This window comes from Caretta caretta, chromosome 2 (assembly GCF_965140235.1).
Source record: "Caretta caretta isolate rCarCar2 chromosome 2, rCarCar1.hap1, whole genome shotgun sequence".
NCBI lineage: Eukaryota > Metazoa > Chordata > Testudines > Cheloniidae > Caretta > Caretta caretta.
The window spans coordinates 6,597,839-7,174,554 of record NC_134207.1 but is presented as its reverse complement, the minus strand read 5'-3'; the positions used below and the strand labels follow the sequence as shown (position 1 = coordinate 7,174,554).

General features: G+C 47.2%; 1 protein-coding gene and 1 long non-coding RNA gene across 12 annotated transcripts; both read left to right on the top strand.

Annotated features, from left to right (window-relative positions):
- The first annotated feature begins 52,343 nt into the window (after positions 1-52,343).
- Positions 52,344-53,966, top strand: LOC125631006 (uncharacterized). Its single transcript, XR_007354860.2, has 3 exons — positions 52,344-52,387; positions 52,585-52,658; positions 53,295-53,966. It is a non-coding gene; the product is annotated as an uncharacterized LOC125631006 (long non-coding RNA).
- Positions 53,967-128,342: 74,376 nt separating this feature from the next.
- On the top strand, positions 128,343-506,421 carry ADGRB1 (adhesion G protein-coupled receptor B1). 11 transcript variants are annotated; one of them, XM_048841793.2, is made up of 33 exons: positions 128,343-128,476; positions 229,161-230,076; positions 298,957-299,115; positions 312,880-312,987; positions 325,002-325,166; positions 326,894-327,058; positions 331,601-331,765; positions 335,736-335,900; positions 339,833-339,934; positions 343,540-343,646; positions 344,963-345,157; positions 347,406-347,474; positions 351,648-351,756; positions 353,477-353,620; positions 358,130-358,205; positions 362,299-362,401; positions 363,647-363,690; positions 403,573-403,714; positions 426,945-427,048; positions 428,053-428,121; positions 434,412-434,514; positions 440,460-440,610; positions 445,249-445,318; positions 456,761-456,827; positions 463,633-463,718; positions 470,335-470,433; positions 479,806-479,977; positions 481,151-481,246; positions 484,855-484,894; positions 487,794-488,458; positions 489,575-489,610; positions 491,035-491,139; positions 503,527-506,421. In XM_048841793.2, the coding sequence occupies exons 2-33, from the start codon at positions 229,332-229,334 to the stop codon at positions 503,722-503,724; spliced, it is 4,824 nt and encodes a 1,607-aa protein (XP_048697750.2). In that variant the 5' UTR covers positions 128,343-128,476; positions 229,161-229,331; the 3' UTR covers positions 503,725-506,421. The 11 variants fall into 11 exon arrangements, with proteins under 11 accessions (XP_048697750.2, XP_048697746.2, XP_074981006.1 ...); XM_048841789.2 differs by having other exon boundaries at positions 484,855-484,909; XM_048841790.2 differs by lacking the exon at positions 128,343-128,476 and adding an exon at positions 128,577-128,714 and having other exon boundaries at positions 484,855-484,909.
- The last annotated feature ends 70,295 nt before the right edge of the window (positions 506,422-576,716 follow it).

Sequence of the window (576,716 nt, the reverse complement as noted above, 5' to 3'; positions counted from 1 at the left end):
TGGACAGTCGTAGCCCTGTTGATGTTTGAATCTTCTGGGTTGTTAGTGTGAGTAACTGCTCTGCAACTCAGCCCGGTAACTGCTGGTAAGTCTGCCCAGCATCTGGGGAGGTGGGAAAAAGGATACGTGACCCTAACAGAGACTATATAGGGCCTCAGCTCAGTTTGATTGGTGCTGTCTGTCCTAGTAGTAGTCTGTGTCCAGGGAGAAAGCAGAGGTGAGCTCTGTTAGTACTACAATCAAGAAAGAAGACAGAAGATGAGAAGACCTAGCCTATTTATCGGTCCTGATCCTGTCCCTGGTGAGGATTCCTGATGACGAGTCCCTGAAGGTGGCTCCTGGGTTCCTATGGCAGTTCCTGGTCAGAAAGTCATAGTCCTCGGTCTGGTATCTTCATTTCTTGTACAGAGACAGTATAGTAGAGACCTTTTTGTATACTTGCTGCCCACTCATTTGTGTTGGTATTTGGGGTCTGGGCTTTAAGCCCTTGTTATGTTAAATCTCTGAGTTGTTTGTATAGTAAACACTTTGGTTATTTAAGCTTACCATCTGTGATAGCTTTATTGTAGGGGAGGACTGGTGGAGATGGAAGGCCAACAGATGATTGAGGCTGATTAAGGGGGGCAAACCGAAGCTGGGATGGGTCCTATTATTTGGCTTCCTAAACTGACCAGGCAGTTATGGAGTGAACTGTGTAACTGGCTCGTTGGCATTTCCTATTTCCTATTTGTTCCGTTAAGCATGGAACATTATAGACTGGTTAGAGCAGATAGGCCAGGAGTTGGGGTCCTTGGGTTCTCTTCCTAGTCCCACCTCTGACTCATTGTGCAACCTTTGCCAAGTCACTTAGTCCTCAGTCTGCAAAAATTGCCTTAGTTTGGGCTTTTCAAACCAGGTCTTTTTTGTATCCACTGCAGGTGCAAAACGGCAGTCACAAGTGAGCAATAGAAGAGCATGAATGAACTACGAGTACAGAATTACACCTGTAAAAAAATGGAGGCCCGACAAGTTTCGAGCCAGAAGCAGAAGAGTTGATTTCCCTCTGTGAAGGGCTGCCTGTTCATTGTCCACTGTATCTTGTTGTATAAATGGCTGGTCTTTTGTGTAGCATCCAGTCCATAAGGTAATGAGAGAAGCAATGGGAAAAGTGCTAAAACCCTGGATTCAGTAAACCTCTGCCACAAGCTTAAAGCCAGCCATGGTGTCTGAGCTCAGACCTGAGCCATGCACATATCAGATCCTGCCCCATTCTCAGTGAGCTCTCATCCCTCAGGGCATATATAGGAGCAACACACTAAGGCCTTGCAATGCCTGGCAGCCCGTTATAGACTTTCTGCCCTCTCACAACACTGCCTGTTCTCTTCACAAGGAATATTCACCACCTAAATCCCACAGACTCCAGCACCCCAACTCAGGACCCCACCATTGATTTCTGTCATTGACCTTATCCCAAAATTCTTTGCAGCTGCTTGCTGAGGAATTAAGGGTTTTGTGCTGGCTCTGAGAAGGGTAAATTTCACTGTAATATGAACATCTAGCTCTCGGCTTCCAGTCATTTTCTTCCCTTTCCAGCAAGATCATCCCTTCAGACAAACCCAATTTAATTTCCTTGCTCATCCACCCAAGTCCCTGATGTGTTGTTGACTGGAGAATGTGAGACAGAGGCAGGGAAGAACTATTCCAGCTCCCCTGGAGGAGTGGAGCCAAATATAAGTGTAACCAGGTTGCTGGGGTGGCATCCCCTTGTGGCCCTTTCAGGCACAACTCACCTAGCAGGTCTCCTCTGGTGTGTCTCTATCCCAGCAAGGGCTAGCATAGCTGTGTTTTGCCCTCCTGGCAAAAACAACCTTCAGTCCTTCCCCTTTTGAGGCATTTAAGGTTCCAAGGCAATCAGGAACCGCAGCAGCACTAAACATAACTCAAAGTCAGGGTAATCTCACAAACCTTCGGTGGGGCTCCACTTTTCTATTCAGGGCTCATCTCCCCAAAAGTTTGTGCTTTTGGTCATCCCTTCCAGGGGGGCTGATCCAGCAGGCAAACAAGTTCCACCTCAGGGCACAGTGTCACTTCTCACCCACAAGAAGAGACCTAGAGCTCCACCCTCCTTCCTGGTCAGCCCTAAACTAGGCTAGGCCCTCCTTTTATCTCCCCCCTCTATCCCTGTGGTTGGTTGCAGCTGTAGAGGGGTGGGACAGCTCAGTCCACAGGCTTTCCCTAACCCTTTCATTGCCAATGAAGAGCCTGCCTTAACCTCCTCACTGCCAGTGTGGGGCCTCGGTGTCCCATCACAAGGTTTTATTTTTACCTTCTCTACTTGTGATTGCCTGATCTCTATTGCTTCATAGCATACATGCAAATAAAGCTGTGAAAATAGCCCAGTGCTTCTGCTTTGCATTCGATCCTCAATCAATCCTAACAGCCATTCATTGCTCCATATTCTACCAAGCAAGAGAGAGTCTCTCTTAATTATTTCCTTCTGCAACTTGGAGCGTTGCAGGAATGAGACTAACAGTTCTCCTAAAAATAGCCTGCAACATAAAGATCAATTTTCTATTTCGTGCCTTTATAATAATAATTCTCTGCATTTCTCTGGCACGCTGCATCCGAGGATCTCAGAGCACTTTGTAAACAGTAATGAACGAAGCTTCATAACTTCGCATTCCTGTGAAGTGGGAAAATGTTGTACTCTCCATTTTCCAAACGGAGGAATTGAGGCACAGAAGGTGAAATCCTGTCCCCATTGAAATCACAGGCAAAATTCCCGTTGTCTTCAGTGAGGCCAGAATTTCAACCAACGAGAGTAAGAGGTCATTGAAAAATCAAGGATGTGTTTATACAATGGGGTCCAGCTCCCATCTGGGATCTATAAGTGCTAACAAGAGGCAGTATTGCCCACTGGATAGAGCTCTGGATGGGGATTGGGGAGACCTGGGTTCTATGCCCATTGACCTACAGCTGGGTAGCCTTGGGCAAATGTCACTACTCTGTGCCTCAGTTTCCCCACCTATAAAATAGGAATTTTTGTAAAGCACTGAAATCTACTGATGATGGGTGCTGTATAAAAGCTAGATATTACTATTAGTAAAGTAATATATATAATGAATACACTACACTGTGTCTCATGCCTTTTCACAGATGAACAAATTGGAGTTATTTTGGACATGGTGTTAAATGACTTGCCCATTTATGGCCATGTTGCATCACCTAACTGTTGTTTGCTAAATAATGAGACACGTTCTTCTGGCAACTACAGAATCAACAGCAAGAAGCCTCTCACCACCTCCTATTCTTTGCTGTTGTGTCTGAATTACCTGTTTTACCTGTTTACACCTATCTAAAATCTGTGATTCCAGATGTAATTCATCTAGTCTGGCCCGGTTAATTCTCTCCCTTACTGCCACTTTCCAGGGCAATTGGCAAGGTTCAGCCTCTGAAATATTGACCTAAGCATCTTGAATTTATTACCGCAGGTTTATCCCGACATTCAGTTGCTCTGGATGTGATGCCATTTGTGGCCCTTTCCGTAAATAATGCTAGCCACCGGGGCTGCAGGGAAAAGCTCCCTGAATCTGTGCATATGACGAACGTCATCAAGTACGGGCAAGATTGCCTTGCATCTCTCTTTGCAATTGGTTTCATAAAAGCAACAGCGCTTCCAGGAAAACAGGATTATTTAATTATTTCAATGATTTTTCACGTCACCAATGGCACATTGCCTGAGCACCTCCCTTTAGTTATTAAAACGATGTACAACATAGTTTTATTACCATTACTTGGATAACCGTTGGGCTTAGGAGCCTTAGCCAGAGTCCCATTGTACTAGGCATTGTACAAACACAGAATAAAATAAACCCTTGACCCAAGGAGCTTACAATCTAAGTATAAAACAAGAGACAACAGATGGATACAGACAGACAGACGGAGGGAGTATGAGGAAAGAATGAGATAATATTAGGCAGCATGATGGGCTGCGGGCTCTACACACCAGCAGGTAGGGCAGAGGTCCCCAAACTATGGGGCTCACCTCCCTAGGGGGATGCAGAAGAACATTGGGGGGGGCACAGTGGGGCCGGGGCTGACCCCCATGTGGATTGGGGAGGGAGCGCCACCCAGCCCTCATCCCCTCCTAGTTCTGCTCTGGCCCCAGTCCTGGCTCCCAGCCCTGCCTCCAGCCTCAGTCCCTCACAGCAGCTCTGAACACAGCCCCACCCCCAGCTGCGGCCCTAACCTTGGACCCCTTGCCCTGTCCACATTCCTTCCCACCCTGGACCTGTGGCCCCATTCCCAGCCCTGGCTCTGGAGGGGTGAGGGGGCATGGACAGGGGTAAGGGAGAGCATATCCCTTAAAAGTTTGGGGACCACTGAGCTAGGGTGACCAGACAACCTGATATTATCAGGACCATCCCGATAATAGGAGCTTTATCTTATATGTGCCTCCAGCCCCACTTACTATCTGGTCACCCTACCAGCAGCCTGAATGTTGTCAAGTATTTTCGTAGGCATCGCAGCGAAGAAGAGTTCTCAGGAGGGATTTGAAGGAGGACAATGAGGTAGCTTTGGAGATGTCTACAGGGAGCTCCTCCCAAGTGTGAGGGGCAGCCTGGGAGACAGCGGGAAGGTGCACGTTCAAAAATTGAACAAGTGGGCCATGGAGGCTGATTGGGGGTGAGCATTGGCAGCTCAATCACAAATGGAAGACGGTTATAAAACTAAATCCAGTTCCCAAGCCCTGCTGTCGTCAGAAGCGTGACCAGAAAGACATCTCAGAGAGGTGATTAAGAGAAAGCAGAAAGCATACAGGGAGCGGAAGATGGGAGGGATCAGCAAGGAAAGCTACCTTATTGAGGTCAGAACATGTAGGGATAAAGTGAGAAAGGCTAAAAGTCAAGTAGAGTTGGACCTTGCAAAGGGAATTAAAACCAATAGTAAAAGGTTCTATAGCCATATAAATAAGAAGAAAACAAAGAAAGAAGAAGGGGGACCGCTAAACACTGAGGATGGAGTGGAGGTTAAGGATAATCTAAGCATGGCCCAATATCTAAACAAATACTTTGCCTCAGTCTTTAATGAGGATCTTAGGGATAATGGTAGCATGACAAATGGGAATGAGAATATGGAGGTAGATATTACCATATCTGAGGTAAAAGAGAAACTTGAACAGCTTAATGGGACTAAATCGGGGGGCTCAGATAATCTTCATCCAAGAATATTAAAGGAATTGGCACATGAAATTGCAAGCCCATTAGCAAGAATTTTTAATGAATCTGTAAACTCAGGGGTTGTACCATGTGACTGGAGAATTGCTAACATAGTTCCTATTTTTAAGAAAGGAAAAAAATGTGATCCAGGTAACTACAGGCCTGTTAGCTTGACATCTGTAGTATGCAAGGTCTTGGAAAAAATTTTGAAGGAGAAAGTAGTTAAGGACGTTGTGGTCAGTGATAAATGGGACAAAATACAACATGGTTTTACAAAAGGTAGATTGTGCCAAACCAACCTGATCTCCTTCTTTGAGAAAGTAACAGATTTTTTAGACAAAGGAAACGCAGTGGATCTAATTTACCTCGATTTCAGTAAGGTGTTTGATACGGTGCCACATGGGGAATTATTAGTTAAATTAGAAAAGTTGGGGATCAATATGAAAATTGAAAGGTGGATAAGGAGCTGGTTAAAGGGGAGACTACAACGGGTCACACTGAAAGGTGAACTGTCAGGCTGGAGGGAGGTTACCAGTGGAGTTCCTCAGGGATCGGTTTTGGGACCAATCTTATTTAATCTTTTTATTACTGACCTTGGCACAAAAAGTGGGAGTGTGCTAATAAAGTTTGCAAATGATACAAAGCTGGGAGGTATTGCCAATTTAGAGAAGGATTGGGATATCATACAGGAGGATCTGGATGACCTTGTAAACTGGAGTAATAGTAATAGGATGAAATTTAATAATGAGTAGTGTAATATCATGCATTTAGGGATTAATAACAAGAATTTTGTTTATAAGCTGGGGACGCATCAATTAGAAGTAACGGAGGAGGAGAAGGGCCTTGGAGTATTGGTTGACCACAGGATGACTATGAGCTGCCAATGTGATGTGGCTGTGAAAAAAGCTAATGCGGTCTTGGGATGCATCAGGTGAGGTATTTCCAGGAGAGATAAGGAGGTGTTAGCTCTGAGCCACCACAGGCGGGAGGGGAACCCCAGAGCTCTCAGCTGCCACAGGTGGTGGGGGAACCCGGAGCTCCCAGCTACCGGCCCCAGACCTCCGAGCTGCCACAGGCAGTAACACTGACTAATGGAAATGCCTTTCTACATGATGCATAAGTAAGCTTTGGAACTCATTGCCAGTAGATATTGAGGCCAAGAATTTACTAGGAATCTGTGGGTTTAAAGAATTATGTGGATGATGAGAACATCCATGTTTATTTTAGATAGACTAGATAATTTAATTGGGATATAAACCGTGACAGGGTAGGCTAGGAGTTTGGAGGGGGAGGGGGGGTTAGATACACTTAACATTCTTTAAACTTAAAGCCAAAAATACCCCCTGATAAAAGCAAAACGTCAACAAAGGAACGAGCTGCAGGAGTAAAAAGAGAATGTAGGCAGAAGTCCAGCAACAGAGTGGGGGCTACCCAGTTTACTGCACCCATTGCTGCATGTATGATTACCTGCCCTATGGGCAGGTGGGTATGTGTGCATTCGGTGCAAGGAGCTGCTGGCCCTCAGAGACCATGTATGGGCTTTGGAGACCAGAGTGGCTGAACTGGAGGAGCTAAGGGAGACAGAGAGGTACGTAGATGAGACTTTCTGGGACACACAAATGCCTTTCCATTGGTTAAGGGATTCCGCCACCCTCTTTCATAGAGCTGTGCAGTGGTTCAAACAGGCTTCTCCAGCCCACCAGTATCTGCTGCATGGAACCTCCATTCTTCCCCTTGGTTCAGGGGCCCTACAGCCCCCCTTGGGGCAGTGCTGTGGTGCAGGCAAGCTTTCCCCTGTCATTCTCCTCTCAAGGCTGTCTGCCCTTCTCACTTCTCCTGGCAGTCACCTAACAGATGGGTTTTATCATGTTCAGGAGGTAGGATTAACACCTGGCCCTCAGTCCTACCTGCTGCTCTACTGCACACTTCTTTCCTTAAAGGAATCGTGTGGTGGAACAGGGATTAGCTGGCCTCAGGTCTCATTGCGACTTAAAGGGGATACACCATCCTGTTACAGAACCCAAGGTGGGAGAAGAATTTTTAGGCTACTACAAGGGGTATATAAGTAGGATTAATGAGATGAAGTTTAGTAAAGGACAATATAGGCTGGATGTAGGGTGGCATTGCTACCAAGATAAGGTTACTCATATTTAGGGGCAGGAGTAAGCAGAATTATTGTGTGTGAACCCTGGTGTCGCCAGTTACTACAAAACTGATGGTTTTCATACGTGGTTTGGTGCTTAGTGACTACGGGAAATTTGTTCCCCTCTCCCCCCCACGACCCAATCTCAAAATCCTTGACTGCAATGAGTGTTGTGTCTCTGATCCTCAGGACTGCCCTCTTTGATTTTTGGTTTGTGATCACTTTTGTGGACAATGTGAGTGATTTTCCAAATCAATACTGGTGAATTCCTCTTTAATTAATATTGATGAGGTGGAGGGAGAATAGCTGCATGGTTCATGATGCTTCCCTTGCGGTCAGTGCTTTGGGTGAAAAGGCCTGGTATATAAAATAGAACTTTTTAGAGGAAAGAAGCAATGAAAAATAGAAAGTATCATACAGACTCGTGGCTTCATTTAGGAACGAGGAGATCACTTCACAGTCATTGTGTAGAGAAGGAGAAACTACACTGAAAGCTTCTTCACTCCTTCTGAAGAAACCATGTATCATAAAGCCAGACAAGAGTGTACAAGCCCTGCAACATAGAATCATAGAACTGTGGGACTGGAAGGGACCTTGAGAGGTCATCTAGTCCAGTCCCCTGCACTCAAGGCAGGACTACGTAATAGCTAGATCACGGGGTGCTCTGTGTTTCTTCAGCCCTGGGCCCCTTTTGAACTAAGTATTTGTTGCTTCTAGTAATCACAGTTGTGGCAACACTAACTGAAATGTTTCAGAGGAACAGCCGTGTTAGTCTGTATTCGCAAAAAGAAAAGGAGTACTTGTGGTACCTTAGAGACTAACCAATTTATTTGAGCATGAGCTTTCGTGAGCCACAGCTCACTTCATCAGATGTGACTAACTGAAATGTGACTACAATGAAGACCACAAGGAAACACATCTGTTTCCCGTTTGATTTTTAAAGCTTTTAAAAACAAGTTGGAAAAGCTTGTCAGGGATGTTCTAGGGTTACGTGGTCCTGTCCCACCGCAGGGGGCTGGACTTGCTGACTTCTGAAGGTCCCTTCCAGCCCTAAATTTCTCCGATGCCCGAGCACTTGTTCACCACCCACAGCTACACCAGGGAGAGAATTTGGCCCAAGATATTTTAAACCAACAGTTTCAACCTTTCCCATACTGTGACCCCATGACACAACAATGGTAACCCTCCCTCCCATCTAGTCATAAGAAAGGAAGGGTGCCCATGATGGGGTGGGGGAGGGATGAGGGGTTGCATTAAACATAAAGGATGTATACACTCCTTCTGAGGTTCAGAAGGAGTGGGAGGTAGACCAGTTCAGAGTCTCTGGGTAAAGATAAAAGGGTTAAAAATACAGATGATATCATAGTAGGGGTCTCCCACCAAATCAGGAAAAGGAGGTAGAGGAGGCATTTCTAAAACAAATAACAGAAACGTCTGAAAACAGAAGACCTGGTAGTAATAGGGGTCTTTATCTACTTAGACCTCTCCTGGGAAAGCAATATGGCAAAACACAAAATCTTGAGTGAGTTCTTGGAATGTATCAGGGACAACTTTTTGTTCCAGAAACTGGACAACCAGGCGGATGGCCATTTTAGACTTGATTCTACCAACAGGGAGGAACTGGTAGTAAATCTACAGGTGGGTTGCCATCACCGGAAGCTTTTAAAAACAAGTTGGAGAAGCTTGTCAGGGATGGTCTAGGGTTACGTGGTCCTGTCCCACCGCAGGGGGCTGGACTTGCTGACTTCTGAAGGTCCCTTCCAGCCCTAAATTTCTCCGATGCCCGAGCACTTGTTCACCACCCACAGGTCGCGAACCCATGTTTGCAACTATTGTCCCCTCCAGGGGGGGTTGCCGAAGTGTTGTGATAAACCATCTGTTTTCCAGGGTGAGACTTGGCAGCACGGGCCACAGAACAGAGGCCAGTGCTGCAGGTGTTTCAGCCATTGGGCTCTAGCACTGTGCGGTATCCCAACAATCACTCATACACACACACCGGCTAAACCACAGGGTTATTTACTAAGGCTAGAGGAAAGGTTATAAATACCACCCCCTCCTGACCCCCCTCCCCAGGTGCAACAGCATAGTTACAACAAAGAGAAACTCCACAATTCCTCATTTGGCTTCTGGAGGCAGTTCACATTTGGGTTAGGGCGTCTCAGGCCTAGCATGACCCCCTTGCTCAGAGTTCAATTGCACAGTCTGTTGCTTCACTGAGGGCTAGTCTGCGTTGTCCTGTTGATGCAGTGGTTCCCCTGCCGGCCCCTGCTAGCAGGACACTCCACCTGTGGGCCAAGAATTATACTACAGGCCTCACCCCACAGAACCTGTTCTTTGTACCCTTCATGAGAACCACAGGCCCTTCTCCTTGAGCGTAACACCCGGTCAGATCACAGTGACTCCTTCCCCAGGCTAATCCCCTGACTCTGGGGCACCTTTAAGGGCTGCTGGATCTGGGTTTCCAAGAGACCCCTTCAGGCTTCTGTCTATTCTGCTGTTTGGCTGCAGGGCCCCATGCTGCCCTAGTTTTTGCTGCTTTCTCTCAGGGTCTCTACAGGTGTGTATCCAACTCCCTTGTTCCTTGCCCAGCCGGCAGGCTGTGATGCATCCTCCAAGAACCAGCTCTCATCTTGGGACAGACCCTGGTCATGGTTTGCCACCTTCCCCCTTGCCATTGGCAAGCAGAGGGGCTGGGTCTGCTGTTGACACAAGACTAAATGGATATAAACTGGCCATCAACAAATTAGATGGGGGTAATTAATGATCAGAGGAGTGAAATTCTGGAACAGCCTTCTAAGGGAACTAGTGGGGGCAAAAACCCTAACTTGTTTCAAACTAAGTTTGATAAATTTATGTAGGGGATGGGATGATGAGACTGCCTACAATGGTGTGTGATCCAGCCACAATGATCACATTAGCAAATATCTCCAACGGACAGTGATGGGACACTAGATGGGGAGGGCTCTGAGCTACTAAAGAACATTATTTCCCAGCTGCCTGGCTGGTGGGTCCCACCCACATGCTCAGGGTCCAACTGACCACAGTACTTGGGGTTGGGAAGGAACTTTCTCCCAGGTCACATTGGCAAAGACCATGAGGGAGTTTTCACCTTCCTCTGCAGCATGGGGCATCGGTCACTTGCAGGTTTATTACAGGAGCGGGTGGGTGAGGTTCTGTGGCCTGTGATGTGCAGGAGGTCAGACTAGATGATCATGATGGTCCCTTCTGGCCTTACAGTCTGAGTCTATATTGTTCCCCCTCCTGCTGACCTAGGATTGTCAAGTTGTGGAGGGAGAAAGTAATGAGCCAGCTGCCCGGTAGACTCCTCACACTCTCCAGTTCAGTGTCACTGGGCCTGCTCATTTTGGAGTGATCCTAACAGCAGCTCTTGTTCAGGTCCAGGAATGGAGAGGTGCTGAACTCAATTGGATCTGTAGGTGCTTGTCCCAGGATTTGTCACCTCCAGGTTTATGGGCCTGATCCAAAGCCAACTAAAGCTGGTACCAGGATTCACATTGACTTCAATGGGCTTTCGCTCAGGCTGCATATCTTCAAAACACTTTACAAACATTAATCACAGAGCAATTGAGGCTGCCCCATCCCCACACAGCTCCCACATGTTGACTGGACTGAGTCCGCTCCTTCCCCACAGCGCAACGGGGCATGCTGCTGAACAGGATTTCCCTGCAGTAGCTCCTCTCCCCTTCCACTGGCCGCCTGTGGCCTCCGGCAGAGGAATCCAGAGCAGGGATCCAGTCTCACCAGTGCTGTCAGAGACGTCCCCTTGGTGGTGCTCAGGCTGTATGACAGTAAGGGGAAGGACCTGATTGGAATGCAGAGGGGTGGAGGGTGCAGATTGTGGGGCAGAGCAGTAGCCAGGATGGGGCAGGAAGTCCTGGGGGAAATGACATCTTATCTACTTTAATTCCCCCTGCAATTTCAATTCTACACAGGATTTTTCTTCGCTTCCTGGCCCTTACACTGTTGCTCTGTGGTGCTGCTCTTCACCCCAAAGGTGGCGGGGCATGTCACCCATTTTGTATTAGAATAATAGAATATTAGGGTTGGAAGAGACCTCACGAGGTCATCTAGTCCAACCCCCTGCTCAAAGTAAGACCAACCCCAACTAAATCATCCCAGCCAGGTCTTTGTCAAGCCAGGCCTTAAAAACCTTTAGGATGGAGATTCCACCACCTCCCTAGGTAACCCATTCCAGTGCTTCATCACCCTCCTTGTGAAATAATGTTTCCTATTATCCAACCCAGACCTCCCCAACTGCAACTTGAGACCATTGCTCCTTGTTCTGTCATCTGCCACCACTGAGAACAGCCGAGCTCCATCCTTTTTGGAACCCCCCTTCAGGTAGGTGAAGGCTGCTATCAAATCTCCCCCTCACCCTTCTCTTCTGCAGACTAAATAACCCCAGTTCCCTCAGCCTCTCCTCGTAAGTCATGTGCCCCAGCCCCCGAAACACATCTCAGAGAATACCAGTTACGGAAAAGGTAACTGTCTTGTTCGTGCCTGCAGCATCCCCACAGGGAAGTTACAGCGCGGCACTTTGGTACTCACGACTATTCACACCCCTGGTCACTGAAGTGCGGGCGGTGTCGATGTAGTTTCACAGTTTCAGTTAACTGTGTGCCGGAGGTTTTTAATCTATTCTGTTTTATATCGGTGCTTATACTACGCTCATTACCACCACATCTGAGTGCCTAAATCCATTCGTTGCACGTGATGGGGGATCCAAAAGAGAGACGCTTACACTGCAAATAAAAGCTGGCCTTTCAAGCTGAACGCCTGGGAGCAGAGTGCAGGTGAAAGGGTAATCCCCTGGTCAGCATGTGCTGTGCACCTGTCTGTGGCTGATCCGCAGGGTCTCTGAGACTTCAACCACGTGCAGCTATGGGGCTCAGTGCTTTCGCTTAAGCTTCAGAGGTTCATGCCTTAGCTGTGACAGCCTCAGGTTCAGTCCGTGAGGATGATAAAGCTAACAGTGATTACACAAGTGCAATCTCAAAAAACTCTGGTCTGAAAAGCCACCTGATGGTCCAGGAGGCTAAAAGGAATCTGCTCACATAACAATAATTATTTTCACTTCTCTAGTATGTTCTACCCAACAGTCTCAAAGCTCTTTGCATACATTAATAACTGAAGTCTCCCAGCCCACTGTGACGTGGATAAATAGTATCCCATTTTACAGATCAGGAAATTAAATGATGGAGAGGTTGTAGGCCTAATTTCCACTAAAGGCCAAGCAATGAAACTTCCTAGCCAGTTCAGTGGGAGGTTATGGGGCTCAGCACATATGAAATTCAGGCCTTAAAGGAAGCCTGTAGCAGAGCTGAGATCAGCATTCAGAGCTCCTGGCTGGCAGACCTCTGCCTGCTTTAATCAGCCTGTGGGGTCCGTAGAGAACCATCTGAGAAACGTGGCAGTAGAAGGTTCTGAGAGGGAATCTATGACCAACTTCAGTGCAGGCTTCCCCTACGCGATCAGACCTTTGGGAAATGCGGGGAGGAATTTCCCTAGAGGGGGCTGATTACAGTGACCTAACATCTGTGCTTCCAAAGCGATGACTTTACCTTAGTCATTACTGACATATCTATATTTTTAAACGAAACATTTAATCATCCTTAGCTTGCAATCTGCCATGCTTGTGTTATCATCCATTGTTTTCATTGTCCCTATGCCTGGGCCCAAGCTAGCACCCCAGCATCAGCCAGCCCTCGCTTTCCACGGGCGCCCAGCATTTGCCCCAAGGAAAATCGTGCTTAGGTTGGATGAAGGGCAGCTCTCTTCATGTTTTTTTAAAGGGGTCCCTGAGAGAAGACCACCCCCCCCCCGCCCCGAAAATGTCTGAGCAGAGGCTCTTCTTTCTTTCCACCAGGCTTCTAACAGCAGGAATTCACACCCCTTTGCCATCAAATTTTCTGAAGCTGGCCAGCCACCTTGTTTCTGTATCTGTGAATTCCTTTCCAGAAGGGGGGAGAGGGGAAAAGGAGAACAGCTGCCATGCTCTGCGCTGTCATTTGGATGGTGGGATTAACTGTAGGGTGACCAGATGTCCCGATTTTATAGGGACAGTCCCGATTTTGGGGTCTTTTTCTTAAATAGGCTCCTATTACCCCCCACCTCCATCCTGATTTTTCACACTTGCTGTCTGGTCACCCTAGTTAACTGTAAAAAAGGTGGAGGGGCTATAAACGAGTTTAAAAGCATCCAGCCAGACATGGCAGACTCACAGGCCAGGTTCTGCTGAATACCGTCACCTCTGCGCTTCAGGTTTTGTTCAGGTGTTTTCGCCCAACTATGTTTGAAGCAATGGTTGACGGGGGAAATGGTTGAAGAGGATAAAAACCTGGGCAAGGTAGGAACCAGCTCTCAGTGCCAGGCTTTTGACATAACAATAAATTAAAGTTGCCTCTCACAGGTGGGGGAGGGAAGGGGATTCCCTGGTAGACGGAGTGTGATGTCAGTTATATATAAAACAAGATCATACTTTTCAGTTACTGTCATGTCAGCTGTTTCTTCCAATACCTGAGAAGATAAACTGCAGCATTTCCCCGTGCAGAATGCTGCGTGCAGGAGAACTTTCTTCGCGTTTAAGACAACAGCATGCAGAGCTCCTGATGTGGTAGGAGAGAACTGATGCTGTACCGTGAGGATATCCATTAGGCGTGTTGTGTTGCATGCACCACAAATTCCTGCTCATATAGTCACTGTTCCTGGGGGAAAAGTTTGCTTGTGCAGTAATGGATATTGTGCAGGTATAGAAGGAACAGTGGGTTGATCTGGCATAAAAAAATCTTATGTTCCTGTTTCTCTCCACCTGACTTCTTGCCTGAGTTTTCTGTAAGGGGACTGCTGTCCCCTTACTAAAACTCAGTGGGGGTGTTTGGGTTGGCTAGCTCCCAGTACCAAAAGAAAGGGGAAGGCTGGATGGGGAATCAGGACCCTGAGATTGACAGTCCCCAGGAACAATGGGGAGAGGCCAATGCTCCAGGTCAGCCTGATTGACAGGGCTGGAAGGCTAAGCAGGGAGTCAGGAGGCCAGGGGGGTTCCCGTCCTCTGTGTGTGCTGGAATTGCCTGGGTCAGACAGGGTGGGGCTGAGCTAAGGAGAAAGCAGGGGCCCAAGCTGAGCTGGGGAGCAGAGCTGGGCCAGATCCAGAGGGGCCAGAGAAGCAGCCCAGGGAGTTGGAGGCAGAGCAGCAGCAGCAGCCGTGCTGAGGCAGAGAGGTGGATCTGGAGCTGGGGCTGGAGCAGTCCGGAGCCGGGTGTGGGGAGCAGTTAGGGAGAGTGAGGGGGACCCTAGGCAGCAGGCCCAGCACAGGGAGACACCCCCAGCCAAGATGCCTGGCAGGCCAGACTTGGCGGGGGGGATCATAACCCCAACGGGGTGGGGGCGACGCTGGGAAGAAGGGTCCTGCTACCTAGAGCCTGAGAGCGTGTGGCTACCACCAGAGCAAATGTCGGACCCACAGCATCCCTGCAGCACAGCCAGGGCCTGAGCAGGGGCCTGGGACATGTGAGGAACAGACTGAACTTCCCTGATATCCCAGAGATGCTGGTTGTGACGTCTCCGTGCCACACAGCGGGGTTTCCTCCAACCTTTCCCATTTTTTCCTTATTTTTTTTAAATCGATTGCTGTTTAATAAATTGTATTTGCTTTGAACTGTACATAATGATCAGTGGGTCATGGAAGCATCCTGTGCAGAGAGAATACCCCCGAGTGGGACACCCTCACCCGTGCCCTAAGTGACCATGACAAGGTTGGGGGTCAAGCACCCTGGGAATCCAGGGCCCAGCCTTGTTGGGGTTATGAGGACTCTCCACACAGGAGAGTGAAAGGGGAGCCCTTGAGGTCAGGCAGGCCTCTGGGTAAAGGGAGTGGGAGTGAGGACTCAGATCCTTTCGCTATCCCATCTCACCGGGGTACGGTATAAGACAGGAAAGTTCCCCACAATAGCAGGACCACTCCCCGGCTTACTGTTACATTCACTAGAAAAGAACAACAAATGCCAGGTTAGTCTGATTTGCAAAAACCCCTGTGGACCACAAATGGCCACCTCATGTCTCTGGATACAGCCAGGAATGGCAAAGTGTCTGGACCTCGTCTGCCATTCCAAGCAAGCACATTGTTACTGACCCAACAAACTGCTCTGCTGGTTTTGACCTGTCATGCAGACTTTGGGCCACAATGAACCACATCCAAGCAAACCATGGAAGATGTGGCTACTTGACGCACAAGTGGAAAATCAGAGACTCCCCTTCATGCGAATGCAGTGAGAACATCTAAGCCATTGAACACATCATAACGCAGTGACTCAAAGATGGATTCAATAGTGAAGTGGGTGATATGCATAACACCACAGAGGAGGCCTTGAAATGGTTTATGGTCCTACAGCTGTATCTATAGACCGTTACCCTTTAGATGTCATGCACGTGCACAAAAGAGAGCTAGAATTAGGAGTCAGAAATCTTGGGTTCATGTCTAACTAGAGCTAGTTAACTAGTTGGAAAAAACCCAATATTTCATTAATTGTAAAGCATATTTTGATTCATCCATGTTTGTACCTGTTTACAGCCACGGATCTTTTGAGCTGTCTCCAGCTTTGCATCATCTAACTTGAGGCAAGGCATGAAGCAGGATGTGTGTGGGAAGTGGCTAACATACAGTGACCTACAAGACAGAGGCCAGAATAGACCTTCTCAACAGCACTCAAAAGCAAACACAATTATATGAGTCAAGGTGACAAGAGAAAACCGAATGTAAAGTGCAGCCAAAGAATTCTCTCTCATCCTCAGTGAGGCAGGAAACTAGGTGTTTGGTGGAGCACATAATAATTCAGACAATATAGATGGCCAGATGAAGAGACTGTTTAGCAAAGGAATGCTGCACATCGTGGGCTACGTCCTTAGTTGGTAAATTGATGTAGCTTCACTGAGTTCCATGCAGGATCTCTGCACCAAAAATGGCAATTGACTTCAATAGAGCTACACCAGTTTACACCAGCTGAGGATCTGGCCCTGTAATTTTTTAGCATGAAGGCCATTAGCCCAGAGACCAATAGAAATGGAGCTATGGTAGGAAAGGGCTCTCCTGCCTCTCAGACATGACACATGCCCCCCAACCTTCCTCCTTTGTCACAACAGGCATGGCAGTGAGTACCGTCAGCAACTAGGGGTCACATGTTTACACCTTTTTTTCTGGTAATTAACAATAACTCCTTTTCCAGCAGACCAGTTCCCCTGGTAGGTGGCCATGTCCTCAGATCTGAAACTTTGTTTTTTGGTGGAAAGATACAGAACTGCAACAAGAGGCTCAAACCAATAAATGTAGAACCAGGAACTTTTGGGAAAGGGTTCTTTTGTATAATATTGTTATTAACAATCCTAAGTGGGGTCATATGCACCAAGCACAATAACCATCAATAGTAGCAATAACCGAGTCAGTAGCTGATAATCAAGAGTTCAGTCGATAGCCACTAGTCACATGTAATTGTGTGGGGTACAGCTGAATGTTCGTAGCAATGCAGCGTTATCAAGCAAAAAGGGTTTGTAACAATGGTACTATTCAGCAGCAGCATCCAGATGGCATGTAGTTACTGGAGACAGTTTGGAAGAGCGAGAGCCCTTTGTGATGGAGAAATGCTGGAGCTGGGGAAGGGTTTGCTGGTTGATTTCTTAAGTTCCTGAAGTTGCTGATGGAGTTTAGTCTTTTTATCCCCGACGATCTCATTACAGCTCCCATAGGCTACAAAACATGCTCCCTTGCTTCCTGGCTGGCTAGGTTTGGGAGGACATTGGGAGAGGGTGCAAGATTGGGTGGCTCATGGGCTGGGGGTGTTTCAAGTGTAGGGGGCCCTTGGAGGAGCTTGACTGGCTGTCTAGATTTGGTGGGTACTGAGAGGAAGAAGATACAGGAGAGTGTTTTTGGGTTAGAGCTGTGGTCACCCTAATGGGACTTAGTGGGCTGTGGGTACTAAGGATGCCTAAAATGGACCATCTGCATGAGGGAGTGTGATGGGGTGTTCACACCACACTTGCCCAGAAAAATTTAATGTGGATTAAGAAGAGGGCTAATTAACCCAGCAGGCCACAGCTGAGGGGAATCAGTTGCCCAAGTAATCCCAGAACTTGGTGGGGGGAGACCAACTGAGGAGGAATGAGCTGGGTTCGGGCTGTAAAGGAAATTGGCAGCAGAGGGGCCTTCTGGGAAAGACTGCAGTCACTGCCTGGGAGAAGGGAGGAGCGTTTGAAGGTAGCCCACCGTTACTCTCTGGGTGGTGAAGCTGGCAAAGCTGGGGGTGCGGGGAACCAGACAGTAAGGAGAGGGTTCAGGGAAAGCCAGGAAGGTCCAGGTGAGAACCGACCTTGGCTGCTGACTAGAGGGTCCCTGGGCTGGAACCTGGCATAGAGGGTGGGCCCGGGTTCCTCTGCCACCACTGAGGCAGTGAATGGGAAGGCCGCCTAGGGCTGCTGAAGGAAGACTTTGACACCCTGGAAGGATAAAACGCGTACAGTGACCTGGACGGAGGGCCGAGTCACGAAGAGGCAGCTCCTGGAGAGAAAGGAGGCTGAATACCAAGAGAGAAGGACAGAGAGGGGACGTGCAAGTGCGGGAAGGGGCACTGACCTCGTGAAGTTAATCCCCAGAATGGCCAGGAGGAGGAGCCATCCTATCAGTGAGTAGAGCACCCTATCACAGAGAGCGTGGCTGGCTAGTGAGCTGGACGGGCCCACTATGTGGGGAGAATCAGGTGGCTAGTGGGCTGAGGATGTTTAAAGAGATTTGAAGGGTCATTAAATAAGGGGCATCATTGACCAATGGTCGGGGGGGGGCGGTTAGAGGGCTGGGAGAGGCCACCAAAGGAGGGGACTAGATTCACAAGGGGGCTAGGAGGGACTGTAATAAGGAGGGGTTTACGGGCTATTGGGTTGGAGGTGTTTAAGAAACTCCAGCTATTTCGGGGATTGGGAGGGACCATAATGTGGAGGGGACTTGGCTGCCAGTGGGAAAGTGGTGTTTAGAGGACTAGGAGAGGCCACCAAATGGGGATATTAGCACCCTTAGCCCAACACACTGCTAAGATGTCTAGGAGAGACCACCATTTGAGCAGGTTGGCTGGGTAAGGGACTGGGTGGTGTTTAATAAGCTTGGGGGGTGTTTAGGGACCTTTGGGAGCACCATATGGAGGGATGTGGCAGGGCAAGGGGTGTCAATAAGGCTGGGGGGCCATCATATGGGTTGATTTAAGAGGCTGCTGGTGTTGAGGGAGCTTGGGCAGAACACAATGAGGGGGGCTTGGTTGCCTATGGGACTAAGAGGGGCCACCATATGGAAGGGCTTGGCTGCCGGGATATGTAGAGTCTGGGAGGGGCCATATTGAAGAGCAGTTTGAAGGGGTGGGAGGGTAGGGGCTGTGAGAGGGGACTTGCTCCTGTGCACTGGTTTTTAGCAACACTGGCAACAAAAGAACTGGTGCCACCATTTGTGTCATTGTTTTTTGTGCCCTTTGTTGTTGGTGTCTGAGATTTTAATCTTCTCCACCCACATTGTTCTGCAGCCAGGGCAGCTGTGTTGATGCATTTCTTTGTCCTCAGTTTCTTGCTGCTGCATCTATACCGCAGTAAGAGGGGCAGCTCAGTATCTGGGATCCTAGTGGAGAGATCCCTGAGCATGAGAGAGCTAGCAGGTCACTAGTGTCCTCCTATCTATAATGTGTAGGAAAAAACACTGTGACCATGGGGGACTTCAATTTGAGTGACATATGCAGGAGGGAAAATTCTATATTAGATCTTGTCTTGACAAAAAAAGAGGAATTGATCACAGAACTAAAAATTAATGGTAGCTTACGTACAAGCAAAGTTTACTTTGTGCTGGGGCTTGCCGGGGCTTATCCTTGGCACCTTTTCTGTCAGTGGTGTGCAAGGCGTGATCTCGCACATAGTCTGTGTGAGATTGTGCTGTGCAAAGGACACCACCATTATTGTTTGAGTCCTGGCACTTCTTCCATCACAAATTAAGCACTGGGAACAAGTGATCATGAATTGATCACATTTGTACTATGAAAACAGAATCACAAACTGAAGACAGTTATGAACTAAATCAGTTGGGAGGAAGAATTTAAACAGAAAAATGTGACTGATAGTTGGGAATTGTTTGAGAACACTTTACTAGATGCCCCCAAAACCATGATCCCTCAATCAAGAAGGTAGACCATATTGGTTAAAAAAATAATCTGGTTTTGAGGCGAAGTGATAGAAAATGGAAAATGGAAGGAAGGGAAAGTTGATAGTAAAATGAATATAAATCAGAAGTTAGGAACTGTAGAATATTGATAAGGGCAGCAAAGGCACACAAAGAGAAATCTATGGCCAGCAGAGTTAAGGACAAGAAGGAAGAGTGTTTAAAGTATATTAGGAACAAAAAGAATCCTAGCAATGTTATTGGCCTGTTACTAGATAGAACTGGTAGCATTATCAATAATAATGCAGAAAAGGCAGCAGTATTCAATAAATATTTCTGTTCTGTATTTGGGAAAAAAGCAGATGCTATTATCATATGATGACGGTGATGACACTTGTTCCATTCCACTAGTATCTCAGGAGGATGTTAAACAGCAGCTACAAAAGTTAGACATTTTTACATCTGCGGGTCCAGATAACTTGCATCTAAGAGTTTTTAAAACAGCTGGCTAGGAGTTTGCTGGAGCTTTAATGTTGATCTTCAATAAATCTTGGAACACTGAAGTTCCAAAAGATTGGAAGAAAGCTAATGTGCCGTAATTTAAAGAGGGTAAATTGGATGACCAAGGTAATTATAGGCCTGTCTGACATTGATCCTAGGCAAGATAATGGAGCGGCTGATACAGGACGTAAGTAGTAACTAATTAAAGGAGGATAATATAATTAATGCCAATCAGCATGGGTTTATGGAACATAAATCATATCAAATTAACTTGATATCTTTTTTTGACGAGATTACATTTGGTTGATAAAGGTAATAGTTATTAAGATAATAGACTTCAGCTTGATACCGCATGACATTTTGATGACATTTAGAATGATATAAAAATAACATGGCCCACATTAAATGGATTAAAAACTGGCTAATTGATAGATCTCAAAATGTAATTATAAACAGGGATATCATCATCAGTGGGTGTGTTGCTAGTGAGCTCCTGTAGGCCCTGGCCTACTTAACGTTTTTACCAATGACCTGGAAGAAAACATAAAATCATCACTAATAAAGTTTGCAGACAACACTAAAATTGGAGGAGCAGTAAATAATGAAGAGGGTAGCTCTCTGATACAAAGTGATCTGGATCACTTGATAAACTGGGTGCAAGCAAACAGTATGCATTACAACATGGCTAAATGTAAAAGTACACATCTGGGAACAAAGAATGCAGGCAACACTTACTCTCTATCCTGGGAAGCTGTGACTTTGAAAATGATTTGTGGGTTGTGGTAGATAATCAGCTGAACATGTGCTCCGAGAGTGACTCTGCGGTCAAAAGGGCTAATGCCATACTTGGATACATAAACAGGGAAATCTCAAGTAGGAGAAGAGAGGTTATTTTACCTCTGTATTTTGCACTGGTGCAACTGCTGCAGGAATCCTGTGATCAGTTCTGGCATCCACAACTCAAGAAGGATGTTGATAGATTGCAGAGGGTTCAGTGAAGAACCGTGAGGATAATTAAAGGATTAGAAAATATGCCTCACAGTGATAGACTCAAGGAGGTCAATCTATTTAGCTTAACAAAGAGCAGACTAAGAGGTGACTTCATTGCCATCTATAAGTACCTACTTACAGAACAAATATTTGATAATGGTCTCTTTAATCAAACAGACAAAGGTATAACACAGTCCAATGGCTGGAAGTTGAAAATTCAGACTAGAAATAAGCCATACATTTGACAGTGAGGCTAATTAACCATTGGAACAATTTACCAAGGGTCATAGTGGATTTTCCACCCCAGGCAATTTTAAAATGAAGTTTGGATATATATTTTTAAAGGATCTGCTCTGGTTCAAAAGGAATTATTTGGGGAAAGTTCTCTGGCCTGTGTTATACAGAAGATAGGTTAGATGATCACATTGGTCTCTTCTAGCTTTAACGTCTGTGAATCCCCCTCCCACAAAGAACTGGTGCACTGAGGAGGGTTGGGTGGGAGAGAGTTGGACAGTGTGGGGGGTCCTTTTGCAAGAGGGATGTGGAGAAGAGGCTGTAAAAAGGTGTCCTTTGGACTCATTCATAGCTAGGGGTGATGGTTTGGTGGAGAAGGGGGGACAGTGTGTTGTCATTGGATTTCCAAAGCATTTCTCCCCCCTTCACAGTCCATAAAGGTCCCCTTCTCTACCTGTCTACCTCCCCTGTCTACCCCCTCCCATCCTCTCACTGGAAACTGGACTCAGAGGACCTGAGATTTGTGTTTTACATAGACTCTTTTTCCTCAAAAGTATGGGAATTTAAAAACTTCAACCCTTTTCATGCAGGGTCCAGTCTGTGGGTGAGGAAGCAGGAAAGCTGGAGCACCCTGCATGATACTAGAGGGGAGGAAAGAGATGCAACACCAGGAACCAGAATCTGGTTGAGAGCGTCAAGCAACTGGGGTGGGAGAGTAAAAGGGAAAGCCCAGCAGCTCAACCAGGGGAATCCTATGCGTACTATGGGAAGATTGAATCCAGGAGTCACAGAACATTGATATCAGGGTAGCCCATGTCCTAAACAAACACTTTGTAGTTATAAAATCCTCATTGATGAAACAAAATACCAGGATAATTCAGTGTCCCAGTAATGTGTGAGGTCACTGGGAAATCCTATGAAGAAATGGGTGTGTCCTGCAAAGTGCTTTTGAATACCCCATCCCAGAACTTTGAGGAGGGGGCAGGAGAATCAGAGGGCAGAATACAGGAGAGGAACAGACAACCTGTGCCCGTTACAAAACCTTACTTGCTCAAATGGTTCTTTGGTTTTGTTTCCCAGTTGTTCAATTTTCTTTGCCATGTCCTTAGTCTATAAAAGAAGAGAGACATCCACATATTATTACTGTCTATAGTGACCTCCCTCCCAAAGGATCCCAAACAGATAAACATGGCAAACTGATTTATAAATTCTACAGATCTGATGGCCACGCAAATGAATGGAAAGGCACCAGTGGGCCCTTCATGATATGGGACCATTCCCACAAAGCTGCAACCGGAGCTCAACCTGTGGGAATTTGTCTAGGGCAGTGGTTCTCAACTTCATTGCACGCTAACCCCCTTCAGACAAGCAAAATTACTACACGACCTCAGTGACCTGGGTTACTCAGAAAGTATTTTAAATAAAAAATGAAATGCAAGGCCAAATCTACAAAAAGTAGCCACTAAATATTTAAATTCACAATACAATCGCAAGACAATCTTTATATCCAGCAGCAAAAAAATGAAAATAAATCTGCACCTAATGGGAGGGGTGAGCCTGTACTGACGAGCGCAAATCCGTGAACACAAATATCTCATCTGTGTGGCTGAGGTAAAGATGGAAATCACCTTCAACAGTGAGATGGGACCAGTATTTGTTTTTCAGTAAAGTCAGTGCTGAAAAGTTGGCTTCACACAGGTAGGTGGATGAATATGGCATGAGAACTTTCAAAGCTGCAGGTGACAGCTCTGGATATATATTTCTTGCACAGAAATCCAGAAGTTAGCAAGAGGTTGCTCAGAAAATCTCAGCAGCAATGTATCATCACAGGAAAGGTCCATTAATGTTTCTTTCACTGTGTAACCCTTCTGCCAGGCCAAGTTGATAGCAGCAAGGGCCGGGTTCAGTACACAGGGGTTCCCTCTCATCAAAGCAAATGCAAAACTGGCTCGAGCCCCCACCCAGTGACCTGGGAAAATCTTACACACCCCCTGGGCGCCTCAAAGAGGCAATACTTCCCCTCTCGCAAACACGGAGTCTCGGTGTAGTAGAGAATCTTTAATAACATGAGGTAAACAACATCAGCATTAAATTGGGGAAACACCACAACTAGTGTTCAATAACCAAACCATGAGCAAAGACCCACCCCAGAAAATTGGGCCACATCCTTTCCCTCGGGTTCTTGAGTCCCAGAACCCAAACATCTCTTGAGTCCAGCAATCCACAAATCACCCAAAGTCCAAAAAGTCCAGCCCCAGAGTTCAAAAGTTCATCTGCAGAGTGTTACTCCCCAGTCTGGCTAAAATGTGCCTGTGTGTAGGGGAAAGTGGTAAGGGGCACCTTACGTGTCCTGAAGCTGACTGCCCCACAGGGCTCTGCTCTGCTACGCTGTCTCACAAACAAACAGCTCTGCTCCACCACGACCGGCTCCGCTCTGCACAGCTCGCCGTCTCATGAACACACCGCTGTCTCACGAACGGCTCCGCTCCACCACGACCGGCTCCGCTCTGCTCACCCCACCGTCTCACGAACACTCCGCCAGCCTATCCACGAACAGCACCGCTGCACACTAGATCTTCCCGCTCCCCACTACTTGACACAGTGCTCAGTGATTTCAGCTCATAGTAGTGGGAGCCTTAGTGCTGGTGCACCATAAGGCCAAAGTGAATGCAGCACAGTACCTGTAGCAAGACTCCTAATAGACCCAAAACTAGCTCTGACATTCCACAGTGGAGAGAGATAGAGGTACAATTAATGCTTCAGGCCCTCACAAAGGGGCCCACACCACCAGGCACTAATACCCATCTCAAGTCTCTCTCAATTCACAGAGTTTTGGAACCCATGTCCCTTGCCTAGCGAGTGCTACTCAGTTGATGGTGAGTCCCTCCATCATAACAAAAGGCCAAGTACAGTTCCAAGCACAGTTCCCATAATCAGGGTATAACAATTTATTCTTCCTGCCCCAATAACAGAGACACTGGGGATCCCACAACAGCCAAAGTGACCATTTGGGCAGTTATGGCCTCATTCTAGGCGGGGTGGGTGTGCCTATGCAAATGAGATCAGCCCCTGAAGTTCTTTTCCACAACTTGCCACACCTCACCACCAGATGTCAGGGTGGAGCCCATCCTGACTCTGCTTACAACTGTAAGTGACATAACAGCACCTGGAGTCACTTCTGCATTAAAGTGATTTCCAATCCAGGCCTCTTTTCCAATCCTTTTCAGGGAAGTACTCCCAAAACTGCAGTTTAAGGCTTTCCAGGTGGCTGATGATAATGGGTTGCAAGTCACGCTTTGGCAAGACATTTTCATCCAAAACGTCATCCAGTAAGAAAACACTTCAAAACTGCCACTGGCCTCACGAGCATACCACAAGGAGAGTTTCTTGATCCACCTTTCGATTTTGTCAGTGAGAGAAAAGACAGAAGTGTCTCGCCGTTGAAGTGAGGTATTTAACACATGTAGGTGCTCAGAAATATCTGCCAGGTAAGCTAGCAAAGCAAGCCACTTCAGTTTGAGATATTTACTTTCAACTTCCTCAGTCCATTAAAGGAGAGAGACACCCAAATGTTAGTGTGTGAATGGCTATGGTGCTCTCTATCCTGAAGGATCCAAAACAGATAACAAACACTGCAGATTGATTTATAAAGCCTAGAGAGGAATCAGTTCCCCCACCCCACCCCACCCCACCCATCTCACCTTTTCCGGGGTTGAACATGGCAGCTCTTGCACAACACACACAAGACACTGCAGGTATATCGACACTGCAACAAAAAAACCAGGGCACTGAGTCTCAGAACCTGGGTCAATTGACGCAGGCTCATGGGGCTAAAAATCACAGGCACCGACTCCACGGGTGCTCCGGGGCTGGAGCACCCACGGGGAAAAATGGTGGGTGCTGAGTACCCACCGGCAGCCCCCCGTCAACTCCCCCCTCCCCCCCTGTGCCTCCCGCCTGCCACAATCAGCTGTTTCGCGGCATGCAGGAGGCTGGAAGGGAGAGTGGAGGAGCAAGGACATGGCATGTTCGGGGGAGTGTTAGGGTGACCAGATGTCCCGATTGTAAAGGACAGTCCCAATATTTGGGGTTTTGTCTCATTGAGGTGCCTATTACCCCCCACCCCCATCCCGATTTTTCACACTTGCTGTCTGGTCACCCTAGGGAGTGTAGATGTGCGTTACACTGAAGTTGAGGATGTGAAGGAGACTGTGGCATCCCACTGAAACGGTTGTGGCAGTTAGGCAGAGCGGTGAATGTCTCATGGCTGAGGAAGAGGTCCACGCTTCGCTGCTTGGTCATCCCTCCTTTAGGGGAGCCTCGGAAATCCCACTATTCATTCTGAGTTGTGACAGGTGACTGTCAGGACACCCCCTCGTGGCACAGCTCCTGTACGAAGTCACTCCCTGGGGAGAGCACTTGTAACTGCTCAATTAGTCTTTAGCCCCTCAAGTTCAACCCTTGTTGCCCCCTTGGCTGCAGCCCTTGATCAGCTTCTCTGAGCAGGACCCTTTATAATTCCGTCCTTTTCCCCCCAGGCAGGGTCTCTCCTTCTTGGGATTCCTGGAAGCTTCTCCTTTAGCACTACGCCGGCTGAATCAGTTCCCCCCCTCCCATCAGCACCTTGGAGCTGTGCGATCTGCATTTCTAATAGCTGAGGGAGGGTACCATCCTTCCTGCAGCATCCCGAAGAGCTTTACGGATAATCTACAGCAAAATGCGGTTTCTCACTGTCGGAGCTGGGATTCCAAGCAAGGTCACTTAGGCAGCACTCAGGAATTTGACAGTCCCCAATAAACCAAACGTCTTGGAAGTGAGTGGCTGCTAGGACCAGGGGAAAGCATGACATGGAAAATCAAGTGTCCCACCTCTCCCCAGAAAAAAATGAAATGAACAGGTAATGAACAAACAACTAACCTGTGAAGCTTGCTGCTGCCTGGTATTATTGAGGCAAAAAGCCAAGTAAGATTCAGAAAACACTGGACGTTTATGGATAGCTTTCTGTGGGAGGGAGGCAGCATCTCCTGCCTAGTGGTGAGAGCCCAAGGTGTCAGTTACACCCAATGGTTCGCCTCTGGCGGCAATCTTGCTAGTGGTTAGAGCCCAAGGTGTCAATCTTGCCTAGTAGGTGCTGGTCTCAAGGGCAACCCCGCCTAATGGGTGCAGAACCCAAGCCCTCCCACTCCACCGGGTTCTGACCCAGGGCCCTGGAGACTGGTTTGGCTTCGCTCATGCCACGGTACCTTGTGTCAGTCTCAAGTCATCTTCCCTGGGTCACTTCCTACCACCCTCTGCAGCCCAGCTGGCTGATGTCTGTCCCTGGGGAGCGGCGCCATCCAGGCTTCCTGCCCTGGTCCCAGTCTCTGGGTGCCACAGATCCCCCATTCCCTGGCTTGCTGTGGGATCTGGCCATGTCTCCCCTGGAGCTCCCAGAGCACGTCCTTGTCACACTTACATTAATAAGACTCTTCAGTCCCATTAGGTGGGGTAAAAAATAAAGTTAAATTAATTTTAAAGGGCTGTAAACCTTCTTACTTCAGGGCACAAGCTGTTCATTAGCTTGGATCAGGAGGGAATAGCCCTCACAAATTAATACACAATTGTGTGTATTTTGAGGGCTCTACACATTTCCCTGAAGAATTTACCATCGGCCACTGTCACAGACAGCATGCCAGACACCCACTGGTTTGTTCTGATCAGGCATCTCCAGTGTTTCCAGAAGAAATGAGGTGCAGCTGGTGTGAAAAGTGGGCTTGGCTCTGCAGTCAGAAACCATGAGTTAGACAGCTTTGGAGAGCACTACGAAAAGTGGGAAAAGACATTAGAAAGGAGACACAAATAGACAGTTCCTTAAGCAGCCACCATTGATGTCGGAAGCCCGTGCCGGGTCTATTACACGGTCCTTGTTGAGCCTTTGAGCTTTGATCATGTATTTTTGCAGCAGGTGAAAGACAAGTTTGATGCAATGGTCCAGCTTCCCAGAGTGTAATGCCTAGGGATCAGGAGGGTCAAAGGGCAGCCCAAGCAGTGGTCAGAGTTCATGCAAGAGGTCCGATAGCCAGGAGATCCAGATAAGGGGAATGTATAGCAAGGCAGGTGGCACGGTCAGGTGAGGCAATGAGGCAGGGCCAAACAGCTTCTAAGTAACAGCTAGCAGGCAATGGCTTATTGCTCAGACAAGGTGAGAAAGGAAGCTGGAAGTTTATATATGGTCACCAGCCAATCAGGGGCAGGATCAGTTGGCACAATCAGGAAGTGAGGTCACAGAAGTCTGGAAGTTGTCCCCCCCCAAATCTGTGAAATCCCAAGTAATTGGATGAGTTGGTGTGATGTGACAGCCAAGATGACTTCCCGGTGGCCTGGGTTTGAGGCTGGGGTTTAAGAAAAGGGTCATGAGACAGAGAGGGTTTTTTTTTTTTTTGGTTGTGCTTTATTTTTTCATTTTCTAGTACCCATATACAGAGATATATATGCTAACAATTCTGAGAAATGGCAATTCCCAGAGAACTCCTCTGGTCTTATCAACAAGAGTTGCCATGCACCATGCTGGCTTCTTCATGCCCATCTTATCAGTACGATGAAACCTTATCTTGAGACAGCATTTACTGCTGTGCACTGCGGAGGAAGTGTGGAAAAGTATTTTCAGACACATCTTTGGACATTTAACGAGCCATGTTGAGAATGGTAGGCATGTCTATTTGCACCAATTTTGGCACATCAGAGACTGATGGAGATTTTCTTTCTTTCTTTCTTTCTTTCTTTCTTTCTTTCTTTCTTTCTTTCTTTCTTTCTTTCTTTCTTTCTTTCTTTCTTTCTTTTAAAAGGCCTCCATAGGAATAAAGTGGAATGAGAACAGATGTCAATTATGCATTTAATAATCTCATCAGGATATAATAACAGGCTTAATGCATCTCAGGGGGGCCCCTTCACTCTGGCCCATTGGCAAAAACAAAAGACCCCCCCCCAGCAATAACGCAATACTTACCTCTGCCAGCCCAACTCAACAATACACCCCACAACCCAGTTCGGGGTGCCAGGCCAGGGGACTGGGCATCATGGGGCAAAGGCTGCTTTCTGGCTGTGCTGAGAGCCAATGGGCCAGAGTGAAGAATCAGAATAGTTCTGTGGGACAGGAGCCATCACTGTTGAGTGAGCGTGGGGTGAGATCACTCGCCAACTTCCTCCCTCCCCCTGGTTCACCCACCCCGCGGAAGGACGTGGGCAATTTCCATAGTGCACAGGACCCAAAATTCTTTAATCTGGCACCGCTTAATAACATCAGATACAGCAACCATTGTGAATCTAAGTATGAAAAGACATGAAAAGGCAGTCATAAGCGAAAGCAGAGCGCTACCTAATGCTCTCCTGTACAGATACTCCATGGGATATAGCCTGGCAGACTGGTGTCTTCTAGGCTTCCAGATGAGTTGGTGGAGTCAGGTAGCATAAAAGCATTTAGGGGGGGCTGGTTCAGCTATTCTTTCCAAATACATTTTGGTTAGTGAATTGATAGCACATAAATCCTGATTTTCATCACATTCATTGGTCACTGGTAAGTAGTTGCCAAATGATTAAGAACAAACAGAGCAAGTTTGGGTGTAAATTGATGTATCTGCATTGAAACGATGCCAATCTACACCAGCTAAGAACAAGGCCCTGTACAATTCTAGAGCTATAGGTTGGTCTCAAACAACCTATAACGTGTAACCCAGAGAGAGGGGGGAAGGTCCAGGTCTTGTCCTTGAACAGTATGATGTGGGAAGAAGGGGGGGTTGGGTCCTGCCCCCTGGGAGTGGGGTCTCTGTTTATTTGTCATTCTTTATTTGCCGGTCAGCAAAGACACATGGTTCTGTTTCTGATCTTTGGTTGGATGAATGAATATTTTAAAGCAAGAGTATCATGAACAATAAATAATAAATATGGAATAACACAATTCTGGTATGAATGTTCTAAACAATAATGATTTGTGTTCAAATCTGTGAAACTTTTGGGATTTGAAAATAATTTTGTTGCTAGAAGGACCTTTCTGAACACTTGTGCATAATGCATAATATGACCCCACATATCACAGCAAACTAAACTCAGTGCTTTTGTTCACAATACCCAAAAATATTTGTAAATCAACTTTATTTTTTTAATTATTCAGCCAACTCTAGTGTTTGCCAAAGGAGCTGTATATCTGAATATATACGGAGCAAAGCTGGGCAGAACTTGGAATTTCTGTTCTGCGGGCAATTCCACAATTTTAAAATTGGTCTTCATTCCCAACTGGAATGAAACATCAAATTTCAAAATTTCCCATGAATCAAAATTTTCCATCAACTGAAATGTTTCATTTTGATACAATTAAATTATTTTTTTTTACTTTTTACTTTTATTTTTATATGTTCTAATTTTATACTATATCAGTTTCATTTATGAAATAATATAAACATATAAAACAAACCATATACAAATACAATAATATGCATTTCTAAACAAAAAGATGTTTCTAAACAAAAAATTGAAAAGATCTGTGCTGATAAAGATTTTTCTTCTGAAATGAAATTTCATTGAAATCAACCTGTTCTCGCAGAACTCTTAGATTTCACTGAATCAGGACTTTCTGATGGAAAAACGCTCTATCCGAACATTTTTAATCAGCTCAAATATGACTGCTCTTGACCCTCCACAACTGTATTTCAGCACAGGTTGAATTTGAACCATTGACCTTTCTTTAGAAATATATAGTATTATTAATTATTAGTAGTCGTTTATTTTGGTAGTGCCTACCACCCCAAAGCAGAATATGGCTGCTAATTCACTTGATGCTCTACGAACTCACAGGCAGATATTATAATCTGTGCCCCAAAGAGCTTGCGGTCTAGAAGGGAATGGATGGCTCCATGTCACATAGAGAATGCACTCTCTGCAGCATTATCGCCTGCAAATTGTATCCAAACTTGTTTGAATCATAGAAGGTTAGGGTTGGAAGGGACCTCAGGTGGTCATCTAGTCCAACCCCCTGCTTGAATCTGGTTGACCTCTTTTATATAATATGGTGAACTGAGTCAAGAGGGGTTGGAAAACACTTAACTCTGAGGTCTAGATCTTCAATGAATTTAGGCTTCTAACTTCCATTGATTTTACTAGAATTTGGGAGTTTAAATACACCTTTGAGAATCTGGGCCTCTGAGTAACTAAAGCCAGGGCCACTTGCTACACTGAAAGATCAGAGGCACTTCCCTCAGTTCCACCCGTGCATGCTATTAATAGGGCTGCATGAGTGCAACTGAGGGCAGAATTTGATTCAAAGCCTTTTTGCTTCTTCTAATTATATGGACTTGAAGTCAGGCCACTGACTGATATATCCATCAATATCTGCTTGGATCCATCACTTACATAGGTATTTAGAGACAGCTATAGATACAGGGCTTGAGTAGATTTTAGCAATGAACCTTGGTTACTCATGGAACTAATTTATTTTTTCATACTCTGTCTGGTGCCTAGTGACTGCTAGTAAAATCCCTGAGTGCAATGGGAGAGTTGTGTCTCTGTTCCCTCAGGCTGTCCACTTTGATTTTTGGTTTGTGGTCACTTATGCGGACAGTGCAAGTGATTTTCCTAATCAATACTGGTGGATTTCTCTTTAATTAATATTGATAAGGTGGAGGGAGAGTAGCTGCCTGGCTCATGACACTCCCCTTGCAGTTGGCTTGTTTGAGCAAAAAGGCCTGGCATGTACAACATAGGTGTTTAGGGCAAAAAGTGATGACAGGAAGAAAGTACCATAGAGACGCTTGGCTCCATTTGGGAATGAGGAGGACATGCCATGGTCATCATGTAGGGAAGGAGAAACTACACGGAAAGCTTCTCTGAATCTTATGAAGAAACCGTGTATCATAAAGCCAGACAAAAGTGTACGAGTCCTGGAGCATGGGGCGCTCTGGGCTTCTTCCGTCCTGGGCCCCTTTTGAGTCAAGTATTTGTTGCTACTAGCAGTCCTGGCTGTGGTAACGCTGACTGACATGTGACTGTACTAGGAGCACAAGGAGATAAATTCATTCCCTGACTGGTTAATGCACCCCAGGGGGAGAATTTGGCCCACAATGTTTTATCCCAATGTTCTCAATCTTTCCCATACCGTGACCCAATGACAAGACAATGGGAATCATCCTCCCATCTAGCCATCAAAAAAGGGAGCCTGGACACGATGCCCCAGGAACCTGTTCACCATCCACAGGATGTGAACCCATGTTTCTGATCATTGTAATGGTCCCGTCTCAGCAGGGGAGGAGCTTGGCATCCAGGGAGAAAGCCGTGCGAGACGACATTCTGTGACAGTGTGAGGAGGTACTCTGCTGAGCCTGGGAGAGGGGCAAAGAGCATGCCGAGTATTGATTATGGGAAGGGTGGAAGAGTTTTTGTTCCTTTGAGTTTGTAGTTTGGACACTGTTACCCCGAAAGATGTGGGACTCAACTGTGATCTGGCCGGAGGGCTGAGTTATGGGAAGAGAGACCACCGCAGACTCGGAGCAGCTGTCGGGAGGAGGCACCCGACGGAAAGCGGCTGCTACACCATGCCCAGCTACAAGAGGACATGCCAGCCGGGGGCAATGCACTCTTTGACAGCCCCATGCACCAGAAGCAGAGGCCAGCACTGCAGGTGTTTCAACCTTTAGACTCTAGCATTGTCTGGGATCCCAATAATCACTCAGACACACTGGCTAAACTAAACAATGATTTACTAAGCCTGGAGGAAAGGTTGGGAATCCCCCCTACCCCCGCACCCGGGTGCAACGTCTTAGTGACAACAAAAGAGAAATGACACAATTCCTCACTTGGCCTTCAGGGGCAGTTTACACTTGGGTTCGGCTTCTCAGGCCGAGGGCCTGGGATGCCCCTTTTACTCCATTTCCCTAGCAGAGGCAATGATTTATCAGCCGGCACAGCCCCCCAGTGCAGGGTTCAATTGCACAGTCTGTTGCTTCATGGAGGGCCAGTCTGTGTTATCCTGTTGATGCAGTGGTTCCCCTGCCGGCCCCTGCTCTTCTGGTGCTCCAGCTGTGGGGCAAGAATTCCACTACAGGCCTCACCCCACAGAACCTGTTTGTTGTGCCCTTTATGAGAACCACAGGCCATTCCTCTTGAACGTAACATCCAGTCAGATCACAGTGATTCCTTCCCCAGGCTAATCCTCTGACTCCAGGGCACGTTTAACGGCCTGGAGGGGCTGCTGGATCTGGGCTCCCAAGAGACCCCCATCAGGCCCCTGCCTATTCTGCTGTCTGGCTGCAGGGCCCCCAGCTGCCCTAGCCTTTGCTGCTTTCCCTCAGGCTCTCTGCAGGTTTGTATCCAACTCCCTTGCTCCTTGCTCAGCCTCCCAACTGGCAGACTGTTGTTGCATCCTCCAAGAACCAGCTCCCATCCTGGGACAGACCCTGGTCATGGTTTGCCACCTTCCCCCTCCCCATCGGCATGGAGAGGGGCTGGGTCTGCTGTTCCCCGTCTGCTGATCTATGACCATGCCGCTGTGGCGGGAGACAGTAATGAACCTGCTGCCCAGTAGACTCCTCACTGTCCAGTTCAGTGTCCCTGAGTCTTCCCCAGGAACTGAAGTTAGAGGAGGTGTTCGAATTTACAGAGGGGTTGGAAAATGACTACATTGACAACACTGGGGCTTGGACTGTGGTTTCTAGCCTGTGCTGAAGCCGGTACCCAGAGCCGTCCTTTGGGTAGGGCGAATCGGGGCAACCGCCCTGGGCCCATGCTTTGGGGGCCCTGCACTTTGACAAAATCAGGACTGTCCCGATATTTAGCCCTTTGTCCCGACCAATGTACGATTGGGACGCCATTTGTCCTGATATTCAGGTGAGGAGGTGGGCGGGGAGGTGAGGTGGGAGGCGGGTGGGCGAGCGGGGTGAGGAGATGAACGGGGAGGTGAGCAGCAGGTGGGCAGGCAGGAGGGAGGTGAGGAGGCAGGTGGGCAATGAGGAGGAGAGCGGCAGGTGGGCGGATGGGGGTAAGGGTACCCTGCATGGACAGTGAGGAGACTAGCGGGGAGGCAAGCGGCAGGCAGGCAGGTGAGGAGGTGTCAGGCAGGCGGGCGGATGGTGAGGAGAGGAGTGGCGGCCGGGCAGGCATGTGCACCAGGCAGGCGGTGAGGAGACTAGCAGGGAGGCTGATTTGTCCTGGGCCCCGCACCCCTTTAGGAACGGCCCTGCTGGTACCACCACATCTATACTACTATTGTTACCTGTGCCCGCTACATGAAAGGGAGAAAGGCTACGCCTTCCCATGCTACAACCACGCCTTCACCTGCAGCGTACCCTCAGAGCCCCAGCCCTCCTCCTGTCCAAGTCAATGGCGAGACGGGCTTGAGTTTGATAGACCAGAACCATGCTCAGATTAGGACCTAACAACATCTATTTACCTACTTGGCAAGGGTATGGTGGGAACTAATTAGTTAATGACTGAGAGGAGCGTTGAAGACAGCCCCCTCCAAAGCCCGTTGCAGTCAGCTGGAGCCTTTGGATTGGCTTTGGTGCTAGGGCCCCTGGGTACGTGCTCTGGTTGCTACCATGGGTGGCTCTCTCTGCACTACTACCCACGTTAGCTCCATTAAAGTGAACGCAGATGTGCCGACACATGCTAAAATTACAGCTTCCCTCGCAGTGAAGACCAGTGTTTCTCAAATGCAGCCACTGCGGTCCTATGCGGCCACCAGGGGGGCCTTTTTTGTGGCCACGACAGCCACCACGGCATGGGCGGAGCCTGCGGGGGGGGGGCAAAGGAGCGGCCTTTCTCTGCAGCACCCAGCTGGGGCTCCTGGATGCTCTGCCTTGGTGTTTGCCCTGGCCCTGCCAGCAGGGATTGGCGCCCTTCACCACGCAGCCTCCTCGGGAGCTCTGGGCAGTGCCTCTGGCCCAGGCGCCATCTTCCTCCTTTTCCCAGGGTGCTCAATCCCTGTTCAGCCCCAGGCCCTGCCCCCACTCCACCCCTTCCCCCAAGGCCTCTCCCCCGGCCCTTCCCATCCTGTTGCGCCCCCTCCCCCAAGTGTGTCCCATCCCCGCTCCTCCCCGCTGTCCCCCAGAGCCTCCTGCACAGCTGATCACGGCGGGCGGGAGGCGCTTGGAGAGAGGGGGAGGAGTTGATCGGCGGGGCCGCCGGCGGGCGGTGCTGAGGGGGAGGGAGGGGAGCTGGCTGCTGGTGAGTGCTAAGCACCCGCTCATTTTTTTCCATGGTGCTCCTGCCCTAGAGCACCCATGGAGTCAGTGCCTTTGGCCTCTGGAGACATGTGGCGCCAGAAGAGCCTCTTGGGAGTGGAGGCAGCTGCTGCGTTCAGCTGCCGGGGAGCTCCCCCACTCCTACCCAGCTGAGGCACGTGGAACCGGGGTACTTCACAGACGGCTGCTGAGTTCCTGACCCACCTTCCTCGGGGTGGTGGGGCTCTGGCTTTGGCTTCACCCCTGAGGACGGCAGGGCTCAGGCTTGGAAAAATTGTCAGAGTGGCCACCAGCAAGAGATGGTGGCTGCACTCTGGGGCCATCAAAAAATTTGTTGGGAGAGCCCGGATGTAGACATACCCTAAGTGTGTCCATCGCTGCATAAATGCGCCTGTACAAATAGGTCTATAAAAACAAGTGGCATCTTTCATTTTTATCTAAATTAACTGCATTTTTAATACTATAAATCACACAATGAAAAACATGGATGTGCTTTTCCTTTGTTTTGTTTATTCAATTTGATTTAATTTAATCATCCATGTATTGTCAGAGCTGTCATTATGAATCTGTTTAAGTGAGATGAGTATAGTTCACAAGCACTTATCCTGTACCCTCTCTTATAATTGGATATATTCTTTTACATGGTTTGCACTGTTCTTAATGAGCTGTATAATACTTGGTTTATGAGACTCTTTTTCATTTTTTTGAAGTAGACAATCCATTTTTTAAAAGTAAAGACTCAGTAAAAATGAATTAAGGACCTCACGATTTGCCTCTATCTGAGATCTACACTGTACCAATGACCTAATCCATTGAGTCCCTGTTACAAAGCAGCATACAAAGGTAACACCGGTGGGTGGGATCGAACCCAGGATCTCTAAAGCTCAATGTATGAGCCTCTACTGCATGAGCTAAAAGCCAACAAGGCTGTAGTAGACTCATTAATCTCTAAGTGGTCTCTGGTCTCAGTGCCACTAGAAGGGGACAGAGCACCACACCCAGGAGGTGTGTGGGTTACACAAAGAGGAGGCAATGTGGTCTAGTGGTTAGAGCACAGCATTTGGAATTGTAGGTTGTATTCCAGTTCTGCCATTGACTTTATTATTATCTATATTAGGGTAGCGCTAAGGAACTGCAATCAAGGATTAAGGCCTCATTGTATTAAGTACTGAACAGACAAGTAACAAAGAAGACAGTCCCTAACCTAGATCGCTCAGTCCACAGGTTAGACAGGATGCACCAGGTGGTCAGAACAGACCAATGGGGTGGTGTGGAATGGAAGGAATGGGTGTTGGTAATCCATGGCTGACGATGATGATGATATTGTCGCAGTTCTCATCTATGGCTATGCATATGATTGTGAAGTCCGAACCCTGATGCACAGCGTCGGCCGCACTGACACATGGGAAGTCAGTATCTCTGATGTTTGATGATGCAGCCTGGAGATGATTTGGTCGATCCTGCTCAAACCTGTTACACGCTGATCTTGTCAGAGACACCAGGGAGTCCTGTTCTGAGCCATTTGCTCAAGTTCCTTGGGATTGGTGCCAGCCCACTGGATACTGCTCTTCAGATTATCTCTGAAGCGCTTGTACAGATGACCCTTCTTTCTTTTGCCCTGACTCAGCTCCCCATACAAGATCTGTTTTGGGAGACAGTGGTCTTCCATTCTGCTGACATGTCCGGTCCACCTAAATTGTGCTCTGAGCAACATTTCCTCAACACTGGTTGTTTTTGCTCTCTCAAGGACCATAATGTTGGTCACTCACTCCTGCCAGTGAATGCTCCTTATTGAGCAGAGGAAGCGCATGTAAAAGCTGTTTAATGTGGTGTCTATAAAGAGTCCACGTCTCAGATCCATACAGGGGAGATGTTAGAGCCTCTGCAATGTAGATCTTCAATTTGGTGGAGAGACGAACGTCATGTGGGTTAAAGACTTTTGGTTCAGGAAGGAATGGGTAATAATAAAACAAATGGAGCTGATCAGAAAATCGTAAGCTGCAGCTTGTCACTTCCCTGACAAATGCCAGATGGGAGCTGTCAAGGTTCCTTCCCCACTCTGAACGCTAGGGTACAGATGTGGGGACCTGCATGAAAAACCTCCTAAGCTTATCTTTACCAGCTTAGGTCAAAACTTCCCCAAGGTACAAAATATTCCACCCTTTGTCCTTGGATTGGCCGCTACCACCACCAAACAAATACTGGTTACTGGGGAAGAGCAGTTTGGAAATGTCTTTCCCCCAAAATACTTCCCAAAACCTTGCACCCCACTTCCTGGACAAGGTTTGGTAAAAAGCCTCACCAATTTGCCTAGGTGACTACAGACCCAGACCCTTGGATCTTAAGAACAATGAACAATCCTCCCAACACTTGCACCCCCCCTTTCCTGGGAAATGTTGGATAAAAAGCCGCACCAATTTGCATAGGTGACCACAGACCCAAACCCTTGGATCTGAGAACAATGAAAAAGCATTCAGTTTTCTTACAAGAAGATTTTTAATAGAAATAGAAGTAAAGAAATCACCTCTGTAAAATCAGGATGGTAGATACCTTACAGGGTAATTAGATTCAAAACATAGAGAATCCCTCTAGGCAAAAACTTAAGTTACAAAAAAGATACACAGACAGAAATAGTTATTCTATTCAGCACAATTCTTTTCTCAGCCATTTAAAGAAATCATAATCTAACACATACCTAGCTAGATTACTTACTAAAAGTTCTAAGACTCCATTCCTGGTCTATCCCCAGCAGAAACAGCATATAGACAGAGACCCTTTGTTTCTCTCCCTCCTCCGAGCTTTTGAAAGTATCTTGTCTCCTCATTGGTTGTTTTGGTCAGGTGCCAGCGAGGTTACCTTTAGCTTCTTAACCCTTTACAGGTGAGAGGAGCTTTCCCCTGGCCAGGAGGTATTTCAAAGGGGTTTACCCTTCCCTTTATATTTATGACAGGAGTGATGTATAGCCACCATGGCAGAGGAAACTGTTAAGGCGGGATTTGAAGGAAGTGGCGGATGATCTCGGCTAAATCACTTAACTTCTCTCTATGCTTGGACCAATGATCCTCAGTTCACTCACCCATTTTGAGGTTTCTGGATGAAAAGCCCTATGTGACAGCCAAGTATTGCTGTCAGCAGTGATTTTTATTGTAATCTAAATTAATGTTTTAAAATAATTAAAAAATGTAATCACTTGCCTGCAATTTAATTCCTATGCAACCCATGCAACCCAAAACACAGATTTGCTTTTCTTAGTATTATTTGATTTGATTTAATCATCCAGTGGGTTTCAAAACTGTAATTATGATTCTGCTTAAGTGTGCTGAGTGTAATTTAAAAAGTGAGAGTCTCTCCGCTTGTTTGATTATTTTTGCCTACGGGCTGCATTGCTTCTCAGGACTGCTAGGTAAACCTTGTCCTGCATCCGACTTGTTTAAACTGTGGGGCTAGACCGAGTCTGGGCGGAGCGGAAAACCCCTCTCTTCTTCTTTTTATTGACCATCCTGAAAATAAGCAAACGCAAATCAAGGATTTCCAAGGAGATTCCATCATGGACGTTTTAAGCTCCAGCAAAAGTCTGTCACGTGCACCCAACAGGATTGCAGGGAGTGAGCTGGATTCCTCTGCATTGATTCCTCCTGGGCCCCAAGAGTGCTGACATTGAGAGTAGACTCTCTCTGCTCCATTTTCAGTGCTCCTCCTCGATGCAAGCCAGGTGCCCAGCCAAACTGGGGCTGCTCTGGGGAAAGAGGAAGAGGCGGCTCGCATTGCAGGCAAGGAGCAGAGGGGGACAGAATGAGGGGGCAGACGTTCCAGGGGAAGCATGCAGGGAAACAGACTAGGGAGACAAGTGTTCCAGGAAGGAATGGATTGCGACGGACTGGGGCTATAGGGACTTTGGGGACAGACTGGGTCTGGGAAACTGGGATCTCTAGAGGGGAAACAGACTGGGGGCTCTGGCGGGGAAGCAGGGAGTTCTGAGAGGAACAGAGTAAGTGGTTGGGGGCTCCCCTTGAACCTCTGTTCCCCTTTGAGATCTTGTCCCTGCTATTCTGTTAACCTTAGCCTCTTCCACCACTCCCCTGCTCCCTGGAGGGATGGCAATGTCTGGGTCACTCTTTGCTCAGCTTTCTGAGACTCTGTACACAGAAACCCACCCTCCATCCCACTGAAACATCTCCAGGGAGAGGCTATCGCCATGTGAGTACTCTAGCACCCTCGTGGTTCATTAACCCCCACTCTGTACGAATATTGCCTCCAGCACACTGGAAGGTGGGTCCTGAGCTCTCTGACTTTGATGCAGGTGGGACCTGAGCACGAATAGTTGGAGACCCTGCTGCTCTGTGTGACTCTCTTGGCAGGGAGCCTCCATTTAAAAACAAAATAAACTAGACAGCCAGCTGAGTATTTGCAAGATCTGCTTCATAGCAGAGTTCTACAGTGCAGCCTCGCCACCCTTCCCTCAGTGCCTCATATGTGACACCCCGGAACATCCCCTGAAGATCCCTGACTCTGGAACTACTGTAGAGACTGTTTCCAAGGAATCTGTCTAATATTTTACACAGCGCAAGATCAGACAGGAATCTGGGAATTTAGTCAGTGCTGTGTTTATATGAATACAATGCAGACATGATGAATGCAGGTCACTGTTATATATCTCACTATCCGGCTACATGGCCTACTAGTGACAAACAGATTCATAGATTATAAAGCCAGGAGGCAGCATTGTGATAATGTAGTCTGACCTCCCATATAACACAGATCATGGGACTTCTCTGAATTAATTCCTGTTTGAACTCGAGCAGATCTTTTCAAAAAACATCCCATATGGATATAAAAATGTCCAGTGATGAAGAATCCACCATGGCTTTTGGTAAATTGTTCCAATGGTTAATTACACTCAGTTAAAATTTTGCACCTTATTTCTAGTCAAGTCTAATCCTTCCCAAGATATCAAGTGGTTAAAATCTAGGATTGGGGAATCAAGAGTTCTGGCATGTATTCCAGGCTCTAGTTTTATAGCCTTGGGCTAAGTTACTGACTTCCTCTTCCTCAGTTTCCTTCCCTTCAAATAGGATTTACAGGCGGGGTGTTAATGTTAATTATTTAGGGTCAAATTCTCAATAGTGTGACAGACAACAGAATTTGACTCTAAATATTTGGAAAGTGCTCTGAGGTTGTTAGATGGAAGGCGCTATACAAATGCAAAGTATTCTTAGGATGAATGCAGGTAGCCCACAAGACAATGTGCTTGCTAAAATTGGGGTGTAATGTGTGGGCAAATCAGCTGAATAAAACACAATCTGTTTAAGCAATACGTTTGAGAGCAAAACTTCACTATATGCCAATGCTGGACATGTTCCTTAGCTTAAAAATGTAATTTACAACACCCACTTGCTATTTTTGGAGGATTCCAGAAAGATCACAGCACTTGAAACTATCCCCAGTCCTGTTTCAGTAATGCGAGTTAGCTATTTTATCTGACTAAGGCAGGAACATGCTGTACTTAGCATTTCCAATCAGACTTTATTCAATTTATTTTCAACAGCTTTCCCCTCATGTCAAGTGCTCTGAGAGGAGATAAAGATAATGCATTCCCACTGGAGACAAGGAATAAAACAACTTTAGCACACAAATAGGTGTACACTGATTCAATCCTCTCAGTGATTAGAGATTTTGGCTCATGGCACTGGTGTAGAAGTGTTAGAGGTGTGTTCCAGGGATGATACAAGGGGTATTTTACTTGTAACAATGGTGTGACATACAGGAGTACTTCTGAAAGGCAGATCTGTATTTTCTGGGTCCACTCACATGACCTGGGTCTGAGGTACAGAAGGTGAATACCCTATTACATGGCAGGGGTCAGTCTCCATTGAGTCTAGTGGCTCTTGTCTTTCTTTCTTTCTCAAAAGTCAAACGTAAATAAAAATTAGGTCATTGCAACAGGGTGTAGCAGGGCCACCCTTGGTCCTGCCTCTGCTCTCCTCCCAAAATCACTCAGACCTTCTGGCTCAGCAGTCATGGGTGCAGTTTATTTACACAGTTCAAACCCACCACACATCCCTGGGGGTTCCAGCCTTATGGGCTTTTTTTTTTTTTTTTTTCCTCCAGCTAGGAGGGGAAAAGCTACCCCTCTCCTTCCACTCTCTGGCTTCTCCTTCCACTCTCTTTGCTTTCTTCCTTCTTTCCTCTGAGCCTGTTTATAGCCCCAGGCTAATCAGGCCAGCAGCTGTTCTGCCTCTGCCAATCAGGCTCAGGTTCCTCTAGTCAGCTCCAATTCACTTCCGTTAATTGGTGCTGGGTGACAGAGGGCTGGCTCAGCAGTTCCTGGTCAGCACCCTGCCACAGCCATCCTAAAATAACAGCCACAAACTAAGAGAGCCAATTAATAACACACTCAAAAAGAACTAGATGTGTCAATGCTGGACATTTGACATTTCCAAACTGTGCGAGCTTTCTGATCACACAGCTGCTTCTTGTTTTCAAACCAGTTCCTTCTGCGAGGACCTGTTCAGCCACTGAGGTGGAACAGCTGTTTAGAACCTATGTTAGCTGCTCTGGTGTTTCCTGCTGTCAGTGACTCAGCAGACATGTGTTATTTCTCTCAGTACACGAGCACTTCCGTAGCATTTTGGATGTCCTCAAGAAACAAGCAGCCCTTCTTGGTTTTGTTTATGTGTCTTCATGGAGGATTACTGACTCTCTGCGGATGTTTATGACAAATTACCTAGATGCAGATGTTACAGCTGTTATGTTGGCAGGTTATCAGCCACTTTCTGTTTGAAATCTAACATTGTCTTCCACTTTCAATAACTGTTTGGCACTCTCATTTCCTGTTTTTGTAACTACTTGAGGGTTAATTATCTTTGTCTCAGAAAGCCTGCCAGATGTTGACACCAATTTGTGCTTGTTCTTTTGCCTATAATCTTTGGAATGGTGATTCTAACAAAGCATTAAGGGGTGTGTTGTGATATTCTAACTGCTAACTATGGATCCCTTAAATCTGTCAGGCTTTTTTTGTATTAAGTTTTGTGCTATTTGTACTGTCTTTTTACCTAACCTATTTGACTGTGCATAGTAAAGGTTTGCTATGGTGGGCTTGAACTGGTAATCGAGCTGTAACGATGATGCCTTTGGTGGGACCCAACTGAGAGTAGCAATTCAGGACAAACTGCTTAGAGCAGGGCAGTCACGGCCCCAGACTGGTGGTTCTCCACCTTTAAGGCACACCAAACAAGCCAAACACAGAGGACTTCGGTTTCACCCCATTGGCTAACCATAAGTCATACAAGCAATTCCCTTGGACACTCCAGTTTCTCAGTATCACCACCAGTGCCACTCGTTATGGGGACAAATGGTTATGAAAACCAATACCCCAGTAAAAGAAAAAAGGTTCTCCTGATCCCAAAGGACCAAGCCCTAGACCCAGGTCAAGATACAAATCAGATCTTACCCACAAATCATGCTGTTGCCAATCCTTTAGCATATTAAATCTAAAGGTTTAATCATAAAAGGAAAAAGATATAGATGAGAGCTAGAATTGGTTAAATGGAATCAATTACATACAGTGATGGCAAAGTTCTTGGTTCAAGCTTGTAGCAGTGATGGAATAAACTGCAGGCCCAAATCAAGTCTCTGGAGTAGATCCACAGCTGGGATGGGTTATTCAGTCCTTTGTTCAGAGCTTCAGTTTGTAGCAAGGTTCCTCCAGAAGTAAGAAGCAGGGTTGAAGACAAGATGGAGGAGATGAAGCAGCCTTTTATAGTCTCTTGCCATGAGGTCTGTGTTTCCTTTGTTCCAAAGACTGCCCATCACATGGCCTGGAAAAACCTCAGAGTTCTGTCCATAGGCATGTCCCTGCATACCTTGCTGAGTCACCAGGTGTATCTGCTTTCTCTCAATGGGTCAATTGTGTAGCTGATGGTCCTTAATGGGCCATCAAGCAGGCTAGGCAGTGCGGACGCCACATTGTCTGGGGCGTCACCCAGAAACATAGCACAAGTTTGAAATACAGACAGGATAAGTCAATACTTATAACTTTAAATACAAAAATGATACATGCATACAGAGAGCATAATCACAACCAGCAAATCATAACCTCCTCATAGACACCTTACATGACAACCTTTGTACAATATTTGCTGCAAATATATAACAGTGGTTGCAACAATGATCTACACGGTCACAGTTTATGTCAATAACATCACATAAGCCATTACCTGATATCAACTCACCTGATATTTCACAGTGAGCACACTGCGTTTTACGATGTGTAATTACACTGCTACTCAATGTGCTCTGCAGTAGTTCAGTTTGGGTAGTAAGCCACTAATAGGTGAGGATCTTTCCAGTAAATTCACCTAGATCAGCACCACCCTTGGACCAAAGGTGACTGGAAATCTCAAGTGGTGTCAGTGGTACTTTTGCATTCTATTTCTTGAATTTATTATAGATTTCACACTGTTAATTTGCACCCTGCTTACTCACACCTGTGCATAGTGGGTGTAAAACACTGCCATTCTCATATGGTAGTAGATTAGGTACATTTTTCACAGGTGGAAGTTACTCTAGAACTAACCCAAGGTGCAAGGCACTCTAGAATCAAGCCCCTTATCTTCAATGGCAGCTTTTATGACTGGTCAGAATAGGACATTTTGGTCTTTGTTTTTATACTTTTCTAACTCCAGATGGGCACTGTGAATTCTGCTTAACAGTTCTGACCTCACACTAGTGTTATGTGTGCTATTATGACAGAATGTCCTTTGTACAGACTTCCCATGAGATTTTTGTGTGTGGAGGTGCCAGGCTGATTTCTATGGGTCTGTGATTTTAGTTTCTCACTGTTGTGAGCATTACATTCATCCTCCACACCAACATAAAATAAAAAACCTGCATGTTAAAAGGCTCTCACCCCATTTATATATGCTGTACATTAGCCCCTGTCCTTCCTTGGGTTTGTCTGAGATCGTTCTCACTGTGTCTCCTAGCAGGTCTTTGAATGGGGAGCAAATATAATTGTGCTGAAGTGTGAGATGACACAGCTGTGTCTCCACAACCCAGTCTTCCTAAGATGTACTACTTAGCATCCTTTCCAGGGAGTGAGGGATGCTTATTCATAGCCCTTGTGAGAGATATTTAAATCCGTGAAGCATCTTTCTATTCTTCAAAGACCCTGAACCTGGAGTGGGGGAAGTCAACAACGACCCTAATGCCTACGAAGTGGGATGACAACAGGAGCAAAGCTGCCTCAAGACGAGTAACAGCCATGTGAATTTCTCAGGAGTGTTGGCATACGTCAAGTTGAGACAAGCTTAGCCCATTTCTGACTGGGAATGCCCCGGGCTTGCTAGCTGGCGTAGGGCTGTGTGAAGAACTGACTTTTCTGGTTCACAGGCAGTTCTGAAAAATGGGGTGGGGGTGAGGGGAATCGGTTCACGTCAAACCAAAACCGATTTTTTTCCCAGCATTTTAAGCAAATTGAAGAAGTTGGAAAAATTTTGCTTCAGGTTGAATGAAACATTTTTTTCAACCTATAGTGAGGCCTTATTGGACATCTTGGAGGCCCCTAAAGGCACCTCTTAAGGCTTCTACCCCAGCCTTGTGGGAGGGACCACCGGATCTGGGGACCACTGGAGGGACTCCGAGAGGGGGGCAGTATCGCCCCCCTCTGCTGCCATGGCATCCTCGGCCAGCTCCACCTGCTGGGCTCTATCGGGAGGCATAGCAGAAGACTCAGCAGTGGCAACCCTCCTCACTATCTTGTGGGGGGCTCTTCCCCTTCCACACTGAGGGAGAGGTGCCGAGGCCATGATTTATGGGTGCCACGCTTCCCGTGAACAAGCACCCAACCCTCTAAGGTGGAGGCAGAGGGCTGGCCAGCAGGGGCGGGGCCAGGGGGCAAGGGCGATGGTTCCATGGGTTGGGGAGTCCAGGCGGGAACAGCGGGGAGAAAGGAAACCTCCCCCTCTCCCTCAGCCTGTAATGACCTTGCCGCCCTCTCCTCCGTGTGCCCCGCCAACGTACACTCGATAGAGGTGGGGCTCACCCGCTCATCTGGACGTGATGGGGGGGGCTGCCCCCGGGGCCCAGGCAGGAACGGTGGCAGGAGGAGAGGCGAATACAGGAGCCAGACCACCAGGATCAATGATGATGGCAGGGCCAGCGCCCTCCTGGGTCTCGGGGGTCCCAGGAGCTCCTCCGAGCTGGGTCAGGGGCAGTCCCTCCAGACATGCCCCATCGCCTGGCAGAGGTAACATCTGGCTTCCCCCAAGGAGTAGTGAACCTGGTAGTGGGCCCCCTAGTAGGGCACCAAAAGGGACCCCTCGAGCGCCAGCCCACCACGCACCGGCAGCGGCAGTTGGATTTGGACCTGCCTGTGGAAGGACAGGACGTGACGGAGGGCAGGGTCCTTGCAGCCCGGTGGGAGAGGGCTAATTGCAGAAATTGGTTTCCCCTGGGTGGAGAGGAAGGGTGGGACGGAGGTGAACACCACCATACGCCCAGGTCCTCCAGGGGCTCGATTGGGAAAAATATTCCCCCCACTGCCAGGCCCTTCTCCACCGCCTCCTGGGTGGCAGCCTCTGATGCCAGGAAGAAGACGATCTTCCCGTACATCTTGGAGGCTGCCACCAGATCCGTGGGCCCCGCCACCAGAGCCAAGGCCCACGTGTAGGTCTCCACAGGGGGTGCGGCAGGCACCAGCAGGCAATGGGTGCTGTGCTTCCTGGTCAGGGTGGGGAAGGGGCACCGGCTGCCAGGGATGGAGCTGGAGGCAGTGGTCGGTGCAGACGATGTGGTGGTGCGTGGAGGGCCTGCGGCCACCTGGGGCATACACGCTGGGGGCCAAGGGTGGATCGCCCCTAGGGCTGGTGGAGGGGTCCAGAGGAGGCGGGGGAGCTGCGGCGGATGATGGGGCCACAGTGAGGAGGGTACTCCCAACCATGGGGGCCTGTGCCTTCCAGGTGGGGCCATTGCCCTTTTTATTCCCCTGGACCTTCTTACCAGCCGACGGGGCTCCCCCTGGGACTGGGGGTGGCCCGGGGTAGTGGCCATGGCAGCAGTGGAGTCGGGACCAGTGGTCGAGAGGTCAGCCGCTGGGAGAGACAAGCGAGATGGTGCGGGGGGGGACAGGGTCTACACGAGGGGCCCCACCCATGATCTCCCCTGCCATATTCTGGAGGGACAGGTGGGAACGCAGAAGGGAAGCGAAAAGGGGGCAGGGAGAGGGCCAGCTGCTCCTCCCCACTAGATTGCAGGCAGGGGAGGAGAGTGCCACTGGGGTGGGGGTTTGGGGGGGCCGAGCGAGGAAGGGAAAGTGGAGCACAAGTAGTGCCGCAGGGTGGGGATACCGGCTCCTCCGGCTGCACTGGGAAGGGGGGAATACAGTATCATCCGAGGGGGAGTGAACAGTGGGGAGCAACCCCAGTAAAGGGGGCACAAGTGCTTAGAGAGGGGGCATGGGCACACAGGGGAGATGGGCTGAGCTGGGGGGAGCAAGGGAAGGTAGGGTGGAAAGGGGAGCAGGCTGGGAACGGGCCACGGGCGGGGCAGGAAAATCACAAGGGGAACTGCAAAAGCGAGCGTGGGGCAGGCATCCAAAGTAACACTCAGAGTTTGGGGTAACAAACACTGAAGCGTTGGGGCGGGGCCGACAAACTAAGGAACTCTGAGTCGGGACAGACAAACTAACAGAAAGAAAAACTCCCAGGGGGTTAAGGTGAAAGGGGGGGGAGTAGGCATCAAGGGGAAAGGGCAAACTGCCACAGGGAGGTCTATAGCTTGCTGCTGCAGACAATCCCAGATGGTAAAATGGGTGAAGCAGACAGCCGTGTTGAGGGGTACAGAGCAGGTCCGGTTGGTAGGTGGGGTGGTGGAGGTGGGGGAGCAGGTGGGTGAGGTGCTTGACCCTTCTCTGCCCCCAGCCCCGCCCCGACTCCACCCCTGCCTCGCCCCCTCCTGCCCCCATACCAACCCCTTCCCCAAAGTCCCCGTCCCAATTCTGCCCCCTCCCTTCCCCTATTCCGACTCCTTCCCCAAATCCCTGCCCCAGCCCCATCTCCTCCCCTGAGTGCGCCATGTTCCCGCTCCTCCCGCCTCCCTCCTGGAGCTTGGTACAGCTGTCTGGCGGTGGCGAGCGCTGGGAGGTGGGGGGAAGAGCGGGGACACGGCACGCTCAGGGGAGGAGGCGGAGGCGGAGGCGGAGGCGGAGGCGGAGGTGAGGTGGGGTGAGGCGGGGGGCGCTTGGCTGCCGGTGGGTGCAGAGCACCCACTCATTTTTCCCTGTGGGTGCTCCGGAGCACCCACGGAGTCAGCACCTATGGTGAGGGGGAGGGCTCCACGCCACTCCCCCTTGCTCCCCACAACGGGAACAGGAGCTATCACCATCCCAGGAGCAGAGATAAAAAAGTCACTCAAAAGTCACTCAATCCGTGAACAAACCCCCTCCACGGTGTCCCGCAGGAGTCCTCCTCTCCCCGCTCCTGGACAAAAGCAGCAGGCTCCAAATCTGCAGCAAGCGGGCAGCGGCCAGCCAGCCCGGGGAGACCCAGGGATGGTGGTGGCGAGGTCAGTCGCCCCACTCCAGAGGGCGGGCAGGCAGGTCATGGGAGCCCCCTGCGTAGCAGCACTCGGGGAGAGCTCCAGCCAGCAAGGCCGCCAGAGCAGAGGCCAGGAGCTGCAGTGGGGCGGAGGGACCACTCCACTCCCCCTGGTGCACAGAGCCAGGTCAGTCCGGCCCCCTACGCGGGAAGCAGAGGGGCAGGACAGGAAGTAGAAAAGGCAGGCCCCCGCAGCTCAGTTGGGTCAGAGCTGGGGAAGGAGGCCGACATCTCCGGCCCGCTGCAGAACCTGCGCTGTGCAGCATCCTATCCCCGGAGGGGACCGACCCTGGAGAGGAGTTGCTGGGACTATCATCTGTAGTGCACCCCGAGGAGATGGGGGACCCGTGAACCACAGAACCCGCCACCCGAAGGAAATGAAAGGTTAGAGTCACAAGAGCACTGGAGGAGGTAGAATAAGGCTGCCAACTTTCTCATTGCAGAAAACTGAACACCCTTATGCCTCTCCTCCCCCATCCCTCCCACGATGCCCCACCCCTTCCCTGAGACCCCGCCCCCACTCACTCCATCCCCCCTCGCCTCCGTCGCTCGCTCTCCCCCACCCTCGCTCATTCACTCATTTTCACAGAGCTGGGGTGCGGGAGCGGGTAAGGGCTCTGGCTGGGGGGGTGCAGGCTCTGGGGTAGGGCCGTGGATGAGGGGTTTGTGGTGCAGGAGGGGGCTCTGGGGTGGGGCAGGGGGTTGGGGTGTGGGAGGGGACTCAGGGCTGGAGCAGGGGGTTGGGGTGCAGGACAGGGTGTGGGGTGTGGGCTCTGGGTGGCGCTGACCTTAGGCTGCTCCAGAGAAGCAGTGTCATGTCCCTCCAGCTCCTGGGTGGAGTGATGGCCAGGAAGGCTCCGCATGCTGCCCCTTCCTGCAAGTGCCGCCCCCACAGCTCCCATTGGCCGTGGTTTCCGGCCAATGGAAGCTGCGAAGCCAGAGCTCGGGGCGATGCCTGTGGGCGGTGGCAGCACGCAAAGCCCCCTTGGCCACCCCTCCCCCTAGGAGCCAGAGGGTCATGCCAGCTGCTTCCCGGGAGCCGTGCACAGCCAGGGATGGATCCTGCTTGCCCCATTGGTACTGCGGCCAACTGGACTTTCAGTGGCCTGGTCAGCACAGCTGCCAGGATCCCTTTTTGACCGGGCATTCCAGTCGAAAACCAGACATTTGGCAACCCTAAATTAGAACCATCTTTATACCAAGTAGCCCTGTGTTTGGGGCACTCCCCTGGCATGTGGGAGAGTAAGATTCAAATCCCTGCTCTGGAGCAGAGATTCAAACATAGGTTTCCTCTCTCCCAGCTGAGTGCCATAACCACCAGGCTAATGGCTATTCTGGGGCGGCATGACCACCTTCTCCGTAAATGGTGTCCAAGTCCCCTTGTAAATCTAGCCTAAAAATATATTTTTTGGCCAAAAGTATTCAGCAAATTCATGGCAAATTGGTGAATTGTTTTGGGCAATCTGCAACTGCATATTTCAGCAAATAAACTATTCGTCCGAAAAACTTCACCCAGCTCTAATCTAGCACTTTATCAGACACAGAGGAAGCCAACAAAGAGACACAGCCCAAGAAGTTTCACCAGCCTGATCTTTAGTGCAGTTCATTCACAGCCCAAGATACATGTACCAATCCCAGATCCAACTGGTTACACTTCCTCGTATGTGCCGCTACGTTCACACTTAAAAGCACAGTCCACTATGTCCCTCCTTTTAGGCTGATTAACTGTATGGCTGTAGTCTAGAAAAGTCTTAACTATCCTTTTTATAAACAGCAACGAATGATACAGGATGGGGTTAGAGGTCCCCGGTTCATTCCCCATTGCAGGGAGCAGGCTTTTCCATTGCCCTCTCACAGCACTTACTCCTAAAGTCATTCTTCTAAAAACACAGCTATATCCCAGGGGATGTTTTCTGGGTTACTGAATAATAGAATCATAGAACTGGAAGGGACCTCGAGAGGTCATCTAGTCCAGTCCCCTGCACTCATGGCAGGACTAAGTATTATCTGACCATCCGTGACAGGTGTTTGTCTAACCTACTCTTAAAAATCTCCAATGATGGAGATTCCACAACCTCCCTAGGTAATTTATTCCAGTGCTTCACCACCCTGACAGTTAGGAAGTTTTTCCTGATGTCCAATCTAAACCTCCCTTGCTGCAATTTAAGCCCATTGCTTCTTGTTCTCTCCTCAGAGGGTAAGAAGAACAATTTTTCTCCCTCCTCTTTGTAACAACCTTTTATGTACTTGAAAACTGTTATCATGTCCCCCTTCAGTCTTCTCTTCTCCAGACTAAACAAACCCAATTTTTTCAATCTTCCCTCATAGGTCATGTTTTCTAGACCTTTAATCAATTTTGTTGCTCTTCTCTGGACTGTCTCCAATTTGTCCACATCTTTCCTGAAATGTGGCACCCAGAACTGGACACAATACTCTAGCTGAGTCCTAATCAGTGAAGAGTAGAGCAGAAGAATTACTTCTCATGTCTTGCTTACAACACTCCTGCTAATACATCCCAGAGTCACACTGTTGACTCATCTTTAGCTTGTGGTCCACTATGACCCCCAGATCCCTTTCTGCAGTACTCCTTCCTAGGCAGTCATTTCCCATTTTGTATGTGTGCAACTGATTGTTCCTTCCTAAGTGGAGTACTGTGCATTTGTCTTTGTTGAATTTCATCCTATTTACTTCAGACCATTTCTCAAGTTGCTCCAGATCATTTTGAATTGTAATCCTAACCTCCAAAGCACTTGCAACCCCTCCCAGCTTGGTACTGTCTTCAAACTTTATAAGTGTACTGTCTATGCCATTATCTAAATCACTGATGAAGATTTTGAACAGAACCGGACCCAGAACTGATCCCTGTGGGACCCCACTCGTTATGCCCTTCCAGCATGACTGAACCACTGACAACTACTCTCTGGGAATGGTTTTCCAACCAGTTGTGCACCCACCTTATAGTAGCTCCATCTAGGTTGCATTTCCCTAGTTTGTTTTTGAAGAGGTCATGTGAGATGGTATCAAAAGCTTAACTAAAGTCAAGATATATCACGTCTACCGCTTCCCCCCTACCCCCCTACTTGACAAAGCCCTGGCTGGGATGATTTAACTGGGAATTGGTCCTGCTTCGAGCAGGGGGTTGGACTAGATGACCTTCTGGGGTCCCTTCCAACCCTTATATTCTATGATTCTATGATTCTACCCATGGGGCATGTTACCCTGTCAAAGAAAGCTATCAGGTTGGTTTGACATGATTTGCTCTTGACAAATCCATGCTGACTGTTACTTAGCACCTTATTATCTTCTTGATGTTTGCAGATCGATTGTTTAATTATTTGCTCCTTTATCATTCCGGGTACAGAAGTTAATCTGACTGGTCTGTAATTCCCCGGGTTGTCCTTATTTTCCTTTTTATAGATTGGCACCATATTTGCCCTCTTCCAGTCTTCTGGAATCTCTCCCATCTTCCATGAATCGGGGAGAGCGATATTAAAACAAATCAGTGCTCAGCTTCTCCCATGGCAAGTTAAAGACCTCATACCACGAGATCTTTAATGACTAGAAGTGCCCAAGGCCTTGGTTTGATTCTTGTCATGAGAAAGCTGGTAGCACTGTGTCCCTGAATGTGATAACAAGTATTGGTTCAACAGTGACTGAGCAGGAAGATCAAACCTACTGAATCATCAACATCTAAATGGCATGGCACAGAAATCTTTTCCATGACTTTGAAAGTTATAGCAAATCTTTCTTTGTCCCAGCAATGAGTGACACTCTACAACTGAACAGGAGTTTATGGATACTGGCCATTTTTGGTTCCTGGTCCATTTGAGTTACTCTGGGTACATATTTGCCTCTAGATTATCTATAGTAGCCATGGTGCCACTGAGCCAATCCATTTGTGTAGAACAAACCGTTCCCCCAAAGAGGGATAAACAGATAAAAGAAACTAAAGGTAAACAAAACAACCCAATCAAACGCAATTTTTGTTTCAGCAGGTGCACGGAGCTGTTCCCTGCTTCTGCATCGCATAGTTTTGTGCTTGGCTAAGTGATCGGAGGATCGAAGCCTGTCAGCTAGCCCCAAAACAGAGATGAAATAGAATAGATACAGCAGCCTTCCCCCGCACTGTCCTGCTCCTGTGCCTCAGCTGGGATCAGGAGAGACTGCCTCTTGGGATGAGAGAAGAGTTCTGTCTCTGTGGCTTCTCTGCTGATAGTTACAAACTTTTTGCTACAGAATGTCAACGGCAATGAAGCAGATGCTTGAGTGCTTTGCTGAGTAGAGGCCTTATGCTGGTGTGAGTGGAGAATCAGGACTAAAATGGACAGATCTGGCTCATTCGAGCCCTCTCCCCCACAATTCTTGGAAGGTTTTCGGGGCTCCCTGAGGTGGCCACACTGTGCTCCTACAGCTCCAGGAGGCCTCCCAACACGCTCTGCAGGGATCAGTCACTCGCTACATGGCAGAGAGCGTGAGGTAGCCAGTTTGTGCCAGTGACGCCCATGCATCTTGTCCAGATTTTCTGTCACGGGGCCACCCCACGGCCCCATTAACAAGGCCTCCCTGTTTTCCCCCTTGCTTGGTCTCCCCTGGAGCAGCACACATTAGTGCCTGCGTCATTCATTCACCGCCTCCCCCACCTCGGTTACCAGTGAAATTTCCTTTTGGCGGTGCGTCAACAACTTGCTCAGGAAAGGAGAAAAGCAATCAAACCAGGGGCGTGAACATATCAACCCCCTTTACTGTTTGCAACCATTTGTGTGTCCCTTATTATTTCCTCCTCCTTCCTCTCCCCCCTCCCCCACTGCCTCTCTGCCCCAGCAGTTTGGTCCTTTTTGTCCACAACATCCTTTTTCTTTCAAGGAACCACAAAGGCCCGGTGGGGAGGCGGACACAGGAAATGTGCTGTGGATCAGCACTCGTCCCTTCCCCGCAGCACTTCAGCGGCTAGAGAGGGGATATTTGTGTGCGGTGTGGCTAAAGATTTTGTTTTTAATGTCGGTTTTATTTGTTTTCCTAGCCTGCTGCTGCATGAGAGCGACTGACTGCAGGGCTCTGACAATGAAACCTGTCAGCAGCGTTCTTCTCCCCCCGCTCCTCCCCTCCGCTTGCATTGGCTGCCCCTATTGAAATGGCTGAAAAGCAAGGTGAAGGATTTCATCGCTCTGCGTCTCACACTCCCACGTCACCCACACAGCTCCTTGACGCAGCGCATTCAAGGAGTGTTTCTGGGACTGCAATCCTCCTTCCAGAGTGGTCACGGGGCCCCTCCAGTTGGACCCAGTGTGTCGCCACCCCCTGCGCACCTGTGGTTGCATGTTTTCACTATGGTGAGATCTGATTGTGGTGCACACTGCAAGCAGTAGACTTTTTGTTGCAGAGAGAGCTTATTGTGGGACGTCTCACTGTGGTGAGATCCCGTTTCGGGGCATGAAGCTGTGGGGAGAACTTGCTGTAACGGTGTAATCGTACCATGGGCATGGTGTTGCCGCAAGATCTCCTGACGGGGCATTTTGTCTTGTTGCAGGCGTGTCAAGGGGACATTTCAGAACAGCGGGTGATCTCGCGTGGCAAGGACTTGCCACAAGGTGTTTCACAGTGGTAAGACCGTGTCACGGGATATCTTATTGGCTCAGCAGATAGAGTCATTAGCACAGCATTCGGCCATTTGGTTCAATTTCTCTCCAGTGACGCATACACTGATTCACCCTTTCTTGCCCCAGGGCCAGCGTATGTATGGGACTAGGGATGACAGTGGAGCACCAAAATGTGAGTGACCAAACATGGTCCCACAGAGACTCTGCTGTGCTCCCCTTCAAGACAGCAGCTACCCAAGCCAGGTAGCAGGCACTGGACCTAAGCTGCTCTTCTTCCCTGCACAAACTTGGTGTTGTTCCAGGTGACAGTAGGCAGAGGATCTGGCAGACGGGGGGCTGATCCTCAGCTGATGTAAATGGGCATTGAAGTCAGTGGAGCTACCCTGATGTCCGCCAGCTGAGGGTCTGTGCCAGGTACTCGGACTGGGTCAACGGCACAGGCTCCTAACTGAAGGAAATCTGAGTTAAAGGCCAGCAAGCAGCGAGTCCTACAAAAGTGGCTTAGTAGGAGGCAGAGGAGGGATGGGCTGATGTTAATCAAGTTTAGGAGTCTCTGAGATGGCAGGCAGGCAGCCACACCAGCTCATGAGGAAGTAGTTTTCCTTCCGTCTTAACCACATGGAAACTCTCCTCCCGCCAGATCATCAGTACCGGTTGATTGTGCTACAGACCGAGTCATTGCCATCTGAAAGGTGCTTGGCCAAACAAGTGAGTGGTGCCCTTCCCCCACCAACTGAACAGCCCTGGAACTATGGGAGAAAATCAGATCGAGATCTGGCTCCGACCTACATGGCACCTCTCTACAGCGGACGTGTCTAACTCATAAAGCCACAACCAACCTTGGCTTTAAACAGAACCCTCCAGCAGCGAAGCCAAGGACTGAACTAACCTGGAGGCTACCCTTTCAGCCCAGAGCGGGTCAGCACGGGTCAGGCTTGAAGCACGTTGGCAGGAGGCAGTAGAAAAGGGGCTCGCATTGCTATTGCTTGTTCTGTGCACAAAGGATTTAAGTCTCCCTGGCGGTCTGTCCAGTAGGTTTAGCACCTGCAAATCTAGACACCCATTCCTCGAGTGCCTGCTGTAGCCGCTGTCCGAGCATTGTGGGTCTGACACCTCAGATTGCTGTGTTTGATCTCAAAGGCTGCTATGGTGGCTTGATTTTTCTCCTTCCAAAAAACCTCCCCGCAACGACTGGCAGTAACAATTTCCTAGGTAACAGCATCTTGCTCGGAATGCCACCGAGTGTCTTACTTACTTCCATGCGTGTGGGGGCGTGCGCTGTTCCTGCACTCCCAGTGGGATAGGAATTGGAGAGTCATATACCATGTGTGTGGGTGAGAAACTTCTCATGCTGCTTCTGACAGCGGAGGCGGAAAGGTCAGCCTCTTGCTTCCCTGTGCAATGCCTCTGCTGCCCTAAGAATTACTGACCCCTGGGGCTCACCCTGCTAGGGTTGGATGGGGAGTGTGTGGGGAGAGGCAGCTATCTGGGGCCTTGGGTTACCCCCCGACACTCTTGCCTTAGAAATCTTCCTCAAAGAGAGTCACCTTTGCATGCCTAAAGCCTTGACCATCCTAGAATCCAGCTCACTGGGTGGACCTGAGCTGCTGTTTACGGCAGAGATTTTGGCTGCCTTTGAACATGCCTCTGAGGCCAGGGGATAGCAGGAACTTACCCAGAGGCTGTTTCCGAGGAAGAACCAGAAATCAAGTTCAGTTCCTCTCCCTTCTCCTTAAGCCCTAGAAACCTGACATTTTCCAGACTCTTCCTGTAATCCAAAGGATTAATCCAGGCACAGGGGAGGCCAAAGATGTCATATTTCAGTTTTAGTCAAAGCTCTGCGTCTCATTACTGACATATGGGTTGGAAGCGAGGGGCTGTTAGCAAAGGGCCACGTATGGAGCTGGGGGAGGTAATGGGGTGCCATAGGAATTGGTGCCAGAGGTGATTTTAATTAACATCTTCATTAGTGATGCATAAAAGGGAGTTAACATGTTAATGACACTTCCCAGCTTATGCTGGGAGGAGCTGTGCATACCCACAAAGATAGAAAAATAATGTAAAAAGCTCTAGAGAATTTTGAAATAAGGGCAGAAAACAATAAAATATGATTTTGCTTGGAGAGCTGTAAGCTAATACAGCTGGGGATACATCGTCTGAACACAGCTATCCATTGGAAGGGAGTGTTTAAGAAGCAATCTTGTTGAAAGAGACCTACTGGCGAGGGTGGACAGCTAAGCCACATGATGTGGCTGCAAGAGAGGCCAGGGCAATTTCGGGCTGCTTGAGCAGAGGCATTACGTCCCGGCGCAGGGAGGTAAAACAGCCTCCCAGTTCATCTCCATGCTCCTGATGTCCTGCTGCTTCCAGCGTTCAGTGTTATTTATACCCCCCTGCCAGCATGCACAGCACTTTACAGCCATAAGTTTAACAGGCTTGATCCCACCCGGTGCAAAGTGTTGCATGTGTGAACACAAGGGAAGGAGTGCTGAACAGGGATAGGAGAGCAAGGTCCTGCATTCGTGAACATGCTGCCACACAGCCACCCAATAACTCTGCCTACTGCCAGGACTGAGGTCTGATAGGGCAGTGTGTAGCTATGTGACTCATCGGTGTGATGAAAATCACATCTAAGCCTGTGTCTTCTGAGACATGCCTGTTCTCCACCCAATGCCCACCACCCCCTTTTTACCCTGTGCTGTTGCAAATAAGGAAGCTGGGGTCTGACCTGAAGCTCATTTAAGTCCATGAGAATCTTTCCACTGATTCTAGCGTGCTTTGGATCATGCTTCTGACATGCTTGGGATTTCCTAGTGACTATGTGTATTACCTCACCCCATGACACCACATGTATCCTCCCATCATGTTTACACTGGAGTGCAAGAGGCAGTGTGCACAGCAGTGGACTTGCAGGCTCAAGGCTGCAAAGGAGACAAGGCCCAGGCCTGGAAAGGATTGCAGGGACGCTGAGGAGACAAGGTTGAACAATGAGAAGTGGATACTGCACTTCGATATCTATTGCTGTTAAATGATTACATTCAAACAGTAAGAATATAGCCATGCATCCCAAAGGTCCTTGTGGGCATTAAGGAGTCCTCACAGCACCCTTGTGAAGAAGGGAAATACTGTAAGTGGAGAAGCAAGGCACAGTGATAAATGACTTGTCCCAGGTCACACAGCAGGGTAGTGAAACACACACGTGCATTGCATAAGTGCCTTAGAAATACCACCGTTGGACAGAAGTCGACCCCAAGTGACAGCCAACTGACTGCTGGAGCTGCCAGATCACACTTTCTTATGTCAGGTTTCAGAGTAACAGCCGTGTTAGTCTGTATTCGCAAAAAGAAAAGGAGTACTTGTGGCACCTTAGAGACTAATCAATTTATTTGAGCATAAGCTCTTCCATTTCTCTCTTTGCCATGTGGCTGTCACATCTTCCCCCCATGGCTTCTTCTCCACAATCTTCCCAGCTGCCCTTTCTTTTGTCCTCTCTCCTACCCATGTGATTGTTTTTCTTTCCTATGTACGTAGAGCTTCCCCTCACTTCGGCGGATGTCAGAAGAAGAGAGAATAGCAACAGCTACACAAAAACACTGTTGAAATGATTTTCCACTGCAGGACAAGTAAAATGACTCAGCAGAGCAGATACGTCAGTCCCATAGATTTAGTCCCAGCTAACTATTGATCAGCAATAAAGGTGGCAATCCCTGAAAAATAACCATAGGCTCCCAACACGTCTCAGCGCTTTTAAACCCATGTGAGAAGGTGCTTCAGTCTTCCCCCCCCCCCCCACTTCTCTCTTGCCTGGGGAGAAATAACTGCAAGATCTCACCGATAATTCTTCTGCCATTCAAGAGAGATTCAGAGGCAAGCCAGTTAACAAGGCCTTAGAGTATAAGTCAAATGCAGCAGCCTTCCATGCGGGGGGATGGCAAACAGCTTCTAAACATGCCTAAGGAGCGTGGGATATTGGAAGAAGAACATGCCTCAGAATTAGTTTGTTTCATTTCCTTCTCGTTTTACTTCTGTTGTTTTCCTGGGGCTGGTGTCTTGCGGTCAACGCCTTGTTTACAGTTTGTAAGCGCCTGCCCTTACCTCTAGGGTGCCCCCTCATGGCCGGACACAGCATCGCAGGGGACTTTGCCTCTCATACGCCCTCAGTAGCTACTTCCTTGGCTGCAATGGCCAGTTCCAGCTGGGCACCTTCTCGGGACGGCCTTACTGGGTCTTCTGTGGCTTGGCCCTCCAGCCAAGTCACTGGCAGTTCAATCCCCTTCTGGGCCTCAGCGCCGAACAAAAAGGGGCTTTTGCCCCTCCTGGGCTTCTTCCTTATTGCCTGGTCCTCACAGACCCTCGCTCGAGGCTCTACTCCACTCTAGGGCCCACCACAGGAGCTGACCCTGCTCATGCAGCTCCGGTTCCTGGCCATAGCCAGTCCCAAAAATTACTAGGCCTTCCTCCTGCCACTTCCCAGGAATAAGGGACTCTCCCGAACTCCTCTCTCCTGGGTCTCCCGCCCAAACTGAGCTCCCTCATGTCCTTATACAGCCTGCCTCCACCTCCTCTGGCCAGGAGGCAATTAATCAGTCACCTCCCAGGTATAGATCATAACTAATTAAGTGCTTCCCTTTACTTTACAGGAAATGGGGGCTATGTCCCATCACACAGTTATATTGGGCCTCCTGGGATTCATAATCCCTGTCACAGGGTAGCTGGTCCCTGCGGCTAGACTAAGACCAGAGCAGGTGAGCCCAATCCATCTAATTAAAGAGGGCTGGACTACACCTGGGCCTATAAAGGGCTGCTAGCAGGCAGCTGGAAAGGGAGGGTTGGGACAGACTGAGCTCTGGGGAGAAAAAGCCTCCCTGGAGTGGAGTGAACTCCTGTGGTGGATTCCTGGAACAAGGGGTCAGGGGCTCAGGGAATCATCTGGGAGGGGTCGCCCTGAAGCCTGAGGCTAAGAACTGAATTAAGACTATTTTCTGGTTTGTTTGATAACCTCTGTGTAAAGAAATAAACCTTCTTGAAAAGACTGGATGTTGCAGCCCATGCTTTGGGGCCGGGGAGAAGCAACAGCCCTGGTGACAGGCTCTAAGAATATTTTTGTGGGTCAGACATTTTCTGGCAATAGCCATTAAGCTAAGCCTGGGAAAACTAGATGAATTGAGATGAAGTTAATTTTAAAATTCTGTAAAGAGTGTTATTCATGATTGTGGAAGCACTTAGGAACCGCAGTCACGGGGCCACGTCCCGATTGTGCTAGGTTCTGTACACACAGAACAAAAAGCTGGTCTGTGCCCCAAAGAGCTTCCAATCTAAGTTTAAGACAACAGATGGATACAAATAGGGAGGGGAGCACAAAGAAACAGTGAGACAACGATCAGCGGTTCTCTCAGCTCTCCGCTGGCTTAACTGTTGTCACGATTTGTGTAGACAACATGGCAAAGGGGATTTGCTTTTTGGTTTTGAATGTGAACAAGTGGCAGGTGAAAGGAGTGGCCTCGGGTGGAAGTGTTTGGAGAAATGTTCTTCCACCTCGCAGCGGTGGTCTACTAACTGTGATACTGTGTGCCAAGCCTTTAAATTCTCGTGGCCTCTTCTTTCTGCAAGGGCAGCTGCCATTTTGTGTTTGTTTCGGGGCTGACTGTCGTGGCGATGTCACTTTTGTACTTTTTTTTTTTCTTATTCTAAAATAACAATAATTCTGACTGACAGTATGAAGTGCCTTTTTATGTTCAGCAGAATCATGGCAGGATCTTTTTGAATCAATTATTGCCACAATGAGCTGGATATTCTGATACTGCTGCATTAATTTGATCCATTGTTAGCCTGTGTCCATTCATTTCCAACCTCTCCTCCACAGACAAGTTGATCCTCTTTCCCGGTTTCTTCTACCTAATCCTTTCTCAGGGTCTCCTTGACATCCCCTTATCGAAATGCTCTTGTGTTCTCACCAGCTCACTTCTGCATCCAAACACCTTCAGATCACACAGGGCCCATATTCCAGTAAGACTCTGCTAGTGACAAGAGAACCTCAGAAGGTTCTGAGCAGTGAAGGCCAAGCCTATGGGACACAAGGGTCACTGCCCCACTCAGAAAGACAGGACAATCTATCTATTTGTCTGGCCATCTGCCTATGATTTAACTGGAATCACCCAGCAGAGCACTGAAAGGCACTTGCAAAAGGATGGGGTGGGTTGGGGTGCGGGAAGAGGGATTGGAGGGAAAGCAGTGGGGGCAAGAAGCACTAGATGGAGGCACCCACACAAGAAGGAAGGGGAGCAGTGAAGGGGACCCGCAGGGAAAAGTGGGACATAACCTGAGATGTCTTAAGGCTTGCCTAGATGAACAGTTAGTGCACAGCAAGCTGGGGAGCAAATCCAACCTGCACTAGCTTGGCGCACACTAACTGTCCGTTCGGACCCTGCGGCCATGCACAAAAGGGTCCCTAGTGCACTATGATCTACCCCTGTTTGCAAGCAGTGCAGCTCAAAGTACACTGCAGAACTTATAGCGTGTGCTAGCAGGGTCCACAGGGACAGTTAGCGCACAGATGGCTAATGCAAGGTACATTTCCACCCCAGCCTACTGGCACGATGTCCATCAATTCCTTCACATGCACGGTTGGAGTCAGTTGTTTGGCTGGAACTCCTAGGTGTGGTGAGAGACTTCCTCGTGGTTTGCCTAACACCTCCACCTTTGGGGTGATGCATTCCCCTGACACTGCCGATCACAGAGCAAGGAGTGGGCAAGTCCTTGCACAGTGCTGATCATCTGGGGGGCTTTCTTCTCTCCCCTCCCAGTGCTTGGTGGCAGTAATGGTCCATGGGTAGAGCTCTTAGGTGCTATGGTCATACACATTAATAGTAATAATTAATAACCAACACACAGCCCCCTGGCCTCTTCCATTGAAATAATCACCCTGGCACTAGCTGACTGGTGCAGTTGCCTGTCTGCCATCTTGTCTGTAATATGCAGTGGAAACGCCATCCTGTAGCCCCTCTAGATGGTGGCCAGGCATTTACGAAGGCAGCAGAAGTCATCTGAACATTGACCCACCTCTGTGGGCACCACTTCCAAATGTGGAAGGGGGCAGGGAGGGTGGCCTGAGGACTGTGAGGGAAAAGAAAGCCTAGACAAATGCAAGACATTCCCATGGTGGTGTGTGCGGGGGGGGGGGGGGGGTAGCAGACAGCTTCTTCCTGCGTGTAGCTGTCCTGCTTTCTTGGCTTCCTCGGAAGTGCTTAGACCCGGTCCCCTCTCCCTCTCCCACTCCCCTCAGGCACTGTTCCTTGCTGCTGCAGCAGGTGAGTCAGTCTGACAGCTCAGACATGGGCAGCCCCCTCAGCTACTGAAATGCCAGCCAATTTGCTCACTGGACTCAAATGAAAAGCCCACCATTATAGAGGTATGTATATTTTTCACCTGGCACAGTTAGTCAGTAATCAAGGCTTCTTTGTTATTACATCGGGTGGCAGGTTTTTTTTGGGGGGTGGGGGCACTGTGACATCCAGCCGATTAACTAGATCCAAACAGAGGTATTTCAATTCCTTCCTGCCTTGAGAAAGCCCCACCTTTTGCAATGGAAAGAAAATACACAACACAGAGTTGCTGGGTTTTTTTTTTTTAACTCCTCCACTCTTTGGATTCTCAGGCTCTCCTTGCTGGTCCTCAGGGTGTTCTGGTTGGGGGAAAGCCCCTTCCACGTGAATGATAAGTATTCAACAAAGGCCTGGGGGGAAAAACCCATGAGCAGGTGTCTTAGCAAAGCCCTGGGTGAAGTGGGCGCCAGAGTACATGGCTGGCATTGGCGGCAAACATAACATCAGCCTCCTTGTTCACTGTCTTTTTGCCGAGGTGGGCTCCACACTGTGGTAAACATTACACTAGCAGGGGAGGCGCTGAAGAGGGAAGAGAGCAGAGGAAACGAGAAGGGGGAGGCATCTCTGAAAGGGGAGGGAAGGTTAAGGAAGAGAGAGACCAGAGGGAAGGGAAGGGACCCAGGAGTCCTGCAAAGGGCCAGGGAGCAGCTCATGGAGTGGATGCAGTGGGATTTAGAGGAGGAAGTGGACGGGGTTAACTGCACTGGGGGGAGGAGCAGCAGAAAGGAGAAGGAAATCATTGAGAGGGGTGTGATGGTTTCAGGGTCTCCTCAGGGGCTGCATTTTTAGTGCGACTCTCCTTTTTTTGGCCACATTTTGCCCAGGTTCAAACCCACAAATCTTCAGCTAGTGAATGTCAGTGACTTCAGGAGAGGCTGCAGGGGTCAAAGAGGGTCAGAGAGTGCCGTGGGAATTAGATGAGATCACAGGGATGGGCTTGCAGGGATCAGGTAGGATTGGATAGGATCACAGGGGCCTGGTGGGCCTGAGAGGATCTGGTTATGTCCCAGAGATGAGATAAAAGCATTGAGATGGATTGATTCCACAGGGATAGGCTTTCAGGGATTGGATGGAATGAGATGGGATAGTGGGGTATTTCAGGGATCAGATGGGACTGCAAAAATCAACTGGGATGGCAGGGACGGGATGGGGTGGCAGGGATGCAGTGGGATTGCAGAGGTCAGATGGATTTGTAGGCATTGGATGGAATCATAGAGATGGAATGATAGGGTTCAGCTGGGTCATTGCAGGGATCTGCTGACAAGGACCAGCTGGGGTTGTAAAGACTTGATGGATTGTTTGTCCCTTAGGAGAACAGAACTGGTGATGAGGAGGGAGGTGAAAGGATGTAGTGGAATCTCTGACCAATCAGGTGGGGTGGTGGTGGTGAGAAGTGTGCGGAAGCAACAGGGGAGGAGGGCTGTCGCCGCTCAGAGACTGCCTGTGGCTTGCAGCACAGTGCTAGGATGAAGAGCTGTGCAATGTGGAGATTGTGTGGGTAGGTACAACAGAAGGAACAGCAGTAGGAAGCAGAAGAAATTATGTGACTTCATATGGGAGAGAAAAGTTCAAAATTTTCTCTGTCTCTGGAAGCGGCATTTTAAAAGCACTCGCTCTGCCAGCCAGGGCTGCAGCCACCACCATGCCTGTGCGCGTGTGTGTATATGTAACAACCTCCACTTTTCCACAGCTGCCAGCACCGCACCTTAAGGCTAAGAAACTACGGCAATGGGTGGCATAGAAATACTTGAGATAGAGATGGTAAAAAAAAATGCAGATGCCAAGACTGTGGAAAGAAGAGAGAGCACTGTGGTACAGATCGCATAGGGTGCTACAGAAGTATTGGAGGGATTGCAGGGGGGTATAGATTGTACAGGGCGCTACAGAAAGAGGATAGGGATTGTAGTGTAGTGCAGTATGCAGAGATTACTATAGAATGAAGGAAGGGCATGCAGATAGTATTAGGTACAGTGATAAGAAAAGGGTAGCAGGGGAGTATAAATGGTACAAGTGTGAGGGGACAAAACAGCTGGAAAGAACAAGATCAGTGACCCTGGAGTCTGGTTAATGACAATCTAGAACTTTATTCTTGAGACTAATATACAACAAAACCTAAATGCAGCCTGCAGCCAGACTGGATCTTCCTTATAGAACTTCTCTTTGTCTCCACCCATTCATCTCACCTGCACTGACCTTTGATTGTTAAGGCAAAGAACATAATTGTTAGAGATGGAAAGAAGGAGCAGGAGGACCCAGAGGTGGATTGAGTAAATGGGCTTCTTTATGGCGGTACTTGTTCCCCTCGACCCAATTGTCGGGTAAGCCCCGAATTAGTCACATCACACTCTTTTTATCTAAGTTAATATGTAAATACCCACATTTACTACAACACCCCCAAAACCCTTATTTAGTAATATGAACACCCATATGATGAATATTAATGACTATATACTGAATGTAATTATACCAGCCCCTGTTTACTGTTTACAGCATTAAGCATATTATACAGACATTTTTACCTTGAAGATACATTTCTTTGCCATAATTGTAGCCACAAGTTCCCTTAATCAGCAGTTTCCAGGGGAAGGAGGAAGGGGCCATGACCCCGAGCTCGTTTATGTAGCTGGGAGAGGAAGGGAGGGGGGAGATAACACTTCTTCACACACAGGGTATCCTCCAGACAACCATATTTCTCATGCAGCTGCAACGCTTATCTACCCTTAACAAGCAGAAGGGAAGGGAAACGGGTGGCAACTTTATCTATCAAGTGAAGAAACAGTGCCTGCCTGTGCCTTTACTCCCTATTACCATGATATCGGTTACCCAAGTCTTTACTTAACCCTTACATACCCGAACAGTAATTGCACAGCATGGAAGAGAACCTTGTGCCACCTTCGAAACTGCATGGGTGGATGGGAGATGGTTCATGCTGATCATTGATAAGATCTTGCTGGGTTTACAAGACAAAGACCAGAATTTCATTGTGACTTGGTCTCCCATGGACATGGGCAACAACCTTCCAGGTACTGGAAGACCAAAGGGTCTGAAGAATGTGCTTTTTGTGTCATTCTTGACTGTTGCTCTACTTGGCTATTGCATGCCCGTTTACCTCTTTGCTTCTCTTTGACCAGATGCATGACCCTCCATGGAGTAGCTGCATGTGATACACTGTGACCCCATGATGGAGAATGGGCTTACCGGTGTTGTTGCCTGCTAGTTAGGTAACTGGGTTTGGCTCTCCCTAATCTCTGGCATCCTTTGCCAGCAACCACTTAGACACTGTGGCAGTTCCCCGTTTGGTAGGTAGTGACTCGGCCCTCTGGCCCGGTCACCAGTCAAGTCCCTCACCTTAAGGGGGAACAGAGTCCAACAAAATATATATAGTTCAATGTCCCCACAGAAGAAGAGGGTGGTTGTAGGGGAGCCTGGGCCCTCCCTCTCCACTGGGTTCTGATGTAGTGCCCTACAACCGCTTGTGTTAGCAAATACCCCAGAGTGGTTCGGGGCTGCCTCCTTGGGACCTTCCTTACCACTGACCCTTCCAGTCCAGTGCATGATCAAAAGCCTTGCAAATACTCTACACTAGTACCATGAAAAAATGGGTGTTTCTCACTACAAAAGGTTTTCTTGATTACAAAAGGTAATCAAGGTGGGCCACATACCTTGTGGGGGGGGGGAGAAAACCTGGATTTGTGCTGGAAATGGCCCACCTTCGACTATCATACACATTGTAAGGAGAGTGATCACTTTAGATAAGCTATTACCAGCAGGAGAGTAGGGTGGGGGGAGAGAAAACCTTTTGTAGTGATAAACACCCATTTTTTCATGGTTTGTGTGTATAAAAACATCTTCTGTATTTTCCACAGTATGCATCCGATGAAGTGAGCTGTAGCTCACGAAAGCTTATGCTCAAATAAATTGGTTAGTCTCCAAGGTGTCACAAGTACTCCTTTTCTTTTCAGTTCATGGGGTGGTTTAAGCTTTGTTTTGCTGAGCTGCAGGAAAAAGGGTATTTTATTCCAGTATGTTAATTGGATAGCGATGGCATTGTATGCCATAGGAAAGATTAATGTAAAACTGGTGGCTTGATTAAGTTACTAACCTCTGTGAATGCTCAATTGCCCAGGGCAGGAAGAGGTGTCTAAATGGAAATTCACTGTGTATGACCATGTATTTCTGAAGTGAAGCTTTCCCCCCCATCAATAAAATTGTTCATGGTTCACCTAATCCTTCTTGCTTAGGGCAAGATTCTTACTTACACAGACTAGTATCAACAACAAGGAGTACTAGAGGAGTACCCTCGTTGTTTTTGCTGATACAGACTAACATGGCTACCCCTCTGAAACCTGTCGACAGACTAGTATGTTACTCCAGGAAGCATCAATGGGACCAAACCTGCAGTTAGGTGAGTAAAGATATCAGAATCTCACCCTTGAAGGCCTTTGTGCCTGGCCCAGGGGTGGACCAGAATCTGGGCTTCTTTTCATTCTGTCCCTGCAAAAAGAATTTACAATGCCAACAAACCATTGTCCCGTTCACTATCCCATTACATTTTTATAGCCACTCTTCCCTCTCCCACATATTCACCTATCTGATTATTGTTTCTTGTATTTTATTATGAGAGATTGTGCTTTGCGAGTGTTTTTGTAACAAATCAAGAGAAGCCATGCCACAGAGGTGGCTAGTTTTAGTAGGGACAGGACCATACAGCAAAGTTTAGATAATATGTGTATCCAAGCTTCCCTAAAGTTCAGATCCAGATTTTTGATTCAGCCCATTATAGGTAGAGAGATCAGCTGTGAAGTTGGGATCCAAATTTCCCCAGAGTTGGGTACTGTTATAGTTATTAATATTACAGTATCTCCAGCAGACCTTATCTGAGATGAGGCTCTGACTGTTCTGAGTGCTGTACAAACACATATTAATAGGCAGTCCCTGTGCCAAAGAGCTTTCAATCTACGTAGACAAGACAGTGGGTGAGGGGTGGGTGAGAAGAAGAAAGGAAGTATTGCTAGCCTCATTTTACAAATTGGGAAACTGAGGCACATGGCGACTAAGGCCCAGATCCTCAAAGGTACTTAGGTGCTTAACTACCTTTAAAAATCTGGCCCTAAGTGACTTGTCCAAGATCACACAGGAGTTTTGTGACAGTCAGGAAATGAATGCAAATCTCCTCACTCCCAGTCCAGGGTGTTAACCACAAGACCGTACTTTCACTTTCAGAATCAGTTTTGCTTATCTCTACCTCTCTGAGAGAGAGAGAGAGAGAGAGAGAGAGCAAGAAAATAGGGCTTATGCTCAAATAAATTGGTTAGTCTCTAAGGTGCCACAAGTCCTCCTTTTCTTTTTGCGAATACAGACTAACACGGCTGCTACTATGAATAGCAATGTACACCAAAGTGAGTCTCCATGTAGATGCTGTGGACATAAACGAAAGATTCCTTCTTTGCATTGTCTTTTTGAAGAGGACTGTGTTAATGTGAACAAGGAACCTTTTAGTTCCTGCCTGCAGCATCCACACAGGGGAGTTACAGTGCAGCACTTTGGCACGCACGCGCTGCTATTCGCACCCCCATAGGCCGAACTGTGGGGCAGTTTAGTCATAGCCTCAGTGCATAATTCTTGCCCATAATTCAGTTAAAAGTAACCAACTTGAATATTTTCTCTGTGGCTGGAGAAATCATGTGTGTGGATTCATTCACATAACATCCTTAAGAAGTTTAGTGAACTTTTTATAGAGCTCGATCAAACTTAAAAGACAGAACAATTCTGAATTTGTTGAGACTTTTTCAAAAGGGTTTTCAGTGGTTGGGGCCACTGACCCCTTAAGAGCAATTGTTAATGTCCTAAAAGTGATGAGACAAGGCAACCAACCAGTGCATCAGTTGAAAGGGGACAACTGTGGAACATGTAACACAACAAGGTTCTAGAAACAAGTGAATCAACTTGCAGAATTCAGACGTTGGACGGGAATGAAGAGGAGCAAAGTTATAGGCTGTGTAAATGAAGGTGTACGGTAGAGGTTGGGAATGAATATGGGTGTAGATTGGTGGATCTTGCATGGTCACGGGCATGGAAGGGAACTGGAAAAGCAACCAACATGACTGGATAAACAGTCATAAGATAAAACAGGAAGCGCTTACACTTAAAGTCCTTTTCACTTCCTGTCCTATCTGGTGTCATGGTTTTGCTGCATGCTGTAAAGCAGCTGCCAGCTGCGGGTCAGCTGCATTTTAATGGTTCACGGGCATTTGCACGGATGTTTCATTTGGAGGCAGCGCCACTTCCTTTGGTGAGTTAAATTGTCTTATGGTACATATCACTTCTAAAGCACTGTGGGATCCTTCTGGACAAAAGGTGCTGTGTGAAGGGAAGATAGTTATCACTATTGAAAGGACATGCTCCATTCTACCGGTATGATCTGATCAACCTGAGAGGTGGCAAACTGTAAAGCTAGAGAGCTACTTACATGGGCCCCATTGTGAGCCTGTCTCAGACATTAATTAATTGATCCTCACAGCATCTCTTCAAAGAAGAGATGTTGTGGGTGACGTTTCGTTTGAAGAAGAGAAGACTGAGGGGCAGGCGCGGATTAACCTTTCGTGGGCCCAATGCCAAACATATTTGTGAGCCCCTGTGGGGGCAATGAGCATTGGGGGGGCAGCATTTGGGGCTGGCTGGGGTCAATGGGGCACAAGGCGGTGGGGTTGGCTCCATTCTGCCCTGCCCAGCATGAGGGGACTGCTTACAAACTGGCGGCTGCCAGACACACACTGGCCTGCTCAGCCCTGCGCTGCGAGCGGTGCCCCGTCCCCTTGGGAGAGGGCCCGAGCCGCGTGCTGTGTCACACTACCCAGTGGCCCTGCTGATCCCTTATGCCCAGCGCCCTCCCGCCCAGAGACCCCCCCCCACAAGCCCCCCACTACGACTGCACAGTGCCCTGCACACCACTCCCATTGCCCAGTGCCCCACCACCCAAAGACCCCCCCACACAGACCCTTATGCCCAGTGCCCCACCAGACCCTCTATACCCAGCAAGCCCACTGCCCAGCCCCACCACCGCAACTGCACAGGGCCCCACACAGACCCCTCCCCACTGCCCAGAACTTCAACACACATAGACCTCCCCCCCCCTCCACAGCCTACCACCCCCACACAGACCCTTCAGAGACCCAGTTCCTTGCCCCTGGCTGCACACCCCAGCCCCGCTATGAGGTGACTGTTTGCAAGGCTGAGCCTGCAGCTTGGCCGAGGCTGGTCCCAGGGCAGGGATCACTCTGGCCCATCGGGAGTGGTGCAGTCAGCCAAGCCGGGCTCCCTCAGGACCCACTTGCCTGGCAGGGCCCAGCTGAGCCCTCCACGCTGTCCCCCCCACACTGGCCAAGACTGGCCTGGCCTCTGCACTGGTCCCAGATGACTTGTCCCTGGGGAGGCAGGCAGGGCCCTGCAGATGGCGGGCAGCAAAGACCACTCAGAACTGGAGCTGTGCTGAGGATCAGGACAGACCCCTGGGATGTGACCCCAGACAGCCTGCCTGGCCCAGCCATGCCCACTGGCCTCACGGCCAGCAGCCCTGCCCAGCCAGCATGGTGGAGCCCGGCTGCTGGGCGGCGAACCCCCTATGGGCCAGTGGGACCTGCTGGCCGGGAGCTGCTCACACTACAAGGTCTGGGCCCTGGACTGCCCTGGGGAAAGGGCCAGACCTGGCTGTGTGGATGGGTTAGACAGGTCTGTAATGGGCCCCTTCCTAGTGTGGGCCTGGCTCTACGGTGCCATTGTAGTCATTGAAAACTGTACTGCTGAGGGGGACATGATAACAGTTTTTGAGTATGTAGAAGGTTGTAACAAGGAGGAGGAAGAAAAATTGTTCTTTTTACCCTCTGAGGATAGGACAAGAAGCAATGGGCTTAAATTGCAGCAAGGGAGGTCTAGGTTGGACATTAGGGAAATCTTCCGGCCAGGGTAGTTAAGCACTGGACTAAATCGCCTAGGGAGGTTGTGGAATCTCCATCATTGGAGCCTTTTAAGAGCAGGTTAGACAAACACCTGTCAGGGATGGTCAGATAATACTTAGTCCTGCCATGAGTGCAGGGGACTGGACTAGATGACCTCTCGAGGTCCCTTCCAGTCCTATGATTCTATAAAACCACAAGTAAGAATTTATGGCAGAGCTGGGACCTGAGCTCAGGTTTTCTAAGGCCCAGCCCACAAGATCTTCCACATTGTTAGGTGGAGGTTGGAGAGCATAACATACAGAATGAGGGGGAAGATCATTAGGGCTTGTAGCAGGAAGAGCAGCCAACAGGGTACATCTACACTGCAGCTGGAGGTGTAGCTTGCAGCTTGAGTAGATGTACGCATGCTAGCTTTGATTGAAGTAGATCAGTAAAAGTAGGACTGTGGCTGCAGTGGTAGGTACCGTGGCTTGGACTAGCTGCTCAAGCACAAACCTAGGATCTCAGATTGGATTGTTCTTGAGCCGTTAGCCCAAGCTGCCATGGCTACGCTGCTATTTTTAGTATGCTAGCTAAATCAAATGTATTGCTTGTACATCCACCTGAGGGGGGAATTACATTTCCCATGATCGTGTAGACATACCCTTTGGGAGTATAAGAAAGTGTAGGCTTTATTTGTGCTATTTCAGCTCATCCAATGTTGCTCCAGATCTTGGAAGCACAGGAAACCATGCAAATGAAAAAAAAATTATGGGTGGAGGAGGGAACCGTAGAGTGAACTGCATGATTTGGTGTCAAAATCACGTGACATAAACAGGTTTCATTTGTGCAAATGTGGGTGGAACTCAGCAGTTCCAACTCCGCTTTGCTTTGAAGTGGATTCATTTGAACCTGAAACACAAAATGGAACTTAGAGGGACACAAATGAAAAGTAAATGATCCCATGGAGCCCCTGAAAAGTGTCCCTGCATGAAGCAGCCTTTAGAACTCCTTGGTGCATTTATACTTTTTGGTTGTTCTTCCTTTTTCTAGACAAGACATAGAGAAAAGTTAGTCCCTGAAAATATATACCTCAGAGGAGCTAGTGGCCTGAACATGTCCTACTTTTAGTCCCAGCAGACTTGGAAGCTTTGGTTTTTTTTATTTGACCTAGATAAAGCATCTTCTTCCTTGTTCCCAAATGCCAGAATTACCTGGGCATTCATACAATGCCTACAGAGAAATATCATTACATATTCATATACCAGATGTATCCTATCCGCAGAGATTTGTACCACCATTTGGTCTAATGCAGTAACAGCTGGATTGGATAAGGGTGCACACTGCAGCAGAAGAAACACATCAATTATGAAGAGTTCCTAACATCTGAGGTCGTGCTGATGTTATGGTCTGCATTTGCATGGCACTTAGAACCTAGCGGCAAGTTCTTTTAAGCAACCCCTTTCCTGTCCAGCATATAAAGAAAACTTTTTTGCTGTATCCACAAGCAGGCTCACTTTCTTCCTGGCACCATCAACCCCAGCAGAGTTGTTAGCTGGAAGTGCATTCTGGGCAGCAAAATTTAAAGGCAACTGGTTCTACCCAGAAATTGTAAAGCAATGGAAAACCTGCATCTTCTTTAACTATACCTGTCAGATTCTTCCTTTTTCAAATGCTGTGGAATCATGGCTTGTTATCACAGTCAGTGGTGGCAATGGGCAGAATCCTCCTCCACAGCCTTTGCTTAGAATCTTCTTTTGTTGATGCGAGATTCAGGATCTGTGTCCATTCATGAAGCACCTTATTAAGCACAGTTCATTGCTTCCATATCTTTATTTACATTGAAATTTCTCCTGTTTTCACTCAGCCCAAAGGGGAACGTGTTTGGAAAGTTTCAACAAAATGTTGAGCTGCTTTTGAGTATCTCATCTTGGTTTTTTCATCACAAGCCAAGCCAAGCCAACTATTCTGCAAGCATGAGAGGATAGATGTGCCATTTAGGTCTTGGATAACGATTGTGCCACAACAGGTGTGTTCCATTTGTGATGGTCACTAAATATGGGGCCAAGATATACGTTGTAAATTACATGAGCCCAAGTCACACTGATATGGGATGCCACAGAGCGTTAACATGAGCGCTAGCTCTGATATCAGTCTATGAGCCTTGCCAGTGTAGTTATGGAGCCACATTCTTGGGGATTTGGGAGGTTGTTTGGATAGATGGGTGTGTTATTCTTGCTATAGTGGAAAGGCTTTTTGAAGAGGAAGGTTTGCATTGGTTCCTAAAGACAGTCAGACCCTGCAAATCGCCTGATCTATTCTGGGAGTTTGTTCCATAGCTGGAGCCTCTTGACCAAGAACACTTTGTGCCCAGCTCTCTTGTGCCAACTGTCTCGGTGGTTCATAGACTGAAATTCAGTCTTTAGTAGAGCTGGGGTTTGGTACATTAATTGCTTTCAAGATTAGGACCAAAGCCTTCAACTGGCATCTGAAATTTTGGGAACCAGTGGAGGGACTTGAGCACAGGTTTGATGTGTTCTCAAAAACCTAAGCCAAGGAGAAGGCAGGCAGCCACAATCTATACCAGATGGAGCCTATACATCATGACTGGAGTACCAGCACTGAGAGATATAGCTTGTTCTGGAAGGATAGGTGTGGGGGAAAAGGAGGAGGCTTTGTGCTGTACATCAAGCACGTGTTCATTTGTTCCAAGGTCCAAGAGGAAATGAGTGGCAGACCTACTGAGAGTCCCTGGGGGAGGATTAAAAGGGAAAAGAATAGTCGTGATGTTATGGTGGGGTCTATTATAAGCCACCAAATCAGGAAGAGGAAGTGAATGAGGCATTCTTCAAGCAGGTAACAAGATTAGCTAACGCACATGAGCTAGTATTAATGGGGGATTTTAACTCCCCTGGTATCTGCTGGAAGACTAAAACAGCAAAACATCATATGTCCTGCAAGTTCTTAGCATATGTAGGGGCCAACTTTCTGATTCAGAAAGTTGAGGAAACAACTAGGGGCTCATCCATTTTGGATCTGCTTTTGATCAACAGGAATGAATTTGGTTGTGACTGTGAAGATGTTCAGGAACTTGGGAGGAAGTGATCACGATCTGATAGAATCCAAGATCCTAAGGAAAGGAGGAGATGAGAACAGCAAAACAAGGGCGCTGGACTTCAAAAAGGCAGATGTCGACCAGCTCAGAGAAATAGTAGACAAGGTCCCATGGACAAACCGATTAAGAAGACAAGGAGTCGAAGGGGTCTGGCAGTTCCGAAAAGAGGTAATACTAGAAGCTCAACATCAAGCTATTCTGATGCAGAGGAAAGATAAGAAGAGCCACAGGGGACCAATATGGTCACACAAGGAGCTTTTTAGTGATATAAAAACCAAAAGAGATACATACAGGAATGAATATAGAGGGGCATGTCACTAAGGAAGCATACATAAATGAGAATAGCATGAGTGTGTAGGGAAAATATCAGCAAAGCCAAGGCAAGGAATGAGTTACAACTGGCAAGAAATGTTAGGAAGGGATTTTACAAATACGTCAGACAAAAAAGAAAGATCTAGGACAGTGTGGGTCCACTGCTTAATGAAGCAGATGAGCTAGTAACAAAAGATGATAAGAAGGTGGAGCTGCTCAGTGCCTACTTTGCTTTAGTCTTCACACAAAAAATAACATGTGATCGGACAACTAGAAAATTTATCATAGACAACAAAGGGGAAGGGATGCAGCTCAGGATAAGTAAAAAACACATCAGAGATCTGCTGACTAATCTCAATGAATTCAAGTCAGCAGGGCCTGATGCTATTCACCCCAGGGTGCCGAAGGAATTAGCTGAAGAAATCTTGGCGCCATTGGCAATAATATTTGCAAACTCATGGATGACAGGAGAGGTCGCAGAAGAGTGGAGAAGGGCTAACATAGTACCCAGTGTGATAAGATGAGGCCCTGAAACACGAACCCTTGCATCAGAGGCCCAGTATGAGACCTAAGTCCTGAAGTAAAGTAATGGTCAAGACTTTGCTAACATAAAGCAAAGTTAAACTGTGAGCCAGAGGCAGGCCCTGCTCACAGAAGCTGGCAAGAAGAAGGCTGATGTTGCAATTATACACATACCTAAAAGGTACTAATCACTAGTGATATAAACATGTGCCAGGATGGTACGAGAACATTCCGGTACTAGCACATTCCACACAGATAACAAGGAACAAGCTGACCCATCCTAAAGACAGGGGCAGGAGGGTAATATGATGGATAGAGTTGTTTTGTTCGAACTAACGTGTACAAGGTGAGAGGCAGCACCCTAACATGTAGAGGGGTTCCACCTCTCTACGTCCAGAGTGATGTGTAACTTGTTTGTACCTGTGTATTAAAATGTACCCCTGAAGGGTTGTCTTTGTCTGGCCTAGGGGGCCATGGAGAATCCCGCCACGGACTGAGCCAGTCCCTTGTCAGGGAGCACATATTCGTAGTATGTCCTGTAGAGTCGGCGGGAAACTATTACTGTGCTTCGTTTGACAATAAACCTGGCCGGGTGCCTACGTACCTTATTGGAGTCTGTGGTCATTGGGGGTTCTCTCGGGGTCTGCTGTGTCAGCAATTCGCAGAGCCGGGGCAGCACACAGAAGGAACACACTCACGCAACCGACTGTTATCAACATTGGACAGATGTTGTCCGATGTTGTCAGATGTTGTCCGATGACACCCATCTTTAAAAAGAGGGAAAAGGAGGAGCCAAGGAACTATAGACTAGTCAGCCTGCCTTCGATACCTGGGAAGCTACTAGAACAATGTATAAAATTTTCAACTTGCAAATACCTGGAGGATGAAGGGGTGATCACTAGCAGCCAGCATGGATTTACGAAGAACAAATCACGCCAAACCAGCTTGATTTCCTTCTTTGACAGGGTAACTGGTTTGGTAGATAGGGGGAATCCAGTGGACATAATATACCTGGACTTTAGCAAGGCTTTTGACCCAGTCCCCCATGACATTTTCATAAGTAAACTAGAGAAATGCCGGTTTGGTAGAACAACCATTGAGTGGATACAAAATTGGTTAAACAACCACAAACAAAGAGTAACTATTAATGGAATTTTTTTTCTTCCTCTAGATAGAGGAAATAAAGAAAAAAGAAATAAAAAGAAAAAAAATATTAATGGAATGATGTTGGATTGGAAAGAGGTCTCAAGTGGGGTTCCACAGGGATCTGTTCTGGGTCTGTGTTATTTAACAACTTTGTTAATGACCTGGGTGTAGGAATAGAGAGCACACTGATCAAATTTGCAGATGACACAAAGCTGGGGGTGAGGGTAGCAAACACTTTGGAGGATAAAACTAAAATTCAGATTGATAAATTGGAGAACTGGCCCACAGACAACAAAATTAAATTCAACAAAGACAAATGTAAGGCGCTACACTTAAGGAAATAAAACCAAATGCACAAATACAGACTGGCAGATAACTGGTTTGGCAGCATCACTGCTGAGAAGGATCTGGGAGTTGTGGTGGATCACACCCTCAACATGAGTCAGCAACGCAATGCTGTTGCAAAAAAAGTAAATGAAGTTTTGGTTTGCATTAACAGAGGCATAGCATGCAAGTCACAGGAAGTGACAGTACCGCTCTACTCAGGGCTGGTTAGGCCTCAGCTGGAGTGCAGTGTCCAGTTTTGGTCACCAGTGTTTAGAAAGGATGCAGAGAAACTGGAAAGGATCCAGAGGTGAGTGATGAAGATGATCAAAGGGATGGAATGCAAGCCAGATGAGCAAAGGGTGAAGGAACTAGGTATGTTTAGTTTGGAAAAGAGGAGACTAAGGGGGGACATGATAGTGGTCTTCAAATATTTGAAAGACTGACATAAAAAAGATGGAGAAAAGTTGTTCTTTCTTGCCACAGAGGGCAGGACAAGAGGCCATGGGTTCAGACTATGGCATAGGAGATTTAGATTAGATCTCAGGAAAAACTACCAAACTGTAAGAAACCTTGGACAATGGCACAGACTGCTTAGGGAAGTCATGGAAGGTCCTTCACTGGAGGTTTTCAAAAGGAGGCTGGAGCCATCTGTCTTGGATACTTTAGACACAACAAATACTGCATCTTGGCAGGGGTTAGACTAGATGGCCCTTGCGGCTCCTGCTAACCTTAAGGTTCGATGATTCCATGATTATCTTCACATTCATGTCTGGATACAGTGATGTACAGTAATCAAGCCTGGAGGTGACAAATGCAGATTCTGGTCATCCAAACAGGACCCGGAGGCTTCACAACACTTTGAGAAATGGGGGCTGAATGCCTCCAGTGGACGATCTGCCCAGCATCTCAGCTAGTTCCAACCAGCATCACATGGTCTCGCCTGGGTTCACCTTCAACCTGCTGCTCTTCCTCCAAGAGCTGATCTCTTGTAGACATCTCTAACCTTAGAACTCAAAAAGCGGTTAGTTTTTAAATTTCAGACTTGCCACTGACTTGGTCCTAAATGAGTGCAAGTGCCTTTGACTTGTCTGAAAGCAGGCAGTTCAACTCTTTTGTAAGAAGAGGTGATTATGAAAGACGAAAATGAAAAGTACAGTACTTGGCATAATTTAGCGATGACAGCCCTCACACAAGCAGCCCTGCGATCCACGTTTCTGTGCCATTTCACTCTCCCCTTCAAAAGGTGTTTCAAATGAATTCTGACACCCTCCTGGGTTTCACAGCTCTCACAAAGGTGTTAGGTTATGAAACCAGAAAAAGATCCACTACAAATATCTTGTTCCTGCTGGCCCTTCCAGCAGCATCTCTGAGTAGACCTGGACCAGCCACAAGTACTTTATAACTTGTTAGGAAGGGGCTGGAACATCAAGCTTTGAAGCTGGAAATGAAGACAGGCACATTTCAGGGGTAGCTGGTTGGGGTCAGAGGGTGGGGTGGGCGGGTGGGTGTTGTTGTTTTTTGTCCAGTACAGAGAAAGGGTCAGCTGAAAAATCCAGGACCTGATCCCCAAATGTCAGGGGAGTTTGGATCTGAGGTATTCTTACTGTGGTGGGAAAATGAAGATGTCTTATTCCTCTAAAGCATCCTGCTGGGGGCAGGAAACCAGCCTTGATGAAACAATAGTTTGCTCTTGGAGGACATCTCCTATGTTGTAATCTGAGCAGGTTGTCATTAACAGGCAGTTTCCTGAGCATTAAATACCTTAAATAGCCTATTCCCCTGTGACATCTCTCCCCCAAATATGCTTTCAATACAGGAAATATAAAGCCGTCTTTCCATTAAAAATGAAACAAGCTTCAGCGCAGATGCACATCTTCCCTTCCCTGGATTTGAGATTCAGGGCGGGGGGAGGAGGGAAGGAAGAATGTACCAAGCTGCAACCACTCTGGTTCTATGGCGTGAGGATCAGATACCTGGCATTGCACACTCAAGGCACTGCGCACACCCATTCACAGACCGTTTCTCAATGGGTGTACGTCAGGTGGAAAACCCATGGGGACTGTCATAGCACTGCCTCTCGCTGTGAAGCAGACTCCGCTAACCCTTTAGATGAAGGACCTCCCCTTCTCCTGCTCCCCCTGGATTGCCCCTTTTGGCCTGACACATTAGCCAATATTTGGGGCTGTCGTCAGGTGTTCGGCTGTGTGTGTGTGTGTGTTCTCCCTGTCTGTTATCCCAGCTCTGCGCAGATAGCTGGCACAGCAGAACTTGAGCGAACTGCCCAATGAAATCCCAGATGAAACCACAAGATCCGTTAAGGTGTGAAGGCACTGAGTCAGGTTTATTGTCAGCAAAGCATGGCCCTAGCTCCCCGGATCAATGTCTACAGTTACCCTGGCACACATATGCCCATGAGAATGGACGCAGCTCAATCAGTTGTGGGACTTTCCATTCCCCCCTCAGCTGGACAAAGACACTCCCTCTGAGATACATTTTTATACACCAGTACAAACAAGTGACGTATTGCCCTTGACATATCAGGGTGCCACCCTCTGACGTATTAGGGTGCCACCCATTGCCTTGTACCTGTAGGTTCGATCAAAACATCTCTCTTCATCATGCTGTCATCCTGACCTTATCCTTAAGAAGGGTCAGCATGGTCCTGTTATCTTTGGGGAATGTGTCGGGGTGTTCTGGTACCACTCTTCTGGGATGTGCTTGCGTGAGTGTTTTGTGCCCAGCACCTCTTAGTAATATGTGTTTTTACAATAACAACCTAATACTTGCCAAATTCTGTGAGCAGGGCCTGCCAACTTAACTTTGCTTTATGTCAGCAAGGTTTTGACGACTTTAGCCCAGGCCTCAGGCCTCATATCAGGCCTCTGATAAATTGGCTTATGTTTCAGGCCCTCTTCCTACTACATTCCCCCACTTTTTGTCTTTTTATGGGGAGGATGTTTACCCATCATCCCAGAAAAGCATAATGCATGTACTGAAGATGACCCAGTGGGCTAAACACTGTTATGTGGCCACCTTGCTTTACCATCCACATGTTTATGCCTTATCTGTCCCTTAGTCTGCACACTCCCTTGTACGACTGATAGATTTTATTTTCCAATTGTTTTGAGACCCTTATGGTGGGCCTGGGAATGTTAGGCCCGGGACCATGACCGAAGTGGGGTCTAGAGTTCTGCTTTGATAACCATGAAGAGGCCTTCATACTTAGTTGGTTTTTGACGAGAAGTGCTGTGGTTAGGGTTAAAAATCTGTTGTGCTTACCTTATAAAGTAATGTAGATGTATATATACTGACATATATGATGGATTATATGATTATTTCCTTGAATGGTTAAATACCAAATATGTTTTTGAATACCTTGTGATAATTGATATACATATGTAGATATATGTGTAGATAATATGCATATGTATATATATGAATATATATGTATGTTTGTACCTTAACATTCCTTATAGGACACATTTGGTCCACCATACCCATTGCACAGATATCCAACATCCCTTACAAACTGTATAAGTACAAACATTTATAATTAAATCAATAATAAGCGTTTGATTATTCTTTCCAAGAATGATTCATTACTATGGCAGTGTTAATAGCTAATTCCATTCCTCTCTCAACCCTGTGTTGTAATGTGGCCTTTTTTGGTTTGTCATTGCATGTAGCAACACATTCCCATCAGTGCAATTACTGTTATGGCTTGTATTCCCATCAGTATTACACTGTGAGTCCTGACTATTGGGTGGAGAGTAACATCCTCTGGGATTGCCCACCGAGGTGTTTCCACCTCTCTTTGCACGTTTTCTACTTCTTCTATTCGTTGTTGGATAAGATGAGCTACAGGTATTAAGGCTTATTTGGTTCTCGCCACCAAATCATGTATGTCCAATTGTAATTGTTCCACTGGAGGAAAGAATTCAATGAATAAATTTTGTAGGTTTCCAGGCAGAGTAATAGTTTCAGCGGCAATGCCGACATTACTTGTTGGCCAAAAGGCCTGGGTTCCGATCTGAACTGCGGTAGTAACTTTCACACAAAATCCAGTGTAGATTCTAGGACAAACGGTTCCATGTATGGAAAAACTGGAACATCCCAGGGCACATACCACATCATGTATTCGTACCACCTCACTGACTAGTTCCTTTTGTACCAATCGAGCCCAGGCTTTTTGTGTGTTGTTGGTATCAGTTGTAGCATAACAGTCACACAGCCACCATCCATTATGTTTTGTGCAACAAGCCGGAGTAATTTCCAAGCCAGTTTCTGTTACGAGGCGCACAGTGGGATAACGCTGTACGTAAGTATTATTTACCAAAATTCCCACACTGTTGGCATAGTACACCTTGACTGGATCTTGCATCCATCTTGGGATGGCCATCATGATGTGAAGGCTTTCACTGTGGTCAGTTTAGAATCATAGAATCATAGAATCATAGAATATAAGGGTTGGAAGGGACCCCAGAAGGTCATCTAGTCCAACCCCCTGCTCAAAGCAGGACCAATTCCCAGTTAAATCATCCCAGCCAGGGCTTTGTCAAGCCTGACCTTAAAAACCTCTAAGGAAGAAGATTCTACCACCTCCCTAGGTAACGCATTCCAGTGTTTCACCACCCTCATAGTGAAAAAGTTTTTCCTAATATCCAATCTAAACCTCCCCCACTGCAGCTTGAGACCATTACTCCTCGTTCTGTCATCTGCTACCATTGAGAACAGTCTAGAGCCATCCTCTTTGGAACCCCCTTTCAGGTAGTTGAAAACAGCTATCAAATCCCCCCTCATTCTTCTCTTCTGCAGGCTAAACAATCCCAGCTCCCTCAGCCTCTCCTCATAACTCATGTGTTCCAGACCCCTAATCATTTTTGTTGCCCTTCGCTGGACTCTCTCCAATTTATCCACATCCTTCTTGAAGTGTGGGGCCCAAAACTGGACACAGTACTCCAGATGAGGCCTCACCAATGTCGAATAGAGGGGAACGATCACGTCCCTCGATCTGCTCGCTATGCCCCTACTTATACATCCCAAAATGCCATTGGCCTTCTTGGCAACAAGGGCACACTGCTGACTCATATCCAGCTTCTCGTCCACTGTCACCCCTAGGTCCTTTTCCGCAGAACTGCTGCCTAGCCATTCGGTCCCTAGTCTGTAGCTGTGCATTGGGTTCTTCCGTCCTAAGTGCAGGACCCTGCACTTATCCTTATTGAACCTCATCAGATTTCTTTTGGCCCAATCCTCCAATTTTCTTTTGGCCCAATCCTCCAATTTGTCTAGGTCCTTCTGTATCCTATCCCTCCCCTCCAGCGTATCTACCACTCCTCCCAGTTTAGTATCATCCGCAAATTTGCTGAGAGTGCAATCCACACCATCCTCCAGATCATTTATGAAGATATTGAACAAAACCGGCCCCAGGACCGACCCTTGGGGCACTCCACTTGATACCGGCTGCCAACTAGACATGGAGCCATTGATCACTACCCGTTGAGCCCGACAATCTAGCCAGCTTTCTACCCACCTTGTAGTGCATTCATCCAGCCCATACTTCCTTAACTTGCTGACAAGAATACTGTGGGATATATATATAAGAATACTGTGTTTAGATGAGCTATTACCAGCAGGAGAGTGAGGTTGTGTGTGTATGGGGGTGGGGGGATGTGAGAAAACCTGGATTTATGCAGGAAATAGCCCGACTTGATTATGTAAAGAGTTGTCACTTTGGATGGGCTAGCACCAGCAGGAGAGTGAATTTGTGTGGGGGGGTGAAGGGTGAGAAAACCTGGATTTGTGCTGGAAATGGCCAACCTGATGATCACTTTAGATAAGCTATTACCAGCAGGACAGTGGGGTGGGAGGAGGTATTGTTTCATATTCTCTGTGTATATATAAAGTCTGCTGCAGTTTCCACGGTATACATCTGATGAAGTGAGCTGTAGCTCACGAAAGCTCATGCTCAAATAAATTGGTTAGTCTCTAAGGTGCTACAAGTACTCCTTTTCTTTTTGCGAATACAGACTAACACGGCTGTTCCTCTGAAACCTGTCATAATCTAAACTTGAAACCTTATCAAATTTAGCAAATTGTAAAAACACAGGAGCAAATATGTTCAGCTCTGTGTGTGTGTGTTCTCCCTGTGTGCTGTCCCAGCTCTGCGCAGATAGCTGGCACAGCAGATCTTGAGCGAACCACCCAATAACCACAAGATCCGTTAAGGTGTGAAGGTGCTTGGTCAGGTTTATTGTCAGCAAAGCATGGTCCTAGCTCCCCGGATCAATGTCTACAGCTATACTAGCACATGGATGCCTGTGACAACGGACACAGCTCAGTCAGTGGCGGGACTTTCCACTGCCCCCTCGGCTGGACAAAGACTCCCCCTCTGAGATACATCTTTATACCCCAATACAAACAAGTGACGTATCACCCTTGACATGTCAGGGTGGCACCCTCTGACGTATTAAGGCACCACCCATTGCTTTGTACCTGGAGGTTCGATCAAAAGAAGTATATTCATCATGCTGTCATCCTGACCTTATCCTTAAGATGGTTCAGCATGTTCCTGTTATCTTTGGGGGAATGTGTCGGGGTGTTCTGGTACCACTCTTCTGGGATGTGCTTCTGTGAGTGTTTTGTGCCCAGCACCTCTTAGTAATATGTGTTTTTACAATAACAACCCTATGCGTGCCAAATTCTGGGAGCAGGGCTTGCCTCTTGCTCACAGCCTAACTTTGCTTTTTGTCAGCAAGGTTTTGACTACTTTAGTCCAGGCCTCAGATACATGGGCTTATGTTTCTGGCCCTCTTCCTACTACAGGGGCCTTTCCAGGTTGTTTCCATTAGGAGAAATTGAAGATAGAGTCAGGTATTTCTTAGTGCAATCCTGTTTATTTACAAAGAATGTACATAATGGCCTAGTTCCCGGAACACAGCAGGATTCAAACAGCAGACACACACAGACACCCACCCACCCACCCCCATACACATCTGCAGTCCTATCAACTCCCCAGCCCCTATGTTTTTTAATCAGTTTCCTGGCAAACCTCCCCTCCGCCATTGCTCACCTTCTACCCTAGTCTTGCCACGCTAGTCTGTAATTTGGGCAGGGTCTTCTATTGTTTTAGCCATCACTAAACAAAGGGGCATTTAAATGCTGCCTCATTTAGGCAGGATGAAAAGCAGCTAGCATGCCCCATCAGCTTCATCTGATGTCTGTAACTGTCTACTGGTCAAAGACACATTTGCTGACAGTTACCAACAGCCTCCAGCATAACACCTGCACCATCGTTGAAAAAATCATCACCCTTCACAGCCTTTTCATCTCCCAGTCCTTCCATGTCCTGGCGCTCCCTGAAACCTGGCTCTCCCCTTCTAACAATGTACTGCTGCCCTTTGGTTCTGACAGAGAGTAGAAATGCTGACATGCCATGGAGAAAGCTGTTCTCACTGAATTTTTATCCCAACCAGAAACGGGATATATTAGACATCTTGAGAGTAAGACTGGCTTTGTGAGGTCCCAGCCTAATCTTTCAGAGTCAGGGGGTTCAGAGAGATTGGGAAAGGATCTCAGCACAGGGGCACTTATCCAAACCAAACCCAAAGTAGAAGATTGTTTATCATTGAACTCCACCATCAATGGGCCGTCAGCAGACAGCAGAGATGTGACATAGAACTTTGCAGAGTCGTAGAAGGTAAAGATGGCAAAGGCCTATCAGTTCTTCCAGTCCTTTCCCACTATCAGTACATGATTGTTCCTTGTAGTGCACCAGAAAGAGAGTGGGCATTGTTGGGATATTGAATTTACTGTGGTTTTTCCCATTCTGAATATCACAAAACCAGGGGTGAGGCAAACGTAGGCCATGATGCCTACAAAAAAACTTGACAGTGGTTAAGCAGCTGGTGTGCTGGGATCACTACCCATCATGCTGATGGGAACTGTCTGATTGTTTCCTTGTACTCACCCGTCTGTCTATAACTACCTGTTGTCCTTTGTCTCCTACTTAGGTTGTAAACTCTTCGGTTCAGGGGCGGTCTTTTTGTTCTGTGTTTGTACAGTGCCTAGCATCAAGGGGTCTATGACAAGGGCTCCTAGGAATTACCACAAATAATCATAATAATACAAAATACTTTGGTGCATTAAAATCCAGGGATGAAAATCTTGGCCTTAGAAGTCAATGGCACTGGAATTTTACCCAAAGACTGTAGTGATGCCCACTCTGGGACTCCACAATAATGAGGACATCTGCCACTGAGCAGCATTAGCAGGGCCTGTGCAATGGGCATGTGTTAGTGTTCTCACATACACAGCCTGGAATACGCTTTCTAGACTGTGTTGATATTCCTCCCCTCCCCTGTTTTATCGTCTTCATTCATTTTTACTCTCTTGATCAGTACATGCTTAAAATTCCTCAGCTAAATGCTTCTGGTGACTATCTAATCAGTGTCTTGTGCTCTTTCTCTTCAGTGGTAATGAAATAACAGGTGAGTATCTGAATAGTCATAATCATATAATGAGGGGCTATCTTTTAATTTATGGATTCATCTGACTTCTTTATGTACCTGATCCAGTAAAGCATTTAAGCCTATGCTTATCTTTAAGCAGGTGAGTATGGTTGTATTATAGTAATGGTGATGAAGACTGATTGATGATATTAATAAAGTTGATTTATATTCCTCTCTATATAATACTCCCTGGTGGCTGTAATGATAATGGGTTTTAGACATACAGGTATAATGAGTCCGAGAATGTTTTAACTTTATCTGATCCTTCACTTGTAATTTATTGTTTCCAGGAGACAATACATGGAGAACTTAGGCTCAATGGGATAAATTAATCTCTGTGGTAATGCCATAGAAGTCTCAATGTGTTAAGAACTGACAGTGCTGGTGGGTGGTGACCCCAGAGCTGTGAATACCATCAGGGAAAGTAGTTCGTTGATCCAGATATCAGCTGATGACGATCCCCCTCTGCCTTGTCAGCTAAAATAACTGATCAAAATCTTTAGGTTACCGGTTCAAACCCACTCTTGATTAGTAGCAACCAAAAAGTCATTCCTAACTGAGGGCAACCTATGTGACATGAGCTCATGGCAGACAATTGTCTAAAACATCACAACTCCCCCAGATTGGCCCCCATGACTGCCCTTGTTCTACCTAGGAGCATCATGTTAGCATCTGAGTTCCTTGTTGATAGTCTGAGCAGAAGAAACAAAAACTGAAGTGGTCATGGAGGGTGGACTTTTTCTCATGCCCCCAAGCTGAACTCACAGCTGTCCATCCTCTACCGGTGGCATAAAAAAACAGAGGATTTCAGTCATCAGAGCTGTCATGCTGTCAAGGTTCCTTCCCCACTCTGAACTCTAGGGTACAGATGTGGGGACCTGCATGAAAGACCCCATAAGCTTATTTTTACCAGCTTAGGTTAAAAACTTCCCCAAGGTATAAACTTTGCCTTGTCCTTGAACCCTATGCTGCCACCACCAAGCATGTTAAACAAAGAACAGGGAAAGAGCCCACTTGGAGACGTCTTCCCCCAAAATATCCCCCCAAGCCCTATACCCCCTTTCCTGGGGAAGGCTTGATAAAAATCCTCACCAATTTGTACAGGTGAACACAGACCAAAACCCTTGGATCTTAAGAACAATGAAAAATCAATCAGGTTCTGAAAAGAAGAATTTTAATTGAAGAAAAGGTAAAAGAATCACCTCTGTAAAATCAGGATGGTAAATACCTTACAGGGTAATCAGATTCAAAACACAGAGAATCCCTCTAGGCAAAACCTTAAGTTACAAAAAGACACAAAAACAGGAATATACATTCCATCCAGCACAGCTTATTTTACCAGCCATTAAACAAAAGGAAATCTAACGCATTTCTAGCTCGATTACTTACTAACTAACAGAAGTTCTGAGACTGCATTCCTGATCTGTTCCAGGCAAAAGCATCACACAGACAGACAAAACCTTTGTCGCCCCCCGCCCCCCCGATTTGAAAGTATCTTGCCTCCTCATTGGTCATTTTGGTCAGGTGCCAGCGAGGTTATCTTAGCTTCTTAACCCTTTACAGGTGAAAGGGTTTTGCCTCTGGCCAGGAGGGATTTTATAGCACTGTATACAGAAAGATGGTTACCCTTTCCTTTATTTTTATGACACATGCCGACAGCCTTCCCAAGCACTAGAGTCACTAAATAGATATAGGGTTTGTTTGGACAAATTCAGCATACTCTTTCTGTCACGCCATGGAAATATGTGGAAACAATTTAAGCCACCAATGTAACGAAACCCATATAAGGTGCTTTAAACAGAACCTGCTTCTGAAACCAATACGCCATGTAAATTACTTAAATTCCTTTAATAGAAAAAGTGAAAAACACAGACACTGTGGGCCAGATTTTCAAAGGTATTTAGGGGCCGAAAGATGCAGATAAAACATCTTGTGGGATTTACACAAAAGCCTACACAGGTGAGGCACCTAAGGGTATATATTCATAGATCCCAAGGCCAGAAAGGGCCATTGTGATCACCTAGTCTGACCTCCTTTATAACACAAACAGCCCCAAAGTAAGCCCTGTTTGAACTAGAGAATGCCTCTTTTTAAAAATCCAAGCTTGATTTCAAAATTGCCAGTGATGCAAAATTCACCACATCCTTCGGTAAATTGTTCCAATGATGTATTGCCCTCACTATTAAAAATTTCCAGTCAGAATTTGGTTCCAGGCTTATTTCCAGTCTGAATTTGTCTAGCTTCAACTTCCAACCATTGAATCTTGTTATATAGTTGTCTGCTAGGATAAAGAGCCCATTATTAAATATTTGTTTACCATATAGGTACTTATAGGCTCAGTTCAATTTACCCCCTAACCTTGTCTTTGTTAAGCTAAACAGATTGAGCTCCCAGAGTCTACCATTATAAGGTATGTTTTACAGTCCTTTGATCATTCTCTTGGCTCTTTTCTGAACCTTCTCCAATTTATCAACATCCTTCTTGAATCATGGACATCAGAACTGGACACAGTTTTCCAGCAGCACTTGCACCAGTGCCAGATACAGAGGTAAAATAACCTCGCTGCTCTTAATCAAGATTCCCATTTATGCATCCAAGAATCACATTATCCCTTTTGCCCATAACGTTGCACTGAGAGCTCATGTTCAGCTGATTATCCACCATAACCCCCAAGCCTTTTTCAGAGTCACTGCTTCCCAGGATAGAGTCCCCCGTTCTGTAAGCATGGCCTACATTCTTTGTCCCTACATGTATACATTTACATCTGGCCATATTAAAATGCATACGGTTTGCTTGCGCTCATTTTACCAAGTGATGCAGATTGCTCTGTGGCAGCGAGTATCCTTCATTACCACTCCCCCAGTTTTTGTATTGCCGGCACTTTTAACAGGACTTAGGGTCCGCATACACAGCAAAAAAAGGGGTGTTCTAAACCCAGCTTAGCTAACTATAGGCTTTCACTTGAGCTGCTAACCTGAGTTAAAAGCTGAGTTGCCCCATCTTCACTGCTGTTTTAACCTGTTAGCTAACCTGATTTAAGAGCACACTTTTTTTTTTCAGTGTAAACATACCCTAAGTCCTGTTGAAAGTCAATGGGAGTTAGGCAATTAACCTACTTCGGCACTTTTGAAAACCCCACTAGGTATCTGTGTATCTTTTGAAAATTTGGCCCTAAATGATTTAATAAAGAAGAAAGTGATGTAATGTTGTGGAGGAGATAGAGCAAGGGTTTTGACAGCTTCATGAGAATGGATAGCACAGTGTAAGGTCCCATCATTTAGAAGGTTGCTTGGTCCTAGCATTCAGAACTGCATTGTTTGCACATCCGTTAAAGTCAGTGGAAGATATGAGTGGGTGAGGAACACAGGACTGACCCCAAGGCTTGCTGGAAACCTTTATAATGAGCTCCTATATATTGGGATTACATCCCCACTGCTGAAATGCAGCCACTTCTGGTGTGGGTCAAGGCAGGAATGCAATACAACAGGGGTTTTAGGGAGGAAAGTAATGGATACACACAATGTGTTACTGTAACTGAGTAATAATTATAATAATAATAACAATAATGAAGAAGAATATGCTCATGTGGATTAAGTATTTGAATACAAGTAAAAAACTCCATCCACAGTGGAACATAGAGCTCTGGCGCTTTCAATTTCGCTACCTGTCCAGCTAATTAATGCCTGCCAGTTAAGCTTATCCACTTTTACTATTGTTGAACTATTGTTCTATAAAAAAGAAAAAAGAAGAGAAAATAATTGAATTTCTGTCTCCTGCAGTGCGTAGGCTGCACATCTGACATGATCTTAAATATTTAGCCTGTCTGGAACAATTTCCCATTACAATTTTTGATATTTTTCAACTAAATTTTGGGGGGGTTGATTATATTATTATTACATTTTGCACAATTTTCCTTTCCTGTCTTTTAATTTCCATTTCCTCCTTATTAAACCATTTCAATCATTTCCCCTTTCCTTTTTTCCCTAGGCTTTTTTGTTTATTGAGGGAGTTCTCCAAGTGGCTTTCTAGATTAAGTAGTGCCAGCTCTTAGGAGTTCCGAAGTTAATAGGAGTTTGAGATAAACAGGGAATGCAAGGAAGCACCTGGTAACACATTGACCAATGGAGGCCATTTGTCTTTCATGGAAGGGGAGGATGGTGTCCCGAGTAGTTATTCAAATTATTTTCCCCTTCCAGCCAGCATCAGTGCAGTCCTGCCCAGGCTGAGTCTGCTCTTCCTCCAGGAGCTGATCTCTCGTTGGCATCCTTACAGGGTACCGGGGGGGGGGGTGGCTGCATCTCTGAAGATCAGCACAGCTGAGTATCGTCAGCATATTGTTGGCAGCGATGCCTGTGGGGTCTCTCCCTCTCCAACTAGTCTAATGTCAATGAACAATGCTAATGCAGAGCTGCGTTCAGAATCTCCATCTGCAGATACAAGCCAAGAATTCATCTCTGGTGGAGATTTTTTTTTTCTTCATAAAGGGAGACATTTCTTAGGCCTGAAAAACTGTGATCAGGGCTTACAAAAGATGGGGGGAAAAGGCAAACAAATATACCGGGTCCCCAAGCTCCAGCTCCCCCCGAAACATTTGTAATTGGGGTAAAATGGGAGGACCTGGCGAACATGATGTACCAGGGCCCCAAATTTCTCTTGATGGGCCTGGCTGCCATGAATGTTTATTTATTTAGATTCACATATAAAAATAAAATGGGGCACCTCACTAGTGCTCTTGGCAACCCTGCTGTAAATTACAGGAATAAATTAAACAGCCAGCAGAGCACAAGAAAACTGGTCCTTCCACCATACCAACTCCATCCTCAGCATCAGCCCATGCAAATGGACGTGCTTTGCAGCACGTCGGGAAGGTCAACAGAGCCCGGCTACTCTGGACCTTGAGAAAATCTCTTCCCAGGCTGAGGGCCCCTCACAGAGAATGTTCTACCATCGGCCTCCCCCTCTTTCAAACTGAAGGGGATCTGGATCAAGTGCCTTTGCCCACGAACCTCTCAGCCACACGGTAGCTGATTGCACCCCAGAGACTGCTCATGACATCGACAACTGTGACCGTGACTCGTGGGGTTACCACCTCTGGGTTTCTGAGGGCATAGCCCCTTTTTTAAGTCTGCTTTAAAAAGAAAGATCCCTGATTGGTCCTCTTCCCAATTGGTTCCACCCCTGCATCTGCAGCTGATCGGTCCATTCCCCTGCATCCACAGTGGATTGGTCCATTCCTCTGCAAGCCACAGCTGCCGGATCCCACCCACCCATGCACCAGCTCTCAGCCCTGGGGAGGGGGTCTCACAAGGAGGCGCTGACGTCTGCCCTGCCACCATGACAGGGAGTGACACTGTCACCCACCTCCAGTGAGCACCCCTCTTCCTCTCCCCTGCACCCTTTCCCTCCGCTTTTGGGGACCCTGAAATATGGTAACCCTAAGAAGGTACACGGACCCGCAATTTTCTGATCTCATTCCACATCCATTCAGTCATTAGCCTGTCTCCTTTGACCTTCAAAAAGGGGCCAATTCTTACCGGGTTTATTTGTGATGTTAATACCTCTTCAGTAGGAACTGATACTTGGGAACAGCCTTCCTCCAACCACACCAGCTTCACACAGGCCAGCAAGCACTTGCATATAATAATGACTTTTGGTCACTATCATCTCGCCCTAGTTTCAAATCATTGACCTAGATGTGAAAAACTCCTCATCCCTTTTACTAAATCCCTGAGTCATCCCAAGAGTAACAGTTAATAAACTGCTTAGCAAGATTCACTTCTCTTTTAGCTGACCTGTACTTCTACTTGTTACATGATTCTTTCTGTTAGGAAAACCCATGGGTAACACTGTTTCTTAATACTGAGCACTGTGAAAATGGCAGCTGAGAATAGCGTGAAACTACAACCTTGCCCCTGGTTTCTATCCATGAAAGTTCTGAGAAGAAGGGAAAAAAATATTCGGGAACTTCAGCAATCAGTTTTGTTTTTGAACTGCAAGGATGTTCTGGGTCAGCCCTGTTGTGTCAAGTCTCAGTCCTCAAATGGAGCAGGCTGTAGATGTGAAGGAGGATAAGACCACAGTAGGTTTCTGGGGTTATCGTTGCCTCTTATTTGCCCATCTCAGTTTGGGACATTGTCTTGTGTGTGTTTGAGAATGTAATGCTAGTGAAATGTGCTGCACTGGCAGCTCTAGGGAATGAAGTCCTCTCCTGATCCACATGCCAAGGGCAAGCTTTCTCCAGAGCCTGACTACTGGTGGGTCTCTCTTATGGCTCAGAGGGACAGTTTGCAAGGGATTTCAGTCTCCAGGCCCATTCAATCTTTGGTTTCTCAGCTGACACCAACAAGGGGTGTGTTTGTGTGAGTGTGTGTGTGTGCGTGTGCGATCCTTGTCGTGTCTTGGATATTGATTGGCCCCACTAAATTTGTTTCACAGAGGCCTCCCACAACGACAAGACACAAGCAGCCTATAGCTGGTTTGAATTGGTGATCTCAAATTAAAAGGTTGTACAGTCCATTTGCAATCCCAAAGCCATGCATCCCTCTCTTGGTTATTTTCCTTGTCTGTACAAGTCAGAAGTCTCTTGCTAAGCAGCAGCTCTTGGGTAACAGGTTGGCAGTGTAAATGCAATGTGCCCATCTCCACCAACTGAAGGAGACATCCCTGAGTTCATTCACTGATCTGCCCCCATTCTTCTCCCATAAAAGCCTAGCATGGCAAGGTGTGGGAACAATGTGCCTGCTCTTCATCAGTCTCCAGGGGGCATGTATGAGGATGCTCCCTAAGCTGCTCTCTGATTCTTCTCTAGTAAAAAGATAAGATGGCACAGGGATGCTGTGTACCAGGAGAGACACTGGGCATTGAACACACGGGGCCTGCTGCTCGACAGGAGCAAACAGCAGAGCTCTGTTGAATTCAGTGGAGCTAAACTTATCTCCACCAGTTGAAGAGCTGGCCTGGGGTCTACCATACGTTGCTGCAATGAATACTGAATGCTGCTCACCTCACCCATATATTTTTTCCAATGCCTGCTTGGTCTGCAATACAAATATTGGAGAACCACTACCCTAGACTTTGCCCATCCCTAGATACATGTTTTCTATACCTCTACTTACATAAGCACACCAAGCATATAGTCATGAAAGCCATCCCATAAATTCCTGTATTTGAAAATTCATGGTACATTTCAAACCACTAATTACATTGATTTTATCTGCTACGTGCAGATGCCACTAACGTTCATCCCTACCAATGACATTGCTGTAACTGATAACATACTTCAGAATTGGGTGGGAGACTAAACCAAGGACCAATAACCAAAAAGGAACACAATCAGGGCAGGAACAAGATGTGTTGATCAGGACATACTATAGAGTTTTTATTGCTACTTTTTGGGGATGACCCACGAAAATCATTCGCTCTAGAGTATGGGTTATGTGGCCCCCCAAAACTTGTAGCAGTAAACACTTAATAGCCTGTACCCCACATACATTCTATGTCCTCCATGCATCCACACCCTCACCTATTCTCCTCATGCAACGTAACAGATTATTGGAATACAAGCAGATTATTGGAATATGCAGCAAAGTGCAAAGCTTTAATATGTGCAACTTGACCTGATACTCATCCCTCTGAGCCCTTTTCACATAGGAGAGATAATTGGTAGTGTCAGTGAGTGTAAATAGGACAAGCTGCTGGGACATTAAGACTGAAACATGAGCTTTGTACTTGTGTGTGTGAGTGTATGTATGTATTAGCTCCACCAGCTGGTGCAGACCTGTATTACACTATTCTGATGTGGAAGCAAGTATAGGAAAAGATGGCCTCTATTTCAGAGTGGCGATGGGGAAATTTCCAAGGTGTCATGGCTTGCATTTGGTTTGGCTGGTTAGCTAAACATTAACCAAGACTGCTGTGGTTTCACTTCAAGAACAGGCTATCTATAGACCCAGTCCAGCTTCAGTTGGCTTTAGTGGGATACTCATATGCTTAAATTTAAACATATGCTCTGCTGGATGAAGGCCTAAATATCTTCCTCCAAGACAGATTGTTTAGTGGTTAGATCACAGGCTTGGGAGCTGGTCTGAAGACCTGGGTCCTGTTCTTGGTTCTGACACACTTTGTGACCTTCTCAGTTCTCTTAACCTTGGGGAGGATACTTCCCTGCCTCACAGAAGCATTGTGAGAAGGAATTCCTTCATGTCTGTAAAGTGCTTTGAGCTCCTCAGCTGAAAGGTGCTATCAAAGTGAAAATGATTCATTATAATAATAATAACGATTATTACTGCAGTGGCAGCTGCCTTTCACATGACACTTTTGTGCTTCCTGCCCCAGCTGAAATGAAGATGGCCGGAAGGTTGTGAGAATGAAACAGAAGAAAGCAAGCTGACCAACTCTTAAAAACTTCACAAAGGGGATGGTATGTGGAATGAGTATGTGGCTATCCCATTCCAAGATTGTTCACACAGACTTGATTTTCATAGCTCTGTCTGGCAAACACGAGTGAACTTTGCAGAAAAAGACAGAGTCCTGTGTTTGTTTCGGGGCATCTCAGAGAAAAACTTTCCACAAGCATTTAACTCCAGTTTAGAAAGGAATTTGTTTCAGCCATGGAGATAGCCCCTTTTGCATGTGGTGAATCTTAAGCTCACACGTGGGTAGCCCATTTTAAACTCGTTTGCACAGGGAGTGGGATGGGATGCTGTGTCCCCCAGCGGGGAGGCAGAATGCTCCAAACCCCACACCATGATCCTGGAACAGAGGCAATTAAAGGAGCCAGACAAGGATCTGATGGTGCCCTTTGCAGATAGAACTTGACACACACAGAGAACGACTTAATTGACAACAGTGAGAGAAAACGGACTGTGAACTCTACACCCTGCCTGTACATTTTGCAGCACCCTGATTTTATTTGGCCCTCAGAAGGAACGTTGAACATTATTTTCTAAGATTTCCTATTTCAGTTTCTCTGCACTTTCTCCTTTAACTGCTCCTTTCAAAACCCCAGGAACTCCTGATTATAAGAATTACCCTCATCCAATCCAGAAAGCGAAATAATACCATGTGACTAAATGACCAACCACAACTAACCAACACAGCCTGAATTTCAAATGTCGAGTAGTGAACTCCAGACCTCCCAACTAAAGTGGGATTTCCCCCAGTGCATTCCCAGACCCCCTTATAGGTCTTCAGGGACAGCCCCAAGCTGATAGGAAAATCACCATTTGATTGGCTGCTTTCCTTATTCCTCCGCGTCTTGGGGAAGGACACCCAGTCACCGCTGCTGCACGAGTTTAGGGACAGCCTGGTAGCAGCTGGATGATGCTTCCCCGTGTTAAATGACTCGTACATTCCTGGAGCTCTCAGAGCCAGCTGGGAAGCTCTGTAGCTCTTCCTCTGGCTTAAAGTGATATGCCCTCCCACCCAAGCCAGGGAGAGAAGTGACAATCCTCCCAGGACTGCCTCTCTCAGGCCTGAGAGTTTGGGGTCTGAAGAGCTTCCCTGCAGACCCCCTGCCCACCTGGTTCTGAAGGTGTGGAAAGGACGTGCGTGCAACTGAAATGCCTATGCCTGGAGTAGGGAAGTGGTTGCTGCGGCAACCTTAGAAAAGATTTGGATCAGTATCTTCCAAAGCTGCTCCTGAGATGCTGCTAACTCATTGTGTGGCTTTGAAAGGAAAACAAAGACAGATTGGGGTGAGCCAGGGGAGAGGGGGCACCACAAAGGTTAAAAGGGCTAGAGAATGGGATCTAAGAGGCCTGAGCACATTCAGCCTGGATGCAGGAAAAGAAGGGAGATAGATTAATTGTCTACCAATGCAGAAAGGGATGTTCTAAAGAGGTCATGGATCAGTTACTCTCATTACTTAAGGAGGATGGAACAAGAAGTAGCAGGCTGGGGATGCGGCAGGGGACATAGTAAGATAAGAATGGTTAAATCTGAAGGAATTCTTCATAATCATTCAATGCAAGGCCACGTCTCCACCTCCTGCAGGAAAACCCGTGGGTAGGGGCTAACCAGGAAGAAATCTCATCCCAGAAATTTCTTCCCAGTGGTTCCTTTGAGGGCAGGTTTTGCTCTCCTGTCCAAGAGGGGACTGGCCCCCCACTTCAGGAACCCAGAATCCATGCAGAGCATGGTGTATCAGCGGGAAGCAACAGACACCATCCATAAGGAGACCCCATCCCCTGCATCAGTGCTGGGTCTCCAGTAGCCAAATCCTGGCCCAGTGCTGGTGGATGGACTAAATCAATGTTTCTTAACCTTTTGAGGTTGGTAATCCCTTATTCGAAGTCAAGTCCCTGACATTTTCTCAAGCCCCTGACATTTACTGTAAATTTAAAAGTAGAAAAATGTATTAGCAATACTGTACAATTCATTTGTGTGTATGTCTTGAGAGGTTCTCAGAATGTCCTAGACCCGAAAGGAAAAGGGTGGGTAGTAAGTGGGGAAACCAGACGTGGGTTTTTTTGCTCTAGACTGAAATAACATTTCAACGGCTTGCAACTCACTTGATTGCCTTTTGTGACCCCTCCCTGAGGATCATGACTCACCAGAAGAGAAAAACTGAGCAAGATGATTTACTCCCAAACCATATGACTGCTTGATTTGACATCAGCAGTTCTGTGAATCAGATACATAAGAATGGCCCCACTGGGTCCATGTAGCCCAGTATCCTGTCTTCCGACAGTAGCCAATTGCACGTGCCCCAGAGGGAATAAACAGAACGGGTAATCATCTAGTGATCCATCCCCTTTTGCCCATTCCCCAGCTTCTGGCAAACGGAGACTAGGGACACTTCAGAGCATGGCTTTGCATCCCTGCCCATCTTGGCTAATAGCCATTGATGGACCTATCTTCCAGGCACTTGTCTAGTTCTTTTTTGAACTCTGTCATAGTCTTGGCCTTCACAATATCCCCTGGCAAAGAGTTCCACAGGTTGACTGTGTGTTGTGTGAAGAAAATACGTCCAAAAGCATATTGAGATGCGGTGTTAGAAGCTGGGCATGGGGGATAAGCCGAATGAGCAATGTACCTCAAGGTAACTGAATCCTTCATTGGTTGGTACGATTAAACTGCACATTTAATTGCCTTAGATATATATTTGTTTTACATGAGTGCAAAATCCAGCTAATCTAATTGGCTAATTCACTCAGGAGTTGCTCACAATGGGCTGTAAACTGTACATAAATGACCATTAAATTATTAGGTATCAGAAAGATCTGCAACTGCATTTGGAATGTAAAGTAAAATGAGAGCTTGCAGAGCCAATTTTTTTTAAAAAAAGCAGCCTTATTATCTCTACGAGAGCCCTGCTCAGGAGACGAGAGTTCCCAAGAGAAAATCCATAGCAGCCTGGCTCTGATAGTTGCAGTAACCCGACTAGTTTCAATTAGTGCTCAGGAAAGGTCAATCTTTTCCCCTCAGTCAGTCAACCCACAATTCCAATGGAATTCTGGGCATTATTGCCTGGAGAACAGGAAATCCTGAGCAGCAAAAGTTCTGTGGCAGGTTTTTATTTTATTGCAGCTGCAATGGCGCTGGGAGCAGCCGGCACAGGCGATGGGCAACCCTGTGAAGTGATGGGCAACGACCCCATGGTATCTTGACGTACAATTGGCAGCTGTTTGGGACAGGGACTGTCTTTATGACTAAATGTCTGTACATCACCTAGCACATCAGGGCCCTGATCAGAGACTGTAGGTGCTTTGGTAACCCAAACTAACAATAATAAGAAAAGTTTCTAAGGCATTAGCTTTTGAGTCCTTCTATTTGGTTAGCTACTTCTTAGAATCATAGAATCATAGAATATCAGGGTTGGAAGGGACCTCAGGAGGTCATCTAGTCCAATCCCCTGCTCAAAGCAGGACCAATCCCCAACTAAATCATCCCAGCCAGGGCTTTGTCAAGCTTGACCTTAAAAACCTCTAAGGAAGGAGATTCCACCACCTCCCCAGATAACCATTTCCAGGGCTTCACTACCCTCCCAGTGAAAAAGTTTTTCCTAATATCCAACCTAAACCTCCCACACTGCAACTTGAGACCATTACTTCTTGTTCCATCATCTGCTATCACTGAGAACAGTCTAGATCCATCCTCTTTGGAACCCCCTTTCAGGTACTTGAAGGCTGCTATCAAATCCCCCCTCATTCTTCTCTTCTGCAGACTAAACAATCCCAGTTCCCTCAGCCTCTCCTCATAAATCATGTGCTCCAGCCCCCTAATAATTTTTGTTGCCCTCCGTGGGACTCTTTCCAATTTTTCCACATCCTTCTTGTAGTGTGGGGCCCAAAACTGGACACAGTACTCCAGATGAGGCCTCACCAATGCCAAATAGCGGGGAACAATCTCATCCCTCGATCTGCTTGTCCACCTCTAGTCCCAAGTTCAGCTAAATTCAGGGGGAACAATGGGAAACTAAAGCATGTGAGTACATTTTTTTTAGGATCTGGGAGCATAATAATACAAGAAACAAGAAGAGGAGGGAGGATTTGGGTAACAGCAATGGGATCATGGTGTTGAGTAGACTAGTTATACGTGGCAATTTGCAGCACTGAAAGGTATTTTGTTTTGTTTTTTAAGATATAAATAAACCAGAGGTTTTAACGATATCAGCAATCCCAGCTGGCCAGCGGACAGAGCTATTATCAGTTAGCAATTGATCATAGGCGTCACAGTAGAAGCGGTTTCAGAGTAGCAGGGTATGCATCCGATGAAGTGAGCTGTAGCTCACGAAAGCTGATGCTCAAATACAGTAGAAGCGGGCTCTTCCTCCTGTTTCTGAAAATCAGTATCACTTTTTGTCCTCTTTGCTACTGAGTTTGAAGCCTCCCTAACACTTTCTGCCAGTTTTAGAAGGCTGATCACCTGCAGGTTTGCTGAAGATCAGCTCCTCTAGCCAGTCTCTCACTGCAGAAGTTATTCCAAAGCTCTGTGAACCTGTTACCCCTTCTCCTCCTCACCACCACTGTATACGTGGACTGGATCTCTGCAGAATCAGCCTTTTTCCTCTGCTTGCGCTCAGCACATAGTTCCCTATTTCTTGCCTCCTTGAGTTCTCCCAAGGAGCGTAGCTACTGTTCAGGTCCCTTTTATCTTTTCCGCCAGAAAGCAAATCAATTGACATTTGCTCTGAACGGGTTCTGGTCTTCAGCCAGTTCATAAATGTAACGACTCTGCAGTTATAACCGGAGTGTAAACTTATTTTTGTCAATGAAGTGAGCAGTTGTGACTCAAAGACTCAAGCAGGCTGCAGAGCTATTGACAAGGATGGTGCCATTTTTAAGGTCACTTTTCTGACCCTACCTGCGCTTTCAAAAAGAAATGAACCAGCCATAGAACAAACCAAAAACTGAGTTTATAAGAGTAAGGCTAATGGTATGTCTACACCGCAGCAAGACACCTGCAGCTGGCCTGTGCCAGCTGACTCAGGCTTGCAGGGCTCAGGCTAAGGGGCTGTGTAATTGTGGTATAGATGCTCAGGCTGCAGCCCGAGCTCTGGGACCCTCCCACCTTGCAGGGTCCTGGAGCCCAAGCGCCAGCCTGAGCCCAAAAGTCTACATTGCAATTAAATTCCCCGGAGCCCGAGCCTGAGTCAGCTGGCACAGACCAGCCGTGGGTTTTTAACTGCAGTGTAGACACAGCCTAAGTGACTTTCCCAAAGTCACACAGCAAATATAAATAGCAGAGCTGGGTCTAAAACTCAAATCCTGACTCCACATCTTCTGAGCATCACACAAAAAAGTTTTCCTCCATCATAATTGATTGCCTCCAGATCTTGTCTATGAAAGTTTTCCATCCTCTAGTGCCCAGCACCGAACAAAAGTGTATGAGATATGCATACTGATGTCTTTTGAGGGAAAGAAAGTTAAAAAATAAAAGTGCTAACAAGATGGATTTGCACCTCAAACAGTGACGCCTTTATTAAAAATGATCTGATAATTCATTAATAATCTGTATTATTAATTAATGCTACTGGATGCAAGGCTTCACATAATGCAAATTCATAGTGTTATAATGTACCTGACAATTACAGAAACGTACAGTATTAATTAAAGCATAGGAACTAGTGCTAAATTATTAATTGGATGCATTGTGCAACCTGCCAGGAAGTTAATTTTCAAGATGCTTTTCTGCAGTTTCAGAACAAGTGGTCACATGTCTTCATAGCGTGCTGGCCTGTGCTGTGACTTCTGACAGGCGGCGTTGGGAAAGATTTGGAAGGGGGAGGGGGAGTTGTGATTGTTAAAGTCCAGAGCTGAATTCCCAGGTCCACAAAGCTTGTGGAGTGGCCCAAGTGCAAGTGTGTGGGAACTTGGCTTGGCATCCAGTATGTTACTGTATCTGCCAGAAGGTGTCCAGAAAGTACTGCGTGTCCACACTATGTGTCTATACTGTACTCTCTAGCCCAACAGGACCCTGGCTTGGTTGAGGGCTTTAGCCCCTGTTGTAAAATAAATGTTAACAATAATAATCAAATAGACACGCAATCAGCGGTCTCCTACCGTGGTCAGACACAGCGTGCATCCCCCAGGGATGCAGTGAGCTAAAATCCGTCATTGCTTTGGGGCCGCATAGGCAGACTCTTCCTCCAACCTCTACGCTTCAGGCAAAGTCTTGTATTTCCGCTGCTGCGGAGTCCTTGGTTTTTCCAGCAGCCCAAGTCTGTCCTAATCAGTAGCAATTAGTTGTGGGCAGCAGCCATGTCCCTTGCTCTGTCTCACTGATGCACACAGTAAGCCAAAAGGGACCTATGCCAGTTCATTGCTAGCATAGAGCAGACATGGTCCTGATCCACACACATAACACCCCCCCATTATACCAGGTCGTTACTAGCATGGAACACATGGTCCCCAAACACCTCTAGTCTACTCCTGCATGGCACCAGATGCATCGTGGCCATGACATTCACACGATTGTTGGTCTGTGTTGGACTTCTGGAGTTTAGCAAGAGGAAACAGCAGACCAATCATTTTTCTCCTCGATAGACCTATCGGGCCAGATCCTCAGCCGTTGTGAATCCGCCAGCCTCCCCTGAAGTCAGTCTAGCTGAGGCATTTCAAAAGGAAATGAGAGGAGAGTGGGGAGATGTTCTAAATATATGAGACATTTTATAAATAATAATTTATTTTGGACATCTTAGCATTCAGGTCTCTGTAGATCTGCACTGGATACAAACTAGTACAAGTTGTCAGTAAACCCATCTCTGTCTCTTGGAAAGGGAATTGTTTTTCTAAATTTGCAATAAAGTCTCGGATTTTACCTGTGCCCTCTTGAATTTGAACTATCTCCAATGGCCAGCCCTGAACCCCTTCTGCTTTATTAAGTGTTGAAGGTTGTGCCATACTGTTTGTCAGTGTAAACATATGTTTCCTTGGAATTGCAGGAAGATCTTGGATTTGACCCAGTGGCATAACGATTAGATGTTTGGAATGCACCAGTTATTCAGACGTGGGCTGGGAGGCTCTGTTGGTACAAACACTGACCATGAATGGTGTCAGAGAGAAATTGCTAGTTTATCATTGTATAAAGATAGTATCATAGCTGAGCAGAACAAGAAGTGGAAATAAATACCCCACGCACATAAAACAGGATTTCCTCCGCCTTGGTACCTGTATGGCCTCCATCCCAGTAGCACAATTACACTTTCTCCAAGCCAGTAACTCTCTCTCTCTTCCTTTCCAACCAGTAGGAGAAGTAGCCTGATTAACTGATGAGATTTTGGGTTGTTGCTTGTTTATGGGTTGTTTGGTTTGAATAAGTAGCTGCTTTGTATGTGTGAAGAAATACTGTGAAAACCTGAGGGCATCCTTAACCCAAGCCCTTAGCCCCCAAACACTTAGGAATTTAGTGTAGTTCACCATCATATTAATTCTTTGGCTCACTGGTTATCCCGGAGCACACTACTATTGTTTCACCCTTTTATAGAGCCCTCTCCCAGCATTCTTTGCTCTGATTGATGGCCCTTCAAATCTGGGAGAGACAGCCAGCTGCAGCTGTAAAGTAGCCCATTTTAATTTGATTGCTGCAGCTTGTATCTTCCCGGCTGCTTTCCAGCTAGTAAGTCTTTCTGTATCTTTCTTTTTCTTGCTGAAGTAGAGGTGAGATGTAATTACAGCTATCTCCCCTGGGATGATGTAGCGTACAAAACTATCTGTCCGCATCAAAACAGGAAGTCCTTTAATTCAATAACACATAATATACCCCCAGCACTCGTCCCATTTCAACCATGGGAGGCCAAGACTGAAAACCAGAACCAAACCCCTGGATCCAAACTCCTCTGAACTTTGGTAAAACTTTGAATCTGCATTTTGTGGCATGGCCCCATCTCTGCTGAAATATCAGCATTCACTTTTGATCATGGTTCAGATCCTCTCAAGGACCAGGCAATAGCAAATCTCCCAGGCACACAGGCCCATGAAAAATATGGTAGAATTATATACTTTAAAGGTTGGTAGGTGTCATTAAATATATAGCTATAGCAAGTGAAAACATATAGGTGTCTGTCTCTCTCTCTTGATGCAGCCATATTGCCTTGTGCTGTGATCCTATTTAATATCAAAGGCTAGGGAAGGGAGTGCCCCAAGGAAAGCCGTGTCTTGCAGGGACTGATGTTAGCGGCTCAGTAGCTGGTGCTCTGCTTGCTGTCACTGCTGATCCAGTGACCCATCATGGTCTTCAGGGTCCCTGTGCTGCTGTGGGTGGCTCTTGTTTTGGATGAAATATAACGAAGAGGTTCTGGCATGTTGTGGCCACTAATGATCCCACCCAGAACTTTTTGTAACAGTAGTGTTCACTCGGGTCTCTTCATTGGGGCCTCACTGGTAATCTCTTAAGAGTGCAGTTATCAGTTTGGTCTTATCAATTTGGCCCTAACGGTTATCTCTGTAATTACCAGTTTTGGGGTAATTCTATTCTGCACTTCACTTCCTGTCTCAAACTGTCATGTAGGGTTGCTGGCTGCCCTATTCCATCCCAGGAATACATTCTCAAAGCGCTGTACAGACACTGATTAATCCTCTTTCCTTCTGAGATGGGAAAGTGTTGTTATTCCTATTTTATACGTAGGTAAACTGAGGCACAGAGCAGTTGAAGTGACTTGCCCAAGGTCACAGAACAACTCAGTGTCAGAGCCAGGATTAGAACTCAAGAGTTCATGCCTCCTGCTTCTGTGCTTAGTCCATCCATGATGGTGGAGCGATCCCTGTATGTACAGTGTAGTTTGTAAATGGCTGTAACGTGCTTTGAGACTCTTTGGAATGAAACTCTTACTCAAATGAGTAATCTCAATGATGCACCACCCAAACTGAGCCTTCTATAAACAGATAATTCTCTTATGATGCAGGGTGTGTATTTGTAATTTCATAATAGATTTATTTTCTACTTTGCCTAGTTTATGTACTTCAAATGCACCTACCACCATGATATCTAAATGCAAGAAAGCCACAAAGCAGGAATCATTGGGTGAAATTCTAAGGTCTGTGTTATGCAGGTCAGACCAGATGATCCCTTCTGGCCTTAACACCTATGAATCTATCTGCAGAAGGGTCTTTTCTCCATTACTCTGCCGGAGGTCTCAACCTGATTATTTATTATCAGTATTATGGCAGTGCCTACCAGCCCCAATCATGAACTAGGACCCTGCTGTGCTTGGCACTGTACAAACACAGAGCAGAGACTGTCTCTGCCCCCAAAGAGCTTACAATCTAAGTAAACTAGACAAGGGTGCATGGGCATAGCGAGATCATTGGAAAACTAGCTCATTCGCAACCTCTCTACACATCAGTTCTGCCAGGGCCGGCTCTAGGTTTTTTGCTGTCCCAAGCTGAGGTGGGGCCGGGGCTCGCAGGCGGCGCTGGAAGCGGAGGGAGCGATGTCACCTTCTCCCAGCGCCTGCAGGGGCTTTCCCCCCTCCCCCGCCCGGCCGCGCAGGGAAGCCCTGAGATAAGGGGCGGCACAAGGCAGCGAAGCCCCAGCTCCCCGGCCGGACTCGCCCTCTCCTCCCCAGGTAGCGCCTGGGCCCTGGCAGCTCAGCATCCCGGGGCTGGGGCTTCCCCTTCCCGCTGCGGCCGGGGGTGTGCCGCCCTCATCCCATCTAAGTGGCGCAGCCCCGAGAGCACAACTGCCCCGAAAAGAAAGGCTGGCCGGAGCGCCGCCCCTGGAAATGTGCCGTCCTGAGCACATGCTCGCTTTGCTGGTGCCTAGAGCCGGCCCTGAGTTCTGCCGAAGCACAGAGAGCTAGTTTTCTTCTCTGCATTACCAGCTTCTACCAGACATTCACCCATGTCCATTTTGCCTGGTCTTACAGGTCCATGAGTTAAAACACCTATCCACTCCCTAGCTGCCCACAGCTGGGTGAAGGCAAAGCACCTGCAGTAGCAATAGGAGAGTGAATCAGTTTATGAGCTCCTTCAAACAGAAACCCTTTGAGAACCTTCCCTCTCCTCACAGACATACTGTATTTCGGGAAAGGTCAATATTCAGCAGTTTGCAAATGTAAGTGCTTAGTCTGACCCCCTGTATAACACAGGCCATGATAACAAAGCTTAACACGAGACATGCTAATCTCTGAGCTGAACAATTGCATCTTCCGGCCCTGGTAAGCGTTGTCCTCTTTTCCCTTGACGACTCTTCCGGCTGTTTGACAGCCGTGTGCTTTGAACAATGGGGCTGGACCTTCAGAGGGAAGCCTGGAGGGAAAGAACGGTTTATTTTCAGTCTGTGCTACTGTGAGTGAGGGGCTGTATATATCTGTGCAGTGTTAAGTCCAATGAATACTGTGTGGAAATAGCCTGGGCATGACGTGATGCTTGGGCAGCGCTGTGCAGTTCCGGTCCATCCATCCTCAATGCCCTAGAGACCCATTGCATTGCCAGGATTCCTGTGAGTCTAGCTCTAGGGCTTGGTGTTGTGATGAGGTTGTAGAGTTACAGAGCACGTTCAATCCCTGCCTGAGGCAAACGTCTTTGGTTATTTTCCCCAGTTGGAGACGTTTGGAAGGGGGGCCTATTTTTATTTAAATAAACGATACTGCTGAAAGTGAACAAATATCAAAAGCCGGAAACCCGCCCGAACGTGGAAAGGAAAAAAGTTTGTCCACATCAGGTATTGGACTTGCCACCTTCCAGCACCCAGGCCTGAGCAGTAGTAGCAGACCAAACATGGAGGGAGGCAGGAATTGCATAGTGATATTAGCACAGTTATCACAATCAGCTTGCATGTACGTCAGCCATCTGGCCAGTCTGATAGCAGTACGGGTACACTCATCTGTGCATCCGTGGCCACAGCAACACCATGGTATTGTCCTAAATCCGTGGTCACTTGGCCTTCATGGATTTCACTGTGCTGAATGTCATGGACAATTGGACATGTCACTGTGACCATGGGGACAGTGCTCAAATCCAATATACAGATAGCTCCCACTTGTGCTCGAGGAGAATCTCCATTAGTAGCTAGCACTACAGGGCCTGTGTCACACAGATTCTGATTTCATCCAATGGAGTGCAAGCAATGCATGTGCATGATAAATAATACACTGTGACGTATTGGCTATTACATCTATTGCAGTAAAGCCTAGGAGCCACAAGTCATGGACCAGGATCCCACTGTTATAGGAGCAGTACCAACACAACAGAATAATGGCCCCTGCCCCAAAGAGCTTACAATTCAAGTGTAATGCAATGAGTTCTGGTATCACGGTGACTGCCAGATGCAGCCTTATTTGATTTCATTTACTTGCTTCTGCATTTTGTAGCATATGCTGGTATGTCAATTTCCTGTATTTATACTGCAGTAGCACCCAAAGATCTGAGTCAAGGTCAGGGCTCTGTTGTGCTAGGTTCTGTGCTAATGTGCAGGAAGACATGGTCTCTGCAAGTAGCTTCCCATCTAACCTGAAACAAGCGATGGGGGTGATGAACAAAAGGAGAACAGGCACGGAAGAAGTCTGGTAAGGATGGTAATAATAAGACAGTCACACGTCTAATGGGTTCTTTTGCAGGCCAGGATACCCCGGGGACACCCTTCCCATCTATCAGGGACTTCCTTCCCATTTAGCAATATGGGAAGCGCAGGCTGGCTGGGAACCCATGGATTAGTTAGTGCTTTGGTTAATGGTTCCTGATTGATCTAGGGGGATCTGGATCCATAACCTAAAATTTGATCTCGCCCACATCTACCCAACCCAGCCATTATCAAGTGTGTGTGTTATTGTGCGTGTACGCATGTGCATGCAGGCCAGATCCTCAGCTGGTGAAAACTGGTACGTAACGACTCAAAGTCGTCCCGGTTAAGGCTGTTGCGATGTTTTGTTGCAGATCAATTAGGGAACACGCTCGTTTAAAGTTGAACAATGCTCCCTTATAACATTGTTTGGCAGCTGCCAGCTTTGTCCATTGCTGGCAGGAAGAGCAGTCCATTGGAGCAGGCTAGTGGGGGCTTGGAACTAGGGTGGGGCAGCAGCCCCCCCATCAGCTCCCCGCTCCCCTAAGTTCCCTGTGCAGCAGCCGCCCAGCAGGCTATCAATTGCCGCAGTTCAGCTGTCCCTCCCGCCACTGCCATGTGCTGCTCCTGCCCTCTGCCTTGGAGCTGCTCCCCGAGCCTCCTGCTTGCTGTGGGGGAAGGGGGAGAAGAGGGGTGCTAATGTCAGGGTGTCCCCTCCCCCTGCTCCTGCCCCCCCATACCTTATCTCCACAGAGAATGTGGGGGACACAACAGGGCTCAGGACGGAGGGAGCTTGCTGGCAGCAGCCGCTGTCTCAACTTGCTGATCTACTTAAAAAGGCAATGTACTTAGAGTGGGGTCAGCACACTTAAAGGGGCAATGCATGTCTCTGTCTCACTCACAGGGTGTGTGTTTCTGTCTCTCTCTGCCATGCTGTCTCCCCTCCCTCCATTCGTGCTGCCTTGCAGAGTGTGAGGCTACATTAATAACAATGCGTTAACCCTTGAGGGCTCAGCTGAGTGCTAGTTCATCATTTAGAAGTAAATCATTCCCTGGGAAATATCCTACCCTCTTCCACCCTCTGATTTCACCACCTCAACCAAGCTTCACAATCATCATTGCTGTGTACAGTATTGTTTGTTTAAAACTTATACAGTGTATATGTGTGTGTGTGTGTGTGTGTATATATATATATAAAATATAGTCTTTTTGTCTGGAAAAAATATTTCCCTAGAACCTAACCCCCCCTCCCACCATTTACATTAATTCTTATGGGGAAATTGTATTCGCTTAACATCATTTCACTTAAAGTAGCATTTTTCAGGAACATAACTACGTTAAGCGAGGATTTACTATATAGCTCTGACATCAGGGAAGTTATGCTGATTTCCCCAGCTGAGGATCTGGCCACAATCTTAAACCATTCAGGTACATGCTTTTGTGTCCCATGCAGTGGTGTCGGGGGGGGGGGGGGGGAGCAAAAGGGGAGGAAACGTGTTTTCATGCTTTTTATTGGTTGATGGTAAATTCTGATCTTGATTTTAAAATGCATGTGTCTCTATAAAGAAACCAGTTTAAAATCAATTCTGTATTCTATCAGCCTGCAAGAGACATGATCCTTTTAACGAGGAAAACCTTGCTGTAGGATACAAATGTCACTAATGGACCAAGGAAGGGACAAATGCCATTAGAATATAGGGCTTTTAGGAGGTCATATTCTCTATGGTGGGTCATAGAATCACACATGCTGATGGGGCTATAAAGGCCCTCCTGGGTCATCTGCTGCATCCCCACTCTTCTAGTTCAGGATTGTTCTCTGTATTAATCTCCTTAGGCCCCTGTTTTCCAAAGCAGATAAGCAGCTTTTCCCTGAACAAATGGAACATAAATGGTTCTTACACTCCTCTCAGACCTAGCTCCGAATTTTCCAACGGCCTTTAAGCAACATGCTTAAGGCCTTAAGAACCTGTCTTTACCCAAATGGGAGGACAAGCGGTTTTAGGGGGTGTGGTCTTCTTTACACACTGGGGGAGAGGGAGGAGGAGGTCTTCATCTGTATTTCCCAAGAGCACACGCAATGGTTTTAGAATATTTTTAAAAAAAGAAAAGGAGTACTTGTGGCACCTTAGAGACTAACCAATTTATTTGAGCATAAGCTTTCGTGAGCTACAGCTCACTTCATCTCACTTCATCCGATGAAGTGAGCTGTAGCTCACGAAAGCTTATGTTCAAATAAATTGGTTAGTCTCTGAGGTGCCACAAGTACTCCTTTTCTTTTTGCGAATACAGACTAACACGGCTGTTACTCTGAAACCAGAACATTTTTAGGCTTCCTTGAAGTAAGTGCACAATGCAGAGCAGCATTAACAGGACTATGTCACATTCAGAACCCTATATTGATTTTTAAATACATTTTATTGACTAATAGTACTTTAGACTATTAAGTGTTTTGTTTTTAATAGATCTGTTTTTCCACAGTCTATCCCATGTGAGAGGGGGCTGGGGTACTAGCTTGGGACCTGGGACCCTGCTCTGCCACAGACTTTCTGTGGGACCTTGGGCAATTCATTTATCCTCTCTGTGTCTCAGTTCCCCATCTGTAATATAGAGATACTAGCACTTTCCTTCTTGAGAGAAAGGATGTGGTGATAAATCAAAGATTGTGAGCAGCTTGGTTATGATGGCCACGGGGCCTCTATAAATCCCTGATATGGACAGTGTGGTTGCTTGATTTCAAGTAATTTTGCACAATGAATGTGAAACTAAACTAGTTCACTCGCATTTAATCAGTTTCGCTTTCTGGTTCTTACGTGTAACGACAGAACTCATAGACTTTAAGGCCAGAAGGGCCCATCATGATAATCTAGTTTGATCTCCTGCACATTACAGGTTACAGAACCTCAACCACCCACTCCTGTAATAGACCCCTAACCTCTGAGTTACTGACATCCTCAAATCCTGGTTTAAATACTTCAAGTTGCAGAGGAGCCACCATTTACACTAGTTTAAACCTGCAAGTTACCTATGCCCCATACTGCAGAGGAAGGTGAAAAACCCCAGGGTCTCTGCCAGTCAGACCCAGGGGAAAATTCCTTCCCAACCCCAAATATGGCAAATCAGTTAGACCTTGAACACATGGGTAAGATCAGGAGCCAGACACTGGCAAAAAAATTATCTGTAGTAACTCAGAGCCCTCCCCATCTAATGTCCCATCACCAGCTGTTGGAGGTATTTGTTGCTAGCAGTCGCAGATTGTAGGCAGTCTCATCATACCATCCCCTCCACAAACATATCCAGCTCAGTCTTGAAGCCAGGTAGGTTTCTTGCCCCCATTGCTGCTCTTGGAAGGCTGTTCCAGAATTTCACTCCTCTGATGGTTAGAAACCTTCATCTAATTTCAAGCCTAAATTTGTTGGTGGCCAGTTTATATCCACTTGTTCTTGTGTCCACATCGGGGCTTAACTTAAATAATTCCTCTCCCTCCCTTGGTATTTATTCCCCTGATGTATTAATAGAGAGCAATCGTATCTCCCCTCAGCCTTCTTTTGGTTAGGCTAAACAAGCCAAGCTCTTTGAGTCTCCTCTTAAAGGGTAGGTTTTCCATTCCTTGAATCATCCTAGTAGCCCTTCTCTGTACCTGTTCCAGTTTGAATTCATCGTTCTTAAACACGGGAGACCAGACCTGCACACAGTATTCCACGTGAGGTCTCACCAGTGCCTCGTATAACGGCACTAACACTTCCAAATCGCTACTGGAAATACCTCGTCTGATGCATCCTAGGACTGTATTAGCCTTTTTCCACAGCCACATCAAATTGGCAGCTCATAGTCATCCTGTGATCAAACAATCCACTCAGGTCTTTCTCCTCCGTCGCTTCCAACTGATATGTCCCCATCTTATAGCAAAAATTCTTGTTGTTAATCCCTAATTGCATGACTTTGTACTATTAAATTTCATCCCATTTCTATTGCTCCAGTTTTCAAGGTCATCCAGATCTTCTTGCATGATATTCTGATCCTCCTCCATACTGGCAATACCTCCCAACTATGGGTCATCTTCAAAATGTATTAGCACACTCCCACTTTTTGTGCCAAAGTCACTAATAAAAAATGTTAAATAAGATTGGTCCCAAGATGGATCCCTGAGGTACTCCACTAGTAACTTCCCTCTAGCCTGACAGTTCACCTTTCAGTATGATGGAGTGTGAATCACCCCTGCGGCACCTCCTGCTGCTTGTCCAGGGAATTAGCACTGCGCCTTCTTCTGGTAGCGTCTTGCCCGCTGTCACCTCTGTTCTGGATCCATGTCACTCCCAAGACCGTGGCGTTCTCTTCAGTGACACTGCCCTCTGGCTGTGCCACACTCTATGATCCCAACTGTCTGGGGAGTCCTGCAGTCTACTGTCCAGCCACTCCCTTCAGTGGCAAACTGCAGTCCATGGTCTAGCCAGCACCCTCTTTGCCCTTGCCTCAGGGCCTCAGTCTGCAGATCCCTGCAGCCTGCCAGGAGCTGCCTTTAGCTCTCTGGGTCTCTCCCTGAAGCACTGCTCTGCCCAGGGGGCTTGCTGCCCTCCACCTGCAAGGCAGCCAGTCCTCCTCCCTTCTCAAGCTCCAGGGAGTGACTGACTCTGCTCTGTTCTGCAGCCTTTCTTATATGGGCCAGACCCGCTCTATTGCCTGCTCCTATAAGCCCTTCTGTGATTGGCTGCCTCCTGCACAGACTTCCCAGGGCTGCTTATAACTCCTTTTCTGCCAGCATGGGGCAGACATCCCACCACATTTATCAACCTTTCAATTCTCATATTAATCCCCATCTTCTCCAATTAATATTTCCCATGTGCAATTGTATCAGATGCCTTACTAGCATCTGGGTAAATTAGATCTACTGCATTTCCTGTCTAATAAATCAGTTATCTTCTCAAAGGAGGAGAGCTGGTTGGTCTGGCATGATCTACCTTTTGTAAAACCATGTTGTATTTTATCCCAATTACCATTTACTTCTATGTCCTTGACTATTTTCTCTTTCAAAATTTGTTCCAAGACTTGCATACAATTGAGGTCAAACTAACAGGCCTGTAGTTTCCTGGGTAACATTTTTTCTCTTTCTTAAGAATAGGAACTATATTAGCAATTCTTCAGGCATACGGTACGACTCCTGAATTTACAGATTCATTAAAAATCCTTGCTACTGTGCTTGCAATTTCATTCGCCAGTTCTTTTAATATCCTTGTCTGGAGATTATCCAGGCCCCCCAGTTTAATCCCATTAAACTGTTTGAATTTGGTTTACATCTCAGATGTGGTAATTTCGACTTCCATATCATCATTCCCATTAGCCATCCTGCCTCTACCTCTACCCCTAAACTCCTCATTAGCCTCATTAAAAATGTAGTCAAAATACTGGTTCGGGTGTTGGGCCATCTTTAATCTCCACCCCCATCCACAGTGCTTAGTGGTTCCACTTCTTCTTACTTTGTTTCCTTTTTATTGATATTGCTATAGAACCTTTTACTATGGGTTTTAATTCCCTTTGCAAGATCCAACTCCACATGGCTTAGCAGTTCTCACTTCATCCCGAAATTTTCTGACCTCCAAGAGGTAGCTTTCCTTTCTGATCCATCCCATCTTCCAGTCCTTCTAGAATTTTGGCTTTCTCTTAATCACCTGGTTGAGATACTTGCTCATCCAGCTTGGTCTTCAACCCTTCCCTACGAATTTTTCCCCCTGGCTTGCGATGAAGGCTTCTAAAAGTTTCTACAATTTTGACAAAGTAATTCCAAGCCTCCTCCACATTCAGATTCTTGAATTCTTCAGGCCTGTCCACTCTCCTAGCTAATTGCTTTTTAAGTTTGTCCTTTGGAAATCAAGGACCCCAGTTGCAGATCTATTTTTGTTTATCTTCCATTTAGTTTAAACTGAATTAGCTCATGATATTGGTCAAGCACGCAAGGGTGTAATCAGGAAGGTCAAAGCACAACTGAAGTTGAGGCTAGCAAGAGATGTGAAGGGTAACAAGAAGGCTTTTTACAGATATGTTAGTAACAAGAAGAAGGTCAGGGAAAGTGTGGGACCCTTACTGAATGGGGGAGGCAACCTAGTGACAGATGATGTGGAAAAAGCTGAAGTACTCAATGCTTTTTTTGCCTCAGTCTTCACGGACAAGGTCAGCTCCAAGACTGCTGCGCTGTGCAGCACAATATGGGGAAGAGATGAGCAGCCCTCAGTGGTGAAAGAACAGGTTAAGGACTATTTAGAAAAGCTGGACATGTGCAAGTCCATGGGTCCAGATCTAATGCATCCAAGGGTGCTGAGGGAGTTGGCTGATGAGATTGCAGAGCCATTGGCCATTATCTTTAAAAACTCGTGGCGATCAGGGGAGGTCCTGGATGACTGGAAAAAAACAAATATAGTGTCCATCTTTAAAAAAGGGAAGAAGGAGAATCCAGGGAACTACAGACCGAACAGCCTCACCTCAGTCCCTGGAAAAATCATGGAGCAGGTTCTCAAGGAATCCATTTTGAAGCACTTGGAGGAGAGGAAGGTGATCAGGAACAGTCAACATGGATTCACCAAGGGCAAGTCATGCCTGACCAACCTGATTGCCTTCTTTGATGAGATAACTGTCTCTGTGGATATGGGGAAAGCAGTGGACATGATATACCTTGACTTTAGCAAAGCTTTTGATACGGTCTCCCACAGTATTCTTGCCAGCAAGTTAAAGAAGTATGGATTCGATGAGTGGGCTATAAGGCGGATAAAAATCTGGCTAGATCATCTGGCTCAACAGGTAGCGATCAATGGCTTGATGTCTAGATGGCAGCCGGTATCAAGCGGAGTGCCCCAGGGGTCAGTCCTGGGGCTGATTTTGTTCAACATCTTCATTAATGATCTGGATGATGGGATGGATTGCCCCCTCAGCAAGTGTGTGGATGACACTAAACTGGTGGGAGAGGTAGATATGCTGGAGGGTAGGGATGGAGTCCACAGTGACCTAGACAAATTGGAGGACTGGGCCAAAAGAAATCTGATGAGGTTCAACAAGGACAAGTGCAGAGTCCTGCACTTAGGACGGAAGAATCTCATGCACTGCTACAGGCTGGGGACTGACTGGCTAAGCAGCAGTTCTGCAGAAAAGGACCTGGGAATTACAGTGGACGAGAAGCTGGATATGGGTCAACAGTGTGCCCTTGTTGCCAAGAAGGCTAATGGCATATTGGGCTGCATTAGTAGGAGCATGGCCAGCAGATTGAGGGAAGTGATTATTCCCCTCTATTCGGCACTGGTGAGGCCACATCTGGAGTATTGTGTCCAGTTTTTGGGCCCCCACTACAGAAAGGATGTGGACAAATTAGAGAGAGTCCAGCGAAGGGCAATGAAAATGATTAGGGGGCTGAGGTACATGAGTTATGAGGAGAGGCTGAGGGAACTGGGCTTATTTAGTCTGGAGAAGAGAAGAGAAGAATCATAGAATAGAAGAGAAGAGTGAGGGAGGGAGGGAGGGATTTGAGAGCAGCCTTCAACTACCTGAAGGGGGGTTCCAAAGAGGATGGAGCTTGGCTGTTCTCAGTGGTGGCAGATGACAGAACAAGAAGCAATGGTCTCAAGTTGCAGTGGGGGAGGTCTAAGTTGGATATTAGGAAACACTATTTCACTAGGAGGTGGTGAAGCACTGGAATGGGTTACCTAGGGAGGTGGTGGAATCTCCATCCTTCAAGGTTTTTAAGGCCCGGCTTGACAAAGCCTTGGCTAGGATGATTTAGTTGGGGTTGTTCCTGCTTTGAGCAGGAGGTAGGACTAGATGACCTCCTGACGTCTCTTCGAACCCTAATCTTTTATAATTCTACGATCACTTGAACCAAGGTTGTCCCCACAACCAGTTCTATGAGATCTTCACTGCTCACCAATACCAAATCTAAAATGGCATCATCTCTTGTTGGTTCAGCAACTGTTTGGTGAATAAATCTGTCAGCTATCACATCCAGGAAAATCTGGGCCCTACTATTATTGGTAGCAGTTGTGTGATGAGAGACTTTATTTTCCCAGATATAGATTGGAGGACAATTCCCAGTAGAATTTACTTCATTAAAAACATTAAAGAGGTCTCTATCCATATCCAAATCAGATCCTGGGGGTCTGTAGCATACCCCAAGCACTATCCCAGGAGAATCTCTAGTAGCTTTCTTCCCCAAAGTGATTTCGGCCCAAACAGACAGTCTTATCCATTCCATCACTTCTAATTTCTTTACAGTCTACCACATCATTGATATACAGTGCTACTCCACCACACTTACCTTTATTTCCTGAACAGCACATACCCTTCAATCTCTGTACTCCAGTCATGACGACTATTCCACCACGTTTCTGTCATCCCTATAATATCTGGTTTCACTTGCTGCACCAGTAGCTCTAGTTCCTCCATTTTGTTACCGGGGCTCCTTGCATTTGTGTACAGACATCTTCGCTGTTTCTGCTTGGCTTCTCCCAGATTCCTCACCTGATTGGGTACAGTCATTCTACTGCCAGTATCGCCTGTTAGCTTCATTGGTATTGGCACTATCTTTCTTCCTAATGTCCATTCTCCTGCCCACTGCTGTTCCTTTCCCCATTGCTGTATCCTTTCTTACTTCATTTTCTTCCCTCTCAATGTTAAAAATCAGGTGTTGAGATTACATGAGCATCTCCCAATGGTCTCCCCCGAGTTCCTAGTTTAAAGCTCTTTTAATCAGTTGTGCCAACCTCCATCCCCAAAGTCTATTTCCCTCCCTACTCAGGTGGAGTCCATCCCATGAGAACAGTCCTCTGTCCGTGAATGCTTCCCAGTGGTCAAACATCCCAAAGTCCTCCTTATAGCACCACTGCCCGAGCCACGTGTTGATCATCATAATTTTGTTTCGCCTTTGCTCTCTTCCTCTAGGGACAGTCAGAATCCCACTGAAGATCACACGAGCGTCCACTTCCTTAAGTGTCTTCTCCAGCCTGCCATAGTCTCCCTTGATATGTTCCAGCGAGAATCTAGCTGTATCATTTGTTCCCACATGAAAGACAATCAGTGGATTCTTTCCTGCTCCTATTACGATCCTCTTCAAGCCTCAGGTCCATGTCCCATATCTTAGCTGCAATGTTGGGTTACAAAGGCTGCAGGGGAAATGCTTTAGACTAGGAATAAACAGAATATAAACAAAAATCCCATAGAAACATCTCCACAGCGCTTAGATTTTGAGTTTAATTTAACTTGACTGTGTCCCTTAAGCTTATTTAAACTTTCAGTTTTGGTCATTTCAAATTACATACAGAATTTGTAGAGATTTAAGTTTGACAGGATGGAAGAAACTCCCTCCTAATTGGAGACGGCTTTATGCACTAGCAATGATGTTATGTTTCCACACACAGAGTAAAACATGTTCTTTCAGTCTCAGAAGACTTATTTTGAGATAAAGGGAAACAGATGCAAGAGAGAAGAAAAGTCATTTCTCCTTGGAAGAGGACTGTTTGTGCGTGCTCATGCACACTCATCTCTCTGTAGCAACCCCAAGAACAAAACAGCTGCTGAGCTCTACACATAAGGAGTGTTTGAAGACATTTGAAGGTGTAGTGCACAGAAATCCAAAAGGCATTATAGTTTTTTGCACACCATGCTTTTCAGGAATGGGGGCTAAAAGAACTCAATTGGCCACGGTACTTAAAGAATCAGCTGAAGCAATCTCAGAAGCATTAGCAATGATCTTTGAGAACTCCTGGAGGACTAGTGAGGTCCCAGAGGACTGGAGAAGGGCAAACAGTACCTATTGTTAAAAAGGAGAACAAAGAGGACCCAGGGAATTCTAGTCTAGTCAACCTAACTTTGATACCTGGAAAGATACTTGAACAAATTATTAAACAATAAATTTGCAAGTACCTAAGGAATAACAGGGTGATAAGTAATCACCAGCATGGATTTCTCCAGAAGAAATCATGCTACTCCAACCTAATTTCCTTCTTTGACAGTGTTACTGGCTTAGTGGAGGGGGAAGCAGTATGCATTATTTATCTTGATTTTAATAAGAGCTTTTTTTTAATAACAGCTTTTGACACTGTCCCCCAGGATATTCTCAGAAACAAAACTAGGAAAATGTGGTCTAGATGAAATTTCTATAAGGTGCCTGCACAACTGGTTTAAAGAGCAGATATCAATGGTTTGCTGTCAAACTGGAATGAAGTATCTAGTGGGGTCCCACAGGGGTCTGTCCTGGATCTGGTACTAGTCAATATTTTCATTAATGGGATAATGGGAAGGGGGAAAGTATAGTTGTAAAATCTGTGGCTGACACCAAGCTGGGAGGGGTTGCAAGCACTTTGGAGAACAGGATTAGAATTCAAAAATGACCGTGAGAAATTGAACAATTGGTATGAAATCAACGAGATGAAATTCAATAAAGACATATGCAAAGTACTATATTCAGGAAAGAAAAAAAAATAAAATGCACAACTACAAAATGGGAAGTAATTGGCCAGACGCTAGTACTGCTGAAAGGGATCTGGGGAGAATACTGGATCACAAACTGAGTATGAGCCAACAATGACGCAGTTGCAAAAAAAAGATGATATAATCTGGGAGTGTTCTATGTAAGACGTGGGAGGTAACTGTCCCACTCTACTCGGCACTGGTGAGTACTGTGACCAGTTCTGTGTGCCACGCTTTAAGAAAGCTGTGAACAAACCGGAGAGAAAGTCCAGAGGGAGCAACAAAATCGATCAAAGGGTTAGAAAACCTGACCTGTGAGAAAAGGTTTAAAAACCTGGGCATGTTCAGTCTTGAGCAGGGGCTGCGCCAGCCTCTTCCTAGTGCTGGGGGGGAGGGAGGGGGCGGAGGTGAGCCTTAGACCCCCTTCCCTTGAGGCCTCACCCCTCTCTGTGGCCCTGCTCCCGCTCTTCTTTCCCCCCGCCCCGAGGCCCCACCCGCTGGCCAGGCTGGAAGCCGGAGTGCGGTGCTGGCAGCTCGCAGGCAGTAAGAGCCACTTGTGCAGGGGGACCGTGGGAGGTGAGGCCCAGGAGCCTGGTCCGGAGCGGGTCCAGGACGCTCTGGGGAGCCCTGGACCCTCCACCTGCCCTGGGTGGAGCGCCCTGGTAGGCAGGGACACGGGCCAGGGGCTGGTCTTGAGCACCCTCGCCCCCCACCCGATCTTATTTCTCTGCTGCTGCTGGAGCTGGGTGCCCGGTCAGCAGCTGCCACTCTTTCTGCTGTGTCTTCAGAGCTGGGCAGTCAGAGAGCAGCAGCTGCTACGGGGTGTCTACGGGAGGGATAAGGCAAATTTTGGGGTGGCTTTAGCCCCTGTAAGCCCACCGCCCCTGGTCTGCAGGCAAGAAGACACAGAGGTAACCTATTAAGTCTTCAAATATGTTAAGGGCTGTTATAAAGAAGATGGTGATCCATTGTTCTCCATGTCCACTGAAGGTAGAGCAAGAAGTAATGGGCTTTATCTGCGCAAGGGAGATTTAGGATAGATATGAGGAGAAGCTTTCTAACTTGAAGGGTAGTTAAGGTCTGGAATAGGCTTCCAAGAGAAGTTGTGGAATCCTGGTCACTGGAGGTTTTTAAGACAAACATCTGTCTGGGATAGTCTAGGTTTAGTTGGTGCTGCCTCGGTGCAGGGGGCTGGACATGACGACCTCTTGTGGTTGCTGCTAGACCTACATTTCTCTGATTCTGCAGTTCTGACAAGTAATAATGTTTAGGCAGGGGCGCTAACCTGGAATTTGGCACACCTGGATTCAGTTCCCTTTTCCACCACAACCTGGCTCTGTGACCTCAGGGAAGTCACCTAGCCTCTCTGTGCTTCTGTTCCCCACCTGTAAGATGGGGAGAATAGCACTGGGCTACCTCACAGGGTGGTTGTGAGAATCAATACATTTAAGATTACGAGGTGCACAGATACTGGGGTAACTATGGCTATCTACTTAGGTAGATAGAAAGGGGCACAACTCAGACCGGCCCAGCCACCAGCTCCATAAACAGAACTGAACGGGGGACCCCACTGAAGCAGTTTGGATTCCTCCCACACTTGTAAGGCCAGCTCTGTGTCTTATTCAGCACTGTAGCAGACCTATGGTTGGTTCCAAAAAGAGTTCCCTCTGGATCGAAACCCACTAGGAATCTACCAGTTGCTAGGGTACTTCTTCAAATAGCACATTGCCATCAAGAATGCACCAGCAAGCCATTGCATTTAGAAACGGGGCTGTGGCTGGAGGAGAAAGCTTGCACTTTGCTTCACAACAATGCACAGCATCGGGGAGTATACTGAAGGTTGGTACTAACCAAAGGGCTTAAAGCCCAGACTTGTTCCAAGCCTTTTCAGTGATTTATAGTAGGAGACTATGTTAGATTGTCTGCCGAGCAGCTCCAGTATTAACATAAACGGCCCCATCCCAGTCTCCGCTATAATTATCTCTGAAAAAACCCACAGATGTTGCGAGGCTATGCTAGGGTGAGTCATTTATTTACTTTTATAAACATCACTTATTCAGGGATAGTCCTATCAATTCTTCATCAATTTTTCAAGGCAAGTCTGATCATTATCACAGGATCAACCTGGGACTGAGTGTGTGTGAACCAAGCCAGGATCAAATGCCGGTGACAGTCAGTGACGGGCAAGCTTCATGGGTCTGGGGTTGCTTCTGGCAAACATCAAAGGACCTGATCTTGTGAGGTGTCACACATCACCTCCATATTGGTGCACATAACAAAATTCACGCTGCGGGGGTGGGGCCGAGGGGTTCAGAGTGTGGGAGGGGGCTCCAGGCTGGGGCAGAGGGTTGGGATGTAGGATGGGGTGAGGGCTCTCGCTGGGGGTGCAGGCTACCCCGGGGCTACGGCAGGGAGAGGACTCCCCCCAGCTCTCTCTCCCTGCACCAGCACCTGGGTTGTGGGGAGAGGTGCCTCTCTCTGCCATGGCAGCTCCAGGCCTGAGGCCATAGGATAGGCACATCTCCCCTGGCCCCAGCAGGTCCTGGGTTGGGCTGGGGCACCTCTCCCCCATCTGTGGCAGGTCCGGGGGGAAGCTGGGCTGGTGGAAGGGTGCCTCTCGCCAGTCTATGGCAGGTCCGTGGGGGCTGGGCTGGGTTGGGGTTCCTCTCCCTGGGCTGCGGCTGGTCCGTCTGCAATCTGGTCTGCCGGTGACGGTCTGCCACTTTGGTGTGGCCTGGAGGAGTGGCAGCAGCCGCAGGCTCCTTTCCGCTCTCCAAATCACTGCTGCCTGTCAGTGACGGGGGTGGAGAGAGGAGCCCCCAGCCACCTGGCTGAGAGGAGTGGGCCGGTGGGCCTAGAGGAGCACGGGTGAGGGGCTGGAGAGGAGCCAGTGGAGTGCTGGGGCTGGGCCAGCAGGGTCCCTTATAAATGTGGACCTGGTGCCATTATAAATCCAGTATTGTCCGGGTTGGGTCGGAGGAGGAGCGCCGTGCCAGGTCCGGGGCTGAGGGAGAGGCATCTCTCCCCGCCACAGCCCTGAGCACCTGTGTGGTGCTTAATAGGCTGCTGCGCGGCCATGCAGCTTCGAGGGAACTTAGCTGAGCACCCACAACCTCCACTGATTTCCATGGGAGTTGTAGACATTTGGGCCTGGGCTACACCTGAAACTTAGGTTGACGTCACTCAGGGGTGTGAAAAACTAACACACCTGAGAGACGTAGTTAAATCGGTCTAAGCCCTGGTATAGACAGTACTAGGTCGACAGAAGAATTCTTCCATTCATTTAGCTTTTGCATCCCGAAGAGGTAGGTGAACGGTGGCAATGGAAAACCCCCTTCTGTTCCCATAGCAAGTGTCTACACTATGGTGCTTGTTGGAATGTCCAATCTCTCTCTGGGATGTCCGGTCTACTCAGAAAAGGCTCAGAAGTCGACACTTTAACTGAAAAAGCCTTTATTAATTCAAAGGCTGGTCAGCCCAATAGCACAAACATAACAATTTGCTATCCCCACTTAATCACTGCAGCCAAAGTAGAACCCATCAAATGTCCAGGTGCTCTGTATTCTTGGCTACCTACAAACCTTCTGAGCAAAAATAAAAAAAAAAACAAAAAAACAAAAAAACAACAACCCCAAAACCCTGCTATTGTTAGCCCTGTGCAGAGCACCCAGAGCTGGTTTTAACCAGATCTTGACTACTACTGGTCACCCTTACTTCCTGGTTAGGGCAATCAAAGGCCAAACAAATTCTGCCAGCAACTGCATTACATAGGCATCATTTATATTTCTTCAGTCACAGCTGCAGCAGCATGGCTATTCTGCTGTAGCATCCGCAGTGCAGACACACCCTTGGTCCCTCCTAGGATCAGGACTTTGAAAGGTGACCTGGACTGCTTGAGTCTGCAAACTTGGGCTGGAAACCTCACTCAGCATAAGCTTTCAGAAAAGATTTTCTGCTCTTCTAGGGCATGATCCTCAGCTCGTGTAAATCAGCATTGCTTGACTGACTTCAGTGGAACACTGAGTTCAGTGAATCTATGCCAATTGACACCAGCTGAGGATCCAGCCCCCAGTGCCTGAGGGGTTGGATTATCAAGAGCTCTGGCTCAAACAAAAGTGGCGGCTTCTGGCTAGGGTCAAGATCAAGGAGATAAGGTTCTGATTTTTACCAGTCCGATGGTCACTGGGAATTTCAACACGTGGCCAAAGGTCTGGAAAGAGGATGTACAAGCAGGATGCATTTTTTGTCATCTACAAAGTTTTCTTTAAGTTCAGTTGCATTAATCAGGATTTCTGAGGTAAGGAATGCACAGGAGGGATGGGGGAGATGCCTCCAAATCTCGGAAAGGGAGGGCAGCAAAATGAGCAGTTCATACCCTGTAATCTGAGCCATTGTGTTTCCCCACGCTAAACATCAGCGGATGGCTTGAGCTTTAACCTGGGGTGATCTATTAGACTGTAAGGTTGAGAAGGAATACAATTAACTTTCTAAATTAATGGGGTGTTTAATTTTAAAGTGAATTTAGTGCTCGTGAAAGGTGCTGGATTGGGGACCAAAATCCCTGCATTTATCCACAAAATGAAACAATGACAGCACAATATGTCCTCTGAACTGGTAAGAGTCCCTCTAAATGGGGAGAGGGGAGTTTGTTGTCCAGGCCTGTTGAGTCCTCCACTTGTCTGTTGAATTCACCACTGAGTAACTCTGTTTGCAGTGTTCTTGTAGCAGAGTCAGTCCTGGGATATTAGAGAGATGAGGTAATATCTTTCACTGGACCAACTTCTTTGTGTGAGAGAGACAAATTTTTGAGGTAGGTGGTGGAACGAGGAGTGCTGCTGCACCCCCTGGCTTGAAGTGGTTTCCATTGTATATGGGGTTTACAATTTGGTTCAATGGCTCTCAGCACCCCCACTATAAAAACTGTTCCAGAACCCCTGGGCTCTGAGCTAGAGAGAGCTCTTCGTCAGGTCTGGGGAAGGTACTAAATACAAGGTGGAACAGATTGTTTAGTATAAGTAATTAAGACTTATTCCTAGGGATCATTGAAGGTGAAATGGCCCTTAACACCTCTCCAGTCATAGGACAAAAAAAAGGGGAGTGGGGGTGAGTGAGTTACAGATTGTTATAACAAACCATAAGTCTAGCTTATTTATTAAGCCCATGATTTTTAGTGTCTAGAAAGGCTGAATTTAAACTCCCAGGCTCACCTTTGGATGGTGGTGGGCAAGTTTCCTTTGAGCATGAGGACTGAGTAGTCCACTCTAGAGTGACCATTTTGAGATAAGTGTTTGCCCACGGGTGACATGACATTCTTGTCTTATCATTTTTCTGCATGAGTTTCATTTGAGAGCATAGAAGCAACCTGACACATTAGTTGATGTTTTCAAAACTGATGTATGGTTTTCAGAGGCCACCTTGAGACACCTGAAAGGGGCCTAGTTTTCAGAAAGTGTTGACCCCTCGGAGAATCTGACCTCTTTTAGGTATCTGAAGTTGGCACCCAAAAATTGAGACTAAAACCACTAATTACATGTAAAAATATTAACTATTGATCACTGCACTCAATATCTATTATGGAATAAATGAAACCGCTCAACATCTACAGATTATGGGATTTCATATGGTACATGGCACATCCAGGCCAGTAAGAATTTTTTTTTTAATGGATGAGCAGCCAGGATTCCTTACATATGACCTTTCAGAATCCTGAAGTGCTTGTCCCAAAATGTTCACAAAGAGTAGCTACTTTGCCCACCATTGAAATGCAGCCTTCTCTAGGTGAAAACATGCTCATCTTTTAACAGCTCACAGCAATACAGCAGTCTAGGACAGGACGTGAAGAATATTCTAGTAGAATGGGGAATTTAGGGAGGCAAAATATAATTAGCTAGTTGGGATTTGGCCAGATGAGATACCAAGCCTGTTCTACCAAAAGTACCCCAAGATCTGCAATGACCATATGTGATCAGGACCTTCTTGACTTGTCTCTTTCAAGATATGGCTTGGAAGCTGGTGAGGTGATGGCAGAATAGGTCGGGTGACCATATTGCCCAAAGGGAAAAGGGGATGCCCCGCAGGACTTGCCTGAGCCCACCTCCCCCTCCTCCCACATGGGGTTCATCCAAACCACCTGTTGTTGCTGCTCACCTGAGCGCCTCCCATCCCACATGAGACTGGCCCTCTCCCTCCCCGTGGTACAGGGCTGGACTGAGCCGCCGGCCAGCGCTGCTTGCCCGAGCCCCACCATCTGCCCCTGAAACGTTCCCTTGTGTCCCCCCTACGAGGGCCCCACTTTTTTTTTGGCAAAACTGGGCACTTGTCTCATTTGCTCTTGCCGACTGATGATCAGTTAGCAAGAACAAACTGGGACAAATGCCCACATTTGCCAGAAGAGTCAGGGCATCCAGGACAGGGTTTAAAAAGGGCAGGAGGGATAGCTCAGTGGTTTGAGCTTTGGCCTGCTAAACCCAGAGTTGAGAGTTCAATCCTTGAGGGGGCTGTTTAGGGATATGGGGCAAAAATTGCGGATCAGATCCAGCTTTGAGCAGGGGGTTGGACTAGATGACCTCCTGCCGTCCCTTCCAGCCCGGAGAGTCTATGACAGTCCTGGCCCAAACCGGCTGCAGGGTCACCCTAAGGAGGAGCCAGCCTGAATCAGAAATGTTTCATCAGAAGCAAACAAAAACCTGTCCCCCTCCACCCACTCTGCTTTCCCCAGGAAATCTCAGTCCACTGATCGCCTCTCCCCTTCTGCCCTGGGAGTTCGCCGGGCAAAGCAGCCTCTCGGGCGGCGGTGCCGGAATCTCTCCGAGCCCGGGGAGGGGAGGCAGGGCGCTCCTGGCGCTGGATGCCCGCGGAGAGAGGGATCCGCCTGCAGCGGGGGCGGGATTTGCAGGCCGAGCCGCCCGCCCCCCGATCGGGGGGAAGGAAGCCGCTGGCCGGGCACCCTGGGGGCGCGGCGCCAGCACGAATCAGCGCTGGGGTGCGTGGGGACAGGAGGAGGAGGAGGAGGAGGAGGGGGAGGGGGCTGGGGTCTCTGACTCACGCTGCTCGGGCGTTTGCTGCGGGCAGGACCTGGGGGGGGGGGGGGCGGCCTGCCGGCTGCTGCCGCCGCTGCACCGACTCTGCCGAGCCGCTAATTGCGCCGTGCAATTAATTCACGCGCCGGCGCGCGCTGACTGGCGGCTCGGGGGTGTGAAGCCCTGGGCGGGGCCCACGCCGCTCCGCACGCGCGCGGGGGCCGCCCCACGCGAGACGGGGCCGGCGGCGGCGGGGCGAGCGGCGGGGGAGGCGCTGCAGCCAGGGGCGCCCGTCCCGCCGCGGGCTCTGGGCCAGCTCCGACGCCCGGGGGCGCCAGTGGGCGTTTTACCGGGGGTTTCGGGGGCCCGGGACCTACCCCTCGCCCGCCCCGCCCCGCGCCGCGCCGCGGTTGGAAACGTGCCTCCCGTGAGAGCCAGGTGAGCAGAGCCAGGCGGGATTAGGGCGAGCTCCCGGGCAGGACACGGGACGTGACCGCACCAGGCTGCTGCCCTCGGGCATCTGAGTCTGCCTCCAGAATCGGGCCCATCGCGCTTGTAGAGTTATATTAAAAAAAAAAAAAACAATCCCATTTGGATAATTCCTTCCCCACCTCCCTCCTGGCCAAGGGCCTCATTCTTGCATCTTCCCCCAGTTGCTTTTTGCACTTCCTGCCTCCCCGTGTAAGGAGACGGGGACTATGGGGGGGAGAGGCTGGGCACACGGGCTTCCTGCCTCAACAAGAAGCATCTGATAGCCCCTTAAAGAAAATCCTTTTCTCACAGGGGGGCTGGGGGAGTCTGGGTGTTGAGTCAGACCTTTGACATTTTTGGCATTCACCCATCATATGATTTTACCTTTGGACCATTGTCATGGGGTCATGTAACATCCCAACCTAGAGAGTTGCTCATTTTAATCTGCTAGGGAGGCAGGTGTGGGCGGTGTATGACATGTGATAGGGAGGCAGTGTTGCTGAGAGGTTAAAATGGCACTATGAGACAGAACTGCTGGATTTTCTCCCCCACTTTACAATTTAGTCACCTTGTGGCTTTGGATAAATATCTTGAGGGTTTTTTTTCCCTGTCTCAGTTTCCTCCTCTGTAAAATGGGGATAATCCTATTTAACTATAGCACAGGTTCATTGCATGGATAATCCCATTAATGGTTTATACAGTGCTTTGGGATCCTTGGTGAAGGACAGTGTGTAGGTTCAAAGTCTGGGTATGTAGAATAACTACTGTCACCCAGGGCAAGGAGGGAGGATTCCACCTGCTGCATTTTGAGTAGGCTGGAAAGGAACATGACAGCGTCAGAAGTGGCTGGAACTGTGCAGTCAGGTTCACAGCATTGTTAACATTGATGTGGGTTTTTTTGTTTGTTTGTTTGTTTTTTGAATGGCCACTTGGCCATGGAATTGCCATGGGAGCAGGGAGTTAGGCTGGTAAAAATGGCCAACGTTGGTTTAAAACCAAAGCAAACCAAACATCTTCAACAGCTGGAGGAAGGGCCTGAAAACCAGTTAGCCTTGTCAAAAACTGGGCAGATGGCCATCCCAGTTGAGGTACTGTACACAACTGAGCACAACCCTTGCGTGATAAGCCACCTGGCTTATAGGTAATTGGAAATTGTGGAGCAAAATCTTTAGCCAGACATGATGCCAGGCATTACCAGTGTAAACGCTGTGATACCTGTTGCTGGAGGGAAGATAGAATCGATCAGTGATAAGCTGCAATGCTGTGCCGTAATCCTCTTTAAAAAGGTCACTGGGACCCACACCAGCAATTCTCCTTCCTCCTGTCCCTCATTGTCAATCTATTGCATCAGTGGAGTTAACACATTAGCTGAATCCCCAGCCCTGCATGGCAGCTGGAATCTGTGCACACGGGTTCGAAAGTCTGAACGAGGACCTTCATGGGCCTTATACCTTCACAGATTGTACTTGGCATGTTCACCCATACCTCTTCCACCACTACTTGTGCTAGGGCGGCTACGCTGCTATTTATATGTGCCCGGGAGGGGTGCAATCGCACCCCTTGCTCACAGTGAAGATGTGGCCATAATGAATAGGCAATGGCTCTACCAGGTGAACCAGAAGGGGGAACCTCCATAAAGCTCGTCTTGGCTGGAAATTGCTCCCTGTATATTTCACACACATACAAATTTAAGGTGTGGGACCAAACGTCTCTCTCTCTTGATAAACGGCAAGAGTGGGACTGCAGAGTGAATGAATCCCAGACAAATGCTGAATCACCTGCTTTGTAAGAAATATAGGAATTGCCAGACTGCATCAGACCTGGGGTCCATCTACTCCAGTATCCTGTCTCCTGCAATGGTCAGTACCGGGTGTCTCTCAGGGAGGTACAAGCAACCTTACGTTAGACAGATGTGGGATGACCTGCCCTCCACATTGTTTCCTCCTAATCTTCTAGTAGTCGGAGACTGGCTTAAGCTCTGAAGCAGGAGGTTTACTTGCTATTCCATAATTTGTTTGCCTTTGTTATCATCACTTTCGATATTCTTGTTATCTATATACATGTCCAACCACTTTTTGAATCATGCTAAGTTTTTGACTTCCACAACGTCGCTGGCAATGACTTTGACAGATGATTACGCAGTGTGAAAAAGTATTTCTTTTTATCTGTTTTGCAGTTGTCTCCTTTCCGTTCCATGGAATGCCCCCTTCTTTTTGTGTTGAGAGACGGGGAGAACAGAAGCTCACGGTTCCTGGAGAATAGGCTCCCTTACGCCTCTTGGTAATAGGACACAGAGTAAAGCTGTTCAAAAACCAGGCACAACTCACCTGGCTTGAGCTTTCCACAGAGCCCTGCTGATAAGTTTTGCAGTAGCTCTATTGCCCAGAATCAGCTCTGGTGTTTGTTACAGTGTTTAGGCAGCTGTTGCACTGTCTGACCACCGGCTGCCAGCTGATCAGTACAGTCGCACTGTTACTTTGTGGCCATGTGTCTGTTGTATCTAGGGTTGTCTCTCATCTTATATTTAAAATGTAAGCTCTTGGAGGCAAGGACTGTCTTGTTAGCACAATGGGGCCCTCTAGGCAGTACTGCAATACCAATAAATAGGACCTAAAATGCCAGGGAAGTGTAGAATTTGGGTTAGATGTTGTGGTTCTATTCCACCCGCACACCCATCACAGAGAGAAGCAAGATGATGGGGGAAAAGAAATGGGGGCTAGCACAGAGGGCAAAGGTTTGAGACAGCTACCCCGTAAGTCTGTATAGCTGACAATATCCTTTCCACTGAAATGCAGCCTGGCCTAGGAAGCATGTGGGAAATGGGGCTCCCAGGGAGTGAGGAGGGGGTGGGTCACAATCTAGGGAACCGCTGCTGTAAGTGGTATGCTTCTGCTCCTGCACAGAGTAACACCTGCATCAAAATCCCAGATGAGCGGCACTGACTAGCCCAGCACGTTCTGTGACTCCCATCAGAGGTGGATGTGGGAGCCCTAGAAATTGGAGATGGAAAAGCCCTGATAGGTCGCTTCTCCACTCCTCTTCCAGGGCAGGTGGTGGTCCTTAAAGTATATTCCTTGGCATTGTAGCCAGTCTAGTTTCTTGGTGAGGCTTCACCACTTCCCTTGGGAGATTATTCCACAGGCTATAGGAGGATTTTCCTGATTGTCATCTTACATTTTCCTTTGCTCATTTTGCCCCATTATCCTTAGGTACCATTAGTACCATAAGCCAGACTGTATTGGGGAACCCAACTGTGACTTCAGACACAGTTAAACACCTGGCCTTGAAGTACAGATTGGCCCAAATTGTGCATTTACCATCTTCACTGAATTGTGCTGTGAATTGACTGCTGACGTAATTCCTTTGATTTTAGTGGAGTTACAGCCACTTACACCAGACTGAAATGTGATCCTTGTGACCTATGGTTAGTGTAATAACAAACTGTTTTTGACTGTGTGGAAACTACTCACCTCTTCCCTTCAAAAACAATAGTAATACAGGAAAATGAGAACTGCCAAACTTCATCAGACCAGTGGTCAGTCTAGTCCAGTATCTGGTCTTTGAGAGTAGCCAGTATGAAATGCTTCAGTGTTAGGTAGTTAAGAGAGTACCTGCTGATTGGGCAAATGTCTTCCTAAACCCATATAGTTCAGGTTTGGCTTATTCCCTGAAGCATCAGGGTTTAAAACTCTTCCAAAACGTTTCATTTTTAAAAAAAATCCTTACTAACATATTCATGATATTTTTGGTATCCATTTAAATATCCAATCTTTTTTTTAATCCTGCTAAGCTTTGGGCTGCAATGATTTCTTGTGGCAGGGAGTTCCACAGAACAGTTGTGTGAAAAGATATTTCCCTTTATTAGTTTTAAATATTCAGTCTCTCTGTTGAATGGCATCTAGTTCTTGTTGCCTCATGACACAGGATGAATAGGTGTGACCCAACTGCTATGCGTAGATTGTAAACTCTTTGGGGCAGGGACTTTCTTTGTGTTGTGTTTGTGCAGTTCCTAGTGCAGTGGAGTTCTGGTCCATAACTGGCTACCCCAGTACAAATTAAAACCATTATCTCCATACAACTCATTATTTCAAATGCCTTTGTCCTGTGGTAGCTACTTTGCAGAAAGGGTTCTTGTGACCAGTTCCCCCTAGAACTGGGGTACCACTGAGGCCTCTCACCCACCAGCCTGGGCTCCCTCTCACCCACCAGCCTGGGCTCCCTCTCACCTACCAGCCTGGGCTCCCTCTCACCCTGTGCTGCAGTGACAAGCTGCAAAACTCTCCAGCCTGCACTTTCACCAGCATACATACAGGTAGGGACACACCCAGCTGCAGTTTCATGCAGACTCTCTAACCACCAGTTTACCAGCCTAGGACTGAGAGCAGTACTGTCCTGTCCTGGTCAAATCTGGCCAGTATATGGATTTAATACCCGGTCCGCCTCTTCCTCAATGTGAAGAGAACAATGTACACGTGGTAACCAACCAGAGTGGTACACATGTGGTAACCAACCAAGTACTCCAGACAAAGCTCACTAGTTTGGATTAAAACATAAAATAAGTTTAACTACAAAAGATAGATTTTAAGTGATAGCAAAGAGATCAAAGCAGATTAACTAGTAAATAAACAAAACACAAATTAAGTTTAAGACACTAGAAAGATAGGATATGAACTAGCAAATTCTCACCCTGGCTGATGATACAGGCAGGCTGCAGATTTTTATGGGACAAGATGCACTTGCTTTACAGATTGGAATCCCTATGTCTTTCAAACACAGGCTAGAAATCCCTTTAGCCTAGGTCCAGCACTTCCCCCAGTTCAGTCGCTGTTCCTCAGGTGTCTTCTTGTGTATGGAGTGAAGAACGACAGATGATGTTACTCCCTGCCTTATATGCCTTTTGCATATGGCAGGAACACTTTGTTTCCAAGCTTGGTTTCCAGACCACTTTGTTGAAAAATAACATCCCAAGACAGAGACATGTAGTCTGATCACATGTCCTTGTAGAGTCATAGCTGCCATCACTCACAGGCTGTCTGGAGCTTTCTCAGGAAGTCTCACCAGGTGGGAGATGAGCTTCCCCCAAGGCTTATTGTTTTCCCTAATGGCCCATTGCCCTGAATAGGCCCTTCCCCACCCACTGTCTATACTGAAATCATCTTGTCTAGGGGGTGATACCCAGATGTAACTACATTTGAAATACAGATACATAGTCAGTATTTATAACTTCAGATACAAAAATGATACATGCCTACAAATAGGATAATCGTATTCAGCAAATCATAACTTTTTCAATGACACCTCACATGACTTATCATGAGCAAAATACATTATAATTATGACATAATCATAATATAATATTACTAAGACAGATATGGGGTGCAGTGTCATAACTCTAATTACACCTTCTCCCTCCTTAGTAAGCAATTCAAGGCTACCATGAAGCACATTGGATCCCTAACCTCCTTTGTCCTGCCACTTTGGGTATGTCTACACTGCACGCTCACCCCGGGCTCTGACTTCGGTTTGAGCTTAAGACCTGCTTCCATCCACATACAGATCAGACTGACTCAGGTCAGCAAGAACTCAGGACCTAGGTAGTAGGATCCTGCTAGGAGGGTGGGTCAGAGCCTGAGCCCTGCTGTGACTCTGGTTCCAGGCCCTGTCATTTTGGAGCGTGGCTGCAGCTCAGACCCAAGTCAGAAGGTCTGAGCAGTGCAGTGCGGACATGTTAGCATGGCTGTGAGGCCCTGGTCCAGCCACTGTAAATCCTGGTTTACAATGGGGCTTGGAAACACTAAGTCCACAAGCGCATGCCCCACAGACATGGGTTTACCATGCAATGTAGTCATACCCTTTGCATCTATTAGGCCTTGTGGTCTCTGGGCTTTCTCCCTTGGAAGCAGCACCAGACGCCAACTCCTTTTCTGAAGGACATTGCATTCCCCACAAAGCACTCTGTTTTGCTGATCTGCATCTTCTAATTAAGAATAAAAATCTTTGGGGGAGAGGCAATGGAAGCAGGGGCAGGGGAGAAGAAATAAAAAAAACAAAGTTTGAGAGAGGGTGTGCAATTCACATTCTGGGCATGCACAATGCTAATACACCTTTCCATCTACAGCTGCCCCCTTGCACAGCTCCAGGCCCCGCTCACACGGGGGGATGTCTCAGATGCCTTCGAACCGGAGCACTGTCCCTCTGACAGTGAGGGGAAAGGGGGCTTGGAAGCACTTTTCGTGTTGGTGTTTGTGGCTCAGCTCCCTCCCTTTCTTCTGTGCAAGCCATGCCATGTAATTAGCAACCTCACTAGGGGCAGGAGGGGGGAGGGAGAGATCAAAAGGAATGGGGGTGAAACAAGGGGAGAAAGAAGGTCAATGGTGGGAGGATGTTGAGATTGGGGGAAAGGGAAGGAAAGGGAGAGTAAAGGGTGAGGGGGGCAGATGAGACCAGAGAGTAAAATGAAATGGGGGGGGGGGAGAAAAGGGGTCTAAGGAGCATGTTGAGGAGGTGGGAGGGAGGGAGTGGACAAATCTGGAGCTGTCATGGCAGGCCCTGCTGCTGACAGCCAGCACCCACTGGAGACTGCAAGGCCAAGCTGCCCCTGGTGGGCTGTCCCTGTAGGGAGGGCTCTGCTTGCTTGTTTGCCTCTCTCTTGCTTGCTCCCATGTCAGGAGGAAGATGCCCTTGTCCTGCCCAGTAGCTAAGGCCTAGGGTGGGTGGCAGGGGAAGTGCCTTCTGTTGGGAAAACACAGGTGAAACAGGTCCCTGCCCCAGAGCAAGGGTGGGCAGCAGCCTGGCCGAGTGCCCTTTTTTTTGGTTCCTGTTCAGACTGCCTGCAGAAGAGGGACAGGATCCCTTTCCTCCCCCTGTTCTGAGCTCTGTAGCCTAAGGAGGAGGGCAGCATGTCCTAAGAGCCTGGCAGGATGCTCAGAGAGCTGGAGTCCCCCACCTCCTTACTGCCTCTTTACCCTCCCCGTGCTCATTATCTTCCCCTCCTCTCTCTCTGCTTCCCTCTCGTCTCTCCCCTTCTTCCTTCTCTTTCCCCGTGTCTCCCCCTCTCCTCCCTTCATTCACAGGCAGCTCCTTGCCGGGAGGACGCAAGCTTTTCCAGCTTCCTTGCTGGTTAAACTCAAACCACTCCCCGCCCCTCTTTCATGAGGCTGCGTCCCAGCCAGCGAGCGCCTGCTTCATCCAAAATGGGACAGGGGCGCAGTTCGGCCGCCTTCCCCCGTAACCTGCTCTCCCTCGCTCCACACGCTCCCCCTTCCGTGCGCAGGTTGCCGCATGGCAACCCAGCCGTGCGCGCAAGGAGGGTTCATCTTTGCTCCTTTCTCCTGCCAGGGGAAACCTCTGTCTGGGGCAAATAAATCCAGGAGCCGGAATCCGAGGGCTTGGCCATCGCCCCCACGGGTAACTTCCAGCCTCTCTCGGCCGGGGAGAGGCCCGCGGCAAGGCGTGGCGGCTCGCACTGTATCACACAGCCCGTGCCCCTGGACCGAGGCAGGGCGCATCTTCTCCCTGGCGAGCGGACCTGCCTCGCTTGCATTTCCCAGGCACTTCCCTTGTGTCTGGGGACGCAGCGAGGGGGGGGAATGCTGGCCAGGAGGAGGGAAAGAGACGGCGATGGAGGGAAGCGGGAGAGGAGGCAGGGGACAGGGAGCGCGGGGTCGGAAGGGGAGAGGGGGAGCGCGCAAGGGTGCGCTTATCTGTCCCCCCCTCCCTCCTCCTGGCGCTCTGCTTCTCTCCATTCCGGCCGCGCTTCTGCCCCCCTTCCCCCTTAGCCCCCTCGTGCCTGGAGCTCCCCAGCATGCGGGAAAGAGCCTCTCCAAAGGGAGCGAGCCTCTGAGGTCCCCGCGCCTCGCCGCGGGCTTCCCCTCTCTCCGCCGGGGCGCTGCGCTCCATCCGATCCGGCTTCGCGCCCAGCCCAGCCTCGCTGCTGCTGTGGCTGCAACCTTCCCGGGGGCCGGGAATTACCTACCTGGGCTCCTCACCACGCTGACACTTGAATGTGGTGATTTATGTGTAAGCAACAGCACACGCAGTAACCACCGCTGCCTCCCGTTTCCCCTTCCCCTCCCGGCTCCCCGGCGGAGCAAAGTTCTCCGGCGAGGCTGCGATGCCCGGTTCGGAGCGCTCCCTCTGCTTCTGCAGCTCTCCGTCCCTCTCGAGCCCGGCCAGCGGAGCATGTGTCCGGGTAGGGGCTCGGTCTATAGCCGCCTGTTCCAGAGCTCGGTGTGTGTGTGTTTTATCCCTCCCTCTCTGCCAGCCCTGCCTCCCTCCCTTCAGCCCTGCCTCCCCCCCCCCCCCCCACTCTAATATGTGATCTGGGAAGCTTATAAAAGCCTGATGTAATCCTTAATGCAGCCTCTGGCTACACAGACTGGATCTAGTTTCACAGAGAGGGAGAGCGAGCGAGCGTCTCAGAAGTGGGAATTAAAAAGAGGGAAAGGGAAAAAAAAAAAAAAGCAGAGAGACCCCAGTGGATCTTAACCAACGTCTCTTTCCGGGGAAGACCGTCCTCTCTCTCCACACTGGTGGGAAAGCTACCCTGATCCTTCCTTTAATTTTTTAAAAAAGAAGACTTGCTTGTCTCAGTGGATCTAATCATTGGTTGGTTTTTAATTGTATTTCCCCCGCTCTGCTGAGGATTCCTTTATTGATTGCTTTCCGCGTTTCTCTCCCAGCCGCCTTCCTGCAGAGACACCAAAGGTATTTTTCTTTTAGTTTTTTTTTTTTTAAATCAAAGTTAAATATTTTGAATAAAGGAGAGAGTGGGGAGGGGAAGGGGGGGGGGAGGGAAGAGGGCGAGCGAGCCAGAGCGCTGCCTCATTCTCCAGGACTTCACACGCTGCCAAATGTTTGTTTGGTTACCCCTGGATTTGTTGGTGGTTTCCATTTGGAATTGGACAGAAAGGGAGAGCGGGATATAATCTAGAAAGTCCATCAGGTAAGAGACTTCTTTCTTATTGATGGGGGCCCGGGTGGGAAGAAAGAAAGGGGCACTTCCCCGGCTTGCTATCCTGCTTTGGATGGAATGTGGGGACTTCTAATCATGGGAAGGGAAGGGAAAAAAGCAGGACCCGAGAATGAGAATCTGAGGTTCCCTTTTGAACCAGACCAGGAGATCATGTCAACCCATTCCCCCTCTCCGGTACATACTTTCTCCTCCCTTTCAGTTCCAAACCAAAGCTTCCTACCTTCGATGTGAAGTTTTGGAGCTTTTGTAGGCGCGGGTCCGGTCTGTAACAGAAACCGGCACCGTGGAAAATATTGATGCGCTTAGAAAAAGCGCATGGATGTACGCACAGCCCGGGGAAATGAAGCACCCCTCCATAGGGATGCTTTTGGGGAACGGGGGGAAGGATATGAAAGCAAACCGACGGGGGGGGGGAGAAGAGGAAACTAGCACCATCCAAAGATTTCCACCATGCTGCAAAGCCAGCGTGGTCTAAGCTGCAAAGTAGCATGGGGCTAACTGTTGTTGAGAGGCAGATTTCAGGCTGACATGCCCTATACTGTGTTTAGTCTGCGAGGTTGGAAAACAAAGTGTGTGATGGAATCGCAGTTGTGTTTACTTACAGCGGGAGTGAATTGCCTTTCCGCCCCAGCCTCTCTCTCTCCAGGGGAGTTTTGGTAGCCATCCGTCCCTTCCTTTTTTGTTTTGTTTATCATCCGCGCACCGCTGCAGGCAATCATTTGAAAAGGCGCAAACCTTTACTGTCCCTGTGTCTCCAGGTCTCCCCCAACAACACTTTGTCTCACATCTTAGAAAACGATCCTTTAACATAGGTGCAGATCAAAGCTCTCCCCTCTCCTGCCCCCCAGTTTCCAGTGCGGCTGGAGATATTACCTGCTCAGTATTTTAAAACCCAAGCTCGAATTATCCAGCACTGTGAAAAAAGAAGACTCCATCAGGGATGCTTAATTACAAGGCACCTTGTTCTAAATCACCCTGTGTGGCAATGAACAGCAGAATTTGTCAGTCTTTCCCTCTCCCCATCCACCTCTTCCTTTTTAAAATATATTTCACTGCGTGACATTCTATGTAGATGACATGATGGAGGTGGATCAAGGTACGCTCCAGCCTTCACACATAGATATTTCGGCCAGGGCTCTTAGAAGGCTGTTAGGAAAGAGAAGGCTGAGGATTAATATGTATTTTTCCCAGCAATGTCCAACCGGATTCTGTCCAAGCACCGGATACAAAGAGGCAGGAGCTGTACGAATAATGTCACGGGTTTTCAATAAACTCAGCAAGATAGCTGGTACTTTTTTATTTACTGGAGCGCAGGGAGGCAAATGTATGACTCATGCAGGGTACCACTGCCCAGTTCATGCGAATAGTGCCAGTGAATTAATTGCACCGAGGAACGTGAGTATCAAGGCAAGGTCAAGGAGCCAAAGGGCAGAAAAAAAATAATAACAGAACAGCCCCAGCTCTGGCGAGGCTCTTGCTATGCTCAGCTTCAAATTCTCTCGAAATATGTCTCTGGCAAGGTCCAGCGCAGTTGACATGACTGGCGAGAGGGAAGAGCAAAACCCACCTTGCTCAGAGGCTAAAACCTGCCCGTGCTAGTGAAGCGATTTTCAGCGCCTGAGATGCAAATGATCTCTGGAAGAAACCCTGGGAAGGATGCTGTCATTGGACAAACAGGCGGACATTTGGAAGCACTTCGTGCCTGGTAAATGGGTCTCCCCCTTCCTTTCCCTCTCCCTTTACCTGTTGATTATTTCTTTCTTTCTTTCTTTGATCTCAATCGGCAGTTGCAGCCTTATTAAATTACCCCAGGCAGGCGGTGGAGTTGATTTTAGCGACTTTAATGAGGGAAGAGCAATGAGGGAATATTAGTAATAATGGGCATAAGCTTTGGCTATTGCGAAAAGAAAATAGATCAGCGGCAAGAGGAGCTTGGAAGCTGCATAAAGATGGGATGGGAGGCAGCCTGGGGATGTAATGGGAACAACCCCCCTCCCGCGTCAAATGTATATCACATTGATTCCAAATTCACCTCGGTCCTGCAGTTCTTACTCCGGCTTCTCTCTCCGTTCTCGGGACCAACTCCCCCTCGACGCCCCTGGGAGTTGATTTGATCCAATGCCTATAACCGCTTTGCTTCGGATGCTGCTGAAAATCGCAGCGGCTGTAGATGCGGGCAGCTGGGAGGGGGTGTCGATCCGAATGGGGCACGTTTTTCATAATCCTTTGGGAAAGAGGGGGGGGGGGGAGGGGGCAAGGGGTGAAATGCTTTAAAAATCCAGACCGCTCCCACTGAGTGATAGGCTCCCAAATGGAGAGACAGAGAGGCTGTACTGACTGTCCTTTGCTCCGGGAGCTGGAGGCGCTGGCAGAGATCTCATTTCACTTTCTAATCAAGGAGCAAGGATTATTTCGCCCCTGCTCGGTGGAGCTCTTCCATTCCGAGTTATCCCGGGGCCAGTGCGCATTATGCCTCCCGAACTGACTTCACTGCGGAGGACGCACTGGAAAGAGCTTAAAGGGGGGGGGGCACTCCTGGCGCCTGGCCCTTGGCAAATCACCCGCAATTGAGCGCTACCTGGGAAATTGAAATAGATGATCCTTCGCAGAATTACAGATCTGCGAGCCTTCCCTTCCCCAGCCAGCCCCCTGGCAGGTTTTGAACAAGGAGATTTTGAATCCTCTGGGCTTGTGAGCACCATTGGGGTTGAAATGGTCTGCACGCTTCAAATGGATGTTCAGAGCGAGAGGAAAACGGATGGCTGGATGCATAACAGGTTCCAGTGAAGGCTGAAGTGCCATGGCTATGTATATCTGTTTATGGCTGTGCGTGATTAAGGGCGGTAGCAAATCTTCATAGCGCCACTGTGAGGTAGATAAATATTACCCCTCCCCCCCTGATTTATAAACACGGGGAAACTGAGGCAGAGAGGGTAAATTAGTCGTCAGGGATTTGCGCTCCCCAGACGCCTCTGCCCCTCTGATTGGAGGGGGAGAAAGGGGTCCCAGTCCGCTCTCAGAGCTAAAGGCACTTGCCAGGAGCTACCCCCGAGAAAGAGAGAAGCCACCTGCTTTGTAACTCCCTTCGTTTGGTCTCAGGAGGGAGGCGCAGCTGGGAGTCTACTCCCCAAGCTTAAGATGAACTGCAAGGCGCCGCTTTGTCTGCCTTCCCCTCTGCTTTCTGAGGTTACTGGCCCCACCATCCAGGCCAACTTCTGCAAGCCCCTGCGGGCGGGGGGGGGGGGGGTTAAATAAAGCTAATAACCCAGCCAAATCTCCCATTTCTAACCCACTTTAGCAAACCCCATCAGAGATTTATCATGGGCAGGGTTAGCTTGAGAAGGATTATTACAGCCTCCTGCATTTAATACTGCACAGCTCCAGATAAACTAAGAGAGAGTGTGTGTGTGTGTATTTGGTAGGGGGAGGGGAAGAGGCTGTGTAGATCCATTTTTTTTCTTTCTTGTTGCAAAGGACCCTGAGCCACAACCGTCCTTGCTGTAACTCAGCTGACTTCAGTGGATTTACACTTTGGCTGGATTTGGCCCTGGATGTTCTTGGGGTCTTTTTGGCTGGATTTAGCTATTCCTGATGACACAGAGTGACAGAGAGATGGCGCTCGCTGCTCAGTTATACTCCACCTGGGGGCCAAGTCTCTCTCTCTCTCTTTTAAAGTTAAATACCACTAAAGAATTGGGTTCTTTTCCTGCACTTTAAAAAAGCAGAGAAAGATGATGATGATAGCTGGAAATGCAATAAGTAAGTCTTCAAAACCTCCAGCGAGAGAGACCATATCAAAGGCGATTTAATATTTTTCCTTCTGTCTATAAAACATTTCCTTCCCAATCCAGAGATTTTCCTGATGCTGTTTAATCAACCGCTTCTCCCCCTTCGGCATCGCCTGGGTTTGAACATCAGTCTGTAAAACAGAGAATCTGTTCTGATTCTCCTCCACGGTAAAGAGATGCTGTCTGAATTAAATCGGCTCTGTATGTATAATAGGCTGTGCATAGATTTCATATCCAAGCCAATTAAGTGGGCATGTGTCTGCCCTTTGCCATGGTTTGTGTGTTTACTGTCTCCTTACACCCTCTGATGTCTGATAATAAGATGCTACTTGTGAAATGGTAAGATGGTGGGGGGTAAGGAGGAAGCATGTTTTAAGTCCACTCTTGCAGAAGCTTACTCACTTGAGTAACTTTACTCACCTAAGTACTCCAGTTACTTATGGGCATAAGTGTTTTGCAGAAATTGGGCCCTTATTTTCTTCATGGGGGATGGATGCTGATGGTGGTAAGGGGGTTAACTGGGTCTTCCTGAGCAAAGCTAAAATCAAATGTATTTTTTTCCCTAAGAAATGCAGGTGTTTTTAGGGTTATTTTTTGTCCTTAGTGTGCAAATGAATTCACCTTCTAACAAGCCCAGCCTATGAAGGCTGAAGTGGGTCTGTTATGAAATACCTGCCTGCCTCTCAGCTTTCGCTGACAAGCCTGTGCCCACCTGTTGCTAGGTATAGGAATGGCTAATTAATTACCTGCAGAAAATCTGCAGTGGTCAACAAATGAACCAAAGCCCGTTTTTGAGTCTGAGCCTGTGTTTCTTGGGCACTCAAACCTCTCCTGTTTGATCTCCAGGGGTGTGCAAGGAGTGCAGGGTTTGTGCACACCGGGGGGTGGGTGGGGTCTGACTGGTCCCTTTCTAAAGATACCTTCTCTTAGAAAAACTAAAGTAAACACACTCCAGTGTGGGTCTTAAAAAACAAACAAACACAAAGAAAAATCTGGCCCGGTGATTTGTAGAGAACAGTCTCTATTGATCGTACTGCATTATATGGGACTAGCACAACATGTCTGCAGACAAAGTGCTGTGTGATATCTGGCAGCAGGATGCATCAACTACCAAGCCCACCAAATATGTATCTATATAAAGCTTTGCTTGTCTCAGTTCTGCTCCCTGGGGAAATGTTGCCTTCCATGCTTGTCTGGAGATCCATCTTGGCAGGGGGTGTTTGGCATGTGGGTGCATGTTTCATTGGGTGGAACAGGCAGCACTGGAGACTGGGATTGCAGGTTAGTGGGTTAACTGCCAGTCCCTACTGTGTGTGCGGTTAATGTGGGGATAAGTTGATGCAGACTGGAATGTGGAGTCTGGCTGGAGACAAGCACAGCGTGACGGGGAAGGTATCGTTCAAGCTGCCCCTGGACATTGCCCTACCAGTATGATCGGCAGTAGCCCTTGCAGTTCTTGGGACCAGTCCGACACTACTGAAATCAATTGCAATTTTTTGCCCTTAACTTCAGTGGGAGCAGGATCCTGAGCCACCACCACCCTGGTCTGCAGCAGCCCTGGCTCTCCCAGTCCTGGGGCACTACACAGCTCTGGCAAAGCCATCACAATTCTGATTGGTAGGATCTTCTACTCTTTCAGTAGTGGATGTCCCAGTCACAGCTCTTCTTAACAACACCTCTTAACTGTCTTGCATTAGTCCCTGCTATTCCAGTATGCAGCTCCTCCTGCACAGGGTACGCTAACGGTACCAGCATATTAAAGGTTGCATGGTGGTCCAGTGGTACGGAGAAGCATTCATGCGTGGCTAGGCTGAGACCACCAAATTCTCTTCACAGGTCCTTTGAACAAAAATCTTTACTGTTCTGAGCTGAGTGAAACCAATTTGACCAAGGTTTTAACTCAACCCATAACATGATGTGAGAACACACCCTTTGTTTAAGATAGGTAAAAGGGATGGTTAGGGGAACACACCTAAAACAAGATCTGATAGAGTCTGTCCAGTAACTAGCACCCTGTGGGCAGTGTGTTTGTGGCCACTGTATATTGTGACCAGGCATATGTGTGAGAGAGAACACACAAAAAGTGGGATCAGAGAGAGAGAGGCAAGAAAGCCAAAGAGTAGCCTGTGAGCATGGTGTGACCTTGGGAAAAGCTAGAGAGCTTTTGGGGCTGTTGACTAAAGAGGCTTGGGGCTGTCAGCTAGGAAATTGTTCCTTTTGTTCTTGGTTCCTTCTGCATTTGGAGAAGCAGGACTCTGTACATTCCTTGTAAATAAACAAAGTGGTATCAAAGAAAATACCTGTCTCCATCAATTCCTACTTCCAACCTGAGCATCCCCAGGAACCTGAAATGTGATTAGGCACTCAGATCAAAACAGGGGGCAACATTACGATGGAAGGCTGTGTCTAACTCTGTTCTTCCTCCTCTCTTGCATGTATGCTGTGTTATAGATGGCTGCTTAAAACCACAGTGAGAGGTATACTTGGAATTTTATAAAATACATATAAGAGAGAATTAGAAATAAATTACGTCCCTTCAGACAGTCCATTCATCACTGTGTCTTGGTCTTGCAAATTACTTACAGACAGTCTAAGAGCAAGGGGTTTTGTATTAGTTTGATTACGCTGAGATAACATTTCGTGTTGCTCCAGGAAGCCCTCAGAAAATAAAAAAAAAGATAATATTTTAAATCAGAGGACTGCTTCATTGATGACTCCATTTTCCAAGACACACATCACTGCCTCCTTTATGGAAATTTAAATTGGTTACCTCTGTCGGAGAACATGAGAGATCATTTGCTGATTTTATTTTATTTTTTTTTGGTTGGAGTGAGTTTTCTCTCCCCCGCGCTTTGTCTTTTCAAAATTAAACCAGAGGGAGTTTTTTTTTTCTTTTTCACGATCTACCTTTTGTAAAATGCCTTCAGAAGCTTTGATCAGGAAGTGGCCAGCTGACCTGAAATTAGCCATAGAGATCCCGAGCTATGTTCTGTGTGAAGTCATGCTGGATCTATGGGGCAGCATGGCATGAAAGATGAAAATAGTGTTTGGAGGAGGATTAAATACAGCGCTCTTGAGAGGAAATTGTACTGTTCCTGCCAGCCCACCAATGTGAACATTTGGTGTGACTAGTCTCCACTATTTCCAATAGGACCATGCTTGGGGGCGGAAAAGCCCCACATGGTGAGATGTAACATTCCACTGTAGGTACTGAAGTGCTTACTATATGGGCACCATGCTCACAGTATAAGGAAAACACTGAGCCTGTTAGAGTGGAATGTCTATTCTAGACAGAGGTCCAGAACCGGGGCACTGACTTCACTAGAGTTACGCCATGGATGGATTTGGCCCAAGAAGTTGACCGTAGCTCTAGGAACATAAAGTCATAGAGTTTAAGGTCAGAAGGGACCACCAGATCATCTAGTCTGGCCTCCTGTATCTCACAGGCTACCATCCCCACCCAGCACCCACACACTAAATCAGACAACGGAAGTAAGACCAAAGTATTACAGCTCACAGGATATTAGATTATGTGCCAACGACTCCTGCAATAACAGGGAAATGATTAAGTGAGATATACCTAGGTAGTCCTGGCAAGCAACCCACACCTAGATGCTGCAGAAGCAGGAGATAAATCCCCAAGGTCACTGACAATCTGACCTGGGGGAAAATTCCTTCCTGACCCTACATATGGCGATCAGTTAGAGCCCGGGGAAGTGAGCATCAGGAATTATGAAGCAACAGCTCTGCACTCTGTCTGCACGCAATTGTAGATATTGTGGCCGAGCTATTTTTCTGAAATGTTTCTATGTTAAGCTAGGGTTGGAAGGCATCTCTCATGTCATCTAATTCATACTCCAGTGATAAGCATTACACAATTCCTGTCCATGCACTTCTCCCTTCTGTGCAGTCATCTGGTCTCTGCTCCTGCTGTCAGATTGTCCTTTGCTGACTGGAAATTCATCCTCATTTTCAAGATAAACTCGGCTGTGTGACCTTGTCCATGGCTGTTGCCGCTGGCTCCTTATTTTGCTCTTGTTGTAGATAGAGTCCTTTCCATCCCAACAGTGTTACTCTTTACATATTTTAGAGACCGTTATCATGCTTCCCCCTTTAACTGTCATTGATATGGGGGACAGCGAGGTCTCCTTGCTTAGAGCACAGGGCAGGGAGTTGAGAGACCTGGGTTCTTGTTCCAGGTATGGAACTGACTTTCTCTGTGCAGTTAGGTTGGCCACTTAAGCCTACGCTTTCCAAAGCATCCACTAGCTTTGGGTGCCAATTCTGAGAGTCACCCAGGGCCTGATGGTCAGAGATGCTGAGTGCCCATTGAAGTCAAATGGCATTGTAGGTACGCAGAACCTCTGAAAATCAGGGGGCACAGATTGGGAGCCCAAAAATTGAGGTGGTCCAAATCAGTGGACACTTAATTTAGGCCCTGGCCTCTTTGTGCATCAGTTTCTCCACCTGTAAAATGGGGATTGTGGGCTAAATTCTTCCTTAATATAACTCCATTTACCTTGCTAGAGTCACACCTAGCAAGAGGGATGAATTTGTCCAAATGATACTTTATCCCCTTTGAGATCCTCGGATGAAAGGCACCACACTAACACAAAGCATGAATTTACTTTATGGCATTAGCATGCACCCCTTCGCCTTTCCTTGTGAGTCCTGTTCGCTCACACACTCTCAACCTGTATCATGATACTTTTTTATAAAAGCTAAGACCCTAGGACTGGGCCCATTACTGCATGTGCTAGCTGCCCTTCCCCTGCCTTCTAGACTGGCCAGGTATAACCCTTTTCATAATGAAAGCAGTCTCACTGGGTAATCATTTGACCCAACTCTATACTTTGGCTGATAGCCCACATCCTTTGTCTCTGCAGATGACTCAGACAGGGATGGGAGTCAGTTTCAAGCTCCCTTATTTAGCAACAGTGTCCTTTCTTTGAAACATACATCCATTGGTTGCTGGCACATGCATTTCCCTCATCAGGTCAGTATAACTTCCAAAGGAAATTTGTTCTGATGGGCTCACTTATGTCGAAAGCCCTGTTGATGGATTGATTGATTGATTTACCGCATAGGTTTGTTCGTTATACGGGTCAGTTATTCATTAGATGTTGCCTTCGGGTGCTTGGGATTTATAGTTGCCACCATGCAAAGTTTGAATAAATCGGCATGCTCCTAAGCTGACCCTTTGAGTCTATTTCTGTACCAAGCATGTGTCTTTTAAGAATATTTGCCTATTCCTGAAATGCCTTGCTAATTCCATTGCACCATTCCACGCTGACTAGCAATTCCAAGCCATTGCATGAGCGCACTCAGAGTGCTGCCCAAAGGCACATTATTGTCCCAAAGATACCTGACATGCACGGTCTTGTCATTTCAGTGATAAATTTTTTTTCTCCATCACCCCACTTAAGCATCTGGAAATGGGAAAGGGAAGCTTGAAAAACCTTTAATCAAGCACCAAGGGGGAACAGAAATCTGATTTTAAGTAGCTGCACTGATGCCTAGAGCATTAAAGAGCTTGCCCTGCTAATCTTTACTTTTCATATATTGTTCTACAATCAAATCAGTCCTATTGAGCTGAACCGTGGGTTAATTGCTGATGGAAAACTCTTAGTGTCTGTGCTCAGGAAGAAGGGAATGGAGGGAGTGTGTAGGCTTGTGGAGTTCGCTGCAAGCTAACCACATGTGGGAGAATGTAGGAGGGCCCCGATTCCCGCACATGCCTTAGCCAGTGTAGCAAGACAGGAAGGGGCAAGCATAGGATCCAGAGATTCACGGGGGGAGAGGGGAAGAATAATCACATTGGACAAATACTTAGACACCAGTTATATTTTAGGGCCTATATGGGATGATGTGTAATGACAGTGATTCTTGCTCCTGTGAAACGGGTTGAACTGAACTCTGTATTAAGGTTTGGGCGGGAATTGTGGCTGAGTCATCATGAGTTGTTCCTCTGATGCACCCAGCGGGGACAGCGTGTCCATTGGGACCCTGTAGTGTAGTCAGCAGGCCATGCCAGGACTGTGAAGTCCAGGTCAGTAATAAATACTGAGCACAGACAGTTAATCTGTGTCCAGAACATTTTAATAGCTAAAGACAATTAAAAAAAAAATCCCATATACCTTTTACTGGCCCAATGGCTCCTGCCAATTTTGTACATTTTTAAAAATGGTATTGGTTAGCACAATAGTCCAGAATTTCCGATTCTTAAAAAAAAGATATTTTTGCTGTTGGCAGAACAGATGTTTGTGATCTGAACCAGGGGGTAGCAGGAAACAGGCCCTGCAGGGGGTTATGGGAAATCCCAGTGCAATGTCCGTTAGCCTTGGGAGTCAATTAAGCAAAATAAAAAGTAAGGCTAAAATATCAGGAAGGGCTTCGTAGCAGCGAGGTGATGATTGTTGTTGCGTAAATTTCTAAAGCATCCCTCGCTGCAGTAGCTGGACAAGTGCATGGAATGGCCCCTGGCACCGTTCTGGCTCCCACCCGGTGTGGGCTGGAAACTTTGAACATGGAAAAATCAGGAGAAGAATGTTAAGGAATATTTGTGGTGATGCCTGTTCCCATGTTTCCAAATATCTCTGCTCTGCACGCTCAGATGGGTTGCATTGAGTGACCCAGCTCATCCCGTTGGAGAATACCTGAGTGAAGAAGTAGCTTTTGTATCCAGCCTGGAGATGGCTCAGAGTCCTGGTCTGAGTTGCTCCATGGCCTCAGGCCCTCCGCTGAGAGAGCTCCAGTCTTGGCAAGGAGTAATGTGGGCTCTGCTGGCTAAGTGTCCTGTTTGGATGCAACTACCATGCTGAGCTTCCCAGCTGGGTCCAAGCACATTAGGGCCGTATGAATGATGACCAGGAGGTCTGTAAGCCATTTAAGCTGACTTGAAGACAACCCTAGGGCAGTGGTTCTCAAGCTGTGGGCCGCGGACCTCCTGGGAGTCCACAGACTGTCTAAGATTTCCAAAGGGGTCTGCACTTCCATTCAGAGTTTTTAAGGGGTCCATAAATGAAAAAAGGTTGAAAACTGCTGGACTAGGGAACACAGTGTAAGGAAGAATCCTTCATGGACCCTTGTGGGACTGACTAGCCACCAGGTCTGTTCCATCTGTAACCATTCTTGTTCTGTGAGCATCTTTCGCTGGCTGCAGGCTTCGATCTGTGAGGCTTATTGACCAAGGTTCTATTAGAAGGAAGGAAGTCTGGTGGGTGATCACTTAGATGCCCATCTTCAGTCCCTCCCAGTAAAACTGCAGAACAACGAAGCTGGCAGGAATGGCTCCTGAGAGCACTGCACGGTTCTGGATGGAGAGGGCTGCACTACATGACCTTACAAGACAGCCTAGCCCTGTCCCCTGCAACGCAGATTCTGCTCACTTTGCATTGGGGATATGTCGTCACCTTCTCCTTGAGACCTGCCTTGGGGAAAAAGTCTATGGGTCCATCCATATCTTTCCACCCATCTAGGTCTTAGACTAATCCTGCCCTCAACAGTGGTCATTAACACAGGCTTCAGAGTCCTTGCTCTACAATATTAATGTACCTGGCCTGATTGCGTAATGTTTCACCTGTGGTGGGGAGTCCGTTCCCTACTGTGGCTGGCAATCACCGTACACCCTACATCTCTCTCCTGAATTCCTTTGCTGAGCTCCACGTTCTCCTTGCCTATACCAAGACTAAATAGCTAGGCTTGGCTCAGGGAGCATTTGCAGGGGCTGTGAGAAGGGAGATTCCACCCCCATCAGCTGTGCTCTAACTAGTGCAGACTTGGGGAAGCTCCTTCTTCCCCAGCTCTGTAGGCTAATGGCTGGTGGACCCACCAACATCAGCTCTGATCCTGCAGCGTGTGAGTTTGATGGAGCTGCTGCTAGCTGGGGCTCTGCACTTTCAGGGTGTACAGACACTCAGCACTGGATCCAGAAGCCTGTCTGACCCTCACCCTGGGCAGCAGCTCCACACTGGTTACTGATTGCACAGGGACACTGTGCCCTCCACCTCTGCTGAAGAGTAAGCTGGGATGCCAGCCGTTAGCTGGGAGAGGGCTGCGGAATCTCTAGGTCCTTCCCTATAGAAGTAATTGGCTGTATGTTGGGGGCACGACTGGGGAATCTCACCAGTTTCTCATTATGGCCCCAGTCTAACCAGTAGCTGTAACAATCTCTGTGCATTGTGCCAGAGCAGCAGGCAGGAAGATCAGGGAGAGGGAAGGAGGGGGAGGCAAAGGACAGGTGAGTGATTTCCTGTCATTTTGATGCAGAAAAATAAGGGGAATGATCATTCAACAAGTGTTGACGGAAGACGGAAAACGAGACAGCGTTCGCTATTGTTGGTGATTTGCTAGGCTCGGGCTGATTAGAAGCACAAACACCTGCAAACAGATGCTATCCTCACCCGGGGTACTCGAGCTCTGCTTGACTTCCGGTAGTGCTATCCTGGTGGATGCCATGCCTTGGAGTGAAGGTCTTAGTGGAGATCACAGCAGACAAGAGAGACACGCGTATCTAGCTCAGGGGACTTGACAACATACAAGTCTCCACTGTGGTTCTTCCTACAAGATCAACTTGGGGGTGACAGGTCCAGGTGGCCTGTGACTAATACCGGCCTACAGCCCAGTCATGGACTCTACTCATTGGGCCAGGACTGTGCTTATCGAGCCTTGCAGCCATTTCACCTTGAATTTTGAGCTTGATGGAGCTTGCAAGCTAAGAGGGGCTGTGCTTGGTTAGACTTTGGATGAGCCTTCCAGGGAAAATTCCAGGGTACCCCAGGAACTTGTGCTGGTGATATAGTAGCTGGAGCTCCACTTTCTCAGAGCCAGCACGGACCAATGCCCCAGCATGGGGCAAGGCATATTGCACTGCTCGAGAGGTGTTGTATTTTGGACTGCTCCCCTTGTCAAAGGTCCCAAGATACTTTGGGGGAGAGCAGCTGTATTGACCATGGCATGAGGCCATATTCCAGTTTGGGTCATTGCAGTTTCCTGACCTAAAATTTCCCCCACGGTTTCAGTTGGACACAGTATTTTGTTTCATGTTCTGTCCTAAAACTGTTGTGCAGAAGGAAATATTGCCTAGTGGTAAAGCACAGAATCAAAATTAGGGACATTGATGTGATCTTCCCAGCTCTGGCACAGGCTTCCCTGTGTGACCTTGGGAAAGTCACTTACCCTCTCCAAGTCTCATTGGTGAAATAGGTGTTACAACAGTTACCTCACGGGGGTAAGACTTTAATGTCTATAAAGCACATGCAGACCCTTAGCTAGAAGATTCGGATGATGTCTATTGTGGTGATCTGTAGGGGTGCTACCCCATTGTGCTAAGCGCTGTACACACACAGAGTAAGAGACGGTCCCTGCTCCAAAGATCTCACAGTGTAAACTGACAAGACAGGCAAAGAATGAGAGGGGAAACAGAGAGGCAAGACACTTGCCCAAGTAATAATAATTAATAACTAGCTCTGAAGTCTACCAAGGAAAAGCACGATATACAAGTTTCACAATTTCAAAGGTGGCCAGTATCATTATCCCTGTTTCACAGAAGGGGAAACTAAGGCAAAGTGAGTTGCCCAAGGTCACCCAGCGATAGAGCTGGGAATAGAGCCCAGGTGTCCCGAGTCAACCCAGCATCCTGTTCTTTGACCGGTGCTAGTTCTCAAGCAGCCATGGTAGGAAGGTTCTACAGGAGTGCCAATTGTCATTATTTATAATTACTACTGGGTAGTGTTTAACAGCTGCTACGTTCCACTCCAGAAGTGGCTGAATTTCCACATGTAGTCCAGAGATCCCTCTCTACATAAGATTTATAAAACGCAAGCGGCATGATGTGCATGCACTGTTCTAGCGTGACTGAGTTGGTAAAACCCAAATCTCCCACCTTCAGTCACAACCCAAACACCCTGTTCGTTTCCCATTTAATGCTGGCTGTATTAAAGGCTCCCTGTGGCTTTATTTTAGCACTAAGCCCTTTTGAAGTTGTTGATTAGAAGGTATAATCTGCCTTGGAAGTTATTTGTAGATGGGAGGGGAGGGGGGAATCAGTCTTTCTGGTGAAAATGGCGGAAGTGGGAGGTTGTGAATTAATGATGCTATTCAGCAAGGTTTTCCAAAACTTGCATCCTTCATGACACATAGGCCATCCTGCCACTCGGGCACCCTTTTTAGAAGAGTGGTTCTTTGTGTTAAAACTCCTTGGCAATAGAGATTGGGAGGGCACCGCAGGAGGGGTTTATAGGGCTTAAATTGGTGCAAAACTGGCAAGACATGGCTTAGGTCACTTGTGTAGTTCCGTCAGTCTGCCCTAAACTGGAGATCTGAGAGGAGGAATAAATATATTATGGGTTATATTGACCTGAAAGATCTGGATTCCATTGTTTTGCCCTTTATAGGAGGTCAGGGTAGATGATCACAATGGTCCCTTCTGTCCTTGGAATCTCTGAATTTATCTCTGAATTCTTGGCTTTGCTACAGGCATTTAAAAACAAACAGGAAGTATTTTTTCACACAACTCACAGTCAACCTGTGGAACTCTTTGCCAGAGGATGTTGTGAAGGCCAAGACTATAAGAGCAATCAAAAAAGAACTAGATAAGTTCATGGGGAATAGGTCCATCAATGGCTATTAGCCACGGTGGGCAGGGATGGTGTCCTTAGCCTCTGTTTGCCAGAAGCTGGGAATGGGCGACAGGGGATGGATCACTTGTTCTGTTCATTCCCTCTGGGGCACTTGGCCTTGGCCACTGTCAGAAGACAGGATACTGGGCTAGATGGACCTTTGGTCTGACCCAGTATGGCCATTCTTATGTTCATTCTGTGTCACTTTGGGCAGTCACTTAATCTCACTATGCGTTAGTTTCTCCTCTGAAAACAATGCTAATGATGCTGGCTTTCTCCCACCTTTTGTCTTGTCTTGTGGCAAGACTCTCTCTTACAATATGTGTGTACAGCACCCAGCTGTATGAGGCCTGGCTCTCAGCTGGGGCATCTCCACATTACCGTCATACAAATAACAATGAGGGCACAGCCAACACCTGCCTCTGAGCCACTTTGGCTGATGATCAGTCTCTGGGCAGTCCAGTGTAGCCCAAGTGTGGAAATCCAGTGGTGGTTTCAGTGCTTGGAGGGAACCAAGAAACTGGTTTTGCATACATCTGAATTTTTTTTTGCCTTTCAGATGTTATTTATGTGGTCCACCACATAAGCAGTATAGCAGCGGTATTTGAGTGTTATGAAACATCTCATGTAAAGAACCAGAAATTTGTAAAAGCCCCCAAACTGATGTTCTTGCCTGGACGTGCCAGGTAGTAGGAGCTGAGTAGTGGAGAAAATCTGCATTGGGTGAGAGTAACCACAGTACATTGTGCCAGCTGATCTTTGAGAACAATGTTCAGACATAGTCCATCCCTTTATTTATTTCTTTATTTTAAGAAGTCCCTGTGAAAATGGTGAAACCTCAGCTGAAAATACTTGTCTTCTGGCCAAAAATAAAGATCTAATCTTTATAAATCTGGATGACTCCAAATGAGTTTGGGCAAAGTCCCTATGATTCTTAGGGCTGCTGTGGCGTGAGGCCCCGATCCAGGGAACTATACAATCACTTATTTTTGTAATTTTTTTAATCTTCATTTTTTTCCAGGTGTGACTCTATTGCTGGTGAAAGGTTCCAGAGTCTCTGGAGACTCTACTTAACCCCTACCACTGACTTGCTGGGCCAGAGCTTCGGCTGGGATACACCCGTATCCGTATCGCTCTGTTGAAGTCAGTGGAACTGGACTGATGTACACCAGCTGGAGACCTGGCCTATGTCCCCTGGCGTGAGTCACTTAGCCTAAGCGGCAAAGCACGCATCCCAGTAGTGGAAGCTGCCACATACGAGCCTCACTCACCCCTGCTGGTGGGAGTGTAGTGTAGTTTCCAGAGACCACTGAGTCCTTTGTCTCTCTGCTGAGACTGCTACCATTGGGGACAATTAGAACCAGTGATGGTGGTGCTGTTAGTGAGGGGAGAGCTGCCCTGAGAGCTATGACCCATTATGCATGAGGGGCACTGCAGACCAGAGGCCTGAGCTGAATCTGTGCTCTAGGGGTGCACGGCATGATGTCCAACCTGAGCGACGAACTTGCCATCTTAACTCCTCTACTTATTTCCCATCACACAAAAATCCTGCCAGGGGTGAGGAAGGGGCAATTTAGAGGGTCTTTCTCCAAAACAATATGGTTTTTGCATCTGTCTTCTTTCCCCTGCCTGGGATGCCCCCAACATGGTTCATTGGACTTGGGGGCTGAGCAGGGTTTGCTAGAAAGAGGCAGTGCAGTCTGGCCTAGTGGGTAGAACCCACCGACAGTCAGGAGACCTAGGTTCTATTTTCTGCCTGGAATAGGCATGTTTGGTGAGTGGCCTTGGGCAAGTCACTTTCTGTGCCTCAGTTTCCCCTCCCACTCCTCCTCTTGTCTATTTTGATTTTAAACTCGGGGACAGGTGATGTCTCTTCTTGTATGAATACATATTACCTACTAGTGGGCAGCCCTGATATCAGCAGTGCTACAGTTAGGCAAAGAAAATAATAATAAACAGTGAGTGTGGCTGAAAAGGGCCGAGCCAGAACAAGAGAGTCTGTAATATCATATCATCTGGGTACCAAAAGCTAGAGGTAATATTCCAAGAACACCTCTTGGGGCGCTGCCTGGTAGATCATCTGGAATCTGCCAAATAGTGAGCTATCTACCATAAGGGATGTGCATTTAGAAGCTTACCCCAGTGCTAGTTTAGTACAGTATGCCGCATTATTGCGTGTGAAATCTCTAATGCATCTCTGATGCAAGTCTTGGCCAAGAGAGCATGTATGCCTGGATTGATTCTCACCAAAGGATGGGGCACGTGGCTAGCAGGATGAAGTCCACTGACGTATGTGGGCACTAGCTTTGGAGAAAATGCAATGCATGACAGTACTCCCTTTGTCCAAGCTTGTAATGATTTGCATTGGCTGGAAAGGGTCTTCTTGCGCCTGCCTTTTAACCGTTTCTAAGCAGCAAAGAGGGAAACCGAGTCACTGAATTACCTCTCCAGCTGTTTAGTCTATAGCGGCAGGGCCTGATTTTATTATTCCCCATTGTGCTGGCTGGCATTGTACCTTCTCACATAAGGGCTGGATATGACCCTGTGTTTATTACGTTTCACTGTGTTACCTGGAGCCTTGCATTTCATTCTCCTTTAGGCATGTGGTCTGTGTCCATCAGTCCAAGCCTATAGTACATCTGAGCAGAGTGGAGTCCTCTGCTTGATTCTGGTGTCCTGGCTGGATTCTGATGCTGGTAATTGTATGCTGCTGACCCGAGTAACTGAGACCATTATTCTTCACTTACCCTCCTTAAAACTCTGGCGTTGTGTTACTGGCACAGAATGCCACCCCAGAGGTGACCTTCTCAGCAGTTGGTGAATAACCCTGATCAGAAAAAGTCTGATTGTTCTGGATGAAATTTGGTCTGTAAAAATAAGAGGCTAGATCCTTGGGTCCTTGATGACTCCTTTGAACCGCTCTATAAGCACAAAGGGACCTTAAAATGGGTTTATCCAGCTACCTGGGTGTCTCCTTCCCTAGCCCTTGAGTAAGGTTTTTTCCTTAGGTAAAAGGATAAGCCAAGATCTTCTGGCTGCCAGAATGGCTCCAGGGAACAGTGGGCAGCCAGCTACATCTTAGGGCAGTCCCAGTACCAGGGACCCACAAAGGGACTATTTAAAAAAAAAAAAGCTTTGGACCTTGCTGCTTCTGGTTCTGTGCAGAGTGCAGCTCAGCTGGATTGGAGGATCCTAGCCCAAAGTATTATAAATAATAATACCTGGCTCTTATATAGGACTTGAAATCTACTGATGACAAGGGGCTTTACAAAGGAGCTCAGTATCATTATTCCCATTTTACAGATGGGGAAACTGAGGCAGAGAGAAGCAGTGACTTGCCAAAGGTCACTCAGCAGGCCAGTGGCAGAGTGAGGAATGGAACCCAAGTCTCCTGAGTGTAAATCCAGTGCACTACCCATAAGGCAACACTGCCTAGAATAGTAAATTAATATTGGTGATGATCTTTGAAGGTCATTGGGAAGGAAAACATCCCATCTCATTGTAAAAATTGGGAAGGAAAACATCCCATCTCATTGTAAAAACATGCTACAATTAATATTTTAGGGGTCAGCGTGCTGGGGTCGTCTGACCCATGCTGCCTACTGGTCAGTCCTCCCCATCACATGACATGGCCTTTAAGAGTTTTGAGAGATCCGATAACAGGGCCTGAGGAGATATGGGGAGAGAGAAAAAGGGTCCCAGGAAGAAATAGCAGTTAAAAGGAATCCTGTTACTGTAACTTTAAGGGCGTGGAGCCTTGCAAAGCGTGGAGCAGGGTCCCCTCTCTCCCAGCCAATAAGGAAAGAGCTGGGAGAAGGGGCCAGCATAAATGCTCTCTCCTCCTGTCTAGTGGGGCACATGCCTATAGATGCTGCAGGGAGGAAGCTGGTTCCTAAGGGCCTTGCTTTGACAGGGAGCAGACAGCAGCAGGGGAAGTTCTGCCTGCTGGACCCTCCCAGCCTGAGGGTAGGAGGACAGCTGGAGAAGAAGCTGGCTAAAGCCCTGAAGCTGTCCTGAACCACAGCCCAGCTCCACGGAGAACTGTGGGAAACTCCTGCCTTAAGGAGGGACAATTGGAAGATAGCCCTGTACGTGCCAGAGAAAGTGAGGGGGAGGCTTGTTTGTGTGACATTCAGCCTTTGGGGTTGAATAAACTAGATCCTTGAAAGGGGTGCTGTTCAATATCCAAGCCTCATTGGACTTATTACAACCCACACTCAGGGAAACTGAGGCAGAGATGCACTGCTGGTGCTGTACCAGGCTGCCAGGGTGTGCTCTAGAGAGGAGGGCCCCACACTACAACAAGTCAGAATCTTTATGCTCCCCTTGAAAAATTGAGGGCATGGAGTTAATTGTAAAGGAAGCGCCGGTGCGTGGCCTGGGCTGTGATCTAGTTTCATGGAGATACTTATCCGGGGGTTGTCTTTGCTCTAAAACATGGAACTGTAACAATCAGCCACTTTTATGGCACCATTGATCACAAGATGAAAAACACATTTAATTCCACAGTAAGGTCACTTTTTAGTTAAAAGGGACGGAATGGACTTAATTTATAAGCCTCTCTAACTTTATAGTCTACATTTAGAGTTCTGCCTAGTATTTAGTGCCCAACACATGTTGTAAAGATTTTTTTTCAGATTTGTTGCATCATGAGGATTCTTATTTTTTCTCTCTCCCCGCCCTCCTCCTCCCCGCCCCCCAGCCAAACAGTGCATAGGTAGAGTTGAGGTGTTTTTAAATGCCAGGGAGGACATGACTGGCTGTTTGGGTTACATCTATGCTGGTGGAATGATGATGTACTTGATCCTGGATGGTTAGAGATGGAATGCTACCTCCTAACCTGCCTAGTCAGAGGGCAGGAGGAAAGAATTGGGGTTAGAAGCGGAAATGTGAGGCCGTGTGGTTTTATTCGCTGTAGTGTTTTTCGTGTGGCCTTTATCTTTGTAACAGAAGGGATTGTACTTTTCTTAAAAAACAGGCAAAGTGGGTTCTCTTTTCAGTGGTGCAGAGAGATGCCTCTAGGTGCCTGGGGCGGCTGCCCTTGAAACACTGCTTCCTGGTTGGTTTCAGTCCTAGGCGCCAGGAAACTAATAGTCTGGTTTGAATGTGGGGTGTAATGCAGTTTGCCTTGGATAGCAGTGAATGAAGACACACTGCATGCCCTCTATTTTAACCTACATGGTTATGTAGCATTTCTAAGGCCACATGTTCACAAAGACAGGCCCCCAAATATCTCAGAATTATTAAAAAGAAAAACAACAACTTTGTGTTCTTTTTATTTGCATTCTGCTGTTAGAGCCTTTAGGTTACACTTGGGCATTTTCAGGCTTTCCCCACAGCCATGAAGCCCCAAAATGTTTCTTGTTTTTTTTTAAATGAAAGCTGAGATTCTTACATAATCACATGACTCCAGAAGCTGGGGCATTAAAAAAACACACCAGATATTAAAGTTGTGAGAGTTGGTGATGCCACTTACTGTAGGAAAGGCAGAACCAAATGAAGTTAGGCCACCAGCATTACACTCCCATACACAAAATTATCAAGAAAACAAGAGGAGGCCACAATAAAATTCCCATGGGAGAGCAGAATGTATTTGTACATCTCTCCTCTATAACAATCTCCATGGAACTCTGCCTCTTCTGATGACTGCTGACAGCAGGCTCCTGAAAATGTAAAGGGTCAATTCATAGAAAAGAAAAACCTTCATGGTATTGTAGCTACATATATACGTTTCTTAGCTGGAAGGGCACTTCATCCCCATCAGTAAGAACGGTGAGTGCTCCCACTTACGAAGATCAGTCTTTCTAAGTGTCTAAATGTGGATTTAGGTGTCTAAGTTTAGCAAGTTAGAAAAGGTGGGTGTAGGTTTTTAATGTGAGTTTTAAATATGGGGAAGTGGCTACAAAAAATTCCACTTGGATGGGGGAAGTGCAAGGGATAGACTGACAGGCCCTGCCTCCACCTGCAAATGCTGGGAAGATATAAAGCCCCAGGAGAGACCATTATTTAGGGTAGTACAAGAGGGTATGACGGGGAGTTGTGGGATGAAATTAAGACAAGGGAATACTGAAGATGACTATTCCTTTAAGAGTCAGAGCTGCTCAGGTGTGGAAGACCTGATAACGAGCAAAGCACTGGAAAACATGCTGAAAGGGGAAGCCTGCAGTGTCAAGGAGGGAGGGAAAGGTAGTTTAACACCTGCTCTGATAGCTCCAATTCCATTGATCAAACACTGAGAGGAGAGTAAGGTTGGAGTAGTGCGGTGACTGGAGACGGGGGAGTTGGTGAATAGAAGAGGAGCGTCGGCTCCTTGATATTGTGGTGCTGAATGCTATGTCCAACCCTCAGAGGTTCACCGGAGATCTGCGGACAGGGAGGTGGAGCTGCCATCAGAGAGGGACTGACTTGAAAGAGTGAGCAGAGATGTGACACCAAGTGGGGCAACTGAAGGAGTGGCATGTATGGAGGAGGTAGTGTAGGTGGGTATGAGATCAGAGAGCGAACACAAGGACGCAGGTATTGTGATGAGACCAGAGATTTGTCACAGACTGGCTGGCCCTTTAAGAGGAGTTGGGCCCTGTTTCACTTGTGACTGACAAAACACCTTCCAGCTGAGACTGGACAAGTTGTTATAAAAATCAGCAAGTGGCTCAGTTGAGGGGAGGCTGGCTCCGGTGGCAGGACCTGGAGTGCTGGAGAGAGACGCAAGGGGAAAGACCCCTGGGTCCCTGCAGCCAGGTTTGGTCAGTGGAATAGCTTTCTTTGTTCTATGGTTGCAGTAATTTTGTTGGTCCCAGGATATGAAAGAGACAAGCTCCTTCTAGGGGAAGCAATGAAAGTTGGACCAATCAAAGATGTCACCTCACCTAGCTTGGTTTATGTTACTTTGTGTGTCTTCTGTTTGAAGGATAAAACTGTGCCCTGATGGAAGGGCCTGAACATACAGGAAGATTTGGATGACCTTGTAAACTGGAGTAATAGTAATAGGATGAAATTTAATAGTGAGAAGTGTAAGGTCACGCATTTAAGGATTAATAACAAGAATTTTAGTTATAAGCTGGAGACGCATCAATTAGAAGTAACAGAGGAGGAGAAGGACCTTGGAGTATTGGTTGACCACAGGATGACTATGAGCCGCCAATGTGATATGGCCGTGAAAAAAGCTAATGCGGTCTTGGGATGCATCAGGCGAGGTATTTCCAGTAGAGATAAGGAGGTGTTAGTACCATTATACAAGGCACTGGTGAGACCTCACCTGGAATACTGTGTGCAGTTTTGGTCTCCCATGTTTAAGAAGGATGAATTCAAACTGGAACAGGTACAGAGAAGGGCTACTAGGATGATCCGAGGAATGGAAAACCTGTCTTATGAAAGGAGACTCAAGGAGCTTGGCTTGTTTAGCCTAACTAAAAGAAGGTTGAGGGGAGATATGATTGCTCTCTATAAATATATCAGAGGGATAATTACTGGCGAGAGAGAGGAATTATTTAAACTCAGTACCAATGTGGACACAAGAACAAATGGATATAAACTGGTCATTAGACGTGAAATTAGACGAAGGTTTCTAATCATCAGAGGAGTGAAATTTTGGAATAGCCTTCCAAGGGAAGCAATGGGGGCAAAAGACCTATCTGGCTTTAAGATTAAACTCGATAAATTTATGGAGGAGATGGTATGATGGGATAACATGATTTTGGCAATTAATTGATCTTTAAATATTCATGGTAAATAGGCCCAATGGCCTGTGATGTGGGATGTTAGATGGGGTGGGATCTAAGTTACTACGGAGAATTCTTTCCTGGGTATCTAGCTGGTGAATCTTTCCCATATGCTCAGGGTTTAGCTGATTGCCATATTTGGGGTTGGGAGGGAATTTTCCTCCAGGGCAGATTGGAAGAGGCCCTGGCGGTTTTTCACCTTCCTCTGTAGCATGGGGCACGGGTCACTTGCTGGAGGATTCTCTGCTCCTTGAAGTCTTTAAACCACGATTTGAGGACTTCAATAGCTCAGACATAGGTGAGAAGTTTATTGCAGGAGTGGGTGGGTGAGATTCTGTGGCCTGCGTTGTGCAGGAGGTCAGACTAGATGATCATAATGGCCCCTTCTGACATTAGTATCTATGAATCTTGCATTAGTCCTTCCTGGCCTGGGGAGACAGGCCAGCAGCCTACAGGGTCCATCTAGTCTAGTACTCTGTCTCTGACAGTGGGCAGCACCAAAAGCCTCAGAGGAAGGTGCAAGAACGCTGCAGGTGGGTAGTTAACCTGCCCTCCACACAAAGTTTCTTCCTGGCTTCCAGGAGTTAGTTTGGCTTGTGTCCTGAAGCATGAGGGTTTATATTTTTGAAGAAAGTTCATTCTGTCATTTGTTCTTTTAATTCTTACTACTATAACTCTGGTATTCTTGTTAGGATCCTACTAATCTCTGGGCCTTCATGTAATCTTGTGGCAGTGAGTTCCATGGGTCAATTGTGTGCTGGATACAGAACTATTTCCTTTGGTTGGTTTTAAATTTGTGGCCTTTCAATTTCAGTGAATGTCCCATGGTCCTGGTGTTATGAGACAGGGTGAAAAGAAATTCCCCAGATTGTATGTCTTTGTCATGCCTCTTTTTATCCATCTCTAAGGCAAACAGATCTGATCTTTTCAATAACCAGCTACGGGGAATAGATGGACATGAGTCAGAGAGGTCAGGGCAGTGAGCCCAGGAGGAGTTCTGAGGCAGAAGCATGGTTAACTCACAAGCCTGAGAACACTTGAGTTACATTCCTGGGTCTGATACCAAGGATAATGCATACCTGCCTAAGAGGGCTGTTGTGCAGTTTAAATAGTTGATGTTTGAAAGAGCTATTTAAGTATCATTAGTAGTTCTGGAAACCAGGAGGGTGATTTTATACAAAGTGCAGCCCTTTTTGAGCCAGAGAACCATTAGACATACGATTCCCGCAAGGCGGGGGCTCACGGTCGCTGGGATTGTCGCTTGCACAGTGCAACAATTTGAGCCTGTTGTCTTGATTCCATGTCCCTGGACTTCCACTTGGCATTCACTCTCAAGTGGCTTCTGGAGCTGGAGCCTGGCTTCTGTCATTCCAGCCCCGCTGCTACCCTTTCACCTCTTGCCCCAATTAGATTTCAATGACATCTCTGCCACATTTCACTCGAGTTGTGTGGAAGAGCGAGAAGTGCCGCAGAAAGGGGTGGCAGCAAGGTTGCCGGCTGGGGAGAAGCAGGCTGCTGGGTCTTTCAGCAGAAGTTGATGCATCACGGAGCCTTCCGTTGTGTGTGTGTGTGTGTCTCTCTCTCTCTGATGTGACACATCTCAATGGTAAAATACTCGTCTCCTTGCCAACAGACCCTCTATTCTTGAAGCAATATACAACTATCTTCATCTGAGGATGGAACCTGCTGGTTCTTATAACTCCTTAGACAAACTGAAGGGGGAAGGGGCCACAGTAGAGCTAACGAGCGAGTGTTGGGCCCGGGCACCTTGCAAACAATGTACCAGTTCCTAAGAGCTGTACTCATCTGTCATATAAAACCAGTGGCGGCAGGGAAGCTTTGCCTGAGTAAGAACCTCAGGATTTTGGCAATAGGCGGAGGAAATACTTGGATGCTGTGCTACTCAAAGAGCTAATTTTGTGTCACTTTGCTGTGGTGCCCGTGAGAGCACTCCAACATTACAACTCTCTGGAGCATCTTTTATAACGTTCTGCCCGTTCTTACCCCCAGGCCCCACTCTCTGGAGTTCTGCCCCTTAGGACACAACCATGTTCCAATGATTTCCCCCCCACACTTCAGTAGCACTTTGCTGTCATGAAGTAATGGAGCCTTCTGTGTCTTGGTGGTTATCCTTATTGGAGAGATGGGGAAACTGAGGCACGGGAGTTAAGTGACTCGCCTGAGGTGATAAGTCAGTGTTAAAGCTGGGATTCAAACTCAGAGGTGTCAGGCTGCCAATGTGGAGTTCTGATAAACCCCATCCCCAAAGCTCTGTCCCCTACTTCCTTTATCTTTGGCTGGGCAGAACTCAATTTTTTTATCTTTATAATGTTGATGGATAATATCAATGTTTACTTTTAAGCATTTTTTTTCTATTTTTAACCATTTAAATGTTCAGAGGTGGGGAAAATCGGGGGTGTTTGTGTCAGAGAAGAGTGGAGTTCCGAAATAATTATTTAATGCCAAAAAATGTTAAGATTCAAAAAGTTAAAGCTTTGTAACTTAAAACAAAGATGGTCAATGTCACATACAAAATATACGAAGGAAATACCCTGAAATCAAAAGCTTTCAGTTCTCAAGCAGCACTGGTCTTTCTTGGGCTAGCTGTACATTTCGATTGGTATCAATAGAAATATTTTTCCCATCGGTTTGTGTGTGTACGGTGAAATGGATGTTTTTCTGGCAAAAATCAATACTTCCAAGCCTATCATACTGTAAACACCTTGTGCTGCAAATCCTGGTACAGTAATTCATGCCCCATATTGCACTGGCTGAATACAGATGTAACATGGGGGATGAAGCATTTGGGCACTGGTCACAATTTGGGATGGGATACTGCACTATATGGACCGTTCATGTGTCTCTGTGTAGCACTTCTTGCACCCTACCCAATGGCCTCTGACTCCTCATATCCCTAGCTAGTAAGCTTCCACTCCTGCCCCTCTGAGTAAGTAACAGGTATTTGGAGTCAGGGCAGAGAACAGTGATCGGCTTCCACCTTAGAAGGGAGGCAGCCTGGCAGATTCTGAGCAGAGGTTTCCTAGCAAAGAGATGGAGATGACCTACAGTACCAGGCCATGTTGTGCCTTCCTGGTGGCCAGGGCAGGGCTGCCTTCTGCAGTGCATTTCCTAGTGCTTTATCCAGTCTAGATTTAAACATCTAGAGTGACAGGGCTCCCACGCCTAGTCCGCTATCTGGCAGGCATTATTGCAAGGAGACTGGTATTTTTCTTGCTAGCCAGCCTATATTTCTCCCCCCACCCCCAGCTTTTGCTGGGCCAGGGATGAATGGGAAGAGAAAGGCTGTGAGTGGATTCTGTCTTCCAGCACCAGTCGCTGCTGAATTTCAAATAACTCCCAAACAAAATATGAACAAGCAGGCCCTTGTGTTCCTCGGTCTCCTCTCTCTTTGGCCTCAGTCACCATGGTTGGCAGCGCTGCTGCTCCTCTGTGGTTTGTCACACACCAGCCAGAGAGTAGGGGCTCTGCGTAATCAGTGTTGTCTTCAGTGGTCTCTGCCCTCAAGGTCTGAAACAACAGGGCCTTTTGCCTTGTTTGCATTAGGGGGTAGGTGTGGAAGACAATTGTCCTGACCTGCTTTCTGTCAGAGAAAACACATAGCTTAGTGTGAACGTGATGGGCAATGCGAATACTTGGGTATCTTCAGCAGCAGTCCTCTGGCCTGGCTGCAACCGTCACTCCTGATTTCCCCCTCCCTGCACTTCCTCAGTGCTCCTCTCCTACAGCCGAAGGAGGTGGCTAGCTGCATTTATCCAGGGGGCAGGAGAGAAAGGTGCCGCTTGATTCCTGTGGACTGGCGACTCCCTCACATGCCAGAGGGGGATTTGATCGGCTGGGGTGGCACCAGCTAACTCTGGCTGTACAATAGAAAGAATCTAATTGGCGTGGCCTTTGTCCAAAGCACAACTGGTGTGTCACTGCCGTGAAAGGGGCAAGTAGTGACAAATCCAGTGGGAAAATGCAGGCTGGCTGGATCTCTTGTCTGAGGCCTCAAGGCTGACATTGGTTTCCTGACACTGGGGAGGGGAAGCAGGCCAGATGGGACTCCACAGCGAGTCCGAGAGGACAGGACAGCAGAGAACAATGGGAGACCACACAGCTCTGCCAATGCACCTTAATCCTCTGCTCTAAAACTTCCTGACTCAGCACTCCAAGTCCTGAACCTCTCTAGGTTAGAGAGTGCCAGTCATGTGGAATTGTCCCAGGCTACTCCACATGCACGCGGTGGTGGATTAACTCACAGGGGCCCTGGGCGGAGGGCTGGGGAATCTGAGAGCAGCCCCCAATCCGTGTCCCTACCCCTTGGGGTGCACCGGCCAGGGGAGGTGGAGGGTCCAGGACTCCCCACAGTGGCATTGGCTCCCTGGGCAGCTCTTACCATGGTCCGGCTCCAGCTTCTGGCCTGGCCGGGGGTGGGGCCTTAACAGGAAGAAGAGGAGCAAGGGACAGAGCCCCATGGCGAGGGGAGTGGTGCGGGGCCCAAATGTTGTTTGTGTCCAGAGTCCCAATAAATCTTAATCCGCCTCTGTGTGTATGTGAGCGGGACAGATGTCAGCTAGGGACTGCATTGAAACTTCCCAAACTCATTCTAATTGTGGCCCAAGTCAGGATTCAATCTCAAAACTGCTGCAGGGAAAGAAGCACTAGCCCTAAAGGAAAGCCGAGCTGGCGTGAACTGGTGCAGCTGCCTATGGCCTGCTGATTTGAGGCAGCCACAGCATACCAAGTCTATTTAGCCAGGCGACAATGCCATCTATTACCCATCTAGAATGACCATGATTTATCTAACTGGAGTTCTGTATTGGAAAATCTCACCATGTGGCATTGTCTCTAATTAGTGTCAAAATGAAACCCACACAAGACACAACGTGTATATTTTCCTGTATGTTTTCTCAGTGTCACGGTTTCTTGTGGACTCCCTTGTACTCAGACTGCTGCTTTGCTTGACAACCTAGGACAAAATTCAGCCTTGACTTACGTGTATGGGAACAGCCTGCTTATTCTAGGGTGAATTTGGCTCATATAGATCTGAATGGTAGGACTTACCTTCTGTTTGACAGTTATTAACCTCTGATCTAAAACAGGCCATAAGTTACCAGAAGTTTATGAAAATTCCCTGTTCCTGTTCCCTGAGCCCGTTGAGGTGCTGCTCGTCATCCAATTACAGCTGGAACTAGTTTCTAACACCCTTCTTCCTGGTCTCAGCAGAGAGGCCAAGTGCTTGAAAGGACCACAAATAACTCAGCTAGTGTCATCCTTATAGATGGTGCCTTCAGGCCAGACTTGAGGTACTTGGGGAGGGAGAGGTACCATGGGAGACATGCACTAGCCACGCTGCACCTGCCTGGTGGATCAATGCAAGACTTCCTTCTCCAGGGCTGTCACCAGCTCCTTTCACTGATGCTTTTAAAGGGGGAGGAAGGTGGGAAATAGCATGCAGATTATTGTAGTTGCAGATAGAATCTACAGCACTGAATGGTCCCTGGTACTGTTGGATAGACTGAAGTTATGCAGTCAATAACTCTTGGGGTTGAAGGCAGCGAAGCACAGTGCATGGGGGCACCGGAGCATGAGCAAGGAGATCTGGGTGCTAATTCTGCCATTGAGCTGTTGGGTGATCATGGGTCACTGCAGATGTGGAAACAGAGAGATGAAAAGCGGGGATAACAGAACTTTCACAACGTGTTGGGCTTGATGCAGAAATCATTGGTGAGATTCTGTGGCTTGTGCTGTGCAGGAGGTGAGACTAGGTAGGGATGCCTAACAAAGAATGACTTAGTTTTGCTTAGTACCATGCTGGTGGCCTGCTGCCTAGAGCTGAAGAAGTCAGCCTGAAAACCTCCTTCAGAACTGTACTTTGCCTTTTGTTGATTTACGCATCAGTTACTTGACACTCAACATTGTTTTATTGGGCCTGACTGATGCGTCTGATTGTTTAATGGGCTCTGCCACTTTTAAAAAGGATCAGATGTCTCCTATTATAAAAAATATTCTGATATTGGTGGGGCACTTGCATGAGATTGGAGCAGTGTGAAACCCTCCACACTTCTGTCAAACTCTGCCTGGCAGCAGGACTGGCTGACTCAGGGGACAGGGAGTAGCTGGAGCAACCTTTTACTTCTAGGTAACTGGTTCAAAGCCAGGATTACAAATTGTTGTCATCTTATGACTGTTTTTCTGGCCTCGGAGCTGTTCCTGCTGGAGTGTGGAGAGAAAAGCAACTTTTAAAAACTGTTCCACATTGTGAGTTTTCACACAAAATTTAGAGTCTGTGCCATGCGTGTCTTATAAATTGATTAGATAACATATATTTGAGCAGCTGGAATTATGTATTGTAAAACAATATGCATTGGGAATTTACCCACCTTTCCCCCTCTGTTTGCAAATCACTTGTGAACTGACCCTGAATTTCTGTGAACTCATTTGACTATTCATAAGTATTCCTTTGAGAGTCCAGATTAACAGTTCTCAGCCTATATGGGTTGTTGCCAGACTCTCTTTTTTGACTATTAGGATTGATTGGTCACCTAAATCCTGTCATATATTGCTTCTACTCCCTGATTGGGCAACTGAAACTTTTCAGACTGGAGGATAATAAATGATTAATAGTGAATATTGAATAGAAAGCTTTCCTGTATGTCATAGTAACAGCGTCCTTAGAGAGGCTGACTTTGGATCTGAACCTGTGACCACTGGATCTAAAATCATGACCCTCTATTGTCTGAACGGAAAAGTTCGGTCTATTAGCAAAGGGGCAGTAGCAGACTCATAAACCTCTATACATGGTCTAGTCACTAGAGGGGGACAAATACCCACCTTGTTTGCCTAGGTTACATAATCGTTTGTGCTAAACTTTGAGGAATGTTTGGGATGGAACTGAAAATGTTTCCATCAATATTCCAAGGATCAGCTGAATATTCATGAGCAATGAATAATATAATCCACCAGTAGCAGTGGAGGAAAGTAAGCTCACTATACCATCAATATATCTGCAAATCTGTTTTTCCCACGATAATTCAATCACCTTTATGAAAATGGAGATTTTTCCACTGATGAAAATAATTTGCTACAGAGAAACACCTTGCAATGGTCAAATGCAAGCAACTAGGATGAGAAGGGTTTGGAGGGAATGCAGAACATGCAAATTAGTGATATGACTGAGTCAAAGGTCGAACCAGCTTCAGAAGGAAATGGGGTTTAAAAATCACTGGGAATTTCCAAGTCAAGGCTTTACAAGCACGAGTTGGAGAGAATACAGAGGAATAATCATGTTTGCCATGCCAAACTGATCCATAGTACCTCTAGTCTGGGATCCTAGTACTGACAGTGGCTAATTCTGAATGCCTCAGTGTAAAATTCCTGTAATGCACCTACCACTGCAATGCTGGAACAGGGGAAGGAAATAATTCCTGATCTGTACAGTGATCATCTTATGCCTTAAACCATGAGATTTACAATCTAGGATCATTTTATCCTGGAGAGTGCAACTGCGGATGCTGTTCTTACACAGAGGAAAATGCTATATAAGCGCTAGGTATTTATTATTATTAATAATGACAAATCATTTTTGAGTCACATTCTGCCATTTGCCTTAGCAATATCCTGCAACAGCCAAATCCAATAGTTGGTTGTTCCTTCTACCATTCCTCAACACGTTGCCTTCTGATTTTATCGAGTAGCAGGTAAACTTTTTGAAGTTCAGTGGGTCCCTTCCCAGCTGTAATAAGTGGGTGAGTCTAATGCATCAAATGGTCTGCCTGTGTTAGGTGAAGAAAAGCCAGAGGGATAGAATAAAAACCTGTTAGATTTGTGTCTGATGGCTTTGTTGATAACCCATCCTTCCTTCTCACCCCTGAACTGATCATCTAGGATCGGAATGTCAAGAGCTGGCACAAACAAGGATCACATTGGCTACTTATAAGGAGCCTGAGGCCAGCAGTTAATTTAAATGGTGCAGATTACAGCCACCCTCATCTTTAATCGAATAATAATATTGTGCTTTTCATTGAAGGATCTCAAAGACGTTTTTAAAATGCTAATTAACCCAACATTTTGTACAGCGCTCTAGGTTACTAATTTCCATATCACATATTTGGCCAGGCGTGGAGCTGGGCATACAATCGAGGAGTCCAATTTTCGAGCTTTGATCACTAGACCCCATTCCCTGGAACATGGCCCAAGGTGGAGGACCTCATGCTGGGACCTGTTGTCTCCACAGGTGCTCTGCGAAGGCATCTCCAGGTGGCACTAGTGGTTGCTCTTGTTCTAAAACAATATTGGAAAGTGTTGACTTCTGATTAAGAGGCTGACAGGACTAGGTGAATGGGACATTTATAATAGCTTCTTATCCGTCACTCAGAAGGGTAGTTTCATACAGAGGGGGAGTGTAAATATGGATTGGCTCATATGCCGGACTCTGCTTAAAGGCAGGCCATTGCGGAGTCATTGAAAGTCAAGTGTGAGGTGCATTTAAATTCTACCATCGTAGGAAGGACACAGGGGAATATTGGCTTGCAGGGAGAGAGCCCATTTACACAGTCCTTGGAGTTGCTGGTACACAGGATTATTCTTTCCCCACAGTTGACAGGGGCAGTTTTAGGCCCAGGCTAACGCCTGAGTGTTCCACACTGTCCAGTCATTTTGGGTGCCTCCAGTTTTGAGGGTCCAGCTGTGGCCATATACAGCCCAACTCTCGAACGTGCTGAGCGCCCACAGCTCCCATCGACTTCAAGTGGAGTCGTAGGTCCTCTGTTCCTCTGAGAAATCAGGCCCCAAGTTAGGCACCCAAAATTATGTGGATAATTTTTGAATATGTAGGCCTGAGTACACAGATATCTATGCCTTCCCTGGAATAGAGAGAGGTGAGAATGCTCCAGCAGGGTCACCCATCAATAGACCAGTCCCAATCTGCTCCCTACTACCAGGGGATATTCTGATCACCCCATCCCCTCTCCAGAAGGGTGTCTGTCCCTTGTGTTCATGTGTAGCTAGCGTTTCTGCTTCTGAGTTCCAAATATCAGGACATCCGGGATGATCCTGAGCCCATAAAACTGGACAGCTGTCAGCACACACTGAGCACCTTTACAGACGTCCCAGGACAGCTACTTCCAAAAAAGGGATAATCCTGCAAAAACTAGGTGGCTACCCTAAGTCTGGCTAGGTCTCGGACACATCCACAAATCCTGCTGCTTCAGCAGCAACACTGACAGACTGCTGCAAAGGATTCTGGGAGACCTTTGGGCTCTAAAGACAGTTTCCTCAAGCAGCAACCAAACCCAAGGAAGGAGTGGAGCGATGGCCCAGCCAGGGGCTAGAGTGAGATGCTGAGCTGCGTGGAGAGCAAGGGGCAATGAAGGGAAGAGGAGGGAGGCGTCCGATCCCCTCTAGGCCCAGAGTTCCATTGCTCTCCAAATTCCCCCCCATGTAAATGCTGAACAGTGAACACTATGCAGACCAATGTGATGTACTTGCAGTGGCAGCAGGGTTTTGGTCCCCGCCGTGTTGCGGGGAACGGACTCTCTTGAAGGTCGCTGGAACGCTGACACTTGATAAGCAGCAGTAATGGAAAATTACTGATCCAACCTCCTCTGGCATAGCAGAGACTGTGCAGGCTGAGGGGGCTGAGAGGCAGGCACGTAGGGGACAGGTTCTGCTACTGCACCTGCTGCCAAAGGGCAGGGAGAGGGTACACACTGCTTAGGGGCAATGCTCCTACTGATACTAGGCTACGTCTGGCTGTATTTTTTGCGGGGTGGGGGGTGACCCTGCCGGCAATGGCAGGGCCTCTAGGACTGCAGTCTGAAATGAGAGCACCTTCACCCCCCACTCCCTGCTTCAGGATAGGGGTTCTCCAAAGTCAATAAGACCCTTAGATACAGTTATACCCTATAATGGCTGTAACCTCCGGTGGAGCTTAGCCCCCCGTCCGCCACATATTAATCGCTGAACCCTCTTTATCTCCTTGCTGCTTTGTGTTCCACCACTGCTTGCCCACCCCAATCCTAAATCAGTGGAGACTACAGGAGCTGGCCTTGTGAGCCACTTGCCCCAGCCACTCATCACTATTGTGGTTCATGGCACCTTAATGCTTGAGCTGAGCAGGGAAAAGGGGCATCCTTAGCGGATGGGGAGGGGGCAGATGCTGTGGTCTGTTCTCTCACAAGATGAGATAAGTGTACTTAACTCTCATCTGTGCTGACAGGTGTCACTGGCATAAATACCCTTCCTTCCCCACCTCACCGGACTCCCTTAGGAAGGCCTGCCACTCTTCTCAGGATATGGTGGGACCTATTCACTCACCGTTTGTTATATAAAGTTGCCCAGACTCATGGTCATTATCTCAAAGGCCCTACTGGGTCTTCTAGCCCTTCAGGCAATGCAGGGTTCTTTCCTAAATCATGCAAGTGCTAGGGAGTTTCAGCATCCGGGAGACTATCCCATTCCTGAACAGGTCTCAGCACTAGGAGACATCTCCTGCTACCCTCCACTTTCCCTGGCTCATTTTCCTTCCTGTAGGGTTAGCATTAGCTCCTGGGACCCGAACCGTACCTGCCCATTGGACCTTCTCTGGGGAATGGATTTTAGATCAATGACTTTGGTGTATGGCCCTCGGATAAAATGAACCTCTCTGGACCTCTCACTGAAGACTCCATGGTCTTCTCCTCACTGGAGATTTGTCCTGATTACAGCCATCGGTGTCCAGTCACCAGTGCGGCTGCCGTGCAGACAAAAGGCCTGTGACCCTGGGTCTGACCAACAAGAGCAGCAAGAAGCATCCTGCCCTGTGCCTCCTGAACTGTGCCTTTCCCATTGAGCAGCAGGTTGCCTTAAAACACAAAGTGGCTGAAGGACAGCGTCAGGGGGATAATAGGGGTTTAAGGCTATTTGAATGATTAGTGGCGCTAATTTCCTTTATTGTATATTTATGGCTGAGCAAAGGCCATGAGAGATGTGGCTCGAGGCGGGGAGAGAGCATCTCTTCAGGAGAAAGGGAGAGCCAACAGGCCAGTGGTCAGGAGGGATAAGGAGGCTGTGGGGAGAGTCCAGATGGATCCTACTATAGCAAGACTTATAGCATCAGTTTCAACTGGGGAAAAGCCCATGATAGGGCCCAGATGCTGATCTCTAGCATGCAGGGAGATAGGCACAAGGCAAGAGTGCCATGATGAGCAAGTCGGTGGAGTGATGACCCCATTGGGTCTGTGGTGGTGGTGGGGATACAGGAAATTCTAGGGAAGCCACTGGGTGGGAGTTAGGAGAAGCGGTGGCTTTGGGAATGGACAACTCCCCCTCCCCCACTTGTGGTCATAGGCTGAGCTATGCCCTGGGCTAGCTTTTATTTTATGATGACAATGAAGAATGAAATAACCAGTGAGGAGAGTGTGTTGACTACACAACTCTTTTGATTGTTGCCGGGCAGCAGACTCGTGCCGCCAGCTCACAGGGATGACCCGGGGAAGGCAAGGTCCTGTCTGAGGAGAACTGGTGGGCAGCAACTCCCATCTGAGACCAGCTCGGCTCTGATGACTGAGCCAGATGTGGAGGATGCAACATGGCGAAGGACGTGTGTTAGTGGCTTGTGGGCCCGTTTGCCTCTTGGTCACAATAGCATACGCAGGACCCTGAGCCAGGGAACTTGAGTAACCTGTTGCCTCCTGAGTGCTTGGCAGACCTAGCACCAGGCCAGTTGCACTGGGGAAGCAGGGGTGGTAGCCTGTGGCTGAGAAGGGCACAAGGGGAAGGAGTGGTTAAAGGGGTGGGAATATCCTGTCCTAGAACTGAATGCAATCATAAGCTACCCCAGCACAGGAGGACTAGAAGGAAGAAGCTAGATTCCTGATCTAGGGGATTGTTAAATAGTTTTCCAAGGGCATTCCCATCACCTGACTTCTTTAGGCAGGGCAAAGCTCAGACTGTAGGGAGTTATCCGGCTCTGGCCTGGGATAATGGACTAGATGGGACCTACCAGGCCTTTCCACCTCAGTATATCCCTGATTCTCTCCTGTTACCTTGCAGTACTTTGATCTGCTACTTTTTCCACCTAGGAACTCTTGGTCACTGACACTAATGCATCTCTGCAGGGAAAGGGAGGGACCTAGACAAATTCTCTGTCAATGATTTTCTCTGGACACACATCTCAGAGCATGGTGGGGGGATTTAGACATCCATATTCATTTTCACTGCTCAGGCTAAGATAAATATGACTGTATTGAATCCACACGCACATTTCAGCACAGCATGGGGAACTAGCATCCTTCCATCATGATGAAACACTGACTGGGCTGCTTTAGGAATGGAGCAGATGACGGTTCCTGCCCTGTCAATAGAGTCAGGGGTCTCTCTTCAAATCAAGGATGCTCCTTTTCTCTCCCGAAAGCCCCTAAGGTGCCCTTGTTGAGACTGCTGATATCCCCTTAACAAGGTGACTATGTGCAGTTAAAATGGACCACAGAGATTAAGAGTCTCCAAGGAGCTAGATATTATTCCCTGGCTTTGTATCTTTAAGGATCTCTATGTATACCTCTCCCCCTGTACTAAACCTTCTTCTGTAGGTTGTCAACATCAGTTTGAATTTAGGCTGAGAGCGGAGCATCTTGAGGGTCCTCCGCCATATTCTATCTCTTCACTGGCTGCCTCTGCAATGCTCCCTGCTGGCAAGAGAGCAAAGGGTCAATGTGGTTCCCAACATCAGAGCCCAATCCTGTTGAGCTAGCTAGTTTTTGAGCTCCCTGAATTCCTGTTGGAAGCTGAGGTCTCACCATTTCTCCCATGGCTTTCAGCATCTGCTAGGAGCTGGACAGATCCATCGCTGGGCAGCAGAACCTGCACCAACCCTGCAGGTCACTGAGTGGAAGGTTCTTTAGGAGTCTAGGTGATGCATGGTGGAAATGTGTTTCTGGTTGGAGGATTTTACACACACACATACACACCCTGATTTGTCCCACATCAGCCTTAGTTAAAGAGAAACTGTAACTATGGTTCAGCTTGTGAAAGTGGTCAGAGGAAGAACTGAGTGTTGCCCTGGCTCAACTGTGAAGTGGCTGTGAAACAAGTCTGTGGTCTGAACTAGCACTGTGCAGCCTGGTGAGGAGGTTGGCCAACTTGCTAGGAGGAGGCCTCCTTTATTTATGACACTTGGTTTGAACTGAGTTGCTTTGACTGCCAAACTGATGAATAGAATTAAAGATGGAATTGTACCACAGCCCTGGATCCACACGGCTTGTAGACAGAGAGGAGCCCACATCTGTGTCCAGACCCAAACTTCCCAACTCAGACCCAACTTCTTCAGATGGATCCAGCTGGGACACTGGCTCCAAACTTCCTTGACCTTTGGGTTTGTTTAGCTCCGTCTCTATTAAACTAATTGCCAACTGGTTGGCAGTCCTTTCCAGTGGGGCCCCATGCAGCCAACGTCAGAATAGAAATGACTTGTCAGGAGGGCTGCCTTTCTCACTAGACTCAGAAAACTCCATTGTGATTAAACACGTGGTCTTTAAAGTGACAAATCCATGGCTCCTCAAGAACGCCGCAGTTGTCGCTATGCTGCAGGCCCCTGGGCCGGCTGGAATTTCACACTGGCAGTGAGGATAGAACTCAGACCTCCTTCTCCATAAGCATGGGCCCTGTTGCTTGAACGAATGGAGAACCTCCATTAGGTGCTAGCAGGGTAAAGATCCGTGCCACAGTTGTAATGCTGATGCTCTGCAATAGAGGAGGCAGGTGCACGCACCAGCAAGCCAGCTGGCTAACCATGCTCTTCACAGTTTATTCACTGGTGACCGTGCTCCATGTGCTGTGAACTCTCATATGGTTGGACTGACAGAATGAGTGTGGTTTCCCGTTTAGCATTAAGGGGGATTTATTATCTTCCCTGCGAACGCCTGCCCATTACTGCTCCCTTCTCCTCACATTGAGGGGTGAATAGGTAGCTGGTTAAATCCTAGCCAAGGAAGGGGAGACGGCCTGTGTGAGTGAAGCTGTGAACTCCGAGCTGTAACTTGCAAGATGTTTGCCGTTCCAGCGTCAGAAGTGAGAAGTGACAGCATATGATTAACTTATGAGGTGCTCGCCGGGCTGGCATGCTTGGAGCGAACGGGCCCTTGTGCAAACGGGAGCTACTAGCGGATGGATTTTTGAAGTCCGGGCTGCATTCGAATCGTAGTGCACTGGAGATGGAAGTTACAGCCTGAACTCTCAGAGGTGTGCTACAGATGGTGGCAGATGCCAGTTATACTCCCTTCTCCTTGCTACCTCCACCCCCGCACCTATAATCCCGACAGCCTGTGCTCATTTACCACTACACATAGCTCTTCCCCGCCCTTCCATCTCCTCCTCACCCGCCCTGGCATCCCCACCCCATGCTGCTTTCCCTCCCTCCTCTGCCCATCCCTCTCTGTATCCCACACTATTCACCCCAAGCCTCCCTTTGACACCCCATCTGCTTAGCCTCTTTCCCCTACATCCTCTGGCCCCTTCCACACATCCATTCCCTGCTACAATCTCCTTCCCCTGACCCTCTTTCTCACCACGACTGTCCCCCCCACACTCTCATCCAGCCAATACCCCTTCTCTTGCATGCTCCATCCCTCCACGGGCTCCTTTCCCTTCCCCTCACTCCTTTTCTCCCATTCACACGCATTCCCATCCCTCCACAGCCTGCTTTCATTCCCCTCCACAGCCCTCTCCCGTAGCCTTGTGCTGACCCCCACTCCCCTGTCACCCCTGTACCCGCCCTCCCCACACTCTCCCCCCCCCCGCCCCCCGTGAAACATGCTCTGCCGGTAAAGGCATGTGCTGGCAGTGCCTTTCGCAGGGAGGCAGCAAACTAACCAGAGTGAAGAGGTTGCCATGGCAACAGCTGGGTTTCCCCATGGAGAATGTACTAAGGACAAAGAGGGACTCCCCACTACCAGTCGTCTTCCCCACGCCTCCCCCCACCCCGCCTCCCCCCGGCACTTTTATGCTGTTAGTGTCTTCCTGCTTTTACACGGTGATCAAGGAGGGGTTGTTTTGTTTTCCCTTGGGGGTGGGACAGGGGTTTTCTCTGAAACAAAGTGCACTCAAGGGCCCCCTACTCTCTACGCATTTTAAACCGAATTGGAGGTTTTTTTGCAGAATGGGTTTCTGACATGTTTTGGTGGGTCAATGCAGGTGGGGCCTGTTGGCCTTGTTCCCTATGAAAAGGGCTGGCTTTTGTTTTAGGGTAAGGGACAGTCCAAGAAAGACCAAAAGGGAAGTCTCCAGGAGAGAGCACAGTGTGTGTTTCTCCATGGAAGCAGACTGTAGACCAGGCTACACAGACCTTGTGTGGTCATTTACAGTCATGCAATGTGCTACATCAGCAGGGGGATATTCTACACATGCTGTGTGCTGGTGTCAAACACAGAGTATAGGGCAACAAGGGATCAGGCTCAGAATGTCTTCTGAGGTCTGCACACCGGCAATGCAATTAATAATTGAAAGGTGCAACGTGTGGACAGTTAAGGGTGTCGCAGTTACACAGCTCCATTCACCACAAGGTCAAGCCTTGTTAGAGACATGGATTAGTCTCGCTCCAAGGACATAATTTAAGTAAGGCTTTAACTCAAGATCAATCAAAATCTCAGAGCCAAATAATGTGGACTTTGGTGAAGTTTGGAACCAGATTTGAACTTTGTGGCTGGCCCGTTCTTCTATTTATAATGAATGGGCTAGGGCAAAACCCACCACTCAGCATGTGGGAGACAGCTCTGATCCAGGCTGGGAATTGAAGTTTGCCTTTGATAGTTTTCACCCAGTTTGACCCTGTCTGGACTAAACAGTATAGCAAACTGATGCACCTGGAACAACCACTCCTTGGGTTTGAAACCCAATGTTGGACCTGAGAAGCAGAGTGGCCAGAAACTAGGGGTGGGGGGAACCAGTTTGGGTAGCATGAGGAACAAAAATGAAAAAGGATAGGCTATAGCCAGAGGAAGGAAAGTCCTTCTGAATGAAACATAACGACTCCCCAGCTGAAATCTGTTTAAAAGAGAATGGTAGCCATGTGTTGTATTCAATTTCCATGTGTATGGCTCTTGTTCATAGCTCTAGGAGCTGGGCACAGTTCACCCTAACCCTAAGCAAAATCCGAACTCTAGTACAACAGAAATGACCTACTCACCCAGGACTGTACAACTTAGAATGATCGCCCCATTAATAACCGTGACCCCCGTCGGCCACCATTCACTCCCAGCCACCCCTTAATGAGCAGCCTGAGAGAAGTTGGGCTTTGCGGTGTGCTTGGGGGGATAACAAATCTGGGCTTGGCGAGATCCCCCTTGGCCAGCAGAGTCTGAGACCCCTTTTGGAGAATACCCTGCCTCCTGCTCTCTCCTGACTAAACTGAGGGCATTGCCCGCTCAAAAGCTGCTGCTACTGGCAGTTATGCTAATGCTGTATTGCACGGAGAGAGAAGGTTGCCTCTTAGGTTGGTCTGTGGCTCAGTATGTCCCTTGCCTCTGTGGTGGCCTCGAACACCTGAAGCAGAGGAGGGAGCTGCACTCCTCACGTTGGGCCTGATTCTGCTCTTCCTTACTCCTGTGCTAATCAGAAGAAACTCCACTGAAGTTAAAGGCGCTTCGCTGTCGTAAAACTGGTGTATGGCTCCGGACTGGCCAAGACCCATGGTTGTGCTTAACTAACTTAAAGCACATGAATAGCGCTGTTGAATGAATGGGTCTGCTCCCATGCTTAACATGGAGCCCATGCATGAGTCTGCAGGGCCAGAGACTGTGTGAGAGGAGAATCTGCCCCCTAAAGACCTACCCAGGTGTTTTGTCAATGATTTGGGATTGGAAAGCCTGCTCCCACTGAATTCAGTGACAAAGTTCATATAGACTTCCAGGGGAGCAGGGGCAGGCCCATCAATAGCTATGTAGCTTTCTGTATGAGGAGACCCCAAAGTTGCCTGGAACAGCCTATCAAGAAGAATCATCCCCAGTTAAACAGGAATTAGGTTCCTCTCACCTTGACAAGTGGAGTGTTATTTAATGTTGCAGAGAGAAAAAATGGTTGCCTGGGGATGTTTGTGTGCTCATGCAAAGGGCAATCCCCCTTGTGTGGCTTGATTCTTTCTGTTATATAGTTCTATTATGGGCTGTTTGGGCTGATACCAAATATCATGAACCACAGATGGGAGGATCCTTGGAACTTTCCAGACCAGGAGCAGAAGCCATTTACAAAGAGGTAGGGACGGGAGAATCTGTCTAGGTATTGTACCAAATCTGCAGTCACCTAAGATTTTGCAGTTGTCACTGTGCTGCAAATCATGGCCAGTCAGAGCTGCACGGTGACAGTGAGGGATAGTACTCAGATCCCCCGGCTCCCAAAACACAGGAATGTAAGACTCATAGTGATTGACTCAAAGAGCTCAATCTAGTTAGTTTAACAAAGAGAAGGTTAAGGAGTGACTTGAGTACAGTCTATAAGTATATAGGGAATAAATATTTAATAATGGGCTCGTCAGTCCAGCAGAGAAAGGTATAACAAGATCCAATGGCTGGAAGTTGAAGCTAGAAAAATTAAGCCTGGAAATAAGGTGTAAATTTTTAACAGTGAAAGTAATTGTTCCAATGGTTAATTTATCAAGGGTTGTGGTGGATCCTCATGACTGGCAATTTTTAAATCAAGATTGGATGTTTCTAAAAGGTCAGCTCTAGGAATTATTTGTGGGTAGTTACACAGGAGGTCAGACTAGATGATCTCAATGGTCCCATGAATCCTGGCTGGAAGCAGAAGCCCTGAAATCTCATAGTGGAGCTGGTTCTCCTGAGATTTTCAGCCTAATCTCTGATCCAAATTGGTTCAGAGAAGCAGCTAAAGGGAGATCCTCAGCCGCTGTACAACAGCGTAGCTAAAACAAAGTCAGTGGAGCTATGCTCGAGGTAAACCAGCTGGAGAGCTGGTCCCTACACGATCAGAGGTTTCCCTGAATCAATAGTCTCTTTCTAGCACTGAGACATCCCTTCCCTCCTTGCCCCAGGTTGTCCAAATGTTCAGGTGAATGCTGTCAGCTTGGATAGATAACATTTCCTTCCTGCTGTTCCTACTTCTGGCAGGGTTGTCCCCTCTCTCTGGGGTGGTTTTGCAGCTGGCATGAACATCAACAACCACAGTGAAGAAAGATGACAACTAATGTATATACGGGTGCACAGAGAATGCAGCTAATATGAGGCAAAATGAATTCCTACTGTGTCGTTACAAGCGCAGCGTGTTCTTGACTCTGGTAGCCTTTCTTCATCTCCTGCTGTTTGTTTATCTTTCCCCCCATCCTCCTCTACAATTAACTTTGCAATTAGACTTAATTATATTCAGTAACAACTGAATGTGTCCTCTGCACTGATTGCTCATGTTGGAGATACACACTGCAGTGTGGGTGAAGCGTGCACAGGCAGCTGAGCAGACAGTGCAGTTGTGACTCACAGCTCGCACGGAAGGTTAGTAGCTGGAGCTGTATGAAATATTTATTCTTGTGAATTTCCATTTGGCAGAAAATTTTGGAATTTCAACTTTTCGTCCTGTTTTGGGAGGAAAACAAATGTTGCCAAGGTCGGAATTTTCTGTGGGGACAAATTCTGAATTTCGCTCAGCTCTCGTGGTGCTCCTCCCTCAGCCAGTGTGGCAATCAACTCACAGTATCACATAGGGGGCACCATGCTGCTGAAGGGTCGAATGTTTAAGTGAGATATAAAAGCAAAGTTGTGAGTGTAACCCCTGCATTAGTATAATGTGGTGCCCTCTTTCCTTCTAGTGACTGGACTATATAGAGGTTTGAGTTAGGGAACAGCGTTTGACCTAGTGGAGCTGGGTCTTTTAGCTCAAGCGCTAGAAGTGCATGGCTTTAGATCCAGGGGTCTTGGGTTCTATCCCCACTGATGACCCACCCATGGGTGCTGCATTACATGAGTATTTAGTGTCTGCTTATTAAATATCCCATATCACTTTTTGCATGTGTCAAGGACTTAGCTTCAGGGGCCTCTCCATATCCTGGTTACAATGTTATTCACAAAAATAAGTGCATTTTCACACAGTCTATGAGTGAAGCTTTTTAAAGCCGTTTGGATACAAGGTCATGCTCATAGACATGTCAGGTATAGTGTATAGTTCCTCTTCCAGGAGGATGGAATGAGAAGTGAATTTCATACCTAGCACGCAAGCAGAGAATTGCTCATGGTCTTGGAAACAAAATGTTATGGCTTAGTACAGCCTCTGTGATTAATCCCCTGTTAAGAAAATGTGAGTTGTGTATAGTGGAATCTGTGTATAGAAAACCTCTGAAACCAAATGTCTTTGCCGTAGGTTGGTGGTTTGAATCTAACTCTGGTCAATAGCGGAGGACAGCTTTTATCTCTGGATGGTTGGTCTTGGCCCCGACCCTGCAAACACTTCTGTACATGCTTCACTTCACTACTGCAACTAAGTCTATTGATTTTTTTTTTCTTTTTAGTGGGACTATTCATGGTATCTTGTGTTTGCAGGTTATGGGCCTAGTTCCTAGGGAACCCGCATCCATATCTCAAAGCCCACCTCCACATAGGCAGTAATTGGCGTCTTTTTTGGCAGCCCTTGCAGGAAGGCAGAGACTGAACCCTTTTCCATAGACATGATCTCCCCAGGACAGGGACTCAAGACATCTGTGGGAGGCAGGGTAGCGATGTGTAGAGGCAGCTGGTACTACCATTTTTTCTGTGAATAAACAGAGGACTTCATTTTCCAGGGCTGTCAATCCAGATTAATTTTTAATGCATAAAAAGTAAACTGTCTTTGCTAGATGGAGCTTAGCTAAACGATACACCGCTGTCTAGATAAACAGGCATAAATCCCAATGATTGGATGAATGTACAGAGAGCAGAGATAGCAGTAAGGCACAGAATCTTTCCCAGGTACTTCAGGGAAAGAGTGACGCCCTCCATCTCGATGATAAGAAAACATGTTTATAAGGCTGAGGACTCTGCATCTTGTCCTAGGAGAGATCGCTCCTCAGTCTTAATTAAGCTGTGTATGTACTGCCATCCGGTCAGTGGAATGCATGATTGATGGAGGATGTAGAAGGTTGTCCTTCCCATGAACCAGAAACTCAATGCTAGCTGAAATCTCCTGGTCTCAAGCTTGTTCGCTACTTTTGTATGTGTGTGTGCTCAGTAGTTAAAACAGTGTCTGGCCAAAAAACGTTATTGGGGGGGAGAAAGGGTAGAGGATGCCAGAAATAACACTGTCGCTCATGAATAATTCAACACATAATATACTTGTTATTGTAAGGACTTATCAATGCTAATTATAGTCTACTGTTATCATTCCTTCTGAAACGCTGGCATTGATCTCAACAGGACATGCCAAATGTCTCACTAAAACAAAATATTGCACTTGATTTTTTCCCTCTTGATATGCAGGTCTTTTCTCAGAGGGATACCTGTTGTTCCATGCCTTGGTGTTCCCTCTTTACCCTTTAGATGGTAGCTGATCAGAGATTAGATCATCCTACTCTTCCCCTCTGGCCAGATTGTGCCCTACAAAAAATTCTCCACTGCTTTGTTCTGCCTGGTTTTAAATGTCTTGGCACTGTGATTTATTGGGCCCTTGTTATGGATTAGAACCCAATAACTTGTAGAAGAATAGAATCCTAGAAATATAAGGCCAGAGTGGACATCAAGAAGTCATCTAATCCATCTCTTCTGTTCTGAGGCAGGATTAAGCATACTTAGAAAAATAGGAACTGGGGGGAAAAGTAAAAAACAAAGGTGCAGTAACAACGAGGAGTCCGGTAGCACCTTAAAGACGAACAGATTTATTTGGGCATAAGCTTTCGTGGGTAAAAAACCCACTTCTACAGATGCAGGTCCAGTACAGGTACAGTAGCTATTTCCTGTGTTGTTAGGAAGAGCTACTCAAGTTATATCGACCAAGAGGGTGGAATTTGTGACTTCGCAGATAGTTTTGCTTTTATAGCTCTCAGTGATATGGAGTCACATGAGAGATTACTGCGATGGTGCCCAGGAAGTTCACAAGACTTTATGAGGTATTATATTATAGATAAGGGGGAGAGGCAAAGAAATTAATGATCTGATCCAAAGCCCATTGGAGTCAGTGGAAAGACTCCCATTGACTTCAGAGTGTGTTGGATCAATTCCTAATTGCACTGCTAATGTGTGTTTCTTCTTTGTGATGGGGAGAGTGCAGGGAGAAGATACTTGATGGCTATTGACCCTCTCTTAATAGAGGTGTATGTGTGATAAATTCAATACACTAGGCTAAATTCCTCCCAGGTATAGCGCCAGGCACTTACAGCACAGCTGTATGTCCAGGTTTAAAGGCTGGTTTAGAGTCCAGTCTAAAAGCAGAGAATGGAAAAAAAAAAGTATGCCCTCATACAGGAGTTGCATGCTCCCCTATAACAGAGGAGATGATTTAAGCTAGTCAGTAGCTTGTCAGATGGGTGGAAATCATTGTTTCCTAAGAAGAGGAAACACATCAAGAAAACTGTGAGTCCAATACATTATTTTGGTATAAAGAGAGGCAGGCTGTGAAGAGGTTGTTTGAGAATAAGGCAGATCTAGCCGGAAAATGATCATCTTGCTTGTGGCCGCACAGAGCAGGGATCTGAGAATCCTCAGTTAGCAGAGCCATTGCTTTGATGAGTCCTGCCCTTTCTAGAGGAAATGATCACACCAGAAGCCAAAAGGTGGGGAAAAGAATGATGACTCTCTGAAGCCCCAGTCACTGTTTCAGTGATTAAAGCTGGGATTGTCTAAGGGGCATATGGCATCTAACTCAGTCCCCTTAGAAAATTTCAGCCTAACCAAAGACATTTCTTATTTGGTTCCTGCTATTTGAATATGAATGGCCTGACTCTCCATGGCCTTGCATCTCGAGTGTAAAATGCTACCAAACAGGGTACAGTGGAAGAGACTGCACTAGATGCATAGCAGTGGAGAATTAAATCCCGAGGGTCCAATCCTGGAAGGTGTTGAGCACCATTCTTATCAAGGGCACTCAGCATCTTGCAAGATCAGGCAGTGTGTGGGAGCATGTGTGAATGGAGCATGACGGTTCCCTTGAGGATTGAACTCATGAGACAGCGTTTGCTAGTGGTTAGAGCAGGGGATGAAGGGTGCCTGGTTTCTACTCCTGGTAACGCCACACATTCATTGCTCAGCCTTTGGCAAGTGACAGGTTAATTTTTTTCCCTTTGTTTCCCCACATATAAAATGCTAGTTTAATTATATTCCCCTATCTCACAGGGGTGCGATGAGGCTTCTTTAATGTTTGTAAGGTATTTGAAGACGATTTTATGAATCATAGAATCATAGAATCATAGAATATAAGGGTTGGAAGGGACCCCAGAAGGTCATCTAGTCCAACCCCCTGCTCAAAGCAGGACCAATTCCCAGTTAAATCATCCCAGCCAGGGCTTTGTCAAGCCTGACCTTAAAAACCTCTAAGGAAGGAGATTCTACCACCTCCCTAAGCAACGCATTCCAGTGTTTCACCACCCTCTTAGTGAAAAAGTTTTTCCTAATATCCAATCTAAACCTCCCCCACTGCAGCTTGAGACCATTACTCCTCGTTCTGTCATCTGCTACCATTGAGAACAGTCTAGAGCCATCCTCTTTGGAACCCCCTTTCAGGTAGTTGAAAGCAGCTATCAAATCCCCCCTCACTCTTCTCTTCTTCAGGCTAAACAATCCCAGCTCCCTCAGCCTCTCCTCATAACTCATGTGTTCCAGCCCCCTAATCATTTTTGTTGCCCTTTGCTGGACTCTCTCCAATTTATCCACATCCTTCTTGAAGTGTGGGGCCCAAAACTGGACACAGTACTCCAGGTGAGGCCTCACCAATGTCGAATAGGTGAAGGTGGCCTGTAAGTGCCCGGTCTCGTTAAGTGCCCCGATGAAATCTGCTTTCCCATCTAGGCAAATCCAAGCAGGCACGAAGCCAAACACATTCTGCACAGTGTGAATGATGAGCCATTGGAGCAGCTTCCTGAGAGAGGTGGTGGGTTGTCCATCACCAGGAATCTTTAAATCAAGACCGAATATCTTCCTAAAAACTGTGCTCTAGTGCGATCACCAGTTATTCAGCTAGCTGCAGGAATCACCAGGTGAAATTCTCTGTCAGATGTTGCGTCGGAGGTCAGATTAGTTGATCACAGTGGTCCTATGAGGACCCAACAACTATATGTTTCTGCTGAGTTACAGAAGTAGCTCCCTGTTCTCAGCTCCTGCCTATTAAAACATTAGGGTGAGAGACTGTTGCGTTCTCAGGTTGCAGTTTAACTCCACGGCCTGTTTTTCTCATCAGACTTATAGTAGATGGGGGCCTCATTTAGATGCAAATGTTCTGTCTTATGGCAGAAGCCAGACAATCCAGCCTGGTGTGTTGAAATTTAGCTACATCAGAATTCTGAAGTAATGATAATCATTAATATTTGGCACCTCCTATCTGAGGATTGCCGAGCGTTTCACAAACGTGGATTCATTAAGCCTGTAAGGAGATAGAAATATGATCCTCATTTGACAGGTGGATAAACGGAGGCCCAGCGAGGTGAAGTGACTGGCCCAAGTTCAGGAAGTCAGTGGTGGAGGTAGAAGCAGAATCCATGTATTTTAAGTCCCAGGCTTGCACATTAGCCAGCAGGCTTGACTTCTCCCCTCCTTCCTATGGTTACAATAAGAACCCTCCACTCCACAAAGTTCTATTTTCCCATCTCAATGTAGAGCCAAGAGACTAGCTGAAAGACCAGTCATTGGCACAATGTGGTCTCTCATTTCCCTAGCTGCATGTTCACTCATGTGTTTTGCAAATTAAAGAGATATCGTCAAGGTCGAGAGGCCCAAATCATGACCATCTGAGTTCCTGTTTCCCCCTCTTTCAGTCTATCTGGGAAGTCTCTGTAAGTCCTTATCAATGATCCCTACCTCATAAGAAAGACAGTCCGCTACTCTTTATTTTTCTAACACCCAACCATACTGGCAGCTGAGCACACCGAGAGCAAACAGGAAGATAACAAATCGACCTGCCCAACTCCCTGCTCCCTGTTAATTTACAATAACAAGTTAGTGTACAAAGCCCAATGCTCCGTTCAGTACTGAAAAGTGACCTTTCAGTAATAAACCAGTGTTGTGTGCACATTTTAGAAAAGGGAGAAGGTGGTATTGTAAACAACAGTGAGAATAAAAGGAAAACAATATTTAAAAAATACTTTGGCAGTGACATTTGCACTAAGATGGATGGGAAAATAAAACCTCTTCATCTAAAAAACTGAGTTTAAAAATGCATTTGATGGTGATGATTCTCTGGCTGCTCCTGTAAATATAGCTGTCTCTACTTTTAAAGTGCCCCTTGGCTTCCAGACACCCAATTCAGTGCCATTCTAACAGGCAGCTTTGGAATTTAAAAATGGACCATGTCGAGACAAGGATTTAATACCCATAGGCAAATGTACCATTAAGGAAGAGCTAGACAGGTGTGTATTACTGGTTATCAAGGACTCCGTGATTGGAAGGAGGGGTGTAGTAAGGGCAGTCTTGGTTCTCGCAAACAAAGCTAGTGGGAGTTGGCAAACTTTCCCCCTTGTCATTTAAAATGCATGGGCCAAACTTTCCATAGCAGAAAACCTAAAACTAGGCTCCTAAATACATGCTTCTGCACCTAAATCGAAGGCCTGTTGCTCAAAGGTGCAGAGCACCTGCAGCTTCCTACTGACGTCAATGGGATTTGTGGGTGCTGAGCATTTAGGTCCCTCCAAGATTTTAGGAGCCTGATTTTAGACACCAGGTTTTGAAAATTGTTTGCATATTCTTTCCCACCAAAAAGGGTATCAAATTTTCCTAACTAAAGGGAGGTTCCTGCTACTATTATGTGCTAAGGATAGAAGAATTTCCCACCACCACCGGAAGATAGGTTGACGTTAGATTAATAGTTTTTATGGCCAGAAGGAACCAATGTGATAATCTTGTCTGAACTCCTGCATAACCTCACACTGCAATTCCTGCGTCACGCCCATAACTTCTGTTTGAATGATAGCATCTCTTTTAGAAATCCTGATTTAAAGATGCCCAGCAATGGAGAATTCACCATGTCCCTAGGTAAGTTGTTCCAATGGCTAATAACTCTCACTGGTTAAAAAAAAAAAAATATCACACTTAGGCCTTGTCTACTCTACAGGGGAAATTCTATCGAAGCTATGTAATTTGAGTTACGTAACTCAAATCGACATAGTTTAGGTCTACTTACTGTGAGGTCCACACTACGCGATGTCGACAGAAGACGCTCTGCCATTGACTCGCCCTTCTCTTCTCGATCCGGTGGAGTACAGGAGTAGACGGGAGAGTGATTTGCAGTCGATTTAGTGGGTCTTCACTAGACCCGCTAAATCGACCGCCCGATGCATTGATCGCTGCTCATTGATCCCCCAATAAGTGTAGACAAGCCCCTAGAGAAGGGACCCGAGGCAGGTCACAGAACCAATGGTAATACATTGGCCAAGTGTCTGTGATGATACTTCCCAGTGATGCCTAACCCCAGTGACTATGGCAGCCTGTTATTGTCTCACCTCTACGGGAGTTCTCCTCTGGCTGAAGTGGGAGTGGCATGTTCTGGATTCAAGCCTCAATGCCAACCAGGGTACCTATGTAGCATATGGCCACAGTTTGTTATGCAGTGCTACTTGGGCTCATCAGGGAAAAGCAAATAGGAGACAACTACGAGCTAAACCTCTAGTGTAACACTGGCCGTGTAACCAGAGACATGATCCAGGCCTGGAGAACAAGCCTTACATGGTGAGGCTCAAGGAGCTCATCGTATTCAGCTCATCAAAGAGGAGGTTGAGAGGTGATGGGCGTGTAGGAACTTACCTGCGGAAAAGAGATCCAATAGCGAGGGCATTGGCATCCTTGCTATCAAAGTATAACAGATCCAAGGGCTGAAAGATTAAGTTAGACCAGTTCAACCTTGAAGTTGAACATTTGGAACACCTTGCCAGGGTGGAGCTTGGAGTTTTTAAACCGAGATTAGCTGTACCTTTAAAGGCTATGCTTTAATCCAGTTTCAGGCAGACATTATGTGGCCTGGGTATGTGGGGTCAAGCAGCGCGGGGGTCATGGTGTTCTCTTCTGGCTTTGGAGTCTGGGAATCCAGGGGCCCTCCCTGTTCATTTCCTTCCATCGTGGGGAGAACAGGGTCACCTGCATTCCCCTGCACATGCTCACCACACTTGCAATGGTACCTAAAGATAATGGCTACAATCAAATCTCATGCTTCAGGGCTCCAGCTAGGGCTGAAGGAATTTTTTCCATGATGCACAATTGGCTGGAAGTATTCTGGCAGTGGGGGTTGTTGCTTTTTCCCACCTTCCTTCGAAGCAGCAGTGATTGACCACAGCTGGAGATGGGACACTGTGGATAGGGTAGACTGGAGCCCTGATTGATCCAGAGAATCCTTCCCAGACTCCTGGCTGCTGTGTCTTGCTTACATGCCTGGAGTCCTACTGATCAGCAGATTTGGGGTCAGGAAGGAATTTCCCCCCAGATCAGATTGGCAGGGATGTTGGGGTTTTTTTTGCCTTCCTCTGCAATATAAGGTCTGGTTTGCTTGATGGGGTCATCTGGGCATTTCTCACCTAATCAATCCCTATCACTGCAGGGACCTCAGGCATTGGTGGCACCTTGGTCTCTCCTGTTCTCTGCCTGTGGCACAGAGTTTAGTCTCCTGAGTACTGAAATGCTTTGGCCTAACCAAAGTCTTTGGGCTTAGTACAGGGGTACAGTACAGAAATGTAATGGCCTGTATTATACAGAAAATCAAACTGGATGATCTGTTGGTCCCTTCTGGCCTGAACTTTATGAAAATCATTGAATATAATTCAATATCCATCCCTTTGAAAAGAGCCAGTGCATGTCCTGTGCACTGCTTAAAAGGGATTTGTGCCGGTCTTCAGCCCAGGGGTGACTCCCACCTTCTGTACAGTGTTCTACCCTCATGCCCCTGCCTTCCTTTCCCCTCTCTCAAAAGCAACACATCTCCCCAGTTACTTCTATGTTTGTGCATCACAGGCCTCACCCATAGGTTGCGGTGACCTTTCTTTGTTGACAGCATGGATGGGCTGGCAGCAGACGGTTTCCTTTCATCTGGTTTTTCCTTGGCATCTGTGGAGGGAGGTTGATCAGCTGCAGGAAGCAACTCCCCTGCTTGCTTTGTTCTGAGGCCAGCCCAAATGTGGTATACGGGGACACTTCTCTACATAGCCCCGTGGTCATGCAGGGCGAAGGACAGCTGTCACTCATGCTTTAGAGCAAGGAGGGAGTATGTGTGAAAGCCAGATCTGGCACTGGGAGAAGTGAACCTTGTTAATTAAAATGTCAGTGACTTGAATCCCCTAAAGGTGAGAGAGCTGCATTTTGTATTACCAATGGCTGTTAATGATACAGCTACTTGTACCTTTCTCAGGAATAATTCACTTCATTCAGACTGACAAGGCCTCTCATCTCAGCAGGTTCCCTTTATGGCTCACATTTGACTTGTCGAGTGAGTAATGAAATACTGTTAGGGGAAAAAAAGGTGAACCATTCTTTTTTTTCATACCGCTGGGCCAAATGTTCTTTATGCCATCTGATACTTAAAGTGAATGCGAGAGATGTGGTGCCCGGTAAACCCTGAGCTGTTGGATTTCCAGTGCTGTGGAGGTGAATTTCAAAGGCCTGTCTGTGTATGTGCTTTGGATGATCTACTGGAAGGTGACCTCCTAACATTAGTGTTCACATGTATCAGCCTCCATGCGCTCCAGGCCAAGCACCCGTTCGGTTCATCATGAGGAGTGTCGTGAGCTTGTCATTCCTCGTTTTGTATGGGAAAGCCTGGAGATGAACAAGGAGGTAATTTACAATATTATAACTTTTTCTTTTTTGTATTATGGGTCGCTGCTGAGCTTGGGTCCCATTGCTCTAGGCGTTGTGCAGATGCATAGCAAGAGACAATCCCTCGAGAGCTGGTGCTGTAGCTAGACAAGGCAGACAAAGGAAGTATTGCCTCTGTGTTACAGATGAGGAACAGAGTGTGATTTGCCCATGGCCACACAGGGAGTCTGCAGCAGAGTTGGGAATTAAGCCCAGGTTTGCTGACTCCTAGACCAGTGGCTTAATCAAGTGGCCATAAAGGAACCTCCACGGCTACTGGTTAACAGTGGGTACAAACTCAATCCTCCTGCTTTAATGGAACAGGTCCCCCTACCACCTGAACAAAGGAGAATCTCTAGCAATATAGGGTCTATGGCCCACATTTGAGCCATTCTCATTCAGTCTAGCAAAGGCCAGTGGTTGCCATACGCTCCAGCCGATTCATTAACAATATGCTATTTGGCTGCCTGCCATAAAAATATACAGAGAGCATCTTCCATCTGAGATGAATCATAGAATCATAGAATATCAGGGTTGGAAGGGACCTCAGGAGGTCATCTAGTCCAACCCCCTGCTCAAAAGCAGGACCAATCCCCAATTAAATCATCCCGGCCAGGGCTTTGTCAAGCCTGACCTTAAAAACTTCTAAGGAAGGAGATTCCACCACCTCCCTAGGCAACGCATTCCAGTGTTTCACCACCCTCCTAGTGAAAAAGTTTTTCCTAATATCCAACCTAAACCTCCCCCACTGCAACTTGAGACCATTACTCCTCGTTCTGTCATCTGCTACCATTGAGAACAGTCTAGAGCCATCCTCTTTGGAACCCCCTTTCAGGTAGTTGAAAGTAGCTATCAAATCCCCCCTCATTCTTCTCTTCCGTAGACTAAACAATCCCAGTTCCCTCAGCCTCTCCTCATAAGTCATGTGTTCCAGACCCCTAATCATATTTGTTGCCCTTCGCTGGACTCTTTCCAATTTATCCACATCCTTCTTGTAGCGTGGGGCCCAAAACTGGACACAGTACTCCAGATGAGGCCTCACCAATGTCGAATAGAGAGGGACGATCACGTCCCTCGATCTGCTCGCTATGCCCCTACTTATACATCCCAAAATGCCATTGGCCTTCTTGGCAACAAGGGCACACTGCTGACTCATATCCAGCTTCTCGTCCACTGTCACCCCTAGGTCCTTTTCCGCAGAACTGCTGCCTAGCCATTCGGTCCCTAGTCTGTAGCTGTGCATTGGGTTCTTCCGTCCTAAGTGCAGGACCCTGCACTTATCCTTATTGAACCTCATCAGATTTCTTTTGGCCCAGGCCTGCTCCAACTAGTACTCCCTCAGCTGAGTGGGAGACCGACCAGTGCGCCACAAGGGTTGTGGTTTGAGATGGAGCTGCTGCATTGCATAGGCTGCACATGCAGTGAAAGTCTGGCCGCTGAGCGGGGGATCCTACTTACTGGTTATGTTTGTTCTAGTGTCAGTGACCAGGCCTTTGCGTATTCTGCGCCTGATAAATCAAGGTCATGGAATAATTATCCTGCCTCAACACAGTGGGGGGCAAGGGCGGATGGATTCTTGATGTCCCTTCAAGCCCTATAGTCTATGGTTCTATAATGTCCAGCAGTAGCAACACAATGTGTTGGAGTCCAGGGAGTGAAATCTGCAAAGACAACCCGTTCTACCACCCTCCAGCACACACACCAACACCCCTTTCAATAAACAAAACACTTTCTCACTGTTACGAGGTGCACTGGGCAGTTGATGCCCAGCCACATGATACTAACTTGGACAGTGATAGAAGAACTGTCCGGGCGAGCAACGGCTGTGACGAATCTACCTGAGCCAATGGAGATAAGTTCTGAAGAGTTTGAACGTCATGCAGGGAGAGGGATTATTTAGGGTGGTGGAACCAGGGGCTATACCAAGGAGGAAAAGGATGAAAAAAGCAAAGGACTCGCTACACTTACTGGGTGCAGTTTTCAAATGTCACGTAGGAACATCCGACCTATTGAAAATCTCACATAACACATGGAGTTTCTGTGGGATTTGTGCTCCTAAATCAGTTAGGTTCTTTTGAAAATCTCTTCCAATATTAAGAAATATTTCCTGATAAAGAAGTCTGTTCAACGTGGCTCAGTCTCCCAAAGGCATAGAGATGGGTAAATATTGCGTAACATAAAATAAAAACCTTTCCCCAATATTCACTCAGATTTTTAAACGAATTTGATTTGGTAGCTCAGGTGTGCCTCGTGACTTGCTGCTAGGCTGTTAAGTCATGGTGGCAGGGTCCCCCTTTGTGATTTGTGTGTGTACGGTACTTAGCACAAAGACGCCCCGATTCCTGAATGGGACCTCTCAGGGCTACTGAAATACAAATTTCAGAGTAACAGCCGTGTTAGTCTGTATTCGCAAAAAGAAAAGGAGTACTTGTGGCACCTTAGAGACTAACCAATTTATTTGAGCATGAGCTTTCGTGAGCTACAGCTCACTTCATCGGATGCATACTGTGGAAACTGCAGAAGACATTATATACACAGAGACCATGAAACAATACCTCCTCCCACCCCACTGTCCTGCTGGTAATAGCTTATCTAAAGTGATCATCAAGTGATACCAGCAGGAGAGTGAGTTTGTGTGTGTGGTTTTTGGAGGGGGTGGGGGGGTGAGAAAACCTGGATTTGTGCTGGAAATGGCCCACCTTGATTATCATACACATTTTAAAGAGAGTGGTCACTTTGGATGGGCTATTACCAGCAGGAGAATGAATTTGTGTGTGTGTGGGGGGGGAGGGTGAGAAAACCTGGATTTGTGCTGGAAATGGCCCAACTTGATGATCACTTTAGATAAGCTATTACCAGCAGGACAGTGGGGTGGGAGGAGGTATTGTTTCATGGTCTCTGTGTATATAATGTCTTCTGCAGTTTCCACAGTATGCATCCGATGAAGTGAGCTGTAGCTCACGAAAGCTCATGCTCAAATAAATTGGTTAGTCTCTAAGGTGCCACAAGTCCTCCTTTTCTTTTTTTGAAATACAAATAATAATAATGATTGTGTGCAAACTCTTTTTGCATTTTGTTTTCCATGAGGCTGAGTTTCACTGGCATGAATTGCAAGCCTGCTTGTGTGAGGATTAGCATGGACTGAATTTTACATGTGCGCACATGAGTATTTGTACCAGACGGGCTTTCACACTTATCCAGTCAAGGAGCAGTAGCACCAACATGTGACTTATTTGACCCGTACCAGCTTACTAGCATGCCACAACTAACTAATCACAGAAAACTGTTTATGTTTAATGCAGAGTTAAAAAAAATCAGCTGAATCAATGAAACTAATGAATAAATTCCATGAAATTGTAATCCCCGAGTGGAAAAAATGCTAAATTTGTTGGTTAGTTTATTTGTCGCTAACTATTCATTCATCTCTACCTCAGAACTGTTGCTTTCTCCACTTTAAATTTAGACTGGCCAAGCACTGGAAAATATACCGCAGGGAACAATACTTTGCAGAGTTGAGCTGGCTGGATAAAATAACCAGTTGCTATAGTTCTCTTAAATCTCTAATTCCTCTAATTCTGATGGCGGCTTTAGTCCCATACATAGGGCATCATTGTGGTAGATCACTGCCGGACAGCTCATACCAACAACTCCAACCCATGCTCTGCACAGTTATTACTGATACAAGACAAAGCCTTGCCTTAATGGAATTGGCCAATATCCAGCATTGTTCAGTAAAATAGCATATCCCAGATTCTTAGCCCTGCAGCACAGATTGACCCAGGAGAGAGGAGCTTGGCACCTGCAGCCCTGACAGTACTGGAGGAGAGCACATGGGAGCAGCTTGCTCTAAACAGAGCTATCACGTGTAAAAATGTTTCCCCTCCACTCACTGGAGAGCTACAGTCCTGGACTTTTAAATTCTTCTTCTCCCACTGAATAGTTCCTGCACTGCAGGGTGAATTCTATTGAATAACACTGAGTACCTGTACAGAAGGACCCTCCTTACAGAATAGATGTAGTTTTCAAGGGTCAGGATTGTGTCTGGAATCCTGCCTGTCCACTTCTTTACATGATCCGTTGCTCAGAGGACTGCCAAATTAGGATTAACTAGCAGGTAAATTAAAACAACTAGTAGGGGGCCTGATGTCCTGATCCCCAAGGAATTTCCTGGGTACCTTATAAGAGCCAGTTCTCCAATCCTTACTCAGTAAAGGACTCCACAAGGTGCAAAGCCATGGAGAATCAGGCCCCATGTCTGTACTGTGTGAGTATCTATCCAGCACCACTAAGGTTGCACAACAAGAATGGGGGTGGCTTCTCTGGGGACTGGTCTCTTCCTTGGTTATTCTGAAGTCCTGGTCAGGGATCTGGAGGGGGCATCAAGAAGTCATGGGGTCCACACCCCTCCCATCCTTATAGAGGACAATTAACAGCACAATAGCTTTGAACAATGCACGTTGCAATTAGCTGGTTTAAACCCGGCATTTCCCTTTCTCACCTGGCAGTCACTTGAAAGGGAGAAATGTCTTATTTGCCTGTTGTAGAATTTTGTTTAAGAAGAAACTTCACTTCATTCCCTTCCCGCCTCCCTCCCCTCCTCCAGCTTTCCAGAAGGACTCAAAAATTACTTTGACTGAATCAACCACCCCACCCCCACTCCCTCCTCCCTGCCGCCATTCAACCTTAACACAAGACCACACTGTTTCACGGCTTCCAATGTGCCCAAACCTATTCAGGCCGCTTGTTCCTCCATGAATGAAACCGACAGAGCCCCTTTTGTACAGAAGCAATTGGGCTTTAATTGGAGGCCCACTGGGGGAGTGGGGGGTGGGGAAAGGGAATGGTGTCACTAGGTCAGTGTTTTGGAAAGGTTGACTGGAAGGAGCTGTCAAGGAGAAAACCAGCAGAGCAAAGAACTGGAGAGTGTGGGGAGGAGAGGGAATGTAGTGCCAGTGACCCACAGGTATAGAAACAGTCAGGGTACGTATCCCTACAATAGCCTGCTGACATTGGTATTGGATCAGCCAACAAACCAGGCCAGGCTCTGGGTCTATAGCTTTAATAATCACACCCTGCATTGGATTTATAATGTAAGCAGAGTCAGGATGAGCTCCACCCTGACATCTGGTGGTGAGTTGTGGCAAGTTGTGGAAAAGAACTTCAGGGGCTGATCTCATTTGCATAGGCACACCCACCCCGCCTAGCAAGAGCCCATAGCTGCCCAAATGGTCACTTTGGCTGCTGTGGGATCCCCAGTTTCTCTGTTATTGGGGCAGGAAGAATAAATTGTAATTATCCTGATTATGTGAATCAAGGACAGTGGAACTGTACTGGGCCTTTTGTTATGATGGAGGGACTCGCCATCAACTAAGTAGCACTCGCTAGGCAAGGGACATAGGGTCTAGAACTCAGTGAATGGAGAGAGGCTTGGGATAGGTATTAATACCTGGTGGTATGGGGCCCCTTACATGCTAATTGCACTTCCTCCTCTTTCCACTGTGGACTATCAGAGCTAATTTTGATCCTATTAGGAGTCTAGTTACAGGCTGCTGAGCTGAATTCACTTTGGGCTAATGGTGTACCAGCACTGAGGCTCCCTACTACAGGTCTAAATTTATGAAGAGCTGAAATCACTGAGTGTTGTGTAAAGTAGTGGGGGAGCCTGAAGATGTATTGCGGAGCAATTTGCGGGACAGCTGGCAGAGCGGCTTGTGGGACGGCTGGAGCAGCTCATGGGGCGCGGCTGGTAGAGAGGAGCAATTCATGGGATGGCTGGTGGAGCGGAGCCCCATGGAGAGGTGGGGCAATCGGCTTTGGACCACGTAAGCTGCCCCTTAACTTGCCCCCCATCTCCACACAGGTTGGGAGGTAAAACTCTGCAGATAAACTTTTGAGCTCTGGTGCTGCACTGACCAGGGACAGAGACTTTTGGGTTGTTGGACTTTTGGGACTTTGGGTTGCTGGACTCAAGAACCAAAGGGAAAGGACACGCCCCAAATTGCTTGGGGTGGGTTTTTTTGTTTATGGTTTGTCTCATGAATCCTGTTGGTGGTGTTTCCCCAACATAATGCCACCCTGTTTCTCTCTGTTATTAAAAGGCTTTTGCTACACTCAGACTCTGTGCTTGCGAGAGGGGAAGTATTGCCTCTAAGAGGCGCCCAGCGGGGGTGGTATGTATTTGTCCCAGGTCACTGGGTGGGGCTCGAGCTGGTTTTGCATTGTGTATTGGAATGGAACCTCTAGATACTGAACCCGGCCCTTGTTGCTGCCAACTCTGACGGGCAGAAGGGTTACAATAATGACAGATTCCTGGGTACTGTCTGCAGGCAGCACAGAGTTACTCAACCTGTGGCTAGGACGGTCTTGCGTCTGAAACGTCACTTGCTGCAGCCTGTCTCCTCAGGTAACTAATTCATCATGCACATTAAAGGAGCTGTTGTTAGATTGCCCTCTACAAGCCTCACTGGAGAAATGTTTAGCTTAGGCCCTGCCTATGTTGGGAGGGAAAGGACCTGCCCTGATGTAGTGTAAACCCCCGTGTAAACCCCCAGCACTGCACTAATATAAAACCTATCCTGGACTATCACACTGGGGCAAGTCCCATTTTGCAGTAGTGCAGTGGTTAACTACAGATTTGAATTGATGTAATCAGTGCACAAAATCTACAACAATGTACTATTGTAAAAGAAACAACACCTTCTTCCTCAACCTCTGTATCTTTGGGGCCTATGTGCTCTGTTAACTGACTAAAACAACTGTGCTTCCCTGCTGACTCACTGGGAAAACCCATACACTTATGGGAGAGCCAGTTGAATTCTCTGAGGATAGGATCCTTATGATGTACTAAGAAGCAGAAAAAAAAAAAACCACCCAGCTTGGTTTTCAGATCCCAGGTGGAGTTTGCTGCCTTAGCACAAAGGGATACCATATTTTGACTAGAAAACTGAGTATGCATGACCACTGAGACAGACGAATGATGGGAGGTGGTTTGAAAAGTAAACGTAACTGTCATTATTCTGATAATACACTTTAACGTAGCATCTCCTCCCACTAAAATCCATGGTAATCTTTGAAGAGGATGACCGAGATCCTGCCCAAGTGGGCTGGAAAATGGGCAGGGTTTAAAACACAGAAGGGATACGGCTCACTTGGGTGCACTTGAGTTAACTGAAGTGGGATTTAAAGCTGCTTAATCGAGCTTGTTAAATTCCTGAGAATGACATTTACAGGCAGAATCAAGTTCTCTCTCTCTCTCTCTCTCTCTCTCAATAAACCCTCCAGTCTGCATCTCCCTCCAAGACAGCTCATATGCCATTTTGTAAGTCTTTGCAGCTATGGAGGCCCCAGAGCCCGCTGATTGTATTCAATGCTGTGCTTCCAGTAGGAAGAAGTGTTTAAGGCCAGTGATGTTGGGCACGTGCTAAATTGCACTGTCAGTGTCAGGTCTGGTAGAACATGGATCCAATTATTAGTCATATGGAATCAAAGTAAAGGGCCCGGCAGCCTTTGCCCTTGTTTTTTCTACCTGTTTGAAAGCAGACAAGCCTGACATTTATACTGCATTAGTGAGGCCTGCGATTAGTATTAGGCATGCTGTCAGATCCATGCAGCTGACCAGGAGCTGCTCAAAGTTCAGAGCTCAAACTGCTTGCATCTGGAATGGTGCCAGGCACGCACCGATCTGTGACCTTCCCTCACAAAGAGAATGGCAGGTGGGGAGCCGACAGAGAGCAACCCCGTAGCATGCTGGGGGTTCTCGGGGACAATGTGTCTGCAAGGTTCTCCACACCACGTTTCTATTCCTATGGCGGTTGCTCCTTTCAGGCTATTCAGGGTGCCATGAGTCCAACTGTCTTTTAGTAAATAGCTCGACACCCTCCCCTAACCCAGCCACAACAAAACAAAGTGGAGCTGTGCCCGTGCAGCTGCTTTTCTCTCAATGCAACCAAGTCTCAGTGCATTGTGGGAAGGACTGGGCAGCTATCCCATAGTGCCTCAGCAGGGAGATAGAGTGCCTGAAGGCCTGGCATAAAGAGCGACACCAGAAGCACACAGGGCAATGCACTCTGGGATGCCCTATCACACACAACCGGGAGGAAGGAGGACTGGCCAAACTAAAAACCAAAGCTCAGTTAGGAGTTTATGTTTAAATATACTACGCTGGTTACAGGAAGGAAACTATATGCCACCCTAGGCAACTGGCTGGCTATGTTAGCTTGCTACCTTTACTAGCCATGTACATCAGCCACGTTGTGCATGAACGCAAATCATGTTTAGAGACAACTGCTCCACTAATGGGTTAAAACTAGGTCATAGAGCAAACAGGGCTTTAGACGACAGTCAGAGACATCCTTGGAAAGTCCCTGTTGGCATCATTGCTTTGCTGCCTGCCCGCATACATCCAGCACAACAAGCCAGGTGTTTCTGCAGTGCACTGCAAAGCTTGCATCTTTGTGCCAGGGTGCTAAATCAACATATGACAAAGCTGTTCCTCTCCTACACAGGGACGCTGCACCAGGTTCTGATGAGGCACTACGGTATTGTGACCATAACGTGACAGTAGCATCCCAGCATAGAGGGTCTGAGCCCGTGAAGTGCTGGTGGAGAGCCCTCAACTTCCAGGGTAACGAAGTGGGCGGTGAGGGTTAGCACTCAGCACATCTCTCAGTGTGGTGTGAGCTAGATCTCCAGGACAGACACGGCTCTTCTTTTCCAGTTCTTGTTTGATTTAAAATGTCCTGGGAATTTATCAGTGCTTATTACAAACATTTTAAAAATGGCTGAAAATCAGTGCCAGAAATTAATGTCATGGTTTTGGGAGGACAAGAAGAAAAGCGACAAAGAGACAAAAGTAAGAGTATTGAAAATAAAAGTAGTTTCTTGCTATACTTTATTTCATGGACGATACATTAATGGTACGTACGCATAAGCACCTGCATGCATGTATGTGTGTGTCTTCCACTGCATTGTCTGCCTTTAACAGATAGGCTCATGGTTACACACAGAAACTTCTTATTAACCTAAACACACCTACCTATTGTAATGTACTGGATTTTCTTAACGTAATTAGTATTTTTATTTACTTGAGTGGTCCAAAAATTAGGTGAAAATCATTAAATAACTGATTAATATCTTTTGTAAAACCCTGGAATTTTTCTGTAAAAACTGAAAACAAAGGACCTTATGGGCATTGGACAGACTAGTGAAATCCATTTATACCGAGATGGGTGGAGACTGTCTGTCTGTCTTAGTATTTAAGCACTAATCAGATAAATGTCCCCTCTCTCCTCACAAATGTCAGTGTGTCACTCAAGATCCCCCACAGTTTTAGTCTGATCCCACAGTAACTGTGGATCATTAACTGATTGATTAACGGATCTCACATTAACTGGCCTTTCTGTACGGTCTGGGAGGACACACACAGTTGGCTCTCTGGGTTGCCTTTCTCAGCTTCCATCAATGCTGTTTCCCTCATCAAATGAATAAGAGCTCTGGGTATCCGGAGAGGAATGTAGGGAAACAGAATCAAGCGAAATCCCTTGTTAGATATTGAAATGTTGCCATTTCAACAGGTTAAAGAGACAACATTCTGCCTTTTCTAAATCTCATGATGAGTGGATTTGCCAAGCTAGAATATATCATTCGACTGTATATCACTATCAAGACTGTGGACTGCTACAGAAAATATAGTTAATGTCTGCCTAGCGCTTTGAAGTTGCAAAGTGCTGTCTATCTATCTGCTAAGTATTATTCCTTGTGTAATGAAGGGCTGACCCCAGTGTCCCGGCCTCTATTCTGTCACTTAGACGCCAACATCTAATGTCCAGGCGTGAGTGCGAGCAATCTGCAGAGCTGGCGATTGCTGCTCCCTAGCACTGCACCATCAATATCTTACCCACCGCTTGATCAAGCGCTGTGGGAGAGCCCGGGAATGAAAGCTGCCTTCTATGAATTCTGTTCTATAAAGTAACTGAAATGGAGCTGCCTGCTAGTCCGGGCCCCATGCATTAAATGGAGCAACAGTTAAGTTGAAGGGATAATGATCCTTTACTACCCCAGGCAGGTGAAATCCCTCTTTGATGGCTAGAATAGCTCTTGTAAAAGTTGGCCGTAGGGGCTTGAAGTCAAGTTTAATAGGAAATGTTTTTCCATTGGAGTCCACAGCTGTTTTTCTTTTAACCTGAGATAGTTTAATTTTTTTTAAGTAATTGATTTTGTATCCTGCGGATGAAAGCTGTGTGTGTTTTCAGTTCAAACACAACTAGTGACCGGGTGATCTTACGGTGGCAGGAGTTTTTGTTAGTGAGTTCCCATTTACATTCAGTGCTTCTCAGGAAACTTCACTCCTTGACCTTGCAGAGACAGACTGTCTTAGGGGAAGGTTGGTCTTGAGGGTAAGAGATTGGCTGGGAATTCAAAAGAGCTGGATTCAGTTCCCTGCTCTGTCATAGACTCTCTTAGCCTCAGATCCCCATCCGTGACCTGGCGATAATGGTACTTCTCCACCCTGTCACGGTTTCAGGGCAACTATACCTGTATTTCCCCCTCCGCAGTCCACCAAGGGTATTCCCAGCCCTCACCTCTCTTGGGTGGAGATTTCTGTCTCACTCTCTCCTGAGCAGAGATTTTCAGATTGCACAGCTCCCTTCCTTACATTGTGATATCCCTATCGGGCAGCACCTGCACTGTGCTTTCTCTCCCAGGGCTATGATCAGTGTATTGCCAGCAGTTACCAGTTGCCATACAGTTCTTTCTAAGCAAGCACATTTATTCTTAAGGAAAAAGCATTACAGAGAAAACACATTAAAACAATAAAAGAACCTGCAAGCATGCTATAAAACTTACCAGAGGTCACCCCCATGGTTACAAGTCCATCCGTCTTAGACCCTGAACCAGAACACTGACTGGGCAGATCAGCCATTTCTTTATCTTCTTTGATCTTGGTTTTCTGGGACAGGTAATCAGCAGACAATGACCCATACCCAGGGCATAGCTTCTAAAGGCTGGGCATTTGCATAACCGGAGGTGGGGAATTTGCATCTCCCTAAGGATTCCCCAGGAAATCCACTGCACGCTTATTACCCCAAAAGTCCATACTTGTCTGGCACGTTTTCAATATAGTCTCTTGAACTCCCAGGTCTCACATCTGTCACCTCTCCCCCTGGAGAGGTGACCTACAATTCCAGCCTACAATAATGTATAGACTTAATGCACTGAGGTCTTCCAAGAATAATGTATGACATTGCCATATCCCTCACACACTGCACAAGGAGGTTGTGAGCAATGATTGCGAGGCTCCCAGATACTACAGTTGGTACATGTAAGTCCCTCACTAGGTAGTCAAGAGCTAATCAGCCCCCTAGTGGGGCTCCAGTGCCATGGGATCTTAGAGGTCAGAGATGGGAAAGACCTGTTTGATTGCCTCTTCCATTTCACAGGTGCCTGTTACAGGGCTTGTCCCGACTGAATGTACTCCAGCGCTCTGTGCAATCCGGCTTAGATGTGGTTCATGGAAGCATGGGAAATAATAATTATGCTTTGCATTTCAATGGTGCATTTCACGCAAGTGTCTTCTGGCATTGCCAGACATTTATTAACCAGTCCTGAGAAGTCTGTGTTCTGATCCCTGCTTTCCAGAGGGGAAAAATACCAATGCACAGAGATCAGTGCCTTCCTTAAGGATTCTGACAGTGCCTATTCTGGAATCTCAGCAGCCATCGAACGCCAAGGGCCTGATTTTCAGCTACTCCTCACCTGTGCTTAGGGCAAGGATGGAGGGAGGGGGATACAGTAGCTTTAACCACACTCCCTGTATTCTGGGGCCACAGAGGCTGTATCTGGACCCTGATGTAAGTGAGCGCAATCTGAGGGCTGCTCTAATGTATTCTCTGCTTTCCAGAGACCCCTTATGGCCCTCAGGGCAGCAGAGACTTCCCACAATGCAGTCTGCTCTAGCCCCACCTCCTCTTCTGGAAACTCAGAGCAGTGATGGCGGAGAGCTCTTACGCCATCTCCACGCTTGCTGGGGAGGCCCCTAGCACAGGAAGTAATCACAGGGCGCTGTTTCCATTCTCTTTGAGGCCTGTTTATGCTGTCAGAGCATGAATTATGACAAGCCCATCAGCCCACCCAAATGACTGCGGGAGTGAGAACCAGGAGGAGAACATGGGCATTTCTTTCTCTCGGACCCATGTCCCTGCCCCTAGACTGCATTACTACATACCGACGCTGGAGAAGAGCTAAGTGGGATACTTATAAAGGAGGCTACCGTGTTAACCGGTGGGCCACCGGTGCAAAGGAGAACACCCTTCTCCCCCTACTCCCCACCCTCTGAACTGTCCGATCTCATTGCTTCCCAGTGAGGCACTTTGGTATGATTGTTTCTGGCAACAGCAGCCACAGGCAAAAAATATTTCCCCATTTGACTCATTGCTCCACTGCAATTCAGATTGTATCTCACTTGGGAAGTTATATTTGACACTGTGTAATAGACACTTTACACAATATATGCTGTCCTGCACTTTTATGGAAGAGGAAAAAGACAACAATAAATTACCAGGAAGTTGAAGTAATAAAACCTTTAACAGGACTTATCTATTCTATAGTTGTGGGGTTTTTAAGACTGGAAATGTATGATCCTCTGCTCCTTCCCATCCCCCCCCCCAAACACCCTTCACTTTCTCTCACATGGTATTTAATGTGCTGTGATCTGTCAGAGCCTGCTATATGGTTTGCCGCTTACATATTTAGAGAACAAATGGTGCCTCGTGTTTTGATGGTTTTTTTGGTCTGATATTGTGGCATTGCCTGATAATCTCCCCTCCCCACTGCCTGCTTTTATAAACTCACACTTTAATCACTGTTCAGACTTCAGATCAGATATTGTAGAACTGCTGGCTGGCACCCAAAGCTGCAGGATTTTCATAAAAAACCACTGTGGTGCAGATGATATGATTTTTCTACTTCTGCTCCTTTGTGATATTTGCCAGTGTCTTAGAGCAACACAAAGGAGTCACGTTCATTTCTCCCAGGGAGTGACCTTTAGGAATTAGAGATGGAAAGGACCCCAACAGGCCATATTGTCCAATACCCCCATCCCTAGGCAATAGTGTCTGGTTCCCTACTGTGTGGCTAGAGTGATGGAGTTTCCTCCCCTTCAGTGAGTAGAATGATCAGTCTTTACCCTTCCCTTGAGGGACTATTCCACACTCTCTAGCAGACTTTATAGTTAGAACATATGTCCTGATATTCACCACAAACTTCACATGAGCCCCTGGTTACATCATCTTCCTCCATGGACCAGCTCAAAGGCTCCCTCTGGCTCCTTGGCATCTATACTCTTGTAAACAGTTGTCACATCCACCCTTGGTTGTCATTTGGCCAAACTTTATATAATTTCTCCTCATAAATCAATCCCTCCAGCTCCTTAATCATTTTTTGTTAATCAGCTCTGAATTCTCTCCGACTGTGAAACGAACGCTGATTAATGAAGTTCCAGCCGAAGCTGTACATTTTTCATCCATCTTGCTCTCTGCTTTGGCAGAAGCCCACCTGCTAGTTGAATTTCCATTCCGTCTAACATGCCCAAATAAGACAATTGTGCGTTCTGCACTGTTCAAATGCCCCGTGTGTATGAAACCCCAAGGAGCAGTACATGAAACGCTCTGCAGTTCTGTCAGATGTGCATGTCTTGATGCTGTGGTTAGCCTTCCAAAACATTAGAGGTCTGTGCGTGCAACATCCGCCCATCCCAACAGTGGGAGCTAGCGTTAGCTCACGAGTGATAGCATCACATCATGCTTCCACATGAATGTTGTGGTGGACCCTGTTCCACATACTGTATACTATAGTACTTGGTCCTGCCTTGAGTGCAGGGGACTGGACTAGATGACCTCTTGAGGTCCCTTCCAGTTCTATGATTCTATGGTGGGTAATAACAAGAGAGGGCTTTTTATGGAACAATTTACAGAATCACTCCAGCTGCAGCTTACCACTCCTAGCCATATGCTTTGCAGATTGACTTCCTGGTGCCTTCTCCAAATTCTTCCCTCCTGCAACCTGTGCTTCTCCCTCCAAATTCCATGCACCAGACTATGATGTTGGAAAAAATCTTGATGGTGGTAACTTTTAGGGTGACCAGACAGCAAACGTGAAAAATTGGGACGGGGGTGGGGGGTAATAGGAGCCTATATAAGAAAAAGACCCCAAAATCGGGACTGTCCCTATAAAATCAGGATATCTGGTCACCCTAGGTAACTTTGGCCCATAAAATGTGGCAGGATAACTGCACTTTAAGTGCTTCATTGTTGTTCTGAAATTCCATTGACTGTATTTTTGTCCCCGTTTCTGCTATTATCATACGTCTCAACTGTCCTTTATTTAAGGGAATGGCTTTAATTTTAGAGATGGTTTTGAACGAAAATCTGGATACAAATAATCCCCGAAATTATCAGAATATGAGCTTTGATCTGGATCCAAATTTTGCCGTGGATCCCTTTCTCTGTTATGGGCTGAACTCACCCCAACTACAAACACTGCTGATTCTGGTCAGTCAGACTCTGGATGGAGTTCAGAATATTGCACCTTTGTCCTATTTCCGCTTAGTTTTAGATCCAGTTTTAGCTTCACCCCATGCATATCTTCTATTATCTCATTATACTCTAGTGAAATGAGCACTGAGACTGGGACTCCAGAGACCTGGCTTCTGTCCCCGGCTCTTCCACTGACCTGCTGTGTAACCTTAGGCAAGTTACTTGGGCTCAGATTCTCAAAGGTATTTAGGTGCCTAATTCCCACTGAAATAATGGGAGTTAGGCACCTAAATGCCCTTGAGGATATGGGCCATAGGTCCTCATTTTCAGAGTTCTTCAGCTCCTGAAGCTCCAGTTCAAGTTGATTGAAGGGTTCTTTTAGCACCTTTGGAAATCAGACATTTAACCTCTCTGTGCCTCAGTTTCCCATCTTCAAAATGGGCACAATAATGCATAATCACCTTTGTAAAATGCTTTGAGATCTACAGATAGTGCTGCCATATGTGACAAGCATTGTCTTCTAAAGTCAGCTGATTTAACTGGAAATGGTGAGCCATGAAACTGAAGCAGAATAGATGTTGCACATTCCAAACTCCCTGTACAATTAATTTTTATGTGTCCATTTCTGGAGATCACTTTTTGTCTGTGTATGGCACAATGTGGGACCTACCAATGGTAGGTCCAGTGCTTCCATGGGATGTCTGTGTAAGGTAAAGCATCATCAGCCAATCAAATGATTCCTTTTTAATAAACTGCCCATCATTTGCTAAAATTGCATTTCTTAAATTGGTTTCCATTTCTGTAACACTGTAAGTACATTACAGTAAAGGGAGGCAGGTGGAGAGTATAGTCTTGTGGTTAAAGCATGAGAGGGAGAAACTGGACATCTGGGTTCCATTTGTGGCTCTCCCCCTGACCTTGTCCAATGCTGGGTGCCACACTCTAGGGAAGATGTGCACAAAATGGACAGTCCAGAAGATAGCAACAAAAATGATCAAAGGTTTAGACAACCTGACCTAGGAGGAAAGGTTAAAAAACCTGGGCATATTTAGTCTTGAGAAGAGAAGACTGGGGAGGGGGGACCTGATAACAGTCTTCAAACATGTTAAAGGCTGTTATAAAGAGGATCGTGATGAATTGTTCTCCATGTCCACTGAAGAAGTAATGGGATTAATCTGAAGCAAGGGAGATTTACATTAGATTAAGCTCTGGACTAGGCTTCCAAGAGAGGTTGTGGAATCCCCGTCACTGGAGGTTGGACAGAAACCTGTCAGGGATGGTCTAGGTTTACTTGGTCCTCCCTCAGTGCAGGGGAGCTGGACTAGATGACCTTTCAAGGTCCCTTCCAGCCTGACATTTCTATGGTTCGATGATAAATCACTTGATCTCTCAGTGCTTCATTTCATTATCTGTAAAATGGGGTAATATTGCTGCCTTTCCGGGGTGTAATGAGACTATATTCATTAATCCAGACAAAGGCATATCAGTCTCCAACGGCTGGAAGTTGAAGCTAGACAAATGCCGACTGGAAATAAGGTGCACATTTTTAACAATAATGGAAATTGTCCATTGGAACAACTCACCCAGGGGTATGGTGGATTCTCCATTGTTTGGAAGATTTTCACTCACGATCTTTTTAAACAACACTTTCCAGCGCAAAAGTTATTGGGCTCAGTGAATGAAATCACAGAGTCATATTCCATGAATGAGGTCAGACGTGGTAACCAGATCAGTCCATTTTGGCCTTAAAATCTAGGACTCGATGAGGGATGGATGTTAGTGCAGGGCTCATATACTGGGGGTACTCTAGGAATATTGGAATAGATCGAAATACACCAGTGACCACATAACGCCTTGTGGATGATAAAGTAATATAATTGATGGTTCATTATTAAGGGAACCTGCATGGAAATCACCTAAAGATTAAAAGCAGCATAAAAGAACAAAGGAATCAGCCAGGACCTAGAGAGGTCATGCAGGGCCCGATCCACTGATACGGTTAAATAGCTTGATAAGTGCCTACGTAATATTCTAATCAAGTAGTGGGCCAGGAGAAGAATGTAGTAGGCAGGTTTCAGAGGGGCAGCCGTGTTGGTCTGTATCAGCAAAAACAACCAGCAGTCCTTGTGGCACCTTAGAGACTAACACATTTATTTGGGCATGAGCTTTCGTGGGCTAAAACCCACTTTATAGTAGGCAAGTTCTTCATGTGTGACCACATGACCTCATATTTTTCCCATCTGCATTTATTAGGCAGAGTCATTTCTTCCATCAGTACAGTGGTGAAAAATTTGTTCAGCCACTCCATGGAGTAGGGAAAGAAAGAGGATCTTTCTACAGAGTTAAAAATCTGACTCTCTGAGAAAGTTAATGGGAGCTATGCTGGTAACCTCAGAGGGAGTAGGCCTGGCAGAATGGATATGATCCTGGAGCCACTGGGAACTTCGCCGGAGAGCCCACTGGGACACAGTCAGAGCCTCACTGGCGTGAAATGCACGGTCCAGGAACTCAATGGTACCTGAACCGTGGCCTGCAGAGTGAGACTCGTGCTCATTTTCTCAGGTTGCCTAATCCTGAAGTGAACTCCCTTGTCCATTATTGAATATGTGTCAACAATGCGGTGCAATTGCAAAAAAGGCTAATATCATGCTGGGTTTATTAACAGGAGGGTTGTATGTAAGACATGGGAGGTAACTGTCTACTCAGCACTGGTGAGGCCTCAGCTGGAGTACTGGGTCCAGTTCTGGGCACCACACTCGAGGGAAGATGTGGAGAAACTGGAGAGAATCCAGTGGAGAGCAACTAAAATGATCAAAGGTTTAGAAATCAGACCTAGGAGGAAAGATTAAAAAACCTTGGCATGTTTAGTCTTGAGAGGAGAAGACTGGGGGAGGGAGGGGGGAGGAACCTGATAACAGTCTTCAAATATGTTAGAGGCTCTTATAAACAGGCTGGTGATGAATTGTTCTCCATGGTCCACTGAGGGTAAGACAAGAAGTAATGGGATCTGCAGCTGGGGAGATTTAGGTTAGATATTAGGAAGAACCTTCTTACTGTAAGGGTAGTTAAGCTCTGGAATAGGTTACCAAGGGAGGTTGTGGAATCCCCACCATTGTAGGTTTTTAAGAACAGGTTGGACAAACCCCTTTCAGGAATGGTCTAGGTTTACTTGGTCCTGCCTCAGCACAGAAGGCTGGATTTGATTATCTCTCAAGGTCCTTTCTAGCCCTGCATTTCTATGATCCTCTCTGTGTCTCAGTCTTCTCATCTGTAAAATGGATAGTAATAATCCCTCCCTCCTGGGGAGGAGTGGGAGTGTTGTGAACCTAAATTAATTAGCATTTGGGATCCTTGGGTAAGCTGGTTGGAGGATGCAGTAGAAGGAGAAAGCAGCATTGTTATTAAGAGGGAATATAAAGAAAAAAAGTGAAAGGTAGGGTTAATAGGCCAGATTCAGAGCTCACACCTGTATGATGCTGGAGTGACTCTACTAATGATGATAACACCTAGCTCTTATATAGAGTGTTTCATACATTGACTTCAAAACACGTTGTTTAGGAGAGTAAGTATCCCTAAACCTATTTTACAGGGGAAACTGAGTCACAAAGAGGTTAATTGACTTTCCTATGGGCACACAATAGGTCAGGAGCCGAGCCAAGAATGGATCCCTGGTCTGCAGATTCCTAGTTCACTGGACTATTCTGGGTTTATCCTGCTAGAGCTGAGACTGACTTTGTCCGTTTGTGTTCAAATGGACCCAAACTGGAAAGCCAGATCCAATCCCATCCTGAAATGTGGGGAAGTTTGGATCCAGATCTGAGTGTCACAGCTCATATTTATCCCTGTAATAGGCCTAATCCAAACACTGAATTGTGGTGTGTTTGAGATGCATGTGTGTGTGTGTGTGTGGGCAGTTCCATTGGGAACGTGACTTGGCCTAAGCATAGAGGACTACATTTACCCATGCTCAGTGCAGTTACAGCAGGGCTCCACTAATAGGGTTGAAAGTTTCTCCCACTATGAAAGTCCTTCATTTAAAAGTATCACTTAAAAAGATTGCACATTGTGGCCTGGTGATTTTGAAGCCACACTACTTGGCAGAAGGAAAGCAAAGCAGAGAACAGAAGTGATTCAGCCATTCACTTATTTACAGAATAATTGGAGGTTATTAAGCAGTTAATTAATAAACATTAGATGGGGGGGGACTGAAAAGCTTGGCAAAGATTGTAAACGTGCTGTATCAAAAAGGATTTGTGAATCAACAGAAGAAGAGCAAGAAAATGGAGTCAAATTGATTAGCAGGGAACAAAGGATGGAGACAAACAGGGACACTCTTAGCAAGATGGCTCTGTCCTTTCATAGGGAAAGCAAACAAACAAACAAAATCTCCAGCTTGCTTTAATCAGCTGGCAAATGAGATTTATGCTTCACCTTGTAAATTGCACATGGAATGTGAATAGAGCTTTCTATTCCCATGACTTGTTTCAGACAAAAAAACATTCAGCTAGGGAAGAGAGGAAGTCTGTGTGAGCAGATCAATAATATCTGTGGTGAGGAAAGGTTAAAATACTAGTAATAACCCGACTTTGATCTCCCATAGTCCCTTCCACCCTAGGATCTCAAAGCATTTTACAAATATTAATGAACCTTTATGAAGTGGGTAAATGTTACCAGCCCCTTTATACTGATGGGCAAAACCTGAGAGGTTGAACCCTCCTCCCACAATTCCCCTCGCTGGCTGGAAGCATCCCACCAGCTGAAGTGAAAATTGCCCAGAATGCAGTGTGGCTGGAGCAATGCAAGGGATTCTGGGATATCTACCAATGCAGCAACGTGTCCAAATTGACGAAGCACGGTACTGATGGTGTTGCAGGGCAGAAATATATGACAGTTTACACCAGTGCACTTATAATAGTGCTAACAATTAGTTAGATACAATGGATTAACTTCATCAATGCATATTGCACCTGGTGGGATAGTCAAATATAGACAAAGCTGAAAGGCCAGATTCCAATGGGAGTTAGGTGCCTAAATACCTTTAAAATCTGGCCCTAAGTGATTTGTCCCACAATGGTAGGTCAGTGACAGAACCAGGAATTGAGTACAACCCATTAATTCTGACCTACTGTCCTGTCCTCTCAACCATTAGACTCCAGTCCCTTTCTACACCACCCTCTCCAGAAAGGCCTTTCAGATGTGCTCTCCCGAGTGAGGGGTGAACATCAGTGATTTGGAGGTTTGATCTGAAGGAGCACCCAACAATTCAGGTGCTTCTCTGTACCATCAAAGAAACTAGCCAAGATTCTTACACCTCCCACTGCAGTTGGGAATCTCAGGGTCCTAGGTTCTCTCGTGAGATTATTAGTACTTTCTGTGGTGCCCAGAAACAGGATAAGACCAATGCCCTGCATCCCGCCATGTTATTTTGAGCACTTCTACATGTGCTTCTGGCCAAAACCACAACAAGTGAAGCCCAGTGGACAATGAAATATAATGGAGAATAAAAGTTATCTGGGGGAGATCTTGGGAGGGGCTGAGAGCCCTCAAATCCTATTCATATCACTGTGCTCAAGATCCTCTTAGATTTTGACCTTTGAAATGCTTCAGACTTCGAAGGGCCATCACTGGTACACAGCAGTTCATGAGGCCCTACTGCTTAAACTCAAGGTCTAAGCCCATTACTGTCAGAAGCAGTCAAGGACTCATAAAACCTCTCATGTGCCCAGCTACTGAAGAGGGACAAAGGGACAAAGACTTTCCTAGCCTGGGTTACATATCGACTGTGGCACAATGAAGGTGTATCCATCTATTTGTACAGCTGGACCTGTGCATTTTCATAGGACATATGAGAATTGCCTGTAGTGTTCCCTCGGGAGTACAGCCTGCTCTGTCCTATTCAATCTCAGCCTCTCATCATATACCTCATCCTCCATCCAGCACCTGTTCATACCTACCTCCCTTACCAGCCCTGCTCCCATCACGCTACACTGACCATCACCTTCTTCCACTGTGCATGGGATCTGGGGGAAGGGGCTGACATCCCCTGCAGTGGTGTTCTTCTCCCAAAAGGAAGGGTGTGGGGAAAAAAGTCATTAAGCAGATGGCATATAACCAACCAGGATTGTAAGGAGGAATGAAGGGATGTTCTTCCTCCTGACATTTGGGCTTCCCTGGGATGCTTTCAGCCCCCTAATATTTGTTGGTAAGTTCAATGGTGATATCATACTGGACATCACATGATTGGTCAGGGTAGGGGGCTGTCAATTCTGACCTCAAGGCTGCACGTCTGCAAGATGGACTCTGTTGTCTCGTGCATGCGCCCTTCTGACTTTCCATTTCATTCTCTGTCTGTCTGTCTGTCTGTCTCTCACACACACAGACCTCTTTTCCTTCCTTCCTTCCTTCCTTCCTGGCTGGATCCTTGCTCTTGCAAGTTGCCTTTAAACTGACGTCTGTGAAAATGGCCTGGTGCTCAAATGTGTATTTCCCAGTGCTGCCGTTTCTTCAGAGTGTTGTTTTTAATTAATTAATCCCTTCAAACACAGTGTTAAACAGCTGAGCCTGTGGCAGGTCCCATGATCTCTCCTGCTCATTTGTTTTCTATGGTAAAATGTTTCTTAGTGGGCTTCATTTTTGCTATCTGCATTTATCAGAGTGAATGCCAGGCGTTGATTGGTTATCGACTGCCAGGCAGTGACTGATTCCCTTGAAACAGTCTCTTGCCTGCCCTGAAGCCTAGAGAGGAAAGAAAGGGTCAGTAAAAATAACTATTTGTGGGACTGTTGATTACGGTTTATAATTGGTCTTTGTCACAGGTGTATTGACTGGTTTGTTAGATTATTAATCACCTTCGGCTTTGCTCTGGGCCATTACCTAACAAACTTGTCATTAGATGTTGGCACATGAGCAGTCTTTTCCTGCATTAAATAACCAGATTCCTTTAAAGAGAGGAAAGAGCTCCCATTGGTATTACTCTTTGCTTCCTACTGCTGTTGACTCTTTGGTGGTGCATGGTCTCTTGTTCTTGCAGGGGTCAGCAGGATCCCAGGAAGTATTTTCTACCTTCCAAGGTAGCAAAGTGCCTGCTTGCTTTCAGAAAGGAAAGGTTTTCCATCTATCTAATCTTTGGCTCTTTGTAAAAATGGACCAGATTCTCAGCTGGTATGAAGTGATGTTGCTTGCTTGACTTCAATAGAGCTATGCTGATTTATGCCAGCAGAGGAGCTGGCCCATAAGTGGATTTGAGTGCTGGAGAAAGGTGCAGAACTGAGAGCCCTTTGTCTATCCACAGCATGGGCAGAAGGAAGTTCAACCTCTCTTCATGCAGCCCTGCTGCATATACCCTAAGCTTGAGCTTAAGGATCACCTGTAGAGATCAGAGAGGAGTTCCCTTTCCATGCCCAGTCATTCCTTAGTGGCTTTGATCAGTCTGTCAGCAGTAAGGACAATCAGGACTTGTCAATCAGTGGTATTTTTGTGCCATGAACACCAGTCTAGTAGAAAATAAACTGGGACCCACAAAATCCACCAGGGTACCATCAAATGGTAACCTACTTCTTTCCCCATTGATCTGAGCAGGATTCAAGCCAGACCCCTAGAGGTGAAAGCCTTCATATTTCATTCCTAACTCCCTGAAACCATCTAATTCCTCACCAAAGTATTTCTCCAGAGCCTGGGGTATTGTGAACGGTTCCCATTTCAGCTCTCCTGAGAGAGCAGCGCTTGCAGAAAGCTGAGACACCCAGAGGAATGACCAGCCTTTTAACGTTGCAAGACAAGCTCTCATCTCTGGTTGCGCTAGGTTCAGGGAAAGAAACCAACAGGCACATAAAGAAATAAATATATGAAAGCGTCAAGTATGATGACTGAATGATTTAGTTGGGGACTGGCCCTGCTTTGAGCAGGGGGTTGGACTAGATGACCTCCTGAGGTCTCTTCCAACTCTAATTTCTATAATTCTAAGTACTAAACAAAAGTGCCCGCAGAGTTTCCTCATACAAATGATATTGATAGCAAATCCTGTTACTGCTCAGGTCTTGAGGAATTCAATTCCACGGTCGTGTTAGGTTAAGGCTGGCTCTTTCCCCTCCCTTTCTCGTTCCTTCCTTTCTCCCTTGAAATTCAATCATGTTGAAGTTCTACTGCTGGCGAGGGAGACGCGGAGAGGAAGAAGGGATTATTTTTAGAGTTTGTGTCTTGCAGACAAATTGCAACCTCCGAGTCACGTTATTATGGAAACAATCATAATAATAATCACTAGCGAGAAAAGGAGATTTGACGTCTGCATACAGCAACACGATTCACTTCTGCAAAGTGTCATATCCCAGTGAGGTTTCACATCTGATTGTGATTTGTGAAGACAAGTAAACTCTTCCTAGGATGTCGGCTGGGCTGCATTTTTGTCAGAGTCCATAAACTATGCAGAAAGGTGGGCCTGGCTGGTAGCTCAGAGGGAGTCCTCTAAAGCAGTGGTTCTCAACCTTCTCAGACTACTGTACTCCTTTCAGGAGTCTGATTTGTCTTGCGTACCCCCAAGTTTCACCTCACTTAAAAACTACTTGCTTACATAATCAGACATAAAAATACAAAAGTGTCACAGCCCACTAGTACTCAAAAATTGCTCCCTTTCTCCTTTTTACCATATAATTATAAAATAAATCAATTGGAATCTAAATATTGTACTTGCATTTCTGTGTATAGTATATAGAGCAGTATAAACAAGACATTGTATGAAATTTTAGTTTGTACTGACTTGACTAGTGCTTTTTATGCAGCCTGTTGTAAAACTAGGCAAATATCTAGATGAGTTGATGGACCTTCTGTGTACTCCCTGGGGTACGTGTACCCCTGCTTGAGAACTACGGCTCTAAAGAAATGACTAGTTGGGGCTGGTGTTTCAAAAGGTGGTGCTGTTTTCCTCCTAGTTAGTACTGAGCCAGTCCCAGAGCTGGCTTTTGCAGAGAACTGTCGATGAGAGGGGGAACCCAAGGTCCTGGCTGCTTTGATCCTCAAATCAAGGTAGCTATAAGTACCTGTAAGTAAAGGAGTGAGTCCTGGTCAAATTCCAACCTGGGTAAGTACATTATGTCCACTTATGTTTCCTGGGCAGTCTCGGGGGCAGAAGCAATTCTGCCTTTGAGTGATGATAATCTTGGCTTACGGATCCCTGACAATTGCAGCTTTTGGGGGATCAGCTTTAGATGCCTCATAGGAGCCTGTTTTTTGGGAAGTGCTGAGCACTATTCCTGTGCAGTTCAGTCCCCTTATGGTCTCTCAAGCTGTGCACCCACAATCAGCAGTCACTTTAGAAGGTCTCCACCTGTAAGGACCTTATCCAAAGCCCATTTCACTCAGGGGTGATTTTCCTTGACTACAGTAGGCTTTGGATCAGGTCCTAAATGACTTTGGGGTCATTAAAGTTAAGCACGTGCTTAAGTGCTTTGTGAAAGAGGTTCGGGATTCACTAACGTTTCTTAGTGAACCCCGGCCCCCTCCACCAAATCCATCAAGCCCTTCCCTGAAGGGACTCATCCTATCTTTCCCGTTCCCACTGTGTGTGAAAGATTCACTGATGATTCATTTTCCAACCCGGACTGCACTCCAGCCCGGTCTGTCATCATCTTCCTGCTGCCAGCTGGATTGTCCTGGGATCTACCCTTCTCCTGATCCCCACGGACACTCTCATCATGTGCCATGACATGAGAGCATGATGTAATCTAAGGGGTTATGGTGGGTGTCTCCTCAGCCCGAGTCTGATGCTGTTCACTTCTACATCTAGGTTCCCTTCAGCTGCAAAGTCCCAGATCCCAAGAACTTGCAATTTTCTCTCTCTCTGAGCGTTCTGTCCCTAGAATGTGACTTTTTTCTGCTTTGGAGTTATGCCACTGAGCATTCATTCCACCACATCATTTAAACTGTGCCATTCTTTATTAGCTAGAATGTCCTTGAATAATAAGAAGGAGCCAGGGTGCAGTATATCTGTTTAGCTGCATTTATCTATATACACACAGGTTTGCTTCTCCCCCACTCCCAACAAATCCCTGGAGAATTAAAGGATCCCAACTATTTTAGTCAACAATTTATTGGAGTAGCATCTTAGCATAACACCCTGCATTGACCTTCACTGGCTCTGGCGGGCCCCTCTGTATGATACCTTTCAGTTGAGCAAGAGTGGAGTTTAGTGTGGGGTGAGAGTGGGTGTCTGAGAACACGGTCTCTTACTTGGAGTCTCACAAAGCACTTCATAAAGTAATGAGCTGGACGCTGGCAGCATCATGGCCACGGAAGCAAATGGAACAGCTAGCTCAGCGTGGCTCACACAAAGCTCACAGGCTGGGGAAGGGAGTGTTGGTCAGGATCTGGCAGGCTTATGTCCTTGTCTTTTTGTGGAGAGGTGCTCTGGGATCTTAGCCTTTTCCTACCTGGATATGCACCACAGACAGGCAGAGGGAACCTCCGTCTGCTGTTTCATTCACAGGGTGCCTCCTCCCTCCCCCCCCTTTCCCTAGTACTACATTGCAGTCTAACAAAGGATTTGAATCTACCGCAGTCTTCTGGCTCTGGTGAGATATATGTCGCAATCTAGCCCTTTCTGTTGCCAAGTGGGCATGGTAAATGCTGCAGGCTTTCTTGTATAAAGGCATATGCTATGAAGGCTAACTTCTGCACTGGTCAGCAGGAGGGAAAGCAGTACTTTTCCTTAAGAAATAGCTGGGTGTTTTGCAACTCTGTTATGGGCCAGGTGAGCCCAGGAGTCTTGTTCAGAGCTGGTTTGTGGTTTTGCTTCCTGTAGGTCTGGTTTTGCACCTTTTGTGGTCTTACTGCGAATTTCAGGGTGAAACAAAGTCAGATACTTTAAAGTGAAATTCAGGCAAAGCCTCCAGCTTTCTCTCCGTTTTAGGTGGAAACCACTTCCAGCACTGGGCATCACCCCGTAACTTGTTACCTTTTCTCTGGAAACCCTGGATCCAACACCACTGATATTAAGGGCAGTGCTTGGAATCCAAAACCAAATCGAGGTCCAAATTTCATGGCTTACGTCTCTCTTTATATTGGGTCAGAACCTAGGTTGGAACACTCCTGAACTTTGTCAGACTGGATGTTTGAAATCTGAAACCAGCTCTGAATTCTGTATCGTGGGCATATCTCTTGTGTTTTGCTCTGCATGCTATAGGGACAGTTCTTCTGTACTTGGAACATTATTATTAGGCAACTATGGCTCGAATCCTGCTCACACTGAAGTCATTGGGAGCTTTGCCACCAATTTCCACAGCTGCAGGATCATACTCTTAAGCTCTAATAAATGATGTGGGAGAGCAGCTCATGAGCTGCTTCCCTCTTGGCCCATATGCCTCGTTGGTCACTGACCTCAATATCGGGAAATGCTGAATCATGGGATGTGTTGAGGGTGAGGATGCCATTGTTTCATTAAAACATGAAGATATGAAGGGAGAAATAAAAGCTAAAAGCTTTTATGGGTTCAGGAGTTAAGCTAAACTTCAGGTTGTCATGGATACGATAGTGTCCTAGCATCCGCAATACGAAAGGAGAACTTCATTCTTCTCCCAAGGTTAGTCATTTTCTTCACCGGTAGCAAAGGGGCAGGGGGGAGGAGAGATCTTTTCATAGAATCATAGAATCATAGAATATAAGGGTTGGAAGGGACCCCAGAAGGTCATCTAGTCCAACCCCCTGCTCGAAGCAGGTCCAAATCCCAGTTAAATCATCCCAGCCAGGGCTTTGTCAAGCCTGACCTTAAAAACCTCTAAGGAAGGAGATTCTACCACCTCCCTAGGTAACGCATTCCAGTGTTTCACCACCCTCTTAGTGAAAAAGTTTTTCCTAATATCCAATCTAAACCTCCCCCACTGCAACTTGAGACCATTACTCCTCGTTCTGTCATCTGCTACCATTGAGAACAGTCTAGAGCCATCCTCTTTGGAACCCCCTTTCAGGTAGTTGAAAGCAGCTATCAAATCCCCCCTCATTCTTCTCTTCTGCAGGCTAAACAATCCCAGCTCCCTCAGCCTCTCCTCATAACTCATGTGTTCCAGACCCCTAATCATTTTTGTTGCCCTTCGCTGGACTCTCTCCAATTTATCCACAATTTTTCCTCCTGGTTCCTCTCTCTTTGCCTTAGTTACCAAGGTGCTTTGTGCTCTGAAGAGGTTGGGCGCTTGGCTCTCAGCTCTGAGACCTCACCGTGGTCACCCACGCCATTCTTGCTTCTGCGGGCAGGTCTGCATTTAAAACGCTGCAGGAAAGACGCTACTGCACCGATGGGAGTGATTCTCCTGTTGGCCTAGGTCATCCACCTCAGCGAGAGGAGGAAGCTGTCGATGGGAGAAGCCCTCCTGTCGACATAGTGCTGTCTACACCGGGGGTTAGGCCGGTGTAACTGCGTTGCTCAGGGGGGTAGATTTTTCACATCCCTGAGCAATGTAATGATAGTGATGTAAGTTTATAGTGTAGACCTGGCCTGAGACACACAACTACAGTGCACTCTACTTGGAGCCCATGGAGAGCCTCCATGAGCTCCATCTTGCTCTCTGAGCGCCCTCAAGAGGACTCAGGGCCTCATGTGATTGCATCCTGAGCGAGGAGGGTCAGCATGAGCACCAGGCATGTGTGTTCTGCATGCTGGGACGGGTTCAATTCTCAATGCAAGCCAAGGTAGAGTGAAACCCTACCCCATAATAGCATGTCTACTTTCCTGTATCCCTCTGTGACTTTGAAGGCCACAGTGAGCATCTCAGCTGCCAGAACTCATCTTTCCCAGGCTGGCAGAAGGGCGTTTTCAATGGAGGGCCCTTGCTCTGGGATTTCATTCACCTTGACTCTTCCTCAGCCTCTGTTTGGTGAGCTCCAGGTCATCCTGCTAGATGTGTCTGTTCAGAGAAGCTTTTGGTTGAATGCCATTTTAAGCCTGGTCCTCAGCCTCCATTGACTTCAATCAGCATGTCACAGGACCACTCATTTGTGTTTATTTCTGTCCTTTTGTCGTCGTTGTTCAGAGTGGGTAGTTGTCTTGGGCCAGGTGAATTTTTTGGGAGGGTATTGTGGAATGACCATTGGACAACATCATGCTCATCTTCTTCATTTGCCATGTTCACAGTCCTCACAAATAAAGAAGGAGGAGAGGGTCAAGTGTAGGAGACCGGGTAAACAAGATAGGGGAAGGGTCTTTCTCCTAAAAAGGTCATGTTCTAGGAGGCACTGCAGGATTTTCACTGCAGAATATTTGCCAACACTGTGTCCTATGAATCCATCAGTAGTGCTTCTGTCTAGTCTCTTGGGAGGTTCTGCAATCTAACAGACCAATATCATCTTTTAAAGCAATGAGTGGTTTGTCTGGGTCTATAATCCGATCGGTATTGGCCACACTTAATAATGCTGGGAATGTAATTGGAGTGTAATTGCAGTGCAGTTACACTGTGGTTTTGTTTCTCAATAAGTAATTACATAGGAACATAAGACTGAAAGTGACCTCCTGGGTCCCTGAGTCCAGTCACCTGCTCTTACGGGCAATCCTGTCATATAATCCTGTTCAGATATCAAGCTCCATCTTAAAACCAGTTAGGTTTTTTGACCCCTGCCCTCTGCCCCCCATCCCCATTCCATCTTGTGGGAGGCCATCCCAGAACCTCATTCCTCTGATGGTCAGAAACTTACGTCTAATTTCCAACTGAAATTTATTCAAGGCCATAATTGCTACTAACTGATATAATAAGGATGAAGAAAAGGAGTACTTGCGGCACCTTAGAGACTAACCAATTTATTTGAGCATAAGCTTTCGTGAGCTACAGCTCACTTCATCGGATGCATACTGTGGAAAGTGTAGAAGATCTTTTTATACACACAAAGCATGAAAAAATACCGCCCCCCACCCCACTCTCCTGCTGGTAATAGCTTGTCTAAAGTAATCACTCTCATAGAATCATAGAATCATAGAATATCAGGGTTGGAAGGGACCCCAGAAGGTCATCTAGTCCAACCCCCTGCTCGAAGCAGGACCAATTCCCAGTTAAATCATCCCAGCCAGGGCTTTGTCAAGCCTGACCTTAAAAACCTCTAAGGAAGGAGATTCTACCACCTCCCTAGGTAACGCATTCCAGTGTTTCACCACCCTCTTAGTGAAAAAGTTTTTCCTAATATCCAATCTAAACCTCCCCCACTGCAGCTTGAGACCATTACTCCTCGTTCTGTCATCTGCTACCATTGAGAACAGTCTAGAGCCATCCTCTTTGGAACCCCCTTTCAGGTAGTTGAAAGCAGCTATCAAATCCCCCCTCATTCTTCTCTTCTGCAGGCTAAACAATCCCAGCTCCCTCAGCCTCTCCTCATAAGTCATGTGTTCCAGACCCCTAATCATTTTTGTTGCCCTTCGCTGGACTCTCTCCAATTTATCCACATCCTTCTTGAAGTGTGGGGCCCAAAACTGGACACAGTACTCCAGATGAGGCCTCACCAATGTCGAATAGAGGGGAACGATCACGTCCCTCGATCTGCTCTCCTTACAATGTGTATGATAATCAAGTTGGGCCATTTTCAGCACAAATCCAGGTTTTCTCCCCCACACGCACACAAACCCACTCTCCTGTTGGTAATAGCTTATCTAAAGTGACCATTCTCCTTACAATGTGTATGATAATCAAGGTGGGCCATTTCCAGCACAAATCCAGGGTTTAACAAGAACGTCTGGGGGGGCAGGGGGGTAGGAAAAAACAAGGGGAAATAGGTTACCTTGCATAATGAGTTAGCCACTCCCAGTCTCTATTCAAGCCTAAGTTAATTGTATCCAATTTGCAAATGAATTCATGGATCCAGATGATGAAGATGTCATCAATATAGCGCAAGTAGAGTAGGGGCGTTAGGGGACGAGAGCTGAGGAACCGTTGTTCTAAGTCAGCCATAAAAATGTTGGCATACTGTGGGGCCATGTGAGTACCCATAGCAGTGCCGCTGATCTGAAGGTATACATTGTCCCCAAATGTGAAATAGTTATGGGTAAGGACAAAGTAACAAAGTTCAGCCACCAGGTTAGCCGTGACATTATCGGGGATAGTGTTCTTGATGTCTTGTTGTCCATCTTTGTGTGGAATGTTGGTGTAGAGGGCTTCTACATCCATAGTGGCTAGGATGGTGTTATCAGGAAGATCACCGATGGATTGTAGTTTCCTCAGAAAGTCAGTGGTGTCTCGAAGGTAGCTGGGAGTGCTGGTAGCGTAGGGCCTGAGGAGGGAGTCTACATAGCCAGACAATCCTGCTGTCAGGGTGCCAATGCCTGAGATGATGGGGCGCCCAGGATTTCCAGGTTTATGGATCTTGGGTAGTAGATAGAATATCCCAGGTCGGGGTTCCAGGGGTGTGTCTGTGCAGATTTGATCTTGTGCTTTTTCAGGACAATGCTGTAGTTTCTTTTGGTAACTCTCAGTGGGATCAGAGGGTAATGGCTTGTAGAAAGTGGTGTTGGAGAGCTGCCGAGCAGCCTCTTGTTCATACTCTGACCTATTCATGATGACAACAGTACCTCCTTTGTCAGCCTTTTTGATTACGATGTCAGAGTTGTTTCTGACATCATAATACCATCCACAGCCTCAGCTCTCGTCCCCTAACGCTCTACTCTACTTGCGCTATATTGATGACATCTTCATCATCTGGACCCATGGAAAAGAAGCCCTTGAGGAATTCCACCATGATTTCAACAATTTCCATCCCACCATCAACCTCAGCCTGGTCCAGTCCACACAAGAGATCCACTTCCTGGACACTACAGTGCTAATAAACGATGGTCACATAAACACCACCCTATACCGGAAACCTACTGACCGCTATTCCTACCTACATGCCTCCAGCTTTCACCCTGACCACACCACACGATCCATTGTCTACAGCCAAGCTCTGCGATACAACCGCATTTGCTCCAACCCCTCAGACAGAGACAAACACCTACAAGATCTCTATCGAGCATTCTTACAACTACAATATCCACCTGTGGAAGTGAAGAAACAGATTGATAGAGCCAGAAGAGTTCCCAGAAGTCACCTACTACAGGACAGGCCTAACAAAGAAAATAACAGAACGCCACTAGCCGTCACCTTCAGCCCCCAACTAAAACCCCTCCAACGCATTATTAAGGATCTACAACCTATTCTGAAGGATGACCCAACACTCTCACAAATCTTGGGAGACAGGCCAGTCCTTGCCTACAGACAGCCCCCCAACCTGAAGCAAATACTCACCAGCAACCACATACCACACAACAGAACCACTAACCCAGGAACCTATCCTTGCAACAAAGCCCGTTGCCAACTGTGCCCACATATCTATTCAGGGAACACCATCATAGGGCCTAATAACATCAGCCACACTATCAGAGGCTCGTTCACCTGCACATCCACCAATGTGATATATGCCATCATGTGCCAGCAAAGCCCCTCTGCCATGTACATTGGTCAAACTGGACAGTCTCTACGTAAAAGAATAAATGGACACAAATCAGATGTCAAGAAGGTGCCACAAGTACTCCTTTTCTTTTTGCGAATACAGACTAACACGGCTGTTCCTCTGAAACCATTCATAAACCAGTCGGAGAACACTTCAATCTCTCTGGTCACGCGATTACAGACATGAAAGTTGTGATATTACAACAAAAAAACTTCAAATCCAGACTCCAGCGAGAGACTGTTGAATTGGAATTCATTTGCAAATTGGATACAATTAACTTAGGTTTGAATAGAGACTGGGAGTAGCTAACTCATTATGCAAGGTAACCTATTTCCCCTTGTTTTTTCCTACCCCCCCCCCCAGATGTTCTTATTAAACCCTGGATTTGTGCTGGAAATGGCCCACCTTGATTATCATACACATTGTAAGGAGAATGGTCACTTTAGATAAGCTATTACCAACAGGAGAGTGGGTTTGTGTGGGGCGGGGTGGGGGGTGGGTGAGAAAACCTGGATTTGTGCTGGAAATGGCCCAACTTGATTATCATACACATTGTAAGAAGAGTAATCACTTTAGATAAGCTATTACCAGCAGGAGAGTGGGGTGGGGGGCGGTATTTTTTCATGCTTTGTGTGTATAAAAAGATCTTCTACACTTTCCATAGTATGCATCCGATGAAGTGAGCTGTAGCTCATGAAAGCTTATGCTCAAATAAATTGGTTAGTCTCTAAGGTGCCACAAGTACTCCTTTTCTTTTTGTGAATACAGACTAACACGAATGTTACTCTGAAATCTGATAATAAGGATGTTAACTGCCTGAGTGAATTTTGATTAACCCTTTGGGATTCTTCAAGTACATGCTATTGGAATCCAGGTATATTAACAAGAATGCATTTACAGTGTGTTTATTCTCAGCCACACAGTGAACATTTCAGTTACCTTTAATTACCACAAATTAATGTATCAGAAAACACACCTATGGTATAATTGCACTGTACCTGTTATTTAACTACATTGTAATTGCACTGTAATTGCTATTTAATTACAGTGTAATTACAGTCACCATATATAGTGTGATCTCATTATTATCATGTATTGTTTGTACTGCAGTCATGTTCAGAGGTCCCAGTCAGGATCTCCTAGTGCTAGGCACTGCACAAATGTAACCTATGCTAGGAGAGTGTGGGTATCTGTCACCCTATGGTGGCTGGTTACATAAGAAGATAGTCTACTGCTGCTACCAATGAATAGACATAGCCCGTTAGCTCAAACAATAGAGGTTCAGCTGAAGCTCCTAGTTTCAAACCCTGTTGGTGATCCAAACGGGGTCAGTTATACCAACATAAAAGAAACCATAATCCCTGCTAAATAGAACTGACAATTTAAGATCTACAGTTAATATAAAGTACTTTACACCTAAACCTCTGCACTCCAAAGAAATTGCATGGAAATCAAAACAGCCTTTCCTAAATATACTAGCAGCCAGCTTTTCTGCATGGGCTTTGCTTACATCAGACTACAGAGGTGTCCAAATGAGCCGATGTTGTTGTTATCTGCCTTGTGATCTGCACTAAAATACCCACTTTCTTGAGGAATATTTTTTGAAGGTTTGATCTGCCAAAGGCAGAAATAAAAATCTTGAAGCAACATTGACTTTCTGAATTATTTATGATTCACCAAAACAATTGCTCTTGGCAGCTTTGCAAAACAGGAACTTTTTTAAAATAAAAAAAATTAGTTGGACAAATGTACTATGATGTAAGTTTGGACAAGAATACTGTCGGAGTGTGTGGGATCCTTACAGCATAGGCAAGGAGTTCCAAGCGGAGGAGGATGAGTCAGTATGAATGGGAGAGAGAAAATCAGGAGAGCACATAGAGAACACCCTTAGATCCATCTCAGAACAATATATAGTCACTGAGTGCCATGCTATATGCAAGGAAATCCTGGTCCCTTGAAGTCAATGAGAGTTTTGACATTGACATCATTGAGGCCCGAATTTCACTTATGGAGTCACAATCCATCTTAGACAAGAGGTGTTTATTAAAGAAAACAGCTACAAACTACAGTAGGTTTCTACACAGCTTGAGTTCCAGCTCTTGTTTTCCTTGTTTACCAGGCACTACACTGTATCTGGGATTCTGTATAGCTCATGGAGACATCTACTGGCTGACTCCTATACGGCAGATAGTACAGTGGACTTCACTCAGAAAGTTGCTGAATATCTTCAAATCCCATTGTTTTCAATCGGAGCTAAGGGTGCTCTGAACTACATAGTGTCAGGCCATTAACGATTTGTCATTGGCAAACCGCAAAAAAAGTTCATAGGTCACTTTTGGACAAGCATCCTAAAGTTTTAATAGACTGTTGAGTAGTCTTTTCAAGGAAATGGTGGAAGCGTCATTGCTTGAGTCTTCTGAAACCTAACTGGAACACAGTGCTGGAGAATGTAGTGTAGGAAGCTATTCTGCACTAGCAAGGGGAAATGGAGAAGATGATCTAAGAGAGCTTTTCCCACAGGCAGGCTTGTGCTGCCAAGATGGGATCCAGATTGGTCTGAGATGTTCAGGTACATGTTTCCCATGCTGTCCTTTGTATGGCTGGGCCTGAGTTGTGATGTTTGGATGGATATTCACGTGTTCCCCTGGTTTGAGGGAGGGTTCCGGTTCATCCCCCATCTCTGATCTCTGCCAATTATAATTTCTATGATCCAGTCATTCCTTTCTGGTGCTATCTCCTCTCCTATTTTAGTTTGCTCCCATCCTTAGCCCAATGGCCTTGTCGTTTTCCCAGTTGCCCACTTCTCTATCATGCTACCCTTATTCCTTGTCTTAGCCAACTTCCTCTTTAGTCGCTAAAGTGTGGCCGTGTGATCCAGTGGATTGAGCACTGGACTTGCACTCAGGACACCTGGGTTCTATTTCCCGGTCTGCTATGCAGCTTTGGACAAGTCTGGATCTCAGGTTTTCCCCCTCTGTAACATGGGGATGATAATATGCACATCATTTGCAGAGGGGTTGTGAGGCTTAATTCATTCATGCATGTAACACACCTTGAGATCCCCAGATTGTAAGGGACTACGGAAGTGCAACATAGGATTATTTGTCTGTCATGAGCTGGGGCCAGGATTTCTGTGATTTCCCTGCTGTGGGTGAAATGGCAAACCTGGAGGAATCCATGCCCCCTACCACTGTGAAGAGCGAGTTGGCGGGGGAAGTCATTTTAACTAGCGTCCCTATGACTAGCATGGACCCAAAACAACACCATTTCTGCTCAAAATAGCATACCTCCGGCAGAGACATTTTGTTTTTGCTAAAAGCAAACAGAGTTGCTAAGAAACGAATATTGCAGAGACGGAAATCCACAAAAGGTTTGATAGTTGCCGAACAGTGCATGCTGGATTGAGTGGCTTAGAGAACATGACTATACAGACAGATAAGAGGGGCAGGTTGTTTCCCTGGTAAGCATGGTGATTCTGCAGAGGAGCCTGTCTCTGGGTCTTTGCATCCTACTCTCCATAACCCATGTTGCTGCTGGAGACTGATAACCTGGGGGTGTAGAGGAGGACGGCGTACAAAGAACACAGAGGAGCTGCAAAGCTGTGAAGACTGAGTGGATGTAAGGCTTTTAAAGGACACACATTCCTGTGTTCCGGTTTCCCAGAGCAGGGAGCAGCAAGAGAAGGTTAGTAAGTGTGGTTCCTTACGATACCTGAAGCCGTTACACCTTGGACTGTGGGCTTGGTGGCACTTGGAAGCTAAGCCTGGTCAGTACTCAGAGGGGAGACCTCCAAGGAAAGCCCAGGAAGTTGGGGTGGTGTTTCAGTCAGTAATCATCTTTCCTTCAGAGTCTGAGTTAAACCAGTGCCCCACTGTGGTGTGGACAGGAGGCACTGGTCGTGCCAGCTTTAGCAGGGTGTGTTAAACAGACACTGTTATCTATTCAGGTCCTTATACTGCACCATCTGGTGATGTCAGCCACTCATGGCTGTTAAATATCCCATGGTGGTTTTTGCATGGTGTTAACCCCAGTATCTTCCTCAAGTAATTACATTCCATCCACCTAAATTCCTCATGCAGGGGAAACAAAGTATTCATTCTGAAGTGTTTTGCTGTGAGCTGTTAAATGGCAGCTGCATTCCACCCAAGAGGTGGCTGCATTTAAGAAACTGATTCTTGTATATTGCTTGAAGCATATTGTGGATGAAAAATGCTGTACGGATGTAAGATAGTAGGTAGGTTGTGATCTACTTTTGGGTCATGGTGACTCCTTTAAAGCTTCAGCAATCTATTTAGGCTAGCTCTGCCTGGAATGCTGTGGAATCAGGCACATTATTGATCAGTGTTTAATTGCTAGGTGTATTCTTATGAAGGATGGGCTGGGAAAATGAACAATTAGAATATAAAAGCAAAGCAAACTAGCGCCGAGCCAATCAAATAAATGAATAATGCTGGGAGTTGGTGTTAATTTGCATCTGATTTAAAATGCCTGGTGGGCGGAGAGAGAACAGTCCGCAAGGAGCAGCTGGGCTCTCTCTCCATCCCCCAACCCTTCTGTTAAGGCAGCACCATGGGGATATGAGGCGCACACAATCAAGCAATTCATCCCTGTGCTGCGTTGCTTTACATGGCTTGCAAAGGGGAAGAAGGAAGGGAGAAAAAAATCTCATGAAAAGCATTTTCAGCTAACATTATGCTGCTGCTTAGGCGAACTGGGGTCAACTCTTTAGAGCAGGGTTTTCTGATCCTTTTGTAAATTTCTGGTAGGCAGCCCTTGGAATAAGACGCTGGTGAACTGATGCTGTTTCTCTCACCATTGCTGGGGTCAAGTGTTTTGACTAATGGGGAACTGTTGTTATATGCCGCCTCACTGGGGTGGGCAGCTTCCGTCTGGTGCTGGATTATTGTCTCTAGAGGCCAAAGTTCTTTGTACCCAGCTCTGTGAACAGCAGAGGCAAATATCCCCGACCTGCTGCCACCTGCTGGGGGTAAAGAGTAGATCAATTAATTATCCATATTACAATAGCACCTTGAGGCCCCATTGTGCTGGGGACTGTACAGATGCACAGCACAGGACTCTCAGAAGCACCCAAACGACCTAAGAGCACAAGTCCCTGTGAAAGCTCTTGTGCTAATTCACTTGGGTGCTTTTAAAAATCCCACCTGTGGCAGAAGAGAATCCTGACCCCAAAGATCTTACAGCTGTAGGTCAGACCAGTGAAGGGTAGGAGTCATTATCTCCATCTTACTGAGAGGGAGCAGAGGCGAAGAGAGATCAAGTGACTTGCCCTGGGTCATATAGAAGGCCATTTGCAAAGGTAGGAATCGACTCCAGAACTCCTGGGGTCTAGTCAAGTACCTTAACCACAAGACCAGCCTTCCTCTCAGGGTTTGTCTAGACTTATTCTGGAATAAGCTAAGGTGTATATTTAAACTGATAGAGTGATACTGGTACTACTCCCTGTATGGACACGCCTATTCTGGAATTAGTGGGAAGGCAGGCTTACCTAGCTATTTCGGTTTAACTTTACCAGTGGCACTTTCCTGTGTAGACAAGCCCTTGGTCTCTGAGGCCCATTCAGTCCCTGGCCTCTGATGAGATGGACAGTAAGAGGGCAAATGAGCATTTTGTAGCCATGTGCATTGCTGTGCATTAGGAACCAAAGCAGAGAGCACTTGTCCATTGTACCTAGCTCTTGATGGGAGCTTTCACTCATGACCAACCTGCGCTGAATTTGAGCTGGTGACCTAGCAGTGAGAGACTTCATACCCCATTACCAATGCCTTTGAGAGTCCTTCACACCCAGTCCTGAGGCCCACAGCTGGGGTAGGCACTGGGTGAATGAGGACTCATAGACTTTAAGGTCAGAAGGGACCTTCATGGTCATCTAGTCTGATCTCCTGCACATCACAGCCACAGAACCTCACCCACCCACCCACTCCTGTAATAGACCCACAACCTCTGGCTGAGTTACTGATGTCCTCAGATCATGATTTAAAGACTTCAAGTTACAGAGAATCCACCATTTACACTAGTTCAGACCAGCAAGTGACCCATGCCCCACGTTGCAGAAAAAGATGAAAAAACCTGAGGGTCTCTGTCAATCTGACCCATGGAAAATTCCTTCCCGACCCCAAATATGGCGATCAGTTAGACCCTGGACATGTGGGCAAGACCCACCAACCAGACACCTGGGAAAGAATTCCCTGTAGGAACTCAAAGCCCTCCCCATCTAGTGTCCCATCACCGGCTGTTGGAGGTATTTGCTGCTAGCAGTCGCAGATCGGCTGCATGCCATTGTAGGCCGTCTCGTCATACCATCCCCTCCGTAAACGTATCCAGCTCAGTCTTGAAGCCAGGTAGGTTTCTTGCCCCCACTATTGCCCTTGGAAGGCTGTTCCAGAACTTCATTCCTCTGATGGTTGGAAACCTTAATCTAATTTCAAGCCTAAATTTGTTGATGGCCAGTTTATATCCATTTGTTCTTGTGTCCACATTGGGGCTTAACTTAAATAACTCCTCTCCCTCCCTGGTATTTATCCCTCTGCGGTATTTGTAGAGAGCAATCATCCCTCCCCTGAGCTTTCGTTTGGTTAGGCTAAACAAGCCGAGCTCTTTGAGTCTCCTCTCGTAAGGTAGGTTTTCCATTCCTCAGATCGTCCGTCTCTGCACCTGTTCCAGTTTGAATTCATCTTTCTCAAAACGTGGGAGACCAGAACTGCACAAGAACAGATCCTAGTAAAGAGGGGGACTGGGGAAGTTCTTCACGCTGTGCAGGGCACGTGCTCAGTTGGGCCACTCTTCTCCCCGGCACCCATTGGTTTGTTGTGGGATTGGTTCATGAATGATGCTGCTCCCTCTCCCCCGGGCTGGTTTGTTATTGGAGGGTTGCTCACAAGCCCTTGGGCTATACATGCCGATTTGTGATGGCCGGGTCTCTCTGAACGGGCAGACCTTATTATTTTATTGGGACAGGGAAAGGGCACTGAAGCTTTTATTTTGAATGGTACACAGAACATAATAAAGTGTGTGTGCTTTGGAAACCGAGGGAAGAGGGGAAAGAGTAGGTCTGACTGTAGATAGCATTCCGTTTAACAGCTCCATATGTATTACTTAGTGGCCAAACCCCAAGCTCTGGCTGGAGTTTTACAGTCCTCTTAATGGATTTTCCCCTGCCCTGGCAGCCCCTCTCTCCAGCGCACATCTGTCTGCCTCCCAGCCAGAAGGGGAAACCCATACAAATGAAGGAGTGTCTGAAAGCACCAGCTCTGCTGTCACTTTCCATGATGAAACATCACCGGAGCCATTCTCAGAATAAATACAAACCTCCCTCCTTCGATCCTTCATCTTCATCAAGGTCATGTGCTGACAGCTAACTAACCCCAATCCCACTCCAGCACATTCTTAATGCTGCACAAATCACTCAATAACATCTGCTGACATCGTCTGTGATTAAAGAAGCCCCAGAAAGCACCTTTTGCCTCTCCTCCCAGCTAGCCCCTTCTCCCTGTCCCGTCCGGCCCCAACTCCATCTCTCAAGGGCTCTGCAGAGGAGAAAATGGTTGAAATAAACGGGGACCTTTGTGCATTACCCCCCTTTACGCAAATCCGAGTGTTGCTGCTTCTCAGAGTTGAGGGCTGGGGTGTGATTCATGCAGGAAATCGTTCAAACTCATTTGTTCTTGTGCTGTGCTTGTACACCCAAATGCGTGTGTGCATCTGGGTGCATGCCCGCCTGTGTCCGAGAGACTATCATCCATTGCAGTACCACCTAAGGACCCCACTGTGCCAGACATTGCCCAATCACCGATTAAAAGATAGTCTCAGCCCAGAAAGGTTTGCAGTCCAAGAAAGTCCCTGCTCCCTCCAAATCAAGGGAACAGACGGAGGTGGTTCTGTGAAAGAAGAGGGATTGTCTTGTGGCTCATTCACCGTGGGCCCTTAGTCTCTTTGCGGCTCAGCTGCCCATCTGTAAAGTGGGGATGACAGCTATGTCCCACCTCAAAGGATGGCTGTGAAGGTAAATGCATTGAAGATTGTGGGGGCACTTATGGTAATGGGGGTCATATAAGTACCTAAGATGGATAAGAGGCCCGTGCCTTGACCCCCAGATCAGATATCGGGTAATTAACCTTGTCTGTGGAGAAATGTCAGTGTCCAGGTCTGTCAAACCAGCACCTTTCATGTGGGTTAAATAAAGCATTGCACAAAGGTGCCCCATTTTTACAGACGGGAAACTGAGGCACGGAGAGGGGTAGTGACTTAGCCAAGGTCACACAGCAAGTCAGTGGCAAAACTGGGACTAAACCCCAGGTCTCCTGAGTTCCCAATCCCATGCCCTGTCTGCTGGTCGAGGTTGAATGAAGGACTCTGCCTAAAATGAGGTACGGTGCGTCCCCACTTTTGTGGTTACACTCCTCGTGCTGGGTTTTGATCTGATCTGTGGCTGACGTCTGCATCCCAGCACGTTCTCTCCTCCCCACTCTGCTCTGCGCCGTCTCAAGTTGAAGTGAGGCTGCGGACAGGCAGCTGGAATCCAGAGCTGTAGACTCAGACTGACCCTGGGGCTTGGGTTAGCTTCGAAGCAGCTTTTTGGCCTTGGGGAAATGCAGTGCAAGAGCTGGAGTCTGGGTCGCTGCCTCTGATCTGTTTTCCCAGCTCTTGGGCTGGATTCAGCTCCACCATCTCTCACACAGCTACGGCCCATGCTTATTTAGTGCATGAGCCTTTGAGTACTTCCCCCCCCCCCCACAACTCCTGACCCAGGGCTCCACCTCTCTGGTGGGTTTGCCCCTTCATGTCTCCCTGTGCTTCCAAGGGTGCCCTTTGCTCCATAGTGCAAAGTGTGTCTCTTTGTGTTATAAACTGGCTCTCCTGCATCCAGGCTCTGTATCTGTCTGTGTTGAACCATAAGGGGTATGAGTCAGCTGAAGTGCAGCCTGATGTGCCACATCTGGCTCTGACCCCATCAGGTCATAGCCTATTTAACGTGGGGCCAGCAGAGCTTCAGTGGAGAGTCCACTGCTGTGGGAAGTGGTGTTGACGATCCAAGGCTGCTAGGTAGCACCTTTTCCTCTGAGCAGATGCCCAGGGGTCTCTTTACACAGCCTAAAGTTAGCAGGGCAGCCTGTCTTGTCAATGATAGAAACTGCAGCACTGGTCACTGGTAACCATTAAAGATTCTGCAGCACTTTTGCAAGAGTTGGGTGTATTAATCCTAATCATCTGCCATGATTAATTACATTCCGCTTTCCCTAAGTCCCCGGCAGGTTCCATTGTATTTAACGTTCTCCTTCACTTTCTCTTCTTGACTGGTGCGTGGTGTTCCTGGGAGCTGTTTAGCAGCTGCTGCAATTCATCCCTGAGGCTGGATGCCCTTTGCTGTGGGTTTCAAAGCACTTGGGGATGAAAGATGCTGTTGTAAATACAAGTAATTACTATAACCGGCGGCTCGGGAATGAGCTTTCCTGGGACTCCCCTGTTCTCTGCACGCACCCCCTCTCACACACAGCTGGAGAGTTTGAATGCACAGAGTTTAGAGGCAATAGGTGGGTCTCTGGGATGGGAAGACATGGGGGAGCCCATCCATGATGGCAAAGGGCATTTAAAGTGCAATTCAGACAGCAAAATGCGAGGGGAAGACTAGAGAATCTTAGCAAGCGGAGTGTCTCTTCTACCTTCCTGTCAGTATGGGATTGTTTCTTCTTTGGTGGCAACTTCCATTTAACAGGTTTCAGAGGGGTAGCCGTGTTAGTCTGTTAGTCTTGTTAGCAAAAACAAGGAGGAGTCCTTGTGGCACTTTAGAGACTAACACATTTATTTGGGCATAAGCTTTTGTGGGCTAGAACCCACTTCCATTTGAGCATCTCCAGGCACTTTGTCAGTGTAAGTCAAGCCCCTACGTGTTACCTGTATGTAGAGGAGTAGCAATATCTCTGTGTTAAACCTCAGGAGTGGGACAGGACACCAAGTGCCTTACTCTGTCCATCTTCTATTGATTTTCTGAGTCTAGACCTCGTGACTCGTTCCAAAGGGATCAAGTAGCTCCTTGTCTATCTAGCGCATTTAAATAGCTCCTACCACCACACAGCCAGATCCTCAGCAGGCGTAAACTGGAGTAGTTCTACTGAAGTCAATGGGCTGGGCTGATTTACACCACCCGAGGGTCTGGCCCATAATTGAATTGCCATCTAGGAAGAGCCAGCAATGCAGGGAGTTTCCCTCGTCCTTTGTGATACACCTCTTCCTTCTACTTTTATCAGACTCCTATTTCTGAGTGAAGCTGCCGTGGCTTTTTATGGTCAGAGTGAACTCATGGGCAGCGGGTGAAGCTTCCCCTTTGGGAGGCTAACCCCCTGCTCTGCCTCTTCCAGCTGAGGCCCCACCCTGACTCGCTGCTCTCAGCTCCCCTGTGGCCCCAGCTGGGGTGGAGGGTGAGGAGCTGAGAGGTTGGCCCCACCTGGAGTCAAGCTCTCAGCATCAGCTAGGAGGACATTGGAGCTCTCTGTCTTCGCTCTGGCTGGAGCTTGGCACCCTACCCTGGTCCGCCTGCAGCCCCGCCTTTGGCCCCACCCCATTCCACCCCTTCTACCCTGGTCCGCCTGCAGCCCCGCCCATGGCCCCCCCCATTCTGCCCCTCCCCCACGGCCCAGCCCATGGACCTGTCCCTATTCTGCCCCTTCCCTTGCAGCCCCACTCCTGTTCCATCCCCACTCCATCTCTTCCCCCCTGAGGCCCTGCCCCCCGGCATTGAGGCCCCAAGACCGGAAAATCTCTGGGGCCATGGCAGGGAGTAAGAGCTCCTCCAGCCCCAGGGCCGTGGAGGAGGGAGATTTTTCCAGGGGCCCCAAATCCGCCACTGCCCCTCCCCTGGCGGAGCGAGGTTTGGGGTGGCTTAGCCTCCCTCAGCCTCCATTACACGCTGCCTATAAGTGAACTCATCTTCTCCAAAAGGAAAGTCAGAGGGAAGGCAAAAAATAAGGAAACGAGGAGGACCATAAAAAAGAAAACAAACCAAAACCCCCCACAATATCTGCTAACCATTGGCATTGCTGGTGAGTTGACGGGCTTCACAAAGACGACTCCGTTAAGGCGTAGCTCCAAGATCAGTAGCAGGGTGCCCCAGCTCCATGTATCCCTAGCTGGAGTTCCTGGTCTAGGAAACTGGCACAAATGCACCCCAGCCTCACTCTCAGTTCCCTTCCATGCATGGCGTTCTCCATGTGCCGTCGGGTGACAGATGCCATGTCACTCTACTCTACGCTATTTCCACTGTGCATGGGCTGTTTGCTTCAGCAGAAAGAAGAAAATTTCTGCGCGGTTACTGCTTTCTCTGCTCTCAGTTTATCATCGATAAGGGCATTAATGTGTTTTTCAGACATTAGGACACTGAGACGTTAAGGGCTGTGCCATCAGAAAGGAGGGCTGACTGATACTGGGGAATTTCTTTAAAGAAACTGGAGGTCCCAAGGAAGCTTTAGCACTCTGTGATTTGAGTTGTATCCCTGTAGGATGTTAGCCTTGCTCCAAGTGGGAAGGGACATATGAGGAATTATAATCCTGTCATGTGGCACATTTAAGATGGTAAGCGGAGCTCAAGGGGTGGAAATGAGGAAGCAGGAAACTGGGGAGGGTGTAGAAGAGAAGGGGGAGCAGCGGAGTTCTTCCTTTATGGGAAGGTCCTGTGGCATGTGATATAAAAAGAGACCCTTTCTGTAATTATTTAACTGTAAGAGATGCGGATAATGGTAGCCTACCATGTAGCTAACACTGAAGTAACACTGCCCTCCGCTGCTCAGAATGAGAACTATGAAACTATGAGTCATAAACCCTGATTCGGGCCCATCCAGAGAAAGATTCCCCTTTAGCTTGTGTGGTCGTAACCTGTCCTTCCGAGGCAGGACTACCCAAGTTCTGTCCCTGCTTAGACACTATTATTAATGTTAGGATTAAAGGGCTGAATGTCTGTGGAGTACTAGGTGGACATGGATGTGTTACTGTCTCATCGGGAAGGCAAGAGAGAGTGACAGCAAAAGCACAGGGCTAGAACCCCAGGTTCGTTCAATCAGGGAGACAAGCTAGGTGCAGGAATCCAGAGAGAGTTCCTAGAGGAGCAACAGCAGTGATCCTGGGGCTGGAAGGACTCGATTTCCCAGGAAAGATGAAAAGAACTAGTTGACTCTCCCAAGAGGAGAATTTGGATGTCTGTAAGAAATAGCTTACACCAGCCCTTGTCCTGCAGACATTGCACACGCAGGGCACTAGGGGCTCCTAGTGAACAAAAGGCTATTTTCCTTAGGGATCCTCTTTCAGTCTTAGTCGCAACATGTGTCCAGAAGGCAGACTGGAGAGGAAGGGTCTTGTGGTTAAGCTTCAGGAGCAAGACTCGGATGATCTCAGTTCAGTTCAGCGCTGTCAGAGACTCCTTACAGGAGTGAGCAAGGAACATAGTTTCCCTGCGCCTGTGAAGTGGGGATAGGAATACATCCTTTCCTCCCAGTGCTTGCCCGGTTAGACTGTAAGCTGTTCAAGGGCTGTTTGTTAATATGTGTTTGTACAGCACCTTGCACAGATGGGCCCAGACTCTGGTGGGAGCTGCTAGGGGCTACTAGAATACAGACGACTAATAAGTGGAGAGAGAAACAACCCAAGGTGGTTTATTTGCCCTGGCTCCTACAGCAGCCTGGTGCTAGGCTGATTGCATAAGCAATTGGAGCCAAGGTCTTTTCTTGCTGTTTCTAGAAGTCTATCTGCATAGCTCTCTGCTTTAGCTCTGTTTACACACACAGTTAAACCAGGGAGGACACTTTCACTCTGAACTTGCCAGACTCTTTCTTGCCTTTGGATTGTCAGGAATGAATTCTGACTCATGTGGGGGCAAAAACCTGTTCCTTTTCAAATGTTTATCCTTGCCGAGGTGGGGGAGCCAGCTGTCACCGTTCTGCGGTTGCTTTTCCATCACAGTCCCTAGCAGAGGTAGAGCTCTGGTCTTGTGTGGCACTCAAGCTAAAGAGGAGCCGGTGTCAGTGACAGATCCCACTGTGATAGATGATTGGCTGGGTTATGTCTTCTGTAGGCTGAAGTCCAGGGAATGGCATATTATGGTGTGTTTACACTGCGTACTAATCCTGGGTCTGTGGGATCCGGGTTTGGGGACTCAGTGTTTCCAAGTCCATGCTTGAGTGCCCACACTGCATTGTAAAGCTGGACCCAGGTCTCACAATTGTGATAAAGTGTCCATACCTCGCTATACACACAGCTTCTGATTTGGGTCTGCAGCTTGACTTGTATCCACACTGCACAACGAGAAGGTTTTGACCTGAGTCACAGCAGGACGGACTCAGGCTCTGACCCAACCCTCTAGCAGGGTCCAAGGATGCAGGTCTTGAGTGCCTGCTGATCTGAGTCAGACTGCTTTGTGTGTGGACAGAAGTGGGGGCTTGGACTCAAACCTAAGCCTGGATGCAGTGTGCATTGTAGACACATCCATTGTCCACAACAATTGAGCAGTCTGTCCTTCTGTGTAATTAGAAGTACTTCCCCGGAAACATTCAGCCAAACTGCTCTTGACTTCACTTGAAATTTGGCCTGTGTACAGCTTGCAGGATTGGGCCTTTAGCCAATACATTGCAGTACGCCATTCCGCCCACACACTGCTGGGTTTATAGTGCATTGTGCTGGAGATCCAGGTGTTTGTGCGTTTATTTTTTCTCTTAACATTTCCCACTTCAGCAAGGATGAGTTGAAGGAGGAAAAATATGTTTATATTTCTTATGGTAAACCCTTCCAGATGGGACTACGTGCAGAGGAAATCAATCCTGAGGCCTAACAGCCATAACGCAGTGTCCCATTAACGGGTCTGTTTAGTTAAAGTTTGTTGGCTTTTACAACATGAGTCCTGGAGTGTCTGAGGCAGTTAGAGGCTGGCAAATGTTATTTATTATTTACCTGGGCCAGGCTGCCCCTTATGCAGGAATACCTGCTTTGGGGGGGACAGGAGACTTGGAGAGTTCCAACTTGTAGAGTCTCTTTGGGGTTTGACCTTTAAATTACTGGATCTCAGGATACCTGTCACTGTACCTACCCCTGTTCCTGGCCCTCTTGCCCTGCTGTGTTGACGTGTAATCCCTGCCAGTCACTGCTTCCAAAACCCCATAAAGGGAGTGTTTTACTGTGAGATGGACCAGATATTCCTAGTTGAGTCAGCATTACTTCATCGGGGGGTTCCCCACAGAAATAGCGCATGGCATGATGCCATGAACTATGGCTTTCTCCTCTCACAAGCAGCATGGCTTGATTCCCAAAGGGCACCCATGGAAGGGCTTCCTTAGGGTTAGAGAAAGGGGAGAATTGCTGGGGAAGCTGTTCGTCTCTTCTTCTTTGCTCCTGTGGAGTCAGCCACTTAAGCAGGGCTCCCACTGCTCACTGAAGCAGAGGAGATGATAGAAAGGCTTAGCCTTACCAATCATTAATCATGGTGACCTCTCTTGGTGCTCACGTGATCCCTGGCTGATGCATGCAAGTTGCATTATAATTAAACATTGCTTCCTGTCTCCATCCTGGTCTGTTTCCTGAAATCTGGTTATGGGGAGTGGCATGATTTAAGGCATGTTAGAAATCTGGTTAGGCTGTGGAGTTTGACCTAGTGAAAACTGGGCTATCAAGTTTGGCAAGAGTGTCAGCTGGTGCCAGACCTGGGATTCAGATTTCTGATGGATTAAAGTATAGATGGATTCGATTTCCATGCCAGTTAGTGTCTGATCACCCTGCTTGCATAGTTTTCACAGCAACTTTAAGTGGAAATAAACCCAGGCTGCAGAAGTCAGACCTACCTTTTGAACCCTCTCAAAGCTCAGAGAGGTTCAGATCTGTGATTTCGGTTTGCCCTGTAACACTGCATGCAGTGACTCAAGAGCATGAGGACCAACCTCAGGGCAGACTAATAGGAAGCAGGGTACCAACCCCAAATGGGTTGCAAGTTCTATACTTAGATTTCATCAACTGATTATCATGTGTAAACTCCTGAGGCCCTACAACAGCCTAAACATGGAGTCACAGTCTCCTTGGGTACTCCTATCTATCTTGCCACCCAGATAAGTTTACCTTTGTGCTAGATGGTCCCTTACACCAAGAATCACAGCTATATTCAGGTTACTCCCAGTCCCAAAGGACCAGTCACTTACCCCAGGTCAATTGCACTTTAGATCTTACACCAAAGACAACCCTTGTAGCCAGTTCTATAATATACGATATGAACATTTATTAAGTAAGAAAAGGAAACAAGAGAGTTATTTACAAGGTCAAAGCTGGTAAACATGTATACACAAATCAGTTACAGTTTTAGTACCAGAAGTGTCTATATAAGCAAGCTGTATAAGTCCTTTAGAGCTAACCCATGCTGAACACTGGGGATCTCTTGCTTATGCCTAGGAAACCTTGCCCCCTTCCGCCCCCCGTCCAAGAAGCATAGAGATACAGCTCCTTCTCGTTAGAGGTTTTTATCCCCCTCCTCCCATGTGCTCTCATCTGTGAACGCAGCTGATAGGAAGAATCCACTTGCCTAATTCATCGTCATGGGCAGGGGAGCAGGACAACAACATCTTTTGTCCTCTTTAATGTCCCACAATAGTCCATCTAGTGTTGCTGGACCTTACCTGTTGGACAGGACGTAACACCTTTTGCTGGAGATCAGCACTTCATACTAGTCAATGTCTTTCTCTTGTCCAGTGATTTACACAGTCACAAAGCCTCATAATACAACCACTCAAATTGCACCTTACAATACTCATTACAGATGCTTTGAGATTAGTGCATGCAGCAATTAACAAGAATTCAATAAAGTCTTAACCCTAAACACATTCTTATCTTTCTAATACCTATTTGAACAATACTAACACACAGGTGAGCCAGGCTGATTCCAGATATGTATTTCTCAGTGTTCAGCAGAGACATGGGGACTTTGGCATGAGCTGACACCGGGTCTGCCAGTGTCATAGACCCTTATAGAGCTGTGAACCAAGCACAAAATTAGGCTCTGGAGCTAAAGTGTGGATGTTGGACTAGGGTTTATGGGGATTGGGCCCATCTCTAATTTGATGGTCTCTCATGGTGATAGAGCTCAGCTGAGTGAATTCAAGATCTGCTGGAAAACTGGGTGTGTGGCTCAACATGGAGAATCCCTGATGCGTTAGAAATCTGATTGTATAGAGCCTCCCTACTGGTTAGCAGTGAACTGACTGGCTGCAGGAACATAGGTCAGTGGAAACTGAGTACATTTGAGATGCTGGGGAACAGGGCTCCAGAGCTGCAGTACGGATGGCCAGCTGTGTATGGGCGATCAGAGATGCTGGCTGCGAAGGGAGATGGTGTCTAGACTGAATGGGTCAGTACACCTCCTGCTAACTGAGAATCCCAGTAACTGATGTGTCCTGCTGTGAACTATGTGCTCTAATCTGAGCACATATATACCCAGAACGGGCCTAAGGCAGGAGTTCTCAAATGTTTTCCTAGCATGAACTACATTGTTAGAGAGAGTGTTGTACAAAGCATATCCCTTCTCCCCTTGGTGATCACGTATCATCCCTCTAGAAACTACAACAATTGCTTACAGGGCTAATTCACATCAGGGGAGTATTTATATATTTTAAACTCTCTTGTAATGCAGATTTGTACAATGTGAGTGCGATTAAGCGGTGGAACAGCTCACCCAGGGCTGCAGTGGATATTCCATCTCTTGTAGTCTTTTAATAGAGAAGGGACAGCTTTCAGAAAGATCTGCTCTAATTCGACCAGAAGTTTAGGGCTAGGTGCAGGAATCCCTGGTCAGGTTCTCCCCTGCATCACATGGGCCTGGTTAGGCTAGAAGATCATGATAATCCCTTTTGGCTTTAAAATCTGAGGAGCTGGCACCATGGGACAAGCCTGTGCTGTTTGGACCACATTTGGAGAATCATTGCCATCAGACAATGGGCAACCGTCTGCATATGAGACTGGGATGCTGGCAGGTCCCCCATGCGCTGCCGTGCCATCTGCCAGGCTCCCAGTCCTAAAGATGGGGGATGAGGGGGGATTTGAAGAAGAAGAATGAGGGGGGATTTGATAGCTGCTTTCAACTACCTGAAAGGGGGTTCCAAAGAGGATGGATCTAGACTGTTCTCAATGGTAGCAGATGACAGAATGAGGAGTAATGGTCTCAAGTTGCAGTGGGGGAGGTTTAGATTGGATATTAGGAAAAACTTTTTCACTAAGAGGGTGGTGAAACACTGGAATGCGTTACCTAGGGAGGTGGTAGAATCTCCTTCCTTAGAGGTTTTTAAGGTCAGGCTTGACAAAGCCCTGGCTGGGATGATTTAATTGGGAATTGGTCCTGCTTCGAGCAGGGGGTTGGACTAGATGACCTTCAGGGGTCCCTTCCAACCCTGATATTCTATGATTCTATGGGGTGACCTGCTTTAATCTGCCCTCTCTCAAGTGACCGCATGGCACCATTCCCTCTCTCATGACCAGGCCTCCAGTTTGCACAGTCACCCTGACCAGAGCACGGGGACCCCGGTGCATCCCGGGGGAACATCAGATAGATAGAGGGGCTGAAGTGTTTTGGTTTGGTGACGATATAATCCCACCCACCCCCTTGCCCAATGAGGGCATGGCCTGGCAATGCAATCAGCTTCCTGCAAGGGGGATAGTGTGTGTATCTCCCCACCCTGCCCTTAAGGAGGTAGGTCTCCTAAAAATGTTGGCGTGCCCCTCCCCCACGTCCCCGTGGGTCCCCTGTGCCCCAGTGTCTCAAACAGGCTTCAGAGCGCACTCTGCACTGATCCGCCTGCTGTAGCCACTCATCAGCTGGTGGGGAGCCCCAGGAGGACTCTGCACCCAGATCCCAGAGCCAGGCGAGGATGCGTCAGTTTATCTTGACCCCCTCCCCTCCTTTTCCTAACTAGCCCCAGCAGGAACTTTGTGTGTGTGGGGGGGGGTGGGGTGGCCGGAGGAGCACAGGTGAAGGTGTCCTGTGGGCACTGGGGGGCACTGGGGCAGGGGTCTCTTGGGTAGTGGAGAAGCCCTGCTGGAAGTGGTGCAAAGGAGGGAAGGGGCCCATTGGGCTGTGTGGGGAAGAAAGGGGATGGGTGTTAGGAGCCTTGGGCAGTGCCGGAGGTTTACAGGGCGCACAGACCCCTGGGCATCTGCGTGTGTGTGTGTGGGGGGGGGGGTCAGGGGAGAGGGTTAGGACCCTTGGGCAGTGTGGAGGTGCACAGGGGAGAAGGGCCACCGGGCCGTGCGGGGCACGCACGGGAGGAAGGACCCTCGGGCACTGGGGGCCCACGGGAGGGGTTAGGACCCTAGGTCAGCGAGGGGGGCGCACGGAGGGGAAGGATCCCGAGGCAGTGGTGGGGGGGGCACACGGGGAGGACCCCGGGGCAGTGGTTAGGACCCCTCCCGTGGTTAGGACCCTAGGGCAGCGAGGGGGGCGCACGGGGAGGACTCCGGGGCGGTGGTGGGGGTGAGGAGGGGAAGGAACCGGGGTGGGGGGGACTTGGAGCGCAGCGCCGGGCACAGGTTGCCGGCTGCGCCCCTGTCCCTCCTGCGGGGGCGGCCCGGGTGGGGGCGGCCGCGGGGCTGTGCGGGGCGCAGCGCCCCGGGCGCGGAGGAGCTCGCTGGCTGCGGTCTCCGTGGGTATCGGGATGGGCAGCGGGGCAGGGGGCTCCCCGCCGCGGGACCGATCTCCCCAGCCCGGGGCGGGGGCTAAGGGGCCGCCGCCGCCGCGGGACCCACCACCCAGCCCTGGCAGACACTGCCCCGCAGCCGGGCTCCTGGCTGGGCCCCGGGAGGGGAAGGAAGGAGAGGGGCGGCGGTGGGACGCTGCAGCCCGCCCGGAGTGGCGGAGCCCAGCCGACCGCAGCGGGCGATGCGGCCGGAGCTCCCGGGCGCTGCCCCCAGATCTGCGGCCGAGCAAGAGCCCGTGGCCGCTGGGCAGGCGAGGGCTCCGGCTGGGCTTCGTCCGGGCAGCAGGGCTCAGAGGCTTCCGGAGAATAAACCTAAACTACCCGCCCCCGGCCGCCCGGGCTCAGCCGAGCGGGCGGCCAGCGTGCGGAGCCGGGAGCTCACTCCCCGGTCCCCGCGGCGGGGCCGGCGCCGCTGAGATCCGCCTGGCGGAGAAAACCGAAGGCGAGCGACCCCCGTTCTCTGCTGGAGGCTGCCCAGCATCGCCCCCCGGTGCAGCTCCCTCCCTGGCAGGGCGCCGGCGCGTCTCTCACAGCTGTGCCATGGGCGGGGAGGGGTGTGGGGAGAGCGGATGCCCCCCCCCCCCCCCCCCCCCGAGTCTCAGAGCCGGTCTGTTTTACTGAGAGTTAATAAAAGAAACTCTCTCCTTTCTTTCTTTTCTTTCCCAGGTGTTGCGTATGGCCACAAGGGGGAGCCCAAGTCCGAACATGGGAAGATCGGGTTGATCTCGCATAGAGTCTCATAAACTCTCTCTTTCCCTCTAAGCTTGCACCTGTTATGTCCAAGATCTGGCACCTGCCTGACAATTACTTTGAGTTCCATAGGACCAGAGACCTAGGATGAGGAGCACTGGCTTTGCCCTGAACCTGCTTTTGATATCACCACTCTTCTTAGTGTGGACAGTGGTCGCCCTCGACCTAGGACAAACTCCTTGCACCACCCTGGTCCAGGGGAAATTCTTCGGGTATTTCTCCTCGTTTGCTGTCTTCCCATTGAACTCCTCTCTGTGCTCTTGGATTATCCAGAACCCGGACCCCAGGAGGTACACCTTGTACATGAAGGTCTTGAAACCCACTGGCATATGTGACCACCAGCCGATACGCACCTACCAATTCGACTCTTTCCTGGAGTCCACCCGCACTTATCTGGGTATGGAGAGCTTTGACGATGTGCTAAAATTGTGTGACAGTTCCACTAGGTACTCCTTCCTCCAGTCCAACAAGCAATTCCTCCAGATGAAGCAGACCATGTCCCCGGCAGAAGGTGGGCACGTGCGACGGAAACCCACCAAGGCTCAGGAGCGGGACTTCTCGGTTGAGTACCTGGTGGTGGGCAACAGGAACCCTAGCAAAGCTGCCTGCCAGATGCTCTGCCAATGGCTGGACACCTGCCTGACCACCAGCAGCAGCTCCCACCCCTGTGGCATCATGCAGACTCCTTGCTCTTGCTCCGGAGGGGAGGTGCTGGATCAGCCCAGCGAGATGTCGGGGCTGCCCAAGAAGAAGGAAGATTGTTTTAAGGATGGGATTTATTTGGAAAACTGCATGAGCAGCCCAAAAGACAGCAGCCAGGCGGAGTTCCTGGGTAAGTGCTGAAAGCTGTTTGTGTTTCACGTAGAAGGGGGGGCATGTACAATAGATCTCTCCTGCCCTATTTTGTTTTTGAGACTGCGCCCATCTCCATGGTATTTGAGCCTCCTGCTCCCTCATCTTAAAGCTGTTATCCACCCTAAGCAGGATCAGTAATTCTAGTGGCATTTTATTAGCATGTAATTGAAACGCAGAGCAGATTAACAGGAACAAGCTCAGGTTGCTTTCATTGTTTCTCAGGCTTCGTGCCTTATTTATTTGTTTCTAATGGAGCCTCAGAGACGATCTGAGATTCTTACCCATCAACAAGCAGGTTTCAAAAGCCCCCTAACCCCACAATAAACCATGGCCTGAAAGGACCATGACTCAAGTCATCTCTCACGTCAGGTTCCACTGTGCAACCCCACCCCCATTTAGTGCATAGGAAATACGTAATCTGAAGTGACTTCCAGGGTCAGATAGGACTGACACCAAATCAAAATCAAGACAACGTGAATGGAGATTTTGATCATGGTCCCATCTATAACTGTAAAAGCTCTTCAGTATCGTCTGTGTGGGTAGGTGGGGGGGAGTGATAAATGTTTTCTCCCTCCTTTCTTTGCTGTGTTTCTTTCTCTAGTGATTCCTGGAGTGCACAGCATCTGCTGTGCATGGCAAGAGATAAAATAGGGAACCTGTGAGGTAGAAGGGGATGGGATGTAATGGACTGAACGTGAGACTGAAAGCTGGGTTCCTGAGTTCTAATCTCAGCTCTCACGCTGATACCTGCCGGTGCCAAAGTCGCTTAACCTTTCTGCATTATTGGCATGAAGGGAATGGTTTTGTGCTCTCAGAAGCAGCCTGTGTTAGTGGCGCTGTCTGAAGATAGATCCCATTAATCTCCTTCAACTAGACAGGAATGAGGAGTCACAGACTCTTCAGCTTCAAAACAGGGCTTCTTGCCTCTATTTCTGTGCCCGCATAAACCATTTTGGTTTATTTATTCCTTCTCAGTTCCTGACTGAGCTATCAGCAAGGAGATGGTTCAAAACTGAGACGTGATACTAGGAATGGGTCTGACCCAAACACCCCCACACTTTGGAGAAGTTCTGATCTGCATCTGAATTTCACAGCTAGACCCTGTCTCTTTAAAACACCAGATTCAAACAGCCTCCCAGATTATGGGAAAGTTTGGATCTAGATTTGAAATTTGTGGCTCATGCCTGCCTCTATATAATACCCAGCTCAGGAGTGGACCCAGGCTAACCCCTGTGATAGAGAAAGAGACAGGACTTGGTTATAATGAATTTAAAGGAGATTTTCCAGCGAGGCTGCTGGACACAGATGAATCTTGTAGTGTCTAGTATTCTCACACAGGGTATCTTTTTAGTCCTGGCTTGGCTCTAGCTATTGTAGAAGGATTACGTTATAAGTGTTTCACTGTTGATTTTGTGGGAGCTTTTGTATCTCAGGTGAGTTTTGAATCAATATGCTCAATATTGGAGCTGAGCAAATAAATCCTAACAAAGCAGTCATTTGTCTCTTTTCCTGTTGATGAGCAGACTGTGAAATTTGTTATTCAAGAATTTCCAGAAATTTCTTTGCGAGATGTTTTTCTCTACATGAAGAATTTGCAAAGAGTTCCGTGTGACTGGTTTTGTGTAGTACTGGTTAGTTCCATAAATCACACCATTCCCTTATAGGATGATTTATGCATTCAACCAACATATCATGACCTTTTCTTTATTTTATTATTACAATTGAAGGTGAAATTCAAAATTAGCTTTTTGGCAAATACCAGAGCATTAAAGCTTTATATTGGCTTTTTGTGGGGATCTCTAGTAAAGTTTGAGCACTTGAATGTTCCTGGAAAACAAATATGAAAGGGTCTCCGATGTGAAATGAATCAAAGTTCTTTTTGGATGTCAAATATTTGTGGATTTTTTTGGGCCCCATTCATATCTGCACAATATTAAAGATAAAGAACTAGCAATTACATTGACTGAATGCCACCAATGTGAAACTGATTAGCACTTGCAAAATATCCTGTGTCTGCATGCAATGGCCTGTCTGAGTCCCTGTGCCAATTCTGGTTGTTGCAAAAGCCTGGTGAGGAAAATATAGGAGGTCCACCTCAGACATTGAACCCATAATCTCTGCCAGTACTTTTCAGGTTGAACCCTTGACTCCGGCTCAAGAATTATTGGTGGTGGTTCTTGTTTTGCATTAGTAACCTTTTCCCTTTCCCAAAGTTGTATTTCCTTTATTTCTCACTGCAGAGCCTTTAAAGCCAAGGGGTTTGAGCCATATAAATGTAGCTGAGTGATCTGGGGCAAGTAGGAAATGCTCGTTAGTGGTCTCAAGGATTCTTCCGTAGGTTTCTAGATGTCACTCCAAAGAGCAGACAGACTTGTCCTCCAGCTCTCGTTTGGACTTGGGACATTGCAACAGCAAGTGGGGCCGTGCAGTGTCCCTGAGGCCCAAGGTATTGGGCTGTCTCCAGAATGCCCTCCAATATGAGCTGGTGCGGTTCAGAAAAACGCACTGGACTAGATGTTTTCAAAGGGGCCAGACCCTCAGCTGCTGAGCCCAGTGTATGTCGCCGTCAGTCAGGGTTAGATGTTATCCTTTCCCCATTTCATAGTTTCTCACAGGAATAGTCAGGAAAGGCTCCAGATGCATTTGGTTTGTGGATTACCACTGCCTAGAAGCATCTGAAGGATGGCTTTGTGGCAGAAGAATAGGACTAAGAAACATAAGGTCGGCCACCGATTCCCTTGGAGACCTTCAGTAAGTCATTTAAACTCCTCAGCCACAGCTTTGCTTTTCCCATCTGTGAAGCTGACACAGTGACACCTACCTCGTCTTGAGAAGCTTCATTCATAATATGTTTGCGATTTGAGACCTCAGACAGAAGGGAGTAGTGAGGAGCAAAGCTTGCCTCTGACCATGGTACCTATCCCACTTGTCGCTCACCAAGGTACCTAGTATAAACACTAGGATGACAAGTTTGAGCATGTTTCAGAGTAACAGGCGTGTTAGTCTGTATTCGCAAAAAGAAAAGGAGTACTTGTGGCACCTTAGAGACTAACCAATTTATTTGAGCATAAGCTTTCGTGAGCTACAGCTCACTTCATCAGATGCATACTGTGGAAACTGCAGAAGACATTATATACACAGAGACCATGAAACCCCACCCCACACACAGCAGGAGAGTGAGTTTGTGTGTGTGTGTGTGGGGGGGGGGGCAGAGGGTGAGAAAACCTGGATTTGTGCTGGAAATGGCCCAACTTGATTATCATACACATTGTAAGGAGAGTGATCACTTTAGATAAGCTATTACCAGCAGGAGAGTGGGGTGGGAGGAGGTATTGTTTCATGGTCTCTGTGTATATAATGTCTTCTGCAGTTTCCACAGTATGCATCCGATGAAGTGAGCTGTAGCTCACGAAAGTTTATGCTCAGATAAATTGGTTAGTCTCTAAGGTGCCACAAGTTTGAGCATGGTTGTCATTTGACCATATTCTCTGCTCCACTCCATAGGTCTTCTGCAGCAAGAGGTATCTCTTGGGGGCAGGAAACTCACCTGTATGTATGTTGCTGCCTTTATTGAGTGCAAACATCAAGGAGACTGAGAGGCTGTTTAGGACGAGGGGATAATTAGGAGTAATAGGGTGCAAAATGAACACTGGGTAAAACTTCCGGACAGTGAGATCTGTTGGGATAGGATAGCTTTCTGCAGGAAGAGGTGAGAAACCCAGCACTTGAGACCTTAAAACTAGACTGGGCAATGTTGAGAATGTTCTTTAGAGAACAAGGCAGCATTGGAATGTGCAGAGGACAGACTAAAAGGGATCTAATGGGTCTTTTCCATCCCTATGTTTGCATCTTCGTATGTCATGATTTGCGGCTAACAGCTGAACTGATCATGCTTAGAGGCAGGATCCTATGTGGGTTGAGAGCGAATGCCACCTTCTTGCAAAGCGCTTCCACTGAAGTTATTGAGAGTTCAGGGTGCTCAGGATCGGGCACTAAATTTTACCTGCCTTTCACATTCAGGACAGGATCAAACTGAAGGTGGGTTCCCCCTCATCCATGTCCCAGCAACAACTGTTGGGCAAATGGGCTACTATAACATTTCCAAATTCAGGATTAACTTTACTGGATCAGAGAGACTGCTTTGGAGAGGCTACAGTGGACTATGGAAAAACAAAAACTCTGGCAGGTTCCAGAGATGGCATTAGCTATGAAGATAGTTCTGCTTGTTGCTGCCCATGGAGCTTAGGCTGGTGACCAGCGGCACTTTGACGTGCGTTGGCAGGTGCAGCTTGCCTGTCATTTCCCATTTTGTAGCTGTGGGTACCTTGAGAGCTATTCAGGATTATACTGCTGCTGATGGACTGCACTGATTGGACAGAACACTAGTGAGAATTAGTTAGGAGGGGAAGGATTACACTAGGTCACAGTGAAGAAAAACCAAATGTTACCCTCCCAGAAAGACATGAGCAATGTGGGACAAAGGTTTGCAGGTGGTTGCATAAGTTGTGCTTGAAATACAGTGTTTATGGGTCTGCTGTGTAGGTGGAGACTGTATTAGTGGGTGGAAAAGGTATTTGCACCTGGGGAGTTTGGTAATTCCATGAACAAACTGCAATTTATGAGACAGGCTCACAATAGAGCGTAGGGGAAAGGGATAGCAAGAGGAAATAAACATACAAGTTGGAAGATTTTCAAAGACACAAAAGGTAGTCAGCTGCCCAGCTTGCAGTGAAATGCCAGGGGAGCTGGGTACCTGACTCCAGTGAGTCTCCTTTGAAAATCCCAGATGTCAACTGGATTCACTGTAAACAGCAGGGCAGGTGTGAATCTTTCAGAAAGACTCAGGTGTGACAGGGTACTAAAATAAGGTTAAGTGGGTGCTTAAGTGTTTTGCTGAATTGGGCACTTAATTAGTACATAGCTAATTCTGTCCCAAGTTTATCTGCACCAGGAAAGAAGAATAGAAATCAAAGAACTTTTAAAATACCCTGGAGGGGCAAAAGGACTGGTAGCAGCAATGATACCTAGTCTGTATAGTCTACCTCCGTCATGTACATGATGCTGTCTCGGAGCTTCTGATTTCTAAAACCTGTTTAGCTGCTGTATGACCCTGAAATCCAGCGTTTGCTCCTTAGAATCATAGAATATCAGGGTTGGAAGGGACCTCAGGAGGTCATCTAGTCCAACCCCCTGCTCAAAAGCAGGACCAATCCCCAATTAAATCATCCCAGCCAGGGCTTTGTCAAGCCTGACCTTAAAAACTTCTAAGGAAGGAGATTCTACCACCTCCCTAGGTAATGCATTCCAGTGTTTCACCACCCTCCTAGTGAAAAAGTTTTTCCTAATATCCAACCTAAACCTCCCCCACTGCAACTTGAGACCATTACTCCTTGTCCTGTCCTCTTCTACCACTGAGAATAGTCTAGAACCATCCTCTCTGGAACCACCTCTCAGGTAGTTGAAAGCAGCTATCATATCCCCCCTCATTCTTCTCTTCTGCAGACTAAACAATCCCAGTTCCCTCAGCCTCTCCTCATAAGTCATGTGTTCCAGACCCCTAATCATTAATCCTTCATCAGATGCTTTTAAAATACATGGGTTATAAAGCCAGAAGGGACCATTGTGATCATCTAGCCTCAGCTTCTGCCTAACATAAACCATAAAATCTCACCCAATGAGTCCTGCATCGAGCCCAATAACTTGTGGCTGAACCAGAGCATATCTTTTAGAAAGACACTGAATCTTGATTTCAAAACTCCCATGTGATGGAGAATTTATTACATGCCTTGGTAATCTGCTCCAATGATTAATTATCCCCATTGCTAAGAAATTATGTCTTATTTCCATTTTGAGGTTATCTAGCTTCAACTTCCAGCTGTGTTTATGCATTGTCTGCTAGGTCAAAGAGCCATCTAGTATCTGATCTCTTCTATCCATCTAGGCATTTATAGATCATGACCAAGTTGCCACTTAACTTTCTGTTGGGTAAGGTCAATAGACTTTGCTTCTTAATGACAGGTTTCAGAGTAGCAGCCGTGTTAGTCTGTATTCGCAAAAAGAAAAGGAGGACTTGTGGCACCTTAGAGACTAACCAATTTATTTGAGCATAAGCTTTCATGAGCTGTATGCTCAAATAAATTTGTTAGTCTCTAAGGTGCCACAAGTCCTCCTTTTCCTTTTGCTTCTTAAGTCTCTCATTGTCGGTCACGTTTTTCAGGCCTTGAATCATTCTTGTATCTCTTCTTTTAAAGCGTGGGCAGTAGAAGTGGACACCAAATAAAAGCCTCTTTATTACTCTCTGTTCATCTGGCAGAACTCTGAGCTAAACTCTTGCCTTCTATTGCACGACATAGGAGAAAGAGCGGCAAAAAAAAAGCACCTACTCCCCAAAAATATTTCCTTTTTTAATCCTTGCTGCTTGCAAACCCTAATTCCTCATGCACACAAAACTGCTACTGAAGTGTCTGGGTCCCTCCCATTAGCGTGAGAAGCTGTGACACTTTTCAGGGTTATCCAATTTGTGCTGGGTTAATCACTACCACCCACTCGCAGCGGGAGGGAGCCCTGTCTGTGCCCACCAGGGGAAACTCTCCCCAGCTGCTGGCTGATTGGCAACATACTGGGCTCTATGAGCCCTGCCCTGTCCCAGTGCAAGCTAGCAATTTACCCACCTCACTTTGTTACACACGAGTGCCCAGTCCCCTATCTTCTGGACATCTGCAGCGTTCGCCCCGCGGTGAGACAGCGCGCCCCAGTTCACCTCAGTCCAATGCTGTCCTTAGCACAAGACAGACATATCTATAGCAAAACCAAATTAATGTTTATTTAATAGAGCTTGAGATGAAGATTTAAAATAAAGGCAAGTAAAAGGATTTGGTAACGGGCTAAAAAAATATACAACACCGTCTATAGCCTATACTTATCAACAAGTTACTTTCCTGTCTAATAAGGTATTTCTTACCCAAATGTTAGTCCTTCCAGTGCTTGTCCAGCCCATAAAGCTGGGGTTTGCTGTTCATGAGACCTCCCCTACTGACTGAGAGTCCTATCCTGTAATGGATAACCACTTGGGCCAATTCTTCTTCTATACAGCCTGCATAGATGTCAAACAATAAACATAGGCTGTGTCCATTGGTGTCCTTTGTTCTCATGTTGATTGGGTCAGTGCTCGGACTCCCTCTCCTTCAGTGGTAGGTTTCACTCCCAGAAGGGTTGTAGATATCATGCAGGTTGCATGCATGTAAAATTGTTTCCCATATAAACATCTGGCAATAACCATGACAATCAGTTAGTCCTTAGCTATTGGCAGGGACCACACATGACCCCCTTTGGTGTAACATCCAGAAAATGGTTGGACACAGATATAATTTGCATGCCGGGGCATGTCTGTGTCATGGAAACAGATATAGCTGAAAGGTGAGATTTCAGTGGTATTCAGAATACTTTTTTTCTGTATCCACTCTCCAGCTCTTAAAAACACTCCAGCAAATGTGGCTTAGTGCAAAAGAGCCAGTGGTTGAAAACTTAGCAGTGTATGTGACCTGCCACGTTGCTTGGTTTCCACATTGTCCACTCTCTGCAAGAGTTATTCAGTTGTTAGCCACCCCCTGCAACAATTAGACAGTTGTTAATGGTTATTCAGTTGGCTAGCCACTCCCTCCAACAGTTATTGAGTTCTTAGCCCCTCCCTCCAATGGTTATTCAGTTGTTAGCCCCTCCCTCCAACGGTTAGTCCATTGTCAATGGTTAGTCAGTTGCTAAACCCTTCCTCCAATAGTTATTCAGTTTCTAGCCCCTTCCTGCAATGGTTATTCAGTTGCTAACCCCTCTCTTCAAAGGTTATTTTGTTGTTAGCCCCTACCTCCAATGGTTATTTGTTGCTAGCCCCTCCCCTCAACGGTTATTCAGTTATTAACCCCTCCCTCCAAAGATTAGTCAGTTACTAACCCCCCTTTGCTTCCAGTGGGATTGAAATACAATGCTGTTGCCATAAGGCTTTCCTGCAATGTTACATGCAGAGGTTGGAGCTTAGCCCCTCCTTCGACCTAAGCTCTGCTCCTCTGAGATGGCCTCAGCATGCCACTTCCATCCCATGTGGTGTGAAGAAGTCATGGCCTCATGAAATCGTGATCCACCTTCATGCCACAGTTGTTGAAACGTCTACTTTGCTGTGCCGGAGAAATAACGCTCAAGGTGTCCCCACTGTTCATCTCTGAGAGCCTGTGATGGGGCGCCTGCCCCACACTGGGCTCTGAGGGGTTAATAGAGCTCTAGGGAGGCTGTGTAGGAGGGAACCAATCACAGAAGGGCTTATAGGAGCAGCCAATCAGGGCCAGGCAGGCCCATATAAGAAGAGCTGCAGTACAGAGAACTTTCAGTCACTCCCTAAACAGTAGACTGCACTTGCCGCTGAAGGAAGTGGCTGGACAGGGGACTACAGTTCCCCCGGAAGGGGGGACACAGAGTGTGGCACAGCTGGAGGGCAGTGTCATGAAGAGGACGCCGCAGTCCTGGAAGTGACGTGGGTCCAGGAACAGAGGTGACAGTGGGCAAGATACCACCAGCCCTGGCACGCTGTGCTAATTCCTCGGACAGCCAGCAGGAGGCACCACAGTGGTGAGTCGTGCCCCGTCACAGAGCCATTTATTGCCTTGTACATAACCCTGTCTGGATAAATCACTCTTTAAATAAAAACATCTCATTATTTGTGCGCATGAGCTCAGCGATCAGGAGAGTGGAGGGGTCAATAATGCTGGCTTGAGCCAAGCATAATTTGGACGGATACTGCCAAAGTACTCTCTAGATGTCCTGCAGCACCCCCTCCGGTTCATCCTAGTCACACAGTGGGCCAATAGCATCCCGGCTAGAACCCCACGGGCCATAAGGAGTTCCAGCAGCCCCACTGTGGCCTAGACTATGATGTGGAGAAACCAGGGGGCTTGGGATGCAAAGCCTGGGACCCAGGATCAGTGTTCCACAGAGCCTCCACAAAACAAGCAGTTATCAGTGGGCTGAGTGCACAGAGCAGAAGGGCTGGAACCCAACCTGCTTTTGTCCGTCAGATCCCGCTCACGTCTTCTGCATGAGGTACGGTTCTGCAGGCGTGTCTCTCTCTTGCACGTTCAGCGTTTGAAAGCAAAGGGCCTGGATGGAGGATGCTGTACAACTTCATCTGCTACCGACCGCAGCGTGTGTGGAGGGTGCTCCGCGTCTTGCGGGATCAGTTTAAAACAGCTCTGCAGGAAAGCCTAAAAAGGCATAGAGCATGGTCTAGTGGTTAATGCACTGGGCTAGGACTTGGGAGATCTGCTTTCAGTTCTGGCCCTTCCACGGACTCTGCGTGACCTTGAGCAAGTCATTTAATCTCTCTGGGCCTAAAGTCCCCATCTATAAAACAGAGATGCAAACAATCCCATTATCAGTCTTGACTATTTAGTTTGTAGGAGCTTCAGGGCAGGCACTAATGACATGTGCCTAGCACAGTATGGCCCTGTTTTCAGGTGCTACCAAATAATAATAGGGTCAAGGGATTTTGTTTTCCATCACTGCCATAAATCCAACCCAGGTCAGCACTGGCCAAAACCTAATGTCACCTGATGTCTGTGTGGTGAAGCGAATTGGGCTTGGTGCAGTACCTAGTGAACAGATGTCCTGTTTGCCCACAAAGACCCATCTCCATTGGCATGCATTGCTGGCATTTCCAGAAGGCAGGCCATGGAAGTAGAAACTTTACTGGTAGAGATGCTCACAGCTGAGACATGTTAGTGGGCCATATCACTGCCATCGTCCATGCTCTGACTTTTGGCTCTTGTCCTGCAAACCAAGTCAGTTGGACTCCTCACATTCTTAAAGTGAAGCGTCTGCGTAAGAGTTTGCAGGATCTGAGGGTAAGCGCAGTATTCCATGGATCTGGCTGGCAGGCCAGCATGACAGTCCACAGGCCCTGACTTTTGGTTTTGCTGGTGGGTGTTCCTCTCTGCCCTTTCTCCCCAGCGCGAGTGGTAGGCGGGGCCTCGGGGAGAAGAGGCTGAGTGGGGCGGGGCCTCAGGGCGGAGCAGGGGGCAGGGCGGCACTCCGGATGTTGGGGCCCACAAAAGATTAATCCGGCCCTGCAGGTGCTGAGCAACCCCGATTTTTTTTCCGTGGGTGCTTCAGCCCTGGTGCACTCACCGAGTCGGCAGCTATGCGACAGTCACCTGAACATTTTAGGATGTAAGGGAGGAAAGATAGACAAATGTTTCAGTCTCAGCTCAACAGCTTGTGGACATGACCACAATGCAGAAAGATCAGCAATTACCTTCAGGAAGTGCCACTGTTATACCAAAGAGACTAAAGGTGGAATTTACATCCAGTTGTTCAGGGAGTTTTACTGGCAACTATTCCCATTATTGCTATGAGGACTTTTATGTGTAATTTAATGAGCAGAGCCATGGTGAAAGCTCAGCCTTTTGGTTATGCATCATTTTTTTTTTTTTAGTTCATCATTATTTAACATCCTCTCATATTCAGGCTGTATTGCAAATGCCCCAAAGTGTTTTGCATGAGAATACAGTGGAATTTAGATGTAAAGAGATGCCAAATGCTGGATTCAAAATCATCACATATTTGGGGTGTAGATTTACACACCTAACCCACGGCACTTCCAAATGAAGATATTACTCCAGTAGAAAAAAATATGCACATATCCATTCACAGCCCTTTTAACTGTTCACCGGAGACTATAGGCAGAGTGGAAAATGGAATCTGAAATGCCTTCTCAGCACTCTAGATTTGTTCTCCTAGGGCCACTGAGACACACTGGCCGGGGTAGTGTCAGAGAACTTTCCCCTTCTAGGATGATTATGTATTTGAATTACAGCAGTGTCCAGAGGCACCAAAAAAGATCAGGGCCCTTCTGTGTTAGGGGCTGCACAGACCCATAGTCAGAAACAGTCTCTCCTGCCCTAAAGAGCTTTCAATCTAAATAGACAAGATGAACAAGGGGTGGGAGAAAGGTAAGTGTTACTATCCCCATTTGACAGGGGGGTGCGGGGTGGGAAGGCAAGTAACAGAGAGATGGAGTGACTTGCCCCAGGTCACATAGGGAGCTTGGAGCAGCACCAGGAACTGATCCGAGCTCTCCTGAGTCCCAGTCCAGGGCCTTAACATTGAGATTCCTTCATCCCTTTTTGTTGCCCATGTTGTATCTGCTGTGTGGATCAGTCCAGGACATTGTTCTTCAGGAGTCTCAGTCTTGACCCTGCATCCTCATCCCTGTTTTATTTTTTTAATCCCGCATAATCAGTGAAATTATAGGTTCGGTGGCTCCTCTCACATCTACGGGGTGGGCGGGCCTTTTAATTGCTTTGCTGGTCTCCACCTATATTCCCAGGATTTAAATATGTCCCCAAACTCCAGCTGATAGAAATCGATGCAGCACCATTTTGGCCAGCAAAGCTAAGGCAGTTGACACTGGCTGAGGATCTGGCCCTCGATGAGTTATTCATTGAGTGTTTTTTCCCTCCATGTGGCCACCCCATCAGTGTCACTCAGATCAGAAAGCTCTGTGTATGCGCACAGCATACCTTGGCCTTGCATTTGCCAAAGGGAGCTATACAAGACAGTGCGACCTATTTAAATATCCCGCTCGTCAGCCTTTCTGAATGTGATGGCATTATAATGCGGCCTAATAGGATGGTACATCCTTTAACACACTATCATAATCACATATACGTTGTGTTTGAATTTTTGCTCCGGTTTCAGCAACGCAATAACACTATATTACCGCACAGCTCATTATGCTAAATGTTCACTTTGGACCCTGAGTGCTGTATACAGTCAAATGAACAATTGCTGGCCCGTGATACCCAAATCTCTAGAAAGCAATAATAAAGGGCTGAGCCTGGCTCAGTCCACGTATCCGGCAGCTGTGAAATGTGCAGCCTCGTTCCTTATAATGAACTACCCGGGCGTCAGCTGGTCAGCTCCCCTTCGTGCCCAGTCAAGATGTTCATGCACGATACATGCAGCATTGGCTGCGAATTAACACCAGCGCTGGTGGGAAGAGAAGTGGGTGGCTTTTGCCGCAGCTGATTCCCAAATGCTAAAATGCAATAACAGCTTGTGCATGTTGGATGGGGGTGGGGTGATGTGTAGAAAAGGGGGCGTCGGGGGGAGGATATGGGAATGATGCTGTTATTGGCAGGTCCCCTTCACTCTCTAGCCTTGGGTAATGCACAGGCACGTGTTTCTGGCTGGAAAGTGATGCCCTGGCAGCTTCCACCGTGTAAACAGGAGAGCCCTGGTATTGTTTTTCCTTATGACACCAAAATGCTGTTTCCCTGGGCTCCTGTGTTTTCTCTACATTTTTGGGGAAACTTTCTCTCTCCAAGCTGCCCGAGTGATGGGTATGCAGCTAAGTTCTGCAAATTGTGCTCAGTGGGAGCATTCAAAGCACCCGAGAGTTAACATGGTTTTCGTTATTTAATGGAGGGAGTTGCTCATAGCCCCCTTAGTCTAATAGCATAGGTTCTTCTAAAGGGCACTCATCTGAAGTATTGTCCTCTGCCTCCAGGTTCCTGATCAGGTCTTTGGAACTAGTAGCAAAGAGGCTACTCCTAGAGAATCTGTTCCAGGTTTGACACGGAGACCAGGGCTGTATGGGGCAGGATTTGGGTGGGGGGTTCTGTGAGCCCCCCAGGTGAAGGTCAAGCCTGTGCAGAGTGCCAATTCGAGGTCAATGCATCACTTAGGTCCCCTTTGTAAGCCCCGGAAACCCCCTCCTCCCCCAGGGTGGGACTTAAATGGTGCATAGGTCTGGAGCATGTCCTCCCGTGTCTCCCTTGCAATGCAGGCATGATCAAGAAAGCTGGCAGTTTGTGCTCTGGTGGTCTGGGATGCAGCACCCAACTCTGTGGACCGTCAGCTCACCACTAACCTTGCAGCGAAATCAGCCACAGCCTGAGGAAAATGACAGGCACCTTGGGCCCTGTGCTGCACCACACAAACCCTCCTGCCCAGCCTTGGCCAGGGCTCCGAGGGGGGGAGGAATAGTCACAAAGGGGCAGAAGCCGGGTGGGGCTTGCAGCCATCTCTGAGAGAAATAACTGGAGGCATTGGGCTAGCCTTGAAAGCTTTGGAGGTGCGGTTCAGCGATGAACCCCTCTCAGATTGGATGATTATGGAAACTTCCTTGGTCTCATAATGTATTATTATTGTGTATTCGTTATTCTTATGGCAGCACCTAGGAGCCCCATCCTGGGCCAGGCCCCCATGGTGCCAGGCGCCGTAAAAACACAGAACAAGAAGACGGGGCCTGTCCCAACGAGCTCACAGTCTAAGTAATCAGGCTTATAATGGTGTAACAAAAGGCTCTTTTTCTTCTGAGCCTTCTGAGCATTCCTTACTCCAGTGGATCCAAAATACCCAGAAAGTTGCCTTTGTCTTGTTTGCTTTTTTTTTCCCATTCTGGTCCTAGTGGAGAGCCAAGAAAATTAAACCACAGCCCCCAACTTTTTCCCCTCCCCAAAAAAGGTTAATCAGGCCTTTCTATACCCCAGCCTGTGGTCTGAAGTGCCGGCTTGAGCCGAGTTTTGGGCAAAGGGTTGAAGTCTGATTATCAAAATCATTTGTTGATTGTTCTTATTAATTGATTGTACAGTCCCCGTATGTTCTGCAAACTAGACTACCCCAAATCCCCATACAAACGACTTCAGATTTGGAGGTAGTTTGTTCAGACCCAGATCCAGACTTTGTGGCTTGGAGCCACGTCTAGTGTAGATGTGTAAGCAGGCAGATCCTCGACCAAGAAAAGAAGCCTCCAGTCTAGTCTAATGCCCTGGTTTAGTGATTTGGTTATTTTTAAGTTAATGCAGTGAATGGGAAAAGGGGGAAGGCTAAGACCCATGGAGGTTGAAATCCTATTTTGAGCCACAGAAAAGGTCTGGCGCCTGTATAGCCCCTTAGTTACTGCAACCGTTGATGGGGAAGAGAGTTTGGATGCCGTGACCCATTGATAAGAACATAACAGCAGCCACACTGGGTCAGACCAAAGGTCCATCTAGCCCAGTATCCTGTCTGCCGACAGTGGCCAGTGCCAGGTGCACCAGAGGGAATGAACAGAACAGGTAATCATCAAGTGATCCATCCCCTGTTGCCCATTCCCAGCTTTGGTAAACAGAGGCTAGGGACACCATCCCTGCCCGTCCTGGCTAATTCCACCCTTAATCTCCTCACTGAGATTGTCAACATAGGGGCCACTCGTGACCTTGATGCCTGTGTTTTAAGAACCAGGAGTGAAGTCACTCATTCATCACACACAAGCCACCAAGGAGTATAATGGACCCCAGGGATGAAGCTGACCCTAAGACTTGACAGAGGGACAGTATCCACCCATCTGTCCATCCTGTGGTATTTCATATCTGCATGGCATGAGTCAGTCACACAGCCCCTCACTGAACTCCTAGAGCCCTGCATTGGCATGCACTGGCTTTATGTAAAATCTAGGAAGGTTTTTCTGGGGAGCCAGCTCATCTATGCCTGTCCAAAGTCCAGGTCAGGAGTGCAGAGAGGGTATCTCCTAAAAGATTGCAACATGGGCACCTTACCCCCTGTTCTGTCATTTGGAAGGAAAGGTGTCATACATAGGTAAAGGAAAGAAAACAAAGACTCAATGCTATTATGTAAATGGCCAGTGTTTGTAATAGGAAGGCAGGCCTGGGGAAGGATGGGACAGGAAGCAGGACTGATGGAAGCTGCTCAGAAATCCTGATTTGCAAAAAAGGGAGCGCCGAAGAAGAAAAGAAGCAGAAGATGGGGTTTCCCCAAGATAAATGTAGATGGTATTTCAGGGGTTATGGTTCACGCTTCCATACTTGTGAAACATGTAGGAACTAGTAACACACCTCTGGGGACACTGTCTGCTTCCCCTGTTGGACGCATGGCAACTGAGTAACTTTGAGGAGAACAAGGCATCCGAGGGGCTATCGGCACTGGGATTCACCACCCGCCCATGCAAGAGGAGACTCCTTTAACTCCCAAGCAGAGCATCTCCCTGCATGCCTAGAGCTGCTGTTCACACACTCTCTCTGCTGTCCCGTGGGGTTGTGCCCCCCTTTCCTCCCTGTGCCTGCAACCCCTAGGTGGGGCATCCAGTCACATGGTTCACAGTGGCAGCCACAATTACCTATGGCACGTTTTGAGGATTGTTGCTTATGGTAGCTTGACACCTTTTAGATGTTGCGCTCTCTCTCTCTCTCTGTGTAAGAGGCGCATTAAGCAGGGATCGGGTTCTGTTCAGTATCTTCTTCGATGATTTAGATAATGGCATAGAGAGTACACTTGTAAAGTTTGCAGATAATACCAAGATGGAAGGGGTTGCCAGTGCTTTGGAGAATAGGATTACAATTCAAAATGATCTGGAGAAATGATCTGAAGTAAATAGGATGAAATTCAATAAGGACAAATGCAAAGTACTCTGAAGGGTTAATGTTTAGCTAGTCCACCTAGAAGCAGGCGGGGCACACCCTGACTGTTTCGTAGAAGCAATGCACACATTGCTCTATCCAAGGACAAGGGCTAGATATAAACCATGAGAACTTGATTGTTTGGACAGCAATTGTGGGAGGCTTTCTTAGCCTGGGCTCAAGGCCTGAGAACCAGGATTGTAGTATATAAAAGATGCAACTAAGTATATTAATCAACGTCATACATTCCTTTGTGTATCTTTTTGCGGTAGCAGTGTGTAATGCTTAGGGGGGAGAAATATAATAAAAGGAGAAGGTGGAAGGCGGGGGGGCAGAGAACGCCCATCTCAGCTGACCAGCCTGCCTGCTTGCAAAAAGCTGTGTTCTGTCTCATCATTAAACTGCCACAGTACTCCACTTAGGAAGGAACAATCAATTGCACACATACAAAATGGGAAATGAATGCCAAGGAACGAGTACCCCCAAAAGGGATCTGAGGTTCATAGTGGACCACAAGCTAAATATAAGTCAACAGTGTAACACTGTTGCAAAAAAACCAAAGATCATTCTGGGATGTATTAGCAGGAGTGTTGTCACTGGGACATGAGAAGTAATTCTTCTACTTTACTTAGCGCTGGTAAGGCCCCAACTGGAGTATTGTGTCCAGTTCTGGGTGCCACATTTCAGGAAAGATGTGGACAAATTGGAGAAAGTCCAGAGAAGAGCAACAAAAATGATTAAAGGTCTAGAAAACATGACCTATGAGGAAAGATTGAAAGCATTGTTTTTGTTTAGTCTGGAGAAGAGAAGCCAGAGAGGGGACAAGTACATAAAAGGTTGTTACAAGAAGGAAGGTGAAAAATTGTTCTTGTTAACCTCTGAGTGCAGAGGACTGGATTAGATAACCAGGTGAAGTCCCTTCTAGTCCTACACTTCTATGACTCTCTGCAGAGGTAGTTTCAGAGTGATCTTGTCCTCAGCCAAGTGGGCAACAGCACTTGCCCCTTCACCGAGCCTGTTTTTGTCAAGCAGTTTCTTTTTTCTTTAAAATAAATCCCCAGACAAATTTCTCTCCTGCTTCCCGGATAAGAAACTGAATTTGGACCCCACAGTGGCATCGCCGCAGCCTGTTAAGAAAGAAAAGTAAACACTCAGGAAGTCATGCCGTCCCTTTTGCGAAGCAGTGGATGGGGATTCAAGAGATCTGTGTTCTAGTCCCAGTATTATCATTTGCTTGCTGGCTCGCTTGATGGGAGTCAATTCAGTTTCCCCATCTGTAAAATTTTCCCATGATCCTGACCTGCTTTGTAAAGTGCTTTGAGCTCTATGGATGGAAAGGGCTATATTAGCGGGATTAGACTCAGGGTGGAGGAATGAGACAGCCAGAGAGTTCTAAAAAAGCACCCTATCTTTCAGAGCCAACCTTATGATCCGTAGAGTTCCAGGCAGTCATGATTCCCTCTACCAGGAGGCAATGGTGACACACACACTTGCCCGTACATTACTGTAGATTTTTCTCATGGTAGCTCGACTTCCTAAAACTACAAAAGTTCTAAGCTTGGCAAGGTCACATCAGCGCTAGATCATTCTCACTGAGGACCACAAGGTTGACTGGACAGGACGATCTTTTGGATCAATCTTCAACGATGATCGTGTTTGCTGTGTCTGAAAATTAAAGATCACATTTTTCCACCCCAGAAGTGGTTGCATTTCACTGGTGCTGTAAGCACATGGTTTGTGAAGCACTTCGGGATGAAGGCACTATAGAAATATAAGGTAGCATCTGTGACAAAGCTTTTGCCAAGGAGAACTTCACTGTTGTTACTACGCTGCCTGTTAAGGCTTCTTGTAGCTTTAGAGCAAGAGCAGGCCTAGAATTCAGGTCTTCCTGATGAAAATGTGTAGATGTCTACCATTGGAGTTACAGGAAAATCTCTGCTTTAGCAGGATATTAATATCAGAGCTGGGTGGGAAGTGCTGTTCCTTTCCCATTCATATTTTTGAGAGTTCAAATATTTTTCCTGTCTCAAATCAGGGTGAAAAGTCAAAACTTTGAAAATATTCCCCAACCATAAGAACATTTCCCTCCCCGACCCCATTTTGGGTCAGTCGAAACACTTGTTTTGATTTTGCCTTTTTTTTTCTTTTTTAACTTTCTTTTCAGTCTAATTAGCTCAAATTTTGAAGTGAAAAGTTGTTTCAAACCAAAACACCAGAATGTTTTGTTTAAAAAATGTTGAAATGAGGCATTTTGACAGTTTTGAAACTTTTTTCCTCAACTTCCTTTGGAGTTGGGAATTTCATTGAACCTGCCCCCGTTTTGCAAACCATTTTGATTTTGAGAACTCGGCTTTTTGAGGAAATAACAATTTGCCAAAACATTCCTGATCAGCTGTAATTAATATTAATGATTTGCATTACAGTGGCAGCAAGGGGATCTAGACAGAGTTGTGCTTGGTGCTGTACAAACATATAACAAAGAGACAGTCCCTGGCCCAAAGAGATTACAACCCAAGACAAGAAACAACACATGGCTACAAGAAACAGGCAAGGTGAGCACAAAGAAACACTGAGGGTATGTCTACACTGCATTCATGGGGTATTACTGCCACTTAAGTAGGCATACCTGAGCTAGCTTTAACCTAGCAACCTAGATTAAATTACCTGGAACCCTGGATAATTACTCTCGGGGCTAGCCTGCTCTGAATCATGTGTTGCTGTGGCTTCCCTGTTCCAGTATCCGAGCTAGCTAGATTAAAGCTACCTTGTATATGTCTACTCAAGCTGTGATCACACCTTGTACATGCCATATAGGCATGTCCAATTACAATACTGATCAGCATGATAAGCAGGAGTCACAATACACCAGCTGCCTAACCATTGTCAAGTTTTTTGTAGGAATCACATTCATAGCAAAGAAGAGTTGTAAGGAGGCAGTTAGCATATAACACGCAGTTTGGAAATTCGGAGAGGGCAGTCATATACATACACCCTAAAAAATAGATTACAATTTTATTATGGTTTAATTTGGCTTCTGGTACCAGCTGCGGTAACTGTGAATCGCAAAGGCTCTTGCTGATTATACAAAGGAAACACAAAACAAAGTGCTTATTGGCAGTGTCTAAACCAGGCTTTCGTGTTGGGGAAAGGACAGGCTTGCGTCTTATCTTATCTGGCGTAGTTTGCTCGCACCTGATCTTCATGCCTTGAGCCATGTAAGTTCTCATTTGTCTGGACACACATTGTGTGTTCTGTGCCTCCCAGGGCTTCCAGAGAGAGGTTAATTAATACTTTAGTAGGCAAAAGCCATGAAAGGACAGTAAGGAGAGCAGGAAACGGGAGCTATGAAATATACACTTGTTTCTATTTCCTCTGTTTGGTCAAGGCTGAGGGTGTTTGGAGGTAGCACGCTCCTTGGGAGAGGAGAAGAAAGCAGCAGGAGAGACTGTGTCCTTCTGTGGGAGATCCTGACCAAGGGAGTGATCAGCCATCTTGCTGGAAAGTAGTATGGCAAGAAGCTTACCTTGAACCAAAACTGTTATTTTGTTAAGTCTTAGGCTTTAGAAAGTGTTTTTCAATTTATTTGCTGGTAATCACTTCTGCCTCTGTGCTTTGTCCTTGAGCTCTCTTAAAATCCTGTCTTCCTTTGTTTTACTTTCATGCTAAACCAGACGGTGCTGTGTTTGCACTGAAGTGATAGTTAACTCCAGTTCAAGTGATATGCCGTGAGGTCTGTCTCTTTACAGGAGCAAACAAATGATCCTTATTATTCTTCTGAATGGCCCAGGAAAGGGCTGGGCATTGTAGATTGCATGGCTTTGGGAACATTTGGATCTGGGCAATGTTGAGGTCATCTTGCCAGGTGTAGCCAAGGCTGGTGGGGGCCAGAGTGTGGCTGTGGTGGAACAAGCAGGCTGCTGCGGTTGGAGCTGTAGGTCCAGAGCTGCCTTACAAACAGACACTCAGTCCATGCTTGTGTGTTGGCTGGGAGCATCCAGACCTGGGAGCTACAGCACCAGAGCATTTTAAGGCCCCCAGGTTACTGGGCAGGTGATGACCCAAGCCGTCTCTGGTCTGGATTGCACCCAAGAATGTGACACACTCCGTGAAGAGGTATCCACGTGTCTGCAGCTCTTCCCGTGCTCTGACACTGCTGCTGTACGTTGACCTGGACTGAGAGAGAGTGAGCTTTGGGCTGGTTTGGTTGTTTGCCGTAGGAGATTTTCTCTCCCATTTCTCTTTAATCTTTACCGATTGTTTATAGAGAACAGAAAAAACTGCTCTGTCCTTTCTGTAGCTGTAGCCCTGGGCTATTGGAAGGCTGTGCCCATCCTCTGCTTTCACTTTCAATTTGTAACTCTGCTGCTGTGGTGCTGTGTTTGTTGGTGCGTGGGCACGCACCCTGGAAAAAACACATATATGCACACAAATGCACCTACATCTGAGTACACACCCAGATGTACACACATACATCTGCAGGGACACACAACACCTGGCTATCTATACTCATGGCACACAGAGACAGGCAGATGTTCAAACACATGGGATGCATACACAAAACACACGTACACTGACAGATACCTTAACACACAGACACACATACTCGAGACACTATCAACTCATGAGATCCCGACGTGTGTAAAAACTCCTTTACAATGTGGATCTGACTCATATGGATTCTTTCCGTGCTGGCCGGTGACCATGGGGCTTGGGGTTACTGGTTGGATGGTGGAAGTCCCCTGCTGGCTGATGGATTGATTTTCCAGACAGGCATTTTGTGGCATCTCAGAACATGCTCCTTTGGTTTGTGCTTGTGGGGTTATTCCAGGAATAGTTTAACAGAGCCATAGGAAGTGAATGGTCACCCTAGCCCCTCTCTTGTACATGATTACTCCGTGGGAGTAAGGAGCCTGAAACATTAGTGTTCGAGTGTTCTTGGAGGACTGGAATGAATTGTTCTGGGGATGCCGGGTACTCATAAAAATCAGAGCTTGGAAAAGATTTCTGGCCTAATTCTTTCCTTCTGAGACTCCACTGAATTGAGTGGAGTTGTGCTAGGCATGGATTTCCACAGTTTAAAATTGCCTGGCTTTCGGAGCCCTCTGTGGACCTATCCCTGTTGGCTTGATGGAACTTATCTCTGTCTGCTTCCCTGAATGCCTCCTAGTTCAGCAAAGCGTTTAAGCACATGCTTAAATCCCTTCATGGTCAGCATGCTTTCAGTTCAGCCTGTGCTGAAGTGCTTTGCTGAATAGCGATGGGCACGGTCTCGTCTTCCTTAATGCTGCCACTGCTGATGCGAAAGCCTTCTTCCCCACGGCTGCGGATGTCTGACATGTCTTTAGGTATGTCCCCTCGACCTTCTAAAGGCCCAAGACTTGGCTGGGCCCAGGTAGGGATGACTCAGGATAACCCCCTGCCCTTCAGAGATGAATCTGTTCCTGTTGAAACCCCACGTGGAAACAGAGCTCAAAGTGAGTACTTGGGGAACTAAACCAAAGCCCGTATCCCACCCCTAGAAACTTCTCAGCCCACTTCAGTGCCCAGGATGTGAGGCTGGGTCAGAGAAAAAGAAAACTCCCTCTTGGGAATAGAACAGGGACAGGAGTGGCAAAGAGCAGTCATGGGAGAGAAATCAAGGGATTCTGGGTGAGCCAGGGCAGCAGTGGCCCTGATTCAACTTTCAGCAGGCACTCAGGCAGAGCAGAGAGACGTGCGCCTCTTGCCAGTGCTCAGCTGTGAAAGGCAGACGAGCGCCAGCAAGGCAAAATGTCTGAGAGAGGGAAGAAAAGCTGGGACTCTGGACCAGAATCTGAGAGCCTCCCTGTTGTGAGAGAACTGTTCACACCAGGAGAGCTGCAATCGCTTGCGGCTGATTGGAGTTCTGCCCTGTGGACATTGGGGTCAATGCTTCTGTCTCTGAGGTCAGAATTTCCTGCCCCTGGCCTGTGCAGTATCTGCTGCCTCGAGGAGCCCTGTGGGAACTCATCTCCCATCTCCACTCCTCTGCTTTGTCTTCTTCACCCTCCCAGAGAGTATTTGGAACACACACAACCACACTCATACACAGTGTACGAGCACACACGCATGCCCATACACAGGTACACGTGCACACACTCTGAATGCACATAGAAACCCATTTATGTACTCGCACCCAGATTTGGACACACCGTCTATCGTGCACAGATACGCACCACTGTGCCGACACACACGTGTGCGTAGGGGCATAGAAATTCATTTGTGTGCACTCACATGCACAGATTTGTACACAGCATCTATCGTGCACAGATATGCACGCCTGTGCACGCACATACACCTTAAAGTGGGTGCAAATGTAATTTGCTTCCACTCTGAGAGAACATCTCAACGAGGCTTTAGGGTAAATAAGCACCAGGCCCACTGCATCCGCACGCATCAACCCATAGACACAGCCGCAACTTTGAAATGCAACTCTGCTGAAAATGATAACTTATCCCTCATAAAATTTTAATTAAAATTCTACACATTCTCCCGCCCTTCCCTCCCCCTCCCCTACTTTCCCCGCTCCCCCCGTGGGGCATAAATGAACATCTAATGTCAGCTGGGAAAATATACTCCTTCAGCAATTAAATAATTGAAATGCTCTTCTGGCAAAAAGAACTAGCCTGCCTTCCTCGTGAGTTACAACTTTTTGTGTGTGTGATTTTTTTTTCTCCCTTTTACCCTTCTTCTCTCTCTCTTCTTCCCTCTGGTGAGATAAGGCTGCTGCTCTTGAAAGCTATTTTAAATATTCATGTTTTAATTAACGGACTTTATTGCATGAACTCTATGTTAGATAATAAAAGGACTGCCTGTGGCAGAGTGTATTTTTTGTTTGTTCTTGAAAGGGGACTGGGAAGTAAAAGGCCTAATATGTGTCCTCCATAAACATTTGAAAGATAGACAGAAGTACAGGGAAGGCAACAGCGGGTCCTCAAAGTTCCCTAAAAAGGAGGTGCCTAAATACCTTTGGGAAGCTGGCTCTTAGCCAAAGATCCCTCCATGGCTCATGCGTTCCTAAACCGGATCACTCTGTGGATATGTCTACATGCTAGCTGCACTCAGCTATGGCACTGCAATTGTGCCACTCTCCCCTAGGTGCTCCCTACAGCGATGAAAGGGATTTTTCTACCTCTCTGAGAAGTGGAAGCTGAGTGGGTGGAAGGATTCTTCTGTCAATCTTGCTGCGTCTACTGTGGGGGTTAGGTTGTCCTAAGTGTGTTGCACAGTGTGTGCATTTTTCATAGCCCGTAGCAATGTAGCTAAGCTGACCCTGCGTTTTAGGTGTAGATCAGGCCTGAGCTACATTCGCATCTCAGTGTAACGGTGGAGTAGATCCATTGGGACTGACTCAACTGAGTGGAGAATTGCATCCCAAGACCACAGTGGTTTTTCTGTGGAGTTACACCTCGGGGCAGTGTTATCTAGTGGTCAGAGCACTGGACTGTGAGTGAAGATACCTGGGTTCTAGTCCATGGGCAAGCCAGTTCACTTTCTTGTGCTTCCGTTTACCCTCCCACATTGGTCTGTATAGGCTGTAAGCTCTGAGGGTCAAGGGCCATCTCTTATTATGCGCACAACAATTCCCTAATACTGGGAGGGAGGGAGGGAGGGAGAGGGGGCTCGCCTCTTAATGCTACTGGAATGTAAATAATAATAATAGTCTGTTGGTGTAACTGGTATCCCAATCTGTCCCTGTAGCTACATCCCCAGAGCTTCAAAATTTCTTCAGGAAAGGAAGTGTCTCTTACAGGAACTCAGAGTCATCCACTAGAAGGGAGGCTGCATGGTAGGGAGAATGTTAACATCCCAGGACTGTCTTCTGCTAGGCTGTTCCAACATTCGACTGGGGCAGGGGACAGTGGAGAGAGAGCGAGAGAGTGTTGTTAATTACATTCATATCATTATTTCAGTGCTTTAATGATAAATTTATACCCTGCCCTGAGGATTCCACTACCTTATGTACCATTTGTTCAGCTGTAATTCTGACAAGCTACTAAAGCCGAATTGCCCAACCTGCCCCCATCCCTAGTTTTATAGGGTGAGATAAAGGGTCAAAGTTTGCTCTCAGCTACATTGGTGTAAACCTGGGGCAACTCTGCCAACTTAGGTGGAGTTACTCTGGATTGACGCCAGGGTGAGTGAAGAGCACTGTCAGGCCAATAGTATTTTAAGGCCCCTGGAGGGAGTATTCTTCACTCTGTCTTCTGAAGCTCTTGTGCAGTGTTGCTGTGCACCATTAAATGGTTTATAGAGGCTAAAGATGGGAAGATTTAGTCCCTACCCCAGGAACCAAGGCAGGACTGTTCCCTATAGTATGTTCCTCAGTCCAGTTTTTAATGTCTCAACTGGTTGAGCTTCCACCACTTCTCTTGGGTGATCATACCATGGTCTAACAAATCGCACTGTTAGAAAGGTTTGCATCGTATTCAGGCTAAAATGATCTTAGTTTAACTTCATCTTTTTCCTCCTGGTTACATATACCACCATGTACCACCCTCACGCTCCTCTTTCCCGGCATTTTCAAATATTTGTAGATGCTTATTACTGTCTGGCTCCCAGTCACTTAGTCATCAGTTGACCAAGCTACACATTCAGGCCTGATTCGGATCTCATGTACACAGGTGTAAATTAGGAATAACTCCAGTGAAGTCAGCATAGTTACACCAGTGGAAATCAGGAGTAACCTAATACAGAGTGAGGTTTCTCTCAAACTACACCAGTGAACTGAGATAAGAATATGGTCCGTAGTTCTTTTCCTTCCTTCATAAACCAATCCATCCTGCTCTCTTAGAATTCTTCCTGCTTTTCTTTTGTTGTCATATGAGATGGCTGCATCTCAGTGGTAGGATAAGTGATTCCTTTCTCTCTAGTGTCTGATTTAGCTCTCCCATCAGCTTTATGTGAGATAACTTCACTGGGGCTGATTCTACTCTTGGCTAGACTGGCTTAATCAAATATAAGTCCACTGAAGTAGTGGGACCAGATCCCCAGCTGATGTGAACCAGTGTTGTTCCATCGAGGTCAATAGGGCCAGAGCCCCAGCTGGTGTGAACCAGTGTTACTCCATTGGGTTAGATCCCTAGCTGGTGTGAACCAGTGTCGCTTCATTGAGGTCAATAGGACCAGATCCCCAGCTGGTGTGAACCAGTGTAGCTCCATTGACTTTGTGCACTGATAATTTATAACACAAGGTGCAAGGCAGTGGAGAACCAGTCTCAAAGTCTATCACTGTGAGATATATGGATGCCCCATGGCACTTTTCTAAGTCACATGTAATAAAGTAACAGGGCAAAGAAAATACAGACAATGAGACGCGTCTAATGATATGAATGGGCCAAATCCTGAAGTCCTTGATTAGGCAAAACTCCCATTGATTTCACTGAGAGCAGTGCCTGAGAAAGGAATGGAAACCCCAGGACCTAGCCCAGTGATAATTAAATCAATTGCACCTAGATAGCAGTAATGGTTTCTGTCCAAGGATCTTAAAACACTTTACAAGCATGAATTACCTATCACCGCTGCCATATGATTCATTATTATTACTACGCCTAAGTGTGCCAGACAATCCGGGGACAAAGCCGGAACGAGAACTCAGGAATCCTGCCTCCGAAATCCCTGCTTTAGTTCAGCTGTCTGTTTCCGGGGAGCTCACGCCTTTGGCTCAGTGAAGTCGAAGGCTGTAGCTAGACTCTGGCGGGAGCTCTTGGAGTAGGGAGGACATTCTGATGTTAGGAGCTTTATCTTATATAGGACCCGATTACCACCCCCATCCTGATTTTTCACACTTGCAATCTAGTCACCCTATATTGGAGTAACAGAGCAGAACTTGCCCAACTTGCCCCGAGGAGTGGAGATGTTCTCTGTAGGAATAATACCGGGTATCTAGGGCATTGCTCTAGTGTTGGGACTTCCCTTATTTGCTGATTCACTCTGGAGTAGAACTGAGTTGCCTGCTTCTTAACCGGAACTGGATTTCAGGGTCCACTGCAAGTGGACTTGTGTTTACACCTTGTCGAAAGCTGTGCCAATTGGATCTTAACCCTCTGCCTTGCGTTAAATTAACACGGTTGTGCCACTAGAATGAAGTATATCATGTCTCCAGCAGGGGTACCGGATGGATACCGCAGCGAAATGACAGTGGGATATAAGAGAATGTGACTAGCCTTTCACCTCTATATCACTGGTGGTTTGCCTCTGGCGCAGGTTAGCACTGGCAGAAAGCTGATACTGCCTCCTGGCTGGCCTATGTGAAGCGAGCTGCTGGTCTCAGTCCAGATCTTAGCAGTTCTGTCACAAAAGCTACCTGTCCTAACCGGCAGGCTTAGCAGAATGTGGATGGAGAATGAGTGCCCTTGTCACCTGGAGAGGTGGTTCCTTCAGATCAGCTCTGAGGCATGATAGCAGAAGTATATTGTGCGGGAAGCTTACAGGAAGCTTGTGCTGTGAACTGGTTCATTTAACTCTCTGGAGCTGTCAGCCTGGTCCCTTTTGCCAGCATGAAAAAAATTCACTTGCAGAAAGAAATAAAATAAAAAAAATAGAGACAGGTCTCCAGTGAGTAAAAACTGCAGCCCAGGCCCTTTGGAAGGTTTCCCGTTTTCCAGTCGCTGAGCTCTGCTGTTATTCTATCCTCCTCTTCCATTAAGCCTGAGAAATGTCATTCCTCTGCCTGCCACCATCTTGACGATTGCCTCTTCCCCTGCCAAGAGACAGCCTTCCGCTGATTGTCCTTTTCATTTCCAGCATGGCCTTCTGATTGAAACCTTGCCAGGGACCGGCTCAGAAACCATTCTGTGGCCTCCCGCTGCGCAGGTGCCAGCTTGCTGGCCATGAGGATGTCTCTGTGCTTCTCCCAGGGCATCCTGGAGTGCTGTTCTTGGCAGGGTTTTCATTTCCTTTGCCCTCATTACCAGTACGTACCTGAATGGAAACCATTCCATTTCCCAGATGGGTCAGTGCAGGGCAGTAAAACTTCCAGTGAGGCTGAGTTTGGCCCTGAGCGATTGGGATGGAAGCAGGTTTCTGATCTCCTTGTCTCCGTGTCCTAGTTTTAAAAGGTGTGCTGGACTCACCTCTCACTTATGCCAGTGCAAATTAGGAGTCACTGAGTTGAAGTCGATGGGTCCAGGTCCAGCCAAACTACGCTCCACGGAGTTGAGGATGTAAAGGTAGCTGTGCAGCATCCTTAAACTCCTGAATCCTCCAATTCATCCCTCAGTGCAAGTTAGAGCAGCCTGGTGCTGTTCTAACTCCCATCAGCTGGTAACAGCCCTCAGGGACTAATGTGCTAGCTGGGGATTGCCAGAGTGCAGCCGTGCTCTCGCTTCTTGCCCTTGCTCTGGGCACACTTCCAACATCCCCCCCTCCCCACTGGTGTGGAGTTGGGTCAGGAAGGGTGGTGTATAGCTACCTAAGAGTTCCTCTGGGTAAGGGGAATTCTCAGCTTTAGAGTCCCTTTGGGCCTCCAGACATGCTACATCAGAGCTGAGATCTGGCCCAGTGGATTTACACTAGCAAAACTGGTGTAAGCGAGCGCACATTCAGGCTCACTGTATCTTAAAGATACAGTACAACACCAGTTTACGTCCTGATCCTGTGAGATGCTCAGCAATCTTCAGTTATCATTGACATCGGTGGAGTGACTTGACGTAACGGAGATCAGACTGTGAACTTGTAATGTTTTGTGGGGAAAAGGGTCAGATCTTATCTCAGTGGCTGGTGTAAATCTGAAGTAGCTTCACTGGGTGAAAGGTGTTACTCCAGTTTTACCCTGGTGGAAAGGAGAGCAGGACTCAGCAGTGTTGCAAATGGGATTAAATTCAAAGTGTGAAAAGTCTGGGGTCAGCTGGTCAGAAAATGGATGGGAGGGGCAAAGTCGTGCAACTTGAAGCCACCTAGAGTTCACTGTGCTTGTAAGACAAGTGGACACCACTGCTGACCCCAAGTGTTCAAAAATCATGTCTCAGGCCCCTTCAGAATCAGGAAATTGGCTTAAAGATCATGAGACTTAAAAATGTGGGACCCTTCTATTTGCCCAGACGTTTGGTTGCACTGCGGTCACATTACCAAGCTTTTTCTCTGCAGCTGCAGGGGCTAGAAACGTAGGGTTTTTTTTTTTTTTTTTTTTAAATATATATGAAAGTTGAGAGTCTCCCAAATTCACATGACTGCAGGTGCTGGGCCATTACACCGACTGTCACCGGGCTCATGATAAAATTGGGAGAGTTGGCAGCGCTGAGCAGCTCTTGCACTGATTGGCTATTCTGGGGGCTCTAACATAACAAAGGGGCAGCTCCTGCTGACATCCTTGGTGTCTGCGCTTTGCACCCGTACTGGGGGAGAAGCTAGAGTTCAGGTCCTGGGAACTGACTCTTATTTCTGATACGCTGATTTGGTGTGGACACTGGCCCTCTTAGCCACATGGCTGCTGTCCTGAGGCCAGGCTTTAAGGCAGAATAGGAGCAAAGTGTGGGCTTGGATTCTCTCCTGGACCCCACTGCTGCATCAGTCCATTGACTGTGGTTTCCTTTGGTTTATGTTTAGCATAGCTCTCATTAATGGGCTCATTCCTCTAATTTGAGGTAAATGAGGAGAGAGCACAGTGGGTCATTAAGCAGTGCTGGGGAATCCTAGCTCCTTTCTGGGTTCCGGCCGGGGCTGGAGAAGGATGGTGGGAGGTGGATTCTCTCTCGCAGGCTGCTTGTCAGGCCCAATCCTCCTGTGGAGTAAATGAACACAGTCCCATTGCTGTCAGTGAAGCGACGCTGATTCCACCAGCTGAGGATCCAGCCCGTTGTGTGTTTAGGGCACCTCATAAAAGTTTTGGTAGAAGCGGCTCTGGTAATGAGATAGGATCAGTGAGCCAAAGACAGAGGCAAATCTTCAACCTCAAATGGCTTCCCTGGGGAGCTTGAGAGTGACGCACCCTTCTCAGAGATTCTGCACATGCCACATGTTTTACAGAACATCTGTTTCAAAAGGATTTTAAAGCTTTTCTTGGGACAGCATTTTTGCATCCCTCCACCTGGGTCTGTCTAGGCTTTCGTGTCCCATCAGTCACACTGGTCTCAGAATGCCCTGCCGTGAAGCCACACTGCTTTAACACCATAATGACAACTGCACAGGCCTCTGAAGGGGAGAAAATGATAAATGAGACATTGTAAAACCCTCTCCACAATATACCATACATAATAATGCAGTGATACTAAGGGACATTGCTACAGGATTTACTAGGGACAGAAGCAAATGTGGTGTGCTCCATTGGAAAGCTAATCTCCCCTAGCCAATTGTCTCAAATACTGGTTTCTGTCTCTTGGGGCTTAAATATGTCACAGATGTAGGGTGACCAGATATCCCATTTTTAAAGGGACAGTCCCGTTTTTTGGGAATTTGTCTTATATAGGCACCAATTACTCCTCCCCCCCCCCCGGTCCCTTTTTTCACAGTTGCTATCTGGTAACCCTACACAGATGCAAGTCTGAATATTGCACTGCTAATGTGCACTTTAGGACAGTATAATCTGGGGGGTGGGGGTGGAAATTCCACGTTCAGTGGGAAAGAGGGAACGTTTTCTCTGGTAAGTTGATCAGTTTTGCAAAGTGGCAGCTGCTTGAGGCTGCTCAGGGATTTGGACGGCTTTGGTTGGAGTTCTTGGCAAGGGATGAGTTTGTATTGTACGTGAACAGAGAGTGGCCTGAGCCAGACCTCAAGGAAGCTTGGATCTGAATTCAGTAGCTGGCCCTTCAGTTAGTAATAGTCAGGACTGAATCCTCAGCTCCAAACACCAGTGAACTTTCGGGGAGTGTAGGTCCAGATCCGAAGTTTGAGGCTGTTTCCAATTGGAGCCTCTGGTCCAGTTGCCTCTTGAGAACAAAGGCTCTACAAAATGCTGAGAGGCTGACTGCATAAATCAGAGTGAGATCTTGGGAGGCTGTTGAGTCTCATGAGGTTAACCCTTGAAGTCCAGGTGTGATGGGAGAAGATCACATGCATTCCCCTTCCTCCCCGCACCTTGAGGGAGAGGATCCTATTAGTTAAACACATGCAGCCAGGCTTTGAAATCAAACCTTGTATTACAAACAAGTGCTGCAGGGGGAGCAAATAACCCCTGCGATCACAAGAGGCCCGGTTAATGTTTCATTGCAGGCCTAGCAATTTGTCACCCCTCCAGAACAGTTCCCGAGATCAGGAGGGTAAGCTTGTCCTGAATGCAGCCAGGCCCCGGGCAAGAAGAGAAAGTGACCAGCTGGATTCTATTTCTTTGTGAGATAAGGTCTAGAGGGTTGTGGGCTTCTTTCCACCCTCTGCCCCCCCTTTTCTCTCGATAACTAAATGCGGGCCTGAAGGTGTCCCGTCCTTCACAGCCTCATGTGGCTGCATCTAATATTTATAAACTGAAATAAACAAGCCCACAGAAGCATTGCAGTGACATGTGGTGCGAGCCCCGCTTCCAACCTGGAGGGGAGCTTTCGAGAAGTGGTTGACCTGTTTTACTGCTTGGCTGTTCAGTGCTCTGCAAAGCAGATGCTGCTCTCTGCCTGGGAGATGCAGGCAACCAGTAGCCGAAGAGCTGAATCATGGCTCTGCATACCAGCCTTTTCATGTCAACCACTGGTGGAGTTGGCCTATGCCCCCTTCAGTCTGCCGCCTGGATTTCTTCGCCCTCTGCTCCTCACCCCCAGCTTCTCCCATTTGATTGAGCAGGACTAGTGATTAGAGCACGGGACTCTTGGGATCTTGTCTCAGTCCTGCCACTGACTCTTGGTGTGATCTTGGGCAAGTCATTTAACCCCTTTGAGCCTCAGTTTCCCCATTTTTAAAAAGGGTATAAATATGCTTTCCTCAAAGGGGATTGAGGTTAATTTTGTAAAGCACATTCAGATCCTCAGACGAAGGGTGCTATGGATGATATTCTTTCTTCCTTTCTTTTATATGAAACCCATCAGATGAAAGATAGAAAAGACCTATTTGGTCACATCTGCTCCATCATCCAGGGACCAGCGCAGAATTGTATGTTTACTAATGTTTTGAGACACCGAAACAGAATGGGCAGGATTGACCTGACACAGCCTGACAACTTCAGGAAACTAGTGGTGTGGAATATGCTTGCCCAGTCTCCAAGGAAGACAAGCTGAGCTTTCTTCACCTTCTCAGGGTCCCAGCTGATACAAAAGGAGGGAAAATTACTTTCTGACCACCCCCACCCAATCTGGCATCTGTTTTATCCTTTGCATGTTGTAGCAAGATTCACAAGGTAAAGAATAGAGCTGGTTGAAAATTGGGCGGGGGGATTTAAAAACAAAATCACTCCTTTTCCCTGAAATTTCTTGCAAAAACGTTTTGGTTTTCATAAAACCACAAAAAAAGTCATTAAACAAAATCATTTTTAGGTTTTCAAGTACCAAACTTTTTTACTGAAAATTGAAATTTTATACACATTAAAAAACATATTGATTTTTCTTTCATTGTAAAACTGGAAAGTTACAACCAAATCGCTTTGGTCAAAAAAGCGCCATATTTGGCTGTTATTGGGGGAAAAAAAAGTTCAGATGAAAAGAATTCGGACCAGCTTTAATAGCGAAGCATCTCATTTGCTGCTTGTGATCCAGTAGGTGGTGCTCGTTCTGCTCGGTCAGCACTGGACCAGTGCCCCAGCACCTTAGGGCAAAGTAGTGCTGGAGATGAGGCATCAGAGGCCCTGATTGTGTGTAGTTATCAAAGGTCCTGGAGGCACTGTTTGTAGGATAGGGGATGTTAGCCTCCATGGCCTGCTTAAATGAATTGGGTAGCGATTCACTCGCCATAATTTCCTCCTGCTGTTTCGAAGACATGGAGCCATGTCCTCAGTGGGTGTAAATAGGAGTAGCTCCATGGGATCGTTCCATCCTTGTGCTGATTTACAGGATTCAGGATCTCTCCTGAACTATTGCACAGTGCGTGTCAGACAGCTGTTGCCTTCCTCTTCAGAGGTGGCTGCCTTTCGATGCTGGGTGGTCTCTTTAGATGGAGAGAGCTAAGAAAGGGCCACATGCTACTTTTTATTAGTAATCACAACCCCACGTATACACCAAGATACTCCTGGCGTCCCGGTCACTAGCCCATTGTTTTCCTTTAATGCTACCATGGTGGATTCTTCTAGTACAACTGGGGAAACTGTAGGATGGCCAGCAGTTCCTAATGCAGGGCGTGGGCGGGCAGGCCCTAGGCATCTTTCATCACAGGCTGTGTCAGTCAGTCTGGGAGCCAGCTAGCCAGGGAGAATTACAGGCTTGCACCAGACCTGCCTATACTGGGCACGGAGATTCCTGGGAACTTGTTTGCATAAAATTAGCATTGCTATTTGCAAACCACTTATAGAATTAATCAGTCTCCTCACCCCGGTGGCATCTGATCCACACAATCAACTCCCTCCACCCCCAGAAATCAACCCTCTCACCCCTCAAAAAGAATCAGCCCCTCCCACTAATCCCTCTTAGGGCTCAGGCTCCTCTTCCCCAGGGGAATGGGCAGACAGACCCACCTCCCCTCCCACAGTCCTGCTTCCTGGCAGGGAACAAGGAGCTGTTCTGCCGATGCCCCTCAGCTCTCATTGTGCAGCCTCAGCTATGCAAGGGGTGGGTGGAGATGACAGGCCAGGAGTCCTGCACGCACAGACAAATTGACAAATTGGAGGATTGGGCCAAAAGAAATCTGATGAGGTTCAATAAGGATAAGTGCAGGGTCCTGCACTTAGGACGGAAGAATCCAATGCACCGCTACAGACTAGGGGCCGAATGGCTAGGCAGCAGTTCTGCGGAAAAGAACCTAGGGGTGACAGTGGATGAGAAGCTGGATATGAGTCAGCAGTGTGCCCTTGTTGCCAAGAAGGCCAATGGCATTTTGGGATGTATAAGTAGGGGCATAGCGAGCAGATCGAGGGACGTGATCGTTCCCCTCTATTCGACATTGGTGAGGCCTCATCTGGAGTACTGTGTCCAGTTTTGGGCCCCACACTACAAGAAGGATGTGGAAAAATTGGAGAGAGTCCAGCGAAGGGCAACAAAAATGATTAGGGGTCTAGAACACATGACTTATGAGGAGAGGCTGAGGGAGCTGGGATTGTTTAGTCTGCAGAAGAGAAGAATGAGGGGGGATTTGATAGCTGCTTTCAACTACCTGAAAGGGGGTTCCAAAGAGGATGGCTCTAGACTGTTCTCAATGGTAGCAGATGACAGAACGAGGAGTAATGGTCTCAAGTTGCAGTGGGGGAGGTTTAGATTGGATATTAGGAAAAACTTTTTCACTATGAGGGTGGTGAAACACTGGAATGCGTTACCTAGGGGGGTGGTAGAATCTCCTTCCTTAGAGGATTTTAAGGTCAGGCTTGACAAAGCCCTGGCTGGGATGATTTAACTGGGAATTGGTCCTGCTTCGAGCAGGGGGTTGGACTAGATGACCTTCTGGGGTCCCTTCCAACCCTGATATTGTATGATTCTATGATTCTATGACTCTGCTTGCTCAGCAGCCTAGAGGCAAGCAGGGAGCAGAGAAGCTGGAAGTACCAGGGCGGTAAGCAGAAGAGTGGAGAGGAAAGCCAGAGTTTCCTCCATAGACAAGACGTGGGTTCAGATCCTGATTCGGAGCCCCTGAGAATGCTACTGGCTTCGAATGGAGCTGCTAGGGCTCAGCACTGGCCAGGATCAGGCCTAAATCACGTCACAAAAGGAAGCTGATTTGGCCGGGAATCTCCTTGGAGTCCCACACTCCTTGGCCGGCACTGCCAGCAGAGGGTGCTGCAGCTTCGAATTGAGGTGGATTGGACGTGCTGGTCATGCTCCCTGGAGGTGGGATAGGCGTGAGGGAGGGGATATCTCCCTCTCTGGTGCCTACTCCATGGCTTGGGAAAACTATGACCTGGAGTACGGAAGCTGCTGTATAGAAACAGCTCCTGGATAGTTCAGCCCCTTCCCTGTGCCCCGGGGCTGTCGCACCCACTACCTCCTGGGAAATCCACAGCTTCTCGCTACCACAGGACCGTCTCAACAGCTCGCAGGTCCATCAGGATTGCTCTCCTCTGACTCTCGCAGTGTCCTTATCTCTGCCCAAGGTGTGTGTTCACCAGCGATGCACGTGGCAGGAGAAGGATTGCCTTCTCTGGGCGGGGGAGATAAATTAACCTTGTAACTTACTGCCACAGGATATTGTTGAGGCAGGTATCCTGGTATGGCTATAAAACGATTAGGTCAAGGCCAACCAAAACATCTCCTGTAGCACCATCAACGCTATGCAGTACCTATCGCTCTGTCCTCGTGGTTGGGGTCATAATCTGATCACCAGATGGGAGTCAGAAATCCATCCCTCCATCCATCCCAACCCGGCGTCTGTCCCGTGAGTTATACAAGCTCTGGCACAGTATTACAGAATTAGATTCATGATGGCAGTTTATATTTTGCTTCGCAGTGTCCGGCGTTGAAATCCATCAGAGACAGGGCACCAGGCTGCAGGGGCTGATGGTCTCTTCGAGCCCGTCAATTTCTGTGCTTCCTTTTACTCCCGTGTACGATGCATATGCCCAGTGGTACAGGGAGCAAGCAGCGAGCACTTCGACAGTGGAGACGACCCTCTGCAGCTGCTTTCGCTCGCCACGTCTTTGCTGTTTATTTTTGTTGCCTCCTTTGAATTAAGCACATCTGAAATGTGACATTAGGGGAGAGCATTTTCTGTTCCATTAAATCATTGCCAGGGATTGTCACTGCTCCAACGTATTAGCTGCAGAACTTAAAAGGAGAAAAGGAGTTATTTGCAAAATACATGTTGGAAGGAGATTAAAGCTGACATTTCGGCTACTACGGAGCCTTCCTGGGGTGATGGGAATATATAGCTGTATAGAACTAAAATATGCTTCCCCTCTTCCCCATCTGCCTGGGGAAGGACCCACCAATGGGTTATTGTTTCTAATCTTCTCTTCTGTATGTTTTATAAACCATCTCTCTCTTTCTGTTCTCTCGTTCGCTAGTTAACAAGGGCCTTCAGTCCTTGTCTTTGGGGCCATAATCTGATCGTCATGACGGGGTCAGGAAGAGAGTTATTCTTAAAGACAACTAGACACAGTCGGTTATGTGGCTCATAGGGGCTTGAGGACATTTCATTTTCCATAAACCATTTAGGTGGGCATTTTGGGGAACCGGAGACTCTTTTGTTCTGAGAAGAACTGTGCCCCCTTTGGGGTTTGGCCTGTCTAATGTAGCTAAGTGTCACCAAATATGTGGGCAGAGTAACCATTCCTTAACATGTGGTATTCCAGGGCACTCAATAAATTACTAGCTCAGATTTAGCCCAGACCAGTAGGGACTGAGGCCCCACTTGTCAGATTTGGGTTCCTAAAACTGGGGTCTGCATTCATTCACTGAATGCTACTGGTGATTCTTACTGACTGGAAGTGCCCAGCACCTCTGCAAATTAGCCCACTTATGTAGGTGCATAAATATGCATTTAAGTGCCTAATTTTAGCTGCCCAGGTGTGATGGGGTGTCAACCCCACACAAGCCCTGGATGGCTTAATGTATGCTAAAAGGGGCCAGTTAACCTTCTATGCTGCATCTGGAAGGGAAGTAGGGACTGACAGGGCCTAATGGCAGATGAAGCCCAGCTGGGGGAGAAGCCCGGCTAGGATGACAAAGCTAGGAAGTGAGAGGAGGAGGGAGGAGATCTGCAGTCACTCTCTAGAGGGAAGGGGAGTTGGCTAGAGACAAGGGGGAAGTCCAGGGGAGAGTAAACCCTGGAGTCCTAGCCTGGATTAGGGAGTCCGGCAAGAGGCTGAGAGGGGCGAAGTAACCCTCGGGAGCAGAGGAATCTCTGGAGGCAAACCCAGAGATAGGCAAGGCGATAGAGAGGTGTGATAGGAGGGAGTCCAAGGAAACAGCAACAGGGTCTGAGACTGCGTAGACCTCGATTGCAAGTCAGAGGGTCCCTGGGCTGGAACTTGGAGTCCCCGGGGGGCTGGGTTCCCCTCCCAGCAATTGGGAAAGCAGCACAGGCCCTGAAGGCTTGGAAAGCAGGCTGCCTGAGACAGCGTTCCGACAGCTTGTCTGGTGGTACTTTGTTAACCTGGAACGGGAGGGGTGTCTGTATAGTGATCACAGGGCCGAGTCACAAAGAGGGGGCACCCTGAGTTCTGCAGAGAGAGAGAGGGCCCCAGCAGGAGCAACCAGTGGAAGGGGGCGCCAGATGGGATGAGAGCTAATTCCCACACCAGCCACAAGGTGGTGCACCTGGGGTGAGTGGAACTGCTTTGCACCACGTCTGAAAATTTGGACCTAAGTTGCTTGCCCGAGGTCACCCAGGAGTTCGGTAGCAGAACTGGAAATAGAACCTGGCTTCCTCCCTTCAGAGAACCACAAACGCTTTATCCTCAACCTCCGCTTAAAGGCCGAAGTCTGGCTAGGCCAGGAGAATGGGACAGCACTCTTAGCTTTGCTGGGGAGAGGTGAGGGGCGCCACAGGGGAAACTTGCACGACTGCTGCCAGACCTGTGGATGGAGAGAGGGCTTGGTTGTCCCCGGGCTGTCAATCCAACACCGTTCACCTGCGCTAAACGCACATGGGGGGAAAAAATGCCTGTTTCATCCACCATTGCAAGGGTTGAAAATGGCTCTCGCCTGGGCTATATTCAATCTGCAACTAGTGCCCAAAGAGCATACCAAACACCCGTGACTAATCTAATCCCGGGCCACCAGGGCTAGAAACAATCACTTTCTATCTTCCATAAACCAGGATTCTCAGCCATCAAACTGCATGGACATCCCGTTGATGTCCCAGCTTCTCAGGAGATATCAGACCTTGATCATCAGAAAGAGAGGATGGTTTTTAGGTCATGTGCGTTGCAACATACCAGGGACACATCTGCAGGACCAGCAAACTTTCCCAAGCTCTGGCCCTGGAGCAATGATCAAACAGGGAACAGTTCGATCCCTGAATGGTCTAAATTGATTGTATTCTGCTCTTGTGGCTGTCCCTAAACTCTGCCCTTATAAATCATTGTCCCCATTGTAACTAAAGCACGTTAAATATAAACAGGCAGGGAGAGACCTTGAACAAACAACAAATCCTTAACACAGAGAGAGGATGTGAAGTCTGTTTTGGGCTAATATTTTGCCTCGCTTAAGAAGGACTGCGGAGGATTTGCACGCACACACCTCTCTCTCTCTCTCTCTGGTCTGTGTCAGGAAGCTTTTATTAGCTTTTATTATTTTATTAAGCCAGGTTGGGTTAAGTGGTGCCCAAGCCATGTGCCTGAGAGAACTGCTTCCTACTCCCCTTGGAGAGGGGTCCCAACTCCCCTTGGAGAGGTAGAAATTAACCCCAGAATCCTACTCTTGCCACACTGGGAATGACCCACAGCCCTTAGGAGTCCTGGTTAACCCTGCGTCCGTGTTCCAGGTGCAGATGGAGCCATGGGCTGCAGGGGATTGTGGCCCACTGGTTTTAATCCTGTCTTTATGTGTGGCCAGCCCTGGTGGACTTTCAATGGTCCAAGCAGCAGCAGAAATGGCTCATCATTAAAACCAGGGAAAGAATTGCTTCAAACAGCGGTCTGGTGGGTGGATGTGAATCTCTGTGCATGTAGGTCATGGTATTTCAGTATGGAACCCGGGCTAGACTGGCCGTGTCTCTCTGTGTTAGTTTGAACCTGGGACATGGAGGACAGTAGCCCACAGCTGTGCATCTCTTGCCGGTCTTCACTCAGTGATGTTTACATCCTCTCCCTTGTTCCTGCCGCCAGCATCTCCACCCATAGGCAGTCTGCGCCTTCACAAGGGGGCCCCATGGTCAGAGCGGTGTGCGGAGCAGATATTGTCGAAAGCTTGCTGCCCCAGGAGTACGCACATCACTGTGGTTGGGCTTTCAGGATGGACAATAAACCCTCACCTGCCAGGCCCCTGCTCCTGGGTGGGAGGAAGGGGAGTGACAATCAGTGTGTGACTGGAGCAGGGAGTGTGTATGTGTGTGTCTCTTCATGGCTGTGGTGTGACCCTGTGTAACCCGTGGGCCTATATGTGTGTGTCCGTGTGCATCTGTAACAGGAGCTAGGCGAGTCTGTGTTTGCCTCTTTGTGGCTCCATGGGTTGCTTTGCCTGCATCCCTGGGCTCATGCATGAGAATTCCTAGGTGTTCTGGGGGGTGATTAGTGGAACAGGGAACCCGCCTGCCCTTTCTCAGGCAGTTCTGGGGGAGTGCACGTACTGTCCTTCAGCACCTTCTGACCCAGCGCTCAGCCTGGGGTGAGGAAAAGAGCCTGCCAGAGACCCTACAGCAGAAAGCAGAGAAAAGAATGCACTTTGCCGTTCAGCTCAGGGCTCTGTGTAGCTCTATTATTCGCTACCACGGCTAGACCAAGCTCTGTTCATCCCTAAGAATCTATTTTTGATGTTGCCCTGTTTCCTCTCTGTCCCTCTTATTAATACAGTAGCTCTTAGCATAGCAGGCTCGCCAACCAAGATCAGAACTGCATTGTGCTAGACAACCCCTGCCCTGGAGGCAATACCATCAAAATAGACAAAGAACAGGACGGGGAAGATAGACTTGCCCAAGGTCATACAGCAAGGTAATGGCAAAATTGGGAATAGAACTGGCATCTCCTACCGCCCAGTCTGGGGATCTGCCCCCCATTGTTTCTCTCTTTCTTAACTCTGACTTTCTCACTCTTCCTTCTCCCACGTCCTCCCTTCCCTTCCCTTCCCTTCCCTCACTCTCTTTCAGCTCCCTCCTTTGCATTCATATTCTGTCTCTTGCTCTCTGTGTAATACCTGAATTAATTGCCCATCTCTGCACCCATTGAAGGCAATGACAAAACTTCCGTTGAGTTCAGCAGTGTAAGATGAAGCCCTAAGAGTCCGTCTTTGCCTATATTGAAGCTTTTGGCCGACATTCTAACTTGGTAATAATCGACATGACAACCAGAACCAAAAGCCCGACCCCTTTTGATACAGTTCAATTTAAAAAATATTGGTTGTACTTCTGTATGTATGTCATTAGAAGAGTATTTTCCCTCCAGTGCCAGGCAAAAAGTCAACATTTGCATTTAAATGGAGCTTTCGCTACACAACAGAGGCATGTTTCAGAATTGCTGCCCAGAGATTCCTTTTAAAAAAAACAAAACCAAACCCAACAACAACCTTGTGTGGCGTCAGTAATGGAGGTGTTATTTATGCATGCAAGAGTGTACCCACTGAGATGTAATCTCATGCTTGCAGGAGTCTCCACTTGTCAGAGGTGGAATTATAAGAATTAAATATTACATGCGTACAGCAAACCCACTCTACAATGAAATATTACCAAGCAGGTGTAAATAATCGATGGGTAAAAAGTACCCCATGGATCAGTCATCCTCAGTGGAGCAAAGAGGAACCGGGGGACCCACTGGGAATGTGTTTGAAAACTGCTGTGACCCTGAGAAAGGTCAGCAGAGCAAGTCTCCCCTGGGCTGATTTTAAAGCAAGGCCCAGCTCACATGGTGCAATAAGTGATTCCTGCCAGTAGGGGGAGGTGATTGAGGGCCTTGACAGGGGAGAGGTGATACCCGGAGAGTTTGCCCCAGCAAAGGGAGCAGTGGCAGGATGAGGATCGTGTTCAGGGGTGCTGGTGGGAGTGGAAATTCAACCTGGTCCAGAGCCCAAGGGTAACAGTGTCAGGACGGGATACTTGCTGTGTTGTGACATGAGCTGGGTGAACATTTTTAGCCAAAGTGTTTTCTGATGAAAAATGCAGATTCGGTGACATCCAAGCGTTTTGCGAATTTGTGTAGATTCCGCCAAATTGTTCGCTTAAAACAAAGAAACGCACAGAAAAAAGTGCAAAGTTTCATTCTGACCTTTCCAAAATCAAACCCGGTTTGAAATTACGTCACTGTGAAATGTCTTATAAGTGTCTTAAAAAGTCAAAAATGTTTAAAAATGATCAACATAGACATGACATGTCAGATACTCCGGTGATCTAGGCCCCTGTGTAGAACAGAATGCTGTCAAAATGGTGTGTTCAACCTGCAACCAAACATTTTCAGTGTTTTGATTTTCCAAAAATTGAAAAACAAAAATCAGTTTGATCCAAAATGATTTTTTCCCACGTTTTGAAATTACCAACAAACCAAAAAATCTGTTATTCTCCCAGCTATAGCCATGACTTGGGGAGGAGCTCTGTCTAGTACTTGCCTTTCTGGACAGAAACCCTTTCTCAATAGCCATGCCCAAGTGAGGGGGCAGCGTGGCTCAGCAGACAGTTTAGATTAAGGGGCATGTATTTCTCTGTTGTTCCTACAAGCTATACAGAGTATATTAATAGCCCAGCATGGGATGTGCTTGTGAAGATCTTTTACAGGTGACCGAAAAGGGTAACTTCTGGAAATATTCGCCATTCAGTGCATCTGGTCCCTTCCAAAGGTTTAAGAATATAAGAATGGCCATGCTGGGTCAGGCCAATGGTCTTTCTAGCCTAGTATCCTGTCTTCTGACAGTAGCCAGTGCCAGATGCTTCAGAGGGAATGAACAGAACGGGTCAATTATTGAGTGATCCATCCCCTGTCATCCACTCCCACCTTCTGGCTGTCAGAGGCTTAGGGATACCTGGAGCATGGTGTTGCGTCTCTGACCATCTTGACTAATAGCCATGGATGGACCTATCCTCCAGGAACTTATCTACTTCTTTTTTGAACCCAGTTATGCTTTTGGCCTTCACAACATCCCTGGCAATGAGCTCCACAGGTTGACCGTGTGTAGTATGAAGCAGTACTTCCGTATGTTTGTTTTAAACCTGCTGCCTGTTAATTTTATTGGGTGACCCCTGGTTCTTGTTATGTGAAGGGGTAAATAACACTTCCTTATTTACTGTCTCCACACCAGTCATGATTTTATTCTGTCATATTCCCCCTTAGTTGTCTCTTTTTTTAAGATGAACAGTCTCACTTGTCTTAATCTCTCCTCATTTGGAAGCTGTTCCATACCCTTAATCATTTTGTTGCCCTTCTCTGCACCTTTTCCCATTCTAATATATCTTTTTTTTGAGATGGGGTGACCAGATCTGCACACAGTATTTAAGATGTGGGTGTACCGTGGATTTAGATAGTGGCATTATGATATTCTCTGTCTTATTATCTGTCCCTGTCCTAGTGGTTCCTCACATTCAGTTAGCTTTTTTGATTTGCTCCTCTGAAATGTTTCTTTCGGCCCTGGGACTAAGGCATCTCTATCAGGGAGGCTTTAGCAACATTAGAGAATGGGTGACTCTAGTACAGGCAGAGAAATCAGACCCATTCAGTTTTAACAAGGAGCTCCTGGAAGCCCCTGTGGCACATCAGTGTTTAAGAGCCGGATTCACCAGACCCTGCTTTGCTGAATTCCCATTCAATGGTGTGTCATGGGCCTTCTCCGCCATTACAAATTGGGTGCTGGCCTTCTCGGAGAGGGGAATGCCCACTGAGTGATGGGAGTTAAGGGGAACTGCCCATCCGGCAGAAGGTCATGGGATGGGGAGATCGACTGACATCTTTGACCTTATTCACATCTCTCCCTGTTGAGGTCAATAGTATCCTAACCTTTCGTGAATCTCCTCAAATCCCCATTGCGGTGCCTGTTCTGTTGGCACCATTGATTGTGTCTTCCCACGCGCGTACACACACACACAAGCATCTTCAGGTGCCATGGGGACAAGATTAATTGACAGTGTGGAAAAATAACAGAGCCGGTATTGATCATGTGCAGCTCGCTGTGTAATAGGACCTGCTGGTGGAAGATTAATAGCCCTGTGCATACAGAATCCTCTAGCCACCCCTCCAGCTCCGGCCACAGCAAATCTAACAAACGCCTTTGTCGGTTCAGCAGTGGTTTTAGAAACTGATATAATTAAGATTTTTTTTAAAGATTCAGTTGTCGCAATTTGTACCTGAGACACCACTGGTGTTTAGAGCCTGTACTTCAGACTCAGCAGGGGAAGTGGGCTGAGGTATTCAGGAATGCATGCCCTTTAGTGTCTGAGTCTAGTCTATTTATTAATGGGTAAGGGCTTATGAGAAAGCATGGCCTAGTGGTTAGAGTACTAGTCTGGATGTCTGGAGACCCCAGTTCAGTTCTCTCTTCTTATTCATAATGAGGTCCAAAGATCCAAGACATTGGGGTCTCTGCTCAGTGTCATGGATCTGTGGACCTCATCACTCCAAGAAAGGAAAATTTCAGGTATGACACAGATAAAATATTCCTATTCTGTCACAGATTTCCTGTGTCCTTGGGCAAGTCACCAAGTCTTTCTGTACCTCAGCACCACTTCCCTAGCTCATGGGGGAAGGATAAATGCACTAAAGACCATGTGGCACTCAGAGGATGCCATTATGGGGGCCATGTAATACCCGAGATAGATAGATTCCAGCTATCAATCTTGAAGGCTGGGTCACATTTGAATGTCCCATTTCAATAATTACAATGAAAGAGGCAGTGTGGCCTCGTGGATAGGTACTGGACTGGGAGTCCAGAGATTATTACCAGTTCAGACAACTGTTTTCCCAGTTCAGTTAGACTATTCAGTAATATTCTGGGTGACCTTGGGTAAGTCTGACAATGGGCTCATGAGTTTGTGTGGGGCCTTTACATGCTATTGTAATACAATTAGCAATAATAAGCCTAGTTACACTCTGCACCTCCGCCTGTCTCCCAATCCTGGATCTACCCCGAGATTCTTATCCCATCTTTATCACCGCAGTATCTGAGCACTTGCCAGTGGTTCATCTTCTTCTTAGTGTACGCGTAACATACCTCAGGTGACACATGACCAGGATTCATCACTGAATTTAGTCTGCTGGTTGGATCATTAGCTTCCCCAGCCCGGCCCGGGTACTGACGGGTAATGCAACATGAACGCTGATCCATTAAGTAACATGACTGCTGTCATGTGTAGTTTGTTCTTTCACATATTTCCCTGGTAGGGAGGGGATTGTGGGTTCAGTGGAGTAGTTTGTTTTGGTAGGGTTTTTGGGGGGTGAGGATGTTAAAATGTGCATACTGCTCTATGTTTATGTTAGAGAAAGCAAGTCAGAGAAGTGTGTCTTGTAGTTAGAGGGAAAGGTGGGGTGGTTTTGGATGGCCCTTAGTTCCTGGGCAAGTTCATTCCATAGCCTCAAACTGCCCCCTGGTGCTGTCTCCTGCACGGCTGAGCTGTATCCTTGTGGTAGAGAATTCCATGATATCTGAGCAACCGCATTGTCACCCACTCTTGTCATCACAGAGCAGAAGGTGATCTCTTACATAAGCTCAGCCTAGGCCACAGAGGGCAATCTGGCAGAGGTTCTTATCCTAGACCTACCTGCCCATTTCTGTAGCACAGCAAGGCTGTTCTACCGAAATGTGCTGGGGAATATATAGCAGCATGACGAATGCTGGTCTGCCTAGGGTTTAACTGGTAAGTCCAGGGGCATTCTACCAGGTGTGCCAGGTACATTGAGCAACATGGCAGGTACCCTTTATTTCGATGTTCCTGATACATTTCACAGGATGGCAGGGACATTTAACCCATGGTGCCTGGTACTCTAACTCCAGCAGCAATTAACAGGTAGAGATAAAAGGACAACGGTTAGACTGCTGGTGTGCTGAGACCACTGGCCATCATACTGACCAATATTGTCTCATTGTTTCTTGTATGCTCATCGGTCTGCCTGTATCTATCAGTTGTTTCCTCTTGTAAGCTCCTTGGGCCAGGGACAGTCTTTTGGTTTTGTCTTTGTACAGCCCCTAGGACAATGGGGTCCTGGTCCATGATGGGCTCCTAGGTGTATGGTTATACAAATAAATCATAGTAATATCACCTACAACTGGAATCTGGCCAGGAGTGCTGAAATATTACCCCGTTTTGATTAAATGCTGTATGGGATCTGTAATGACCACACAAGTTTACCTCTTAAAAGAATGCCCTCCTGAGAAGTTGCCACCATGTTTTCAGTCTATATGCTTTGCCCAGACACTGTAGTGATGGTACCTCCAGCTGTACCTCACCCCAGATGTCATGTGGATGCATCGGCTCACACGGACTCAGATGGCTGCAGGACAGCTGCTGAATTACAAACCCGCTCACTGCAGTAGCTCCATGTTATTTACATCAAGGCTGGGATCTGATCCTGAGAGTGGCGGTGGTTCAACCTTTTCATTCTCAGAACAGTGTTGCAACGAGATGTCCCTCCCAATGCCTGGCTCTCAAAAGAGCACATACAGGGTTGTACAGACCACCTGTAATCCGGGGACAACCCCACCTCCCTGGCTGGCGGTTCTTTAAATGTCTTCCATCCTTGGTAGATGGCTACGATTTCTGCCCTTTGCATCAGCATGTGGCACCAATAGGAACCTGTTCGCCTGGCTGTTAAGATGAATTCCCATGGAGTTGGGAATTCAAGCGCAGGAGATCTGGATGAATGGTGGCCTTATGTGTATGACAAAGAGAGAAACCGTCAGGGAGATGAGCAGGTCAGGGATGTGAAGGAGCGACTGTAAAGAAGGAGAGTGAGGTCAGGGGGCTGGATCCCTTGATGTTGTAAATTGGCCCACTCTGACTTCAGTGGAGTTATGCTGATTTACACTAGCTGAGGATCTGGCCAATGGGCATTGACTCTGGAGAGCATGGCTCAGGATCCTGTTGGGCTAGGTGGTGCACAAACACAGAACACAAAGACAGGCCCTGTCTGTGATGGGGTGTTCACCCCACACCAGCCCCGAAGTGGTGCAGGGGGCTCAGAAGGGGCCAATTAACCACATAGGCTGCACCTGGAGGAGAGTCAGGGCTGATGGGCTTCATCATCCACCAGAGCTTAACTGAGCAGGGACAGGCTGAGCTGGTGTAAACCCAGGGAGCGGAGAGCAAGCCAAGGGCTGCCGGAAGGAGCTCTGCAGTCACTCCCTAGAGAGGAGAAGACTTGGCTAGACAGGAGGAGGAGTTCTAGGGTGGCTCCAGTGTAAACCCATATGAGGGCCAGAAGCTAGAGAAGAGAGGTAGGAAAGAGCCCAGGGCTGGAGCTAGAACAGATGGTGGTTGCTCGGCATGCGGTCCCTGGGCTGGAATCGGGAGTGGGGCGCAGGTCTGGGTTCCCCTACGAGCCACTGGGGAAGTGACATAGTCCGGGCAGAGGATCAGAAGACGGCCTGAGACAATTTGTCCAGAGGGACTTGGGTACCCCAGAAGGGGAAAACTATAGTGACCTGGCAAGAGGGCCACAGCGGTGAATAGTATACCCCGGGACACTTCCCCAGAGAGTTTATAATCTGGGTATTGACTGCTAGAGAGAGTAGATTGACATTGTACTGAGATACGCTGTTCAAGATCCCTAAACTACCACTGCTCCTCCCAACAGGGCCAAGCCCCAGCCACACCTCACCAGTGGCCACCGGTCAAGGATAGGACCTGGCCCATACAAATTAAACTGGCAGCTCTCTGCCAGCAGTGCAGGAGTGGAGAGAACGAAAGGGGAGCATTACGCTCACTGCTCTGCAAAATGCAAGGAGGATGGGGAGAGATTTTCTGGAAATAACAGACTTTGTGCTAAAAAGGTGGAGGGGAAAAACTAGTTAATGACTAAGAGAAAGGAAAGAAGCAGCAGAACTGTGCTCCAGTTTGCCGCCAGGTTAGAAATATGCTGTAAATGCAGCAATCAATGTCTCTCTGTCGATGACTGCTCTGCGTCCACCCTCCCCACCCACCATATGTTCACAGTGCTTGTGGAACTTGCCATGTCAATAAAGTGATCTGAATTTGAACTTGAGTGGTGTCGAGGGTATGGGTGGAGTTATGAGTGGAGTGAGTTGAAAGAGAAAAGAGGGACTGGAGTAAGAGAGGGAATGAGTGAAAGAAAAAGGGAGAGAAAAGAAGGGAGTAGCAGAGGAGGAGAGAGATTGTTTTAAATGAAGGAACATAGAGCATATGCTCTTCTGGCTCCTAGAGGTTACTACTAGAGACTTGAAGTGCTAAGCAGGGAAAATGTCACACAGCGATCACACATTGTTTTAAGGACAGGCCCCTAGACATGATCCTCATTGGCTGGCATAAGCCATTTCTCCTCCCTGCAATGTCGCTAACGTGCACTTAAGTGCAATAAGATGTTTCGGGCTAATTGAGATTCTGTGCCACAGTCAGGAGACATTTGCTTCAAGTAGCATTTTAATTGTCTACTCCCTAGGCTGGTAACAGAATATTTCACTCCTTGCATTATTCAGGCACACACGAGAGCTCAACCTGTCCCTTTAGGTTTTCTCCCTTCTCTAGGTCTGTGCTTCCTATCTCTTTAGCTGCGGCGACACGTTACCTGTGCGCACACTTACCTACGTTCACAGCTGGGGAGTGGAAAATCCCACATTTCATGCTGTTTGGATGCAAAGGGGTGGTTTGGCCCATGAGAGAAATAGGGACCGGCTTGGGAGTGGGAGGCTGAATCCAGATTCAAATGCCTCCACAGTCTTCATTCTCCCCCGAAACTTTCTATTAAACACAAGGGACCCTCCCCCGATGCGTGTGCACATGCACGCACGCACACACGCACACACACACACACACACACACTCCATCCCGAAACCTCCCAACCATGCTGCAATTACTCCAGCAATGAGAGGGAGCCAGGGTTGGGAGAGGAAGGCCTGATTCTGCTCTCAGTTTAAATGCAATAGAGCTCTCCCGAAGTCAGTAGAGTCACATCCATATTAACCCAGGGTGAGATCAGAACTGGGTCCATAAATTAGCGGGTCAGGCAAGGCACCCTGAGCGGTTAAAACACAGACCCAAACGAGATCATCCACGGTCAAGACAACCACGGAACTTTTTTCCCCCCTCCCTTTGAACTGAGTTCTCTTCCCCCTCGTCGCCCACAATTTATTCACCAGAGGCACTCTGCCGGCCAGTCAGTGGAACAGCAAATAACGACATCAAGACAGGCCCCTTGGGATCAGCCAGGCAGCGTGACAGTAGAGCTGAAGCCAGGGTCTGGTTTGTCCCTGTGCATCGCACCTCCCCCTGTTGTGAAACCCCCTTTCCCAGGAACAGGACACAGTCTGAGAATGAAAGTTACCCAACAGGATACTGCTGCATCTCATCTGGTGGGCCAGGATCAGGCGTGGTATCAATTTTACGTGGGATACCTCCTCCCGCCGGGGACGGTGTACTGACTTGCCCTCTGCATAAAGAAACTGGGATTCTCAAAAATGATCAACCTGGTTAATGGCTCGTTCCTACTCAAAGCGCTTGAGACAAGCTTGAAACAGAGATGCCTAAGGACTCCTGGGTGGGTGAGGACATTAGCTAAGATTGCCAATGTAGCCACAGAGCTGCCTCCAGGTGGGCTAAGCTTAGCACAGCTCCTGCTGGCCAACTCCCAGGGCACTTTGGACTCACGCGGTGGTAACAACGAGATAGTTTGCATTTTCTGTTGCCCATCCTGTGATCTCACACCCCTTTGCCGACATTACTGAACGTAGCCTCATATCTCCCCTCTTCTCCCCCACCCCCCCCCCCTCGAGGGAAACCTGTATTCTTCTTCTCCCCATTTTGTAGACTAGGCTAGGAAACTGAGGCATAAAGAAAAAAACTTTTCCAGAATCTCACCAGCTATTTCTAGCAGGGCTGGGGAGAGATCCCAAATCTTTTGACTCCCAGCCCTTGTGCCGTAGCCACAAGACCATTCTTCCTCCCCTAGCGTATACCTGCCTGCAGACCACATAGCTTTAGGTTCAATTCTTGTTTGGGGTAACATGGACAGCAAGCCTTAAAGGGTCCTTAGCTTGCTGGTTAGCCGACAAGACGCCCATAGCAAGGAACCTGTTCCGGCCTCACGTCATCCGTTCATCAGACTAACTGGTCCTTCCTGTCTGAATGTTATCTGGTTTTGCTATGTGATTTCTTTTCATTTTTAACCACATCCATTTCACTGTTAACATCAGATGCCATCCATCAGTTCTCTGGCTCCTCAAGCTCCTGGTTCTGACAGGCCTTTCTCTGGGAGACTCTATAATCATCCAGTTGGTTAAGAAGAAGGATAATTGGATAGACCAAAATTCTTATCTGTTTCCTCCCTCAGTCTTTGGGAAGGAGTGGTTCCCCAGGTGATAGAGAAGCACATTTCATCTACAGAGATCTTTGAGAGTCCATCTGTCTCTTTGATTTTGGGCCTTGGATGACATACAGGTAAAGGAGGACTGAGGCATTAGCTATGTGACGGGATGCCCTGAACTGATGAATCTTAGAGTACGTCTACTCTAGAGCTGGAGGTGTAATTTCCAGCTCGGGTGGACTTACTTGTGCTAGCTCTGAACGAGCAAATGTGCTAAAAATAGAAGTGTAACCATGTGTGATGGGCTAGCTGCCAGGGCATGATCCTAGGTACGTGTTAGACATCTAGTCCTCCCACTGCTCATTCTGTTACAGCTACACTTCTATTTTTAGTGCACTAGCTCTGATCGATCTAGTGAGGCTATGTCTACCAATCTATTATAGTTCTTTGAGGGAGTTATGACTTTCCCCAGGGTATAATCTAGACTGTTAAACAGCTGTGTCCCCTCAGTTCTCCAAACTGGGGTACCTTTTACATTGCTTTGCTGTGAGAGCACCCAGTCCTGGCCTTGTTCACACACAGCCTCCAGCATGTACATTACTCCCAGATGAGTTATATGAGTGCTTCTAGCCAACCACTCTTGAATTGTTTTGCAGAGCAACACCAGCAAATTCCCAGTCCCAGACTTGTCTCCAGAAATGTGCATCTTGTACTGCCCAGCTCTTCTCTTCCGTGCAACACAAGCTCATGGAAAGTCCGTCATTTCATTAATAGAAAATGATATGCACAATTCTTATCTCAAATGGAAGTTCCCAAGCACTTCCATCCAAACACACACTGGTTTAGCTAAAGCAATAAAACAAGTTTATTAGCTACAAAAAAGGTAGATTTAAAGTGATTAAAAGTAATGAGGCATAAAAGTCAGAATTGGTTACAAAGAAGCAAAAGGTAAAACACAGCTATCACCTAACTTAACAATTGACAGCAAAAAGGTTTCTCTGACCACATGCTTACAGCAGTATGGCTGGATTCTTTCGGCCAGGATCCCTTCCTCGTCAGTACTGCTTCCTTTGTCTTTCAAACATGGCTGATGCCACGAGTAGAGATGAGGGGAGAGGGGTGATTTGGGGCCTCTGCTCCTCATTTTTATACCTTTTCTGCCTCTTTGAGAATCAGCTCCAGCTGGGATTCAGGTGAGAGCCAGTCTGCATACAGGGGAACCTCCAGCTGCTCCATTGCCGAGATGTAGATTTCTCACTCATACCCTTTTTCCTGCCAAAGAAAGGCCACTGAACCAGGTGATGGTCTATTGGATTTTCTTGTCACCTGACTGAGCCGTCTTTTTGCCTTTTGTCTCTGAGGAAGTGGTTTGTGCCTGCTTTTCTAAACTTTGAGCCTGTCTCAGTAAAGTCATACAGTAGAATCTTATAACTTTACCTGTAAGGTTGCCACACCTATTATCCCAGGACAATAATAACCAGCAAATTCTGAGTTTTCAAATGATAGCTCAAAAGGTATACTTTGTACAAAATTTATCATAAAAAGGAAAGAACATTAGGGTACAGACTGTCCCAGGCGTCAGCAAGCATGTGAACTAGGGAGACTCAGTGAATATAGTGTACTTGGACTTTCAGAAAGCCTCTGACAAGGTCCCACACCAAAGGATTTAAGCAAAATAAGCAGTCATTGGAAAAGAGAACAGGTCCACTCATGGATCAGTAACTGGTTAAAAGATAGGAAACAAAGGGTAGGAATAGAAAGTCAGTTTTCACAATGGAAAGCGGTAAAAATAGCAGGGTTCCCCAAGAATCTGTACTTGGCATGCGCTGTTCAACATATTCATAGATGATCTGGAAAAGGGGGTGAACAGTGCGGTGGCAAAGTTTGTGGATGATACAAAATGTTTCAAGATAGTTAAGTCCAAAGCTGGGTGCAAAGAATTACAAAAGGATCTCACAAAACTGGGTTACTGGGCAACAAAATGGCAGATGAAATTCAGTGTTGAAAAATGCAAAGTAAGGCACATTGGAAAACATAATCCCGACTACACATACAAAATGATGGGTACTAAATTAGCTGTTACCACTCGAGGAATAGATCATTGTGGGTAGTTCTCTCAAAACATCTGCTCAAGGTGCAGTGGCAGGCAAAAAAAGTGAACAGAATGTTAAGAACCATTAGGAAAAGAATAGATAGTAAGACAGAAAATATCATAATGCCACTATATAAATCTGTGATACACCCACAGCCGGAATACTGCGTGCAGTTCTGGTCACCCCCTCTCCCAAAAGGTCTACTGGAATTGGAAAAGGTACAGAGAAGGGCAACAAAAATGATGACAGGTCTGGAGCAGCTTCCATGTGAGGAGAGATTTAAAAGACGGGGACTGTTCAGCTGGGAAAAGAGACGACTGAGGGGGATACGATAGAGGTCTATAGAATCATGACAGGTGAGAAGAAAGTGACTAGGGAAGTCTCGTAACACAAAAACTAGGGGTAACCCAGAGAAATGAACAGGCAGCAGGTTTAAAACAAGTCTGAGGAAGGACTTCTGCACACAGCACACAGTCAACCTGTTGCCATGGGATGTTGTGAAGGCCGGAACTATAACTGGCTTCAGAAAAGAACGAGATGAATTCCTGGAGGATAAGTCCAACCATGGCTACTAGCCAAGATGGTCAGGGACGCAACCCCATGCTCCGGGTGTCCCTAAGCCTCTGATTGCCAGAAGCTGGGGCTGGATGAGAGGGGATGAATCATTCGATGGCGACCTTTTCTGTTCATTCCCTCTGAAGCACCTGGCATTGGCTACTATTCAAAGACAGGATACTGGGTAGATGGACCATTGGTCTGCAGAGCTTGGGTGCAGCCCTTCCTGGTGCTCTCAGGTCACCCTTGGGGACTCTGGGTTTGTCTTCTGCAGCTTCTCAGAGGGCAGTAGTTCAATGGCAACTCCAGTGCCTTAGCTCTTAGCGGACTTCTGAACCTGCTCCCTATCTGCAGCTTGAAAAGTAACATATCCCGTGGTGTCACTGCCTCCAAGACCCTGAGTTCAGATTTTTTAATGCCCCTTGGGAATTCCCAGGCATGCTGTGAATTGCACCAAGGTTCTAATTTATACGCTCATGCCGGTGTCACTTCTCATGTAGGGCAAGGGGAAGACCTTGTAGCTAGTATTCAAGGTCAGCCTCGGGCTAACGTTTGCACTAGTGGCTGGGTAGTTTCTGTCAAGGTCACTGAAGTCCCATGAGAAAGGTGCAATTTAAAGCTCCCCTCCCTGTAACCGGCATGCCAGATCTTTCTTATCTGCAGCTCTCCCTTTCAGCTAGCAGAGTGCTGTGCATCACTGTTGCAATACCAATGAGCCAGGCAGCTGCAATATTGCTATGTAGCCTTTGCCGTGGTGTTTGTTTCAAATAGCAAAGGCATCCTCTCAGAGTGTCCCACGTCTTCCAAAATCATCTCTCTCATCAGAGGCAGGTCATTTCTGCACTGACGTGTCTGTGAGAAATGCACTGAACGTTCTTTCTTGTCAGATCAGCTCTGGGTGGTGGTGGAGGAATTGGATTAGAATTCAGGCCACTGCACCAGGAGTCAAGAAACACAGTTCGGGAGGTGTCAGGGACTGGAAGGGAGAAGCAGAGGCTGTGGGAATGTGTGCTGTAGTACTCCTCTTGCTAAAATCAGGAGCTTTAATCAATAGAGAGCGAGGCGAGAATAGGGAGAGGAGGTTTGTTTAGCTTCTGAATTTCAGCAGCTCTGCTCCCATCTGGGAGGCAATACCATGTGTGTAAGATTCATCCCATTGCTACAGCAATGGCAGGTGATTGCATATAGAACATTACCTCCAGCTCCAAAGCCATCACCCCGTCAGCCCTCCGCACCTCCTCCCACTGCTCCTTACCCTGCACCCAGCCACCAGCTGTAATCCCCTGCAGCACCCAAAAACCACCCTCAGTTTCTTACACTGGCCCCAAAGGTTTGTGGGGTTTGGATGTGTCAGGACAAGAAACTGTGGGTGGTTTCTGGGTGCGGGATGGGAACAGTCTGAGAGTCGCTTGCCTATAGATTGCTTGAGAGCGGACTGAGACATGGACTCTCCAGGTGAAGTAATCCAAGGACCATAGCCCAGTCCTGGGGACAAGGGGATGCAGTTCCAGAATATACAGTGACCACAGGTCAGGTTCCTGTGCCTAACTGGGCCTGAACTGCACGCTTAGGCCTGGTCCCGATCTGAACAGGTTCAAGGCTGTTTGGAGCTGAGACTTGGGTTCAAGACTAGTTCTACCCCTACTGCCAAGAAGAGCAGATGTTAATTCCTAAGCACAAAACACAGATTTGTTGACCTGTTGCATAAGTGTCTGTGATTGGAGCTATGTGCAATATGAAGTAGCTACATGCATCTGCCCATTGACATGTGTGGACAGTAGATGCCCACTCTTCTTTGCACTGATATACTGAGCGGGGTTTTTATCCAATGCTGAGAAACTCATCCTTTGCTACAAGCAAAGTAGCTACTGCTTAGCCACGTTCAAGCTGCCTCTCCTAATACCACTCTCTGCTCCTTCCAATCTTGGTCCATTTTGGAAGCTGAAGGAAAAACAAACCGTGCCATCATTTCTAATTACCCGGCAAAATAATGACTTGCTGTTTTCTTAATGAGAAGCACTTGAAATGGATCAATATTTCTAGGGAATTATTAAATTACTTAACAAAAGCATGACAGCTGTTTATACAGAAAGAGAAATGATGGGGCCTAGATCATCCCAGCCACTTAATGTGAGTGGAGGTGTGTGTGTATGGGGAGGGGGTTCAAACTGGGCAGAATGCCCTCTAGAGGTTGTGAAGGCGCATAGCTGCCTCTTGGCGTTATCCACAACTCCTTTGATCTCCTCAGAAGCCACTCTGTGGGTGCGCCTGGGGGAATCGGGTTCAGTGGGGTGTTGGATAAAGGCCTAGAGACAGGAGATGGGGGGCAGAGGTGGGGACTAGATCTGTGGTTATAGCCATGCAGTTCTCCTGCTGGGCATTAATCCCGTTTCCAGTGGCACTGACTCCCAAGGATTCCCCGTCCCCAGCAGCCCAGGGGAACTCAACCCTTGACACGTCCTGGCTGTACTGTTGGGAGGGGAGACCGGCAGGGCAACAAGGATTCTCTGCCTGTGGATTTTCTTCCATGTCATTCCTGGGGGTGTGTTGGGTTGGGAAGCTTTGGCCCCTGGCCACTGGGTACTTGGCTTAGAACCCTCCCATCTGAGGGGACAGTCTCCTGGGACCTCGGTGAGTTGCCCCAGTGGTGTTTGTCAGCCCGTCTCCATTACTTCACATAATTAATTGATATGTAAATGATGAATAGTTATAATTATTAATGGATTATTATGATTGGTAATAGATTATTATTAATAATTATTCTATTAATTGGTTATTGATATTAATCATTATTAATACTCATTAATTGATTGTTGTGATTAATAATAATAATAATAATAATAATTAATTGATACATAAATGATTAACAATAATAATAATGAATACTAGACATTTATAAAGTGGTTTGAATCTCTCTCTCTCTCCCTGGTATTTGCCAGTCACCGTACCATTTAGGCACTGCATAATGTCTATTGTAAGCTCTTGGGGTTAGAACTGTGCCTTGCTATTGTGTCTGTATAGCGCCTGATCTCAATGGGGGCTGCTAGGTACAAGTGGAATACTAATGTTAAATAGTAATAACAACAAGAGATTATATAAAGGGTTGTATAAGCAAGTCTGATTTAGCTGACGTTGTGAGAACGAACGAATAGCCTGGCTGGCCAAAGTCCCTGGAACCTGCTGGAGTCACATCAATGATCATCATCTTTTTGGGATTTGGAAGGGACATACTGGAGCTGAATGAAGAGCAGGGGGTAAAAGCGGCAAAGAGTCCCGTGGCACCTTATAGGCTAACAGACGTATTGGAGCATAATCTTTTGTTTTGCCACTATGTGTGATGTCAATGAGAAAAATGAGAAAAATTATCTTTGGGTCATGTTGCCTGTAACCCTAATCACTCTAACTTGGTGGCCTGTGAGGAATGATGGTGGACAAGTGTCCATGTCACAAATAACTACCATGACCATTGCCAGCACATTTCTATTCAACCCCCTCACCTCCTCTACCCTGCCCCAGCCCTGATTCCTGCAGGGTGTCTGGTAGGACCATGAATGAACCTATTGCCACACCACACAGAGCCCAGTCCTACACACATCAGCAGATGGGAAGAACTGCGCATTCAGGTTGCTAAACCGGGTTTAACCTTGGTTAATGCTCCAACACTTTGCAATTAACACACAGGAAAGCACAGACGGGCTGAGTCTAGAAAACAAAACGATGACTGCGCCAATTGACGCTAAACAGGGAAAGACAGAGAAGATCAAAGAATCAAAGACAGCCCTGTGGGCAGATGCCCCCAGGACTTGGGCTGCCTGGGGTCTTGTCTCCTAATAGGTAGCATTGCTGCAAAAGTCATCACAGGGAAGTAGAGAGATCACAGCCGGCCCTGCAGCTGATCTGTTAAGAGAGCAACTGGCAAAAGGATCTGAGAAGCTAAGGAGGCTGATTAGCAGGGCTTAATATCCTTCTGCTAGGCTGCGGTGACTCTCCCTACATGGAGATGAAGGCATGCATTTCCCTGCAAGTCATACTAACATATAGGGGAGAAAGTTGGTTTTATACTCAACAAAAATCTTCACTGAAATGTGACCAATGCATTGACTGCTGCAGAGACTGTAGAAGCCATATACTTTAGGAGTGAGTGGGTGATGTTTTGGGGCCTGTGATGCGTAGGAGGACAGACTAGAACAGATGATTGTGATGGTACCTTCCAGCCTTAAAGTCTGAATCTATGATACATTTCACTTCAGCCCCACTGAAGAGCAGCCATCTCTTGGGTGGGACCCGGCATCTTTTGAACAGAGCCCAGCAACAGCATGCAAGATCTGGCAAATGATATGTAGAAGAATACTGTGGCCAGGTGAGACTTCAGGGGAAATTTGGGGAGACAAATTGGAATCTGGAGCTAACACATGCAATCTTGTGAATAGAGCAATGGGATATTTAATGGCCAGAAGCATCTGGGACTTCAGTTTTACCCCTTAGTGGAAAGACTGCAGCTCCAGTCAAACAGTCCCTGCCAGTAAAACAGTGTAGCATCAGCATCAGTGTTAGGAATGGAAACCTACCGCACTTTGGGGGAAGGTTTTCAAAAATGCCCAACTCTGTTCCCATTGCAGTTAATGGTAAAACTCCCAACCAACGGGGCTTAATTGAACATTGTTGTTGTTAATTATTTGAATTACAGTGGTGCATAGAGGTCCCAGCCAAGATCAGGGCCCGCATGTGCTAGGCACTGTACGATCAGATAGTGAGAGACAGTCCTGGCCCAGAAGAGCTTACAATCTAAAGAGACAAAGGGTGGGAGGAGATCAAGAGCCACAAAGAGAGGAAGTGACTTGCCAAAGATCACACAGCAAGTCAGTGCTGGAGCTGGGTCTCCTGACCCTCAGTCTGGTGCCAAATCTGTATCCAGTGGGCCCTTTTCTGCCTGGAAAAGGAGGCCCACAACTGGTCAGGATGAGAGTGTCCAGGTAGAATGCCACACAACTTGGCACACACCTTGCCTGCACTGTCCCTGACTCAAAGATGCTGCCCATCCCTCTGTGTTCATGTGAGCTGAACCCCCTCAAGGAAAAACACTAGTGATGGGCCCAGGGATGAGCCAGTAACGCCAGCCTCTGCCTGTCGAGGCAGCTGTGATCAGTAGTTTCCTCTGCATGATGGAATGCAGCTGACAGGTCTAGGAGGGAGAAGACACTGAGGGGAGAGATGCTGACTGACAGCTTGCTTGTTTGCAAATGTTCCTCAGAGGTGCACACATACAGAGTGCTTTTGTGTGGTTTTCAACCGCTTTAGTTCCCCTTACAGGCAAAATCCTGATTACTGACATCCCTGTGTGAAGTGAGCTTGACTTCATGTACCAAAATGTCATTAAATGTTTGACTTCATAACTACAATGCAGCTGCCCTGAACATTACTCTGAAGCTAGCGTTCCTGATGCATCTAGACAGCTGCTTCATGGTTTTTCATGGAAACTGGGGGAAAAGTTAATAGTTTTAGTCATCTCAGCAAGCGGGATCTATGTAGCTCTGTCTCTCTAAGGATAACAGTGATTAGAGCAGGGGCCTGGGAATCAGGACTCCTGGGTTCTCCTCACAACTCTTTCACTGTGTGACACTAGGTCACTTAACCTTCTGTGCTTTACTTATCCACTCTGTAAAATGGGGTGATTAATATCTACATATGTCAGAGGGGTGGTATGAAGCATCAATAATAAAGAGGACGGATGCTCTAGTGGTGAAGTTACTAGCTATGATTTGGAAGACCTGGGTTCAAATCCTTGATCTGTCACAGACTTTCTGTGTGACTGTAGGCAAGTCACTTAGCCTCTTCAGGTATGTCTACATTGCAGCTGGGGACAAGCTTCCCAGCCTGGGTAGACTGACTTGAGCTAGCATGCTAAAAAGAGCAGGGTGGATGCTGCAGCTTGGCTCTCAGGAGTCAGGTGGCCTTGAAAGCCCCATCCACACTTGTGTTTTTAGCACTCTAGCTTGAGCCCTGCTAGCATGACTCTGTCTGCCTGGGCTGGGACACTTGCTCCCAGCTGCTATGTAGACATACATGCTGTGTCTCAATTCCCCATTGCCCGTTACAGGGGTATTGTCAGGATAAAGACTTTAAAGATTATGAAGCAGTCAAATACCACGGTGATGGCAGTCAGATAAGTACCTAAGAGAGAACTAACAAATTGCAATTAACAGGTGCTCTACAAGGACCGAGTATTATATAATTATATTTTGCACACCTAAGAGTTTATCTTATCCAACGATCTGATGGTGCTTGAAATAGGAAGATAAGAATTACTGCTCCTGTTTTGTAGGTGGGGAAAGTGAAGCACCAAAGCATAGAGTTGGCTGAAAATGACAATGATATTTTGGTAACATTTTTGTTCTCTTATTTCGGCCCACATTTTGATTTAAAATACGTTGGAGTTTTAGATTTGGGAAGGTTTTGACCGGCTCAAGTTACATGGCTATATTTTAATGTATGTCTTTATTTATCTCCATAAATAATTTGAAGAAGCAAGGTATTATATAAACCCACATCTTATGCACTGAAGTCAAGGGTGGAAAGACTCACTGGATCATCTAGTCCTTCCCTTGTAGCGAATGATGGATTTTTCTTTTCAGCTGTGTCCTTTGATGCTTTGTCTGCTCTACTTTGAAATAACTTAAGCAATGAGGCTTCTACCACTTTCCTAAGGAGACTATTCCACAGTCTTATCTGATCTCACATTCCAGATTAATGTTCCTTTTCTCATTTTCCCCCATTATTCCTACCACCTCATAAATAGGCTTGAAGGATTAGATTTGTATCAGTAAATATCAGTAAAAGTCAATTTCACTGTATGCACAGAAACCCACAAAAATATTTCCATAGATAATCAAAATTTATAGATAGGCAAAGTAAGAAAAGTACTGCTTGAGAATGTATTAGGTTTGATTTAAGGACATTTACTTTGTATTTTTTGCCATGTGATGTTGAAATTTTGTGTTTTAATGGCTATAAAGCTTTAACTTTTTAAATCTCAATATCTACTGTCATAAAATAATGATTGTCTGAGCCTTCCCCCCTCAGCGCCTGACCCCCCCCCCATAATTTCTCACAACTGACAACTGTGAAAATGTAAATAGAAAACAACTGGAAAAAATATTTACAAACCACAATTCTGTGCGACTGTGAACATTTAAATAGATAAAAATTGGGGAAAAAACCCCACTTAAAATAAAGAACATAAGAATGGCCATACTGGATCAGACCAAAGGTCCATCCAGCCCAGTATCCTGTCTACTGACTGTGGCCAATGCCAGGTGCCCCAGAGGGAGTGAACCTAACAGGTAATGATCAGTGATCTCTCTCCTGCCATCCATCTCCACCCTCTGACAAACAGAGGCTAGGGACACCATTCCTTACTCATCCTGGCTAATAGCCATTAATGGACTTAGCCTTCATGAATTTATCCAGTTCTCTTTTAACCCCTGTTATAGTCCTAAACATCGATATTATCCATAGAAAGTATTTAAAAAAATCAAGTTCTGCCAAACCTACTCATAAATAATCCCTCTTCTTCCCTGCTGTTTCAGTTACATGGATTCAGTGTCCCATGAAATAAACATGGCTTTATACTTGGTCTGAGTTTCCTTGAAAGCAAAGCTCTATGGCCCCAATTCAGCAGCCTGGCCCTATTAAGTGATTTGCAGAGTAGAGATGACCGTAAGCATGGTTTTAAATGTTTCATTGAATTGGACCCTGTTGGCCTTATATAAAGTTGATGGAATCAACATTTGCTCAGCAGCTTTGAAAGTCAGGCAATTTATTCAGGTACCTAAATGTGGATTTTGGCCCCCATGTCTGAATATTGGCTTTGACCTCTTTGTGTCACCATTATCCCATATGTAAAACAGGGTAATAACGATAATACAGTCACAAGTCGTCAACCACCGAAGAGTTTACGGTTATCACTCATCAGATGCAGTGGCCAGTGGGAACTTCGCAGTGACAGCAGAGATAGATCTCATACCTCCTGCTCAGAAAAACACCTAACACTCGACCTGAAGGAGAATCTCCATGAGGAGTACAGGACTGATACCAATACAGTTCAACAGTGGAGATTCTATCCAGCAGAAGTCAGTAGTGACACACATATACGAGCTAGTTCCTTACAACACTCACTTGACTTGCAGGGGAAGCTTATGTTGTGTAAAACGTTCATGTTCATAAAGTGCTTTGAGATCCTCAGAATGAAGATGCAAACTATTATTATTTAGCACCAAGTGGCGCCGCTTGGATGGCCGTGAGTTGAAAAGACGTGGATTATTTTATGTCAACTCCTCGCCATTCCTGTTAGAAAGCATGCATTAAAAGCCTGTCTTGGCACGCTCCGTTAGGCAGTTCCATAAATACCTCCAGCGGAAGAAATCTGTTGAATGTTAATAATAATAAAAAGGCATGCTATTCAGAGGAAATGCTGACACAAAACGATCCCCAAGTGGTTTTCATGACAATGCCCTTGCTAGTCACCCAGTTCAGAGTGCTGACCTTCAAACCAATGGAGGCCAATTAAACGAGGTAATGGTTTTCTCCTTCATTGTCATTGTCTTCTGTGGCTTTGTTCTAAAGGGCATTCAGGAGCCAAGCTCACAAAAGGGGAAGTAATAATAATAATAATAATAGTAAAACAAACAAACAAACAAAAATAAATCAACTCACATCCCAAGGTTTTGATCTGCCGTTTGAGTCAGTTCATTATTTCAACCTCTAGGCTTCTGTCTAATAGACAGCAGCCATTCATCTGAAAGCAGCCGCAGAGCAATGGGTGGTGGTAGGGAACAAAAAAAAGAAAAAATTAGTTTTCCTAATTTAGAGCCAACCGGGCATGATTAACGTTAATGCAAGCTATGTGCCGCCTCTGACCTCTGCTTAAATATTCAGGAATCACAAAGGGCTTTGGGAGAGAGGGAGTAATGAGGGCAATTAGTGGGAAATGAGTTGTGAGAGAGAGACATTACAGACTGAGGTCCGAGGGGGGACAGGGGAAAGGTTGGCTGGAAGGAAACATTAGCGTGGAGATGTCCACAGCATTTCATGTGTAGGTGTCTGGGATGAACGCCAGAGTTCAGAGCCAGATGTAAACTTTCCCAAGGGTCCCAATGTTCAACACTTTAATAGGGCTAGAAGGTGGGTGAGGTAACATCTTTTACTGGACCAACTTCTGTTCCTGTTGTTCAGATCCTGAAGAAGAGCTCTGTGCAGCTCGAAAGCTTGTCTCTTTCCCCAACAAAAGTTGGTCCAATCAAAGGTATCGCTTGTCTCGCTAATATCCTGGGACCGACATGGCTACAGCAACACAGCAACCAATTTTACCGGAAGGGAGGTAATTGGTTAGTGAGACTGTTTCTAGATACTGTGTCCAGTTCTGGTGTCCACACGTCAGAAAGGGTGTTGACAAATTGGAAAGGGTTCAGAAAAGAGCTACAAGCATGGTTCAAGGTCTGGGAAACATGCCTGACACTGAGAGACTGAAAAAGCTCAATCCAGTTAGTTCATCCAACAGTGTCTGCAATGATGACTTGCTTCAGCACCCGCCCAGACTCCAGGCAGCCCGGGAGCACAGCTGAGCCATAGCAGGGCCGCCTGACTGGCCACCCCGCCTGGCTGGCCGAGGACATCAGCAAACCCACTCATAAACCCAACAGCAGCAACTGATCTCTGGCTGCTCTGTGTGTATGCCCCCAGCTGCAATCCTGCCTTGTTCCCAGCCTTGGTCTTACCCTGTCCCCATCTCCATCCGCTCCAGCTCTACTTCCCTGTGTTTTTCCTGACTTTGGCCCTGACCCCTGGCTTCAATCCTGACTCTGACCCATTGGCTCCAGCATGCGAATCCTGCTCCAACACTAGGCCTGACCACCCATGTCCTGGTTTGTGACAAAGGGAAGGTTAAGTGGGGACTTGATCATGGTCTAGAAGTAGCTACATGGGAAAGAGATTTCTGACATTAGATGGCTCTTTATTCTAGCAGCAAAATAGCATAACATCCAATGGTTGGAGGTGGAAACTAAACAAATTCAGATTAGGAATAAGATGCACATTGTTAATAGTGAGGGTAATTAACCACTGGAACGAATACCTAGGGATGTGGTGGTGGATTCTCCATCACGCGGGTTTTTTAAATCAAGGCTAGACTTCTTTCTAAAAGATCTGCTCTAGTTCAAACAGAAGTTATGGGCTTGATGCTGGGATTACTGAGAGATGTTCTGTGGCCTATGGGATGCAGGAGCTCAGTCTGGATGATCATGATGGTCTCCTCTGGTCTTGAAGTCTATCAACCTAGTAAGGAAGGATGGTGTTGTGGTTCAGGGATTGGCTTAACCTCATACTTCCCATGTGACTTGGGCAAGTCACTTCATCTGTCCGGTGCCTCAGGTTCTGTGTAGAATGGCGACAGTAGCACTTCCGACAGGTTTCAGAGTAGCAGCCGTGTTAGTCTGTATTCGCAAAAAGAAAAGGAGTACTTGTGGCACCTTAGAGACTAACCAATTTATTTGAGCATGAGCTTTCGTGAGCTACAGCTCACTTCATCGGATGCATACCGTGGAAACTGCAGCAGACTTTATATACACACAGAGATCATGAAACAATACCTCCTCCCACCCCACTGTCCTGCTGGTAATAGCTTATCTAAAGTGATCATCAAGTTGGGCCATTTCCAGCACAAATCCAGGTTTTCTCACCCTCCACCCCCCCCCCCCCCACACACACACAAACTCACTCTCCTGCTGGTAATAGCCCATCCAAAGTGACAACTCTCTACACAATCTGCATGGTAATCAAGGTGGGCCATTTCCTGCACAAATCCAGGTTCTCTCACCCCTTCACCCCCCTCCAAAAACCACACACACAAACTCACTATCCTGCTGGTAATAGCTCATCCAAAGTGACCACTCTCCCTACAATGTGCATGGTAATCAAGGTGGGCCATGTCCAGCACAAATCCAGGCTTTCTCACCCCCCCCCCTTTTTTTTTACCCCCGGGGGCACACACACACACACAAACTCACTCTCCTGCTGGCAATAGCTCATCCAAACTGAGCACTCTCCAAGTTTAAATCCAAGTTTAACCAGAACGTCTGGGGGGGGGGGGGGGGGGGGAAGTAGGAAAAAACAAGGGGAAATAGGCTACCTTGCATAATGACTTAGCCACTCCCAGTCTCTATTTAAGCCTAAAATAATAGTATCCAATTTGCAAATGAATTCCAATTCAGCAGTTTCTCGCTGGAGTCTGGATTTGAAGTTTTTTTGTTTTAAGATAGCGACCTTCATGTCTGTGATTGCGTGACCAGAGAGATTGAAGTGTTCTCCGACTGGTTTATGAATGTTATAATTCTTGACATCTGATTTGTGTCCATTTATTCTTTTACGTAGAGACTGTCCAGTTTGACCAATGTAAATGGCAGAGGGGCATTGCTGGCACATGATGGCATATATCACATTGGTGGATGTGCAGGTGAACGAGCCTCTGATAGTGTGGCTGATGTTATTAGGCCTTGTGATGGTGTCCTCTGAATAGATATGTGGGGCACAGTTGGCAACGGGCCTTGTTGCAAGGATAAGTTCCTAGGTTAGTGGTTCTGTTGTGTGGTATGTGGTTGTTGGTGAGTATTTGCTTCAGACAAATATTCAGTATTTGCTTGCCTACAGACAGCCCCGCAACCTGAAGCAAATACTCACCAACAACCACATACCACACAACAGAACCACTAACCCAGGAACCTATCCTTGCAACAAAGCCCGTTGCCAACTGTGCCTCACATATCTATTCAGGGGACACCATCACAGGGCCTAATAACATCAGCCACACTATCAGAGGCTCGTTCACCTGCACATCCACCAATGTGATATATGCCATCATGTGCCAGCAATGCCCCTCTGCCATTTACATTGGTCAAACTGGACAGTCTCTACATAAAAGAATAAATGGACACAAATCAGATGTCAAGAATTATAACATTCATAAACCAGTCGGAGAACACTTCAATCTCTCTGGTCACACAATCACAGACATGAAGGTCGCTATCTTAAAACAAAAAAACTTCAAATCCAGACTCCAGCGAGAAACTGCTGAATTGGAATTCATTTGCAAATTGGATACTATTATTTTAGGCTTAAATAGAGACTGGGAGTGGCTAAGTCATTATGCAAGGTAGCCTATTTCTCCTTGTTTTTTCCTACCCCCCCCCCCCCCCAGACGTTCTGGTTAAACTTGGATTTAAACTTGGAGAGTGGTCAGTTTGGATGAGCTATTGCCAGCAGGAGAGTGAGTTTGTGTGTGTGTGTGTGTCCCCCGGGGCGGAAAAAAAAAGGGGGGGGGTGAGAAAGCCTGGATTTGTGCTGGACATGGCCCACCTTGATTACCATGAACATTGTAGGGAGAATGGTCACTTTGGATGAGCTATTACCAGCAGGAGAGTGAGTTTGTGTGTGTATGGGGGTGGGGGGGGTGAGAAAACCTGGATTTGTGCTGGAAATGGCCCACCTTGATTATCATGTACATTGTAGGGAGAGTGGTCAGTTTGGATGAGCTATTACCAGCAGGATAGTGAGTTTGTGTGTGTGGATTTTGGAGGGGGGTGAGAGAACCTGGATTTGTGCAGGAAATGGCCCACCTTGATTACCATGCAGATTGTGTAGAGAGTTGTCACTTTGGATGGGCTATTACCAGCAGGAGAGTGAGTTTGTGTGTGTGTGTGGGGGGGGGGGGGGGTGGAGGGTGAGAAAACCTGGATTTGTGCTGGAAATGGCCCAACTTGATGATCACTTTAGATAAGCTATTACCAGCAGGACAGTGGGGTGGGAGGAGGTATTGTTTCATGATCTCTGTGTGTATATAAAGTCTGCTGCAGTTTCCACGGTATGCATCCGATGAAGTGAGCTCTAGCTCACGAAAGCTCATGCTCAAATAAATTGGTTAGTCTCTAAGGTGCCACAAGTCCTCCTTTTCTAGTAGCACTTCCCTATCTCCAAGGGGTGTTGTGAAGATAAAAGCTATTAATGATCGTGAGGTGCTCTGGTACTCTGGTGATGAGGGCCACATGGGTACCTAGGTAGATAATGTACAGATCTCTAAGCACTGCAGTGACTGTACGTAGTCACTGCACCTTTAAAACATGAAACACATTGGGATGCCCAGTTCAGAAGAGACCTGTCAACTGGAAGTAGCTGCAGCTGGTGCTGGTGGGAGTCTGAGTGCCCAAATGAAGTGGGGCTGGATGTGGCTTGTAAACAAAGACTGTCTCGCTGTGCTGACTGGATTGTTTTGGTTTCTTTAATGCCTTGCTGTTGTTGTCTGTAGCCAATTAAAATAATTGTCATTAAATTAAAAGGCACGATTGACTGATGGGATTTTGGGAGATGTAACAGCTGCCAGCTGTGAAGTTTATCTCCGGATCTTGATGTGAATTGCCTCAAAGTTCAAGCAGTGACCTGATGTCTTATTTCAGTTCACCGGCATCTTCACACAGGGGGAAACTGCCATGCATGGCGTTGTGAGTTCAGTATAACTATCCCAAAGACCTCTACAGTTTAATGACAGAGTTCCAGGAGGAAGTAGGCCAGCCTAGCACTAAAACCAATTGAGTGTCATAAATTGAGCTGGGTGAATTTTTTTCAGTGAATAATTTATTCACTGAAAAATGCAGTTTCAGGTCCACCAAATGGTTCACAAATTCGGATCGAATTAGGTGAATAGTTCTGGCTGAAAAAGATGCGGGGGGGGGGGAGGGGGGCGGAATTCCAAAAAAGTGGAAATATTTTGATGTTTCATTTAGAAAATTAGTTAAATGTAACTCTTTTTTAAAAAAAGAACTCCCCCCAAATGGGCGAAAAAAATCCCCCAAATGAAACAAAATGTTTTGTTCAACTTGAAACTATTTTTTTTCCCGATTTTTTGTTTCAGCCACTGACCCCCAAAAAATGAATTATTTGCCTAGCTCTAATCATAAGTGATCCTCATAACAGCTGGTTTTAAATAGAATGAGGAGGATCCAAATGCTCTTTACAGAGTGATTAAAGGCCAATAGTGGGTTGTATTCACAAGATCATTCAGAATGTTCCTGTTGCCAGCCGTTTCACGTTTTGTAGTATGTAGCCTCGTGAAATGTACGTGCTGGATCGGGATCATTCTGTCGGAGAAAACCAGAGCCATTTCTGAGCAAAACTGTGCGTGTGATCACTGCCATTTCCGAGTTATGAATGCGGGGTTGAACTGGGGACCTCCAGAGCTAAAAGCATGAGCTGCCATGACTTGGATTGAAGGACTAAGGGCCAGGTTTTTAAAGGCATTTAGGTGCCTATAGAAGCAGACAGGCCTCCTAGTGAGATTTGCAAAGGAGCCTAAACAGTTAGTCACCTAACCCCCATCAAAGTCAATACCTTTGAAAATCTGACCCTAAATCTCCTCAAATCAGCCGTAAGAGACTCCTCTTCTCTGTTGATTGAGGACAGAGGGCAACGCATGACCCACACTGATCAGTGGGTTACATTTGCACTGGGAGAACTGGTGAAATGGGGTTCAGTGGGAAAAAGGGACCATCTGCATGGAGTCCCATTGACTTCAAGGGGATTCTGCCTGGCCAAAAGGGTCTGGCCATGTGGATCACTTTGCAGCACTGGGTGCTAATTTTAGACCTATTGCTCTGCGTGGAGAGTGAGAAGGTTTACAACAGTAGGATCATATGGCAAATCAGTTTAGGCATGTGCATATCTTGGTGGAGACGGTATAAATACTTAGATATTTAGGAACTTCCTTCACCTCTCCTGGTTGGAGCCCAGAAGTGCAAAGCAAGCTGGGAAATACAGGATGGGGGTGGAGTGCAATACAAGTTATCCTTTTTTTTTCACCCCTGAAAAAGAGGCTTGCTTCCTGTTGTAAGGTTGAGAACATGGCAGTTCTTATTTTATCTGAACCAGCTCAGCTGTTTTAGCGGTGCACAAAGGGTTAAGAAACCAGGTGTCTGAAAGAAGACGCTAGTTAGAAGGAATCTCATTCCCCGGCCAGATACTGGGGAGATTCTATTAATTAATTAGAGTAAGCAGGAGCATTGAAGCCAGCCTCACTTTATAGTTTTTATGGTTTTTAATGCTACCATAATGGATTGCATCGTAAAATGCAGGCCTGTTTCAATAACCCATCATGAGGGAGGGGGCCCTTTGATTGGCAATCGGTTTGGATGACAGAAGTGTATTTTGTTTAGCACACTGATATGAAATTACCTTTTGATGCATTTGAGCAATTATGCATTTTGCTTAACAGTGAATCGAAAAGTGTCTCAGATGAATTAATCACTGACCTAATGATGGCTGCATGGTGCCTGCCTTTGCCGCTCCCCCCCTACTTCAACTCAACAAGAGGAGGGGAAAAAATCCTTCTGATAGTGTGTGCGAAGACTTTATTAGCCCTTGTCTGGTTAAATGTGTCTGGTTACAGATATCCTATTGATCAGCTTGAGCAAGACATCAGGGTACCTGCCAGTCTATCACTAGCCTTTGACGTGCTGGAAACACAATCCGTCTCCCATGAGGAAACGGAAGAGACAAGCCTTCCCATTAACGCACAGCATTAAGAATGACACTGGCAGGGAAAGTGACTTTCAAGGGAAAGAAAATCTCCGTGAAGGTCAAATGCAAGCAATCTGCTATGGGCCAGTAACAACCTACCCATCCCACTGCTGAGACTATTACAAACCATCTGACAGACAGGGTCATTATCCTGGGGTTACATCCTATAGGTTCTTATACCACACTCATCACCATAGTGCCTGAGCACCTTCCAGCAGTGCATTAAGCAATGAGGCCAACATCTGCCATGTGCTTGTTTTCTGCTAGTATTATTTGCCATGATTGCAGCAATTCAGAGCACAGGTGACCCGGGGGGTCATATTTATGGAGGCGTAGCAAAACAGTGATTATGTGTTGTTATAATGCCTGATTTGAAGCCCATTGAACCCAAGTGAAAGATTCCCATAGATTTCAATCAGGCCTAGAGTGAAAGAATTCCTGGTAAAAATCTAAACACAGTTGTTTAACACGCTGATGCAGAAAAACTGGAGGGGGGTCGGAGAGATCATCTAAAAAATATTGTTCTTATTCAGCTGGGGAGCAGCTTGGGGCAGGGATGATCTGTTTTATGCTTTGTACTGCTCTAGGCATGCTGCGAGAACATGGGAAATGATGGCCCGAGGCCTGGAAGGCATGACTTATTAGGAAAGAAGAATGAAATATGCGTCTCGTGTGTGATAGTTAAAGAGGGACATGATAATCCCCGTGAAGGAGATGGGTGGGGGGGGTTATTTGGCGTAGAAGGAGACTGGGGTGAAATTAAAAAAGAAAAGAAAATGTTCCCTGAATATCAGTAACAGTGAGAGATGTCAGCCTGCAGAATAGTCTCTCAAAGGAGGCGAATAAACCCCTTCCCTGAAGACTTAAAGCTAGTCTGGATAAAGCACAGGAAAATAGGAACTGTGATCCATAAACCCTAGGTGCAATTCCTAGCTCTGCCACAGACTCACCGTATGATGTTGAGTCAGTCACTTAACTCACCTCCCTGTGCAGCATTTGCCCAGTTGTAAAACAGGGTAATAATAATATTCCCTTTCTCTCCCTCTTTGCCTGCTGTCTTGTCCGTTTAGAATGTAAGCTTCTCAGCTCAGGCACTGTCTGACTGCGTCCGGGTACTGCACCGAGAATGATGCAGCCCTGATCTCGGCTGGGAGCTGTCGGAGCTATTGCAATGTAAATTACAACGGTACAGGGAAGAATCCTGCGGTGGCTTGTGGGACAATGGGCTGGATGAATCACAGGCTCGGTTGCTTCTGTGGTTTCTGTAGTTCCGTGAAAGAATTAAAAACAATTTTTCCTCTATTTGATTTTTATTTAAAAAAATCTAAATTAACCAAATGAGCTCGTTATCTTTTGTTTGTGCCTGAGTGCCACCCGGTCGCTATGCTTTTTCCCCAGCTGACGCCAACCCGACCTGTGCCAGCTCCAGATAATTAGAGAGAGAGAGCAGCAGAATAGACACACACACGGAAACAGACACCGATTTAATGAAGGTCGACCCCTGTTTTAGCTGTGTGTTCAGGAGAACAATGGGGGATGAGAAAACCGCTCAGAGGGGGTCCCAGAACTGTTAGTGGTATCCAGGTTTGAAACAGCAAGCACAGATGCCCTATCTCTGACTTGTTAAATACACCAAATAGGAAGCAAACTGATTACCAGGGGAGGCAGGAGATTCTCCATCCCTTGAAGTGTCTAAATCGGGCCTGGATGTCTTTCTAAACAGAAACTCCAGTTCGGCCACAAGTTGCTGGGATTGATGCAGAGATTAGTGAGTTAAGTTCTCTGGGCTGTGTTATGCAGCAGGTCAGAGCAGACGATCATAAGGGTCCCTTCCGGCTTTTAAAATCTGTGACTGTAACACAGATGGCATTGATTCTTGGGCAGCCTAATGGTGAGGCTAATGCTGGAGTGGGTCATGAAGCCTGAACTTCCCGTGTGCCCTTAGAAGGAATAACCCTACAGTTTTACATCCGTTGGCATGGGAGAAGGAACATTGTCATGGGCTGCAGTATTCTGTGGATAAGTGGAGTACTTCTGACTCCAGCACTAAGCATGCTTCCAAGGGAGAGTCAAACAGCTCCCTCGATCACCTCCAAATGGGTCATGCTCAGATTTAAAACACTCCTTATTTACTGGCTTTCCACTGGATTGTAAAACCCTGCTGGGGGCCAGTCATTACCCCAGCCCCTTTCTCTCTAAATACAGGTTTCAGAGTAGCGGCCATGTTAGTCTGTATTCGCTAAAAGAAAAGGAGGTCTTGTGGCACCTTAGAGACTAACAAATTTATTTGAGCATAAGCTTTCGTGAGCTACAGCTCACTTCATTGGATGCATCCGATGAAGTGAGCTGTAGCTCACGAAAGCTTATGCTCAAATAAATTTGTTAGTCTCTAAGGTGCAACAAGTCCTCCTTTTCTTTTCTCTCTAAAGTGAACGTGGGTACAGAAGTGTTTGCATGTCCTGCTGCAGTGACTGGGAGGAAACATTTCTGATGGGTTTCAGAGAGAATACAGCACCTCGAATACAACAGAGTTGGTGAACGAGGGTGGTGGGCAAATGTGTTTCCGTGTGTGTGTGTGAGAGAGAGAGAGAGAGAGAGAGCAGCGCTGCCTCCTGCTGGAGGGAATCGGGGCTCTGTGTGTGTGTGCAGAGAGAGATGAAGCCCTTGACGCAGGGTCCATGTGTGTCAAACCCCATGGGCAGATTTTGGATAATCCATCCCAGGTGGTGCAATGGAAAGAATTGCTCCTGAGGATTCTCTGCATGGGGCAAGGTTCACAGCGATGCTTTCGCAGTGTCCAGAAAGGGGAGATGCACTCCATCAGGAGGAGGAGCTCTCATCATGACCCAAATCAAGGAAGTGGGGGAGCTTTCGGCAATGGAACTGCAGCCCTCCACCCCACCCCTGCACTATACTCCCTGCCTGCGCCCTACGCCAGTTCTAATCCCGCTTTATTGGAAAGGTCAGCAATGGATGCTACTTGGTGGCCTTTAGGGTCTGCTGTAGAATTTCCTACTTCTCCCCCTTGCCTACTGCTTCTTCCCCACCACCCAAGAAAGCTGACGCTGATGGTGCTTTTTCTGGGTTTTGCTTAGGTGGCTGGAACCCTTGGTCCGCTTGGGGAGACTGTACTCGAGACTGTGGGGGTGGTCTCCAAACACGCACCCGAACCTGCCAGCCCATTCCCGAGGAAGGCCTTATCTGCGAAGGAGTGCTGGAGGAAGGAAGACTGTGCAATAGAAAAGCATGCAATAGTAAGTGGGGCATGTTCCAATGCACGGGGGCGAGCCATCCGGTCTCCTAATCATAGTCTGTCGCAGTCAGTAATGAAGGTGTTTCAGACACAGGGTGAAATTGTTCAAAGACTGCATCTGACTAACAGTGCATGCTAACGTGCCAAGGAAATGTGATGCTGGGGTGTGCAAAATGCACATGTTCATAGCCCTGCCATTGCCTACGCAACCATCTTTCACATAACTTGCCTTTCTGTGACTCAGTTTCCCCATCTGTAAAAGTTCCTCCTCCTTTGTAAAGCACTTTGAGAATTTACAAATAAGAAATGCCCAGCAATACTGATAAACAGAGCAAAACCTGGTTTCTAGACTAGTGGATAGACAGGGCAGGAATTTCAGAAAGGCAGATCTCTGTAGGGACTAGAATCCTCTCTGTGCACACTGTCCCTTAGGGTCTGTCTACATGAACACAAAGCCCGGGCTTTGACTCAGGTTGGAGCCGAAGCCCCCTTTCCGTCCACATACAAATCAGTCTGACTCAAGTCAGCAAGCATGCAGGACCGGGGTCCTAGGATCCTGCTCAGGGGGGCAGGTCAGAGCCCGAGTTCTGCTGTGACTGAGGTCTAAACCCTGTCATTTTGCAATGTGGACACAGCCAAGCTGCAGACCTGAGTCAGAAGGTCTGCATTGTGCAGAACGGACATGTCAGCATGGCTATGAGACCTGGTTCAGCAATTGTAAGCCCTGGTTTGCAATGCAATGTGGACACAGCCAAGCTGCAGACCTGAGTCAGAAGGTCTGCATTGTGCAGGACGGACATGTCAGCATGGCTATGAGACCTGGGTTCAGCAATTGTAAGCCCCCTGGTTTGCAATGCAATGTGGATGCTCAAGCGTGGAGCCCAGGACCCACAGACCCATATTTACAGTGCAGTGTAGACATATTAGTGTTGCCACTTTCTCTAGAGCAGGGGTGGGCAAACTATGGCTCGAGGGCCGCATCCGGCCCTCCAGATGTTTTAATCCTGCCCTCAAGCTCCTGCCAGGAAGCAGGGTCAGGGGCTTGCCCTGCTCCAGCCGGGGCGCGGGGTTAGGGGCTTGCCCCGCTCCATGCGGCTCCCAGAAGCAGTGGCATGTCCCCCCTCTGGCTCCTACACGCAGGGGCAGCCAGGGGGCTCCGCATGCTGCCCCCTGCCCCAAGAACGGCCCCCACAGCTCCTATTGTCCGGGAACCACAGCCAATGGGAGTTGCATGGGTGGCGCCTATGGACAGGGCACCGCGCAGACCCACCTGGCTGTACCTCCGCGTAGGAGTCGGAGAGGGGACATGCCGCTGCTTCTGGGGGGACATGCCGCTGCTTCTGGGAGCTGCTTGAGGTGAACACCTCCCAGAGCCTTCACCCCTGACCCCCTTCCATGCCCCAACCCCATTCCCCATCCTTGATCCCCCTCCCATCCTCCAAACCCCTTGGTCCTAGCCTGGAGCTCCCTCCTGCACCCTCAACCCCTCATCCCCAGCCCCACCCCAGAGCCCGCACCCCCAGCCTGCGCCCTTACCCCCCTGCATCCCAACCCCCTGCCCCAGCCTGGAGCCCCCTCTCACACCCTGAACTCCTCATTTTCAGCCCCTCCAGAGCCCACACCCTCAGCCGGAGCCCTCACCCCCTCCCGCACCCAAACCCGCAATTTTGTGAGCATTCATGGCCTAACATACAATTTCCATACCCAGGTGTGGCTCTTGGGCCAAAAAGTTTGCCCACCCCTGCTCTAGATGATTTAGGACAATCTGCCAGTGCCAGTCAGCAGAGGGATGTTAATGATTCAAGCCTGTGTCTTCAGGCACCTTCATTTCAAATGCTTCTTTTGCATTAGCCAAGTAGGAAAAAAAAAAAGAAATCCGAGTCTGGCTAATGTGAGCGGGTTCTGATTATAATTATTCCCTTCTTTTTTGTTTCAAATTTGGAAAGAAGTATGTTTGATTAGGTCCTCTGATGAGGCAGATAACCAGGGAAAGTTCAACTGTTTTCAAAGGCAGGGAAGTGGACTAGCTGACATAGGCGAAGTTAAAATAGAGGGATGTGAATGGATTTCTCTAATAAGGGCTAAAATGATTTCATGCATTTTTTACCACTTCCATAAAGTTAAATCATGTTGCAAGTAGGCTTTTTTTTTTTTGTAAAGAAACTTTTTCAGTGTATTAAACTTCATCTTCTCCGGTTCCTTCAGCGGATTTGTCATTGAGGCTCCGTCTAAACTCGAGAAGTTTGGTTCATGTTTCCCACGATTGCTAGTAACTTTGGAAGCACTAGTGTGCATGGGTGGCTGGCATTTGCAACTTAATATTGTCCCTTTGGTTGCGTTCTCTGAAGGAATTGAACCTGGGACCTCGGGATCTAAAAGTGCAAGGCTGCTTGAGCTAAAGGACTATTTTAGCTCAAGGCCAGTAGCAGACTCTCTTGAACATCCAAAGGTATGTCTATTCTGCAGTCAGAGGTTGGACTGCAACAAGTACAGACATATCTGAGCGAGCTTTGATCTAGATAACTAGAATAGCAATTGTTGAGCCGCATGGGCTCACTGTTCAGGTACAGATCTAGGACTGCTGTCCACATTACCATGGTTTCATTGCTAGCTAGATCAAAGCTAGTTCAGGTATGTCTACCCGTGTGGCACTCACACCTCTGACTGCAGTGTAGACGCGTGCTGTATGTAATCTAGCCTGGGTGGATTTGATTTAATTCAAATCGATTTAAATCACGAGTCAGGAAGTCTCAATTTAATCATGGATTTCTACATAAAAGTGAATTCTGGAATATGCTGCTCAAACAGTTTCACTTTTGTTTCTACTGCCTGTTCCTCCCTTCTCACATTTATCTCCAGACTTCTTCCCCTTGTCCAGATCTATTCCCCCCCAACAATCTTCTGTTCGTTGAACTTTTTTAAACTTTTCACTTTTAGAGAGAGGTAAGGGATTGACTCTGTGTATCCAAATTTGCAGGGGGACAATAGAGTTGATGTCTGTTATTTCTCACCTCTATATATTATTTATTTATTTTAAAACATTTTTGCTATTAACAAGCATGTTATCTCTGGAGACACAAATCCACAGTTTGAGAACTGCAAAATTAAGCACCTCTGATGGTATCTTCTAGACTGAGCACTGAGTCCCATTGGGTAGATAGACAGATTAACCTAAATAACCTATACAGAAGCCCCTGGAACCCCATAAATTTGGGTCCCTAATCCATGAACTATTGGAACTCATTTACAAAATTTTTCTTAAACATTACATGAATATATTGTCTCATCCTATAGAATTAGAATTTATAATCCCTATTCCCCAATGAGATATTTTTGAGCTATAATGTATCTTAATTAAAACTATCTTTAGATAGATTTTTTCCTCAAAGAGCATTTTATAAAAAAAATCCGATTTAAATTAAAAAAATCCGACTTAAATAAAAAAAATCTGATTTTTTTGATTAAAAAAAATCATTGATTTTTATCCACCCTGAATCTAGCCCCTAGAGCAGGGTTTTTCAACATTTTTCTTTCCGAGGCCCCCTCAACATGCTATAAAGATTCCACGGCCCACTTGTGCCACAATAACTGATTTTCTACATATAAAAACCCAGGGATGGCATTAGAGGTAGCAAGCAGGGCAATTGCCTTGGGCCCCCCGGCACAGGGGCTCCCATGAAGCTACATTACTCAGGCTTCAGCTTCAGCCCCCAGTGGCAGGGCTCAGGGCCCCAGGCTTCAGCCCCATGCGGTGGGGTTCAGCTTTCTACCTGGCTGGCCCTGCTTGGTGGCCCTCCTGAAACCTGCTCACAGCCCCCTAGAGGACCCCAAACCCTGGTTGAGAACCACTGCCCTAGAGGGCAGGCAAAAATCCACACTGGGTAGGTCTGCGCTGCAATAAAAGCGTGTTGTAACTGGCCTAGATAAGCTGACTGGGGCTTGTGGGGCTAGGCCTTCGGGGCTGTCAAGTTGCAGTGTTGATATTTGAGCTGGGGCTGGAGCCCTGGCTCTGAGACCCTTTGATCTCAGAGCCTGGGCTTCAGCCTGCACCAGAACATCTGTACAGGGCAGTTTTATAGCCCCCCCAGCCCAAGCCCGGGGAGCCTAAGTCAGCTGATCCCAGCCAGCTGCAGGTCTTTTATTTCATAAGAACATAAGAACAGCCACACTGGGTCAGACCAAACATCCACCAAGCCCCGTATCCTGTCTTCTGACATTGGCCAATGGCAGGTGCCCCAAAGGCAATGAACAGACAAGTTATCGTCAAGTGATCCATGCCCTGTCACCCAATCCCAGCTTCTGGCAAACAGAGGTTAGGGACACCTTTCCTGCCCATCCTGGCTAATAGCCATTGATGGACCTATCTTCCATGAATCTATCTAGCTCCCTTTTGAATCCCTTTATAGTACTGGCCTTCACAACACCCTCTGGCAAGGAGTTCCAGAGGTTGACAGTGCATTGTGTGAAAAAATACTTTCTTTTGTTTGTTTTAAACCGGCTACCTATTAATTTCATTTGGTGGCCCCTTGTTCTTGTATTATGAGAAGGAGTAAATAACACTTCCTTATTTACTTTCTCTATACCACTCATGATTTTATAGACCTCTATCATATCCCCCCTTACTCACCTCTTTTCCAAGCTGAAAAGTCCCAGTCTTATTAATCTCTCCTCATAGGGAAGGTGTTCTATACCCTAATAATTTGTGTTGCCCTTTTCTGAACCTTTTCCAGTTCCAATATGTCTTTTTTGAGATGGGGCAACCACATCTGCACGCAGTATTCAAAGTGTGGGCATACCATGGGTTTATATAGAGGCAATATGATATTTTCTGTCTTTATTATCTATCCCTTTTTTGATGATTTCCAACATTCTGGTTGCTTTTTTGACTGCCGCTGCACATTGAGTGGATGATTTCAGAGAACTATCCACAATGACTCCAAGATCTTTTTCTTGAGTGGTAACAGCTAATTTAGACCCCATAATTGTATATGTATAGTTAGGATTATGTTTTCCAATCTGTATTACTTTGCATTTATCAACATTAAATTTCATCTGCCATTTTGTTGTCAAGTCACCCAGTTTTGTGAGATCCTTTTGTAGCACTTCGCAGTCTGCCTGGGACTTAACTATCTTGAGTAGTTTTGTATCATCTGAAAATTTTGTCACCTCACTGTTTACTCCTTTTTCCAGATCATTTATGAATATGTTAAATGGGACTGGGCCCAGTACAGATCCCTGGGGAACACCACTATTTATCTCTTTCCATTCTGAAAGCTGACCATTTATTCCTACCCTTTGTTTTCTATCTTTTAACCAGTTACCAATTCATGAGAGAACCTTCCCTCTTATCCCATGACAGCTTATTTTGCTTAAGAGCCTTTGGTGAAGGACCTAGTCAAAGGCTTTCTGAAAGTCTAAATACACTATATCCACTGGATCTCCTTTGTCCGCATGCTTGTTGACCCCCTCAGAGAATTCTAGTAGATTGGTGAGGCATGATTTCCCTTTACAAAAACCATGTTGACTATTTCTCAACAAATTTTGTTCATCTATGTGTCTGACAATTTTGTTCTTTAGGATAGTTTCAACCGATTTGCCCAGTACTGAAGTGAGGCTTACTGGCTTGTAGTTGCCAGGGTCACCTCTGGAGCCCTCTTTAAAAATTGGCATCACATTAGCTATCCTCCAGTCATTTGGTACAGAAGCTGATTTAAATGATAGGTTTAAATGATGACAGTTAGTAGTCCTGCAATTTCACATTTGAGTTCCTTTGGAACTCTTGGGTGAATCCTATCAGGTCCTGGAGACTTATTACTGTTCAGTTTATCAATTTGTTCCAAAACCTCCTATAATGACACCTCAGTCTGGGACAGTTCCTCAGATCTGTCACCCAAAAAGAATGGCTCAGGTTTGGGAATCTCCCTCACATCCTCAACAGTGAAGATCGATGCAAAGAATTCATTTAGTTTCTCTGTGCTGGCCTTATCGTTAGATGGCCCGCTGTAGGTACATCTACACAGCAGGTGGGAGGTGTGAGTCCCAGCTTGGGCAGATGTACAGATGCTTGAGCCACGGGCATCTAAAAACAGCAGAGTGGCCACGGCAGCCCAGGCTAGCTATGCCTGACCCCTGGGCACATACTCGTGCGGCTAGCCCATGCTGCTCTTGCCACCACACTGCTATTTATAGGCACTAGCCTGAGCAGAGCTATGCGCATGTACATCTACCCAAGCTGCAAATGATGCCTCCCGGTTGCCGTATAGACATCTCTTGTGCTAGCTGGAGCTACGTAAGCAGCATATTGAATTAAAGTAGCTTTGAGCCTGGTTAAAGAACAAGGAGGCTAAAATGCTGGCAGCTCATTGACACCGGGCTTGTGTCGCTGCTCACATTGGTGGAGCTGATCCTGTGTTAGCAACTGTGGTTAATGCTTCCCTAGTGAAGACAGGGCAATAGATAGGAGTACTCTGCGTGGGAGAATAAAGAGGAAGGATGATCTTTTGACCAATTTACGGGCCTAGGCATCTGGTCTATTTCTAGCTCCACCACTCACTGCCAGAAGCTAGGTATGAGCGACAGGGAATGGATCACTTGAAGATCACCTGTTCTGTTCATTCCCTCTGGGGCACCTGGCACTGGCCACTGTCGGCAGACAGGATACTGGGCTAGACGGACCTTGGTCTGACCCAGTAGGGCCGTTCTTATGTTCTTACGTTCTTAGTGCATGGTTGTGGGCAACTCACTTTACCCTCCCTATGACCTATAAGATAGAAATCAGAACAAATACCTTCCCACGCTGGCTTTTGTGAGGCTCCACTCAGGAGTTGTAAGGCATTTGGGGCTCTTTGGATACACAGTGCTACAGAGTTGTTGCAAAGTCTTGTGATTGAAAGGAAACCCCTTAGCCCCACTCCTTCAGCCCTGCATCCTGCCTCAACAGAGGACCTGCTTCCACTGCTTGCAAACTGGGCTCTAAATTCTTTTGCTGGTGAATCTGCCTTGTCTTTCCTGGTTGTCCATTTCCAGTGTATTTTAATTTATTTCTTCAGATCTGTTTCCAAAACTGAATGGTGACCTCCAAAGTGACTTTAACAAATTCTATGTATGCCTCCCCCTTTCGTTTCCTCCTTTTTTTGTCACACAAAGAAGGCCTGAAAGGATATTTTTAAATTCTGCTTGTTTTTATTTAGGAAATACCAGGAATTGTCAAGTCTGATCTTTCTTGGTTTTGTTGGAGTCCTTCGTAGAGGTCATAAATTCATAAAAGCCAGACGGGACCATTGTAATCATCTAGTCTGGCCTCCTGTATAATAAAGGCTACAGAACTTCCCCAAAACAATTCATGTTTGAACTAGAACATATCGTTTTTTAAAAAGTAATCCAATTATGTATGATTGTAGGATGTAGGACTGGACTGGAAGGGACCTCAATGGATCATCTAATCCAGTCCCCTGGACTGATGCAGGACTAACTATTATCTAGACCATCCCTGATAAGTGTTTGTCTAACCTGTTCCTAAAAACTTTCTATCTTATTTTAAAAATTGCCAGTGATGAAGAATCCACCCCAACCTTGGTAAATTGTTCCGATGGTTCATTACCCTCGCTGTTAAAATTGTACACCATATTTGCAGGCTGAATTGGTCCAGCTTCTCTCTGGTCACAGAGACGTATATGGTAAGCTCCCAAACTTCTTGCCAGCACGACCCCATTTTAATGATTTATTTCCTTTCCTGACCCCAGACAGCATGCTGGGTGCCGTTTTATTCTTCAAAATGCCATTCTCCGCAAAGCATCACCTCGTACATATGGTGCATAGGAGGTCACGCTGTGCAGAGGGTGCCATTTAGTAGAGCAAAATGGTGTCCTCCATGCATCATTATCTTGCACATACTGTGCGTGTAAGGTCATGCTGTGCAGAGCAAAATGGCCTCTTCTGCCCACTACGGATTGTTGTGACCCCATCTGCTGATGGGGTGACCCCATTTGATGTTCTGACCCACACTTTGGGAATAGCTGCCTTGCCAGAAGGAACACTGACTGTTTTAAAAAGATGTCCTTTTCCACAAGTTTTCATTAGGCATTGGCGTTCAATAGAAGTTAATTTAAAAAAAAAGAATTGTAAAGAATATGACTGAAAATTCCTTTTCCTTTGAGTTGAAATTAATGAACAGATGCAACCACCAGCAGGTGACCCACCAGGTAACGACAGCCTGTAGACCTTATAGTATAGGTATTTCCATTGGCTTGACCCACTGTCTCTGCCCTCCCATGCATATCTCAAGCAGTAAAGTTTATCGCCTGCTGTTTCTCCCCAATTCCCTGAAGCACCCATGGCTAAGTGATGTCCTTGGATGCAAGTGCAGGGTGCCCATTGGCCCTAGTGCGAGCCAAGAGCAAATCTTGGTGCCTGGAGATGTCGAGGGATGACTGGACTTGAGACTGAGCACAGGCTGAAAACAAACCTTCATCTGCTAGCAGCAGCTCTGGTTAGCCAGGATCTTTTTAGCCATTCAGCTCAAAACAGTTAATCTGAAGGACAGTGTTCAGTGTTTGTTATTGTTCTCTTTGTTCCTTGCTAGAGGCAAAGAACCCGGTGATATCCTCCCTCCTAACGCAGGCAGGGAGATTTCTGCCATCTGTTGGACTTGGCCCAGAGCTGCTATTTCATAGGGAAAGTGGAGCAAGATAGAAAAGGCTTTGGGGACCAGCGAGCTTGCCCTGCCTCCTTTGGATCGAAGGGGCAACAGCCCTTGTTCTAATGGCCCGGCTCTGCCATGCAGTGCTAAAAGCTCTGATCATTAACAAATTGGCACAGGGAGTGGCGCTGCTCTTCAGGAGAGGAGGCTGGCTCCGGGCGCGACGGAACTATGACAGCAGAGTGGGAAAATACAGACAGGGTATCTCACATCCTGATGCTAGTGCTGTGGACCCCCAGAATGACCAAAGATGTCAGCAGCCCCCATTTAATCCTGGGGAATGAAACTAACAAGGGAGCCAGCTCAAAGGAAGCTATCCAGTCTGGCAGAGGCAGTGTGAAACCATCACTGACATTTATGAATATGCCGAACAGGCACATACATCTCTGCTCCTAATCTAAAGACAACCAGGGCCAAATGCTGCCCTGGGTTACACCGGTGTAAACCCAGAGCGACTTCACTGATTTCAATGGAATTGCTCTGGATTTACATGGGGGTAACAGAGAGTGGGATCTGGCCCTGAAGGTATAACATTTAGCTATGCATATGTTCAATCTGCCATTCGAGGGAGTGCGGCTCATACTCGATTTCTGCCGCCCCCAAATTCCATTAAAAATAGCCCATTTGCTGGAACCACAAAAAGAGATGAAATGTCCTTTGTGTGTGAACGTATCTGTTCCCTGCAGGAAAGTCTGGGACTCAGCAACCTAGAACAGCATCTTGTCCTGTACGGAGGAGCCGGCTGCTGTTGCCAGCAATACTTTAATTGTATTTCTCCTTCAGAGAGCACTTCAGAAGTTTAGTAACTGGGACTCTCTGATCACACCGGGCAACATTTTCACTGATTTTGGGTGCCCAAATTGAGCTAACTGGGGCCAGCCCCTCAGCTGGCATAAGCAGTCAGAGCTCCATTGACTTAAAGGAATGACGCCCATGCCTGATTTGTAAGAGCTGCTGAAGGGGCCCCTTTCTTAATGGTCCCCCATTACTCCTAGCTCCACCTCCTTGTAGATAATGCCTCTCCTTCCTTTGTGTTTACACCACTCTGGTGTTTGTAGCCTCTTGTGGTGGCATCCCTCTTTTAGTTGTTTCTTAACCAGCAGAGACAGCTCTTCTAATCTTTCTTCATAAATCCATCACTCCAGCCCCTTGAATATTTGTGTTGCTCTTTTCTGAATCCCTCCATTTTTTTCTGGTAACGAGGTGCAGAGGAATGAATGTGGATCCCAGCTGTGGAATGCAGACCTCCAGCTGTGGATGCCCTGGAACCATGTAGAGAAGGACTGTAATAACCTCCTTACTCTGTGTGGCAATGCCTCTTGCCTATGCAACCTCTTCTTGCTCATCTCGCATCTTTGCAAACTCCTGTCTCATTTACTGCACACACATCCCTAGGTCTCTTTCAGCACCACTGCTGCTCAGGTCTCTCCTCCCCATTGAATATCTGTGCTGGAGATAATTGCCTTCCCCAGACATCTTTTCGAATGAGAGTCTCATTTGGTTATTTTCTGCCTATGTTTAAAACTTTTCTGGATTCCCTGGTGTCATGTCTGTGTCTTCACTGTGTCATGTCTGTGTCTGTGTCCTCCACTATTATCCACTGATCCCTGTATTACCCTCCCTCCGTTCACTACATTGCCGAAGGGGCTGCTGAGTTCCATGCACCCGGGTCGCATCTGTGCCCCGTTTCTCGTGTCACTCCCCTAACAAAGCTGCTGCATACCGACTTTGGGCTGGGTCCAAATCCCATTGAGAGTTTTTTCATGGACTACACTGGGAGTTGGATCAGTCCCTCTTTATGCAGGGTGAGAGAGTGTCCCCCTGAATGACTCAGCACCACAGTGGACTATTTTTGGATGACCATTCAAAGCAATTCCAAAGAAGGCCCAGTGGGAATGTTCGTGCTTCGTGTGAAAGCGGGGCTGGATTCACCCATTTTAGACTGGAGTCACCCCCTTGATTTCAATGGAGTGACACTGGTGTAAAAGTGGAGTAAGCCAGTGGTGAATCAGACCCTTAGCGTGCAAAAGGGCTGACATTTTCCACCCGTGGTCCTGATCAGCTGTAATTGGGATGAGATTCGGCAGCTCAGACCTATCGTGTCAGCAGGGGAACAAAAGCAATCACATAACTTAGCTGAGACCAACATGAACCATCAGGAGACTCTAATCAGACAGAACTCAGACGCTCCATGTCAGGTCCTGTCAGGGAACTAATCCCTTAGTGACAGGCAGGGAAAGCAATGGAACAGCACAGAATGTGTCCCTAATGAGACCCCGTCGATAGATTAGTAAATAGACGGCTGTGGAGGGAACAAGTCAGAGACGCCTTTGTCAGGAGTAATCATCCCACTCCTATTTCAACTTTGATTCACCCAGCACCAGATCTAGGCCCCACTTAACGCCTGGGTCAGTCCCACGGGCCAGATTTTCAAAAGTGCTCAGCATCCCCCGTTGTTCTCACTTAGGACAAAATTGGAGGTTAGCTCTTGTGAAAACTGGGTCCCAATTGGGGGTGCTGGGCCTTGTTGAAAATCTGGTTTTAAGAGATTTAATGGTTCTTAGGCCTCATTCTGTCCTACTGCACAGGAGTGAATTTCACCTGCATCTTCTGGGGGACTGGGGAAAAAAAAGGCACAGCTGAGATAACCCCCTCCTCCCCCCCATTTCTGCACGTAGAAAGTCTTACTAATAGAACCTGAGATTAGTGCAATGGACTGAATTTTTAAAAGCCAATTTGCTCTATCTATTTACCGACCCACCCTTCCAAAAGCACCAGTTGCTTTTGAAAGTCATGGCCCTGGGTTTTTACACCATGTCCATTGCTGAGCTCCCGACAAATCTGTTTAAAGCTCCATAGCTAAACACAGCTGCTCATCCCTGCTTCTGCTCCCAATTTGAATGAGTTTTGAGTATGGGGGCAGCTTATGGTGGCCAAGGGATGCTGTAGATTCTCATGGTTTTGATCCTTTCAAAACTGTGGATTTAGAGTAGATTAGACTAGACTAGACTGCAGTGGTAAACAAGGGGATGGATGGATAGATTTGGGGGTAGGTATATAGGTAGGGGCCCAAAACCATACCCCACATTGGAACAGCCCTGAGTGTTCCAAGTATTCAAAATATAAACCTGAGGCCAGATCCAGATTTTCCAGTTGACCCTTATCTGGGTATTACCAAACCCCCAGCCCCACACACACTTGAATACTGGGATGTTCAAAATCCAGATATCGATGCTAACGGCAACCTGAGCTCCTCTCGGATAACAGACAGACGCTGTCCATCCTCCTCCTCATTTATTTTGCTGGCAGTCAGTCTGCAGACTGCCCATGCTGGAAGGTTAAGAGAAGTCACAGTAAACTGGTTCCAGGGCTCCTTTGCATGGATGCTGTGGGGGAAGGAGACAAGGGGGGGAATTTCAAACTGGCCTTTAATTAGGCAGCCCATATTGGCCTCCTCCGCAAACCAACCTGCTCTACACGAAGTCTGGCTCCTGGCAGGGACGCTCTGCATCCTTCTTCCCCCTCCTCTGCTTTTCCTTTTCTGATGGTGTTACAGACTCGCAACAGCACATGCCTGGAAGCTTATTAACCTTTATTAATTTTCCCAGGGTTCCCAGGACCGGATTTGTCACCACTCTCAGCCCTTGGCAGCACGTGTGCTGTTTTGAAAGGGCAAGAGGCTGTTGTGTCTCCTCAGGCAGAACGACCCTCTGTCCGGGATATTCTGTTTGGAAACAAACTGATTGCCCAATCTTAGATTGCAAGGGCCAACTTCTGTTCTCCCTTACACCATATAACTCTGATAGAGTCAGTGGAGTTATTTCAGTTTTACCCCAAGGTAACTGAAAGCAGAATTTAGATCCTAGCAAGTCTCTCTTCCATTGTTTGTTCCTCTCTCAGGGCATTTGCATGTGGAAACCACTGTTCTGGGTGTGCCACCCACTGGATGCCACAGAGGGTATGAATCTACTTCAGGTGACAGCCAGCGTGCTCAGGGCTTAACATGGGAAGTTAGAAATGAGTTAAGCTACAGTGAACCAAGGCCACTTTCTTCTGAATAAGAGCATCCACACATGGATTAAATGCGTTTTAACTAACCTGCACTTTAAATTAGTTAATTTGGCATAACTTTCCTGCATGTCCCCATGTAGACAAGGCCTGATCCAGAGCCCACTGAACTCAATGGGAGCATTCACTGGTTTCAGTGTGCTTTGGATCAGGATTTTTGTGCTTCAGCTGAAGCAGTAGAGACTGCGGTTCTTAGCTCTGGAGCTCCTGGGTTCGATGACCGGATGTCTGGTGGTCTCTACCCTTAGCCAGTCATGTGATGGAGGCTGACAATGTTGTGTCTTCCCCTTCTCTGATCCTGAAGCATCCCCTTCCTTTGCAAATTCCCCTCTGCCCTTCCCATCTCCACAATGCCCTGTAGATAGCTGCAGACCAAAAGCAGCTCAGAAAATAACCCAGGCAAGGTGAAGTTTTAGGCTAATACTACACTATCTAGCTCCTATATAGGACTTTCCATCGTAAAGCTCAAAGTGCCTTACCGAGCGAGGTGAGACTCATTGTCAATGCATCTCAAAGGTCAGCAGAACCCTAATGTGTACAAGGAAAGCCACAGAAACTGGCTTGTCTTAGGAACCTAATATGAAGGTGCCTGTAGTTCGCAAACACTTTTCTAGTGTGCCTAGTATTAAACTGCCCTGTATCTGTTGGTATCTGTTGATACCTCCTGGGGGTTTCCTAGAGAAGGCCATGAGAGCCCCACCACTTCACTGAAAGCTATTAAGTGAAGCTTAGGGGATGGATGAAACGGGTCCCAGTGCCTCTAAATGCTCAAGCCCCTGGTTCGACGGCAGCCCAGGCCAATGATCTGGCTCAGGAGCTAACACTGACAGGGGAGGGGTGTGATGTCTGTGAAGCAAATCAGCGGTGCTGGGACTCTGAGATCCATGCTCCCGAACTGGGCTTTGCTGTTGGTTGTTGTTATCTCAAATGTAATTTTGTAGTGAAAGATCTTACTGCGTGAACCCAGGTTTATTTACGTGACCCATTGCCTTGCCATAGCCAATGGACGCTATAATTCCAGAAGCCAGTCGCTGAGGTCCACAGATAACAGAAAGCGAGAGGATGTTGACGAACTGCAGCAGTATGGATACCCTGCACCTCAAATAGGTAAGCTCCGAACTAAGGCAAAAATCTCCAGTTCCTTTGGTGGGGCTGGGACCTGAATTTCCAGGCAGAGTTGGGGTCAGCATAACCCCCATCCCACTGTTTCTAAGGGGTTTGTACTGCCACCCATCACCATAGTATCAGGGCATTTCAGTAAACATGCAGTCAACCAAACTCAGTCTGTGTTGCTCACAATCCACTCTTCAGCAGGAGTGATGTCTGCTTCTGAATCACTGGCTAGAGATCTGACACTAGGCAATGATTCTGATCAGCAGTGGGTCCATTAAGCCAAAGCTGGCCTGACGGTGACATAAAGGGGCCCAACGCGCAGCTGATGTACATGCCAGGCATTCCATTGACCTCAGAGGACAGGCGAGGGTAGGGGTGGGGGAGAGCAGTATATCAGTGTGGGCATTGCCCTTAGGCATTCACTTCTGTGTGGGAAGGCATGTATGAGCAGGTTAGGTGGCACTGAGATGACAGGTTTTTCCACCCGTATCTTCCAGCAGTCAGGAAAGGATACTGGCAACAACAGATCACATGCTCTAGGAACACAGGAGTTCACTAGAGCTGACACATGCCTCTTTTCCCTGCCACCGCCTTTTGCCCAAGTTGTTGTAGGATTCAGGACTTTTGTATCCCACGCACTGCAGCTCTGGGTTTGACCCAGGTAGCAGGACAGGGACGATCAACGATTCTGCATCCGATTTTGCGTTAGGGCCTGGATGGTTCTGAGCTCCCTCCATATCTGTTGACTTCAGCCTTCAGCATTTTTCAGGTGCTCCCGGCACCACATGGTTGGACCCCACCTGTCCTGTGATTACACCAGCTGCAGGTTAGAAGCATGTCCTGAGGCCTTTACTCTCGCCTTTGCTTTCGAAAGGCTCAAAGAGACACCAAAGCTGTGACCTAGATTGCAGGGAAGGACGGGAGGTTGGAATAACAAAGAGGGGCCACATCCTCAGCTAGCCTACATCCACTGAAGTCAGTAGAACCTGCCAATTTACGCCGTCTGAGGATCCAGCCCCATGTCAGTAGGCAGCACCGAGCAAGAGTTTCCAAGGTTCCCATGTGTTGGGGCAGAGTTTGGGGGCAGGGTGTGGTCTGAATTTTCTTGAAAGTAGAAAGTGGTGGCTTTGCCTGCTCCATTTCTCAGCAGCTCTGCACCAGCTGACAACATGGGGGTGGTGAGTTGTGTAGCGATAGAATAAAGGAACCCGAGCTGCCTGGACAGCCTGCTGGTGAGAGTGTCTTGTGATTAAGGAGCTGGCTATGCATTAGAGAGATGATGGTGAATCTCAGAGTGAAAGCTGAGTTTCCGGACACTCATTCAAAGCGCAAGAAAGAGAATGAGAGACAAAGGGTGAGGCAGAGAGGGAGGGGAATTGTAGTCAGTTGCACCTCACTTCCCTGGCCATTTCTGCAGTCACTTGCTCTGTATGGTCTCAGGTGTTCTACTGCTAGAAAAAGCAGCTCGGTAACAACCCTTAGCTAATGCAGTGTTGTTGGAGCTGTGTTGGGCCCAGGATATTAGAGAGACAAGGTGGGTGAGAGAATATCTTTTATTGGACCAACTTCTGCTGGTGAGAGAGACGAGCTTTTGAGATACACAGAATGCTTCTCCAGGTCCAGGAAAGGTCCTGAGAGTGTCGCAGCGAAATACAGGTTTCAGAGTAACAGCCGTGTTAGTCTGTATTCGCAAAAAGAAAAGGAGGACTTGTGGCACCTTAGAGACTAACCAATTTATTTGAGCATAAGCTTTCATGAGCTACAGCTCACTTCATCCAATGCATCCGATGCAGTGAGCTGTAGCTCACGAAAGCTTATGCTCAAATAAATTGGTTAGTCTCTAAGGTGCCACAAGTACTCCTTTTCTTCTTACAGCTAAATACAAGATCCAACAGATAGTTTAACATGAGTAGTTAGCACATATTCTAAGGGACCATTCAAGGTGAGATGGCCGATTAACACCCTTGTAGTTATAGGACAAAACAAGGAGTTAGTGGGTTACGGATTTTTGTAATAAGCCATAAATCCAGTGTCTTTATTAAGACCAGGATTTTTAGGATCTTTAGCAAAATTCTGAATTTAAGCTCCCAGGCTCGTCTTTTGAAAGGTTTCCTTAGAGGACCAGGCGTGATAGGTCGGCTATAGAGTGATCACTTCGTGAGAGGTGTTCACCCACAGGTGATACGGTGTTCTTCTTGTTTATCATTTCCCTGTGAAAGTTCATTCAAGAGTGTAGTGTCTGGTTTCACCCACATCACTGTTAGGGCATTCTGTGCACTGAACGAGGTACACCACGTGTTGTGATAGGCATGTGTGGGACCCCTGTGTTAAGCATGTGTGGGGAGTGTTGATTGTTGTAGCAGTGGAGATATCACAACATGCGGTGTCCAGTGCATTAAGTGTTCGATCTGGTATTTAGCTGTGACGCTTTCGGTACCTTTCCTAGACCTGAGGAAGAGCTCTGTGAAACTCAGAAGCTCGTCTCTCTCACCAACAGACGGTCCAATAAAAGATATTACCTCACCCACCTTTCCTCTCCAAACCCTTAGCTAAGGCAGCAGGAATATCACATCACTCCTTTCTGCAATGCAGCTGGATCTCACACCTGGCCTGGATGGCAGATCTGTTGCTAAACGCCAGGTGAAATGAGCCTCTCTTGGCAGTGTACAGCAGAGTGAAAGGCAAGGGGAGACAGGGAAGCAATGCACGCAGAAGAGTGATAGATGGGGAGGGAAGTCAATAGCAGTGCTTGGCAAAATGAGTATGCAGATAAATATATCCCCGTTAACATGGGTTGGGGAACTGTGCTAGCAAGAAGAGGGCCAGATCCTCCACTGGTGTAAACCCACATAGCTGTGGAAAGTTCAGTGGCGCTTCGCTGATGCCGCTGAGGATCTGGCCACGCCGCTGGACCAAATTCCAAAGAGCAAGGACCAAACGCCAGCAGGTACCTGGCACTGTTCCTCCCGACGTGGCCCGCATGCTGCTTCTGAGCGGCCTTTGCCAAAGGCCGGGTGGATTAATGAGGAAGAGGCGACGAGTGGGAGGATGTCAGATCGGCAGGAGTCACTCAAATATCGGGTAGGATCGTAGGGAAGGAATAAGAGCAATCTGCTGCTTGGGTTCTGCAGAAGGCCGGAGGGTGAGGGAGACGCTGCAGGCACTAAACAGGAGCCTGCAGCCGGTTTAATTTCCCTTCAAGGCCCATAACAGTTTCTCTCAAAGCCAACAAGTCACTGGATAGTAGCATGAATCAACAGTGGAGTGGTGCCCAGTTCGTTCCCTCCGCCTGCTGCATCTGCTGTGCCCTCAACACCTGCAGAGGTGGCCTCGTACTGTCGGGAAGTTGCTGCAGATGGTCCCTAGAGGCAGCAAGTGCAAATGCCCCACTGGGCCTTTTCCATCCCCGTGTGCACATTGTCCTAGAAGCTCCCCTTGGGCCAGTTTCTAATCTCAATTACATCTGTGTAAATCCAGACTAACTCTGTTCAAGTCAATGGACTTACTCTGGATTTACACCATCACCTCCGGGGAGCTACTCTGGATTTACACAGGTGTAAGTGAAGACAGAATTGATCGCCTGGGTTAAATTTGTCCCTGGTGTCAGTGGATTTATTTATAGCCGGGATAAATTTGGCTCTTAGTGCCTGGTTCCGATCTGACATCTGCAGCTGTGATTGCATGGCCTTTCCTGGCATTCCTCCTGATTTGCACCTCTGTAAGTGAGATGCGAGTCAGGCCCTTTGTCATTAATACCACCCTACCCTGCTGAGTGGAGAAAGGCTCATTGCAACAAGGGGGTCTGCCATCACAGACAGCCACTGAGAGCTAGTTCCCCTTCCAGAACTTGGGGTAAGGGTGGGGGGAGTTCCTCCTAGTCTGAGCATGAACACTGACTTGGTTCTAGTAATAGATAACCCACCATTAGTAAGAAAGGAGTCACTCATCGTGTGGTTTGTAGCTATGGAGATGGGAAACACGTGGTCCCAGCTGGTCATCTTGTTTGTCCTCCTCGGCCAGTACAAGATTGTTCCCCGATGCTCTGCCCCAGTACCATTTCAGGTGACTCAAATGGTGAGCCATTCCTATTAGATGTGATGGTTATGGTTCCTTATATTGCACTGAACCCAGATATTGTGGCAAGTGCTCACTGTTTGCAAAACTAAACCTGGACTACTAAATCCATGGAGGCAAAGTCCAAGGGGATTTGGTATTTGAAGAGTGAAGGAAATGGCTGTTTGAAATGGATCTCAGTTCTCCAGGTTGCATTTGGAAAGCTACCTCTCTAACAAGGAGAGAGATTGGTGGAGGGACTAGAGTTTCCAAGCGTTCAATTTTCTTTTTGTGAAACTAAATTAAAAAAAAAATCATTTGAAATCAATCAAAACATTTTGTTGCAATACATTTGAAACAGTTGGTTTTGATTTCAACCATTTTTATTTAAATTTTAAAAAGTTAATTTCAAAATGAAAAGCTGTTTTGAATCAAAAATCCAAAAATTTGTAAATTATTTTTGCCATTTTTTTAAAAGAGAATGTTGTTGAAATATTTCAGTTTAGACGAAACAGCCTTTTCTGGTGGAAAGCAATTCTGATGAACCGTTTTCGACCAGCCCTACCTACGGGGAATATAACCAGAGTCCAGCTAAGTAGGAGATTCAGTCAGCAGGGCTCGTGCAGTCACAGCACAGCATGGGATCTCTCAGGTTTTAGCAAGCCAGAGCCGTCTCAGCAACAGCCCTTGTTAATCTGACACAAGAGCTAAAGCTTTTCCACCAGGCGCTGGGGAGAGGTGAGCAGGCAGCCTTCACTCCCAACTTCACCTGCTGTGGCTTTCCATTTGATTAGCCTGTTAAGATGCATAACAAGCATCTGCTGGGCTCGCCAGCAACCAGAGGGCAGCACCCCTGTGACACGGTGAAATGGGAGAGAATTATTGTTCCCTGTAGACAGGAGCCCAGCACTCCCCTGGCTTTGCCACTCACTAGGCTCACTGCACCTTCCCTGTAACATGTGCTCTCGGATGTACCAGACACACTGGGTTCTTGCCTTCATTTATCACCCAGGATGGTTTATATATATATATATATATTTTTAAATGAGGAACTCTGCAGTTGTCATGGAAAAATCCGAGCTCCAAACACCCTTTAACTTTGCATCAATTCAGATCTGGAGCTGAACTGTGGGGCCTGCTGGGAATATGCTGAAAGCAGCAAACCTGCAGGAGCAGGTGGGACAAGGTCACCTCTGTAATGTCTGTGGGACACGTGGGGACCTGGCTCTTTCTGATCTTGCAGTGCAAGGAGGGTAAAAGTCAGGACGTGAGCCACTTTAACTGATGAGACACAGAGCGTGAGCCTGGTCGCTCTGCTAGTTGGAACGTGGTGTGAAGTTAAGGAAGCAAACCCTTGACAGCAGCCTTCCTCCACTGTCAAACTCGTGAGGTGGGCTGCTAATTTCTCCTCTTCCTTGGAGCACTGTAGCCAGCTGCCAGTGTGGTGACACTGGCAGTCTCTTGATCTGCACCTCTGCTAACTCCCTCCTCGGCTAAGCGTGTGCAGCTGTGAATGAAAAAGGAAGAGAGAAAGCAATTCCCCATAACCATCTGGGAAAGGGGCTGTCAGCAGTCTGCTGAGTGCACAGGCATTTCCAGGGCCCTGCCCATCTACAATGAAGATCGGAGATTATTCATTTGCAGCTTTTGCTTATTCCGCAAAACAAGGAGCTAGTCTGACAAAGCTACTTCCAGTCTGTAGGAAATTAATTAAGCTTCCTGGGCACATGTGTGCACTCACATATTGATTGTTTTTTTTTTTTTTTAAATTTGTTTGCCAAGACAAATTCGCATCACAATCAGCACCCGCAGCTAAGGCCACAGCTCAGCAGCTGTGACTGTTTCTCATTGTTAGACCCAGCAAAGTGATGTCCTAGACTCCAGCTTATTCTGCCGCTGCAGGATACACATAACTCCCAGTGAAGTCAATGAGAGTCACTCCTATCCCATGGGCAGAGAACAGGACCAGGAGATGGAGTCAGCAGGGTTTCCCACTTTTCTCTCCCTCCCACCTTTTTCCTTTCCCTTTGTCAGTCTCCTATAAAGTTGGGCTGGATGAAACAGAGGAGAGTATACGATGGGGAACAGTATATTGTGCCCAGCTACCATACTGATGGGCACCCTGGAAGTAAATGGATGGATGGTAGGGCCCTACACTGGCATAGATGAAGGGATGATGGATGAGCTAGCCAGGGCCTGATTTAGGGGTAGGTGACTCAGGCGACCACCTGGGGTGCCAGGGTTGGGGGGTGCTGGGCTCGGGGTGCTGTTTTTGTTGTTAGTGACAAAAGGGAAAATAGGATATTTGAAGTAAAATGTTGCAGGTATCCCGTATGCGGCTTCATTTTTCATTAACCTTCTAGAATGTTCTGGACCTTTGTAGAATCCTGTGGAACCTTCCAGACTTTCTGAGAACGACATTTTCCTCAAGTCTTGTAGAATGTTGTCAGTCACGCTCTCGTGGGTATATAAGGGTATATCACCAGTCAGTCTCAAATGTCAGGGATAAGTCATGCATGCAGATTGTGCATCAAAGTCATGAAATGGGCTACAAATGCAATAAAAATAAGGTATTCAAAAGTGTAACAAATGCAGGGGGCGGGGGAGAAGGGTGCCGAAGACACTCTTCGCCTGGGGCACCATTTGGTCTAGGGCCGGTCCTGGAGCGAACCTAACACCAGAGGTCTCCCTCCATCGCTCATTACTAGGATTGCTCAGCATCAGCAATCACTGAGCCCCGTTTATCCCCTGAGTGTTGCGCTCGCCTGGACAGATATCCCCCTCTACCCGCAGGCATCACCACTTTTTGAATCTCTTGACCGTGGTGAAAGCGGCTGTGACACATCCTTCCACGTACCACGAGCTGCTGCCGCTATAGGGCCTTCTGTCAGGATCCCTGGTCATAGGCCAGCAGATCTAGTGGTTGGAGCAGGAATCAGGGTCAGAATACCAGGACCAAGGGTCAGAACCGGAGTCAGAGAACACAGGAGCAGGGCTGGTTCAGAGGCCATGGTGAGGCTATGGCAGGACTGGAGCAAGGGCAGGTGCGGGGCAGGGTTGAGGCTGGGTGCAGGGCTTGGAACGAGACAGGCACAAGGAGGTGGAGAATCCGCAAGCAGGTGCATGGAGCAGCCAGTCAGCTGCTCCTGCTGCCCGGCTTAAGAGCTGGCCTGCAAGCCTCCTCAGCCAGTCAGGCAGGGTGGTCCATGAGGCACAGCTCCGAGGCCTTACACCTGAGGCTTTCCAAGTCCACTCTTCTGCTATAGACCCCGCTGTGCTAAGCATCTTCATAGCTTGTGGGGGTCTGGCTGGCCCCCATTAAACCAGGTGCCCTGGTCTGTCATTGTGTGATAGCCTGAAGCTTTCTTCCATGCCAGCACCCTCTTCTAAGTACTTGTTACTTATACAGTAGCAGTTGACTTGGTGTTATATAAGGTAGTTGCATTGGGTTGTGTCATCCCCACTGCTTCATGATGCAGCGGGCACAAAAGGAGTAGGAAATCTGCCTGCATGCCCTTTGATTGTCAGAGGGAGGGTAGAGGCATCAACATGGCATTGCCCTCTCACCTGAGCTTGTGGAAGCTCCAACATGAAGAAACACAGCTTCCGTATCTTAGTGCATCTCCTTGGAGCAGCATGCCCTTGCCTTTTTCACAAGGGAGAAGCAATGAGACATGTAATGCAGTTATATTATTCAGCCCTAGGTAGCTCTGTGTGCTGCATAGAGTTCCAGGCAGGCTGTCTTCACAGGTAAAAAAATGAAACAAAGCTGGAACTCAAGTTGTGTGTAAGTCTGCTTACTTGTGACTGTGCTTGTAGCTGTTTCTTTAGGGTTAGGGGCCTAGGGTCCCAGTTAGGGGCTCCCCTCTAAGAAGGTCTGTGATTAACTATATTTTAACGGAAGGGGAACACAGGACCCTGTGTACTTACCATGGATCATACTATGCTAAGATGCCACTGTCACGTCATGCTTACCATGGATTAAACTAGTTAGCAGTGACTGGTGAAGTAAAACCATTCTATACAAGGGGTGCCTGGCAGAGGGACCTCTTGTTCTAAAAACAGTAGCAGAGTGTGTCTCTACTAACCTGACTCCCACCACCCACAGGCGAAGTGTATAAATCCCAATTAGGGGACAGGCTTCTTTGGAAGCCTGAGCGAAAGGCTGCATTTAAAGGGCCCACAGCTGGAGCTGAAGACAAACAGGTATGTTGGACTTTTGTTACCCTGGAAAGGGTTAATTTTTGACTGTGACACCCAGCTGGAGGGTTAAGCACTGAAGACCTGTCAGCAGGAGGAGCTCAGGAGGTGAGTGCTCCCTCATTACAAGCCCCGAGCAGGAATTCAGGCTGCGTCAGCTGGAATTCTACCCAGGGTTTCCATCTGCAAGGTGGCCCCTCAACACCTGGTCCAGTGATCAGGGCAGAATCTTGTCCTTAAATAAGTGGCATTTAACTGACACTAATTAGGGACATGGAATGCAGCGATTAGTAAATATGAACATATTTAAACTATCGGGGCCAGATCTGCAAATGGTGTAAATTAGAGTCGCTCCACTGAAATCAATGGAGCTACACTGATTTACACCAGGTGAAGATCTGACCTGAAAAGCACAAAATATTCTACGGGCAAGATTTCTGTGATTGGCACCCTCAGGATGTGGATAAAGATTTCCTGTGGCCTCATGCCCAGGGGTTCTGAGCAGCTCTGTGGAGCAGGTCCAGAGTGAGTGGAAACCTGTTTTTCAGGGCTTGAGGCTTGGACAGGCAAATTTCCCCAGCCAGCAGAGATAAAACTTTTAAAAAACCCACTCTTTTGAATTAGAAAGTGCGGTCAGGGGAAATGCAAGAGCTGTGATGATAATTGCAAAAGGTCCCACCAGATTCCCTTTCCCATCTAGTCATGGCTCTCCATACTGTGAAAGGGAAAATGCTCAGAATAAGAAAGGGGGAAGAGAGGGAGGAGGTGAAACTTGGGCCACAGAGGACATTAATACCTCTAATAGTGCCATGACGTACAGAAGGCAGCATCCTACCTCTCATTTCAATGTGGCACTTTCAAATGTGCATCCGAGACAGCCACCGGGATATGATTAGATTGCAGAGTGGACTATTAAATTTCCCATTCTCTATGCACCGTACAATTGACAGAGGGAACACATAAGTCACACTGCGGGCTTTTCCCCCGCCTCTCTCTTTGGAAATGGCTTTCCAGCCTAGACAGATAGTGTTTAAAGAGCCAGTTAAGAGGGATGGTCTGCCTCTTGGTAACAGCATAGATGATGTACAAAAAGCATGAGCTAGGTTTGAGGCAGAAGAAGATAAGCCCCATCACCGTCTACAGTTGAGGGGCCAGCTTTGCTGTGATTCCCCACCAAGAGCAGCTGGCCCACACCCAACTTTCCCAGCCCTGCCAAGAAGGTCATTGTCTTTACACTCTTGGCTTGGTTGTCTGCTAAAAGACTGGTGCGGCAGAGCTGGGAATTGCTGGTGCAGGGTTAAAAAAAAATCCCTGGTGGTTTTCTGAGCAGTGCAAATCATTAAGTGCCCAATTAACACTGTGTTAGGGTATGTCTGCACGGCGAGTGAAAGGTGTGATCATGTCCTGGGGTAAGCACACCTATGCTAGTTTAAATCTAGTGAGCACAGGTGATAATAGCAGTGTAGGTGGGCTGGCGTGGCTTCTGCGTGGGCTAACAGCCAGAGTACAGGCCCTCCAGGGACCCTGGGTTGGTCCTCTGAAACTTGGGCCACCACATCTATATGGCTATCGTTAGCCATGCTAGCTAGATTAAAGCTAGCTTGGGTATGACTACCCCTTGCTACAGTTACACCTTCCCTTGCAGTGTAGATGTACCTGGAGAGGTAGGTCTGAAGGGAAGCCTGGGAGCAGCAGTCCAAGAGCTGGAGCAGAGCTTTCCCTGGATATTATACCGGCTGTTGGGCGTCTTCTAGGAGGCAAGGGTGCTGCTAAAGTGGTGGTGATGGAGAAGGCTGCTCATGAGGAGTGGGACTTGCCGCTAGGGAACTTTAAGTCCAGTAACGCTGTATCTGTCTGACAGGGCTGTCAGAATGCCGTCAGTTATCAAAGACCTGGCCCAGTTGTCATGACAATCCCATCCTCTTGTACCGATCTCCCAGAGGGTCCTCTACTTCAAAATCGGATGCTGCAGAGAGATGCTCTGCTGCTGTCCCAAGGTCTCTAGACAAGGACTGATTACTCGAGAAGCAGTGACTGAGAATAGCCATTGTCAGAGTTGGTCGAACAGCCACTGGTTGGATGGGTTAATCTCCAGATGCAAATCAACAGAACAAAGTGGTATTGGTCATTTTTGGCTTAATGAACATGGTCAGTTGCATCTAGTATTCTTCTTCTCCCTCCGTCCCCCCCTTCCCCCCCGTTCACACTGAGCAGGGGAGACAGGACTGCAAGCACAAAAGCTCTCCTTTTTTTTGTTATCTAACCTTGGGGGGGGGGGGGAGCATCTGTGCCGTGAATGGGCAGCCCAAGGTGTTTCTTTTACAGCACAGATGGACCTGAATTTGTAGAAGGTAAAGATTTGTCCTAATCTCTCTCTCCTCTTTAATTCTGCCATGCAATATCAGCCAGAGCAGGAGTCAGTGAGACGTCAAGCAAAGGAAATCAAGACAAGCCCATCCCGCTTTGTGGTTAAGGTTCTCTGTAAAACCTCCACAAGTCCTCATCCACTGGTAGCTCTTAAATCCAGAGCTACCAATGGCCTTCACTTCATCCTTACAGTGGGACATCATTAAACATCAACGGTCCGAATAACTTCAATCCTCAAAAGCAGATGAAATATAAGCCAACACCTGCACTGAATCAGAGAGATCTATAGTTCCTAGGATACCACTGGACAAATATACAGATACCAACTCTGATTGGTCCGATACGGTTTGCCACAATCCCTTGAAATCCCATGGCCCAGCTACCCTGCTAGTGGTTTGTACACAAAGCTCTCCCTGAGCAGTCAGTGGCTATCATAGTCTGGTGAGTTAGCACTCAGAGCTTTTAGCTCTGAAAGGGAGATGCCACAAGGGGCTTCTGCTAACTATCTCGTGTTGCACTGGTAGGTGGTTGGTGGTCTTCTAACCCTACATTACGGAACTGCGAAGAGGGGCATGTTGGTCATTCCTCATCTCCTCTCTTGGGTCAAAGGGTGCTGGGAACTCTGCTCATTCTCTCACGAATGTCCAGCTCTATGGATTGTCTCTGCGTGTTATAGATCCTGTATGGTACATTACAGGTGCACCAGATGTCATTTTCAACACTCTATCTGAAATAAATGAGGTTTCGCTAAATGATTATTGTTTGGCTTCTATCTGCGGGGCTAGGTTCTCGTGTGTGTTGGAGGGTATCGAAGCCATGGGATGCCCTCTTCCCTCCCTGCCCATGTCACCTGCTCACACTGAGAGATCGTCAGGTAGCCAGCATCCCGTCCTGCGCAGTGACCTAGTTAAAATGCAGGTGACGGGGGTCATTCATTTTCATTAGTGTTGTGTGAGTGATGGAGGGAATATGCAGGCCTGTCTCTTCCTCTCTACTGCACTCCCATCTCGTATCCCGTGGGATGCTGCTTCCTGTCTTCCTGACGCCCTTCCCGTGCGGTAGGTATTGAAAGGCGATGCAGGCATTTGGGCCGCCATCTTGGTCTGTTAGGTCTTTGCTGCAAAGGGGCAGTTTGAGCTTTGGATGGCAGGCAGGGATTATAAGGGCAACTCCACTCAGTGTCCTCACCGGGCTCATTCTCTGCTCCCCTCTGCAGGCTGGCAGAGGCCAGTGAGAAAGGGGAAAGCCTGGGTGGGTTTTCCCTTGTTTTCCAAAGCATGCTGTCACCCCCACCGGATCCCCGTCTCCGGCCTCCCTCGCTATAACCGTCGGGGTTGCCGCACCAGGTTCTGACGCCGTGGCCTCCCCTTCTGCTCTGAACCCGACAGGTGACCCTGCGGCAGAGGAGTGGTCCCCGTGGAGCGTGTGTTCGACCACCTGCGGGGAGGGCTGGCAGACCAGAACCAGGTTCTGCGTGTCGTCTTCCTACAGTACTCAGTGCAGCGGGCCTCTCCGGGAGCAGAGACCGTGTAACAACTCCGCCGTCTGCCCAGGTGCGCTACCAACTCCGCGGGCACAAACTGCGGGAAAGGAGGAGGCGCGCGGGATCTGGGGTCCCGACACTGCGCTTACGAAATGTTCCCCGCATTACCAGGAACTGCTCTGCTGTCCAAATCAGAATGGCAATGAGCATTCCCAAGCTCAGGATCCAAGACCCTGAGTTTGCAGCCTTATGCAATCTCTGTCTCCCAAGCAGCCATGCTGCTCTCATGTAGCCAAGTCAGGTTTCAGAAACCAATTTGTAATGGAGAAACTGCCGGTCTCCTGTGCTCACCCACTCTGCCTGCTCCCACATCCCCTACTTCCCAACATTGCCTTCTACTCATATCATAGAATCATAGAATATCAGGGTTGGAAGAAACCTCACGAGGTCATAGCTCTATAATATAATAGATTATATTATAATCTAGGCCTAGATTATAATAGCTCTATAATATAATAGATTATATTGCTCTACAACTGAGCAGTACTGGGAAGCCTAAAATTGCTATCCTGATTTATAACCCAAATGGCTGCTAGGACAAACTTTCAAATTCCTGAAAAAAAAGGAGGACTTGTGGCACCTTAGAGACTAACAAATTTATTTGAGCACAAGCTTTCGTGAGCTACAGCTCACTTCATTGGATGCAAATTCCTGGATGCTGTCCAAACTGAACTGCTGTACAGACCTGTGTGGAGGATGAAAAGTCTGTTACGTAAAGGTTTTCGAGATTTTGAAATCTGTCGTTGTTCCTATTTGGAATGGAACCCAAAAATTGTCCATGAAAGAAAATTCTGAAAAAAAATAATGAGTTTTGGATGTGTGAAAACATTTGGGTTTGATTTTACTTTTTAAAATTTTATATTATATTATATTATATTATATTATATTATATTATATATTTTTTTCAAAACCAGAAAGTCATTCCAAAGTGAAAAAATTGAAAGGTTTCATTCAGAAAATGGAAATGGGATGTTTGAACAGTTTCCGAATTTGTTTTTTGTTCTGAAGCAAAATTGATCTGATTTTGCAAAGTGTTTTGGCTTCCATTGAGCCACATTTTCCAATGGAAAATGGTTTTGTCAAAGTGTTTCTGATCAGCTCCATGCTGCACCGTGTGGTGTCTAATTCTAGCAGTTACCAGGGGTAACTCGTCAGTGCTTGTACAGCCGTACACCGGAGTTTTGCAAGCCCATCTCGATATTCCAAGTCTCTTTAGCACTGCCTGTGACGGGGTCACCACTGAATGATGCATTAGCACTTAGAGTATGCCTTCTGACATTGCTACAACTTTCTAAAAGGCTGTTGCCTTGTGGAGGTTTAGAAATAAAAGAGGAAGCATTGGGTAAAGTCGCATTAGCAGAGGTGTTGCATTTAGTGCCTTTGACATTGGAGCTGTCCAGACATCACCAGGGTTTTCTCTTTCTGAAAGTGTATTTCTGCTGCTCAAAAAGGCCTTTTTCCTCCAGCACAAAAATGTGAAGGGGTGGGGATGGTCAGTGAAAAGCGCGTCAGGATTTTTCACGTTTGTGAAACTAGTGAAGAGCCATTGGTGGCAATTCATGAAATGTTCCACGCGGTTCTCCTCTGCACGTTCCTGGCAGATTTGTTTTGGTCCTTCCCACACTGGTTTCTAATGGGTTTCTTACTAGGGGCAAGATACCATGTTCCATGTAATGATTCTTTAGCTAACTAAGACTCCCCGGGAAGGGTTGTTTATTCCCTCTGCTTTGATTTCAGTGCACGGCACTTGGGACGAGTGGTCTCCGTGGAGTCTGTGCTCCTCAACGTGTGGGCGGGGTTACAGGGATCGAACCCGCACCTGCAAACCCCCTCAGTTTGGTGGAAACCCCTGCGAGGGACCTGAAAAACAAACTAAGTTCTGCAACATTGCACTTTGCCCAGGTAAGGCGGTAAAAAACAGAGCATTCCCTCCAGAGGCTCTCAGCCCCATTCCTGGTGGACAGCTCTCTACATCACCCAAAACCACCAAAAAGGTTGGCAGTAACTGGCTCCATAGTTGGTCCTATCAGCAGAGAGGGCATGCAGATTGTAGTGGCTTGAAGTGGCTTCTCTAGGGCAGATATGAAGGATAGTGGAGGGCAGTGGAGAGAACGCTTGTACTGCTGCTGCTTCTCCTCACAGCTAGAGGACTTTGGTCTCCAGAGATGTCCATCTGGAAACGTGTCCAGTACCAACTGCAATCTTAGGGTCAGAACTCCCATTCCCAGTAAGTAACCTGGGGCAAACAACATGAAGTAGAACAGGGTTGGTTCTAGTGTCTTACTGCTGAGATTCTGTTATCCTCTCATACACTATTCCACATGGTAAGTTGGGAGCTACTTTGCCAGGTTAGTATTTGAGCTGTGAGGAACTTAGCAGCTTTACAGTGGCTCATGTGAATGCTCCCCATCACCTTCCAGATGTTACTTCTCAAAGATTTGCACTCTACTGAGTTTTGCTTTGAGTTTAAAGTTGGAATGAACCCAGAACCTCCAAGCGAATCTCAGAGAAGTGGCTGATTTATTTATTTTTTTGGTCATATAAAAAATACTTGTACTTGGCACAGCTTCCATTCTCAAAACCATAAATCAGCCCTGCGCGTGTCCCAAAACGTAGCCCATGTTAGGGGGCTTATTCCTTCACCCACTTACCTCCCTGGTCCTTCTCACATGAACAGAGAGCAACAATACCCGAAGTCCAAAGGTGCAAACAATTCGATGTTTATTGGGGTGGACTTCCAGCAAGCATGATTCCAGTTTCCTTCCTTAGTATCCTCCTTCCCAGCTCTGACACCACAGAGCCTTACACCTGTGTCCCTGTTCCCATTCCTGCCCTTAGCCAAACATGATTCCAATTTCCTTACTCCCATTCCCTGTTCCCATTTCCCCCTTTAGCAAAACATGATTCCAATTTCCCCACCCCCATTCCCTGTTCCCATCTCCCCCACCCACACACCCACCCCTTCACTTCCTGATTGACTGCAGACTATATCGTAAAACTTGAGTTCTGCTTAGCTATACCTTAACCAATCATTTTCCTGAAATTTAACTAACCAATCCTAACATATTGTAACAAACAGGAACAATCACAGAACCAGACAGAGATTATACAGACAAACAATAGCAAAGTGGGAATTATAATGACAAGACAATACAGAAGTGAGGATTTCACATCCCAGCTATTGATAAGTGAGTTCTTGCCAGACAGGATGCTATCAAACTAAGTTTCCTTTTACATCTTTGAGGCACTTCCCTTCTCTGGAGGCGATAGGCACTATCAGGACAGGATTGTATCCTAACAACCCAATAGCACCTTCTTTCAATGTGACTAGGTTGGAATGTGAGGAGGTGACCGGTCGCTTCCCAGCTTATGGCTGCCTCTGCTGCTTAGCCAAAGGCCTTAGCCTAAGAACAGGGCCTCAGACTGTCACAGTAAGAGAAGGCCCTTACACCAGCAGACAGTGATTTTGATTCTTTTATATCTCTATAACTAGCCAAGTGATAAGAATACACCTAAATTCTTAAAATATAGGCCTTTGCAGACAGGCCTGAATATCTATATCCTAACAGCCCATGTTAGCTTAGAGGTTTGCAAGTCCTGAGGAAGCTTCTGAGTAACACAGTCCAAATGTTGGATCTGTAACCAACCCTCCCAAAATAGGGCTGGTTGAAATTTTTCAAATTTTGACAAAAATCGTCTTCAAAATATAGTATTTCCATATGGGGGGAGGGAAGTGTATGTGTGTGGGTGAGAATTTTGTGAAATTTCTCCCCACATTTGCTGTCACATTTTGCTACCCAGTTCCCAAATTAGGTAACTATCCTTGGATTTCTGGCTTTGTTCCTAAAGTCTCTGCTTGGAATTAGAACTTCGCAGAGACCAAGTTGGCTCTCCCATAAAGAGACAAATTGAGGAGGTCAGAGCTGGCAATGCTAGGGGAATAAAGCATATCCCTAGTTAACATTGATACATAATTAATGGCTCTGACAAAAATAAATACATATACTGTTGCAAATAAAATAGCAATGCAAATAAAGGCAGCCCAATTGAAACCTTTCAGCTTTAATTAATCCACAAAGGTAATCATTGGCTCTTCTGTGCCAAACGAGGGCTGCATTGGAGGACTCATTGAAACACAACAATGGGAGCTATTCAGTGCTTTATACACTTGACAGTCATATCAGTTATTACTGCCCTACTCCGAGGATTCATCACTGCACATGGTTACAATGCTCTGCTAATGGCACAATGACACTTTATTCTGTGGGGTCGGTGGCACAGAGTGACCCCTGCGCCACTTTGGAAGGAGAGGAGAGGACAAGCAAATTATCTACATAGACTCTAGAAGATGAACTTCTAATGAGATACACTGTTATTTGCTTTTCATAAGCTCTGGCTGTTTGCGGTCTCGGCTGCCAGCTACCGAGCACCCTCAGCTCCCAGTGATGTCAATGGGAATGAAGGGTTCTCAGCACCTTACAGGATTGGGGCCCTTTATGATTGGAGCTATGAGTAGGGATGTAACCTGGAACCACAGCCAGCTTTGCTGGCTTAATTTCCTAAACTACTGAAAATACAATACATGAATAATCCAAACACATGACCATCCCGTCTCTGTATAATATGACCTTATCCCTCTCCCCCGATTTCATTGGTAGGTGCCAAAGGCAGATCCCTATAGACATGTTCCCATTTTATCTCCCTTACACCAAAAACGCTACATTCCTCTGTGACAAGAACAGCCCCTAGCCTTGCAGTGTGCCGTGGTACTATAGCAAAGGGGGCTATTGTGGTAATTGCTGCAATATATTTCTTATTTGGACTGTAAGAGACATGGGACCAGATCCTCAGCTGGTGTGAATCATAGCTCCGTTGAGTTAGGAACAGCTCCACAATTATTATGATTGTTATTCGGCCAGTTCCTGGGAGGAATTGCCTCATTGACTCCAGTGGGGTTTGCAGATGGTGAGCATCTCTTAGTATTCACTCCTTGGTATTAATATGCATTTATGTAATGCCATGAACATAGGTGTGTCAAAGCCTTTATTCTGGAGTGGCTAAAGCTGGGCCTCTAAATCCATAAATAGGTACTGAACTAAGTTGCCTGATGCTCTGATCTGCTGAGCCCTGCAACTCCCATCGACTTTAAAATTGTACATTTTGGGTATGATACGTTTTCTTTCATGTGCACAAACAAAAAGCAATGAGACCCTGAGACTAATTTGGTGCCTTTTGAGAGCTTGTAAATTACAAAAGGAACCAGATGTCAAATAGTTTTTAAAAAATCAATTTGCGCCTGGGACTGATGAGCCAGAGAGAAAGAGTTTTAATTCGTTAGAGAGCTGAAATCTCCAAGAAATGGGGTTCAGAAGAGAATAAGAACCTTAATAATAGGGATACCACTGAGCCTTGCTTGTTCTCAGCCAGAGAGATAACAACCGCCATTGCTAATGAGGTAAAGCAGGAATGGTAGAAAAGTTAGATGAAATATCTGTTGATTGGGGCTAATTAGAGTAGGACTGCCAGTCTGGGGAATGCTTTAAAATACATCATGCTAATAAAATCCATTCATGTTTCATTCCTAACCTGTGCTTTTCGTAATTTTCCTTTGCTGTTTTTTGCTTATTAATTATCCAAGATGTTTCCGTTCAGAGACACGCGAAGCCTGTCAATGCTAATTCAGCAACAAGAGAAGGGCATTGATACATATATACAAACATACTCATGGATCTTTATTAATTTCCACTCATGCTAGAGGGTATGTCCTGATACACGGAGTGAATTCCATTGAATAATAGTAAGTTCCTGTAAAAAGATTCTCTCTGAAAGACAGATGGAGTTTTAAGGTTCATCCATCCATCTTTCTTTCCTTCCACACATGCTACTTTGAACTAGACCGGGTCAAAATGTTTCAAAGTTTTCCATTTTTCAATTGGAACATGCTGATTTGGCAAAATTGAAATCTTCCACAGGAACATATTGGTTTTGATTAAATGTTTTGATGAAAAATTATTGGAACAATTTATCTCAATTGGGTCAAAATAGCTGGGTATTTTTTACTTTATCATTTTGATTGTTACGTTATATTTATATTATCATTTTTAATATTACTATGAAAGTCAAAAAGTTTGGATTATTATATGCCATGTTATAATATCACATGTCATGTCATGTGATACTGTCATAGTCTATGTTCCTAAGGTTCCAGATGAATTGGTATTGCAACCCTTGGTTGGGCAGAGTTTGAGCTCTCCTTCTCTGGGGTACCTGTCTACATCTCTTTGTCAGTCCATGCAGGATGGCTCTCTCTGCTTTGGAGCACTGTATTGTGTCCAGTGCGACAGGACCTTCGCTTCACTGGCCTGGTCTTGCGGAACAGGCCTCACTCCTGGTGAAAGGGATTTTCACATTCTCTGTCTCTTTTTCTCCCTTTGGGCCACTCAGTGGATGGGAACTGGAATGAGTGGTCGAGCTGGAGTTCCTGCTCTACAACCTGCTCCAACGGTACCCAGCAGCGAACGCGGGAGTGCAACGGACCTTCCTATGGGGGAGCAGAGTGCCAGGGACACTGGGTGGAGACCAGAGATTGCTTCCTAAGGCAATGTCCAGGTCAGTGGCAAATGGGTAACATTTTCAAAAGTATCTAAGTCCCATTTCTCAAATGACTTAGGAACTGAAATCTCATTGAAAGTCAATGGGACCTAGACTCCTAAGTGACTTTAGTGCTTTTGAAAAAATTGCCCCCCTTATCCATTAAATCTCTTCTATGGAATTCTTTCTATGTGTCTATGGTATTTTCACACTCCTCCTATTTTATATTAGTTGTTTCCTTGTCCAATTTATGGTTGAAACTGACATAGTATTCACACGTTTGAACCTTCACCGTGACTAGGCTGTGAGGCTGGTTGGGGAGCAAGATCCATGGCTTCTAGGTCATTGTGACCAGCCCTTCTTAGTTAGGTATAACCACCCTGATTTTATGTCATGGGGGATAGGACCTAGGACAGGCCATTTCAGAAAGGAACATAAACCAGAATGGAAGCACATGTCGGAGAAGCTTGATACCAGTGGGTCTCAGTCATCTGTCTTACCCTGACTCTCTGGAGTCAGCTGTTTTCGGTCTGGGTACGCTTCGCCGCTCTCTGAGGGAATGGGCTTTGGGCAGGCTACTAAGAAGGGCTTGTGGGATAGCAGAGAACATAAGAACATAAGAGCCACCATACTGGGTAAAACCAAAGGTCCATCTAGCCCAGAATCCTGTCTTCTGACAGTGGCCAATGCCAGGTGCCCCAGAGGGAATGAACAGAACAGGTAATCATTGAGTGATCCATCCCAGCTTCTGGCAAAAGAGAATTCAGCTGCCTGGCTTCCATATCACTAAAGGTTCAAAGTCACCCTTTAGATAGGTGGGCTTAACTGAGGGCTTTGCAGGGGTGCTGTTCCTCAGAGAATATCAGAAGGTCCTTGGGGGACTACTTTCTCTAGCAGCAGAACACCACAATCACAAAGCAGAGCTTAGGCAGGGCATTGTCCTTTCCTACACTGAGACCAATAGGCCCTGCTATCTTTTTTTAGTCGCTGAGCTTCTGTTATCATAGTTGTTGTTAGAGTGTCATGGGGACACGACCCAAACTGCAGGTGCAGTTGACATTGGTGTAGAAAGGGCTAGAGGTTGTGGCACAGCATATGCTTTGTGATAATGGGGTTCTTCCACAGTTAAGGAAAGAAGAAAAGTAATCCCTCACCTCCCAGGATCCTGTTAAATTAGGCATCCTAAATGATTTGCTAAAATGTGATTAAAATGAGGATTCAGGACTCCTAGGTCCTAGTTCTCATTCTGTTACTGAGCTGCGGCATGGCCACAGACAACGCACAATTCCCCATCTGTGACATGAAGAGGATATTTCCCTACCTGACAGCCACGTTGGGAGGATTAATTAGCAGTTGTACTGTGCTTTGAAGATGTTAAATGTCATTATTAATAGTAAGAAGTGAACTACGAAGCAGCATGTCCACAGAGCACGCAGAGGCACTCAGAGAAGTTACAATGGAACTAGACAACCTTACAGTCCATTTCTCAGAGCGCTTGCAAATCCCATTTCCAAGGCATGTGAAACAACCATACGCACTGAGAAAAGACAGTTAAACTGCAGGCAAAATCTTTTACATGCGAGGCCCAGAATGTAAAAACAGGTGACTTGTTCCAGGAAGGAATGTGGCCAATTTAAGTTCTTGAGGGTTTATGCTGCACTTACATGGTGAGTAGGCCTTGAGGTAGCTTCTTGCACAAGAGCGAATTTCACTCAAAATGAAACCCAAAGTGGGCAATAACACAACAGCTGGAGGAGGGCTTCTTGGCTGTATCTGTGTGGTTTCTCTGCTTCTCTAAATCTGCTTTGTTGATACCTCCTCACCTCCTAAGCTGAAGAAGGGAATCTTTGTCTGTCTGTTGTGAAATGGTCATTGTACTGCACTGAAGCTGTAGACTTTGGTTATTAAATGGTAATATAAGTGCATGCAGTGTTGGGGTAGCTGTGTTGGCCCCAGGATATGAGAGAGACAAGAGGGATGAGGTAGGATCTTTTATTGGACAAACTTCTGTTGCTGAAAAACAGAAGAGTCAAGGTTTTGAGCTTACCCAGAGGCCTTGTAAGAGCTGATCTCTTTCACCAACAGAAATATCTCCATAAAAGATATTACCTCACCCACCTTGTCTCTCTAATATAAATGGCAGACAGTCCCTGTCCCTGTCTATATGCAGAGCTTCCACAGCCAGACCCCAAAATCTTAGCCCAGGGTGAGATGAGTCAGGAAGCCTGGATGTCTCAGGTAACTGGAAATAGAAACATAAGGACAGCCACACTGGGTCAGACCAATGGTCCATCTACCCCAGTATCCTGTCTTCCGACAGTGGCTGGTGACAGATGCTTCAGAGAGAATGAACAGAACAGAGCAATTTATTGAGTGATCCATCCCATGTCATTCAGTCCCAGCTTCTGGCAGTCAGAGGCTTTAGGGTACCCAGCGCATGGGTTACGTCTCTGACCATCTTGGCTTATAGCCATTGATGGACCTATCCTCCATGAACTTATCTAATTCTTTTTTGAACCCAGTTATACTTTTGACCTTCACAACATCCCCTGGCAAAGAGTTCCACAGTTTGACTGTGCGTTGTGTGAAGAAGTACTTCCTTCTGTTTGTTTTAAACCTGCTGCCTGTTAATGTCATCGGGTGACCCTGATTTCCGTGTTACCTAAAGGAGTAAATAACGCTTCTCTAGTTGCTGTCTCGACACCACTCATGATTTTATCGACCTCTCTCATATCCCCTCTTAGTTGTCTCTTTTCCACGCTGAACAGTCCCAGTCTTTGTAATCTCTCATCATGCAGAAGCTGTTCCAGACCCCAAATCTCTTTTGTTGCCCTTCTCTGTACTTTTTCCAATTCTCATGTATCTTTTTTTTTGTGATGGGTCAACCAGACCTGCCTGCAGGATTTAAGGTGTGGGTGTACCTTGGCTTTATACAGTGGCATTATGATATTTTCTGTCTTATTATCTATCCCTTTCCTAATGGTTCCTAACGTGCTGTTAGCCTTTTTGGCCGCCACTTCACATTGAACAGATGAAAAATGGGATAGGGGATAAGTGAATTAATGCTGCTTTTCGGTAGTTGATTTGAACTGAGCTGATCGCCTGAACCTGGTTCCTACCAGACAAGTGTCTGTAGGGAGACCCCTGAATGTCACCCTTAGTAGCAGTTTCAGGAGAGAATCCAAGGAGTGATTGGGCCTGGAGACTGCACTGTCCTAGGGTCCTTCCAGGCTGGGGCTGAGGTAGGAAGACGAGACATAAGGAGAAGCCTGCACTGGAGCAGAACATTTTGTAGTGTTTACTTTGGGCATAAGCCTACGATTTCAGGGTATGTCTAGATGGGGAGTTAGTGCACAGCAAGCTGGGGTGCAAATTCTTAGTGCACGAATGTGGCACATATTACCTGGCAGTGTGCCCCTGCTACCATGCACGAAAAATTCCTCAAGATGCTTTAACATACTCCTACTTCAAACAGCAATAGGTCAAAGTGCACCAGGGAACTTGAAGTGCGCTGTAGCAGGGTCCGCATAGCCAGTGAATTCGCAGTGTGCTAGAATGCAGGCGATTTACATTCCAGCTTGCGGCATTCTAACTTTCCGTTTCGAAAAGGCCCCACTCTGCAGGGTTCACATTTCTTCCACCACAACTAAAATCATTTAAAAGCAATCCACAGTTCTCAGGTGTGATTATGATCCCCTGCACACTTTACACGGTTGACTGCAAGGAAGCTGCTCCTGAATTCCCTCATGCATGTGAGATCAGAGTTAGGCCATCAATGTGCAGAAGCAATCAAGATATGAACTGTTATATCACTCCTACGCACCCTCTCCTCCTCCTTTTAACTTGTGTTAGAGCCTTTTCAAGGCAGGGAGCCGACACCTAACATCCAGCCGTGTCACTGCAAACTGTATGTCCAATGTTTACCTTGAGGACGAGCTGCCTCATGTTGCTCAGGAACTGTTTTCTTTCCCCTTTTGCTCTCCTGCAGTGGACGGAAAGTGGCAGGTGTGGGGGCCATGGGGGAGCTGTACGACCTCATGCGGGGGCGGGACGCAGAGACGTGACCGTGTGTGCTACGGCCCCTTCTTCGGAGGAGACTCTTGTCAGGGGCCCAAGGAGGAGTATAAGCAGTGTAATGACAAGAAGTGTCCTGGTACGTATCTCACACTCTTCCTGCTTTCTGTTCAGATCGGGAACACAGACAGTGGGGAAGGGCTGCTGCTTGTATGAGTCAGAGTTTAATACCACGAGGGACCTCTGGTCTGGCCTTCTGCATAACACAGGCCTGCTGGTGGGGCTTGGTCCAACACCTATCCAAGCCAATCGTGAGGCTCTCCCTGATTTCAATGGGTGTGCGATTGGGCCTACCGTGAGTGGATGGGCATGCTCAGTGCTTCTTGACTGGCATGTGGTTGGAGACAGGCAGCTGATGATTTATCAAGAGGCAAAGAACTGGTGTGTGAGTACCCAGCGAAAGCACTACCGGAGCATCCCCGATGCTCTGTCATGTTCACACTGCTCCCACTGGGCCACTAGCCGCTGGAGTTACCCACATGCCATTGCACGACCCAGAGCAGGGTTAGACAGCACAGTGCTGGCCGAGCCTATCTGAGTCCTGGCTAGTCTATAGCTCCCGCTGGTGCTATTGCCAGGGGAGAAGAACGTGCTGCAAATTATGGGGCTGAAAAACCTGAGTGAGGTCAAGGTTGGAGAGTTTTGCAGGGCAGACAAAACCTGGGTTTCTAAATGTGAAACACAAGCAGAAGCAGGTAGTTAAAGGGCTTAAAAGCAATGTTTATTTTCCTTTGCAAGCCAGTCTTAGAGCCCCTTCTTGGGAAATCTCTGCTTGAAGTTCTCTCTCCTGTGTTGTACAGGAGGTCAGACTAGAGAGCCAAATTGGTTCCTTTTGATAAGATTCAGAATTTTTAATAGTGAGGGTATTTAATCATCCAAACTGATTACCAAGGGATGTGGTGACTTCTCTCTCACTGGTGTCTCTTGAAAAGACGCACTCTAGCCTAAGCAAAAGCTATTGGGCTGGATGCAGGGGTCACTGTGGAAGTGCGATGGCCTGTGTTATACAGGGGGTCAGACTAGACGATCATAAAGGTCTCTGTGAATCAAAGGGGAAAAGACCCAAACGGTAGCATGAAGGTGTCACCTAACTTCAACTATTGGTCCATCCCCTGGATTCTCTTCTAATTCAGCCAACAGCATTCCCTGACCATAGGGAAATTTTGGGCCTGATCCTCAGCTTCACAGACTTTACCTTTGATTTATGCTGGCTGAGGATCTGGAGCAAACCAAGTCATTTTGTTAATTTTGGTAGGGGCTTGGAGCTGTGCTATCATATACAAAAGGAGGCACATCTCAGTAGTGCGGGTGTTTCACATGAAAGGAGCTTGTTGTAATTATTTTTGGGGGGGGGGCAAGGGGGACTCTGCAAGTCAATGGCTACAAATAAACCTCCTTGATTATTATTCTCAAGGAAAACTCAAATACCAACCTGATTTTGTTTTAACAGAAGGATTGAGCTTAATTGAGTTTGATATTAAAATCTCCCAGTGCAACTCGCTTCCTGGAGTAAAAAGGATTTCCGTTACAAAGCGATATTAAAAATTACAGCAATCAACTGATTCCCTCCTGGCTGGGAATCACTCCTGCGCTTGTAGGCAAGAAAATGCCAGGCAATACCAGGTCTTTCTAAGGAGCATCCCTGATGCACTGCATCACATAGCACTTCCTGGAAAGGGCTGTCACAAGCGGGAGTGACAAGAAAGGGTTGGAAGGTTGGCATTAGGGAGAGAGAGCGAGGGGGTTGGCATGGGGGAGCCATTCTCCTGAGCCCTTCCCCGTCCCCTTCCCCCTTGCTGCTTCAGCTCAATAGCTTTGCAACAAAGAATGCTAGCAGCTCTCCATAATCCTTCTTTGAAACACTGAGTGAACCAGAGCGGCACAATGGGTTTATGGCTAAGGCACTGGGCTGGGACCCAGGAGATCTGGGCTCAAATTCACAGCTCTGCCACAGTGTAACGTGGGCAAATCACCTAATCTGTGCTTCAGGCACTCTTTGGTAAAACAGGGCCAGTAATACTCCCTTTTCCCCCCACCCCGCTGTCTGTCTTGTGTATGTAGATTGTAAATTCTGTTGGGAAGGGACTGTTTCTTGTTGTGCCTAGCACAATGCGGGCCTGATCTCAGCGGGGGCCTTCAGGTGCTACTGGAATACCTACAACAGCAACAGCAGGCACTTAAAAGGAATGGGATGAGAGCTCTTTATGAGTGAATATCATGGCTAGTGGTTGGTAGTGGTCTTCCAGGAAGCATGGGGAGGGGGGAGCTGTGTTTCAAGTACAGACGGATTTGGATGTAGGTTCCATTCTGAACTGGGTACCTGTGGGTCACTCCTCCTGTCTGGGGCCTTTGTAGAAATCGGTGTTACCCACAAGATCTGGATCTGAGCTGCCCCACTGTCAGAGGTTTGTCAGATACAGAATTCTGGCTCCAGCTCCGTCTTTAAATTCACAGCCCAACCTCCCACCCGGAGGAATCTTGCAGTCAGCTCCAAAGCAGCACATGTGAAGATGGACACCCACAACCCAGAAGCGGATCCCCGAGATATTCCATACCCCCTGTAGTCATGCACCATATAGGACTTGTGAGCTCTCCCTGTGCTGAAGATGCGCTTGGGGGCTGCAGGCTCCGCTAACTCCCCTGAGCTCACAGTAAAACTCAGGACCTAGGAAATGTATTTACTTCAGTCATCTGCAGCTACTGCCGCCCTCCCCCGCGGCTCGGCTGATTGTGTCCTTGGCACACCACTACTGGCACTGCTGAACTCTGGCGAGGAGGAGAGCCCGGTGAACAGCTGCCGAGCCCAGTCAATGACTGGCATTGGCTTGGCAACTGCCAGGCCTGGATGGGAACAGCCGTGCATGCAGCCGCCTGGTTTATGGGTAGTGTTACATGCACAATAAATAGAAAATGTAATTGCAAACCATTACATATAAGGCTTTCCCTCCCCACCCCAAGGAGTGATAAATAGTTTTAATACCAGATTCACAGCTTCCCCAGTTTTATGTACCATAAGTAATCTTTTCCCACATAAACCATCACTCACGTAGTAGATGTGCTTCCAACTCGCTGACAGCACGTTGGCCATTTTGACTCCCTCTGTGGGCTGACACAGCTTCACCCCACTTTGCAGCCGCCCCTTTCCTCCCAAGCCTGCATCCGTTAGACCCAGCTGAAGCTGGAGGTTGGTGTAACCACTGCACGGGGTGCTTTCCGCTGGTGCCGGGAGCAGCCACATCATTTAAACATGGCAGCAGCCTGCTGGGCACTGCAGTGGTCGTTTCTTATGAGCAGCTGATGGAAACCCAGCTTCTTGGCATTATGGGGTGGTGCTTACACCCTCTGCTTGTCCATATTCGCCTGGCAAAGTAAGCATCTGATACCCAGTGCCCCAAGAATAGCTGCCTATGCAGGGCTTGAGGGGGCTCTCTATGTGGTCCGGGTTCAACCTCATTTCTGTCTAGCTGTGTCTCCTTTCCCTTTCTTTCCTCCCCTTTCCCCTTCCAACCTTTCCTGGTCTTCTCCTCTAGGATGTGGCAGTTCTACATAGCAGTGTTTTAAACATACATAGCCTAGGACAGGTGTAATGCCTCCTAGGCATGGGTCCCAAGCAGGGTTGGCTCCTTTGCCACCCTGATCCCCAGATCCCAGAACCCCAGATCCCTACAATGTGAGCTAAGCACAAGCAGGTAACACACTTTGCATTCACCTGAGGTGGGCACTAGTTAATTAACCCTCACAGTGGATCAAGGCTCAGTTTTCGGATAGGCAACGTGAGCTATAGACAGGTCAGGTGGCTTTGCCCAAGGCCAAGTGATGAGGCAGCTGTGGTTTAATCTCAGGAGCTGCTGGCTCTCTACACAGCACGCTTTTCTCCACACTGCCAGGTCCTTTTTCTGCCTCTCCCTTTAATCTTCCCCCTCTCTGCTACTTGCCCCCTTACTTTCTTCCCATCTTGCCCATGCTGAGCAGCTGGCGGCGTAGCCAACCCAGTGCCTTTGTCCTTTACAGAGCCCCATGAAATATGCGATGAAGATAACTTTGCTTCCGTGGTTTGGAAGGAAACGCCTGCCGGAGAGGCTGCGGCTGTCCGGTGTCCTCGCAATGCCACTGGTAAGGAGAAGGACGCGCCCTGCCTGTCGAGTCAACTTAAACTCATGGAGACCTTGGTCTCGGGGGGGACTTAATAAAGTGCGTGACTGCTGGGGAGCTTTCTCCAGAAGCACACAGTGGCTGCATCTGTTTTCTCTTGGCACCGCTGTCCTCCGGAGGCAGTGTAGCCTTGTGCTGCTGGGCAACGGGCAGTTCAGAGGCAAAGCCGCGAGAGGGCTCAGAGGCAGCTCTTAGGTGAGCTTCTCAAGGTCTTTCTCGGTGCTTGATGGGAGCTGAGATGGGGCGGGGGGATGGAGGAGGCACAGGATTCATCTGTGATGAATGTAAAGGGTTTTTTTTATTGAGTAGTTCTCTTGTAGTTCTCCCTGTAGTTCTCTTTGGATCGCTCAGCCTGTGCTGCCTAGGGTCATCCACTGGCACGGTCTCTGCCTAGGTCCCAGCCTGGAGTAAGCAGTCATGGGAGGGTCTGCGGAATGCACCGCAATCAGGTTACAGGAAGTGTATCCAAAGGAAGTTTACTAAACCGATTAGCAATAAAAGCCTGATTGTGAACTTAGCCACACCTGCTACTGGAAAACTCTCAAAGAGGGAGAGGGCGTGTCCACTGTGCTAGCAGGAAGGGTCAGACAAGATCATAGAATCATAGAAGATCCGGGTCGGAAGGGACCTCAGGAGGTCATCTAGTCCAACGCCCTGCTCAAAGCAGGACCAACACCAACTAAATCATCCCAGCCAGGGCTTTCTCAAACCTGACCTTAAAAACCTCTAAGGAAGGAGATTCCACCACCTCCCTAGGTAACCCATTCCAGTGCTTCACCACCCTCCTAGTGAAAAAGTTTTTCCTAATATCCAACCGAAACCTCCCCCACTGCAACTTGAGACCATTGCTCCTTGTTCTGTCATCTGGTACCACTGAGAACAGTTTAGATCCATCCTCTTTGGGACCCCCTTTCAGGTAGTTGAAAGCAGCTATCAAATCCCCCCTCATTCTTCTCTTCTGCAGACTAAATAATCCTAGTTCCCTCAGCCTCTCCTCATAAATCATGTGCTCATGTGCCCCCTAATAATTTTTGTTGCCCTCCGCTGGACTCTTTCCAATTTTTCCACATCCTTCTTGTAGTGTGGGGCCCAAAACTGGACACGGTACTCCAGATGAGGCCTCACCAATGCCAAATAGAGGGGAACGATCATGTCCCTTGATCTGCTGGCAATGCCCCTACTTATACAGCCCAAAATGCCATTAGCCTTCTTGGCAACAAGGGCACATTGTTGACTCATATCCAGCTTCTCGTCCACTGTCACCCCTAGGTCCTTTTCTACAGAAATGCTGCCTAGCCGCTCAGTCCCTGTAGCAGTCTGTAGCAGTGCATGGGATTCTTCCATCCTAAGTGTAGGACTCTGCACTTCTCCTTGTTGAACCTCATGAGATTTCTTTTGACCCAATCCTCTAATTTGTCTAGGTCCCTCTGTATCCTATCCCTACCCTTCAGCATATCTACCACTCCTCCCAGTTGAGTGTCATCTGCAAACTTGCTGAGGGTGTAATCCACACCATCTTCCAGATCATTAATGAAGATATTAAACAAAACTGGCCCCAGGACCGACCCTTGGGGCACTCCGCTTGATACCAGCTGTCAACCAGACATGGAGCCATTTATCACTACTTGTTGAGCCCGATGATCTCACCAGCTTTCTATCCACCTTATAATTCATTCATCCAGCCATTCATTCACCTCCTTCATCTTCTTCATCACTGATTCATCTCTTTCTCCATGGCAGGAGGGATGGTATGAGCAAAGGAAAGGCCACCAAAGCGGCAAATCACTGTAAATTAGGAGGTGATTGGAGTAACGAAGGACAATGGACAGGACTCACAGAGGAGGCAAATGGCCGTGTTTGCAGTTTCAGAGTACCTCAGCTCAAAGGCGGTGCTGTTGGTTATTTATCCCCTTTTGACATCTCTGGAGAAGCCTAGCGGCCATTGCTGCTTTAATCCCTCAGCTTAGAGATACAGAGTCAGGCACTTTTGTGAGATTCTCTGGGACTCTCTGGGTTTACCTCCCATGGGTGCAGACATAGAGTTTCCTTTGTTCGAGTTAGCCTGATCTAAATTGCCAGCCAAGTGCTTCCACTGTGGTTTTCTTTGGCTCTCATGCCCCTGGGGGATGCAGAGAAAGGAGATAAAAAACCCCATCCAAAGTGCACGTGTTTGTTGTATGCTCTCAGCAATTGTCTGTGGCAGTTTGTGTGCATCTCTAGCTAAATCAGCTTGTTGTGGGTACCCTCCACGAGAATGCTCAGGGTTTCCATAGGAACATAAGAATGGCCATCCTGAGTCCATCTACCCAGTATCCTGTCTTCCGACAATGCCCTGTGCTAGATGCTTCCGAGGGAATGAAGAGAACAGGGCAATTTACCGAGTGATCCATCCCCCATTATCCAATCCTAGCTTCAGGCAGTCAGAGGCTTAGGGCCACCCAGAGCATGGGGTTGCATCTCTGACCATCTTGGCTAATAGCCACTGATGGACCTATCCTCCATGAATTTATCTAATTTTTTTTTGAACCCACTTATGCTTTTGGCTTTCACAACATTCCCTGGCAATGAGTTCCACAGCTTGACTGTGCGTTGTGTGAAGAAATCCTTCCTTTTGTTTGTTTTAAACTTGCTACCCATTAATGACTCCTGGTTCTTCTCTATTCACAGTCTCCACACCCGCCATGATTCTATAGACCTCTGTCATATCCCCCCTTAGTCGTCTCTTTTCTAAAATGAACAGTCCCAGTCTTTTAAATCTCTCCTCATGTGGACACTGTTCCAGACCCCATATCATTCTTGTTGCTCTTCTCTGTACCTTTTCCAATTCTAATACATCTTTTTTGAGATGGAACAACCAGAACTGCACGCAGTATTCAACGTGTGGGCGTACTATGGATTTATATTGTGGTATTTTGATATTTTTTGTCTTATTATCTGTCCCTTTCCTAATGGCTCCCAACATTCTCTTACCTTTTTTTGACTGCCACTGCACACTGAGCAGATGTTTTCAGAGAACTGTACACGATGACCCCGAGATCTCTTTCTTGAGTGGTATCAGCTAATTTAGAGCCCACCATTTTATATGTATAGTTGGGATGATGTCTTCCAATGTGCATTGCTTTGCACTTATCAACACTGAATTTCCTCTGCCATTTTGTTGCCCAGTCACACAGTTTTGTGAGATCCCTTTGTAACTGTTCACAGACAGCTTTATTCTTGAGTAATTTAGTATCGCCTTCAAACTTTGTCACCCCACTGTTTCCTATCCCTTTTCCAGATCATTTATGAATACCTTGACCAACACAGTACAGATCCTTGAGGGACCTCACTTTTTACCCCTCTCCACTGTGAAAACTGACCATTTATTCCTACCCTTTCTTTTCTATCTTTCAACCAGTTAGTGAGAGGATCTTCCTTCTGATCTCATGACTGCTTACTTTGCTTAAGAGCTTTTGGTGTGGACCTTGTCAAAGGCTTTCTGAAAGTCCAAGTACAATAGATCCACTGGATCACCTTTGTCCACATCCAGCTGTCCTCTCTTCCATGCCCCTTTCATTCTCCTTTAGGGTTGATCCTGCGAAGATGCACTTTAGATGAAGAGGGGATAGCATACTGGGAGACTCCGACATACATCAAGTGTGTTTCCATTGACTACAGGAATATACAGATGATGGTAAGAGAGATTCACTTCTCATCTGAATGGAGCCATTTCCCCCCATTGTCGCTTTTTATTTAGATGGGAGATTCCCCAGAGAAACCCAAAGTGCTTACACTGACCCACTCTTCCCTCTGAGGCAGTAGTGAGCCAGTGACCCATTATTGTGTTAGAGGGTGCAGTGGTGCTGAAGGCTCTGTCTTTTGGACTAATCCTACAACAGAGGCCTGGCCACTTGTGATTATTTAAAGGGCTCCTAGCACTTTTTGCAAGGGTAGAGGGTGTTAACCTCAGTATCCTGGCCAAACTCCAGTTTCCTTACATTCACCCTGCAGTGTTAAAAGATAGGATGTCATCTCTTTCTGCCCTAAGCCCTTGTGCAATGTTGTTGCTGCATTTCAGCGGCCATGAAAGGAGAGTTTGTAAAGCATTTTGGGATCCTTTGGGAGGGAAGCTGTTGTAAATGGAAGGCATTACTGTCCCCTCAGGCTGTTATCCTGATAAGATCTGTGCACAGAGAAAAACACAGTGCTCCAAGCTGTAAAATGGGGATAATAATTCTTCCTTCTTCCCCCTTTGTCTGTCTTGTCTAGTTAGATTGTAAACCCCTTGCGACAGGATAGTCTCTCGCTGGGGATTTTAGTGTCTGGCATGATGGGGCCCCGTTCTCAGTTGGGTCCTTTAGCTGTTATCATAATAATAAAAACTGTAAATACTTGGCCTGCCTCTGCCAATCTCCGGTGGATTGTCTGGAAAGTCAGTGCCTGCAGCAGAACCATCCTCGTTCCTGTCTGTGAGCTCAGATGGCTGTAACTCAGGTATAAGACAGCTACAAGACTGATTGGTGAGCAGATCTTCCATTGCAGGCAGGGGTAGCCAGCAGCAAGGTTATGAGGCAGAATAGCCTCTTCTGAATCTGCTGGGACACTTCCCTTTCTGGTCACAAAGAAAGTGGGAATTCAGTTGTCCTCTGATAGCCACCTACAACCTTTCAGAGATATCACAGACTCTCCCAGATTGCATGGAGCTGAAGTCCAGAAGGGGTCATTAGATCATCAAGCATGAACTTCTGTATATCAAAGCCATTACATTTCACCCCGCTACCCTATACTGAACCAAAGTCCTCAAGAGACTGAACTGTCATGTAGAGGTAGAGAACAGGAGAGACCAAGGTACCACCAATGCCCGAGATCCCTGCAATGGCAGGGAATTGATTAGGTGACATATGCCCAGAAGGACCATGGTGATCATCTGGTCTGTGCTCCTGAGGCCTGAGAGCTTCACTGATCCCCATTAACGTGTGTTTGACTCATTGTGCTCTTCTCTCGTCTCAGACAAGGGAGCATCTCTCCAAAGCTCAGCGGGGGCTGATGGGAGAAGGGGTATCTGAAGTGCTGCAAAACCTCGTGGAGATCTCCCAGGATGGGACCAGCTACAGTGGGGACCTGCTGTCCACCATCGACGTACTCAGGAATATGACCGAGATCTTCCGTAGGGCATATTACAGCCCCGCTGCTGGGGATGTACAGGTGAGCTGAGGAAGAGAGATGCACGTCATGATGGGATGGGTGCCAGTGGGCAAGTCTAAAGCATGGGCACATACACACAGAGTTTGGGCTACCACTGTATGCATTGGAATCTACTTATACTTGATGAAAGCCCAGAAAAATCAGGAATGTCTCTGCTTACCTCCGTGATGTGCCTCATTTCCCAATGTGTATTTCCCAGGCTAATGAGCTTCAACCCTCCTTCCCCCCCCCACAATCCCCACTGGTTCATGAACTAATAACTTGAAGAGCAAAGTCATTTAGAGCTGATTCAACCCAGCTGCACTTTCTGTGGAGTCCTATTGATTTTGGTGCCTTATTTGGAAGGAATTTCAGTCTAATGGCCAAGAGGGGAGTTGATCCTTGGGTATTAGGTGTCTATGTTTTGATGTGGGAGAAGGCTGAGGGTTTCTTGCCCTGGGATTTACTTTCAGCAGTTGCATACAGACTGGCTACAAATCAGTCCTCAGGAGAGGTCATCAGCCCACAACTTGAAACATTAAACTTGTCCTCTAGGATCTGCTTCCTCATGGTGTCTGCAACGGCGAGGAAAATGGAGAGGAAAATCAATGGCTTTGAACTCTGTATCTCCTGCCTTCACATCTCTCTCTCTCACACACACACACACAGCAGAACTCTTGCCTGGATAGCCCCTCTTCCTCTGATAGTCCATTCTGTCATTCCCCCTAGCCAGTTATAATGGAGATGGAGCTACCAGCAGCTTTCCTACCACTGGAAGTAGTTTTGTCTTCTTCCATAAAGCCCGGCGACAGGGCTGGATGAAGCAGTGGCTGATCTAGTCTGGCAGGCCCTGTGCTTGCTGGCTTCAGAGCATGAATGCACTCCCAATACTAGCAATGACTTTTCATTGGAAGGGGGATAGATCTGCTGGAGATGGGGTCTGCTTGGTACCTTGGCTTCTATATTTCCTGCATGTTACTCACTGGGTGAAATATCTCAGCCTGTGGGGCTCTCTTAGCAGTGAAGGTTTGGTCAAGTGAAGCTAGCACCCAGCAGAGTGTGCAGAGAAAGTCCATTAACTCACAATGGCAAGACATGCTGAGACTTTTGCAAAGGTGGGGAGGGACAGAAGTGGCTGAGCTGGAGAAACCTAACCTCTCTGTTTGTTCGAGATAGGGCCAAAAGAAGGTTATGGATAGAGCGCTGCACTGGGGCTGGAGAAACCTGGGTGCTGTTCCTCGCTCAGCTTTCCTGTGTGATCTTGGGAAAGTCCCTTAATCTGCCCTGTGCCTCCATCCACACTTTTGTACAATAGGGATAATATGCCTCTATATCCCAGGGGTACTGTGAGGAGAGAATCCATGAATGATGGAGAAGTGGTCAGATACTCTGGTTATGGGGGCCAGAGAAATAGCTTGATAAAATGATGGATGGATGGATAGATAGGTTTTCCATTATGATAATCTAGTCTGACCTCCTGTACAGCACAGGCCAGAGAACCTCAACCAATACTTTCAGCAGCAAGCCTATAACTTCAGTATGAGCTAGAACAGATCCTTTAAGACAACATCCAGTCTTGATTTAAAGACTACAAATGATGGAGAATCCATCATGTCCCTTGGTAAGTTTTCCCAGTGGATAGAACACCCACGAATTCTGAACCTGGTCCTGAATTCTGAACCCTGTCTCTGTAGTTAGCTGAGCTAAAACTCCAGATCCCCACTACTCCAGGATGTTGAGATCTCCAAAATCTGGGCCTGCAGTCTGCAGTGTGAGTCTGCCCCCCTGTGAAAGTGAGGGGCTCAGAGAGCAAGCGGGAGCCAGGTGTACTGTTGGCAACCCTGCTGCTCTCCACACCCCCCGTAGTCAAAACCCCTCTTGGCATTTTATCATTGCCTCATGTCTGCCTACGCCCCTTGTGCTCTCCATGGCTTGCAGAATCCTTCACTTTCTGCTGTGGCCTGGTGGGTAATGAGTTGTGTAGTGCTCACTGGCTGCCCTATTGCACTCCGGTGGTGAGCAAGGTTCTGACTCTTCTCCCCAGGAGAGGCAGTAGGGGTTTTGCTCCTTATTTCATTAGGAGCAGGACTTTGGTTTGTCCAGTGTTTTGGGATGCTTTGGGAAGAACGGTGCTCTGTGAGTGAGAGCAAATCCTCTTCTTGCTAAAACTATTGTTCTCTGCTCTTTCACATGTTGTGGGGCACGTGTCTTTCCGCTCTGTCACATTCTGACCATGACTTTCTTTTCCTTTTTTGGCTCGCCTCTCTAGAACTTCGTCCAGATCATCAGCAACTTGCTGTCAGAGGAAAACCGGGACAAGTGGGAGGAAGCTCAAATGGTATGGACCTGCTGCTTAAACATATAACCCAAATAATGCTGGCTCTCAGTCTGTGGCATGTGGGGAGGGGGGTTATTGGCATTTCCCCTAGGGTTGGGTGATCTCACTGCTATGTGTGCCTGACAGGTGCTGTGCTCAAAGGGCATCTGTTTCACCCAGAAGAGAAAGAACTCATCTGGCCACACTGCTAGGCATCAGTGACTCAACTCCTTGCAGTGAAAGAGAAGTGAAGGCTGAATTACTCTGCTTAGAGAAATCAGTGGTGACCAGGAAAATGGATCATGCTAGACTTCAGAGCCAAGTGCAGTCCTGGCCCTTTAAGGTTCCTCCTAAGTCTGAGTCCTGTATGAAAAGACTCAGGCAGGACAGGTAAGATTTTAAAGGGCCAGGACTGTGCTCTGCCATCTGAGCTCATGCTTCGGCTCAGCTCGAGCTGCACAAGGGTTCATTTATATTTCAGCTACCTTTTCCTCACGAGGTCGCCTTGCGTCTCCCCAGGGATGCTGCCAGTTAGGGAACATGGTGGATAATTCAGCAGATAAAGCACATCCTATCTGGGCATAGGGACTGCTAGTTGTCCCGTTGATGTCTTACCAAACCCTTACCCTGCCTCAATTGCATTTTCTGCCTGTGTATGTAGGTGACTTACCCACTGTCCCTATCCTGGACTGAAAATGCCATTCTTCCTCGCAGCGCTCACTGCTCAACAGCGCTGATCCCTCTGCCGCCCCAGGGAGCCGCATCAGAGTGAAATAATACTGCCTTGAAGGCAAAGCCTGTTCGCAGGCGACTCTGACTGAGGGCTCCCTGTCTGTAGTAGTTCCTCCCTTGTCTCTTCCATGTTACTGCGTCTCAGAAACAACCCCTCCTGTGCCTGCATCTCGGAAGTCAACATCACCACAGACAGGTCTGGTTTCTGACAGGTGTCCATCAGGTGGAGAGCATTCTCCTGAGGAGACCACAAGGCATGGGTTACAATATGGCGGCTCTTTTACCCGCTGTGTTGCCCGGTGAAGCCCCTCAGAAGGGGCAGCAAACAGCAAAGGAGCGAGAGACGATTGCCTGGCACCAACATGAATCTTTAAAGGTCAACTTTCTTCGGAATGGCCACTGTACGTCTCTGGCAGCTAACAAGCTGCCGGTTTAATCTGAGACCCCCTACGTCAAGGGGCTGAGTGAAAGACCCTTGCATAAAGAGATGAGATACACTGAAATGAAAATAAGTAGCTCCAGGCAAGGTTTGTGCTATTGGCGGATAGCAGGCACTGAATGTTGATTGAGCTGGGAAGGGATTGGTTCCCCTGCAAGAGGTCACACGTTGAAAGGTGGGCGAGGTCAGTAACGTTACCACCTGATGTCTGTTCGGAGACTTCTCTGAAATGAGTCAGATAGGGGGAGGGGCGCATTACCTAGGTAAAAGGGGATAGACAGAGTATTGAACAGACCTCGAGACTGAGCTCCCCTTTCGCCCCTATAGCTGATGTTTCCCCAGCACATCTGGAAATGGATGACCCTGGCAGGTTCCAGAGGAGGCGAAGAACCGTATGCTCAATTTCGCAAATACGTGTCTACAGACACATTTCAGAATAATCACTGTGGAGTGGACTCTGCTGAGTCGTCATGACAACGCAGAAACCCAGTTGATCATCATAAAAATACTTGCAGTTTTCTCCAGGCTGCAGTTCGTTCCCAGTGGTTTTCCCTTAACAGCTTCCCTGTGTTGTAAACCTGGCCCGCTGGCCTCTGACCCCCACCTGATGTTCATTCCTGTGGTGTCACCTATCTGCCCTCTCATGGCAGCCGATGTTATTTTATGCACTGCTTTGATATCAGTCAGAGGGTCTTTCATCTTTTGACCACCGCCACTATTATAGACAGCATGAGGACCATGGCTGAGATGGCCTATGTTGCCTAGGGGATATGGATGCCCACTTTCCGTATATTTGAATGAGAAATAGGATCTCGGCCTAAAACTTCAGTTCTAAAGCCGGAGTCTGTTCTCCCATGAGCACCAAGAGGAGAATCATTGGTAATAGCTTTTCTAAAATCCTCCAGCCGCTAGAGGGGAATACAGGCTGGATCTGGTCTCAGTCCACCTAGCAGAGGGAATAAGAGCAGGTACACACTATCTACCATGCCATGTAAACAGATTCCTTTTAACACAGGGCTTTAGCTCCCATCTCTCAATTTAAAAAAAAAAAACACAAACAAACCCAAGAACTCTGTTATGGTAGCCCTGGATGTTTAACAGTATTCTCTTCCTACACAGATCTATGGGTTGGTTGGGGATATTCCCCTATAAAGATGGCTACTTGTACAACTGCTTGATCACTAAACTGTCTGTGCAATCAACCTATGACAGATCTAAGATGCAATTACTTTGATATCGAAGCACCAGGCAAAATTGTGACAGGGTACATAAACAAAACAAAACAAAGCGGTCCTTATTTCTCTCCATTTTCCTGTGCATAGGCAGGTGTGAATTTTAAGTCTAGGAGTGTTTGGGGAGTTAGGTTTAGTCATTGTGGTTAGAAACATTGTCCCAGAGTCATGCCTTGTGTCACTAAATACAGCCAGGCTTTGGCAAGGAGACCTCTAGCAGCTGGGGTCCTGCCACTGGGAATGAGCCGTGCGGTATGCATGATAGTCTAAGCCAGGGTCCCACTGGAGGGCTGTTGGAGGGAGCAGCAGTCTCTGATGGAGCTAGGATCAGGCTATTCAGCGACCAGTACTCCTCAGTTCTCAATAGAGAACTAAAAGAAAAGGAGGACTTGTGGCACCTTAGAGATTAACCAATTTATTTGAGCATGAGCTTTCGTGAGCTACAGCTCACTTCATCGGATGCATACCGTGTCCACGGTATGCATCCGATGAAGTGAGCTGTAGCTCACGAAAGCTCATGCTCAAATAAATTGGTTAGTCTCTATGGTGCCACAAGTCCTCCTTTTCTTTTTGCGAATACAGACTAACACGGCTGTTACTCTGAAACCTGTCAATAGAGAACTGTACATAGTAAAGAGTCAGAACATCCTCTCCAACAACAGCTCATGGTGGCCCCAGTTTTCAGACATATGGGCCTAAGAGAGGCATTTCCCCACCTAAATTCTGAAGTCTGCTTCCCAGCTGGGATTTAGACATGCTCTTGGGGTGCCCAGATTTGAGGAATGGGCTCCCCCATTTTTGTAACAGCTGTCCTCAAATAGTGGTGTTGCATCCTGTTTCACAGCTTTGTGAAAACGTTCCCTTTGCTTAGCCTGGTGGGTCTGGACCGGCCTAGCTGTACTCAGCCCAGGAACAGCGGTGCGGGCAAGGATCCTCTGGACTCCCTCTCTTTGCTCAGTGTATTTCCAGTCATGTCGACTCCTAGAGCTGAGCACAATATTCCAGGAGCCGGATCCCCCCGAGTCCTCAAAGTGAAAGGGAGTTTTGAATGAGTAAGGATCTCAGGGTTTGCCTCTGGGCGCAGATACGCCAGAGCTTGCATAGAGCAGGTCTATTACCTCTGCATAGAATCATAGAATCATAGAATATCAGGGTTGGAAGGGACCCCAGAAGGTCATCTAGTCCAACCCCCTGCTCAAAGCAGGACCAATTCCCAGTTAAATCATCCCAGCCAGGGCTTTGTCAAGCCATGTGCAGCGCCAAATCACATTGACCTCGTTGGTGGACACATCAGGCCAGATCCTCCACCGGACGTAAATGGAGCAGTGCTGATTTACACCACCTGAAGATAGGGCCTGGCATGTCTCATTTGCTGACCACGTTAAGCTAACTGCAGGTCGTGGAAAACTGTCGATGTCTGATGTGGCTTTCCCGGGCCAGACTGGGACCTTGAGGAAGGAGGGTAGGTTGGTAGGTCACTATCAGAGCCCTCCCGTTGTGGTTTTGCCCTCCCGTTGTGATGAGGACTATTCTCCTCCAAGCCCATCAGCTGCGTTTTCCCAAACTGAATCAGATACTGTCATTTCCTGTCCATGTTTCTATCTCCGTGGATCAGTTCTCTGCCCTCACAGTTGTTCCCTACTCCTCGGTACTGCAGCATGAGCAGAGAATGCTTCCGGCTCTCTGTGTGTGGGATAAGCCTGGCGGGAACCCTGGCCATTGGAGAGGCCCAGGTGAGCGCATTGCTATCTTTGCTGCTAAATATTTGACCTCTCCTTATTGGGTTTGCAGGTGGGGCCGAATGCTAAGGAGCTGTTCAGGCTTGTGGAGGATTTCATTGATGTCATTGGATTTCGCATGAAAGATTTCCGGGATTCCTACCAAGTGACGGACAATCTAGGTGAGTCGGTTTGGATTCCGCTCCTCTCCCCTGCTCCACAGGCAGATTCAAACCATGCCATCGCTCCTTGCAGTTTTTATGAGCTGGCTGTGAGCCTGGGCGGGGGAAAATGCTGGTCAGGGCCTGGGAGGGAGCAGAGGGAGCCACGCAGCGACTTCTTCTCACGTAAGAGACACGTGATACAGATGCAGCCCGGGTCCTTGGGATCAGGCTCCCTGCTGTTACTCTTTGTAGGCAATGTACTAACTTGGAAGGCTCCTGGGGTAATGAGGTGAAGTGGAGCAGTGTTGTCCTCAGCTGTCAGCATAGTTAGCGCTTCTCTAAGGCCGAGGGAGGCTGGAGCAGGCAGGTCAGCTCTCCCTTCAAGAATCAGCAGCTGTAAAGGATGGGACTCCAGGCCAGTGGACCGATACCAGTAACAGAAGCTGTGTTCTGTCAATGCCTAGAGATCTCAGCTGAGATTGGCCGTGGTGCAAGCCCTGGTACATACACGTGGGAAGAGGCAGTTTCTGCCCTCAAGAGTTTACAAGCTCAATAGACAGGACAGGCAAAAAATGGGGGAAAGGAAGGGTTGTTCTCCTCACGTCACAGCTGAAGCACAGAGTGATGAAATGACTTGCCCAGGGTCCCAGAAGAAGTCTGGCAGAGCTGGGAATGGAACGGGGCTCTCCTAAGTTGCAGCCCACTCATTTAAACCCAAGACCACCCTTCTTCTCCCTGCTCCCTCCAGAGTTTATCAAAGGGATGGTACAAGCATCTCCGGCTGAGTGCTGCATTCATGCTCCCCGGAAGGCAAATGTGTTCTCTGTATGTCCCACCCAGGTGTGACGGAACATATGGTGCAGGGTATAAACCACCATTGGCCAGGCTAATGGCCCCGTTCACATCAGTGCAAGCCCAGGGCCATCTCTAGGGTCACACGTCTGGGAGCAAGGGCAGTATTTGGGTTAAGGTGTCTTGAGTTTAATCTGAGGGTGGAGGAGGCTGAGGAAGTATGGAGGGACAGAAGGATGCATGGGGGTCCTGCTCAGTGAACAGAAGCTCCAGCTCCACTTGCCTACTGCTATCACCTTGCTTTATGTATGGACGTTAGCTGAACAAATACCTCCTGCAATGCCAGAGATCTCAGCTCTCCTGGACATTATCTGGCTAATCCAGAGGCTCCCAGTCTTCCTCTGCTTTCATCACACTCTTGGCCACCAAGATCACAAAGCCTTGCACACTCACAGCTCATCCCTTCTCAATCCCCGGTTGCCTCAGCTCATGGTCGGCAGGGAGAGACGTTTCCCAGAGCCCTGCTTGTTCTTACAGGCACCGTCCCACCAGCTAAAGAGGGATTTGCCCCAAGGCGCTCCATTAGCCAAATAGGCAAGGAGAGGCTTTCTCTGAGACAATTCACGTATGGCCTTGACCTCTCTCCAGGCTAATGGAATGCCATTTGTCTGGTCTGAGCTACCCCTTGCACCGTACATACGACATGGAGGGCCGCATTTTCAAAGAGCGGAAAATCCAAAATGTTGGTCTCTGAATGGTTCATAGTCTCTGAATTTCTATTCATAGTTGCAGCAATGTGAATTAAGTCATTGGAGTCACTCTGGATTTGCACTGGTGTAAATGAAGTAATCAGAGTCACTCTGGAGTCACGCTGGTGTAAATGAAGTCAGCAGAGTTACTCTGTATTTACACCAGTGTAAACTTATTGTTTCTGTTTCCCCTCAAGTCCTCAGCATCCACAAACTCCCCGCCAATGCAGCCACTGACATCAGCTTCCCCATGAAAGGCTGGAGGGGCATGGTGGACTGGGCCAGGACCTCCGAGGACAAGGTCACCATCTCCAAGAGCATCCTCTCTACGGGGCTCGCGGGTAAGGCAGTGCTGCTGCAGCATCATTGTTCTTCAGCGTCAAGGGGGCTTCAATCATGTATGCTCTCTCCGCAAGCTCTGCCCTCAGCTAGTGAGGATCTGCCCAAGAGGAAAGGGCCCTGAACGCAGCACTGAGCCTTAAAGATGAGGTGTTGTTTAGATCCAGGTCTGAGCTCCCCAGCAAGTTCAGGAGATTAGTTCACATCCCGGATTTGGTCGCAGATCCATTACTAGACACAACGGCTTCTTGCTTAGAAAACAGCTGGAGGCAGAGCCAAACCCCAGAGCAACAATGCACCTGGGGCACATTGCAGACAATAATAATCTACTCGCTCCACTTAGCCTGAAAGGGACCTGATGCGCTGGGTTCCAGGCGAGCCATCAGCTGGGCAGGATGTCCCCTCCTAGTGCAGACTGGACCCCGAACTGGTTCCTTCCAGCCCTCGGTGGGGGCTGTGTGTTGTTTTCTCTCTGGTCCATGGCATCATTTCAGTGCCGTGAGCCAGCGCTCAGAAAGATGCTTCTCTGGGAGCGAACGTCTTGGCATTCGGAACGGTTTGGGAGCAGTGTTACCAGTTTAATGATCTGTATTTTTCATGAAAATAGGCTCCCAGTGCCGAGTGGCAATGGAGGGAGTTTTTCGGGGGGAGGGAGGGAGAAGAAAAGGTTGCCATTCATCGTGCGGTGGATATGAAACGTTCTGGGTTATTCGCTTGGCTGGCTCTGGCGGCCGGACAGGCAGGCAGTTCTTGGCCGCTGGATGGGCAGTGGCCATGTAGCTGGAGTGATGTCTGTGGCTCTTGTGTGTAATCCTCTGTAACCACACATCGGCTACAGGAAAGGGGGCATTAATCACTCGGGGGTCATTTGCTCTGTGACAGTCTATTATCAGGCCTGAACAGCATGGGGAGGGAGAGGGGGAGCAAGCAGATCAAATCCAGCCGCCGCTTGAGCATAAGCCAAGTCGTCCTGAATCTCAGATCTTAAAGGAAAACTGCAGGGCTCAGGGCTCGGATCCTAGAGTGTTCAGCCAGGGCCTGATTCTGTAGCTATTCCGTGGACCATCCGTTAGCTGCAGCAGGTCTTCTGAGGTTGGGATTAGCTCCAAACACTTGATCCTGTGGGGTACTGGGTGTAGACGCCACTTACTGAAGTCAGCCTTGGTTCTCAGTAAGCTTACAGAGCTCCTCTTTGCGTGGGCCGTGTTCGGTTCTTTGCAGGACTGGGCCCTAAATATTTAAGACTAGTATTTCAAAAAGAGGAGCCTAAATTGTGCCTGCAAAGGGGCACCTTGTCCCTTTCTCTGTAGCTGTGCCCAGTGCGAGTTGGCTTAATCAGCGAGAGCAGGCAGTTTGCGCTTTCTTCATCAGACTGCACCGTCCTCTGCTGAGACAAAGGCAGGAGACTGTCCGAGTTGTTGACATGATCTCTTGGCTTCCCAGTGCACCTTTCACCCAAAGATCTCCAAGCACAGCCATTCATGAAGCTGCAGAGTCTGTCCCATTGGGTAGATCAGCATTAGAACCACCATTCTGTGGATGGGGACACTGAAGCGCAGAGCAGTTAAGTGACTGCCCCAAGGTCAAGCAGGGAGTCAGTAGCAGAGCAAAGACTACATCCAGGACTGCAGCTCAGGCTAGTAAGAGATCACTGCCTTGTAAACCGCTTTACGTCCTTTGCAACAAGCACAATAAATGGTTAAATACACCAAATTAGGACTTACATTATTATCCTTTTCCATTCCATCCGGAGCTGCATTTCCTGGAATCATATCAGTAAAAGATGGTCCTTCTTGATATATTACTTGTGTGGGAGACACGTTTTAATTCTTTTTAGCGCCTGTCTCTTCTTTGCAAATGCATACGGCAGGGAGAATACTAGGGCACGGTTTGTCTTTATAGCGGTGGTGGCCAAACTGTGGCTCGTGAGCCGCATGCGGCTCTTTTACAGTTGAAGTGCAGCTTATGGAACCCCCTACGTCCCCCACCCCTCTGCCCAGCAGACTCGGGGGAGAGCTCAGGGCTTTTGCCCTGCAGCAGGGAGGTGGGACTAGGGGTTTCTGTCAGAGATGACTGGTGCTTGCTGAGAGTGGGGGCGGGGGACACAATTTAAAGGTTCCGCCCCCCCCCAACAGCTTGAGTCACACACTCCTCTTACCCTCAGCAGCCCCCACAATGCATTGCTTCTGGTTTCTGCCCAGCAGGATGGAGGTCTCAGGGCTTCAGCCCCACAGGGTGAGCCTACTGGGGTTTGGAACACCAGCAGGAGTGGGGCCTCAGCCCCAAGCCCCGGCAGGCACCTCCAATGGGGCTGAAGCCCTGAACTGTGGCAGGCGCGCCCGGCTCTCGAACTTCTGAAGATTGTCATATGCGGCTCGGAGGGTCAGTAAGTTTGGCCACCCCTGCTTCATAGAATAACAACTTTGCAACTTGCTAAAATAAAGACCCGATCTTCAGCGGGTGTAAATTAGCTGTTGGCTTCAATGGAGCTATGCTGATTTACACCAGCCGAGGAGCCAACAAAATAGTTTTCAAACTAGTCATGTGCAAATGGGCATGCAGCATGCCTGCAAGCTGCAACTACAGCCGGGCATGCAATCTTTGCAGCTCCGTGTGCAGATGCTGCAGGTGTACAGCTTCCAGTCACTGGGCTACTGAAGAATGGATGATCAAAATAAAACACTGTGCTAGACCAGGTAACCTGTTGGTGTAATTTCACAGAATTGTAGACTATCAGGGTTGGAAGGGACCTCAGGAAGTCATCTAGTCCAAACCCCGGCTCAAAGCAGGACCAATCCCCAACTAAATCATCCCAGCCAGGGCTTTGTCAAGCCAGGCCTTAAAAACCTCTAAGGATGGAGATTCCACCACCTCCCTAGGGAACCCATTCCAGTGCTTCACCACCCTCCTAGTGAAATAGTGTTTCCTAATATCCAACCTAAACCTCCCCCACTACAACTTGAGATCATTGCTTCTTGTTCTGTCATCTTTGCACATAAATAAGATGGGGCAGTTACGTCGCTAAAGTCTTGATAAAGACCCAAGAAATTCAGACCTGAGTATCATTTACATGACAACCTCTTTGCATTCCCAGAAGGGCGTAAATGAGAATCAGGCTCATGGGGTTAAAGTTTTCTGCTCACCCATGATATCACGTGAGTGTGAGAGCCAGGGGCGGCGGGGGGTTGTTACCTGCTGCAGACCTACCACAATGGGGGAGAGGGGGCTCTTGTCTGTGTAGGGATCTGCAGGACCAGGCCAAACACCAATGAAATGTTTGTACCCATTAAGGTTCTGTTCAGATGTCGGATCTGGTTTTTCTCAGCTGGGTTGTGGGAGGGAGGCGGGGCGGGGTGGGGGTGCAAGTGACGTGCCCAGAGGTCACACAAATGAGTCGGAGGCTCATCAGGGATTAGAACTGAAGGGCCTGCTGCCTCTCGGCCCTTTTGCCCCGGCTGTGCGGTGTCAGATAACATTAGCATCCATCATGCCAGTGTGAGGGAGCCAGCCCAGTGGAGCCGGGCCCAGCCGTTCAGCATCCGTGGCTCTTTCACTGACAGTGGCAACATCCTCTGGAGACAGCAGAGAACTGATGTCAAGTGCAGAGTCGTGCAGGGATGGAGAGGGGTCTGGGTCAGGCTGGGGCTCTGCAGCCTGCGGGTGCAAATCTCCCACGCGCAGCTGCTAGTGTCACCCTGGTGCAGCTCAGCTCCCTGACCGTTCTTCATCGGCCCGGCTTCAGAACTGATCCGCAAGGCAGCCAGGTGGGAGCTAGCGACCTCCTCCTCCGAGCCACTCAGCGGATTTGCTTGCGGAGCCCGGCTAGAGATCTCCAGAGGTGAACAAACCGCTGAATCCATCCAGCCTCTGCCAGGGCGGCTGCTGCTTCCGATTAGACTCCCAGCACGTGCCTCCTGTCCTGGCCTTGTCAGAGGAATTAACTGGAGTTCTGAAGAGGAAACCTCCAGTCCGGCTCAGTCAAATTAAAGCTCAAGGCCCGTGCACGGGCCTCGGGCCTGTGTGATTATAGAGTGTCCAAGTCGGCGAGGTACCGAGCGCTGCCTGTGGGGTGTTGAGTGGTGCGAGCTGGTGCCGCGGCTTGTGGGAGGGAGGCAGTGTGAAATTCAGCCTGCCCCAGGATACGCACCACTGCAGCAGCCCCGCTGAAACTGATAAATGACACCTAGGCCTTGCCTGGGCCCTCAGCACAGGGGGGAAATTTCAGCCTGTGGGGAGGTGAAGATCCGAGGAGACGCGTTTGGCCCTGCCTGAGTGCAGCAGCCTCCACAAAGACCCCCCCTTCCTGTTGTGTTCATTACTGCCATGCCCTGTCTCCCCTCTTCCCCACTGAATGTGTTCCCGTTGAAATCTAATGCCTGCAGGACGGGCCCCACATAAACTACCCTCAGGCCCTCTCCCCACTGCAGTGCCACGGTGCTGACGATGCTTTCACGGTCCCTAATCGTCACAGTGCTGTTGTGTTTCTCTCCCCTCTCTTTGCCGCTTCGCAGAGACAGACGACTCGTCCGTCTTCGTGGTGGGCACGGTGCTGTACCGGAACCTGGGGAGCATCCTCTCGCTCCAAAGGTAAGGACACCCATATCCTTCCGGAGCGCATCGTCACTCGGATGGCCCCAAACCCATCTCCTCGACTGGAAATTAAAGGGGCCAGGCAGGACTTGCGCAGCCAGTGGAGCTACTTGCATAAGAGGGAGAGGATTTGGTTCTGCAGGGATAACTTTTGCGCCACAAATAACTGGTGCTGCACATGAAGTTGGCTCAGTCCAAGTTCATGCTTCAGGGCATAAGCTGATCCTTGTCAGGGTGGTCAGGAAGATATTTTCCTTTTTTTGTGCAGCATTGCACACCACATGGCCAGCTGCGCCAGGGGAGGGTTTTCCCTTCTGCTCACTGAAGCGCTAAGTAGTAGCTACTTGCTGAGGTGTTATGCTCCTACAAAGAGGCATTCAAGAATCCTGACCTCTCAGCGAACATCCCCTCTGGTGCTGAGATCATGATGGTCTGCCAAGTTCCCTGGGATCATAATTCCTTGGGATCTGTCTGGATGAGAGATGAAATAGCTGTGGTCTCCCTCGAGAGAGACACCAGGGAGTGGGGACACAACACCTATGTGAATGGACACTGTCCCTGACGCCAGTGCTGGGCATCGTGCAGCACCTGTCACAGGTGGAAAGAGCTGGTGAGTGAACCCTTACATCCCACTCATCAAACAAATTCTCAAATCCTTGCCTTGCTGCCCAGACTCAGATAGGACAATAGGACAGCTGCGGGGGAGGCCAAAGAGTTAATAGTCCCCTCTTTCCCTGGCACACTCCCTATGTCAAGGTTCCTCCCCCACTCTGAACTCTAGGGTACAGATGTGGGGACCTGCATGAAAACCCCCCCTAAGCTTATCTTTACCAGCTTAGGTCAAAACTTCCCCAAGGTACAAAATATTCCACCCGTTGTCCTTGGATTGGCCGCTACCACCACCAAACTAATACTGGTTACTGGGGAAGAGCTGTTTGGACGCGTCTTTCCCCCCAAAATACTTCCCAAAACCTTGCACCCCACTTCCTGGACAAGGTTTGGTAAAAAGCCTCACCAATTTGCCTAGGTGACTACAGACCCAGACCCTTGGATCTGAAGAACAATGAACAATCCTCCCAACACTTGCACCCCCCTTTCCTGGGAAATGTTGGATAAAAAGCCTCACCAATTTGCATAGGTGACCACAGACCCAAACCCTTGGATCTGAGAACAATGAAAAAGCATTCAGTTTTTACAAGAAGACTTTTAATAAAAAATAGAAGTAAATAGAAATAAAGAAATCCCCCCTGTAAAATCAGGATGGTAGATATTTTACAGGGTAATTAGATTCAAAAACATAGAGAACCCCTCTAGGCAAAACCTTAAGTTACAAAAAAGATACACAGACAGAAATAGTTATTCTATTCAGCACAATGCTTTTCTCAGCCATTTAAAGGAATCATAATCAAACACATACCTAGCTAGATTACTTACTAAAAGTTCTAAGACTCCATTCCTGTTCTGTCTCTGGCAAGAGCAGCATACAGACAGACCCAGACCCTTTGTTCCTCTCCCTCCTCCCAGCTTTTGAAAGTATCTTGTCTCCTCATTGGTCATTTTGGTCAGGTGCCAGCGAGGTTACCTTTAGCTTCTTAACCCTTTACAGGTGAGAGGAGCTTTCCCCTGGCCAGGAGGGATTTCAAAGGGGTTTACCCTTCCCTTTATATTTATGACACCCTATTTCCTCCCCTCAAGGAGGTGCTGAATGCCCCCACCTCCCTGGATCTCAGTGGGCGCTAAGGGCACTCAGCATTGGGCAGGTACAGGGCATATGATTCAAGAGCAGAACTGTGGCATCGAAATCTCCTCCCCATGATGGATTTTTACCCAATCACCCCCACTCTCCCTCACCGTGGTGAGCCATTTCGGGTCGCCGTGTTCCTGACAGATCTGGGGCTGCGTGCTTGGGAGAGGAGCTGCCTGCCACACGGTGCCATTCGAGAGCAGTACTGCTCAAGACGGGCTCGGGGAGTGGAGCGGAGCGGCACGGATGGCTGCACATGTCTGCAGCATTCCAGGCCTCTGCAAAGTGCCTCGGGGCACTGAAGCTTTTGTGCTCAGCAATGGCTTTTCTTTTCCTCTCTATTTTTTTTTTCTTCTGAGGCTGGTACTGAGGCAGTAAATTAAGCATCCTAAGGCACCTTCTAAATCTGTTCTGGACTGATTAGTGTGAGCCCATTTACCATAAACGCCAGGGCATCTCTCCTCGCTGATAATCATTTAAATACCTACAGATTTAGCGCTGGCAGTGGCGGGTGGCTAGCGAATTAGAATTAGTGAGCAAAGGGACTGTATTCTGTAATATCTTCCATTACAGCGCTGGGAATGAGACTGGAAGGGCAATAACCATCCTGGGCGCAAATGATATTTCAGCTTGCACTGGCTGAGTGGTGAATAAGCTTTGCTAACCAGCTTCCGCAGGCGTTTCTGCCAGGGCATTCTCCCCTGGGTCCTGATTTACGACATTGCTTAATTAAGGCCAGTTTCCTTTAAACAATGCACAGCCCTGAATCTCCTGTGGCTGTATGGAAGAAATGCTGGATCAGAGGAAAAGTCCTTCATTCCTCTCCAACAGCGATGTTGCAAGGAGATAGGAATAGCCCCAATAATGTACTTAGTTGTGCAATACCGTACTATAGAGTAACTGTCTTCCTGACCCCAACTGGTGATCAGTCTGTTTCCTGGGAGCAGGAGGAATAAGGATCAGATTTTGTTTTCAGTAACGCTGGTTTAAATCCAGAGTCACTCCATTTAAATAAAATTAAATACACCACAGATGTACCCTGGTAAATAACAATGGCTAGTCTTATTCATGTATGGGTCTCCTCTCTATTGACTTGCCTTGATTATCTCCTGGAGCAGTGAGTTCCACAGGTTAAGCACACATAGCATTAAAGACATTTATTTTTAACTATTTTAAATTTCTTCTTGGATCTCACAGTTCTTGGATTGTTGTGGCCTTGGAGCTGGGGTTTATAGGAGATCCACCCTGAGAGAGGACTGGCATTCCAAATGGAGGCCCTTGGTACCAAAGCCACAGTCGGGAGTTAAAGTGGGCGGCAGGACAGAGGGAGTCAAAGGGTTAAAAGTCTGACCCAGTCACTCCAGAGTAGAAGCTAGCTGCCCAAAGCCTTTCCCAATCGTTATTGGGTAAATAGAAAATAAGACCCTGATGAGAAGCAAACGATTTCAAACATGCCTGGGATAAGTGAGAATCAGAATGGGGAGGGAGTGTTTCCTAATGGTCAGTGCAGTGATGACTGGGAGTGTCCTGGGATCTATTCCCGGCTGTGCCACCATGGGCAAGTCTCTTAGGCAAGTGTTTTCAGACGTGGTTGTCTGAAGGTAGATGACTATGGATTCACCTGAGCACTGCAGCTCCCGGCTAGTACATGAGGACCACGATTCACTTCTGATTTTACGTGCCCAACTCGGGACACCTTAAAGGGGCCTGATTTTCAGAAACGTCTGATCCCCCATCCTCCGAGAATCAGGCCCCTTTATGGCATCTCCAACTGGTACCCCCCAAATCACGAGTCACTCGTGAAAATGTCAGTCTAGGCACCTAACATTAGACACCCCAGGCTGAAAGTTTTGCCCTCTGACTTCTCATCCAGTCCAATAAAAGCTTTTACCTCACTCCCCTTGTTTCTCTATTTTTCCATCTATCTGAGGACAACACTGTACACGCCCGTTACCCAAGGCGAGGTGAGGGTTCATGGATTCAGCGAAGGGCTTTGAGATCCGGGGGTAGCTGGTGCTACTGAAGTCCCAGGAGAAGGGCTAATGCAGCCGCCCGAGTCAGTGCCAGGGAGTTGGTTGGTTAGAGCGAGCCCTGCTATCCCTGCTATGTAGAACGCGGCTCTCGTTCCAGAGGGAGCTCAGTGGAGCTGGCAGAGGCTCCGGAACAGCAGTGGGGCGGGGTCTGTCAGCAGGAAGTGCCTTGGATGCTGTCTACACGGATTGGACCGATTCCATTCCTAGCCTACTGCTATGGTCATAGCTGGGCTTATTTCAGGTAGCCCAGTGGGACTCTCTCTGGGTAACTGTCTCCATCCTCTTTAAAGTGCTGGTTTCCTTCTCTCCCCAGGAACGCCACGGTGCTGAACTCCAAAGTCATCTCTGTGACCGTGAAGCCGTCTCCCCGCACTCTGCTCACGCCCCTGGAGATCGAGTTCTCCCACCTGTACAATGTAAGTCCCCTGCCCTCGGCGTCAGGAGTTACGCTCTTGGTTTGGGTGTCGACAATAGCATGATGCCGAGCAGGCCTCTCTGGAGGGGATGGGCTGTGAACATCACCGCCAGACCCTTTGTCGTCTCCTAGCCCAGGCTCGTGGGTCACAGGTCCGGCGCAGTGAAATTAGGTTGGCGTTGGTGTCCTGCTGTCACTCCCTCCCCATGATTGTCCTTGGGAACTTGGACTGCACAGTGAAACTCACTACAGGGAACACAACCCAATTCCCTAACCCAGAAGGCAGGCGATGTAACAGTTAGTGCATGGGACCAGGACTCAGGAGACAGGGGGTCTTGTTCCAGGATTTGACTCCGATTCACCATGGGACATGGCAAGTCACAGCCTCTATGGGCTGCGGTTTCCCTGCTCAGAAGATGAGACTAATGATACTGACAGTCTCAAGGCAGAGGCTTTATTCATGAATGTTTGCAAAGGGCTTTGCAATTCTCAGGCAATGCTAGAGAAGTGCGGATTGCTGTTTTCATTGGCACTTTAAAAGCAAGTCCATTGCCAGATCAGGATATCTGAGTCAGGCCTTGGATGCACAGGAAGGGTATTTACATGTCTAAGAGCCAATCTGTGCCTCCAGTCTCCCAGTCTGGATGTCCCCTTACAGCCCCCGCATGGGACTCCTGCATCCTGCAGGGGGGGGAGTTTCGAAAGCGCTCAGCATCGGCCTGGCTCGAGCCCTGATGCAGGCAACGGTAAATCTCCCGTTGTCGTCAGTTGGCATCAAGGGCATGTGGCATCTCGCCAGAGGTTCCCCCCCAGGATCGACTCATACCGCAGACACACGGTCCTGCTTCCATTGCAGCCCATGGACTTCAGCGGGAGCAGGACTGAGGCTAGCGAGAACAGGCAGCCCTGCAGCTCCAACAAAAGAGGGTCAGATATGATTCTGGGTGGGGAGAAGAAGGGGAGGATCTATCAGACAATGAGCCACGCTCCCTTCTTGATGCTCTGATGACTGTGAGTGTGATCACTGGGGAGTGGTACAGTCCACTTCTCCCCTGGCCTCTGAGCCACAGCAGAAGATGGCCATGCAGAGAGCACATGTCTAGGACTGCATGTTTGGAACGCCACTGTGTGTTAATGCCATGTTCAATGCCATGCCCATGTCAATTCTGGAGATATCCTTTTGGCAGCACAGCCGTAATCTCCTTTTCTTTCCCTTCCCACCCCTTTCTTCTTCCTCTCCTGCCAGGGAACCACCAACCAGACCTGCATCCTGTGGGACGAAGCCTATGTGTAAGTCCAGCTGGTTTTGATTTGCTCTCCTCACCTCTGGAGCACGTTAGCTTTGGGACTTGGCAGGGTGTGTCTGTTTTGGGAGGCAGCTGATGAGATGTCACTGTCTCGGGCCCCTCACTCTCACCATTCAGCTCTGTCTGGCTTTGTCTGTCAGCTTCCTTGGCAAGGGAAGGTGAGATTTTTCTCCCACTTCCCTCAGCAATTTCCATTCACAGCCTTGCAAGCAGGCTCCAGATAAGGACCTGCTGCTAGTCCGTTACTTTCTTTGTCAGAAACATCATGGAGATAAGTCATATATTTGAAGGCTGTAGATCACTTGTTTTCAGAGTGTGACCCAGATTCTGACCCACTGATGTTCTGCAGAATGCTTCCAGTCTCTCCATCGAGCTGTGTCTGTCACCACGGTGTAAAGCCTCCAAGCAGTGATGAGAATAGCTTCCCGCTATGAGAGAGGCAGTTGCATTTGCCATGGGAGCTTTGGGGACTGGCCATAAATTTTCAAAAGCGGCCTCGGATTTTGAGTGCCTCTATTTTTGGGGTGCCCAGGATGAAGAATGTTGAGCCTGACTTTGCAGAGGTGTTGAGCCAGAATTGTAGGTGCTCAGCACCCTCTGAAAGTCAGTGCAAGTTGGGCACCGAAAAAGTCCAAAATTAGAGGCCAGTTTTGAAAATAAGGCTCAATATATGGAAGTAGGTGGTGCATTGGTCTGGTGTGTTGGGATGAGTCCTCTGAGGAATCATGTTATCTGTAGCCCTGTCCGGGTCTCTCTTAGGGTCTCCTGATGTGTTGTTGTTCAGCTAAGTGAAAAACCTGATAGTTGCCACAGGGAATTGGGACTGACAATTTGGGAGAGGAGGTTTCAGTCAGAGCATCTTTATCATAAGAAGTAGCTGGTGAAAAAAATGTCTTTGATTGTGAACAAACCCAAAAAGAATCAGAAACATCTCACTCACTGGCACTTTTTGCCACTTCTCTGGTTTATTTTTGTGTCTCAGTCTGCTGGTCGGTTGGTTTCATTTTCTGTTTATAGTCAGTTTCACTCGGGTTCAAATGCGCTGGTACAAAGCTCTGTATTTATTAGTATTATTTATTATCATCATCTTGAAAACAATTCTGATCTTCCCCCATTAGGCTCCATTAAGTCACATATACTTAGGCACATTTGCAGCTGGCTGATACACTTCTGGTTGGACAATGATTAGCACAAATGAATACACAGGCTAAATCCGATGAACCCAGTGATGCCTTCAGGCACGTCTGTGAAATCACCCCAGTGTACCTCAGGGCAACCTGGAGCTGAAGTGGACAGTGTAGCCCTGATGTGATGAGATGGGAGGGCTGCTGTGGCGTTTCAGTTAATATGCTCCTGGCGGGCCAGCAATGCCACCTGTCGGCATGGCAGAGGCCTGAACAACCAAATGGGGCTGATCCTGGGACCAAATGCGGCTGATCCTGGGAAGGGCTGCATCAGTGCAGGTATCGTGGTTGTTCTGTTACGGACCTGGAGACTCATGGGACAGGGCCAAGAATTAGAACGCGGAAGAGCTAGAAATTGGAAGCGGCAGGGACAGCCATGAAGCCGAAGGCAGCCGAGATGGGGGCAGCGTTCAAGGCAGTATTGTTCTCTCAGACAGCCTTTGGGGTCTGGCTCCCTGGTCCATCCAGGTGCTTCAGATCACGGCCCACCAAGTGATCAGACCAGAACAGTTTGTTCTACTGCCTGTCCTGTCTCTTGTCAGCTCCTATGTTAGCGGTGTTTTCATCCGCCACACCAGATCATGTGCCGTTAGCTAAGCAGGCGTGCTCTAGGTGCTAACGTGGGGGGGTCTGTTATCAGTACTATATTCCAGAACCTCCAACAGATTTGTTGCCATCCGGCTGGAAGATTGTTTCTCAGGCCCTGGTGCATTGTGTTTTCATCCAAGGGCATTTTAAAGCCAAACTGGTGAAAAGTTCCAAGAAGTCTACAACTGGAGGAAATTCCAGAGCTAGATCTGCCTGTGTGCGCGCCGACAGAAGGAGCTGCGAAGCTGTTTGTGTCACGTTTTCAGGCTGGTTTGCTGCCCTTGATGACGCCTGGGAAAGTTTCTGCGGTGGGAGTATTCTCCAAGTAACCCCTGTCCTCTTGTGTCCTTGAGGCTTGACCCTTCACCCCAAACTTCAGCTGAACTCCTGAACTTCAAAGGGTTTGGACAGCTGTTTCTGACAATGGTATTGTTTGCAGCAAAGACTCCTGCATTGTTTCCCTGGCTCTGCTAATGAGTACAATAGTTGTGTGACCTCAGGTTAATACTTCCAAAGTTAGCTGCTTGTTCATGGTATAGGCAGCATGTACCAGGTCTCTGATAACGTAGCAGCACCAAAAAGGTTAATCAATCTACTGTACAGTCTAGCACTTTGATTGTGTTTTAGATCAAGCCCAAGAATTGTTTTAAAGGAAAAGAAAATCCCCATAGAGCAGGTGCTGAAATTCACTCTGATGCAGCTACAGCCACTGAGGGTTTTCTGTGCATAGACTGCAGCTGCTGCAGGCACCATAGACTAAAGGAATCACACTGTGTGACTGCTTCTCTTACAGGCAATAGGTAATTGATTGTCGATGGGTGGCCAGTGGTCTGAGTTTGGTTAGGAGCATACTTTGGGAAAGGTGGTTGCTTTCAGTGTGGTAGAGGCATGGTCCGTTGGTGTGAGCCCCGAGCTCAGAGCCAGGAAAGCCTGAATTTTAACCCTGCCTCTGACGCAGATTCTCACTGTAGCCTTGGACAAGTCACTGCATCTCTTTTCCCCCTCTGCGTTAATAGGGATAATGGTACTGGGTGGTCTCACAGGAGTGCTGTGCAAGTGTGAAAGTATAAGGAGGGTCTTGTAGTAAATGCACTGGGCTGGGCATCAGGACACCTGGGTTCAATTCCTAGCTCTGCCAGATACACCCTCTGTGACCGTGGACCAGTCATTCAATCTCTCTGTGCCTCAGTTGCCCATATGTGCAATGGGGATAATACTACTATTTCCTTTCTCTCCCCCTTTGTCTGTTCAGACTGCAAGCTCGGGAGGGATCGGGACTGTCTCTAAGCATGTGTCCTAGAGTTCCAGGCCAGAGGGGAGCGCTAGATCACCCAGGCTGCAGGCCACCACCACCACCCTGTACCCACACACTAAATGCAACCGCCAAAATCAGACCAAGGTATCACAGCCCACAGGAGACTAGACTGTTCTGTGCCACCTGCAGAGAATAGGAGGGACCGAGGTGCACCTGAGGCCCCCAGAGTGGCAGGAGAATGATTCAGTGAAATATACCCAGTTAATCCTGCCAAGTGACCTGCACTCACATGCTGCAGAGGATGGCAAAAAAACACCCATGGTCACTGCCAGCCTGAGCCGATGGAAAATGCCTTCCTGACCCCACGTGTGGTGATCCGTTAATGTCTGCACAGCACCTAGCACCAGGGGCCCTGATCTCAGTGAAGGCATCTAGGTGCTATTGGAATGTGAACAATGTGTGTGACCCACAACAGGTTCTGTCTTGTGTAAATTCCTTTTTAGTGCTCACGACCAGGGTGCTGGTGGGGTCTCAGGGGTACTGTGCAGGCTGGCCTGGGTGACCTGCTTCTCTTCCTCCTCTCAGATGTCTTCGATCAGCTGGGAGTAACTTGGAGGACTCTTGCTTCTCCATTAGGCGAAGCGTGATACGGATCAGTTCATTATATAAAGTCCCTCTTGAACTTTGGGCTGTCACTTAAGAGCCACTTCTCCCTTCCCGGCAGCTCTCTGTAGTAGCTTCTCCAACCCCTGTAAACAGGCTGAGACCTTCTCACTTTGCTGGCTGACACTGGAACTTAAAATGTAGGCCCTCAGCTCCCCACGTGTGACTGAGGGCTGCCAGGCAGTCATTTCTGCTAACCCCGGGGTTATGGATTTTCAGGGTACGCACAATATCAATGGCTGGGCCCCCGATACTCTCTACTGTAGACGCTTTCACTTTTCTGCATCCGGTACCTGCCCCTCCTGCAGCATTTCAATGGCGTCGTCTAATCATGAGTCAAACCCCAGGCCCCTAGGTACCGTGCCCTCAGAAAATGCCCCTCCCTTAGGATAGGGGGCTGACTCAGCATTTTCCAAGCTTCGCTCACATGTCAAGATTGGGGCAGCTGGTCTTTCTTTGGCTCAGGAAGTGGACAACTCCTTCGCCAGTGTTCATCCTGTGAATCAGGAGGCTGTGGGGGCTGGATCCCTGAGACTGCCAGCTTCCATGCCTATTTCACTCGGGACTTGCGAGGGTTTCTCAGCTCCTGGCAGCTCGCCTATTGCTGCAGGGCACCATCCTCGCTCCTAAACATAAACTCATGTGCCTTGCTTCTCCCAAAACATCCTAGAGTTATGTAGAGGGTGGTTTTGACTGACTCCTCATTGTGGGCCCCTGACACCCCTGTTGTTGGAAGAGATTTCTTGGGGTCTACACACATCCTCTTACACCAGTACTCCAGCAGGGGGCTAGAGGGTCTGATCGAAAGCCCATGGAAGGCATTGGAAAGACTCCTCTTGACTTCAGTGGACTTTGGATCAGGTGCTTAATTTGCCAAGAAAGGAAAGGCAGATAGAGATTCCCTGGGAGATGTTTCACTGGGGAAGAAAGGTGTGCTCCTGACAAATGCAAACGCTCTGGGCCCACTTCTGCTTCCCACTACATGCATAGGACTTCCCCCGGCTTCAGGGCAAAATCGGCATGAGATGAGCCCCCCAGAGCAGTAACCTAGGAACAGCTCATGGGCAGGGGAGTTAAAACAGTCACATATCGCTGATCTACAGCCTGCTTCTACCTACCCTGGGTGCTCTAGTCATGGGCACATAACAATGCAGAGCGAAAGAGAGAGAGGTAAGGCATGATTCTGAAGGGTGCTGAGCACCCGACACAGCAGCTGAAATCAGTGGGAGCTGTTGGTGCTCAGAATCAGGCCAATAATATAGGGAGAAGGACAGACACCAAAAATAATTGATAGATATTTGCAGTATTGCTGTATTTAGCGGTGACACTTTGAGTACCTTCCCCAGACCTGAAGAAGAGCTCTGTGGAGCTTGAAAGCTTGCCTCTTTCACCAACAGAAGTTGGCCCAATAAAAGACATCACCTCACTCACCTGGTCTTTCATAGATAGATAGATAGATGAATGAAGAGGGCATGTATAGGGATAAGTAAGTAGGTAGCTTGCTTGAGGGGTTGTATGGGGATAGATATGTAGCTAGCTCGAGGACTTCTTTGAGGATGGCTAGGTAGATAGACAACCATCTCTTTCTGGCGGATGCTAGTCTTACATCCTTGCCCAGTGTTCAAAGAAATCCAGCTCACTTTATTCCCCTCTTTATTCCAAGCAAGCCAGCAGTCAATGGTCTTTTGGGTTTATACCTGCAGACTTGGTGACTTATCAGGTACCCCTTCAGGCTCGTCTGAAAAATCAAAAAAATCTCCCTGCTAGAGTCCTTGCCTAAGGCACCAGCCAGCTGAGCTTTAAAACACAGCCAAAGCCAGACAGTGGCCCTTTAAAGGCCACTTAAAATCCATGGACCATGAAGGGTTGAACCGTAAAATTGCAATTAGAGCAGACAATTGTCATCTGTGTATCTGCTTCCCCAAGATGGAGTTGTTAGGCAGGGCACTTTAAATAATACAAAAAAAAATCCAGGGTTTGTTCATTTGCATTTAGATAGATATTTAATCTTGTATTATTAATAACGGATTTTTGATTTATTAATCCTAGCCCGTTTGGGTGACTGTCTGCGAGGCCCACTAGTCACCCACCCACCCAGCTCCCACTGGGGCCCCAACCCTTCACTTGAAGCATGAAAGGGGAGAAGATCACATGCTAATTTTTGTTGTGCTTGGTGCAGCGAGTGTGATTAATGAGCTTGGCAACAGCTGGGTAAATTGAAAGCTGAAGTTGCGGAATGATTTGGGCTTGGCTGGCTTTATTCCAGGGGCATTCATCTGAAGTAATTATTAGCTGCTTAGCAGCACTGTTCAAGTTAAAATTGAGGCAGGTTCTTCTCTCTCTTGCTTTCTAAGACGGGACACAGGTTGCTGATGGATGGAGTCATCATGGATTCTGTTCATTGTCTTCTGCATTCAGGGAATTTACTTTCCACCTCCCTTTGCTCCTCCTTTTTAGTGCCTTCACCGCCACAGCTGCAGAAGGGCAGTGAGAAGGAAACCGCTGGTGCTTACATTTCCATGGCCAAAGTATCAGTGGGCTGGCAGTGTTGGTTCCCGGTACCGCTGGGGACTGGGCACCAGAACTCCTGGGTACGACACCCGGCTGTGCTGCAGAATGGTTCTTTGATCCTGGACAAGTCACTTAGGGACCCCTTCTTCCCCCCTTCCACTGGTAGTCTGACTACACGAGGAGTAAAGCACTGCTCTGTGTAAGAAAGGGTGGCAGAATGAAGCCCTGACTTTCCGGTGCCTCTGTTTTCCCAGCCAGTGAGTGGTAAGATAATAACGACTTTTACAGAGTTGCTGGCAGGCTTAAAAAAATGTTTGTAAAGTGCTTTGAAGGTAAGGTGCGCTAGGTGTGCATGGTTTTAGTTCAAGGACGCTGTCATCTGTCCTTGGGGAAGATCCTCTGTTCCAATACTTAAAGCCTTTAACCTATATAACTTTTGGAATGCGGATCTTCCTTTTACGAAGGTCCCTCCAGTGGGCTAAGGTTAGGCATTTATAGGAACAAGGGCAGCTCCGCAGCTCGGCGAGCTAAGAGAAAAATATCAAACCTGTGTCCTCCAGAGCCTGGGGTCAGGAAGAAATCTGACCCCGTGGTTCAGTATTGTACCAGGTGTTTTATGCAGCTGCCGGAGGAGATGGACACGATTAGGGGTCTAGAACACATGACTTATGAGGAGAGGCTGAGGGAGCTGGGATTGTTTAGCCTGAAGAAGAGAAGAGTGAGGGGGGATTTGATAGCTGCTTTCAACTACCTGAAAGGGGGTTCCAAAGAGGATGGCTCTAGACTGTTCTCAATGGTAGCAGATGACAGAACGAGGAGTAATGGTCTCAAGTTGCAGTGGGGGAGGTTTAGATTGGATATTAGGAAAAACTTTTTCACTCAGAGGGTGGTGAAACACTGGAATGCGTTACCTAGGGAGGTGGTAGAATCTCCTTCCTTAGAGGTTTTTAACGTCAGGCTTGACAAAGCCCTGGCTGGGATGATTTAACTGGGAATTGGTCCTGCTTCGAGCAGGGGGTTGGACTAGATGACCTTCAGGGGTCCCTTCCAACCCTGATATTCTATGATTCTATGACCATCAGCCTGTTCTGGTTCGGAAATGTATATCTTCTGAGATATAGTTCAGAGCCCCTGATAGAGGCCTTGAACACGGGTTCTTTTCAAATAGTAACTTCGCTGAAGTGCAGACTTGTGTTCCCAATCCTTTCGGAGGGTGGGAGCACAGGGCTGGAATAAGAGCGGGTGTTACAAAGTAGAATTGAGGTGCCTTGGAAGATCGGTGTGGTGTAATCATCAGAGACAGTGTAGCTCTGGGACGGGGTATGTCGGTAGAAATGAGCGGAGCCCCATAACGGGACTGGCAGGGGATGCAGTAGGTGAGGCTTGGGGGGCATTGGCAGAGGGGAGGCTGGGACCAGAGTAGCAAGAGGCACAGCACAACAGGTTTCAGAGTAACAGGCGTGTTAGTCTGTATTCGCAAAAAGAAAAGGAGTACTTGTGGCACCTTAGAGACGAACCAATTTATTTGAGCATGAGCTTTCGTGGGCTACAGCTCACTTCATCAGATGTTTACCGTGGAAACTGCAGCAGACTTTATATACACACAGAGAATATGAAACAATACCTCCTCCCACCCCACTGTCCTGCTGGTAATAGCTTATCTAAAGTGATCAACAGGTGGTCCATTTCCAGCACAAATCCAGGTTTTCTCACCCTCCACCCCCCCACACAAATTCACTCTCCTGCTGGTGCTAGCCCATTCAAAGTGACAACTCTTTACATAATCAAGTCGGGCTATTTCCTGCATAGATCCAGGTTTTCTCACATCCCCCCCACCCCCATACACACACAAACTCACTCTCCTGCTGGTAATAGCTCATCTAAACTGACCACTCTCCAAGTTTAAATCCAAGTTAAACCAGAACATCTGGGGGGGGGGGGGTAGGAAAAAACAAGAGGAAACAGGCTACCTTGCATAATGACTTAGCCACTCCCAGTCTCTATTTAAGCCTAAATTAAATGCAGGAAATAGCCCGACTTGATTATGTAAAGAGTTGTCACTTTGGATGGGCTAGCACCAGCAGGAGAGTGAATTTGTGTGGGGGGGTGGAGGGTGAGAAAACCTGGATTTGTGCTGGAAATGGCCCACCTGTTGATCACTTTAGATAAGCTATTACCAGCAGGACAGTGGGGTGGGAGGAGGTATTGTTTCATATTCTCTGTGTGTATATAAAGTCTGCTGCAGTTTCCACGGTAAACATCTGATGAAGTGAGCTGTAGCTCACGAAAGCTCATGCTCAAATAAATTGGTTAGTCTCTAAGGTTCCACAAGTACTCCTTTTCTTCTTACAGCACAACAGGTCAGTCATGAGAGGCATTGGCAGAGTTCTGCTGGGATCTCAGAAATTAGCACGTGTTTGCAAGACAGCCCCTTCAGCCTATCAAGTACAGGCCGTGGAATCTCCAAAGGAAAAACCATACCTATTTTGAAGCTGCCTGAATGCATAATTGCCTGTGTAATGTATGTCATCTGTTGGAGCAATCCTTGTCTTCAGCAACAACCCCTGTCCCCAGAACTCCCTTTTGTGTAATGATGGGCTCGGATTTAACCCCCGATGACAGGAAGCAGGGTTAGCCCAGTGCTGGGTGCTTTAGAAAACCCCACGCCATGTGTCTTGGAGTGGGAGCAGCAGGGAGCACCCCAATTAATGTTACACAATTGTTTCCATTCTTGCACCCTGTTGTAGCTGTCGAAAACTTGCACTGTTGGGGCTGAACTTTGGGCGGTGGGTTTTTGTGTTTGAAGTTTAAGTGTGTTGTACAGTGCCGTTCTCCCCCTTCCCCGCCCCCCGTGCCATTGCATAGAGGATATGGGTTGTTATGGATGTCAGCTACAGAGCTTTAGCAGCTTCTGTTTTTAGCTCTGGAGGTCCCTGGTCAGTCCCTGGTGTGTCAGCCAACAGCTCTGATACCTTTGCTTTGGAGGTGTTTGCTTTGGAGTCGATCAGGCTAGGACCTTTGAAAGTATATCCTAAGATTCCTAGATTCCAAGGCCAGAAGGAACCAGTGTGATTATCCAGTTTGACCTCCTGTCTAATACAAGCCAGAGAACTTCCCGCAAATAATTCCTGCTTGGACTATCTTTTAGAAAAACAGTCAATCTTGGTTTAAAAAATGCCAGTCCACCACCACCCTTGGTAAATTGTTCCAGTGGTTATTGACCCTCACTGTAAAAAATGTATCCCCAGTTTCCAGTCTGAACTTGCCTAGCTTCAGCTTCCAGCCATTGGATCTTATCATACCTGTCTCTGCTAGACTAAAGAGCCCATTAGCATAGATTGTTCCCCATGTAGGTACTTATAGACTATGATCAAGTCACCTCTTAACTGCTTAAATCTGTCACTATAAGGCATGATGTCTAGGTATTTAATCATTCTTGTGGCTCCTCTCTGAACCCTCTGCAATTTATCAACATCCTTCTTGAATTGTGGGCACCAGAACCAGACACAATATTCCAGCAGTGATTGCACCAGTACCAAATACAGAGGTTAAATAACCTCTCTGCTCCTACTGGAGATTCCCCTGTTTATGTATCCAATGATCGCATTACCCTTTTGGCCACAGTGTGTCTACACTGCAATTAAAAACCCGCAGCTGGTCCACAGCGTAGTCGTTCAGGCTCGGGCTGGAGCCCAGGCTCTAGGACCCTGTGAGGAAGGAGGGTCCCAGAGTGCAGGCTGCAGCCCAAGCCTGAATGTCTACACCACTTATCCTGAGCCCCTTAGCCCAAGTCAGCTGACATGGGCCAGCCAAGGGTGTCTGACTGCAGTGTAGACATATCCAGGGTTGCCCTCCTTCACAGGAACCAGCCTTCCCGTCTCCTCTCTGTGGCTTCTCTCCCTGAGTGACCCCTCTCAGCTTCTTTATAAGGCCCAGGTGTCGTGTTATCACCTGAGCCTTTTCATCCTGCCCTCTCTGGCTGACAAGTAACTACCTAATTACCACCCAGGTGAAGTGTATATGACTAACTGGGCCTTTAACCGTTTCTCGTGTATGACTGGGGCTTTACCCCACCACACCATGTTAATTGTGTTACCCTCCTTTAATTCTTATTAATCAAGCCCTATATCAGCCACTCCAGTATCTTGCCTTGATTTGCTATCAGACAGACAGGTTCAACATTTTCCAGGTCATCCCATTTGCCCTTCTAAAATATTGGCACATTAACTTTCCTCCAGTCTTCTGGAACTTCGCCGGTGTCCCAAGACTTACTGAAAATCAATATTAACAGTCGTGTTTGCTCCTCGGAGCTCTTTTAAAACTCTTTAATGCAAATTACCTTTTTTGCTTTATTATTGATAATTCTACCATTTCCATCTAGCAATGGACCTGTATCGTTGTTAGGATTCTTTTTGTTCCTAATATACTTTAAAAACTCCTTTTGATTGTCCTTAACTCTGCTGGCCATAGAGTTCTCCTTGTCTCCCTTTGCTTCCCCTATCAATTTTCTACAATACTTACGTTCTGGTTTACAGTCATTACTGTGGACTTCCCCTGTCTTCTATTTGTTATATCTTGAATTTGTATTTTTCATAGCTGTCTTCACTTCCGCTCTAAAACAGATTAGTTTTTTAACCATTACGGCCACCTTTCTTGACTATGGGATTGTGGCTTTTGAGGCATCTAGTAAAATATTCTTGAATAATTCCCAATTTTCATTCACATTTTTCTGTTTAAATTCTTCCTCCCAGTTGATTTGGCTCAGAATAGGGTTTTCAGCTTTGTAAACTGACCCTTTTAAAGTACCAAGTATATCTATCACTCTTTTGAATGTTATTCTGTTTGCACATTACCAATATGTTCAAGTCATGACACTTGTACCATTCCTTTTTAGTTCGGGTGATCAGTTCCTCTTATCTGACAAGGTAAGCTCTCATGTAGAGTTCCCCTGTGTTGGAGGCAACACTTTTTGAGTTCGGAAATTGTCATCTATAATATTTAGAAATGCCGAGGATGTTTTAGTACTGGCAGCAGGAGAGCTCCAGCATCTGTCACTCAGATTGAAGTCCCTCATGATCTTGCAGCTTCCCCCCATCCCCTTCCACACAGATGCTTACCCAGCTGTCTAACCACGTGCAGTAGATGGTTTTTGTAAAGACCAGCTCGCTGCTGAGCCTGCTCCCCCCCCCCCGCCCCCGCCATTGTTGGTGAATGGGGAGTGGGTGAGGCTGGGCGGAGGCTCTGCTTCACCTCCTGCGACATGTCAGCCACCAGCTATGAGCTGGCATGGAGAGTACAGCCATTCACTGCCAGCAATAGATCCCTACACCCCAGAGCAACGGGAACAGACACGATTCCTCTCCTGAATTACCCTGGCGGTGGCTGCAATCCAGCCCTAAGCCTGCCAGGCATGGAGGAGGATTCTCTGTGCATCCTAGCTGTGGAGTGGAAGGTCTCTTCAATTACATGGCTGCTGGTTGGGCAGCGTCACTGGGGCTAGGGCTGTGTAATGGGCTCAGGAGATGAGGGAGAGATAGGACGTGGCCAGGTAACAGGAGACTGTACTGCAAAGGATAAAGCCGAGTGGGGCAGTGTGAAGGCTGCATATGCAGCCTCCTCCCCACAAATTCCCTCTGAACTCTGCCTGGCTGTGTTATATATTGGGGGGAAAAAACACCCCCTTGCCCCTAGGTGGAACCTACAGCAGCCTGCTCCTCACACCAGCTGTTAGCACTCTAGCTTTCAGCCCCAGCTGCAAATGCTGCCTTCTTCAGAGGACTTGGGAATGCCGGAGGACATCTGCACTACCAGTAGCAGCTGCTGCTGTCCCAGTCAGCTCAGCGGATGGCTTGCTCTGGGAGCCGCAGGTAGACCTGATGTCATGGTGCTATTGAGGAGAGAGGTGATCTGGTTAAAGCAGAACTCAGGCAAGGGGGAGCATGAGAAAACGTCTGCCTAGGTCCTTCCACAGCATTAATGAGTTGACCCTCACAACAGGTGAGGAACTAAGGGACAGAGGAGGTAGGGCCTGGTTCCTCAAAGGTATTTATTGGCGCCTAATTCCTATTGATTTCAGTGGAAATTGGGCACCCAAAAACCTAGGAAGAGCCGAATGATTAGCTGAAGGCTGCACAACAGATTGGTGACACAGCTGGGATTTGAACCCAGATCTCCAAGGTTCCACTCCCGTGTCTTTAGCGCAAGACCATCCCTGCACTTGGGGGGGGGGAGGGGTGTTGTTAGTTGAATGAGACAGGTGCTGCCAGAGAGAGACCAAATGTATGAGGTCAGAACTTTTCTTGGCCCCTCTTCTGTTGGTGAGAGAGATGCACTTTCGAGCTTACACCGAGCTCTTCTCCAGCTCTGTGTAGCTCATTGAAAGCGTGTCTCTCTCACCAACAGAAGTTGGTCCAGTAAAAGATCTGACCTCATCCACCTTGTCTCTCTCATATCATGGGCCAAACACAGCTACACCTAGGCTGACCAGATAGCAAGTGTGAAAGATCAGGACAGAGGGGTGGGGATTAATAGGCACTTATAGAAGAAAAAGCCCTGAATATTGGGACTGTCCTCATAAAATTGGGACATCTGGTCATCCTAGCTATACCAATGCTGCAAAGAACAGGTGCTGCCAGTCAGCGGAGCCTCAGTTGCCTTGTTAGCATGACTTGAGATGTACAATATAAACCACCGCTCACAAATATGGGTGAGGAAGGCGTCCTCGGCTTACCTTCCAGCCTGGAAAGGAGCGACTCAGCCCCTGCTTAGCTAATCTTCGCTCGCCAGCATTGTCCCAGGGGCTGGGAATGGCCTACAACAGTGGTTCTCAAACTTTATTACTGGTGACCCCTTTTACATAGCAACCCCCCTTATAAATTAAAAACACTTTTTAATATATTTAACACCATTATAAATGCTGGATGCAAAGTGGGGTTTGGGGTGCAGGCTGACAGCTCGTGACCCCCCATATAATAACTTCACAACCCCCTGAGGGGTCCTGACCCCCAGTTTGAGAACCCCTGGCCTACAAGAAGAAACTGGGTTTTCTCTATCGCCTTTCCTAGGTCAGGCTGTAGGAGAACCAGGTGCTGCACAATACAGGGCATCTGCTGCCTGCCAAATGTACCACAGTGAATGGCACTAGGCAGAGGGGAAAGTGGAGATGGGGAAGGTTTCAAAGGGTCTGAATCAAACACTCTTGTCTCCCCCTGCTTCCCTCCAAGTCATTGAGTGAGAGCAATTTCCTCTCCTCTTCCCCATTCCGGCGTGACCCCTCTCAGCCCCCTTCCTGGGCTGTGCAGGCCAAGCCAGCCCTGCTGATTCTTGGCTGGTTAGCAATGCAGCGAGCCAGCTGGCTGGCTTGTTCCGTTCAACAGCCCCATGCCATGGCCTCTGTTCAGCATGAGCGGGGCTCTGGTGGCTGGACTCACCACTCAGATCACAACAGCGCAAAAGCAGGTGGCTGGTGGAACGGAGCCCTGCTTCTCTCTCTCCAGTGCTGCCTTTGTTGCAGCAGGAAGCTGAGTGCTTCTCCCCACCTTGGCCACGCTCTTGAGTGGGGCCGGGCGAGGAAGGGCTATTTTTATGAGGCACTTGGGAAGCATCCAGCGTTTGGGCCTTGGGTATCCATTTGCGCCAGATATATGGGGCTCATTGAGGGTCGCCAGGCTTACGGGTCACGTCACCCCTTTTGCTGCACAGAGCCATAAGGGTCATCTGGGAGGGCCCCAGTGACTGGCTGCCAGAAGGAATAAATTAGCTCCCATAATTCAATGGGAGGAGGCCTGGAAACCTTCCCCTTAAGGGGCAGACGGAGGTGGAGGGCATCTCGTTGAATGGGGCAGGTTCGCTGATGGGTTTCCAATGATTAAAGGCCGTGACAGTGCATGGCAATGGCATGGCTGAGGGCACACTTGCATGTGCCTGTGTGTCCATGAGCAGATGGATGTGTGTGTGGGGGGGGGGGGGGGGGCATTGGCCTGTGTACACAGGTGTGTGTGCATGTCTGTGGGTAGCTGCATAAGCCAGGATGCATGTGTGTGCGCACTTGTGGATCTCCAGGTACGTGGGGCATGCATGCCGGCTTGGTTATTCAGGTGTGAGCGTGCGCTCACATGTGCATGCACATGTGGGCGTGTGCGCAGGTGTAACGCCGACAGACCCCGGTCGTCAGCAGGCAGGATCGAATCTGGGACTTCTGGAGCTAAATGCATAAGTCTCTATTGCGTGAGCTAAAAGCCCTGTGGCCCTTAGCTAAGGCTGTAGCAGACTCATTCATCTCTAAGTGGTCTCGGTGCCACCAGATGGGACAGAGCACCGCACCCAGGAGGTGCGTGGGTTGCACGGGCCCATGTGTGCAGGAGAGTTCAAGGTGTGCAGGGGCGGGGGGGACATGCACCTAGGTCTGTGTGCATGCATATGTCCTGGTGTGGGCATCTGGATAGCTGTATGTGTGCACAGGCGAGCGTCCAGGCATGCATTATGCGTGCGCTCCTGAGAGCGTGTGTGTACATGGGCCTGTCCCTTTGATGTGTGTCCTTAAGGTGCAGTGTCCTTTTCCTCCCAGCCCCTTGGTGGCTCCGAGGGATCAGTTGTGTTGTCACACACTCCCCTGTGGCTTCATGTTTGAGAAGAATCAGGCCAGCTGATTATGTTCTGTGGCACGGGATGGCAGCCCCAGCTGTCACTTGCCTTTCTCAGCCTGGGCCAAGAGGGCAGAAGCGTGCGAGGGAGTTGGTTCAACGAGGGGAAAGGGAGGCTCTGACTGTTCGCGAGCTCTGGTGCAGACGGCACTGGTCTTCTGCATCTTGCTCGGACCTCATTGTTGCCTGTGCGGTTTACCTGGTATGTGCTGGGAATTTGTAATCCGTTGCAGGCTGCTTTTCAATGGTCTCTGTGTGACGGTTGTGAGTGCTGATTCACAGCCTCAAGTGCTGCCAGGCACAGCCATTCAGAGCCGAAGAAAAGGGGACTGGGAGAAAACTGCATCCCTGCCCTCATGAGTTTTAACCTCTAACCACTCAGTAGCCAATGCAATTCATATGTAAGGCATACTTAAGGCAGCCTGAGGCCCCAGTTCTGGAAGGTGCTGAGCACATGCAACTGCCATTGGCTTCGGGGGAACTGGGGCTGCTCAGCACCTTTTTCTCCATCTCACATACAGGCGAAAGTCTCCAGGGGCTCAGATTCAAGAATAAACTCATTCAACTTCCATGTGTTTCATTTTAGTTGTGAGCCTACTGTATTCATGCCAGGAACCCTGACCTACACAAGGAGTCTGGTCAGATTCAGTGGGACACGTGTGAGTGCAGATTAGTGATTTTAGGGCTTAAGGAGCCAAGGCTCTGTTTGCTAATGACCAAAGCTCTTTGCGTGTATTTACATGGAGGCTCTGAAATCCAGACCCCGGCACCCACTAGCAGCAACACCAGGGTTTCCTTCCTTCCAAGCCAAATGTCACCGCCTGTCTCATCAGTGGCCACACTGCAGTTGTTACATTGCAACCAAATCCCCAGGTCCTACAACCCTGCACTTCAGAGTAGCTCCGATCAAGAGCAGGGCTTCACAGCTCACCTCATCTTTCTGGGCTGAACCAAACCCTCAGATCCAAACACCCCCAGCTTTGGGGAAGACCTGGTCCATGTATGATCCTTCACAGCTTAGCCTTGTCTCTCCCATGAGCTGAACACAGCAGAGGAGCCAGCACTGGAATGAGCTAGATCCCAGGAATGGAATGACCACATCGACCATAGGGAAAGGCAGTGTAATCTAGGAGCCTGAGCCGAGGTCCTAAATCCATAGTGCCCTCAGTTTGATTCCTGACGCTGTTTGAATGTGAAGGCTTAGACATGTCACGTCCCTGTGTGTCTTTGTTTCCCCTGCATTTGCTCACCTTCAGTTTGGGGTTCGGGTCAATGCAATTGAAACTGCTGAATTTCACCTTGTTTTCCAGTAAATCCCTGAATTTCACATAGTTTCACTCCAGAACCACAAATTAACCTAGGATTGGGCCAGGTTTGCTCTAAAAACTCATGTACAAGTGCAACTGGGACTAGACCTTTCATTCTTTAGCTCTAAAACCACAAGCCTCTACCGGTTGAGCTAAAGAAGAGTGCTCTTAGTTCCTTTATAACAGCGGGTCCCTTATCTTCTCTGTGGACCAGCCACTAGGGGGCAATATCACATACTCATACACACAACGACACTACAGTACGTTATGCTGGAATACAGTTCTATGAAGGTGAAAAGAAAAGACAGAACCAACAAAATAAGTTTTTCTTTCATTATAGGCATTAAATACATCTTTCATAATAGTGAAGACAAGTCTAGGCTAAAGTCCAAGGAGACAGAGAAATGTTTACAAAAGCCATGTCTGTTTGGTTGTGAATGTACAGAGGGGGCAAGTGGTGTGGATAAATCTGATCTTTCCACACAAACTGCGAGCAAAATTTCTGGATGGTCTGGAAAAGCGTGCATTGTTTTTTTTTTAATGACTTCTTTTTCTTTTGTTTCTGCTTGTCCTGCTTCTGGTTAGGAGCCTGGAATAAAATCTCCTGTTAAACCATCACAAGAAAGGGTGCCCTGGGAAATGAGGATACTTGGCATCTAATCTTCTCTCAATCATTAGCTTACTGTGTGATCCCAGGCAACTTGTGTCACTGCTCTATGTCTCAGTTCCCCTGTCTAGAATATGGCAATAATAATATTGAGCAACCCCTTCAAAATGCTTTGAGATCTAGCAATGAAAAGCTCTATATAAGTGCTAATTATTATTATTCAATTATTATTTTTGTTACTTTATGATCTGAAGTTGTGAACGTTATGATCTGAACTTTATTTTACAATTCAAACCTTGTTAGCTTTGCCCATCACATCTTATTTGCTATTTGAATAGTGGCAAGCAACACAATCCCTATTCTATTCTATTCTATTCTATTCTATTCTCATAGAACCCAAGTCTGACTTTTCAGATTCAGAACCCAATACAATCATTAACTAACTGAAACCTAAAATAACACAACACATCACACAACATAATATAACACAGCAGACCATGTATTCTGATAGCTACATTAGCTTAAAAGTGGCTTCTTAGATGAATGGCAAAGTAGATTAGAGAATACATGCATCAGTGAGCCAGTTCTGACAGCTGGATCAATATCTAGCCCCAGCAGGCTCTTGCTACCACAGGGAAAATAGCTGTCTGGCAGCTGACCTATTGCTGGGGAGCGTGAATGCAAGATCATCAAAACGTACAGTGTGGGCACGTCCGAGTTCTCTTAGAAGGGAGAAAGCCTAGTAGACAAAGCCCTTAGCCCCGAGACAGAGAGAATGAATGCTTGGTGCTGAAAGGACAGTTCCTCTTTGCCCTGGTCACTGTATTTATTGGAATTCACTTTAACCCTCAGTCGATAGCTATAGGAAGAAATATAACTGGCACAGTGAGACCAGAAGGCCTCATTAAGGGCTCTGAGAGGTAACGCTGCATGTAATGATTTTCAAACTTGTCAAGGCCCTTTCCGATGCTTTGCAAATACTTTGATCCTATTACAATAATGACTACCTGAATGATGCGTATTAATCTTCCTGAGCTGGCCTCTGCTTCAGGCTAAAGCTGCCGCTCAAGGTTGTTTAACGTACACCCTCCACATTCGTATGACAGTAAATCTGGCAGCCTGGATCTGCCGCTTGTCCCTCGGTAAGAGCAATGGAACAAATCCATCCCCGAAGTAACACCGCTGCGGCCAATGGAGTTACAGTAGGGATGAGCGTGGCCCCGTGCGTGCCTAGATTTAATCTAAGATACATCTGCACATAGTTGCTCTCTGATGTTGTTATGAATGGAGGCAGCTGGCTGGCTGGCAAAGATTCCAGTTCTTTGCTATCCAGTCTCACCAACTTTGTGCACTAGACTCACAGCAAATTTGCCCAGGTTACAATGCTAGAAATCAGCAATAACAATAATACCTAGCTCCTGTGATGTGTAGATTTCAAAATATCATTATCCCGATGTTTTAGACAGGAAAACAGGGACAGAGCCCAATTCACCTGCTGTCACCCAGAAAGCTGGTGAAAGAGCCGAGAGAAGAACACAAGTCTCCTGGTCCAGGGCTCTATCCACTGGGCCCCACTGCCTCCTGTAGTAGGAAGAGAGCCTGAGACATGAGCCCTTGTATTAGAGGCCTGGTAAGAGGCAGGGCCTTCTTACAGAATGTAGTAAGAACAGGGCTAATATTGCAGACACACATAAAAAGTACTAGTTACAAAATACGCAAATGCATTTTGATATTAAGTGGTACCAGAAGACCCTGATATCAAGGACGGTACAAAAACATTCCCCAGGAATTACAGGAACACACTGAACCCTTCTAAAAGATAAGGTTAGGATAACAGTACGTAATAAAAAAGTTTTAATTAAACCAACATGTACAAGGTGATAACTAGCCACATCAAGAGGCAGTGACTAACTATGTGAGAGGCAGTACTAACTTGTTTGTATTAGGGTATAAAGATGTACCTCAGAGGAAGTATCTTTGTACAGCCAAGGGGGGAATGGAAAGTCCCGCCATCTACTGAGCTGCATCCATTGTTATGGGCATACATGTCTTAGTATCCTCATAGAGTCTACCAGGTGGTATTACCGTGCTTTGCTAGCAATAAACCTGTCCTCGTGCCTTCGTACCTTAACCGAACTTGTGGCCATTGGGCGGTTCGCTCAAAGTCTGTTGTGCCGGCTATCTGCGCTGAGCTGATGCAGCACACAGGAAGAACACACACACGCAGCTGAACATGTAACCACACTAGTAGACCTCGAGCGAACCGCCCAATGACCACAAGATCCTCCCAGGTGACTTGATGGAAGTTACTCATACCCTTCGCTAAGAGAACAGGGCATCCTGAAATTACAGGGGGGAAAGCATCTGGGGAAACATTGCTTTTGCTTTATTTATTAAATTTAATTCTTATTATTTAATAATAGACCAAACCCTCAGAAACTCTGAGTATCTGCTGACTACATGCAGCGTTCCTGGGAGGCAGTGAGAACTACAGGGGCTCAGTACCAAGAAGGATTTGGCCCATGATAATAATTAATGGTGTAATATTCTTATCCTAGTTATTTATTTTAATCTGTAACTCCTGGTGCCAGATATGCAGCTGATGTTTTGCCAAGTGACATTTGCAGCTCAAGGGTGGCACAGAGCACCTGAAATATACATGGGGAAATCTCTGACTCTGAGCTGCAAATAAGGAACCTGATCCTGCACTTGGATCTGTGGGTCTGTGAGCAGGCCGTTTACTTCCCCATGGGCAGACACTTCCTCGGACAAGGAGCTCATTGAAGTCACCTGGGCTCTGCACAATCACAGGGGAATGACTGCACAGATCTCACTGCAGGATCAGAGCCCTAGCTGGGAACAGAGACATGGTCTCAGCTTTATATTTATGGGGGAGGGAAGACATTTCTGCCAAGTTTTACAGATAAGGAGTTATTCACTAATGCAAACAATCTGGGAACAAGCACCAACAGGATGATACGAAGGGATGAAACATACACAGAAGAGCCAAATCCTCAGCTGGTGTAACTTGCCATAACTCTCCTCTCTCCCTCCCCCAGAGGGGCCAGAGCAGAGGTGACTGGAAATTTGTTCAAGCTTGGCAGCTTGATCCCCTGTCATAATCAGGACCCTACTCAGACTCAGAGACATACAGGGTGAAGATCTGTGCTATATCTGACTACCCAAGGTACTTATATGTCCCATAGTATCGGAGCCCCTCAGAATCTTTAATGTATTTATCCTCAACATCCCTGTGAAGCAAGGCAGTGCTATTATCCCTGTTGTACAGATGGGGAAACTGAGGCACAGAGCAGTTAAGGCCCATATTTTTAAAAGGATTAGATGTTGCTGTGCTCAGTGTCACTACACCTAACTGATTTAGGAGACAAATCCAATTTTCAACAGGGATTTAGGCACTTAAGAGTCTAGCTCCCATCGACTGTCAATGGACTTTAGTGTCCAGTCCAGTGCTCTCACCACTGGCTCTGGTTGAATATGAAAGTTCTCTTTTTGCTTTCCTGACCATGGTGATGCTTCAAGGAAATCAATCGCAAGGGGCTTACCAGCGCAGCACTGTTCCTTGTAGACGTTCGCGGCTCAGTCGGTGTCGATGCACTTGGGCCAGGTCTACACTAGTGACTTTTACTGGTACAGCAATATGAGATTCGGTGTGTGTGAGTTTTTTTAATGGCATTTCTATACCAGCAAAAGCCCTTGTGCAGATACAGTTATACCAGTAAAAAAGCGCATTGCCTGGTAGAACTTGTCTCCCTCAGGGAATGGGTATAGCTAAAATGGCAAAAACACGCTTTTCCTGGTACAAGTTGCATCTGCACTAGGAGACTTTGCTGGGATAGCTATACCAGCGTGGCTTTACTGGCAAAGTTTAGGAAGTCAGGCAGATGGGATCACTGGGTGGAGGCTGGGATTATAAACACTGTGTCTGAGAATTCCTTAGAAGTCATTGAAGGAAAAAGCTAAGTGACTTGCGGCACTTCAAAGTCACCAAGCAAGCGATCGATGACACCAAACCAGCTAATGGCAGGCCCAGTCCTGCTCCCACTGGACTCACTAAGGGCCTGATCTGCATGTTGCAAGATCCAAATGACTCCCATCAACTTCAGCGGGAGCTTTGTGCTTCCTGCAGGGCCATGAGAGGTAGACTTGGAACCTGGGAGATTTGCAGTTGACTTCAGTGGAAGCAGGAACAGGACTTTATTACTCATTCGCATGCTGTCCAGGGAAAAGGGGTGGCGGAGGCCATGTGTGTATCTGGCACCTAAATATCATGGTGATGTGCAGCATACAAATGATGAAATGGGTGATCAGGATGGGTGGAAAGGTGGTTAGATAGATGAGTGCATCCAGTAGATACTACATCTGTAATGGTGAATTCTGCTGCGCGATTCTAGATTCATGTGAAAGGATGTTCATGATGCTGCATCCCATACATGGGGGAGCAGATGCCCTTTCCATCTGAGGACCATGCAAATTGGTGTAACTAGGAGCCTCCTCTTCTCTGCTGCCATGTCATTGGCAGGTATTAAATGAGTGAAAGGATGTCCTCCTGCTAAGTGACAGTAGGTGAATTTTCTCCCGATCCCTCCGACATTCATCACTGCAGCAAAGATTAACGCCAGGGTGTGAAACACAGCTGACAGTTTAGCGAAAGATTGCACAGATGCTGCAACATCTGTCTCCATTTTGAACAGTCTGATCGGCTGCAGGGACAGGCATGCTGGGAGGTGGGGATGAAATTAGTATGCCATGCTACCTAGAGAATTCTTTTCGTGTGTGTTTCCAGTGTGTATTATAAACCAGATAGAGAGATAAAGTAGAAGGAAAGGATGGATGGCTAGAGGCCACTGCGAGCCCACAAGGCCTGATTCTCCATTGCCTTACACCTTGGGCTGTCATTTACTGCAGTGTGAAATGGTTTTAAAATGATTGAGAGCATCTTACACTCCCTTTGCTCGAGTACAGCTGGCTACACAAAGTGCTGGGGAGGAGAGAATCAGGCCCAGACTGGTTTGAATTAAATAAGTTGTCAGCTGCAAGGCTAGGAAATGATTGCCCCATATTCAGCTGCTTTATTGAAGTGCAAAACGTATGTGATCTCAAGTCAGAGGACACTGAAGAAAGAAGAGGCACTGCATTACGCAGCCCCTAGTTTCTTCTCCATCCATTTTGGGTGCAAGTATGTCTTTCTTGCATATCTATGGAGCACCTGCTTTCTGTTCGGGGGGACCCAGCTGTGGAGGAAATCCTCTGTGTAAATCCAGTGACAGCTCAGTAGCTCGCGCGAAACAAATTTGGTGGGTCTCAGTTCAGTTTGCCCAACCCTGCAACTGCCTCTGATTGGCAACCTTGATTGCTCACATCAGTAGAGATAGGCCCGGAGACGGAATGATCCTGTCACCTCCCGTCCTTCCAGGCCAGGCAGGGCGGTGGAAGATGTAGATAAATAAGATCCTGGGTTTTGATGCCTGGGGTTTAGAATGTCACTCAGCCAGAGAAGCTTCTGTCATGAAGGTTTAATCATTACAGAATACTGTTCCTTTGAGTGGGGCCTGGAGTTAAGGGGAACGAATTCAGCCTCCTGCCTGCATGCTGCCAGGGGTGACATATCCTCAGCCACGAGTCATGATATCCTGCAACGGGGACCTCGCTGTGCCGAAAGAACTGCAGCTGGGTGGAACAGACCCTGCCCCCGGGAATCCTATTCACGCCAGTCATGTGGCTAAATACCTGTTCAGAGCACAGTAGCGTGAGCGTGGTCGGCAGGGGGGGAAGGGAGGGAAGAAGGAAACTAGTGCAGCCCAAAGGATGGGTGCCACTTTGAAGAGAGGGGCCATGGTCAGGCTGGTCAATGAGGGAGCTGATTCAGTCCACTGGAGCCCTGGCCATAGACTAAAGCTGCCTCCCCCACATAAGCGCCGGCAGAAGCCCCAAGAATTAGTTGCAATGGTGACACCGTCTTCTTTTCTAAAGGGGTGTTCTCCCTGGGGTGCAGGGCCCAGGCAAGTGAAGAGGGGTGAAATTAACATCCCCGGAAGCCAGCGCTAGCTGCATCAGCATTAGTGCATCTGTCCCATTCACCAGTCAGTCTGCCGCAACACTACTGCATCTGGCTCACCCCTTAGTGCGGCTGCATCCACACTAGTGCATCATTTTATCTGCTGTTATTCACAGAGGTTTCTTCTCAGTTGGCCGATGTAAATCAGGAGTAACTCCATTAGTTCTCTGGCATTACACCAGGCATAAGGGATATTGGAATCAGCCCCACTTTGAATCCTTCCAGTCCCACCGTGGATTTTCTTTACATTTCCAGTGTCAGACATCAGGCGCAGTCACAAATGCAGAATAACGATGAGGGCAAGAAGCAGTTCAGCAGTTCGGAGACGAGAATCGAATGACCTTCCAGAACTGGAAGCCAAAGCTTTATGAAACACAAATTGGCAAAGACAGTTTAAAGTGCCACGCGGGATTGACCGTCCTGGCAATGTTGTGCTTAGCCCTGGGGGGAGTTTGTTTTGAGGATCGCAGAGCAAACAGATGGCAAAGAGACTGAAAGGAGCACTGACCACACAGGAATATCCTTCATACGATAAAGAAGAATCTCAGTGATCTGAACCTCCCTGCCTATAGAGCTGCTGCTGTGCTTCCCTGTCCTTCTATCTCACAATTCCTTGATGTCCCCCTTATCCACCTGTAGCCCCATCCAAGGCTCGCTGGGGTCCATGGGAGTTCACCCATTTACTTTACTAGAGTTTGGATGAGCCCAGGAGGTTCTGATCATCGGGATTATTGCTTTTTCAGTAATCGGCCTAATGCTCCCTCTGATTGCACAAAATGCTGGTCATATTCTCTATTGGACCTTTACCGAGCAAGTGCATTTATCAGCCAGAAGAGAACAGTTCTTGGAATGGTGCAAACAAAGACTGAAAGGACTTTATATCACCAGGGAGGCGGTATCACTATGATAGAAAGCCACGGTGAGATCGCGTGTCTTTTTTAAAAACCAAAAGCAGTAAATAAAAAACTCTCCCACCCCGTAGCCGCATCCTAGGGTTCCCAAAAGTAAGACAGGGTGTCTGTTGGATGTTTCATTACAAGACACAATTTTGCAGCTCTAAAAGAGATAGCAGTTCTGGGGAAAGGAGAATCCCCTTTAGCAGTTTGCAGTATGGGGCCTCTGACACAGTTGAACCTTTCTGATTTCAGGGGTAAAACGTACATAATAGTTAGATTGTTGCAATATGCAGGGCTAGATTTTCCAAGCAGCCTCAACCCAGCCTGTGCATGTATCCCTTTGATTTTGCACATGTTCGTTTTTGTGCGCTTGAGTTGTTTAGGTAGGAACAGAGGGACATAGGATTTGCCAGATTGGATCAGACCAATGGCCCATCTACTCCAGTACCCTGTGTCTGACACTGGCCAGCACTAGACGTACAAGGAACAAGGTACAAGGAACTCTGAAGTAGGCAGATTTCCCAGAGTTTGGATGTGACCCATTACACCATCCAGGGCAGAGGAGCTTCTCTGCTCTCTAGATCCAGTTGCCAGTGCTTTGAAGATACCGTGGCAATAGCATCTTCCTGTTCTCCCATTTTCACAGGTCTCTGCTCCCTGCAAGGCCAGCTGCCATAGCAATTTTCCCTTTAATGATGAGTCCCCTTGCTCCACTTTTAATCCTCATCCGAAACTGCAAACAATGGAGCGTGCATGAATGGAGGAGTTCTCGGGACCAGGCACTGATGCACCCCTGATTCAGTTGCATCTCTGAAGACTTCATTCTTGGGAGATTTCCATGGATTTTGCTGAGTGCCTCTCAGCCATTTGTGCCTTTAAAGAACTGCATCCCCCTCTCAGTTACGGTTAATCTTTAATCCAGCATCTTCATCTTTGCCTGCAGCACCTTAGATTGGCTTCTTGATTTAATTTCTTTACCCGTCCTCCCCTGCCCACTGGCCCCGCTCTCATTTGCTTGATTTATTTCATCTTGTCTCTTTATTGTGTAATCTTGCACTAAGCCATTTAAAGCTTGTGATTTAGGTTTCTGGGAAACAGTACTACCTGGAGGAACTAGTGCTGATTGGTCCGAGAGAGCCAGTGCTCTTACTGACCCACTCCTTGGGTCATGTGTACTCTTTGAGTCAGGAACTGGGTCTTATTAATATTTGTTTTACAGTAGCACCCAGAGGCCTAAGCTAAAATCCGGGGCCCATTGTGGTAGGTGCTGTACATACATCTAGTAAGAGATAGTCCATACCTGAATGACTATATGATTTAAATAGACCTGACACTAAAGGGGTAAGGAAAGGGAAAGATTGCTACGCCCTTGTTACAGGTGGGGAACTGAGGCACAAAGTGATTAAGTGACTTGCCAAACGTCACCCAGCAATTCTGTAGCAGAGCCAGGAACTGAACCCACGTCTCCTGAGTCCCAGTTCAGTACCTTAACCAATAAGCCCTTGAGAAGAGATGACCTACATTCCTGGCCCTTTAACAATTCCTCTTCTCCTTCAGGAAGGGGGCATTATTGTTTTTGACAGGAGCTCAATGTCTTTCAATGGAATGCACCAGGCAGAACTTGAAATCTTCCAGCTGGGTGGGCATAATTCTAAAGGGGCAGGCCTGTACTAGTAGAAGAGTCCTTCTCTCTAACCTCTATGATTAGCTGTACGTATTAAGCATTAACAACAATGTGATGATACTTGTGTGCTTTTTCGGGTGCCAGCTAACTGTCCTTGTATGATGAGCTCTGCTGTAAGTGGGGAGTGACTGGTACCATCAGCTTGTATCACTGCTCCCTCTGAATAGCAAGATTTCCCTGCAATCTAATGAATCCTTAGAATGCTGGCATTATCCAGCCAGCCAAATGTATACCGAATGGGACCTGAATCGATCAATCTGTCAGTGTAATCTATCTGTCTAGCTTTTTGCTCATCATCACTGTATTATCTGAGGCCCAGATTCTCAAAGATATTTAGGTACCTAACTCCCATTGATTTAGTTCCTTTTTGCAGCCGTTGTTAACCAAAGTTTGGGTTGCCAAGGTGTTCCATGCTATTTGCCAGGTTGTCCCTTTTTGGGGGTGGGGGGGATGAGTGCACAAGTAAAGTCACTGACCAGTTTCACCATTCATCCCAAACATGATTTCCCCTGAGATTCGGGATGTCCACTAGGACTTTCTTATAAATGTGGGCTGTAATGCGTATGCTGATTGTCTGACTATATCTTAATTTTTCCAACAGAGCACTTTCTCTAGAAGCTTTCAGAGCAAGTGCTTCAGGGCTAGTTTTCATAACTAGGATGCACCCTGTCTTGGAGCTTGCATTATGAAGAAAACTTTTCTCAGTCTCCAAAAGCCTGATCTCTGAAAGGTTGACAGGATGATCAGCTGTGTGATGGGGGAGCGAGAAGTGTTTTAAGGAGAATGTCAGGAAATTATGTGCTCTTTTCTGCAGCTGAATGAGAGGATAGCTTTGGAGAACAGTGATCCATTATGGTTATTCTTAGCACCAGAGAGGCAGTGTTAGGATATGACCATGCAGTACCTCCCACAATTCTTTCTAGATTCATGCATGGGCCATATTCTGCTTCACATGCTGACTGAGAAATTTGAGGTGAAAAGCCCTTATAAGATCTGGGAGTGCTAGGTTAAATTTGCCACTGGGACTTGCTTTCATTCTATTTGTGCTCGTTAATTAAGGGCACTTCTGAGAGTGCCCTGCGGTGCTGTGTAGTGAGTGGTCGGGAGGCTGTTCAGTGGAGTCCTGTTGCTGTCGTTGTTTTTCCACCCCATTGCAATGTGCATATGCAAACTGTATTGTCTGGGACCCCAGAGCATCTGCCTTGGCATAGATAGACCCTGCACCTAGAAGAGCTGCTCTGTCGAGATAACAGCTGGGAATGGCACATTGAAGTGGGATGGAGGCTGTTCTATCACACTCTGATCTTCTCATTTGTCTGAGAGGGGCCCTAGATGTCCCAATTGGAAAGGCTCCACTGACCTGTGTGAACATCTTGTCCATTCCTGGAGGCCAGTGCTGATGGTTCCCTAGTGCTTTGTTCAGTCTAGTTTTCAGTGTCTCAAGCAATAACTGTAATGCCCTTATACTGGTGCTTCCACCTCTTCCATTGGGAAACTATTCTACAGCCTAATACATCATGGCTCAGATTTTCTGCTTTAGGGCTCACAGTGGCCCTAAAAGTACTGTAGCTAACCACAGGAGGATCTTTCCAGCCCAGGGGTGAAGAGCTGACATAACTGCTCCTTTGCGTCCCCCTTCCTGCAGCCAGGTATGGGGTTGTGGCTGGGCTTCCTTACACCTCTGTGGTTCCTAGCTGCCATATTGTCTCCTTGCAGTCATGGGCAGCCAGCATAAGACAGAGAAGAGATTAGGAGGCTGGAGTGCTACCGAGCTGGCCCAGGATGGGTGGTACACTCAATGGTCTCCTATGGGAATTATCCAGTGGACAGGCATGATGGAGACAACACCTGCAGTGTGCCAACTTGGGGGATTTTATTGAGAGTCTGGCCGTATTGGTTTTTTTTGTTCAATCCCCAGTTCCTGGAGTCATGTGTTTTATATGAGAATTTCCATTTTCATGAGTTTCTAGCCCTCATGGCTGCAGAGAAGAGCTTGAAAGTGTGATCCTTAAAGGCTAAAAATCAAAAGGTAAATCCAAAGAATTCCTGTGATGGTCTTTTTTTAAAATCTCCTGATTTTTAAGGCAACATCATGATTTTGTTGAGGTCCAACTCCTGATTTTTGAGCATGAGGGGTTGGCAAGACTCAAAATGTGGAATAAATCACCAGAGATATTATTTTTATTAACATTATTAATTATTTTTATTGTGGGAGCCCCTAGGAGCCCAAGACATGGACCACGACCCCATTGTGCGAGGTGCAGTACAAGATCTGCGTTTCAGGCTTTATAATATATATACAGCATTGATGTAGAGCAAGTATATACAGATTAATAATTAGCCCTGTGCTCTGGATTTTTTGGGTGCATTTTCAACTCATAACTGGGATGGGGTGAAAGGCCACTGCTCCTTGCAAAGTTGTGTTTCCTCTCAAGTGGAATGTGCTGGCCTTCTGATGGGAGTCATTACGGCTCAGCATCAGCTGTATTTATGGTGTCTGAAAAGATTATCTCCAGATAATCTTACAGGTCTTTAGCCAGCCATATGCTTTATTTTGATGGCAACATGCGTTTCTTTGTGCAGTTAACATTGTTTATGTTAATTAAGGTTTCAGAGTGGAAGCTGCATATGGGCTCTTTCGTTTCTCTGTGGCTAATTTGCAGAGAGTAAGCAACCTTGTCCTTTGGGCAATGCTTTGATTCAGTTAGATATGATTATGGATTCACAGCTGGGAGGAGGCCTCATTTTTAACCTTCTTACTACTTCCTCCCCCCACAAAAAATTTCCGGTATGCCTGATAGTTCCTGAGTTGATTCTCAGGTCAGCAGTGCCTTTATTTTATTTGTTTAAAATCTGAAGCAAATCAGCCAAGCTGATTTCTAATTATAAGCCTCTGAAAAAATATTATCCTTCCTCAGGATTCACTTTCTGTGCCCGGACTAAGTGGATCGATAGCTGTCTTTTTAAAAAAGAGTTAATTTAATAATAGTTGTTAATCTAATAATACGTTCTTCCCTATCAGCATAGAGTTGGTTTTTTTTTTTCAGTGCCCAATGTGTGCTGCAGAGAGTGGTGTGAGAATAGGACTTGAAGCCAAAGATAGGTACAAGCAGCTGCAGTTGGATGAAATTCAGGGATCCAGCACGAAACCTACCTCCCAGTTAAATCCCACTTTAAGCCTTGTGTCGGGTAATACCCTGGTGCTGAAGAGTATTTCTGATTGGAGGAAGAGCCTCATGGTTCACAAAGAACATTTGACTTTGTGAAATGTGGTCCTTGGACCTAGGGAAATACAGTGTGGGTGGATGTAGCTGTGTTGTCCTGACTGGACACTTTCACAGCTGATTTGAAATGGAACATCTTTCATCTGTGCTTTAAAGTGGCTCTGGAAAGCTTTTGTAACAAAATAAGTTAACCTAGGGTCCTAAATCAATGAAAGGATGTATGGACGTAGTTGTTGATTGGGAAGTAGTGTTGCTTAGTAAATAGAGCACCAGGTGGGGATTTGGAAAACCTGGGTTCTGTCTGTCTAATTGCCTTCTGGGTGACCTTGGAAGGGTCATTTCGCCTCTCTGTGACTCAGTTTCCCCATCTGTAAAATGGGGCTAGTGATATTTACTTCTTTTGTAAAGCTCTTTGAGATCTATAGATGACAAGTCAAAGCTAGGTATTGGGCTGGATAATCAGTTTAATTGACTTTAATAATTATACCAATTACACCTGCTGGCAGAATATTTAGAGATTCAGGACACTGGCTGGCTTTTGGGGACTGGCCCCGGGAAGAATCATCTTTCAATTCTAGAGGCCCAATTCTGCTCTCAGTTCCATAGATTTAAATCAAAGTTGACTTCAGTGTAGCCACTCGGGATTTAATTTAATGTTACTGAGAGCAGAATCTGGCCCCAAACCACTGGATCAATCACTGAAAGTCATTACTGTCTGTTGGGTGTTTAGTGGCTTGTGTGATAAAGTTTGTTAGCTTGGGGGCCTCGTTCTGGTTCCTAAGGGGACAGGTGCCAAAATTGCCCAAACCACCATTGACATTATGGGTGTCAATTCTAGTTGACCCTGGAATTTGGATCAGAAAGTTCAGTACTTTCAGAGTATTTGAAATTGGAGGTTGATTTTGGCACCTTTCCACTTGAAAGTGTAATTTGTTTTCATTTATAAGCATGCAGAATTCTCTATCACTGGTTCAGGATTCTAACTAGATTTTTTCATCCTGTATTTTTCCTGAAAGAAAGCAGGAAAGGAAGAAAGCTTTTCCTTGCACCTTTCCCCAGGACTCTTTAACCTCCTAAGCCAACTATGAGGTCCAAGAGAAACTGTGGCCAGAACTTACTCGTCAAGATAAAATTAATTTTATTCCAAGCCAGTTGTACAAAGGCAGCCCCGTTCGTACTTCCAGAGTGTTCAGAAGGAGCTTTGCAATGGCCTTTTGCTGGAAATGAAAATTGCTTTGGGAATCCTACAAAAGGGATTAACTGTGACTTGGTTTCCAGCTCTCCAAATTAATATTCAAGCTGCTAGATGGATCCTAGCCAAGTACTTGACTGACCTGGCAGTTTGGTAGGGAGGGAGAAAAAAAGCCCTTGTGAATCAGGAAGTATTTATATATTATTTAAGCCTTAAGTATATGCTCCATTGTTTTAAAGCTTCTTTCTGTTTCATGCCTGTTCCTACAACAAAGCCCTTAATTTGCAATTAATCACTGCTCAGGAAGGTCCTTAAGCATGTGCTTAACTCCCATGGAAGTCTATGGGACTATGTCCTTAATTGCTTTCCTGAATCAGATTCTCAGTGTTTACACCCATCATGAAAACCTATAACCAGACTTTTCTCTCCTGGAATGGACTAGGGATGAATTTGAACCCACGGATATTAGAGATGGAATAAACCTCTCAGGTGTCCTGCTAATGCTTCCTGCACCCACTGATGTATTCTCAAGTTTAGTTTTGGAGCTTCAACCTCTCCGCTTTGGCTAGTCCACAGTCTGATAGATCTCATTGTTAGGAAGAATTTTCCTGATATCCCCATCTAAATTTTCCCTTTCGTAAATTTCCTCTTATTTCACCTCCACCTTTGGAGCATTCTAATGAATTCCTCTTTGTCCTTGGGATTCGCAGGTTTTAATATTTATAGATAATGCTCATGAACCCCCTTCCTCTTCCTCACAGCTATGAGCGCGTGGCTTTCCATCGTGGACCTAGGGGCACCTGCGTGCAGAATCAAAGGTTTCACGGAGGACTCATCCTCCCCACCCCCATGAGTACCCCCACCTCCCCTGCTGCCCTTTGTTTTAGTTTTTGGCTGATTTTCTTCTGGTTTTGAAACCGTTAAATGAAACCCGATAAATTCCTGGGAAATTATCAATAAATTAAATCAATCAATCAATAAATAGCCCAAATGATGAGCCTTGCTGATGAGGTACAGGACTCAGTATTGAATTGTAAATGATACCTGCACGTGCATATGTCACTTATAGGACCTTGTCACATAGTATGCTTGCCACTAGGGCATCTACTTGTGGCCACATCAGGGGATTAGCTCCATATCAGGGGTCTGACACCCCTTTCTTTCTCCAGTGGCCTCCCTTTCTCTGTGACTCAGGCTCCTTCTTTGTGACTTAGCCTTCTGACCAGGTCACTATAGTCCTCCCCTTTCAGGGGACCAAATCCCACTGGACAACCATCCTAGGCAGTCTGTGCTCCACTGCCCAGTTTTTGCCACTTCCTCAGTGGCTAGGGGAAACCTGGGCCCACCCACTACTCTGGGTTCTTGTCCAGGGACCTTCCACCTGGCAACTGTGGTCTGCTTTCCCTCGGACCCTCTTGCTCTTTCCCGGGACTCCTTCCTATAGTTTCTGTCCCCCTGGTTGTATCAGCTCAAACTCCTTCCTCCCAGGGAGTAAATGCAGACTACTTAACTTCGTAGCCTCAAACACCCCTCCTTACTTCCAGGGAGTGACTGGTGCCAACTTCTTCTGCAGCCCTATTCACCTGTCAACTTATTGGCTTTATACCCACCCCTTCTGATCCTCCCCAGCTGGGCTCCATCTTCAATCAGTCGTTCAATCTCTGGCTCTTCCCCAGATGCAGCCTATCCCTTTAACTATCCTAATATACCAGCTCTGCCTTGTGTGGGGTGAACACCCCATCACACCCCTGTTCAAACACTGAAGTCCATGAAAAACCTCCCTTGGACTTCTGTGTGCTTTGGATCCAGCTTGTAACAAAGTCATTCCTTACTCACAGTAACACCCCCCTGAGCAGAGGCTTATTCTAAGCAGAGCTGCAATGTGTATATTGCAATGTGCATTGGACAAACAATTTGTGACCTTCATTCTATGCTGAGTTTGCTAATATGAATTGTCTAGACCCTACATCTTACTGTCTCTGATTCAGGCAAAACTCCCACTGATCCAGTGGGTGAAGGGCTCCCTTGGTGCTGATGGAGACTCTGTTGTCCTTGCCCAGCGTTCCACTGCAGTCAAAAAGCCAGGGTCCCGATGGAACCAATGGGAATTTTGCATGAGTGAGATGGCACAAGCTAGCCCATTTAGTGGCTTCTACTCTCTATTGTTTGCAATCTGCTATAACACCAACTCTCTCCATGGTGCTGGGCGAGTCCCCACAGCATGGTCAACCACAAGCATTCAACAGTCATGAATCAGGCTCCCCAAAATCATGGGACTGGCTTAAAAAGTAGGAGAAATTAAAATAATACATTTTGGGTTTAGTTTGTCTACTGGGTTTCTGAGCTGTTAGGTCACACTTGTGTCATGTTTTTAGGCTTTCCTTTGCACCCACAAGGGCTAGAAACTTAAAAAAAAAACCTGAATGCTGAGATTCACACATAAATCATTTGATTCTAGGAGCTGGGGCTTGAATGCAAAGACCAAATATGGCAAGCCTTGCCAAAAAATGGCAAGAATTGGCAATGCTGGGCTGAACTGCATTGTTTCAGTTTATCCTCCTGTAAAATGGGGATAATAATATGTCCTGTCCTACCTTGCCGTGTGTGTTGTGTGGATTGAGTTATTTGTGGGTAAATCCATCCTTAGGCAGAGGTCCGGCACAACGGTCTTTGAGCTCATATGGGAGTAAAGTGGTGAACAAGCCTTTGGGTTTAAGTGCTCTGGTCTTGCATGGGTCCTGTGCTCAGAACTGACTTTGGATCATTTTGCAAAGTGCTTTGAAGACAGAATGCTCTGTAGAGGAGCAGGGTCATTACTGCTGGGGGAATTGGCCATTTTTTCGTATAATTCCCAAATGTTCTTTTAACAGCATGACTGTTCTCCCCAAGCCATGTCAAAGACGTGCCGAAGGATTAAAACCAGAGTAACTGAGATGAGGGAAAGGATAAGAGAAGGAGAGACATTGTGCTGAGAAGCTTAAAGCCAAGGGGTTGAACTAGCATCCTGTAGGAAGAATCCTGTACTTTGAGAGGACTGAGATGCTTAATCAGTGATCTTTGATAATAGAGGGCTACATCCTTAGCAGGTGTAAATCGACATAATTCCACTTACTTCAGTGGACTATACCTATGTACAGCAGCTGAACGCCTGACCCAGGATATCCCACACCGCCCCTTCGGTAATGTATAGTGGCTTTTAATATATAATAATATAATGGCTTTGATCCAATGCACATTGAACTCAATGGGATTCTCTCCACTGATTTTCAGTGGACATTGGATCACGTCCTGTAAAAGCAAAGCATGGTTATTATAAAACGTGTCCTTTCCTGCATCCCACTATGTGCTTTAGATGTATGAGTTGTTTCCCCATGTCTAGAAATGGGGATGGGAACTGTCCTGGAGTGCAGGAGTGTTTGGATCTGATGTTTCAGTTTGACCCAATAGAGATGTACAGCCCAGATCCATACCCACTTTAATGTGAAGCTTGGAGGTAACTGGAGCTGGGATTTGGGGCCAGGTCTATCACTAACACAAATGTATCCATTCAGTTGTTAAGAGCAAACAGAATAAAGCCCAAACCAGTAATATATATATGGGTTTTTAAATGGCCAATTTCATAAAGCTCAGAATAATGATGAACCAAAGCAGTTGGGAGAAAAAATTTAAACAGAAAAATGTGAATGATAATTGGGAATTTTGAAAGAACATTTTACTAGATGCCACAATCGAGAACAAAGGCTGCATTGGTTAAAAAACCAACCTGGTTTAGAGGCGAAGTGAAAGCAGTTTTAAGTGGAAGTTGATAGAAATAAATATAAATCAGAAGCTAGGAATTGTAGAAAATTGATAAGGGAAGCAAAAGGACACAAGAGAACTCTATGGCCAGAAAAATTATCGACAATAAGTAGGAGTTTTATAAGTATCTTAAGAACAAAAGCATCCTAGCAATGGTATTGATCCTTTACTAGAAGGAAATGACAGAATTATCAATAATAATACAGAAAGTCAGAAATGTTCAATAAATATTTCTATTCTGTATTTGGCACTTTTTGACCACTACTGGAATATTGTGTCCAGTTCTGGTGTCCACAATTCAAAAAGGATGTTAATAAATTGGAGAGGGTTCAGAGAAGAGCCATGAGAATCCTTAAAGGATTGGAAAACTTGCCTTTATAGTGAAAGACTGAAAGAGCTCAATCTGTTTAGCTTAACAAAGAAGTTAGGGGGTGACTTGATCACAGTTTATAAGTACCTACACGAGGAACAGCAATTTGATAATAGAGGGTTCTTCTAGCAGAAAGAGGTATAAGAAGATCCAATGGCTAGAACCTGAAGATAGTCAAATTCAGACTAGAACTAAGGTGCAACTTCTTTTTAACAGAGAGGGTAATCAACTATTTGAATAACTTACCAAGGGTTATGGGGATTCTCCAGCACTGACCATTTTAAATCAAGATAGGATGTTTTTCTACAAGATCTGCTCTAGTTCAAACAGAAATTAATTCAGGGCAGTTCTTTGATCTGTGTTATGCAGAAGATCAGACTAGATGATCTGCAGAAAAGGACCCGAGGAATACAGTAGATGAGAAGCTGGATATGAGTCAACAGTGTGCCCTTGTTGCCAAGAAGGCTAATGGCATATTGGGCTGCATTAGTAGGAGCATGGCCAGCAGATCGAGGGAAGTGATTATTCCCCTCTATTCGGCACTGGTGAGGCCACATCTGGAGTATTGTGTCCAGTTTTAGGCCTCCCACTACAGAAATGATGTGGACAAATTGGAAAGAGTCCAGCGGAGGGCAACAAAAATTATCAGGGCGCAGGGGCACATGACTTACGAGGAGAGGCTGAGGGAACTGGGCTTATTTAGTCTGCAGAAGAGAAGAGTGAGGGGGAATTTGATAGCAGCCTTCAACTACCTGAAGAGGGGTTCCAAAGAGGATGGAGCTCGGCTGTTCTCAGTGGTGGCAGATGACCGAAGAAGGAGTATTGGTCTCAAGTTGCAGTGGAGGAGGTCTGGGTTGGATATTAGGAAACACTATTTCACTAGGAGGGTGGTGAAGCACTGGAATAGGTTTCCTAGGGCGATGGTGGAATCTCCATCCTTAGAGGTTTTTAAGGCCCGGCTTGACAAAGCCCTGGCTGGGATGATTTAGTTGGTCCTTCTTTGAGCAGGGGGTTGGACTAGATGACCGCCTGGGGTCTCTTCTAACCCCAATCTTCTGATTCTATGAGTGGTCCCTTTTGGTTTTATAATCTATTACTCTATCTACACCAACATCATGTACACTCCCTCTCTGTCTGTCAGTGGCCATTTGGGAATGGACTGAACTCTTAATTCCACATTACTACAAAGTGCCCGGTGACTGCTATACTCAGCACTGTAATATATATCTTCTTTTAACCAGACGACAATGAACTTTGGCTGTTTGCCTGACCCTTGAGTCCTTATTTGCATTATGAAATGTGACTGTTATTGTCCTCCATACTGTGGCATCGCTTCCTCATCACTGCTCTTCCTGCATTCCAGTCTCCTGTGCTTTCTTATGTCTCCATCATGCTGTCTCCACCTGCTGCGCTTGATCTGGCTGGAGGAAGCCATTTTATTCTGCTTCTTCAAGGGAATTTTGGTTTGCAGGCATTACAGAGGAAGGTGCAGTTCTTAGCATCCCCCAAGCTGCCCTTTGGATTCAGTAGCAGAAGGGGCTATTTGAGCTCCTTGTTTTGCTTTGTTCTGTTCATACTCAGACCTTTGCATTTCAGTTTCAACTCAGTTACCCTTTTCTCAGCTCTCCCTCTGAAACCAAGGCCCAGATTTTGCCTGCCCACAGATCAGGCAGAAGGATGCTGTGGAAGGAGGTTCCACTGTGTGACACGGGGAGAGAGTCGCTGTGTTGTAGGAGCGGTGCAGGCCTCTTGAGCTATGGACAGCCTGAATCCTGCAAGGAGCTCCCACAGACCAAGGGGCATCTGCCAAAGGCAAGGGCATCTGTGCAGAAGCTCAGTCCGTCTGTTATACGCCCTGGGCTCCATAGCAGCATGGCTCCATCTGGAATGTACTGCCCGTGGCTCACTGCTGGCGCTCTTCACTAGCTCTCTCCTCAGAGGATGGCTGATTGTGCAAAGAGAGCATCCCATAGCTGGAGTGTGGGCATTCATTCTCACAGCTATTTCGCTGTGAGACTGCTGCTTCGCCCTTCCCTTTGCTCTGATAGAGCCCCGAGAGTTTGCACATAGACTCATCCCAGCCAGCCTCCAACTCTTCCCCCTGTTTTTACCCCTTTCACGAAAGCAGCAGGAGGGGGTGATCTGGCCCTCACAGTGGGTGCGTTAGAACTGTGGAACTTTGTGACACTTTGCAGGGAGTTTCACCATTTACCTAAAAAAAAAAAAAAACAACCCATTAAAAAGCTACATGATTCCTTAACTCAAGGTCTCTCTTTTCCCATCTCCTGAGCTTGGTTTCAGACCCAGTCAGGCAACGCTTGAATGTTTATTGAGATGACGGATGGTTAACTCTCAGCGCATACAGTTTGGTCTCGTTAATCCCAGCTTTTGGTAGCCGTGCTTTCTGGGGAATGTCGGCTTGACGTTTGAGTCATGCTTAGGCGATGGCTGCCATCTTGGCTGACACGCCGGCGAACGAACCAGGGATCTCTAAAAACAAGAGCTGTTGCAACTTGAGCTGAAGAGCCAGATTTTGTAACTGGGACTCTAACCACTCCTGCCCTCTGTGGGTTGGCACAGAGGGGGACCTGGAACACACACTGACCACTGGGTAACCCTTTCACACGTGTTAACCAACAGGATTGAACATTCTAACCCTGATGCCACACAAAGATTTGGCGCAGGGCACAGATGTGATGTTTAACCCAAGGCTGCAGTGAAGTGACCAGCAGCACACATTTATGTCTTCGCCATGCTAGAGCGCACAAGGGTGTTAATGAACGTGGGGGATAATTCTCAGTTTCCCCTCCCAGCCTTTCCCTGTCTTGTCCATTTAGGTCGTAAGCAGTTCAGGTCAGGAACTGTCTCTTGCAACGTGTTTGTACAGTGCGGAGCACAGTGCGGTGCTGATCTCGGTTGAGGCTTCTCCGTGATAAGAGGAACAATAATTCAACATGCTTTCAGTTGCCAGGCAGAGCTAGACTGTATTTTAGATATTTCTGGGGTGTGTGACTAGGGCTATGTCTACACAGCAAAGAAAAACCCGGGGCAGGCCTGGGCCAGTGGCCTTAGACTCGCAGGGTTCAGGCTGTTTCATTGCTGTGTTGGCTAAGGCTTCTGAATTGGGGCTGGACCCTGAGCTCTGGGACCCTCCCACCTTGCAGTGGGAGCCTGAGCCCAGATATCTACACAGCAAATGAAAAAGCCCCACAAGCCCGAGTCCGGTGGCTCATGTCTAGTGGCTGTGAAGACATACCCCTAGAGTAACTTGGTGGGGGTTGAGCAAAGGAAGGATTCGACTGTATTCCACGGAGAAGGTTCGGACAGTGAGATGTGGTAAAAAGAACAGGAGGACTAGTGGCACCTTAGAGACTAACAAATTTATTTGAGCATAAGCATAATTGGTTAGTCTCTAAGGTGCCACAAGTCCTCCTGTTCTTTTTGCGGATACAGACTAACACGGCTGCTACTCTGACACCCGAGATGTGGTAGGCTGTGGAACACTTGTCCAAAGGAGCAGTCCCAGGGAGGGTGGAGGGGGGTCTCATGTTCCAGGCTACCTTGCAGTGCCACCAAACACAGGGAACTTCTTCCCTCTAATCCCCGCCGGGACAGATTTTCTTGACCCAGGTTACTTTTACCGATGCCCAAGATGCACTTTATCATGCCCAAGAGCCTCTGCCCTCTCTCCCAGCTTCTTTCCCCTTCTCCAACATCTGGTCGCTTTCCTCCCACCCCCATCCCTGAGCAGCAGCAGGCTCCTTCAGCCAGCCCCAAGCCAAAGGAGATTAGCCTCAGCCGCTTGCCGTGGAGGATTGACTTTTTTTTTAAAAAACCTTCCAGTGTGCCTGTCCCTCTGTGCATCATGCACGGATGCCCCAGAGTGTTTCTCCACCTTCAGGTCCTCTTGTGCTCTCCCTTCCTCAGCCGCCCTGCACCTGTGTCAGCTCACAGGGTCCGGATCCCTGGGTCCCACTCCCTGTTTCCTGTGTCCTTTGCAGGATAGGTGAGATTTGTGCCTCAGTAGTCCTCTCTGATCACCCCTCCTGGAGTCCTGCTGCTCCCAAATCTGGGGAGGTTGGGGTGGGGTCTGGGGTGGACTGCACAGCCTGTCTTGGCAGTGGGGGGAACAGATGGGCTTGAGAACAGAAGGGTATCAGGACAGGAGCTACTCCATGGCTTTCCATAGGGATAGGGAGGGGAAGGGAAGGAGGGGGGAGTCGTGTGCTGGAATGGAGGACAGGGGGTGGGGTGGGGTTGTGCGAGTTGAGAAAGTGAGGGGAGCTTTGTGTGCTGGGATGGGGGAGGGGAGCTGTGTGTGCTGTGTTGAGGGAGGATAGTTGTGTGTGCCGGGATAATTAAGGGAGCTGTGTGTTGGGATGAGGGTGATGCTGGGGGAGGGGAGCTGTGTCCTGGGATGGGGGAGATGCTGGGGAGGGGAGCTGTGTCCTGGGATGAGGGTGATGCTGGGGAGGGGAGCTGTGTGCTGGGATGGGGGAGATGCTGGGGAGGGGAGCTGTGTCCTGGGATGGGGGAGATGCTGGGGGAGGGGAGCTGTGTGCTGGGATGGGGGAGATGCTGGGGGAGGGGAGTTGTGTCCTGGGATGAGGGTGATGCTGGGGGAGGGGAGCTGTGTGCTGGGATTGGGGAGATGCTGGGGAGGGGAGCTTTGTCCTGGGATGGGGGAGATGCTGGGGGAGGGGAGCTGTGTCCTGGGATGGGGGAGAGGCTGGGGAGGGGAGCTGTGTCCTGACATGGGGGAGATGCTGGGGGAGGGGAGCTGTGTCCTGGGATGGGGGAGATGCTGGGGAGGGGAGCTGTGTCCTGGGATGGGGATGTTGCTGGGGTAGGTGAGCTGTGTGCTGGGATGGGGGTGTTGCTGGGGGAGGGGAGCTGTGTCCTGGGATGGGGGTGTTGCTGGGGGAGGGGAGCTGTGTGCTGGCATGTGGGTGGGGAGCTGTGTCCCGATGTGCGGGTAATTCTGGGGGCGGGGAGCCCTGTGTGCTGGGATGTGGGAGGGGAGCTGTGTCCTGAGGTGGGGGTGATGCTGGGGGAGGGGAGTTGTGTACTGGGATGGTGGTGTTGCTGGGGGACGGGAGCTGTGTGCTGGGATGGGGGTGTTGCTGGGGAGGGGAGCTGTGTGCTGGGATGGGGGTGTTGCTGGGGGAGGGGAGCTGTGTCCTGGGATGGGGGTGTTGCTGGGGGAGGGGAGCTGTGTGCTGGCATGTGGGTGGGGAGCTGTGTCCCGATGTGCGGGTAATTCTGGGGGCGGGGAGCCCTGTGTGCTGGGATGTGGGAGGGGAGCTGTGTCCTGAGGTGGGGGAGATGCTGGGGAGGGGAGCTGTGTCCTGGGATGGGGATGTTGCTGGGGTAGGTGAGCTGTGTGCTGGGATGTGGGAGGGGAGCTGTGTCCTGAGGTGGGGGAGATGCTGGGGAGGGGAGCTGTGTGTCCTGGGATGGGGGAGATGCTGGGGGAGGGGAGCTGTGTCCTGGGATGGGGGTGTTGCTGGGGAAGGGGAGCAGTGTGCTGACATGGGGGAGGGGAGCTGTGTCCTGATGTGGGGCTGTTGCTGGGGGAGGGGAGCTGTGTCCTGATGTGGGGGTAATTCTGGGGGCGGGGAGCCCTGTGTGCTGGGATGGAGAGAGCAGCTGTGTGCCTGGATGGGAGTCCAGCTTGTGGGGGGTGGCGATGCTCCCAGCATGTGGGGAGGAGGAGGGGGTCAGTGCTCTGGCTGTATCTTTTGCATTTTGTTCGTGATGGTTTTTCTTTTTGCTGCCTCCTCTCACTCTGTCTCTCCCTCTCTCTCTCTCCCTCTCTGCTGTCTCTCTCTCTCCCTCTCTGCACTTTGCCACCCCCTCCCTTAACAGATCCTCCTCCTCCTCCTCCTCCCAGCTTGGTGCCTGGTCCTGGCGCGGCTGCCGAACAGTCCCAGTCGATTCCTTCCGAACTAAATGCCTCTGTGAGAGACTCTCTACCTTCGCCATCTTAGCCCAGCTCAGCTCAGACATGGTAAGTCCTGCCAATAACATACAATGAAGAAAGAACGAAAGAATGCCAAGAAAGAAAGGGGGGGGGGAAATCCCAATCCAGAATGGCATAGCATCCAGCGTGTGACATTTAAATGACAATCAATCGCCAATACCAGCCTGGGTGTTGGGAGGCGGAGGGACCAGGATGCTGCTGGAGGGGTGTGTGTGTGGGTGTGTGGGTGTGAGTGTGTAGAGAGAGACAAGGTGGGGGAGGTAATATCTTTTATTGGACCAACTTCTGTTGGAGAGAGAGACGAGCTTTTGAACATGTGTGCGTGTAGACATTGCAATATAGAAAGACAAGAACACGGCAAAGCGGCTCAGATGTGCCGTTGACAGGCTGTGACCTAAAAACAAACCCAACCGAGGAAGCCTGCTGCATTGAAGTGCCACCGATTCCTTAAGTCAGGATGTTCGGGGGCAGCAAGGCGTTGGGAGACAGGGAGCAGATCCCAGCCCTTGTCTCCCCAAATTGCCCTGCTGCCACCCTCCCTCCGTCCCCCTTAGGGTGACCAGATGTCCCTATTTTATAGGGACAGTCCTGATATTCAGGGCAGTGTCTTATGTAGCCACCCACTGTCCTCATTTTTCACACTTGCTGTCTGGTCACTCTACTCCCCCTTCCTCAACTGCAGCGTGAGCTGGAGCCTGCCTGGTGGAATACATTTGGGTTGCTGTGGCTGCCGCAGTGATTGTATTGTCGGTTTCAGGGGCCGCCTCCCCCCCCCCCGACCCCCTCCCCCTCCGCCCTGCTCTCTTCCTGCACTGTGGATTTGAATATGAATGTTGGTGGAACCAGGGAGGGGACTCACCCAGGCTGGCATCTGCACCGTTGTCAGTGCCCGCACTTAATCTTTGCACGTGTTATATTTTGCAGCCCCACTGTTCTCCACCCCTTCCTTCTCCCCTTTCAACCTTGGTGCGATCTCTGGTTGCCGATCATCCCTGACTGGTAGACCTTGAAAGGGTTTGGACTGCTTTGCTGACTCGGTTGTTGTTTGAAGGGGGTGGGGAGTAGGGGTTGGGGCTGGATATGTGTGTGTGTGTGTGTGTGAAGTTTCTGCTTCTTTATTTAAAGGGAAGCAAACGCTGGGTCTCAACGAGAGTGTTTGAAAAAGTAGAGCCGATCCCAGCTCCGGAGCGGAGTCCTGCCTGGTCTCCGGGAATGCGGAGAGCATGCAAAGTCGGTGCTGGGGCGTTGCTCCCGGGGGTTCCTAGAGTCATCCCAATGTCTTTAGTTTGGGTTTATAAAAAAAATATCATTGCAGCCATTTCTGCGCAGATCCCAGGCGCACATCGATTCACAAATGAACACCGTCCCTCATGTGACATTTCCATCTGCTTGGGCACTAGGAGTTACTAGGCCCTTCCAATTATTTACTAATTACACCTCGCTCAGTAAATGCCGGTTTAATTTAGAAGAAGGGAGGGGAAAGGAAGAAGGGGTGGGGGAAGCACATTTTCCAAGTTGAAGGTTTGGTTTATTATTAGAAACACTAATGTATTTGGTCCACTAGTTACCATGGAAACAACATCTGCACTGAAGTGGCTTCAAAGACACAGTGTTGGCTGTGTTTGCTTAGGCCCAGGCAGGTCCAGCTGCTAACCCACTTTGAAACGGCTTCACCAGGGCGGTGCCTGACTGGTATAGTAGTCCCTGCTGTCCCTTTTGATTGTGCCAGAAAGCAGTGATTTAAAGGGATTGTAGCTCCAACTTGGGAGGGGAGGGTAATTAGATATCCTGGCAAGGCCTGTAAATGGCCAGAAGGAAATGGTGACATTGGCACAAGTACCACCCTCGCTCCCCACCCTTTGCTGCATGTGCAGTGACTGCCCTGCTTCCAGCCATGTAGACTTGATCGGTGTGAGATACTGGCTCTGTGAAGGCGACCTGCTAGGCCAATGTTTTATGTGAGTCGTTCCCAACTTCCCTGGGGTGGCTGGGCTAGTGCGCCAGCCGGTGCCCATCACCTGCCACTCGGTGGAGTGTGTGTAACCCGCTGTTCAGTGTGTGTTACGCCACCTTCCTCCCTGTGCCTGATCTGCAGAGGATACAAGTCTGCTACGGCTGCCCACTAGGGAGCTTAGTCTTTTAGCTCGAGCACTAGAGGCTCAAAATCCCAGCTGGGGAAGGCCCAGGTTCAAAGTTTAGTGATGACCAGGATGGTGGTTGGTGTACATACCCTTCCTTGCAACGGGGCCTAAAGTGATGTCACACTTTACTCCTGCCATGACCCATGCCCAAGCCCCGCTGGGGGGCAGGAAGCAGGGATGCACCAGGGCCCAGTATGGAGACTCACTGAGTGGCAGGCCCCAGCCCTCACCGATACTGGGGCCTGGGCTGGTGATGAAGACCCGCTGCAGATTTCCTTCTGAAGGTGGAGTGGGAAAGGAGTAGTGAGCCTGAGTGAAAGGGAGGTGACTATAAGCGAGACTAAGGTCACGTCTTGTTCTGATTTAACTAAATTGGTAGAAAAACCGATGCAGCCCCTGAAGGTGGAAGCAGTTCTGCTGGTTTCAGAGTGTTATAGTGAAAGCTAAAAGAAAAGGAGTACTTGTGGCACCTTAGAGACTAACCAATTTATTTGAGCATGAGCTTTCGTGAGCTACAGCTCACGATGAAGTGAGCTGTAGCTCACGAAAGCTCATGCTCAAATAAATTGGTTAGTCTCTAAGGTGCCACAAGTACTCCTTTTCTTTTTGCGAATACAGACTAACATGGCTGTTACTCTGAAACCTGTCATAGTGAAAGCTGTGAGGCACTGGTATAAACACTTTTATGCCAGTATAACTCCATCCACACTAGACTCTAAATCTGAAGCTTGTAGCAAAGGTGACTCTGTTAAGCTTAAAACAGTAGCCACCAGAGCTGAACCCACAGGGGTGTAATACCACATGACAAAATTCATTTAAATAAAATAAAAGGCTACAGGATTTTGTTACAATGGTGGAGATCAGACCCAAGGCATGTCTGTGTTTGCATTGTATTAACTCGGTGTGTTTCATTTCTGCTGGCCCTTCGGGCAAGGACCTTTAGGCCCAAAGTAACCACCATGCTCTCCCCATCACTCAGAGTTAGCGTTATGTCTGTGTCCATGGCCATGCCACACCGGGCTGCTCTCTCAGACATGCTCACTATGTAGGGGAGACCCTGCTCTCGTGCTTTTATGGGAGACCTAAAGGAACAGGGGATTGACTGTTCTCTCAGGTGTCACTGAAGCAAAGCCCAGAGATAGTGCTAGGTGATGCTATGGAGCTGAAGATGCTTGTCTTTCAGAAACTTGTCAAACCCAGCTCATCCTCAGGCCTGCCTTACTGTGCGGGCCTAATCCCATTTTGGGTAACCCTATTTGACTGCTCTCTGCCTCATTTTCCCCCTCTGTGAAATGTGGATGATATGCATTCATTTGTGGTTGGTAAGCACTCTGAGTACGACAATCCTTTATAAGGAGCTAAGTGCTATTTCCCCTGTAGCATGAGGAAGCTACATCTTTTAAGCTGACAGCCTCCCTGCACTAGCTACTGATGCACCAAGAAAGTTTTGGATTTTGAATTCAGTTCAGACTAGCCCCCACAAATTCAGCAGTTTATGCAAACCTCCTGAATTTGCAAATCTGGGGTCTGACCCTGTGATTCTAAGGAGAGGGGGCTCTGAGCCGCTCAGGATTTCTGTAATTAAGTCTTTGGGCTGGAAATATCATGAGATTTCCTGGAACTTTCTGGTAAGAGATCCTGTTTCTGGGATTGCATTGTCCCTGCTGCTGGAGCCAGAACCTGGATATGGAGAAGCAAAAATAAGACAAGGAAAGGGGCAGCTGGCTGAACTTTTTCTTGTCTCAGAAGGGTTTTGTTTTGTGGTTCAGCTTGGTGTTGGTGTGAGTTTTAAATGAGGTTTCTGCAGTTTCTTATCAAGGCTGGTTTGCCCATCCCTGCTCCACAACAGCAGCAGCCGCAGTGTCCAATCCAGCCTGCCTTTCCCCTGAGTAAGGGGCAGTCATGCACTGTTGCAGGCTGGGTTTCTGAGTTACAATCTGTCTGTGGTTTCCTCTTGCTTGGTGGGGCATGTATCCTGCACCAAGTCTGTTCCTAGCACTCTGGCATGGCCATACTAGCCAGCATGTGGTAGGGGTGGAATCTGAGTCCCCCTCCTCCCCAATTGTAGAAGTGGGGGAACGTAGCTTAATGGTAGCTCCTGTCCCGAGAATCTGGGTAGCAGCAACGAGGGGGCACCTTAATGGATCAACATTGTATTTCCCTTCCATCCCATTAATAGGGGACTGAATTCTAATACTGTGGGGTCTTTCTGTATTGGATCTCCAGATCTAATCTAAGTGGTAAGGGGAAGCTTCTTGGGCTTATTTCTCTATTACATGTTAATTTTGTAAATGTTTAGATGAAGGTCGTCTGCATGATTAGCCCTTCTGCACAGTCCTCTCAGTACTTTGAGGACCTGGCTGGAAGGAGCATAGGGTTATTTTGTGGTCTCAGCCTTTGTGGAATGTACTTGCCTATTGTTTCAGCTGTTCTTTTATTTACCTGGAAGCAGGCAATCTGAAATGTATTTATCTTTTTTAATGGCCAACTTTCTCTTAGATACTTTTGAAATAGAAACTGGATTGAAACTGGTTTTCAACAGAGCTTTATAGGCTGCTGCTATCCCTAAAGCACTGCAGAGAGGAATAAGTTACAGTGGCTTCTGATGGAGCTATGCCAATAGATACACAGCAGCTGAAGGTCTGGGTCTCTGAGAGCCAAAGGACTGGAGCTGCACAAACCTGAGATGTGGGATTAATTACAGACTTGGGTCTTGGCAGACTTTTGGAAGTTTTGTGAGTTGTTCTGTGACACTGGGTTGAATTTGGGTCCAATTGAGGGTGAATCTGGGATGACCCTGAGCTGAGTTTGACACGAGTCTGGCTTGAATTTGCAGAGAAGCTGGGTTGAGTTTGGGGAGAAAGTCGGATAAGCATGAGCTGAGTTTGGAGAGAACCTAGACTGAATTCCAGGTGCCAGGGATGGATGTTGTTGTTGTGCCCAGAGGCAGTAATCAGGATTTGGCACCCCGTTGTGAATGGTGCTATACATACCTTTAACTAAAGAACAGTCCCTGACACAGAGTGCTTACAGTCTAAGTGTATGATGAGAAACAACAGGTGGGTACAAGCAGACAAAGGAAGCACAATGTAGCAGTGAAAGGGTAATGAACAGTGTAATAAACAGTTATCCCAGCTCCATAACTACTGGGGGGAGGGGGCTGTGTATCCTAGTGGATAGTGCATTAGACAGGGATACAAGAGATCTGGTTCTTTTCCTTGCTCTGCTCCTGACCTGGGGCAAGTCATTTCCCCTCTCTGCGCCTCAGTTTACTTTGAGATCTATGAAGAAAAGCACTATACAAGCTAGGGGTTATTGTTTGTAGTCTGGTGGATGGCTTGATAGTTGTTTCTGGCTTTGACTCAAAACCTGGCATTTTGGGTTCACTTAAATCCTACACTCACAATGTGAGACTTGGGGGGCGGGAGGGAGTGTGAACTACAGCACAGCATCTCCCCTGCCCTGCCGCTGAGCCATCCCCTGTGAGTCCCTCGCGGTGCTGTCAGTGACTCCTCTGCAGGCAGATGCTGTGTCACCCCGTCGCTCTTCATCTGACGGGATCTATGGGGCAAGAATTTGACCCAGTGCATGGAGCTTTGTGGAATTCATCGCTTCAGCATGAGCAATACTGAGCCAAATTCACTCTCCGGTGTAAGCGGGGATGACCCCATTGAAGCCAGCGGCCTGATGTCCACTCACACCCAGGGTTGGATGGGCCGGTTGTCTACCACCTGTTTTATGCAGTGTTTCTGGTGTAATTAAGGTGGGTTGCTGTACCTCCAGGTGTTCGGGAGGGATCACACTCCATTCCAGTTTGAATGGGGGCGGGAGGGGGCTTATCACCAGGAAGGGATGCTTGGCTAGCAAATGGGGGAGCTGCCATGTGACCAGTCATAGCTCACCACATGGGAGCCTTGTTTACTGGGGGGGGGGGATTCTGACCAGGACACCCCCTTCCCCCACCTTTCCCGTTAATTCCCACCTGGAAAGCAACCATCAGAGATGGGTAGAAGGTGTGGCTCTGTTCCTGGGCGGTGGGCAGAAATGTATGGAACAGTGCAGGAGGGGTGAACAGCGTCGCTCTGAGGTGCTCCAGCCCTCCCTGGGAGCCTTCTGAAGCCCCTCCGCATGATCACTGGGGAGTTGGTACCCTGTAGGCTCGGGGGTTGTACCTCGAGCGTGGGGGAGATTGGTGCTGGGAAGTAGCCATTAGCTGGCCGTGGACGTTAGTACAGCCAGAGCAACTTTACCACTGCTCCACACCTACGGCTGCCTGGGAAGGAAGCGGGTATGGCACAGGCATGGCCACCAGCCCCCCTGGCTCTTAAGATAGCCATGTTACCAGTGGGTTACACAGAGCAGTGAAGGAGGCGTAGGCCCCGTGGGATTGAAATTTGCTTTTCTCTGGGATCTTTGTTCTAGGAGGCCCTGGCACAGAATCTAGCCAAACAACCTTCCTACCTATCTATCCATCCATTCATTTACAGCATCTATCTATCTATCTATCTATCTATCTATCTATCTATCTATCTATCTAATACAGCACCCATCTCTGTGGTATCTGAGTTCCAGGAAGAGCTTATGTCAGGGCACCCAACTAAGCTTTTTGAGTCCTCTTTCCTGAGTCCTCTTTCCCCCTTCATAATGGTATGTGTTGGCCCTGAATGAGAAGTATTTGGGCCAGGAGAATAAATCATTCTCCCCTCCCCCGCCCCCCCGGGCAAATATCTGCTCACTTAAAACAAAATGAATTAGCTTCAGCCGTGCTTGTGCCCTTTAATACTTTGCATTCCGTGAATAGCCTGGTGGATGAGGTTATTGGCAGAAATGGCAAATTTTTAGCCAAATTGGGGAATATGATGGAAAGCAGATTTCAAACTTGCATATTTTAGCCCGCAAACTGATGCTAGGAGTTATGCTTATCCAGTCAGTGAGCAGAAATGATATCATGTGTGTTACCTGCCCAATCAGAAGTAACCAACAGGGTTAACATTTTAAATGTGTGTTGAATACTCACGGTTAGTTACATGCGGCCAGCCTGTGAACCAGGAACAATCTGGCAAATGATGAGTAAGTTAATAAAAAGCAAAAGGAGGCTGCACAGTGTTCATTAGAGATTACTCTCCCTCTGCTAAGCCTTTTAGCACTGTCAGCGCTGCTAGTGTAACAGGCGGTAAAGAGAAGGCCTAAAAGAGAAGAAATATTAAAGATCCAATGACTGGAAGCTGAAGATAGATTACTTCAGACGGGAAATAAAGTGAAATTTTTTTACAGAGAGGTTATTACGATTGAAACAACTGAGCAAGATTCCTGGTGGATTCTCCATCCCTAGCAATTTCTAAATCAGGTTTGGATGTTTTTTTTCCTAAAATAGCTGCTGTAGTTCAAACAGCAGTTGTTTCAGGGAAGTTTCATGCCCTGCGTTACACAGGAGGTCAGGTTAGATGATCACAGCAGTCCCTTGTGACCTTGGAATTGATGAATCTATAAACCACTGAGGCTGATCCTGATCTGAGGTACACTTCCTTTACACCATTACCTGGGGTGGTGGTGGTTACCCCTGTGTTAGGGAGATGAGAATCCAGACTAGGGCCTTGTGCTTTGAGTGGTATGTGAAGGTAAATGTTCCCTGGGGAAAGGGAGTGGTTGAGCAATGTGACTCCCTGCTAATGTGCCGTGCTGGCACATTTCTGTGTATCGTACTGACTGAGAGGACGAAGATGGGTTTGATCATATGGGCACCTCAGAGGGCTACTAGAAGAAGATGTCACCTGTGATGCTCAGCGGATCAGATCTGTTCTGTGGCTGACAGTTGCAGGGCAAGTATCAGCCAATGGGGGAGGTGATGTCTCACGGACTGGGGATGGGATACAGAGTTGTTCTAAGTGTCACTGGTTCAAATCCAGTTCAGGGCAGAAATCACCAAAAGCCATTACCAGCCACAGCTCTCCACTGAACTCATGGTCTCTGCCTGATTCCTAGTAGAGAAGAATCATCATAGTCACTGGCACTAATTAGCACCCTTTGTTGAAGGGCCACTGATGGGGCCATGGAGGTCTTGCCGGTGAAAGTCCTGCTGGGTTAGGTTGAGTGTCATTTCCAGTGTGGCTTGTGCCACCTTTGTACAAGTGAATAAAGGGAACAGGGTTGGTGCTTTGTATGAACTCAGAATTGTCCTCTCCTAAGGCACAAGGAACCTTCCCCACCTTGCTCATCTACTCACTGAGCAGGCCTAAGGTCTGGAAGTAGGTGATGTCAACAGAAATGGTTCAATGTCCTAAAACTACTGCCACGTTGGCCTTTGGCTGGCATCCTCCTAGAGAAGCCAAGGCTTGAGTGAGTCATGGATGCTGAGCTCCCTGCAGTCTGGTCCCTCGGCGAGGTCAGGGGTAACTCCCAGTGGGGTGAGTTGGGGGAAGCTTGCACTGCCCATTCTGTGGGGAGAGGCCTCCCCTCCCAAGGGCTGTCAATCTGGTGTCTTTCACCAACACGACATTTAAAGAGAAAAACAAACAGCATATTATTTTGGAATTATTTGGTGGAGTGCTGTCGGCTGGCGTCCACCCAGGACGCCGCTCAGATCAGGATAAACACAATCTGGATTTCCTTTCCCTTTCCCAGTCTGCCATGGCCTCATTTTGTAGTTGGATGGCGGTTGCATGACTGCTTCCAGCAGGGCCCAATCCTGCCAGGTGCTGGGTGCTCCTGCCACAAAGTTGATGGGAGTTGAGGATGCAACATCAGGTCTGTGGGGGCTAATATAAGCACAGGATCGGTAGGATTTGCGTTTCTTGATCATCAGTTGGACAGTGCAGAGAGGAGACGTGGCTGGGCTGTAATGAATAGAAATGGGATCCTTTAATGAGGCTGCTGGTCTCAGATAGACCCTGTAACCCACTCCTCCTCTCTCAGAACAGATGCTTCCTACCATCACCACACAGGGTTTCCCTAAGTCCCTGCCTGGACACAGGAGTCATGGAAGGGACTGGAGACTGTACTGATGGATTGTCCTCATCGTTATCAGCTTTCCTCTGAGGGAATAGCTGAGGCCCTCCTTCCCCTTGGGAATATACACTATGTTGGAAGGGAAGGGCTGGCAGGGAGCTACTCTCCTGTCTCAGGCAAGGAGCCAAGATTCAAAAGATAGCTGAGCCCCTCACTCCTCCTCCAGGCCACCTGAGCGCCATCCACACTTCAGTGTTGTGCAAGGGTGGAGCACATAATAATAGCTCTTTGTCCTAAGTAGGGCCCTGTGAAAAATCACGGTTTCATGGACTGCTCAGAAATTGCGAGATTAGCCCAGTCCTGTGATTTTTCCAACAGCAGAAGTGGGCCTTCCCTCGTGCTGCTCTCATGCGTGGTGCGGCAAATGGCAGTGTGATATCAGAGCAGCCGTTCTGGGGGGCAGGGACTCGGCAGCCGGTTATATGCAAGCCAGAGTTGCCACTTCTGTCACTTTTTGAAACACAAGCAGTCGCGGCCTCAGCGGGAAGGCAGAAGCAGGCATCCACGGATGTCGGTCTCACGCTCAGTGTGGCTCATGGGTGAAGTCCAACCTTTTCAGATTTGACTGCCTGAAGTTGGGCCATTCAAAAGCGGCCATTCAAAAGGCTGCCTTAAATGACTTAGCCAAGCAGGTCAGTGGAAGAGCAGCCGGGGATAGGCCTCGGGATTTCTCACCAACAATCACTTACTGTAACCTCCAGGCTGTTTAGCTGGGTAGCGAGAAAACAGGCCTATATAGGTCCAATCCTGCTCCTTTTCAAGTTGGGGGCTGTTAGGAGCAAGTTCAGGCCTTAAGAATGTAGAATTATCTTCAAAAGGAAGTAGTGGAAGCCTCATCCCTTTGGTAATTTGTGAGTGAAGTCAATAAAGCTCTGGAGAATATACCGAACGACAATGTCTCGCCTTTGCTAGGGAGAGAGACTAGGTGAGTGAATCAGTCTTTTCTTTCCTTTAATTTCTGTGGTTCTCTACTGGACTGAAAGAAGCTTTCTTGACACTGTTTATTAATAATCCACGGTGTGATCACTCGTCAGCACTGTCAGAGCAGTTTACTAAACACAAATTGCCATGTGGTATCTGGGGAGCGAGCTCTATACAGAGTGAAGAATTAGCAACTGTTAATAAATAGTAGCACATTAAGATGTCTCTCTGGGTGATTTTTACTTGCTATAATTATGTGGAATTGCCTGTTAGACTGGCCAAATTGTATAAAAGGGGCCCTAAATTCCAAGAATACGTTTCCAATAAGCTCTCTATCAGTTTTTAAATAAGATGCTTGTTACCACATGAAGGAAACAAAAGGCTGTAATGGTTCTTTGAATCTGTCTTGCTGAAGGGATACAAGCAGAGCTGAGGAAGGCCCTGGTCTGATGCGGGGAGGCAAGAAAGAGAGAGAGGCGGGGAAGAAATGAAAAACTTAACTTACCGCTTCTCATGCGGAGATCCCAAAGCACATCACAAAGAGCGGGAAGTGCTATTATGGCCAGAAGCTTTGGAGTCGAGTGTAGGTTTGGGCCCCGCCCTGAACAAAGCGATGCTAATTAAGCCCAGGAATTGATACAGGACGGACTGTAACATAGAGAGACCACACCGAATGACAGTCCCTCCCCGGGGTCCTGCCTGCTCTAAAGGGGCAGCTCATTGCTCTCCACTGAATGAGCGTTACACACTTTATTTATGCCTCTTGGAAGCCCCTGGTCCTTTCCCCTCTTACAGTTATTTGGCTGGAGCAACATAAGGGGGAGTGGGGGAGAAAGAGCTAAAGAGAAGAAACTGTCTATACTGGCATTGTATAAGAGGGGCAGTTTGGGGTCCCTGTGCCCAAACCCTTCCCTGTGAGGGGGTGCTGCTTAGAAAACTGCAGAGTTCACGCCCCTGGCAGCCTATGGCTCCCCGGCAATGCTGGCCCTTAAGAGTCTAACCTGACACGCCCCCTTCGCTTTGATTGTAGCCTCTGCCTGCCCTCACTGAAGTCAGTGGCAAAACTCCTGCTGAATTCAGTGACATGGGACCCACCCCTTACCCAGGTCCTGCTCCCCCCCCCCACCCCGCGTGATCAAGCATGCGTGTCAGCATGTGCCTGGGCTTTCTCTCTGCAGCAGAGCAGGCTGAAGTGTATGTTTGGCAGCAGCAGGTCCACGATATCAGTACATGCCAGGAGTTACTCTTCCAAGAGGTGAAAGCCGAGCCTTCCCATGGGAAGCACCATCTGTGCCTGGAGTGTCACCACTGTCCCTAGCTACTGGCCCAACGAATTGTGACAGGACGACTAGGCATCAGTGCAAATTACATTGAACACTGAGGGATGCTCAGAAAAGTGACTGGGTAAGAACAGCTCCTGCTTATCCAACCGCTCTGCTCCCTGGGTGCGTGTGAGGCCCATCTGCTCTCTCTGCTGGCAAGCCTCAGTGTTCATCTCCCATTAGCTCTGCAGAGCCCTTGGAGCTGCAGCAGAATTGATGGCTAAGGTGCTGTCACAGGGCGCCTGTGCCCTGCTCTGGAAGTGGAAAGGGGCCTTAAAGTGAGTGTAAATCGCTCCAGCAGCATAACTTGGGCCATAAGTTCATTGGGACTAGCTGTTCTGTGTTTGTACAGCACCTAGCGCGGTATGGTCTTGGTCCATGGCTGGGACTGCTGGGAACTACTGCAATGCACAAAATAATAATAATTAATAAAAGGAGGCTCAAAATGAGAGGAAATTATATTTGCACGCCTTTTAAAGTCATCTTTACACTGTCAGAATGGCATGAAGAGGCCTTAGCGTAAATGAGAATTAGACTCAGGATCTTTATACTGGTAGACCTGAGTGAATGCTGCCAAAATCTATTTGAGGATAGTCAGCCAGATGGAAACAGCACATTCAGTTCATTGGCATTCAACTCATTTTGATCATTTTCTGCAAACATTTCTGCGCATTTTGTCTGGTTGGTTGGTTGGTTGTTTCGTTCATGCAAATGTTCACTCTTCTGCGTACTGGTGCAAATATACGTTTGTGCAAAGGTGTGCATTGGAAACATTTTTCTGGCCAAATTAGAAACTCTTTGGTGTCCCTCCTCCTCTTTGTAAAGTTTCAGTTGTTCAACCAGGGAACAGAAACAATACTATGTGACTTAGGCGACCACTTGCAAGCCATGAATGCTGACCAGTTGAAGGCATAGTAGCAAATGGTTGATGAACAATCCCTGGGGTGAAATATATTCGCTTGAGGTTTGATCAGAAGCCCATTCAGGTTAATGGAAAGATTCTTATTGATTTCAAATGAGCATTGGATCAGACCCATAAAATATCCATGAGACCATTTTGAATTCCAAACATATTTTTTTAAAAATCAAAAGTGTGTTTGCAAATAATCTGGGAACAAAAGAAACAGTCAAATGCCTGAGTTACATTGTTAGGGTGATTATGTCAAATAAACAGTTTGCTCAGCCCTGATCACCACTGAGGATGTGAGAGGCAGAAAGAACAACATGTGCAGCACTGAGAAATATCATCCTTTGACTTAGTTCTAAATGGAGCTATCTTGATGCAGGGGCACGAGCAGGGAAATGGAGCAAGGATAATGCTGCTGCCTTAACAGAGTCACATTTCACAGTGTTACTGGCAAAAAAGAGAAGGAAGGAAGGAAATGTGGAGAGAGAAAGTGAACGGAGAGGAGGGCTGAAGAGAGGAAAATAAGAGAGGAGGACTAGGGTAAGAAAGAAAAAAAAACAGGATCTAGAAAGAGGGCTGTGAAATAGAGGGTAAAAGGGGGGCCAAAATGGGGAGGAAAGAAAGAAAACGGAGAGAAGTAGCTAGGGAGAGGAAGAAGGAAAAGAGAAAACGGGATGGTAATCAGGAGAGGCAGAAAGCAAAGAAGGAAAAAAGATGTCTAAGAAAAAAGGAAGAGCATCCATCTTCCCTGCCAGGCAGAAAGATTAGGTAGCAGGGAGAGCAAACAGCCCCAGGCAGGAGCATTCATTATTCCACCCTAGTTGATGTCGCGGATTGCAAATCCTTCCATTCCTTGTCCTTGCTCTGTGACAGAATTGCGGGAATTGGAGTTGAGACTGAGCTATTGTACCCTTTCGCTATGGCAAGAGTGTCTCCTCTCCTATGGTCCTATGGCATTGTCCCTTCTGGATTTCAGTGCGCCAAAGAGGGCTTCCACATGGCACCCAGCAGGGTGGGTGGGGATGGGACAGGACAGAATGTCTGCAGTTTTAGACAATCTCCTCCAGACCCTGGTGGCTCTCAACATGATGGAGACCCAGTATCCCTGGACTGCACATCTGGAAGCGGCTCCTTTCCTTCCCAGTTGTAGTGCTTGCCTGATAAGTGTCCAGATGAGCATCTCCCCAGGTGCGGGCCGGCCTGTCTCTTTGATTTATCATGATAGAGTGCCTTCTTCTTCTTCTTCTTCTTTTTTTTTTTAATAATCCAACTCTTTTTTTCCCCTCCTCTGAGGAAATTTTCCTGGCGAGGCTGAGATCCTACAGCAGTTGATCGCTGTCTGTCGGGGGCTTTAATTAGTCAGAGGGAATAAAACAAAGGCTGTCTCTCTTGCTAAAGAGAAAAAGGGAAAGGAAAAAAAACCCAACCTCGTAAACAGGGAAACAAAACAGAATCCTGAGCTGACTGGGACTGACCCTGTGAGACTTTCCGTTCCTAGGGATGTCACTTGGGCCCAGATCCTTGAAAGTATTGATAGATTTCTCTGGGAGTTAGGTGCATAATTTTTTTCAGGATCTGGGCCTTACTACTACCATTGAAGTCAGTGGGACTTCCAGGATCAGGCCCTTCATTCTGAACCACCTTCCCAAATTGTGCAAACATTCTTCAACCCTAAGAGCATCGGGTTAAATCTCTTCAGGGTTAGGGAATGAGTTGTATGCTATTTTCTCAGTTAGGGTCTTTTAGCTCAGTCCTCGCAGATGAGGTCCTGACCAAGGCTACCCTACCTAGCCAAGAAATTTCATATTTGTTCTATTCCTCTTTTATGATTTTATTCCACAATGGAAGGTAAATTTGCCTTTAAAGGATTTTTTTATATTTCTCCATAATATTTATTCCTTAATATTTGACATATTCCATTACTCATTTAAATTGTATACATTTTGACCCTTTTGGGGAATATTAATTGCTAAAATTTCAGATTTATCTTAATTTGTTTTGAAGTGGAATAGCTTTCCCTGATTTGGCTTATTATTATTACACATCAGAATTAAAATATGTGATAGATTCATAGATCCCAAGGCCAGAAGGGACCATTGTGATCATCTGGTCTGACCTGCTGCATAACACAGGCCATAGAACTCCCCCAGAACAATTCCTAGAGCAGGTCTTTTAGAAAAACAGCCAATCTTGATTTTAAAATTGTCGGTGATGGAGAATCTACCACCACCCTTGGTAAGTTGTTGCAATGGTTAATTATTCTTACAGTTAAAATGTTACACCTTATTTCCAGTCTGAAATTGTCTAGCTTCAACTTCCAGCCATTGGACCATGCTAGACCTCTCTCTGCTAGAGAGAAGAGCTCATTATCAAATATCTGCTCCCCATGTAGGTATTTATGGATGGTAATTCAGTCACCTCTTAACCTTCTCTTTGTTAAGATAAATAGATTGAGCTCTCTGAGTCTATCACTATAAGGTGGGTTTTCTAATCCTTTAATCATTCTCATGGCTCTTCTCTGAACCCTCTCCAATTTATCAACATCTTTCTTGAGTTGTGGGCACCAGAACTGGTTGTACCAGTTGTACCAGTGCCAAATACAGAGAACATAAGAACGGCCATACTGGGTCAGATCAATGGTACATCTAGCCCAGTATCCTGTCTTCCGACAATGGCCAATGCCAGGTGCTTCAGAGAGAATGAACAAAACAGGTAATCATCAAGTGATCCATCCTCTGTCATCCATTCCCAGCTTCTACAAACAGAGTCTAAGGATGCTTCTGAGTATGGTTTTGCATCCCTGCCCATCCTGGCTAATAGTTATTTACGGACCTATCCTCCATGAACTTACCTAGTGCTTTTTTGAACCCTGTTATAGTCTTGGCCTTCACGACATCCTCTGGCAAAGAGTTCCACAGGTTGACTGTGCATTGTGTGAAGAAATAATTCCTTTTGTTTGTTTTAAACCAGCTGCCTATTAAAATAACCTCTTCACTCCTACTCAAAAGTCCCCTGCTTATGCATACCGGGATCACATTAGCCCTTTTGGTCATAGTGTCACACTGGAAGTTCATGTTTTATCTACCATGTCCCCCAAGTCTTTTTCAGAGTCACTCCTTCCTAGAATAGAGTCTCCCATTTATAGCATACCTTCTTTGTCCCAAGATGTATATATTTACAGTTAGCTGTATTAAAATGCATATTATTTGCTTGCATCAGTTTACAAGCAATCTAAATCACTCTGAATCAGTGACCTGTCCTCTTCATTTTTACCACTCCCTCAATGTTTGCATCATCTGCAAACTTTATGAGTGATGATTTATGTTTGTTTTTCCAGGTCACTGATCAAATGGGTTAACAAAAGACCATGCAAACACTGGGTAAACCTCAAACAAGACGAGCCTAAGTATAGCTATTTATAGTAATGCGTGGGTTAGAAAGAAATTTAGGTCACAAAAAATAAAACAAAAGATCACCCATTCATCCAGACCACCTTCACAACTTTAACCAATTTTTTTACGTCCCTGTCACCAAGGCCCTCTCCTTTAGCGACTTTCATTAATAATCAGGACTGTATCCCTAGGAAATATCAAAGTGACCATTCCTTGTGGGCAAGAACTGAGATTACTCAACTTGGACAGCTGTTCTTGGGTCCTGATTTGAAATCATACCAAGAACTAAGTAATAATGTAAATAATGTAAAGATCCCGTATTTTCAATATTTAAGTATCAAACATTGTATTGTGAAATCCGGATACAAGATGCCTCTGTCTAGACCTTTAACCACGTTTGAGGGGTTGACCCAGGAGCAAGCTGGAATAAAAAGGTTTAATTTCAAAGATACATACAATTTTGATTGAAAAAGATGTTGATAAGAAAACAACCCAGATGAAAAGATTTTGGATGAAGAAATTCATCTGGATGAGTGGATCTTTATGTGGGAGATCTACATCTTCAATTTGTATAACTAATAAATAATTTTTTAATTAATTACTATCTAGATGGCATTTGACCCCAGTTAAAATCCATCATATTTTTGCTAGTAGGAGGCACTTCATTGGAGTGGTTGCAGGGAAAGGGGAACATACTTGCATGTGTGGTGTGTCCAGGAAGTAGACAGTTTGGGGAGTAAATTATTAAAAGATTTAATCTTACTACAAAATGCCAACATCCTAAAAAGCCTTTGCCTGCTTATATAATGCTTCAGTAAAATATTTCTGGTTTAAACAGAATGACAAATTACTTTCTTTTTTATTATCAGAGGGGTAGCTGTGTTAGTCTGTATCCACAAAAACAACGAGGAGTCCAGTGGCACCTTAAAGACGAACAGATTTATTTGAGCATAAGTTTTCGTGGGTAAAAAACCCACTTCACTTTCTTTTTTATTGTTATCAGCAAGACTTTGTATTGCACGTTATTGGAAAAGGGTGACTTCTCTTATGGAATTGTGATATAGGAAAATAAGGACTGTCCTAGTGATGGAAAAACTTTGACACCAAGAACGTACATAAGAGAAACACCAGAAAGAGGAGAGTTATTTAGAAATTTGCTTATCCTTTTTAGCATACTCAGAGAAGGAGGGCTCCCACTGTCATCAAGCCAGAATTTTTAGCCAGGTTCTTTGATTATTAACCTGATTCTGAATAAGTAATAAGCAATGTACGACATAGTAAGTTAACCTTCTATTTTAACTTTGCTTTAATAAAATGTGTTTTGTTTTTTTCAAATGGGGGGAAGGGTCCTGTTGGCATGGTGTGGAAACAAGCCAACCCCCGGCACTTTTTGTAGTAGTAGATGTTCCCCACAGTGTCGTTGGCCAAAATTTCTCCTCATCCTATTCCCTTCCACCCTAGTGGTGGCTGCTTTTCTGTGGTGCTGTGCTTGGGTACAATAGCTGTAAAGTGCTTTGGGAACCTTTGGATGAAAGAAATGAAATCATTCATCCAGTGCTACAACAGACCCCTCGGTTTATGGAACTCATTCCACAGGGGGAGACGTGGTATGAGAATGTGGACTGGTGGCCAAAGGCTTTAGGAGGTGAAATTAGAAGAATTTTGTCATGTGGATGGGGGATTTGTCAATTTCAGGGGTAAAGTTTTGTCTTTTGTACAGGGAGATTTGGTAGTGTTGGAGTGGAGTTTTGACAGAGTTTTGTTTTGGCAAGGGAGGACTTTAGGGATACAGCTGGGAGGTGTAATTTCCAGCTCTGGTAGACAAATGTGTGGTGGTTTTGACTGAAAAATATTAGTGTGATGGTAGGTGTGGCGGCTCAGGTCACCTGAGTATGTACCTAGTTAGATCAAAGCTAGTGCAGGTGCACGTGTACATCCACCCGAGCTAGAAATCATGCATTCAACTTCCGTGTAGACGTACCCCTAGGAAGGGGTTTCTTTGGTTTGAGGCCCCTATCCTCACCTGAACTGTACAACTTTGTCGTACTGCAAGCCCAAGTTTTATGGACATGGGAGAGACATGTCAAAACTGGGACTGGCTGATGGAAATCAGGACGCAGATTCAGCTCTTAGACCTAATTCCTTCTAAGCCATGCAAGGATGCAGGCCAACCTGCCAAGCTGTCACTTCCCCCCAAGAGCCAGTAAGTCAAGTATGAGCTCACCTTGAGGGAATGTCCTGGTTTACAAAGGCCTGAACATGTATGAATTACCTTCAATCTGGTTCTCTCACTCAGGAATCCAGGATCATAATCAAACACTCTCCCTCACTTAATGTAAAATACAAACATTGCATTAGTTCACTGCCAGCTCTGAGGTATATTTTGGGGGGGGGGGGGCGAGGAGGAGGATTGTTTTGAGTACAGCTTCCTAGGCTTCTCTTTTCTCCTGGCCACATGAAGATTCACTTCAATGAGACTGGTTAAATATCATGTTGCGCTTTCTGCGAATCCCTGGCCACCAATTACTCTGTTTGCGTAGCAGCCAGGGGGTGCCACTGTGACAGAGAATGTTGCAGGGGGTAGTAAGAGAGCAGGTCAGCAGGACATTTATCTAAGGTAATAATATGGTGCCTGTTACAAGAGTACATGAGCTCCTCACACTCTTTAATGTGCTTATCCTCACAGCGTTTCAGGGCAGGGCTATTGTCCCTGTTTGACAGATGAGGAAGCGAGGTACAGAGAGACCAAGTTACTTGCCCAAGGACACGCAGAAAGTCTGTGGCAGACCAGTAAATTGGACACTGCTTTCACGAGGCACAAGGCAATGGCCTAACCACTGGACCACCCTTCCTCTCTGGAGGGAAGGCTTCATATTGTTATCCAAAGAAGTGCCCTTCCCAGATTTGTTTTTGTAGAGCGTGATACACAAAGCTTCGGTGCTGAAGGGTGTAAACACCCAGGGAGGGAGCGGAATTCTCCAGGATGGCCCCAGGGAGTGCAATGGTCTGAGCTAAATCCCCGCTGAAGTTAATGGGAAGATTCATTCTCATTTCAGTGGGCTTTGGATTGGGCCCTACCGGCAGCAGAAGTAATGGGATGAAACTGAGCAAAAGCCAGGTTGAATTCAGGCCAGTAAATATTTCCGGATGGTGAGATCTGTTAGACTGCAGCCTGGTCTCCCAAGGAGGAGCAGTGGAAGCCCCATCACTCAAGTCATTTCTAACTAGAAATGGCCAAGCTCTGGGCGGATACCGTATTGCCACAGTTGTGGGTGATGGTGGTACTAGAATTAGGAGATTTCTGGACGACACTGAAAAGAGCTGGAGCTTGGTTTCACTTTCCAGGCCATCTCCCACTTACGTTTTCAAATGAGCCCCTTCATGCTGTATCCCATGCTGCCCCTCACGCCTGGGAGGAGCTCCCTGTGGACATCTGCAAAGCCACCTCATTGTCCTCCTCACAACTCCCCTTTGCTGTGAGGCACAGTGAGGCTGCTGGTGTACAGAGAGCACTGCCTATCATGCTGACCTATATGATCTCATTGGTTGTACTGCCCCATCTCTGTCCTTCTGTGGTCTCTTGCCTTAAACTTGCCTTATACTCAGGGTACATTTACACTTACAGCTGTGGGTAGAGTGCAGACACTGCATGACCAGCTAGCACAGGTATAAATAGCGGTGTAGACGCTGGGCATGGCTTAGCCAGTGCTTCCCAACCTGGGGTTTGTGAAGTCTTGGGGGTTCGTGAAATGTATCGGGGGTTCTCAGAAAAATATTCTGTAATGGTGGACAGAGCCGTCCCTAGGGACTCCAACCCCCAAGCCCCGTGACCATGATTTTCTGGCAGAAGAAATTTAAGCTTTGTTGTAGTTGTGCATTGTTTGCCTGGACTGCTGAAGACCCCAATGCTTGTGGGAGGAACTCTTTATTTGAGTTGACTTCTTAAATATCTTCATGAGGTTTCACGTCTGGTACTCCTTGATGAAACATGTAGGAGGCTTAATTGAAGTGATCTGAGCTACAGAAGTAAAATCTTGGAAGAGTGTTGCCATTTTCATAATGTAATAAAATTCATAATGTAATGATAAATAGTGTGTAATAAGCATGTTATTTCCAAGATCACTGCTTCTATAATTTATGCTCCAGTAAGGGAGAAAATCCCTGGAAATATTCATTTTTAGGAGGGGGATCGCAAGATTTGATATTTTTGTGAAATGGGTTCCCGGGCTGTTAAAGTTTGGGAACCACTGGCTTGGGTGAATAAAGTAGCGTAGAATTCCTTCCTTGCCTAAGCCCCCAGGGTTTATACCATACGTGGCTTTCTAGATCCCCAAGCAGTGCCACTTCTACACTGCTAGTTTTAGCAGTTGCATCCCACTGTCTGGCCACTACCAGAGCCTTTCCCCACTGTCGTGGAAGGCTCCAGCAGTGGGGAAGGGTGCTGGGCCAGAGCCTTTCTCTGTGCATGTAGATACACGCCGCAGTGAAAAGTGAGGATGCAGGCTGCCTTTCACTGCGGCGCGTAGCTACCTGTAAGGCGCCTGTATTCTGCGCGCTGCTATAAGTGTAGACGTAGCCTTAGATTGTAAGCTCTTTGGGTCAGAGATATTTTTTTTTGCTGCTGTTCTTGTTCTGTGTTTTTGTACAGTGCCTAGCACAATGAGGTCCTGGTCCCTGGTTGAGGCTCCTTGGCGCTTTGGTAGTAACAAATGAGTAATAATAATAAGGAGCTGGAAGCAGGGCATTCTTCATGAGGCCCTTAGACGCTGGAATTCATTTCCCCACATGTTGGTCAGCCAGAGATTGATTTGTTAACCTTAGCGCATGTGGCAAAGCCCATCTTTTCTGACAGGCATTTCAGGAAGAAGGGAGTTCCAGCTGGTGACTGATGTAGACGTCACGTTGGTTGGAACCATAGGACGGGTTGTTTTTTAGTTTTTTTAGGTTTCTTTTCACTGCAATGTGATTACTGGTAATTGGATACTTGTTTAGTTGGGACACTGAGATATTGCATTGCTGATTTTGATACTTACGAGGGTATCATTATGTGTTTTTGATGAGTAAGAGGTGACTAGAGCTAGGGGCTAGGTGCTGGAGAGATCTAAATTATGAAAGAAACAGCTGTTAAAACAAACTGCAGTGTATAATGATGGGTGAATTTCTCAAAGGGCCTGAGCTGAAGCCTGTCGAAGTTAATGGAAAGGCTCCCATTGACTGCAGTGGCCTTTGAATCAGACCCCAGATCCAGAATCTCATTTAGGTTGAGCGTCCAAAGGTTTGGACGCTTCTTGAAAAGTTTATCCCAAACTCTTTGGGCTGGAAATCCTGCAAGATTTCCCCTGGGGTCTCTAGTACATCCTGGTGGGGTTCAGTTTATAAACACTTTAAGAAGAGTCTTGCTCTTCATTAACGCCTCTAATGAGAGCCAAAATGTGCTGAGGGCCCACAGCAACCAAACGAAACAACTGAAAAAACATCACCCAGCTTTTTCAAACTGCAGGGAAGGTTCAGAGCAGGTGCAGTTCACTTCTGGGCAAAGGTTCAGCTCAGTTCTCATTTGATCCAATCTGGTTTGCTTGTCTCTAGTTATCAGAGTGTATTGTAGAGTTAACCGCATGCGGACTACTTGTCTGTGAGGGCTGCCTGTTCCTGTCCCAGATCCACGCAGAGCCAGTGCTGGGGGATGTTTCACCTCGTTTCAGCATTTGTAGCAATAAACCTGGATACCGGAAAACCTAATAACGTCATTTTCCCTGGCCTCAGACCCCCACAAGCTGCCTCAATCAGTTCAATCACAAGGGATCATTCTCCTCTGTCATCAGCATTGTGGATTTCTGCTAGCTGTTCTGTATTCATTCCAAGCCGGGAGCATTGACATGGATAGCATGGAGCATGGTGGATAAGAAACATGCAACAGAGAAATACACAGTGTAGTCTGGAGAAGGGGAAATTTTGCCATCCATGATCTGGAGAACCAGATTAGGAGGAGCCACTATGGAGCACTTGACACTTCAAGAGCACATGGCTGACAGGAGCTGTGGGTTCACGCATCAAGAGAGAGATATTCCTCTCTCCCATCCCCAGTCATGACTTCTCCAGCTATGCTAAAGGCTGGTCAGGTCTAATGCATAGGATGAACTACCTGTACAGGTTCTCCCTCCCACACCCTCCACCACCAAACCTTTTAAAAGCTGCCTTGCCATGTGTTTACCCCCAAAGTCTCCACTCATGGGCAGTGTCTGGGAACCAGTGAGACCACTTGCTATTTGACCCAATAAAGGTCTCAAGCAAAAACTTGGACACCCTTAATGTTTAATAGACCCCCACATTTCCTTCTGCATGAATAACAAGCCAAATTCATCCCTGGTCTACCTCCATTGCATTCAGTGCCATTACACCTGCAATGAGTTTGGCCTCACAGAGTTTAAGACAATCCTTCAATGCCACAGCCCAGTTTTGACCAGTCAAGTGGTGGGTCCACCAAACGGACTTGGCCACACGGGAGATCAGTCCATACCATTCTTATCCCTGTCCTGTATGAATTACTAGACTCCCCCCTTTCTTTCCATGAGTGAAACTAATTTTGTCCCCCTTCCTTCCTTCCCCCACCCGCCACCCACTGCATGGCAGAAGAGTTATAGCTGAGCTGAAAAATTAGAAGTGCAAATTCTTTACTTCAAGAATGAGACCATGGGACCCCCCCAGGCTGAACATCCAGGAATCAAAACAATACGGGATTCAAAGCATAAGCGTGAAAGAAAGTTTGGGGCAAACGGAGGAACTCAGGAGGAGGGAGTCACCATAATATGATCATCTTCTCCTGCCGTGGTCTCAGATGTCATTTGAGGATTTGTGTGTTGGCTGTGAATGGGTAGCTAGTTAACTCCTTTCTTTTCCCAGGAGAGGGGACAGGACAGAGGTGAGGGAGTAGGGGCAGGTGGGATCCTGTAATTTGGGTGAATTCCCTCCAAGTGTACCGGCTTGCTGTGCATAGGAAGAGACGCCGGGTGCAGTCGAGGAAGCATGGTGAAACAATGGCCATTCCAGCTGGATGTTATCACCGAGTTTATTTATTTATTTTCCTCTTCGCTTGTTTTGTCTCCTTGCCTGCCAGATGGTGCTTTCTAATTGGTGGAAGATTTTCACCCTCTTCTCATCCTCCGAGCTGCAATGATAGCAGCTCCCAGAAGAGCTGATTTGTAAACATGCGAGCATGCGGACCGCCTGCTGCCATTGCCTCATTAACCCTCTCGGGAGCCTCGTGTTAAAGATGAAGGGCCCAGTTCTCCTTTCTCAGGCAGCACTTTCACACTGTTCGTCTCCATTAACTTCACTGGAATCCCTCCTGGTTTACACCAGTCTATGTGAGAATAGAATCAGGCCTGATGAGAGGCTGAGTCAACCAAAAATGTGTCTGTTTCTCACATCCTATTTGTTTGTTTCAGTTTGATGTGGTCGCCAGGTCAATTGACACGTGCTCAGGCAATTGTGGGGGAAAGATCTTGTTATGAAACCGAGCTGGTAGCGTTTGCTGAGCATTCTTTTTGTCTCTTGTTTTCTCTCTTTCAGAACATGGAAAAGGTGCTGGTCCCTTCTGTCACGTTAATCGTAGGCTGTGGAGTATCTTCGCTGACGCTTTTGCTCTTGATTATCATTTACGTCTCTGTCTGGAGGTACAGATTTCTTTCTCCACTTTTCTCACTGGGCACAGCAGCTGTCACCTGGGCTGGGTGGATTCTGGAGGTTCTGCCCTCCTGTTGTGGATGTTTGGGTATCCGAGGTAGAGCCATTTTCTGACGAGCAGGTGCTGAACGACGTGGTGTTGGTGGCTCAGTAGATGGCATTCTCTTCTCTGGCACATAACCCAGTATGGTGCTGGCTGGAGAGGCAATGGAGCTAGTTCTCTGAACACTTGAGTCACAGGCGTTAACATTTTCAAAAATGACTTGCTGTTTGGGGTACCTCGGTTCCTGGGTGTCCACGTTGGGACACTTTAAGAGGCCTGATTTTCAGAGGGTGGTTGCTCAGCACTTTCTGAAAATCAGAACCCTTTAAGGTGTCTCAAGTTGGAGATGGGCAAAACCGAAGCACCCAAAATCACTATTCACTTTTGAAAATGTAGGTCCGAATGATCCCACAGCAATTTTCATAAACTTAAGTGTATTAAAACCAAGCATCCTGGCCTAATCCCAATTTAGATAGCTACATTCTGTCTGCCTAAATTCCCCCTGCAGTTTCAAATATGGGATTCTTCTTCACTTCCTGTTGAATAGGGTTACTGTTCACTATTAAACAGCTGCTGTGTATCACCCCAGAAGTAGCTGCATTTTTGTGGTGGCTTTGACTCCTTAACATACAAAGTTTGATGCATCCAAGGCCTGCACTGGCATAGAGTCTCCAGAGGAAAGACCCCACTCAAAGCCCAGGTACATGTAACTCTGTAGTTTATAAGGCCAGAAGGGGCTTAGTCTGACCTCCTGCATAGCACAGGCCATTGAACCTCACCCAGGGATTCCTGCATTGAGCCCAACAACTTGTGCTTGAGCTAGAGTGTATATTTTAGAAAGTCCAACCTTGCTATAAAGACTCCACATTACAGAGAATGTGCCACATTGCTTGGTAAACTGTCCCAATTGTCAGCTACTCTCACTGTTAATAATGTACACCTTATTTCCAGCCTGAATTTTTTAGCTTCCGATTCCACCCGCTGGGTCTTGGTTTGCCTATGCCTGGGGAGTGAGTCGAGGTGAGTTTGAGGTGAATGTTGGGGCTAGTTTGTAGCAAGATTGGGCCTCAGTTTTATATTTAACCTGAGGCTGAATTTCCAAGCAAGCCAACTACAGGCAGGAGTTTCCAAGTGAGCCTGCGACTCAAGTTTGTCTAGGTTAAGAAGCTCTCTATGATCAGAATTTTTCTCCCTATACTTACAGCCTGCGATCAGATCGCCTCTTAAAGTCTCTTTGATAAGCTAAATTAATTGTGAGGTTCTTTAATCTCTCACTGTAAGGCAGGTTTCCAGGTGTCAAATCATTTTCGTGTCTCACCTCTGAACCCTCCTCATTGTTTCAACATCCTTTTTAAAGTGCGGACACCAGAACTGGACACACTTGCAGTAGCAATCTCCCCTGTGTTGTATGCAGAGGTAATATCTCCTGCTCAACATTCCTCTGTGTATTACACATCCCAGGATCAAGTCAGCCCTTTTAGCCATGTTATCTCCTACAGACAATGGGGAGTTCTCAGAAGTGGGTCCAGCTGTATTATTCCTAAGTCATTACCATCCGAGTCCAGGAACTCCGCAAACCTGGCCTTTTGCCAATGCGTGGGAAAGTAGCTTCTTGTTACAACAACGTTCTACCCACATGGTGTTCTGTGGAGAGCACTTACTGGAATTCAGCTGCTTTGTGGAGATTTAGCTGAGAATTTCCCATGCAGACTTTTGGACAAAGGCAGCTGGAGCATGTGTGTGTGTAGGCTCAGCTTGAAAACCAACCTGTTCTCATGAATAGATTCACTGAGGCTGATAATTTGGAAACATTCCCAGAGTTGTGCCCAACTAGAGTTTGCTTCTGTATGAGAAGGCAGAGAGAGGGAATGGGAATGAGAGCAAGAGGGAAGGGGGAGTTCAGGAATTTTGGAGAATGGGCAAGATACCCGAGAGAACATGAAAGAATCCTCGGGTTCTCAGTCAAATCCTCAGAAGCTGTTTCCCCATACTGATACATGCCAGGCTATCAGTGAGAGTGGGTTGGAGCTTTTTGGCTCGAGTGACCAGTTCAGATACAGTCAAACTGGCAGAATGTGGTTCCAAACTGAACATTGTTACTGTCTGATGGGCTGTTTAGTGATCTCTTGGTGGACTCAGTCCAGTTCCTGGTGGACAGATGGTGGCAACCCTCACTCACCCCCTCCACTAAGGGTACATCACTCGCTTTGTTTGCAGCCTTGACAGAGCAGCCAGTGACATAATGGGCCATGAAAACTGAACTACCTCCCCATCCCCAGCAGTGGTTGCTCCTGGTCAGGCTTGGAGATGCAGCCTGCTTGTGATCCGTGTGCTCTACATGTTCTGTGGGTAAAGAGAGGACTTCTCTGCCCAGAACAATCCATCCTGAGCGTTATATGAGTGCAGAATTCTCTCAAAAAATGCCCCACAAATGGGCAAAGCCAAGGGGGATAGATTGTAGGGAACATTCCTCCCTGGCTGGGGATGGGCCAGGTCATCTGATCCTCTTGCAAAGCTCTGATTGTTGTGTCTTCTTTTCCTCTGCTTCTTGACACCCAGGAGCATTCATGAATGTTCTCGTATATTTTCCATCCCTGATCTCAATGTTGTGCAGCAACCCACTGAGCTGCAGTGACCTTTCCATACCACCATGATCAATGCTCTGTATTGATTAGCTCTCCCACTGCTTCTCTCATCAGCCAGTCAACAAGCAGAAAAGCCCAGGCCTCTGGTTTGCCACTGATGGCTGTGTGAAAGCTACGTCCATGTCTTTCTGCAGGATATCAGCATGAGTGAGCCTCACCTCCTCACAGCTGAGTGTAATTTTTGTGGCTGTCCATGAACTGCCAAGGTGCTTCTGCCTCCTGTTTCATGCTGGCCCTGCTTTAAATCCAGTTGTCTTCCCTTCCCTAGCGGTGCTCAGATACTGCGGTGGGGGGTCATAGGAGAAGATAGCCAGATTGAAAGTGTGGTTACGAAGAAAGAACGAAAGAAGCATAGTTGTGTGGCTCTCCCTGCAGCTTGGAGAAGCTGGAGCTATGGTTCCGAACTGCCTCAATTTTGGCGGGGTTTGTCCCATCGGAAGCACCCTGGCGTATCAGGAGGTGTGATCTCCTGTGCTTTAGTGGGTGAATGCAGTCGCGTTTAACTTCAAGGAGAGGAATGTGCAGTGGCTCTCATGCAGTGGTGAGTGTGCTGTGCCGTGGCACCTTTGGGATGTGGTGTGTATGTAGCGTAGGTGGAAGAGGGCAGGCCCCGAATGTCCCCTCATCTCAGTATTTTCAGAGTGCACAGAGACTCAAGTGGAGTGCGGGCCAGAAGGGACGACTGCTGCCTTACGGGTTATTCTAGGATGAGGGCAATGATGAAGGCACGGGGGCTTTGTTTCCGTAAGGATGAAGCTGTGGTAATCTGGATACTGGAGTGAGATAGAGATGGTCACAGCTAGAGCAGACCTCAATGGCCAGTACTTCATTATAAACGAGCTGCTCATTCCATGACAAACCGTCAGCCAAGACTTGACTAAGGTTGACTGCCTTGGGGAATGCAGGACAAATCTGCATTGACCATAGGCAACTGGGCCTCATTGTCCATTGCCCTGTACCTTGTGCCGTCACTTACAATTGGTGCAGAATAGGTGTACTGGGAACAGGAGCATTTACAGGAGCATTTACAATTTGCATTGGTGTAGATGATTGCAGGTATTGCAGGGCCTTGGGGAATCAGGGCCATTCTCTGGGGTTATGTCAGGCCATGAAGTTGACAAGATGATTATGAGTATGATAATAATGGTAATGGAAGATTTCTGTTCAAGCAGACTGAATCCAAAAAGCCCTGGACTGTGGAGACTCAAGAATCAGGATCACAATTTTGTGTCTTGAGCCCAAGGAAAAAAAGAAAGTTGACATAGATTACAGTCATGTAATTTTTGACCCAAGGAATTTAAAGCACTTTGCCAATATTAAGCGACTCACCCAGTATCGCACCAATGGGAATGGAGTCCAGGACATGTGTCTTCCTGCTCTGATCATTGTACTAGCTAGCTGGAAAACCAAGCTGGAAAACCAAGAAGAGAGTATGCTTATTCCTAAACATATGCCACAGAAAGAAGGGAGGTTCCCCCTTCTGCCCACTCCGGTTCCTCTTTCACTTGGCTGTGAATGTCCAGATAACTTCCCATCCAGAGCATGTATTTGCCCCCACTCAATGGTTTGCATTACGTTTGCTCTGTGTGCTCTTTACCATGAATCAAAGCTCTGAGTTTTCCTCTGTGTGCTGACTATCTCACCCCACCCTGGGAATTTCAGAGATAACCCACCAGATGGCCATAACTTCCCGCATTGCCCTCTGAGAACACGTCGCCCTGTCCCAGGGAGACAGGAGAGGAAAAGGGTGCTGGGCACCAGGGATTTGGGGAAGTGGAAAAGGAAGGCTTTTCCAGACTACATGGCTTGCTGCTGCAGCATCTGCATCACCCAATCTGACACTGCACCATTGTTGGATTGCGTCTGCATGTGCCTTTTTAATCTTAGCATCTGTTTCTGTTGCCACCGAGCAGCTTCCACTGGGCTCATGGCCAGTGGAGAGCTTGACCCGTTTACCCCCTATGTCTTATGGCTAATTTATGTCAGACATAGGGAGACTTGGGCATTCTTCCATGACTGGTGCTTGGCACACACTGGTAGGAAATGGCGGAGCCAAGACAATTGGCAGCGTCCTCAGTGGTCCTTGATGTCTACTGTTTCCAGGTGGAGTAGAGGTTCCCAATTCTCCCCTCTTATCCCACAGTCTATTCCCCTTCCTTCTGCCATGCCTATATCCCTACTGCCATTCAAATGACCTGGTCTCCCCCAGCAATACGGTTCCCTCTTAGCCTTTGCAAGGGCTGAGATAATATTGAAAGCTGAACTGTGAAGGTTTTGTGACTGTTCAACCAATGTTTAACCTGGCAGATCCCAGCCAAGCCCTGGGGTGTCTCATGCCTTCTGGACTGGCCAGTGTCCTGGGTTAAAGGTAGCTCCTAGGGGGCAGTGTGCTGGGAGTGGTAGGGTCTGTGATTGCTAAGTGGAGGGACCAGATTAGAGCCTCTAGGCAAAGTCAGGCCAGACTCTCTTGCCTCCCCTTGCCAGGATCCACACACACACACACACACCCCAACCCATGTAGGCTCCTTGTTCCACCACCCTCTGTGGCAAGGTACTGCCTCCTGCTTCCTGTGTGCAAGCAGCAGAGGGTTGGTGGTTCAGAGCTGGAAGCTGTAGTGGTGATTTCTCGGCATGGAACATATCTGTTCTGAAAGAAGGGGATGCTTGCTGACTAGAGACTTCCAGAATATTTGCATTGAGACACAGGCTGGATTCACCTATCAGTGAACCCAGCACCAGTGTGCGTGAACATTGGGCCTAGATTGGAATGGGGAGTCAGAGAAAGCCTGGGGACTGAGCTGAGGTGAATTTGAGGTGGATATTGGGAAAAGATTGGGTTCAGTTTTCAAGGGAAACTGAAGCTGAATTTTCCAAGTAAGATAACTGCAGGCTGGAGTTTCCAAGAGAGGCTTTCCGGGGATGTGGGGGGGAGGATGAGTCTTGGGGAGAACTGGTTGAGAGCCTAGTTTCAGTGAGAGCTCAAGACCTGAGTCTCAGGGAAGTTTGGGCTGATTGCTGCTTTCAGCATAAACCCAGTTACTCTCAGTGTCACAGAGCCACAGCTGGAATTTGTGCTGAGCATTTATATTTGCCTGAACGCAAAACGGAAAGGGAAGTAAAGTGGAGTTGAAGGCTGCAGGCCGTGTACCAACAGCACATGGTCCCACTCAACACAGCCCGGGCACCTGGCGCACTGAGCAGCGAATGCTGCTTTGGCTGGGCCAGCAAGGAATCCAGAGCTCAGTACACAGCCCAACATATTTACTGTTGCCCGAAATTAGTCACTGATATTAAATTACTAGGCAACATGCTGGAATACACACTTCAGAGAGAAATCCTGCCGTAACCTCCAGGGGATGCTAGGAGAGCTCACTCTCTAATTTCCCTGGGCCTAAGGTCCTGTTTCGACTCAGGCAAACGCCCACCGATGTCAGTGGGAGTACTTGGATGAGTAAAGTGACTCATGCGTGGGACGGTGCCCTAAGTCAATTGCTGAGTAATGCAGTCACTTTCTTTTCTTTTCTTTTCTTTTCTTTTCTTTTCTTTTCTTTTCTTTTCTTTTCTTTTCTTTTCTTTTCTTTAATTAGAAGTGTACTGAGAAATCTCCCCAAATTAATGAGCGAGTTTAATTAGATTCCACACACGCAATTCAGGAGCAAGTCATAGCTGTGCTGTGCATTGATAATCAGAAAGGAGTAATGATTTGAGGCCGGGAGGTGCTAAAGTCAAAAGCTGCTACTGTGGATTCCCAGAGTCCAGCACCAAAATCCTTACTTAGACACCTACATGACTGGCCTGTTTTTTGAAGGCCTTTGTGCCCCCCAACTCCTGTGGAAAGGATATCAGCAGCACCTTTAGAAACCAATCAATGATTATTTTCTGTTTCAGGGATGCCTTGTCAGGTTAAGCAAAGGGGGGAAGTTAATTTTCAAGCAGTTTGCTGAGAAAATGCATTTATTTGTAATCTCCTTTTATAGCCTGCATGCCTGTGGCTCTGTGACTGATTTTTTGGAAATCTTAGCACGTCTGCGTTGTTGTTTAAAGCTGCTTTTCAAGGCCCCCTTTCACATCATTTGACCTGAAGAGAACTTTTAGTGCTTAGCAAGTTTCAGAAAAGGTTTAGACATTTATATGAATAAGAATAGCATCTGTACCGACAGTAGCTAGGATAAAAATTACAGGGGTTTTCAATCTTTGTCCTTCAGGGCACCAGCTGATCACTCCCTGGGGTCTGGAAGAAACTTCATCCTCATATAGGGTAGTATTGTACAGTCGGAGTCCTGTGCTTTCCCCTAAAGCATCCAGCTTTTGCCACTGGCAGAGACTGAGTATGCCACTGATTTGTCAGCGCATCCACTTCTAACATTTATATTCCTGTCTCATCTAGGAAGATAGCGTTGTCTAGTGGCTAGAGCATAGACCCGAGGTCTGTTCCTGGCTCTACCACTGACCTGCTGTGTGACCTTTTGGGAAAGTCACAGTACCTCTTTGCCCTCCCCCCTCCTTTGTCTGTGGAGATTATAAAATCTTTAGGGCAGGGACTATCTCTTACTAGGTATCTATACAGTGCCTAGCACAATGGGGCCCTGATCTGGTTGCACCCTTTAGGAGCTACTGTAATACAAATTAAAATACAGTAGTCCCCTCCCTCTTTTCTCTTTGCAGATACATCCGCTCAGAACGCTCTGTCATTCTCATCAACTTCTGCCTGTCCATCATTTCCTCCAATGCTCTCATTCTGATTGGACAAACCCAGACCCGGAATAAGGTAGGATACAAATTTCTTGTTCTCTGATTTAGCACTGAGCTGATCTGTTCAGGCAGCTTTCCCCTTCATCCCTCTTTGCCTCCCTCTGTTAATTAGCTATGTGTCAGAGACACCACTAAACGGCAGATTTCAATTTTCTTTCTTGCTCGCTCCTTGATGATTTGGGAGCATCCTCAGGGCTTTCCTGAAAAACCAATATGATATTTTTGAATATCTGCCTAGAGTTAGCGGGCACATGGCACAGCAAAGGAGCATGGTTGTTTGTAAGACTTTAGCCATTTTATCTTCCAAAAACTCAAAAAGACAGACGGGCAGGGTGTGGGGGAGGAACCCCAGCGACTCTGCACTGTAAATGCTTTGCCCTTCTTGGCTGGCTTTCGTCCTTGGAGCTCAAAGTATGTTGCAAGCATAAATAAAAAGAGCCTCACAGCACCCTCTCTAGCGTAGGAAAGTGTCATGAGACCCATTGTACACATTGCAGAGCTAAGGCATGGGGGCCCAGCACCTCCTCGGTATTTAGATTTCAAATCAATGGGAGTCAGACACCTAAGTACCTTGGAGATATGAGCCTGAGAGCTTAAATGATTTACCCAAGGTCACAGAGTGAGTCGGTGACAAAGTTGGAATACCCAGTTGCCCTGATGTAGCCACTAACGTACACTCCTTCTCTGTATTATCAAGCAGGCTACCATAATGACTCTGTTTGCCAGCCAAAGCATTTGAATTCTCCTACTGGCACCTTTTATAATACCAGCCAACTCTTATCATCCATCACTCTGAAGGCACTTCACAGAGGAGGCCACTGTGCTGTATTATCCCTATTTTACAGATCAGGAAACTAGGCCCTAAAAATGGGAAGGGACTTCTCCAAAGTCACCTACCGGGCTAGTGCCAGAACCAGGACTAGAACCCAGGTCTCATAAGATCAGTGCTAGCTATGCTGTCTCTTCTTGAAGCTTTATTACAGGGAAGCCCTAGGACTGAATGAGCAGACTGACTAGCCTTTTGGTCCCTAGAGAAGGCCTTTCAGTTCAGTGCCAGGGCATGTCTGGGGGCCAGTGTGGAAGACATTTCCCTGCTGCTGCTGCTCAGGTCATACTTTCTGTGGATAAACAGAGGGACTCAATCCCCAGGCCTGCAAGTCCCTCGTACGATGTGCACTGCGAAAGTAAAGCCATAAGCTTGCCCTCTTTGTGCATTGTGCATGGTCTGTTAAGTGGTAGAGTGGGCTGGGAGGGATGGCGAGAATGGCTTTGCAGGGGCTTTCACTGGGAACTTCAGCTGAAGCCAAGAGATGTGTGTGCCAGGGCGATGAAGAACAGCATCTCTCCAAGATCCTTCCCATTTAATAATCCTGGAGGACCACGGCTGTGACTCCTCTTTGGCGCTGGTCGCTAAAAAAGCAACTTCATCCTGGGGAAAAAAAAAAGTCAACAATTTTGGTGGAGCCGCTCCTGTGCCTTTATTTATTTCTGTCCCGCTTCGGTGCAAAGTTATGGTCTAGTTTGTCCTTGGTGTTTTTGCTCCCCATTTTATGGATGTCCCTCATCAGAGCCTTTAGTGGGCAATTCAGTGCTTCTGACTGTGATTGCAAGAGGCAGATTAGTTCTTTGAACATAAATATGCATGAAACCCCATAAATAGAAAGGTTATTCTTGGATTTCCGCTCAGCCATCTAGTAAACAGTCTCCAGGAGGGAACAGAGAAAGAAACTACGCAGAGAAAAGGTTTGGGCTCCATGGGGTCTAAATTAGAAATTTATAAAAGCTGAATTATTGATGATGGAGCGTCTGAAAATTTGGCAAGGGTTTGCAGCTCCATTTCCCCCCAAGGGTTTCTTTGTCATTGATTCGCTTCAGTATTGTGAATTTGTCCTTCATTTCCACCTGTGGCACTCCAAACGCCAGAATCTGATTCTATTTGCAAAACTCTTCAACGATGAAAGTGCTGGATAGGGGCTAAATAATTGTAAGGCAATACAAAAGGAATGAGCCCTGCATTATCCTGTCAAACATTCGTTTCTGTGAGTTGAGTAATATATTGTAGGCATGATTATGTGGCATTAATTAGGACTCAATTAATAAAGAATGAAAGAAAGGTAATGCAATTAATGCAAATTGACATGGGTTTATGGAAAATAAATTCTGTCAAACTAACTCGATGTCTTTTTTTGACGAGATTACAAATTTGGTAGATACATTTAATTGTATTGACATAATATAGTTAGATTTCTGTAAAGCATCTGACTTGGTACTGCATGATATTTTGATTAAAAAACTAGAATGAAACAAAGTTAATATGGCACACATGAAATGGATTAAAAACCGACTGTCTGATAGGTCCCAGAATGTAATTATAAACAGGGAATTGTCAACGAGCAGGTGTGTTTCCAGTGGGGTCTCTCAAACACTGGTTCTTGGCTCTCCGCTATTTAACATCTTTATAAATCACTGAAAGAAAACATCAAATCATCACTGATAAAGTTTGCAGATGACACAAAAATTGGGGAAGTGGTGAATAATGAAGGGGACAGGTCACTGGTTCATAATGATCTAGATCACTTGGTAAGCTGGGCACAAGCATAAAATATGCACTTTAATATGGCCAGATGTAACTGTATGCATCTGGGAACAAAGAATGTCGGCCAGACTTACAGGATGCGGCACTTTATCCTGGGAAGCAGAGATTCTGAAAAAAGATTTGGGGTCATGGTGGAGCAGCTGAACATGAGCTCCCAGTGTGATGCTGTGGCCAAAAGAGCTAATGTGATCTTAAGTTGGAAAAACAGGAGAATCTCTTGTAAGAGTAGAGAGATTATTTTACATCTATATTTGGCACTGGTGTGACCACTGCTGGAATCCTGTGTCCAGCTTTGGTGCCCATTGCTCAAGAAGGATGTTGGTAAATTGGAGAGGATTCAGAGAAGAACCACGAGAATGATTAAAGGAGTAGGAAACATGCCAAATAGTGTCAGACTCAAAGAGCTCAATCTAGCTTGACAAAGAGAAGGTTAAGGGGTGACGTGATCACAAGTTTCAGAGGAACAGCCGTGTTAGTCTGTATTCGCAAAAAGAAAAGGAGTACTTGTGGCACCTTAGAGACTAACCAATTTATTTGAGCATGAGCTTTCGTGAGCCACAGCTCACTTCATCAGATGTGTACCGTGGAAACTGCAGCAGACTTTATATACACACAGAGAATATGAAACAATACCTCCTCCCACCCCACTGTCCTGCTGGTAATAGCTTATCTAAAGTGATCAACAGGTGGGCCATTTCCAGCACAAATCCAGGTTTTCTCACCCTCCACCCCCCCACACAAATTCACTCTCCTGCTGGTGCTAGCCCATCCAAAGTGACAACTCTTTACATAATCAAGTCGGGCTATTTCCTGCATAGATCCAGGTTTTCTCACTTCCCCCCCACCCCCATACACACACAAACTCACTCTCCTGCTGGTAATAGCTCATCTAAACTGACCACTCTCCAAGTTTAAATCCAAGTTAAACCAGAATATCTGGGGGGGGGGGTAGGAAAAAACAAGAGGAAACAGGCTACCTTGCATAATGACTTAGCCACTCCCAGTCTCTATTTAAGCCTAAATTAATAGTATCCAATTTGCAAATGAATTCCAATTCAGCAGTTTCTCGCTGGAGTCTGGATTTGAAGTTTTTTTGTTTTAAGATAGCGACCTAAGATAGCGAAACTTCAAATCCAGACTCCAGCGAGAAACTGCTGAATTGGAATTCATTTGCAAATTGGATACTATTAATTTAGGCTTAAATAGAGACTGGGAGTGGCTAAGTCATTATGCAAGGTAGCCTGTTTCCTCTTGTTTTTTCCTACCCCCCCCCCCCAGATATTCTGGTTTAACTTGGATTTAAACTTGGAGAGTGGTCAGTTTAGATGAGCTATTACCAGCAGGAGAGTGAGTTTGTGTGTGTATGGGGGTGGGGGGGAAGTGAGAAAACCTGGATCTATGCAGGAAATAGCCCGACTTGATTATGTAAAGAGTTGTCACTTTGGATGGGCTAGCACCAGCAGGAGAGTGAATTTGTGTGGGGGGGTGGAGGGTGAGAAAACCTGGGTTTGTGCTGGAAATGGCCCACCTGTTGATCACTTTAGATAAGCTATTACCAGCAGGACAGTGGGGTGGGAGAAGGTATTGTTTCATATTCTCTGTGTGTATATAAAGTCTGCTGCAGTTTCCACGGTACACATCTGATGAAGTGAGCTGTGGCTCACGAAAGCTCATGCTCAAATAAATTGGTTAGTCTCTAAGGTGCCACAAGTACTCCTTTTCTTTTTGTGATCACAAGTCTATCAGTATCTACATGTGGAACAAATATTTAATAATGGGCTTTTCAATCTAGCAGAGCAAGATCTAACATGATCCAATGGCTGGAATTTGAAGCGAGACAAATTCAGACTGGAAATAAGGCATCATTTTTTAACAGTGAGGATAATTATTCACTGGAAGAACGTACCAAGAGTGGTGGTGGATTCTCCATCACTGACAATTTTTAAATCAGGACAAGGTGTTTTTCTAAAAGATCTGCTCTAGGAATTATTTTGGGGCAGTTCTCTGGCCTGTGTTACACATAAGGTCAGATTAGATGATCACAAAGATTCTTTCTGGCCTTAGAGTCTATGAATATGTCTGCTGCAAAGGAAAAAAAAAATCTTTTCTTCAAAAAGAGAAGTGTAAGCACCCTGTATGGACCCTAGTAGAACAGCTTGGTAAATTGGCTTGAGTAGCAGTCTCTCCTGTGAAAGCTGCTGGTTTGAACCCAGCATGGTGTAGCAATGGAAAAAAGTTCTTACTATCTCGAGACTTCTTGATGAACAATGGGTATGTCTGCACTAGAGCTGGAAAGTGTAATTTCCAGCTTTGGTAGATTTACCTGCTCTAGTTTTATTGCACTTGCGTGCTATAAATAGAAGTTCAGCTAGCATGGCATGGGCAGCGGGACAGGCGGACAGGGCCAGATTCTCAGCTGGTGCAAAGTGAGCATAGCTCTGTCAAAGTTAATGGTGCTACACCAATTTATACCAGCTGAAGATCCAGCCCAGAGGAATGAGAGATGGAGAAGGCCTTTTCAGTTATCCAGTCCATCTCCCTACCACTGTGGGATTATTTCCTATACCACATTTTCTAGTATTTTCCCCAGTCTAACTTTAACTATCTTTAGCTTCTTCCTGGTCCCTTGGGAGACTGCTCTCACTATTATGAAATTTCTCCCTATAGTCCTTCCAAAATTACCTTTTCTTAATGTCATCCCATTACTCCTAGTTATACCCTTTAGGACAATTCCTCTCCTCCTTGTAGACAGCTATCATCCCACTCCACAGTCATCATTCTCCCCAGCTATACATGATCCATTCGCTCAGTCTGTAAGTAACAATTTTGGACTGACTGGGACATGGGCTAAATAGCCTTCTGCAGATCTCACCTCTGTGATTTTGATGTCAGTAATATGGCATGTCTGGCTCTTTGGGTAGAGAAGTTTCCATGCCATTTTAATGTCTGAGCAGATCTATCCTCTACCTGAAGATAGATACATAAATACTTTAAAAGTCTGACCCCAAGCATTTCTGGCCACTTAGAAAATAAATCCTAATCCTGATCCCATTGAAATCAAGGACAAAAATCCAGTTGATTTGGATAGGACAAGAATTTTTCCCCATTGGATGCACTTCGGCTCCAATTCAGCAAAACTCTTACACACGTGCCTAACATTAAGCATACGCTCAAGTCCCAGTGACTTCAATGGGATGCTTAAAATTTAAGCACATGCTTCAGTGGTTTGCTGAATCAGGACCTTGAAGGTGAAATGCATCTTTCCATTGTCTGATTCCAGCCAGCTTCCTTCTAGAATGCGGTTTGGGAGCTGTTCCCCTTCCCTGCTGCTAATCTCACCTGTATCCCTTTCCTCCCAACTCCAGGTGATATGCACACTGGTGGCAGCTTTTCTGCATTTCTTCTTCCTCTCCTCTTTCTGTTGGGTGCTGACAGAGGCCTGGCAATCCTACATGGCTGTGACGGGCAGGTTACGGAACCGCATCATTCGCAAGCGCTTCTTGTGTCTCGGATGGGGTGAGAATTATGGGTCTGTGACTCAACAGCATACAGGAATCTAGCATATAGTGGGAGCGTGGGGGCCCTTTTATCATCTGAACATTAGTGTGCCTTTCTGCTTAGCTGGGGAGGGGCAGAATGGCAGTACTGGAAACAACTACTGTACCTGTGAAAGGGTTTGCTGGGGGATTGGATCTTTTTCTCCACCTTCCTTTCTCCCTGCATTTTCCTCGTCTTCCCTGTCTGTCTCATTCTCGCTCCATGCCCTTCATATTCTCTCTCACACTCTTTCTCCCTCCTAGTGAAACAAGCTCTGAAATTCGGTCTCCATGGCAGCAGGGTTTTCCATAGGCAAATCAACTATTAGTCTGGTGCAGATGTTTGCAGCTAATTTTTCTCCCTCTGTCTTTCCCGTATGTTTAATTTATTAGGCTTAAATGAGGCATTTTGTTGTAGAAATCAAATGCAATAATGTGGAGTGGGCTTTCAAAGATGTTACAAGCTGGTGTTCGGAAAGAGCAACATCACAAAAAGTTTGAACAAAAGCAAGTGAAAAACACGCACACAGAGAAAACATTGCACTGTACGAGTGACTCATTTTACTCCGGAAGTCAAACACTTTTCCCCAAGCAAGATATTTCTGATGCTTATAAAAGGACTTGGTGTGATACAGCCTGACATTTCAAGAAGCAGCCTCACGCCAGCATCTCAACTCGTGGAGTAAGCAGATTCTCCGGCCACATGATCAATCTTGCAGCTGACCTCCTTTTGTTTGACCTGGCTAACCTGACCTGGGCTCTTAGCTCTGATCCCCTTAGCTCTTGGGATTTCCTAGTGATATAGTTGTGAATAGAATATACCCCACAAGCTAAAGAGAGTAGTCTAAACCTACCAATGTCAAGGTGTTAAGATTAGAAGTAGAGCATTTAAGGCCATATTCTGCCCTTGCAATACTCATTGGCCAGGAATGGAAACCATACATATGTGCAAAAGCAGAATCTCAGTTGTACTATTTGGGAATATTTAAATAGCCCTTCCAATGTATTTCTGTACATCCATTAACACTACTGCACCTCTGGAAGTAAGGCTGGGTTCTGCTTGTCATTGAAAGGAGGGATTGAAGTGCATCTTCCTCAGATTTACAGAGCAGCTTCGGTGCGTACATATGAGTTTTCAATTAAATCTGCTAGAGCTTATGAACTAAAATAGTTAAACACGGGACTTTTAAAAATAAATATTGTGTGTATGCACACACGCACATATGCAGACACACATACACACACACACACACACCATTTTATTACTCAAACCAGGTGAGGGACACTGAAAGAATTTAAGTAATCAGGGGGAGGTTTCATTGTAATTAATAAACACTGGGGCACTTGGCTATTTTAGATAACAGAGAGTTTTGGGCAAACAACTTTCCCAAGCCTCAGATGGCTGCATTCATTTACAATGACAATAGGTGTCATTCCACCTACTGCTGAGATGCAGCCACTTCTGGGCTTGATCACATTAGCTGATGAACAGTGCATAGTAACAATTCTCAACAGATTAGCACAAGAAATGAAGAAGAATGCCATGTCCCAGTAATGCAGCAGGGAATTTTAGGTGTGTAGATGGTAGGTAGACTTTGGTCACAACACTGGGACAAATAACAACTTTACTGAAACGAAAACATATCTTTAAAAGCATAATTTCAAATAATTTACACTTCTGGCTACAGAGGCAGTTGATTTTTCATAGCCATTTTCTTTTTCAGTGGGATTTCTGAATTGTTATTTTAAATTCCTTGCCAGATTCTCTGCTGGTATCAATTAGTGCAGCTCCACTGACTTCAATGAAGCTGCATCAGTTTCTACCAGTAGTAAGTTTGGTCCTCTGCTTTCTTGTTGTTTCTCACTTGGATTTACACCTGCTGCTCATCCAGAAAAAAGAGGCATCGGACTTTTAGCAACCCCTAAGGGCTAAGACCACTTAGGACATGGAGGGATGAACTGCTCACAGAAAACAATTTCTTCATCAAATTTACCCCTTTTTAATACTGACAAGTTGCTTGTGACCGTATTGTAGTTTCCACGGTTATCCATCAAATGTTTGATGCTATCATAGTTCAGCCTCTGGGCTGTTCATTTCAAGTATTGCTTTGAGTATTTGATATTAGTAGTTTGCACATTGAGCTTATTAAGTGGATGTGTTGGTCACAGGCTACGATTATCTGGCCTGATTGGATGAGCAGAGCTCTTAGAGTCAAATTTTTGGCATAAACATCTGGAATTATGAATTCAAAATTCACTTTCTGCAACAAAAATGTTCAGTATTCCCCTGGGATTTGTTGTTTCAATTTGCACATTCCTGGAGGTAAACTCACTTGCAAGGATGTTTGTGGAAAGCAGGTGTAATGGGAGACATGAACATAGTACAAGTGAATTTCATGAATCTGCTTGAAAAATACTAGTGATTTTTTTTGCAAACATTTCCTCCACATTTTTTTATTTGCATAATTATTTTGTTTTACTTTGTATTTTTGTGGAAATTCAAATATTCAGTTCAAAAAAATCATGGAAATTTTACATTTAAAAAAATGTCAACCAGCTCTACCAACTTACACTTACTATATACTTACTCCTGCCTCGGGTTAGGATGGGCTAGATGACCTCTTGACTATCTCTTCCAGCCTTACATTTCGATGCTTTCTATGAATTTGTTTAAAAATTTAAACAAATAATCTTTCAAAGTTTTCACCTAGCTCTGATCAGTTTACAACGTATTTCAAAGGTGGCACCTGGGAGAGCACAGTATTTCTGAGAACCGCAGTGAGGAACTGTTTAAATATTGGCTCAGAAGTGTCTGACCTTCTGAATAACCAGCACCATTCTCTGGACTACCTGGAACACCCATCCACAGATTGTCCAAGCCTAACTCTTCAGCTGTTGAGAGCTGACAAGATCACTGTCTGGGTTGTCTGGCTACATAATTATCACATACAACTAGGCTCAATGCAGCCCGTCTAGGAGAAGGATCCTGAGAAGAATAAAGTCGTATTTTCAGCAAAGCCCTATCCCGACTATCATCAGTGCTGGAGCCTCTTGCCTCATGCTACCTTCTTTGGCAAAGCCATATAACATGTAGATGCTTGGGCTTCCTGGCATACGTTCCAAGGCCAGCAATGGGATGTGCTATTGATGGCACTGTAGGAAAGGGGTGAGGGTTCAGCTAAGATTTAGTGGCCAAGCGTTGTAGGGAAAAAGAGAAAAGAGTAGAAGGGGGGAAAGTAGGGAAGTCTTTCCGAATGACTCGTATGTTTACAGGGGATCAGGCAATTCTAGTGGATTGCACCTGGAGATGTGAGGTGGGAAGAGAAACCCATGATCATGTGGCTGCTCCTAGAATCTCCCCATATCGAGCATTAAGGCACTATGCCTGCAGGCTGGTTGCTCGCCCTGATATCTGACGAGTCTTAAAGTGATTTGCATCCCTGGAGGCTACACGCAGCTGCTGTGGATAGCCATCAGCAGGGTCAGTGGATACCTGCCAAAACTGTAACACTTTTTCCACAGCCTGATGTGAACCCTATTGCACAAGTATGGGGGCTTCGTCACAGCAGAGCTAATCCTTGTTCACTCGTGACCCCACTGATTCCTAATGGGATTTGCCAGTCTTTAGCACTTAGATGGCTTACTTCACGATGTCACAAGGAGCAGGGCTATAAAAAGCCATGTGAAGACCTCTCTAGTGGAACAGGCAGATGTTACTATCTGGTATTCAGGCTTTTTCACAGGGCAAAGGGAGGGCCAGGAAGGGGAGGGTGAACCGGAAAGTCACCCTGGTCTTCTTCATAGCTCCTTGGGTAGCTTATTGCTGGAGGAACTGGAAGGATCAGGAGGCTGTTAATGGGATACAGAGCTGTCATTCTGTGCCTGGGTATGTAATGACCTAACCTGTTACTACCCCAGAGCTGTTCAGTGCGCTCTATGAAATCAAATTGGCATCTCAGGCTGGTTCTGAGGGACCAGGCCTGCACATCACAATAGCCAGCTGGCTCTACCTGCCCTCCCACTTGGGGCAGCCTCAGCAGAGAGGGCGAGAAGGTGGTGCCAGGTCAGGATGGAAGCACCTTGGTATGGGGATGCGTACACCAGGCTGCCCGCATTGCACGTGCTCTGTCAATATAAGCTGAGGGTGTCATCAGCCTCTAGTGCTGTCAATGCAGCGTCACTCACCAGCACTACATGGCTTCGTGCATGTGTAACACGAGCAACACAGCTTTCCTGCCAGAAACCCGCCCGCCACTAGCCGTGGTCATTACAGAATGTCTCCAGCTAGGGGTGTCATCCTTCACCTACCCTCTTCCCCTCAGAGACGTTGGAAGAGAGCAGGTCTCTCTGAAACAAACAGTTCTACATGCTATGTGTCGCCCCCTAGCGGCAGGTCGACACCAGAGGATAGGAGCCTACTGCTACTACCAGCCAATGGAGTTACCCCTTCAGCTCACGTGGCAGAGTCTCATGTCCTTAGCCCTGAAGAGTCAGGGTTCAGGCGCTGCTGAGGATCCAGCTGGGGAGAGGGGTTTGTGGCAGAGAAGGACACGCTGAGCGAGGTGCAGCCTGCGTAGAAGCTAAAACGACTGACGCTCTTTTTGTTTCATTCCCTTAGGGCTGCCTGCCTTGGTGGTTGCCATTTCCGTGGGATTTACGAAAGCCAAGGGCTACGGCACCGTCAACTAGTGAGTAACAGGCCGCCTCTTCCGGACGCTTTCTTTCCCCACGTCTGTCCTTTTCTCCCTGCATGAATTGACTCTCCAGGGCACCTGTAGGAAGCGGGGCCCTCCAGCTCGCAGCCACGCCGACAGAGGCGCCCTTCCCGTGGGGAGGATGAGAAAGGAAGCAGCCTTCGCACTGCTTGGTTGCGCCAACCTATTGGCTGCCTGTTTGGGTCTGCAGGCTGCTTGACTTCTTTGTTCTTACCCGAGCATCTGTGTGAGGCTTTAGGAAAGAAAGGGCCTGAGAGAGAGGATGGGCCTGCCTGCAGTCCCGGTGCAGTCCGGTGCGAGCGTTCCCATTGGTTTGAGCGGGAGTAGGATCAGCTCCTATATTCCCTTTCCCCTTTAGGCGGCTGGAAGGCAATTCCCCCCAATGCAACATAACGTAGCATTATTGTTTTTCTCCATCTTCCGAATCATCTAGTGCTGGCTACTGTCAGAATCACGACAGTCACTAAACTCAAAGGGTGCATCTACCCTGCACCCTAAGCCCATGCTCTGACTCAGATTTGAGCCCTACACACACATCAGTCTGACTCAGGTCAGGAAGCACCCAGGACCTGGGTTCTAGGACCCTGCTAAAGGTGCAGGTCAGAGCCCGAGTTCTGCTGTGACTGAGGTCTAAACCCTGTCATTTTGCAGTGTGGACACAGCTCCAGCTGCAGACCCGAGTCAGAAGGTCTGCGTAGTTTAGGGTGACCAAATGTTCCAATTTTATCAGGACTGTTCTGACATTAGGGGCTTTGTCATCTATAGGACCCTATTATCCCACCCCAGCCCAATCTGTAACCATTGCTATCTGGTCACCCTAGTGCAGTGCAGTACGTATGCATTAGCTCGGCTGTGAGAGCCGAATCTGGCAATTGCAAACCGAGGTTTATAATGCAGTGTGGTTTCTCAAGCCTGGGCTTGGAAACACCAAGTCCACGAGCCTGGATCCCACACATCTGGGCTTAGTGTGCAGTGTAGACACACACATAATCAGTGTGTCCATTGCAGCCCCTTCATTCCGCACACAGAAAAGGCCAGATGGCTGGTTAGATTAACTGCTGCATCTATGACGTCATTTTGATGTAGGTATTTGGTATTTGGAGAGTTTTTAAGAGGTCGGTTTGGAAGACTTACCTTTAGGGGTGGTTTTAATATTGAAGTTACGTGAAGTAGGAAGAATGTCTGTTGGGTGGATCTCTGGGGTCTGTTTTATCAGTCACTGCTGGGAACTGCAGGATCCAGGCCAGAGTTTCAAAAGAGCTCAGCCACCAGGTAGGCACCAAAATAAGGGTGTGGTTTTCAAAGGGAACACATTGGGAATGGAGCATTTTGGAAAATACGGCCTTTATTGATACGCCTAAATAGGAGCCAAGCCAAGTAAATCCATCCGTTTTAGTTCACAGCAATGCTCTGCTGGCCATAGGGGAACATAGAATCAGTGGAGGGATTTTGAGTACCAGCCTCTGGGAAAGTTGTTGATCAGGAGGCTTTCCAGGTCTGAGAATTGGAGATGGAGTCAAGGCTGGCTCGTGATGGTAATCACTAGTGCCTGCTAGCGCGGGGAAAATAGTTTTTCAGAAATATTCTTGGAGATATTCGCTGTTTCGTTTCACCCCTGAAATGTCATGATTTCTCCTTCCATGTTCTGGGCCACGTGCTGTTTATTTACTTGGAAACAGGCAAATTTGCCTGCTCACAAAACCTTGAGTGGGAGCAGCACAGCACCCACCTTCGAGATGTGTGTTGGGGACAAGGAGAATGGGTGGAAATGGCAGAATGAGACAGAGAGGGGTGAATAAGGGCATATAGCCCAGGCTGGAATCACTCAGCATAGAGCAGAAGCAGCAGCAGCATTAAAGAAAGTGTAGCTGAGAGAGTGTACAAAGAAAGGTTTCAGAGTAGCAGCCGCGTTAGTCTGTATTCGCAAAAAGAACAGGAGGACTTGTGGCACCTTAGAGACCAACCAATTTATTTGAGCATAAGCTTTCGTGAGCTACAGCTCACTTCATTGGATGCAGTCAGTGGAAAATACAGACAGTTTAGCCATAGCGATGTAGGCACATTGCACCCAGAGGAGATCAACTTCAGCAGCAATAAGCCAGTCTGTTCCCCACCCTAATTCCACTGGGTCCCCAAAGCACTCGTGATTCTATGCCCTGGAGTGATGCTGGAGATCCAGCCAGCAGCAGCAGAGTTAGACAGACCTGACCTGGGAAAGTTAGCGTGCAGCAAGCTAGGATGTGAATTTAAAGCGCACCCTCTACTCTGTACTAACTCCTCTTGTGCACTTCCAAAGTGCACACCCGCTATGGTGAGCTTTTTCCCATATAGACAAGCCGTTCTTCTCCAACCAGCATCCCTGCTCCCTCCTTTAAATATGTAGCCAAAGCACGGCAGAGTCTGAGCTGTCATACTCTGAGACCTGTATTCTGCACTCAACACACATCCATTGCCCAATTCTCCACTGCTCTGCAACTTGGGTAGCAAAGGGTGTGCAAAGAGAAGGTTTCAGAGTAGCAACCGGGTTAGTCTGTATCCTCAAAAAGAACAGGAGTACTTGTGGCACCTTAGAGACTAACAAATTTATTTGAGCATAAGCTTTCATGGGCTACAGCCCACTTCATCGGATGAAGGCAGTGGAAAATACAGTAAGACGATTTTATATACACAGAGAACATGAAACAATGAGTGTTACCATACACACTGTAATGAGAGTGATCAGGCAAGGTGCACTATTACCAGCAGGAGAGAAAACAATCCTTTTGTAGTGATAATCAAGACAGGCCATTTCCAGCAGCTGACAAGAATGTGTGAGGAACTGGGGGGGGGGGGGGGGGGCGGGAAATAAACATGGGGAAATAGTTTTACTTTATGTAATGACACATCCACTCCCAGTCTTTATTCAAGCCTAATGTAATGGTGTCCAGTTTGCAAATTAATTCCAATTCAGCAGTCTCTCGTTGGAGTTTGTTTTTGAAGTTTTTTTGTTGTAATATTGCGACTTTTAGGTCTGTAATCGAGTGACCAGGGAGATTGAAGTGTTCTCCGACTGGTTTTTGAATGTTATAATTCTTGACATCTGATTTGTAAGACAAAGAGAAGGTAATACACTACTCACTCACTCACGGCGTTGGTGGTGTTTGACCTCATAAAGTGCAGGGTCATGGAGAAGTAGCCCACTGTAAATTAAGGTGTTATAAGAGGCAGTTCCTGACATCTGTGTCAGTGTCAGGACTGTTTTATGGGAACTGTACGGACTCACCTGCCTCCGCTCAGCATCGGTCACTGCCTGGAGTTTAGCCCGGACTAGAAACCTAAGATGCAAGTAGGCGTGCAGTGCTTCGATCCTGGTTACACTGCTCAGGGCTAAGGGGAAGTGCCCATCTCTGGAGTGCAGTGCCCAGATCCTGGTCGGTGTTATTGTAAGAACATCATAGGTCCCCACTCAGTGGGGTGGAAGTTTGAGACGGGAGATGTTCACCCTGAAATAGAGCCGAGGGAGGAGCGAGGAAAAAGGGAGAGATGCGGGACAGAATTCTCCATCTAGGCTGCAATGATCCACTCGGTGCAAACAAAGCTCGACCCCAGAGCAATCAGTGCCCATCTTTCCTTCCCCCTGCACACCAGGGCAAAGCAGTGCCAGTGAACAGAGAAACCTTACTGGCTCCTCTTTGCCACTAGATCTGCATGCTTGCTAAGCGGCCAACAGGCTGCCGTGACTTTCCATCATTCCCGGGGCAGGCCTGCTGCCTGCGCCTGAACCAAGCTGGAATCTGCCCAGGAAAGCTGATGTGATTGCCCCTCTCCTTCCCTTTGCTGCTAATCCCTGACTCCTTTTAGGCCGCTAGCCACTGTCACTCCTCACACCCCGGGACAGGACGTTGGCTGCTGTGCGGCCCAGCGGGATGGCTGGCTGCCGGCCATCGCTGGAGCTGGCTGCCCGGACTACTGCAGGAGGATCCATCATCTCTAGCAGGAGCAGCAGCCTGAATTACCCAGTGCCCTCTAAGACTATGTCTACACTACACACCGCTGGTGGTGGCATGTAGGGCAAGTGCAGCTACGCGCTGCAGTGAAAAGGCTGCTGCATCCACACTGCAGCGTGCACTACGTGTCAGTGAAAGGCTCTGGCAGGGCAGAGACTCCAGCAGCTGGGAGTGGCCCAAGTCTTTCCCCGCTTGCCAGAGCCCTTCTTCACGGCCGGAGTCTTTTTCTGCAGTGGGGAAAGGCTCCAGCAGCGAGGAGACTGCTGGACACTACGTGGCTAAAACAGCAGTGTGGACCGGGAGGACCGGCTTGGGCGTGCAGAGAGCCGTGTGGGGTATGCCCTTGCATACTCCCCCATGCCCTGGAGGCAGGTCTTTACCCGCTGAAGCCTACACGGCTGTTGATCCCCAAGCTAGGGGGGCTGTGCGGGTATGTATGTCACATGCCACTGAAAGAAGCGGGCAGTGTAAACATGCATACGCTGTGGCATGAGGCAGCTGATTCCTGCCTCCCCTTCTGGGTGCTCTGGGTGGAGGCAGCAATGTGCCTAAATCCCCAACTCCCAGATGGAGCTGGCTGGCCCAATGCACGCGTCACAGCAAAACACCTCCACTGGGGTGTGTTGCAATGCTGCAATCCAGAGTGCAGAGGGGAGAGACGCCTCCTGGAACTGACCCTCAGCAATGCAGTCAAAGGGCCCAGTCCTGTTCCTCTTGGTGCGAACAGGAGTTTGGCCAGTGACTTCAGGGGGAGCAGGGACAGGCGCAAAAGAAGCAGTGGACCGTGAAAGCTGAGCTCCTCCGCTGTACTCCGAGGGAGTAGCTGTACTCAGGAGCAAGCCATCTCTGCCTGTGCAGAGCACGCAATGAGCTCATGCACACACACGGAGGCTCTCAGCCTTCATCCAATGGGAAACTCTTAGCAGGACCAACCCTGGCGTGCTGTGTCATTAACACCGCAGCTTAGGAGATACGTACCCCGCCAGCCCCAGAAATAGCACCCAGTCAGCCATTTATAATGCTGCCGTCCTCCTGCCACTCCTTGGTTGAGCTCCTGCTGTCTGAGTTAGAGGAGACTCCTCAGCACGATGCAAAGCGCTCCCTGAGCCCAACTTGGGTGGTAACTGCACCAACCGCGCCTGCGTGAGGTGCACATCATGGCCAAGGCTCCTGGGGAGAGGGCTGTGGGAGGAGGAAACCATCAATCCCCCCTTTCCTAACCAAAAAGGGTGTTTTTAAAAAAAACATAGTAGCTCTACAAAGCCGCTGCACGGATGGCTTGGCTTGATTGTGTGGGTGTGGGTGTGTGTGTTCAGCCATCACACACTGCTCTGATCCTGCCTCTGTGGTGATACATACTGCAGCTGTGTTAGTGAGTCACTCAGGAAAACACACAAAGATCATTTGGAAAGATCCCATTCCCCGCAAACATCTGCTCTGGCTGGTTTACAAGAGGGAGAACTGAACAGCGACTGTGTCCTGCGACTCATGTCCGCCCTACACGCTGCACCTGAACCCATGCTCGAGGCTTTGTTCAACCCCTTGGTGGCTGTTGAATGCTGTAACACATCCAGCAGAGCGTGCCTGGCTCAGTGGAGAGTGGCTGTGGCTGAAGTGTTCAGAGCCTACTCTGAAGCCGCTGCAGAACACACCCGGGGTCTCACGAGGCAGGCCAGAGCCTGGCAAAGGAAATACCCTTTCGGAGCTCCCTGTAATTGAGAGGACTGTAACCTGTGGGCAGCGTAGGACTAGCAGAGCTCTGTGAAACAGCTGCTGAATGAAGGCAGGGGCATGCAATCCATGGTTGGATCTGGAAGAGGTGGGGAAACTGGTGCATGTCCCTGTAGGGCCCGGGATTTTAGCACCTTGTTAATTGCCCTCTTGGGAAGCATGTCTTGCCTTTAAGAGTGACCTGTAGCCTGGTAAAACCCTCCCAGGGATTTATCCTGCAGCTGCCTCCCTTTGACTCTGACAGAGCAGGAATTTCCATTATCCAACTTCAATGTTTTTGTAGTGCTGCAGTGCACCATTAAACAGCTGCTGTCAGTCCACTGGAATTGCCAGGGCATGAGGTGGCAAAGCAGGTGCAGTCAGTGAGAAGGGCAGAGCCGTTCCAGCAGGTGCTGCAGTCTCCACTAAGCTGCTCGGAGCTGGGCTGATGTAATTAGTGATTAATTAGGCCTTGCATTTAATAATCATTATTATGAATGGCAAATACCTTGCATTTATACATGACACCTTTCACCACCTTTCTCAAAGCACTGAAATGGCTAAGTATTATCATCTCCATTGTACAGGTAGGGAAACCGAGACACAGAGGAGATAAGTGACTGACCTAAGGTCACAGATGTCAGTGGCAGAGCTGGGAACAGAACCTAGGTCTCCTAACTTCCTGTTCTCTGCACTAAACCATTGATAAATTGGTGCCTTTCACTCCAAATGACATTAAAGCACGTTACAAACTCTCTCTCTCTCCGGGCTTTTTTCACCCACTGCTGAAATGCTGTCACGGTGTGCACACCAGCAGTACACCAGCTAGAGTCAGGACGTGAAGCGTACAGTGTACTAGAATGTGGTCTGAATCCTCAAGCTAATTCTCCCCATTCTTGTACAAATGCACAAGTCCCTTTATGAGCACAGTTGGTGAGACCCTTGCTTTTACCTTTCATCCAGTTGATACAATCAGAGTGGGGCTTGAGAGTCAAAGTTTGGATCCAGATCTAAACTTCCCCAGGGTCTGGGGTTGTTCAGACCTGGGGTTTTGATTTAGCTCAGTTTAAAGGGAAGAGCCATTCTCAGTGTTTAGATCTGGATCTGAACTTCTCCGAGCAGCATGGGGGATTGGATCCTTGGGTTTTGGTTTATGCCCATTATAGAGATGTGTGACTCAACTGCAAGATTTGGACCTGGTGACTAGATGGGTGGTTTTGGTTCAGACCCATCTCTAGATACCATGGCAGAGGCATTTGGAAATGCTACGTGTTCTGAATCTTCAGTGAGCATCTCTGGTCTTGCCAGCCTGATGTTTCGTCTTGAGACAGTGCCATCTGGAAGGAATGGAAAAAGGACAGCACCTTTAGCCACACTCCCTGAAGTGCCATCCGTTGGTTGAAATTGTGCATGTTCTGACAGCCCATCACAGCTTTAATCTGATGCCATGAAATTTCCTGTCCATGCATTTCCTTTGTTGTTTTTTTTCTAAATGCCAGTTTAGAATGAATAACAGTGGAAGAGTATAAGAGCTGACATGATGAACCGTAAGAGACTTGACAGTGTCCCTCTAAGCTTCTTTTAACCCCCTGTGATTTTGTGATCCTAACAGTAAGTGCATTAGCGTCAGGGAGCCTGGTTTTCTCCCGGAGATGCGTGGTTAAGGCAGACACAGTTTAGCTGAGTATAGACTTTGGTGCTCACCTCTTCATTCTGCAGCAGCTTTACCTCTGATCTTGCCTGCAAGGGAAGGGAAAAAAGTAACATCCAGCGGAGACAAGATTAGCGCGGCTTAGTGCTGACTTCTTGTTCAGGACAAGATTCTTGCATCTGAGTGCCATGGGAATGAGCTGCAAAGTTTGCATCATCCCGTTGGCACTTTGAATCGATGCATGACCCCTCTGCATCCTCATATTGTGAACCAACGTAAGAAACATATTCCTGTGACAGTGCAAGGCCCGAGATAATTTTGGAGGGGCTCTTTTAGCTGGCAGGACAGAGCCAGGAGATCATCCTGAGATCCCAGAGATCAAGGGGAATTTGTCCTGAATAAAAACTTCAGAGTTTGTCCTTATGTTTCTGAGGCCCATTGACTGGCTGTCTTCTTGATCGCATCTTTCCCAGTGCCAAAATACCGTCTTCTTTGCTCTGCTTTTGGAGTGCTTTGCAATGTTCATGTTAAAGGGCAGGAAATCTTTCCAATTTGCCTTTTAACAACATTTGACGGAAGCCGCTCCAGTTACCTGGAAACCCATATGCAATCCTTTCAATGGACCGCATAGATGTCGTACGTGCATAAACCCTCCGTGTGCCTCGCCACCATTTATCGTGTTCTGTTTAATGCACGTGTGACAGCCACCCTCTTGGCCAATGCACTGGGGATTGAACTGGGGACCTCTAGAGCTAGAAGCAGGAGCTGCTACAGTGTGAGCTAAAGAACCAAACTCGGTAGCTGTGGGCTGCAACAACGCGTAGCTTCTGTGGATCAGCACTGAGGGAGGACCAGTTATACTCTCACCAGCGGGTTCACATGCATGCAGATGCTTAGAGAAGTACAATTGCCAGGCTTCAAGGACACTTTTCCAAGTATCTCAGAGAGAACCCCCCCAAGTTTCTTAGCGTCCCAATGCTCCTCTTGGTGCTGAGAAAGAGCCTGACATTGAGAAATGTCCTGCTTCATGCCATGTAGTGTCACGGTACCAGGCCTCCGTGCCTGTGCAGTTCACCAATGACCAAGAAGCCATAATGTAGGTGGGGAGCACTCCACATTAACCTCTGTGGCAGAGCTCAGATTCCCATCTCCACCCCTTCTGTTATAAACACGTCAGCTGTGGGATGCTGGCATGAGACCCACTGCATTCTGGCCAACAAGCTGTGCCTCCGGAAATGACTTACAGGTTGAATCCACTTCTGTACAATGGGCCAGCGCAAGGTCGCAGCACCACTTGAGGCCTGCTTCGGCTCTTGGGGAATTCAGAAAAGGATCGGACACATAACAAATCATGACAGGTTTCAGAGTAGCAGCCGTGTTAGTCTGTATTCGCAAAAAGAAAAGGAGGACTTGTGGCACCTTAGAGACTAACCAATTTATTTGAGCATGAGCTTTTGTGAGCTACAGCTCACTGCATCCGATGAGCTGTAGCTCACGAAAGCTCATGCTCAAATAAATTGGTTAGTCTCTAAGGTGCCACAAGTCCTCCTTTTCTTTTTATAATAAATCATGAAGTGGTCTCGGGGAATGCCTGGAACAGCTGCTCTCTGTCTGACTGCTACTCATGAATGGTTGACAGCGTCTAACTCCAAAGGATATTTTTCACTTCTTGTCCTAAATAGTTGCATGGCATTGCTGTGTGCTGCTAAAATGCTGGCTTGTTCTACCCCAGATATGGCTGCATTTCAGTGGTATTGAAGAGATTCCCTCTGTACGTTATCTGTAAAGCACTTTGGGATCCTTCAGTGAAAAGTGTTCTGGAAATGTTAGCTATTTGCATTAATTTAATGGGCTTCATAGAGTCCCAAGATCCTGATACAGAAGAGGCTGAGAATCGCTGCACTAGGCTAATGACCTTCTCCGGAGTTTCCTGCCTGGAATCACTGCAGAAGCCAGCCTCACCCTCTCCACATCTCTGCCATCAGCCACCACATCTGACAGCTTTGCACAAAAGCGCTTCAATTAGGCACTGTTATCCAGTGGTCCAGGCAGTCAGAAAGGATGAAGGACAATGCCTGGTGATGTGTGAATTTCCCTTCAGAAATCCTGATATTCTAAGGGAGGAGAGGGGCTGCCAGGGATGTGAAGGGAACAAAAGCCCTTGTCAGTCTGAATCCTCACAACTAATTGCAGCGCGGGACTGAATACTGTCAGTTCCATCACTCAAAGGCATTCCGCCTCGTCTGCCGCTCAGGCCGGCGGGTTAGCAGATCACTGCGTTCCTCCATCTCCAAGCTGCTCTGTTCAATCACCGTTTTCCCCGTTGTTTAAAGATGGCACTGGGAACCAGGTCCCAAAGGTAGGGCTTTATTGAGTTCTAGGCACAGCATTGAGCAGAACGTAGGGTGTAGGTGACATCGTCCGAAGTATAGCTCTGGGAGGCAGGAGGACTCAGGCGTCCTTGGGTCACAGTCCTTCCCCTGCCCTCTCTTGCACGCAAGAAGGAAGTCAGTTACTGCAGCCCTTGATGGAGAGCCACTTTCTGCCCCTTTGGACCTTAGCATTGTTATTAGAGCTGGTTGAAAATTTTCCGACAGACCAGTCATCCCCCTCGGAAAATGCCGATTTGATGGAATAGAAATGTTTTGTGGGAATGCGTCGATTTCAGCAAAATTTCATTTAAAAAAACCATCGGAGTGAAGCATTTTGATGCGGTTGAAGTGCTCCAGAAGTTTTGATCTTTCATTGCAAATTTTATTTTGTCATATTGTAAATTATAACGTCAAATAAAAACAAGTCGAAATTGAAACAAAACATTTTGGTGGACCTGAAATGAAATTTTTCTGAAAATTTCCTTTCCTGGGAAATTCCAAATGTCAATGTTTCATTCCGATTCAGAATAAAAAGACATTTTGAAATCATGAAACTTTAATTCTGGTACCCGCACCAATCCAGGTTTTGTTTATTACTTGTAGTATTGGAACATCTAGGATCCCTAATCAAGCATCCGGGCCTCACTGTGCTGGTCTCTGTACAGACCAATAATGGGGATACTGCCAAGGCTCCCCCCACCTGCTCTGCCTCCCTCCTCCAACTTGTTCATAGCAGGAATATCCGGAGATCAAGGGCTGCACCGTGTGCCCATCCTGGACCCAAGATCCAGGCAGATCTTATTTTGGCAAGGAAGTGAGGTGAAGGCAGTTTTCTCCTTTTTGCTCTCCCGCCCGGCTGAGTAGAACAATGGCAAAATCTGGCCCATGGGGTTTTGTAAATATTGAAATGGGTTTTGCAGAATGTGGGATGAATCGGCATGGATTTTCTTTTACTTCAGTACAAGCATTTTTCAACAAACACCTTTTTGCAGACAAATCCACAGAGCTTAGATTACTTTGTGCTAGTCCCTGAGAAGCTGGAAATGAAACTGACTGTACATAAACATATGACACTGACTAGGGCTGGGCGCCGTTTGCTGGCTGAAACGATTTTTCTGTGAAAAATGCAGATTCAACAACACTGAAATGTTTAGCAATTCCTGTCAGCTTTGCTGACTTGTTCGCATTGGGAAGAACGAAGACTCTGAAAACATCAGAATGTTTCATTTTGACATTTTTTTTCAATGAGTCATTTCCATTTTTCAATTCAAAATGACGTTTTGTTTCAAAATTTCCTTTTAAAAATTAAAGAACTTCAGACGTCACATTCCGGGTCAAACAAAACATCGGTTCTGTCCCAAACACATTTTCTTAGACTTATTGATTGGCCAAAAATTTCATTTTCAGGTCAACTTGAAACAAATTTTTTTCAGACTTTTCAGAGTTGCCAGTGAACCGAAAAAAAAACAAAACAGTTATATGTCCAGCACTGGTACTGCCCAGTCTGTGGCGTTATACCATCCATGATAAGTGTAATGCACAAAGCAAACAAACAGCCTCAAGGGAGAACTTCTGTGTATGGTATTATTGGGACATGCTGTGATTTTCTCAGGCCTAAGCCCCCTTTGCAGCGATGCTGGCCATTGGGGTGACAGTGCCGCTTGGGTAACTTCTTTTCTCTCTCCTTGTTTTCCAGCTGCTGGCTGTCATTAGAAGGAGGCCTTCTCTACGCCTTCGTGGGACCAGCGGCTGCAGTCGTTTTGGTATTTACTCTCACCTGAGAGTTTTCTTTTTTCCCTTGTGCCTTCCTCACTCCCTTCCCCCCTGCATTCCTTTTTATCTCCCCTTCAGGAGAAACAACCCTGTAGGAAAAAACAAAAACATCAGAGGCCAGAAATGTGCTGATTTCACTAGCACCTAAGCATGCCACTTGCACCAGCTGACCAATTTGGCTCTGAAATGTAACATATCAACTCTGAGCCTCCTTTTAGAACCAAGCTGGTTAAAGCTGCCATGTTGTGGCCCGAACTGGATGGAATCGCAGGGCAGTGGTGGGAAATCCTGCCAACCTCTTTTAAAAATTGCCATTCCCCATTGAGATCGGACCAAGCTAAGTCAGTATAGCCAGTGTGTATGTGATCACTCTTCCAGACTGGAAGTGCATGCAGGGGATTTTCTTTTTCAGAGGCTAAATGAAGCTCTTGAAATCAGTGGTCAGACAGTGCTGAACAGGTCCTGTGCAGCTCATTAGGCAAGCCCCCTTTGCTTTCAGCTCACAGTATGATCCAGAGTGCATGGATAGGGGAGATCCACTGCTACATTAAACTAAATTAAACCATGCTCATAAAGAGAATTTGTGGTTACTTTCCAGTTACTTTGCCTGCTTTCAGGCAAAGGGGCTGCAAAGGCCTTCTGGGTGCTGGAGAATCTCTGGGAGTTGGGATTTTAGCAATGTTTGATGTTCCTTTACAAATCAAGCTTTCGCTTTTTTTCACTGCATGGGCATACGGAACAATCCCATGTAGACAGGAGTAAATATGACAAAGCTGTGGCCTGCTAGGACATCACTGTGCGTCGTGCCCTGGCCCTATGTAATTTCATAATGATGGAGGAAATAGAACTCAGGGTATCCTGCTCTAGAATAGGCTTCTAACAGCTAGGCAAAAGGAAATTTGACTCTCTTTTAGTTGCTAGCAGTATAGGGCCTATGGCACACAGTCAAGCATTTCAGATTACATTCAATAGAGGGCAATGGTACACCGATATACACACTAGCCAGCACAATATGCCTCATTGGTTGTAGGATCAGTTGGGCTTTACTTAGTAATGTTGCAGTTGGGGTCATTTTTATTGTAGAGCAAATTATTCTTATAGTCAATCCTAATTAATAATAGTATGATACAGTGTCAGTGCAGTGACTTTGCGGATTTGGACACATGCCAAGGACAAATGAAGGGGACCTGGTGAAGATAACATGGCAGGAGTGGGTGGCAGGAAAGAAGCCCCAAGGAAAGCTGAGGAAGTGATGGATGATTCCATCAAAGAAGATGGCAAGCAGGTGGACCTTAATACTTCCATGGGCAGATGAAGATGGCAGATGCTTGCACAGTGACCTGATGCCAATTGATGGGATACAGGGAAGAAGAACAAGAAGAAGAAGTGCTTTCAGATTAGCCAATCACTTGCCCTTGTACCATATTTTTAATATGGTTTGGTGGCCAAGATAAGTTTATACACTTACACATACTTGATACACATCCCTGGTGGGTAGGAAGTGACTTTTGGAATATCCAGAGAAACTGGAGTCATTGTCACTCCTCCAGCCAATTTGCTTTTGCTGTGTTGATGAACAAGACACTAGGGAGGAAGGGAACTTAATCCTCCAGTTTTTCTTAGAATGGGATTCTATTTGACTTGAAAACAGAAGCATAGTACTTTTTCCCCGTACATCTCTTTTATTATTCTCCCTTTCCAACCACCTACAGTCCTGTCCTTATCGGCCTCCAGAAAGGGAGTGTCTTCTTGAGCTCAGTGCATTCAATACATTCTCTCTGCTGGGCAGCAGGAATTTTAAAGAGCCAGGCCTGTAAATTCAGCCTCCTCACTGTCCAGATGATGTAGAGAAACCCCTGTTTGGTTTACCTCAGCACTGCCAATCCAAAGCATTCAGAAATCATGAGAGTCTCTTGTAGAAACAAGAAGTCAGGTTCTTTTTATTTGCCTTGGAGTTTTTGAGCCTTTAGGGTTCACGGTTTCAGTCTTTTCCCCTGCAGTCATGACAGCTAGAAATTTACTTTCTTGCAAGTCAAAGCTGCTGTTCTCATGTGATCACATGACTCCATGAGATGAGGCTTTAAGAACAGCACTATATATTGCAATGCTCCTGAGAGCTCACAATACAGGTATCACCATTACTCCAAGCTTCTCTCTGGCTGTGTAGATCTTCCATTAGTTCACATTCCCTTTCTCCTTGTTTATTCTTTTCCGGCCCCCCAAGGTGGTTTCTCTTTTTGTGTATGTCTACAGAGAGAGAAATGACCCAAGTCAGTTGAATTCTGCTCATTAGGCTCAGGCAGTGTGGCTAAAAAGTGCTGTGTAGACGGCCGGGCTCGGGCTGGATCCTCACAGGGTCCCAAATCTCGGGTTTCAACCCAAGCCTGAATTTCTACACAGCGATTTTTCAGCCCCAGAGCCCAAACCCCATGAGCTCCAGTCAGCTGTCCTGGGCCAGCCGTGGGTTTTGTACCCCCATGTGGACGTACCGATTATCACTATTGGTGTTAAAGTAGCACCAAGAAGCCCCAGCCAGGAACCCATTGTACTGTACACTCATAGTGAGAGACAGTCTCTGCCTCAAGGAACTTACAGTCTAAATAGACAGATAAAGGGTGGGAGAAAGAGGAAGCAGTATTCTCCCTATTTTATAAATGGAAAGCTGAGGCTCAGAGAGAGTAAGTGACCTGCTCAGGGTCACACAGGCAGTCTGTAGCCAAACCAGGAGTTGAACCACAATCATCTGAGTTGCAGGTCTGCGCTTTGACAATAAGACCATCCCTCCTTTGTCCTGCTTCTTTTGATCAAACTCTATATTTAGGCTTGAAAATGTCTTTATAGCCATTGCTATTCTTAGGGTCATCTCCAGCAGCACGTGCATCTCTCGTTGACATCAGCAATGGAAGAACAAAGGCATGACATGACCCTGAGCCTATAATCCTGCCAAGCTCCCAAAGCTAAATTCAGTATGTTAGTCAGTTTCACTCACCTGATCTGAGGTGAACCCTAGGATGATACTTCCTTGCATGGAAGTGTGGTTTGTGGTAGTGGATTTCTGCATGCAGACACTCAGAGCTTGGCTAACATGAGACAAAGAATAATCATCAGCTTCTTTCCTCTGGTTATCTCAATGGCTGGATCTCAGACTTGCTCATTCATTTCTAGACATCATCCCAGAGATAAAGAGGGGAAGTTATGAGGCATGTAATTAAGAGTGGATGTCTTTGTAAGCAGGCCACTGCCATACTCCAATGTGTGTTTGCGAAGAAACACGGTTATGATTTTTATTTGCTGAAATATCTTTTATTGATTCAATTACTGAGTTACACTACATAACATGGATGTTTCTGGAGACGATTGATTAGAAATGATTTACCATGGAATTGCATACGAGCCTTTGAGTTGCAGCTAAAAGTTCCATCGACTTCCAGGAGAAGTGTACCTGTTACGCTGCTGTGTTACCAACTGCCAGCAGGGAGAAAGCTCTGAATATACCAGCTGTGTTTCAGGCAGAATACACTCCTTACACTTGTCAGGCAGTTCGCACCTATTGACATGCTGGGGACACACGCTAGCAGACCAAGTAGGTACAGCAAGCAGAACACACCCACAGTGCTGTGCTCAACCAGCGATCGATTTCCTGCAGTGATCTTTGGCTGTACTGCTCAGAGTGGCTCTGGGTCATCAGAGTTTTCTCACGGCCAGTCGCACCCAGTGGTTTTGGATTTTATTAATATCTGTGGAACAGAATCAGGTGACCCAGCAGCTGATCCAACCCCAGCAGCAGTTTCCTCAAGGGGAGGAAAAGTAAATAACCGATAGCAAAAGAGATCAGACTGCGGTTCACCCACGTTCTTATACTGACTGGTCCCTGCTTGCTGCACTAGAGCCAAAGCTGTAGCTGTATCAGGGCTTGGGCTTCCCCCATCATTTACCTAGGGAGGTGGTGGAATCTCCTTCCTTTGAGGTTTTTAAGGTCAGGCTTGACAAAGCCCTGGCTGGGATGATTTAGTTGGGGATGGGTCCTGCTTTGAGCAGGGGGTTGGACTAGATGACCTCCTGAGGTCCCTTCCAACCCTGATATTCTATTATATGATTCTATGATCATTTAAACTAGCTCATGGTGGATACTAGCCAAACAAGATCCAGGCCCAAATGTAATTTCCCATTCTTAGCAACGTTTGGTAGCACAGTTCCAGTGTGGTTTAGGTTCTTGGGATGCAGCTAACTCACCTCTGGTCGACTTTTTCTTGGCTTTTTTGGTAGTTTCCTAACTCAGAAAAAGAAACTCCTGATTCTGCTCTTCCGTGCCCCCGGTGCTGTCATTTACACCTGTGCCATGCGACTGTCAGGGGCTGCCATGGCAGAATGCAAGGACAAGGTTGCCTGTGTCATTTACATGCAAGGCTCCAGGCAGGAGAGAATCAAGTCCGACCACTCCAGATTCTGCCTCCTGTACTGACACGAGCAGACCAGCTGGCATGGATGGGACTGCTTGCCCGAGTAACCAAACCAGGCTTTTATTTAATGGACTGTTAGCTCACATCATTGGACGGTGCTATTGGATCAACTGGAAATCAATGAAAACAGCCCTCTCTTTTCTTTACAGATTAATGGATTTAGGCAAGTGGATTCAGGCCAAACGGACTTTTCTCCCTTCTACTCCTTTTAGCTGAAAACCCTGAAGGATTTTCTTTTAGCCTGTGGATTTGATGCCTTTAGGTGGAAACTGGCCTGAGGCAGTCGGCTTTTAGGACTGTTTTTGAATGACCCTGTATTGTCTACCCTAGAAAGCCCCAAATGCCTCATTTGGCCTTCTGTGCCACTAGCAGGGTCTCTAGGAAATAAATCCAGAGCTGGAGACTGCCTGGTGCTGAGCAATTCCATTGGCTAGAGTAGGAGGGTGGGAGTATGCAGGCGACATTTTCAAAGAGCCCCTCGGAGCTTCTTGGTTCATTCCCAGCCGTGAGGTCCCATCAGTGAGCTTCTTCTTGCTCCTGCTGAAGCCAGTGGGTCAAATGCAGAGGTGATTCTAAATCTCAGAATGTCTAAAGGAGACTGTAGGGTGGGTTAGGCCGTGTGACGTACGTCTTTTTCCTGCCCTGCAGTGTGCACTGTACACCAGCATAGTCTGCCTCTAGACATGCGCTCAGGGTATGTCTCCATTGCAGTCAGGAGGTGTGATTGCAGCACACGGAGATATACCTGAGCTAGCTTTGATTTAGCCCAGGGCTTGGTACATACGCAGGTAGCTGCCGCCCATGCTGCCGTGACCTCACTGTTGTTGTTATTCAAGGAAGCTGCAATCACACCTGCAGACTGAAGTGTAGCTGTCCCCTCAGACGCCACTAGCCTTAATCACTTAGACTCCCCCTCGCATGCCAATGTGTAACTAGCCCCCCTTGCACATCTCTTCTGGATTCGGCCCTCCATTCCTGAAAAGCCCCATGTGTGGGATTTCTAACCTGAGCATGTGGGGAGCTGCAGAATAGTATTAGGACACCATGGCAACAAAATCTGGATCGTGTCATTTTTCCACCATGGTTGCGGCCTCCTTTCCTGTCCCCTTAATGCATTTTCTTGTGACCTGAGCGATACCTGTGTGACGATGGCACATTCACATCTCCGTACCGCTTGCTGAAAGCCCAGTGGTGTTTGCAGAAATGCAGCTTGCAGCAGTGAGTCCTGCTGTGCATTCAGGACCGCGAAGGGAGTTGGCTTCACCTTGTGAGATCTGAACTCCAGGAGGTCCTTGTTGCTTCAGTCACGGTTTCCCCATATGTCTGATCAGCACACACATTCATTCATGCTTTTATAAGTGGTCTGAACTCTCCAGATAAAAGAGAAGTGGAAACACACGCACCGCAATGGTGTATGTCCACAGCTCTGAGTGTGGTCAGCAGAGTTCTGTTCTGAGCCTGACCAATCATGCCAAATGACCATGTGTTTCCCTCTCATAGATGTGTAGGAGGGGAAGAGACCTCAATAGGTCCGTTCCCTGCACTCAAGGCAGGACTCATCCTCTAAGAGAGTGGTTCTCAACCTATTTACCATTGTGGGTCGGGTCCAATACTGCCTGTATGGCCCTGAGGATGTCCCATGGGCCACAGCTCTGTGCTGATTGGGCCGCAGGTTGAGAACCGCTGCTCTAACACCTCTTGGAAACAGATGGCTAGCACAGGCTCCACCCTTGGCAACTGCATCATCCCCCAAAGCCAATGCAAGGCTAAGGTAGCTATATCATTGCCATGCCCCCTTGCCCTGAATATGGCTGCTTTTGCCACGTCTCGGAGTTCGTTTGAGCAGAACCACAGGGCGGTGAGAATGGCAGACTCTCAGCACTGCATGGTCTCACCTTGCCATTGCTGCAGCAGCTCCTTTAGCTTGTGTCGGTGACTCTGAAAAGCCCCTGAAACCCAGCCCCTGACTCCTCTCCCATTTGCCTTTTTCTTTGTGCAGTCCCCAGAACTGCCCTGCTAATTTGGCTGCCTGTGTTTTCATTTCTAGACTCTGAGCGTTCGTCACTCAAAGCCCATTAGGCTTCAAATGCTCGTGCAATGATCTGACCGCTTTGCAATCTTGTCCTGAGTCACAGTGACCTCTCAGATCTGCAGGCAGCTACACCGGGTATTGCTAAACCCACTGGCCTGGTGGGGGGTGAAAGAGGGTATGGTAAGGGGATGACTACTGGTCAGCTGGAGTAGATGTTCATGTGCCAACCTTACCAAACGTTTTTGTGTTATTGAGTCCGTCCTGAGCTGTTTAAAAACAAACCTGTTATTTTTCTTTCAACAGGTGAACATGGTTATTGGCATTCTGGTTTTTAACAAACTTGTATCCAAAGATGGGATAACAGATAAGAAACTGAAGGAACGGGCAGGGTATGCCTTATCAATACATCTAAGCAAAGAATGAAAATAAAAAATGCCATGATCAATAACCAGACAGAGAGCGGAAAGACGGACTGGAAAAAAAACCCACATGCAGAAAAAGACCGATTTGAAACAACAACAGAAGCATCATCTTTTTGCTCTGCCGCTGGGTGCAGCGGAGACAAAAGATGTGAGACGCAGCATTGTGTTAGCATGCCCGGGGGTCAGACGTTCAGGCCCAGGCTGACGTATCCCAGCAAAGATTAGGAAGAGCCTCGCTTAGTGCTAACTCCCTGCGACACCAGCTGGCTAGGAGAAGGACGTGAGTGTGTGGCGCGTGGTGCAAGCTGGGGAGAGGTGCAGGGGGAATAAAGGCAAGGAGGATGCATCCTGTAGAGTGCTGAGCACCCTCAACGCCTGCCAAAATGAGGGTGCTCAGGGCCTCACAGAAATGGGCCCTGCTGGCTTTCTGAGTGCACATATGTTTCGGGCTGGGCAGATGCCATGTTGGAGAGAGAGAGGCAGAGAGAATGATAGAGCGAGACTGGTATCCCAGAGGCTGTTTACACTGCAGTTCCCCCTGGTTTTGTTTTGAAAGGTATTTCGATTTCTTTGGGAGCCAGCTCCCACAGCCCTTACTCACTTGATTTCAGGGGGTATCGCTGTGGGCTGCCAGACAGAGCCCTAAATACCATGCCAGCGCTTGGCTGGCTTAGAACCAACCCCTGCTTCCGCTGAAGACAATCAGATTTGTCCCACTGGCTTCAGTTGGGCCATTTTTTCCCTTGTGATGAGTTAGTTCACACACGCAAGGCAGCATCCGGGCCAGACATGCAGCCTGTGCTACCTCTCAGACTTGAGGAAGGGGCCAGAAAACGGCCCACAGTCCCCAGAGAGTCTGTCTAAAACCAGGTCAGAAGTAAAGCAGTGCAACGCAGCGCCTCTGATAATGTAAACACACCAAACCCTGCAGCCCTACCTGTGCCCTTCATGTACAGACTGTCTGCCCCCTATCCTTCCAGTACTTCCAGTGAGGAGCACAAACGCCCACCTCCATTCCTGCATTGCTGTCGGCTGATGGTCTCTGATTTACCATCCGAGGTGCCATTGTAGTTTTGAAAATGTCGCTTGCAGCAAGGGGGCGAGAGTGTTGGTGCCTAAATACCACAGTGATGAGCCTATTGTAAAAACTTGAGAGAGGAGGCAACTGGATTCACAAGGGGTGGGTGGGAAAGGTACAGGATTGACTATATCTGCAGCCCTGGGAATTAAGTAGATGCCACATTAACATATCCATTGTAGAGGTGGATAAATCAGGGCTCATAAATGATGGTCATTGCCTGAGATCCACTGGGATCTAGTGGATTAGGCACCATTGTAAGAGTCAAGAGTCTTGACTTTTACTCCTGATTGTAGTACTGAAGACCAGCGAGGCCAACAAGTCCATGGGCCATGGAGCATGAGCACGCCAGGCACACTCCCCACCCCCGCCCCACTCCCCAGAAGTCAGAGACACAGAGCAATGTGGGCGGAGAGGTGCTGCTGTCCTTATTCTGTCAGGGAAGGACATTAATCTTGAAGGCTGTTAAACCATCAGCTTAGCAGTGTTCCTGTAGCCATGTCAGTCCCAGAATATTAGAGAGACAAGATGAGTGAGGGAATATCTTTTATTGGACCAACGTCTGTTGGTGAGAGAGACAAGCTTTTGGGCCACACAGAGCTCTTCTTCAGATCTGTCTCTCTCCCCAGCAGAAGGTTGTCCAGTAAAAGATATTCCTTCACCCACCTTTTCTCTCCAAACCATCAGCTTGTCGTTCATTGTATACCAGTAAGCAGGTACCATGATCACTAAGTGTTAATTTCAGTGGAATTGGTGCAAGTTCCATGATCTTTACCATTGATTCACCGTGCAGTTAGCTCCCTTCCAAATCAAAGGATTTTACAGGATTCTTGGGCCTGAAGATGCCTTAAAATGCCAGTGTCGTTGCAGTGGTGAAATATACAGCGAGAATACAGATTCTACTCTTGTAACTCAGCTGCAGTCAGCGGCTAATGTTGTTACGCCTGACTCACACGCGTGCAATGGAGGGCTTTTAATCCTCACCAAGGTATAAAAGGATTTTTTAAAAAATGACTTTTTGATTCAAGCTATTGAGGCTCCCAAATGGAATAGGTCATCGGTGAAATGAGGTGAGACGTTCTCTGGCAACCTGCCTGCAAGGACAGTCTTTCCAGTTAGACAGCCCTGTTGATTATTTTCATAAGCACCTTTTTTCTGGCTTTACTTTGGGAAGAAAGGTGGCAGAGAAGAGAGGCAAAGAGCAGGGATGTTAAAACCTCCAGTCACCCTGTCTGCTGGAGGATAATTCCTCTGGGTGGGGAGTCAGTGCGTTTCTTTAAAAATATTGTTATTGAGAGCTAGGCTGATAAGTGACAGCTGAGGATCAGGCCCCTGATTCTTCTCTCACGCCAGTGTAAATTGTTGACATCAGTGGCTTGATACCTGTATAACAGAGGAAAAGACTGCAAGTGCACCATCCCTTATTGCTGGCTGGAAAAGAGGGACCTGGGGAGCAACCTTCAGTGTACTGCCTCACACTGCTGCTGCTAAAAGGGGGTGCTTTATTGCCTCCTCTCCAAAGAAAGAACTAGAGAAAATACTTTAACCCCGAACAAGAGTCTGTAGCCAGATAACTATACTTGAAAGTGAATGTTCAGATAAGTCATTGATTGGATTAGCAGAGGAGAGAGTTATTGTCTCACGTTCTCTCTCTCTGAGCAAAAAACACCCGAAAGTCCGTATTTAAAAGATGCTAGCTGGTTATTGATCATACTGAAAGTTATACTTTGAAAACAAAACTGACAAAGAAAAACACCCTTTTTTTCTGATGTTCTTTGTTGTTCCCCCCCCTTCTCTTCTTTTATCCTCTTTCGTTTCCATGTGTGCGTGTGTGCGTGCAGTGATTTTAAACGTTCTCTGTGTTAAACGATTTTGCCAGTTTCATTCTCCTTTTGAAACACACCCATTGAGAACCCTGAAATGCCTCAGGGAACTGTGTCACATTTAGCCAGCCGCTTACAGTCTGGGCTTGGGAGCTGTGTTGGAAGGTAATTCTGGAGACCATCAAGACAAGTAACTGCACTGGAGATCTTTGTGTTTGTGCCCTGGAGGGGAACTGGTATCGCCAGTGTATTCTGTTTCTCTTATAGCAGAGGCAAGAAGTATGGTTTGCTGTAGGAGAGAAAGCTATGTGACACTATAATGAGCCCAAAACAATCCCTAACCTACAGTAGTTCTCATTAACAAGTCAACAGTCACCATACAATGATATCTGAGATACAACCGTTTTTTCCCCTATACTTAGAATAGGAAATAACTGTGATTATTGTGTCAATATTGTTGGCAAATGTCAACTTTCTCACGGTAATGACCTCACCCGCATACCACACACGTTGGTGCTTAGGCCCAGATCTGCAATGATATCGAAGCACTAACTCCCACTGATTTCAGTGATTTCAATGCGGGTTAGGCACCTCTGTACCTTTGAGGATCGGGGCCTGATAGCACAACCATGAGTGCAGATATATAGATAGCCAGATCAATGCTCACAATCAGGCTGTGCATGTACATCAACACCCTGTGCACTGGAGCTGGGGAAACCAGCATATCATGTTTTCAGTGAATACTCACACCGCATTGTCAATCGGTTCCCTATGGCCAGTCTTATCCGTTTTGCAGTCACTTGCCGCAGACGTTCAGCAGTTGGGTTTTACCGGTGTGTGGTCCTGTGTCCAGGCACAACACAGCTTGAATTGTGAGTATCTGCTGTCAGAGTATCAAGCAAAACAATTGTAAAGATGTCAAATACATTAAAATGGGATCAGATTTTGATTCCTGTACACTGGGTAGTACCTTCCCCCACAAGGAGTGGCACTGAAATCAGTCAGGCTACTCACGGCTTCAGGTACTAGTCAATAAATGCATCACAATCCAGGCCCTCATGAATACTCTGGAAGAGCTTGTGGTCTTTTAGCAAGCAGAAAAAGAAGATAAATTCACTATTCACTATGATTATTTCCTTTGCTGTACTGCACATACTTCCCTCCCCCAACAATAGACACATGTGGACTACACAATCAGCCCCTCTCTCACAAAACACACACCAGAATATGAACCACCTGTCTCTGTGTTTACTCGCCCCAGCTGTGCGTGCACACATGACAGCAGACCTCTTTCCACCTCTAGCTGATGTGTTGTCACTTATGTTTATGTCCTTCCTAGCAGAGGTTCCCATCAAATGTCTTGTTAGATCTTGCATTTTTTACTCCTTACAGTTCCCTGTTGCTTGTGGCCCACAATGGAAATCTGGGGAGAAAGCACCTTTTCAAGGGTCATTCAGTGGATGTGTCTCAGCAAGGCACACACAGTGCCAAATTTATGCCTGGTGCGACTCCATCAATTTCACAGGATTTACTCTATCCATGAATTTGGAGCACACTTTCTAGAAGACATGCATATATTTATACACCCACACCCAATGGAGCCAGGAGCTAATTTTCTCTCTGTCTCAAGGCTGTGATAGCTGTGAGATACCTTAGCTACAAGTCATTATTTCTGAAGGAAGTAATGGCTTATGTTATACCAGCTGATTAAAAACTGTCCAGTAACCTTTTAAGTAATAAGCCCATGTGACCATTGGACACACCATAAATACTAAAGGGTAGCCGTGTTAGTCTGTATCTACAAAAACAACACTCCTCGTTGTTTTTTTTTACCATAAATAATATGCTGGTTTTCACGGTGATGTGCTTTGTTGTATTTTAGACTGAATATAGAGTTATAAAAGCTAGGGAAAGACATTTGTCTAGTCCACCTTCAAGGCAAAGTGAGTTTGCAAACACTTTGCATTTGGAATTAGCTAACTGCCTCTCACCAATGGTGCAATCCAAACCACTAGGGGTGAATATCATGCTGTCTCTTGCCAGTGAGATAACACCCTCTCTGCTGTTAAGCAATTTTATTGGCTTTATTAAATCCAGGTGTTGTGTCCAAACCTCTGTGTGTGCCCTCAAATACCTGTCTCTCAGGCTAGTGCCATCACTCTCTGGATACATGGACAGAACAGCTGGGATGTATAATTGCCTACACTGTATGGGATGTCTGCACAGCAGCTGGGAAGTGTAATGCCCGACTTGGGTAGATTCACACACTAGGTCTGACTGAGCTGCACACTAAAAATTGCGGCATGGGCACGGTGGCTCAGGCTAGCCGCCCGACTACAATCCTGTCTGAGATCCTAGTTATGTACTCGGGCCACTAGCCAGAGCCACTGCCACCTAGGCCACCATGGCTACCTAGCTTTTAGTAGTGCACTAGCTTGATGTGAGCTAGCATGTGTACCTTTACCCTTGCTGGGAATTACACCCGCCACCCCCGGCTTCTGTGCAGACACGTCCTTTTTATGAGCAAGGCCCAGAGCTAGGCGTTGACGACTCCTAAAAGAGGATCCTTGCTGGAGGCAAGGAAACAACCTGGTGGGGCCTGCAGTTCCATCTCCCTTTATGGAAGGATTTAGGCCCTGAATCAGCAAAGTTCTCAAGCACGTGGTTAACCTTACACACATCAGTAATCCGATCTCTGTTCCGCAAAGCGTTTAAACAGCAAAGCATTTAATGTGAAGTACATGCTTAAGACCCATTGAAGTCAATAGGATTTAAGCATGTGTTTAAACATAACCATGGACTTCTTTGCTTTGCTGAATCAGGGACTAAGGGCCAGATTTTTAAAGTATTTAGGTATCTAAAAATGCAGATAGGTGCCTCGTGGAATTTTCAGAAGTGCCTAGGCACCGTTGATTTCAATGGGAACTTGGTGCCTAGGTGCTTTTGAAAATTCTACTAGGCATGGTTAGGCCTCTGCATACCTTTATAAATTTGGCCCTGAGTCACTAATGATTTGTTTCTTTCCTGTCACCATCTGCTGCTAGGAAGGTAGGGGATTGGTCCTGTTTTGAGCAGGGGGTTGGACTAGATGACCTCCTGAGGTCCCTTCCAACCCTAATATTCTATGGTTCTAAAGCATTTTGCCCGCTGGCTGAACTAACGCAGAAGGGACAGTGGAAAAAGCATCTCAACTACACCTCACTCTGCTTCATCAAACAAAATAAGCCAACACAGCGCTGGTCCCACCAGCCCTACTTCTTGCCTTTCAAGTGCAACATGCCGCAGCCGGGCCCAGAAGCAAAAACAACACAAAGGACAGAGGGGGAGAGAAAATATTCTCAAGGTCAAGAGCACGCAAGCAGGCCTGGGAGGGTAATAAAAACATGCAGTAAAAGGTTACCACCAATGGCGGCACCAGAGGTCGCCCTGAGCCCAGCAGAACCTTTCCCAACACGATTCCACCCACATCAGTGACCCCAGCACAGCTCTTGACTTGGCTCCCTGCATCTGGAATGACACAGATGAGAGTTTTATTCCTTCCTGACTTTTGATCTCCTTGCTCAAACTGGGTGTGGTGTGGCTGGTTGGTTCCTTTTTTTCCTTTTCTTTTCTGTTCCTTTCTTCGTTTGTGTTCACAAGCAAAGTGTTTTGTTTTGTTTCAGTCTTTTGATTTTAATTGCAGTCAGATGGCAGTGCCTCTTTACGGCATGACGCTCAAATGTTCCAAGTGTGGAGTAGTTTCTTCCGCAGAAGTTTCGGCCACAGCCACCAGTAACGCCATGTTAGTTCCTCTAATTTCAACTTCTTTTCTTTCTTTCTTTCTCGCTTTCTTTATTTGATTTCCCTCTTTCATTTTATTCCCCGTTTGTTTTCTCTCCCCATGTCCCACCCGCCCTCCTGCCTTCCCATCCCCTTGGGCCATAAGAAGTTAGAAGTGTAGGCTTCCTGAAATGTCCCTGGTACAAGGCCTGCAAGAGTTAAAGTCCTAGGGTAGACTGGACCCTACCGGGCGCAGAGCATTCCAGCAAAACACTTTGGTATGTGCTTAAAGTAATGCAGGTGACTAGCCCCACTGAAGTCAATGGGACTATTCAAATGCTTAAAGTTGACCATATATCTACAGCCCCAAATTCAACGTAGCACTTGGGGCTTGACTCTTGATGGCAACACTCCCATTGACTTTAATAGCTCATCGATGCACAAATTAAATTCAGAAGGGACCACTATGATCATGTAGACTGGTCTCCTAACACAGGCCATAGGACTTCCCAGGCTCAAGCCCTTAGGCCCCAGTTTAGTAAAGCACTTAAGCATGTGCTTCAGTCCCATTGACTTCAGTGGGACAGACTACTTAAAATTAAGCATATACTGAAGTCTTTGTTGAATCAAGACTAAGTGTTTTTCTGGATCATGCAAGAGTACACATCCCCTCGAAGGACAGAGCCCCTGGTTCGCTGCATGTTCTTCGGCACAGAGTCTTATAGAAGCAGGGAGCAGTTTGAACTGGATTTAGAAGCCTTTGGTTCAAGGGACACTGTCAAGTGACAACGTAAACTATTGTTAAATGCCATAATTTTGATACTAACCGGAGCTGGTTGAAATTTTAAAAAATCTTGAACTCAGGGATGTTTTTGTTCTGCTGTTTTTTTAATGGATCAGGATTTCGTTTTTTGAAAGTTTCTCTGGAGTGCTATTTTCAGCATTGATTTTGTTTTGGTTTTTTTTTTTTTCATTTTGATTGTAATTGTCAAAAGTGAAATGTTTCGATTTTGAAATGATTTTTTTTCAAAAATGAATGGTTTTGATTTTGAAAAGTCCCCATCATTTGACTAAACTAACCAATCAAAATTTTGAATGGAAAACACGAACCAAAAAAGTGATTTTTTTTTCTGAAAAACTTTGAAAAACTGAAATATTTCAAGAAATCAAAAAGGTTTTCTGAAAATTTTCATTTTTGAAAAATGACAAAATTTCTTCAAAATAATTTGAATGAAAAATTTCAATCAACTCTATTGACAGTTTAGATTTTTGAAACTGAGGATTAAAAAAATCATATTTACTTTTCATTGTTGATCCTGTGTTACTTTGTTCACCAGCTTGGATGGTGAAACTGCACTGGTGTGACACTTGTGTGTTTCTAGTGAGTTTCACGTACCAATTCTTGTGAATTAGCATGACATTGTTGCATTTCAGTTTCCAATCACTGAAGAGGAATGTTTAATTCTAGCAAAAAATATGATCATTAATAAAAATGATATATTTCATGGAATAAAAATGTAATTCATATTAAGTTTTGTAAGCCACACTCCTTCTTTTAAACAAATTTGAATATATTGTCCTATTCTACTTGACAGTGTTCCTTTACAAAATCATGATCTAATTCATTTTCAAATTTTTTAAAATGGCTTTACAGGGGAGTTGGAAATCACCATCTCCTGCTGAGCCTGAGAGCTTCTCGTTTTACTTAATTGATTTGATAAGTATCAGAAGGGACTTAGTAAAAGAATGTATATATGCCTTGTTTCCCTGGCAACAGAATAACAAAATCAGTAAATTTCAGTGCAAGATTTTGTTTCCTGTGATCTTGCCTTTGATAAAGGACATCTGAGCACCTGAAGAAGAATTTGTATAGTTGGCCCCGACCCCACTCCCATCATCCACTTGGTTCTGCGGTTCATTATTATCATTTTGCCCATGCCAAATCACTTGCAAACAAGGCTGTTAACGAGTCAAAGTCCTGGAGTAGCTGACCATGCCTCTTGTTGGTATCAATATTTCATTATGCTGGGCATTCAAGTCATTAATGCCAGGTTTGGGGCCAGCTTTGCCCTTTGATATTGCGGCCTTTGGATGAAAATTGCATGGGGCAGATCTAGATTTGGCTCCTCTCTGACACAGACTATAGCAGTGACTGCGGTGGTTAGTGGAGAAAGGCAGAGAAGGAATAGCTGTGCCTTGTTATTTCAATGTTTCAGTCTGGCACAGGCATCACCTGTCAGACCAGAAGGCCCCCTGGAGAGCAGAGTGCATCTGGGATGATGGTGCATGAAAATACACAGTAGGGTCTCCATTTGCTTGGCTTTGGGAAGTTACAGTACTCTGACAGCTGAGTCATGAAAACACCTGTCCATCAGAGTGAGGAGGAGGCAGAGAAATAGGCATTGAGCACCAGTCATTCTCAGACTGGGTGGTATCAAACCATACCACTGGTAGGGAGGGCTAGGTGGGAACTAAGAGCAAGGCAAAGGTCAGGGGTACTGGAAACTGCCAGGTTTCTTTGCTCAGGAAATGTTGAAACAGTTGAGAAGGTGGAAAACTTTGGACCTCTTTGACCCATGAAGTGCAGGGAAACGTGCCAGATGTGTCCTTTACCAAGTTGGCTTCCAGCTGTGGACTCTACTGTCATGCTGTAAAACTGTTTCCTGCCACGCTGCTCTTTGAGAAGATGCAGAGAGCATTTTGCTGGTGAATGGGCTCTTCTTCCTACTGTGACTTCTCTTCAGCTGATTTGTGCCTGCTATGCCTGCTCCCTCATCTCTGGGCAAAAGCTACCTTAAAGTCTTTTGCCTTTTTGCCACCTTGGGAAGAGGTTTGATCTGAAAATGGGACTGCTACATATGGTCTTCTCAGCCATACCAATTCTTTGCATGTTTACTATGAAAAGGGGACTGCACTGCAGAAAATTGAAGTTACGGTTGTTTTGATTAGATACATAGATAGATAGCTAGAATTACTGTCAGTGAACATGCTACTTTATATGACATGTTCAAAGACAGGGGCTGAAACGCTGGCCCCAGAGAAGTCAATGGCAAAACCCCCATTGATTTCAGGTGGTCCAGGATCGATTTCACCCAGGATCCCCACCTGCCCCCCCAAGTGAATCTCAGGCAAAGAGGAAACATGGGACACCAGTTCAGATGGGAGTAGTTTACCAGCCCATGGCCAGTGTCCCCATTAAGAACCAAATTTTACAGCGTGTTTTCTCGTCAGGATAGTTGGAATTTAAATGCCCCTTTAAACTCACAGAACTTTTGTTAAACAAATACATGATTAGTTGGGGGATTCATTTAGGAGAGGCTGTTCTTACATTGTGCTGGAAACTTTGACAGGAGATTTCAAAGTCCACTGCCATGAGGCTTTCCATGGATTTCAGTGGTGCTTGCATCAGTTCCTTATTTCCCAGTTTGCTTGTGAAGGAACACCTGCATCTTCTATTTATTTCCATGGGAGCTGGGGATGCCTAGAACTTAGGAATGGCCAGAGCAGATCAGACCAATGGCCTGTCTAGTCCAGTATCTTGTACCAACAGTGCACAATCCCAGCTGCTCCAGAGAAATGTGCACGAAACCCCGCAGTAGGCAATTAAGGGATAACCTGCCACCCAGGGAGAGTCTCTTCCTACCCACTCCCAACTTAGAATCAGGCTGCTTATTTAGTTGCTGAAGTCTAGGCACTGACATTCGAAAGCCACAGCCGAAGCCTACTATGGTTGAAAGTTTTCTCCATTTTACAAGTGGCTGTTCAGGATTCAAAAGTACTGCCACCCCTTACCGCTCCACCCCTGTACACGCCCATCTCCAGGATGGCTCTTGCTGGACTATCAAAGGGATGGAGGAGCTAAACATTAAAACAGTCCTAACCAACAGGCCTCCATGTTTGCACGCTTTGAAGATCGCCCTGTTTATGTGATTTCCCTAGGAACAGGATGTAGAATCGTAAGGTCTCAGGCTACCTTTGGGCATGACTTATTCTATGAATTGTGCCATGCCATGTCCTTTATGGCTGCTGCTTTCCTAGCCTCTCTCCTTCACTTAACTAGCATCCACTACTTCCACCGAGACCCTAAAGCAGCTTGTTCTGGCTGTCAAGCCTTTCTTGGAGTCTGTCCTTTCAAGAGCGTCTTGGTGCCGGGGATTCCGTTTCTATTTTTCATTGATCAGGATGTGGGGTTGCCCTTTCTCTATCCTCCAGAGATGCCTCTATCTGCTTCTTGATCTCAGAGCGTTTGCAGTCTTTTCTTGGCTCACTTCCACAAAATTCTAGGTGCCTTCAGGGCCCTTACTGTGGCCCTTACTAACCCTGAGTAGCTCTTTCATGCTTGGTTAGTACCATCAATGGGACTACTCACCTGGGTAAGTGCTATGCAACACAAGTAAGGAGTGCTGAATTGGACCCTCAATATGTAGATGCTTCTCTGCTACTTCAGGCCCCTGTTTAGACTGGCAAAAAAACAGCTTCTACATTTAGGTGTCAAAGTCCTGTCTCACTTAGCAGGACCTCGCGGTGCAATCTTTTGATTTGTATATTTTGGTTAGATTTGTCAAGATGGCCATCGCTAATAAACTGTCTCGGAATGGTAGCCATCCCACAGCTAACTTAGCATGTACTCAAGTGACTCCGAAGAATCTGTTCCATGTACATGAGATGTCAGGTCTTGTGATCTTCCGTTCACAGGGCTTAGAATCTAACTATTGAGGGAAGTACAATCCCCAGGAGCAATTGTGGGAGATGGTCAGTCATATCCTGATGGCTCCATTAGAACTTGTTGGTTGCAAACCCAAACGTTAGCTTCTTTTCTGGTATTCTTGGGGGACTTAGACTCATCCTGCTGGAGGGCGGCTTGGAAAGAGGAGTGGGATTGTGATGCTTATGGACTTCTCTCAAGAGGGTCCCTAAAACGGAGACAACAACTTGAGCTGAGCAGGGGGAAGAGTGGTGCTGGTAGTCTGTGAACCACTTTTCCTACAACTGGTCATAGAACTAGAGAAGCAGTCATAGAACTAGAGAAGCATTTGGGTTAGGATGGGCTTCCATAAGATCAGCTAATCTCTACCCTCTGCATCAGGGCAAGACTGACATTACTATCCCTAAATCTTCCCTGATGGATGTGTGTCTAGTCTCAGCCTTACTTGTGTCCAGCTTTGGCAGTTCCACCTCCTTTGGCAGCTCTTTCCATAGCCTGAGCTGCTCTTTGAGTTAAGTTTATTTCCTGCTGCATCTTTATCCCATTAATGCTTGTTCTGTCATCCTAAAGCAATGGGAATAATTGATCTCAGTCGTCTTTGTAACATGCCTCTGAGGGCAATCATTGTGTCTCCTTGCCTTAGTCTTCTTTTCTCTAGGCCCAGTCCTCTTAAACTTTCATCATTGTAGATCTTTGTTTCCCGAACCTTTTTGTCATTTGTGGCACTCTCCTCTGAATTCTCCCTAGTTTATCTTTGTCCCGTGGCAAAAATGGAGTTTCCAGAGTTGTCGATAATAAAGAATGAAACAGGGCATCTACTGGGGGTGTAGTGTTGGTGAACATCCTCTGATTAAAGACCATGACATGTCCCTGCTTTTGACAAGGCTGAATATGGTCCACATGTGGTTTGCTCACTTTTCACTATAAGTCCTGTTGAAGAAACGCGAGGGCCCCAGTATTGTAGTGTTGTCATATGACATCATAATGTTATAGCATTGTGCTGTGTTGTAGCATCCACATATCCTGACATGATACCATTTCTCTGGATCATACGGTGCTGTAGAAGCATGATGCCATGTACTGTCTCTGTGCTGTCACGTAGCAGTGTTGGACCATAATCATGCCTTGTGAAAGCAGCATCCTAGTTCAGTGATCCAGTGGCACAGTACCCATGCTATAATGTTACTGTAATCCACACCAGGAGAATATGGGTCTTTGTCCCCTCTAGTGCATGGGATACATACATAAGAGGATAAAAGTCTACCTCAGCTGCCAGCCAAAAGCCTTATTTCTTGATCTCAAGCCATAAAGGTCTTAGGTTAATCCCCTCTGACAACCCATGAAAGAGGACTGTTATATAACCATATTGCATAACAGCACCATTAGTTAGCAATATCATCATGTCATGTTGCAATCCAATGTCATGACATGCTGACATAGCACCTAAGTATTATGATGTTACATAGGCCCTGAGAGTTTTGTCAAGACCCTTTAAGGTTTCATGGATGCCAAAGCACCTAATAAGAAACAGGACAGCCTTAAAGATGTAGTACGTGTGAATCACAGTACAGAGCCAATGCACAGGAGGTGGAATTAAGGGCATGCTCCTTTCAGCCCTGTTTTTCTTTCCTTTGTTTTTTTTTTTTTTCTTAAGCCCCAGGCTTGACGTGTGTTTTAAAAAAATAACACAACCCTTTTGCATTTAATACTTCAAAAGCTAAGCAGAGCTATGAAAATGAAATCAGAGTAATTTATAGCCCATTGCCATCTGCTGCCTGGGAGAAAAATTGTGCATTATATGTCAAGCAACATTTCCATAATATTTGTCAGAGATGAATATGGCTGAGAAGGCCCCCGGAAGATGAAGCAGAAAAAGATCAGAAAGTTGGGCCAGATGCTCAGATGGTGTGTTGGCACAGGTCCACTGAAGTCAATGTAACGATACTGATTTACACCAGCTGTGGATCTAGCCCAATGTTATTTTAATCATTATTCTTCTGGTTAATATTTGGGGGGTGGGAGGATCGGGGAAGCGGGCCGTATCCACTGTGTAGTGACAGCTCTAAAGGTTGTTTGTGGTGAGACTTGGAGAGAGAGCCAACAGAATGTCTTGACTAAGAGGGGCAGGAGAACAGTCGCATGTGGAAAGGATGTAGACTCCAGGGAAGAAGAGGGATTTTGTAAGGTGATCCCACTGGAGTCTTGGGCCATTGTGTCTGAGTTTGGGAGGGCAGCTTCTGCCCTGACTCCTCACTGAGTCAGTTTGTGTGCACGCATGTACATCACGGGAGTCGTTTCTGGTGTTGGCACTATTGTGAATCAGGAGCAACTCCACTGAAGGCAGGAGAGGTATGCTAGTGTAAAAGTGATCAGAACCAGGCCTATGGTACTGGTCTTAGAAACAGGCCTGAGCCAAAGCCCTAATCTAGCCCCAACTCTGAACTCTGGATCTGAGTCCAAACTTTTTTGCATTTGATGTTTGGACTCAGCCCGTTACAGAGACAGTTTCAAGCTATCAGTCTCATCCAAAGCCAGATTTGTGGTTCAGACCTGAGCTATGGTTCAGGCCTGTTGCTGTAGCCAGAGCCTGTTGTGTGCTTTTCTGCTAATGTCCTTAATGTAGCCATTCTTATGTGTCGGGAGTGTGATAGGCCAGGGAACTCCAGAGGGCAGAGTCTGATATCACCCAATCCAGTGCCCTCTCTTTCCCCTTGTTCTCTCTAGTCACCAGAAGTATGGTGAGCAACTTGAATGAGCTGTTTTTCCCAGCCAGACAGCTGGTGTGTTGGACTCTCTGATCCTGGCATGGAATACACCTGTGGAATCCTGTCATCAGGCAAATCTCATTTTTCCATTCGGCTTTTCTGCCACTTCAGTTTTGTTCTTCCCACACTTGTTCTCCAGTCAGCTTCATTAACATCATGTTGCAAATGTTGATTCTGAGAGGTTTCTGTTATCAGATGCACTCAGCCAATTTTGGGGGGATGGGGGGGCGAAGCAGGAGGGGGAATAAAAACACTTGCATGGTTTATGACTATGCTGAAAAACTACAGTATGTCTGCAAAAAATGGGGCATTCAAGAGTCGGTCCTGAACTTTCCATTCAATGTCTTATGTGCAGTTATAGGGCATGCATATCACGTTACGGCACTTTCCTTACATGGTAGCACAAAACCCTTTACTTGGTGGAGAAAAGGGAATTACACAGGAATTTACGTGCTCTTCCAGGTTGCTGGTTAATTGCACCAGTAGCTCCTAAATTCACAAACTCAAGCCTGGACTGGTGTTCAGAAGTGCTGGTATATAATTATTAATTACAGAAATAACCCATCACTGCAATCTACCATCAGTGCAGTGGGAAGTCCTTGAGCATTGTGCCTGGATAACGAGTGAGTGTAAATTGGGTAAGAAGTTACTTGACCCAGTGACATTAAATGGTCAGTGGTTCCCATGTAAGTGCTGCAAAGTGTGAGTCATGATATCTGTGTTCTATAATATGTCATGTTATCTATCTATGTGTCTTTACGTATAGGTCAAGATTTTCTACCCAGAAAAGTTTGAGGTCCACTCGTTATTTCCGTCTCTGTGTGTATTCTTGCTAAGCTTCTGTTGTAGATAGAGTCCCATGCTTTCCTTTGTGCACTGCTGTCCCCAAATGTTTAGAATTAAAGTTGAGTTCATTTGCTATGTATTGCCACAGTCTGCACTGATTTGGCCCTCTTGGTGGCAAAGAGGTCAAGCGTGGTCCATGGAGATGGAAATGCCTTCTCATTTCTAGAAGCGGTCTGTCCAGTTCAGACCTGGAGCTCCTGGCTGGGGTAGTGCAGGGATGCTCACATTCCAGATGATTATGATGTACAGTATCCCTGCTGTGGCTAAACAGATGACTTGAATCCTACGAGCCATCAAGCCAGCACTACATTCACTTGCAAAAATAGCATAAGGTTCATCAGATAGAACTGGTTCCAGTTTTCCAGGGAGCTTATTTGGCAAGGTCCCATCTGTACCCAGTAGCTCCTTGTTAACAGATAACAGGATTCAGGGACCAGCGGCCTCCTTAGTTCTCTGGGTATTTGTATGTGGGGAACATTTGATGGAGGGCAAGAAGTGCTTCCAGGAGCTTAGTGTCCAGGCTCAGCTCTGTCCTTGTCAGCTTAGCCACCCGAACCCTCCAAATAAAACCCCCAGGTGATACTGATTTACTGAGTGCCATGACAGTCCAGGCACCAGTCGCCATTAGCTAAGTGTTGATGGCCATCAAGGTAATCTGACCTCTGCTGTAGATGTTCCATTCCCATTTTGCAACATACAGTGGCCGCATCTTCTCTCCGCTCCTTGGACAATACCACTGGTGTGATTAAAAGTGTGGAGTGGGAGGGGCATGAGTGGGACATGATATGCCTGCCTCCTTCCTTCCCACCCCGAATTTCTGTGCATGCTTGCACCACTGAGCCATAGTCCCCTCCAAGTGTCTGCCGCCTGCTCTGAGAGCATGAGTGTGATGAGCAAAGCAGCCTCCTGCATCCCCGAGGGAACTCAGAAATCACCCAGAATAAGACCACTGTTACTGAGGGATATTCTTCTGCAGCCCTTTGGGATCAGGAGGCTGAATTGGCTCCCACAAGTGATCACAACATTTAACTGGCTGGGGATGAAGCTGAACTCGGATTTGCTTTCTCTTCCCTGACAGGGCGTCCCTTTGGAGCTCCTGCGTGGTCCTACCTCTGCTGGCGCTGACCTGGATGTCTGCGGTTCTGGCAATCACGGATCGGCGGTCGGCGCTCTTCCAGATCCTGTTCGCTGTCTTTGACTCCCTGGAGGGCTTTGTCATTGTGATGGTTCATTGCATCCTGAGACGAGAGGTGGGCACAGCCCAGAGGGCTGCGTGTGACCTATCTACCGGAGGCCAGATTGGGAATTGCAGCTTTCCCGCAGTCTCTCTGGGAATTCCTCTGATCCCTTGAGCTGTGGACCATGACATTCAGCTATACAGCTGTCACTGTGATAAGTTGTGACCGAAGTGCCTGGACAGATGGATGGATAGGTGGACGTCACGCTGAAAACATACAGTGGGGCAGAGTTTTGGGGACAAGTCTCGTTTAGTTTATCATTGGTCCAAAATTTAGGTTTTGTTTAAAAAAAAAAAGATTTTACAAAACCTAGGATTTGCAGAAAAGTTTTCATCCATGTTTAAAGACAATATCAACAAAAAACAAAGTTGTTTTCTAGGGGTTGTATTGAAATTGTCCCCAGCAGTGTTAGAAACCCAAACACTATATATATGGTGCCAGTTTATGGGAGCCATAAGTTAAACTTGACTATGACCAGAAAGTGAAACTTTCTTTTACTTTAAACCAGTGAACTCCATCAATGATGAAAAGTTACATTCCTTTTTTTAAGTTCTTTCCATTGCAATAAAAGGAGGTGTCATTAATAACATTGACAAGGAGCTTTTTATTTATATATGTGCATGTTGCCTTGATATAATTCCTTTCAATTAAGTGGGCCTGATAGATTCCTGGTGTCAGACCACTGAAATCAGTGGAATTACACCAGGGATTGACCTAGCCCAGAGTCTTTTCATTAATTTCATTATCCAGTTAGGCCCTCTCATTGCGGTCGTTGGGAGTCTTTCCGTTGATTTCAGTGAGTTTTCGATGACACACAATATGCAGACAGTATAGACTCTTGATCTGACATTATATACATCTATGTCATGATTTATGCAAGAGGGTCCTTTGTAAATATGGGTTACAGAATAAATTCATGATTATTCCTGCCTGTGCAAATCCAGCAGCTAGCTACTTTGGAAGCTATCCCATGTAATAATCCTGTAAGCATGCAGGAATCTGGAGTTGCTGTGTTGGTGTGTGAGATATGTATCCTTTCAGCCCCTCTGAAGCCGTTGTGTAAGCCCTAAACAAACAGGACCCATGTGAGCATTACAATCTATCCCCAGCAGGATTGGATGCTCCTTTGCTTTAAACAGTGCCTCTGTCTGACTCAGTCTTGTGCAAATCTGTTTCTCCCGGCAGGTCCAGGATGCAGTGAAGTGCCGAGTAGTGGACCGTCAGGAAGAGGGCAATGGAGACTCGGGAGGGTCGTTTCAGAACGGACATGCTCAGCTAATGGTAGGATAAAGTGCCATCCGCTCGCTTGCCAAGGGACTCGGTGCATTTAGCCCGGATCCAATGAACTAAGGGCTCTCTTTCAACATTTTAGGCTTAGCTGTCATCACTCTCCTTCTTTTAAATCTCTGATTGGAGTGTGGGTGAGCCTCAGTTTCACTCACCTATAGCTCCCATTCCCTTCATAACAATCAGGGCCCCATCCCTCTCCCCCCAGGCGTATGCAAGCACCAGGGCTTTTTTGTTGTAGGTAGGCCAGATCCTTTCGGTCTAAGGATGACAAACCCCACATGCATCTACTTTCCCATAAAATAAATTTCCCAGGTCTTTCTACCTCTGACAGGCTGCATGTCAGACTTCCAGCATCGTGGTAGGAGACAGCAGTTTAATATCTATTCGCTCAGAGAGTGTCACATCGTAGTCATGATTTTCAAGACATCCTTTCTGAGAGACTTTCTCTCTCCAAAGTACTTTTCTTCCCCCTTTCAGTAATGTTCCTTTCTAGGTGCTCATTTTGAGCTCATTTTGTGCAAAGATAGAAAACTTCATCCTGTTACATGAGTCTTTTAAAACTGGGCTAGATAAAGCCCTGGGAGAGTATGCTGTAGGGAACAATCCTGCATTGGCCCCTTTGTGATGGACTGGATGTCCTAAGAGGTCTTTCTTGTCTCTGATTTCTAAGCTTTGGGGAAGCAGGTCAATCCCACAATTCACAAGATTTTCCCAGGCTCCAAAACAGGCCTGTTGAGGCTTTCCTCTATCTTTCTACCTGAGTGTCCAGCCAGTCAGGCCCAGAGATGCAACATATTCATAAAAAAAGAACAGGAGGACTTGTGGCACCTTAGAGACTAACAAATCTATTAGAGCATAAGCTTTCATGGGCTACAGCCCACTTCATCGGATGCATAGAATGGAAAATATAGTAAGAAGATATATATATATATATGGAAGTTGCCATACAAACTGTAAGAGGCTAATTAATTAAGATGAGCTATTATCAGCAGGAGAAAACTTTTGTAGTGATAATCAAGATGGCCCATTTAGACAGTTGACAAGAAGGTGTGAGGATACTTAACATGGGGAAATAGATTCAATATGTGTAATGACCCAGCCACTCCCAGTCTCTATTCAAACCCAGTTAATGGTATCTAGTTTGCATATTAATTCAAGCTCAGCAGTTTCTGGTTGGACTCTGTTTCTGAAGCTTTTCTGTTGCAGAATTGCCACCCTTAAATCTTTTACTGAGTGGCCAGAGAGGTTGAAGTGTTCTTCTACCAGTTTTTGAATGTTATGATTCCTGATGTCAGATCTGGGTCCATTTATTCTTTTGCGTAGAGACTGTCTGGTTTGGCCAATGTACATGGCAGAGGAGCATTGCTGGCACATGATGGCATATACCACATTGGTAGATGTGCAGGTGAATGAGCCCCTGATGGCATGGCTAATGTGATTAGGCCCTATGATGGTGTCACTTGAATAAATATGTGGACAGAGTTGGCATCAGGCTTTGTTGCAAGGATAGGTTCCTGGGTTAGTGTTTTTGGTGTATGGTTGCTGGAGTTCAATGCTAGAGGGGACCATTAGATCATCTAGTCTGACTTCCTGTATAGCACAAGCCATAAAATGTCACCCAGCTTGCCCCATATTGAGCCCAATAACTAAAGCTGATCTTCCAGAAAGGCATCCAGTCTTGAGTTGAAGACATCAAGAAAGAGAATCTACCACTTCCCTTGGTAGTTTGTCCCAGTGGTTAATCTCTCTCACTGTTAAACATTTGTGCCTTATTTCTAAGTTGAATTTCTCTGGCTTCAGCTTCCAACCTTTTGTCCTTGCGGTGCCTTTCTCAGCTAGATAAAGGAGCTCCATGTGACCCAGTGTTTTGTCCTGGTGAAGGTACTTACACTCTATCATCAAGTTACTTCTTAATCTTCTTTTGGATCTGTTGAACAGATGGAGTTCTTCAAGTTTCTCATTATAAGCCCTCCTCTCCAGCCCTCAGATCACTTTTGTGGTTCACTTCTGGGCTCTCTCTAACTTTCCAGGGCCCTTTTTAAAATACGGACACGAGAACTGGCTGCAGTGTTCCAGCATTGATCTCGCCAATGTCGGATATGGAGTTAAAATCACCTCCCTAGTCCTAGTCACTGTTCCCCGATTCAGACATCCAAGGATTGCATGATCCCTCTTTGCTACAGCATCGCATAGAGAGCTTCTGTTGAGTTGCTTGTCCACTCTGACCCTTAGATCCTTTTCAGAGTCACTGCTTTCCAGGATATAGTCCCCCGTTCTGTAGGTATGACCTGCAGTCCTTGTTCCTAAATGTAGAACTTTGCATTTGGCTGTATTAAATACATTTTGTTTGATGGGGCCTCATTTAACAAGTAATGCAGATCACTCTGTGTGACTGTAGTGTCCTCATCATTATTTATCAATCTTGTATCACCTGAAAATTTTACCAGCAGTGATTTTATATTTACTTCCAGATCATGAATAGCCATCGGCCCCAGTACTAATTCCTTCAGCACTCCCCTAGAAACACCCCCATTCAATGATGATTCCCCATTGACAGCTACTTTTAGAGATCTGTCAGTTAGCCAGTTCCTAATTCATTTAATGTGTGCTGTACTGATATTGTATAGTGATAATTTTTTAATCAGTACATTGAGAGATATTAAGCCAAATGCCTTACAAAAATCTATGTATATTATATCTACGGAGTTGCCTTTATCAACCAACCTTGTCATCTCATCAAAGAATGAAATCAAGTTTGTTTGACAAGACCTATTTTCCATAAAAGCATGTTGACTGGCATTAATTATAATCCTAGCCTTTAATTTATCAGTCGAATCTCACATCAGCTTTTCCATTCTTTTGCATGGGATGGATGTCAGGCTAACCAGCCTTTGGTACCTAAGTCATCCTTCTTGCCAATATCATTAGCACCTTTCCAGTCTTCTGGTGTTTCACCAACATTTCAAGATTTATTAATAATTAACATCAGCAGACTAGAGATCTCCTCAGACAACTCTTTTAGTTGTGCAGGTTAGCTGGGCCTGCTGATTTCAAAATGTCTGTCCTTGGTAGATGCTGTTTAACATCTTCCTTAATTACTAATGGACTGGAAAGTACCACAACATCCTCCTGTGATACGAGCACATCATCCTGCTGCTTAGCACATCTAGAATGGAAATATTTATTGAACACCTGTCTTTTCCACATTGTTATTACCATGATTACATGGAAGCCCGTGTTCTGGTATGACTCCCTTTCTCCCATTCTCTGGGATGATGGCAACCAAGTGTTTCAAGGCAGGGACTAGTTTAGGGGAGAGGAGGGCTGCATGTGGCTGCTTTTGGCATCCCCTGCTCAGGCATCCCCTGCTCCTGTTAGGGAGGGGCCGTTTCTTCTACATCAAGGCCATTAGGCAGAGAGTCTGATTCCAAAGTGTGGAGCCGAGCCCTTGTTCGCGCCATTCTATCTGGATTTTTAAGGCTTTGTGTGTGGTCCATGACTAGAAACGTTCATTGGATTCCAGGTTGCCTTCCCCCTCCTCTTCCCCTCCCCCGCCCCCATCCCGTTGACCACCCCCCTCTGCTTTCTCTGTCTTTCAGACCGATTTTGAGAAGGATGTGGATATGGCTTGTAGATCAGGTGAGCACATCACAGGTGAGAAATCAACAAGTGACCTGGTTTGGGGATTGAACTTGGACGTTTTTTTTCCTTACTATCTGTGTGTGTCTGTGTCCCCTCGGTGGCTTGTGTGTTTGTATATGGGCTGCCCTCGCTCCCGCCCCCACCTCAAGAGGATTCCTAACTCTGCCCCTTCGCTTTGCTTATCCCCTTCTTCACTCATGCCTTGCTTGGCCTCTTGGCTAAGATCAAGCCTCACCTCGATTTAACACCTTTTATCCAGGGCCTATGCCCTACCTGGCAGGGGTGGTGGGATCTATGACCTTCTCCATCTCTCACTACTGGGACCTGATTTTGTCTTTGCTTAGAGAGTCATCTCTGGGGCTGGCCTCATACCCATCAGGAGTCCTGAGAAATGGGTGTAAATCTGGAGCATCCTCTCCCAAATCCTTGAATGGACAATTGCCCTCTGGGTCCATCCATACCAGCAACCGCTTGGGCAGTCATAGACCAGACGGTGCTTGGGGAGATGGCCCTCCCCTTCCCACACACAACCATTCATTTCAGCCCTGCAGATCTGCATGGGCCAGCAGTCCCTGCTGTCGCAGCCCCTCCTCAGTCGCTCCCGTTTGTCCCATGCCCACTGTGCTGTCTCTGAAAGTGCTGTCCAGAGTCTGCTATGCTGCCTGTTCCTCTTTGCAGGTTCTGTTCCCTCCTGCCCTTGGCAATGCCTGACCAGCTGGCTGATTTTGATCAAACCTTTTGCAGAATTTCCGACTCTCATTGGCTCTCCCAGATGCCTCCCCTTTCCCAAGCAAGAGTTTTCCCAGCTCATTTGGCCCTTGTGTATAATTCACATCTTCCAAACCAGGATCTCCCTCTAGCTGCCATGGACTTTGCATCCTGTGTGCTCATTTAGGGGGCATCACAGAAGAGTTTATCTATCTATCTATCCATCCATCCATCCATCCCCAGACACCCCCTCTTCTATCTATCTATCTATCCCCATACACCCCGTCTATCTATCTATCCATCCATCCATCCCCATACACCCCCTCTTCTATCTATCCCCATACACCCCATCTATCTATCTAATCTATCTATCTAATCAAATTCTCTGTATCATTATCAATTTGTCTATCACCCTTACCCTGATGGTATGTAATGCCACAGTCTCTTTCTGTCTATACCTTATTCAGGGACTCTCTCTTTCTCCTTCTTTCTCTCACACCATATTTCTAGTGTGCTCTCTCCTGCTCTCTCTCCCCGTCCTGATGCTGAGGACCTGACTTTCAAAAAAAGGCAGGTGCAAAAATTGTGCAGACAGGAGTGTGCCCAAGGTGCGCACGTGGTGGCATCAGATTTGCTCACAAGGCAGGTATTTGCACATACAGCTGGCTAATTGGGCATGTCGCATGCACAATTGTGTGCTTTTGAGAATCAGGTCCTGAAAATCAGTGCTGAGCCCCAGACAGGCTCCTCCTTGTGCTGCCTTAGAGTCTCTGGCTCCTGGGTTGGGTCTCCCCGAGCAATGGGAGGGAGCCTTTTGGTGTCAGGTGACTCCAGGACAGAAGACTCCCTGATCTCCACCTTTGCTCACTAACCTGGCCTGGTTTCCTTTGCCAGCAGCCAGCTGTACAAGTCTTCAAACCCCAGCGGACAAGATATGAAATAATCCCAATTTGTTGTGCACCACAGCCTCGAGACGAGATCTAAGCACCACCCCTGGGGAAGCCAAAGCATTCAGGGAGCTCCCATGCATAAAGCATGTCCCAAATGCTTCTTTGAATACAAGCCACAGTGTAGAAAAACACCCAACAACCCACTGGCTGTGGCTTTTGCTGAAAGGGCATTGTTAATAAAGCACCGATCCTGATACCTTAACAAGGATGAGCTGGGTCCAAGGCAACGTGTGGCATTTCCACTGAGAGCCAGTGGCAGAATTTGGCCCATGAATGGGGCCAAAGCAAAGTTATATCCTAGCGCTGTTCTCTGGCACAGCCATCATAACTGAGATGGTCACCATGCAGCGGGTCTGGTTTTCAAAGAGGTTTTATGGTTGGTTGGTTTCTCCTGGCTTCCCTTTGATTTTGCCCTGCCTGCCCTACACCCGCTGGAGGTACCTACACTCGTCCAGCACTCACCATGCCTGGCACAAGTTAGCAGTGAAACTGCAGCACCATGTTTTACCTGGCACCAGAAATCCACCGGCGCCATACAGTACCTTGATCATAAATGGGAATGGCTGAATGGTGCCAGGTCACAGCAAAGCCTCTGCCTTGGCTCCTCTCCTGTCTGCTGCATTGGGAAAAATGTGTAAAAAGAGCCTGGTTTTTTGTTTGGTTTTGGCTGGAATTGTTTCCCCTTTTCCATGCTGAAATGCTGGGTAAGTAGCTTTCAGCCCCGCCCACCCCAGAACCCTGTGACTTTATCCTCTGAGGACATCCAGGCTGATGTCACGAGCTTATTAACATTTCTGTTGCAGCCTAGAACCAGCTGAGCAAAGCAGATTTTAACGAGAGGAGGAACAGCTGTGTTTGTGTCAATGGATGATGCTCTGTGTGTGTCCTGTGTATATCTCCGAATTGGCATGATTGCCCCACCCTCAGATTAAGGTTCTTTCCTATATGAATAACGAGCACTCATTTAGCTCCCTTTGGCTTCAAGGCAGTGGTTGAGAACTTCAAAACCCCTGGTATAATTATCCCCCAACGTACCCACTGGCCCAGTCGCCAGCGTGGGGATGTCATGTGCATGGGGTCTAGGAGCCAGAAGCATTGATCTGCCATTGTAGCCTCTATCTGAGGGAGTGGAGGGAACATGCTAAGGGCGTTTGATTGTGGTGAGATGGTTGAAGTTGTGTGTGGAGCTCAGGTGAGGTGAGTCCGAGGTGCTGAGGATGCTTCTCTGTCTCCTGCAGTGCTGAATAAAGACATCACCACATGCAGGACCTCGGCCATCACAGGCACGCTGAAGCGCCCGTCGCTGCAGGATGAGGAGAAGCTGAAGCTCCATCATCAGAAGGGGTCCTCGAACTTTAATAGTCTTCCAGCCAACGTCTCTAAGATGCACCTCCAGGGCTCCCCGCACTACCTAGGGGCCATCAACCTGAACGAGTTCAGCAACCACACGCTCACCCTGAAGAAGGAGAAGAACCAGCCGCCCAAGTCTATCTACATCTGCGATGGGGACATCTTCAAGAAGTTGGACTCTGAGCTCTCCAGGGCGCAGGAGCAATCCCTGGACACCAGCTATGTCATCCTGCCCAGCAACAGTTCCTCCACCTTGCGGGCCAAGCCGCCCAAGGATGATGGCAAATACAGCATCAACATAGACCAGATGCCCCAGACCCGGCTCATCCACCTCAGCATGGCAACCGACCCAGGCTTCATCGTCAAGAGCCCACCCAGGGAGCCCATGGCTATGACATGCACCGAGGTGCAGGGCTCCCCCATGCTGCAGCAGCAGACCATCTCCAGCGAGTCGCAGATCCCCAACAGCCTGTGCGACCCGGGCGACTCAGGGAACTTGGGCATGGTGCCCAAGAGCGAGACAGTCTCCACCCTCTCCATGAGCTCCTTGGAGGTAAGCAGGCAACCTGCGGCCACTTTCACCCATAAGAACATCCCAGTTGTCACATTGTTCATGCCACACTTTTCCTTCTATGTTGATGCCTTCTTTCCTACAGTGGCCGATGCCAGATGTTCTAAGAGTAGAACCCTGCCTTGAATGCTCCCAGCTGTGCAGTTTCCGTACCTCTTTAATGAGAGGGGAAATTTCTTCATGAACTCCCCTAGTGATATCAAGTTACGATTTGAATCTTGAGGATTAAGAACCCTTAAAGTTTTCATCCTAGGTAGTTACATGGCAGATGCCCTCTCTTTCCCATATAAATGTCTAATCAGTTTTTGAAGCTTTCCCTCCCTCCTAGTTCCAGCACTGGGTATTTTGATCATAGATTTTAGGATGGGAAGGAGCCAAAGAGTTTCTTAGCCCCTTTTTTTTAAATCCAGCAGATGCAAGCTGCAATGTTCTCTTTACCTCCCATAAGTCCTGTGGAAACTGGATGTATTGAGCGTGTTCAAAGATTATTCATGAGGTTTTAGCCAAACCACTCCCATTCATTTTAATGGGAGGCATGTGGCTAAACCTCCCAGTTGGCTTTGATGATTTCAACCCGTCTGGGAAGAGATCGGTAAATACGGTTATGGGAAGCTACAGGAAAATTCCAGTGACTGCAGAGTTAAGTTCTGTGTGCACAGTTCTCCCTCACAGACATCCCCTGCAACCCTATGGATGTCAGTGGCATATGAGTGATAGATACATGAGTGCTGGACTTCCTTTTATTCGCTGGTTCTTCTCACTGCTATCCTTTGGCAGCTCATTTCATCTAGTAACAACTCTCCCAAGTACAGAATTCCCACCCAGCCAGGTTCTTCCTTGGCAGACGTTTAGTCCCTCTTGGTTCTTATACTTGGCCCCAGTTCTAACAGTCTTCCAGAGCTCACACACGGTTTCTGTCCCCTGGGGCAGTGACCGAGATTGTTTCTATCACTCCAGTTGTCTCCTTTGTATCAGAGCCGGAGCTGCAGGATGCAGGCAGAGCAGGGTGGGGAAGGAGGCAGAGGCTGTCTCTCTGTCTCTAGCCACTATGCAGGGGTGCGATCACTTACCAATCTTTCTTTCCCTTTGAATCTTCAGAGACGGAAATCCCGGTATGCAGAGCTAGATTTTGAGGTGAGCGGTTCCTCCTTTAAATCCTTTTACGGAGGGGTGAGGTGGGGGAGAGGACTAGGCTCTGCTTTTCCCAGCAGGAGTTCCCCTAGCTGCAGGAGCACTGCCTTCAGCCAAAGAACCAGGGAACGGGCTAGAAGCGGACAGGTGGCTACAGCCAGCCTGGCCAAACTGGGAAGTTCACCCTGTGTATCTAAACAAACGTGGGATTTACACTTATTTGGTATGGCTTCATTTATTGAGCAGCAACTGCTGAGTAAATGTTTGTAAATGAAGATTTTAAGTCAGTTTGCACAAGGCCTGTAAACAATCTCATCTGTCAGTGAGATGCTGATAGAAACCTGATATTACAATATACCAGCATCGGGAGTCTGGGCCACTTTCCAGCCAGTGTGAGAGGTGTTCAGGGGTCCTGGGTCTTAGGCCAGGTCTACTCTACAGACTTATATCGGCATAGCTACATCACTGAGGGGTGTGAAAAATCCACCCCCCTGAGCAACGGAGTTATACCGACCTCACCCTGGTGTAGACAGTGCTATGGCAGCAGGAGAGCTTCCTGCCTCTCGTGGAGGTGGAGTAACTACGCTGACAGGAGACGCTCACCAGTGCAGCGCTATACGTGTAGAACTGCTGCCAAATATAAAATCTGCTCAGATGATTCCCATCACCCTGGTCTGGGAGCTCCTCACAAGATTAAGGCGCCTCCCAACACCCGTCGGAGATGAGGAAGTATCCACGTTTTACAGATGGGGAGATCTGAGGCACAGAAGGGGGAAGCGGTTGCTTTAAAGAGGAAGCCAGGCTTCACACAGGAAATCTCTGACAGAGCTGGGGACTGAGTACAGGTCTCCTGAGTTCTATTGCAATGCAATGAAGCCATCACTTTGAAGAGGAAGGATGGTTGGGTGGTGAAGGCATCAAACCATCCTTCCTCTTCAAAGCTACTGCTTCATTCCAGAATCAGCCATCACTCCTGGGACCGCATGGGGAAGAAGGGAGTTTGCTCGAAGCTTGGGCCCTGAGGTTTGCTCCAATACGTAGGATCCTGGGCTCAGTCTGAAATAGCGACACTGTGTGGCCCCAAATTCTGACACTCACGTGTTGGGCTAGATTCGAACTCAGGCCTCACACTTCTTCAAAAGCTTTGCAACCCTTGGGGAGCTTTCACGCTGAGATTCAGGTTTGTCACAAATCCTGTAACAAGCCAAAACTCAGCTAGTTTGGTGTAGGCTTGAATTTTCCTGCCTGTAGCGAGATCGAGAGTTCTAGTATCTAGGGCCCAGGTCCTCAAAGGGATTTGGGCACCTAACTTGAACCTAGGTGCCCACTTTGGCAGTTTCCTAGTTGGTGAGGGCAGTGTAGACTCTGATGCCACCATCTTAAGGGGAGAAAGTTTTGCTGACCTTTCGCACACGTCTTTGCTTCAGAAAATCATGCACACGAGAAAGCGTCACCAGGACATGTTCCAGGACCTGAACAGGAAGCTGCAGCATGCGGAGAAAGAGAAGGAGTTACCGACAACGGAGAGCAAGGTCAGTCACTCACCCTTTGGAGCTGGGGGTTTCCTGCTCCAAGAACCATGATGAGCATGGGGGTGGAGGAGAATGCAGGGGCTCATACCAGAACCCTGCCCTTCAGTGTCACTCCACTCTCAATATACTGACGTGCACGTGTGTGTGTGTGTGTGTGTAAAATCCTAATGGTAGTGCACAGCCAGTGGAGTGTTCACTCTCCTCTAGCTCACATGTAGTGCAGATACAGACAGTTCTGAGCTCTGTTCCTCATGTCTTGTGAGGGTGTGTGGTTCAGCTTGTGTCTGTGGTGTCCATCTTCTCTGCACCGAGTCAATGGAACCTTTAACACCTTTACAACGTGGACTGGGGAGCAGAGGGAGGGCGCAGTGGAGATGGGTTGGATCCCCATTACCATCTATGGGAGTTGGTCTCAAATCCAAGGCAGGAGTGGAGACCATAAGTTGTGACGTTTGGACAGTCAGGGCGGTGGGATTTATGCCGATGGCTGGGGAAAGGAGAGGGATGCTGCTGAAGGAGTCTGACCTCAGGACAGGGGTTCCATTAAAGACACTTGTGTCAGTGACCTGTTGTGAGGTGACTTAGAATCACAGGGTTAGAAGGGACCGCAAGGGCATCTAGTCGAACCTCCTGCCAAGATGCAGGATGTGTTGTGGCTAAACCATCGCAGACAGACGGCTCCAGCCTCCTCTTGAAAGCCTCCAGTGAAGGAGCTTCCACGTCCTCCCTAGGCGTCTGTTCCACTGCCCTACTGTTCTCACAGTTAGGAAGTTTTTCTGAGCGACCATCAGTGGCAGGGAGGCGACGTTGTTGGAAGAATACAGGGGAAAGCCACGGCCTTCCATGGAGGGGAAAAGAAAAGGATCTGGAAACACGAAAGGCCCATAAGCTGCTTCTGGCCCTGTGCAATTGTGTGTATTACACTGAATTATACTGCTGCTGTCAGCTCCAGCGTATGTATCGATGTGAAGTTCTAAGCCATCCAGTCTGTGAGGTGGCCCCTGCAGGGACGTTCCCTCCAAGGAGTGAGTCAACCACAGGGAAGGCACATGTTGCACTAGTATGGGGGAGGGCGGTGCACGGTGGCCAAATTGGGTCCAGCATGAAAGAACCGTAGTGACAAAGAACTTTTCCTGCAGCAGTAAGGAAAAGCAGGCTGGCCAAAGGGCCATCTTTTGAGTGTCTGAGCCCCTCCATGCCTGCTGGGCTGGTGCCAAATGGCTGGCAAGTAATTTAATCTAGTCCAGCAGAGAGGGAAAAGAAGTAGCAGCTGCAGAGTGGTGGGCAGCCTGGCTCAGGGCTGTTCTCTGTGAGACCGCTGGGGATTGCTCCAAGGTGGGATTTCTCTCTGTTGGTTGGAATTTCCCCCATCCATCTTCAAGAGAAGGCAGAGCTGGCATTCATGGCCATCTGTGGCACGACCAAAAGGACTAGCCAGTGAGTGACTGCTGGGGCTTATTTTGTTAGGATTTAGTTAGAGATCAGGTCAAGCCACAACGTTTAAAGTGTGATAGGGTGAGAGGTTTTGGTTTGGTTCATTATAAACACAGGGCTCAGCTATAACACTGGGATCTGGGCTAGGATCGTGTAGTCGATGGTTTTGGGAGTCAGGGTTTTGCTCCATGCAATCCCTAGTTTTACTGTGCATGGTGGTTTACTGCAAGGGATCTGCTTATAGAGACTGGCTGTTCAGAATGACTAGGACCCTCAGGCTGACAAACGGATTCAGTTTATACAAGAACCAATCCTAATCTTTGCCCAGACTCCAAATGGATTTTTATTTGAGATGGACAGTCAGTACACTCTTCACTTGCTATGTTCCTCCATATTTCCCAGTTTTGGGACAGTACTGGGAGCAGAAGAGCCTAAATATTGCAAGAAAGCCTCTCTGTGTAGGATTCCTAGGCCAGCTTTACAAACTCAGGCTGTTCAGATATTTCAGAGAAGTATCTGAGCTTATTTGGTAGCCTAATGTTAGGAGACTTGGTTCCAGATACACCACCAAAGGGCTTTTGGATGGTAACAGCTTTCAGCATGTGCTGGAGTTGGACTGAGGAGATGTATATTTTAAATATTTGCACAGGGCAACCTGATTCTCTTTCTGGCCATGACCTTTCTTACCTTAGGTGCATTAAATAAGGAGCCTTCTAAGCATCGGTATTCAGTGGTCAGTAGTGGGGTTTGGTTATGCAAAGTCCTAAGCTAATAAGAAAAACTATCACTTCCCTCCTGCACCCCTTTTCTGTCATTCCCTTGAACTGGCTGCTGTCTGACCTCATATCAGAGAAGGCAACCTTTAGATACCACGGATACCTTCGTTAAACCACCCCTGTTTCTTTTCTCTGTGTGTTTAGGTTATAAAACAATGGAGTGTTTCTTCTGGTGGAAGTGATAAAACTAATGTTAGTGTAAGTCTGCCTTTCTGCTTTGCATCAGAGAGCCTTGTAGACAAGTCCCAACCCCTGCCATGATGCATGACTCCAAACACATTCCCTCACCAGTACAAAACGCCTCAGCTTTTGGACACAAACGAGATCATGAGCATCCTGGAATGCCCCGTAACCTCCACCATGGAGGAGAAGGGACGGCTAGTGGGTCTTCTTGCTCATCCACCTGCCTTGCTAAGGCTTCGATTTCATTCTCCCTCAGCACCCCTCCAGCTGATGGCTGTCTAGTCTTGCCTTGACTATCTCCAGCAATGGCAATTTTCCAACCCCTTCGGGCAGCATGTTTCATTGTCCTAGCTGCCCTCCTAGTTATGAAGCTTCTCCTAATCCTTCCACGACTCCTCCCCCCACACCTCTCCCTCAGATCAGAAACTTGCAGCTGAAATTCCGGGCAAATATCTACTTGAGAGAAAATGCCTTTGATGAAGTCTAGAACTGGTGCTTGCTCTATAGTTTTGAATTCAAGTGGCAGTCCCACTTGTGTTCCATTGAGCCACTTTGTACCTGTCTGAAAATGATTAGCCCATCATCGCATCTGTTGCACTTCTTCAAATGTGGATCAAAACCCAAAGGCATTTATGTAGATAATCTAACCCTGACTAGTCGGGATAGGAAAGTCCAGTTTGTAGTAGCAGCGTTAACAGCAATTATTTCTATGCCTCCCACAGAGCATTGCAAATACTAAATTAATCCTCAAAAAGAAAAGGAGGACTTGTGGCACCTTAGAGACTAACCAATTTATTTGAGCATGAGCTTTCGTGAGCTACAGCTCACTTCATCGGGTGCATTCCGGTGAAGTGAGCTGTAGCTCACAAAAGCTTATGCTCAAATAAACTGGTTAGTCTCTAAGGTGCCACAAGTCCTCCTTTTCTTTTTGCGGATACAGACTAACACGGCTGCTACTCTGAAACCTAAATTAATCCTGTGTCTCAGAGACCAATTAAATTGCCTAGTCCAAGACCAGGGTGGGATCATCCCCTGCGGTATATTATCTATGTACCTCTTCATCTGTTTATTTCAGTTTATGAAAACCTGCCCAGCCAGTACTGTGGGCGCATGTCCAGCAGTTTATGATAAAAACTTCATCACCCAGTAGGACTAATTTTCAAAACATAAGGACAACGCTCTCCAAACTCCATCTGTATCTCAAGCAAGGCTTTGCCATCACTTCTGCCCAAGGACTGCGGCTAAAATAAATGGGCCTTACACATCTGGGCTCTGATGAACCAATCAGGGATGTAAATTTCACTGCCAAAGAGATGATAAAGTATACTACTAAAGGGCTCTTAAATCTAGCAGACAAAGACATAACAAGACATCGTGGCTGGAATTTGGAGTTAGCAAAGTTCAAGTTGAAGTAAGGATCCAGACTTTTAACAGAGAGTAATTAACTCTTGGGACAGCTTGCCGAGGGATGTGGTAAATTCACCCTTTCTTAGAGTGTTCAAATCAAGATTGAACATCTCGCTAAAAGATCTGCTGTGGCTCAACTAGAAGTTATCGGGCTGGATGCAGGAATCCCTGAATGAGGTTCTCTGGCCTGTGTTATCCAGAACATCAGACTAGATGATCATAATGGCCCTTCTGGCCTTCAAATCTATTAATCTCATCTCCAAGAAGCATCTGCCTTCAATCCGCTCATGAGTAAACTGGGAAGAATTTTAGCTCAGGGCCCTGAGAGGATGCTGCCTGTCATGATAGCAGTGGGGAAGGGTTTTCTCTAACGTAACCAGGACCCAACTCATTTAAGGATTCATAGGTTGCAACCAAGAGAGGACAGGTCACAGAGCATGTAACACGCATCCTGCGAGCAAAAAGAAGTGGCGGCAGCCTCCGGAGAAAACACAAATGATTAAAAGCACTCTTGGCCACTGCTGCCATCTGGGCATCCAACCGGCCTTCGGCTTGCAAAAAATGGGCACATTCCCTCAACAGAGGCAGCTGATATCACCTTCCCCAATTCCTTCAGTCTTCCCCCTCCAATCTGGGTTAAGGCTGAGCCAGCTTGCCTTCACTCCCAGCCAAGGGGATCCTACAGCGTCCCTCTAGGGCAATTTAAGATCACTTTGGGCTGCTCTGGCTGTACCATGCTGGGGAGTTGGTTTATTACTGGCTGAGAAGATTGAGTTCCACCTACTGAATAGCCAGCGTCACACTGTGTCCCTCCCATTGGGTCATTCTTTGGCTGATACAAATTATTGCCCAGATCCTGTCTGCTAAAAAAAAAAAAAGTTAAGCCGCTGGAAACCTTGTTGCTAACGCATTTCTCTATTCAAATGCTAATCAGTGCCTGCCGATTACAGACTGTGGGCCAGATATACAACATCCCCTCCCCCAAGCTCTGTCTCTCTCCAGCCAACAGCTGAGAACGTTAAAGCAGGGATGGTAGAGAGCCATGTAGAGCCACTTTGTAAGCTGCTCCTCCTAGTCAATTACTCAGCGGTTCTAGGGCTTTTACTGGGTGTTGTCGGAAGCCAACACTCTGCAAGGGCACAGTATGAAAGATAAGCCTTTGCAGGCTTCAAGGTAAGGGTCTCCTTTGTTTCTACTGTGCTCAGGGCCTGCTTTGAAAGCGATGAAAGTGATTCTCCTGAAGTTCCTCTCCTTGGGCGTTCTCAGCACCATTGGGAGAGTTTTGAGTCACACAGAAGTCCTCTCTTGCACGCTCCCAGTGTCTAGTTTTGCAGCTCGTTCTTTACTTATGTTGAGACCAGCAAATTCGATTCCAAAAGGAGCTGTGTCAAATTCCGTGGATTCCTTGTGCAAGGGATTCTTCCACACCTTTTATTTTAGCTCCCAGGGGTGTGAGCCCCCCGGGGCCTTGGTTGGAGTTTGGGATTTGAACAAAGTCCAAAGGGGCCAGCCCATCATAAAGTCTAAGCCGTCCAGGTTTCCCGCCAGAACCAGAAAAGGGGCTGAAGGTCACTGAGGGTACGTCTACACAGTGTTTCGGAGCCTGCAGAAACGAGCCTCTGAGCCTGGATCAACAGACTGGAGCTAGCAGGACTCGTGCTAGTGCCCTAAAAATCGCCGCGTAGACCATGCTTTGAAGTGGAGTTCGGCCTGGAGCTCAGGCATTGAAGCCTGGCCCAGCCCAAGCAAAACTTCAGCGCAGGGTCCAAAAAGCTATTTTTAGAACGCTAGCCAGGGCTCCACTTGTTGCCTGAGTCTGTCAGCCCAGACTGGGAGGCTCGCTTCTGCAGGCTCCGAAACACTGGTGTCGATAGACATTTAGAGGCCCCAGACGGCCCAGAATTCAGTCCCAGGCTCATCCCCAAACCTGGCCTCCTCTTGCCTCAAATTCTGGCCGTTCGCTCACCGCAATACCCAACCCCAAGCTCAGCTCAAAACCCAGCCCCGCTCATTCTGAAGCCTGGTCCGGCTCTCGGAGACGTATATGTCCCGCTCGTGAACTTTCAGCAAGCCTAGGTCAAGTTTTGTGTTTGTAAATGTGACGGGGTGTGGCTCACCACTGCGGCGCCTCCTGCTGGCTGTCCTGGGGATTAGCTCTGCTAGCCAATGTGCCCTCTTCTGGTAATGTCTCACCACCGTCACATCTGCTCCTGGCCCGTGTCTTCTAAGGACCACGGCATCCTTTTCAGGACACAGCCCTCTAGCTGCGCCACACTCTGTGCTCCCCCCTTCCGGGGGGATGTACTGCAGTCAGATGGTCCAGCCACTTTCTCAGTGGTGAGTGGGAGTGAAGGGGGAACCTGGGCCCACCCCACTAGTCCAGGTCCCGGCCCAGGGACCCTGTAGATGGCAGCCATGCGCTGCGCCCCCTTCAGCCTCTCCATACCTTTCCCTGGGCTTCTTCCCCGCAGACCCAGCACCTTCTCTGGCCTTATCTCAGGGCTTCAGCATGCCAGTCTTAGCAGGAGCTCACTCTCACTCACCTGATCCTGCCCAGCACTGCTCATTCCAAGGTGCTAGCTTTCCTCCTCTTCCTCTTCCTCTTCCTCTTCCTCTTCCTCTTCCTCCTCCTCCTCCTCCTCCTCCTCTTCTTCCTCCTCCTCCTCCTCCTCCTCCTCCTCCTCCTCCTCCAAAGCAGCTGGTCGTCCCTCCTTGAGCTCCAGGAAACAACTGGAGCTGCTCTGCCCTGCAGCTCTTCTTATATGGGCCTGCCAGGCCCTGACTGACTGTTCCTCTGAGCCCTTCTCTGATTGGCTGCCTCCTGCGCAGTCTCCCTAGGGCTCTTTTAACCCCTTAGAGCCCAGTGTGGGGCAGGCACCCCATCACAGAAATAAATTCTGAAACCAGCCATAAAAGCTTTGTCCAGCTCTAGCCTTGATCCTGACAGAGCGTGTTCTTAAGTAGAGCTGAGTGAATAATTGATTGTTTTTGGTTCAGTGGCCAAACCAGAAAAACTGGGAGGGCGGGAAAGAATTTGTTTCAGATTGACTGAGAAGTTTTGTTAAACCTGAAATGATTTTTTACGTATTTATTTTTCATTTTGCTTAATTTTTGGGGTGGGGTGGGGATATCCTTTTTTGTTTGATTGCTTTTGTAAATAATCTAGCAAAATTTTGAAATGAAACATCATCATGAAACCAAAAGTTGAAACGTAGCTTAGAAAGTGTTGAAACAAAATGTTTTGTGTTAATTTTCTCTCTTTTTGGCCAAAACTATTCACTGAATTCGACCCAAATTCACAAGTGGCTTTGGTTAACCTGAATCTGTGTATTATGACAAGTGAATAATTCGTCTGAAAAATTTCAGCTGTTCCTGAGATGGCTATGCCCTGGCCTCTTGTGGTCTTCTCCAGACATGGCTTGATCCAGCCACTTTGCAACCAGTTCCTCCTGCTCAATCACCAGGAGACTGTATCAATTTCATTGACGTATTCCAGAGTGGAAGGAAGAAAGGATTGTAAGTCACACCTCCAGGCTGCAAGGGGCAAGGGTCTGGATGTGGAAATCCTCTTATGGACAAGCTTGAGGAGCTCTGCTTTGTGTCTCTATATCCTCTGCTAGAAATGTGCTTCTCAGCTGGAGGTTTGCACCATCAGAAATGTACCATATGGTTCCGAGGCTCATCAAAGGCTCTTCTGGAGAAACTCCCCTCTCTCCCTTCTCCCCACTGCCAGCCGGAGCTTTCAAAAGGCTTTTCAGACCTTCCCAAAGAACATACTGTTGTAGGTAATTAGTAGTCTGGGCCATGTGTCCGCCTGGCATATCCCAGTGCACGTCAGAGCTAATTCACTCATTTGCTGGCTACCTGTCTTTCTGTTAGCTGACTTGGTAGCTGGAGACATTGCTTCAGGGTGGGAAAATTCAGCCAGAACAGAGTGCGCGGTTGTGGGCTGAGCATTCAGGGCTACAAGGCCGGTCTCTGCGTCAAATTTAGAAAATAGAGAATCTGCTCCTAGGAACCCAGTTCTAATCATTGTGAGTCCCTCAGCAGGGGCCTCCCACTCCCAGGCACGATGTCCCTGCTCCACTTCACATTTAATGCTCTCTGCACTTTTTAAAGGCTTTGATGAAACGATAATTAGCAACGGTTAAAAGGGAAATTAGAGTGTCTTTTACAGGGAACGCTACATAAAGTGTAATAATTGCTACAATAAATTCTGTTATGAAAACTGCAGAGAACCTTAATTAATTCAGGCATAAAACATCTCTAAGCTGTCCAATGTCCCATAGACCATCCATCAGCAATCCCACACCCCACGTAGCTCATCTGCTACCCACCATCCTGTCTACCTTCCATCAGCTACCCTGCTGCTCATATAGCATCCCTGGACTGTCATCAGCGACAGACCTTATCATGCACCTTAAATGGTTTTCAGAAGTTTGGGGTGCACCCCCTGCCCATTCTCCCCCAACCTATCATACAGCAGGTGCCTTTTTAAAGAGAAGAAGCTGAGTTATCGAGCAGGTGGATCAAAGGTGCAGTAGCCTGGAGGATTCTGGGTACTAATTCTGGCTGAGCCATTGGCTTCCTCTGTAACTTTGGGGCATGTAACCTGGATCCAAATATTTTCAGTTGAAGCCAAGGGGGGGCTGCAAGTGCTCAGCACTTAAAATCAGGCCCAGGGTGTCTGAGGTTGGGCACCCATGAAACTGAAGCCCCCGAAATCGGAGGGCACGCTGGAAAATTTGGGCCTTGCGCTGTTCGTGCTTCAGTCAAACACAGTTGTGCAGCATAGTGAAAACCAGACAGCTTGCTGTGAACAGGTGTGGCATCACCAAGCTATGCAGGTAGATGAAATACTAACCAAAACAATGAGGAGAGGCTTGCCATTGCGCCAGTAGAGTCCTGGCTCCCAATTGCTGGTGTGCCTCCTGGTGCTGGCACATCAGGGTTTGCTGCTTGGTATTCTAGACTCCCTTTCCTTCCTTAATGATGAGCCTGTATGATGGGCCAAGTGCATCAACGCTGCCTACCTTTCTTTGCTTGCGCACAGTCCCACCAGCCCTGGGCTCTGGGCTTCCATGAGCCTGGTAGGTTGCATTACAGGCCGGTGAAGAGGAAGCAGCAGTCGAGCTGGTTGGAAAATGGATTTTCTGTCCCATGAAACTTTTTGAGCTGTTGAAAAATATTTCATCCCAAGTTGGGACAAACACCCAACTTTTAAAATTGTTTGATGAAAAAAAAAATCTGGAAAAAACCCTGTTTTGGGTCCATCGGCCCATTTTGTTTCTCTAAAGTTGAAACATTCAGCTCTGATTTGATTTCAACCCTCCCAGCTGGGAGAGGGATACACAATTTTGTTTCCTCAGAGCAACAAGCCCATGGAATGTGTCAGGCCAGGGAAATGATTCCATCTTTTTGAATTATTGGCACTTTCTGTTTCTCTTTACCCATCTTCCTGGCTCTCCGTGAGGCCTTAGACCTGGGGCCAGCGCCAGAGCAGTTTGCAGTGGGATCACACAATTCTCTCCTCAGGTTTTGCTTTGCTATGGATTGGTGGGTCTTTCCTCCTGCCCAGAAACTCTGCTAAGACACTATGACACTAAGTAGCAGTAGCCATCTTATATAAGCAGCTCAAGGTGTCCCAGGGACACAGAGACCGAATTTTAATCATTTTCATGGGGAGGTAAGAAGAAAAAGGACACTGGAACTAACCACTGATCCCCATTAGTCTTTTTGCAAAGAGCAAGGGATGTTTAAGCCCCCGCATCTGGGCCACTAGTCAACTCAGTTAAGTCTCTTCAGCCTACTAAATTCATCTTGAAGATCCAGTTGGATACGATATTCTTCTGCACTGTGCATATTAAACTGGTGTGCAGCGTGGCCCACCTCAAAGGCAGCTGCGTCAGCGACAGGAGCCGTGCTCCTTATATTTAGTGTATTTTAATGGTTTTCATGTGATCTGGGGCGGAGTTGACATGCATGCGGGCTGGCTACCTCTGTCTGGCCACACAAACAGGACAGCAAAGGCAAGCTTCCCCTGGCTGCTCCTCTCCCTGGCCTCTGAAAACCACACTTTAAATGCTGGCTTGCATCACCTGTTCAGATGACTTGGCTGGGTCTCAGGGTAGTTCCCAATTCTTCATGTCCCTAGAGTGGCGAGTTCACACTGAGTGGCTTGTTCAGGTTTCGGTGCTCAGAAGACACCCAGCACAGGAATGGCTGGGACCGTTTCAAGTCAAGCTTAAAGTATATTAGCAGAACTGAGTTGTTGGGGGCCAGGCCTAGAGTACTGGGGGGTGCTAAAGGTCAGGACTGAGGTGCCTTGGCAAAGCTCTTGAGCTTGTGTGGAAGGGCAGGTTTAAAATAACAGGGTCCTGCTGCTGAAGGTGGCCTTAAATAATACCCAGATCAAAGGAGGTCTTTCCATTGCAAGAAGGGAGGGGAGTTACTTACTACATTGACGTATACTTATCCAACCATCTGTGCCTCTTTCTGTGAAGTATCGTAGATGTGGACTTGGTTTGCACTGAAATCAGTGGCTTGTGGTACTACAACATATTGTGAGATCTTGTCTTTGGACTGGTGTTTATACACTGACACTGTGCCTATCAGCTGGTCACTGAGGCCTGGTCTACACTGGCGGGAGTGGGGTGGGAATCGATCTAAGTTACACAACTTCAACTACGTGAATAACGTAGCTGAAGTCGACGTACTTAGATCTACTCACCGCGGTGTCTTCACTGCAGTAAGTCGACTGCTGACGCTCCCCTGTCGACTCCGGCTGCGCTTCTCGCTCCGGTGGAGCACCAGAATCGACGGGAGAGCACTCGGTGGTCGATTTATCGCGTCTTCACTAGATGCGATAAATCAACCCCCGCTGGACCAATTACTCCGGAGGTAAATGTAGACATGTCCTGAGCCACATTCATGCAGAGACGGGCTGCAAGGATGATCGGGGAATGGAGAGCCTAGTTTGTGGAGGAGCTTGGCTTCTTTAGCCTAGCAAAACAAAGGCTGAGAGAGGATCTGATTGCTCCCTGTAAATATGAGGGAGAAGAGCTAATTAAGCTACAGGACATTGTCGGCACAAGAATAAATGGGGATGATCTGTCCAATTGTAAATTTTGTCTGGAAATTAAAAGAAGGAGTCTAACCACTGGAGGGGTGAGATTCTAGAACAGCCTCCCAATAGGAGCAAGAAACCTAACTAGTTGGAAGATCCAGCTTGCTAGGTTAATGAAAGGGGCTATATGACAGGGCTGCCTGCAATAGCAGGGGACTGGACTCACTTCCCCAGGAGGTTCCTTCCAATCTTAAATTCTAAAGTGTCTTGACAACCATGACAGAGTGAGGAGTAGAACCTATGGCAGGTGGCTAGATTAGATAGGCAGACATAGCTCTAAGTTTTTGATTTGTGGCTCTCCCCACAATGTCACGCACAGGAAGTACCCTGAAATACCACAGCTCGGTGTGTGGATATGATTCTTTCAGTCAATACCTCTGAATAATGGCACAAGGACTATAGAGTGGATCTGGATGCATGTGACCTACATGTACATCTTCTTGCCTTCTCCCCTATTTTTTTCTTCCTCCTCATGACCTGAATCATCTTTCCTTTCTGTCCACATCTCTTCCAGACCAAACCCTTTTCCATGGCAGGTGGTTTGCAGAGAACTTCATGGTGCTATTGTGTCTGGGAGAACCCATTTTATTCTAATGTTTGGGTGCTTTTTAGGGCTGATAAAGGGTGAAAAGCATCTCTGTTAAAAAGCGAAAAAGGGGGAAGCTCCATGGAATGCCAATTGAAAATATTATCCATGTATGTGTTTCCATTCACACATGATTATGAGAACACGCCACAGATTATGAAACCCCTGGCAACCCCTATAAAATATACTAGAGCATTCCACAATATGTTTGTAGAAACTTCAAAATGCCATTCGTGGGTTGATTGCAATGGTGACACACTGGCATAAAGTTGCACTAACATAGTGGTGGATCAAGCCCCAAAAGTGTCATTTGGAGTCAGTGGAAAAACTGCTATTGATTTCAGTTTTGCAGAATTGAGCCTTTAATCATCACAGGTATCGTCAGTAAAAAAAGCAATTACATTTATGAGATGTTTATTGGGTGTGGATATAGTTATAGATATATAGAGATGGACTGTGCCCCTTTAAATACAGCTGGTGAAAAAATGATTTTTATGCAAAAATTTCTATGGAAAATAAAACTAAATAATTTTTTTTTCTAAATGTTCCATGGAAATGTTTGATTTTTTTTTTTTGGTGGAAATTCAAATACTGAAAATATTCATCTGAAACCTGAAATATTTTGGTGTTCAGTATTTCATGGAAAAACTGAAATTTTCCTGGCAAGCAGCCATTTTTCCCCAAAAAAGCCTCTTGTTTATTTGAAAAACTAATTTTCTTTCAAGAAAGAATTGTGATAGAAAATTGTCGCCTAGCCGTATCTTTAAAACAAAAAAGACAAGAAGAAATCTAGTGGATGAAGGGTAGTGTTTGCAGGACTAGCAGTAACTTTCTTTTTTTCCTCTTTCTCTGTCTTTTTTTCCTTTGCTTTGTAGCAAGAAAAACAGCAGACACCAAACAAGAGACCCTGGGAAGGAATCAGGAAGGTCCACTCACCACCATCATGGGTTAAAAAGGACATGGAACCTTTACCACAATCTCCCTTAGAACTAAAAACTGTAGAGTGGGAGAAAACAGGTGCCACCATACCTCTGGTGGGACAAGACATTATTGACCTTCAGACAGAGGTCTGAGCAGAAAGGAAAAAAGGGACTTTTTTTTTCTGGAAAAACGAACAAAACAAACAAAATTTTAAAAGCTGATTAAATTCAATCGAAAGTGAGTGCGGAAGAGTGTTTGGTTTCTTTTGAAACCTTTGCTAAAAAGAAGTAACTTTTGTACTGTTCTCAGCAGAGAGGGGGAATATTACTTTATAGAACTTAGTAGCAGTAGAACAAAGCTATCTTCCCTGGGTAGGCCCAAAGAGGACATGAGCCTGTAAAAGTAAAAGGAGGGGGAGTGGGTGGGGCGGGTGGGGAACAAAATCAACACGACACTTTAGTGGCGAGAGGATGACGGGGAGCCATCGCCAGATATGTTGAGTCTTCCTGCTCTGGAACTGGGAGCAACGAAAGGACACTGGGAGCAAATATGGCGGCAGAAGGGCCAAGAGGATTGGGGTTGTCTTGGGGGGAACAAGGAGCAGGGATTAATTCAGTGGGAACCCAGCCAGGATGCTGGCTAGCCAAAGGCTGCAGGGGAAAGCTCAGCATTGGCTGGTCTATGATGTCCCATTGCATGGCAGTGGGAGGGAGAGAGACATATCCTGCTCACTTCTGTTCCCCCCGGCCCAGCTCTTCGGAGAAAATGGGAACTGGAGTTACCAAGCTGTTTCATCCTGTGGTCAAGAAGACCACTGCACTCCAATCTGGAAAATTAGGTTCTCAGCCATGGATCTACACAAGCCAGCTCAGAGGATGCTGTGGGGGAGACGCCGGATATAGTGGTTGCAGCATATGGCTAGCAAGAGCGGCGTGGTGGGTATTTCCCCCCATCCCTCTGCAGAGGACTTCTTTGAACTCTCTGAAAAGTGGGATGCACAGAGTGGGAAGAGAGCTTCTCTTAAGTCAGCAACAAACCCATTCATCTCGTCTCCAGATAGAGACATTAAAAAAACAACAAAAAGAATGTAGGTCATTTCATTGACTGTTAAAAACAGAGATAAACTCAACGCGAACCTTGTGTAAAGGTTCATATGGCCTCATTGTCTTTCCCTTTTTTTTGTTTGGTTTGGTTTGAGACTCGACCTATTTCCAGCCACCTCCCCTGGAAGCCACAGTGACCTGCTTATATACCTGGAGACATTCAGTATACGGAGACTATTGCCATAGGACATTGAGACAAACTGATAAATGAGTAACATACACTTGGAAAAAAAATCTATTTTTTCTTCTTCTTTTCTTTTCTTCAATAAAAACAGAACTTGAAACCCAAGACCTTTCCTTTCTTTGGCTCTTGTCATTTCAAATATCTTTCTGTAGCTTGGTTCCATGCACATGCGGGGCAAGGATGTCACTTTCCAAACGCTGAGTGGGAGTCCACTGTGGAAAGATTGGGATGGTGAGGAACATACGGGCCCTTGTGTGCAGTAAGTTGGAATGTTCTGTTTTATTGTATTCAAGTCACTGGCTGGTTATTCTCCTTACACTCCACCCTATCTTCTCTACTTCACAGAGCTGGGAAACTGGTTTCTGGTACTAGTGGAAGGAAAGGAAATAGGTAGAGCTGGACACAAAATGGGGACATTTTTTCATTCAAAATTGTGCATCAATGTTATTTTCATGAAAAATTTTCCTCAATTTTTTCATGAAAAAAGTTCATCAACATTTTTACACACAAAAAAGTCCAATGGTTTTTGCACAAAACATTTTTGTCCCCCAGAAAGTTGTCCAAATTTTTTCATCTGAACATTTTAAACAAAATAATTTCTATCCGCATTTTTCCATGATCAAATGTTGATGTTGTTGTTTTTATAAAAGACTTTAATCGGAAGTCCTCACGTAACATAATTTTCACCAGTTCTTTTCCCACAACGTTTGTTTCACCAAAAATGGTCATCTCACTTTTGATCAATTTCCACCAGCGCTAAGCACCTAATTGTGAAACATCACATTGAGCCAAAACAGCAGCTAATCTAGATCAGGGTTTGATTTATGTGTGTTTGTGTGTGTGTTTCTTTTTTTAGGAAAAAGCTAAAGACGGGAACAGAATTTAAAACAATCAATGACATCAAATTGTGCTCCCCCCGCCGACAGCGGTTGCTTGATATGCAAGCATTTTTTAAATTTAATTTCAGGCCACACGGTTTAGTTTTTTTAAAGTATAATGGCATTTATCTTGTCATTAGCTGTATAATATTAAAAATAAAATGAAATTTTAAAAAATTAGAAAATCCAAATAGTAAAAAAAAAAAAATTACTTATAAAAACTGTGATGTAATTGTCAGATTTTAGATTATTCTATGAAACAGGAAAGCACAAAGGCCTCCCATAAATGCCGGGTTGTATAATACTGTAATTATTATAATTACACATAATGAATTTTAGCATACAAATATCTTTCTACTGTGTTTTAATTCTTTTTTCCCCTTCCCTACACAAGCAATCTCTCCTCCCTCCTTCTTCCTAACCTTTCCCACCTGCTCCTCTCATTCCAGTCAAGCTGCAGGACATTAACAGTGTTATGTAATTACAGAGATAAATGTTTGTTTAATAACTGTTGATATTCTACTTTTTCTGCTCAGTTTCTCTGGTTAATACTGTTTTCTCCTCACCCTTCTCTGCCCCTCCCATTTTCACCTCCCTTATTTCTGTGTTCGTCAGTTTTTTCTGTACAGTTTTCAGAGCACAAATGAATGTGTCTTATTTCTAATAAAAAAAGTGTAAACTCTGGTCATGTCTGATTTTTAAAAGCCCGCTTTCACATCTTGTATTAAGGGCATCTGGCATATGAAGGTTAGGCACATACTGGTGGCCAGCAGAGAGTTGCAGGGATCAATCCTGCTATTCTTTCACAGGCAAAACTCCCACTGGCTTCACAATGTAGTTTAGGATTGCGGAATTTCACCTATAGACAGTAAGGGTCAAAGAGTTTGCTTTGCTCAACCAGTTTAACCACCTCTAGCACCTACCCTCTGTGGGACAATGTCCCGTGTTCTCCCTAAATATCTTGCCATATGTTGCCTCAACCATGTCTCCTAGGAATCAAAGCCACTATCCAGTTGCTGTTACCATTAAGAGCATCATCCTAGTCTTTAGCTTGAACTTTTCCTTCCTTAACTTTCAGCCATTGCACCTCGTCCTACCATCTTCAAAGACATGGCAAGGATTTGTAAGTCTGTTAAAACTTCCCAAATACATAAATAGTAGAAGAATTGAAACAAAGCCTCATAAATACAATAGACGTGGGACTTCTCTAATTAGGGCCCAAGTCTCTGTTGCTTTGCACCTTGTGTCACTGTTAACAGCTATGCAAAGCGAGTTGAAATTAGGTTCTTCTTCGAGTGATTGCTCATATTGATTCCAATTAGGTATGCGTGAGCCATGTGCACAGTCATCAGAAAGCTTCCCCTAGCAGCACCCGTCGGGTTGGCTGTGGAGCCCGCTGGAGTGGCGCCTTCATGGTTCTCAATATATGACCCTGCTGACCCGGCACCGCCTCAGTTCCTTCTTACCACCAGTGACGGTCATTGGAACTGTGGCATCTTGCTTTGCAAGCTCTCCATGTTTCTCTAGCTTCTGATCGGACTGCCACACTCCTGGAACTGTCAGTGGACGCCCCGGTCACATTGCCTCTCCTGCCCGACCTGATCACTCAGGACCATGGTCATCTTCATCACCCCGACCTGCAGTCCCTCCACCTCACAGCATGGAAGCTTCATGGCTGAGCCCAATGGAGCTTCTGTGCTCAGAACAAGTAAGGGAGGTCCTACCCAGCAGCAGGAAGCCCTCCACTAGAGCCACATATCTGGCAAAGTGGAAAAGATTTACTTGTTGTGTGACCAGCATCATACACCCCCTCTCGAGGCACCTGTACCTCTCATTTTAAAGTACCTTCTGCACCTGAAACAGCATGGCCTGGCAGCGTCCTCCATAAGGATACACCTTGCTGCTATCTCCGCCTTTCACCCGGGAGTGTCTGGATGCTCCGTGTTCGCCAACCCTGTGGTTGGTCAGTTCCTCAAAGGTCTGGAATGCCTACATCCCCAGATCACACAGCCTGTCTGTACCGCCCCCAGCCCTGCCCCCATCCCTTACACGCAGTTGTCTGCATCTCCTGTCTAGGGGGGTGTGACATTACCCTCTGGTGTTATCTGGACCAGTGATCTGCTAGGTCACTCCAATCCTTGACTCTGGGAGCCAGCCTTACCCTGCACTGCTCAGAGAACCACCACTCCTAGGCTGTTCACACACAGCCTCTGGCTTGTAAGCTGCTCCTTGGATTGTGCAACCAAATGACACTAGCAATTATCTCCGGTCCCAGACACAATCAGACACTCTGTCTTCCAGTGTCCAGTTATGTCCACTTGACACTGCAAGCGTATATGAGTATGTCAATTTAACAATTAAATTGATATGTACCAGGCTTGTTATCCCAAGGGGAGCTCTGACACGCTTCAAATCAAATGCACTGCTTCAGGTAGAATAAACAAACGAATGTATTAACTACAAAGATAGATTTTAATGTTAATTTTCATAACAAGTTGGATTTGGTCAAATGAAAAAAAGCAAAACACATTCTAAGCTGATCTTAACACTTTCTGTGCCTTTACACACTTAGATGCTTCTCACTACAGGCTGCCCGGTTGCCCTTCAGCCAGGCTCTCCCCTTTGATCAGCGCTTCAGTCGCTTGGTGATGATCTCTGTAGATGGAGGTGGAAGAGAAAGAAAGAGCATGGCACATGTCTCTCCCTTTTTTCATGTCCTTTCTTCCCTCTTGGCTTTGCCTCCCACCCTCTTCAGGGTCAGGTGAACATTACCTCATCACAGTTCCAAGCTGACCAAAGGAAGGGTGGTGACTCCCTGGAGAGTCTAACAGATTCTTTTGTTGCTGCCTAGGCCAGTGTCCTTTGTTCCTGTGAGGCTGTGCTGGGTTTGTCCCATACATGCCTTGATGAGGTGTGAACTGCCCCTCTGCTCTTAGAGAGTTTTCCCCTGGGCTTGCTTTAAGTCATAATGTTACGTTTTCAGCCTTGTAACTATATACATGAAATTATAACGTATAACATTACTATAACAACAATGCTCAGTACATCATGAGCCTTCCAAAGACACCCGACATGACAAACTTTGCACTGGATACCACACAATCATATAAGGATGAACATGTGGATGAAGGGGGTTCCCCCAAGGTACAGAGCGTCACAGGGGGTGCGTGCTGCTTGAATGGAATAACACAATCAGGGAGAGCTGCCAATGAAGCTGGTTCCCACCCCAGTGGACAGGGCTGTGGGCGGTACAGCCTTGCCAGAGGACCTGCCAGCATGGGGCGCTGACTCCTGGGAGTGGTGGCCCCATGTTCTGCTCCTTTCACCGCTGCGGTTCCCAGGAGAGCCCTGCGGTTCTGCGGATACTGAGTTATATCCACAGATATCTGCATCAATGGGTATAAATTTGTATCTGTGCAGGGCTCTACATACTGCGTCAGACCAAAGTCCATCTAGCCCAGTATCCTGTCTTTCAAAGGTGGTCAATGCCAAGTGCTTCAAGGCAAGGCAATGAAGAATCAGAGCCACAAATCAGGTAATACCCAGGTATATACATTCAACCCAGTGGAAACACCTAGAAAGTAAATATAACAAGTTCATTTTCCAAATGGACTCGAGCACTGACTTTAAAAGAAAGCCAAGGCAAACCAATAAACATGTGGCCGATGTGTAGTCATGTTGCTTAATGCCTGTCTGGATCGTGCTCAGCTTCCACAGTGTTACGGGTGACTGTGAACCTCTACGGAACAGAATTGTAATAGTAATAGCGAACAGAAATCAACTCTGCAGCCGAAGACGCAGTCATGTAAACGAGGTCGCAGCAATCAATTGCTTGCGCGACCGGTTTTGTTCAAGCCCTGTGACTAAAGTGGTTTTCTATTTCGGAGCAGGAAAGACGTTGGCATGTGGATTTCTCAACCAAAACCAATCAATGGGGCATTGCACGTCAGTGCTCATGGAACACCCCCCCACCCCCTGAATGACTCGGGTTGCATCCGGGTGGTCTGAGCGACCCAGACAGACAGAAAAGGCAGTTGAGTTTCTTAGCTGATGGTGGTGTTGCCTGCCATGGCTGGGACTGACTAGTGGGGGGGTTTGTTTTCTTTTGGAGCGGCTCAGAAAATCAGGTCATTAGCGAGTGTGAGGTTATCCCGTCAGCTGAGACTGACCTTTACATTCCAGGGCAGGGGTAAAGACCTGTTAGTACCCAGCAGCTTGCTCTGAGTATACAGATAGTGTGAGTAGCATTGTAGTTACAGAGATCATTCACAGAGACAAGGAGAGAGAGAGAAAACAAGACCTTGGGTCCTTGTTTGTCCATGATAATAGCACTGCAGTGAAAGCAGATCTGTTTGGGGAAGGATGATGTCATGGCTCAGGCACTGGGCAGAGACCCAGGAGATCTGGATTCAGGGCTTAGCTCTACCATACTGTTGCTGTGGGTGACCTCAGGCAGGCCACTTAGGGCTAGATCCACAAAGGAGACTTAGGCTCAGTGGTTCAAGGCCTGACTTAAGGAGCTGTGCCACCTAGTAGAATTCGGCATGGGGACAGATGGGTGCCCAAGAATGGGAATGACAGAAGCTGGCATGCTGAGCGGGGAGCTGCTGAAGTTAGCCCATAGGAAATGCCTAAAGCCTCAAGCTTCAAAGGTAATTAGGTGCCTAACTCCAGACTGGAGGGAAACGCTTCCCTTTGCTTTGGACTCACAGCAACGACCCCCTCCTGGAATCAGGCACCTAAGCCAGGCCCACTGATAGAGTTTCGGCCGGTGCACAGGGGCCCACGCAAATTAGAAGGCCGGGGCATAGAGGTGCTGGACTGGTCCGGAGTGGCACTCCGGCACCTGAAATCCAGGCTGGAGTGGTGCAGCCAGCAACTTGGCGCTCAGGCTTACAATGCCACTGTAATTTGGCCTGGCTGCCCCTCCGTAATGCCAGACAGAGGGGTGGCGGGGTCAAATGTGCCCGGCCACATCACCAATATTCCCTTTACGCCGTACGCCCGTGCAGCAGTAACCACTTCACACGGCTGGGAGTAAGGCCGGCAACTGCCTTCCAGGCCCTCCTGCTGGAATCTGTGGTGACTCGTCTTGGCGCCGGGGACCCTCGAGACAGCAGGGGTGGATGAGAAATGGGGTGGAGGAGGAAGGGGCCAAGGCTGCCATTTAGGTAGGGCAGGGAGGCTGCTCATGGTCCTGTCCTGAGCTACCCGGAGCCAACTGGCAGAGGCTGGTCCCAGCCGCCAGCAGCAACATCCAGGGGCTGGCGATGCTGAAATGAGCCCCCAGCAAGACAGCCCAGTAGGGAGCTGTGGCATGGGGGAGGGATGGGCAGACAGGAAGCCCACGTTGGCACCGCTGCTGGGACGCCGTGCTCTCTTGCCCACTCAGGCAGGTGAAAACCTGCACTGGGGGCCATTTCTCTGTTCCCCTGCCACTGGCTGGGTCAGCCCTTTCTTGCAAAAGAAGACAGTAGCCATATCCATAGCCCAGTGGCTAGCGTGCTTGCCCAGCATGTGGGCGATCCAGGTTCAACTCTTCAGCCTGCCCAACTCAGAGCAGCAGCCTGAATCTAGGCTTCCCAATTCCCAAGAGAGTGGGGTACTTGGGGGTTGGGCTTCTCTGGCATGCCTATGTTGAAGTGATCCCACAGTGTATGAAGTACTAGTCACTGGGCGAGAGAGAGAGTAAGACTGACTCTGTAGTCTGGAGATCAGAGCTCTGCCCTCTGAGGCGGGAGAGTCAGGTTCAGACCCCTGCCGTTCCTTCTCTAGCCGCTGTGCTTTGAGCAGCTGATCCTGCCCCTAAGCTTAGCCAGGCGCTGGCCCTGTCCCTGAAGGGGAATGCCAAGGTTGTGAATCCCACCAGCGTGTAGGCACTTGGTACCATCAGGTCGTAAGGAGGCAGCTGTGTATATGCCCACGGGCAGAAATGAGGGGGCTTTATCTGCAGAAACATAGTTCAGGGGTACGAGGCAGTGAAATGGCTTCTGAGGCTCTGAATTTTGGTCTTAGGTACCTAAATCCCTTTGTGGATCTAGCCCTTAACCTTGCTGGGCCTCAGTTCTCCCATCTGTAAATTGGGACCGATACATTCAGTCTTACACCTTTTATTCATCCAGTCTGTCAAGAGTGTATTGTCAGAGCAAGGATCGGCTCTTGCTAAGTGTTGGTGTATTATTATTAATCGTTATTATTTGAATTATGGGCCCAACCAAGCACAGAGCCCCGTTATGCTAGGCGCTGCAGAAAGGAAAGAGAAGCTATTGCCATGCAGGCCAAGCTTTCTAGATACTGTTATTCTCTATGGGAGAAATTCTGCTGTGCTAACGCAGTCCTTACTCGGGCAAAGCCCCCATCGAACTCTTACCCACAGTTGTCCAGCGAGCGTCCTCTTCAGGCCGGTCCTAGCTTCACAAGTGCTGTGGAAATTTGCATCTGGGAATTACGGAGGCGTGTGACTGTCATGCCGGTCCACAGAGGCTATGAGACGGCTGTAGCAGGCAGGTGGGGGGGGGCCGCGACCCAGAAGTAGGCTCAAAACCACCACTCCCTGCAATGCTGGGCGTTTGTGTTGGAATTCTCCCACCCAGCCCGAAGCTCAAGTGAAAGGAGAGACAAAGTGGGCGATTGACTCAGGGCCTGGACCCAGGTCTCTATGTGAGACACATCAGGGCAGAGGTATTTTCTCTGTAACGGAAAATGTCAGCTTCAAAGCTGTAAATTAAAACACAGCCCTGTGCAGAGCCCTTGTGACACACCAGCACTGTGGAGAGAGAACAATAGACCATCCTGGCGATGCACATGAAGGAAGTGATTTGCCTGTAAAGGCGGTGGGAGGAACTGAGAGAGGAGGAGGATGCAAGAAGGAAGGGAGGTAGAAAAGAGGAATGCAGAGGAGCGCCCAGTCAGTGGAACTAATTCAATTAAAAGACAAATTGCCACCTCGTGGGCTGAGGTTTCATCCTAGGGATGGGCAATCAAAGCAGCTGTGTTGAATGGCTCATTCGAGTGCATTGACTTTGATCAGTTGCTGGCTACAGCGCAAATGTAATTGGCAGCTGCTTGCCATTCACTGATGTTATGACCGGCTGTTAATAGGGCCTAGAGAACCGTGCCAACGTCAGGGCTCCCTCATGCTCGGAGCGGTGTTTGCCCGCCGTACGAAGCAGCCCCGTCCTCAGTGGACGTACCATCGAAAAAGGCACAAGATGGGCGGGGGCGAGGGAGGGGTGAACAGCAGTGATGTGACCGGCCCTCACCAGATCAGAGCTGGGAAGAGCCCACAGGTCTCCTGACTCCCTGGCTGGCTCCCTATCCACTAGCCCAGTGTTTCTCAACCTTTTTGATATCCGGGACCAGCTTGCTGCCTTCCTGGGAGATCTCAGGGACCGGTGCCGATCCATGGACCGGTTGTCGTGAAACACTACACTCGCCACACTGCTTCTCAGCCCCATAGCCTCTCTGCTCTTGCCTTCCTTCCCCACCTCTTCAGGACTCTGCTACTTGGGCTAGCTCCTATGTAAGGCCCGTTGGGGGTTGGTGAAAGGGTGATAGACACAGACGGCCTCTGTCCAGTGAACAGGAACAGCCCAGGCAGCGGTGAGGCGAGTGCTGGCCCCCTTTACATCATGGACGTCTCCTTCCCCTTCTCCTGGCGAGGCTACAGACTGCCATTGAAGAGTCTCCTACAGCCATGGCCCTAACCAAGCTATGGCCTTTAACACGGCCTGTAGAAGTTCTGGGTTCCGTCACTACTGGCCCCTCCAGGGGTGACGCCTCTGACACGCGTTCCTCACCCTGCCTGGCCAGCTCTACGTAGCGTGGAAGGCTCGCTCAGGCTCCGCTCATAGCTGGAATGACCGTTAGCTCATAGCTGGACTGGCTTTGTGCTATTGAGTCGGCGCTATCTGCAGGGACTGTGCACCTGTTACTGCGGTCGCTAGTTGCTGCCACCTGCCAGGGAACCTGTCACCGGTGAGGGAAAGTGCTCGCGCCTCTCGGTTTGGTGAGTGTCTTCTCAGCTGCCTCCTAGGGACCAAACCCTGAGCTGGTGTAAAGGGGAACCGCTTCACTGACATCCTCAGCTCCCGCATTGGTAAAAGGGGGCTATTGACTCTTCAGTTGGCTGGCATCGTGTATTGACATTGTTCACTCTTTAGGGCAAGGACTCTCTTACTAGGAGGCTGTACTCCTGTACGGGACTCTGTTCTGAGGGGTGGAACACCGAGTGCCCTCTGGTGGATCAAGTGGAAGCTAGAATCAGTTGCCATGAGCGGAGAGGGACCACCCGCCTGAGGGACCGAGCAGATCCGACATGCTCCGGCCTGTGTGTGAGCCACGTTGAGCCCACGTTGCCTGCTACAGGTGGCCTACCCGGTGACTGACCTTCCAGCCCTGAGCCCATCACCTGGCGAAGCCTAAAGTGTGATACATACATTACATAAAAACATGACAAACTCCCGTCCACGTGGACTTAATAGCGAGCGAACCGGCCCATCCTACAGCACTTGAATGTATCCAACACAACGCTACAGCTAAGCCTCCAACGTGACCCTGCACTGCCCCAGTCTCCTCCTAGGATTACCGCCCCGTCCCAGAGAAAGCCAAGCTCTCACAATGCAAAGAGCGAGCGGGCGAGCTCTGTATAGTTCAGGTGTGAGTGTTTCAAGCACATCAGACCAGTGCCGTGTGATAGCCTCTCCTTCAAGTGGACGTGTCAGGAAGATGCGAGGCCGAGCACACTGTGTGTGCAATGGGCTCTGCAGTAAAGAAGCTCCACTCTGAGACTGAAAGCGCCCAGCTCAGCTCTCCCTTTGCTATACTAGGGTGTGACTGCAGCTCGTTGCTGGGCTTGAGGTTATTTTCATCCATTCTTCATTCAGAATTTCACCTCCTCATCCCTGCTCCCACCGTGAGTTCGTACAGTACGTAGGACCAACTCCAAAGCCCACTGGAGGCACTGGAAAGACTCCCATTGACTTGAATGGGCTGTGGGGTCAGGCCCCTAGCTTTGGTGATAGGATGCTGCTATCCCTTTAAAAACAGGGCAGGCTGGGAGCTCTCTTAAAGCTCTAACCTAAGAGTGGGCAGTGAGAAGGCACTATGGTGAAGGCAAAGCCTACAAGCAGTGGAAGACGGCAGTCTGGAGGTATGTCTGGTGCGTGATTACTTTGTCTTTCTTTCTCTTGTTGCTAATAAAAAGGGATTTCACTTTGAGGCCTTAGAATCATAGACTATCAGGCTTGGAAGAGACCTCAGGAGGTCATCTAGTCCAACCCCCTGCTCAAAGCAGGACCAACCCCAACTAAATCATCCCAGCCAGGGCTTTGTCAAGCCTGGCCTTAAAAACCTCTAAGGATGGAGATTCCACCACCTGCCTAGGGAACCCATTCCAGTGCTTCACCACCCTCCTAGTGAAATAGTGTTTCCTAACATCCAACCTAGACCTCCCCCACTGCAACTTGCAGTTTGTAGGCACTGCTATCCAGGTGAGGCTGTATCGTAACCTCAGCACGCAATGGCTTTGAATGCCCAATGTGTTTAGCTGCCGTGCTTTCACAGATGGACATTCTTGTACCTGAGAACCACCGCTCTATGGAATGCCCATTCGGTGCCCCCATGGCCAGTAACGGAAGTACCTGTTCACCTGGAACTGGATTGATGCCAACCAGCTCGTTCTACAGAAGCCACCAAATGATAACTCTCTGTCATCTCACCCTGCCCTAGGAGTGAGCCAGTGACCTGGAAACAAATGGGCCCAGTGCCCAGTTCCCTCAGCCATCCTGCCCTGCCACCTGAGAGTGCTGTGTCACAAAGAAGAAAGTGAGGGAGAGCTGGCATGTGGGGTGGATTTTTTGTTCCTTCCCAAGCTCGACTAATTATAAAACTCTTTACAAAGGCTCCTGCCAAGCAGGTGAGGGGCTGAGATGAAACAGCAGCCTAATCTGCAGGGATGAACTCCATCAGTGATCCAATTATTTCAGATTTGATGCTTTTTTTCTATTTTGGAGTCCGCTATTCCCCGCCCTGTATTCAGAAATGAACTGCCTTTTGCGCCGAGTGACTATTTTGTCGGGGCGAGAGTGGGTGGAAGGGAGGCATTGGCAAGGGTTGCCTTGATTTACAAACGAAGGCCATTAGCATATAAATTGATATTATAGGTTAGCGAGCCAGGTAGACTCATGGAGCCGAATGAAACAGGAGGGGTTAGTCCATGGGAAGGAGGCACATTAAAGTCTCTGCTCGCCTTAGAAGGCTGGAGAGTGAAAATGAAAGTCATTTTTTCAGCTTTATTTATTTTTGATTATTTGTAGCTCGCACCTGATTTAGATTCTCCATCTCTCGTTCCTCCTTTTCACAGTCCCTTCGCTTTCCTCTCGCCTACTATCTTGTACTGCTATGGATCACCATACGTCCCTGGGCACCTTCCCTGTAGTAGCAATTAGCAATAGTGAAATCCCTACTGTACTTCACGGTGTCTCTGGCTCTTTATTATATCCCTGCCCCCTTTCCCCTCCTCCTTTATCTCTTTCTCACGTCTCCTTCTCTTGTTCTCCTCCCTTGCTCTAGCTTTCACGTTCCTATTGCTTGGCCCATTTCTCTCTCTCTGCCTCTTACTATTGCTTTGTATTAAGGCAGCACCTCAAATCCCTGGTCAGGATCGCGCTGGGTGCTGTGCAAACTCATTGTAAGGGATGGGCCCTGTCCCAAAGAGCTGATGTCCTAAATAGACCAGACAGGCCAACAGTACGCGATGAGGATGGCCTAGTGGTTAGGGGGCTAGTCAGTGAGCCTGGTTCAGTGCCCCACGTCCCCCGCAGACTTTGCAAATTGCGCTCTCTTTGCTTCATGTCCCCATCAATGTGCTTCCCTGCTTCCCAGGGGCATGGGGAGGAAGAAAGATGGAGGAGCTCAGACACTATAGTGACAGGATGAGTACACAGGCGGGACACATATACCAGCACAGTACAGAACTGTAGGGCGGGGAGGGGGGTCTGGCAAACTCTCCACCCATGTCCTTTCCCTTTGTACAGATGCCCTGCACTCACTCTGCTCCCCCAAGCCCTCCTGCTTGTCCAGCACCGAGAAATCACCCTCTCCTTTTCTCTTGCCCCCCTTTAACTCTTCCATTCCACCCCTGCTCCCCACCACCCCCGCGCACTCCCTCCCAATGGCCCTCAGCTTTTCACTCCTCCTCCAACTTTCACTGGGAAACAGAATCAATGACTGGTCACAACTCCACTGGGATGGTGCCTCTTTCCAGTACTTAAAGGGGAGGGGAATGTTGCCCGGGGTCACAGACCTGGCAAATAAATCAAGCTGGGTTGCTGAGGGGGGCACTTGAAGCACTGTCTTATTAAAGCTTCTGCTCACAGATTACGATAGATTCCCCCCCCCCCACACACACACACATTTTTCTTGGCTCTCTGAACCTCTAGCTGACGTAATGGAAACTGTGTTTCTTTGGGAGGAAGTGGCACGTACCTGCCTGACGAACACTCCGTGCAGGGGCTGGGCCTGAGAAATAAATCACCGTGGCCCGAGAAGGCAGCAGAAGCCAGAGAGGGAGATCTTTATTTATAACCAGCGCCAAAGCTAAAATGATCTAGTCGCTCCTCCGTGTCTGGAACGACCTCTCCCTCCTCCCACGAGCCGCCACCAGAGAAGCAGGTGTCTCTCTCGTTTTTATGCCTTAATCAATTTCTCTAGGGGGGCACTCCCCATCCCTCCATGATTAAAACCTGCCACTTGCACTACACGAGCTCTGCCCAGCCGGAAATTAAAGACTCACGGTGCCACGCACTGAGGATAGATGGCGAATTTATAGAACTCACCTGACTTAAATGCTGTCACTGGCTGCTATGCGTTGCAGTTACATAAGCTAACGGGCTGTAAAATCCTTTGCCTAGTTGATGAACGCAATCTGAGCCAGGCTCAACTCAGACCACCTCTCAGACCACACACCGTTTTCACTAGCTTGCCTCTTGGATCCATCGTCCTTGGTTCCTCGGGGTGGGGGGGGGGGCATGTTTGTTCCACTATCTTGGATTAACCCCTGAAGAAAACTGTCTCCACAGAGGAGTGTTATTACTCAAAGCTAGGTGGGAGCCTCTGTATTTGAAGCCGGCCCTTAGAAGGTCTGTTGCTGACCATGATGTGTTTAACACCTTTACCTTCTATAAGCAAACATATCCAAATGGGCTATCAAGCCTTCCCCCTCTACACATAGGCTGCAGACCTGGGTGCATGGCAGTGGAGAATTGGGCCCTACGGCTGTAAAGAGTTTGGAGAGCTCTCGGAGGCTGTAGAGGTGAAGAGCACTATATAAATAGAAAGCTATCATGATTCTTTACCATTCCCTAGTAGAGGACATGCCCAACTGATTCATCAATCAGTCTGATCCTGGGGTCATTACGTAACCCACATGAATCACGAGTAGGGCAGAACCTGGGACATTCATTACCAAGCTACAGACCTCTATGACTTTAGCTGAAGTATGGACTTTGTTAGCTGGGTGGCACTGCTCCCACGCATCTTTTGTGGGCAACCCGCAGGTGGGGAGCTGGAGAACATTTCACAAGCTCAGTCCTTATTTAGGTAAAACTCTCTCTCTCTTCCTTAAGAGAGGAAAGATTTTCCTGTGTTGCGACTCTGGACTGGACCTTGGGAGAGCTGGAAGTTAATGGGAATTTGGCCTGGGTAAAGGGTTCACACTGTCCTTATTTCCCCCTCCCCTCTACCCCCCCCCCCCCCCAAATCCCAACAAAGGGCACTTGCAAACAAACTTATGTCATAGTCACCAGCTTTCTGGGCATTGAATGGTTGCAGCAATCCTGCCACAAGCAGCTACCCTCCTTGTATACATGCCAAGAACTCAGCAAGCGTGAAGGATACATATTCTCCCAGTTTTTTTCCACTGGGCAGTGGAAAATTGAAATTCTTCTAATGCAGTCAGCAGAATCGGCCTTGGAAAGCGATGATGCCATGTATACACAGTACAGCCCTGCAACATGTTGTGTGGGATGACATGCCCCTAAACTAGCTGTTTCCAGAGCAAGGAAGGAAATGTTGGGGTGGGGAGCAGGCTAGAAGATACAGAACAGCACAGGTGCACCCTTGCAACCACCTCAGTAACTTCATGCTACCTGGGATGAGGGTTAGAGGTTACCAAGAAGTGGAAGGCCCACTTGGCATGAGCTGTAGGGTGGTGCGAGGAGTGAGGATAAAGCAATTAATTAAAACCAGAAAGAGAAGCAGAATCCAAACCAAGGAAAGAGACTGGAATTGCTCCCAGCATTGGCCATCCCACTGAGTTGCATTGGATGGAAGCCATTCTGTCTGAGGTTGATGCTCTTCACACAATTTTGCCTGAAGGCATTTGAGATGAAAGCCTGGAACCGCCGTGGTGGGTTGTTTCAAGGGGGAGATTTATGACGCTACTTGCTGCACGGATGGCACCTGAGATTAGAGAGCTGCCTGTCCGGACTGCCTAAGCTAAGTAGGCCCCTGAGGACCCATCACACAAGGTGGCACAGTTATTGGGCCGAATGTTTTTTGCTAATGCTAGTGGGAGCGAGAGGGGTGAATAAGGGGCCTCATTTATATGTAGGAAGATCTCATCTTTCTATAATTCCCATCCAGAGGATCTTCAGCTAGCAGCCCTGCTCATTACATTATCACACAACGGAATAGTTTTTGCGCAGTGTGTAATGTTCCCACAGCATGCCTCATTATCTGCTGCAGCAGAACTGCCTTCATTAGTGCAGGGGGCAGAGAGCTGACATGCAGCCTGGAGAAGGGCTCTTGGGCCAGCTGGATTCCTGATGTGGTACTGGCAGCCTTGATTTAATATACCAAGACTCACTACTAAGACAAAGAGCTAGCAGCTTTCTCCAGTGCATCCAGCCTGGCTTGGAGCCCATGTCACTCCCGCAGTGACAGCTCCTAACATGCGCCGGGTCTGGTGGAAAGCACAAAGCCTTTCACTGCAGGCTCTTGCTAACACTAAGGAGGGGCTCTTTTCTGGGCATCCCAATTTGGTCTTCTCCTGTAGGTCAATCCAGAGAGACCTGGCTAGGAAAGGATGGCCAATATTACAGCTTGGGTTGTATGGTCCAGTGAAGAAACGACCTGTCAATTGCATTGTTCTCCCAAACACACCCCAGGAGGCAAGTGGGATGTAACCTGTGTTATCCAAGGTTTTCAGAACCCAAAGCCATGGTAACTTAACTGTTTCTCTCCAGGCAGTGTCAGGAATAAATCAATGGAGACACAGCTCAGCCATCTGATAAATGATTGGTACAAACAAGAGTGCTGTTACCTAAAACTACTTTTTATTAGGTCTCAAGCGCACACACACACACAGAGATATGCTCTTGCAATAGGTTCAGAGCATCACAAAAGTTTCTATTTCTCCAAAGTCTGAGATGGTTTCGAGGAATCCGCGACCAGCCTTCGGGGGTGGGGGTGGGGGCCTGCCTTCTGTCCGACTGGTGGAGAGTTTAGGTGCCAGCTCCTTGCCCAAAGAAAAGTTTCCTCCAACTGCTCCAAAGTGTATCCTTTTGCCTAATCTTTTATAGCTAACTTAAACAAAGCACGTGACTCTTAGTGGGTCACCCTAGTAACGCCTAGTGGGTCACTCTAGTAACGCCTAGTGGGTCACTCATTCTCCTAATTTCAGCAAACTACTCATTATCACTTAGCCTCAAAACATTTCTAGTGCTTCTAACCATAACAACACTAAAACTTACACATCAGGGGCACTTAACCAAGGACGGCTGTCCAAACATTCCTTCCATTCTCATGGTATATTAACTCCCCATCCCCTCATTCTGATTAGCAGAACTGCAAACATGCAGCTGTTTGGCATGGCTGCTCAGAGCATAAGATTATTTCTAGCTATGGGGCATTTGGTTTTTGGCTAGCAGTGGCTGGATGCACAAAAATGGCTGACTGCAGTAATGTCAAGTTTTGGGGTCACACCTACTCTGCCTGGCCTATTCTCCCACTGGTGCACTTGGAGAGCTGTCCACCTCTATCTCCTGTTAGCTTCCATTGACACTGTGAGGAAGAGGCCTAAGTGAGGTAGGCAGTAAATAAATGGGATGGGTTGTGGGGAGCGAATTTTACTATATAGCGCATATAAAATGCCATTTGCTTCACAACACTTTCCAAAGCACAAAAAGATTAGGGGCCTGATGCTGGAAAATACCATGCCAAGGCTTGAGTCTCCAAAACAGTGACCCAGGAGGAGCTGAGGTTAAAGGATGAATGGGACCTCTTAAAATCAGGTCTCAGTAGGTTCATTTACGGTCACCCAGGGAATCTGGGGCAATGCCAGAAGCAGAGAGTGGCTACCCTGGCCATGAGGAAGGTGGGTGGACAAAAAGAGCATCTTCTCAAACTCTCCTCCAAGGCAGATGGTATTATACCCCTTGTTCTACCCCACCACAGGCGATGAGAGACAGCATGGCTGGTGAAAGCCTGAGTGAGGTTCAGAAGATCTGTGTACGCATCCTCAGCTTTGCTGCTGAGTGGCTGCATGAACCAGGGCAAGGCTGAAAAACCGAGTTAATCAGACTGTCTCTTACCTAGCAGATCTAAATCAAACACAGGACAGCAGCATGTTTGCCATCTTCATACGCTATGGCTTTAGTCTGGTGCATGAAAAAGGTAGCCACAAAACCAAGGTTAAAACACAAAGAATTCTTGAAAAACCCAGAACTAAAGATGGAATTTAGTCGAGTGTTTGGAACAAGGGCCGCTGCTCTCTTGTGTTCTGTTACTGACCCCCTGTGGGATTTTTGCTTTTTTTAACATGCTCTTTCCCCTTTCTTTTGCCTTGATTTACACATTTATAAAATGGACAGAACAATCCCTACCTAAGATGTCAGGCTTTGTTGGATAATGTTTGTAAATCTATTAACGATGCCTAGGTGGAAGCGGCTAGACAAAACAAAATATTAGCAGTATGAAGTAGCACATACAATCCAACTGCACCCGATTGTGATTCTCCCCTTACAACTTTAATTAAAGATTTAAAAAACCAAGTATTTTCCTTATCGGTATGGATGGGATTTTTTCCCAGCTATGTGAGAAGATCAAACAAATGAACCGGTAGCTCCTTTCATTAATTTTTCACCATGTACATCGTTCCCGGGATAATTACTCATCTTGAAATACATCTCCTTGGCCCAAATCAACTGAAGCATAAATACCGATGTGAAAGGAAAACAATCAGAAATGTTACCGCTGAGTATTAAAATCTGACTGAGTTGTAAATATCAGAGCAAATCAGCTGGCATTTTCACAGCAATTATAAGATCCAATGGATGTTATCTCTGGGTGGGCCAAAAGAGCACTGAGTATGGAACACATGCAGGGCTGGCTAGAGAACCTTGATTGGTACAGGTGCCCTCTTGACCTTGGGGCTTGGTGGGAGTTGAGGGTACTCAGCACCATTCAGGATCATCCCTTTGAACAGAAACATCTTGTCTTGGTTGTAGTCAACCCAGAGTTTGCAGCCTGTGATCCTAGGTGTTTGTACTGAGATGGTGCAAGTTTGAAATGCCCCGTAGTCACTGCCACTGACTAAGACCATGCTAAGGTCAATACAAGAGATTTCGTCACTAGACCTTGGGCTTCCTTCTTTGAGATAGGTCAGACTTGCTGCAGTGCTATGATACAGAAACACCCATTGATAATAGTAACAACCTCAGCTTCGCCTACTGATTCTCCTTTGCCTGCTGGCTTATAGGACTGCATGGCCTTATGTCTCAAAGGTTTACTGGACTATAAAGAGGAGAGAGAACCCACTAGTTGTCCATCACCACAGGAACAAAGGGGACAGCAAGCTCTGACTCTGTGAATGTTGGATGCTCCTGACGGAAGAGCTGGAGATGCTGGTGGCATGACATAAGTGAGAAAGCTATTTAGGCAGAGATTGTCGCTAGCTAAAGATAAGTGTTGGACACTGGAGAGCATGCTAGATTTTGTTTTATTTGTAACCATTTTCAGTGTCTGTTGTCTCTGCTAAGTGTCAAGATCCCAACCCAGGCAGTCGGGGCCAAGGGTCAAAGCAGGGGCAAACTTGAGGCTCGGAGTAGCTGAGGAGTTCATAGTCCATTCATGGCCAGGGTTGATACCAAGGGTCAGAGTCCAAGTCAGGTTTCAGGGTCCGAGTCAGGAGGCAAGGTCCAAAACAAGTCCAGGTCAAGCTCGAACTTCAAGTGCATAGAACTGGAATGGTCATGGCAGCAACAGAAGAGCCACACTGTTGCCTGGACACTTCCTGGAATTCCCCTTGGGTTTATAAAGGGAAGGGAGCCAATCAGAAGCAATGAGGCTGCTGCCTGTCAAACCCTTGAGGCAGAACTTCCCATGGTCTATGTCTGCAGCGGATCACAGGAAGTGGAGTGGGGAGTGGGGATCCTCCCAGACTGCTGCGCTGGGCATCACAACATGGGGAATAGATGGCCAGCCCTCTGTGAAGAAAGAGGTGGTTAGGCACTATTTAGAACAGCTGGACGTGCACAAGTCCATGGGGCCGGACGACTTGCATCCAAGAGTGCTAAAGGAATTGGCGGCTGTGATTGCAGAGCCATTGGCCATTATCTTTGAAAACTCGTGGCGAACCGGGGAAGTCCCGGATGACTGGAAAAAGGCTAATGTAGTGCCAATCTTTAAAAAAGGGAAGAAGGAGGATCCTGGGAACTACAGGCCAATCAGCCTTACCTCAGTCCCTGGAAAAATCATGGAGCAGGTCCTCAAAGAATCAATCCTGAAGCACTTACATGAGAGGAAAGTGATCAGGAACAGTCAGCATGGATTCACCAAGGGAAGGTCATGCCTGACTAATCTAATCGCCTTCTATGATGAGATTACTGGTTCTGTGGATGAAGGGAAAGCAGTGGATGTATTGTTTCTTGACTTTAGTAAAGCTTTTGACACGGTCTCCCACAGTGTTCTTGTCAGCAAGTTAAAGAAGTATGGGCTGGATGAATGCACTATAAGGTGGGTAGAAAGTTGGCTAGATTGTCGGGCTCAACGGGTAGTGATCAATAGCTCCATGTCTAGTTGGCAGCCGGTGTCAAGTGGAGTGCCCCAGGGGTCGGTCCTGGGGCCGGTTTTGTTCAATATCTTCATAAATGATCTGGAGGATGGTGTGGATTGCACTCTCAGCAAATTTGCGGATGACACTAAACTGGGAGGAGTGGTAGATATGCTGGAGGGCAGGGATAGGATACAGAGGGACCTAGACAAATTGGAGGATTGGGCCAAAAGAAATCTGATGAGGTTCAATAAGGATAAGTGCAGGGTCCTGCACTTAGGACGGAAGAACCCAATGCACAGCTACAGACTAGGGACCGAATGGCTAGGCAGCAGTTCTGTGGAAAAGGACCTAGGGGTGACAGTGGACGAGAAGCTGGATATGAGTCAGCAGTGTGCCCTTGTTGCCAAGAAGGCCAATGGCATTTTGGGATATATAAGTAGGGGCATAGCGAGCAGATCGAGGGTTGTGATCGTCCCCCTCTATTCGACATTGGTGAGGCCTCATCTGGAGTACTGTGTCCAGTTTTGGGCCCCACATTACAAGAAGGATGTGGATAAATTGGAGAGAGTCCAGCGAAGGGCAACAAAAATGATTAGGGGTCTGGAACACATGAGTTATGAGGAGAGGCTGAGGGAACTGGGATTGTTTAGTCTGCGGAAGAGAAGAATGAGGGGGGATTTGATAGCTGCTTTCAACTGCCTGAGAGGTGGTTCCAGAGAGGATGGTTCTAGACTATTCTCAGTGGTAGAAGAGGACAGGACAAGGAGTAATGGTCTCAAGTTGCAGTGGGGGAGGTTTAGGTTGGATATTAGGAAAAACTTTTTCACTAGGAGGGTGGTGAAACACTGGAATGTGTTACCTAGGGAGGTGGTAGAATCTCCTTCCTTAGAAGTTTTTAAGGTCAGGCTTGACAAAGCCCTGGCTGGGATGATTTAATTGGGGATTGGTCCTGCTTTGAGCAGGGGGTTGGACTAGATGACCTCCTGAGGTCCCTTCCAACCCTGATACTCTATGATTCTCTGATTCTATGATTGGTTACAGCTGCTGCTGGGTAGCAGCCTGGCGATGTTAACTGCCTGGTAGCTCTACAGGCCTTGGACCTAGACCCATGGAGCCTTACATTTCATACCACTTAAATCTCAGCTTTTTATTAATAATCATGTGCTTAACTTTACTATGAACCATCTCAGTGCTGTTACACTGAAGGAAGGTGGGGATCCCCAGTTGACCCAACAGGTTTATTGGGGTTTATTCTGTCTCTTTGGAGACAGCGAACTTGGTTAATTTCTGTGAGTGTCCAGTGAGAGGGGCAGGATCCTGCAGAGAGATGGCTCTGGGGAACGGGTTCATAGAATCATAGAATCATAGAATATCAGGGTTGGAAGGGACCACAGGAGGTCATCTAGTCCAACCCCCTGCTCAAAGGAGGACCAATCCCCACTAAATCATCCCAGCCAGGGCTCTGTCAAGCCTGATCTTAAAAACTTCTAAGGAAGGAGATTCCACCACCTCCCTAGGTAACGCATTCCAGTGTTTCACCACCCTCCTAGTGAAAAAGTTTTTCCTAATATCCAACCTAAACTTCCCCCACTGCAACTTGAGACCATTACTCCTTGTTCTGTCATCTGCTACCACTGAGAACAGTCTTGATCCATCCCCTTTGGAACCCCCTTTCAGGTAGTTGAAAGCAGCTATCAAATCCCCCTCATTCTTCTCTTCTGCAGACTAAAGAATCCCAGGTCCCTCAGCCTCTCTTCGTAAGTCATGTGTTCCAGACTCCTAATCATTTTTGTTGCCCTCCACTGGACGTTTTCCAATTTTTCCACATCCTTCTTGTAGTGTGGGGCCCAAAACTGGACACAGTACTCCAGATGAGGCCTCACCAGTGTCGAATAGAGGGGAACGATCACATCCCTCGATCTGCTGGCAATGCTCCTACTTATACAGCCCAAAATGCCATTGGTCTTCTTGGCAACAGGGGCACACTGTTGACTCATATCCAGCTTCTCGTCCATGTAACCCCGAGGTCCTCTTCTGCAGAACTGCTGCCTAGCCATTTGGACCCTAGTCTGTAGCAGTGCCTGGGATTCTTCCATTCTAAGTGCAGGACTCTGCACTTGTCTTTGTTGAACCTCATCAGATTTCTTTTGGCCCAATTGTCTAATTTGTCTAGATCCCTCTGTATCCTATCCCTACCCTCCAGAGTATCTACCTCTCCTCCCAGTTTAGTGTCATCTGCAAACTTGCTGAGGGTTCAGTCCATGCCATTCTCCAGATCATTAATGAAGATATTGAACAAAACTGGTCCCAGGACCAACTCTTCGGGTACTCGCTTGAGACCGGCCGCCAACAAGACATGGAACCATTGATCACTACCCTTTGAGCCCACAGATCTAGCCAACTTTCTATCCACCTTATAGTCCATTCATCCAGCCCATACTTCTTTAACTTGCTGGCAAGAATACTGTGGGAGATTGTGTCAAAAGCTTTACTAAAGTCAAGGAATAACACGTCCACTGCTTTCCCCTCATCCACAGAGCCAGGTATCTCATCACAGAAGGCAATTAGATTAGTCAGGCATGACTTGCCCTTGGTGGATCCATGCAGACTGTTCCTGATCACTTTCCTCTCCTCTAAGTGCTTCAGAATTGATTCCTTGAGGACCTGCTCCATGATTTTTCCAGGGACTGAGGTGAGGCTGACCCGCCTGTAGTTCCCCAGATCCTCCTTCTTCCCTTTTTTAAAGATGGGCACTACATTAGCCTTTTTCCAGTCGTCTGGGACTTCCCCCAATTGCCATGAGTTTTCAAAGATAATGGCCAATGGCTCTGAAATCACATCCGCCAACTCCTTTAGCACTCTCGAATGCAGCGCATCCGGCCCCATGGACTTGTGCTCGTCCAGCTTTTCTAAATAGTCCCGAACCACTTCTTTCTCCACAGAAGGCTGGTCACCTCCTCCCCATGCTGTGCTGCCCAGCGCAGCAGTCTGAGAGCTGACCTTGTTCGTGAAGACAGAGGCAAAAAAAGCATTGAGTACATTAGCTTTTTCTACATCCTCTGTCACTAGGTTGCCTCCCTCATTCAGTAAGTGGCCCACACTTTCCTTGACTTTCTTCTTGTTGCTAACATACCTGAAGAAACCCTTCTTGTTACTCTTAACGTCTCTTGCTAGCTGCAACTCCAAGTGTGATTTGGCCTTCCTGATTTCACTCCTGCATGCCCGAGCAATATTTTTATACTCTTTCCTGGTCATCTGTCCAATCTTCCACTTCTTGTATGCTTCTTTTTTGTGTTTAAGATCAGCAAGGATTTCACTGTTAAGCCAAGCTGGTCGCCTGCCATATTTACTATTCTTTCCACACATTGGGATGGTTTGTCCCGCTAACCTCAATAAGGCTTCTCTAAAATACAGCCAGCTCTCCTGGACTCCTTTCTCCCTCATGTTATTCTCCCAGGGGATCCTGGGGTTCATTGAATGTTGCCAGCCAGGGAAGGTTCAGACTGTCAGAGTCTCGAGGCATTTGTTGGTGAGGCTGACAGACAGGTGAGGCATGGGGCTGACACGCACTTTAAGCCCCAGCAAAGCACGCGCTTGCTGAGGCAGAGAGGTAAGACAGTGGCTTACGGCCCTGGGCTCCCTGAGGAAAGCGTCACATAGTGGCATAGTTGGCAGGGTTTGCACACAAGTCGTGGTACACTCGACTTGTAAGTGATTCCGAGTGAGAAGGCTGGGAACAGTCAGAAAAGGTGACGGGTTTTATTCTCTGTTTATTGGGTGTCCCTTTGTCTCCTACAGGGCATGCAGACGGGTCCCCCAAACGATTCAGCAGAGCCAGCAGCAATAGTGTCCAGACCTGGGGAGGCTGGCGTGGCAATGGCTGCTGGCAGAGGAGAGATGGCTGGAGCTGGAGGCTGGTCAGCCTAGGGAGGCAGAGCCGGAGCACCAGAAGCTTGCTGACCTGGAGTGTTGCACAGCTAAAAGCTGCTGTGGACCAGGATCCGATAGGAGTGATGGGACCCTCGCATAGTTGGTAAATAGCTGTGGGCCAGTACGTCACTGAAAGCCAGGGAGACTGCTGGGAATGGCGAGACTCGGGCACAGCTAGGAAAATGGTGGACCAGCATGATGCAGAAATCAGGGAAACTGAGGCACAGCTGGGCACTACTGTGGCTTGAAAACTGTTGGGTACAGTGAACCATTGGTACAGCTAGGAACCAGCTGTTGGCCAGAACTCCGCTGGGAGAAGGGCAGACTCAGGGTAGCAAGAGATCTGGTTCCATGCCTTAGGGGGTGACAGAACCCTTTACTGGCCTGGGTGACCCACATGGGGGTGACTCAACTGCTGGTGGAAGTATGGATGTCAAAGAGGGGGAAAGGTGCCCCTTAATCTATGGGCTTGGGGGGCTCATTTCACATGTAATTAAACTTTGAGGGATTGGAAAACAAAGTAGCCAGTGCCCTACCCAAAAAAGAGTGGGCAAAAGGGAAGCTTATGTCATGGCCTGTGGCCAAAACACCAGCATCAAACTCACAAGGGGCATGTAACAACCAGGGTCCAGACAGCCCAGGAGAACAGGGCAGTCTGAACCCTGATTGTCACATTCCTCACCTATTTATACCATTATACATGCAGAGTTTGGGGACCAAAAGAATTTGACTGTGTCCCCTTTAAGGTAGACCCTTTACAATTGTACCCCCCTTTCCTCCCTGGGTTACTTGGGAACAGGCAACACTCACCTGTGTGCCTGGGTGCGTCATGTTGACAGTCAAGGAGATCCTGAGTATCCCAGTGGTGGTGCTGTATCGGTGAGAAACCTCTCTCCACCCCGCTGCTGCAATCCTTTTACTTGTAAAGGAAATTAAAATCGGTGGCGCCTCCATCTGGCTGGGCCATGTACACACTCCCTGGTGTCCCTTGGGAGCCTCCAGGAACAAACCAGAACTAATCGGTGCAACGGGTCTAACTCGGAAATACCCCTTATAAATCATATACACCCAATATACACTTAGACTGGAGCTCACACACCTTTACTTAACAACGCAGGGAAACATGACATAACAGACTAAGACTGAATGTCACTACTAATTTAAATCCGCAGGGTGCAGTTTGATAAATCAATTAACAACTACAGTTTACAGCTGTCAGTGAAACGTGTCTAACTTGCCTTTACACTGCCACCATTTACCCCACCCCGGAGCGCGCACGCCTCTGGAGTTCAGAGCTCTAAACCGGCGGGGGTGCACTTGCCGAGCTTGCCGCCGGGGACAGCGCTCTGTTGGTCCAGTGAGTCAGTCCGGCCAAGGCAACAAGGGGCAGAACCATTCTAATTTGGGATGCTTCCAAGCTGCACACCCCTCTGACGAATGGAGTTGCTCAGGGTTTAGCTGATCGCCATATTTGGGGTCGGGAAGGAATTTTCCTCCAGGGCAGATTGGCAGAGGCCCTGGGGGGTTTTCATCTTCCTCCGTAGCATGGGGCACGGGTCACTTGCTGGAGGATTCTCTGCACCTTGAAGTCTTTAAACCGTGATTTGACGATTTCAATAGCTCAGACATAGGTGAGAGGTTTCTCGCAGGAGTGGGTGGGTGAGATTCGGTGGCCTGCGTTGTGCAGGAGGTCAGACTAGATGATCATAATGGCCCCTTCTGACCTTAATATCTATGAATCTATGAAACTAGGTGCCAGCAGCCCTGGGTTCTGGTTCAATGACAAGACCGCTCTGCCTCAGACAACCCCTTAGAGTCTCTTCACTGTCCCTGTCTCCTTGCAAGCACTTTCCCAAACCAGAGGGGAGGTTACACACACTGCCCTCGCTGCAGGCCCAGCTCGTCAGCTGTGGGCACAGCAATAACCTCTGCCCTGGCTCCAGTGAAACCCATCACCAGCCTCTGAGCCTCCCTGCTTGATCAAAGCTGCAGCAGCTTCCGGTTTGGACAGAGATCCACAAAAGCAATCTTGGCTCCTCTCCAAACTGGAGCCCACCGCATGCTCTCTCCGCATACCCTGGGAAAGGAAGCCTCTCTCTTCCCCAAGGCATCATGGAAGGTGTAGTCACCACGGCTTGATTGCAGCATGCAGGAGCTTCCCAACTGGAAGCCTCTCAATTAAGTTTAGAAGGCCCTCTGGTAAAAGGAGCTACACAGTTCTTTAGCATACATGTGCATGCCATGGGGGCCAGTCGTTGGGAACTCTCCAGTGGCACCGAATGGCTTTTCAACGCTACCACCGTGGAGTATTCCCTTGCAATCCCAAGAAGCGGCAAAGAGACCGAGGTTGATGTTGATAAAGCATTCAGTGCTTTCTGGCCATGCATGGTTTTGTCAGCCAGGCATGGGGCTAGCAGGCAGTGATGAATGTGTCCTTGAAAACGCACTGGCTGGGTTCTGAAGAGCTCCTTTCGCTCATACCAGAAATAGCTTCCTTTTCTATAGTACTTCCCCATATGCTTGACAGGCACCAGTTAACTCACATTTACAAATCCCAATGGAGTGGATAAGCATGGCCTTGCCGATGGGTTGGCTGGCCTGTGATATTGTGACTCGAGAACCAATTCATGCCAACTGACAAGGGGTGTGGCGGGACTACAGGAACCTCCTGGTGTTGATATGTCCATTCTGGTTCACCAAAGGCCGTCACGTGAGGTCTCAGATAATAGCTGGTGTTACACTGGCCATCAATATTATTGTCAAACGTACGTATATCTCCTACGTACAGAGTCATGTATATATACCCAAAATATGCTGCATAGTGTATCTAGAAGCTAGTCACCAGCAAAGCTTTAAACAGGTTGTGTCTGAGCCAAGAAACGTTAGCTGTCCGGCTGGGTATGTGTAAATTAAGTACTGTGTGTTTCACAATGGGTCCCCTATCACCAGTCTGGACTGAATGCAATGAAAGATTGTAAGAATTTCAAACAGGAATTAAAAAAACGCCCGGGGGAGGGTGGCCCCTACCCAAAGGTGTACATCAAAGGTTTCCTCCTCTATATTTTGGAGGTAAAGAAGATACCCTGACACCCTTCACTGAGGAAGAAAATGAACCGTGCTTTTGCTTCATGAAAAAGGGCTCTAAAACCAGGCGTGCTTGAAAAGCGCTGCAGAGAACTTGGGTGAGACAAACTTCTCTAGATTAAAAAAAAGTTACTTGTGAGTTTAGTCTCTAGAAAGTGTGGGGAGATTGTGTTTACCTGGAACCATTTGTTTCCAGCATTCTTACGCACGATCATTTGAACCTCTGTGCTGTGAGCACAGACGTAGTCTGGTTTTTACTAGAAATGCAGTTCAGCACTGTGGTGTTAAGCAAGGGGAGGGTGCTGAGTGAGTCTTACACGCGGGTGTGTACTGGTCCTTTGGGAGCAGCAGGCCTGGTAGTTCTGAGTGTTTGGTGGATAAGGGGCTGGACATGGCAGGGAACGCTCCCAGTATGCAGTGGTGGTTGTGTGCCTGTCACTGCCTGTACAGAGAGAGCGAGGAAAGCAGTACCTGTGTTGGCAGAAGCAGCTTGTTTCAGGGAGCTGATCCACAGCCAAGCCGGTGTCACACTAAAGACAGGTGGTGGTGAGGTGCCTCCCAACCCTGGGTACCCCTGGGCAGTGTCACAGATTTCTCAGGTAGTTTTGCCTTTAGTGGGTGAGCTATGAATTGTCAAGAAGCTGGACTGACACATTGGAAGGTCAACCACGTCCTTCCCCTCATTTCCTGTCTGCTCCCCAGGTGGCATTCAGTGCCTTGAATCCGTCACCCTACCACCTCTAAGTACAGTTACAGGAAAAACCCTTCTGTGCCGCAGTTGTGGTGCTGTCGAACCTGTTGCGTAGACATAGCCTGTGATGGAGTGAAGACCCCAGCCCTGTGTCTCTCCTTATTTGTACATGACAGGCACCCCGCTATAAGTAGCTGTGTTGATGCCCTGGTAAGTCAAACAGCAACCATGAGGGACATCTACCCCCACCATCTTGTTCACAGCATCACTAGGACCATCTAAATGCTAGCCATGAAGCAAAAGTAATTTTTCAATTTTTAAAAAGGACATATGCAGTGCTAAGGCATTGCTAATTCTGAATTCTCAGGAACAACGCACTCCAAGTGGGGTTGCGCTGGGTTTATTCCATTGTGAGAGCCGAATTTGGCCCTTCGTGTGCTCAGAACTCCATCACAGCTGGCATGCCAGCCCAGGAGCAGAGTTCAACCTCATGTGGCCTGTTTAGCAAAGCATTATTAAGGCTGCTTTTGCAATTTGTGAATCACGCTTTCCTGCGTCTACTAAGAACAATGATAGCATGCCTGGTAGAGTCACAAAACGTGTCACGTTTCACTAATTTCTGCATAGACATCCTTCATAAAAAAATTAAGCCACAACCCTCCCCCGCCCATTTCCTGGTTTTCTTTTAAACGTCTTTGTCTTATTAGGGCGTCATTTCTTTCAGGGTCTACTAAGCTTCACTATCGCAACTTCTAGCTTTTGTTGCTGGCTTATGCTGGAGAAGACGATTATTCCGCTTCGCAAAGAGCTCTGCAGATAATTCAATAAGAAATGGCATTGCAAGAAGTAGTCTTAAATCCTAACCCAGTTTTACCAACGGGGATAGTAATGTAAGTGTAAATAAAAACAAGTACTAAGAATGGTCCCGCATGGGTTGGAGCTTCGGTATATTATAGCAGACTGTTTATGGGTGTCGTATAAGTGGAACTACCTAGATTTTACTGTCTGCTCCAGAGCTTTCTTTCTTAGGTAATTTACTAACTTCCCCAGGAAAATTCAGCACTGAGGAGTTTTGTGCCCTTTTAAACCGGTCTCCTGACGGGTTTAACAGAGTCACAAGTTGGGCCCAGTTAGTGGCTGGGTAAATGGGCACCGTAACTGACTGGTTCGGTGCACGTGACTGGTGCACTGTTGCTGTTAGGTCGTAGTTACATTGCGGTTAGGGTTAGCTAAGGATTGTCAGTAGCTCAGACAAGATTAGAGGCCCAGGGTCCATAAAGCACAGAACTCTGATCCCTGATGCTACTGGCTCTGTAATAGTCTAATGTCTTGCTTCTGTCATAATACTTGGCTCCCTCAGTGGGATGCTCAGTACATTTGATGCTCAATACATTTGAAAATCAGGCCTCTTATGTATTATTATTTATTATTCGTGTTATTGTAGAGTCTAGGAGCCATGGCCATGGCCCAGGACCCCATTGTGCAAAGCCCTGTACAAACACAGAACAAGAAGAAGTCCCTGCCCTGTAGGTGCCTTCATATTTATTATCTTTAATGTGGCAGCATCTAGGGACCCCAGTGAGGGTCCCACTGTTTTAGGTGCTGTATAAACACATAACAAAAGCTGGACTTTGCCCTGAAGAGTTTAGGCCCCTATTCATGAAAACCTTGGCCTATATATCACTTTGATGCCTAGGACAACATGCTTCTGATGGTTATGTGGGATCTTTAAACATGACTCTGAGCAAATAAATAGGCACCGGATCATATCACAGCTCACTTGAGACTAGTTGAGCCATCCGTCGCTGCTAGTTGCTTCTATCTCAGTCCCGCTCTCAGGTAATTCTAACATACTTGTCACTCTAGCGTCTAGACTCTTGTATCAGAGGGGTAGCCATGTTAGTCTGTATCAGCAAAAGCAACGAGGAGTCCTTGTGGCACCTTAGAGACGAACACATTTATTTGGGCATAAGCTTTCGTGGGCTAGAACCCACTTCATCAGATGCATGGAGTGGAAAATACAGGAGCAGGTATAAACACATGAAAAGATGGGAGTTGCCTTACCAAGTGTGAGGTCAGTCTAACGAGACAATTCAATTAACAGTAGGATACCAAGGGAGGAAAAATAACTTTTGTAGTGGCAATGAGAGTGGCCCATTTCAAACAGTTGACAAGAAGGTGTGAGTAACAGTAGGGGAAAATTAGGTTTAGGTTTTGTAATGACCCAACCACTCCCACTCTTTATTCAGGCCTAATGTGATGGTGTCCAGTTTGCAAATTAATTCCAGTTCTGCCATTTCACATTGGAGGTTTTTTTTAAAGTTTTTTTTATTGAAGAACTGCCACTTTTAGTTATTGAGTAACCAGGGAGATTGAAGTGTTTGATTTTTCATTGGCTAAATGAACATGGGGGCAAATGAGATTAGGTTGCCTCCTTTCCAAATTGCTTGTCTTCCCCCAGTCGCAGCTTGAATAGTTTGCCACATTATTGACTGGGCCATCCCACAAGTAATTTATGATTGATTGCAGCCTCTTATAAGTAACCCAGTGAGTTGCTATCTGGAATGAGAATTTCAGGTGAGTGGGGGACCTCAGCTGCTCTCAGGCAGTTTCTGGGCTAGGAGTAAATTTCACCCTGAGACAGAGAGTCAACGCTGAGAAAGAGGGAACTAGCTAGAAATCGATCCAAGTGGTGCTCAATCTGCAATGAGGCAATCTTTCCTTGAGATTTCCCTTGGGGATGATGAAGAGGGCCATTCTCCCATCTCTCCACCACCACTTTGGTGAAGTTGCAATGGATTCTGCCTTGTTCATGATGGAGTTGTATGATTGAGCATCTTCATTAGCTCTGCTTTCTTCAAAGCCTGTACCCTTATGGGAAGGGGAAAGGAAAGCAAGCCAGTTTGCTACCTGGATTTTGTAGAGAGGGGGTGTCTCAGTCCTTCCCCCTATACCTTGAAGGGTCTTGTTAAAACATGCTTTGTACTTAAGCACAGTGTCTCTTATTCTGCTTTAAACCAATCATCAGTGTCCGCCCTGAGTTAATGACAGGGTCACCAGCTGATGTCTCCAGTCCATTGCCCAATCAGGGTTTGGTATTAGGCCACACTGTTCACCCACGGTGCAATGAGATTAAATGATGAAACATGGCCTGACGGTTACAGAACAGGACTGGGCATCAGAAGAAATCAGCCCTGTCATTGACTTAACCAATGATGTGACCTTGTGCAAATCATTAAGTCACATTTTTCCAACCACTGATTTTGCAAATGTTGTCCTTAAGTTCTTTGTGTCTGCATACGGAGAAATGGAGACTCAACTGATTTACCTCCATCAGGGGGGTGTTGTGAGACTTAATTAATTAGTGTCTTTATAAAATGCTTTGAGATCCTCTCATAGGAAGTGTTACCGGAGTGGAAAGTGTTGGGGTTATGTCATTGTGACGGTCACAAATAGCTATTTTGAATAAACAGGAAGTGAGAGGCATCTGAAAGAAGACCAGCTATGGAACTTGGGATGTTTATTCCAAAGGTTAGTCCTGCTCTAGGAACCTGATCCGAAGCTCAGTGAAATCCACTGAATTCAGTGGGCTTTGGAACAGGGCCTATTAAAGAGGAGCGGGGGTGGGGAAGGAAATGACTCAAAGACTCAAAGTAAGACAATGCAAAGACTTTTCCAGCTCCAGCAGCATTTGGACCTATGAAAAACTATACTGGGACACAGCTTAACACCTCGTAGGTGGCTGGTACTGGTCTTTTTGCAGCCTAGTCTCCCAAGCAAGCTACAACTGTCCTATGTATGATACATTACAACCATCTCAAGTATCCAAGAGGTCTTAAACTGTGTGTAGATACGTGCTAAAGGGAGGGAGTGGGTGGCTCAGCAGTATTAGCGTAACTCAACTGAGGTGACTAGATTGAAAAAAACGCACACAACTTATTGATTATGTAGACGCAGCCTAAAGGGATAAAACACATCTTGAAGCAACAGGCAATTGATCAGCATGTGTGCCTAGAGGAAAACTTAAGATGCATCCCAGGTGCTGTGACCATTTGTCTGTTCCATTCCTTCGTCCATTATTTACAGCTCCCTAGCCTTTGCAGAGCGACTAGCACTGCCTTGGGACTCATGTCCAATCATAAAGTTAGGTTTTCACTCCACCCTCTGTAAATCAGTTTGTCATTGGCTCTGTGTGTGTAATATATCATGCTTATCAACAAGGTGCATGAGCACCTGGCTAAAGAGATAAGACATTTTGGGAACAAGGAAAGGTAGTTGGGGCTAGGATTTCTGTCGTAATAATTGGGGCCTGTTAGGCCTATTGCAAATGTGAGCTCAAGTGCTGGAAAATGGACAAACATTTAGAAAATCTTCTAATCCTTATAGCAAGTGGTTGATGGGAAAAGGCAGAAAAGGAAGACAGAAGACTAGTTTAGTCCAAACAAAAAGGCCTCCTGATATAACTCAAGGACTGTTGAGATCATGGCAGGTAAATAAGAGAAGTGTGGGATTGGAAATCAATGAACCAAGATTTGTATGTCAGCAATTAGGCCTAATTGGTGAGCAGAATAATAAGGGGATGGGATATTTCCCCCATTGCTGCCTTTTGGGGTCCCTAAATAGAGACTCTGGGGAGAGGGTTGGCTGGGGGAAGGATGGGTGGGTGGAAATAAGTGAGCTCTGCCTTCCTGACTGCCACCCCCATTGTGTCCTAGGCCTCTGAGAGTCCTCATGACACCATTGGGCCTTTGTCATCATGATTCTGAGAAATGCCCTAACTACACCAGGCCAGAGAGAGGGACCCAGATGACAACCGACTCTGGTTACATCCCGGACACACCTCGGATGTGCGACTTGGGTCCTGCTCTCACCCCCTTCCCTTGTGTGTTATTTTCCTTCCCCACAATATTTTTTTTTCTCATTCCTGTTTCTGTTTCTGCTTGAGAAGGGTCTGGCTAGCCAGCCAGGACTGTCTCTTTCGCAACCCCGCCGTGACCAGTCAGGCGGCTAAAAGCAATGCCTGAAACAGCCAGGCCCTGGCACGAGCTCACCGAGGCTCAGAGTGGTTGATCAGACCAGGACGCTGCAGCATTGGGAGATGCTCTGAATGGGGGGACAGCTGGCTCCAGGCCAGAAGGGGAGGGGCCCGGCGGTTCCTACCAGCTCCCCCACCCAATCCTAGGCACCGCAGTGGCCCCTCCAGGTCCTGTTCTTGCCTCCGCCCACAATGTGTAGTAGAATGACAGGCGGGGGTGGAAACATAGATCATCCCTCACCACATTTCCATTGCAGGGGGTGCTAGCCCAGACTGTCCCCCCACCCCGCCTGGTCCCACCACCCCAAGGTGCTAGGCCTGTGTTTCTCCAGCAGTGGTCGCAAGTCAAAGCCAGCACCAGAGACAGAAGCAGCATTTTCTGTCTCTGCAACAACAGTTCCAGCCCATCTCAACTCACGCTTCTGCTCCAAAAAGGCCAGTTATTACCATCTTTAATACCAACTAAAACAGTGCTAGGTGGGCAGGAGAGAGGTTGTCAAAAGGGAAGGAGAATAAGCAATATTATTCAAATGAAAACCTGACTTAATATTTCTTTCCATTTCAAATGGTTTAACTGTTTTCCCTCCTCATCTCCCCTCCCCCGCCAGCCCCCAGCTATCTTTAATGTTAAAGATTTTGAATGGTGTTTTTGCCCTGGGACTAAGCAGGCCACGGGCTCTGTACTCTAACCCCCGACCCATGTTTTAACTGTTTCGTGTTATGCAGTGGACAGGGTCATGCTAACACCTCTGACTCTCTGGGCCCATTTAGACCACTGAAATTAACGCAGTAGGACTCCTTCTGCAGAAAGAAATGTAAATATCCCGTGTACTCAGTGAGAGCCTGTCTTCAATCAGCTTCCCCAATCACCTATTCCACATGCTGTCTCCCCCTCTGAATGAAAAATTGCTTTAGATTTTCTCGAGATTAAGGTTCATTTCTCGGATTCTAGGCAATATCCCCTGGCTTCTGAACCAATCATCAGAGTGAAAACCATCTATCAACTTTTAACAAACCTTTCATAACAGGAAGAGTGATCACCTCCTATCTCCCTCACTGCTCTTTCATTCTTGAGTGCTACCGTTGCTGTCATACTACAGGAACCAAGTTATTGCCTTGGTGCATATTTCCTCACTCTGCATTAAGGGGTATGTTATCAACGCTAGGCAACACACTTGCAATGAAATCTGAAAACTAGAGGTGGCCAAAGGATGAAGGGGAAACGTTTCTCCAAAACTGCAATTTTTTCCCTCCCTGTCTTTAGCTGAAATTTCAACACATTTTCAGCCATATTTCAAAATTAAAAACATGTTGCCCTATGCCTTAGCTGTCTTGAAAATGGGAAGAAAATCACCAAAATGTTTTAATTCAATATTTGATGATGAAAAATTAAATTTCAAAATGTTTCAACCAAATCTACTGAGCGCCCCCGTCATTTCTCTCCCCCCAGGAAAACTAAAGAGAGTTATAATGAAGGATGTTCTTGGGATGAACATTTTCAATGAATTTAGACTCATTAATACACAGATATTCCCTTCTTCAAGCAAATCCCATCAAATTTCAAATCTGGAATGTCAATGTATCATATTGGCAAAGATCAATTTTTGCATCTAAATCAAAGACTGATATTTTTGGTCTGAAAATGGACACCTGGTACTAAACTGCAATTATTTGCTGAGGTTAAAGCATGACATGCAATGACCCACTCATCCTTATCAATTGATCCAGCACCACTTTCCATCAGCTGAGCATCTGGCGGAGGGAGTAAGTTTAAGACACAAAGAGTACTCTGTGTTCTGTTTAAGTCACTCCCTGTTGTGCAGGCAGGTGTGATGAGAGGAGTTGGTGATTGCAGTTGGAGGAGAAGACACAACTCAAGTCGTTCCTCCTGTTACATGTGGAGTTTGGAGAAGGATAATCTATTACATCTCCGGCTTGTTTCCCATTTCAAAGTGACACTTATCCATGGAGAATCATCTATGTCTCAGTAAAACATGAGAAGAGACCAAGCATGAAACCAGATTCATATTTCTCCTTAAGTATCCTAGGATGAACTTAAGAAACTTGCGGAAACAATCTCGGAACCATTACCAATAATCTTTGAGAACTCATGGAGGACAGGTGAGGTCCTGGCGGACTGGAGAAGTGCAAACCTAGTACCTGTCTCTAAAAAAGGGGAACAAAGAGGACCCAGGGAATTATAAATCAGTCACCCTAACATCAAAACCAGGAAAGACACTGGAACAAATGATTAAACAATCAATACATAAAACACCTAGAGGATAATAGGATTATAAGAATAGCAGCATGGATTTATCAAGAACAAGCCATGTCAAACTGATCTAATTTCCTTCTTTGCCACAGTTACTGGCTAGTGGATGAGGGGAATCAGGAGATGTGATATATCTTGATTTTAGCAAGGCTTTTGACACAGTCCCACATGACATTCTCATAAGTAAACTAGAGAAATGTGGTCTAGATGAAATTCCTGTAAGGTGGGCGTACAACTGGCTGAAAGCCCATACTCAAAGAATAGTTATCCATACTCAAAGGGTAGTTATCAATGTTTTGCTGTCAAACTGGGAGAGTATATCTAGTTGGGTTCTGCAGGGGTAAGTCCTGGGTCTGGTACTATTCAATATTTTCATTAAAGACTTGGATAACAGAGTGGAGGGAATGTTTGTAGATAACACCAAGCTGGGCAGGGTTGCAAGGACTTTGGAGGACAGGGTTAGAATTCAAAATGTCCTTGCCAAATTAGAGAATTTGTCTGAAATCCACAAGATGAAATTCAATAAAGACAAATGCAAGGTTCTTCACTTAGAAAGAAAAAATCAAAAGCATAACAACAAAATGGTGAAGAACTGGGTGGGTGGTCGTACTGCTGTAAAGGATCTGGGGGCTATAGTGGATCACAAACAGAATATGAACAAGCAGTGTGATTCAGCCGGAAAAAAGGCTGATATCGTTCTGGACGGATTAACAGGAGGGTTGTATGTAAGACATAGGAGGCAATTGTCCGGCTCTACTCCACACTGGTGAGGCCTCAGCTGATGTACTGTGTCCAGGATTGAGTGCCACACTTTAGGAAAGATGTGGAGAAACTGGAGGGAGTCCAGAGGAGAGCAACAAAAATGATAAACGGTTTAGAAAACCTGAACTGTGAGGAAAGGTTACAAAAACGGGGCATGTTTAGTTTTGAGATAAAAAGGACTGAGAGGAGACCTGATAACAATCTTCAAATATGTTGAGGGCTGTTATGAAGAGGCCTGTGATCGATTCTTCTCCATGTTCACTAAAAGTAGGACAAGTGATGGCCTTAATCTGCAGCAAGGGAGATTGACGTTAGATATTAGGAAAAACTTTCCAATTATAAAGGGAGTTAAGCTCTGGAAGAGGCTTCCAGGGGAGGTTGTAGAATCCACATCATTGGAGGTTTTTAAGAACAGGCTGGACGAACACCTCTCACAGATGCTCTAGGTTTCCTTGGTCCTGCCTCAGCACAGGGGGCTGGACTTGATGCCCTCTCAAGGTCCCTTCCAGCCTGACTTTTCTATGATTCTCACAAGTTAGTGAGGGATCAGCGAGAGGAACCCGAGCAGCAAATGTCAGCCCCGAGTTGGGATCTGAACCTCCCCAGAGTACCAGGGCGGGTTGGGTCAACCCCATCTTTACTCAGTATCAAGCTGTTTGCCTGAGTTACCCTGGGAAGGTTCCAAGAAAGCAGAGGGGACAGGAGGTCCAGCTGTGATGAGCGCCTTCTATGCTGACTCAAGGAAAGTTACATGTTGGCCAGGGAAGGTATGAGCACCTTTCAGCTTCTCAGTACCTCTCCTGAACAAATTTTATAGTGGGAGCACTGACAGCCATTGAACCAGATTGTAAACCCTGCATATAATGGAAACCACTTCAAGCGAGGGGGTGCAAGAGCACCCCCAAGACCCCTAGTTCCAGAAGCTATACCCCTTCACTGAAGTGACCCAGTACCCCTTAGAATCATAGAATAACAGGGTTGGAAGGGACCTCAGGAGATCATGTAGTCCAACCCCCTGCTCAAAGCAGGACCAATCCCCAACTAAACCATCCCAGCCAGGGCTTTGGCTGGGGCCTTAAAACCCCAAAGGAAGGAGAGTCCACCACCTCCCTAGGTAACACATTCCAGTGCTTCACCAGCCTTCTAGTGAAAAAGTTTTTCCTAATATCCAACCTAAACCTCCCTGTAGAGGGTAGGCACCTGCTCCTGTCCTGAGGGGCTTAGAACAGCCCAGGAGAGGGCTGTGGCTGAAGCAAGCAGCCCAGGCTGAGAAGGGAAGTAGGCTCAGCTGGGGCCACACCCCAATTAGGGCTCAGGTGGCCTTATAAGTAGGCAGTGAGCCAGGAGCTGACATACTCTCTTGCCAGCCTTTGGAGAGGGGGGGACCTGGCTGCAGGGAGCAGAGAGTACCTAGATTGGAGGAGGGCTAGGGAAAGGCCAAGGGAGCTGGGGAGCTCTGGCTTGGAAAATCCCAGGCTGCGGCCTAGTAGAAGGCCAGGCAGGTACTGGGGTTGCAAAGGGGGCAGCCCATGGATAAGCTGAGGCAGCAGGTCCAAACCCCTCCTTGCCAGTGATGAGTGGTTTTTACACTTCAGTCTGCCCCTCATACAAGGGGCTAGTTGGTGACTGGCAGTAGCCTTACACTGAAGCAAAGTGGGGATAGTGGGTGGGGGGACCCTGACAGACACTGGGTGTACTGCCAGGGGGCAGCCATCCAGGAGACAAGGGGCACTGGGACCGGGAGGGATGCGGGGCCAGCGGTAAGGTGGATCACTGGCCTGCAGAGGGTGCTCCAGAGCCTGGTGAGCTAATTCCTGATGAAGACCAGCAGGAGGTGCTGCAGGGGTGAGTCTGCTCCCTTACACTCCCCCACTGCAACTTGAGACCATTACTCCTTGTTCCATCATCTGCTACCACTTCCTCCTTGGAACCCCCTTTCAGGTAGCTGAAAGCAGCTATCAAATCCCCCTCATTCTTCTCTTCTGCAGACTAAACAATCCCAGTTCCCTCAGCCTCTCCTCATAAGTCATGTGTTCCAGCCCCCTAATCATTTTTGTTGCCCTCCGCTGGACACTTTCCAATTTTTCCACATCCTTCCAGTAGTGTGGGGCCCAAAACTGGACACAGTACTCCAGATGAGGCCTCACCAGTGTCGAATAGAGGGGAACGATCACGTCCCTCGATCTGCTGGCAATGCCCCTAGTTATACAGCCGAAAATGCCATTGGCCTTCTTGGCAACAAGGGCACACTGTTGACTCATATCCAGCTTCTCGTCCACTGTCACCCCTAGGTCCTCTTCTGCAGAACTGCTGCCTACCCATTCAGTCCCTAGTCTGTAGCGGGGCATGGGATTCTTCTGTCCTAAGTGCAGGACTCTGCACTTGTCTTTGTTGAACCTCATCAGATTTCTTTTGGCCCAATCCTCTAATTTGTCTAGGGCCCTCTGTATCCTATCCCTACCCTCCAGAGTATCTACCTCTCCTCCCAGTTTAGTGTCATCTGCAAACTTGCTGAGGGTTCAGTCCATGCCATTCTCCAGATAATTAATGAAGATATTGAACAAAACTGGTCCCAGGACCAACTCTTCGGGTACTCGCTTAAGACCGGCCGCCAACAAGACATGGAACCATTGATCACTACCCTTTGAGCCCACAGATCTAGCCAACTTTCTATCCACCTTATAGTCCATTCATCCAACCCATACTTTAACTTGCTGGCAAGAATACTGTGGGAGACAGTGTCTAAAGAAAAGGAGTACTTGTGGCACCTTAGAGACTAACCAATTTATTTGAGCATGAGCTTTCGTGAGCTACAGCTCACTTCATCGGATGCATACCGTGGAAACTGCAGCAGACTTTATTGGTTAGTCTCTAAGGTGCCACAAGTACTCCTTTTCTTTTTGCGAATACAGACTAACACGGCTGTTACTCTGAAAAGTGTCTAAAGCTTTGCTAAAGTCAAGGAATAACACATCCACTGCTTTCCCTTCATCCACAGAACCAGTTATCTCGTCATAGAAGGCAATTAGATTAGTCAGGCATGACTTGCCCTTGGTGAATCCATGCTGACTGTTCCTGGTCACTTTCCTCTCCTCTAAGTGCTTCAGAATTGATTCCTTGAGGACCTGCTCCATGATTTTTCCAGGGACTAAAGTGAGGCTGACTGGCCTGTAGTTCCCCAGATCCTCCTCCTTCCCTTTTTTAAAGATGGGCACTACATTAGCTTTTTTGCAGTTGTCCAGGACCTCCCCCGATTGCCATGAGTTTTCAAAGATAATGGCCAATGGCTCTGCAATCGCATCCGCCAACTCCTTTAGCACTCTCGGTTGCAGCGCATCCGGCCCCATGGACTTGTGCTCGTCCAGCTTTTCTAAATAGTCCCGAACCACTTCTTTCTCCACCAAGGGCTGGTCACCTCCTCCCCATGCTGTGCTGCCCAGTGCAGCAGTCTGGGAGCTGACCTGGTTCATGAAGACAGAGGCAAAAAAAGCATTGAGTACATTAACTTTTTCCACAAAAAATGTGTCACTAGCTTGCCTCCCTCATTCAGTAAGGGGCCCACACTTTCCTTGACTTCTCTTCTTGTTGCTATCATACCTGAAGAAACCCTTCTTGTTACTCTTAACATCTCTTGCAGCTGCAATTCCATGTGTGATTTAGCCTTCCTGCTTTCACTCCTGCATGCCTGAGCAATATTTTTATACTCCTCCCTGGTCATTTTGTCCAAGCTTCCACTTCTTGTGAGCTTCTTTTTTGAGTTTATGCTCAGCAAACATTTCTCTGTTAAGCCAAGCTGGTTGCCTGCCATATTTACTATTCTTTCTACACATCGGGATGGTTTGTTCCTGCAACCTCAATAAGGCTTCTTTAATATACAGCCAGCTCTCCTGGACTCCTTTCCCCCTCATGTTGTTCTCCCAGGGGATCCTGCCCATCAGTTCCCTGAGGGAGTCAGTCTGCTTTTCTGAAGTCCAGGGTCTGTATTCTGCTGCTTTCCTTTCTTCCCTGTGTCAGGATCCTGAACTCGACTATCTCATGGTCACTGCCTCCCAGGTTCCCATCCACTTTTGCTTCCCCTACTAATTCTCCCCGGTGTGCGAGCAGCAGGTCAGGAAGAGCTCTGCCCCTTCATTCTGACTCCAGAGCACCCCAGGTCCCTGCCATCCCACATGAGTGAGGGGTCAAAGGTCAGCACCTCCACCCCCAAAACCATACTTTTGTTTGCTAACAAATGTGATTCTTTCCACCTTTTATGGGTCATTAAAATAACATCACATACCCCAAAATATCAAATAATCTTATGGAATATGATGGAACATTATACATCATACTTCATTTTTGGGGGAGCGATGGGCTCATGGTGTCAGGTCTCCTGGGGTCTATACCCTCCTCTGCCACTGATTTACCGTGTGATCTTGCACTGCTCCCTTAGCTGCTGGTTGTGCTCCTGCTGGAATTGACAACTGACCTGCAGTTGACTTCAGTGTTGCAGCATCAAATCTTTAGGGGCACAGCTCTTAAATTTAAACTATATTTGATCACTGAAGTAAATGGCCTGATCTTTCAGAGGTTCTGAGAGCCTGCTGCCCCCACTAGTTTCAGTGGCAGTTGAGGGTACTCAGCACCCACCAGGATCAGGACTGAAGGAACATATCCCTAGTAGAAAGTGGGATGCGGATAGCCTTTGTGTCCATTACAAACCATAGTGTAAGTTTCCCTTATTATAGGGAGGTAGTGTAGTCTAGTGGATAGAGCTCTGGACTGGGACTCAGAAGACATGGATTCTATGCCATTAGCCTACTGTATGACCTTGGGCAAGGCACAGGCCCTCTCTGTGCCTCAATTTCCCCTCCCATTTTTGGTGGTCTTTATTTATTTATCCTGTGACCTCTTTGGGGCAGGGACTGTCTCTCACTATGTATCAATCCAAACATGACCAGGCCCCAATCTTGGTTAAGGCCTTTGCATGCTCTTGTAATATAAATACTAAAAATCTATAGCTAGATTTGTTATCCTGATGCAGAATTTTGCGGGCTGCATAGCTCAGAGCAGGTATGGTTTTCCATCCATCTCTGTGTCCCAGTAAATGTTTTACTATGTGTTTCCCTTCCACACAGGACAGCCAAATGGGTGCCGGCTCGAGGAAACACACTTTGGCATCTGCTCCTCCCAGAAGGCCGTATAATAAGCCAACCACTGAGCAGCTGAATCCCAATTATAGCTAGTTTGTGCATGTGGGAGATTAAATGATTCTCTTATGGGGCACTCAAATGGATTTAAGATGACGAGACTATGAAACCATAACAAGCATTAGCTCCACTGTGTACTACCGGAAGTCTCTGGTTGCCACTGGAAAGAATGAAGTTTCAGATTGTTAGGAAATTGAAGGTGTCTGGAGTAGTCATGAAACCTCTCTGACTGCTATGCAGTTGGGTCTGCAGAGATGAGGATGTGCTCTCTTCAGTAGAAGGAAGCACAGCGCTGGTGGATAGGGGCACGTGTCAGAGATGCTGTTCTGCACCTGCACGCTTCCTCATGCTGGATTTGAGAGGGCTGCTTTTCCCTTAATATGCCCGCCTGCTTCATAGGCGTTTACTGCCAGAGGGGATCACTGCGATCACCAAGTCTGACTTCCTGCAGAGCACGGGCCACAGGATTTCCTTGGATTAATTCCAGTCCAAGAGCTGTGCTTGAATGAGAGCATCTTTTAGAAAAAAAATAAATCTGTCTTGATTTAAACAATTTCAAATGATGGCGAATCCACCAAAGGTGTTTTCAGGCCATTTAGAGCCAGCCCAATGCATCTGAGGCTGCAGTGCACTTTCCATTTCTCTACAGGAACAGTTATCTGTGGGGACGTGTAACGTCTCAGAGCAGGGCTGAGCTGGGGGAGCAGAAGGAGCTATAGGGGAGTGGGGGGTTATGCTGCATGGCCCAGCTGTGTTGGGGCAGCAGAGCCTGGAGGGGTGATGGGAAAGCAGGAGTAACAGGCAATGTGGACTTGTGCTTACTGCACAGGGTGAGGAGATGTGGAGTCTAATCCCCGGTCTGGCAATGACTCACTGTCAGACCTGAGAAATCGTTTAGGCTCTTTGGCCCAAAGCAATGGGCTCAAAGGAGCATAAATACTTTGGAGGATCTAGGTTCTTGTGCCTCAGGGTCCCAGTATGATTCCATTTAACCAGCTCTAGCTCTCATCTATGTTTCTTTCCTTTTATGAATAAACCTTTAGATCTTAGATTCTAAAGGATTGGCAACAGTGTGATTTGTGGGTAAGGTCTGATTTTGTATATTGACCTGGGTCTGGGGCTTGGTAATAGTTTATCCAAAGCAACCACTCTCCCTACAATGTGCATGATAATCAAGGTGGGCCATTTCCAGCACAAATCCAGGTTTTCTCACCCCCAGCAGGAGAGTGAGTTTTTGTGTGTGGTTTTTGGAGGGGGGGGGGGTGAGAACCTGGATTTGTGCTGGAAATGGCCCACCTTGATTATCATACACATTTTAAAGAGAGTGGTCACTTTGGATAGGCTATTACCAGCAGGAGAGTGAGTTTGTGTGGGGGGGCAGAGGGTGAGAACCTGGATTTGTGCTGGAAATAGCCCAACTTGATGATCACTTTAGATAAGCTATTACCAGCAGGAGAGTGGGGTGGGAGGAGGTATTGTTTCATGGTCTCTGTGTATATAATGTCTTCTGCAGTTTCCACAGTATGCATTCGATGAAGTGAGCTGTAGCTCACGAAAGCTCATGCTCAAATAAATTGGTTAGTCTCTAAGGTGCCACAAGTACTCCTTTTCTTTTTGCTCGTATTTATGTGCTTCTGTCCAGGCTCCAGTCCATTACCATGGCAAGAGGAAAAAGCTTTCAATAGCCTTTTAACCAAGCTGATCCTAATCATTTGAATGAGTAGCTGCTAATGGGTAGTGATCTCAGGAAGGGAAATGGACTGCTAATTGACTGCACACATGAAGTTACAGGTAAAGAGATCACTTCATTAAGGGGTCCATGTTATATGGCACAGATATAAACACTCCTCAAATTAGCAGAGAAACATCAACGCTACTGGACAGCGTGATTCTGTTCCAAGGTCACAACTGAGCAGAATCTGAGATGTTGAAGGAAAGGAAGCAGCATTCACAATAAACACGCCCATACATTTGACCAATGCTAATCTGCAGTCGAAATTGGGTCGGGAATTATATTCTCATAATTCCTAAAACCAGAAAACTCCTGTTGAGAGAAACCTTTTAAATAATGAAGAAATGTCTGAGTGTTTGGCATGCTGGAGAGGTAAAGAACAGTTTTGTGATTTCAATAGGGTGAAGACCCCACCTGCGCTATCTCTTACCATACATTAGCACCATGCTTACAAACCGCCTACGGAACCATGTCCTAATCCTAGTGGATCAAGCTCCAACTCTGTCATAGACCACGTTTTGCCCCATGAACCACAACAGCGGTGCTCCTCTGGGACAAAGCAGATCACAAAGAAGTGTTGGAGTGCATTCTCTGTTGAGGGGTTCCAGCCGTGGAACATACTCCTAGAGGAGATCAGATAGACCCCAAATCTGGCTGTGTTTAGGAAACACTGCAAAAACCTTCCTCTTGGAAAAGGTCTTTCTAGCAGAAGAATGATACTCCCAACCCTGACACACCGTTCTATCCAACCAACCCCTGCTCCCCAAATGTAAATGAATAAAATCTTTAAAAAAAAAAAATCAAACCCAAAACCCTCACCCTAAATCAGAGGTTTTGTGCTGGGAAGGCAACAGTGCCAAAGACTCCATGAAGCCACCAGGGACTTCGCTGTTGCTACTGATTTTACCTGGAAGGTGCTCAGATACGGTGGTGGGCAGCCTGAAAGAGAGAAAATCTAGTCGAGAGGGGTTACTTAACATGGTAAGTCATGCCACACAGGGAAAGCTAAAGCATGTTACACCTACACCGGGCAAAATAATATTCACCAGATACAAAATTCGGCAAATGTGGCCTTCATGAATCATTCTTGAACCGGTATTAAAGCAACTATCACTCAGGCCAAAATTCTCAAAAATCGGAGCCTAAAATTGGGTCTATATTTAGACACCTAACATTGTCTGGTTTCCAAAGTGCTCCACACACAGCAGCTCCTGCTGACTTTGGTGGGAGTTGTTGGCAGCTCAATGCTGCAGAATATTGGGCTACTTTTTTTCTAAGCAGACTAACCAAGAAGTTAGCAAAGAACAGTTTTCAGTGCCAGTATTCTCTGTCTTTCTCAGTCAGGCCTCGGCATGGTACTAGAAAAGCACTTGTTACTATGCTGGTTCTACCTCTTTTTGTCCATAGACCAGGGCTCTCTATCCGTATTCTCTCTGCCGGGTACCTCTCTGTGATGTCTGTTATCAGTGACCCCCAGATACTCCTGTCCAGCCTCCAAGCAGCTGCAGGAGTGAATGGAAATGCCCTGACGTGGCTAAGAGCCTCTGTCTCAGAACGAACCAAAGGGTCATCATATGCAACTATTCCTCTTCATTTGTGGAGTCCCTCAAGGCTCATCCCCCTCCCAGCAAGGTTCAGTTTGGGCTGTGGTTGTGAAAAAGGCTAATCTTGGATATATTAACAGAAGTGTCGTGTATAAGACACGGGAGGTAATTGTCCCACTCTGCTCGGCACTGGTGAGGCCTCAGCTGGAGTATGCTGTCCAATTCTGGGTTGCCCAACTTGAGGAAAGGCAGGAAGAGGGAGGTGCTTCAAAGAGCTTGCACCTCCCAAACAGTCAGGGTATCTAATGCCAGCATTCTGTATCTGGCATTAGAGTTTCAGAACTGGTCATCCAAGTATTCAAATGGGTAGAATATCTGTATTGACCAAATAAAGCAAACTGGCTTCAATGCTTCACGCTTTGCAAACCTCGAAAGGCTCAGATAGCCTCAGATTCAACTATAGCCCTGGTACTTATGAAATATTCATGATTCACAACTTCTTCTCCTAGTATTCAAGAAGCTCCTGGTATAGCACAGTCAGGGTGCAATGGTGCTTAAACAGTGTCACACAGTAGATGTAGGACCTTGGAGAATTAACACCCCACAACTATTCTGCTGCATGTCCTACTTTATCTCCGTGGCCCACTCCCCACAAACAAAGTGGGGAGGGATAGTTCAGTGGTTTGAGCATTGGCCTGCTAAACCCAGGGTTGTGAGTTCAATCCTTGAGGGGGCCATTTACGGATCTGGGGCAAAAATTGGGGATTGGTCCTGCTTTGAGCAGGGGGTTGGACTAGATGACCTCCTGAGGTCCTTTCCAACAATGATATTTTATGAAAGTGGGGGCAATCGAGGGGAATGCAGCAATGTGGTTGCTGAGGCAACTTAAACACTGCAGACAATGATTTGATACATGAAGAAACATATCCCGGGGAGTTAACGTTGCTAATCTTTTGACCTTCAGCTGAGGAAGAAAAGAGATCTTTAATATGAGGAGGTGGTGGTTATGCTGCACATAGAACTGGTGTCTCAAAGGGCCAGTAAATCCACACCAACACATGGAACTGGGATTGTTTTTTAAACACACTGACATCATGGACTTTGCTTATTTGCCATGCATGCCTTGAGACAACTTCTGCCTTGACTGAACACTCTGGATCCTTTTTGAACTTTGCTTTGGTGGTTCACAGTGCTATTCTTGCTTGGCAAGGTGGGAGCTGGGTGGCTGGCTTAATGGTGAGCTTTACACTGATGGCTTCCATTCGACGCACATATCCCTGGAAAACAGATTCATGCCCCTTCGACACGGCACCTAGCTCTGTTTTGCCATAGTGTGAGTTTCCAGACAATTCAGCTGGATCTTTGCTAACCACCATCAGCCCACCTGGCATGAACTCCCTCACCACAAACAGTGGCAATGTAGCACTTTATCTATTGAGTTCAACCAGCCCCTTCATAGTCCCTCATGATGGTCCCTGTGGGAATGCCCTCAGCAGAGTTTTACTAGATGCTGCAGTGTTAGAGACACTGTTGAGGCAGATCTCCAGGAGACCTCGTGTGAGAAGTATAAAAGCTTTAGGCCAGCAGGAAATAAAGGTCGTTCAGTCCCTCCCCCTGGTATCCTGAGTCTCTGTGTAGCTAACAGATTGCACAGGGGGGTAGCTGAGATTGCTGGAATATGCTACGGCTCATGCATTAGCGCCTTCCATCTGGCTGGCCTTCCAATAGTGGAGTTGCTCAGAATCTTTGAAAAGGCCCTGGCATAAAAGCCAGGAGACACAAGGTCATTTTCTTCTTACCTTTTCCCTCTAATCTTCCGGCTCCTTCAGAGAACACGGGACATGTTTCTCGCTACACCACTTTGGTATAGCGTTTCTTTCTATTTTAGCAGCCCCAGTCTTTTCTGTAGCCCTTTCCAGCCAATAGACATGCTCGGTTATTTATTACATGTCTCACAGTAGCGCCTTGGGAGCCTGACTGAGATCAGGACCCCGCTGTGCTAGGTGCTGTACAAACATAGACTAAGCCACAGTCCCTGCCCCAGAGAGCTTGTGATCGAACCAGACCAGACAGACAAGAGGCGTGGCTATAGAGGGAACAATGTGATGGTTGGCAAGTGTTATGTGGTATTTCTTATCAATTTGTTTGTTTCTTTAAGGAAACGTGGTGGTGGGCATGTTGGGCTGGGATTAGCTAAATGGAGAGACAAAGGGAGAGGGCCCTGAAAAGAGGAGATAAGAGGGGGAAGATGGGAGGGCAGGCGGAATAAGTCTGAAGATGTGGAAGGAGGGGTCAGAAAGGAGTTGGAGCAAACAGCTAATCAGCAGAGAGGAGAGAAAGCTGTCAAACCAGTTGGCTGCATCAGTCCATTTGCCGTGTCCATTTATACCGCGCTGCTGACATGCCGCATGCGTACCTCTGTACATTGCTTCCGAACGGCCCATCTTGAAACATTGGTCATGTTCCCTGATGCATGGCGTTGTACTTAAAAGATAGATTCTGTATTTGGGCTCCTCAACTATGCAGCTCTTCCTGTCCGCCCCCAGGCAGGACTCATCATCCGGGTACTTGCTGATGGGTTGGTTTGTTACAGAGTCATCAAAATATAGGGCTGGAAGGGACCTTGAGAAGTCATCTAGCACAGTCCCTTGTGCAGAGCAAGGACCAAGTAAACCTAGACCATCCCTGACAGGTGTTTGTCCAACCAGTTCTTAAAAACTTCCAATGACAGGGATTCCACAACCTCCCTTGGTAACTGATTGCAGAGTTTAGCTACCCTTGTAGTTAGAAAGTTTTTCCTAACATATAACCTGAATCTCCCTTTCTGCTGATTTAGCCCATTATTGCTTAGGCAAAGAGTTATGAAGTTTAAGGCCAGAAGGGACCAATCATCCAGTCTGACCGCTTGTAGCTCACAGGCCACCAACACCCCCCAGCACCCACACACTACACCCAACAACCAAAATTAGATCAAAGTAAATGTGACCCACAGGAGACTAGACTATTATGTGGCATAGGCAGAGAATAGGTGGGACCGAGGTGCACCTGTGCTTGAGATCCTCACAGTGACAGAGAAATGGTTAAATGATTTATTCCCAGATAATCCCGGCAAGTGACCCGCACCCACACACAGCAGAGGAAGGTGAAAACCACCCAATGTCACTAGCTTTAGTGGACATGGATCACAATTGATCACCGTCCTCTTTATAACAATCTTGTACATGTCTGAAGGCTGCTTTCTGGTCCCCGCCCCCCACCTTTTCTCAAGACTAAACATAACCAGTTTTCGTAACCTTTCCTCACAGGTCAGGTTTCTACACCTTTGATCATTTTTGTTGCTCTCCCCTGAACTCTTTCTAATTTGTTCACACCTTTCTTAGAGTGTGGTGCCCAAAATTGTACACCGCACTCCAGCTAAGGTCTCACCAGCACCAAGCAGAGTGGCACAATTACCTCCCATGTCTTACATACAGTAATCCCATTAATACACCCCAAAAGAGTATTAGCCTCTTTTGCAACTGTATCACATTACTGGCTCATATTCAATTCATGCTCCACTATGATCCTCAAATTCTTTTCCTCAGGACCACTGTTTATCTGGCTATTTCCCATTTTCTGGTTGTGTATTTCATTTTTTTCTTTCCTAAGTCCTTTGTACTTGTCTTAATTGAATTTCATCTTGTTGCTTTCAGACCAATTCTCCAATTTGTCAAGGTCATTTTGAATTTTAATCCTGTTCTCCAAAGTGCTTGCAACCCTTCCCAGCTTGGTGTCATCTTCAAATTTTATGAATACACTCTTCACTCCTTTATCCAAATCATGAATGAAAATATTGACTAGTGCCAGACCCAGGACAGTGGGGCCCCACTAGATTCATCATCCCAGTTTGACAGCGAACCATTGATACCTACTCTCTGAGTATGGTCACCTTATGGTCATTTCTTTGAGATCACATTTTCCTTGTTTGTTTATTGGAATATCATATGGGACTAGTGTCAAAAGCTTTACTAAAATCAAGATAAATCTTGTTGATTGCTTCCTCCCATCCACGAGGCCAGTAACCCTGCCAAAAAGGGAAATGAGGTTGGGTTAGCATGAATTGTTCTTGACAACTCCATGTTGGCTATTACTTATAACCCTCATTTCCCCTACACATTGATCGTTTAACAATTTGTTCCAATATCTTTCCAGGTATTGAAGTGGGCTATAATTCCCTGGGCCTCCTTGTTCCCTTTTTTAAAGATAGGTACGAGGTTGTTGATTTCTCCCTCTGACCCTATAGAATCACTCTTTGCCTGCATGCCTGGAGCAGGGCAATCATCTCATCATTCCTTCCTGCCCAACATCTTGCCCCCTCCCCCAGATCTTTAGCTCATGCAACCACCTTTCGAAAGGTTTTGTGCTGATGAAAGTGAGAGTATTATTAATAGAATCAGTAGCTCTGCAAAGGCACCTCGTTTCTGACTTGCAACACTCCTACTCCTTGGTGATCATGCCCCCTTCTCACATACCGCCCCAACGCATCTGTCTCCTCACCTACAGTACCCGCGAGCTCTGAGCTCCCCAGACAGCTCTGGGGATGCATCTCACTCCTGACCCATTTGCTTGTCCAACTCTGGGCTTCCATACTTCACCTGCAGCGAACCTTAATTTTGAACGGCAGAGCTCCTTGGGCGCACACTTAGATCTCTGCAATTGTGCCTCAAACCTTGTCTGAAGCTTCCCTCAATGTTCCACTTCCAGACCTCTCTTGGTTTAGCCATTGAGAAAAGATCCTCATTGCGCTTTCGGACGTGATCACACACATTTTCACTTGCGATTTGAACCCAGGTCACCTGGGGTGAAAGGCTGTTGCATTAAGTGATTTGAGCCTGTGTTTTAGATTAACAGTCCTTCTTGGCTCGAAAACTTGCCACCCAGAGCAACATGAAGGCAGCCAAGTTATAAACCTTTTATAAACCTGCATATGTGTCAGCTCCTCGGCATGATGCCAGTGAGGTGTTAGAACTGCACAGCTCTCAGGTCCTCATATAACAACATGCTTAGCATGTTACCCAATTGTTATACCATTGTTTTGAGTTAACGGCCAGAGGACTAGATCATCCAGATCTAGTTAAATTCAACTCTGATCTAATCTATCCATCCACGGCGTCCAGCAACAGTAGTAAATCCAGGCACTGAGCCTAGAACGGGAGAGTATGACTTGAAAGTGGACTCCCCTCTTGTCTTTCTGGAGCTCAGACATCGGGTTTTATTCATAAATCCCCCCACTGGGTAATGACTCTTCTTTGGGCTTGACTTCACTACAAAACCAGGGTGTATTGAACACCGCCTGGAGCAACTGTGTTAATTAACTGCGAAGCAAAACACACCCTTGTCCTGTGTACACTGACCACACAGCTGTGTTCTGTATGGTCTTCTAAGGCCTGGTCTACATGAGCCGGTTAGGTCAACGTGAGCTGCCTTGCGTCGACCTAGCTGTGGGAGCATCTTCACTTACATTTGGCTCCCGCTGACATAAGTGCCTATCTATGCCAACTTAATAACACCCCCTCCCCGAGCGGCGTCGAGTCACGGTCGATGTAATGAGATCAATGCAGTGTCAGTGTAGACACTGTGTTGCTTATATTAACTGGCTTTCAGGAGCTGTCCCACAATGCCAGAGACGACACGTGGGGGGACACAGGGTATCCAGCCCCTATCACTGGCCACTCTCAGAAATGACCATTGCCTCCAAAGATAGAATGCACACTCCAGCCTGTTAGTTTGCCTGAGGACTCGCACTTTAATATACAGCCCCAAGATGTCTGATAGGAAAATTCAGAATACGTTTATTACTAAAGAACAGGGCTTTAAGTGATACTAAGCAACAGAAAAAGGAGCTCTGGCCACAAACAACACAAAACCAGTCCACTGTCTGGAGTCTAACACTTGACTTCAGTGATATACAGTTTTTGCATAATCAGCTGTCTCACGCACATCAAACGACCAGCAAGTCCAGCCCCTCAGGCAGGAGCCCACAGGGTTCATAGGCTCAGAGGGCACAGATCCGTTCGTCCCCAGAGTGATGGGTAACAAAGGAGTCCCCTGCTTGCCCTTCTATAGTCCAGAAATGAATTCTTGGAAAAGTAAACCAAATGTCCTCTTCCCTGCAGCTTGTTCTTTGGGGTGCAGGCATCAAGCCCCTTCTTCCTCCTCGCGTCAACTTGTTTTCTTGATTGGCGCGCTCACTTTCTTTACCTTCAATGCAAATGGACTGTCATTGGCTTTTGCTTGTAATCAAGCCATGATGTTTTCTTATCAGCGTGTTGGCTGGACCCCTGCAGACAGGTAAATCCACATCCTCTGGCCAGGGCAGGTTTGTTTATCAGCTGCCTCCATGTGCCATGGGTCTGCAGGCTCGGTGCTCTTGAACAGCTCTGAATTAACCCCATTCCAGGACCCGCTTCAGTGTGGCAACCCCCTCAGGGCACACTCTCACTAGGGTTAGCCTCCTTGGCTTCGGTGCCTCCTGGGACTAGTCACGGAGTCTTCAGCACCCCTGTTTCATGCCGTGAGGTCCCTGCAGTGAATCCACCTGAATAGGACACCTGGGGAAGCCTTGCACACCCCACCAAAGGGGAGCAATGCACCCCTGCCTTCCTCAGTTCTCAGTCAGCTGTGACTCTCAGCCAGCGCTGTAAAAAACAAAAGGGTTTATTATTTGTCTGGAAAATAGAGTAGAAAATTCTTTCTTAGCACAGAAAGCAGGAAGTTGCAACACAGTCCATCTGGCTGAGTCCTGAACCTGGAGACCCTTTCTCCTGACCCATCCTGACCCCAGTCCAGCAATGTGCGTCCAGCAGCACACGGCCCACACATGGCCACCCCACCTGGCCACTCCTCAGTCTTTTGTTCCTCTCCTGGGACCTGCAGTCACCTGGTCTCCTCCTGACTCATTCTTTGTTCTCCAACTGGCCAAACCAGCTGGCTTCCTGAATAGGGCCAGGGTTGTCAGTAGCTAGGAAACAAATCGCCGGGCTATTGTCTGGGCCAAGGCCCCACCTGGTTCTCTGAATTCTTCTGCAAAGAAAACGCATTTTCCCCTCCCCCTAGTTAAGCATGCAGTACATAGGGGAAACTGAGGCACACACAAACTGCATACAAAATATTCTGAAAAATCCTATGTCATCACACCATGCTACCAGAGTGCACACTTAACTCTCTATGCACAAGCTACCCCCAACATCATGCAATGATATTCATGACCGAGATGTCATCAGTTTATATACGATGCCTTACAAGACGTTGTTTGGCTAAATATTCTAACTGTGTGTTGGGTGCATCCTTTGCCAGTGAAGACTCACCCTTTATGTGGCCAGTTCTGATCCCTTCTAAGACAATGTGAGTTTTGCCCTTGCCCTAAGTTGCAGCAGTACGGCTACACTATGAGCCTGGGTCTCTTTTGTCCTGCACCTTGGACCATCATTTCCACCTGTGCAAAGTGGGTGTAAACTGATGCAATCTGATCTGGACATTCGTTGCACCCATCTGAATGACTTCACAAGGTGCAGGGCAATGGAGACTGCGCCCTATAATTCTCAACAGCTCACAGGTAAGGAGTAGATTTTCAAAGCTCAGGGCCGGGGGTTTTCAAATTGGGCATGGAAACTGATGATGCAGTCTGGTATTTTCTGTGATACAGTCGTGCTTATTTAGAAGGACTGTACAAAGTCCTGTTTCTCTGAACACAGGAGGAATCAAACAACAGCAGCAACAGGTTCACTGTTCCAAATCTGCCTTTCCACCCTGCACTCTGTGCCCAAAAAGCCTTTCCCCTTTGCTTTATCTCCAGGCCACATTACTGTGCTTCCAGGATGTGTTTGCCTGGCTCTCTCTCTCCGCTTGTCTCTCTGTCCCTGTGTCTCTTTGCTTTCCACACTCTGCTTCCCACACTCTGACCCCCAAAACAATACTCAGACAACCTCCGAGTCCAAGTCACTAGAATTCCTGAGTGGCCTTGGCTATGCCTATGTCCTGGAGACAACTATTGTTTCTTACATTAAACCTGAATGAACGGCAGCTGTTACACTCATTAGTTTACATGAGGTTTTAATCTACTCTGTAACAATACTCCCTGCCTTAGTTTCTCCCATTCTCCGGATGGAGCCTAACACCTTGTTCACCAGCCCATCCCAGATGGAAAGAAAAAAAAAATTACAATTGTCCACATTCTCCAACAGCCCTGGAAGCAACAAGTGTAGCGTTGGCTGGGAACGGGCAAGTCACCCCAGATGTGCACGGCTGAGGCTGGCCTGCCCGAGGGCACAATGCCCAGGCTAACGAGGATTGGCTGGCTGTGTATCAACAGGATCCCTCACTCACAAATACATCTGTTTGTCTTAAATGACAGTTTGGAACACAGATCATCAGACTCTCATTTTTAGCCAGTTACTGAGCATTTGCTTTGCACAATTTGTACGGAAAACAACTTATTACAGCTCCCAACCTGCGTGGAATTGTCTTCCCTTCCCAGCAGCACACTCCGCAGATGGTGCCTAATGGCTTTGGGTAAATACCATAAGACGTGGCAGAAACAACATTTCTGAGCTCAGCCTGGGGAGAGACCGCACCACAGAGAGTGGGGATGTGGTCACTCCTGATTAACGATTAAGGGGCTGATCACAGGACGGGCCGAGTATCCATTGAAATTGGTGTACTGGAAGGAACAATCCTGCATTGCAAGGGAGATGGACATGGACTGGAAGATGCAATGACTAATTTTTTTAAGTGATTTGGGAGGGGCCTCAATTTTTGGTGCGCGCCCAACTTGAAAGTCCTTAAATGCAGGTTTTTCCCTGAGTCTCAAGGTGGGTACCCAAAAATCACATTGTCACTTTTTTAAAACCTTGGTCCTTGTTTCTCATGCCCCAGTCTCTAGCTGTGATTCTGTGACTGCAAGTCGTGGGTGAATTACGTTCTAGCCATGTTAGGTGGACATCAGATGTGAGTCAAAATCAAAACCCTTCATCCAGTCACCCTTTAAATTTGTGGGCAGCGGAACCAGAATCCAAACATAGGTCAGAATTTTGTGGCTAGCCCCATCACTATCATGATATAAAAGAAAACTCTGGATCCTGACCACTCTGAACCTTGGGAGGGTTGAGATCTAGTGTGGATGGTTTGAGGTAAAATATAATCTATTTGCTAAGCACACACAGAGAAATAATAATGGAAGTTAGTATAGCTGTAACAGAAAATAGAAAAACTATTAAACTAAAAATAGGCTTGCCTATAAGTTTTAATCATTGAGTGTTAAGAGTTTAGGTTGAGACCCCGTAGAAGTTGGCAGCTGGCATAAGATAGCATGTGTATTATTTGCTTGGCCTAAAGTTATAAAATTTAGCAATATGTACCTTGTTATAGTTTAGCAATGCACCATGTGATAAACAGGTTAAAAATGAATGCATGGTAGCATCTTAGGGTACTTTTACAAGGAGGTAATGATGGAGCAAACTGCACTGATGTTTTGAAACTATTGGGATGTTAATTGATGCAAGTGAGGTGTTAACGGTCAAAAGTTTAAGTATGGTTACCTGGAATACTCCATATGGTTATTCTGAATATCCCTATAGGCAGAGGCTGAAAACTTGGTCCCAGACATATGTGGTGGAATAGGAAAAGACGTATAAAGGATGTGGTTATTCAACTTGTTATTGAGACACTGGACTGATGAGATGGGACAACTGGGTAGGACGCTTGGCCCAGATTCTTCCTCCGGGGGTGATCACTTACTTTTTCTTGTTCCTTTGTTATAATGGTTTCCATAAGGTTGGAAGAAAGCACAATGTAAGATTGTAAATATGAACAATGCAGGAAAGCCCTTCACTTTTCTTACCTTAGTCTTATACTTATGTAATTAATTTTTTTCTATGATTTCAATCATCAGAATTAACTAAGGCTCACAAAGTTTCTGTGTGTGCTTTACCAATTAGAACATCTTAATTAACTCTACCTAGCCATCTGAATAAACTGCCTGTTATTGGTGACAAGTGTATGTTGCACCACAATACATAATTTGATAACTGCAATAATTGAACAGGCTGGAGCTTTCTTTCCTTCTTGGGGATGGGGAAATTCTCTGGCCCCTTTGAGAACAAAAACATAAAAGCAACGGAAGGAGGGTGAGCAGCTGGGTTTTCTGCTGACTGACACAGGTGCTGCTGAATTTGATGGCTAGCAGTTATGGGCAACCCGTGTTTAAACAGTGAAGTAACCTCTCCCAGCAGGTCTCATTACTGGAGAAAGTTCTCTCTGCTCCCTTCCTGCCCCCTGGAAAGATGCCTGGATTTTGGATTCAGCAGAATTCTGTTAATAAGAACACTTGGGGGATGTTTAAGTGAGGGTCTCATTGTCGGGAGTCCCGGTCCGCTTTGTATTTGTAACTAGATGTGCTCCCACAAAGAGTGTCATTTATCCAGATTGCCTTGGTTCACATTACAACTCGCCTCCTGGCAGTTAACTATGTATCATAGCCAGGTGGGAAGGGTTTCCAGGATCCCTTCCTGACGATGTCACAAATCAATCATGATGGCAGCAAAACATCTGTGAGCTTTTTAGCAAGAAGCTAAACCCACTAACTGACAAAGTCAGGAGGAAACTTCCCCTATGGGTGGGTTATTCTAGAACTGCCCACGAGGGGGCTGCTTGCACATTCCTTGGAACCAGCTGGCCCTGGCCAGGACACGTAACTGTTTGTAGAGCAGATCGCGCCCCCCACCCACCCACCAGGGGCTTTGCAGACCCGTTATGAAGATTACTGCCCCCTAATGAAATCTCAGGGGAAGTTCAGGGAAGGTTGTACTTACGTGACAGTTATCAACTTGGTCATGACTAGGAATTGAACCATAGACCTCAAGAGCTAAATACATGCACCTCCCCAGTAGGATCTAAAGGGCACCCATAATTGAGAACTACAGGGGACACTTCCCTGGGGGGCGACATATGTAACACACACTGAACAGCAGATTACACTTACTTCCCACCTCAGAATGAGGCTAACACCCCTGTTTGTGAAAGGTAGGAAGGATGTTTGACATCCATCAGTAATCGCTAGGTGCCGTGGCTTTATGTCAGCAACACAGCGCACTCATAGGCCTAGCCCAACACTCACAGGGGTAATAGCTACCTACAGAAGCCTCAGCACCCGGGTTTTCTCCAGTCTAAGCAGCAGCCAAGCCCAAAGCTGTTTAGTTTGCAAGCACTAGCATTAACAAGACGACCCTCCAAGAGACTCAGGCTGGAGACCACCGAGGATCTGTTCAGTTTAGATAGCTTAGCTAGTGGGCCCATTGCTGGGAGTACCACACCCAAACCCAAGGCCCACAGGTGGCCGGTGAAGCTTCCCTTTCGGGGAAGCTAGCTCCCTGCCCCACCTCTTCTAGCCAAGGCCCCGCCTCAAATTGGCCGGGGCCCCAGGGCATGAGCCATTTGGGCCCATATGGTTATCTGCCACTGCCCCTCGCCCCTCCCCAGCGGCACAGAGGTTTGGGGAAGCTTAGCCTCCCCCAGCCTCCATTACACGCTGCCCATCCCAAGGCCACATCATGCCTTTTTATCTTCACCCCATCTCATCATCTATTCTTCACGGAAAGTACCTCTTACCACGTGGACCTTCCGGCTGCTGGACCTACAAACGGTGGAAGCTTTCCTCTCCTTTGTTTGCTCTTCTAAGAATCATCCAGCTGTGTGCTAGCAACAAGCTCCCTGCTAATATGACTCTAGAGTGGACTCATGGGTTGGTAAGGTACTGGATTTCCCTTCCCCCCTCGTGTGCCACTCCTGGGATCTCTGGCTCAGACCAGCGCTAAAACAATGGGAACTTTTGCTCAGTGTGCAGCGGCGGTCAAAAAAGCGAACAGAACGTTAGGAACCATTAGGAATTAGATAATAATAGAGAAAATATCATAATGCCACTATATGAATCCATGGTACACTCATCCCTTGAATACTGAGTGCAGTTCTGGTCATCCCCTCTCAAAAAATCTATTTTAATTGGAAAAGAGAAGGGCAACAAAACTAATTCAGGGCATGGACAGCTTCCATCTGAGGAGAGATTAAAAAGACAGGGGCTGAGATGACTAAGAGGGGATATGACCGAGGTCTCTAAAATCATGAGTGGTGTAGAGAAGTCAATAGGGAAGTGTTATTTACCTATTCACATAATACAAGAACTAGGGGTCACTTCATTAAAAAAAACCCAGGCAACAAGTTTAAAACAAACCAAAGGAAGTACTTTACACAATGTACAGTCAGCCTGTGGAACTCCTCGCCAGGGGATGTTGTGAATCCAAAAGTATAACTGGGCTAAAAAAAATAAAAATTGATAAGTTCCTGGAGGATAGGTCCATCTGTGGCTATTAGCCAAGATGGACAGAGACGCAACCCCGTGCTCTGGCTGTCCCTATGCTCTATTTGCCAGAAGCTGGGAATGGGTGACAGGGGATGGATTACTCTATAACTGCCTGTTCTGTTCATTCGCTCTGAGGCACCTGGCATTGGCCACTGTCAGTAGACAGGATCCTGGGCTAGATGGGCTATTGGTCTGACCCAGTATGGCCGTTCTTATGTTCTTAACTTCTCTTCCCCCAACTCAGTCACTTAACATCACTAAAGGCATCCTTCCTGCTTTTAGCCAAGGTTGTATAAATACCTGACACATAATTTACAACGCAGCTGTGGCCTGTAACTGTAATAGAACATACAAGGAATCTTCACTAATGCATTCACTTCCACCCAGGGCTGCCCTTTCCATTATAAACAGCTTCCATATACGAAACTGCTGGCTCCTAATGAAATGAGCAACGCTTGAAAAAAGAGGAAGACATAAACGGACCCGACATTGACAACTTATTAGCGAGACAAGGTGGGGGAGGTAATATCTTTTATTGGACTAACTTCTGCTGATGAGAGAGACAAGCTTAAGCTCAAATGCCTGCCTCTCTCACCAACAGAAATTGGCCCAATAAAAGATTTTACCTCTCCCACCGTGTCGCTCTCATATCCTGGGATCAACACAGCTACAACAGCACTGCATTGACAACTTACAACTGTTTAATAAGCCATCCACAGTAAATTCCATTTGGATATAAATGCTCCAGAGAGCTCTTGAATAAGCCATTGATAACGAAAGGCAGAAGGCATAGCAGGGAGCTGTGAGACTGTCTGAGAGTGGTCTGGCGGAGTGATCTATATGTTGCCTAGCTTTCCAGTGAGCTTTCTATAGCATCTTTATAAATATATTCACCCTTGTGGGTTGGCAGTTAGAGTTTAGTTTAACTTAAAAAAGACTGTTGGAACATGGGCTGTATGTCCACTCATTTCCAAAATGGCATCTCGCCTGTCCAATTTGTGGCACGCTTTAGAAACGTGAGGTTGCTGAAAATAAAGGAGCCTACTAGATAGATAGACATATAGATGGACGGATAGATGGATAGATAGTAACTGCTGGCGTGAAACGAGAAAGAGATGTGATCACAATTAGATGAGGTGTTTGGCTTCTATTGTTTTATTGAAAGGGCTTTATATTTACATTCTCTTCTTTTTATGGGTCTAAGCTTGTTTTTTTTTTATGGCTGGATACTTACTTTTTATTGGTTTATGGTCTTTCTTTCCTCCACTTTTTTATGTCTTTCATTTGGTTGTGGAGGAATTTTTATTAGTTTTGTTCTGATAATTGGCGAGATAAAAGTTGTTTATGCTGCCTTATTGTATGGGCATAAAAGAAGCTGTAGGAGTTTGAGTTTTTTTAAACTCTTTTTACGACATGCACGATCGCTCCTGAATTTGTTGTCTATGTTTGTGATTTGTGGCCGCACTTCTGCAGTTATTGTGCCGTGTCCAATGAAACATGGACTGTTTCATTTTTTGGTCATTATTCACATTGATACAAAGTGGTCCAGGCACAATGGACAAGACTCAGCTAAATTTAGGGAGGAGCCTTTGAAGGTGACCTTGCCTGGAGACCTCAATATACCTAAACCTCCTAACAGTGAATAAATGAGAGTGCTGAGACCACTGCCTATCTTGCTAGCCCATATTGTCTCATTGCTTCTCCTGTACTCCCCTACCTCTGCCTGTATCCACTTGTTGTCTCTTGATTTATACTTCAACTGTAAGCTGCTTGGGGACCGTCTTTTTGTACTGGGTTTGAACAGCATCTAGAACAATGGAGGCCTGGCCTTGTGACTTGGGTTCTCAGGTGCAACAGGAATACAAATAAATAACAAATTGTAACAGAGAATAAACGTAATACCAAGCTTTTCCGCCATGATTTTCAGCAGTAGATTGCAAAATGATTTACACAGGAAGGTATCGTTGTGCCCATTTCCATACATTCATTCATAGATTCATGGATTTTAAGGCCAGAAGCATCATCTAACTTGACTTCCTGTGTATTACCAGCCACAGAATTTCACTCAGTTACTCTGTATTGAGCCCAATAATGTGTGTTTGACTAAAGCACGTGTCATAAATATAAAGGGAAGGGTAAACCCCTTGAAAATCCCTCCTGGCCAGAGGAAAAATCCTCTCACCTGTAAAGGGTTAAGAAGCTAAAGGTAACCTCGCTGGCACCTGACCAAAATGACCAATGAGGAGACAAGATACTTTCAAAAGCTGGGAGGAGGGAGAAAAACAAAGGGTCTGTGTCTTTAAATTCTTTAAATGGCTGAGAAATGTGCTGAATAGAATGAATATTTCTGTCAGTGTGTCTTTTTTGTAACTTAAGGTTTTGCCTAGAGGGATTCTCTATGTTTTGAATATAATTACCCTGTAAGGTATTCACCATCCTGATTTTACAGAGGTGATTCTTTTTTACTTCTATTAAAAGTCTTCTTGTAAGGAAACTGAATGCTTTTTCATTGTTCTAAGATCCAACGGTTTGTTCATTGTTCTAAGATCCAACCCCCGCTCCCTTCCCCCGGTCTCTGACAATCTGACCCAAGAGAAAATTTCTTCCCTACCCTAAATGTGTGATCAGTTAGATCCTGAGCATGTGGGCAAGACCCACTAGACAGACCCCTGAGAAAGAATTCTCTGTAGTAACTCAGAGCCCTCCCCATCTAGTGTCCCATCACCAGCCATTGGAGATATTTGCTGCTAGCAGTCACAGATCGGCTACATGCCATTGTAGGCAGTCTCATCATACTGTCTCCTTCCTAAATTTATACAGCTCAGTCTTGAAGCCAGTTAGATTTTTTGCCCCCATTGCTCCCCTTGGAAGGCTGTTCCAGAACTTCACTTCTCTGATGGTTAGAAACTTTTGTCTAATTTAAAACCTAAACTTGTTGATGGCAGTTTATATCCATTTGCTCTTGTGTCCACATTGGTGCTTAACTTGAATAACTCCTCTCCCTCCCAGGTATTTATCCCTCTGATGTACTTATAGAGAGCAGTTGTATCTCCCCTCAGCCTTCGTTTGGTTAGGCTAAACAAGCCGAGCTCTTTGAGTCTCCTCTCATAAGGTAGCTTTTCCATTCCTCTGATCATCCTCTTAGACCTTCTCTGTACCTGTTCCAGTTTGAATTCATCCTTCTTAAACATGGGAGACCAGAACTGCACACAGTATTCCCACTATGTGGGAATGAGGTCTCACCAGTGCCTTGCATAACTGTACTAATACTTCCCTGTCTTTTTTTTTTCAGAAAGGCATCCCATCTTGATTTGAAGACACCAAAAGATGGAGAATCCACCACTTTCAGTGGTTAATCACCTTCATTGTGAAACATTTTAACAATGCCTTATTTCTAATTTGAGTGTGTCTGGTTTTAATTTCCAGCCACTGGTTCTTGTGATGCCTTTCTCTGTCAGGTTAAAGCACCCTTTAGAACCCAGCGTTTTCTCTCCTTGAGGGTTCTTGTATCCTGGAATCAGGTCACCTCTCAATCATCTTTTAGGGAAACAAAACAGACTGAGGTAAGTCTCTCTCTGTCACTCAGTTTCCCCAGTTCTTAAATTATTCTTCTAGCTCTTTTCTGTACCCTTTCCAATTTTTCAACATCCTTTTCAAAATGTGGACAGCAGACCTGAGTGCAGCGTCCAGTATCAGCCTCATTAATACCATAGACAGAGGTAAAATCATCTCCTCTTCCTACTCACTAGTGAAAGCTCGTACATAACACACATGTGAGCTATGCATGGTTTATAGCAGGTGGGTATTACTATTTCAGTCCATAGGCAGGTGTAGCTGCTACAGCAGGGATGTGCCCCAGCCCGGCCATAGGCTTGTGGTATATTTGGCCCCGGCATCTGCATAAACTGCTCGATTTCCAGCATTTCCACCCATGGGAGTAAATTAGCAGAGAATTCAGCGGGAAGACAGGATACATTAGGCTGGCCACCTGAATCACATGGTCCCATCATGAACCCCACGGAGGGACACGGAGAGCAGTTGATGATTTTCACCTGTCTCTAATCGATCATTACTTGCTGAACAGGGACATTTCTATTCTTCCCCATCTAATCGGAACAGGGTCATATCGCTGACTCACAAACATAGATGCCAAACGATTGGGAAATGAGCAAACAGCTGCACCCTTCCAAAGCATCCTATACCTGGAAAGGGCAGCTATTGATCTTCTTGCCTGGACAACATTTCTGTTAAACTAGACACGCTGGTACCTGTAATGATCCATCTAAAATATTAAACTATACCGAATAGCAGGCTAGTGTGTTTCTGTCCCACAGTACCTGTTCCAGAGGCCATAGACTATAAACAGCTAATGGGGCTCCTCAAGTGCTAGGTGTCTGTGCTTTCAGAGAAGAGAGATTGAAGATAGCAGGGGTGTTATGAGGACAAATATATTAAAGATTGTGAGGGGCTCAGATACTATGGTAATGAAGCATATAACTTAGATCTGTTACCGCAGTGCATAGTTAGCCATAATTTTATTTAACACTAGCATAGAGCCGCATCAAGGGCTTGTCTACACTACCCGCCGGATCAGCGGGCAGCGATCAACCCAGCGAGGGTCGATGTATCGCATCTAGTATAGACGCGACTGCTGAGCACTCTCCCGTCGACTCCGGTACTTCACCAGAATGAGAAGTGCAAGCGGAGTCGACGGGAAAGCATCAACAGTCGACCTACCACAGTGAAGACACCGCAGTAAGTAGATCTAAGTACGTCGACTTCAGCTATGCTATTCACGTAGCTGAAGTTGCGTAACTTAGATCGACCCCGTGTGGTGGTGTAGACAAGCCCCAGGTGTCGGGATAGACAAGCTTGTTAGTTGGCTACTCTTCTGCAGATCACAGGTGCTGCTTGAGGGTCTAGAATTTTGGAAGAAGAGACACACACGATGTGAAGCTATGCACGAGGAAGAGCCAGGAACTGACCTCTGATCTACGGAGTCCCAACACACTTGTAAGACCATCCAGTTACCACCCTGTCTCCTTATCCTTGACTGACCTAGCCTAGAAGGGCAGTGCTGCCTCCTAGTAGGCAACATCCTCAGTGAGATTTGCTCTTAATGAATGGATTGGGAGGTGGGGCAATATAGAAAGGCGCAGAAAGGGTCTCCATTTTTCTTTAACCTAACCCTTCCATCTACACAATACATCTGAGCACTAGCTTCCTTGCTCCCGTCTCCCCATTCTCAACAGCACAATATTACTGTAAAGCTATTTGATTTCCATAGACTGCTCATGAGCTCTCGCTTGCACATAAAGAGGTTTTGTTGATGGGATTTGGCATTATCTTTACACTTCAGGCAAAGGTCTTTTTGAAACAACCACTGCATCTGAAAGGCTGGCTTCAACACCTGTGTGATAGGAGCAAAGTGTTCTCCCTTAATATGTGAGCAATCGAATGAAAGGCACTCTGTCATTACCATTATAATTTATTATTCCAACCAAATTAGGACTGAAGTGCGGAGTGGATGATTGGATCTGCCTTTGGATTCATTCCTTCTCATTTTCAATTTTTTTCTGTAGGGCTGGAGAACAGAAGAAAGTGGCTTTTCATTGAATGGCTACGTAGGTGTGATGCTAAAACCTATTCTGGGGGTGCTGCAAACTAGTCTAAAAAGCAGTAACACTTTGCATCCTTGTACCACTGAAAATATCAAAGCACTTTAATGTTGATTATAGATCTGAGCGGTAATCGGAACTGTGGAAACTTTTTGCATTTTCAAATTATTTTTCATTCCAAATCAGAATGAGAAGCTGATATATGAAATCTTCTGTGGAATGGATATTTAAAAAATAAAAATAAAAAAAATCCCCCTGCAAGCTACAAAGGTGAAAGGTGGAGCTGGAATAAGACCCAAGAGAGCAAAACACTTCTGTTCAAAGGCCTGTCCTGAATGAATGCTGCTGAATCAGGCAGGAATGCCTATATGCAGTGTTATTGTGGTTGTGTTGGTCCCAGGATCACAGAGAAAGCTCATCTTTCTCACCAACAGAAGCTGGTCCATTAAAAGATATTACCTCACCCACCTGGTCTCTCTAATAGCAGAGGTAAAGATAGATTGACATGAATGCCGAAGGGATATCTCACAAGGTAACACCACCGTGGTCCCACAGAGACCACGCTCCTTATCTTGAAACTCATTTTGGTTGCTACTTCCAAGGATCCACAACAGCTTGCATATAGAAATGACCCATGTGTCACACAGGCTTCCACTGGTATCCCAACAAATGCAACACCTAACTGGCTGCTTTAAAGAAGTGACAAGCAATAACTCAGACAATAGGCACCATAAGTAGATTCACTCAGCCCAAATGTTTTTCGGAATAAAGCAATATTTGCTCACCTAGTAAGACACATTCCCTCTCCGACTTTCTTATTCTCCCAAGTTATGTCTTAAACAGCCACCGTGTCCAGACAGCTTGTTTTTTCACAGCTTAGTGTTTCCTGATTTTCCCTAAGAGTGGGTGATCAAAGCGGAAGGATCATTTTTTTGAAAAGACACTAGTCTGTTGTGTTGTCTTCTGGATTCATAAGTAGAAAGCACAGTCTGGACTCTTAGAATTAAAACTTTATTAGAACTAAAACAGGTATCTCTGAGGCAAAGGTGAGCCAGGTGCTCCTATCTAGACAAATTAGACAAATTAGAGGATTGGGCTAAAAGAAATCGGATGAGGTTTAACAAGGACAAGTGCAGAGTCCTGCACTTAGGACGGAAGAATCCCATGCACCGCTACAGACTAGGGACCAAATGGCTCAGCAGCAGTGCTGCAGAAAAGGACCTAGGGGTTACAGTGGATGAGAAGCTGGATATGAGTCAACAGTGTGCTCTTGTTGCCAAGAAGGCCAATGGCATTTTGGGCTGTATAAGTAGGGGCATTGCCAGCAGATCGAGGGACGTGATCGTTCCCCTCTATTCGACATTGGTGAGGCCTCATCTGGAGTACTGTGTCCAATTTTGGGCCCCACACTACAAGAAGGATGTGGAAAAATTGGAAAGTGTCCAGCAGAGGGCAACAAAAATTATTAGGGGACTGGAACACATGACTTATGAGGAGAAGCCTAGGGAACTGGGACTGTTTAGTCTGCAGAAGAGAAGAATGAGGGGGGATTTGATGGTTGCTTTCAACTACCTGAAAGGGGGTTCCAAAGAAGATGGATCTAGACTGTTCTCAATGGTAGCTGATGACAAAACAAGGAGTAATGGTCTCATAGAATCACAGAATATAAGGGTTGGAAGGGACCCCAGAAGGTCATCTAGTCCAACCCCCTGCTCGAAGCAGGACCAATTCCCAGTTAAATCATCCCAGCCAGGGCTTTGTCAAGCCTGACCTTAAAAACCTCTAAGGAAGGAGATTCTACCACCTCCCTAGGTAACGCATTCCAGTGTTTCACCACCCTCTTAGTGAAAAAGTTTTTCCTAATATCCAATCTAAACCTCCCCCACTGCAGCTTGAGACCATTACTCCTCGTTCTGTCATCTGCTACCATTGAGAACAGTCTAGAGCCATCCTCTTTGGAACCCCCTTTCAGGTAGTTGAAAGCAGCTATCAAATCCCCCCTCATTCTTCTCTTCTGCAGGCTAAACAATCCCAGCTCCCTCAGCCTCTCCTCATAACTCATGTGTTCCAGACCCCTAATCATTTTTGTTGCCCTTCGCTGGACTCTCTCCAATTTATCCACATCCTTCTTGAAGTGTGGGGCCCAAAACTGGACACAGTACTCCAGATGAGGCCTCACCAATGTCGAATAGAGGGGAACGATCACGTCCCTCGATCTACTCGCTATGCCCCTACTTATACATCCCAAAATGCCATTGGCCTTCTTGGCAACAAGGGCACACTGCTGACTCATATCCAGCTTCTTGTCCACTGTCACCCCTAGGTCCTTTTCCGCAGAACTGCTGCCTAGCCATTCGGTCCCTAGTCTGTAGCTGTGCATTGGGTTCTTCCGTCCTAAGTGCAGGACCCTGCACTTATCCTTATTGAACCTCATCAGATTTCTTTTGGCCCAATCCTCCAATTTGTCTAGGTCCTTCTGTATCCTATCCCTCCCCTCCAGCGTATCTCAAGTTGCAGTGGGGGAGGTTTAGGTTGGATATTAGGAAAAACTTTTTCACTAGAAGGGTGGTGAAACACTGGAATGGGTTACCTAGGGAAGTGGTGGAATCTCCTTCCTTAGAAGTTTTTAAGGTCAGGCAAAGCCCTGGCCGGGATGATTTCGTTGGGGATTGGTCCTACTTTGAGCAGGGGGTTGGACTAGATGACCTCCTGAGGTCCCTTCCAACCCTGATATTCTATGATTCTATGATTCTATGATCTGTGGATCTGGGGAAGCTGACTCTGGAGTTATTTTAATTAAGCGCCAATATGGACACAAAACAAATGGATATAAACTGGTCATCAATAAGCTTAGGCTTGAAGTTAGAGGACGGTTTCTAACTATCAGAGAATTGAAGTTCTGGAACAGCCTTCCAAGGGGAGCAGTGGGGGCAGAAAATCTAACTGGTTTCAAGATTGAACTTGATAAGATTACGGAGGGGATGGTATGACAAGACTGCCTACAATGGCATGTAGCTGATCTGCAACTGCTAGTAGCAAATGAAGTCTATAAACCATCATTTAGGACTTCAGTAACACAGCCAGAGGTTATGGCGTCCATTATGGGAAGGGTGGGTGAGGTTCTGAGGCCTGCGATGTGCAGGAGATCAGACTAGATCTGGCCTTAAAGTCTATGAGTCTATGAGATTGCCTCTGACCAGTTCGCATTAGCTCTAATCGTGTTCCCTCTAAAATGTGCTTTGCTCATAAAGGCACAGTACATACTCCTAACTTCTCCCCTGTCCAGCAAAAGCAATCCCTAACCATTTAACATATATAGCAGCCATTTCTCTACCAACACTGTAACATACTCAGCTTTGTTCGCAGAGCTCGGTGAGTCTTCCAGGTGCTCTATGCAGTCTGTTAGAGGCACCACTCAGTCCTGGCACTAGCTGAATCTGCAGAGTGCTGTGCTTGCTGGTCTGAAAGCTCCTCAGTGGCCTTCTCAGAGCTTCATCCTGCAGCTGCCAGTGACGTCTCTGTCTCCTTATCCCCCTCCTCTTCAGGAAGATGCTGCAGGTGTTTCCTGTTCCTCTGAAACGTATGTCCCAGGAGTCTGTACTTCATCAGCTCCGGGGGTGATCTCTCCAGTCACTGTTGCCCTCTGTGCACAGCATGTGCCATCATGAATCCACACATCATCTCTGGGCTTCAAAGGCTGTAACACAGTGGTTTTCAACCTGTGATCTGTGGACCCCCCAGCGGACCGCAGACTATGGCTAAGATTTGCAACGGGGTCCATATCTCCATCCAAAATTTTTTGAGGGTCCCCAAATGAAAAAAAGTTTGAACACTAGTGCTCTAGCATGCTCTGTCATAATACATCTTTTGTTTACACTTATCCTCATCAAAGTCCCTATTGCCATTAGGGGTTACTAGTAAATTAGGGAGTCTTGTTCTCCTGCCAAACAATATCACTGCAGTGACAGTTTATGATTCACTGGTGCTGCTCTGTAGTTCAGTATAGCCAAATATGGATCGGTACCTGAGTCAGTGGCCTTTTTCCAAAGTTGTTTAACAATTTTCGCACCATGCTGTACAAGATTGCTGGATTGAGGACGCCTGGGACTCAAAGTTACATGCTTAAATCCATTTTTTTAAAATTCCTGTTCATCAAATTATGGACATTATCAAACCTGGTAACTTTGGGGAGTCCATGCCTGGAAAATATGGATTCCATGTGCATTCTCACATGTTTGGATGTGGTATTTTCAAATAAATAAAACAACCTCTGAAAAAGGAGAGTAATAAAGCAAAATCAAAACATAGTCTTTTCCTCCATATGTAAATCAATCCACACCAACTTAAACCAGGCCCTTAACTGTTCGTTGTTTATCAGTATAGGCTCTTGTCTGTTTAGGTTGATATTTTTGACCTTTCACACATTTTAACCATTTTCACTCTCTCATTGTTCATTTGTGGCCAATACACCATCTCGCTGGCTCTGCGTTTACATTTCATGGTGCCCAAGCATCCTTCAAGTATTCTTGTGAGCATTTCAGCTTGTAAAACCTTAGGCACGACTGTTCTGTTTCCTCTAACCAATGTGCCGTCAGTAACCGACAGTTCTGCTTTGAACTGGAGATATGGACTTGGTATGTAATATCCTGGCCACCCTAGGGCAATAGAAATATTTACCCTCTGTAAAGTCTCATCATTAGCAAATTCATTCCACCTCCTTTCGGAGACTGGACAATTCTGTTGTATCAGGTTGACATGCACTATGTCTGACTCACCTCTGTTTCTACTTCAGTTTTATCAAATGCTCTGGACAATGTGTCCCTTGCGTTCTCTTCCACAAGCGCTCTTTGTATCAGCCCAAGGGCGTTGTCAGGCAGGTGCGTGCGTGCTTCCTCCATATGCTTTCTCAGCCCTGTGCAGATAGTTGGTTCAGCAGACCTTGCTAGCACTACCCAGAAAGAACCAGACTCGGTTCAGTAACAAAGGTACTTGGCCAGGTTTATTGGCCTCAAGAGTCCTAGTGTCCTGGCTCTGTGGTTACAGGCACACGAGCGCCTGGGGGCCCTGTCATAAATATAAAGGGAAGGGTAAATACCTTTAAATCCCTCCTGGCCAGAGGAAAAAAAACCCTCTCACCTGTAAAGGGTTAAGAAGCTAGGATAACCTCGCTGGCACCTGACCAAAATGACCAATGAGGAGACAAGATACTTTCAAAGCTGGAGGGGGGGAGAAACAAAGGGTCTCTCTGTCTGTGTGATGCTTTTGACAGGGACAGAACAGGAATGGAGTCTTAGAACTTATTAAGTAATCTAGCTAGATATGCGTTAGATTCTGTTTTGTTTAAATGGCTGATAAAATAAGCTGTGCTGAATGGAATGTATATTCCTGTTTTTGTGTCTTTTTGTAACTTAAGGTTTTGCCTAGAGGGATTCTCTATGTTTTGAATCTAATTACCCTGTAAAGTATTTGCCATCCTGATTTTACAGAGGTGATTCTTTTACTTTTTCTTCAATTAAAATTCTTCTTTTAAGAACCTGATTGCTTTTTCATTGTTCTTAAGTTCCAAGGGTTTGGGTCTGCAAGGGTTCACCTATGCAAATTGGTGAGGATTTTTATCAAGCCTTCCCCAGGAAAGGGGGTGTAGGGTTTGGGAGGATTGGGGGGGGGGCAGATGTTTCCAAGCGGGCTCTCTCCCTGTTATATATTAGTTAGACGCTTGGTGGTGGCAGCAATAAAGTCCAAGGGAAAAAGGTAAAATAGTTTGTACCTTGGAGAAGTTTTAACCTAAGCTGGTAAAAATAAGCTTAGGGGGTTTTTCATGCAGGTCCCCACATCTGTACCCTAGAGTTCAGCGTGGGGAAGGAACCTTGACAGGCCCTTTGGCAAGGCACACCTCAGTCAGCACCGGGAGTCTTTGCTGTCCCCTTGGCTGCACAAAGGGTTTAGGTGAAGTACCCAGACATTTATAGACTGAGACAACCAGACAAACAACTTACATACCACCTTACATGTTTCATGACATCTGCTTGCTACCTCCCCTTGTATCAGGCTCCAGGTGTCTCGGGCAAAACACCCTCCTATCTGTCAGGATATCCCATGGCTTATCTTTTGGATTGTGTTCTCACACCTACCCAGTATCTGTTGCTTCTTAGGAGTGACTGTGTTTTACCATCACCAGCAATACTTTTGCCGAGGTCGTACATTGGACAGTGAACTTGCAAACATCTATTTCAATCCATGGCCTAACTTTGATTCACAGCCTCTAGTTCAAGCCTCAGGTCTTGCACCAGGACCAATGCTCCAGGCTCTCTCTCTCTCTCTCTCTCTTACAGAGGGCTTGGCATGTTTTTCAACCCAGTATAGGTTCTTTACTCCCTTTAACTATTGCAGAGTGTAACAATTCTATTTGATTTTTTGCTTCCACTTCTAGTACACATGGATCTCTTGTAGGAATGAGTTCCCCATGATAAGCTTTCACTTTAACCTATTTGCTCAGCCTGTTCCCTGTTTTCTTCTTCAACCTTTTAACACTAATATCTGAAACAACATTCCCTTGACCTCCAGTGTCCAGAGTGTAGGTTTATAAGGGTTCCATTAGTCTCTAAAGAAATTGTCCATTTATCTGTTCCTTCCTCTTCAGATACAGCTCCTAAATGGAACTTCCCTCTGTGTTGCTGTCTGGGCTTTCTTCCTGGATTATTGTATCTGCATGCCTGCTTTGTGTCCTCTTCTGCAGTTGCTGATCCTGGTTGCAGACTTTGGCACAATGACTGTATTTCTTATAAATATTGCCACGCTTACCAAACGTTGTGCATTGTTGAGGTCTGTGTTTGTGTCCAGATCTTGTGCAATCCTGGAAGCTGTCCCTTGCAAATGCTTGTGCTTTGCTTTTTGTCATGTTTCTCTGTGTTTTCTGTTCTGTACTCATGTCCTGCTTGCCAGTGTTTTTTCTTTCATGTCACTCTATCCAGAGCTACAATGTCCTGTTTCCCTTCCATTGTTTTTATTTTGTTCAGAGTGATTTCTGCTGCCTTACACAGTCTTAGAGCTTTATCCAAAGTGAGAGCCATATCTTCCAGTCGTCTTTTTTGAAGCTTTGGATCTCTGATTCCAATTACAGTTTGATCCCATGTAACTGAATCTGTTCACTGGCCATAGTTGAAGGTTTGGCTTATTACTTTCAGTTCAGGTAGGAATTCTTCAAAGAACTCTCTTTCCTTTTGTCTTCTAAGGTGAAACTTATACCTTTCAAATGTGTCACTCTTTTTAGGTGTGCAAAACTCTTCAAATTTCTGCAAAATTGTGTCATAGCTTGCTCTCTCTGCCTGACTTAGTTGCATGCTATTAAAGACATCCACTGCCTCAAATCTTACACTGCTTAAGAAGATTGCTATTTTCTGCTGGTCTTCTTTCTCCCCATAGCCAGCTGCTTGCATCTGTTTGAATCTCTCCCAGTAGTCTGATGTGTTATCTGAGAGTTTCCACTCCTTGGAGGCTTTTAAGTTGCTCCATGTCCAAGATGATTCCTTTACCACAGACCTCTTTTCTCTGTCCTGTCTTCTACCTCATTCTGGTACCATATGCTATGGATTCATAAGAAGGAGGCCCAGTCTGGACTCCCTTAGAAGTAAGGGTTTATTAGAACTAAACCAGAGTTACATAACACAAAGGAGAACCATGTGCTCCTAGCCGTGTACCTGGGGAAGCTGACTCTGGACTGCCTCCAATTAGTTCTCACTAATCCCAATCCAGTTCACTGTAACATTTGCTCTGCTTTTAAAGGGACAGTACATACTCCTAACACCGGTGACCCAGGAAACTGGAGGTTAGTTCATGATTCTATCACAAGCCCTGAGTGGCCGTGGGCAACTCTTAGTTTCACATCTATAAAACGAGGATCATACTTCATAGGGCCATTGAGAATGATCATGAAATGCTCAGGTGCATTTAAGAGCCAAGCTAGATAGTGATGTTACTGCTATCTGCCTGGCAGACCAAAATGTCATTCGGGCTCATTAACTTGATTTTCCCAGCTGCCAGAGTGTAAACATTGTGCATTTGGGGCAGCCCAGCTTCCAGGGAACTCATTAGTAGAATTTAAAACCTGCCAGAAATTAAAAGCCAGGGTGAGTTGGGTGTATTTCTGCTGCATTATATAAAAACCGGGATTGCAAAAATAATGTCCCTTGGCAGGACTCCAGGAGGCCAGTGCCAGGAGGCCACATAGAAGGTTCTCTACAGTGAAGGGAAAAAGAAAAATAATCATAAAGGGAATGGCAAAGTTCAACAAGAATAAACATAACTGAGGGTTGGGATCCAGGTAAGAAGTAAGTCAATGCAGTGTAGAGGGCCTATGTACCACTTAGACCCCACTTCCAGTCACAGAGAGGAAGTGAGCATGGGAATGTGGATGATGAGAAAGGACGTGAACTTGGAAGTTGTTGTTAAACATCCCACTTGTTTTACATTTTCTAACAAGCCCCTTTCTGCTGTGCCATGCTGCACCTCATGCTTCGGAGAAGCTCCCCATAAACATATGCAAAGCCTCATTGTCCTCCTTCACATCCCACTCTGTGCAGTGATGCCTACAAAAAAAACTTTGACAAAGAGTTGGGCAGCTGGTGTGCTGAAACCATCGCCTATCACGCCAACCAGTATTGTCTCATTGAGCTCCCCGCTCTGTTTATCTGTATCCTCCTGTTGCTTCTCATCTTCTATTTAAATGGTAAGTTTGCTGGGACAGGGAGCATCTTTCTGTTCTGTGTGTGTTTGTACAGTGCCTACCACCATTGTGTCCTGGTCTGTGAGTAGAGCTCATAGGCATATACATAATTAATAAATAATAGCAATAAGTTCTCATCTGAAAGCTAGCGGGTCCAACAGCATAAAGCCGTCCACGCACCATGATGGAGTAGTATTTTAATCCTAATGGAAGAGATTTCAGTCTTTTAATCCTAATGAAAGAGAACAGAGAGGCCAAAGAGACCTGCCAACTTCTTTCCCTGAAAGTCTATTTGCTTCTTCTCAGATATTGTTGTTACTTGTGGGTTTTTTGTTTCTTTGTTTCTGATTTTTTTTTAACATTCATCATCAGCTACTCTAAAGGGCTCATGTGCTATCTACAAATGTCTTTAACATCCAACATGGACAATGATGATCACACATGTGGGGTGGGGGAGAAAGAACCCCCCAAGTGCTGTGGATTCCTCTGCCTGGTAATAATGATCCATCTAAAATGTAACAACACTAAAGACCACTCATCTCAAAAGAGAATTAATTATTTCCCCTCAGATAATCCATCTCCAGAACACAATTTGGGGTCTGATTTGCAGAGAAACAAGTCCATGGTTTGCTGTTTCCATTCAGTGGAACTCCAAACAATAATGTTTTACATGACGCTAACTACACGGGTCAATTACTGGGACGTTGTAAATGAAAATTGCTAGGTTGTATTTTAGTGGCAACATTGCTGTTGAATATATATACCCTCCCTAGGGCTTTCTGTTTTCAATGTGCTCTCTAGACCAAATTCTTCATGGTTTGCAGAGACACACTAAAAACCATGAGATTTTATTTAGGAATATTTTATTCAATTTAATCACGAGCCCATTTTTTCCAGATCCTACCTCCAGCAGGAACCAGAATCCAGTATTTCAGAGGAAGGAAAGAGATCTTGGAGTCATTGTGGATAGTTCTCTGAAAACATCCACTCAACGTGTAGCAGCAGTCAAAAAAGCGAACAGAATGTTAGGAATCATTAGGAAAGGGATAGATAATAAGATAGAAAATATCATAATGCTACTATATAAACACATGGTACGCCCACACTTTCAATACTGCATGCAGTTCCGGTTGCACCAAATAAAAATATAGATATATTAGAATTGAAAAAGGTACAGAGAAGGGCAAAAAAAAAAAAAAAGATTAAGGATATGGAACAGCATCCGTCTGAGGGAAGATTAAAAAGACTGGGACTTTTCAACTTGGAAAAGTTTAGGGGGGATAGGATAGAGGTCTATGCAGTCTTGACTGGTGTGGAGAAAGTGAACAAGGACGTGTTATTTACTACTTCACATAACACAAGAACCAGGGGTCACCCAGTGAAATTAATAGGCAGCAGGTTTAAAAACAAACAAAGGAAGTATTTCTTCACACAACGCACAGTTAGTGTGTGAAGGAAAAAACTATAATGGGGTTCAAAAAAGAATTAGATAAGTTCATAAAGTAGAGATCCATCAATGGCTATCAGTCAAGATGGTCAGGAAAACAACCCATGCTTTGGGTTTCCCTAGTCTCTGTTTACCAGAAGCTAGGAGTGGATGACAGAGGATGGATCACTTGTGATTCCCTGTTCTGTTCATTCCCTCTGAAGCATCTGGCACCGGCCACTGTCGGAAGTCAGGATACTGGGCTAGATGGGCCATTGGTCTGACCCAGTGTGGCCGTTCTTATGTTTCAAGCTGAAACTATATTGAGAAAGGCGATGTGGGAAATTTTCGTAATGAAATCCAAAGAGTTTTGTTAGTGTCTTTTCCCTAAGTTGAATGGAAATTCCACAGAGATTTGTGAACCTTTTAGTAAAAGCTGGGTTGAGTTTTGGTGAAATCTGGGACAAATTTTGAGCAATCTTGGACTAAGTTGCATATTAATCTCTCTCTGGCTTCTGCAGAGAGCTA

Bases quoted from the DNA above. Each gene is read 5' to 3' on its own strand.
- ADGRB1 (XM_048841789.2), top strand. From the start codon at position 229,332: ATGAGGAGCACTGGCTTTGCCCTGAACCTGCTTTTGATATCACCACTC. The intron at 362,402-363,646 runs GTAAGTCCCCTG...CTCTCCTGCCAG, and splicing joins AGTTCTCCCACCTGTACAAT to GGAACCACCAACCAGACCTG. The intron at 463,719-470,334 runs GTATGCCTTATC...TTTTAATTGCAG, and splicing joins AAACTGAAGGAACGGGCAGG to TCAGATGGCAGTGCCTCTTT.